The sequence below is a fragment of the Myotis yumanensis genome, unplaced genomic scaffold (genome assembly GCF_028538775.1).
Source record: "Myotis yumanensis isolate MYYU_CA2020_CCGP unplaced genomic scaffold, mMyoYum1.0.hap1 SCAF_3, whole genome shotgun sequence".
NCBI lineage: Eukaryota > Metazoa > Chordata > Mammalia > Chiroptera > Vespertilionidae > Myotis > Myotis yumanensis.
This window is the reverse complement of record NW_027223754.1, coordinates 168,000,324-168,557,321: the sequence shown is the minus strand read 5'-3', so window position 1 is coordinate 168,557,321 and position 556,998 is coordinate 168,000,324. Positions and strand designations below refer to the sequence as shown.

At 39.9% G+C, this 556,998-nt stretch overlaps 2 protein-coding genes and 1 pseudogene across 6 annotated transcripts; 2 read left to right on the top strand and 1 right to left on the bottom strand.

Moving 5' to 3' along the window:
- Nucleotides 1–60,992: 60,992 nt before the first annotated feature.
- Nucleotides 60,993–61,453, top strand: LOC139005576 (ubiquitin-ribosomal protein eS31 fusion protein-like; annotated as a pseudogene).
- Nucleotides 61,454–255,926: 194,473 nt separating this feature from the next.
- Nucleotides 255,927–448,310, top strand: ARID2 (AT-rich interaction domain 2). 2 transcript variants are annotated; one of them, XM_070410385.1, is made up of 21 exons: nucleotides 255,927–256,403; nucleotides 256,511–256,604; nucleotides 257,690–257,787; nucleotides 365,195–365,328; nucleotides 374,453–374,671; nucleotides 376,533–376,600; nucleotides 383,924–383,990; nucleotides 384,083–384,333; nucleotides 384,666–384,762; nucleotides 385,069–385,278; nucleotides 386,147–386,314; nucleotides 391,651–391,732; nucleotides 395,883–396,017; nucleotides 396,834–397,030; nucleotides 397,265–400,116; nucleotides 407,583–407,731; nucleotides 430,433–430,571; nucleotides 430,659–430,744; nucleotides 434,853–434,976; nucleotides 435,064–435,155; nucleotides 435,259–446,997. In XM_070410385.1, exons 1-21 carry the CDS (start codon nucleotides 256,312–256,314, stop codon nucleotides 435,302–435,304), a joined length of 5,400 nt encoding a protein of 1,799 aa, XP_070266486.1. In that variant the 5' UTR covers nucleotides 255,927–256,311; the 3' UTR covers nucleotides 435,305–446,997. The 2 variants fall into 2 exon arrangements, with proteins under 2 accessions (XP_070266486.1, XP_070266485.1); XM_070410384.1 differs by having other exon boundaries at nucleotides 255,929–256,403; nucleotides 446,918–448,310.
- A 5,854-nt stretch (nucleotides 448,311–454,164) lies between these two features.
- On the bottom strand, nucleotides 454,165–549,719 carry SCAF11 (SR-related CTD associated factor 11). Of its 4 annotated transcripts, none has more exons than XM_070410380.1 (15): nucleotides 549,517–549,719; nucleotides 502,377–502,458; nucleotides 499,576–499,733; nucleotides 488,709–488,786; nucleotides 478,904–479,004; nucleotides 476,694–476,749; nucleotides 470,401–470,459; nucleotides 470,133–470,242; nucleotides 469,084–469,185; nucleotides 464,136–464,242; nucleotides 460,565–463,465; nucleotides 459,195–459,541; nucleotides 457,715–457,933; nucleotides 457,238–457,357; nucleotides 454,165–456,983 (listed from the first exon to the last, which is right to left on the bottom strand). In XM_070410380.1, the coding sequence occupies exons 2-15, from the start codon at nucleotides 502,435–502,437 to the stop codon at nucleotides 456,837–456,839; spliced, it is 4,566 nt and encodes a 1,521-aa protein (XP_070266481.1). In that variant the 5' UTR covers nucleotides 502,438–502,458; nucleotides 549,517–549,719; the 3' UTR covers nucleotides 454,165–456,836. The 4 variants fall into 4 exon arrangements, with proteins under 4 accessions (XP_070266481.1, XP_070266482.1, XP_070266484.1 ...); XM_070410381.1 differs by having other exon boundaries at nucleotides 457,763–457,933; XM_070410383.1 differs by lacking the exon at nucleotides 457,715–457,933.
- Nucleotides 549,720–556,998: the final 7,279 nt, after the last annotated feature.

Here is a 556,998-nt window from a genome sequence, read left to right as displayed (position 1 = left end):
TCTGTCATTCCAGTCGCTTGGCTTTTATATATAGAGATATCTAAAATTATATTTTTTCACAGCCTACACTTACTTTGAAGCATGGTTTTTCTGGGATAAATTGTAGGTGGAGATTCAGGCAAGGCTGCTGCATACAGTTGTTGGGTTGGAACCCTGCACAGGGCACCAAGCCTGGAGACCAAGTGGGAGCTGCAAACCAGCCCACCTCACCTCGCCAGGTGCACCAGTGTCCCACTGCACCAGCGGGAGGAGGATGTGCTTGCTCTAAATGCATAATGACAGCTTCTGGTCACTAAATCATGATCGTAGGGGCAATGTCGCCCACGGAGGGCAAGTGTCCATGAGTCTCAGTAGGTTCTGTTTAAATGTGAAATGGCTCTGGGTGCAGAAAGGGGAAATTATGGTGAATATAGGACATAAAAGTAAATCTCATTACAAAAATCAATGTTTTTATTTTAAATCCTGCACTTCCTGTTTCTATTTCTGCCTCTGGACAATATAAAATCCAGATTTTAACTCATTTCACCTTTAATTTTTTTTTACCAGCTTAATTTTCATTAGGGCTTCCAATCAAGCTAAGTAAAATATAGGCCATAACTGAACAAACAGGAAGAAGCTTTTTCTGATTACTAAATAACACCTTTGGGATTGGTACTAATAATGCTTGAAGGGAAGAATGACATTTTAAGTCCGGCAGAGGGCAACTAGAAGTTCATTTCTTAATCACAGTACCCCCTTTTCATTTAGGGGTAGCGGGGAATGAGTAGTTCCCCCTTATCCACAGTTTTACTTCCCATCAATTTTTTTTTTTTTTACTGTCACCTGGGGTCCAAAATTGTTAAATGGAAAATTCCCCAAATAAAGAATTTGTAATATCTAAATTGTGTGCCGTCTGAGTATCATGATGAAATCTTACCCTACCTGGGACATGAATCATTCCTTTGTCCAGCGTATCCACGCTGTGTATGCCATCTGCCCATTAGCCACAAAGCAGATCAACTTTGAGGTGTCACAGGGCTTGTGTTCAAGTGACCTTTATTTTACTTAATAATGGCCCCAAAGCCCAAGAGTAGTGATGCTGGTAATTCAGACATGCCAAACCTTAAAGTGCTTCCTTTAACACATTAAGCACCAAGCCTGTTTTGTCTTCCTTCCCATTTAGCCCGCAATATCCGATTTCACCAATACGCTGGCTGCACCAGTAACTGACGAGGTCCAGACGGAAAGTATAGTGTCAGTCACCGGTGACTGACATGGCACTTATTTAACATGTTAAGTGAAAGATGAAAGGCCTCAATATGGAAAGAAAAGATTGTATGCTGAGGTAGCTAAGATCTATGGCAGGGGTCCTCAAACTACAGCCCGAGGGCCACATGCAGCCTGCCGAAAACATTTGTTTTTTTACTTCAAAATAAGATATATGCAGTGTGCATAGGAATTTGTTCATAGTTTTTTTTTAAACTATAGTCCGGCCCTCCAGTGGTCTGAGGGACAGTGAACTGGCCCCCTGTTTAAAAAGTTTGAGGACCCCTGATCTATGGTAAGAATACCATGAAATTGTGGAAAGGAAAAAGAAATCCATGTTAGTTTGCTGAGAGACTATTCACATAACTTTGATTACAATATCTACATATATAAAAGCCTACGTGACTGTTACAACTGCTTGGCTGGTTGCTATGACACGCACTGACCACCAAGGGGCAGATGCTCAACGCCGGAGCTGCCCCCTGGTGGTCAGTGTGCTCCCACAGTGGGAGCACTGCTCAGCCAGAAGCCGGGCTCACAGCTGGCAAGCATAGCTGCAGCAGAGGTGGGAGCCTCTCCCACCTCCACAGCAGCGCTACTGAGTGGTGGTGGCAGCAGCTGCAGCAGCGGGGCTGGGATAAGCAGGAGCAGTGCGGTGCTGGCCCCAACTCAGACCCCTCCCCAGCCGCCTGCCACTTCGCACACTGCTACCTCTCTTGAGGGATGTCGGACTACTGATTTTGGCCCGACATCTGACATCCCCCAAGGGATCCCGGATTACGAGAGGGTGCAGGCCAGGCTGAGGGACCCCACCTGTGCACAAATCTGTGCACCAGGACTCTAATATTGTTATAATTGTTCTATTTGATTATTTGTTATTGTTATTCATCTCTTACTGTGCCTAATTCATAAATTAAACCTTACCATAGATATATATGTATAGGAAAAAAAACATATATAGGGTTTGGTACTAAAATCAGTATATGTGTGTATAGAATTCAGTACTAATCCAAGGTTTCAATTACTCACTGGGGGTCTTGGCACCTATCCTCCAAGGAGAAGGGGAGACTACTGTAATTGGTATTTATCTGCCCGCCCCCTCGGTACCATGTTTGATGTTTATTTACACATTATCTCACAGCTAACATGATTTTTTACAGACAAGTTTTAAGTAGCTTTTAAAAAAATGATTATAAAAGAAGTACATGATTATGAAAGAAATGCAGCATGTTAGAAAAACAACAACTCCAAGCTGTACAGAAAGGCTGTGCAGGATACCGGAGTCCTGCCCTCACCCCAGCCCACTCCACTCCCAGAGGCCCCAGGAGTGTGAATTGGGGGCATCAAGGGCACTCCAGAGATTTGCTTTGGTTTTAAAAATTATATTCTGTGTGTTAAAGTTGCAGATCAGAAAAGCTAGTTCTTTACTTCAGCTCTTCAGCCCAAATCCTATTCTTTTCATAAATGTAGCAAATGATCACTTTTTCAGGAAACTTTTTGTCTATTTGCAAAATTAATGAAATGCTTTAAAATATCAAAAATGACAATTACAAGTTTAGTCTATTCTATTTCCTTTAAGTACTCCAGTTTCCTGACCAACTGTGGCCAAGAGGCCATAAGTAAGGAGAATGCAAACTTCTTTCTCCTCCTCCTCTCTTTAGGGGACACTTTCACAAAGCCATTTAGCCCACGTTCTCCTTGTCACCCTTTGTTACTGGGAGACTGAATATGCAAGAGGGCAATGGCCAGACCATATATAGAAATAACACCCACAACCTGTAACCACCAGTCCAGGAAATCAACCTCTTATCTACAATAATCAGAACAGGAAGCCAGCCAAACTGACAGGAAGTCAGACTGTTTTATCTGTAGTGACAGTCCAAGAAACCAAACAACCCCTGAAACAATCAGCCCCAAATGGCCAGGACTTGACTAATACTAACAGCTTTCCTAACTTTTATCCCAATTCCCAATTTTAACTGAGGAGCAACCAGGGAAAGCCAACTATGTACCCCTAAACAATTACATAGGACACCCCACTTCTAGTTAGCCTGCCCACAGCTTCCATGTCAACACCCTCCTATCAGGACACACCTAAAACCTTCCCCTGTTACCCCTATAAAGCCTTCCTGTTTCTATTTCTGCCTTTTAAGTCTGTCAAAATGCAATAGATGGTGGCTGACTCCCACTGCAATAGGGAGCTCAGAATAAACAGCCTTTGGTTCTCATTCAGTTGGTCTTCCTTTATTTCACATTACTGTCTGATAAAGGTGAAGAGGGGTTGCTGTGCTGGGCGGATAGGACAAACACTGGGAATCTTACTTGGGCTAACTCCTGTCCCTGAGCCATAATTGAGGTTGAAGGGGAGGGAGGACTGGTAATTACAGCAGAAGAACCTTCTGGAAGTATAGATTGGACCACCGGGCATGAAACTACGAACTTAAGTTTTGCCTATGAAGACGTCAGAAGGGAAAACTGGCAGCAAGAATCTCATCTTTGTCCCTGGTGAAGACTCATTGCCCTTCGGTCTAAACCAGTGATGGCGAACCTTTTGAGCTCGGCGTGTCAGCATTTTGAAAAACCCTAACTTAACTCTGGTGCCGTGTCACATATAGACATTTTTTGATCTTTGCAACCATAGTAAAACAAAGATTTATATTTTTGACATTTATTTTATATATTTAAATGCCATTTAACAAAGAAAAATCAACCAAAAAAATGAGTTCGCGTGTCACGTGTGTCATAGGTTCGCCATCACTGGTCTAAACTTACTCCTCTGAGATGTTCAGAAGGTTCCTGGGCGCCTGCAGAGCCAAGGAGGAGTTGGATACCAGTTTTCAGAAGGGAAGCTGCTTGGCAACATTCCTCAGCCAGGGAAACCCACCTTGGAGCCTTCCCATCCCATGGGAAATCAAAGCAAAGGGAAAGCAATGCTGGCATAACCAGCTGTGGCCGTGACTATTTGGGGAGACGTTTTCCTTTGCTTATGAAGCAGATGATTTTGCAAATGTTCTTTAAAAGACCAGCATTTCCGTTTCCTACCAGAAAACAAAGTAGATGGCCCTTTAAACCCTTGCCTTGTTTCCTTAAACTGTTTAGCACCTGGGATCTTTTGCAATGCCGAAGTGATATGATTTTTGTCATTTAACCTATGGGAAGGGACCCCCAAGATCCCTGGCCCTACCCTTCATTTCTCATTCACTCATCTGGCACTTCGCCATGATCACACCTTGTTCTTGCAATTAAGAACCAACCCACATGAGAACTCTAATGTCAGTAGACTATCCATCCTGAACAGCGTTAGGGATCATAATCACATTAATGGTTACAAAATACCCTGCCACCACCTTCTCTCTCCAGTGTACCCTGTGGTGACTCAGAGTGCTGAGCCTCTATTACCAATGAGAAAACCACAGAGAAGTTTGCTGCTCTGGGATCCAGGATGAGCTGCAAGCATCGATGGCACTAAAATTCAAGGGCTGACCTCGCCTCTGGACCTCTTCTCCTCTACTTTGTTTCTGAATAGACACATCAAATTTTACCTTCAAGTACTGTGGGTCCTTTGGAGCAAGCATTGTCCACTAATCCAGTGCTGTAGGTTCAAAATCAAAATTGTAGATCAACCCTTTCTTAAGGACTGGCTAGAACAGGAAGGTGGGAGGCAGCCCAAGGAGTCCAGGGAAACAGACAATCAGGAAAAAGCGCAAATCTCTCAGGAGATTCAGCAAGTAGTGGGAGATCCCAGGTCCCTCCTTTCTGCTATGAACTGTAACTACCAACATAACTCCATTTGGGTTGTACCCCAAAGTACTTAAAAGCAACCATCTGTACGGAGCAGTTCCCAGGAAGTTGACTTGATTGCCTTTTTCATTGGTGGTGGCGATGGGTCAGATACAAGCCCTGGAGCCTCACTAGGGCCCAGAGAGAACCATCATGTTCCGGCTCACCCTTAAGTAATGAGGTGGGTAATCTGTTTGGGGGACTTCCTTTGCGAGGTTAAATCACTTCATTACCTTCCTTGTTTTAATTTGGATATTGCACTGAGAGCCTTGAATAAAACTTTTCCCAGATAACATTCTTCTACATTACCGTTTGAAGCTCTATCGCCCAGTCAATGTGAACTGTGCAATCCCAAACCCTCCAACCCTTTGCAGTCGTCAACCCTGATAATACCACAGTATCATTTCCCAAACCTTGTCCTGCTTAACATCCCAATTCATTAATTCATGGCCCCTAAATACTTAATATTTGTTCCTCTGCATTCTGCCAGCTGCCGCACCTAAAGGTAAGAAGGACAGCACTGCCCAGCCAGTGTGGCTTAGAGGCTGAGCATTGACCTATGAACCAGGAGGTCAGATTTCGAAGCCCAGTTAGGGCACATGCCCAGGTTTGGGGCTCAATCCCCAGTCAGGGGCATAAAGGAGACAGCTGATGAATGATTCTCTGTCATCATTGTTTTTTAAATCTCTTCCTCTACCTTCCTCTCTGAAATCAATAAAACCTTTAAAAATAATAAAGAGCCCTGGCCGGTTTGGCTCAGTGGATAGAGCGTTGGCCTGCAGACTGAAGGGTCCTGGGTTCGATTCCGGTCAAGGGCATGTGCCTTGGTTGCGGGCACATCCCCAGTGTGGGGGCGGGATGCAGGAGGCAGCTGATTGATGCTTCTCTCTCATCGATGTTTCTGACTCTCCCTCTCCCTCTCTGTAAAAAGTCAATAAAATATTTTTTAAAAGAAATAATAATGAGAGAGAGAGAGGAAAGAATGGAGGGAGGGAGGAAGGAAGGAAGCAAAGAAGGAAGGAAAGGAAGGAAGGGAGGGAGGGAGGGAGGGAGGGAGGGAGGAAGGGCATACCAGCATCCTGCTTACAAACCACTGCTGGATGCTGTAGCCCACGGATGCAGCCTGGATGACTAGTCTGTCAAACATCTCTTTTCTTCAGCCCTTCATTTTCTTATGAACTACCTAGCAGTTGCACCACCCCAAGAATTCAAATCTTTATATTCTGTGAGCCATGGTTTGGGGCAAATGTACTCCCACCCCTCCCCACCATCCTGCATATTGTAAGTGCTGAGAAACAGGAACAGAAACTTTGCCTGTGTACAGAATGAGGATTTTAATCTATTTATCTAAGTATCCCAAGAATATAGTTGGCCTCGCCAACAGTGTATCCCGTTTTAATTAGAGTCAAGGAGTACATGTAGAATATAGCAGAAAATCGCTGAAAAAAAAAATGAGGGCAATATTTGGGTGGAAGACAGTGCTGATGATTATTTTACTGGGGTTCCAGGCAGCCTGTCTGGAGTAGAGGAAATCAAATAAGATTTAGAAACAGAGGACCTTGGTTCAAGTCCTGAATCTGCCACTGACTGGCCTCATAACCTTTAGCAAGCTGAGACACTGAATATACCAACAGACAATGTCCAGACCATATATAAAAATAGAACTCTGACCCACGACCTACAGCAACCTGCCCAGGAAACCAACCCTTTACAATAATCAGACCAGGAAGCTAGCCTGCTGTAAGTCACACTTGTAGGAAATCATATTCCTATCTCTGGTGACAGTGTAGGAAGCCAAACAATAACCCCTGAAACAATTAGCTGCAAATGGCCAGGACTTGATTAACAATGGATTTAATGTCCCTAATTTTCATCCCTGCTTCCAACTTAGGACCAACCAGAGAAAACCAAATATGCATCCCTAACCAGTCATATAGGACACCCCACTTCTAGTTAGCCTGCGTCCAGCTTCCCCATGCCAACACCCTCCAATCAGGGTAAACATGAAGCCTTTCCCTGTTCACTGTAAAGCTTTCTCACTCCTGTGCCTGCCTTTGAGTCTCCGCCAAAATGCATGTGATGATGGCTGACTGTTTTTGCTACACCTAGCTCAGAATAAACAGCCTCTGCTTGTTCTCACTTGGGTGATCTTTGCTTACTTCCACAAAGTTATTAACATCTCTAGGCTCTAGCTTTCTAATCCGTAAAGTGGGGCTAAATAGTTCCCACCACTCAATGTCATTTTGAGGTCCTTAATGTCTCACAGGGGATTCAGCGTGTCACGAAGTATGAGAAACCACAGGGTAAACACGAGGTGTCGTCTTGGAGGGGAGTGTTTCAATTATTAGGGAAGAAACAGACAAATTAAAATAAATACATACATATTATGGAATTGCATGTAAAATGTAAGTGAATTTTTAATATAAAATAATTGATATTTACAGAGCCTTTCATCCCACAATATCAGATTATACATTCTTCTCCAGTGCTTGTGGGACATTCTCAAGGATAGACCATATGTTGGGTCACAACATTAGCCTCAACAAATTCAAGAAGATTGAAATTATACCAAGCATATTCTCTGACCACAGTGCCTTGAAATTAGAAATCAACTTCATAAAGGAAGTAAAGGAACCCACAAATATGTGGAGATTAAATAACATACTACTAAAAATGACTGGGTCAAAGAAGAAATAAAAGATGAGATCAAAATATATATAGAAACAAATGAGAATGACAATACAACATATCAAAACTTCAGGGATGCAACAAAAGCAGTAATACGAGGGAAATTTACATCATTACAGGCCTATTTCAAGAAATAAGAGAAACCTGAAATAAACAACATTACATCTTAAAAACTAGAAAAAGAAGAATAAAAGCAACCCAAAGTCAGCAGGAGAAAGGAAATAATAAAAATTATAAAATTGAATGAAGTAGAGAAAAAAAAGACTAAACAAAGAAATTAATACAACAAAGATCTGGTCCTTTGAACAGATTAATAAAATTGACAAACTCCTGGCAAGACTCACTAAGAATAAAAGAGAAAGACTCAAACAAAATCAGAAATGAAAGAGAAGTTACCATAGACATCACAGATATACAAAGAAACAAGCTAGAATAATGTGAAAGACTACATGCCACCAAATTCAATAACTTAAAAGAAATTAATAAGTACCTAGAAATATATAATCTTCATAGACTGAATCAGGAAGAACTGGGAAATCTAAATAGACCAATCAGCAGTGAGAAAATTGAAACCACCGTCAAAATGAAAGTCCAGGACCAAACCAGATGGCTTCACCAGTGAATTCTGTCAGATAATTCAAAGAAGATTTGAAACCTTTCTCAAACTCTTCAAAAAAAAGTGAAGAAAAGTAACCCTGATACCAAAATCTGACAAGGATAACACAAAAATAGAAAACTACAGACCAATTATCTCTGATGAATACAGATGTAATAATCCTAAACAAAATACTAGCACATCGAATACAATTGGACATCAAAAAATAATATATCGCAATCAAGTGGTATTAATTCCAAGGGCACAAGGATGGTTCAACATCCACAAATCAATTAATGTAATATACCACATTAACAAAAAGAGGATAAAAAAATCATATGATCTTATCACCAGATGCAGAAAAAGCATTTGATAAGATACAACATCTGTTTATGATTAAAACACTCAATAAAATAGGTATAGAAGGAAAGTATCTCAACATAATAAAGGCCATATGTGACAAACCCTCAGCCAATATCATACTCAGCCAATATTGAGTATGATATTGCTTTTCCTCTAAAATCAAGAACAAGACCAGGATGTTCACTCCCACTGCTCTTATTCAACATAGTTCTAGATATCCTAGTCAGAGCAATCAGACGAGAGACATAAATAAAAGGCATCCAAATTGGGAAGAAAGAAGTATATGAAAGTATCAGTATTTGCAGAGGACATGATTCTGTACATAGAAAACCCTAAAGACTCCATACCAAAAAAACCTCAAAAACTATTAGAAATGATAAACAAATACAGTAAAGTTACAGGATACAAAATCAATATACGAAAATCCACTGCTTTCCTATATACGAACAACAAAACTTTGGAAAAAGAAATTTTAAAAATTTCTTTTGCAATTGCAACCAAAAGAATGAAATACCTAGGAATAAAGTTAACAAAGAATGTGAAAAAACAATATACTGAAAACTACAAAGCATTATTAAAAGAGATTGAAAAAGACACAACAAAATGGAAATATATTCCATGTTTATCGATTGGAAGAATCAACATAGTTAAAATGGCCATATTACCTAAAGCAATACACAGATTCAATACAATCCCCATCAAAATCTCAATGTCATTTTTTAAAGAAATAGAACAAAAAATCATAAGATTTATATGGAACCACAAAAGACCCTGCATGGCCAAAGCAATCTTGATAAGAAAAGAATGAAGCCAGAGGTATCACACTACCTGACTTCAAATTACACTACAGAGCTATGATAATCAAAACAGCACAGTATTGGCAGAAAAACACACATACCGGTCAATGGAACAGAATTGAGAGTTCAGAAATAAAACCACATGGATACGGGCAGATAATTTTTGACAAAAGAGCTAGAAACGCACAATGGAGAAAAGAAAGCCTCTTCAGTAAATGGTGCTGGGAAAACTGGAACGCCACATGCAAAAGAATGAAACTAGATTGCATTTTGTCCCCATGTACAAAAATTAATTCAAAATGGATCAAAGACCTAAATATAAGATCTGAAACAATAAACTACATAGAAGAAACCATTGCTACTAAACTCATGGACCTTGGTCACAGAGGACTTCTTTTAAAAAATATATATATTTTTTTATTTCAGAGAGGGGAAGGAGAGGGAGAGAGAGATAGAAACATTAATGATGAGAGATAATCATCAATGGACTGCCTCCTGCACGCCCCACACGGGGATCAAGCCCACAACCCAGGCATATGCCCTTGACTGGAGTTGAACCCAGGACCCTTTAGTCTGCAGGCTGATGCTCCATCCACTGAACCAAACTGGCTAGGCTAGGGCAACACAGAGGACATTTTATTAATTTAACCCCAAAGGCGAGGGAAGGCAAAAATAAATGAATTGGACTATATCAACTAAAAAGCTTCTGCACAGCAAAAAATACCAACAACAAAAAGGCAACCAATTGAATGGGAGATGATATTTGCAAACAACAGCTCTGACACAGGTTTAATATCAAAAAATATATAAATAACTCATAAAACTCAACACCAAACAATCTAATTAAAAAATGGGCCAAGGGCCTAAACAGATACTTCTCCAAAGTGGACATACAGATGGCCAAGAGACATATGAGAAAATGTTCAGAAACACACAATGATGCTCAGAGTCACCAATCAACAGAGAGATGCAAATTAAAATGACAATGAGGTATCCCCTCACATCTGTCAGAATGGCTACCATCAACAAATCAACAAATGACAAGTGCTGGCGAGGATGTGGAGAAAAGGGAACCCTAGTACACTACTGGTGGGAATGCAGACTGGTGCAGCTACTACGGAAAACAGTATGGAGTTTCCTCAAAAAATTAAATATGGAATTGCCATTTGACCCAGTGATCCCACTGCTCAGAATGTATCCTAAGAATCCCAAAAAACCAATCAGAAAGAATATATGCACCTCTATGTTCATAGCAGCACTATTGCAATAGCTAAGATCAAGAAATAGCCCAAGTGCCCATCAGTAGATGAGTGGATAAAAGCTGTGGTACATATACACAATGAAATACTATGCAGCTTTAACAAAGAAGGAACTCTTACCCTTTCATACAGCATGGAGAGAACTGGAAGTATTATGCTAAGTGAAATATGCCAGTCAGAAAAAGACAAGTATCACCTGATCTCACTCATATGTGGAATCTAATGAACAAAATAAACTGATGAACAAAATAGACAGAGAAGCATGGAACAGACTGTGGAATCTCAGAGGGAAGGCAGGGGTGAGGGACGGTGCGGAGAGATTAAAGAACTTATATGCATACTAGAGGCCCGGTGCACAAAAATATGTGCACTGGGCGGGGGGGGGGGGGGGGGGGGGGGTCCTCTCAGCCTGGCCTGTGCCCTCTTGCAGTCTGGGACCCCTCAGGCGATGACCACCTGTTGGCTTAGGCCTGCTCCCCGGGGGATTGGGCCTAAGCTGACAATCAGACATCCCTCTGCCAGCCCGGCAGCCCTCGGGGGATGTCCACTTGCCAGCGGGGAGCAGACCTAAGCTGCAGTCGGACATCCTTAGCGCTGCTGAGGAGGCAGGAGAGGCTCCCACCACCACCGCTGTACTGGCAGCCATCAGCCTGGCTTGTGGCTGAGCAGAGCTCCCCCATGTCGGAGGGCACTGACCACCAGAGGGCAGCTCCTGCATTGAGCGTCTGCCCCCTGGTGGTCAGTGTGTGTCATAGTGACCAGTCATTCCCAGTCTTTCTGCTGTTAGGGTCAGTTTGCATATTACCCTTTTACTATATAGGATAGAGGCCTGGTGCATGGGTGAGGGCCAGCTGGTTTGCCCTGAAAGGTGTCCCGGATCAGGATTGGGGGTCCCCACTGGGGTGCCTGGCCAACCTGGGTGAGGGGCTGATGGTTGTTTGCAGCTGGTCACACCCCCTTTAGGGTGGGGGTCCCCACTGGGGTGCCTGGCCAGCCTGGATGAGGGGATGATGGCTGTTTTCAGGCTGGCCACACCCCCTTTAGGGTGGGGTTCCCCACTGGGGTGCCTGGCCAGTCTGGGTGAGGGGCTGAAGGCCGTTTTCAGGCTGGCCGGCAACTGAAGCTCCCAGCCTCTCCTTTTTTTCTTTTTTTCTTTTTATTCTGGGATTTATTTACCTTCTATAATTGAAACTTTGTTGCTGTCACTGGAGCTGAGAGCTGCTTGCTCCAGCTCTGAGGCCACGGCCTGCTGAAAGCAGGTATCTGGGGTTTGTTTAGCTTCTATAATTGAAACTTTGTTGCTTTCAGAGCTCAGAGCCGGGCCGTGGCAGGCAGGGAACCTTGGCTTCCTCCATCACTGGAGCAAGCAAGTCTTCTGCTCGCTTCAGCTGCATGGCTGCCGGCTGCCATCTTTATTGGCGGTTAATTTGCATATTGCCCTGATTAGCCAATGGGGAGTGTAGCAAAGGTACGGTCAATTACCCTTTTTGTCTTTTATTAGATAGGATATGCATAACCCATAGACTTAGCCAATAGTGTGGTTAAGGCCTAGGGACATCTATAATACTTTCAACAATAAAGATAAAATTTTTAAAAATGAGCAGAGCCCTAACCGGTTTGGCTCAGTGGATAGAGCATCGGCCTGCGGACTGAAGGGTCCCGGGTTCGATTCTGGTCAAGGGCATGTACCTTGGTTGTGGGCACATCCCCAGTAGTGGGTGAGAGGAGGCAGCTGATGGATGTTTCTCTCTCATCGATGTTTCTAACTCTATCCCTCTCCCTTTCTCTCTGTAAAAAAATCAATAAAATATATTTTTAAAAAATGGGCAGAGGGCCTGAACAAATACCTCTCCCAAGAAGACATACAAACAGCCAACAGTTATTTGAAAAGATGCTCAACTTCACTAGCTATTAGGGAAATGCAAATCAAAACTACAATGAGATACCACCTCATACCTGTTAGAATGGCTATTATCAGCCACTATGGAAAACAGTCAGACAATTCCTCAAAAAGTTAAGAACAGAGTTACCATATGACTCAGTAATCCCTCTCCTTCGTATCTATCCAAAAAAAAAAACCCTTGAAAACATGTATACACAAAAATAAATGTGCCCCTATGTCCATCCCAGCACTATTCAGAGTGACCATGGAAACTGAAGTGTCCTTCAATAGATAATTGGACAAAGAAGATGTGGTACGTATCTATAATAATAAAAGCATAATATGCTGATTAGAATGGACATCCTTCCGGATGACCTTCTGGATGAAGCTGGAAGCTCAAATCCCAGGTGCCAAACGGAAGCCAGTGCCAGCAGCTGGGGGAAGAAAGGCAGACTCTTGCATGAATTTCGTGCATTGGGCCTCTAGCATGCAATGAATACTACTCAGCCATAAGAATAGATGAAATACTGCCATTTGTGACAGCATGGATGGACCTTGAGAATTTTATGCTAAGTGAAATAAGTCAGCCAGAAAAACTAAGAACCACATGACTTCATTCATGTGTGATATAAAACAGAAATTTTGTAAATTTTTAAAAAGTAAAATAATATTAAAAGAAATTGAATGCTATGGTGACCTGCTTCATCTGGACCCCTACTTTTGGAACTTGGGTGGAAAATTCTAAGACATATTGACATATATTGAAAACACTTAGTCAGCGATGAAATTCTAGAACAGCTGTTGTCAAAGTGTGATCTAGGTTCTGAGGATCTGAGACCCTTTCAGGATGTCCACAAAGGCAAAAGTATTTTCATAATAACATGAAGACATTATTTGCCTTTTTCACTTGCTTTCCCTTGCAAGTGTACAGTGAAGTTTCCAGAAGCTACATAACATTGAATAGGCCACAGATTGAACACAGAAGCAGTTATCAGCACCCAGCTGTTTTCTATTAAGCCAGACATTTAAACACACACACACACACACACACACACACACACCAAACAAAAACAAAAATGCACTCTTCTAAAATTTTGAAAAGGACAGTTTTTTTCTTTAAAACACTTTGTTTCACTTGCAATAGATTTATTGTTGTTATGTTAAATTAATTAATAAGTAAATTTTTAGTGTCTCAGTTTTAGTTTCTATTAAACTAAATGTTAATAGATATTATTCACACAAATGAAAGTGATTTTGGAGTTCTCAATACTTTAAGAGTATAAAGGGAGGGCTGGTAACCAAACACTATGAGAACCACTGCTTCATAATAATAAATACTTTAACCAGAGCCAACTATGGCATTCACATTTGATTTATACAATGAAACTTCAAGTGTGAAGATATCAGAAAAGACCAATATCCCCTTTCCACTCTCAACGCACATGAAATCTGTCTTCTGGTTAGTGTCAGTGACCTCTGCTGAAGCTCAGGCTCCAACACAAGCGGGCTGGCTGCATTGGTGCTTCTGCTCAGACAAGCCCGTCATCCTGCCTGATGCTCCCCATTTCCCAGCTGTCTGTCCTGGGCTGCATAGTTTGATGAGCTCTGCTGCAGTTTACTGTTTCCTGCCATACTTGGCACACATTTGTGAATATATTTTGGATTCCAGGTTCTGTTTTGCTTGGAAATCTTAGGGCTCCAAAGGAGGAAATGTAACCAGCAATATTAGTCAACTAGCATGCAAAAACAGTGGTCAGAACTACAAATCCAGGTATCACTTAAAAGCCCAGTGCAAGAATATGGCTGCACATTGATCATGCAAGTCAGAGGCAGGAAGCAACTTCATTAAAGATATTTCTTTCAAACAAGGAAAGTAGTGTGTTTATTATATCCATAGCGGATCTGGCAGAGAGCAGATGTGCAATAAATACTTGTTGAATGAATGAATATTGCTAGGGGATTTAGAAAGCATACCCAGGAAAGTAGAACAGGTTAGAATGGAAATGACAGCTGATTGTTCAAGATATGAAACCACGATGAGTGAAGCTAGAGGTATTGCTTTGGTACAATACTGAGCAGTCAGAAGTCCTGATTGTGAGCTGTAAGGGAGTGTGTCCCATGTCTTTACTATATGTAGTGCTGGCCACCAATCACCAGCCAACCACTAAAGTGAGTATCAGTCCAATATGCAGCTACAGTAGCCTTCTGAGGCGGGTTGACAACAATGACTTTGCTACAGGACACATAGAGGTCAATGTAAAAGACCAACAAAACGGATCTGGGACTATGAAGTTCTCAATCCCCATCTCCAAATGCTGCACTGAGCAAACTCCTGGATGTGTCTATGTGTGGTTCTCATGACTGATTCCCACTTGGTCTCTCCTATTGGAGACAGACCCACCTGGGAGGCAGTCCCAGCAAGGCTAACATGATATTGGAATCCTACTACTCCTCATCCATAGGAGAATGGTAAACAGGAGCTTTTCTGAGCACACGAGCATTTGAATTTGGGTCTTTAGACAAACACTCAAAGGTAAATGCTGGCTCTCATTTTCATTCAGCCCCGCTGCAAACAATGGGCACCAGGATATGCAATATATAATTTGACTACCACATTTCACATAGGTTTGTCTATGAAATTAGACTTTTGAAAGAACCAGCTTTTGACTATGTTGACTCACTCTATTGTATCTTTATTTTCTATTCAATATATTTATTTTATTCTTTTTTATTTTTTCAGGTTTATTCTGTATTCTTTTCTAATTTTTTAAGTTAAATTCATTCAACAACTATTTGTGTGGCTATTGTGTAACAGGCATTGTTTAACATATTGGAGATAGTGTTTCTTGGCTCATTAATTTTCTAATATTGGCATTTAAGGCCATTAGTTTCCCTCTAAGTCCCATTTTAGCTATAATCCAGAGCTTTTATATGCAGAGTCCTTTGTTGTGGTGGTGGGTGATTAAATTCTAAGTACTTTAAATTTTTATCTATTTTGTTTTGCTTTTTAATTGAAATGCCTTTATGCCACTTTCATTCTTAAAGTTAACTTGAGTTTAATTCCTTTTTTGCCTAAGATATATGGTTGTGAGATTCGAAATTTGTAACAGCTTCTTCATATGATCAAGTCTGACCTTCATTGAATTATAGCAAGAAAAGTCTCTGTATACTATAATACTATTTTTTTTACATTTGTTGAAACCTAATTTCTGAACTGGTATAAAACCTATTTTTATAAATATCTTTTGTGTGCTCAAGAATTTATTTCTCGAATGATGTCAGCAAGATCATCATTCAGAATAGGAAGCTCCAAACCCTGGTTCCCCTGAGGAAACACCAAGTAAACAAGCACAGGTGATTACAATGGATTTGGAGTGGCTCTGGATGGTTAAGGATCTGCAGCACCACGTGAACATCAAATCAAGAAAAAGCCACATCTGAAATGGTAGGAAATTTGGGGGTGTTTTTATTCCACCTTGTCTCCCCGCTTCTCTGATGTGGTATACGGCAAGGTTGGAAAGAGGCTCCCAATCCCAGGTTCCCTCCCACTGGATGGAAGGAAAAGGAAACGTGTTAACAACACTTTAGCCCAGCGGTTCTCAACCTGTGGGAAACGCCCCTTTCACAGCGGTCGCCTAAGACCATCCTGCATAGCAGATATTTACATGACGATCCATAACAGTAGCAACATTACAGTTATGAAGTAGCAACGAAAATAATTTATGGTTGGGTCACAACATGAGGAGCTATATTTAAAGGGCCAGAAGGTTGAGAACCACTGCAAGTCTAGCCTATCTGTTGGCTGCCAGGGGACTAGTTTCTGTCTTACCTGACCCAGTGCTCAGGCATGAATGGCAGCATAGTTTGGACATTAGGTTGAAAGCCATGGGTGGCAGCGGTAGGAGGTACCTGGGCATGGGAACAACCACAAGGGACTGCAGACCACAAGCCCCTAGGGGCAAGAGAGAGCAGGCAAAAGAATATAATAGAGCACCTAGGCCCCCAGAAGCAGCAGGAACGAGACTCAGGGAAATTAAGATATTTAAGAGCAGCTGTGTATACAAGGCTATTGGGATAACCCTTCTCACGGCCTGGTTAGGGGCTATCTTCCCTCTCATGGAACTAGTCAGCAAAGCCTGGAAGCGGTGGCTGTTTTTTGGTGGTTGTTTTTTTAATGCTCAATTTTCAATAAAAGATCACAAGGCATACAAAGAAATAGGGGGGTGACATCACCAAAATGGTGACAGAAGAGAGCCCAGCCTCCCTCCATCCCTGCAACAAAGATCACAATTAGGCAGCTATCCATGGACAACACCAGCTCCAGGAGAGCTCTGGAGTCCCTTAGGAAACTTCAGCAACATCGTAGAACCAAAAGGCTGAGATAATGCACAAAAGCAGAAAGAATACAGCTTCCTTTTGCCTGCATCGTCTCATCCCCCAAGCCGGCATAGCTCAGAGCAAAAGGGAACTCCACAGCTAGAAAGCTTCCCTCGCTGGGGAAGAGTGGGGAGAGTGACCAGCTTTTGCAGCCTCTCGAGGCACCACATCAAGGACCTACCGACTGCAGCAGCAACCCACACAGACTGGCAAGGCTGGCACACAGAGCCAGGAGCTAGGAGGAAAAGCAGGGGCTACCTGTAACAGCCACACAAGAGCAATCTCAGCTCACAGTGACCTGCTTTACAGATAAACCCAACAGCTTCCACCCAGGACAGAACCAAGAGCCAGCACAGCTCTGGGGGCCCCTGCAGATCTCCCAGCTTTCACCTGACATGGATTTACATTCACTGATGCCAACCAATCGAATCCCTCCCTTCCTGCTTCTTACCCACCAACCCCCACCAGCCAGAGCCAGGAACAGCACCGGCAGCCAGTCCAGGCCTCTGTGGCCCTTGAGTACCAGACACCAGCATGGACCACCTGGCTGACCGCCCACTGCCACGCACACACTGTGCACTTGCAAGCTGCCTGCCTGATGCACATCGCTGGGCTCCACTGCTGTGAACACGCCGAGGCGGCGACTGTGCAGCCAGGGGAGAGACACACGGACAGCCAGGGTCACGCAGCTGCAATGAGCCTGTCATTGGCCCTGGCCCTTGCTGCCTGTTCTGGCTGCCACCACAACGTTGTATGTCTGCAACTGCCCCTGACACCACACAGACACCTGCAGCTGGTCCCTACAGCCAAGCACATGCACGCCACTGGCTCCAGCCACCACCACTTCCTGCCCTGGTTCCCAGCCACTGGGCATAAAGGCACCGCTGGGGACACCAACAGCCCTTGCAGCCATGCAGACAATGCACAGTGCTCACCAAAGACGACACAGGTGTTGATGCTACGGACCCAGCAGCTTGAGCCAGACAGACATCAGGCCTCAGCTTAATACTCGATTAGTAACATGAAAATACACAACACATTGGTAAGTATATATTTGGATTCAGAATTCTAATACTGTCATACCGTGGATGTTAACCACTTAACTCTAATATAAAACAAGAGCACTAAAAATAACTATCACCACAATTTGTTAATAGAAACATCTATATCTATAATAATAAAAGCATAATATGCTAATTAGGCCAGATGATCTTCTGGACAAAGCTGGGGCTGAGAGGGAAGCCCAGGTCCCAGGTGCCTGCCGGGTGCCAGAGGGAAGCTGGTGCCAGCAGCTGGGGGAAGGAAGACCTACTCTTGCATGAATTTCATGCATTGGGCCTCTAGTAATAAAGAAAGGTAAATTGTGACATCAAATCATAAAAGAAGGGGAAGTAAAAGGAAGATAAGTATATGCGATTGAAGTTAAGTTGTTAATGTAAAATGAACCGTTAAATCAATAAGATGTTTTATGCAAGCCATGTAGTAACCACAAAGCAAAAACCTAAATAGCTTCACAAAAGACTTCTTAAAGGGGAATAAAATCATCAATTCAAAAGGAAGACAGCAAGAGAAGAAGAAAAGAATACAAACTACAAAACAACCAGAAAACAATTAGTAGGATGGGATTAGCAAGTCCTTACCCATCAATAATTACTCTGTATATAAATGGATTGAATTCTTCAATCAAAAAACAGAGGCTGGATGGATTTAAAAAAAAAAAAAAAAAACACAACTCAAGACCCAAACACATGCTGCCTACAAGAGATTCACTTCAGGTTTTTTAAATTGAATTTACTGGGGTGACACTGGTTAACAAAACCGTACAGGTTTCAAGTGCACTCTGTCACACATCATCTGCACACTGCACCCAGCGCTCACCAGCCAGTCAAGTCTCTTTCCACCATTTATCCCCCGCTTCGCCCCACTGACCTCCCCCCACCCCCTTTCCCTCTGGCAGCCATACTGTTGTCTGTGTTTGGTTTGTTTATTTTTGTTTCCCCAATTCTCACCCCAGGATGTTTTTTCCATTGGTTTTAGAGAAAGTGGAAGGAGGAAAGGAGGCAGAGAGAGAGTCAGGGAGGGAGAGAGCAATTGGTTGCCTCCGTACAGGCCCCAGGGTGCAGGGGATCAAACCTGCAACCCAGGTACATGGCCTTGACCAGGAATCGAACCCACAATCCTTCTGTGCATAAGCCAATGCTCTAACCACACCGGCCAGGGCTGTATCTGTTTATTTTAATCCCTTCATCTTTTTCACCCAGCCCCCCAGATCCCCTCTCACTTCAGTTTTAAAGACACACATAGGCTAAAAGTAAAGGGATGAAAAAAGGTATTTCATACAAGTGGAAACCTAAAGAGAGCATGTTATATAACTATACTTATATCAGACAAAATAGACTTTAAGCCAAAAAACAGTAACAAGAGACAAAGAAGGTCATTATAACATGATTAAGGGGCCAATTCATAAAGACGTTATAACGATTGTCAATATATATATGCATACAACCTTGGAACACCTAAATATATTAAACAAATACTTACAGATCTGAAGGGAGAAATAGACAACTATACAAAAATAGTAGAAGACTTCAACACCCTACTGTCAATAATAGATCATCCAGACAGAAAATCAAGAAACATTGGACTTGAACCATTCTTTAGATAGAACACACAAAACAGAACATTCCATCCAATAGCAGCAGGATACACATGCTTCTCAAGGGCACATAAACCATTATCAGCGTATATCGTATGGTGGGTCACAAAAAAGTCTTAGCACATTTAAGAAGACTGAAGTCCTACCTAGCATCTTTTTCCACTGAATGGGATGAAGCTAGCAATAAAAAATGAGAAGAAAGCTGGAAAAGTCAATATGTGGAAATAAAACACACTCTTAAACAACCCATGGGCCAAAGAAGAAATACAAAAGAAAATACAAAATTGTTTTGAAACAGACAAAAATGGAAACACAACACACCAAAACCTATTGCATGGTGCAAAGCAGGTCAAAGAGGGAAGTTTATAGCAATAAACACCTACATTAGGAAAAAACAAAGAAAGAGCTCAAGTAACCTCACTTTACATCTTAAAAACTAGAAACAGAAGAACAAACTAAGCATTCATTTAGCACAGGGGCTCGTACGTTGAAAAGACATAAATATCAGGCAGCACGGAGAGTTCTTCAGCACCTCTAACTCAGGCTACTCTGACCCTATCTATTTATCAAGTACATTTACCCAGGTCACCTTCAAAGTTTCATATGGACTACATCCTTAGGTCACTATGGTTTGTTTTATGATCTCATCAGGAAAGAAAACAACTCGGGGAGAACTGAAATCACTGGCATCAAAACCACATGCTTGTCCATCCCTCAGCCAGGAGGAAAACTCTGGATTGACAGGCTTTGTACCCTGTCCCTTTCCTTCCTCCTCCGCCTCACAGCTCTCCTGCACCATCACTGGGGAAACAGTTCACCCTGTAACATGAGGTGTCAAAGAATTTCTGGAGGGCGTTTGTGAACTTTCTCGGGTTTTGAATGGTTTAGTACAACCCTCTCTAACAGAGGGAAGTAGGTGCTATGCATCTCTAAGACAGCAGGTCAACACAGTTTTTTAAAAATCCATAAAAGTAATTTACTTTTAGGAAAACTAAAGGAAAGAAAATCAAAGTGAAAATTTCCTTAAACAAGGCTTTAACAAACTATGGCCCCTAGGCCAAATCTGGGTAGCCACCGGCTTTTATCAATAAAGTTTTATTGGAAAACAACCACAGTCATTTCTTTATGTTACTATCTATGGTTCCTTCATACTGCAACGGCAGAGTAGAGTGGTGACAGAAACCATGTGACCGGACAGCCTATAAGAAGTACTTCACAGAAACGAGTTTGCTGACCCCTGTCTAAACTCTGTTTCAGTCTTCTTGTCTAATTATGATCCAAAGTGACCAATGATAATAAAGGATGTTTCCTCACTATTTTGCTGGAGACATTCCAGCCTTTATTTTCTTCCTTGCCTCCACTCTACTATCACACTACTCACTATACCAGTATTTCTAGCTCTGGTTTTCTCATTTCTAAAAGAGAATATATGTCGTATTATAGTGAGAATTAAGGAGACAGGATAAAGCGCTTCCTGTAGCCTTTGGCACATTGTAAGTGGTGGCTATGATGAAAATCCATCCATTCATTTAGCACATGTTCATTGAGTTTGTTATGGGTGGAATTTTGCCCTCTTCACAAATTCATATGTTGGATTAGTAGCCCCCGGTACCTGAGAACATAATCTAATTTGGAGAGAGGCTCTTCATAGAGGTAATCAAGTTAAAATGAGCTCATTAGGGTGAAATTTAGATGCAAAAACTTACAAAACTAAAGACGAATGAAGATGACCGCCTACAAGCCGAGGAGAGACCTGAACATCTCCTTCCTTCCCAGCCCTCAGAAAGTACCAGCCCTGCCAACACCCTGATTTCAGACTCCAGAAATATAACATTACATGTCTGCTGCTTAAATGCTATGGATTGAATATGCCCCCACCTCCCAGTTCATATGTTGAAACCCTAGTCCCAGCGTGATGGTGTTTGGAGATGGGCCTTTAGGAGGTGTTTCAGTCATGAGAGTAGAGCTTCTATGAAGGGACTAGTGCCCTTACAAAAAGGGATACAGGAGGGTTTGCTTCCTCTTTCTCTGTGTCATGTGAGGACATAGCAAAAAGGTGACCATCTGCAAACCAGGAAGAGGGTTCTCAACAGGAATTGAAACAGCAACACTGAGATCTTGGACTTCTCAGCCTCCAGAACAGTGAGAATAGATTTCTGTTTAGCCATCTAGTCTATGGTATTTTTGTTATAGCATCATGAACTCACTAAGACATTAAGCTGCCCAGTCTGTGATACGTTGTTGAGCATCCATAGCAAAATGATACAGATTTCTAGAAGAAAACTAAACATTCAGCTATGGTGGACAACTAGGAGGTGTAATTCATCTCTCGGAGATGACATTTGTGCTGTGGCCTGAATAGTTACAAGGAGCAAACGATATGAAAATCTAAGGAAAATTCATTACTAGAAGAAATGATAAGCACAAAGGCCTTGGAGCAGAAATAAGTTTACTTTTACCGCTCTTACCTCTTCTACCATTTTCTTACCTTGAACATGGTTAGTGTAGATGTGATGGTGTTGAACATGGATGGTATAGATGTGATGCCTGTCGCTGTAAGAGCCATCTTGGGACCATGAGGCAACAGGGATAAGGTCATAGTCCAACATGCTAAGGATGGCAGAGAAAAGGGACAGAGAAATAGACACTTGATGGAATCATTGAAAAATTGCACCAAATACCACCAATTGCTACTCAAGCTTTCTTGTTCCGTGGGAAAAATTAATACCGTTTTGTCTAAGGCACTATTAATTTTTCCATTACTTGGTGCCAAAAAGACACTTAACAGACATAACATTGTACAATGTGGTAAGAATTACTAGACTTTGAAGGGTTTTAATCTGAGGGATGACAAAATCTGATTTAAGTTTTTAACAGAACATTCCGCAAAATTAAGAATTGTAGAAAATGTGGTCATGGAATTCAGGAATAGATCTTTTAAGGATTTGTAGGTCATGATAAGTTCAATTTTTTTCTAAATGTATGAGGAAGCAACTATAGGACATGTCAAATCTGATTTGGTTGCAGAGTTCGGACATCAGTTCTTTTTTTTTTTTTTTTTTTTTCAGGGGATCATCATAGTTGGGTTCCTCAGCCAGGTTCTGTAGCCAGGTTCTAGTCAGGTTCTCTTGCCAGGTTCTATCCAGGATCTCCAGCCATGTTCTGTCGCTAGGTTCTAGCCAGGTTCTCCAGCCAGGTTCTGTGTAGGTTCTCCAGCCAAGTTCTGTAGTCAGGTTCTGTCCAGGATCTTTTGCCATGTTCTCTCACTAGATTCTGTCTCTAGGTTCTCTGTCCCTAGGTTCTGTCCCGGACATCAGTTCAAATGCAAATTTAGGAAGTAGCCAGGAAACACATGATGGTGGATTAACGAGGTAATATCAATAAAGATAGGGGAAGCTGGAGGAAAGAATGTTCTAGCTACTCCTAGGAAAGAACTTGTTAAACAGCTGTCATAGTCATCAAGGTGGAGGATAATGGTAGTTGGCACTTGATAGATTTGGGAAATACTTGGGGTTGAATGTAGGATGAATAGAGAGACAAGAGTTTATAATAACTTTTTTTTTTTTGCCTGAGCTACTAGGTAGGTGGAGATGATATTGTTTAGAAGAGGTCTGTATAAAATTAAGAGATCTCTTTTCACCATGTTAAGCTTCAAATATTTTTTTAAAAAATATATTTTTATTGATTTCAGAGAAGAAGGGAGAGGGAGAGAGAGAGATAGAAATGTCAGTGATGAGAGGATCATTGATGGGCTGCCTCCTGCACACTCCCTTCTGGGGACTAAGCCCGAAATCCAGGTATGTGCCCTGACAGGGAATTGAACCATGACCTCCTGGTTCATAGGTTGACACTCAACCACTGAGCCACGCCGGCTGGGCATAAGCTTCAGATCTTAATAAGACTTCCAAGTCAGACTCCCAAGTAAGCATTGAGTACATAAATGTGGAGTTCAGGGATGCCTTTAGACCTGGATATATAAGTTTGGATTCATCTGCATGTATGTTTAAAATTGGATATGATCCCCTACAGAGAGAAAAGGTGATGGTCCCAAACCAGGCTCTGGAATTTGTCAACTATTGAAACATTGAACAGGGAAGGAGGAGGAGGCGGAGACTCAGAAGACATTGTCCTAAGGAAGGAGGAAAAGTGGAACACTGTGTTACTGTGGAAGGCAATTCAGATAGGAGACGGGGTGGGAGGGCGGACTGTCCATTTCAAATGCTGGTAGGTCAAGAAAGGTCAGAAGGAAGACACATGTGGGTTTGGCATGATGATAACCCTGAAGACAATTCAGTGGATTGATGGGGTCAGAATTCCCATTCACGTGGGCGGTGTAGACATCATTAGCCATAGAAAAATAAGATAAAAAGAAGAGACAGGAACCATGATGGCAGAGCTGGGAGGAACACCTGTACCTCCTTGGAGGGCTCCTTTCCTTACACTTGCCTTTTCTTTTTCTTTTTGCTGTTTTTCCCTTTGTGCTAACATGGCCCTCGGCACCAGTGCCCAACACCCAGTGAGAAGTAAGCCCAGGTGTGGTCCAGGGCACTCCCCTTCCTTTTGCTGCTTTTCTAACTCCACCCTGGCCCTGGAAGTTACTTGCTCGCATCAAAGACAAAATTCTAAATTCTCTGACTCCGTTGTATGGCACATCGTCAGCCGAGTAGCACCTTCATTTTATTCTTTCATTTAATTTACCTGGTTTCTCAAAAGCAGCTGAGAACGAGCTGTGTTTGTGTCAGTTTATTTTAATGTATAATGAGCGATTCAAATGATTGCACATCACACATTCAAATTCTGTTGAATGTGTAATCACTTAAATGAACACAGGTGCCACGCGCCCACGTGCGCCTGGCAAAACCACCCTCTGTGCTTCCTGTGGAAAGAAGATGATGCGCTTGGCGGTACAAAGCTCATCTCTTAATTTCTTTTTAATTTCATTCTTCCTCAACTGCTTTGCTTTCCATCCAGTACAAAACGCTGAACCCTGGGTGCTATAATAGGAGAGATAGTTGGCCCAGCAGCAAACCTAAAACCGTTCTTAAACACACATGAAATAGCATCCTTGCAAGTGTGGAGTGTATTTTTAACTTTGGGGATGAAGAATCATAAATCTGTGCTCTTTAAAATTCGAATTTTCAGGAAGATGTGAAACCCTGGAAACAAGGATGAAAGAAATTAAATTATCCTCCCTAACGATGCGCCTCTGAGGTGGGGATAATGGCACTGCCACTTCTTTCACGTCACTCCCGACAGTTTAGTACCAATCCTCCCAGGCAAGCTAACATAGCCAGCCTGGCATGTTCCCCTGCAGCGCTGACTGGTATGGCATTATTAATACAACCATGTTATTTCAGAATTAATGTATCTTTTACTTTTCACACAGGAACTACAACTACAGTAACAGGAAAGCACTTGCGGTTCCTCTGCATAGGCTCCTGAACTGTTTAACACACGCACATCACCAAGGCCCAGTCGAAGCTTAGATGTAGGACACAAATGATTCTCGCTACCTAACCTGTTCCCCGCACCGTGGGGGAGTCAGCAGCCCCTACTCACTTCCATAGCTAAGCATCACCAGAGAAACTCTTCACTACTATTTACTTGTTACACCTGAACACGCATTAAGAACCGGCCGAGAAGCCAGGGCTTCTCAAAATGTGGACCAATCTCATCAGACTCGCAGGCAGGGCTTATGAGAAAGTACTTGTCCCCGTTCGCCACCCACTCAGTCAGGGTCCGTGAAGGGAGCCCTGGCATCTGCATTTTCAATAAGTTCTCGAATACTTAGGAAAGTATTTCATGTGAGCCGTCTTTCACAGATGATACCACTTGCCTGTCATTAAGCCATTTTTAGAGTGTGTGTGTGTGCAGGTATCATCTTGGGTCTGATTAGATCACAATTGGGATGGGTGCTCGGACAACACCCTCTTCTTTAGCAATACTGCTCTCATAGACTCTGCAAAAGTAAGTCATGATCTGGTGTTCACGGTGCCTCACGCCCATGAACACTGATGGGCTGGCCGTTGACCCATGCTGATCAAAATTAGAGCCTCTCTCAAGACTTGAAACTGGGATAGCAACACTGTAGCAAGGGTGGTTGTCACTGGAACCAGAGAATTGTATAGACCAGTGGCTCCCAACGTGGGCACATGCCCCACAGGGGGGCAATTCGAGGATGAGTTATTAACAGTGAGTTTTTTGCATTTCTTATGATTCTAGGGGCCTCATATACAGTATATAAACATATATTGTGACATTTATGCATTTCAGTTCTCTGTTTTGAAACTTTATTTGCTATTTTTCATATCACTTCATATTATTATTATTATTTTTACAATTTCTTAGTGATTTCTTCCTCAGTACTTCAACTGTCCTTTTGTTCTTTTAATCTTCTTCCATGGATGCCATGTTCTTTGGAAGCTTGTTTAGACCAAGTTAATGGCCTTTTAGGCTTCCTCCACATGAATAGGAGTTCACTTTTTGAATAATTAGAATTATGTGTCATGGGGGAAGGGGTCATCAGGATTTTAGAGATGCTTAGGTGGGGCCTGGCCAAAAAAAAAAAAGGTTGGGAACCACTGCTTTAGACCCTCCTGGTGGGGAGTTTGGTGACTGTGCGGATGGATGAGCAGGAGAGAGAACCAGACCACGGCTGAAAGCAGATGTTCTAAAAAAGGTAGAAATGAAGTACATGGTGAAGAGAAAGAGAAGCTAAATGTGAGCATGAGAGAGAAATTAAAAGGACGGGAATCTTGGTCTCTGGAGAATTCCCAGTTTACAATTCCAGATTTTCATTAGGTTCAGCTACACTTCCAGCTCTTAGCTGCCACTTACTTTTACTGGTGTTTGTTGGTTTCTGCTCCTTCCAACCAATAGCCCTGAATTCTGCAGGGATGTTTTGCTTTTAAATGTTCAAGATGAGCTAGAAAAAAAAAAAGTTCCTAGTCTACTACCAGGACCTTCCTGGTAAACGAGTAAAACAACAAAAATAGGTAAACTCCCCTGGCTTTTTCTTTGGAAAACTGCTCTTTCACGCTCGTAGGCTGAGTTCAATTAAACTCACAAAGCAGAAATGGGTTGCAAGGCCAGGAGCCAGAGTAGCTGTCTTCTGTTTCCCGCCCTCCCTTTGGACAAGTCCAGGGACAAGCTGGCAGGAAAAAGTCCAATTGCCTTCAAGGGTCATCCATCTGCTTCTTAGCCGACAAATCCATCCTTGAAAACCCGCATCTGGAATCTACTAAAAACAAACTCCAAAGCCCTGAAATCTTTGCTTAGAAAATAACAAAGGAAAAAAGCTGCCCGTGTTGACGACAGCCAACGCCTGGCTGGCTGGCTAATGCAGAGGGGGGAGCATGGGGCCCCGTCCACTTACTGTGTTCATTAGGCAGGAAAGAATGTTCATTTCCCCTCCAGACCCGTTCCAGAGCTTGGTGGGAAAACTCTGCGAAAGGGATGGCATTCCACCCTCCCCCATCCATCCTCCTTCTACCTCCCCCTCTTCCACTCCTCACTCCACTTCCCTGGCAGCCGGTCCAGAAAAAGGAGCCGGGAGCTGGAGGCGGGCCCCAGGCTGGTCTGTGTAAGAACAGCCTGTGCCAGGTTTTCAACTGCAATTAATTTTCCAGATAAGCCCGAAACTCTGAAACGCATTTGAAATTGAAATGCTGATACAGTCATCAACCACCGCAGTACCCAACCATAAATCTTGAGTACGGCTAGTTGTTTGTTGGTAATAATGAAGCACAATATACATTTAATTAGTGTGAGATTTAGAAAGCGCGCAGAGTAATAAAGTGATATTCTCATTAGGATTGGGGAAACCTGTTTGAATGCAATGTGCGCAGTACCGCCAAAGGGGTTCTCACAAAATACACAGAAATCTGCTTTTACCAAGAAAAACAATGTAACGACCGTTCTCAACCTGTGGGTCTCGACCCCTTTGGCGGTCAAACGACCCTTTCACGGGGGTCGCCTAAGACCATCCTGCATATCAGATATTTACATTACGATTCATAACAGTAGCAACATTACAGTTATGAAGTAGCAACGAAAATAATTTTATGGTTGGGTCACAACATGAGGAACTGTATTTAAAGGGCCAGAAGGTTGAGAACCACTGAATGGTAAACAGAAGAGAGGCGGCCTTGATGCCACTGACTATTCGTCCCAGAGACAGCACCACAGTCAAAGCAAACACTTGGTGGGAGTGGAGTCCTCCGAGGGGACAAGACGGAATCCCTGTGGGAAAGCCCTTGATTGTTAGTAAAATTCAGGCTGCCCTCACACCTTAGTTTCTTTTCTTGTGAATTTATACTCTAAGCTCCCTAACGTCCTGTTCAAAACCCATCAAGCTTTACCTGGGAATGCCACCTGTGTCCACGTTCAAGGATGCGGTGATGATTAATGATGCATCTCCTAAGAGTCCCCAAGTCCTGCGGAGGAAACGGCCATCTCAGCTGACTCTGGGAGAGAACCACAGCCGAATGGAGGAAAAGCATCCGGGTCAGGGAATTTAAGATTCTAATCCAGCCTTGATTGCAATTCTCTGTGTGACCTTGAGAACCTCAGTTAACACTTCTGGGCTTTAATCTCCTTATCTGAAAACTGAGGATAGCAGGGTTTCACCTGAACAAGTCTTTCATAGATCTCAGATCATCCCTATATAATAACGAAAATGAGTAAAAAGTGATCAGAGAAAATAAGATTGTAGTAAGCTCCTCCTCTTTGTCACCTATACACGCGCACACACGTACATGTACACACATGCACAGGTGATAACAATTGGGATTAAAAGTAGTTTCTTAGCTCATTGAATTGGTTTTTGTTTATCTTTTAAAGGCAAGATATAAAGACCTTTTAAAGTCAAGGCACTTAGTATTTAGAAATAGTTCATTTTAATTGTAAATCAGAAAATTTCTTTTGGATCAGCAATCCACTTTAAAGTGGTAAGATAATTGTGTTATCTGCCTAAAATAAAAGCTAGATATAGGTATTTTTTGAAGCTGTTATTTTTTTTGGGGGGGGGAGGGGTGAATAGATCGACATATATTTTAAAGTTCTGGATTCAAAAGATCAAGTGTAAAAGTTTTTGTGTGATTTGGAGCAAGTTAGCCTTTATAAAGGGCTGTTTCCTCATTTGCAAAAACATTGCCTTGCTGAGAAAGTGGTGAGGAATAAGTTGGCCAAACTCACCTTCTTTTTTTTCTCTTCATTTGATGTTATTATACACTAGAGGCCCGATGCACAAAATTCATGCAAGGGGCTCAACCCCCACCGCAGCAGTGGCTGCCTCTGCCTCAGCCCCCTCGGCACCTGGACTTAGTTCAGAAGGTCTTCCGGAAGGTCGTCCGGTCTAATTAGCATATTACACTTTTATTATTATAGAAATGCAAATAATATAATAGAATTTCATAGTTGTTAATGTTCCTTAAAAAACATCTAATCTAACCCCTTCCTTTTGTAGGTAAACTGAGGCTCAGAAAGATTAAATGAGTTGTCCCAGGTCACATAGGTGGCCGGGGCTTGCCTGTCCCTATGCAATGCGTCTCTGCCACCCCACGGCTGCCTCCTGGGTTTCAACTGGTTCCTGACCCCCCAGACAATAAACAGGGGGACTGTTTATAGCCAGCTGGTACAATTTAAGGCAGTTCTGCAGTGCTGCAGATTGTGAAGATGTTACCGGTCTTTTTTTTAATACTGAAAATGTAGCAGGTGATGTTACCATCATTTTGACAGTCAGCTAGAAATCCCAGAAAGAGGAATTAGCAGCTTCACATTTTAGAATACCTCATAACCCTATTAGGAAGAGTGGTTTTGACATTTTTATATGATTAGGTGTGGTTTATTATAAACACTGCATTTGCTTAGCTGACATCTATTTTATCCACCCCTGGTTTCTACAGAGCAACCCCATAACTTAAGATGAAATTTTAAAAAAACCACCAAAACCTGGTGGCAAAATATGGCCCTAAGGTATATATAGCACCAATTAGTGTGGGTTTATTATGGCATATTGTGCTTGTCCTATCAGCCACTGGGAAAGACCCTTGACTAATGGCTGTTTTAGTCCTCAGCTAATATTCTTCTAAGTTTGATTTCTTCACATTGAGTGACGTTAGTAGGTTCGAAAATTGGTTTTCTAGCTTTGGGTGTATATATCATGAATACTCTGAACCCCATCAAAATTAGGAGCATACATAAGATTTCTAACTTTCAACTTCCAACTTTTTATTTTGCTAAGAAAAAAACATAGCTAACCAATTATAAAACAAATCATTTAAACAAAAAGAAAATATCCCATTCTCAAAATAAAGTATTTAAATTGAATCTTTGACTTTATGAAATACTAACCATTCTGTCCTTAATTTCCAATTAAACAGTGACAACTCAATCACAGAAATAATCATATGAGGAATAGTTTAGATATTTAACTGATTGGAGAAATTAAATGTATAGGACCAAATGCATGTACATTTTACTTTCTAGTCCCTTCAACCAGGGATAAATGCAGATGTCTGAACTGCAGCCCAGATCTTTTGTGGGTAAGTCAGAACCTCTTCTATCCTTGGTGTTATTTTTAAAAAAATTATCTTTATTGTTCAAAGTCTTAAAGATGTCCCCTTTTTTCTCCCATTGACCCCTTTCACCCCGTCCCAATCCCCTCAGGCCTTCCCCACACTAATGTCTGTGTCAATGGTTTATGCATATACACATATAGGTTCTTTGGTTAATCTCTCTCCACCCACCTTCCCACCCCACCTTCCCTCTGAGGTCTGTCAGTCTGTTCCATGCTCCTTGGTGTGAGCTTACTGAGGAATGGCAGCAGTGACGAGCAAAATCACTCAAGAACATTTAATGTCTCTGCGTTGTGACATTCCATTGACCCAGCCCAACATAAATGAGACAAGGAAATACACTCTCCCTGCTCTTGTGGGAGACACTGAAAAGTCACAAGTCACAAAGCAAGGGCAGGGATGTCTCATAATTCCATAGCAAGGGAGGGAATAACGAATTGGAATGGAATCCATGATGCTACAGCTTCATAATATCTGCAAATGCACCATACCACACAACTAATGATCCTCTAGGCAGGCAGGCAACATTTCTGTTCTTCCAAATAATTTCCTTTGGAGTGTTTCTAGAGAAAGGAGCACATTTTAGCAGCCCTACTCTGTGGTTCCCATCGTAAGCAGTAGGCAGTCTGCCATATTTTATACCAACAACAAGGCTTGCTTTTTATTTTTTCCTCTTAATAATTTTAATGTTAAGTCCTAATTAATATGCATTGTATCATCTTACTACTTAAACGAAAAACTTCTCAAGGGCAGACGTTTCATAGGCCTGCTCTGTAGAACACAACAGCAATTTATGCACCTGTTTCACTTCATTGCCTAGGGCTGTGGTTCATTAAATCCAACTCTCGGAGAGGAGAGCCTGAGCACTGGTATTTTTTAAACGCATCTCCAGGTGACTCAAAAGTGCAGCCAGGGCTGAGAACCGCTGGCCAGGGCCTTGGACTCATGCATGAATAAAAATACCACAGGGAAGATGTACCTCATACTAAGTCTCCCTGTGCCAAAAGAAGCTACACAGCCGGTTAGCAAGAAGATAGGTCGTCTGTAAACCTTTCTCTGGGGACCACTAAGCCCAGCGGCATCAGCACCACCTGGGAGCTCATGCAATATGCAGACGCGTGGGCCTCTCTAAAGACCTACTGACTCAGGAGCCTACAGTTTAAAAAGATCCCCGGTGATTCATATTCACGCTGCAGTCTGAGAAGCACTGCTGAAAATCCTTAATCCAGTCTCCCCCTAAAACACATTCCTCTTATTGGGCTCCTGAGAATTGAGTCCAGGAGCTATTATTGAGAATGGTGCAGGTAAATTAATTGCTATAGTTAAATATATATATTAAGTTACAACTTATCTTCCTTTCCAAATACACTTATTTGCAGATGAGGAAACCTTACATTGTGCTAGGAATGAAAGGAGTAGCATCAACTACCCAAAACTACCCAGTATTTATTTCACTGTGGTGGAAATACAATAGGTAAGATCGGGTTCTTTTTTTAAAATATATTTTTATTGATTTCAGATAGGAAAGGAGAGGGAGAGAGAAACATCAATGATGAGAGAGAATTATTGACTGGCTGCTTCCCGCACGCCCCCTACTGGGCATCGAGCCCAAAACCTGGGCATGTGCTCTCGACTGGGATGAAACTTGGGATCCTTCAGTCCACAGGCCAGTGTTCTAATCTAATCAGCCAAATCGGACAGGGCTAAGATCGAGTTCAAGCTGCTTATATTCTAACTAGAGGCCCAATGCACAAATTTGTGCACAGGTGGGGTCTGGTCGGCCTGCACCAATTGGGGCTGGTCAGGGTGGGCCGGCTGGGGAGAGGGGCCTGGCATGGTTCGCCAGCTGGGCCCACCCCCTTGTTGAATTGGTTGAACTCCCGGTCGGACTCCCGATCAAGGGGACAATTTGCATATTAGCCTTTTATTATTTAGCAGTGGTTCTCAACCTTGGCTGCACATTAGAATCACCTGGGAATCTTTTTAAAATCCTGATTTCTGGGCCTCATCCTCCGGAAATTCTGTTTCTTTGTTACTAATATTGTGGCCCCAGCCCATAACAAAGAAACAGAATTTCCAGAGGATGAGGCCCAGAAATCCGGATTTTTAAAAAGATTCCCAGGTGATTCTAATGTGCAGCCAAGGTTGAGAACCACTGGGATAAGGGATACTGAGAAATAAGCAATTAACCCAAACTTAATGAGCTCTAAGCTGAACTTAAAAATCCTAAACTAGGAAATACAGCAATGTGCTAGGGCCGTGGTCAGCAAACCGTGGCTTGTGAGCCACATGCGGCTCTTTGGCCTCTTCAGTGTGGCCACGAAGTTTCAATCGCACTGTAAGTGTGCTCCCGCACGTGGTATTTTGTGAAGAGCCACACTCAAAGGTCTGCAGTTTGCCGACCACTGTTCTAGGGAAGTGACTCAAATGTTAATGTGTTAGAATCACCTGGAAGCCTTGTTCAACCACAGATTGTCCCACCCCCAATTTTTCAGTAAGTCGGTGGTGAGACCTGGGAATTTTCAGATCTAACAAGTTTGCTGCTGGTCAAGGACCACACCTTGAGAACCACTGGTCTATGGAAACAGAGTAAAAATAACAGAATGCTGGGATCCAGGTGGGTGGCAAAGGATGAACTAAATGTGAAGAGGCAGAGAAGAGAGAGAGAAGAGCATTCCTGCTTGGCACAACCACCAGAGTGGGGCATGTCTGAGCATCTGAGATGCTGGGAGAACTGCTAGATTGGACTCAGGATATGTGGAATGAGGAATGGATGAGCCTGGAAAGGTAGGTCAGGGCCAATTCACGAAGAGTCTAGGATGGCAGCAAAGGAGTTTGAATTTTATTTTGTGCCACTGGGGTTTCCCGGAAACAGAGCTGGGCCTCTTCCCATTGCTTCCAGCCTCAGGCGCTTTGTACATGCCTTCCTTTGGCTTTGACTTCTCTTATTTCCCTTTCTTTGACAATTATTACTCATCCTGTGAGGTTCACATTAAATGTTACTTCCACAAAGGTTTCCCTGTGTCCCCAAGAGTAGATCAATAGCCTTTTCTTACTCTCTGAAATCTTCCTATTTTCCAGCTTCCTACCACTTATCACAATAGTAATTAACTCATTATCTGAAGATTGTTTGTTTAATGCCAGTACCCCTGTTGGCATATAAAGTCTGTGGTACAGCTTCTGTCTTCTCCATACCTGTATTCTGTGCTCTTAACACAGTAACGTAATAAGTACTCAGTATTTCATTTTGTAAATGAAAACTGAGAACTAAAGAATACAATGGAATGGTTAGGCAAAGGGTTGGGAAAGGCAAGAAATAGCAGGCGTGGAGACCTTGAGCTAGAACAGAGCGCTACTCAATCATTGAAGAGATTGGACCAGGGGTCCTCAAACTTTTTAAACAGGGGGCCAGTTCACTGTTCTTCAGACCGTTGGAGGGCCGAACTATAGTTTTAAAAAAAACTATGAACAAATTCCTATGCACACTGCATAAATCTTATTTTGAATTAAAAAAACAAAACGGGAACAAATACAATATTTGTATTTGCATGTGGACCGCGGGCCGTAGTTTGAGGACCCCTGGACTGGACTGAAGAGAGACCAATGAGGTTGTGTCCTAGGCAGAGAGAGGAGATGGGCCTGAAGAGGCAGTCAATGGGAAGACACTGGAAGATTGGAAGTCATGGAATCTCTCATCAGATCTGTGTTTGTAACAACCTACTCTGGCTGTTCTATGGGGAGTGGTTTGAGGGGAGCCAGAGTGAATGATGTCACTGGAGGCTTTCCCAGGAGTCCAGGTGCCAGGAACATTGGGTAGGGTGCTGGCAATGGAAAGTGAAAGATAAGGACATTTGAGCAACACATGTAGGAGACAGAGCGGATGGAGTTTGGTGATGGATTGAACGTGGGGATGAAGGAGAAAAAAGACTTACAGTTGTATGCAGGTTTTTGATTTATAGGGACAATCAGAACCGTTTACTAAGGTGAGGACAATGAGCCTCCTCTGTCAAGTAGAGCTCCTGCTGGCGATGCAACATAGTGCTTCCAACTAAGAGCACAGGTGCATAGACTGCAAGGGGCTGAGGCTGCCAAGGCAAACCCAGAGCCTCACCACTTTAGACACCGCTAGGGGGGATTAGAGACCAATCCCAAATATGTGTACACACATTATGTTTATATCATAGCTATGTATATCTATAGCTATGTCTATATCGACCGATCTGGATCCACATTGAATAAATAAATGAAAATTCTTTGAAAAAAGAGCTCTGCTGCTGAAATGCCTGATCACCAGTGTGCTGCACCACAGCGCCAATGCCCCTGCCCCTCGGAAGACTGACGTGGGATATGCACCCCAATTTGGTTAGCGCCGTATATCACTGTGATGATAGATTTCCTTTCTCTATCCATAGGTGGACATTTCCTTCTAATTCAGAGTTTGGCAGAGTTTTCTGAAAGAGGCCAGTGAGTAAATGCTTTAGGCTTTGCAGGTGACGGATACAGTCCCTGTTGCACCTGTTCTACTCTGCCGTGGTAGCTCAAAGCGGCCACAGACAGCGTGTACACGAATGAGCCTGGCTGTGTTTCCATTCCAGTTCACTTGTGGACACTGAACTTTGAATTTCACATCATTTTCACACGTCACCCAAAAATCCTCCTTTTGAGTTTTTCAACCAATTAAAAGTGTAAAAAACCATTCTTAGGTCGCAGACTACGCGACTACAGTATTTGGTCCATGGCTGGAGTTTGAGGGACTTTTGCATGGAGACACGGAGTCACAAAGCAGGTAAAGAAAAGCGAGCTGTAATGCCATGTCCCGGTCTCTTGTAATCCACTGGGGGGAAAGGGAGAAGATTCCTAGCCGAGGAGCGGAATTAAAGTTTCTCCTGATTCCAGGCCGTGTGAGCTTCTGACCGCAGAGCCGTGAAGGGGGAATCATTCCACATCATCTGGTTGAGAGCAGTGGATCTCAGTGGCCCTGAAACAAGGCTGCTCAGTGCCTCAGGCTGCCTGGTTCAGCTCTGATTCACATTCTTATTCCTACCCAGGGCCCAGTACATCAAGTGAATCAGACATAGTAAGGCACCAATCCTCTCCAGATATAAAGCTAACTGCCAATCCCAGCCTTAATTTCCAAGCAAAGCATAGGTACCTAAATTCAGACTCCTGTATGATCAAGTTCAGTAAGCTAGCCTTATATAAAAGACCCACAGATTTCCATGACTTCAGGGACAATATAAAGATTAAATAACGTTAGCGGCATTACAAAGAGACATTTGCTTAGGAAACTTCGAAGTATCTCTATACCAATCTTCTTGGATCTCTTCGCAAGACCAACAAACTCAAAAGATTATCCACAAAGAATATGTATCACTAGAGCTGACTGTACACATCACCATATATGGCTCACCAGTGACCTATTTTTTAAAATTTTTAACTGATTTTTAAAGAGAGAGGTGAGGAGAGAGAGACAGAGAGAGAGAGATAAACACTGATGTGAGGGCAATACATCAATTGGCTGCCTCTTGTACAGCCCCTACCAGAAATGGAGCCCACAACCAGGCATGTGCCCTGGAATCAAACCAGCAACCTTTTGGTGTACTAGACAATGTCCACCAACTGAGCCACACCAGCCAGAGTTCAGTGCTCTTTTTATAAATACATCATAATTGTATGTTTATAATTGTTCACACCAAAGTGTTTAACTTTTAGACTATGAACTACTTGAGGCTAGGGATGTAATCTTTATCCATCTCTGAATGACCAGAATCCTATATAATAAAAGCCTAATATGCTAAGTGTCTGGTTGTCCGGTCGTCCATTCAACCAATCAAAGCGTAATATGCTAATGATATGCTAAGGCTGCTCAACCACTCACTATGATGTGCACTGACCACCAGGGGGCAGACGCTCCAACCAGTAGGTTAGCTTGCTGCTGGGGTCTGGCCAATCAGGACTGAGCAAGATGGGCCTGGCACACCCTGGAGCCCTCCCACAGTCCCTCACTGACTGGCCAACCTCCGGCGTCCCTCCCCAGCCCCGATCATGCACCAGTGGGGTCCCTCAGCCTGGCCAGAGCCCTCTTGCAATCCAGGACCCCTCAGGGGATGTTAGAGAGCCAGTTTCAGCCTGATCCCGCAGGCCAGACCGAGGGACCGCACTGGTGCATGAATTCGTGCACTGGGCCTCTAGTCTACTATAATTACTATCACATAGATGATGCCTAATAAATGGTGGCTGAATGAGTTAATAAAAGAATATTGTTAAAATTGTTAATGGGGGAGGGGGGAAGTAATGTGTGCTTTTGTTCCAAAATATAAAGCCTCATCTTAAAATAGACACTGAGGAATAATCCACTTGGTGTATGCACCTCGTGCATGCACCTCTCTATCTGAACACTCTAGAGACAAAGAAAGTTTGTGATAAAATAAAGGCATAGCACTTCTTGCATACTTACTTGAGGACCAAATTGGATTTTGCTCATTAAATGCCCCTGAGAAACATGGCTGGATCTGCTCACCCAACAGCCATTCCAACCCCTGCTCTCTTGCCACCTTCCATGGCACATGCTGAAACATGTAGACTGGGTTTCCCAGCTCTTCTGCAGCAAAGAAGGCCATGTGACCATGTTCTGGCCCCTGAGCTGTAACCTGAAGTTTCCCAGTGGTTCCTGGGAAATATGTGCTTTCCTGATAATGTCTGATCATTGGCACCAACTTTCCTTCTTCCTCCTGCTTTGAATGTGGGGCAGCAGAACCAATTTGCAACAGTGGGTGTAAGGCCGGAAGGTTGCTGATGCCCACCTGAGCTGTTGAACCAAGGCATGAATCTTTCTATCTCCAGACTTCCCATATGAGGAAAAGTAACCAAATGTGTTAAACCACGGATAACTGATATTCTTCTTGCAAATGAGCATATGCCAAACTGATGATGCAAAATCTATTTTGCAAAACAAAAACTTTTAAACACTAATTCACTTTAATATCCTAATGCAGTGATTCCCAAAGTGGGCACTACCGTCCCCTGGTGGGCGCTGCAGAGATCCAGGGGGGCGGTGATGGCCACAGGTGCATTTGTTTTAACTTTTTTTATATTACCTTTCTATTCTGAGTTCAATAAGTAGTTTCATAATTTCAAACTTCAATGTTTCTAATTTACACCTTTCTTTACTATATTTTATGAAAAAGGTAGAAACATTAATACATATATCTTTCTGTTTAATTGCTATTAAAATTTAAAAAAAATTAATTTCCAGGGGGCGCTGAATAATATTTTTTCTGGAAAGGGGGCGGTAGGCCAAATAAGTTTGGGAACCACTGTCCTAATGTTACAACACAGTCACTAAGTATTATTTTATTACTTTCTTTTAACTAAAGGTTACTTGAAGGTCCTTTTTAAACTTCTGGTCTCTCAGGTCTTTAGCTAGTTAAACCACTGCCATTCACTGTTTTTTAAATACCTCTTTGCACTTAGTCTGAACACTACTCTCTTAAGAAAAACTTAGTTTCTTCTAGTCACTTCTCTGAAGCACAGATGTTAATATTCTATGATTTGTTTCTCTCTTAAATGATGTGAATACATTGTATTAAGTATTATAAGTAATCTAGAGATGATTTAAAGTATATAGGAAGATGTGCATAGGTTATATGCAAATACTATGCCACTTTATATAAGAGACTTAAGCATCCTTGGATTTTGGTTTCCTCCAGGGATCCTGGAACCAATCCTCAAAGATATTGAGAGATGACTATAAAATTGGGGAAACTGGAATACAAGGTAGCTGATGTTATTTATTTAGAAAATTTGGGGTGCGGTAATGGCTTTTAAAAGTTCTTCTCTTTTAGAGATAAGTACTAAAGTATTTACTAATGAAATGTTACTTTGTCTTAGATTTGCTTACAAATAGTCCAGTGAGGGATGGAGGGGAGTGGGAGGGAGTATGGATGGAACAAGATTGACTATAAATTGGTGCTGGTTGAAGTTGGGCATATATTGGCAGTATTATAATATTGTACTTCTTCAAGTTTGAAATTTCCATAATAAAAATTAAAGTAAATTAAAATATATTTACATATATGTTTTGACATTCATTGGAAAACAAAATCTGAACAAATACACATCAAACTGATAACCATGGGTTTCTCCGGAGTGTACAAGGAGTGAAAGGAAGGGAAATTTCTCTTTTTTTTACTTTATACACATTGAGATTTTTATAATGAATACTAGAGGCCCAGTGTATGAAATTCATGCCCGGGTAGGGTCCCCTAGGCCTGGCCTGCAATCAGGGCCGATCTGTGGTGTGACCAGCAGGGCAATTGGGGGCCCCTGCTCACACATGCCTTGGCCTGGTGCCACCTGCTCACCTGCTCCACCATCTCACCGTGGTCCTGCTCTCGTCGGGGCCCATTGGGGATGGCAGGGGCTTCCACTGCCACCCGTTGCCAGTGCCGCATTGACAATGTCCACCATGTTCCCTGGTGGTCAGCACACGTCTAACTCTCGGTCGGTCCAAGTCCTGCCTGTGGGGACAATTTGCATATTAGCCTTTTATTATATAGGATATGTATTTTTAATTAGAAAGAACAATAAAAATTAAATGTATAAGATTGCTATTCTGCAATTAATTCTTTTAATGAGTTGATAACATATTATAGAGAATTTTCAAATGTGTAAAACTTTAAGGAGTCGTATATTACAAGAAACTTACAGAAGGAGAAGCATGTAAAAAGTATTGTGAAGCTAAACTTGAGAAACTTGTTATACACAACTTGATCCAGATCTTACGGCTTTTTAAGTAAATAAAATAATCCAATTGCATGGGCTCATCTACTAGATTTACATTTATTTTCTTTGAGGCATCAGAATAGAGTTGGGAAAATTACCTATTGGAAATATTAAACGGGATCAAGAGGAGTAAGTTTATTTCAGGCTCAGTTCTTGATGTTTGTCTTTGAAAAATACACTTAATTCTATTCGTAACCATTCGGGCTCAGTGTCTTCTTTACAATGTGAAATTAATGCATTTCAGAAAACAAAATAATCACAAAACTTATTCTAAGTTGTTGCTGAATAGAAAAGAGACTGTCTTTGTGATCATCTGGTTGAAAACAAAACTCCAGGGAATTATGTGAAAGATGGGGGTGGAAACTCATTAAGACACTTTGTTTATTTTCCTGTCTCCTGAGATGACTGAGGGGAACCTTGTTTGTATATTTAAAAGAAAACTATGTTGCCCTCATGACAGATTTCCGTTTTTAGTCATAATTTGAATTTTTTCTTCTAGAGTGTTTCTCTACATGGCAATGGGCGAACTCATTGAGGAGAACTGTGCAGAAGTGAGCCCCCATTGTATGACTGTGGGTAAACTGAGGCATGGAGTTTGGGGCTCCGGATTTGCATGGCTGGCACCCTCGGTTCTTTACTGATAGGAAGCCCTTCAACATTTTAGATTTCCAAGGGACGTCAAGATAAACAACTATTAGAATGTGGTTTATGGGGCCTTCGAACAATTCTGCTGCTCAGTGGGGACCTTCCGGTTTTCCCAGTGACTCTCTCCTGTTAGCAGGTTTAAAGGTTGCTCACATCTACCGTTAGTACTGACAACCCTGTCCCATAAATACCCGCTTCCCCTGCAGCAGCATTTTAGGGAGAAGTCATTATATTCCGCTTTTCATATGCCTTCCTTGACCCAAAGAAAAGGGAACATCCACAGACACTTGTGACGAGGAAGTGCTAGAGAAAGTGTTCACCCCCGACCCCTTGACTCCCCGTCCCCTAGGAAGAGTGCTGGTTGCTCAGAATGGACGTTCTCGGGCCACGCTCTCTGCTGAGTGGGCCTGGAAAGTTAACAGCCACTGCACGCAGGATGCATGGCCTCTCGTGCTCGTGGCACAGGTAACTCATCTGGTCTCTGTATCAGCACAGCCAGCGGGGCCAGCCCCTGCCAGGGCCGCTGGGTCTCCATTCTCCCTCTCAGCATGGACCAGCTGGGGAGGGGGTCTGCAGGCCTGTGTCTTCTATTGGGTGGGTGGTAAGAGCCCCCAGTCTCCAAGCTGACCATGACCAAAAAGTTCTGGTAATACTTCATTCCCTCTGTCAATCCCCCTTTTGTCTGCTTATCCAGGGGAACAGGGAGGTAGGCAGTGAGTAAAAGGATGCATGTGCAAAATCTCATCACAAAACCTCCCCAAAAGCACTTTCTACTGGGAATAAAAACATATCCTAGATACACAGTGAGCCTTCACATAGGTAAATGGTCCCACCATGTAGAATAGATCCATGCCCAGTTCTGGCATCACATGCACTGATACACGTGAAACCATCAGGGCAGGTGCCTTCCTTCCCTGGGTGATGTGTCAATAAGCACATCTTTAGTTTTCCTTCAACGAGGGAAGGACAAGCTGACTGATGTGTGTATAGTTCTACACACATGTAATTATTTTGAAGAATAATTACATGAGAAAAGATTTTAAAAGAATTTTCTCTTTTGTAGTTTCTCCCCTCATCTCCTGATGGAATAATCTCTGTTTATGACAGAGAACTGTAGTGTTCTACAATTACAATCTACAGATTTGTAAAACAAAACAAAGCAAGATGCCCAGCTAAATTTGAATTTTGAATTTGTATAATGAATAACTTTCAGTATAAGTATATTCTATGCAATATTTAGTGGGACATACTTATTACATGGGACATACTTAAACTAAAAATTATTTGTTTATCTGAAGTTCATATGTAACCAGGTGCCCGTATTTTACTTATAGGATTGTAAATAGACAACCCTAGCTACAGAAAATATTCACCATAGGAGCTAAAGGTCTTTCCAAAGCCCAGCTGTTTATTAAATTCTTTATTACCAGGCAATTAGCAGTATTCTTTCCTTGTTTTCTTCCTTCCTTTAACAAACATGTAGCAAACATCTGCTACATGCCAGATACTGTTTTATGTGATGGAGAAAGATAATAAGCAAGTCAAAGAAAAAATAAATATAAATAATGTTTTTAAGGATGAAAAAATAAAACGTTTATATATATTACTAGAGGATATATATTACTAGAGGCCTGGTGCATGAAATTCGTGCACTGGGGGGGGGGGGTAGGACGGGGTGTCCTCAGCCCAGCCTGCAACCTCTCCAATCTGGAACCCCTCAACCCCTCGAGGAATGTCTGACTACCCATTTAGGCCCAATCCCACAATCCAGGACTGCTGGCTCCCAACTGTTCGCCTGCCTGCCTACCTGATTGCCCCTAACCGCTTCCCTGCCAGCCTGATCGATGCCTAACTGTTCCCCTGCCAGCCTGATCACCCCAACTGCCCTCCCCTGCAGGCCTGGTCCCCCACAATGGCTCTCCCCTGCAGACCTGGTCTCCCCAACTGTCCTCCCCTGCAGGCCTGGTCACACCTAACTACCGTCCCCTGCCGGCCATCTTGTGGCCACATGGGGGCGGCCATCTTGTGTGTTGTAGTGATGGTAAATTTGCATACTATACTGGTCATGACTAATTAGCATATTCGGCCGTGAGTAATTAGCATATATGGGCTAATTAGCTTACCACTCTCTTATTATATAGGATTGATTTCAGAGAGGAAGGAAGAGGGAAAGAGAGATAGAAACATCAATGATGAGAGATGCCTCCTGCACGCCCCCTACTGGGGATCGGTGCCCACAACCCCAGGCATGTGCCCTTGACCGGAATTGAACCTGGGTCCCTTCAGTCCATAGGTCTATGCTCTATCCACTGAGCCAAGCCATCTAGGGCAAAAATAAAGTCTTTGATGTGATAGAGAATGTCTGACTGGAGCTGGCTACCTTAGCCCCAAAACTCTTTGATTGAGTTTTAAGGAACAAGAAAGAGGCAGATATAAAAAGGTCTCACAGAAATAAGCTGCAAGCAGAAGCAACCATAAAAGCCTTGTGATATAATAATTTCCTATGGCTGCCATAATAAATTACCACAAACTCGGTGGTTTCAAACAACAGAAATTCATCCTCTCACAGTGCTGGAGGCCAGAGGTCTGAAAGCAAGGTGTTTGTGGGGCAGCCTCGCTCTGGAGATGCTGGGGGAGAAACCATTTCTGCCTCTCCCAGGTCCTGGCAGCTGCCAGCATTTCTTGGCTTTTGTCTGAATCACTTCAGTCTTCAAGGCCAGCCTCTTCAGATCCTCTCCTCGTTGTGTGTCTGAATAATCTCCCCCGGCCTCTCTCTTATAAGGACACTTCTGATGACATTTGGGATCCAGAATAATCAATCTCCCTATCTCATGACACATAATTTAATCTTATCTGCAAAAATAATAAATAATCACCCCCTTTTATTTCATGGGGTTTTTTTTGTTTCTTTGTTTTTTGCCAGATAAGATAATATCCACAGTTTCCAGGGGTTAGACATGGATATATTTGCAGGGGGCAATTTTCATCCTACTACAGACAGGGAGGGGTATGGCATGCTCTCACAGTTCTCCTAGGTTTGTGGCATGCTCTAACAGTGAGTGGCCAGGGCAGCATGGCAGCATGGGAGGAGGGTTGCATGCTCTAACAGTGAGTGGCCGAGGCAGCATGGGAGGAGGGTTACATGCTCTAACAGTGAGTGGCCGGGGCAGCAAGGGAGCATGGGAGGAGGGTTGCATGCTCTAACAGTGAGTGGCCAGGGCAGCATGGGAGGAGGGTAACATGCTCTAACAGTGAGTGGCCGGGGCAGCAAGGGAGCATGGGAGGAGGGTTGCATGCTCCAACAGTGAGTGGCCAGGGCAGCATGGGAGGAGGGTTGCATGCTCTAACAGTGAGTGGCCGAGGCAGCATGGGAGCATGGCAGGAGGGTTGCATGCTATAACAGTGAGTGGCCGGGGCAGCATGGCAGCATGGGAGGAGGGTTGCATGCTCTAACAGTGAGTGGCTGGGCCAGCATGGGAGCATGGCAGGAAGGTTGCATGCTCTAACAGAGTGTGGCTGGAGCAGCACGCACAAAGGGAGGAGTGGAGGTGTTGAGGGCTGAGAGGTAGACAGGGCCTGTGAGACAGTGTAAGGGATTCAGGTTTTTACTTAATTAATGGAAAGCCAGTGAAAGATTTTAAACAGCAAGAAGATTTTAAAGGCATTTTTCTGGTCACTTTGTGGAGGCTGGACAGTAACGGGGCGAGAGTGAAAGGAATGGAATTGTTAGAGCTGTGGATCCTACCGAGAAGGGCAGGCTGCGTATTGGTGGGTTGGATTCAGGGAGATGCAGGGGGGAAGAAGAGACCAGGTTGGACAGGGGGATAGACTTTGGAGATAGAGCCATGGGGACTAACTGATGGATTAGCGAGTGTCATGGAGTTCTCCTAGGTTTGTGGGTAAATGTTAATAAGAAACCAGATGTTGATGTTTGATGGAATTGGGTAAGAATCTCCAGTCTGCTCTAGAGAGAGGGTTTTACACAATGTAAAAGAAGGAGGTTTTGTCTTGTCCTAAAATAAAGTAAGTATGCTCTTCAGAAGAGAAATATTCTTTTTCTTCCATCCAAGATCAAGTCTTAACAAAGGCATCACACTTCAGAGCAAGTTTAAAAAGAACGAGCAGTGCTGTTACAGTGACTGATGACGACTTGATGTGCACCTGTTAATGCCATAAACCTCTCGCCTCCTGGGTCAGGTTCACTTGGCAGGCAACATCTTTCACATCCAGGGTGAAGAGTGGCTCAGCAACCAGGAAATCCTGTGTACAATGATGTTTCCCACCACATCGTGTTCATCAGTAAAGAGTGGGTGGCAACAAATCAATGGCTATGTTGCAAGTTGGACAGAGGTAAGAATGATGGTGAGAACTCTGATCAGAAGGTGAGGGAGTTCGTTTTAACTTATGTTCTGTCACCAAAGACCAGCACCAAAGACCAGCACCAATGACCACCCCTGTTGGTGTCAGTTTCCTCAACTGTAAGGGGTAAGAGTTGTTGAGAAGAGCAAATGAGACAATGAATGTGCCAGTACTTTGGAAATAATGAAGAACTAAAAACAACTTGTCACTATTATATTATATTATACTACACTAGAGGCCCGGTGCATAAAATTTGTGCACTGAGGGGCGGGGAGGGTCCCTCAGCCTGGCTTGCACCCTCTCGCAGTCCAGGACCCCTTGGGGGATGTCCGCCTGCCGGCTTGTGGCTGGGTGGCCTTCTGTTGCTGCACAGCCTGCTGCTTGAACTTCAGCAGCTGCTGCATGTGCACAGGCTGAGCCACCATGGTCGGTCCTGTGAACACCGAGTGGGTGAATCAAGCATGGAGGCAGGCTCACCCTGAGTTCCCTGCACTTCCCTAAGTCACTGAGTTGTTCAGACTGACACTGGGATCGGGCCTAAGCTGGCAGGCAGACGTCCCTCTCACAGTCCGGGACCCCTTGGGGGATGTAGCAGTGTGCCAAGTGTCAGACGGCCAGGGAGGAGCCCGAATCGGGGCCAGGCACTGCACTGCTCATGCCCATCCTGGCCCGCTGTGCCTGCTGCTGCCCCTCAGTAGTACTGCCACAGAGTCAGGAGAGGCTCCCGCCATGGCAGCTGAGCTCGCCAACTGTGAGCCTGGCTTCTGGCTGAGCGGTGCTCCCGCCGTGGGAGCACACTGACCACCAGGGGGCAGCTCCTGCATTGAGCGTCTTCTCCCTGGTGGTCAGTGCGCATCATAGCGACTGGTCATTCCGGTCGTTCTGCTGTAACAGTTGCTTAGGTTTTCATTATATAGATTTTATTTCTCCACAGTGCCTTGCCCTTAATGTAGCCTCAATGTTTTTTTGTTTGTTTGTTTGTGTGTTTTTTTTTGTCAAATAAAGTAAGTACAACCACCCTAACTGGATTGTCTCAGTGGATAGAGCGTCGGCCTGCGGACTCAAGGGTCCCAGGTTTGATTCCGGTCAAGGGCATGTACCTTAGTTACCGGCACATACCCAGTGGGGAGTGTGCAGGAGGCAGCTAATCAATGTTTCTCTCTCATCGATGTTTCTAAATCTCTATCCCTCTCCCTTCCTCTCTGTAAAAAATCAATAAAATATATTTTTAAAAAAATAAAGTAAGTGCAACCAATATGGTCATAAACCAGGTAGACTTGTTTGATGATCATTAGACATTGGTTACTATGGTTCCCTGATGCATAGTCAGTCATCTTTTATCAGGAAAAGAAAAGGGCCAGCTCCAGCTGTCCTCAGTTTTATACAAAAGATTCCAGCCAAGTACATGATACATCAGGGTCATACAATCTCAAACATGTTGTAAAAAATTTCCACAAAATATAAAATTATTAATGAAGCCCATTCACAGCCCAGAATTAGGGCTTGAAATAGTAGTCATTATTTCCAAAGGCAAGTCTTTTGGGCAGGCTTGTCTGACTAAAAGGATAAAAAAGTTTCCTATGTTTCTTGAAGATTTAAAATAATAATTTGTTTTATTAAAATAGTATTTAAAATAATACTATTTCAGGTTTCTATCAGGTAGAGATAACTGTGACCAACTAGACCAGCCATTAGCCACGTCTGTGGCTACCCTTAGGTCCCATCAGTCTTATGCTGGAGAGAAAATAATGGAATTCTATGTCCTCTCACACACAACATTAAGGACAGTAAAACACAAATGAAAAATTATAAATTCAATTTGATTTTCTTCATAACCTGTCTCATCAGCTAAGATTGTTCACAAAATAAAAAAGTTACATTTATAAGCTAGTTTTCTAAACTATGCCATCTAAATTTACTAATTCATGAATGGGTTACCTTTTAAATATCAACCAGTTTTATCTAAGAGCTACTGTCACATCTTTTTTCATTTCTTTTCAAAAAATCCAACCTCTATCTCCCTTTTTGTTTTCATATAGTCTTCTGTTTTGATAGAAAAGATTAAATGTCATACTTAATTTAAAATCAATATTTTCTGAGGCCATGCTGCAGACAGATCTGGGCCTGGACTTATAGTACAGTATTTAATAAGAGCATCCCTCCAAATATGCATCTTCAAAAATAATTTATCATAACTATGGCTATCATAACAGTTCTGTTAGTGTCTGTGAATATTACATGTCAAAGTCCATCAATTTTATTAGCCAAGCCATTATAGAATGTTATTAAAGAACTGATGAAGATATTTATAATAATTGTAACTGGTAGAAATGGCAAAAGCTCTGATTCAGTTTGATCTTCATGTAATCATACAAAGTAGGAAGTCTGGGTCATCTTGTCTATTTCCATGGTAGCAAGGGTAACTGGACATTATCTTGTGTTTTGTTTTGTTGTGTGTTTTTTTTATATTTATTTAGGACTAAGGTAGATCAGGAAATACAAGAACAGAATAGCAGAATAAGCAGCTTTTTAAAAATTCTGTCTAGTAGCCTGGACTTAAAGGAAAGTACCCAGCCAGGTTGATGGACATCATCACATTCTACTTGATAAACCAGTACAGGTATTTTTTTAAAAATCAACTTTGAAGATGGTTACATTTGTAATAGTGTCAAGAATAAAACATACAGTTTAAAAATCTACTTTGGGTGTGAAACAATTCTTTTTTTTTTTTTTTTAATATATTTTATTTATTTTTTACAGAGAGGAAGGGAGAGAGATAGAGAGTTAGAAACATCGATGAGAGAGAAACATCGACCAGCTGCCTCCTGCACATCTCCCACTGGGGATGTGCCCGCAACCCAGGAACATGCCCTTGACCGGAATCGAACCCGGGACCTTTCAATCCGCAGGCCGACGCTCTATCCGCTGAGCCAAACCGGTTTCGGCGTGAAACAATTCTTTATCTACATATTCTCAGGCCCTCAGAGAAAATCAGAAAGGTCTTCATGATAATCCTCTACTATAAAATGAAAGGTAGCCTTAATTTCTACAGCTTTTATGAGAATCCGTGCTGAGGAGGAACTCTTGAGCATTTGCTACACCTGGCAAACCTGCCCCCGGCCCCCACAGAACACTAGCTGGTCAGTGTGGGATCCATGATGTCGTGTCTAGATGTCTATGGGTCTAGAGTCATGTCCTTGCTTCCACACATAGGTGGGCATGACTGGAGCACATCATTATCTCTGACTTCCATGTAGTGTCCAATCAGGTAGGAAAGACTGTCTTCTAAGCCAGTGCTTCTTGAACTTCAGTGTGCACCCAAATCACCTGACAAATCAAGAGCTCACCACCAGAGATTCTGACACATTAGGTCCAACTTCAGGTCTGAGACTGTGCATGTCCATCAAGCTCACAAACCACACTTTCGGTAGCACCGCTTTAAGTCACAAGAAGAGCATCTGAATTGCCGATCTTCAAATTTCCATCCTCCCAGTCACCATTTACTTTGGTACTGCAGATGAGCCTTTTCTCCAAACATAATGATTCCTTTTTTAAATTCTCACTCAAGGATATGTTTTTATTGATTTGAGAGAGAGAGGAAGGGAGAGAGAGAGAGAGAGAAAAAAAAAAAAAAAACTCGATCGGCTGCTTTCCATATGCACCCTGACCAGGGATTGAACCCACAACCTATTTATGTGCCTTGACCAGGAATCAAACCCACAACATTTTTATGTATGGGACAATGCTCCAACTAAATGAGCCACCTGGAAGGGTCATCCATAATGATTCCTATCTCTTCTAAGGGCTAATGTTATGATTTGCCTCATTGCTTCCATTATTCATCACTGCCATTGAATATTATAGCACCACTAGTGAATCAAATCATGGTCCAAACTTTAGTAGTTGGGTGCCTGAATTGCCATTGCTCTTCAAGCCCCACACAGGGCTATATTAATGGTGTTCTTCATCAGTGGTATCCTTGGAGAGGCACATGGCCTTTGGCTGAAACTAGACTCAGAGTGGACACCTTGCTCCAACTTCCACCTAAACCACTCACTATGGTCTGAATATTTGTGTCCCCCAAAATTCATATGCTGAAACCTAACTCCCAAGGTGATGGTTCAGGACAGTGGTCGGCAAACTCATTAGTCGACAGAGCCAAATATCAACAGTACCAACGATTGAAATTTCTTTCGAGAGCCAAATTTTTTAAACTTAAACTATATAGGTAGGTACATTGTTATTAACTTAATTAGGGTACTCCTAAGGCTTAGGAAGAGCCACACTCAAGGGGCCAAAGAGCCGCATGTGGCTTGTGAGCCACAGTTTTCCAACCACGGGTTTAGGAGATGAGACCTTTTGGAAGTGATTAAGTCATGAGGGCACAACCTTTATGAATGGGATTAATGCTCTTATAAGAGAGCTCTCCAGAGAGAGAGAGAGAGAGAGAGAGAGAGAGAGAGAGAGAGAGAATGAGATTCCCTACCCCCTTCTGCCATGTGAGGATACAACAAGAAGTCTGCAATCCAGAACAGGGTCCTCATCCGACCGTGCTGGGACCCTTGATCTCAGACTTGTGGCCTCTGGAACTGTGAGAAATAAATTTCTGTTGTTTATAAGCCACCCAGTCTCTGATATTTTGCTATAGCAATTGAAACATAATAACACACTATTATATCCTTCTTTAGCCATACCTCCTGCTGAATGGGCAGTGGGCCTCATTACTCTTCCCACCACAGTTGATCCAGTAAGAAGTGAACATTTGACCTAAAGAAAGAGACATCTACAGAGAAACCTGAGCCAATCAGATCCCTTCTTTTTTTTTATTGTTATAAAAGATTTTAGTTTTTAGAACAGTTTTAGGTTAACAGCAAAATTGAAAGAAAGGTATAGAGACTTGCCATATATCTCAGTCCCCACACATGTATAGCTTCCACATTATCAATGAGCCCCACTACAGTGGTACATTTATTACAATTGGTGAACCTTCAGTAGCACATTAATCACCCAAAGTCCATAGTTTATTTTAGGGTCCACTCTTGGTGTTGTACATTCTATGGGTTTTCATAAGCTTATAATGACATAAACCCATCATTAAGTATCATTTAGACTGTTTTCACAGCTATAAAAATTATGTGGGCTCCTATTCATACCGCTCCACAACCCAACTCTTGGCATCCACTAATCCAGCGGTTCTCAACCTGTGGGTCGTGACCCCTTTGGCGGTCGAACGACCCTTTCATAGGGGTCGCCTAAGACCATCCTGCATATCAGGTATTTACATTATGATTCATAACAGTAGCAACATTACAGTTATGAAGTAGCAACGAAAATAATTTTATGGTTGGGTCATAACATGAGGAACTGTATTAAAGGGCCAGAAGGTTGAGAACCACTGCACTAATCCTTTCATGTCTCAATAGATTTGCCTTTCCCAGAATTTCATAGAGTTGGAATCACACAGAATGTAGCCTTTTAAGATTAACTTATTTCGCTTAGTAATATGTCTTTTCATGGCTTGATACCCCATTTCTTTTTAGCACTGAATAATAGCCCATTGTGTGGATGTGCCACAGCTTATTTATCAATTCCCCTACTGAAGAACAACTTGGTTTCTTCCAAGTTTTGGCAATTATAAACAAAACTGCTATAAACATTCATATACAGACCCTGTGGACATATGTGTCCAACTCCTTTGGGTAAATGGCAAGGGCCGTGATTGTGGATCATCCTTACCACAGGGTAAGAATATGTTTCGTTTTGCAAGAACCTGCCAAAATGTCTTCCAAAGTGGCTGTACTATTTTGCATTCCCATAAGCAATGAATGAGAGTTCTTGGTGCTCCACGTCCTCACCAACATTTGGTGTCAATGTTCCAAATTGATCATTCTAATCATTGTTGTTTTAATTTGCATTTTCCTGATGTGGAACATATTTTCATATTCTTACTTTCCATCTGTATATCTTCCTGATGAGGCATCTGTTAAGGTCTTTGGCTTATTTTTGTCATTGGACTGTTTTTTTTCTTATAGTTGACTTTGTATGTTTTAGATACCAATTCTTTAACAGGTGTATCTTTTGCAAATATTTTCTCCCAGTCTGCATCTTATCTCTCATTCTCTGACATTGACATTGCACTACTTCAAGAATTACTATAAAGCTACAGTACTCAAATAATATGGTATTGACAAAACAACAACAACAACAACAAAAAACAAATAGATCAATGGAACAGAATAAAGAGCCCAGGAATAGACCCACATAGATATAGTCAACTGGTCTTCGACAAAAAAGCAAGGCAATACAATGGAGCAAATATAGTCTTTTTAACAGATAATTCTGGAACAACTGGACATCCAATGCAAAATGAATAAATAAATCAAGACACAGTCCTTACATCCTTCACAAAATAACTCAAAATGAATCATAGAAGGTAATGTAGGAGAAAATCGACATGACCTTGGGTATGGCATGACTTTGTAGATATACCAAAGGCATGATGTATGAAATAAATTACTGATAGGCTGGACTTCATTAAAATTAAAAAATTTTCTTTATAAAAGACAATATCAAGAGAATGAGAGAGAAGATGCAGACTGGGAGAAAATATTTGCAAAAAAACATATGTGATAAAGGACTGTTACCCAAAGAATTCTTAAAACAACTATAAGAAAACAAACCCATCTGGACTGGTGCTCTCTGTTTTGGAAAGTTGTTAATTATTTATTTTACTTCTTTCATGTATATAGGCCTATATTTTGTCTATTTTCTTCTGTGGGTTTCCACAGATATTATCTTTCAAAGAATTTCCCCCATTTCACCTAGTTTGTCAAGTTTGTGGGCATAGTGTTGTTCATAGTATTCATTTATAATTGTTTTATTGTCCATGGGCTCTGTAGTGATGTCCTCTCTTTCATTTAGGATATTACTACTTTATGTTCTCTCTCTCTCTCTCTCTCTCTCTCTCTCTCATTAGACTGGCTAAAGGCTTACAATTTCATTTATCTTTTTAAAAAAACAGCTTTTAGTTTCATTGATTTTTCTCTATTGATTTCCTGTTCTCAATGTCATTGATTTCTCCTCTTGTTCTTATGATTTCTTTTCTTCGCTTACTTTGGATTTAATTTGCTCTCCTATTTCTAGTTTCCTAATGAGGAAACTTAGATGATTTATTTTAGATCTTTCTTCTTTTTGAATATATACATTCACTGCTATTAATTTTCCTCTAACCACTGCTTTTGCTGCATCCAACAAATTTTGGTAAGTTTGTTTTCATTTTCATTTAGTCTAATATATTTTTAAATTTATTTTGAGGTTTCTTCTTTTACCCCTGTGTTATTTGAAGTGTATTGTATTGTTGAAACTCCACTTATTTAGAGATTTTCTATTTATCTTTCCATTATTGGTTTCTACACTAATTCCATTTTGATCTGAAAGCAGACATTGTATAATTTCTATTCTTTTACATTTGTTATGATGTATTTTATCTCCCAGAACGTGGTCTAGCTTGGTGAATGTTCCATGTGAGCTTGACAATAATGTATATTCTGCTGTTGTTGGATGAAATATAGATGTCAATTATATCCAGATGATTGAAAGTATTGTTGAGTTAAACTATGTCTTTACTGATTTTCTGCCTGGTTTATCTTCCCATTTCTAATAAAAGGTATTGAAGTCTCCAACATGATAGTAAATTCATGTGTTTCTCCTTGCAGTTTTGTTTGTTTTTTTCCTCATGTAGTTTGACATACATGTTAAGGATTGTCTTCTTGGAGAATTAACCCTTTTATCTCTTACAACTTTCCCTTCTTTGAAGTCTGCTCGGTTTGAAGTTAAGATAGCTACTCTTGCTTCATTTTGATTAATTTTAGAATAGCATATTTTTCTCCATCCATTCACTTTTAATATATATGTGTCTTTATATTAAAAGTAGTTTATTGTAGACAATATAAGTTTTTTTATGCACTCTGACAATCATTGTCTTTAATTGGTACATTTAAAAGATGTACAAAGTGATTCCTGATATAGTTGGATTAATATTAACCAATTGCAGGTTTTGCTACTCTAGCCCTGGTTTCTGTGGCAGTTTCTGCTTATGAATCTCTGTTCCAGTAAGCCACGCCTCCCTGTATTCACCCATCTGTCTCTCCAACCTTGGGGGCAGTAGTTTCCCTGTGTCCTCTCTTTTCTTATGGATCTTAGAAGAGCTGTTGATGTTTCAATCTGTTATTTCAATCTACTTTTTACTTGTTGCTAGAACGGAGCAGTGACTTCCAAGTTCCTTACATGTAAAAACAGAAACCAGAAGTCTTTGTTCTGTTTTTGAACAAAGAAACACAGAAGTCTAGTCTGTGGTAGAAACTTGAGCAAATACATTATAGAAATAGGCTGAGGCAGCCATGCTGGTCAACATGCAAAATACTAACAATAGTCACTTTTAATTTATTTTTTAATTTAAAAATTATTTTGTAAATTAAAGTCACTTTTAGCCCTAACCTGTTTGGCTCAGTGGATAGAGCATCAGCCTACGGACTCAGGGGTCCCAGGTTCGATTCTGGTCAAGGGCATGTACCTTGGTTGCAGGCACATCCCTAGTGGGGAGTGTGTAGGAGGCAGCTGATTGATATTTCTCTCTCATCGATGTTTCTAACTCTCTATCCCTCTCCCTTCCTCTCTGTAAAAAAATCAATAAAATATATTTTTTAAAAAGTCACTTTCAATTTGTTTTTCTATTTTATTGAGTGACTATTATTTGTTAGTTTCTGTTCTCTATGCTAAAGATACAGTGGAAAATAACCTAATTTCCAATTTTGTGAATTCAAATTTTCATCACCATATAAATAAGTAAGAACATTAGGGACACATTAACATTAGATATATTTTAGCCTATAGGATACAAGCAGCAAATATGGTATTTCTTAATTTATGTATTTATACATTTTTCTCCGGATCTATATTTTGGTTCCATTTCCTTTTTCTCTTATGTTACCTAATTATTCTAATTTTATGCCAGCTATTTGAGAGTGAAGTAGAAGTGAAAAGTAAAGCAAATAATCACAAACTAGCTTCTAAGGTAATTCATGCCCATTTGTAATTTTTCTTAAAACAACATTAGGATATTCACAAGCTAAGGTATTTAGGTTATTCAAGAAATAAAATAATGGCCCAGTGACATTTATAAATAGCCATTGCATGCCATCTTTTACATCTTAGGAATCAAGTAGCCCAGTAACTTTTCTTCTTTTGTCACAACAGTTAAGAGAAACACTTGAGAATTTTGTAAGGAGTGTTTTAAATCTTTAAGAAAACACAGTCTAAGGGAATTACATATGTATAGCTTCACAGAGAGGTGACCCACAAAACATGGCATGCACCCTGATCACTGTGAACTGTGCTAGTCCTGTAGATCTTAGGAAGGGGCTCTTGGTATGGATTACACTGCAAAATACTCTCTTTACAGTCGGAACAAATGGAGAATTAATGTAATTGTTTAAATCATATATTTTAAGATCACAACGTCCAGTGCCTGCAGGAGCCAGGCAGATAATGTTGAAGTGTGACAAGGGGCCACACAGGGACTCTGACACACTGGCGAGCAAGTGCCCTTTACACGGCTGCTCTCAGCAAGAGCAACAGGGCCGAGTAGGAACATAGGCTCCGGTCTCCCAGAGCGTCCCAGTTTTCTACTAAAGATATGGATCCTAATGTGCAGTGTCTTAATTTTAAGTGTTACAGATTATTCATGGAACTGTAAACCCTTTGCAGGACAAATCAAAAGTATTCTGCAGATCAAACATTCGCCACAGCATGGTAATCATCCAGTTGCGACATCTGATCTGGCTTATTACAGCAAGTCTCTGCCTCACCTGGCCAAATGTTTGTACTGCTTCCTCTATGCAAAGAGACGAAGAGCTCTAGAGAGGAAGGAGAGAAGCAGGGAAGTGGAGAGTCATACTATAAGAAAGATTTTAAAAATCCACTGTGCCTTCAGGGATTCTATAAACGGAACCACTATGACGTCTGTTGGGCAGTGGAAACTTTTAGACAGGGAATTGTCTGCTCTGTCCTGTGACACTTTAGTTATGCTAAAGTGGGTTACTCACTTGATATCCTCTATCTGCTTTTGAAATTTGAAATCCAAGTGCTCTTTCCAGACTACTCCCGAGCTCAAATCTAATCCAGTGTATAGATGCTTGGTTTTGGGGGTGGATTTTTTGGGGGATTCTTTCCTCATAATAAACATCTGAGGAAATGTTAATATTGTGTCATGTTTTTATAATTAAATTTTTATAAAGCATGATTTTTAAAAAAGGAAGTCCAAGTTTCCCTTTCTATATGCAATCTAAAAAGAGCTTCCTACAGACCACCTTTTCTCATTTTTCCTGAAGAGTCAACCAAAAATGTGCCATTGGCCTCAGAACAATGTTCAGATGATCCTCATGAAAAGGGGGGGAAAATTCCATATACTTTTGACTTTTCATAATCTATTTCCTTCATGTTCCAAATCATGTCAGATGTCTTATTGCCGTGACACACAGTGCCCATTCGAGACAGTTCGATATGGCTCCCATCACTTCCCATAACATATCACTCAGAGCAATTATGCATCAGCTTGGAGTGGTTTTTTAAAAGCAGTTTCAGGAAAATCATTCTGCTTCTCCAACTCAGTCTTTCATCTGAATATATTGTCTATAGCCTAAACCAGGACTGGCATTTGTTCACTCATCCAACATATATTTATTGAAGGCTTCCTTATTTATTGGGGCACTCTGCTAGGAATTAGGTGCATAATGTAAGTCAAATTGACACAATCCTGCCCTCATGGGTCCCAGGCAGCAGAAACTAATCTCACAAATAAGCATATAATCACAAGCTTTGATAAATACACTGAAGGAGGATCAGGAAATGCTATGGGAGTTTAAAACGGGGGACATGACCTGGTCTGGGGATGAGGAAGGCTTCACTGAGGAAGTGATGCTGCCGCTGATATCTCTGGAGTGGTTAGGCACCAACATGGGGAACAGGAAGTGGGGAAGAATGTTCCACTCACAGATGACTGCACATGTAAAGGTCCAGGGAGGAAACATGCCCCTTTGAAGAGCTGGGAGCAAGCTAGTATGGCTGTGGTTCATAAAGGGAAGAGGGTGCAAAATGAGGTAGGCTCAATAGGTAGGGAAGGACCAGCTCATGCAGGGCCTTCGAGGAGAGCAATGGAAAGCTAAGGATGGATTTGGAACTGAGGAGTGATGTGTTCATATTTATATTTTTAAAGTTTCTTTTTTTAAATTAAATTTATTGGGGTGACAATGGTTGAAAAGATTACGTAGGCTTCTAGTGTACAATTCCATGAGACATCGTATTTTTTTTAAAGGATCTTACTCTGGTGGGGAGAGTGGGTATACCTAGGTGTTTCTGAGGTTTGGGCATTTGGGGACTTGCTGACTTTGGAGAGATTGCCTCTCCCAGAACAATCCAATTTGTAGACATAGTAAAGGACCTGCCTACAAGGGCTCCTTTCAGATGCAACCCAACAAATTCAAAGCTCAAATCCCTAACCACCCCCTTTCTCCAGGTCACTATCCACCTGCCCTGATCACTTCATGGCTAGGTACCAGACAGCTAGGGACAACACTCATGCCCCAGAGACCCACAAAAGTATTCAAACTAGCCAGTGCTAAGCCTGCTTACACTGCATCACCCATTTCTTCCACAATAAAGGCTCTTGCTCACATTTCCACTCACTCCTTCTGCCTCCAGACCAATCCTGGTGTTCCCCCATGTGGGCCCCTTGAGTGGCCTGCCATGCCTCCTGTTTCTAGAGATCTGTGACTATAAACTTCTTCCTTCATGATGAGGCAGGAGAGTTAGATGTTACGGGAATTTTTGACAAGTGGGAAAAGGGAAACTGAGACAGATGGTTAGACAAATGGAGTCAAACAATTTGAGCAATTTACAGCCGGCTAGTACATCAGAAGATCTTATCTTCCCTAAGCAAAGACACTTGAGAGCAAATGGTTTCCACCTCTCTTCCCTAACTGGAGAGTAAATAGCTTAAATCACTGTAGTCAGGGAGATAGATAACAACCCAATTAGTGCCATTAGTGCCAGCCAAACCCAAGGACAGATGAAGTCAGGGGAACAAATTTTTAAAAAATTAGATCCCAGCCAATTGCTCAGTGGTTGAGTGTCAACCCATGAACCAGGAGGTCATGGTTCAATTCTTGGTCTGGGCACAGGCCCAGGTTTTGGGCTCCATCCCCAGTAGGGGGCATGCAGGAGACAGAAAATCAATGATTCTCTCTCATCATTGATGTTTCTCTCTCTCCCTTCCTCTCTGAAACCAATAAAAATAAAATAAAAAACTATTCAGTGCCATCCAATAGCACTTTCAATTAAAAAACAAAAACACAGAGCCAAACAAATCAGGTAAAACTGACCAGAAAATGACTCTGGTCTCTCTATGCACTCATTTAGTACATCACCATATTAAAGAATATACCTGGAAAGTTGATGAATATTCTGCTGAGACCCTTTCCTGTAGCCTCCCCTAAAATTCCCTCAATCCCCCCCCCCCCCCCCGTCCCGCCCGAGAAGAGATAAAAACACTCAAGACAAAGGAGGCCAGTGTGCTCTCTCTCTCTGGAGCATGCCCATGCCTTTCTTACCCCTTTCTCAGGTATGAACTTTCTTTCTCCCTGAACTCTAAGGGTCCCCAAGGATTTGCAACCAGGGGAGCAGTGAGCAGAGGCTGCTTGTCCTGGGCTAACCCCCTGAACCTCTCTCCAAGGCCCCCTTTTCTCTGACTTTACAGTGAACTAATAACAGTCCCACCTTGGCTCACTTCTATCACTGTGACTTTTACTTCTCAATGAGTCCATGCAGCCCCGCATGGCTCACTTTTTTCTTACAATGTTTCTAGAGAGCCAAAGCAGCCTCACCTAGGCTCTCTTATGTTGCTTCTTCTATCCACGTAAGCCCTTCCATGTTTCACTGTCCCTAGCTTTAATAAACATACTCTCAAAATCACCTGGACTCATGTTGTGAAATCTTTCCTCACAAAATCAAGAATCCACACACTACAGGATGGCCCAAGGCAGATCCAGTCTGGGCCTGGTTCCTTTCTGATGACAATGACCGTCATTTCCACGACAGCAGGCCTTAACATACCAGATTAAAACAAATTACGGGTACATTTAAGATGCAAGGCCATGATGGTAAGACAGGTGACTTCTGATGGTCTCAGTGGAGAGGAAGTGAACAGTTACAGAAGAGGTGGGATGGATTAGATAAGGGGGTGAGAAAAAAGGAGGTGTCTAGGATGATTTCTGGGTTTATGGTTTGTTCAATTAAATGGATGATGGTGCCATATACAAAAAGGAAATGCAGGAAGACCTCCTGTTTGGGAGAGAGGGTGGTGAGTAAAATGTGCTTTCAAGACAACCAAATAGAAATGTTGTGTAGACAGTTGAAGTTAAGTCATATTCATGGAAAGGAATTCCCACCACATTTGTCCATCTACCCACAGATGAAGACTCCAGGGCAGTACTATTTAAAGACTGTGATTTTCTCCCTAATATATCACATTTCTGGTTGATGTAAATGACACTTAAATGAGAAACATTACTATATTTATATCACTGGTTGTGAAAAATTAATTTTCATATGTTATAGATGTTATTTGATACACATCTGTCTGCCTACTGTCCTTGTCAATCTAAAATCCATGCTCATAGTGAAATATTCTCCCAACCCGAGCAAATTACCTTAAAGTACCCTTCATTCTATGAACCAAAAGGATAGTCCTTCCTTTAATGTGACAAGAAATCACATTGTCAAATTCTCCTGACTCACCCTAATAATCACACCTACTTGACTCAAACTGCAACACAGATTGTTCTGAGATTGATCTTTAAATTTATGGGATGAAGAAAATAACAGCTACTGGGAAAATTCCAAGTTAGCTGTTATTCTTGTAATTGGCCAGTCTTTCATAGCTTCGGGATGAAAATAGGGAGACCAACAGGGTGACAAGATATTTACTCGCTCCCTTGAAACACTAACTACAGAGGTGCTAAAATAATGGCTCTGCTACTATTGTTATAACCAAGGAGGGTTAAGGGTTGTTTTCTCTTTCTCTGTGTTTTGAGACATTTTTACAAAAGTGACTTCTGCAGCTGGTATCTAGCTCAATTTTGCTTAAGGGCTAAATTGGTTGAAAGAGAGAAGTCTACATCCTTTCATAAGGAGGCAAGACTGTTCCATGTAACTGATCATAGTCAGAGGACCCTGATCTTGGATCCTGTAAGATGTCTAAACTGCCTACAAACGGCAGCTGTTCTTTGGGAAATACAGCTGCATGAATGCGGTAAGATGAGGAAGGATGCAATCTGCTTTTGTAGTGTCCTAATAGGGTGAAAGCAGAAGGCTGTGACTGGTGGTCACTTTCATGATGCATTATGCACCCCAGTGAAATCTTCTGATACCTCTGAGGAAGGTTGCAGAGACAAAACAACCTGGCATCCAATCCACAATTGGAGAAAGAAGAAAAGAATTCCAAGCCCATGTTAACTTGTTCCTTACTTATCATGGAGCAAGAAGATGGCATCTTTAACATACTATTACATTGCTTAATGATAATAACATTAATAATAATAATTATTATAAACCTTTTAGAGATCTTACCAGGTATTGGCATTATACCAATGAACTTTCTGAAATGATCTAATTTAATCTTCAATATAACTCAAAAGGTAATTACTGCCATTATCCCCATAAAAAATAAATTCCATGTATGTCCAAATATGTATTTTTCCAAAATTATCAGGAAAAAATGTTGCTTCATATTCAATTCGATAGAACGTCTTTCCATATTATATATAGGACACTGCTTTAGTTACTAATTTTGAACATCAGAATAGTACGAGAAAGACATATTTACCTGAAGTGATCATAATTGATGCTAGGTTTGGATGCTCATGAAAGTATTCCGGTAGAATTTATTTATGTAAGAAAAAAACGGAACAAAAGACTCGCTGGAGAGAACCCTGAAAACCGAGGACCAAAAGTGGAGACCACATAGAGACTGGCATAGAACAGGCCGGAAGAAGATTCATGAAGATAGGAACACATTTTGATGCAGATTATGGACAACTGATTTTTTTCTTACTTTATTTTAATTTACAAGGAACAAGATTGTTGATATAATAAAAATAAAGTTTAAAAAATTCAAAAACAAAGAAAAGAAAAAAAACAGATAAGACATTTTTGGGAGGGCAACTAATAAAGCTTATGACTCAAGTCTTCTTAAGTCACTCTAAGAGGTCATGTTGTAAACATAATGACTGTTCACCTAATGGATTTAAAAATCTACTTCCTAGCCCTGGAAGGTATGCTCAGTGGTTAGAGTGTTGGCCCACACACCAAAGGGTCTTGGGCTCCATTTTCAGTCAAGAGCATATACCTGGGTTGCAGATTAAATCCCCAGCCCAAGATGGGGTACATGTGGGAGGCAACCAATCAATGTGTCTCTCACATTGATGTTTCTCTCTCTCCCCACCACCGCCCCCCCCCTTCCACTCTCCCTAATATCCTTAGGTGAGGATTAGGAAAAACAACAAAAATAAATAATAAAATAAAAACCTACTTCCTAATGTTATGCAAACATATACTTTCAGGCAGTGGGATAAATTTTCCAGTGACGGCATCAAACACAGATTCAAAAGCTTGGATTCTCACAGAATTTGAATGGATGTAAAGATAGACTCCAAAAAAACTGCAGCAGCTCAGAAGTAGCCAAAGGGAACTATGGGGTAGACATCTTTCTGGATCCAGGGGAGAAATTTCATCTTTGCTTCCGGAGGCATTGCATGGTCAAGTTTTATGTAGTCTGTAAAATGTTCATTGTTTGCATTTTTTCTCCCAACTTTTAATTTTGAAAAATTTCAAACACCCAAAAGTTGAAAAAAAATACAACAAACACCTGTATACTCTTCCTCTAGATTACTGTTTATTCCATATTTGCTTCCTTAATATCTCTCATAGAGGAATAGATAACGTGTGTATACACACACACACACTTTTTGAGCTGATGCACTGGAAATTATATTGCAGACATTATGACACATTGTCCCTAAAGGCTTCAGCATATTTATCTTAAGAATCAGATATTCTCTTTCATAACCCCACAATACCATTATCACAACCAAGAAATTTAATTCAGTATTATCATCTAGTTTACAGCCCATACTCAAATCTTCCTGTTTGATGCCAAAATGTCCTCTCTGTTTTTTTTAAGTTTTGATTCAGAATCCAAACAAGGTTTTAGCATTGCATTTGGTTGTTATAGCTCTTTGGTCTGTTTTAACATAGAATAGCCTGTCTCTTGGATTTTGTTTCGCATGACATTGTTTTTTGAAAAGAGCCCAGGCCAGTTGCCTTGTAGCATGTCTTTTCTACATTCTGAATTTGTCTGCTTGTTTTCCTCATGATTAGAGTTAGGATATTGCAAGAGTGATACACAGACAATGCAGTGTATTCCTTATTGCATTGCATAAGGTGAGCTTGTCTTATTATTGGATATGTTAAATTTGATTCATTGTAAAGTTATCGTTTCCCTTTATAACTAATAAACAATCTGGGGAGTGATACTTTGACACTGTATGAATAACCAGATCTCCAATAAACTTTATCCCCGTGGAAGTTTTAGGGCCTATTATTAACCCTTGCCTTTTCTTTCCATTGCCCTGTCTACATGTTCTTGGCATTCTTCTTTAAAGAAGAACTTCCTTTTACTACCATCCCACCCCGCTTTGTGAGTCATGGATTTTTTTAAAGTATTCAATATGTTACAGCCCATTACCAACATTATGTTCTACGGTGCTCAAAATGCCCCAAGTTTAACATCAAAGCCTTTGGTGTTAAACCAAGGAAGAAAAACAGTGGCTCTTCCTTTCCAATCCACCACCTATGGTGGAACCACCACCAGGATGCAGATTTTCATGAAAACCCTTATAAAGAAGAACATCACTATTGAGGTTGAGCCCTTGGATACGATAGAAAATGTAAAGGTCAAGATCCAGGATAAGGGAGGAATTTCTCCTGATGAGCAAAGACTGATCTTAGCTGGCAAGCACCTGGACGACAGATCACTTTGTCTGACTACAATATTCAAAAGGAGTCCACTATTCATCTTGTGTTGAGACTTCGTGGTGGTGATAAGTAAAAGAAAAAGTCTTACTCCCAAGAAGAATGAGCATAAGAGAAAGAAGGTGAAGCTGGCTGTTCTGAAATACTACAAAGTGGATGAGAATGGCAAAATCAGTTGCCTTTGTCGGGAGTGCCCTTCAGATGAATGTGGTGCTGGAGTTTTATGGCCAGGCACTTTGACAGACATTATTATGGCAAATGTTGTCTGACCTCTTGCTTCAACAAACCGGATGACAAGTAATTGTATATGAGTTAATAAAAGACATGAACTAATAAATGTATGTCAGAACTTGGGCTTTCAAGTCAGGAAGCTGCCACTTCCTAACATTGTGGCAATAAGAAAGTTAAATTCATGGAGTTTCTACTTCGTCACCTACAAAAGAATGCTAACAGTAACTACAAAAGGCAAGAGCCAGGCCTATTTGGTTCACTGCTGCATCCCCAATATCTTAGTCAGCCAGCAGTCACCTAATAAATAACCTGTTGACTGTGTAAAACATCTAGATTGGAACAATGCCTGTTACATAATAGTAGCTCAATAAATGCATTATTTTTAATGTTATTACTATTATTGTTCATATTTATACAATATGATCTGGATTTATTAACTATTAGTGAGATCTCTTTACGTGTAAACCATTGTACTGACCATGGAGAAAGAACCAGAACGTGAGGCTACCTCCAATTCTACTTACTCATAAAATGAATGATTATCATTGTTACAAAGATGACTCGCTAGGTGACAGGCAGTGTTCTAAGCCCTTAATTAACTTACTTATTTCTCTCAACAACCATTTGGATTAAGTACTAATATTATCCCATTTTAAGATTAGAAAACTGAGGCCCAAAAGGATAAGTAACTTGCTATATAGCTAGTAAGTGGTGGAGCCAGGGTTCACACAATATGGGATCAAAGGTGTTCGTCTATCCACTACGTTCTGCTAAAAAAATAAAAAATAAAAATAAAGCAGCTTTTAAAAATGAGCTAAATAAAAGCAGAAGACGTTCTTTGAGCAGGACAGTGTGTGTATAATTGTATAACAGAGCATAGGACATGTATTTGAAGAAGGACACACTTGACTGGCACAGGATTGACCATGAAGATGTCAGGTTCTTGTCCTAAAGGCGACTAGCATCACAGCTTGTTTTTAAAAAGATCACATTTTGGAAGATTCTGAGACCATTCCCAGAACCTAAGGAACTAAAGGCAATTTAAGCCTTGGAAAATTAGAAGTCGATGCCAGCTCTTATCTTCATCTGGTGGTTTATGGCAGCCGTTCCGTGATATACACTGTTATGTCTGAATAACCCACCAGATGGTCCAGCTGTGAGAATGTTATTGTTTTCCACCAATTTGTATTATTCCCATGGTTTCACAAGTTCTAGCACTTGAACCATTAAAGGCTACTACAGCTTTTTCCTTAAGCTATGACAAAATAATAGGTTTCCCAAATCCATCACAAAAGTTTCATCAGATCTGTAGTTGAACGCATAGACAAGTCTCAGTGTTTTTTAGAATCACTTTAAAAGAGAATGCATGATTACTTTATAGGCCCTTTTCCTTACGAGAGGGACTAAAGTTTTAATAGAAAGTTTTTGTCTGAGCAGGCCCGGTGCCATTGCGACCATTGTCAGTTAGTTAATGCACTTTGTGAAAAACAATCCTTGTCTCTCAAAGGCCATTTTGTTCTGTTTCTTTACACTCTTACCTTCTTCAGTTTATGCGGAATTGCTTGCCTGATGCTATCCGAGTGAGCATACTGGTCATTCACGGGCACTATACGTTCCTAGCTATCTGTTTCCTACAAGAAAGATAAGTAATAAGAACTCACACAGTGTGAATTATAGTCTAATAATTAGTGTCTTGTGTGCGTTAGGAGGTGCAGGGCTAAGGGCTATGCAGCCATTCACAGTTAATCATGAATTACCTCACCATAATTCAGGGCCTGAAGCCTCTTCCACACATGGAAGCAGATGTCTCTTTTACTAGAAGAAGGAAACCAGTAGTGATCTGGAGGGGGGGATGGTTAAACAATGCCAGAGTGGTCCCGTTATTTTGATTGGTCCCAGAACTAAGGCATCTAATTTCAATCTGACTCCCCCTGAAGCAGCCCTTACATTGACCCCAGCCGTCACCAGCCTCCCTGTGGTATGTGCAGGACCAGCAATGGATTCCTGTATTTATCCAACTCTTGTAATTTTCCCTTGAAACAGTGCAAAGGCGTCCTTCTGATAATGAAAAAATACAACTAAGACAACAATGACCCCCCCCCCAAAAAAACAAAACTCTACGGGAGGCTACATTTGAGGTATGCTCCTGTATGTGTGTCCCACAATAAGTTCCCCGTGGCATTTCAGGGAAAGGAGACACTGTAGAAACTTCTTATTACAGCCTGCAAAATCCTACAGCATCTGCCTCAACCTGTGTTTCAGACCCGATCAGCCTGCACTCTCCTCTAACACATTGCTCCAGCCACACTTGCCACATTGCTGTTTCTCACACAAGCCAAGTAGTCACACATGTACCAAGTATACGCATCAGGGTATATGTCCTTCCTTCTGCCTGGAAGACTCTTCCATCAGACACCTGCATGGCTGGCTATCTTACTTGATTCAGGTCTCTGCTCAAATGTCAACCCCTCAGCCCAGGCCAGTGTGGCTCAGTTGATTAAATGACACCCTGTGCATCAAGAGGTCACCAGTTTGATTCCCAGTCAGGGCACATGTCCAGGTTTCGGGGCTTGATCTCCAGTAGGGGGCGTGCAGGAGGCAGCTGACTGATGATTCTAACTCTCCCTCTCCCTTTCTCTTCCTAGAAAAAAAAAATCAATTAAAAAATATCAACTCCTCAAAGATGAAATAAAGACACGGAATAAGGAATAGAGTAGGGTCAGAAAAAGAAGGCCTCAGGGAGTCTTTTCTAGACCATCACTCATAATAGCAGCCCATGCCACTTTTGTTTGTTTGTTTCTTCTTCTTCTGAGCACTTATCACTACCTGGTGTTAAATTATATATTGATGTGTTTGGGTCTGCCTCTCTCACTACAATTTAAGCTCCATGAAGCCAGTTCCTTTATTGTTTCGTCCACTGCTTTTTTAGCTTCATATCTGTAGGGCACAGCTATAGGGTTAAGCCTCGGACTGACCTGTTGGGAAAGCCACAAACAAGTCCCAGCTTAGAGGGCACAGTCCTCTTAGCATAATTAGGCTTGACCTCATGACTCTCCCTAGATCTTATCTGGGTAGCTAATGGGCTGTGGGAGGTGCAGCAAGTGCTGCCAAAACAAGTGAAACTCACAAGAACACTGTAACTATGGTGACCACTACCTTGTTTACCTCTGGCTATAAAATAAAGGCTCAGCTTGCCTCTGGATCTCTCTCTGTGGCCTCAGCCAGTCACAGGAAGATCCACCTAGAGACTCAGCTTATTCTCTTTGTCTGTCATTTCTCCATCTTTCACCACCCTCACTCAGGCTTGTGGAACCCTTGGCTGAGCTGGCTCAGCACAATATCCTTAGCCCTTAGAAAAGTGGCTGATGCATAGTAAGCCCTAAAATATTTGTCAAGTGGAAGAATGATTTAATACACTCCCAGTTTCAAGGAATGGGAGAACTGGTAGTTCCTTTTTTTTTTTTTCTTTTAAAGAAGTATGAACACAAGCCCTTCAATTCAGCCTTTTGAGTGCTTTCCTCACATCTAGCCCCTTTCCACTTGAATAACCAACTAATATGCACTGTAATGCTGGGGTCATGCCTCCCCGGATTTGCTCTGGAAGTAGTGGTCCCTTCCACTTACAGAGCCTACAGGCTGGCTGAGAAGCAGAAGTTCTCTAACCTGAGCCCTTTTTCTAAAATGTGATCTTGAATTTTGAAAGTATTAAAGAAAAGCTGTCATTTCAAAGCTTCTACTGGGGTTTTTTTTGTGGGTGTTTTTTTGAGGTGTGTTTTATGTTCCAGAATATAGTCTATCTCAGTGAGTGTTCCATGGGCAACGGAAAAGACTGTATTCCGCTGCTGTTGGGTGTAGTGGACTATCACTGTCAATTACACACTTACACCGAAGACAGAGTTCTTCAAGTCTTCTGTATCCTTAATGATTTTCTGCCATCGTGTTCTCTCAGTTATTGAGAGTGGAGTTCTGAAGCCTACGACTGTGACTGTGGGTTTCTCTAATTCTCCTTCCAGTCCTACCAGTTTTTGAGGCCCTGTTGTTAGATGCAACTACATTTAGGATTGCTATGTCTTCCTGGTGAACTGACCCCTCATCATCATGTAATGTCCTTCTTTATCCCTAGTAATAGTCCTTGTTCTGAATTTCACTTAGTATGATATTCATATGACCACTCCAATGCTCTTTTGGTTGGTGTTTGCATGGTATGTCTTGTTCTATTCTTTCACTTTCAACCAACCTATGTCGTTATTGAAATGAGTTTCTTATATACAGGTCCTTTTTCCCCCTTCTGGCAGTCCTGTTTTTTTAATTGGTATTTCAGATCATTTACATTTAATGTAATTAATGATATGACTGGGCTATAATCGACACTCTCACTAGCTGTTTTCTATTTATTCCATCTGTTCTTTGGCCTGCTTTTTTCTTCTTGCTTTATATTTCCACAATTCACTGGGTTTTTTTTAGAAAAAACATCTCTTTTTTAAAGTTTTTAGTGGTTACCCTAGTGTTTATATCATGCTACTTTAAATAATACTATTTCATGTTTAGTAAAATAACTTAACATTATAACTATATATTTCCAACTTCAGCCTTCCATCTTTTGTGCTATTGTTTGCATATATCTTTCTTCTACGTGTGCTTTAAACCATACTACATTGCTACTTCTTTACAAAATGTCACTTACTTTTAGAGCAATTAAAAATTATTTATGTGGAGGCTGGCTTGGCAAGGGGATTTTCTCAACATTCCTACTCCATCTTCAGATTTGTGTTTTATCTGTATACCTGTGCCTTAGAAAGAACCGGTCCTTCCTCTAGAAGACTGCCGTTGCTTGTTACTCAGTGCTTTCCAGCTTGGTGGGAGTGGAGGCTGGGAGAAGGGGGAGGGGAATGTCTGTTGTTTTAGTCCAGCCTAAGCCTTAGACAGGCTCTGGATCTCTGGATCTCAGACGTAAGACTTTCTATATATATAAAATTTTTATTAATTTCAGAGAGAGGAAAGGAAAGAGAGAAACATCAACGATGAGAGAGAATTATCAATAGGCTGCCTCCAGCAGGCCCTCCACTGGGGATCAAAACCACAACCCAGACATCTGCCCTTACTGAAAATCAAATCGTGATCTCCTGATTCATGGGTCGATGCTCAACCATTGAGCTACACCGGCTGGGCTCAGAGGTAAGACTTCCTTAATGATCTTACCTCCCACCTAGGTATCAGAGTCATAAGAGACCTCAAATGTCCTGGGCCTAAGTGGTTTCTTGCCCTATCTCTTTAAATATAAGATTTATTTTCTTTTTCCTTTTACCCACCCCTCAGCCACACAGGTCTTCACAATGCCTGAGGGGTTGCAGGGGTTGCTGCTCTACCGCAGTGTCTTAAAACCTTTGTTCTTTTCCTGGTCAGTGTGGCTCAGTCATTGAGCATTGACCCATGAACCAGTAAGTCATAGTTTGATTCCCAGTCAGGGCACATACCCAAGTCGTGGGCTCGATCCCCAGTGTGGGGCGTGCAGGAGGCAGCTGATCAATGATTATTTCTCATCATTGATGTTTCTATTTCTCTCTCGTTCTCCCTCTCCTTTCCTCTCTGATATATATATATATATATATAGAGAGAGAGAGAGAGAGAGAGAGAGAGAGAGAGAGAGAGAATCATTCAGGCAACGTTTTATGGCTTTTCCAGAGAAGTACCTACTTCCCTCCTCTGAGCCTGCATCACTAAGGTAGGCTCCCAACCTCTCCCTTATCTTCCTTGTGAACATTGGTGAAGAAGGGTCTATGAGTAGATGTGGATTTTTCTTGCTTGGGTGGCACCTAGTCTTTAGTAATTCATTAACAAATTTAACCCAACTCTTTTTATCAGGTGGCTCCTGAGTTCTGCCGGGGTTGACAACCTCCCTCTCCTTAGGAATCCTTAACTTTCCTTGGACTTTAGTCTAGTTGTTTGCCCCATGAACTCAATTTTCTGAGAGCTTCAAGAAAATTTATGATTTCGTCAATTATTTAAGTTTTTCTTGTTGGTAAAGTGGTAACAACACTTCAACTTTCTACATCCTAGTTGGGAACCAAAATTCGTTTTCAGTTGCTTCCCGTTTTATGATGTAATTTCCCACTGAGTCCCTAACTTCCATTAAAAGTCCATCCCATTCCATAATATTGTTAGAGAGTCTTTTGCAAAAAAGGAAAGAAAAGCATCCTTGGGCTGAAGCAGCAGAGAGATCAGGAGCTGGCAGACGACCAAGAGGAGATCAAGAATTGTGTTGACAGAAGATATTTGCAATCAAGGGTGAAAGGCAACCACCAGGAAAATGCAAGCAAGTCTTCCCACACTGGGGAGTATTTGGGAAGGCTCTTTCACTTTCCACAGTTGTGTATAAAGAAGTGTTCAACTTTTTTACATGACTGTGAAAGGAAAGTGTTTAGGCAGTGCTATTAGACTTAGGCCACTCAAATTATAGGGATATAGCCAAATCATTACAAACCTAAGGAAGGTGGCTGTGGTCCAAAAATGGGACATTAAGCTCTTTGCTTAGAGAAAGCTAACAATAAACTCATGAGTTATCTGAATCTCACCACAAGAGAGAAAAACAGGCTCAGAACATTTGGGTGCCTTCTTTCATTGGAAGAAATGATACCGTTTGCTTCCTGTGTTATCTTACTTATTAGGTATTCCAGAGAGGGAACTTGAGGTTTAATTTTTGTCATAGGGGGAAAGGCCATCTCAGCACCTGAGTAATTTTTTTCAATCCAGCAAGATCAGATGGTCTGATTTCCTTGCTCGGTGTTTCTGGTAGAAAAGGCAATTTTCAAGACTGAAATAGCAATTTCTTAGCCATCAGTGAGGCTCTTAAAAGCCATTTTTTAAACTCCCATAGACTTCCATGTGTAAATGAAAGAAGACTCCTGGAAATATACATTTTTCTATTTTGAGAGATAACTCACTGAAGCATAAAGTTAATACAATTTATTACACCAAAAGTAAAGTTGCATTAGAGTGAGCTCATAACAGATGAGTAAACGCACTTCACAGGAACGGGGTTGGCATGTCTGCTTTCCCGAGTGTGGCTCCTTCAGCTTCAATGCCTCCTTCAATATCTCATTCCTACGCTGGGCCTGCTGCCATCAGACAGGCCTGTCCTCCTTAAAACACCATCAGACCCTTGAAACTTCAGAGCTAACCCTTAGATGGGTAACTAGCCTCTGATTATGCTTAGTCAGACAACACAGTCAATCAGTCCTTTCATATGAAAGCGACAAAATCAAGTTTAAGGGCTCCTGAGCCAGGCCGCTCAGGTTCACACACTAGGTTTAATAAAAACTTACCAGCTGTCTGACCTCAGTCGAGGGGGTCCATTTCTGCTTTAGCCTCAACTGCTTCACATTGGAATGAAAATGATCATAATAATGCCTGACTCATAGGGTTGTTGCGAGGAGAATTATACACAAAGCACTTAGCACAGTGTCTAGCACACAGCAGACATGTGTAAGGGTTGAATATTTATTGTTCTCATCATCATTGTTACTACTTCTACGTACATCAACCACCAGGCCAACTTGCTACCTGACCTACCACCTCAGTTTATTCTCTGGAGAAGTTACTGAGCATTAGCTGTGTGCCAGGCTCTGCTCTAAGAGCTTTCGGAAAGTAAAGTAAGAACACGGGCACTGTCTCCTCTGCCACCTGCAGCAAGATACTTCATCTCCCTGAACCTGTGTTTCCTTGTCAATAACATGGGGCTAAGCGGGACCAGGACTTGCACAAACCTGAGAGTGCCTCCTTAAGTGTTGTACCCATGCCACCTTGCTTGCCTCACCATTATCCAAGCCTCTGGGAATAATAGTAACTACTTCACATGGTTATTATATGAATCATGGAGGTGAAGAAGCAGAGAGAGAGAGTAGATACTACTTGCCTGGCATGGGGTGAGGTCTAGGAAGCCTTGTCAGCCAGCCAGGTGCTGCCGTCCAGGGGGATCAGTGGATGTCCGCCCAGTTCCTGGACGAGGTTTACTAAGATGAGGTTTACTAGGCAGGCATTGGGTTGTTCCCTGTAAATAAAAGAGCGAATGATGGGATGGGTTACCCTTGGAAATGACAATATGGTTTGGAAGGAAATGATGATGAGAGCTCAAAGCTATTATTTATTCAGCACCTACTATGGTTAAGCATTTTACAAATAGTTTTTTAAACCTCACAATAGCCTTAAAAAGTTGGTGTAGCTTCAAAAAAGCTAAATCCAAAGAGGAAAGAGAAAAGTTGCACAGTGTATGAATTTTCTATCACTGGAGGCTCGAGGGTTGCTCTAGAATCCATGTCCTTGCCTTTCAGCTTCTACAATCTAGAAGCTGCTAGCATCGTTGGCTTGTGGCCTCCTTCCTCCACCTTCAAAGCTGGCTAGTCAAGTCCTTCTCACATCGCATCACTGTGACCTTCATCTGTAGTCATGATTCCCCCTGACTCTTTCTTCCACTTTTTAAGGACCCTTTGTGATATATTAGGCCTACCTATATACCAAGATTAATCTCCTTATTTTTAGTTTAATTGACTAACAACAATAATTCCATCTGTAATCTAACATAGTCACAGGTTCTCAGGATTATGACATGGAGATCTGTGTGTGTTGGGTGTGTGTGTGTAATTATTCTGTCTAACTCACAGGGTTTGTTAGTGGCAAAGCTGTTAGGGTTTCATCCTGGGTTGACAGGGAGGCACTGAAGGTTTTTAAGGGTTGAGTGGCTTAAACAAATTGGTATTTTACATAAATAATCCTTGAATCAGAATGTAGCAAGGAACTGTAGGAGAAGGGAAAAAAAATATGATTGGATATGCAGAGGAAAGAGGAAAGAAGAGTCAAAGATGAGTCCTAGATTTCCTAGTTAGGTGACGAGGGATGGTGACTTATCTTTGCATTTCAATTTATTTGCAACTGCTTTGCAGTTCATGCATTCATTTTAACCATTCACTTGTTCACCAAACATTTGTTCAGGGCCTACTATACTATTGTTGTAAGCACTTGGGATGCATCAATGAACCCCAAACACAAAAATCCCTACCCCTGTAGGAACTTACCTCCTGGTTGGGGGAGAAATACATAAACAAAAATCATACTAAAGAAGTAAATATTAGTATATCCGAAAGTGGTGAGAGCTATTGAAATGAATAAAAAAGTAGGGCACGTGGTATCCGGAATAGTGACAGGGAGAGGGTGGGTGCGGCTGTGACAGGGTGGTGGGAGTAAGCCTCAAGTAGGTGATATTTGAGGAAGAACCTGGAGGAGGTAAGGAAGTAGCCCAGGGGTGTGTGGGAAATGCATCCCTGGCAGAGGAAACAGCTAGTGCAGGGACCTCACTGGGAGCCCACCTGGTGTGTCTGAGGAAAAGAAGGAGCAAAGTGAGCAAGGGAACAGGTAGGAGCAGGGGAAGCTTCCCCTATCCCTCAGGCAGACAATGACCTGACAGGTAACTGGGCTCTCACGAGGACGGGAGGACCAGAAGGGAAGAGGGGACAGTGCTCCCTCCTCCCCTCACCGCTCACTCTCTCAGGAACCTGAGTCATCCGCACGCTCCTTGTGAGGCACATGTAACCGAAGAGCAGCTGGGGCTTATGGGGCTCTAACTATGCAGCAGGCTCTGCCAAATTCATCTGTTTCGGCCTCAAAACAGCTCTAGGAGGCAGAGCGGATGGTTAGCCCCAGTTCCCAGCAGAGGAAAACGCTGATGATGGCACAGCTACAAAGTGGCCGACTGGGACTCCATCCCAGACTGACCAGCTCCACAGGAAGCTACATAGCTGCTCCTCCCCACATCCAGGCTGCAAAGGGAGCTCAGAGTACCTGAGCAAGTCCTTAAATCTAAAACATCTCCTCACTGATCCCTAAAATCGCATCATTAACCCCCCATTCCTGCCAAAAGCATTTCCCGAAACTTAAACGGGTGACATGATGAGCCCCTTATACCTTACGGTGAATGAGCCCATCAGCAGTCAATGAGAGCTACCGACACTTTTCTCCATGGCAGGAAGGACTCAGCAGCGGGAAAGTGTGTGCCAAAAGGAAGAGTGGGGCCAAAAGGACAATTTTCATTCATTTGAAATTTCGCCTCGGGAGATGTCCCCATTCATCACTTAGTAACCATTAAGTCACCACCCGGTATGATGATGCTCATCCTTTCTGCCGGATGACTCTCCCTCCACAGCTAATTGCCTTACATCTATAGTCTAGTTCTTGTCAGTTTTGTCACACTGTTATTACATACAGTAATGGTGTGTAAGATATTAGCCTGTCATTATATATGAATGTGTCTAAGGAAAACTCATTTCCAAGAATCATTTTTGAAAATGAATCCAGAAGAGAGGTAAGAGCGTATTTTCTGTCTCCAAGGACAACAAAAGGTAACCCTGGGGCTTGTCTGAGCATGATGTCAGGTGGGCTTTATGGCTCCCAGGAATACCAAGGCCACACATGCATTTTGGGGTGGGATGTACAGCCCAGGAAAGAGTTAAGCTGGAAAGACACAGCCGCTTTCATCGCCTGCCAACTGTGCCAGGCTTTGAGGGTAGGAACAACCCAGCCCGTTCCCCCTCACCATTCCTCTATTAATTTCCTTATGGTAATAACACGTGACCAGAAAATCATCTTTACTATTTTCCCTCTGGTGTCATTAAGTTTAATTTTCTTGTTTTAATAATGCAGCATCAGTGACTTGTCTGGCATTAGAACTTTTCCCTCCGTTATCTATTAAAGTAACACTGTATTACAGAATAAACATTTCAGACAACTGTCAAAACAGCAGTTTGTGATATCCTTAAGGCTCAAGCGCTATCAGTGTTCCCGGTGTGTTCCCAGTTTACAACTTTCACCACTGAGATGTCAGCTCCGTGAAACCCAAGACGTGTCTTATTGTGTCCCCAACACACTGCCTGCATGTGACAGGCATTCAAGAATGCACATTGATGCCTGGCTGGCATGGCTCAGTGGTTAAACGTCGACCTATGAACCAGGAGGTCATGGTTGGATTCCTGGTCAGGACACATGCCTAAGTTTCAGGCTCAGTCCTCAGTAGGGGCTTGCAGGAAGCAGCCAATCAGTGATTCTCTCTCATCATTGATGTTTCTCTCTCTCTCTCTCCCTCTCCCTTCTTCTCTGAAATCAATAAAAAAAAAATTTTTTAAAAAAAGGATGCACATTGATGACTAACAAAATGCACACCTTCCCTAACCTCTTACCATACACAGAACAGTCAAACCCTCTTCCACATGAAGAATTTGTCTACGACAAGGAATGAAAGTGGATTCTAACCACACTAAGAACATGAATTCATCTTATATTACTTTAAATACAACAAGTATGTGTCAAATACCTGCTGTCTATAAGGGGGGGACTCGATTCTGGATGCTGAGGGGAAAATGTGCCCCAGATACTGTGTTTGTCCCACAGGGGCTCAGAGTCTGGAAGGAACCTGGTTATTACCTGCAGAGAAAACCTGGCATGACCTCAAGTTTATACATCCCTTCCCCTCCAAAGGCCTCTAGCGCTCCCTGAGGCCATCTATCTGCCACTTGCAGATGAAGATTCAGCTTATGGGCTCAGAGGCCAGATTGCCTGAGTTCAAGTTTTGACTCAACCAAATACTAGTTCTGTGACTTTGGGCAACTTATTCACCTTTTCTCTGACTCCATTTCCTCATTTGTAAAATAAGAATGCATATTGGACTAATCTCAAAGAGTTGTGATAAGTAAATGAGTTCATGTATGCAAAATGCTTGGAACCACAACAGGTACAGAGTAAGCATTCGACTAATATTAGCTATTATTTAGTTTACTAGAGGCCCAGTGCACAAAAATTTGTGCACTGGCGGGGGGGCGGGGGGGGGGGGTCCCTCAGCCCGGCCTGTGCCCTCTTGCAGTCTGGGACCCCTCAGGAGATAACGACCTGCTGGCTTAGGCCTGCTCCTGGGTGGCAGAGGGCACGCCCAATCCCTAGGTGCAGCCCCTGGTCGGGCTCAGAGCAGGGCTGATTGGGGAGTTGGGGCGCCGCCCCCTGTCATGCACAGAGCAGGGCGGATCAGGAGGTTGCAATGACACCCTCAGTCAGACTCAGGGTGGGGCCGATTGGGGGGTTGGGGCACCGCCCCCTGTCACACTCAAGGCAGGGTCGATGGGGAGGTTGCGGCACCACCCCCTTTCACGCACAGAGCAGGGTCAATCAGGGGGTTGGGGCGCTGCCCCCTGTCACGCACAGAGCAGGGCCCATCAGGGGGTTGGGGAGCTCCAGGCCTCTAGAAAATATATAAAGATCTATTCAAAAATTTAAATAACCATTACCTTATTAGCAAACATTTAGATAATTAGCTGGTTATACTGTATTTATAAAGATTTGTACTATAGTGTTCAAGCTAAAGCTCATGTTTCTTGAAGGAAATATTATTGCATTCTCTAAAACCTCTGCAGATAGGAACTTCTGAGTAAAATATTTCTTTATTGACCATTTAAGGAGAATTAAACAAGCAGCAGAGCGAGCTTCAACTACAGAAAGTTCTATTTCTAAATTTTTTCCAAAGGTTCTAAAAAATATTTTGACTAGTATGATATACCTACAGATTTTTCAGAGTTGTTGTGGAGACAAAATAAGGTCATGCGTGTAAAGTGTCCACACCCTGCCAATGCTGAATACATGCTATCGTTGCTATTAGGATGGCAATTAACGGGGGGAACAGATTAGACACCATCTGTCTTTGATGACTTAGTCACTGACCTAAGGAAGGTGAAACAAATATCTCTAGCAACCACCCTGGATTCTAGGATTCTACTCTTTAATGATTAGGTATTGCATTAAAGATAAAATAGAGCTTGGAAATAAAAACATAGACTAACTGCTCATCCCGATTCTTCCAGCAGCTAAATATTGTCTACATGTTTGTTATTTAATAAGAAAAGTTAAAAATAGTGTTTATCAAATTTGCTTCCTCTGTCTAATGACCTGTAGAAGGAGTGGCACTTTCAATTATCATTTCATTACCTCGTTCAGCCTGCCCACAGGAGAGATTAGTTAGCAGAGCGTCTATAAGCACAGTTAGACTTGGGAGAAGAGCTGGGAAGAGGATGATTATTGAACAAACTCAATTTCTGCTTCTTATGTCATACTCAGGGTTTCTCAACCTTGGCATATTGACATGTGGGGCCAGATAATTCTTTGTTGTGGGGACTGTTCTATTACAGAATATTTAGCAGCATCCGTGGACTCTACCTACTCCATACCAATCTTCCCCCACCAAGTTTTGACTCCCAGAATGTCTCCAGACATTGCTAATGTTCCCTGGGGGAGGCAAGAGCACCCCCAAATGAGACCCACTGATAAATGTATATGTATATATGTTTTGTATAGCATTTTATACTTTGCAAATGCATTTAATATTCACAATAACTGTGTGAGCAGGCTGGGTAGATAGCCTCCATTTTATAGATTGGGAAAGCATGATTCTATAATACTAAGTGTTGTAAAATCAAAATTTAAGTTATGAATCATTGAGGTGACATTGTGGATCAGACAGGAAGAAATTCGTCTGTGGTTTTGTTTTTAATATTTTAGTAAAAAATCAGAGCTTTTCCTCCTTACTTGAGGACCACAAAAGGGATGCTTATGCAGCCAGCCTCAAAGAGGAAACTCTAGACAAAAAACAAGTGTGAGACGCAGCCATGTATTTCACAGTTAATTTTAAGTTCAATTCATTAGCTGTAGACATAATGTTCTTAAGAAAAATTTGCCTGCTCCTACAGAGATGGAAAATGGGATAGTGTGTGAATAAATGATTCTAATAGGTGCGATGATATATCTTTAGGAGGTATGAGCATTCCATCTATAAAGAAAGTCTGCCCATTACTTAAAATTGTTATGGAGAGATGCAAAGAAGATTAAAATAGATCAAAGTTATAGCACCAACAGGTCTAAAAATCAATATCTTGGAAAATAAAAAATAGCCTAAAGACAGGGATTTATAATCTACAGACCTTAAAAGGAGAGAGGTTTCTAGATGCTGGGGAGAACTGGAATCCCAAGGAGATGGGGAATAGATGAGGAACTAGAGGAAATTCACCAAGGTCATCAACACGCAAGCTGAACCCCTAAGTGATGCAAGGAGACATCTATTAATTTGCACATGTCATTTCCCTGATTGTGTGGATATCAACCCAGCTGCTTATTTCTGCTTATATCTGCTGAGGTTTTTTTACTACATCAGAACTCAGGTTTGTAGACAGTGGAAATGTCATCACATTAAAAACAATCTGCTTCACATGTGTGAGATAATAGGCTTCGGGGTTAATGCGCTCATGTCTGGGATATCGATCCAAATGTGAATAACTTATAATTGGCCATCACTCATTGCCAGCTTTTAACCCTCCGGGCTACATGAATGGCACACTGTGTTCACTAAAATAACTACAGAACCACAAAACCCAAAACTTCCTCACAGAACTGGCCAATTGCCAAACAATATCGTCCTTCCTCCCTCTTCCCTCACCCTCCCATTTCCAGTTAAATACTCGATTGCTAGGAAAATGTAAGATAACTAGAGGCCCAGTGCATGGATTCGTGCACTGGTGGGGGGGTCCCTCAGCCTGGCCTGTGGGGATCGAGCCAAAACCAGCTCTCCAACATCCCCCAAGGGGTCCCAGATTGTGAGAGGGCACAGGCCAGGCCGAGGGACCTCACCGGTGCACGATTGGGGCTGGGAAGGGACCTCGGGAGGGCTCCAGGGCGTGTCCAGCCCATCTCACCCAGTCCTGATCAGCTGAACCCAGCAGCAAGCTCACCTAACGGTCAGAGCATCTGCCCCCTGGTGGTCAGTGTTTATCATAGTAACTGGTCGAACCGCCAAACAAATGGTCAGCCACTTAGCATATTAGGCTTTTATTATATAGGATACATAGGCCCATCATAAATTACTGGCATGACAGGCCCCATGTGTAGAATGAAAAAGCTGTAATTTAAGATGTAACAAAAGGCCTACCTTTTCACCAACAAGCATCACTTCTATTATTTGGCCATCACAACCCCAGGTTTTAAAAGATCACCAAATACTAAGGTTGTTTAAATAATGTCCCATCCAGCTCTAATTTCCTACAATTCTATCTAAGGTACCAACCACCCTTTTGGGAAAAGATACTTTCTAAGACTATTAGCCATAAACTAACATATTTTCCATGAATAATAACATTGGCAATTTATCAGGTCAACTATCAAAGTATAGAGGTCAAAAACTATGGACATTAGGACTGATAAGTTAACTGTAGGAAAGAATTCAGAAAAATATGAGATGTCAGCCTCTACTCAGTGGTGGCCGAAACTGCTGAGTCACCCTCATGAGCCCCCAGGGAAGCCAAGGACAGCAGGTTGAGCAGCAAAGTGTAAAGAACAGAGCATGGGCCTTGGAGTTGAGTTTGAAGGCTACATTTATCATGTCCTCCATGTGTAATCATTGGGTAAGCTCCTAAAGCTCTCTGAGCCTCAGTCCTCATCACTATGGTAGACTAATGGCTGCCTTAAAAGTTATTATGTGAACTGAAAAGAGGATGGTTGTTACGCACCTTGTGACTTAGTCGGTACCTAATGAAAACCAGCTTCTTTTCTTTACTTACTCCGGTGTTGTTCAAGTCAACCTTGTACTGGATTGTCGAGTTACTACTACTAATCCTGCACTGATAAAGAGTTAGGTATCTTAAAACGAAATGATTTTTCTAAATGGGCAGGACATCTGTAAATATGTAAGTATTTAACAGCGTGTGGCTGCATCATCCATAGTTTATATAAAACACTTCGTATGCTAGATAAATCTCCATTTCTGCTGCTGCAGAACCGGGACTCCAAACTCTGGATCAAAGTAACCCCAAAGGCCCTGTTTAGAGCCTGATGGGGTTCAGATCCTTCTGCACAAAGACCAACACTAGGGGGAGACTCTCTCCCTCTCAGCAGAGGACGTCCATCTCCTTGCTCCCTTACCGCCTGATGTTCTTTGAACATTTTCCTGAATAGCATCAGGTTCAATAATTGATGAACAGAGTTGGGCAGGCAGCAAATGCCACTTATGCGATGGGGGATGAAACTCAACTAAGTGACAAGGAATTATTTTCCCAAAGTCATTCAGAAAATCTTTTTAAAAATGTTAAGATTAAAAAGCCACATTTTTAATCCAATAATATTACTAATTCAGCAATATGTTTTTATAATCATACTTTTTCTTGTTAGAAAAGTGATTTAATGGTTAACAATCAGTGACAACATATTAATGGTATTAATGATAAAAATAGAAGTAATAATTTCCAATGTGTACAAAGCTTTATGTGTACTTTTTGTTTTTAATTCTTCCAACAATCCAGTGAATACATATTTTAATCAATTTTTCTGTTAGAAAAAAATAAGATATATAGCGGTCAAATGACTTTTTTAAAAAAAGTGTGAAATAATGGTTAAGAGCACAGGTTGCAGAATCAGACTGACTAGATCTAAATCTCAACCTTTACCACTCACTAGTTTATATGACCTGACAAGTTAATTAATCTAACTGTCCTTTATCTTCTTCATGTATAAAAGAAGAATAGTAATAGTACCTACCCCTTTGGGTTGTTGAGAGAATTAAATGAGTTAATATATATAAAACACTTAGAATTATGCTTGGCAAACACTTAATGTGTTTAGTTATTACATGGCCCAAAGTCATATCTTTATTTATTAATTTATAAAACAACTGCTTAAATACCACTTGTGTCAGGTATGTCTTGGGCATTTGGGAAAAGCGATGAAAAGGATCTTGTAATGTATTGGGAAAGATAGACTTATGTAATTCTAGTTAAAATGTGATGACTATTATAGCAGAAGAGGTAGGTGCTATTACAGCACACAGGGGAGAGAGGTTAGGGGCTAGGTAAGTATGGGTAATGCCAGAGTCCGGACTGGATACCAGCTGCATTTGAAACATCAGCAGCAGAAAAAAGGGAATGCTTATCAACAGCTCTGAAGCTACTTTCAATATGGATGAGGAAGACTAAGAAATTTAATATCTAGTCCTAATTCTGAAACTTTCTGGGCAAATCATTTGACCCTTCAGTTTCCATTTCTAGACACATAAAATGTGACTCTCCTAGGGTTGCTCTGAGAAAGAATTAAATTTACTTGTGGATTCCATGATTTGTAAAGAATCCATGCCTACAAAGGCACAAAAACCTGGCAGTGGGATCAATAGGTAGCTGTCAGATCAACTATGTACCTTTCCTTAGAAGACCTCATGTCAGAGTGGTACACTTAGGGGAATACCAGTTGCTTTCTCCATAGAATCATGGGGTGAGAAAATATCTTTGGGTTCTTACTAGTGGCTTTCAAACGTTTCACTACTAAGGATACCTTTTACTAGTTGTCTATCATGAACTCCATGGTTTTAAAGATTTGAGCTACCATGTTGATTATATTAAGTAATAAGTATTAAATTCCTCACTTTGATTCATTAGAGAGCATTCCAAGCATGTAAGATTGCTACAGTACAATCAGAATAAAAGTTTCCCATTACACATTGGGAAAAGTTAGGAAAATACAGAAAAGAGTAAAGGAGTAGAAACACACCCATAATTCTATCACCACTGTCAAAATTTGGACATATGTCCTTTCAATCTTTATTTTAGGCACTGTTGTTTTAAAAAAGAGTTGAGACCATAATGCAAATCCCTAAGGCAATGAAAATGGACATTTCTATAGGTGGGGTGGAGGGCTATTGAGTACTCTTTATCCTTAACTCTGCTTCCTTGTCACATTTTGAGACCCCATACAACCATGCAATACCCTTATCATAAAACTTCCTACATGGTACTAAGTTAATCTGTTAGTAGAGGTGATTCTCCCTCTGCTGTGGTCTAAATATTTGAGTCCACACAAAATTCACATTGAAACCTAATTTCCAGTGTGATGGTGTTTGGAGGTGGGGCCTTTGGGAAGCAATTAGGTCAAGAGGATGGGGCCCTCTTGAATCAGATTAGTGCCCTTATAAAACAGACCCCAGAGAGATCCCTCACCCCTTCCACCATAAGAAGTTGTAGAAAAAAGACAGCTGTTTATGAACCAGGAAGTGGGTCTGCACCAGACACTGAATCTGCCAGCATCCTGATCTTGGACTTCCAACCTCCAGAACTGTGAGAAATAAATATATGTTGTTTACAAGCCACCCAGTTTATGGTATTTTTGCTATAACAGCCTGGATGGACTAAGATACCCTCTATACTATAAAACTGTCTTAGTCATCTCTATACCCCAGCACTCTGTAATCTACCTGGCACACAGTACACATTAAATACTTTTTTTTGCTCTACTGAATTAAACTCGAAATTCAACTAAATTATTGAAACCCTATTATTGCCTTTGCACATCACAGAAGCCTTGGTTCAGTTCTCTTATTTCACAGATGAAAACACTGAAAAACAGAGTGGATAAGGGACAGAGGTTTTCATGTATAAAACTGAGTGGTTGCCAAAATGCAACAGATGATGATAGAAGTTGGCAATGAAATCCCACCACTTTGAGATAACAACTATTAGTGTCTAGTGACCATCTTTAGAGCAATTTGTACAAATGGGATATTATATTCTTTTTCATCATGGACAGTTTTTTAAAAATGTAGTCTTTTTCTTTTAAACCTCCTCCTACCTCTTTTCTCCCCTTCGCTATAAGAAATCCCTCTGCCCCATTAATTATCTGTATGTATCATTTCATGACATTTCCATGCTGCTAGAATCATAAACAAACAAATACACATATAAGGAGGGGTTGTCATTGTTCCTTTTTCAAAAACGGGATCATACTATATATACACTTCTCTAGATCTTGCTTTTTGCACTTAACAATACATTTCAGAAATATGTCCAAGTTAACTAGTGTTAACCTACCTCCTGTGAAGTAGGGACCATGGTCGGTTGACATGCTATATTGGATTCCACAACTGTGGATCAGGCATTCTGTAAGCTCCTACATAAGTTTTGGCTGCGGCTTTGCAGATAGGAAGGGCTAACCCAAACCAAGAATGAACACGTATCTATCCCTGTAAGGACAAACCACCAGTCCTTTCAGGATGGACAGGACCCAATGAAGTTGAGCTGTCACCAAGGTACTGGTGGTCTCCTTGAGGAATGGTGCCCATCCTTTTCCTCCCAGGCCCCTACCAGCCATCTGGACCACTGGCCACGGCCCCAGTTTCTAAAGCCACACTAAGCATCAAGTTTGCCCCATCCTCTGGGGTCTTTTGCCAGCATTAAATCCCATGTCCTGAGAAAGTTCCCTGAAGTCAGTGAATTATTACTTATCCAGTTTTTTGTTCTGCCTCCTTGATCAAGCCCCACCAAACTTTATTCACAGGCTCACTTCCCTGGCTCTCACCAATATGTGCTAGTTGGTCTTTGCAGTCCCTTTGAGGTACAATTTCTTCTCTCCCTTCTCGGGCCTAGCACATCCCCGCTCACTCCTCGCAGACGGGCGTGGGCTGAAAGTTGTGTGGGTTCAGGGGAGTCTACAGAGCCACAATCCTTGTGAGCACCCACCTACGTGTCCTCATCCCACATATCAGGGACCCATGCTTTCCCAACCAGGGCCTTGCCCTTAGCACTACAGATCCGGCTTGTTGAGCATCTAAAGGTCTCTGGAGCTCCTTGATTCTGGCTGCTAAGTCCTGCACTTACTCCTCAGCTGCCACATTCATGCTGCCACTGAAGAGACAAGGCCTCTTTGTAAACTCCCAAAGAGACCCTAAGAGAGGCCCTCTACCTCTCACACTTAGCCTTTAGAGGTTTATTAACAGCCCTCGGCTTCTCATCATCTCTCTGTAGAGCAGTAATACAACCTCTAATCCCCAACCAACATCAACACTCTTATATGCATTTGTTCCCTTCATTGTATTTCAAATATTTGAATCATCAAGGGTGTTTTCATCCACCCAGGTCACCATCAGTGAAGGTTTTAGCAATTGGGCTGCCTTGTACCTGGGACTATATGTGTCCTACAAATTACACGGTGTGGCAGGTGGAATAGAACAATGCCACGCCCCAAAGATGTCCGCATCCTAATCACCAGAGTCTGTAAATATGTTTTCTTACATGACAAAAGGAACTTTGCAAATGTGATTAAGCTAAGAATCTTGAGGTGGGGAGTTTATCTGGATTATACATTGGTGAATCCAATGTAATCACGAGAGTTCTTTTAAGTGAAAGAGGGAGATAGGAGAGTCAGGGTCAGAAAGAGATTTGAAGGTGTTATGTTACTTGCTTTGAAGATGGAGGAAGAGACCACAAGCCAAGGAATACTGGTGGCCTATAGAGGATGGACAAGGCAAGGGAACGGATTCTCTCCTAGAGCCTCCAGAAGGTACAGAGCCCTGCCAGCATCTTGATTTTAGCCCAGTGAAACCCATTTTGGACTTGAAGCTTCCAAAACTTTAAGATAATAAATTTGTGTGTGTGTGTTTAAATATATTTTTATTTATTTCAGAAAGGAAGGGAAAGGGAGAGAGAGAGAAACATCAATGATGAGAGAGAATCATTGATTGGCTGCCTCCTGCATGCTCCCTACTGAGGATCGAGCCCACAACCTGGGCATGTGCCCTTGACTGGAATCAAACCCAGAAGTTAAAAAAAATAAACAGTATTCATAACATGGGGGAAATCACCAGGTGGAAGGATCAGAAAATCCTAACATACCAGCAACTGGGTGAAGGCACAACAGGGTAACAATGCCAATTACCCAATACCACAAACACCTACACACCAAGAAGCCACCTCCACACTCTTGGAAAGAGACAGACATAAATCAATATTCATTCCATTTCAGAATTTTACTAGAATCTCAAGACCAAAAAAAAAATGAGTAGTAGAAATTCAGAGTGGAATTTTTTAAAAAAGCACAGAGCATATTTTAAATAAATATAATTAAAAAATAAATCTGAATATTTGAAAAATATTCTGAGTGGAGCAAAAGTGTATACATTAATCTATTATCAACATATTTCTACCTAGCTTTGAATTCATTATGATTTGGGAATTTCTCTGTCACTGCTCCATTCCATGACTGACTATATCACAAACAAGAAAAAAAATTGAACTGTAGACAATAAACCAGGGAATGTGATGTTAGAAGGGAGTTTACAGCTTAGCTACTCTGGCCCCAATATTTACCATTGGGGAAGCTGAGGTCCCAAATAAAGAAAGTAACTTGCTAAAGAACAGATAGCTAGTCAACTGCTAAGCCAGGAGTGGAAATGCAGATCTCCTTCCTTTTAACACAAAGCTCCCGCCACTGGCATCACAAACCAGGCAATGCCGTCATACTTGTTCTGGTATCTGTAGTCATGAGTCACACATCAAATCAGGAAGGCAGCAAGAAGAAATCTACATATAAATGTGTAATCACAATTATTTTCCCACTGATATCAGTCCTCTAGCTGTTCTATGCCTTTAATGTTCATATGTGAAGCTTTCTGAAAAGGAGCCACCAGGCATAAGTCAAGCCTAGATACCTGACTTATGTATCAGGTATCCAGGTACCGTCTCCACAGCACAGTCCTACGTTGAATGGGAGGGGCCTGACGTGATTGTCTCTTTGTTCAGTGTATGGTTCCCCAAGGTAAAACCCTTCAACACTTTCCTCTGAGAAAATTTGATAGTTAAGAGCCAAGTAGAGCTTTGACCAGATAGCTCAGTTGGTTAGAGAGCCCTCTCCATACACCAAGGTTGCATGTTCAATCCCCAGTCAGGGCACATACAAGAATCAACCAACAAATGCATAAATAGGTGGAACAACAAATTTCTCTCTCTCTCTCTCTCTCTCTCTCTCTCTCTCTCTCCCCATCCCCTTCCTTTCCCTCTCTCAAATCAATAATTAAAATTAAAAAATATCCAAGTGGAAAATGTTCAAAATGATGGGATCTAACACTACCTAGTAGAAAATTATAAATACATAACATTACAAAGAACATTTTGGTCATTTTTTTAAGTTTAAGGTTAAAGAAAATTAGGAAGGCATAGCCTCAAGCAAAAATTCTTGACTTTTTTTCCAACACAACATATGTCCCATCTGTAACAGTAAGTTGCAACAAGCTAGGAGTTTCTGCACAGAATATGGTTTGTTGAATATAGTTCAACCCTCTTCACTACTACCAATGAAACACCACAATTGGGATAATATTTGCATATTTTAAAATAAAATCTGACCCAGGAGTCAGGCTCCTCTTTAATCCAAAAGCTGAAGTTGTTTTGACTATGTGTATCATATGTCTTTATTGTTACTAGGAATAATAAGAACCAGAATGGCCAAAATTATTCTAGTTAGGAATTAATTGTATGTAACCATAATTATTTTAATAATAATAACTACAATAATGAGTTACTAGGAGGAAATCTTTTTTAAATGCTTACTATGAAACCTGGCACACAGAATACTAAATATATTTTAGGTGATATTATCATTGTTGAAAACAACTACCAACTACCAATTACATGTATCTATTTTATAATCAGGATACTCTGGTACCCCTTAAAAGCAGAACTTCCATGTAGTGGGTGCCTCTGGTATCTTTGTCATATGTTCTCTGCCCACCTCTGATGTCAGCTATAGTAGCAATGGACAGTTATATGTGAGCTCTCCATCTCACCAGTAGCCCACCTCAAATGGAATACTGCACTCAGCATTCTGCACACCTTGAAACTTACTCACCTGGGCGTGATGTGCACAGGCTGGAAGTGCAGGGGAGGTGAAATAGGTGGGGAAACCCTCCACTGATGGGGAGTAGGAGCCATTGTCTTTTAGAAGGACAATTCTGAGTGTTCTATAAGCTGCTCAGTAATCTCAGCAGAATGGCCCTCCCCACAGGGCTCCCAGCAGATTACTCATCCCCGTCCAACCCCCTGGTTCCCTCACTCACCTCCCAAAATAACCACCTGCACCCAACTCCTTGTCTCAGGCTCTGCTTTCAAAGGAACCTAAACTAAGTAATTCCATTCCCTAAATCAGTGGTCAGCAAACTGCGGCTCGCGAGCCACATGCGGCTCTTTGGCCCCTTGAGTGTGGCTCTTCCTAAGCCTTAGGAGTATCCTAATTAAGTTAGTAACAATGTACCTTCTATATAGTTTAAGTTTAAAAAATTTGGCTCTCAAAAGAAATTTCAATCATTGTACTGTTGATATTTGGCTCTGTTGACTAATGAGTTTGCCGACCACTGCTCTAAATCTAAGTGATTTCCAACAATATAAACTAGAAATAAGTCAGATGGATGCTCCCCAACACAAGGCAATATCAGATTATTTTTGTTTTACATTAAAATATTTTAAATGGAAAAGAGAATATTATCAGTCATGACCTTTGTAAACTAAGTTCATAGTATCATGGAAACAATACTGTGATGATTATTCCCATGCTCTGCATTGAGGAGCCAGGCGATCATTGGCCCAGTTCAGTTCTTTCTGCTGCATGCCCTCAAGAGCATTTACTGTGTAACTACTTGGTTGTCTGGTTAATTCAAGCTTGAGCTCTTTGGCTGAATGGGGTCTTGGCAACATTCCAGAGGCTAATGGGTAATTTGGAGGGACCATATCATGGGTATTTGGCTGTATGTCCAATGACGTGGATAATAGTCAGCATTCATTAGAACATATTAAGGCCCTTAACCATTGCTGTGAGTGAAAAAACCAAATTAGAATATCATAAAACTCTAAGGAGCTCAAGTGACCAGGAGAAACACTCAAGTCTTTTTATGTAATTGCCTTGAGCGTACTGACCATATAAAATTTAATGCAATACGTACATTTAGAGCACTTACTATGACACAACAATTCACAGTTATAGAGCAGTTTCACATCTATTATCTCATTTGAGCCCAACATAACCTGTAAGATGGATATTGTTTATTCTCTCCACTTCACAGATGATACAACTAAGATTCAAAGAAGTGACCAGCACCAGGAAGGTGCTCCATGAATGTTGGTGAACTGAATAACTTCCCTGAGGTTAGACCTCAAACATGCATCCAGATCAAATTCCCAATTCTTTGCTCTTTCCCCTACTTTCTGCTGCCTCGTTGGACAGTATTAAGTATCGCCTCTAACACAACATGTTAAGGAATAGTCCTCGTTCTCTGCCTTAAGGACTCTTACTATTGGAGAGTGAGAACAGCGCTATATTTGATTAAGTGAATTGACCCTGTATCATATAAATTTACAAAAGAGAGAGACCAGTGCTGGCTTGCAAGGTTAGGGAAACCTCTCTAAAGAGGAATATGAGTAGAGCTGGGCCCTGAAGGATGATCAGAATTTTCATGGGGCAAAAGGAGAAACTGAACGCATTGAATCCAGTTAGGAGAACGCTGAGGAGACGACAGCTTTGGGTTTTGAAAATCTCACAGGTGTTGGTGACTTATTAACTATTTCACATTCTTTAATGTCCTCAAGTAAAGTTTTTATGGACTACAATTTTCTTAAGTTTTGTACCTAAATCACTTCTCATTAAGGACTAATATTAAGGACTAATTAGCTCATTTGGTGGTTTTCCAACATTTTTGAACACGTGGACTCAGAATCTTACACGGAAGCCAAATATTTTGGATGGAAGCAGAGGTAGATGTAGATAATTAGAGACCCAATGGAAAGGGGGTTGTTCACACAAGTCAAGTTCATATCAGCCACCATTCTGCCAGACACAATGCACCTGTCCACTCCAGGTCCAGCCAGGAAAACAATGTCCCTCAATTACTACAACAGTGAAAATAAGAAAGAACTGTATGGACAGTGAAGGATGACTGGAAGGCAGAAAGGGAACACAAACAGAAGGCATCTTCTCCCCTGGGGGCTGGGGGAAACAAAGGAAAGGAGTTTTTAAAACCTATGAGCTTGGAGGAAGTGTTGCACTGAGTTGGTATTCAGACATCGAGGAAGGAGACACTACCCAGCTGGCACTAATAGCTCTGATGGGGAGTGATGAGGCTGGTTCCTGGAGAGCTGGTGATAAAAACGCTGGGGACTGGAACAAACTGCCACTGAGAGGACAAGGGGCCATTGCTGGGTGAGGCTGGTGGTAGCCCCCAATAACCAGGAAGAATCCAGTCCCCCTTTCCTCCTTCTGTCTTCCAGTCTCCCTTTAGCATCTCCCATTGGTAGGACTCAATGGGAGCCAGCTGGTGCAGGAAAAGGTGAAATGCAGAGTCCCAACCTCAACATCACAGAGCAGGTTGTCAAGATAGAGCTGAGAAGCATTTGCTTCATAATCAAATGGTGCCTCAGACCACAAGAAGGAGCAGACTAGAGAATAAGAGAATAATCCTGGCCTGAATTTTCATGATTGTTGAGAAAATAACTCAGAGCTTAGGTCTCACAGATAGCAGATCAGTTGTCCTATCTTTATCTCTGAAGGACAAGATGCTGGTATATTAAATGGAGCATGAACTACAAGTCAGTGCATACAACTTACTGACAGGAACAGCCCAGGGCAATTGGATGAAGGAACAAAGTAGATCCTCAAATTCTGAGATATCTCATTTTGCCATAATTCCTGGTTCAGAATTTATTATTAAATAATGATTTATTCTTTTCAGACAGATTAATTTTCTTTTCTGCAACTTACTTGGATAAAGTCCATACATCAGAATGAATAAGTCAAGTGATACAGCCACAATCTACAAGTACATTAAATGTAGGTCTGTGAGATGGTGGCGATTAAGAGATTATATGCAGAAATGAGGATTCTCTTGACAGTGATTATCATTCATTCATTCAAAAAATATATGTAATGTCTACTATATGCCAGGCAATGTTTTAAGGGCAGGGGTAAAACATTGAATAAAATAGACAAAGCACCCATATCAGTTAGGAACCCCTATGGCTCAAATTAATGGAAAATCCCATGCCAATGGCTTTTCCATTCAGGGATTCATGATTTTCATGTAACAAGAAATCATAAAGGAGGCAGCCAGGGCTGTGGGGCTACGCTGTGATGTCATCAGGGGCCCAGTTTCTCACTACCTTTCTGCTCACCTGCTTTAAAGGGCTACTTTTCATACTCATACTTGTCATTTCATGGTCACAAGTCACCTATTCCACTACCAGGAATCATATCTGCATTCCAAACAAGCAGAAGGAGAAAAGAGTAGAAGAAAGAGGCAATGCCCATGTTAGAAAAGCAAAGACTTCCCAGAAATCCCCAACAGACTTCTGCTCAGGTCATTGACCAGAGCTATAGCACATAGCTACCCCTAACTGCAAACCAGAATGTGAGGGACCTATTTCCACCCCAAACAAAACTGAGAATGTATTAGTAAAGAAGAAAGGGCTCTGGGTGGTTCCCTACTAGTCTCTGCCACAGCCCCCGCGTCATGGAGCTCATAATTTAGTAGAGTGGGTTGTATCCCTAGGGCTCTATGGTTGCAGCAACTAGAACCAACAGAAAAGGAATTTGTTGGAAGGATGTAAACCAGCTCTCATATCAAAGGAAAGTTGGAGAGTCAGGCTGTGGAAGGATGGGAACCAGGCAGCCTCTGAAGGGTCTCATTAGTCAAACAAAGCCCAGCCACAGAAGAGGTGGTGCAAAGTCTTAGAGAGGAGTCCAACTACTGGCTTGGGTTCTAGCAATCCCATCGACTCTTTACATATTGGGGGAGGTGTCTCCCCAAAAAGAAGTCAGAGAGTACTGACCAAGAAAAAAGACCAGGTCACTGAGAAGTCCAACAGGTCCCTGGCATGGACCCAGGGGCCAATATTTGTCAACTGATTTAAGTTTCCCAGATGACAAGGTCTCAAGTGCTATTATGCACCGTGACCTTAATATTGTACCCAAGTCTTAAAAACACGCCTTTGCTCCAATTCTTTAATACCTCAGAAAAATCCAATTTTCACTTTGCTAAACTGAATCAGAACTGAAAAAAAAAAAAGTTCACACTAAAAGAAAAGCAGACAGACGAACATTAGATGGTTTTGTTATTAAGACTGTCTTCTGGTTACATTTTATATAGAACTTCTTCTGAATGTAGCTTAGGGAACTATTAAAATATTAAATAAGAGTAGAGCATCGCTTCTGCCATTTGACTTGAAGATGGTCACAGCGGGGCAACATAAAATCAGATCTTTAATAGTGTTGCCTGAAAATAATAGCATATACTGAACTAGAAGCACAGAGGAAGATCGGGCTGTTGAGGGCTATTACCCATGTTATTACTACTAAAATATTTATATATTATAATTTTGTAATAAGGTATTTCCAAAGAAAATAATGTTGGTTTAAGCTGCACGTATTAGTAAAGCTATTCCAGGATAGAATCGTTTGAAAATCTCTGCAGGAGCAAAAGCCAAAAACACCAAACAGTTATTGTAAATTTGGATTTTGCCCCTCTTAATGCCTTTTTCCTGCTCCTTGAAAACAGTTACAGCAAATGAAGACCAATAAAATCAAGCACAAGAGTAAAATTTATTAAAAATAAAAAAGAAATTGATATAGGCCCAGGTGCCATTGTTATTCACATTCTTTTTCTGCAGTAGAATTATTTAAACTTTGAATCAGTTTTGAGGTCATTTGCTTATTCAAAAACTATTTATTGAATCTGTCTAGTAGGGCAGACATTATACTTGTCTATTCATAGTCATTTTCCTTACTAATATAATCCCATATTTTTCAAGATGTCAATGTGTCCTGCTGAAACAGTAACTTCCCAGATATACTTGCAGTTAGGGTATGGCATGTGACCTAGTTTGGACGAAGATATATTAAGGGAAGAGTTGTTTGTTTTAAAGGGGAGAGACTCGTTTTGCAGTATCTTTGACTTTTCTGTCTAGAATGCAGATGCAATTCCTAGAACCGTGGCAGCCATTTCACAATCATGAGAATATAGGGCAGAAGAAGAGGTGGATCATAGAAATTTGATGACATTATGGAGATTCTGTACCAGCCCTAGATGGCCTATCTTCAGCCTTTTCCCTGTGTGATAAAAGTAAAGCTCTATTTGGTTTAGCTATTGCAATCAAGTTCTGTTATTTGCAGCCAGAAGCATTACTAACTGATATATGTACTATGTATCAGGAGATATAGCAGTGAACAAGATGTGGTCCTTAGCCTCAAGAAGATTGTTATTTAATGAGAGAAACATAAAATAAATAATTAAATGATTAACTATTTAATTACAACTGCTACTAAGGTAAGTAGTGGGGTATCTAAACTAGTCTGGAGGAAGGTGGTGGTCAGAAAAGACCTTTTAAAGTAAGTGACATATAAACTGAGACTTGGCCTAGTCAGTGTTGTTCAGTGATTGAGCGTCAACCTATGAACCAAGAGGTTCAATTCCTGATCAGGTTACATGCCTGGGTTTCGGGATCGATCCCCAGTAGGGGGCGTGCAGGAGGCAGCTGATCAATGATTCTCATCATTGATGTTTCTATCTTTTCCTCTTCCTTCCTCTCTAAAATACACACACACACACACACACACACACACACACACACACAGAATTCGTGCATGGGTAGGGTCCCTAGGCCTGGCTGGCAATCAGGGCCGATCTGTGGGGTGACCAGCGGGATGATTGGGGCCCCCCGGTTGCACCTGCCTTGGCCGGCCTGGCGCTGCCCGCTCACCGGCCCCACCCCCCCGCCACCGCCACCAGTTGCCTCCCTCTGCAGGGGGACTGGCAGGGCAATAGGGGGGCCCCCACTGGCACCTGCCTCAGCTGGCCTTCGGCCTGTGGGCTGGAGGCAGCTCCTGCGTTGAGCATCTGCCCCCCTGCCCCCCGTTGGTCACTGTGTGTCATATCGACCGATCGTTCTGCCAGTTGTTCCACCATTTGGTCAATTTGCATATTAGGCTTTTATTATATATATATAGAGAGAGAGAGATAGAGAGAGAGAGAGAGCTGAGACTTGGATAATTAGAAATTAACTGGGCAGTAGCAGTTGGAGAGAGCATTCCAGGAGGGAAGAATGGAATGAAATATGGAGACTGAGGGAAATGATACTTCATGAAGCTGGAGCAGTAGCCAGATGAGAAAATGCAGGGCTTTTTGGCCATGATAAGAATTTGAGACTTTTAGAGCAATGGAAGTCATCGGTACATGTGAAATGGTCAGGTTTCAGTTGTGAAGAGATCATTCTGGTTGAGTATAAAGGAGTGGGAAGGGAGCAGCAGTGGATGCGGGGAATAAGAAGCTTTTGAAGTAGTCCAGATCAGGGCTCAGCAAACTACTTCCAAGGGTCTGTTTTCATAAATAGAATTGTAATGGAATTCAGCTACACCCATTTGCTTACATACTGTCTATGGCTGCTTTTGTGCTGCAATGGCAGAGTTGAGCAGTTGCCACAGAGACTGCATGGCCCACATAGGCACAAATATTTACCATCGGCCAAGTGTGCCAACTGCTGCTCTAGACAAGAGAAGGTGGTGGCTTGGACTAGTTCCACAGGGATGTAGAAAAGTGGACAGATTTGAGTTATATTTGAGATGTGCTGATGTGTTAAATTTGGGAGCTGAAGGAAAGAGAACAATATGAACAAAGACTTAAACATAGCACTCAAGAAGATGAAAAGGCAAGTTTTGGAGGGTAAAGTTCAAGTGTTCTGTCTAACCAATATTGAGTTTAGGTATCTTAGAGAGAGAGAATATTATGGTCCCTCTCCTCTTAGAATATGGAAATCCTATAATACGGGAGTTTTCCTTGCATTCCACATTGTAATCAGTCCTGCTCGGTAAGCATCACACTTTGGAATACTGATTTTTACACACAGGAAGTCCTCACAAATAGAATTCAGTTCAGTCTAGTTCAATTATAAAATTGAGCAAAAGTTAAAAGAAACAGAGGCAAACAGATTATAATAAAAGTCTGATGGTTTGAGAAAAGACATCAGTTCCCTAGTTGAGCAGTAAGTCTCTCCAGCAATTATTATGTGTACATTTTCAAGATTTACTATTCATACAACCACATTTCCCCTAGTATTTTCATGCCATGAAATACTGTCCTATTGATCTCATTAAAATAACAAACTAATGGGCCTGTTGTGGGTAAGGTATAATTTGTTGAGAACTGTATCTTTCTAAATAAAATGACTGTATTTCTCTGTCAGAATCTAGGACACAAGACTTGACAACTGGAAAAAAATGTTTGGGATTGTGGAAGTCCAAGAAAATACCAGAAATATGGTTGTCCCATATTTCTATGCCAGATCCTAAGGCATGAAACATTAGAATCTCCACTCGTCCCCCTGTGGAAGGTCAGGCCTCAAGCAAGCACAGAAGGGGAAGTAATCAACTGCCATGGGAAATGGTGTGGCCCAACATTTGAAATAAGACACCTTGGTGCTGTTCTTTGAATTGTCAGAAGTGTTTGGCAACATGGATATACAATCCGTTTGATGAGACCTCCTACTGAGACTGTTTTGGGGGAAAAAGCAAATCTTCCAAAATGTAATAATATTCAGGATAATATTTGCCCTGCACTCTTCTGCTCAGAATTTCTTCACAGCTGTGAAACTAGTTTGGAGAGCTGCAGGAATCTTTTGAATGCTGCCTCCCAACTTTTCAATGTTGTGTTATTGCTCCCTATCACAATGAAAGTTGTGGGTTGTTTTGGATTTGTTCTTGATTTTTTGGCAAAACACCCTGGAAATTTTCCTTGTATCTTAAATATGAGACTATTTCTTTTGAGATGCACACGTTGAGATGTGGGAAGGAAATATCCGAGGAGAGAATGCAGAATGTAATGAAATGTGAACATTGGAAAAGACAAACCTCCCTTCTGAAGATGACTTTAACTCACCTGCAAACGGGGTTAATTAAAAAGTATTTGAGTCAGATAGGCCCCTTTAAATTTGATAAAGTTTTTTAATTACTATGTTCCAGTGGGGGTGTTTTGTTTTGCTTTTGTTTTTGGTGCTGTCTTCCCTGGATGAAGCAAGGCATACCCAGCCAAACAGTGCTGAGCTAATGCTCAGAAAGTGGAGTTTCCTCCTTCCCTCCTGAATCCACCTGCTCGTGACCATAAGCCCAGCTCCAGGTTGGGATAGTGTTTAGAGCAGCAGCCGGAGCAGAAGAGATGTTGGAACAGCCACAGTGAGCTAATGTTGATCCTCATAATTTTATTCACACCTACTTTCTTTATGAGGCCTGAAAGTGTTGCTCTTAAATTGAAGTATAATTGACAAACAGTAAATTCATCTTCTAAAATGTATAGCTCCATGTATTTTGAGGAGTTTATACAGGTATACCTCTTTTTGTTGTGCTTCACTTTATTGCATTTCACAGATGTTTGGGGTTTGTTTGTTTGTTTTTGAAACACTGATTCTTTTTTAAAAAAATATATCTTATTGATTTTTTACAGAGAGGAAGGGAGAGAGATAGAGAGTTAGAAACATCAATCAGCTGCCTCCTGAACACCCTTTACTGGGGATGTGCCTGCAACCAAGGTATATGCCCTTGACCGGAATCAAACCTGGGACCCTTCAGTCCGCAGGCTGACGCTCTATCCACTGAGCCAAACCAGTCAGGGCAGATGTTTTATTTTTACAAATGGAAGGCAAGACCCTCCGCCAGTAAAAAGATGACAACTCACTTTATTGCTGTGGAACCAAACCCACATCATCTCTGAGGCATGCCTGAGTCATGTAACCACCCCAACATGAAGGTAGAGATGTTTTTGTCTCCTTAAAAAGATCCTCCATGCCATTTTGTAGCCAATCCCACACCCCTACCTCAGCCCTTGGTATCTGGCAACTACAGGTCTGATTTCTATTTCTGCCTTTTCCAGAATGTCATCTCAGTGGAATTATACAGTATATAGCCTTTTCAACCTGACTTCTTCCACTTAGCAAAATGCTTTTAAATTCAGCAATGTTGTGCATGTATTTCTTTTCTTTTTATTGCTGAATAGTATTTCATTATGAATATGTGGATATACCACAATTTATTTATCCAGTCAGTGTTCGGTTGGTTGGTTGTTTCTAGTTTGGGATAATTATGTATAAAGCTGCTATAAATATTCATGCACAGGTTTTTTGGACCTATAAGAAGTGGTCAAACTTTTTCCCTAAGTGGCTGTACCACTTTCCACTCCCACCTGTAAAAGTATGAGAGTTCTAGTTGCTCAACACCCTCCCCAGCATTTTGTATTGTCGGTTTGTTGCTGTTGTTGAGCCATTGTAACAGGTGTGTAGTGGTACCCCAGTGTCCTTCTAGTTTACATTTCTCTACTGACTAATGATACTGAGCATCATTTTATGTGCTTACTTGCCATGTGTTTTTCATTTTTGAGGAAGTATTTGTTCCATTTTTTTGCCCACTTTAATGGATTGTTGCTTTTCTCATTGAGTTTTGAGAGTTCTGAGAGTATATACTGATTACCAGCCCTTAATCAGATGAGTATTTTGTAAATACTTTCTCCTGTCTGTGGCCTGCCTTTTCATTCTCTTTACAACGTCACTTGAAGAGCAAAAGTTTTCAATTTTAATGAAATCTAATTTTATCAACATTTTTATTTTATGGATCATGTTTTTTTGTGTCTTAGTAAATGTTTGCCTGACCCAATGTTGCAAAGATATTTTCCTATATTTTCTTCCAGACATTTTATAGTTTTAAATTTAAATTTACGCCTTTTATCCATTTATAGTTAACTTTGAATACTGTGTGAGGCATGAATTGATTTTTACATATGGATGTCACTTTTTACAAATGTATATTCAAATTATCCAGCACCATTCATTGAAAAGGCTATGCTTTCTATATTGTATTGCCTTTACACCTTTGCTAAAAATCAGTTAATGTTTGTGGCCTATATCTATGCTCTCTACTCTGTTCAATTGATCTATGTGTCTATTGTTTTGCCAATTCTTTGCTGTCTTGATTACTGTAGCTTAAAGCAAGTCTTAAATCAGGTAGGGTTAGTCCTCCTACTCTGTTCTTCAAAAAATTGTTTAGGCTATTCTATATCTTTTCATTTTTCATAGTGTTTTATAATCAGTTTGTCAATTTCTGCAAAAAGCCTCCCAGAATTTTCACTGAGATTATAATTAGTTTATGAATCAATTTGTGGGAAATTGACTTCTTGACAGTATTGAGTCTTGATCCATAAGAATAGTATGTTCACCATTCATTTAGGTCTTCTGTTATTTCTGTCATCAATGTTTTTTAATCTTTAGCATACAAATTTTGCAGATATTCTGTTAGGTTTATTCATGTTTTGGATTCTATTTAAAATGGTACTTTCAAAAACTTTCTGTTTCCAATTATCCCTTACTAGTATCTAGAAATACAATTGATTTCTTTGTGTGTTGTACTTGTATCCTGAAACTTGGCTAAACTGACTTATAAGATCAAGCAGCTTTTTGATAGTTCTTTGGGATCATCTATGTAGATAATCATATCATCTGAAAATGTAAAACATGTAAAAATTTTTCTGTCCAAATATATGCCTTTTATTTGTTTTCTCTTGCCTTATTGTACTTGCTGAGACCTCCAGTATAATGAAAAACCCTTCTTGTTTCTGCTCTTGGTGGTAAGATCTAAGAGTCAATCTCCATTAAGTATTCTTATAGATTTTTTTTTTTTTTTGGTAGATGCACTCTATCAAGTTAAGGGAATGCCTTTCTATTCCTAGTTTCTAGATGAATGAATCTTTTTTTTCCATCCTCACCTGAGGAAATGTTTATTGATGTTAGAGAAAGAGAAAGGGAGAGAGGGAGAGAAACACTGATGTAAGAGAGAAACAGTGAGTGGTATGTGCCCCGACTGGGAATCAAACCCACAACCTAGGTATATGCCCTGACTGAGAATCAAACCTGCAGCCTTTTTGTGTACAGGATGACGCTCCAATCAACTGAATCACTTGGCCGGGGTTGATGAATGAACCAAATTTTGTCAAAGTCTTTTTTTGCATCTATTGAGATGATCACATGGTTTTTCTTTTTTAGACTGTCCATATAGTGAATTAAATTGATTTTAAAATGTTGAACCAACCTTCCATTCCTGAGATAAATCTTACTTCATCATATTTATTAGTCTTTTTATATATTGCTGGATTCAATTGCGATTACTTTGTTAAGGTCTTTTACATCTGAGTTAATGAGGAATATTGGATAGCTCTCAAGATTATGTTGATCTAACAAATGAGTTGGAAGTATTCCCTCCTCTTCAATTTCCTGGAAGACTTTTGAGTATAACTGATATTATTTTTATGTAATATTTGGTAGAATTCAATAGTGAAGACATCTGGACCTAGAACTGTGGTTGGCAAACCGCGGCTCGCGAGCCACATGCGGCTCTTTGGCCCCTTGAGTGTGGCCGTGAAGTTTCAATCACACTGTACGTGCGCGCCCACACGTGGTATTTTGTGGAAGAGCCACACTCAAGGGACCGCAGTTTGCCAACCACTGACCTAGAAGGTTTTGGTTTTTTTTGAAGTGTGTGTGTGTGGGGGGGGGGGGGGGTAACTATGGATTTAATTTATTTAATAGATATAGCACTTTTCTATTTATTTTTTTCTCTATTGAGGTTTCTTAGTTTGTAGTTTTCTTACTTTTTTAGCTATTAGTTTGTATTTTCAAGGGTTTTATGGTATATTTAGTTTTAACAGCTAGACTAAGAAAATTTGATTCTTCTATCTCACTGAAATAATTTATTTGAGAAAGCTAAGCTATTTAATTATGCAAATTGCATGAAAAGTGTGAGAAGCTATGAATCTAAAGTAAAAAAAATTATATGGTTAAAGCATATTTATATTCTGCAAATCATTTCCTCTGGAGATGGGTTTCCTTCTAAGCATGGGTCTAGATTGGACCTTGCAATCCAAAGAAGAAACTGCTCATGTTATGGATATACATGAGCTTCTGATTGAGTAGCTGCTACAGGGATATTAGGAGCTGAGACAATAAGAATATGCAGGCACAATTTTCACTTCATACTTGGAAAATGCATAAAGAAAAGCTGGACCAGATTTGGCAAAATGCAACATACCTGATGTTATTTAAAACTTTTAAACCCAAACTTTGAGAACTTAGAAAAGGAGGCATCATTTTTTCTTTTGTAATTTGGGAGGAAGAAATGTAAGAAATGACCCTCCTGCATCTGTTTACCCATTGTCTGAAGCTGATGGTTGGGTGCTGTTATGATTTCTTGACAACAAGGCCTCCACTGTGGATAGGAAATTGGGTTTCTCCTAATGGCAGAGGACTTTGCCACTCCCCATCCTCTGGGAAGAGGCAAATGTAAGGACTGAGAGTGACAATTGGGAAGGCAGACCTTAAACTGGACATGAGGAGGGAATTCCTTTTTCTCGGGGCTTTACTCTCTCAGTCTGAGAGCCCCAAACATCAGGCTGCTTGGGTGGTGGTAAGTGTAGCTGGCATCCTCAGAAGGGCAGCGGTTTGGTAGATAGTTGGATAGAAAACTCTATGGCCGGGGTTTCAAAAGCCTCCATATTTAATAACCAGTTTAAATTCTATTGCTGAAATTTCCTCTGTGTTCCTCACCTTTCAGTAGAGTTTTGGTTAACATCAAAGCTTGGGCTCAGTAGGACTGGGAAGACTTAAGGAAAGGGTCTGTGTGTGCTCAGTCTGGTAATAAAGAAGTAACTCACCTTGAAGTCACCGTGGCAGAGCTAGCATCTAGCCTTGGCCAGCACAGGGATCAACAGGCTGGAATATAGGCATGTGCAGAGGGCTGGGAGCCAGTGTAAAACAGTCCTGGAGACCCCCTAAAAGAAATAACTAGAAGGAACCTGAGAAGGGCATCCTTCTCTTATACAGGTAGAGGGTATTGGTCAGGATAGGTCAAACTGTGACTCTGTTTGCACTAGCGAGGCCAGAGGGGTATGGGCGACAAATACAATCCAGGGTGTGTGCTTCCTTGGGACTGTGATGCTCGTGGGAGTCTGTCTGCCAAGTGGAAATCACTAGGGCATGTGTTGGGCGAAAAAAAAGTTGAGACATTCTCTTCTAGGCAATGGGGAGCCTCTGTGGGCTTTCAGATAGGGAAGTGAGGAGGTGAAAACAAGAATATTTTGAATTTTTACAATTTTCTAATATCATTACAGTGAACAAAGGCCTTTTTTTCTATAAATACCCTATCAAGGAAGCTATAAACATTGTCAGGGAAATGTGTTTTCAGTTGAAACGAGATAGTAAATCAAGCTTTAAGCTTTTGGGTTTAGTTAAGTGGAATGTAGGTTAAACAAAATCTCAATAAATCAAGACAGCCAACCTTAATGTAAGCCGTTCATTAATTAAAACTCACAGCCAAGTATAAGATTTACACAATTCTGAAGTGACAGCACTGAAATAGCATCTGTTTCTAAGCAACTTTGTTCTTGCTGAACAATGGGATAAATCACAATCCTCCCAGAATCCTTTTAGGATTGGCGGTGTTTCCCATGGAGTTTTCAAATGGCCTGGGCATGCTTATTTCCCTGCAGTAACAAATCTGCGCCTACAATTTGCTCCGTTTATAACTTTGAAGTATCAACCACGAAAAGCTCCCATTGTAGATGTTGGAGAAGGAAGATTAAAACTGAAAGGGGGCCTGAGGAGACGGAAGGGAAGGAGAGAAAAATGTGGAAAGCCGTTTTCTACAGAGCAAGGGTGCCCGGGAGTGAAATAACTGAGGGTAAAGAGTCACTGGTACCAAAACTAGAAATAAAGTGAAGAACATGTCTGATGAAGAAGCCAGTGTGCTTATAGTGCAGTTGCATTATATGTGGATTTGACTTTCTGAAGTTCAACCACAGGTGATAAAGGAAACCACACAGATAAAGGAAAAGAGAGAGAAATAACAACTACATAGGTATGGCTGATTTTGCACGCTCTTCTCACTCAATGAACCATACTCTGTAGTGAAATTGAGAAGGGCAGCATGAATCTGTTTTTCCCTTAGCTTATAAGCGTCTCTAACTGTGTGGATATCCTACTGTACTGAATATGAATCAAGGGTTTTAAGATGTGTATTTTTTTAACAACATGGTTCTTAAACTCAGGCCAACTACTTCAGTAGGTGCCCGATAGGAAAGGGGTTAAGGATAGCATGGTAGGAAAAAGGAAAATCATGTCAATTGATTAATTAAAAGATGTATATTAGTCTCTGTATTGGTGGGAGTCAGGCAGATAAGCAGAACCACTATGAGAGATGTGGAATAAGGAATATAAGTACCTTACACATTTATGGAAGTTGGTAAAAAGTTTATGGAAAGCTGTTGCCTGGACATGTGGTGGTGGGTCTGAAGTTGTTGTCAACTGGTATTGAGAAGAAACGCTGGATGTGAAGGGGGAAGGGCAAGGGCAAACTAGAACCCACAAGGGTACTGGAATCCAAAGGACAACATGGAACCTGCATCTGTCTCTTACCACTTCCAGATTTAATGAGGCTGGTGACCTATGCCTTTCACCACGGAGCTACACATGCACTTGGTCCAGGACTTAGAGAAGCTAAAGGAGGAAATCTGGCAGCAGCTGAAGGAGCCACCAGCCTAGCTGCAGCACAGCCAACAGGTAAGGCAGTAGGTGAGTAATAATGTGCACAGGCTCCTACAGCAACAGGGGCCTCAGACCAACCTTAGAAGCATAATGACTGTCCCTTCCCTTCTGCCTTCCAGATCACATGCAAGCTTTGCTTGTAGCCAACCCTAATCCAGAACCAGACACAGAAAGGAATCCTGGGAAAAGTAATTCCAATCTTGCTAAGTTGACACACTACAAAAAGACAGTGTAGTCTCTAACATCAGGCTTCTCTCAGGATATCCATGGATAGTGGGGCTGAAATGTTTACCTGTGTACTGTATTTAGAATTCAACCCTTGGGAAGGATGCAACTCCAGTGTTTCTATTGACATGTACTAACATTCTAAGTGGGAAAATTGCCTCTCACTTTTGGTACCAACATTCGGGCTGGTATATTCTTCCCTCTTCCATCATTCAGGCAATCATGGTCTGCCTGCTGAGACCAAGGCAATTGAGTCTACAATATGATGTTATCAGCATTCTTTCCAGACATCCTCTGTGCTGAGAAAGTTATTACTAAATAGAAACTTTTCCTATATGTGTTATGATTTTTTTATTCTTACCCAAGAATATGTTTATTGATTTGAGAGAGGGAGGCGGTGGGAGAGAGAGAAACATCATTTTGTTGTTCCATTTATTTATGCATTCATTGGTCGGTTCTTGTCTGTGCCTGCAACCTTGGCATATCAGGTTGATACGCTAACCAACTGAGCTACCCAGCCAGGGCTATGTGTTGTGATGTTTTGAAAAATACTTGAAAAGCCCCTATTTGTTGCCACTGAATGAAAACCTGACATTTAATCTTAAAACAAAACATTTCTTTTTAAGCTTAGGTAGCACTAAAACTATACATTTCCTACTTCTTCCTGTTTACTAAAGTGTTTGTATTGGTGTAACTTTCAACATTCATAACTCTGAGACTTGACCTTTTTTTGTGAAAACAATTGCATTATGGGAAAAGGCTATGGTGCTTTATTCCCTTTAAGTAATGGCTTACACAAGTATACGATCTGTCCCAGTAATTTCTCAGAGCGCCCAAGAGCTTAGTGATAGCTGAATTCTGAGTGAAGCCATTAGCTTAGATGACCATTAACTAATAACTGCTCTGTGTGCTCTTTAATGACACAGTGAGCTCATTGAGGTCAGGGCCGTGTCTCATTCATATTTCTATTCAAGGCACCTGACACATACTAAGCACTCAGTAAATATTTATCAAAGGACTGGGTGATTTTTTGTGTGACTTCAAAAGCCTGACTCTGGATGAGAGACTCAGGCCCAGAACTGCAAAGACGAGGTGAGTATAGAAAACACACATCAGGTTAGTGGACAAAAACAGGGAGTCATTTTCAATCTAGTTGCCCTTGTTGATTATATACTGTATAGCAACCATTGCATCAGGCAATAGAAACATAAAAATAAACACGACAGAGGTCTCGCCCTCAAGTATTTCACAGCCTTGCCCGGCCTCAAGACATGGAGGCAAATAACTAACTGTAAGGTAAGTGCTTTTAGTAGACATGTGTATACAGAGCAAGAAGTAAGCAAATATATTCTCTGATTAGAATCTTAAATTACCCAAAAGAGATGGCTAAAGTTCTAGGACTGAGAATGGTATGGTTGCAATTTTTTTGCTACCTAAATTTAAATGCCCATTCAGGGTTAGGAGAGGGGAGTTTACTAGGTTCCACCTCACTTATAGTCCAGGTCCACCCACAGTTTAAGGAAATTAATGCTTATTAACATACTTGAGCCTGTAAAACTGGAAAAGTCACTTAGATATGGTTTTCCCAACCCTACTCAGGAGGCATCCATTCACTCCAGTAACGTATTACTCAGTTGCACAGAGGACTGTATAAGTATACTGAATCTTTGAGAACTGAATTTGATACTATAGTGTTATTCACTTATTTGACTGATCCTTACAGAGTACCTGGAAGGGCCTGATTGATTCTTGGTTGGTTGCCAGGCATGAAACCAAGGACCAGTAATTGCTAACATCAAGTTGAACATCAAGGAGCTTGAGTCAGATTACATATAATTTCAAAACAGTATAATATCTAAGCAGGTAGTTATGGCACCCTGTATATCAGGAGCCACAGAATGTTGTTGGGACACTGTGGAGGAGCCACTAACTTTGCTAGTATGAGAGTTTGGCAGAACTTCAGAAAAGAGAGATTTCCACTGAATCTTGAAGAATAACTAGGGGTCCACCAGATACAGAAAAGCAAAGGCTCCCACGAATACTTAGTGAAATTTAACCAAGCATATTTTAGGCAACATTTTTTTAATCTTAGAGAGAGTAAAGGGAGGGAGGGAGGGAGAGAGCGAGAGCGAGAGCGAGAGAGAGAGAGAGAGAGAGAGACATCAATCAGTTGCCTCCTACACGTGCCTGACCGGGGATCCAACCTGCAACCTGGGTATGTGCCTTGACAGGGAATCAAACCTGCAAACGTTTGGTATATGGGACGACACTCCAACCAACTGGGCCCTACCAGCCAGGGCAGGCCACACTTTTAATGACTTCCTGATCATCCTCTTTCGGTACTAACTGTCCCTAAAGGTACCCATTGAAGCAAATTATCCAGCATTGCTCTGAAGCTTCTTTGGAATGTTGTGTGGCTCCTAAAGAATTGGGGACAAATGAGACACCCAAATGCACATATTGAATCGCTCTGTTAACTGACTAAGCGTATGAAAAGTGAAACTAAAGCTCAGGGCACATGAGCAGGTCAAGTCTGACCTACCTTCAAACACCCTTCTTCCTTCACTAGTAGTGAAAGATCAGCCTCCCCAAGAATGCACTTGGGTCCATCAGACAACAAATATGTACTTGATGGCTAGTCTGTGCAAAGCACTTTTCTGGGTTTTCATCAGTGTGGAGCTTGATAAAAGAAAGGAATTTTCAAATGACAAATGTATCCATACTTCTAGGGGGCACAGTGAGGCCTTCCATTTGGTCTTTATAGGGCCAAAAAAAAAAGCATGGTTCCGTTCCCAATTATGTTTCCCACCTAACACCACTCATTCACTTATTCCCCTATATATCTTGTTCCTGACTTTGTGCTCTATAATGCTTTCTTGTTGATTTTCGAAAAATTCACCGAACTTAAATCAAATAGTGAATAGCTTTCATTTGCTATAATTATGTTTGTGATTTTTTCTCCTAACCTTTGGTTTTAGAATTTCAGAAGCTCAGTAAGTACAATCTTGGGAGCATTAGCTCCTCAGGAGCCCATTACTGTTATTTACTATTTTGTTTTCATTAAAATTCCCATTAACCTTTTCTCTATCAGCAGATGAATTATAAATTGCAATCCATTGTTGTTGAATAAAAGGAAATCTTGCTTGTAACTGGTTAAACAACTAAATAAATTATTCTGCCCCCATTTTTATCCTGTTAGTACTTGAGAGCTACCTGCTAGTAATTTTACAAAGAGGTTAGTAACTTTTTACCAATGGTTATCAAAAGTAAGTTTTGTAAAGGTAAAACTTCATATAAAAATGTTAGGTCTTCAAATATGTAGATCAAGCCCTACATATAGTCAAACCCAAATAGTATAGCCAACTCCCAGTTATTTATATCTAGGCACAGATCTTGACACACTAGCACACAAAACTGAAAGAGCAGCTGAGTTAGGCAATGCTTCAAAGACTTGTTTAAAGTTCCATTTGAGATACATACATGAGGAAATGACAGAAGCTATTACTTGCATAGCATATCGAAAGTTGAATAGCACAGTAGAGACTATTTCAGCTCCAGGAACTCTTCCATTAACAAAGGACATATATTTAAACTATTTCACCTTGTGGTCAGAGATCTTATTACCAGGTAGAAGTTCTAGAAGTCTTAGGAATGTATTCCAGAACATTCTTTCTCTGTAGCAGAGTACTTCCTCCTACCCTGTATTTTACATAAAGCAAGAGAGAACACCTGAGCCCTCTTGGCCTTTCAGAAAGTTAGGAAATTTCTGTCTTAGGAAATTTACTTAAATTGTGACAATAATAAAAATGAAGAGCTAAAATGTATTGAGCTATGATGGTGTTTTAGGAACTTAATGCGTACTGTCATATTTAATCCTAATAATAGCTCTCTAACAAAGATAATATTAATGATTCCCATTTTACAGGTAAGATAATTAAGTTTCCAAGGAGCTTAAGTAATTTGCCAAAGAGCCATAACTATAACATGTCAGAGTAAAAACTCAAACACGGTCTGATTCAGAAGCCCAAGTTCTCGACACTTCTCCAAGCCACAGCGGCTCACATTCTACAGCCCTGTCATTACTAATCTCCAAGTCACGCCTCCCATGGCACTCTGGTTACAATCCCAATGTGCTAGTTCCCAGAGCCTGCTCCGATCTGACGGGGTTGTCCCCCCCAGCCTCACCACAGACCATTGTCCTCTCTTGTCCTCTCTGCTCTGCTCACATCCTTCAAGGGCCAGGTTCCCTCCTGCCTCAGGGTCTATACCAGGGGTCCTCAAGCTTTTTAAACAGGGGGCCAGTTCACTGTCCCTCAGACCGTTGGAGGGCCGGACTATAGTTTAAAAAAAAACTATGAACAAATTCCTATGCACACTGTTCATATCTTATTTTGAAGTAAAAAAACAAAAAGGAACAAATACAATATTTGTATTTGCATGTGGCCCGCGGGCCGTAGTTTGAGGACCCCTGGTCTATATAAATGCTGGAATCCAAGCCCCATCCCCTTTCCACTTAGCTAGTGCCTGCTGATTTCAAACACCCCTTTCTCAGGAAATTCCTCCCACCCTCTCTCCAACATCCCATCAACGCTCCCTCCATTTGCCCCACCCCCAACTAGGTTAGGCACATTTTTATATGCTCTCTGAGCATCCTATGATTTCCTTCTAGGCTCTTACACATTTTAAAATTATATGATGTGTGATTTTTTTTTTTAAGTGTCTCTTTCCCTTTCTGATCATAAGCTCCATGTGGGCAAAATCTGGGACTGTAATGATCACCATGTCATCTTCCATGCTTCATCCAGTCCAGACACAACACTCAGTAGATACCTGCCGAATGCACAAATGATCTCAAGTTCACATCAGTCTTGGCTGATAGAAGAGGCAGTAGGGAAAACACAGGACCCCAGGTCAGAATGCCTGAATTCATAAGCTTGGGCCCTGTCCCTGACTACTCGAGTACAAGGGCCCAGTTATCCCCTACAATGCATCACATATCTACACTAATAAAAGAGAAACATGGTAACTAGCATACAACCACTACCCTTCCCATTGGCTAATCAGGGCGATATGCAAAATAACTGCCAACCAAGATGGCAGCCAGCAGCCAGGCAACTGACGCGATCAGGAGGCTTGCTTGCTCCAGTGACGGAGGAAGCCAAGGTTCCCCGCCTGCCGCTGCCTGGCTCTGAGCTTGCACTCTAAGAAACATTGATGCAAATATAGAAGCTAAACAAAACCCCAGAAACCTGCTTCCAGTCAGCCGGGATCTCAGAGCTGGAGTCGCAACAAAGTTTCAAATACAGAAGGTAAACAAAGCCCAGAAACCTGCTTTCAGAAGCCGAGGCCTCACAGCTAAAGCTGGCTCTCAGCTCCAGTGACAGCCATGGAAGGTAAATAAATCCCAGAATGAAAAAAAAAAAAGGAAAAAAGGAGAGGTTGGGAGCTTCAGTCACCCGCCAGCCTGAAAACGGCCCTCAGCCCCTCACCCAGACTGGCCAGGCACCAAAGTGGGGACCCCCACCCTGAAGGGGGTGTGACCAGCGGCAAACAGCCATCTCCCCTCATCCAGGCTGGCCAGGCACCCCAGTGGGAACCCCCACCCTGAAGGGGATGTGACCAGCTGCAAACAGCCATCATCCCCTCACCCAGGCTGGCCAGGCACCCAAGCAGGACCCCCACCCTGATTCAGGACACCCTTCAGGGCAAACCAGCCAGCCCCCACCCATGCACCAGGCCTCTATCCTATATAGTAAAAGGGTAATACGCCTCCCAGCACCAGGATCAGCGGAGCAGCGAGGCCTCCCAGCACCAGGATCAGTGAAGTAGCGAGGCCTCCTAGCACTGGGATCAGCAGAGCCACGAGGCCTCCTGGCCCCTGGAGCAGCGTGACAGGGGGCAGCGCCCAAACCCCCTGATCGCCCTGCAGCTCTGTGTGTGACAGGGGGTGAGGCCACAACCTCCCTATCCACCCTGCTCTGTTTCGTGACAGGGGAAGGCGCCCCAACCCCCTGATCGGCCCTGCTCTGTGCCTGATAGGGGGGAGCTCCCCAACCCCCTGATCGGCCCTGCTCTGTGTGACAGGGTGCGGCGCCCCAACCCCCCCACGGGCCCTGCTCTGTGTGTGACGGGGTGGAGCCGCAACCTCCCCATCGGCCCTGCCCTGAGTGTGACAGGGGGGAGTGCCCCAACCCCCTGATCGGCCCTGCTCTGTGGGTGACAGGGGGCGGCGCCCCAACCCCCCAATCGGCCCTACCCTGAGAGTGACTGAGGGTGGCATCGCAACCTCCTGATCGGCCCTGCTCTGTGCGTGATGGGGGGGGCTCCCCAACCCCCTGATTGTCCCTGCTCTGTGGTGACAGGGGGAGCTCCCCAACCCCCTGATCGGCCCTGCTCTGTGTGTGACAGGGTACGGAGTCCCAACCCCCCTGATGGGCCCTGCTCTGTGCGTGACAGGGGGCAGCACCCCAACCCTGAGTGGCCAGCTCTGTGTGTGACAGGGGTGGCACCACAACCCCCTGATCCACCCTGCTCTGTGCGTGACAGGGGGTGGCGCCGCAACCTCCCCATGGACCCTGCCTTGAGTGTGACAGGGGGCGGCGCCCCAACCCCCCAATTGGCCCTACCCTGAGCGTGACTGAGGGTGGTATCACAACCTCCTGATCCGCCATGCTCTGTGCATGACAGGGGGTGGCGCCCCAACTCCCCAATCGGCCCTGCTCTGAGCCCAACCAGGAGCTGCGGGGTAGGCACCTAGGGATTGGGCCTGCCCTCTGCCACCCAGGCATGGGCCTAAGCCAGCAGGTCGTTATCTCCCGAGGGGTCCCAGACTGTGAGAGGGCACAAGTGGGGCTGAGGGACACCCCCCCGCCAGTGCACAAATTTTTGTGCACCAGGCCTCTAGTATATAATAATAAAAGCATAATATGCTAACTAGACTGGACATCCTTCCGGTCGACCCTCCAGACAAAGCCAGGGCTGCGAGAGAAGCCTGGGTCCTGGGTGCCAGAGGGAAGCAAGTGCTGGCAGCCGGGGGAAGGAAGGCCTACTCTTGCATGAATTTCGTGCATTGGGCCCCTAGTTTAAAATAATACCTGCTTCACAGGGCCGTTGTCTTGTGAGCCCACGGTCCAGGCACAAGTGCCTTGTAAGCTGTAAAGTGCATGTCATTGTTATGATCCCAGTTCCCCAAAGAGAAGCTATTGCTCACATGAGTCCAAAGGGACAGACAAGCTACTAGACTTGTTCCCAGGAGGGGAGGGTGAGTGGTTTGAGGGAGGGCCGGACTTCCTGGGGTGTTGGTGAAACCAGGTGAATTTATTCCAGAAAGATTCCATGGAGAATATGATGTAGCAGAGATTTGAACAAAGATGAGGTGGCGATTATGTTCTGAGAAAAGAGAGGTTATTGTCTGAGAGTGGAGAGGTGAGCAGTTTAACCCGCCCAGAACTACTGAGTCAAAGTGTTTCCTCTCCAGGAGTAAACATGTGTCCGGGCAATAGGATGCTGGCATTTGCCTTCGATAAATTCAACTCTGAAACGGGGGAAGGATATAATTTTTAAAAGAAAACTATGATGAGTCAATGCTTTGAGATTTTTAGTGTGATTCCTCCTATTACCAACTCATTTTGTATTCTAGTACCCCTTGCTATTTTTCGCATGTTTGGTAAGCATCCTTGATTCCCTCAGGAATAAGAAGATTCAACTAAAAGCCATAGCTTTTGAGTTTCAGATGCTTTGTTTTTTGGATTGTATAAACCTAAGCCCTGAGTAAACTTAGGGCGTAAGATAAAAGCTTTGGAAGAATGCATAGGGATCTAAAAGTAGGGGGGTTGGAGGGAGCTAAGAAGAGGGGAACCTTAGGGAAGTAAAAAATATTCTGTTTCTCAGAAAGAGGCCTGAGCCCTGAGCCCAGATACTGGATGAGGAGGGGAAGACTGGAGGGAGACACGTGGCAACAGCAAGGGCTCCAGACAGGCCCAGAGACTGCGTGCACCACTTGCCCAGGTGCAGCCCAGCTTCCTCTATGCCAGCCCAATAGGCAACAGAAGGTCTGCACCAGGGGGCTAAGCAGGAGCCCCCAAGGCAGTCTGAGGACGTTTGTTAGGTGCCCAAGAGCTGCCACAGCGACCTGCATGGACCTAGTACAAGCCTCATTGGGAACAAGGATGTCAGCCTGGATGCCGAGGGGATGCTGACAAGGTGGAGACCAAGCAGCCCTCAGCAGCCAGCACAGCGGGGGCAGAGTCTCTGAAATTAAACTGTCGTTGGCTTTTAGAAAAATCACGGTTGGCTTATCTCTTACACACCTGAGCAAGTGGACTGAAACTCTAAGCCACTTCAGAAGTAGGAACAAGACGGAATATGCATTAAAGCGTCAAATGAGGTGGAGAAGTGTGGCTCGGAGAAGCATGGGGCCCCGCCTCCATCTCACACACGTACTCTCGGAGCATTTTTCTTTGCCTCATATTGATTTCATCTCCTCGTTTAAACAAACTCGTACAAGCGGGGCCTCACTGTATCTCTTTCTGAGCACAATCCCGTCGTTCAGCATCCCTGAATGGCTCAGCCTGTAAATTATGAAGGTTTACCAACGTCCCTTAGAGCCTCCACAGGTAGTCTTGCCTGTCAGAGATTTTTTTCATGGTAATACAAAAACAACTCTCGGTGTGTTTAACACAGCAGCCACGGTGCACCCAAGGGGTGTAATTAGCTCTCGCTGTGTTAGAAAGAAAAGGCAAGCTTAATGCAGCACCGCTTTCCTGAAAGAAAACAGGAAGGTACAGAGGGGAAGACCTGCTTCAAACTCGGCTTTCTTCCTGAGGCGCTCAGAAGTGAGATTTACCGTGGTTCTGTTCATTATGGAGTCAAACAGGGGGCTACTTAGCATAAGCCAGGCAGCCACTCTCTCACTGAGGGAGTAAATCGGGCTGCCTGTGGATTGCTAATGTTGATTACAGGAAAGGCACCACTGAGGTTTCCAGGCTCCTAGTTGGGTGCAGGGCACAGATGACAACTGATACTACTAACAGCACTTACCTTTTTTCTTTTAAATAAATGTGGGTGTGTGTGGAGACATATTATGGACTTCTGGGCTTTGTTTCAGTTTCACCCACTCCTTCTGCAGGAGGGGTGGAATAACTGGCTCTTTGCCTTTATAATAAAGGATCCCAAACTCTCTCTGTGTGTTGTTTTGTCTTGTTTCCCTTCTTCAGATTATGTTTTTAAAAGCTCTGTGACTCATATTCAGAATGTTTCTAATTTTGCCTGCCTGGTAGCACCTTCCTATCGCTAGCACGCTGTTCTTGGATTGAAGTGATCATTCCCAAATATGAGGCTGTTTTCAGACTTAATTTTCTATCGGGTGAAAGAATAGTTTTGTGGACCAGGAGCTTTAAAATGCCACCCAAATGATAGGTCATGGGTGATTTTGAATTCAAAAGCTCAGATATTTTTTAATCTCACACATATTTTAACAATTTTATTGAAATCGAAGGCATGGGAGAATGTGAAGTGAATTTCAGGACCAAACTGATTTCATTTGATTTAAATTACTTATTAATTTGATGCAGCTGGGTAAAGGACAGGACATTTTCTCTGCATCTCAAGAAATAAAATGAAAGCATTAAGTAGGATGGGTTAGTACTTAATGCTCTAAATATTAAGACATGCCATTTGGGTTTAAATCACTTCAAAGTGTGAGATGGTTCTAGTGATAGAAGCCAGATTTCTGCCTTGGCTTTTAAGATGTCTCAGAAATTGAAGGTGGAACCACAGGGGCCTCGATAAAGTTTCTAAAGCAAGGTTAGATAAATGTAAGAATTTCTTTTGAACTGCCTTGAACCAAAAGCTACAGGCTTATTGAACTTTAAAGATGATGCTACCACAAACTCACAAGGAAAATAATATATCATCACTTAGTTCTGAAGTTAGCTGCATTCTGTATTAACCACACCGCATACTCTGGCACTTAGACAAGATGTATGATGTGCTGAATAAAAGAAAGAGCAAAAGTTAGTGAATATGTGTTGGGGAGAATTAAGTAAAAAAATAATAATACGTGCCAACATACCTAGCCCTGCCCATAATATTAATATACATGTGTCATTTCTTGATCATTTTAGGAACAACCTATTAATGTTGTGGGTGTTATTTCAATTCCTACAGCCAGATATCTTACCTTAAAATTAAGCCAAAGCCCTAGCTGGTTTGGCTTAGTGGATAGAGCAATGGCCTGTGGACTGAAGGGTCCTGGGTTCGATTATGATCAAGGGCACATACCTGGGTTGCAGGCTCGATTCCTGGTCCTGGTCAGGCGTGTGCAGGAGGCAATCAATTGATATGTATCTCTCAAATCAATGTTTCTCTTTCTATCTCTCCCTCTCCCTTCCACTCTCTCCAAAAATCAATAAAAAAAAATCCTCAGGTGAGAATTAACGCCAAAAAAATTAATTTTTGGAAATTAAGCTAAAGTAGAAATGATACTATCCATTATTAACTCTCTATGATAATAGTGACCTAAATCATACTAGAGGTTAATAGAAAAAAGGTTGCCTTTGAAACTTATCCAGGAAATTTTCTGGAAATCACCAAAATAACCAAGGTACCGTTTTTCATTAACTTGAAGATTAATTTTTCCCCACATTTAAAAATCTCTAAAATTGGGATGTGTCTGGCACATAATAGTGTCTTTCAATTACAACTGACATTTTACATTCTACATAATATGGTATTTTGGGGTCATGGATAATTTTACAAAGTGAGGGAATAAAAAAACCTTCCATGACTTTCTCAGAGTTGTGGATAGTCTTCACCTAGGTTATCTAGAGTTATTTGGTTTTCTAGAGCTGCACTGACAGTTATGATAGGCACTAGCCATATGTAGTCATTTAAAATAAAATTTATTAAAACCAATAAAAATCAGTTCCTTAGAGGTACCAGCCAAATTTCAAGTGCTGAATATAGATAGCCACATGTAGCTATTGGCTACCATATTGGACAATGTGGATTTATAGGGCATCTTCAACCTCACAGAAAGTCCTATTGGTCAGCACCAGTGTATGTAGAGTACTGACTTTATCTGAAAACTTCTTCAGATCTGAACAATAGTCCAGAAAGGCTCTCAGAATTTTAGTATCTGTCTCAGGGGCAGCAGTTTGGACTCAAGACAAGCAGACCGAGGTTTGCACCTTGAGCGCTGACCTGGCCAAGGTCAGGTTATTGACCTCTCTAAGACTCAGTTTTTTGCCTCGCCTGTGTGCCTCAGTGGTTGAGTGTTGACCTATGAACCAGGTCGTCATGGTTCCATTCCCAGTCAGGGCACTTGCCAGGATTGTGTGCTCAATCATCAGTGGGGAGTGTGCAGGAGGTAGCCGATCAATTATTCTCTCTCATCACTAATGTTTTTATTTTCCCCTCTCTCTTTCTCTCTGAAATCAATAAAAATATTTTTTTAAGAAGACTCAGTTTTTCATAGATAAGGGACAATTGTTGTAAATACTTTGTAGGGTTATTTAAAAAGAGAATATCACCCATAATTAATATAGTAAGCATTCAATAAATACTAGCTTTCATGATTAGTTTTTTATAATTAGTGACTACATCTTGAGCCTTGCCTTTGCCCTGACTTGCCTTGTCTTCCACATATCCTTTTCTCCTATTCCCCCAACTCTATTCTCAAAACAACGGAGTGATCCTATTTTGGCATAAATCAGGTCACTCCATTCGAAATCCTTCAATGATTTTCCATTTCCAAGTAAAAGTCAGAGACATTAGAATTACCCACATGTCCCAATACAATCTGCGCATCCCTTCCTTCTCTGACATCTCCTTCTCCTTCTCTTGCTCATTCTACTCCAGCTACAGGGACCTCCTTTCCATTTCCTGAACACGACTAGCCCTCTTCCACCTCAGAGCCTTTGCACTTGCTGTTCTCACTGCTAAGCATATCCTTCCAGCCCCTCACCTCAGCTCCGCGCCACCATCTGCATGGCTTACTTCCATACCTGCCCTCGGTGTTTAGTCAAATGCCATTTTCTCAGTGAAGCCTTCCCTGAGCTCCCTATTTTACATCGAACGCCACTTCTCAACACACTCCCTATGCCTTTACCTACTTAATTTTTCCCTATAGCATTTATCACTATTAAATATTATATAGTTTACTCATTTGTTTCTTTTATTATCTGTCCTCTAGCTAGAGTATAAACTCCACAAGGGCAGGGAGTTTTGTCTGCTTTTGTTCACTGCTGTATCAACCAGAGCTTACTATAGATCCTGGCACATAAGTGCTCAGTAAATAGTTGTTGAACAAATTAATGCACATCTTTGCTTCTTTGTGGGGGCTGAGGTTCGTGGGGGAGGTGAGAAGTCAGTCATGTATTTATTCTATAACATTTAGTGAGCATCTCCCATAGCCAAGTACTGTGCTAGAAGCTAAATTCCAGGTGATTCCAGCGGTTGGGTGTGTGTTGATGCCAGCAACCAAGACAATGACTCTAGAGAAGGAAGAGGAGTACCGGGGACACTTGTTGAATTGGGGGGCTTATAGGACACACAGGTGTAGATTCTAATCACAACCTGGAATCGATTCCAAAATCTACATCTCTGCACCATGCAGGAGCCAGACTGAGAGGCAAGATTACAGGCCCTCCCTGGAGCTCTAAGCCACGTGAACACCTGGGCAGTAACACTATCCTCCCTGCTGTCTTTGACTACAAAGAACAAAGTAAACATTCATAATACTTGGCTCTTAGCATTAATTGACCTCATATGTGGAAAGCCCTCAGCGTCCCAGATGAAAGGTGCTACAGAACTACAAAGTTCCTCTTGCTGACTCGGGGAGCCTGGCACCCTGAATCACCAGTGCCCTGAATGACCATGACCCATACCAGGGTGTTCTGGCTGTCTCATGTTCTTCTCCAAGAGTTCACCCAGCTGCTCCCTAGGCTCCCATTGAGATAAAAAATGTCCTCAGAAAGCCCTGACCAGTGTTGCTAAGTGGTTACAGCAGCTGTCCACACACTGATGGGGTCTGGGATTCTGCATTCCAGGTTTGATTCCCAGTCAAGGGCATGTACCTGGGTTGTAGGTTCGATCCTGGAGCACATACGGGAGGCAACCAATCAATGTGTCTCTCTCACATCAATGTTTCTCTCTCTCCCTCCCTCCATCCCTTCCTCTCTCTCTAAAAATCAATGGAAAAAAATGTCTTCAGGTAAGGATTAACAAGAAAAAATAAAATGTACTCAGAAAGTAAATCAAGAATACTTAATAAAGAGTAAAGATTTGTTATAATTATGTTCCTCAGGAAAAAGGAAATCACTTCAAATAGATTAGTCAAGACAGAGAGTTCTTTTGCAAAGAAAATTTTTAATTAAAAAATATGTTGGGATGATTTTCAGTATTGCAAGACTTCAAACACAGCATGTGGAGGAGTTCAAGGAAGCTTGTCTTCTCCCACTCCAGTGGCTAAGGAGGTGGATAGTTCGCACAGAGGACTAAGGATGGCATGTCAGCAGATGGCTTACCTGTGCCAAGAAAGAATTAATTGCAAGGAGCAAATATAAAAGAAGTAAATGGGTTGGATCCTCCATCCTGACAGAGAAAGAATGTGACTGTGAGGGTCTGTTTCCCAGAACTTGAAGGAATTCGCCTCAAGAAAGCTTAGTTTGGAGAAACAAGGGTTTATTGAGAGTAGGTGGGGAAAGAAGAAGGTATTTGAATTCTGGAGCCTTTATGAAAGTTTGTTTCCCTCGTCTGGATCTTTTGGTTCCTGTGCCTATGGCAGTATTCATAACTCAGCCCCAGTGTGCCAACAAACCCCATATGTTTTGGTTCTCTTCTTATCGTTTAAGCCAAGATAAAGTTGAAATTAGTGTATTGCCAGAGATCCGTGATAGCCTACACACACAAACACACACACAGTGGCAGGGGGCGGGGACGGGGCTTACTCATCTTTGTTTTCTTCAACACAACAGAAGACTTACACAAAGAAGGCACTCCATGAAGGCTTCTTAAATGTGCACACCCTTCAAACACAAAAGCAGAAAGTCCTCCGTGGGGAATGTGTTTATTTACAGATGGAGTGGAAGTAGCTGTGAGTCAGATAACAGGACTCTGAGCAGAGAAACTATCTCTCGTCATATTGAGAGAACAAGCATTGTCTTCTCTCCCCACTCTACTTCTCATTCACCTACTCATCTGACAGGCTTTCAATCACTATAGAAATTTGCGTGGCTGCCTTCTGCCAAGCACGGCTTTGGATGCTGGGGACATAAAGAGGAATAGGACAAAGTCCTGATGTAAAACTGATAGAGCAGTGTGAGAGAAAGAGGTTAATAGTAATGATATTGACTATCAGGTACTATGATAAGCTCTTTTCCAAACCTTTTTTTTTTTTTTTCATTTAATCTCATTCTTCTCAGATTTTAACACACCTGTGAATAATCATCTGGGAATTTTGTTAAGATGCAGACCTGATTCAGTAAGTCTGGGATAGGGTCTGGGATTCTGCATTCCTAACACGCTTCTAGGTGATGGCTAGTCTAATGATTCTGGAATCACAGTTTGAGTATTAAGAATTTAAACATTTCAGTAACCGTTTGTGGAAGGAACTATCATTATCTCCATTAAAGATGAGGAAACTAGGATTTGGTGAGATTACATAATTCCTTGGTGGTCATATAGCTAGTCAACTCCAGATACAGGTGCAAATCCAAATTTATTAACCATTCCCTGCAACAGTCTCTCTTAAGACAACTCCTAGAGCTATGGGACCAAACGGGCTACACGGGGTAAAATGGTATGAGGTTCAGAGAAGACCTCCCTAGGGAGGGAATATAACCATCACTGGGATCTACCAATGTAATGTGGAGTGTAGAGCAGTATTTCTGAACCTATTTTTCAGCTCTAGTCATTGACTCCCTCCATCCAGCTTTTTTAGATGTTTTCTTCCTAATCCCCACCTGCCATAAACTTTTAACACCACAGATATATTGTAATCTGCTTATGCAATATGGCCCTTTGGAGACCACAAACCCATTGTAATAGCTAAGACTTTTTTCACACATTTCCCTCTCCCCACAAATTTCTGTCCTATTGGGGGCAATACCGCCCCCATTGAGAATGCATGATCTAGCACAACACTTTGCTCACCTTGTGAGACATATCATTGATTTCACAGAACTGCAAAATCTCAGGATTGAAAATAAAGGCATTTACCCTTCTGCAAGAACCTTGACCAGTGAGCATCTACACTGTGCTTGGACACTTACAGTGATGGTGAAATCACTACCTTACCTAGCAGCCCATCCATCTTGGGATGTAAAACTTTTACTAGAAAACTCTTTCTTATTTTGAGCCTAGCACTGGCATGTCTCATTTTTCATTCACTAGTTGGAGTTCTACCCTTTGTTGCTGAACAGGAGCAAAGCTAGGTGAAATGGAAGGTAGAAATATACAGAATATTTCTTTCCTGTTTCTAGGGACCAGACAGTCACCGTGTGTATTTGGGAGTGTTATGAAAATTCTCTTGTGAACTACCTATTTCAAACTTTATGCGTACTGACTTTATATCTCTAATAACACAGTGTAAAGTTTCTCTAGCTCCTAGAAGAAGCCACATCACACTTTAATTCATCTTACTGTCAATTAAAACTTTTCAGTATTGTTGTTTTTAGAGGTACTGTAAGTGGTGCAAAAGAAAAAGCAATGGTTAGGGTGTGATAAGAACTAGAGAACTACATTTTTTACTTAAAATAACATAGGTAATTAATTATAGAACTAAAAATAATAGCATAAATAGAAAACAGATGGAGGGAGAAGATAGGAGGAGATGGGTGACAGTAAAAGGGAGCTAAGCCCTCACCCTTCATTGAGGGAAGTCAATAGGGTTGTCTAAAATGAATAAATTAAGGAGAGTCAAGCGTGATGTCTTGAATTATGAAAATAGCTATGAATGTCTAAAAACTGAAGCAGACAGGGGGACTCTGAAAGGGGGGATCTTGATTTTCCTCACAATTTCTTCTAAACCATCTGACATTTTACGAACTACGTATGTATATTAATTAAAATTAAAAACAGAAGAATGATGGAATAAAAAGCAATCAGAGTAGTGCTCCATCACCAACTACTGGCCTGACTTGAATAAGTCACCGAATCTTGGATTTAAATTTCTCACTTATAAAACGGGTTAAGTCAGTGGTTTCAATGTGTTTAAAATATTATACAGAATCCCAATACATTTTTAAAAAATTTAATGATGCCCCTCTGATGGCAGATGGGGATGGTACCAGGAGTAGAACCCACTACAACTCCCCTTTATCCTTGTCATCCTCCTCACTCTATCCCCACTGCAGGCAGCCCTGAGACACCTCTCAAAGAATTGCAAGAATTTACTTTGAAAACCATTAGCCATGACTGCTTTTCAAATTATGGTCAGAACCCATTAACTTAGAGGCTTTTAATTAGAAGAATAGAATAGAATAGAATAGAAAGATTAAGATGCTATCCATTGTATTGTTTTGTACAACTCTTAATTCCATTCTATGTGTATTCACTACCTTCCTGGCCAGCTCGGTGGAAAGAAGTTCCCAGGAGGGTTTGTCCTGTTAAGGACATCAACAGCAGGGCAGGGCGGATGTCTGATGTTGAGAGACCTGACCTGAGCTTGTTGATTAAAATGGGGCGAGAGGGCTTCTCAGAGTGGGCAGTGCTAGCCCAGTCGACTCCCACTCACCAATCTTCTAGATTAGTGAGTGTTTATGCTGTAGAGTCCTAAACTGATAAGGAAGATCTCAGATAGATGTCATTTGTGGATGCCAATAAATACAGTGTTTTATATTATATTACTACAAACTCCAAAAGGCACTATGTCCTCATACATAAAAGAAAACTAGAATAGATACAGGAGAGGGAGGTGTTACTTTGAGTTCTCATAACCCTAGGGCTTTCATGAACCAACCTTTTGAAAATACACAATATTTTGTATGGATGTGCGTTTATTTTCCTAGGGTGAAAGGTCAATCACTTTCATCAGCTTCTCAGAGGAATATGGAATCTAAGAAAGGTTAAAGCACAGGGTTAGAGGATAATGTTCATTACAAGCTCAGTATAACCGTCTCCAGGTGAAACAAATTTTGACTTAATCAGTACGAGGCTTTGTTTCTCCTCTTTTGAAAAGGCCTTTAAAAAACCTGCACATCTGCCGTCACCAATTCAGAGCAGACAGCCTTAGACGACATGCACCTGGGCAGCAGGGCCTCTGCGTCAGTTACACCTGCCACACTGGCAGCCAGCCCCGCACCAGCACCCATGAGAACACCCTCCACAGATCATTGAGAGACTCAACAGGGGGCAGCAGGGCACAGTGGGAAAACAAGAACGGCCACCCTTATGGTTGAAGATTTGCTGAGCATTAAAAATAATGAACGGTAAATACCGTTTATCCTTATATTTATTTAAATTTCTAGTTATTTCCTTACGTGAGACTTCCATAATTTATGGACCAATGGGAATGAATATACTCAAAGCTGTTACAGTTGGTCCAATCACTGTGTTTCAATAATAGCTTATTCCACTCCCTCCGGGAGAAGCCAGGGCCTATTTCAACACACCCTGGCCAGCATTAGGTATTCTCTTCCTTCTTATTCTTTGATCATTTATACCAGAAATTGATATCTCATTGTTTGTGTGCATCTCGTTTGCTTATGTGTGCGTTGGAACATTTTTGCATGTTTACCTAACACTTGTGTTTCCCCTTTGTGACTTGTCTGCGCATGAAGGACATTCTCTCTTTCCAAACCTCGTTATGTTTGCAGAGATTCAATGCACACTATTCATTTATTTCAACAGTAACCTAAAGACTCTTTCTCTCTTCCTACTCAGCTTGAAGGTTCTCCGCCCTTATCAGGCCCTCCACGGACGGCTGCTGCCAGTTTTTCTCGAAACAGGCTTTCCTCACCAGCTCCCAGCTGCTCTGTGGGTTTCTGACCGGGTTTCCTCACAGCGGCTCAGTTGTCAGGTCCAGCCTTCAGCTGGCACACCTTCCCACAGATCCAGACTCCTCTGCCCTGCCTGCTGCCTTTCCACTCTGACTTCATTTCCCTGTATTCCTTCCAGCACCTCCCTCCTACTCACTCTAGTTCCATTTCTTGAGAGAAAGAGCCTTCCGTCCCCCATCAGGGTAGGGAAGGGGTAGCAGCCTGCTGTGACTGGGAGGAGAACCGAGGTCTAATTACTTCTCTTGTAAACATTCCCCAGTCCTCCTGGTTCAGCCCCACCCTCCACCTCTGCCTCCACAGCTCCACGTGCGTCAGGGTCTAAGACTTGTCCGGGTTTTACAGTTTCTTTGGGTTGTCTCCCTTTGTAAAAATTTCCATTTCAGTGGTCCCTCTTCTGCTCAATTAATCACATTTCTACTGACTTTTAAGTGTGTTTGTTTTTAATCTTTACCTGAGGATATATTTGTATTGATTTTGAGAGGGAGGTGGCGGGCGAAGGAAGAGAGAGAGAAACATCCATCCATGTGAGAAAGAAACATGGACCCGCTGCCTCCCATACTCTCCCTCACCCCACCCGCCACCCTTACCTAGGATTGAACCTGATGCTCCAACCAACTGAGCCACCTGGCCAGAGCTTCACTTACTTTTCATCTCCTAAAATGTTAGTGGTATCTCTCACCTGCTCTTGTCTCTCTATTCTCTTAGTTCTTATAGGTTTACATAATTTTAAATTCCTTTACTGACATTTTGACAGTGTTTGGGGAGCAAATGTTCAGTCCATCTTGTTTTTCTTCTTTAATCTCTGGCTTGGAAAACATGGTCTTTTTCTCCTCCAATTGTCCTTATAAATTCTTCTTTACTTCTCTTTTTTGCCCTCCAAAGCAATCCTTCTCTCTTCTCTTCATCCAATGTATCTCCCTCAATTCCTTACATAATATTAGGCTTTTACAAAAGAAGAGAAGTACCATGATATATATCTCCCACATTTTATGCACAATAAAATCTACAGAGCTCATGGCTGGACTGCAGGGCCAAGCCCCATCCAGGTTCCTAATGCCAGCATTCCAAAAGGTCTCCCTGCATTTTCCACACCCTGACGGAGAATGGTGACTTTTATGTGCCACAGATAGGGCATGGCATCAGAAGAACACCCCCCAGTTATAACTCACAGGCAATTTGTTCAGATCATAGTCAGGAAACTTCAAAGATACCCAAATGCCACTTAAAAGGCATCCCAGGCTCACAACTGTGCTGGCCTCTATTATAAACTATCACTGTTTTTCAAATCACTTATCTTGACTATGAAGTCATTGTGTTCAAAGGTTAGAGGTGATGGAAGTAGGTGCGAAGAAACAAGATTACAACATGTGTCTTGACATCTTAAATAATTTAATCCCAAGAAAAGGGTTCTTAAACTGGTTTTCCTGTTTCCAAATTAACTGTGGACATAACATCAGAGACATCTCAACTTTCCTAGAGGCTCCTAGTCCCAGTGTTAACACGAACAGCAATAATGCTTCTCTGCTTGCAGAGACGAAAATCATCTCAGCAAAGTTTTCATTCTAAACATTACAAGCCACCTGTGATACATTGAGTATAACCCAAGAATGTGCCAAAATAACTCCCAAATATCCTAAAAATACACCTTAAAGAACAGTAAACATTTGGAGTTGAGATCATATATCAGCTTTAAAAATAATCAAAACTCTCAAACCCTGTAAGTCAATAATTGCAAAAGAAAAACAAACTAAAACAACAACAACAAAACACAACAAGATAAATGGCTCCATAGGAAAGAATCATATTAACAAGGGAAGGAAATTCTAAATCCCTGCACATGTTAGAGAATCACATTAGGAGGTATATGAGAATATATGATTACCTTCCACATTAGTCCCAAGCACAAAATATAAATTAGATTCTTCCTTATTCTTGTAACTTGATGCTTTTTAAATCTATTCAGTTACTGCCTTTGGGTCAGTTTTCAAAATTTAAGAGAAAGCATTCCAGAGGAAAACACAAAAAGTTCATTACTGTTACCAGTACAGTCAACATGGACAACTTCATATCGTTGTCATAATTTCTAAACAGAACCTTAATGCTGCTCATAACTGCTTACTTTTTAAAAAGTCCGACTGAGTTTTAAAATACCCCCCTCGCAATTCCATTAATACAGTGGGGCCTTGACTTACGAGTTTAATTCGTTCCATGATGGAGCTCGTAACTCAAATTACTCGTATATCAAATCATAAAGTGAATGAGTGAGATACATGATGCTGGGCTGATGTTGTGGCGTTCACTGTGACGTTCGCTGCACCAACTAGCGGTGGGGTATCTGAAGCTGGCTCATAACCTGAATTTTAGCTCGCAACTCAAAGCAAAAAATCGGCCGAGAGAGGGCTCGTATCTCGAAAAACTCGTTAGTCAGGACACTCGTAAGTCAAGGCCCCACTGTAAGTAGTAAAAAGAAACCTTCCCAGCATCTGAGTATCTCACCGTGGCGACACCTATTTCCCCAAACATAGACCTATCTTCTCCCCATTGAACCTCAGAAGCTGATCCCCAAACCACATCTTGCAGAACGGGATACAGGTTCTAAAAAACAGTGTTATTTCTGCATTCTATTTCTTATAAGACCTATAAAATATGTATGTTAAGGCTGGTGGTAAACCCCCGGACCTGAGTATCAAACTGTCTCTTTCAACTTCATTTTATTGGAATTATGTAAAACTGTGCGATCTCTAGTCATAACTGGGTGGCTCAGTTGGTTGGAGCATCTCCCCATGCACTAAAAGGTTTCAGGTTCAATCCCTGTAGGGAGTGTACTGAAGGCAATTGATTGGTGTTTCCCTCCCTTCCTCTCTCTCAAAAAAAATCAATTTTTTAAAAAACCATATATCCTCTGGTGAGTATTTAAAAAAAAACACCTGTGTGATCTCTAGAGTTCTTCTAGACTGAGAAATAGAATGTGTCTATGCGATCCCTTACTGTTGTGCCCAGATTCCAAGATCCCCAAAGAAAATTCCACACTGGGAGCCAGTTCGATGCAACAGCAGAAGGACCTTTTATTTTTGGGCTAGCTAGACCGACCCCCCGTTCCCGGCCGGCCCGGCCCTGCTCCCGGCCAGCCCGGCGACAGGAAGAGAGAGTGTCCTCCCATGGGAAAATCCGGCTTAAATAGGGGGGTGACGCAAGGGGATTGTGGGCCCTGCCGATTGGCCAGGCGTGAGCCGGGTCTTGTTACACAGGATGTGGTCATATCTATGGCGCGCACTTCCCTTGATTGTCATTGGTTAGTTTAAAATCCCGGGCGGGGCCAGCAGAGGCCTGGGCTTCCGGGAAGAAGGCTACACGTGGCCCCAACATGGAGGAGATGGCGGGGAGCGCATAGCCCTCACCCTTTCATTCCCCCCTTGTCTTGGAACTTCCGGCTCAATCATGAGTCGGGCTGCATTTCTATTCCACCGTCGCTAGAGGCCTGTACTGGGCATATCTTAACAAATGGTCTGGTGGAAGGGAAAGTAACAATTTTTATTGAAATAGGATTTTTCTTTTTTAAAATTCCTCCATGGCCATTAAAAAGCCAAATCGAGATTAATTTATCTACTATTTTGATGTTTGCATAAATACAACAAGAACGGTAACTGAAAACCATCATTAGAAACTGGTCTTATTGAATTTATGCAAAGAGATGTATTGCCAGATTTCGGAGGAATTATATAAGAAGAAAAATATATTGATTTATTCTAAGATTTTCTTTGCTAATTTCTTTTCATGCATAATCATGCTTTAGATTTTTATTCTAACCAGGCTTTTTCTAGCTTTATTACCCCTGACATGGGCATGGTCATGCAGGCCTGCAAGCAGTACACAGGCTGTCAACTGTCAACTGTCTCTCAACAGCGACCAAAACCTGATGGGCACCGTTCCCTGTTCAGTTGGGCACCTGCCCTCTTGGCAGCTAGGCACTCCTTACTTTCGGGGGTCATCCCGCACAGTTCTTTTTTTTAGGACAACCAATATATATTCAAACCTGCAAGAGAATTAAAGGTTAATGTAACATATTAACATAATGAAACATAATACTGGTATCATGGCCGCTTTCAGGCAGCCAAATCTTCCGCTATTAAACATGTGATACTAAAGTCTATCCCCGATTTTTCTATAAATTGTCCCTGTCTCTTTGGAGCCATGTCCATGCAGATGCAGGCATCATCTAAGTCTATTGTGGGGGCTCCTGGCGACAGGAGTGATCGCGAGTTATGTCACCAGCATCAGGCAGGTGGAGCACGCCGTAGCTTGAGCTTCAGTGGGTTGCGTTGATCTCTTTCGACGCTCCATTTGGTGATGAAGTCTTTTTGGACCGTGGACGGGTCCGCTGACCGGACGTGAGTGTGATGGATCCAGGTCGCAACGCCGTCTACCTTGAGAGCAGTGGGGGTCGTCAGCACCACAGTGTAGGGACCCTTCCAACGTGGCTCAAGAGTTTCTTGATGATGCCTTTTGACGTAGACCCAATCTCCTGGTCTGTGTCGATGAGGAGTTGGAATTGGGCTGGTCTCATAGATGGCGCGAAGGCGTGGCCAAATGTCCTCGTGTGCCCTCTGGAGCCCTCTTAAGGAAAGAGATAGTTCTTGATTTTCAAATTCAGCGAGAAAGTTAGCTTTAAGGTTAGGAATGATAGGGGGTGGCCTGCCAAACATGATTTCATAGGGAGTAAAGCCCAGGGTGTAAGGGGAGTTCCTTACCCGGTAAAGGGCATACGGTAGGAGAGCCACCCAGTCCCCGCCAGTCTCCATGGTTAATTTGGTAAGGGTCTCTTTTAGAGTTCTATTCATTCTTTCTACCTGACCTGAACTCTGGGGTCTATAAGCACAATGTAGTTTCCAATTTGCTCCAATAGCCCTGGTTACTACCTGGGTTACCTGTGAAATAAAGGCTGGCCCGTTGTCGGATCCTATCATAGCAGGAAAACCATACCTGGGTAAGATGTCTTCCAGCAGCTTCTTGGCCACCGTCTGAGCTGTTTCACGCTTGGTTGGGTATGCTTCTACCCAGCCAGAGAAGGTATCTATAAATACTAAAAGATATTTATAACCATACTTCCCTGGTTTAATTTCAGTGAAGTCGACCTCCCATTGTGCTCCAGGTTTGGTGCCTCTGAGCCTGGTTCCTTCTTTATTTGATCCAACCCTTGCGTTTGTGAGTTGACAGGTCTTGCAGGCTGACACAACCTGGTCTATCTTGGTATTCTGCTGGTGAATTTTGATCCTGGCATGTTGGATTAAGTCCTTCATTTTCCGGGCTCCCAGGTGAGTGGATTGGTGCATATGTTTTAATATCGTGTCCCCGAGCCAGTCCGGCAGTATAAGTTCTCCTTCTGGTGTATGCCACCATCCCTTTATTTCCTGGGCTTTAGGGAGCTTTTTGATACGTTGCAACTCCTTCTGGGAGTACTTGGGCTGGTCTGGTAGGACTGGGTCCCCTGGGTCTGGTAGTTGTAAGGCCATGGTAGGGACCGAGGTAAGGGCTACTGCCTTTGCAGCCTGGTCAGCCTTTTGGTTACCTTTAGCTACCAGGTCATTGGCTTTTTGGTGTCCCTGGCAGTGGATTATGGCTAACTTGGCAGGAAGCCATAAGGCTGAGAGCAGGTCGAGGATTTCCTGCTTATTTTTTATTGTCCGTCCCTCTGCTGTCAATAGCCCTCTCTCCTGGTAGATTGCCCCGTGAACGTGAGCTGTAGCAAATGCATAACGGCTGTCTGTGTAAACGTTAAGCCGCTTTCCAGCCCCCAGTGTCAGTGCCTTGGTGAGTGCAATGAGTTCTGCTCGCTGAGCTGATGTCCCAGGGGGCAGAGCCTCCGCCCACACAGTGTTCGTGTTGGCAACCACCGCCGCACCTGCGTACCTGCACCCGTTCCGCACGAAGCTGCTTCCATCCGTGAACCAGGTGGCCTCTGCATCCGGGAGGGGCCGATCGGTCAAGTCCTTCCGAAGTCCATGTACCTGCTCCAGGATTCCCGCACAGTCATGTAGTGGGGCATCTAGGTCAGGGTCAGGTAGCAGGGTAGCAGGGTTGAGGGCCGCACTGGGAAGGAACCGCACTCTAGGGGGGTTGAGCAGCAAGCTTTGATAGTGGGTCATGCGAGCATTGCTCATCCATCTATCAGGAGGCTGTTTTAGGATCCCTTCAATGGCATGCGGGGTTGTGATCCAGATCTCCTGCTCCAGGGTCAGTTTGTCAGCATCCTTGACTAAGAGCGTGGTTGCTGCAATGATTCTTAGGCACGGTGGCCAGCCGGCGGCTACAGGATCCAGCTTTTTAGACAAATATGCTACTGGGCGACTCCAGGGGCCTAAAGCCTGGGTTAAAACCCCTTTTGCCACTCCCTTGCGCTCATCTACAAAGAGGCGAAAGGGTTTTGTAATGTCTGGTAGGCCCAGGGCTGGAGTAGCTAAAAGAGCTTTCTTTATCTGATTAAAGGCCATTTCTTCTGTCTCAGTCCATTTAAAGGCCTTCCCCTCCTTGGTGGCTTCATATAGGGGCCTGGCGATCTCAGCAAAACTTGGTATCCAGAGGCGGCAATAGCCAGCCGATTCTAGGAACTCCCTCACCTCCCTCCGGGAGGTGGGAGCAGGGATTTTCAAGACTGTCTCTTTTCTAGCATCTGACAACCGCCGCTGTCCGCCCTCCAGTATGTACCCCAGGTAACTCACCCTCTTTTGGCATATCTGAGCCTTCTTCGCAGAGGCCCGGTACCCTAAGGTCCCTAGGGTGGCCAGCAGATCTTTGGTCCCTTGTTCACAATCTTTGGCAGTATCGGCAGCAATCAGGATGTCATCTACGTACTGAAGGAGGGTGAGATTGGGGTGCTCTCTCCTGTACTCACCAAGGTCTTCATGCAGCGCCTCGTCGAAGATGGTGGGTGAATTCTTGAATCCTTGGGGCAATCGCGTCCAGGTTAATTGTCCACTGTAGCCTTCCTCTGGGTCGTGCCACTCGAAGGCAAACAGGGGCTGGCTTTGAGGCGCTAGCGGCAGGCTGAAAAAGGCATCCTTCAAGTCTAGTACGGTATACCAGACTCTAGAGGGTGCCAGAGAGCTTAGGAGAGTGTATGGGTTAGGAACGGTTGGGTGTATATCCAGGACCCTTTTATTTACTTCCCGGAGGTCCTGGACTGGTCGATAGTCATTTGTGTGGGGCTTTCTGACCGGCAGGAGGGGGGTGTTCCAGGCAGATTGGCATGGAACCAGTACCCCTAGGCTTCGCAGTCTCCGGATGTGAGGCTGGATTCCCTTCCGAGCCTCCTGGGACATAGGGTACTGTTTTACTCTTATCGGGCTTTCTCCTGGTTTTAGCTCAACCAGGGTTGGGGCCCTGTGGGCGGCCAGTCCTACTCCCCCCGTCTCTGCCCAGGCTGTGGGGAATTCTTGCAGCCATCTATCTATATTGTTCTCTACTGGGGGCGCCCCCTGGTGTAGGCGATATTCATCCTCCAGTCTCAGAGTCAGAACCTGGATGGGGTGGCCTTCGCTATCGGTAACCTGAGGCCCCCCTTGTCTGAAGGTTATTTGGGCTCCAATCTTGGTTAGCAAGTCCCGTCCTAAAAGGGGGTAGGGGCACTCCGGTATTACCATGAAGGAATGGGATACCCGGCCCGTTTCTAGATCTACTGTTCTTCGGGTAGTCCATGGATACTGGCTTATGCCAGTTGCCCCTTGCACCTAGGACTTTTTATTAGCAAGCTTCCCCTGAGGTGTGCGGAGAACCGAATGTTGTGCTCCAGTGTTGACAAGGAAGTCAACAGGGGTCCCCTCCACTCTAAGAGTTACCCTGGGCTCGGGGAGGGGGTCCGAACCCCAACTCCCCTAATCACTCAGTCCTTCCAGCTCCAAGACCTCCACCCGGTCCGTCTTGCTTCCCCTTTTACCGGCCTTCTTTGGGCATTCTCGGACCTAGTGCCCTATCTCTTTGCAGTAAGCACACTGGTTCTGTTGCAGTTTTTTCTTCCCACTCCGGGCGGTTTCCTTACCTCTTTCTTGGCCATCAGCAAGCTGGCGAAGGCGGCGGGTCCGCTCCTCAGGGGACTCCGTGGTGGTGGCTAGCAGAATCTTGGCCAGGTTTCGGGTCTGCTTGTCACTGGCAGCCACCATGGCACGGGCTCGTCTATCCTCAGGGGACTCTCGGTTATTGAACACCTTCTCTGCCACTGCCAGTAAACCCTGTAAACTCTTTTCTCCTAATCTATCTATTCTCTGCAGTTTTTTTCTAATGTCCATGGCTGACTGGTTTATAAAACTCATGATTACAGCTGCCTTATTCTCAGGGGCTTCTGGATCCATGGGGGTGTAGGTGCGATATGCCTCCATGATCCGTTCTAGAAAGGCAGCTGGAGACTCATCTTTTCCCTGCTGTACGTTCCCTACCTTGGTCAAATTGGTGGGCTTCCTAGCAGCCCTACGGAGACCCCCCATTAGAGTCTGACGGTAGACCGAGAGTCTCTCCTTACCTTCTGCCGTGTTGAAATCCCATTCAGGCCTAGTTAAAGGGAAAGAGGCATCTATCTGGGCCTGGTTTGTTGTTGGATTTCCGTCCACACCAGGAACCATCTTCCGGGCCTCATTGAGGATCCTTTCTCTCTCTTCCGTTGTGAACAGAACCTGTAAAAGCTGCTGACAGTCGTCCCATGTGGGCTGATGGGTGAAAAGAACAGAATCTAGCAAGTCAATAAGTCTCCCCGGCTTTTCAGAGAACTTAGGGTTCTGTGCCTTCCAGTTATACAAATCACTAGTTGAGAAAGGCCAATAGATATGGGGCTGGTTGCCATTCGCATCCGGGGGTCCAGCGGCCCGTAAGGGCAAGGTCTTAATAGTGGAGTCGGGGGCTGCGACAGACAGTTCCCGCTGAGCTCTTTGCCGGGTGAGAGGCGGGCCTCCTACCGGAACCGGAACTGAGGCCACTCCCAGAACCCCGCCCCCAGGCACTCCCGGAACTCCGCCCCCAGGCACTCCAGGAACTCCGCCCCCAGGCACTCCCGGAACTGTGTCAGCTTCCCGCCACAGGGCAGGATCAAATCTCTCCGGCATCCTGTGGAAATGATATGGGGGAGGAAAAATTAACTCTTCTTCAGTTCCCCCCTGCAAAACCGGGTAGGGGGGAGCTGGAGCTGACGGCAGGGTGGTTCTTTTCTCCTTCCTCTTCTCCGCTTCCTGCAAGGCAAGAATGGGTTCTGGCTCTGGAGGGTGTGGAGGTAGGAAGGGCCTAAGCCAAGATGGTGGATCTTCCACGAGGTCCTGCCAAGTAACAATGTAAGAGAGTTGACCAGGATGTCCCTCCTTGGGCTGGGAGACGATATCCCTAACCCGGCGGATGGTAGGGAGATCGAAAGTCCCCTCTGGCGGCCACCCGACATTAAAAGTCGGCCACTCCCTGGAACAAAAGGCCCGCCACCGGTCCTTCCGAACCTCCGCACTGAGGTTGCTGGCTCTTTTCTCTACCTCTTTAAAATGACAGACCATAATGCTTAAAGGAGTAGTTTGAGTCTGTCCCATAATGTCTATCCAGTAAATCCACAAAATAAAACCAAAAAAACACAAACACAGACAACTAAGGGGCCCTAAAATACAGTATTCCAACTCCATGGACGCGAAACCAAAATAATCTTCCAACTCCATGATGGTAAAAACCGAAAACGAAGCAAGGCTACTTCTACAGCCAGCGGAAGCTACCCGCCTACAGATTTCCCGACCTCGGAAGCAAAGCTAGTTCTACAGATACAGATGGAGGATCGAGGCGTCCCCCGACTCCTCCCGCCCTTTGTCCTCGTGCGTCCACGATCAATGTGGGCGAATACAGATTTCAGAAGTGAGCTCACACAGAAACAAACAAATACAAACATAAACGACACATACCGCGGTCAGCCAAGTCCTCCGAGCTGGGCGTCCCTGAATGGCGTTTGAGGATCCCGGACGAGCCCCCAAATGTTGTGCCCAGATTCCAAGATCCCCAAAGAAAATTCCACACTGGGAGCCAGTTCGATGCAACAGCAGAAGGACCTTTTATTTTTGGGCTAGCTAGACCGACCCCCCGTTCCCGGCCGGCCCGGCCCTGCTCCCGGCCAGCCCGGCGACAGGAAGAGAGAGTGTCCTCCCATGGGAAAATCCGGCTTAAATAGGGGGGTGACGCAAGGGGATTGTGGGCCCTGCCGATTGGCCAGGCGTGAGCCGGGTCTTGTTACACAGGATGTGGTCATATCTATGGCGCGCACTTCCCTTGATTGTCATTGGTTAGTTTAAAATCCCGGGCGGGGCCAGCAGAGGCCTGGGCTTCCGGGAAGAAGGCTACACGTGGCCCCAACATGGAGGAGATGGCGGGGAGCGCATAGCCCTCACCCTTTCACTTACCACAAATAGATTTAAGTAGAGTTGGTATGTATGTATTTCCTAGCCATCAAAATTATCTGACACCTCACCTTAGTGTTAGACACCTTAACATTATTTGGTCTTTATAAAGCACGGTGACTGCTTAGGTGCAGGGCTCGGAGCTAAGTTTACCGGTGCCCTTTATCACAGTATAATAGCTCGGTGGAAAGATATTAGCTCCATTATTAACGATGATTGTTAAAGTGTCCCTTGAAAAAAGCAAACTACTGGTCAGGTCTATACAGCCAGCATTAGAACCCTTTGCTCTCAGGTTTGTCAATCAGCAATATGGTAGGTGTGCCTACCTACCCGCTCCCAAAACACACTTCAGGGGAAGAAAGGCAGAGACAAAAGAAGATTTCCATGTTGCGTTTACTTCTAAAGGCACTGTAAGCCTTGAAGGGAGCTGATGGCAGTTGCTGGAAGAGCCCCTTGTGCACTAGGCACGCCTCATCTCAAAGCAATACCAGGGATAGTTCTCTTGCCTCCAGGTAGGAAAAAGTTCATGCATGCGTGCCTACATGCACACACGTGTACATGCACACACTACTTCACAATGGAGGGAAAAATCTTCTCTAAGGTGAGGAGGGAACGGATCATTTTTTCATAGCCAATTTCTACTTTGGAATTTCCAGTGACTGCAACTGAATTTATTGTCTTGATAATTCATTCATTAAATAAATATTTGTTGGTGCCATTGTGTGCTAATGATCCTTACATTCCTGTGATGTTTGATGGCCCTGTGAAATGTTTTCTTCCTTGGAAAATAATACCTTCAGGAGAAATGTCTCCCACTCAACAACAAACATACTCAGCACTAATGAAGAATCTTATTTCAGTAAACAAGCTTATTACTCAGAAATGGCCAGTTGATAGAAGATGGTGTGCTTTAAGCCACAAGATGATTTTATAATGCAAACTAGTTTTGCCTTTTTGGATTACGATGACTATTGTAAAAGCATGGAAATTTCTACAATATCTCAGGTGATGTCCAAGTCCTGAAACAATCCATTAAAACTTCCTATATAGTTCTAACTGAAATTTCTTCCTTCTCTATATCAAAATAGCTACTGTTTCCCATATTTCCACACATTGTTCCTACATAAACTAGTCCAGTCTTCTACAGTTGGAATCATAATTATGGTTGGCATTTTCTGGGCATTTACTATGTATAGCACCTTGTGCTACATTCTTTATAGACATTATAATGTTATCTGTCTCTATAAACTCAGACCCACACCATCCCTTTTCCAGGCAAAATAAACCAAGATCTTACAGCTTTTTTCATATGATTGTTTCTAGACTTTCCAACATTTTAATTACCCTCCTCTAGTCAGCTCTACTTTGCCAGTGTGGCACCCTATCTAATCATAAGCTTGCAGATTTAAGTTAACCAAATACGGAGGATTATTATTTCCTTGGTGTGGAAAAACTATTTCTCTTAGTCTGGCCTAAAAAGATAGGGGTGTTTGTTTGTTTGTTTGTTTGGGGGTGGGGTTTTTGTTTTGTTTTGTTGGCAAATCACATGACTTGTTTCATGTTGACTGCTATCATGTAAAACCCTGAAACCTTTCTGCATATAGACTGCATCTAAACCAAATCTCCACCAGCCTGGCGGCTGATTTCTAATGTAAGGAAAATTTTACTTGGCATGTGTTTATCCCAATTAAATTTATCATCTTCAATTCACTGTACCTTCCAAGCTATCAAGATCTTTTTAAATTTTACTTGATCACTCAACACATTTATTTCCTTAGTAGCATCTGAAAATGAAGTAAGCATGTCTTCTATATCTTCCTCTAAGCTAATCATTTCACAAGTTTAATGGCTCCACAAACCATCCCACTTTTTCTTGTGGATAATAGTTCATTAGCGGGATACACTTTAGGCCTTCAACCAGTTATGAACCTACCTAATTATTTTTACCTTCTAGACCCTTTTCTTCTTTTTGTCCTCAGTGATACCCAGTAACTATGTCAGCTGCTTGCTGGAATCATGGTGCATTCTTCCAATCTGAGAGCCTGGAAACATATGAACGAAAAGAATAGCTATTGTAAGTTGTTCTTGGTGAAACCATATTTCTAGTAATTGCAATTTCTTTCTTAACCTAATAAATAATCTACCTCAAAATCCACTACAGAATCTTGCCAAAGATCAATGTAATTTAGGTTTTTGTTTCTGGAATTCATGTTCTTCCCTGCTTCCATCTATACACACTTTGTAAAAATTGGGACATTTGCTATCTTCATTCTTAATACCTTTTACTCTCTAAGATTATTGAGATTGGTGTTGGATTCTTATCTGCAGTTAGTGCACTGGAATGAAATCCAGCTTGAGTCCCTGACTATCTGAGTCCCTGGCTCAGATAAAGCAGGCAGGTACTTTTTTCTATTCTCTTATCTCTTTAGGAACTTGAATATTTAATAATATCATTTTATCTATTATTTCCAACTAGAGGCCCAGTGCACGAATTTGTGCATGGGTGGGGTCCAGCCACCTGCCCCCAATCAGGGTGTGGGGGGCCGATCGGAGGTGGGACCGGCCAGGGGGAGTTATTAGTGTCAAAGATCTTTGCAGGGTGCATACACATTTGCTGTTGGCTTTCGGATGAGTTGAAACTTCAAAGGTACTTTAGTGTCAGGGACACTTACAGCTTCCGTTCCTAAGCCTCTCCCTAGACAGGTAATGCGGTTTAGTTCCCTGCTGACAAACCCTCTAAGGAGAGGCCGTGGTGTGATGTGGCTGCCCTCTTTGGCAGTAAGCAGTGGAGAGAGAACGCAGGAAGATGGTGGTTGTGCTGGGCACCTCTCCAGGACACCTGACTGATGGTCCAGACTGTGAGCAGTTTTCCTCCTAGTCACTCTTCATTTAGGTTCCTGGTCTATGAAGGCTGGAGAGTGTTTACTTACTTGGAAACACTGAAGGTCACACTTCAGTGATCAGGGTGTGTGTGGGAGATAACCAGGGGTGGGGCTGGCAGCGGGGAGGGGCCGTGGGCGGTTGGCTGGCCGGCCCACCTCCAATCTGACCGGTTGGCCGCTCAGTGCACATCATAGCCACTGGTCATTCTGCCATTTGGTTGCGTGGCTTTTATATATACAGATTTGAATGTGAGTATCTTCACAATAACTCTAGGAGGTACGTAGGTGAATTCTTTTTATTCTTCTTTCTTTAGAAGTCATTAGGGCTTTAAGTTGAGCAAAGTTAGAACTATTATCTTACACCCAGATTCTGTGCTTTCTATACTACTTTTGGTGTCTCATTTTCTTAACTTCCAGGAAAAATGTAGATCTATATATTTTATGTTTCAGAAAAAATTAAAGATCAAAGCTCTGTAACCTTAAGCTTATCCTTCCCCTTGGTTTTTTATGCCAGAATACTTGGCTCCAAATTTACAGTCTGGTCTGAGCCAGAAAATTATTTACTGTTTATGTTTCTTTTCTGTTATGTTTTACTTTTAAATGTCTTACTATATATGTGTTTCTTTTGTGTGTGTGTCAGGGGGGTTGCAGAGGGCATAGTCCATAAATAAATCTTAAATAATTTATTTAGACTGGCTATTTTCCTTAGAAAGCCCTACCAGAGGTAGTAAAACAAGCCATTGTCAGCTTCTTCCTTCCTATAATCTTTGAGATAAATTTTATTTTCTACTAGTTAGGGATTATGGAATTGCTAATTTAATCCTCAAACAGAAGAAAAAAATTTACCATCTCTCAATAAAGACAAAAAGAAATTATTTATACACAACCAAAGACTGTGCAGACAGATCAGATACAAAATCACAAAAGAAGACAAGCTTTCAAATAATGGCAATGGCTGAAAATTTAACAAAGATTTGAATGTATGTAAATCCATGTAAAAGATTTATGTTTTTAAGAATATATTATCTTTGATTTTCATTGGTTATTCTTCGTTTTGCCTAGATTAAACTTTTTTTGTATTATATTGCTTGTGGTTCCTAGATTTCTTAAATCTGTTGCTTGATTTCTTTCATTATCTTCCAAAATTCTCAGCAATTATCTTTCAGAATATTATTTCTGGCCCATTCACTCTCTTACCTCTTCAATCCTTCTGAACTTGCATAATATGGATGTTACCTCTTCTCACAATATCCTCTATATCTTTAGCATCCTTATTTTTCTCTGTTTATTCTAGATATTTTCTTCTGAACTTTCTTCCAATTTTCTATTTCTCTCTTCATCTACATCTAATGTACAAACACATTTATTAGTCTTAATTTTTATTTTTGTGTTGTTTATTGTATTGTTTCATATGGTTCCCAGTTTTATTCTTAATTTGTCAATCTTGTCTTTGATCCTTGAACATAGTAAGCATATTTACTTTAAAGTCTGTGTCTGATAACTATAATATCTATAGCCTCTGTCGGCCTTTTCCTGTTATCTGTTGTTTCTGCTAGATTTTGTTCATAAAGTTTTATCACTTTGTGTGCTTTTTATTTTGTGCTACACACTATAGTTACAAAACTGTTCCTAGAACTAATTTGTAGCCAAGGATGTTGTCTCCTTTCTCCAAAGAGGTTTAATGCATCCATATATCAGGTCACCGAAGGCATGAGCAATTTGAGATAACCTCAATCCAATTTCAGGGACTGAGATAATTTTAAATTAAGCTGAACTCTCAAAGGGTTTCTGTCTACTTTAGGTTTACCCTTATATTTTGAGTATGAACCTTCAAAAACACCCTAATTGAGGCAGCTTTGCCAGTAGTACCTCAAACAACTTGGCAAGTCCTTGACCTTATTTTCCATGAAGCTATCAAAGGCTTGTCACAAAGAAAACATATGCTTTTCCTTTTTTTTTTTTTTTGGTATCTATATAAGATGATAGATATTAACTAAACTTATTTTAGTAATCATTTCACCATATATGTTGGTCAAGTCATTATGCTGCACACCCTAAACTTATACAGAGTTGTATGTCAATTCTGTCTCAACAAAACTGGGAAAATCAATGAACAAAAAAATTCCAATCAACCTCTTGGACTGTCAACATCACCTCCAGATTTGGCAAGTGCCCCTAAAGGAAAAATGGCCCCAAGTTCTGGGCTCATCTCCCTATGCCTCTATTGCCTCTATATCCTCAACAATAATTCTGTTATATCATGTTAGCTGTCTCATGTTTTCAAACAGATTTTTAAAAATTTTGTCCAGTATTTCTAATGGTCTTTAGTAGAAAGTTGATTTAAATTACCTAGTCTGCCATTGTTGGAAACACAATTCTCTAGGATTTTTGTTTATTCATGGATCATGTTAGTCATTTCTGCAGCCGAACATCAGCAATCAGGCTCACCTCGAAACTGATGGCCTTTCCCGTGTCAATGCAACTACAGTGATAATAGGATTCTGAAGGTGCACTAATTTCAACATAATTGGTTTATGCCTATTTTCAGCCCACCTTGTTTCAGATAGAGTCCCTACATTTCATTTCTGTTGGCTTTACTTAATAAAACCACTAACTACTGCCACAGAAAATGCTATTAAAGGCAGGATGATGTAATAGAAAGAACACTGGAATTAAAGTTAGAAAACTCAGATTTGACGCCATTTTCACCATAGTGTTTACTGCCTTTGTTCCACAGTTTCTCTGACTGTGCACCAAGTCCCCCGTGAGCATGCAGACTACAAAGGTAAATGAAATTCAGCCTTTGGCTTCTACTTAGTTTGTGTAAGCCTTAACATGTTTGTCTATTAGGAATTACATCTATCTCACAAGGTTGTTATAAGGGTTAACTGAAGTTATAGCATTTAGTTCACAATCACTGACACATGAGAGGTACTAAATTACTATTTGTTAAGTGATTTTAATTTTAGACACAGTTATTTTTGGCAACAGATTTGTTTCTAAAAGTTATTGTAAACTAGAGGCCTGGTGCACGACATTTGTACACTGGGTGGGTGGGGTCCCCTCAGCCCAACCTGTGCCCTCTCGCAGTCCAGGACCCCTTGGGGGATGTCCGCCTGGCGCATAAGTGGGAGAGGCTCCCACCACCACTGCTGGGCTCGCCAGCCGTGAGCCTGGCTACTGGCTGAGCAGTGCTCCCCCTGTGGGAGCGCACTGACCACCAGGGGGCAGCTCCTGCATTGAGTGTCTGCCCCCTGGTGGTCAGTGCATGTCATAGCAACCGGTTGTTCCACTATTTGGTCAATTTGCATATTAGCCTTTTATTACATAGGATTAAATCATGCTTTATATGCACTGATGGAGCTAAGTTTTTTGTTTGGTGTGTTTTTTTTTAATTTATTGATTTTTTACAGAGGAAGGGAGAGGGAAGGTTAGAAATATTGATGTGAGCGAAACATTGATTAGCTGCCTCCTGCACATCCCCAGTGGGGGATGTGCCCAAAACCAAGGTACATGCCCTTGACTGGAATCAAACCTGGGACCCTTGAGTCCACAGGCCAATGCCCTATCCACTGAGTCAAATCTGTCAGGGCCGGAGTTAAGTTTTGAAAGAAAATTTATTTAAAATGTGGGGGAAATTCTCCTTCTACAGAATATTGAACCCATTTCATTTAATCTTATAATAGTATTTATTTTTATAAAATTAATTTGATCAGAGTAAGTTATATCTGCAATAAAGACTCAAGCACCTCCTATAATCAGATGGTCTTGGAAGCCACATCCGGTTGATGGCACCCCTTGGTGTGACTATAAATAGTGATGTGGTTCTATGTGTCTCTAACAGCAAAGCATTGACCTGGGCAGGCACGAATGATCTAAGTTAAATGTTGAGTATCTCCCACAAGAATATCATATGAGTCCATGAGGTTATTAAGCTCTAGGAAAAGGGCCTTACAGTCAATTTCTCAAGGCCATAATCCCAGATATTAATTCAAACATGATTGTTTGGTTTTGAAGGGTGAAATGTTTTATTTTATGACATTATTACATTTCAGAAGATTTCATCATTTATTATGTTGACTGGAATTTTATTATTGTTTTAAGTAGCACTCTTTATGAGATCATTTTTGTCCCTTTAGAATCTAAATCTGGGTAATGACTTTAATGTTTTCAGTTTCCAGTTGTTTGTAGGTTTCATTTTTTGAATTAAAAAAAAACCACCCTTTGATTCTCATGGAAATGTAAACACCCTGAGTTCATTTTGATAATGTGCTCGTTCTGATAATGATAATAAACAAATGTGAATTCATTACCATAACACAGGAAGCCAATATTACCTTAGAAATTCTAGATAATCTTTTGGGGGTGGATGTAGACTTGAAACATTGTATAAACTCACTACCAAAAAAGTTCCAATAATATTTAGCTTCTTAGTAATGCAGGGACTTTCTTTTCTTTATTCATTTCAGAGAGGAAGGGAGAAGGAGAGAGAGATGGAAACATCAATGATGATAGAGAATCATTGATCGGCTGCCTCCTGCACGTCCCCCACTGGGGTAGAGCCTGCAACCCAGGCATGTACCCTTGGCCAGAATCGAACCTGAGACCCTTCAGTCCGCAGGCTGACCCTCTATCCACTGAGCCTAGTCGGCCAGGGCAGGGATTTTTTTAGGACAAGGATACTTTATAAATGTTAATATAAAGGAGATATTTCCATGAAGCTGTACTTGAATGTGTCAATCACTTTTAAAATTCTTTAAAAGAGCACTATTTTATGATGCCCAGTTTTGCATATTTACTGTCATTTCATTTCAAAATTGGTTCAAAACTACTTTCTTCTTACTGTGGATCATTGCAATTATGGTAACTCATTTCCAGTAGATTTCAAAAATTAACAGTGATTTATTGGTAGCACAGGACACGGAGTTGGACTGCCAGGGTCCAAGTATCTGCTTTCCCACTTAGTAGCTATGTTGAGGCAAATAAACTGATTTTCCTTAAGAATCAATTTTGTCATCTGTAAAATGGGAATCATAGTAATAGCACCTCCCTCACAGAATTTAGTGAAGATTAAATGAGATCAACCATATAAGGTGATTTGCATAAGGGGGGTACATATACTAAGTATTCCTTACGTAGTAGCTATAGGTAATATCCTAAAACATATATTAAATACATAGTTCATGTTAGGAAGGAGCAATAAAAGTAAGGGTAGATAACAGTTATATATTCAGCCATAATGCTCAATAGTTCTGTGGGTCACTTAGCAAATCCATTATATCATCCCTGCAACCTTAGCTCTACCACTCAGCAGGAAAATAGGACATTCATAAACAGACTTACATAGAAAAATGAGACAAGATTTTTAAAAGGGTCAAATTTTCTCATCAATGTAATTTTATATATGAAAACAGACCGGACCTTCATAGAACATAAAACAGAAATTCAGTTATACTTCTTCACATGTTTCCAACTGCTTCCATATTTAAGCATCTCTCAGGGATAAAAAAGACATCCTTAATATGATTATTTTTAAAACATTACACAACGCCAACATCAATAGCGACCAGAGACATTCCTAGTAAAACCAGGAAGAAAACAAAGGTGTCTGATAAGGCTACCATTATTCAAAATTACTCTGAAAGATCTGGACAATGTAATAAGACATGAAACAGAAATGAGATAGCAACTGGAAGAGTAAATGTATTTATCACATTGTAGATTACCATGTTAGACAATATGAGAATGTACTGGGAAAACTAGAATTAACTAATTTTAGTGAAGTGCATGATGCACTCCATATCCAAACATCAGTAGGTTTTCTGCATAATATTATATTGTATACACATCTATACGAATAATTATTATTTATTCTCCCATTGAGTTAAACTATCCTATCCCAATGGCTCAAATCCTCATTGCCTTAATTATTTATGCAATTTATGTTCATTGAGTTAGGCTTTTATTTACTAGTATTTACTTAAATGCCAAAACACTAATAAGAGTAGTCTAGGAGATTCTTGGGGTGGCTTTAGGCTATGATATGTCCTCCTAGGGAATCTATTTCACCTTCTTCTGAGAGCTGAAAGAGAAACAGGCTGAGGTAAGGCTTTTGTTTATTCAACAAATACTCCCTGAGCACCAGGGTTGTGGGCTTGATCCCCATTAGGGGCCGTGCAGGAGGCGGCTGATCAATGATTCTCTCTCATCATTGATGTTTCGATCTCTCTCACTCTTCCTCTCCCTTCCTCTCTGAAATAAAAAATTAAAATAAAAAAATTAACCCAAGAAAACATTTATTAAATGCAATTCGTGGTAAGGTCTGTGAAGAAATAACAGAAAAATAGAAAGTAGCAGGGAGGAGGAAAGGGGGTTAAGCAAGTCTGTCCGAAGAAATTGCATTCATTCTCAGACCTGAAGAACCAGGAAGGAGCTGGCCATACAAAGGGGGAAGAAGGGGAGTAGCACATGGCAAAGAGTTAGAAACAAAAATAAGTCAATGGCAAGAGCTACGAACAAAAGGCCAGAGAGCTAAGGGAAGAATGGTGGGAGATGGCATTAGAAAGATAGACAAAATCCATATGATGCTGTTTGTATAAGTCCAAATGCTTTCTGTTGTTAATAATAGAAGGACTAATTAAGAGGAGCTCAAACAGTAAGTTTATTATCTAACAGACCAAGAGGCCAGTGGCATGCGGTTCCAAGAGTGGATAGGTCAGCTGCTCAACTACATTTTCAAGGATGAAGCCTCTTCCCATGTTGCCCTCTGCCACCTCTTGGGAATCATATCTGCTTAGACTGGACCCTCCTGTGGTCCTTCGACCCCTGCCGTAACTAGTCAGCTGCTTCCTTTAACTGCGCCCTTCGGACCCAAAGCTAGAGTCTTGTTGGCTAGTCATATAAGTCACTTATATGGCAAGTCGTCCTTCACTGCTTTATTTTTCTGGATATCCCTCTCTGGACTATCAGATCCTGAAAGCTGTGTTTTACAACGCCTTCCCACCCTCGTCCATGTGACCTTCTGGGACTTCACTCTGAGCTTTCACTCTCCCTAAAAGTTACCATTCTCCCCCACTAACTTGCCTTTAAATTTCCTATGGTCTAAATATTATGTCATATTTGTTCAAACAGACCAGAGTCTCATAGAATGTAAAACAGACATGCAGTTATACCTCTTCACAAGTTTCCAAATGCTGCCGTATTTTAAGCATCTCTTAGGGATTAAAAAAAAGATATCCTTAATATGATTGTGTATATAAACATTGTATTTTAGATAACATGTACATTTTAAATGTCTACTAAATGCATATACTAATATATATACAAAATTTTGTTTCCTGTTTATGTCCCAGATCAGATTTATTTAATACTAGAGGCCTGGTGCACAAAAATTTGGGCACTCGGGGGGGAGGAAGGTCCCCCAGCCCAGCCTGTGCACTCTCGCAGTCTGGGACCCCTCGGGAGATAACGACCTGCTGGCTTAGGCCTGCTCCCGGGTGGCAGAGGGCAGGCCCAATCCCTAGGTGCAGCCCCTGGTCAGGCTCAGAGCAGGGCCGATTGGGGAGTTGGGGCGCCACCTCGTCATGCACAGAGCAGGGTGGATCAGGAGGTTGCGATGCCACCCTCAGTCACGCTCAGGGTAGGGCGGATTAGGGGGTTGGGGCACCACCCCCTGTCACACTGAAGGCAGGGTCGATGGGGAGGTTGCGGCGCCACCCCCTGTCATGCACAGAGCAGGGCCGATCAGGGGGTTGGGGCGCTGCCCCCTGTCACGCTGATCCCGGTGCCGGGAGGCCTCGCGGCTTCGCTGATCCCAGTGCCGGGAGGCATATTACCCTTTTACTATATAGAATAGAGGCCTGGTGCACGGGTGGGGGCCAGCTGGTTTGCCCTGAAGGGTGTCCTGGATCAGGGTGGGGGTCCCCACTGGGGTGCCTGGCCAGTCTGGGTGAGGGGCTGAGGGCCGTTTTCCAGCTGGCGGGTGACTAAAGCTCCCAAGTGCTCCTTTTTTTCTTTTTTTTTTTTTATTCTGGGCCAGCTTTAGCTCTGAGGCCTCGGCTGCTGAAAGCTGCTTTCTGGCTTTTGTTTTTCCTTCTGTATTTGATACAATGTTGCGGTCCGGCTGGCTGAACCTGGCTGACTGAAAGCTGATTTCTGGGGTTTTGTTTAGCTTCTTATTTGCAACATAGTACATAGTTGCTTAGAGTTGCAGCTGAGAGGCCGGCAAGTCAGGCGGGGAACGTTCGAGTCAGCCATCACTGGAGCAAGCAAGCCTTCCTGCTTGCTTCAGTGCATGGCTGCCGGCCGCCATCTTGGCTGACAGTTAATTTGCATAAGGATATGCTGATTAGCCAATGGGAAGGGTAGCGGTCGTACGCTAATTACCATGTTTCTCTTTTATTAGTGTAGATTGTTTCGGTACTCAGGCCTAATATTGGGGAATTTCTATTTTCTTTTTTCTACCTACTACTTTTACCACTTTCCCTTGCCTACACTTAATCTTCATTTCTTGTCCTTTCTCCCCTACTGCTCCCCATCCCATTTTATAACCCTTACTCTTCATCTTCAAGTAAAAAAAAAAAAAGTGTAAATGGAATATTATGCTGCTGTAAAAAAGAAGGAATTCTTACCATTTGCAACAGCAAGAATGGAACTGGAGAGCATTATGCTAAGTGAAATAAGCCAGTCAGAGAAAGATAAATATCACATGATCTCACTCATTTGTGGAATATAATGAACAACATAAACTGATGAACAAAAATAGAACCAGAGTCACAGAAGCATCGAACAGACTGTCCAACCTATGAGGGAAGGCGGGGAGTGAGGGGGTAAGAGATCAACCAAAGGACTTGTATGCATGCATATGAGCATAACCAATGGACACAGATGGGGTGGGGGGGGGGTGGTAAGGGCACGTGCTGCAGGGTGGGGGCAACTGGGGAGAGATCAGTGGAGGAAAAAGGAGACTAATGTAATACTTTAAGCAATAAAGAATTTAAATTAAAAAAAAGAAGTAAAAAAAAGTGTAGAATGCAAAAGAAAAAACAAAAGCAAAGAACACAAAACTTTCTACTCTACTCTCCCTCTCTCTTCCCTTTCCTTCCTTCCCTTCCATTCTTTCTCATTATAAAATTAGGGTAGCACCAGAGTAGGTAACCACTTAGGACTTGGTATCTGGGTCTGAAAGCAGGTTCAATCCCTTCCAAGTAGTGAGCCTTGGACAAGTGATAGACCTCTTTGAGCCTTAATTTACCCATTAGTAAAATGAAGGCAATCATAATAATACTAGAGGCCTGGCGCACGAAATCATGTGCATGTACGGTCCCTAGGCCTGGTCTGCGATCAGGGCCATCTTCCAAGGCTGCCTACAGCTGGCCCCGCCCCCTGCTGCCACCCACCCTGCTTCCCAATGGTGAACGGAGCCTGCCGGCTGGGGAAAGGGACTGAGAGGTGGTCAGTGTGTCTCATAGTGACTGGTCCAGAGGTCGTTCTGGTCGTCCCACCATCAGGGTCAATTTTCATATTACCCTTTTATTATATAGGATCCACATCACAGATGAATAAATGTATGAGAAGTGCTTATATAGTATCTGACACATAGTAACTGACTAATGGATATCTGTTATTACTAATAGCATGTGAGAAAATTATCCTATGACTAAGTACAGGATGTGGTCTCCTCTTGATTACATACATCACATGTACATATCCAGTTATAAAGAAATTTTTTTCCTACTCTGTTGCCCACTAAGAAAATTTATTCATGTATTCAACAAATACCTATTAAGCACATACTAGGTTTTCAGTAGGGGCGTGGCTAAACTAACTCTTGTATAAACACACTATAGAATATGGTGCTGCAACTAAAGAGATCTAAATATACTTATGTATTATCATGGCATGAACTCCAAAGATGGGAGATCTTTGGAATCTAGTGGGAGAAAAAAGTTGAATAGTTTATCCAGAGTGACACTATGCCTATAAAATTGCACACACACACACACACACACACACACACACAAAACCAGCATATTTTGTATGGACCAATATATGTTATGTAAATGTCTAAAGGACCTTCTAAACTGACAGACATCAAACTGGGAAGGAAATTCAAGTGGGGAAATGCAGAGTGGTTTAAAGGATTATTTGCCTTATTTGTGATGTTCAAATTTTTACAGGGAGAAGGAATTCATAGAATATCTAAATAATTTTTTAAAATTAAAACAAGTAATAATGAGGCCTCTACCAGGTTTTCTGAAGTCAACTGCCACAGCCTCCGGAATTGCTGACTTTGAACAAGGATTCATTTATATATTTACAAAAGCCTACCCACACACATTAGATCCACCTAGCTCCCAGACTTGTCACTGTCTCCTTCAATGCCTTGAAAAACAGGCAGAGGCATATTTAGATACGCACACCGACATGAAGTTCTAACTGGACCTGGATAGGAACTTACATGCAACCACACGCGCCTTCCAGGAGCCTCCCGGTCTGTGGGCTGGTGCTGAGGTCGGTGACCAGCCGCTCAGCTGCCTGTCTTCCTCCTGCCAGCCCTACCTCAATTCAGTGGACAGCACCTTCCACTTTTTCACCAGCTTGAGCCTCAACAATATCCGCCTAGAGGAAGCAATAAAAATAAGTCCTGGGTGACAGTTTTCACTTCCAATATGTGGGACGCTGAAGACCTAAGTTCTAACCTTTTGGGGCTTGCTTTTTGGTCCTGGCAAATCAGATTAGTTTTTTTCCATGTATAAGACGCCCCCATGTATAAGAGACCCCCTACTTTTCCAAGCCAAAATTAAGAAATCAATATTTTAAACATAAAACAGAACACATTTTTATTTAGTAATCACCGCAGGTAATGTTTACATACCAGTCCTATGATATTATGCAGCATATCACTTTACTCAGCTTCTGTTGCATACTGCTCTCTTCTTCATCACTATTAGTTCCAGACATATCAATTTCTCCAACTTCTCTTGTATCACTGCTGTCTTCTGAGTCACTGTCTATATATGTGAGATCAGCCTCATAAACTGGTGGCATTTTCTGAGCTAACTTTGTTCGTGTTCTCATGGGCAACCCTTTTCTCCTCATGAAACGGAAGCACCATTTTGCCTTTCCTGTAAAATCAATGTTCATTTCACTTGCAAACATTCTTGCCTGACATTGAATAAGCTTGGGTGACACACATAAGCCACTCTGGCACTGCTCCATGATCCAAGTCTTAAACCTCTGCTCCAAGTTTGCCCATTTTGCTGGTATTCCTCTTAAGGCCGTCTTCTCTTTTGTCATCTTAAGGAGTTGTTCTTACTGTTTTCTCCACTGTCTGATCATACACTCAGTGGGAGGAGGTCCACATTGTCTCTCTGTAGCTCTATTTCCATGCTCTTTTGCATAGCTGATTACATTCAGTTTGAATTTTGTAGAGTAAGACAATCGCTTACCGGTACTTATCTTATGCTCTGGTCCCTGTTGCATCTGCGCACTCTCCACCTCCACCTCTAATTAGGGCATCAGCTGTCATCAGTAACAATAAGGCTCGTGATTGGAGGAAGCCTGTTAGACAAGATATGGGCAGCTACGCACCCACACGGCTCGCTCCTCAGCTGACTTCCATGTATAAGACTAAATTCTTACGGGTGTCCATAATTAAGACATAATAGCTATCAGCACAGCATACAGCATAACTGGATAGTTATGAGATATTTCTAATACAGGATTAGTAAAGTATAATTTAAAAATCAAGGCCGGGACTAGGGTGAAGCCAATGAGGTGTTTAGGGTGAAAAATCTGAGGCGCTCACTCTCAGGTTCCTGCAAATGTCACATGCCTCACCTAATTGCATCCCTGATAAAATGCCTCTGCTTCTCCTACCGTCCGGGCACTGTTTGATTCACTCTGCATATGTTAACCTATCTAAAGAAATCTTGTGACTACAAATAACATGATGTCCAAGTGAATTACAAGAAATTGGACCTAATAAGGAAAAGTTTTGTTTTGCATTTTAATCTTCACTGGAGGATCATGCTGAGATGGGAAGAGGGAGGAAGGAAGAGAGAGAGACAGAGAGAGAGGGAAACATCGATTGGTTGCCTTCCCTACATGCCCCAAACCCGCAACCCAGGTATGTGCCCTGACCAGAATGGAACTGGCAACCTTTTGGTGCACAGGCTGATGCTCAACCAACTGAGCCACTATGGGCTGGTGGGAAACGTTTTTGAAAATAATAAATGTAAAGCCCCAGCTATACATGACCTCTGATGAGGCCTTAGCAGTCAAGCGATGAGTCCAGATCTCCCAGGAAGTCGTAGCACCCGCATTAAAATCCAGCGCTCTTTCCTCTACATTAAGCGTGGTGACGTTTTTCTTTGAAGATACACTGCATCAGGTGTCCTTTACTGACCTCTCTCCTTGTTGGGACAGTTTGACAGGCAGTAGGCTTCAAATCTACAAGTGTATCTCCCTCTGAATAATATAATTGACAAATTTCAAAAGGAAGAAGAATACATATTTCCACTTCCTGTATCGCTACTCCTACTCTAAAACTTGAAGTAGATAATGGAGCTTATGATAGCCTAACTGTACCTCAACAAGATAATACGTTTCTATTTAAACTCGTACATACACCAAGGAAGGGGGATTTACACAACACATTATCTAGTATCTTGCTACAGGTGATTTACTGCTGTGCACTGAAAGGTGGTTGAAGTACAAGATGGATAGTAATATTATATTGTGGTATATATCCTGTTCACATCAGGTCTTCATAATAAAAGCCGAACAGCAATCTACAGAACCTGTCTTAAATCTGCCATCTAAGATACTGATTGTAAAATAAAATGATCAAAGTGCAGGTTGTCTCTATACTGCCTTCCCCCTGAGAGGGTGGTATGCAAAGAACTTCCTACTCGTTATTTATTTACATTCCGTCAACAGAAACATAAATTAAATTAAAAACCTTGGTGTTATGTGGACTAAATAAAGCACACCGAATATGTCACTAACTAGATTTTTTTTCCATATTACAGACTACAGTCTGCATTGTACTTTTATCCACTGCACCTTTTACTACTGACTGACAACAAATATATGCTTATAAAAATAATAGACTAAAATGAATTTTGCAAACTAGCAATTTTACCTGCTACAATCTTGCTGAGAGTAAACAATTTTTAGTGGGTCCTTTTATTTGACACATGAAATCAAGCATTCCTGCCAATTAATTTCATTTTAAATAATTTCTGCAGGATGCAATGGAAACAGACCAACACAAACAAGTTAACACTGTATAAAGAAATCACAAATGAGTTTTAAGCAAACCTTTTTATCTTTGCAGGTAAGTAATTGTAAGAGCATGAAAGGCCGAACTTCCCTGTGAAAAGGAAATGTCCTTCTGTGTTGTAGCCTGCAGAAGGCAGAAAAGTGTGAAGTCTGGGGTGAACCAGCCTTTCTTCTAAATGCTCAGGTTAAAGTGAAGGTCAAGGGAAAGCCTTGGATGGGCTTTGATCATATTTCAGTTCTACCCAGGAGTTAGACACTCTCTTCTTGGTGCTTCCCTGGCTCCTGACACAAACCCTTACTGTGATATTCATCTCAATGAATTATAATGATTTTTGTCACATATTTTTGTTATGTATCTAGAAAACCATAGTAGTATCTGTTTATTTATATATATATGTAATATATTGCATGTCATATTTGGACATATAAAACATTTATATAACTATATTAAATGTTATATAGAGAAATTACTTACTTGTTGTCTTCCCAATGGACTGCAAAGTCCTTGAGAAGAGATATTGCCTTATTCATCCTGTGTCCCCAGCACCTTGCCCAGAACTTAGCACTGAGTAGGTGCTCTGTAAATGCCTGGTGACATTGATATTGAAAATGATACATATCACTTGAAAGAATGAGAAAGCAACATGGAAGGAACAATAGTCCCATTGGATTGACCTTGTGGAAATGAGAACTGGTTGTAGGTAGATTTGACACATGGAGCTTTTTAAGGTCAACTATTGAACCGCTTCCTTCTCCCACTTGGGCCAGTCATTTCCCTCACTCATTCATTCATTCATTCATTCACTCGTTCAAAAAATATCTACTGCAGGGCTCCTCAAACTTTTTAAACAGTTCACTGTCCCTCAGACCGTTGGAGGGCCGGACTATAGTTTAAAAAAAAAACTATGAACAAATTCCTATGCACACTGCACATATCTTATTTTGAAGTAAAAACACAAAACGGGAACAAATACAATATTTGTATTTGCATGTGGCCCGCGGGCCGTAGTTTGAGGACCCCTGATATACTGAGTACCAACTGTGTGCTAGACAACCACTACCTCCTACAGTAGCCTGATATCAAGAAACCATAGGATGACTATAATTTGTTATGATTTCATTAGAGATATTACAGAGTCAGAGCTGGGTTTTAAGTTTAAGCTCAAGTTAAACCTCGGAACATTTAAATATATCTTGCCATTAACTAAGTAGTTTCATTCTCCTTAACACTCAGTAGTTTACTATACATTTGACAACATAACCAGATCTTCTTAAGATTCTAGCTTAATGGTCTAACTTTGCCAGTAATATGCTAAGTGCCACTTATAATTATCCTGAAGTGGCCTCATTTTCCCTGAGTGTTTCACATTAGACTGGAGACCCGTGGGTAGAGTACTTGTCTTTTTCTGTACTTGATTCTATGTGGAATGTCTTAATTTTCCTTCAACAAATAGTACCTATCTCTAATATGGGAAAGAGAAAAGAGGGCACAAAATTGGGTTATCTTGCATTCTCAGTCTTGAAAGATCATTTAAAATGACCACTCATGTAGTTTATTAAAAAAACACATTTGTCTTTTCAATCAATGACAGAAAATCCCAATAAGTGTCAAAAAAAAATCTGTCCACTCAAATGAAGACAGATATCTTTTAAAACTGTATAGTCTTTGACGTCTTCCTTTTTCTTTTTCACATTATTTATGGGTTGGGGGTAGTTCCTTCAGTAAAATGTGAGTGTAGAAAATAATATTACAAATGCATACTACTACACTTATACAAATTTACTGCAGAATATCATATTTTTTCCTGGTGACATTGCTATTATTTCCTTGTTTCTTGCTATTATGATTCTCTCCCATTAATGTGGTTAATAATAAAATGGTTGCGATTCCAAAAAAAGAAAAGAAAGGAAAATGATACTACAGTTTTGCTTAAGATAGGAATAAAGGGCTGTTTTTTCTTGCTATTTCCCCTTATTACACTGACAAAAACATCTCTTAGAATTCTGTGAAAAGCAAGCTTGTTTACTTATAGGTCAAAGAAGAGAAACAGCACAATTCGAAATAAAAGAGATCCATCCATATTATTGCCAGGGTGGTATTATTTCTTTCCGTGGTCTTTCTGGTTATAAATGTCATACTGACCCTGGATTCAGCATTTCTGTTTAAAAATGATTTGTAATTGAGCAGTTCTCTATCAAAATAGGTAATGGTCTTAGCATTTGTTCAATCGGCACTGTTAAAAATGTATTCTTACCTTGCTAATTAATTCTACCCTGTTTTATTCCTTTCTCTATAGATTTTTTTCCTCTACATCACACCTAAATGTAAAGGTAAGTATTGTCCTCATTTTGAGACTGCACCATGCTGTCCTTTTGGCCATTGCTTTAACCACACAATATATTCCACGAATGGATCTTTCTTCATAACTCAATGCCCTCCTTTCATTAATCGTTTTTGTTATTTATCTCCGGGTTCCTTCCAAAGCTGTCAACATCATGTGTTTGTTTAGGTGCTCAAACTGAATACAGTGTCCCAGAGTCATTTCAACCGCACTGGGATGAGCGATCCCAACCTTCCTGCCCCTGGCGCCACGCCACCTCCTCCGACAGTCCTGCTCTCTCTGTTGTAACATTTACTGCAAACCTGACCCCATGTCTCCCAGCGCTTCCTCCTTTTTAGGTTGCCACTAGCAATCCACATCTCCAGACCCTCTGCTCTTCTCCGGCAAACGCTTCTGCTGTGATTTTTGTCGGATATGTTTGAATCTTTCCGGGAGCAATTTCTTTTTTGTTCCTCCCCGATTTCTGACTTGTTTTGGTCTTTTTGAACCAAGCTGCTGTTCATATCCTGGCCATTTCTCCAAGCTTGTAACACCTCCCAATGTAGTCTTTTCAGCAGCTGTCATTAGCATTCTGTTCATTCCCTCTGTCAGATGATTAATACATACACAAAGCACAAACTGCGGTGACCCACTGAAAGACAAGCCCTCAGAACTTCGCACAAGGCTGCTGCTGTTGTCTTTTACAGGTGGCCTTCCAGCCATCTCCAGTCTGCACGGCGCTGATGATATCAAGGCCGCACGGAACTAACGCACCTAGGAAAATTGTACAGCGTGCCAAATGAAACGTTTTGCTCAAGTCTGAATATAACATAAACGTCCTGCTGAGTTCCCATCGCGGCCCTTCTCTCCTCCATGGATGAAAACCTGTAAAATCTGACCTTGCTTCACAGGGAATTGGGGCGTGTCAATTGGTTTTATTTTGTAGTTTTGTTTAGATTAGTTTGAAGTTTGTTTTGGTTAGACTTGTGTGCGTCCCTGCCCCAGAGGATGTTATTACTTCATGTGATGCATTTTGGTTGTGTCAAATTCATCTTCAGGGGAGCTTGAGAGAGAACCAGAAATTGCTCAAAAAAGTATGGCAACAGGCTCATATTCTGAATGCTCTGGTGGTGTCCATAGAGGTTGGCATCTCCTTCCATTGGCAGATCAGAAAGCTCCCTGCACAGCTGCTGGTTCCCCTTGTGGTTGCTCTTAAGGCGTCTCTCCTACCAAATCTACTCCCAGGGCTTACTTTAAGACTATGCCTGGCTGGTGTGGCTCAGTCCACCTATGAACCAGGAGGTCACTGTTCGATTCCGGGTTGGGGCACATTCCCCGGGTTGCAGGCTTAATCTCCAATAGGGGATATGCAGGAGGCAGCCAATCAATGATTTCCTCCCATCATTAATGTTTCTATCTCGCTCCCTCCCTCACCCTTCCTCTCTGAAATTAATAACCAATAAAAATAAAAAAAGACTAACTCACTGACTATATCTCCACCTTGTCACAAAACTGGCCAACTTCACGGAGGAAGAAGCTTTGTAGTGATTGCCAATGGCCATGTGCCCATCTCCAGTGGACATTATTCACACTGTACTTTGTGACTGGTGTCCTCACTCCCAGCACACCGTGAATGGTGCCTCTGGGGTTACGCAACCTGGGGGCGCTCTGAGTCTTTAGATGTTAAATTGATCAACCTGATTAGATTATTAATTATTAAGTTAAGTACTTATTAGATTCTTATTATTAAGAGCTCTGAGCAACTGAAGTAGATATTACATAGCACATTCATGAAAATGCATGTAGGCTCTTCAAAGGGGAGGCCCAAACTCAGGGCCCATTAGCACTTTGCATATAGTTCTGAAAGACATTGTTAGCTGTTTTCTAAGTCTATTAGGCCTGTGAATTTGAAATGAAGCAGAGTTTCTTTCTCTAGGTCATCCTTCTGAGAGGTGTCAACAATGTATTCCAGAAGTACCCAGAAAAACAAAACACTAAACACTACTGCAAAGTCACTACACTTAGGACAAATAGCCCCATGCATCTCAGATGACTCTGACGATCCTACTGTGACCTACCACCACCCTCTGGTTATTCATTGCAGCTCATAATAATGTTATGTCCATTATATTTAATGGTTTCCTCATGAGGCAAAGAAGAAAATAATCTATTTTAAATGAACTTCCATCTAGAATAATTTTTCAATTTTTGTTGTTTAAAATAGCTATTATTTTTAAAAGGCTATCTAGAACAACTGGATCTGCAAAAGATAACTAAGCTTTTCTATAAATGGCACAATATTTCTCATGTCCTCCTTGGCATATGTATCTATATATATACACCAATGCCCAAACTTTTGAGAATATAAAATCCTCACTAGCAAGGACTGGTTTTGTTCTATTTGCTTTGGATATAGACTAGCTATCTGAGTGCACAATAAGAGTTTAGAATCCTGGCCTTTAGAATTAAAGAAATCTCAAAGAGTATTCTATTCCAATTCATTTTTCCATAGAAGTATGCATAAACATTGCATTATAGTTAATATGGCATTTTCCTCCAAAACTATATAAAAATGTACATAGCAACAGTAAGTCTTCTTTCCAAACAGAATACCAGTGCCCTAGTTTTTCTCTCTTAATACAGTTACCAATTTCTTTTATAAAGAAAAAAAAAACAAAATTCTATGTAAATATAAGGACATACTTAGAGTTTTAGAAAATATAAACAATAGTATAAGATAAATACTACTTTGCAACTTGAGTTTTTTACTTAAGATACTTGATATACTTTTAAAATAATGAATCTGTATGCAGTGAAAATTATAACATAGACACTAAAATTAAGCTCTCTCATAATATCACTTAAGTTTATTACTAATAAGTCATTAATAAATACAGTATACCCTCCAAGTTTACTTCAGGCTATATAAGTGCTTTATTTAAATGTTGGAATGTAATAATCTCTCCAGAACTAAGTGAAGAACATAAAGAGTAAATGCTTTTCCCTATAAGAATACCCCCTACACATATGGCCTTTCAACACTTTAAGATAAAGGGGGGGGGGGGGGCAGAGACTTTCCAGGTTATATCTTAATATTCTTGTTATTAAAGGTTATTATAGTGTCAGAACTAAGGAAGATACCCCAAGATCCATTTACTATGGTATTGGCAAACTGCAGGTAACAAATGATAAGTAGGCCCTAAGGTCCATTTAGTGGATTACAACTAGTATTTCTTTTTAAAAAAATTAAAAAAAAGAAAGTATCAGAATGCATTCCATTTAGTGAGGGTAAAAATAGGTTTATAAAAATTCACTGTGTGTGCCTGTGGGTGTACACTGGGTTGTGATAGAGGTATTCCTTGCTGTGGATCACGGGCACAAAAGGTTGAAAGTCTCTGATCTGATTCAGCCTCTAGCTTCCGATGAGGTGTAAGTATTCTCAGAGAGGGAGGTGTCTGCTCATTCCTTGCTGTCTTAAACCAAGCCTCTCCCAGAGAACCATCTTCACTTTGGCTCACTGAAGTGCAATGTCAAGTTCTCTTTCCATCAAGGCTACTGGAGGCTTAATTCCAAACATACTCTCTTTGCAACATAACTTTACCTAGCTAAGTAATTGAACAAAACCCAGTAGAAAGTCATTTCATCATTACTTATCTTTACTACTTCAATTATGGGAGCACAGCAATAACAGGAAGAGCTTAGCTATATCTACACATGGATCTCACATTCCCTGGCAGAGTTCCTTTTTCCTCACAATCAGTGAGGCAGAGCCTGCTGACCCATCCACAAACCTGGAGGCATGTGAAAGCACTGACAGTCTCAATTTGATCAAACCAAAAGGAACAGTATGTTTATACTTCCAGTATTTATTTTTAAATATACTTTTATTTATTTCAGAGAGGGAAAGAGAGGGAGGGAGAGATAGAAACATCAATGATGAGAGAATCATCAATGGGCTGCCTCCTGCACGCCCCATACTGGGGATCGAACCTGCAACCCAGGCACGTACCCTAACTGGGAATCAAACCATGACCTCCTGATTTGTAGGTTGATGCTCAACCACTGACCCACACTGGCCAGGCTGTACTTACAGTCTTAATGAAAAATACAACTTTCTTTGCCACAATCCTTCTTTTGGATACAGAGCAGAAATAGTAATGGGGATAAAAATGATATGTCTGGACACTTCTGTGATCTACTGGCTTCTTGTTCAAATAAGGAGGAAATGGAACAGCCACTGGTCCACCTGCTACTCAGTAGAGGGTGGGTGTGAGGGTGAAGGCCTGTGCATTCTGGGTTGAAGCTGATTTTGGTTATAATTTGAACCAAGTCTTTGGATCACTCTGAGCCTTCCATGTCTTCATTTCTAAAAGTAGGGGCCATGCCACAGCAGTTTAGTCAGGAATAATAACCAGAGGTACATTTAACATGGCATTTACTATGACTGATTTGTGGACAAGCATTTTTACATAACTGACTGATTTAACCTTCACAACAACTAATAAGCAAAAAAAAATGTTTTCCCTTAGTTTTCAAATGCATATGGATGCCTGAGTGGCCAAGGGATTAAGTAACTTGTCCAAAGTTAAACACAGGATGGAGCAGAGATGGGATTCAAACTCCGGCACTTTCCAGATGCTGTGCTCTTAACATCATGCAATATTGCCTCAGCCAAGACCTCCTCAATCACTTATTCTGTCCCAACAAACCTCTAAAGCCCATGTTGCTAAAGATATTTTCTACTAAGTAAGTAAAGTTACTAAGTAGTATTTAATTCATTTTCTATTTTCATTAACCAAGATGTACTGACTGGTCAGGCACAATTCCTGCTTAGCATCAAACAGAATGACTATGACATTAACAGAATTCCTGCCCCAAGTGAAAATGGAATGTTTCTGTTAACCTTACAGTTAAATCGTGTACAATGTCGGTTAGCTCAGAGACCCGTTATTACTGCGGCCCTCCTTCTGTCTGGGAACATCAGATTTCCCCCGAATAATTTCATAAGTTCATAGAGATAAAGTAACTATTTTACTTACTATTCCAGGATATCCACAACTTACATGCTGCAACAGATGCACATTATATAATTCTGCTTTCATTGTTTTAGTTCCTCTAATAGACAAGGGCAGGGAAGTTACAACCACCCTGGAGGGTGTTTAGAAATTGGGTGGGGACAGTTTGGGTTGTCACAATGACTAGATGCTGCATGGGGGTTGGATACCTAGTATTTAATGGGCAGAGGCCAGGGACAATAAAAGCCCCCTGCTTTGCCATGGGACAGTTCCACCCAAGGACGAACTTCCCAACCAAAGGCTAAGAGTACCCTTGCTAAGGACCCCACCCCAAGGGCTGGCTGCTGGAGACGGCAGAGCTAAAGGAGAGATGTGGCGCCTTTATTCCTATCATTAGCCCTCACCTCTGCCTTCACTTCACTGGGAGAATCTCACCTCCTCTGGTCTCTTGTGAGGTCCAGGACAGACCCTCTTATACTCTTCCCTTAATGTTTTCAGCCTTTCCTTTGTTTTATGCTGATCCTGCACATATAGCAAGACACCATTTGAGAAAATGCACTACCTTCATGCACTGATGGTGTCTGTTCTTCACAGTTACAGCTTAGAAAAGGCTTCTGTGCCCAGGCCCAACTCCTCACCAGCCCACTAGCTTGCCATGGATTACTTTTTATTTTCCAGTTGTTCTGGGGATGCTCAGGGGAGCAATCTCACAGGGTAACCAGAGAGCGGCAGAGAAAAACACATATCAAGTGAGGTTCTTGACCCAGATTGATTGGCACTTTAAAAAATAGGTATTGAAAGCTTCAGTGAAATACTGCTTTATACCCACTAGGATAGCTACAACTACAAAGATAATAACAAGTGTCAATGAGGACGTGGAGAAATTTCCCACTGCTGATGGGAATGTACAAAGGTGCAAGCACTTTGGAAAACAGGTTAGCAATTCCTCAAAAGTTAAACATAGAGCTACCATATGATCCAGCAATTTCATTCCCAGATACCAAAGAGAATTAAAAACATGTCCACACGAAAACCTATAGAGAAGTTTTTATAATAGCCCCAAATTGAAAATAACCCAAATGACTCATACAACTTAACAAAAGGAAGATAAACAATCCAATCAAAAAATGGGCAAAGGACCTAACTAGACACTTTTCGAAAGAGAACATAAAGAAGGCTAAGAGATGTGAAAACATGCTCAAAGTCACTAATCATCCAAGAGATGCAAATCAAAACGACAATGAGGTACCATCTCACACCTGTCAGAATGGCTATCAACAACAAATCAACAAACAACAGGTGCTGGCGAGGATGCAGAGGAAAAGGAACCCTTTTGCTGGTGGGAATGCAGACTGGTGCAGCCACTGTGGAAAACAGTATGGTGCTTCCTCAAAAAAATTAAAAATGGAACTTCCATTTGACCCAGTAATCCCACTTCTAGGAATATATCCCAAGAAAACAAAAACACCAAAGAGAAAAGATATATGCATCCCTATGTTCATAGCAGCACAATTTACAATACCTAAGATTTGGAAACAGCCTAAATGCCCATCAGCAGAGGAGTGGATTAGAAAACTGTGATACATCTACACAATGGAATACTACGCTGCTGTAAAAAGAAAGAACTCATACCATTTTCAACTGGAGAGCATCATGCCAAGCAAAATAAGCCAGTCGGAGAAAGATAAATATCATATGATCTCACTCATTCATGGAATATAATGAACAAAATAACTGATGAACAAAAATAGAGCCAGAGGAAAAAATATCCTATATAATAAAAGCCCAGCGACCAAATGGTGGAATAACCAGAACGACCAGTCGACCAGTTACTATGACACGCACTGACCACCAGGAGATGCTCAACACAGGAGCTGCCCCCAGGGTGGTCAGTGCACTACCACAGTGGGAGTGCTGCTTGGCTGACCGTAGTGAGCAGCTACTCCCACTGCAAACCCCAGGCTGACCAGCAGGAACCTGGGCTGCAATCATCGCCTCTTCGCCCCAGGCTCCTCCTCCTCACTATGCCGCCTCCTCCAGACACCCACAGGCTGTGCAGTGCTGCCACAGGCTCACAGAGCTGACCCTGGAGACTGGGAGGCAGGTTCGTGGCTGCCAGGGGACTGAGGCCTACTCCGCCACCTCTCAGTGCTGGGAGGGCCCAGCCCCGACTTGGACCCCTGGAGAGGTGAGTGCTCCCACTTCACGGAAGATGCCAGACCAGGGAGCAGCCGCTCAGAGGGAGGGTCCACAGCCGCTCCACTGAATGGGATGAGCGGTGCTCCCACAGTGGGCCGATCCCCACAGGCCATGCCTCCCACCAGTGCACAAATCCTGTGTACTGGGTCTCTAGTTTTAGAATATAATAGAAGTAATCCTGTTATTTGCAGAATTTTAATATTTCCTACAACTTTTGTGATATCATACTATGTTAGTACAGTTTTGGTAATATTATTATACTTAAAATCCTTTTTTTTGAAATATTAATATTTATTGCATGTAACATTTAAAATCGTTTTTCTTGAGATTAAAAAAACCACAAACCTAAATGTCTATCAACTGATAAATGGAAGACCAAATGTGGTATATTCATGTAGTGGAATACTATTGAGCCACAAAAAGGAACAAAATACTGATACATGCTACAACGTGGATCAAGATAAATAAAAAATGTCAGTCACAAAAGACCATCCACATATTATTCCACTTATAGAGAATGTCAAGAATACATGAATCCACATAAACAGAAAGTAAATTAGTGGTTGTCAGGGGCTAGAAATAGGAAAGATTAGGGAGTCAATGCTAATGGGGATGGGATTTCTTTTTGGGGTGATAAAAATATTTGGGAATTAGACAGTGGTGATGGTTGTATAACTTTATGAATATATTAAAACCCACTAAGAGAGTGAATATTAAGGTATGTGGAATATATTTTAATTTTTCTAATTCAGACTTGATATTGTAGAGAAGAAAAAAGTTTTCCTCAACCCTCTTAACGTCCGTCCCTAGCTGGGTCTGAAAATTAAAGTGGTAAAAACCTATTTACAGGGGAAAAGCATACAAATTTATTTAAGGTAAGTTTTACATAACACAAAAGCCTTCATAAGGAAATGAAGACCCAATGAAACAGTTAGACCTGAGAACTTTCATGCTGGGCTGATGAAGAGTGGACAGTCACTGAGGGACATGGCAGGTTAAGGAGTATGAAGTGAGTGAAGTAAACTGGGGGAAACTGAGCAAGGCCTGTTTGTTAGGATTGTTCTTGGTGTCCCTTCGTCTTCAGAGATAAGGATGCTCCTTTCCTTAAAAAAAAAATTTATAGTTTCCAGGAGCTGGTGGACATGGGGAATGACTGCTAATGGGTTTCTTTTTGGTGTGATGGAAATGTTTTGAAATTCGATAGCGGTGATAGTTGCACAACTCTGAGTATACTAAAATCCATTGAGCTGTACCATTTGAAAGGGGTAAATTTTATGGGACATGAACTATACTGCCATAAAGCTGTTATTAAAAAATAAAAAATATGTACCTTCCTTCTTGCAGACACTCTTCTAGAGATTGAGGGAATTCAGCAACAAATAAAGTAGACCAAGTACTTAATCCCACAGAATTTGCAATTCTAGTAAATTAATAAACAAATAAAAGTTAACTTGGTGCTCCTGCAGACTGAACCCTGGAGCAAGCCTGGGGCACAGCCAGTGTTGAGTTCCCACTCCTATGGGCCCCTGGCAAGCACTCTCGCCCAATACAGCTCCGGGTGCTCAAACGGGGCCTTCTCGGTGCTCCTCTCACGGCCATGTACACAGCAGCGTCTGGGCCAGGCCCCAGTCCAGGAATCCACTCTAGGCTCCAGGCATCACAGTTCTCGACTGACCAACCTTTCCACTCTCCTCCCAGCCTCCCTGGCTTCCTTCCCACTCACTTTTACCCTTATTCATTCATTTAACACATTATTTAATAAATATTTACCTAGGGCTTTATTGGTTAGAATGCTTTAGGATAAAAGATACAGGAAACTGACTCGCAACATTTGAAACAATGAGGAAAATTATTATTTCCTGTAACAGGATGTCCAAACTCCAGGCAAAGGGCCCTGGCTCTGCTTCTCTGGTATTCACTTGGCTCTGCCCTCATCAGTGTGCTGTCCTTGTCCTCGGGCACACAGTAGGGCAACCTGCAACAATGGGCCAACGTGCTCTTTTGGTTACATCTAGCAAGGAAGAAAGAGGGGCAGAAACTACCCAACCATGAAATAAAAGTTTCCTTTCGGTCCATCAGAGCCAACTTAGATCAAGTACCCACAGTGGGCAGTGGAGTGCCCTGTGATGACTGCCTTCAGCTGTGCTCCTCCCAAAACAGTCACTATGAGGGAGTTTGGAATTCCCAGGACTGATTGAGGACTCAGTCCTGGAACTAGAAAAGGGATTGGCCTCCCCAGGATCCTGTGGACTGCTGAGGAAGGGGGAAGGGTTCAGTCTGATTTACCATCCTATATAATAAAAGCCTAATATGCAAATTGACCAAACAGCGGAACATCCGGCAGAATGACTGGTCACTATGATGGGCACTGACCATCGGGGGACAGACGCTCAACGCAGGAGCTGCTCCCAGCTCGCAGGCCCCAGGCCAGCCAAGGCAGGTGCAAGCGCCCCCGCCCCCATCACCCCGCCGGTCACCCAGCAGACGGAGGCGACCAGCGGTGGCGGCAGGGGATGGGGCCGGTGAGCCAGCAGCACCAGGCCAGCCAAAGCAGATGCCAGCGGGGGCCCCCCAATCGCCCCATCGGTCATCCCGCAGAGGGAGGCGACCAGCAGCAGCGGCAGCAGGCAGGGCTGGCGAGCATGCGGCACCAGGACGGCCAATGTGGGTTCAAGCGGGGTCCCCCAATCACCCCGCCAGTCACCCCACAGATGGGCCCTGATAGCCGGCCAGGTCTAGGAACCCTACCCATGCACGAATTTCATGCACTGGGCCTCTAGCTTATTATAAACTATTTAACATTTGTTGTGTTTTACCCAGTTCCAGGCACTCTGCACATATTACCTGGTTTAACCCTCATCATCACCTTAATCCCAATCCAGATACTAAGTGCTTCTCTGTGTGCTTCTCTGTGTGCTAGGGGTGCTATGCCTTTTATTAAAGAGGGTCTGTTTTTACAATTATAGTTGTTTCTAAATCCACTCCCTCCCCTCCCTCAGGGAACCATGTGTTATCTCTCCAAGTGGTGGCATTTCAAGATCTATAGATCTATTACACTTGGGGGCGGGGGGGAGCTATTTGAGAGCAAGTACCTGACAGTCCCAATATCAAGCATATTCTGTAAGCAGCCACTCACTCATTCTGCTATGCTTATAGTCAACCCTGCACATATTCCACAAGATCCTCACAAGCACAGGTGTGCCCTCTAGGAGAAAGTTCTTTCACTTCTGTCCCGTCATGCAATGTGCTAGAAAATGTGAATGCCAAGTTTTCTGCTAGAGAGCTCTATACTTCATTCCCAGAAAGCTGAGTCAAGCATTAGTCAAGTTATCAGCGTATGTTTAAAAAGTTCTTTGGATTTTTTGGACACCTCCCAGAAATATTTTAGAAACAAGATTGCAGATTATTCATGTCACTAGAAATAAAATTAAAAAAAAAATACACTTTAGGAAAGTCCTGAGGCAATTGACATTTTTTGTGTCTTAATTCCTACACAAAGGGGAATTTAAGAGGGTTTTCAAAGTATAAGGCTACTCCGCCGCCACATACATGCATGCCAAAATTTCCTCACCTACTAAAAATGTAATTTCCAGTGGCATCAAGGATGAATAAGAGCATTAATTCTAATCCATTTGTGCTTCATCAGAATCACATCCTGTCTATACAATCTTATAAGTGCAAGGCAAAGAGACTTGCCAATGTAGCAGGGAGGAGAAAGGCCAACTGGTTGGCAGAAACACATAATCAATGGATTAAATTCATAAGCAGCAAAGGCAGAAATGCTGGTCTGGTCTCTAAGGGGGAAAAAAGCTTTCAAAATAATACTGAGACCTAAATCCAACTGATATTATTCGTAACAATACTAAGTATTTTTGCCTTATTATTTATAAAATTCTTTTATCTGCATTAAGTCCTTTGGACATCATAACAGTCCTATTAGAAGGAGAGGAGGTATTTTCACTTTATGGAAGAAGAAACAGACAAGGCAAAGTGTAAGGTTACGTCCTGAGCCCCAAAGGTAGCAAGTTCAGGAGGTGACACTCGCTCCCAGGTTTGATGTCCCTGAACTGCACTGGCTCTCTGACACCCATTCTCCTGTGGGGAGGGTTTATGGTTCATCATGCCCAGTGCAAAGGATAAGCTCAGATTATCTAATTGCTGGACTAGATGAATGGATGGAAGGAAGAAACAGATGCATAACCTGGAACAAGTTACAGTGAAATCTAGAATTGCCATTAAGGAAATTTTTAGGAACAGGGAGAAGTAAGTAATGTAAGTCATATAAACTGTCTTCAAGTATATATGGAAAATTGAATGAAGGCAAAGTTGAGGAATTCTGTTCACTGATTTAACACTTACCTTTTTAAACATGTAAACCATAAACCTTGACTGTGGCTGTGAACTAAAAAGATATTTAATGTCGCTATTCTTTTCTATGAGTAGTTACTATTTGTTGCGCTTTCCCAGTTCCAGGCACTCTGCACATATTACCTGGTTTAATCCTCACCATCACCCTGCAAATGGAAGTTATTAATTGCGTTTCGTAGATAAGGAAGCTGCAGTTGGAAGGGCGGTTAAATATGCCTCAACTCACACGGGAGAAAGGAACATTATTATAACTCAATGCTTTTCTTCTGGGTCAGGCTCTCTTTTTGGAAGACAGGTTCCTTAATCAACTCCTTGGAAAGGGCTGATATAAAAATTATAGTTCTTACTAGCAATAGCATTGACCAATATTGTTAGAAATATCTGAAATTTATTTAGCAAAATACAAACCTCAATTGCAACTTGTAAATTCAAAGTGAAAAATGGACTAAAATAAGGTACAACTGGGCAATTGCATTTTTTTCCTTATAATTTTAAGTGATCAAATATATGGGGGTTTAGTTCACACTCTTGTAATTAATGTTAAAACTATTCAAGGTATCAGGATTTTAATTACATGTTCCCAGAATACCAAGAAGTGCTGTAAATATTTTATTATAAAAATGCATGCATCTTCCTTGCTAACTAATGATGTGCTTTTCCTCCACCTGCTGATGTGTAAAACTTAGGGAACCATCTATATTTTTAATGCTAAATTTCTTGTATTGGCAAACCTTTAAAAGCTATTATTTATATTATTAGTGCCCTCCTAAAAAGACACCCAGAGAATGATTTTGGTATCAGAGGGAATTATCATTGTTCAGTGAAATTGTTCGAGACTAATCCAGCCTGGCAGGTGTGGCTCAGTGGTTGAGAATCAAACTATGAACCAGGAGGTCACAGTTCAATTGCCAGTCAGGGCACATGCCCAGGTTGCAGGCTCAATCCCCAGTAGGGGGCATGTAGGAGGCAGTCAATCAATGATGTCTGTCTCTCATCATTGGTGTTTCTCTCTCTCCCACTCCCTTCCTCTCTGAAATCAATAAAAAATAAAAGACTAATCCAGCAGTAGCATCTGTAATATTGCCTAAGATTGAGCAAAAAAGTATTCCAGGTGTTCTGCAGCCACAAAACACACACACACACACACACACACACACACACACAAACACACACACACATGGTAGTCCTGCCCTCCAGTAGTTTAAATCATAATGAAAGTGGATAAGGAAAGCAGAGCCAGCCATATGTTTTGTAGATCATTAGCCAGGCTCTAGAGGACGAGATGGCATCAGGAAGACAAACAGGTTACTGTGAAAACATTGAAATCCAGATTCCTTGAGAGGTAAATGCTGCCCTGTCCCTATAGCCTGGTTAGTGAGTTCTTCGGCAGATGGCTGACTTACTTTTCTTATTTCCCTCTTGCAGTTAACCTCAAAGAGGGAGAATTCTCAATTTCCAAACCAGATGCGCATAACTATTTAACTCCAGGAAAACACACAGAGAAATAGCTGGTGACTTTCTCATTACTAGGCAATGTTACGGAGATGAGGGCCGGGATTTCTTTTTGCAGCCAACGCGATGTGACTGTTATTTCTGTGAAAAGCACTAAAGATTCCTAACTTTGCCAAGGGAAAGAAGACTAAAGAATGCATCCGCTTATGGGAAATTCTGCCGGAACAGTTTCCTCCCCAATTCACCCTTACCTCTTGTTACTAGAAAGAGCTGTGATTTGGGTACAACTCAGAGCATGGTGCTTTTTCCTTATGAACACGATCTGCCTCCGATAATTTGCATAGGCTTTCCTTTGAAGAAGATGAATAATAAATTTAATTAGCCAGTGGTTTCATTGAAATGATCTGAAAGCAGATCTCCATAATGAAACCATCACCCACACTTGATATTTACACTATTTTATCAAAAGGAACATGTACTAGTTTGTAACTGTCATTGCTTATAAACATATGCAGTTATGTTTATCTTGTTTTCTATAGTGGATGTGGCTTTTGCCCATATATAAATGCGTGAGAAAGAGCTGCTTTTGCAAGGGAAAATTTATAATTTATAATTCACTGCTGATGTGCCCTACTAATTGCATAGAATAAATGTGTGTACTATCAACACTGAGAACAGCTTCCACTGGCCTAGTGCATATAACATTTTCAGTTTTTGCTTCAATTAACAGATTTTTGTGTGTAATTATTTGGAAATAATGGCTAATTCATCTGACTGCAAAATTTTAGAAATATTTTAAGGATGGTTTAAGTCTAGCATCCCACCACTTAAAATGTAATGCTATACACATATTTCAAATGTGTGATATCATAATAAAAGTTATCTTCATCCATTCTGCTTACCGTTTACAATGGCTGACTTCCCCTCACAGAACTTCATTAAGATTATCCATTCATGAAGCATTTACTGAGTAGCTACTATGAGGCAGCTACCAGGGATACAAAAGGAGAGCAAAGTCTAGTGTGGGAGACAGACACATAAACAAGTACCTATAAAGTGCTCTGAGATCCCAGAAGGACAAGTAAAGTATTCTTCTAGGGAGCTGTGTCGGCGGGGGGGCGGGGGGAAGCCTTCATGGAAACTGATAGTCAAGCCCGGTCCAGAAGACAAAGCAAAAATTCAACAAGTGAAAGGTAGAAAGAAAGGCATGACTGGAGATTTTCCAGGATTGCTGTGTTTTCTGAGGCCCAATACAAGGTGAAGATAGGTGCTTATTAATGCCACAATGGACACATTTATTAAAATACAATTGTCACCTACCAGTTTTGCTCAGTGGTTTAGACTCGACCTATGAACCAGGAGGTGAGGTTTGATTCCTTGTTGGAGCACGTGCCTAGGTTGCAGGCTCAGTCCCCAATAGGGGGCGTGCAAGAGGCAGCCAATTAATGGATTTCTCTCATCATTGATGTTTCTCTCTCTCCCTCTCCCTTCCACTCTGAAATCAATTAAAAATATTTTTTTTAAAAAAAACTCAGACTTATAAGTAGTAATAAGAAAAATTCCTGCCGAAGCCGGTTTGGCTCAGTGGATAGAGCGTCGGCCTGCGGACTGAGGGGTCCTGGGTTCGGTTCCGGTCAGGGGCATGTGCCTGGGTTGCGGGCACATCCCCAGTGGGAGATGTGCAGGAGGCAGCTGATCGATGTTTCTCTCTCATCGATGTTTCTAACTCTCTGTCTCTGTCCCTTCCTCTCTGTGGAAAATCAGTAAAATATATTTAAAAAAAAAAAAAAAAAAGAAAAGAAAAATTCCTGATTGTCAAGGGCGGGGGGAAAAAGGAGACATATGTAATACCCTTTGTAATATTTTAAGCAATAAAAAAAAAAAAAGAAAAATTCCTTTAAAAAAACAATTGTCATAATCTACTACATGTTAGTTACTGGTAAGTTGTTGACTATGCCTTCATTTTCTAAAGAGATTTTAATAATGCAATGCTACACATAAAATAAGAACTATAATATTGTTAATGACAAAAAAGGAAGAATAAAACCAAGAAATAAGCACCCACTTCAACAGTGGGCTGTTAGTATTTGTATTAGTTTGTATATAATAATTTTATATATTTGTATACATGTACATATATGATATTTAAATATGTAAACGTGTTTAATATATTTTATATATGTATAATATATCATAAAGAAAAAGATATAATAATATATATAGCAACATAATAAAAATACATAATAAATATAAGCTGGGCCTTCCCTACTTGGTACCTATTATCTTCCAGGCTATGTTCTAGTTGTCAAGAAGACAGAGTAAACAAGGAGAGGGAGGCCCCTGCCCTCACAAGATTCACATTACAGGCAAATGAGGGCAACAAATAAATGTGAAACAATAGGATGCTAAGGGGCTTGGCGAGGTATGAAGCATTAATGACAATAAGAAGTAGGTGTGCTGTGTCTCCTGATGCTAGCTTGCCCTCTAAAACCAGCCTAATCATTACCTGCTTTAAAAATAGTGTGTTTGTGATAGATTTATCATTTCTACAGTTTTCAGAGTAAAGGTATTTTTCTGTATTTATCATGTAAAATGTGAAGTTGAAAGGCAGTATTAATGGTTTTCTTAGAGAGAGGCAGTAAACTGTATGGTGATGAAGGGCAAAGGTTCTAGAACGAAAGTACCTGGGCTCCCACAGCTGGATGGCCTTGGGCACGTTAATTAACTTCTCTGCACTTCCGGTCCCTCGACTGTAAATAACAACAATAACAATACCCACCTCATGGAGTTGCTCCAGTAGTGAATGATTTAATACACGTCAATCACTTAGAACAGTACTAAGCACATAGCAAGCACTCAGTGAACACCACCTCCTATTATTAAAACATGAACATACCCTGTGTAACAGGCCAGTGTTTGAAATAAGTTCAAGTCTCAAAAGAAGTCATAAAAAAATGATGTTGTACAAGACTTTCTCTTGGCGCATAGTATATACTATGAATGGTCATAACATTAAAAATAAAACAAAGGAAACACACACACACACACACACACACACACACACACATTCAGAAGAAAGTGTCCTCTTGTCCCCAGCTGAGATTTAGAGGTTAGTTGACCCAGAATTTGGGAGTTCTTCCCACAACTACAACATGCCACTTCTCCTGGGCAGATGAGTAAAATCATTCATCTCTATGCTAATAGGCAAAGCAAACTATTTCCTACTGTCATTGATGCTGCAGCTTTTCAAATGAATTTAAACTAGCCTTCTGCAATTAGCAACTGTTCCTCTAGTGGTTTCAAAGCCACCTGATCCTCTTACAGCGCTTCATTTCCACACGCTATTCATACATATGTTGAGAAACCAACATAATAATATGACTGCTCCATTAAACTTTCACTTAGTCAACTTTACTTATTCAATGATTACTTAGTTTCTTCTCTTCCTCGGAGAGTTGGAAAGGCTTCACAGAGGAGATGATGTTTGAGTTGAATCTTGAGAGAGGTAGGACTTAGGAGTACATCTTGTAGAGAAGGGCAGAATATGCAAGTTCTGGAAGTGGTAAAAAGCTTGGGGTATAACATCTACCAGGCTTACAAATCATATTCCACTTAAAAATGAACAATAGTAATATAGTGGGTCATCTTTTGCTGGCTGTTGCCAATAGAGATAACTTTTCTTCTCTCTTGCCACTCTCTCCCCTTCCCCCAAAACAGACTCTGCAAACAGATATTCACACATATTCAGAAGCACGGGAGATGTTTTACATCTGAAAGGAGAAAGGATGTGTTTGGTGAGTAAGGGACAAAAAGTGAAGAAAAAAGCATGTCAGAGAATCTAATCCTTTCAAAACTAGTTTTGTGCCCTCCATAGAGAGAGGGGAGTAAGATAATAATCTGATGAATCTATTCAACAGTGGCTTGTGATATCCTGAACACATAGATAACCCATAGACTCAGCCAACAAGGCATGGCAGGGGGGCCACAGACATTCCTTCCCCACCCTTATCCCCACTATTAAGACTCCAGTAGCAACTGGTGCCCAAGGATTGGAAGCTTCAGGAGCTTCCAGTCACTCCAAATAAACGAGACATCTCAGTAGTAAAACGCAGGGGTCTTACTGTATAGACATAGCTCAAGACCATACCCTAGCCCTCTCTTCCATTCAGACTGCTCCTTCTCTAAAGAAAGTCTGGGGAAGAAACAGCAAAGGAAGTGCCTGCCATAGACAGAACATTGCTCTTCTCTAAGGTGAGGCCTCTCGAGGTGGTGTCATATGAACAAGGACCAGGGGGACGAACAGGCCAGATGCTAAGTGTTGACCACCGCTGGCAAACCAGCCAGCATGGCGAGGCACTGATGAGCCATTGCTATGGAAACTCCCAGAGATAAAGGCGTGTGCACTTTTGCACGTTTTCAGCTATCCTGGCTAATGAAGAGCTTGTACTGAGAAGGGAAGAGTGTTGGTTCTGCAGTTTTTCACCATTATCCAACACATCTACATGCTCTGCCATGTTGTAGGCACTAGCCTAAGCACTGGCAGTACAGCAGCAAAGAAAATATCCCTGTCCTCCTGAAGCTTACATCAGAGCAGATAATAGGATAATAAATAAGTAAATTATAAGCTATATTAGAGGATGATAAGTGCTAGAGTAAAAAAAAAAAACAATAATAAAGCAAGATGAAGGGAATGAGTCATACGGGGGTGGGTGTTGCAATTTTAAGTGATGGTCAGGTGACATGTGAGTTAAGACTAGGTGGAGGTAAGGGAGTAAGCCCTGCCAATAGCTGAGGGAAGAGCATGTCAGGCAGAGGGACAAGCCAGAACAAGGGCCCTGAGGTGGGATGTGGCCAGTGTGTCTGGAGAAGAGTATGTAGGGGGATAGGTCTGACTACTCTTGTGCTTACATTATTAGTATAACCTTCAATATTTTGTCATTTAGATATTTTATAAAGTTTGCTTTAACTGAATGTAGACAACACAACCTATATAACTTACTTACCCAGACATGCATAAATTGTGTATTTTGCAACAAGCTGAAAATAAAGAATGAGGATGCCATTGTCATCCCCTTCTGCAGTGTGGAACTGTCATTCTTCCTGCAGAATAGGTCACATAATATATAATAAAAGCTATATAATAAAAGCCAAATATGTTAAGTGTTCAGTCGTCCGGTTGTCCGTTCAACCAATCAAAGTGTAATATGCTAATGATATGCTAAGGCTACTCAACCCCTCGCTATGACATGCACTGACCACCAGGGGGGAGATGCTCTGACCAGTAGATTAGCTTGCTGCTGGGGTCTGGCCTATCAGGACTGAACAAGATGGGCCAGACATGCCCTGGAGTTCTCCTGCAGTCTCTCCCTGGCTGGCCAACCTCCCGCGTCCCTCCCTGGCCCTGATCATTCACAGTGGGGTCCCTCGGCCTGGCCTGCGCCCTCTTGCAATCCAGGACCCCTTGGGGAATGTCAGAGAGCCAGTTTCAGCCCAATCCCACAGACATAAAAGGCTAATATGCAAATTGACCAAATAGCAGAACGACCAGTCACTATGATGCAGACTGACCAGCAGGGGCAGACACTCAACACAGGAGCTGTCCCCTGGTGGTTAGTGCGCTCCCACAGGGGGAGCGCTGCTCAGCCAGAAGCCAGGCTCATGGCTGGCAAGTGCAGCAGTGATAGCGGGAGCCTTTCCTGCCTCCGTGGCAGTGCTAAAGATGTACAACTACCAGCTTAGCCATCAGTCGGACATCCCCCAAGGGCTCCCAGACTGTGAGACGGTGAAGGCCGGACTGAGGTACCACCCCCTCCCCCAGTGCACAAATTTCGTGCACCGGGCCTCTAGTATATATTCTGTGACCATCTGACATCACATTGAGTGTGGGTGTTGGTGTCAGCTCATCAGTTGATATTAAAAACAGGTAATTTCTGCCCTGGCTGGTGTTTCTCTGTGATTAGAGTATCAGCCTGCACACCAGAGGGTCACAGGTTCTATTCCTGGTCAAGGACACATACCTTGGTTCCAGGTTCGATCCCCAGCCCTGGTTGGGGTGGGTGCAGGAGGCAACCAATCAATGTGTCTCTCTCACATTGATGCACTGATGTTTCTCTCCTCTCTCTCCCTCTTTACCTCTCTCTCTCTCTCTCTCTCTCTGTCTTTCTCTCTCCCTTTCCCATCCCCCTTCCCCCTCCCCTCCACTCTCTCTAACAACAACAAAAAAGAGATCAATGGAAAAAATATCCTGGGGTGGGGATTAACAACAACAAAAATATGTAATTTCTTATTTTTCATTAGACTAAAATATAAATGTCAATGTAACTTTTATCTTCCATCCTGCCCCTAACCCCTGCCTGCCCCAATGACCTTGCACACCTCTGAGAAAGATGCACTAGCGATGGCCCCTCTGCTCTAGAGAAGTAAGGAAAGGTGGTCCCCAGATCAGGCTGGGACCTCTCCTGGGCTGCTCCATTGAAGAAGGGACTTGTCTATGAATTACAGGGGATAGAGGCCAGAAAAGTGACACAAAGGGCACTACTATCTATAATAATAAAAGCATAATATGCTAATTAGTCCAGGCATCCTTCCAGACAAAGCTGGGGCTGTGAGGGAAGCCCGGGTCTGCGTGCCAGAGGGAAACTGGTGCCGGCAGCCGGGGGAAGGAAGGCCTACTCTTGCACGAATTTCGTGCATCAAGCCTCTAGTCCAAGAAAGAAATTAAAACACAAAATGGGACAATGTGTCCCATAAAAGCTACCAGTTCAAAGGAGCAGGGCAAAACATAGAAAAAGCCAGAAAGAGGTAATGAAACAGAAAGTGTGAAAATAGGAGTCAATTCTTTGCTGTGCATTTCAAAAAGTATTCAATACCTGAAAGATTTAGAGCAAAAACTTTATGCCAGAAACAAAAGATTTTGAAGAATTCTTGATCATTCAGAGCCAGTTTTCCCCTTCATCACTCATTCCCACTCCCATATAAGGTGATCCATATGTGCCTTTTTGCCCCAACCTTTCCTAGATTTAGCAATGAAAGTCCCACGTTCTGAGAACCCTCTTGAACTCAGAAAATAATGATAGTTGGTCACCCTACTCCCGGATTAAATAAATGATTCACAGGCTTGGGATAAGGGGAGCATTAGAAGGGAAGCAAAAGATTTCGCTGCAGCTGTGGGTCTTGAGGAGCCAATCTCTGCAGAGGAAGAATAATGGAAACCTAAAATACTAGTAGATTTGGGAAATGCAAGAGCCAAGGGAACTTATGCCCTCACTCTAAGGCAGTGGTTCTCAACCTTCTGGCCCTTTAAATACAGTTCCTCATGTTGTGACCCAACCATAAAATTATTTTCGTTGCTACTTCATAACTGTAATGTTGCTACTGTTATGGATTGTAATGTAAATATCTGATATGCAGGATGGTCTTAGGCGACCCCTGTGAAAGGGTCATTCGACCGCCAAAGGGGTCGCGACCCACAGGTTGAGAACCTCTACTCTAAGGTAAAATCTAAAGAAAGTGACAAGCCTGCTAATGCAAGGCAACGTGGTACAGACTATAAGAGAGAGGGGTTTGTGGTGAGTCTAGGCTAAGAGAGCCTGAGACCACCTGAAACAGTATCCTAATTCCTGCATATGTAGGATCTGAAATGTGATGCTTGCCACTTCCGTATTTCTTCCCTACACACCCCAGTCTTAACATTTAACCTTGAATGCTAGTTCCTCAAATCGCCAGTGAGAAATTAGAAGATGAGCTATCCATGAAGCTGGTCTGACATAAAAGTAGGTAATATGTAAGTGTTCTGATAATAAGGTTCTAATAGTGTGTTCTGATAATCTTGTTCCAATGGTTGTGTATGCCAAAGCCTCTTCCAACATTGTCTTGTATTCCTTATCAGATTGTAACCTAGAAGTTTGGAATATTACTATTCCTCAGCATACATGAAAAATATTCCTTAACTCCAATTACAAATAAACTTTTGCTCTTAGGGGAAACCCTATGTGTTTTCTGTATGCCCAAGAGGAGCTTAAAGAGTCAAATGCAAGAAGGTTTGAAAATGAGCATAAGAAGGACACAGCAGTGCCCTGCCTGGACCGGATGAGCAGGGATGACTAAAGAACCTGAATGGATAACCAAGGACCAGTTGATTAAACAACAGATGACCCGGGACTACCTCAGCCCCCTCCCTCAACCTCCAAAACCTTGACACCTTCTAAACCCCTGGAATTTAGATACAACCTGGGTGAGGGGGGTTGGGGGGAAGAAAGAACAACTAGGGCAACTCTGATTAACTGTGATTTCTTTCCCCACATAAAGGAACTTAAAATACAAATTAAATTCAATTATAAAAGAATAAATTTATAATTTCTACATGCCTGAGTCTGTGGCCTGAAATTTATAGTTTTTTTTCTTTATCTAAAACACACACACACACACACACACAGAGTTCTGGAAGAATACACACCAAATGGTAAACAATAGTCAGCTCTGGAAAGGGAAGTTGGTTGATTTTTAAGGACAATATAACTTTTTACTCTTTATGGTTCTTAATTGTCTAAATTTTTAATAAGATGAATTTATCATTTGTATCATTTAAACATTAACAAAAGAAAGAAAATACGGATTTTTCCTGCAAGAGTTGCATATACTTATTTTATTCCTGTTGTGCTGCTAATGAACAGATCAGCAAAAGATAAAGAAGGAGGCCATGCAAAAGGCTCAATTTGAGAAAAGGAGGAAACCCAGTGAAGAGTGATTCGAATGTGAGAGAGGTGAAGAAAAGCTGAATTTTTGTTTTGTTTTGTTTTGTTGTGTTGTATCTTAGGAAAAGTTTCTGTAGGTTAATAGAAAACATAAGCAACTTCTATAGTAGAAAAACGAAGGAAGTTTTTAAAAGCAGAAAATGCTCTGAGTCAAAACAACATTCAACAGTCCTTCATCAGCTTCATCCTCAGCAGCTTTGGAACAGCATTCAACACGGGACTGTCCTGCCTCCCTGGGCTGCTCCTCTCCTTGCTTGGAGTCTCTCTCTCTCTCCCTCTCCTGGGGCAGCCTCCAATCTGCCCCATGGGTTTAATTAGCACTTTCTGCAGACAATTCCCAAAGCTATATCTGGAGATGACCTCTCTCCTGGGTCACATTCTTCATATCTAATTCCCTGCTAGCTTCCCATCCTAATATAGAGAAACAGATCCATAATCCCTCTCATCCTCCTGGTTCCATTCCAGTTCGATACTGCTATCGCTCCCCAGTCATTTCATTTGGGGTCAGAATCTTTCTCTCTCTTCCCCCTCTCTCTATATTAATAATATCCATATTAAAACTAACAACATGATGATCACTAAGTGTAGTTTAAGATACCTTTGCAGTTCTTTCTGTCCTTAGGATATATTTCACAAAGAATGCATTTTCAAATTATATGTGTGTGTTTGTTTCTTTTTAGGTGAGAAGAGCAAACTTTTTAACACTTCATGAAGTGGACAGACTCCTTTCTCAGAACTGCAAATGGGGTGGAAGGCAGGAAGCTCTTATAGGAGAAAAAGAAAAAAAGAACAAGGAGGAGAAAAAAAATAGAAAACATCTAATTGGCTGGGACCTTGCTTAAAATGAGAAGACCCAGAGTTTGATTGGCATTTGGGGGGTTGGCTGACTGGATATACTGTGTTTCTGGTTAAGCAGAGTATTTACAGAGTCGTGAAAGTTACCTGTTTCAGGTAGAAGCAACCACATCTTGGGCCTAGAAAGTTATTACCACAAACAGGCACATGACCCTTCCCTTAGTATTCTTGGAGCATCTCTCTGATAGAGTGAATGTTTATACATGACTTTACTAAAGGAAATAGGTGGAGGGTATAGCATGAAACTCGATTTTCCAGTTTAACAAGACAATTTCTCTTCCACAGCCTGTTGTCCACCACAGGGATCCCTTTTAAATTCCTAGTCCAGTGATGGCGAACCTATGACACATGTGTCAGAGGTGACACGCGAACTCATTTTTTTTGGTTGATTTTTCTTTGTTAAAGGGCATTTAAATATATAAAATAAATACCAAAAATATAAGTCTTTGTTTTACTATGGTTGCAAATATCAAAAAATTTCTATATGTGACACGGCACCAGAGTTAAGTTAGGGTTTTTCAAAATGCTGACACGCCGAGCTCAAAAGGTTCGCCATCACTGTCCTAGTCTGTCCCCAGGATGCAGGGATGGTGGGGATAGTGGGAGTCACTATTATCTTAGCACACCCACTACCCAAATACCCACCCCATGACCTCATTGACTCCAACTACACTGCTGCCCAAATTTCCCTCTTTTTCTTGGGCAGGGACTCCTCTTCCACGGATGTTGGTGCCGGGGATGAGGGTCCCCTTTCCAGAGGACCGTGCTATCTGCCACTCTGAGTCATACACAGTCTATAGATATGCACCTGCTCTGGCAGGACCGGGTGGGTCCTTTCCTACTTTAGCCTTTGGCATCTCAAATCGTTCTCCGTTAAAGCCTTTCTCTCTATAGACACCTACTCTAGTGGTTAAGAGCTCCGATTCTGGGGAAAGACTTCTCGTTTTCAAATCAGCCCTGCTGCTTCCTAAATGAGTGCATTTCAGCATTTACTAAACCTCCGAGTCTCTGTTCTTCATGTGTGAAACACAGGAAATAATCCTCTATGTTACCAAGACACAAGCCTACAAATTTAAAATACATGTGCTTTACTTTGTTCCATTTTGTTTCCAGTTGCTATGGATTGCCTTATTTGAGGTTCTTTTCTTTATTTTTATCTCATTTTGTTTTAAAATATTTACATGGCCCCCAAGGTCTAACTATCAAACAAACTGCATTTAGAGAAGTTTAACATTCACCCTTATCCCCCACCACCCTGCTAATACCCTCCTCACTTCTTACCAGAAAACCATTTACAGTTTTACAGTTTTTTGTTTATCCTTCCAATGTTTTATTATTATCATATATACTCATATCCCACCCCGTCTTAAATAAAAGGTAGCATATTATAAACACTGTTCTGCCCTTGGTGTATGTATATGTGTGTGTATATAATAATATGTATATATATATATATATATATATATAATTTCAGAGAGGAAGGGAGAGGGAGAGAGAAATAGAAACATCAATGATGAGAATCATAGATTGGTTGCCTTCTGCACGCCCCCTACTGGGGATCGAGCCTGCAACCCAGGCATGTGCTTTTGACCAACAAACCTGGGACCCTTCGGTCCACAGGCCAACGCTCTATCCACTGATCCAAACCGGCTAGGGCTGCCCTTGGCTTTTTTCAACTAATAATATCCATAGAAGAATTTAGAGATCATCTATATTTCTGGATTTTCATTTCCTTCAACCACTTCATGGTCCTCCTTTGTATGGATGTACTATAGTTTATTTCAACTAATCTCATATTGTTGGACGTTTGGGTTATTTTCTATTTTGCAATTACACATAGAGTGACTGTGAGTTGCCTTATACCTATGTCATTGAATACTTTCCCAAGTAAATCTTTAGGAAAGATCCTTGAAGTGGATTGGCAGGCCAAATGCTTATGTAATACTAGAGGCATGATGCATAAAATTAGTGCAAGAGGAGGCCTTCCTTCCCCTGGCTGCCAGCACTGGCTTCCCTCTGGCACCCAGAACCCAGGCTTCCCTCACAGCCCTGGCTTCATCTGGCAGGTCATCTGGAAGGACATCCAGAAGGGCGTCCGGTCTAATTAGCATATTACACTTTTATTATTATAGACTAGGGGCCAGTGCACAAATTCGTGCACCTTGAAAGGAACTGTGGATCATGAGGCTGCAGTGGATGCAGGGGTGGGTCTTGGCCCATCCCGTCTGCTGGCAGCTGCCACTCGCACCCGCTGATGGCGCCGAGTGATTGGGACCAGCTCCGGGTGCCAGCAGCGGGTGCGAGTGGTGGCTCCAGCACTGGCAGCAGGTACAAGCACCCAGCAGGACCACGGCGCACAGGAGCAAAAAATGTTTAGTAACCACCAAAGGCTCGACCCGATGACAACAACCAGCACCCACCTTGGTCTGGCACCCCTGTTCACCTGCTCCACCATCCCACTGTGCCATGTTCCACACTCTGCCACCTGCTGCAGACACCCACCATGTTCCTCGCATGTCCCTTGTGGTCAGCACATGTCATAGTGACTGGTTGTTCAGATGTTTGGTCTATTTGCATATTAGGGTTTTATATATATAGATTGCTAGATATGGACAAGTTCCTCCACCAGGACTGTACTCCTACCAGCAAAGTATTTCTCCTCAGCCTTGCCCACAGAATCCAATTGTTGCACTCTGGGATCTTTACCAATTTGATAGGTAAGAGATGGTGTTTTAATTTATATCTCTTATTATGAGCAAGGTTGAATATCTTTTCATATCTTTAAGTGCTATATGCATTTCTTTTCTTGTGAATTATATGTATGTATTTCTTGTCCGGTTTTATAAGGTTTTGTCTTCTCAATTTGTAGAAAAATTTTAGTTATTAGAGATATTAACCCTTTTTCTGTGAAAGAAAGTGCAAATATTTTTCATAGGTATCACCTGTATTTTTTCATCTTTAATGGCATTTTGCCATGCAGAATTTGAAAAAAACATATCCAAAGTTATCAACATTTTCTCTTAATTTGGAAAAATTTTCACTCACATGTTATGATTCACCCATGTTTTCTCCTATTATTTGTACAGTTTCATTTTTTACACTCAGATCTTTTACTCATTTTGAATTTATATTAGTATATGATATGCAGATTAATTTTTAAAATCTATTTCATATGGCTATCCAGTTGTTCCAACATCACTTTTTGTAAAGTCTTTATTTTCCACTAATTTCAGATGCTGCTTTTATCATGGCCTGAATTTCAACGTGCAATTAGGTTTATTTCTGGATTTTCTATTTGGTTCCATTATTTTGTCTGTTTATTCACTTGCCAATATAATTTTCTTCTAATTATAGAGACTTTGTAATATGTTTTAACATCTGGTCTAAGATCTAGCCCCACCATTGTTTTTCTTTTTTAAGGTTTTCCAGGCTATTTATGTTTAATTACTTTTCCAAATTAAATATAATCAATTTGTTCAATGTCAAGAAAAAAACCTGATAATATGTGTTATCAGAATAAATATCATTACAATATTGAGACTCTTCCTATCTATATCCATGGTATGGCTTACTATTTGCCCATGTTTACATTTTTTCATTCAGGTATATTTTATAGTTTCTTCATATCTATGTTTGTCATTTCTTATTAGATTTATGTCTAGGTACTTTTGTTATGTTTGTTACAATTATAAAAGGAATTTTTTATGTCTTTCAACCAGTTATTTTCTATATATGAAAGCCATTGCTTCCTATATATTGATTTTAGAGCCTGGTGTCTAACTAAAGTATCTTAAAGTGTTTTGGTATTTTTTCAATGACTTCCACCCCAGATATATATTAATATCTGTAAGTGAAGATGATTTTACCTCTTCCTCTCTAATTCGTATGCCTCTCTCTAACAGCACTAGACGATCATTTTTTTAAAAGGTTTTAAATAATAATGATGATATTGGCCATCTTTGTGTTATTCCTGACTTTGGCAGGTGTTTCCTCATTAAATAAGAGGCTGCCTTTGGGGATAAGATACATATAAATATCGGATGCATTTTTAATTCCTAGTAAATCTGTCCCCTTCTCTGCATTGTGGCTGAGAGGATACTTCAGAAATACAGCGGAAGTTACCAAGAATGGTTGCTTTTAAAATTTTAATATACATGCCAATCACCAGGGGATCCTGTTGAAATGCAATTGTGATTCAACAGGGATAGGAAGGGGGCTGAGTGTCTGTATTTTTAACCAGCACTCAGGGTAGGCTGGGAGGCTACTGCTCAGAGGGGACCACACTTTAAGCAGCAACGATCTAAAACAAATAAGTCGCTCTCTAGCTTTGATTTTCAAACTACACTTAAAAATAATTCAGTGGAAAGGAAATAAGCATGAAACTTCTGGTTTTCAGTGTTAAGAGCCAGACACTTGAGAGAGAGCAAAGGGTTTGTTTGCTTCTTTGTTTTATTTTTTGTTTGTTTGTTTTAGGAAATCTCCCAGTGCTGGTATTTTAACTCTCTGTGAGCCAAGCCCGGTGGTCTAGGGCAGATGTTTTCTCAGAGAATGGGAAGATGCAGGATGTGACAAAAGGCGGCTTCCTGCCACATAGGAAGAGGAAGCCGGCCCTTTCTGCAGCTGTAGGAAGGAGCCTGGGAGATGGACTTGAGAGGTAGTTTCTGCAGCCCCAGTGAGAACACATGCTGGGGCTGGGCACAGGGAGAGAAAGGCAGGGAGCCGACAGTTAGCAATATTGTACTGTACGCTTAACATTTTCCTGAGGGTAGATTTATGCTGTGTCCTTATCACAAAATCATCATCATCATCATAATGAATAAGAGCACAGGAAGAAACTTTTGAGGGTGATGGATAGATTTGGGGCCTACATTGTGGTGATCTTTTTTCTGTGTGGTGATTTTTTTTTTTTAATTGAGAGATGTCTTAAGTAGAAAATACACCCTGGGTTTTGAAAGCTTACTATGAAAAAGTGTAAACTATCTCTGATAATTTTAAAATATTGGTTAAATATTCAAATGTTAATATTTAGATATATGTGGTTAAATAAAATATTTAAAGTATATATATTTTTAAAAGATACTGGGTGTGAAAGCATCTAGGACAGTGGTTCTCAACCTTCTGGCCCTTTAAATACAGTTCCTCGTGTAATTATTCAACCATAAAATTATTTTCATTGCTACTTCAAAACTGTAATGTTGCTACTGTTATGAATCGTAATGTAAATATCTGATATGCAGGATGGTCTTAGGCGACCCCTGTGAAAGGGTCGTTCGACCACCAAAGGGGTCGCGACCCATAGGTTGAGAACTGCTGATCTAGGACTATATTTAACATATGACAGCCACTCAAAATTTTCTTGTTTCTTCCCTGGCATTGCCACTTTGGTTAGTCCATTAACCTCTTTGAGCATTAGCCTCCTCACCTCAAACACTGAAATACTTTCCAAGCTTTGCTACGAATCAAGTGAAAAATGTTCGGAGGCACTCTGCAAAGCGTTATGTAAATCTTAGTTATTGATATGGTAAGGGCCGGTTAGCACTTTTGGCTGCTCAGCATATAACTTCCCATTCTCTTCAGGAAAATCCCACAACAGGTGGGGAGCAGGGCCCACACCTCACTATGAAAGTCAAAGAAGGGTAAGTATTCCCTGACTCCTGGCAGGGAGAGCAGACCCTCACAGAGGCTCCTGCCTGAACCTTGAAACTTCACAGAGTAACCAAAGGCCGGGGGTCCGAGCTGCCTCGCAGCAGCTGCAGGGCCTTGGAGCACAGTCTCTTGATGGCACACATGCAGGCGGTGCTGCCAGTTGCGGCCCGGGCAGTGCCCAGTGGCATCATCCTAAACAAAGGCAGCCCCTGGCAGGAGCTTGGCTGGGCCTCATCTTACCTGGAACCTGCTCAGGGCTGGCTCCACAGCCTTCCATTGGAATCTGTTGCACTTAGCATAGGCAGAGGCCATTTCTATCTTCATAATTTAAAAATCTTGATTAGTACACAGACCATCACATGAAAGAGTCAATCCCTAAGCTCAAGGAGTTGGTATAGAGTCTGGGTTTAATATTCAAATTGCCAATGACAGAATAATTTATAGATAGTTATTTAATATATGTCAGATCTTTTTAGTATCAGATGAAAGAAAAAAAAAATCGGTCACCTTCTTTTCCTATTCTACAAACTTCTCAACTCACTCAATCACGCCTTTGGCTTTCACCCCAAATTGCTAATCACCCCAAATCTCTTTCACTAAACTCACATTCCTTTTCTTACCTCCAGATCCACTTACCCAATCTGCAATAAATATGTATCCTCATATTTCCTCTAAGCATATTCAACTCAGTGAGTCATTCCAAACTGAATTTATCCTTTTGCTTTCATTTTATATTAACTAGATTAATGAATGACAATCAATTTCCCAAGCCATAAATCTGAGAGTCATTCTAGATTTTCCTTCTTTTTTGCTTTCCCTGTACTTCACTCTGGTGCTTAGTTCGGACCGTTGGGATGCCTTCCCTTCGGACTTCGCACCTCCAGGATAGACTTCTTGCTCACCTTCCTCCCTCTCCACCACACCAATCCGTTACGGGGAACCAGCAACCCTTTGAGTTGCCTCTTATGGAATCTTAACCGCCTCAAACTCACAGCCAACATCAAACCCAAATGGCTCGTTTTCTACTGCAGCACAGCCTGGCCCCAATATGATAATGAGTCTGTCTGGCCTGAGATTGGCACTTTCAACTGACTTAGACAACTATTGCCAAAGCACCAGGAAATGGCCAGAGATCCCCTATGTCCAGGCCTTCTCCCTTCTCCACAGTCACCCTTCTCTCTGTCAGGACTGCACCACTTACCAAATTCTTCTCATTCTAAACCTTCCTGGACGTAGTCCCTTCCTGATGAACCTCTTTGACTGAGGTGATCATTTGGTCCCAAAACCTACTGCTTCTCTCTTAACTATAGCACATTCTCTCCTATAATCTCCTCTTTTCTCTTTCAAATACAAACCACAAAATTTATCTCTTAATTAATCAGAAAAATCTGACCCTTAAACTTTAAAAAGAGAGATTGATTTTCTTCCCCGATAGCAACTCCAGGACAGGGAAGTCTCTGGCCTGTAAACGAATCTTTAAATTGTAGCACCGTTCTCTAATTAAATTTATTTTGCTAATGCTTATAGGCCTTTTACCAAGATGGGGATTTAAGGAAAACTTTCCTCAGAGTCCCACCCCTCCCCAAACTGCCTGCCTCTCACAAAGGCAGAACAACCTGCTCCCTCTCCCCCTCCCCCTTTCCCAGGGAGCAGCAGCTGTTTAATCCTGTCTTTGCTATAAGACTGCAGACACTTGTTTGCAGAAATACAGGCACTTGCCTAACAGTCCTGCCACTACCAGGAGTGGAGCTCATTATCACCCAAACCTTAGCGTGATATTTCTAAGGAAAGTAATACATTAAAAAAATATATTAAAAAATTATTTGGGTCTGTTACGGGCCGAGAATTTTTGGGATACATTTTATCCAATAGACAGCTTCAGGCATTTAAAAAAATTACCAAAATGTTAGGTCCATGTGGAAAGGAGCCAGGCCAAGAGATGTTATGAGACTTTAAGAAATTTTATTACATTCTCTCACAGCAGGCTGAGACCATTGTGTCAGTGTACTACTATAAACCCCTAAGAAATTTCCAGTCATGCCTCCTTTGACTCCTTCAGACTTCACACTAAATGCTCTCATTATAATGAAAATGAAAACCACACCCCAATTCAAAACTTGCCAATGAACATCACCTACATCTTTCCCCTTGGTCTCATGGTTAGGAGACTTTTGCCACAGTAATACACATGTTCTTTTTCACGTTGCCTATCACCCTCAACTCACACTTTCCCATGGGAGCCTGAGAGATTTTCCTGCTATACTGACTTAGTCTTTTAGAGAGTCAGCCAAACCGTAGACATACCCCATTTGCTGCTCATCTACAGGGTAATTAAAATAATCTTTTATTACAATACTAGAGGCCTGGTGCACGAATTCATGTACAGGTGGGGTCCAGCTGGCCCTCCCCAATCAGGGCCAATAGGGCTGGGCAGGCCGGGGGGAGGGGCTGCGGGCAGTTGGCCAGTTGGCCCGACCCCCCAATCAGGGTGGGAGGGCTGAGGCCAGCTGGAGGTAGAGGCCATGGGTGGTTGACAAGCTGGCCTGCCACCAACTAGGGTTGGGGGGAGGGGCTGCAGGTGGTTGGCTAGCCAGCCCCAACACTTGGTTGAACTTCCGGTCAAGGGGACAATTTGTGTATTAGCCTTTTATTATATAGGATAGTTGGCATACATTATATTAGCTTCAGGTGCACAACAGTGATTCAACATTTGTATACCTTAGGATGTGATCACCATAAGTCTAGTAACCACCTGTCACCATGCAAAGTTATTACAATATTATTGACTATATTCCTTGTGCTGAACACTACATCCCCGTGTGTAGGATAATTTTTTTAGGGGCAGGCTCTGACCCTTTGAGGAAGGGGCGGGGCAGTGTAGGCAGCAAATATAATTCAGGAACAAGTACTGAGAAGCCTAGTATGCCTACATCTAAGTCAGCAATTTTCAACCAGTGTGCTGTGGCAGCAGGCGCAGTGGGGCCAGGATAAGTGGGAGCGGTGCAGTGCCCAGCCCACGCTTGGGGTCCTCCCCAGCCACCTGCCACTTCCCACCCTACTGGGGTGCCACAAGAATTTTTAAAACGTGCAATACCTGACTCTTCAGTCAGGAGGACTGACCTCTTTTCTCTTAGATTGCCAAGTTAAAAAAAAAATGACAACAGCCAATGCAACAATAGCCATTCAGTGTGAATGAAATCAAAATTATACCTATTTTTTGTTCTGATCAGCAAAAATAAATAAATATATTGTTTGGTGTGCTGCAGAATTTTAGTAATCAGTTTGTGTTCCATGAGATGAAAAAGATTAAAGATTGCTTATCTAAGCTATATCATCTAATCCAGTTTTTATCTGTAATAAAAGCTAATTTCCTTTTTTTCTCTTTTTACAGAATATACCAAGCACTCATATTTCCTTCCTTTGCACCTATTATTCCCTCTGCTTCTTTTGCATTTGGAAAACTCTTCTCATCCTTCAAACCTCAGCTAACATATTACACCCAGACAGACTGAAAGGCTCTTATCCTGTGCTCACTGAAGGTTGTCTGTGTATCCACATAGGAATTATCATATTACACTGTAATTACTTATTTGCATATTTGTTTTTAGCCTATAAATTCCTCTAGATCAAGAAATGTACCTTAATTCAACTTGAATTACTAGATCTTAGCACCAAGTGGCATAGTAGGCCATTAGTAAAAAATCTATATATATAAAAGCCTAATTCGCCGAAACCGGTTTGGCTCAGTGGATAGAGCGTCGGCCTGCGGACTGAAGGGTCCCAGGTTCGATTCCGGTCAAGGGCATGTACCTGGGTTGCGGGCACATCTCCAGTGGGACATGTGCAGGAGGCAGCTGGTCGATGTTTCTCTCTCATCGATGTTTCTAACTCTCTATCTCTCTCCCTTCCTCTCAGTAAAAAATCAATAAAATATATTTTAAAAAAAAAAAAAGCCTAATTGACTAGATGACCGGACAACTGGCTGGTAGCTATGACACGCACTGACCACCAGGGGGCAGATGCTCAACACAGGAGCTGCCCCCTGGTGGTCAGTGCACTCCCACAGCGGGAGCGCCCCTCAGCTGACAGATGAGTGCCAGGCACTAGGCTCAAGGCTGGTAAGCACAGCTGCAGGGGCATGAGCCTCTCCATGGACATTCCCCCTGAGTGCCTGAGTGGCGGTGGCAGCAGGCGCAGTGGGGCCAGGATGAGTGGGAGCGGTGCAGCACCCAGCCGGGGCTCAGGCTCCTCCCCGGCCACCTGCCACTTCCCACACTACTTCATGCTATGCAGGATCCAGGCAGACAGCAGGCTGGAGTCTGACAAGCTGGCGGGTTAGGCCAGGCTGTGGCAGCACAGAGGTCCACTGATTCCCACAGGCCAGGCCAAGGGACCCCACCAGTCCTCTAGTTATTCAATAAATAGATAAATGAATAAGCTCACCATATACTCTCATCTCTCAAGAAAAAGAGTTTGAATTTTTTAAAAATGTTGGCAGTATAATTACATGAGTACTAAAACTGAGCTAAGAAGTCCTTTTTAAAAATGTATGCCAACTTCAGTGAATAGAGAATTATTACTTCTTAGATGTATCTTAACAGGATACCAGTCTGAAAATAAAATCAGTTCTATTTATAACCTGCTATTCTATAAACTCCCCAAGTAAGAAATTACATATCAGATACCTAAAAAAGGAATGCAGTTGTTCTAGATAAAAATCAGTCTTACAGAAAATTGTACACAATTGATTTTCAAGCTTATATTACTTGCAATTTATGGCCTACAAAAATGCTGATCACACCATTTTATAAGACACAATCACAGAAAACTGTATTTTGGACAGAGCATGGCACCAGTATAATTCCACAGTATAGTATTGTAGAACAAGAGTATAGGTATGTGTTAACATCGAATGGTAACCCTCTCAGAACCATTCGAAAATAAGAACTGAGCTATTTTAGAACAAATGAATACTAAAACATATTTATACATCATCTCCTTGCAAACTTATTGAGGATGGGCTGCACTTACAACAGGAATATAATTAAGTAAAGGAAAAGAAAAAAATAAGTATCAGAAAAACAAGACAAGTATAGGTATGTGTTAACATTGAATGGTAACCCATAGTCTGCAGCCCTTCGTCTCATGCTACTCTTCATCTCCTAATGTCCCCTGGTCTAATCATGAATACAGACAGACTGAGGTGAAAACAATGAGGTAGAAATGATCACTTTCTATACAATCTAAAATAGTCACGGTAGTTAAGATAGAGAAACAATAACTAATCTAACCTATGATACTCGTTTCTAAAAGAAGTATGGAGAAGTTTCTCCAGATTGATCCCAGGTTCTTCCTCTTAAATCAGTGGTTCTCAACCTGTGGGTCGAGATCCCTTTGGGGGTCGAATGACCCTTTCACAGGGGTCGCCTAAGACCATCGGAAAACACATATATAATTACATATTGTTTTTGTGATGAATCACTATGCTTTAATTATGTTCAATTTGTAACAATGAAGTTGGGGGTCACCACAACATGAGGAACTGTATTAAAGGGTCGCGGCATTAGGAAGGTTGAGAACCACTGTCTTAGATCCATCAAATTAGGTTACCAAATAAATATGGAGAGAAATATTCTGTAGAAAAATGTCTTTTTAAAATGTTTCCAGGAGGAGCTCTCCCATCCCCCAACAGAAGCAATTCAACCAATTGGAAAGTATGTAGAATAAATAACAGTTGAAAGCCTATAAAAAGATGGCATATATCCAATTAAGCATTGTATCCCTTGATACAGAATATGTAAGTGTGAAGGCAAATTGCATTCATCTTGCCAAGATATTAAATCAGAACCAAAGAAAGAAATTCCTGGTCTATAAATTGGGGAGCTTATCCATACTCCCCTGAGGTTAACTAGGAAAAGGCATTCAATCCACTCTCTCGCCAAAGATTTTTCTCTGATAGCTATAGATAAAAGTTTAAAATACATGAGAATATTAGAAAATGAATATTCTGAAATCCAGGGTCTGTTTGGAGCATATAATTAAAAAACCAACAGAAAACCCAATGCATAGAGAGCTTTACCTTTAGAACAGCAACAAACTAAGTCCTAGCAGAGTCTTCTGTGAAGGGACATAGTCTACTGTTAAGTCACGTGAAGGACACGCAGGTGTGCTGATCCTGGTGGCTTTCATTACCGAGATTCCCTGGCTCAGAGCCCAGTGGCTGCCTTCCTCCGCTGGCTTTGCTCCTGGCTCCCAAGCCATTCTAATTAAAAGAAGTTACAGTATTTTACTCACACTCAGAGCTGGAATGTTAAAGATTGACTGACCACTGTTAAGGGAAATGGTCCAGACACCAAAATATAAAAGGAGTGCATAAATTGTTGGGACAAATGGTGCCCATCTGACAAATAAATGAAGTTGGATTAAAATCTCACACTTAACATGAAGCCAAACCCAACATGGTCAAAATGTTTAATGTAAAAAAGTAAAACTGAAAGCTGATGAACTTAAAAAACTTTTACTTAGAATACTAAAAATACTGTCTATATTAATCCAAATTAGGTAAAACTATCATCTATCGCTAGACTCAGCTAAAATAATATGAAGACTAATTAGTTTGATGTACTTGATATTTTTTCTTACTGTAAAAAATACAGTAAGAAAATGATGATGCCTCATCTTTGAAATATTTGACAATGGTTAAATATAAAGATATGGTTTAAACAGTATAGTGATCATTGTTTCACTGGTATTATTTATTTTTTATTCATAATGTTAATAGTTTATTTCCTTTCTAAATATTCTTTAATGTTCTTCCCAATCATGAGATTCTGTAATTTAGTGGATTTAGGGTCACTGGCAATCTATCAAGGAATTTGTAGTTTCACCTACATTATAATGCTCATTCAACAAGAGCCTGGCATTTTCCCAACACTTGATAGTTTTATTAACTTGTTGGGGAAAGAAACAAATTATGGCTCAGTCAGTGTGGCTCAGTGGTTAGGTGTCAACCTATGAACCAGGAGGTCACGGTTCAATTCCTGTTAGGGCGCATGCCCGGGTTGCAGGCTCAATCCCCAGTTGGGGCATGCAGGAGGCAGCTGATTGATGATTCTCTCTCATCATTGATGTTTCTATCTCTCTTTCCCTTTCTCTCCCCTCCTGTCTCTGAGATCAATAAAAACATTTTTTTAAAAGAAACAAATTATGTATTGTTGGGTGTATTTAAATTTTTATATGTTTTTATTGATTTTTAGAGTGAGAGGAAGGGAGTGGGAGACAGAGAGAGAGAGAGAGAGAGAGAGAGAGAAGACATTGATGTGAGAGAGAAACATCTATTGGTTGCCTCCTGCACAAACTCCAACTGGGGATTGAACCCACAACCTTGACATGTGCCCTGACCCGGAATCAAACCAGTGACCTATCGGAGCATGGGATGATGTTCAACTAACTGAGCCTCACCGGCCAAGGCAGTGTATTTAAATTTTAAATAACATACTTTGTTCTATTATTTTAAAAAGTAAAACTAAAGGACTAGAATCAAACATAGCATTTTTTTTAATAACCTCAGAGTAGGGATGGCCTTTAACTATACACAAAACCCAGAAGCCATTTAATTAAGGTGAATTAAGCACATCAAAATCAAAAACAACTGCATAGCAAAAACACATCTGATTTAGTCTGTTTGGGCTGCTATAATAAGTACCACAAACTGAGTAGCTTATAAACAGAAATTTATTTCTCACAGTTCTGGAGGCTGTGAAGTCCAAGATCAAGGAACCAGCAGACCTGGTGTCTGGTGAGGGTAATAACCTTCCTGTTTCGCTTACAAATAGAAAGAGAGTTTTCTCAGGCCTCTTTTATAGCATTAGTCCCATTCATGAGCTCGCCACCCTCATCACCTGGTTACCTTCTAAAGACCCAACTTTCTAATGCCATTACCATGGTGGTTAGGTTTCAACATGTGACGCAAACATTCAGACAATAGCAACACTGTAAGCAGAATATAAAAGCAAAGCAAAAATGTATTGGCAACTCATATCACCGGCAACATATAAAAAAACTTGTAAACTTGATTAAGAAAATGATTTTAAAACTAATTAGAAAAATGGGCAAAAGATTTGTAAAGACAATTTCTAGAAAAGGAAGTAAAATGGCTCTTAAATGTTTTAAACCGTGTTTAACCTCACTCACAACAAGAAACTTGCAAATGAAAACTATGTTGATACTAATTTTCACATCATAGTAACAAGTATCCCAAAGTTTGATAATATACTAGTATTGTATTAGGCGTTTGTTGGGGTGGGGAAGGTGGAAGACATTCTCAAACATTGCAGGTTGAGATCACCCCTATGGAGTTCCATTTGACAATATCTAGCAAAATACAAAATTCATTACCCTTTGCTCCAATAGTTGTGTTTATTTAAATTTATCCTATAGTATATTTGCACACATGCAAAATACCACATGTACAGTGTTATTCACTGAGGCATTGTTGTAAGAATCTGATTAAATAAATTATAGCATATTTCCAAAACTGAATCCTACATGTTTGTAAAACAAAACAAAAAAACACAAACCCACAAGGAAGCTTTTTATTAAAAAAAAAGAAAAAATATATATAGGATACGTTATTAAGAGGAAAGAAAACAAAATATAGAACAGTGTGTATAGTATGTTATATTTGGGCTAAATAAAGTAAGATACATATTCTCATTTGCTTGGTAATGTCAGCTTTTCGGTAATCAGACCTATACAATTCTACTCAGATCAATACAAACCCAGCCTACCTAGTTAAATTAATCAAGATGGACCTTTATTCTTAAATATAAGCAGGAAACCAAACACTTGAGAAACTTAAAGCACAAAAGAAAAAGATTAATAAGCAACAAACACCAATTGATCAAGAAGAAAGAGAGATAATACATGGAACAAAAAAAAGAACTTTCATAAATTATAGTATTCCCAAGGAGATTTAAGAGGATATTGCAAAAATAGAACAAAAACAGGCTGCTATAAAAACAGATCATTAAGAATATAAGAAAGCCTTAAAAAATGACTGTTAAAAGGAAAAATAGAAAAACGAGGTAATAGAATAGAATAAACAAGGTTAAAGACCAAATTAGTAATTTTAAAAATAAAGTTGCAGAAATGGTAGATATTACCAAAGAAGCGAACAGAGATAATGCAAGGAAGAAACATTAATAATGTTAATTAGAATAAAATGGCACTGGGAGAAAACAGAATCCTCAGAATGAAAGAGTTCACTGAGTATTAATCAATATGAAAGAAAAACACTATATCTAGACACATCCTGGTGAAATTTTAGAATTTCAAGTATAAAGAGAAAATACAAAAAGATCCCAGAATAGTTATAAGATGAAAATAGAAAAGCAGGTCATTTACAAAGGAAATAGAAGTTAGCATCTCAACAGTAACACAAGTTCTCGCAGAACTTTAAGAGAATATAACTTTGAATTTAGAACTCTATACTCAGATTAACTCTTAGTCAAGAGTAAGGGAAAATAATGACATTTTCAGGCTGATAGTAATGGCTAATATTTATTGAACTCTTATTATGAACCAAGTAAAGCTCCAAGCTCTTTGCAATTATTAACTTATTTATTTAATCCTCAGAACAATCCAATTAATTTAGTACCAGTGTTATCCCTGGTTTTACAGATGAGAAAACAGAGGCATTAAGAGGTTGGGAAACTTGCCAAAGATCATGCCACTCAGGAGGCAGATCTGGGCTTTCAACCCAGGACGCTTGGCCGCAGAGTACAATTCTTACTTATTACACAATAGTGCCAATCTGTGGTTTAGACACTCAGAAAATGTATGCACCAAGTTGTCTTCTCAGAGAAAAAAAAAAGTTACCTGACAATATACTACAGTAACATGAAATAGAAATTCAAGGAGCAGTGCCACTGGCCTGGGCGTCCAGAGGTTTCAGGATGCCAGCTCTGCAGCATGATGAGGTTCTAGCATACAAGTTGTATAATCCAAGTTCAGAAGTTCTGACTTGTCAAATAATGACATATCTCTCTCCTGTCAAGAATTTTTAAGTGTTAAAAATAAATAAAATACTGGGTGAAAAAAGGTGTGGGGTTTAGCAACAATAACAAAAAAACACACACACACACAAACAAACAAAAAACCCTCCTAGACACAGACAACAGTATGGTGATTACCAGAAGGAAGGAAAGGGTGGGGGAAGGAGGTAGAAGAAGCTATAGGAGCTTGGTGATGGAAGGAGACTTGACTTGGGGTGGTGAACACACAATACAATATACAGATGATGTGCTATAGAATGGTACACCTAAAACCTAATAATTTTATTAACCAATGTTCCACTCCAATAAATTCAATAAAAATAAATAAAATATAAGTTATGCTAGGGACCTGCATATAATAAAATATAAGCTATGCATAAGATGTGCATATGCACAGTTAAAAAGTTAAAACATTAAAGTGATAAAAATATAAATAAAAATCAGAAAATAATAAAATATCATGAGTATAAAATAAACTTTAAAGTCTAGAAATGAGGACGTATGGCAAAGTAAGGCAAGTGAAAACAGGAAAACAAAAGATTAAATAGGTAGCAAGAAATTGTTACATAAAGCCAGGATGCTGAGCTCATCAACAGAGTATGTCTTTAATAAAACAAGTAAGAATAAAAGAGAAAGAAATGAGTCACATAGTAAAGAAATCCAAGTGTAGACCAGCAAGTGGCCTTAGTCCTCAGTAACGTTGTCTGGCTGCACCATCCTTCCTGAGAAATCCCCTCCACTCGTGTTCTTTATCCACTCAAATCTCAGAGAAGGAGCCACAAGATACCTTCCTCTGTCTTTTGCCCACAGCTGAGTTTTTACCAACTTCGTGGAAGAGAGCCTGACAGAAAGCGGTCTCCACCTTCAGAAACTTCAGCACCTACGACCACTCAGTCCCTGGAACCTGCTGGCCTCTTGCAAGTCAGAGGAAAGGAATGTGATTCTCCAGAACAACCATTCACAACTTCATTTATTCATTTACCCCTGAGAGCCTACTGTCCACTGATTCGCCATGTTTTCAGAGCAGTCTTCCCTGACCACCCAGTCTAAAGGTTCCCTATGTCCCTGTGCCTCTTGTAATAATATTCTATTCTTGTCCTTCATAGACTTTTCATAGTTTGCAATAATTTATATGTACTTAATCTCTTTTTTTTAAAAAAATTGTTTTATTGATTTGAGAGAGAGAGATAAGACATTGATGAGAAACATCAACACGCATCGGCTGCCTCCTGCACATCCCTCACTGCGGATTGAGCCCACAACCCAGGCATGTGCCCTGACCCGGAATCAAACTGGTGACCCCTTGGGGCATGGGTCAGTGCTCAACCACTGAGCCACATAGGCTGGGCTGTACTTACTCTATTAAGGTCTATTTCTCTTAGTAGAGTTTAAACTGCATGAGAACAGAGATCATACTGTTTAATTTACCTTTAGAGAACACAGTATTGGCACTTAGCAGGCCCTCAGCAAGTATTGATGGGTGGATGGATGGATGGATGGATTGACGGATTTGTAGATGTACAGGTGTATATGTGAATATACCAAGCCCTATGCTATTGTGTTATTTATCTTTGTAGCCCAACACCTCCAATAGTGCTCGGTGTACAGTGAAGCTCTATACATTTGTTGCCTATAGCCTAGGCACTGGGGATGGAAAAATGAGTAGAGCACCGTTCCCACCTTTCAGAAGTTGAACTTCAGAGAGGGAAACAGATCAATTAATAATTACAACAATGTGAGATGCATCGTGTGTTAGAAATACCAACCTGGCACTGAGGAAGCACAGAGGAGAATGTGCTTGTGGGGTTCAAAGAAGCCGCCTCAAGGAGACTGTACCTGAGCTGAATCTTCACGTATGCCAAGCAAGTTTCTGAATAAAGAATAGAGGAAAAACACTCCAGAAGATGATAGGTAAAGATGAAGACAGGTGCATGTGAAGGATCCTGAGTCATCCAGCATGGCTGCAGGACAAGGTGCCGCAGGGTGACAACAGACGAGGCTGGAGCCGGGACAAAGGCCAGACTGTGCTGAAAGTTTTAGCTTTGTCCGAAGTGATGACAAGGCTTGGGATGACAAGCATGAGAATGACATGATCACATTTACCTTTTAGAAAGGTCACTCCGGCCGAAGCATAGCTAATAAGGTGGGAGGGCAAAGAGGTGTGGATGACAGTTGCAATTCATGTGAGAAATAATGAGGGCTTGAATGTGGCAATGGCAGTAAAAAATAAATAAGTAAACAAATAAAAATAAATTCAGGGGATATTTAAACATTAGAATAGGCAGAAGGAGATACTTACCAATAGGATGTGGAGACTGATGTCTTGTCTTTTGAATGATTCATAGGTTTCTGGCGTGAGCATGGATGAACTATAATGCCATTAACCAAAAATTCAAAAATTAGGATGGAAAAGAAGAGAACATTTGGGGATATATTGCCTGTTCTGTTCCCCAAAGGAGAATGACACAGTGACTGAAAAGATAAGTCTGTAACACATGACAGCAGTCAGAGGTGAAGGTGATGTTTGGCAATGATCAGTCCATGGAAGGTAGTTACAGACGTGGGTAGAGAATTGCCCAGGGAAACAGAGATGGGAGAAGGAAAGGGGACTAAGTGGAATATGTACGATTCGTTTCAATATCAAATCATGGCTTATTTGGTGTCAATTTCTTCCACTGACTTCATTTTAATAACTTAGTTATTTACTCTGTTAGAGAATTCCATAATTTAACTTTAGTAATGAGTATGCAGTGTTGACACTGCTGCTATTTACAATAACTCAAGGCTAATCTTTTAAAATGTTTTAATTATTTGTTTGTATAACTAAAACCTAACATACTGCACAAATCATGGCCACTTTACATCTTTCGTTTAATTAAAAATAAACATGTAGACACAGATGAACCTTGAAATGACTTCCTCCTTGCCTCTTCCTTCCTCTGCTTATCTACTGTGGTTTTTATTACTCAAATATTACAAGTGTGCCCTGCTTTTGAGAGAGAAAAAGTCGCCTGGCAAATTGCCATTTCAAAGTTGTTAAAGAGCTGCTGGAACAAAAATCCACAAAAACGGAGCAAGTTCATTGGTATTAGCACATTAATAAAATGAGATAGAAGGTCAAACTCCTTATTTTCATTCCAATAGTCACCTACTTATGCCATTGCTGCTTTTTGTTCTATAGCCAATAGATTAATGTTTATGTGATTTGAATAAATTCTCAGAGGCATTTATGCTTTAAAAATAAGAACATCCAGAAGAAAAATTGTTTTTAGTAGTTAAAGATACTTGTTAAATTAAAATACTGCAGAAGTATAGGCAGCTCTGTAGATCACTTCAGAACAATATGATATATTTTAACAGCCTTGTAATCTCACAAGGACAACTTCCTCCCATTCACTGATATTTGTAATAAAACTGTGACAGCATCATGCTAAAGTAATTTCCCAGCTAATATAATGGAATTAAAATGTTCAAATCATCATTGTCTCCTGTACTAAAGAAGCATGGAAATTGGGAGAATTTCTTTAGCATGATATTCATCAAGAGGCACAAAACACCTCAATGTTAATTTGGAGAGGAAAATGTATGAGAAAATACAGGGAACATTTAAAAACTCTCTTGGACATTAAAAATCAGCCGAAACCAGTTTGGCTCAGTGGATAGAGCGTCGGCCTACGGACTGAAAGGTCCCAGGTTCGATTCCGGTCAAGGGCATGTACCTGGGTTGCAGGCACATCCCCAGTAGGAGATGTGCAGGAGGCGGCTGATCGATGTTTCTCTCTCATCGATGTTTCTAACTCTCTATCTCTCTCCCTTCCTCTCTGTAAAAAATCAATAAAATATATTTAAAAAAAAAAATCAACATGACATGTACACAAAAATCAGAAGGCACTGTTATTTTGTATATACCACGTGGTACCTCCAAAGTTGGCCCAAAATTTAGGCAAAGAGGTAGCCACTTAAAGATTGAGAGTCTCAGGCTGTGCCCGCATGGGCGAAATGGTGAGGCAGGCTGTGGATGGCCCACTCCACTTGTTGCAGCAGCCTGTCTGAGGCATGCTCTTAAAAAAAAAATTGATTGGAGAAAGAAGTTATGAGAATGAGACAGCCCTTCTACTGGTTCATTTCTTGAATTCTACTCCCCCCGCCCCTTGAGTCAGCAGTGGTGGGTGGAAGAACGTCTTTTTCTCCTCCACCCTGGCCCCCCAATAATGCCTAGCCCAAAAAGATCCTTTGTGCCTTCAAAAATATAAACTGTTCCTCCCCTGTCCTTTTATGCTATTATCTTCAATAAAACAATTTGTCCCCTTAGCAAAATATCAAGGCACAGTTATTTTTTAAAAATGGCTTTCACTCCCAGACACATTCCCCAGTCATACCAAGTATATTCGGCTCTGCAACTTGCATATCTGTTTTTCGTGGTCTGTTTCTCCAGCATCCAGTAGCTATCCATCCCCAACACTCACTCTCATAATTTAGGGCCAGCTTGAATGTCCTCCCTCTGTGCAGCCTTCCCTGGTCCCCTTGCCCAAACCCACCTCAAATCAATTGCTTTTTTGTAGGATATTGCTTCCTTAGAATGGGGTTGAAGATTAGGTGCATTATTCCATATAAAGTGCTTAGAACACCACCTGGAATATAATGTTTTTAGGAGTGTTGGCTGCATCACCATCATCTGTAGGAAGCTCTTTCTGAAGCACCTCCTACAGATGACCTTCACTGTAGCATGACTTTCATCCTATCACTTAGCCTTTCTCCTTTTTCTTTTAAATTAATTTTTAGAGCAAGAGAGAGAGAGGGAGAAACATTTATATGAGAAAGAAACATCACTGGGTTGCCTCTCATATGTGCCCTGACCGGGATCAAACCTATAACCTTTTGGTGTACTGGACAACACTCCAACTAACTGAGCCATCCAGCCAGGGCTCTGCTTAATTCTTTACTCAAAATTCACTTTCTCATTGAGGGCTTATAGCCTATCCAGATAAAAATTAAAAACCACCCCCTTTAAAACTCCTTTTCTGATTTTTAAGTCCTTATTACTTCCCACTACACACCATACATTTAGTTCCTTATTTTATTATCTTGTTTATTAAATGTTTTCCTCATCAGAATGTAAGCTCCATGAGGGCAGTAAATAGTTGTTTAATAAAAGAATGAGTTTGCACATGGTTTCCCATTATCCCCAAAGAACCTAACAGCATTTGGTACCCTGGTACTCAGGGGGTTACAGAAAGGTCTGGAATTCTGAGACCATTCCAGAGAATGGCACATTCAGTTACATCCTGAATGCACTCAGTGTTAGGAGGAGAGTAAGAATTCTTGACATGGACATCTTTTTTTTAATATATTTTTATTCGTTTTGAGAGGAAGGGAGAGGGAGAAATAGAAACATCAATGATGAGAGAGAATCATTGATCAGCTGCCTCCTGCACAACCCACATGGGGATCAAGCCCACAACCCAGGCATGTGTCCTGACCCAGAATCAAATCTGATCTCCTGGTTTGTAGGTCGATACTCAACCACTGAACCACACCATCCAGGCATCAACATGGCCATCTTTTTTTTGGCAATGGTTACTAGGAAGGTTCTGAGTTCCAAGCACACTGTTTATAAATGATCTATCCTATATAATAAAAGCCTAATATGCTAAGTGTCCAGTCGGCTGGTCTGCTGTTCAACCAAAGCATAATATGCTAATGATATGCTAAGGCCACTCAACCGCTCACTATGATGTGCACTGACCACCAGGGGGCAGACAGTTGACCGGTTGACCAGTCACTATGACCACCAGGGAGCAGATGCTCCAACTGGTAGGTTATCTTGTTGCTGGGGTCTGGCTGAACAGGACTGAGCGAGACAGGCCGGACACACCCTGGAGCCCTCCTGTGGTCCCTCCCCAGCTGGCCAACCTCCTGCATCCCTCCCCGACCCCGATCATGCACCGGTGGGGTCCCTGTGCCCTCTCGCAATCCGGGACCCCTCGGAGGATGTCGGAGAGCCAGTTTCAGCCTGATCCTGCAGGCCAGGCCAAGGGACCCCACTGGTGCACAAATTCGTGCACCGGGCCTCTAGGTATTAAATATAAAGATTACTGAGGCATAGTATTTGGCAAAGAAAGATAAAGCTGACATATATAGCGTTTACTTCAAAACATAAATTTAAGATTAGATGAAAACCCTTATATTATAATAATATATGATGTATTGTATACTTTTTTAAATAGTGTCAACAATTTTTTTTTAAAGCATAATCCAGAGGCTATTTTTCTCATTATACCAAATGGTGTTTCTGTATTGAAATTATCACCAAAATAAAATATTGTGAAAATGAAAGGTAGTTCTTTTTTTAAAAAGATATTTCTTTATTGATTTCAGAGAGGAAGGGAGAAGGAGAGAGAGATAGAAACATCAATGATGAGAGAGAATCATTGATCGGCTGCCTCCCACACACACACCCCCACTGGGGATGGAGCCCGCAACCCAGGCATGTGCCCTTGGCCGGAATCGAACCTGAGACCCCTCAGTCCACAGGCTGATGCTCAATCCACTGAGCCAAGCCAGCTAGGGCGCAAGGTAGTTCTTAAACAGAGAGTCATTTTTGAATGCCTATGTAATTTGACATTTTCTTATTGATTATAATCAAAAGATTTCAGGGCATTTCGGAAAGTGTCAAAAAATAGCTGCTAAGCAGGAATAGTATAGAAAAAAGCAGGGTTCGTTAACTGGAATAAAGTAAGCCTACTTGGAACGTGGAACTCAAAAATCCTAGCTCACTTACAGGCTGCCTGCCTTGCCCTGTTCACATAGGGTACATTCCTGGGCAGGAATGTTAAGTCCTAAATAATTCTATCCAGAATGAGACGGAAACTGATAAAAATAACCCAACAGCTATGGCAGACCGAATGTCTTACCACACAGATCAGAAAGAAGTTTTGAAGCTCATCCCATTTAGTGGCTATGTGATCTCAAATAAGAAACTTAACCCCTCTGAGCTTTCCTTGCCTCATCTCAAAATGATAACACATTGGGTGCCACCTTACCCAATCCTTGTAAGGATCAATAAAATAGTGCATGGGAAAACATTTGTAAACTCTGAAGTGTTACATAAATGTATAATTTTTTGTTTGTTTTGGAGGTCTGTGGCACCTAATCCTTGCCTCAACAAATGATCTCTTTGTTCTCAAGCTTGCTTTTGTCTTATCTTACATTGGCTCCATATTTAATTTCTTACCCATGTAAGTTATTTCTTTAGATCTTGCTTCTGCCCAGCTCTTTCTTAGACTACTGGAACTTAATTACATTTCTGACTTCCATTTGACTTAGCATTTACTAGTAATTTTAGGCCTATGTTGAACCTGCCACCATAAGAACTGTGAGTGAAAGCTAAGGGCACACTCCCCTGCCAACTGTAATTTATCTCAGTAACATGCACTATTTGGAAAAAAAAAAAAAAAAAAGAGGGTGGAACACAAGATAGCATGGAATTGCACTTCTTTTTCAGATAACTAAACCAATTCCTCATCTTTAAGATCTACTTGAAAGGACTTCCAATTTTTCCTCATGACATAATGTAGAAACCATTATTCTTTTTGTTTGTCTCTCACTTAAGCACTGAGCCAAATGCATTTACAAACTAGAACTAGAAGGCATTCTTGTTTGTAAAGCACTTTGATAGAAAACCAGAGCTGATGGCTAATGGTAGTGGTAACAAGGTCTATGTACTAGTCTCATCTTCATAAAAGAACTAGAGACCCAGTGCATGAATTTGTACACAGGTGGGGTCTGGCTGGCCAGGGGGAGGGGCTGCAGGCGGTTGGCCAGCCAGCCCTACCCCCGATGGTGGGGGGGGGTTCGGAGGTGGAGCCAGCCGGAGGGAGGGGCCATGGTTAGTTGGCCAGCCAGCCCTGCCCCCTGGTCAAACTCTGGTTCCAACTCCTGGTCGAGGGGACAATTTGCACCTTAGCCTTTTATTATATAGGATATCCAGTAGATATAGCACTTATTACATGTCAGGGTCTTTACATGTATTATCTATCTCATTTGCACTTCACAACTATTAAGCCCATCTTATAGGAAACTGAGGCACAGGGAGATCAAGTGGTTTACACAGGTCAGATAGTGACAGAAGCGGAATTCAAACTCCAGAGTCAAGCTATAGAGTCTATTGTTTTAACTCTATTATACTACTAATAATCATAATATTAATAGAAATTATATTATCTATTGTCACATACTAAATTACACCAAAACTTGGCTTAAAACAGCTTCACAGGTGTCTCTGGGTCAGGCATCTGGGTAGAGTTTAGTGGGGTCCTCAGTTTCAGGATCTTTCACAAGCGGTAATCAAGGTGTCATCTGGGGCTGCAGCCATTTCAGGGCTCAGCTGGGAGAGAATCCACTTCCAAGTTCATTCACCTGGTTGTTGATGGGACTTAGATTTTTGCAGCCTTTTAAACAGAAGCTACCCTAATTCTGCGCCAAACTGCCAAATTGTGGCAGTTTGCTAAAGTGTGCAAGCTGAGAAGGCAATAGAGAGTCCAACAAAATGGAAGTCGCTGTGTATCTTAGTGTAATCACAGAAGTGTTTTCTATCACTTTTGCCATATCCCTACTCAATAGCAGCAAGTCGGTGAGCATCACCGGGAGTCATGTCAGCAGCTGCTTACCCTGTAATAACTAACAACAGCTAAAGTTTATGGAGGGCTTACAACGTGTCAGGTAATGATCCAAATATTTTACAGATATCAATTAATTTAACCCACACCACAAACCCCAATCAACAGATGCGTTAATAACAGGGAGTGCCATGCTTACACTTAGGGGTAGAAATAATGAAGAATGCCACTTTCCTGTATGCCAACAGAGATAGTGTGTGTTAGAAAGCTTCAAAACTATGGTCACAAAGGGACTTTACCACAACCACAATTCCCTTTAAGAATCTTTTGGCTTATTCACAGAATGGGCCTTCTTTAGCTAACGGCAAACAGCACTTCTTCAACATAACTCCCCCTCTAGCTCTACTCATCCTGGAGGTGAAGAAAAATAATAATCCTAAATAAATAACTAATATTTAAAAATCACTATTTCTCATTAACATAATTTATATAAATGAATACATCTTTATATTAATAGTTTAGTTTTAAAAACGGAATAAGAATCATCTTAAGTTTTTTTTCCTGTGAAAAACTAGCAAGGATTCAAGATGTCCAAATGAATTACAGTTTTAATTTAATTCTATATTTGTGTAGATCCTGTTTCTCTTCAAAAAGCTGAGAGGTGCTGGCTCCCCGTTGGCCAACCTTAAGGAAAGATGAGAAAAGAAGCACTCCCTCTCAGAGATTTCAGGCTCCATGGCACTGGGTGGAGGCGGGCATGGATGCACTGATTGGCATGGATGTTTCTCTGGGTCCTGCCCTCCAAATTAGAGGCCTGGGGAAGAGGTGCAATCATTTAGGACAGGAGGAGCTGGAAGTTCTCTATCCTATTTTTAATGGGGACTATAGCAGTTGCTTATTATGAGAGCTATATGGAAGACATCCCAGATTCCTAGGCCACCGGGTGTGTGTCTATTTTCAAGCCTCTGATATTTGCAGTGACACATCCTTTAAACATCTAGAAGCCAGTTCCTGGTCAAGTTAAAAATATCCGCAAACGAATATAGATTCAAAACCCCAAATAAAGTATGAACAAATGAAATTCAATAGTTTGTTATTAAAAGAATAGTAAGAATAAGAATTATTTACCAAGAAAGGTAAATCCAGTAATGTAGGAAAGATTATCTATGAATACATTAAGGATTTATCACAATAACAAATCAAAGAAGTAATACATCTCATTAGACATCAAAAGGTACTTGCTAAACTTTGATAACTATTTATAATTTAAGAAAAGTATCTCAGTCAGCTGGCATAGGAGAAGCTTATTTTACCATGACAAAGAATATCTAAATTGATATTATATTTAATAATGAAACCCTAGAAGAATTCCCAATAAAGTCAGAATTAGGGCAAGAATGCTCTTTATTGCACTATTTTTAAAGCACAGAAATTAAAATTTAAATGTTCAGCAACTGAGTATTGAATACACTTATAATGTGGATTACTATGCTGCCATTATGATCATATTGTATATGCATGTATACATTTGTATGCATGAGATCCATATACACAATACATATAAATCTATACATATGTATAGATATGTTTCTAAATAGAAAATATGTGTGAATATAATTGTGCACCTAAAGAGTTAAGAAAATAAATGCAGGTCGGAGGGAGACCGCATGGCAGACAGCCGCGTCTCTTGGGACAGACACAGACCCTGACCAGGGTAAGGAGTTCCGCGGGTTTGCTGGCGCCAGGAGATTTGAGATTTGGATTTTGTGACTGCGGAGAACTGAGACTAAAGGGGGCATCCTGAGGAACTGATCAGACCATGCAGTGCCCATAAGAGAGGAGCGTTTCCCAGACCGCAGATCCAAGCAACAGCAGCCCCCTGAGCACCGCAGCCTCCTGATCACCACAGCCTCCTGATCACCACACCCTCTGTCTGTGGAACAGCAACTGTACTTGAAGCCTCCCCCTACCAGCCAGAAGAGCCAACACAGCTGTGAACAACACCCACCAGAGGAGCTGCTGCCAACTGGAAAGCAGCTGCTACCGCAACCATCTGAGCAGCAACCACAACCCAAGGAGCCCCTGCCACCCAGGGAGCAGCCACGGAACATCTCAACATCTACATATGTCAGCGAGATCAAACATGGGTAGGCAAAGAAACCCCCAAAGGAAAGAAAAGGAGGACTCCCCAGAAAAGCAGCTAAGTGAGACAGAGATATGCAACATGACGGAAAAAGAATTCAGAATAAGGTTCCTAGAGTACATGCACCACATGTTCAAGAAGCAAGAAGAAACAGATGAAAAACTCAACTACTTATGCAAGAAGCTAGAAGAAACAGATGAAAAAATCAACAACTTAAGTAAGTCCCAAGAAGAAATGAAGAGTGACATAGCTTCAATAAAAAACTCCATTGAAAGTATCAACAGTAGACTGGGAGAAGCGGAGGACCGAATTAGTGAATTAGAAGACAAGGAAGCAAAACACACTCAAACTGTACGGCAAATGGAGAAAAAAATTAAAAGACAGGAGGAGAGCCTAAGGGAGCTTTGGGACAACATGAAACGAAACAACATACGAATAATAGGGGTGCCAGAACAACAGAAAGACGAACATGGATTAGAAAACCTATTCGAAGAAATAATATCAGAAAACTTCCCTGAGGTGGGGAAGAAAAAAGTCACACAAGCCCAGAGAGTTCCAAACAAGGTGAACCCGAAAAGACCCACACCAAGACACATCATAATTACCATGGCAAATGTTCAGGATAAAGAGAGAATCTTACAGGCTGCAAGAGAGAGACGGAAAGTAACATACAAGGGATCTCCCATTAGATTATCAAATGATTTCTCAACAGAAACACATCAGGCCAGAAAAGAATGGACGGAAATCTACAAAGTGATGCAAAGCAAAGGACTGAATCCAAGAATACTCTATCCAGCAAGGCTATCATTCAAAATTGAAGGGGAAATAAGAAGCTTCACAGACAAAAAAGGGCTAAGGGAGTTTATCACCACCAAGCCAGCCATGCAAGAAATGCTAAAGGGACTGGTGTAAAAAGAAGAAATATCAAGCTCAGAAAGAAAACAGCCACATACACACACACAAAAAAGAAATGGCTACAAACAAATACCTTTCAATAATAACTTTAAATGTAAATGGACTAAATGCTCCAACCAAAAGACATCGAGTGGCTGAATGGATAAAAAAACATGACCCATACATCTGCTGTCTACAAGAGACCCACCTCATTAGAAGGGACTCACACAGACTGAAAGTGAAGGGATGGAAAAATATCTTTCACGCAAATGGAAAGGAAAAGAAAGCTGGGGTAGCAATACTTATATCTGACAAAATACATCTCAAAGTGAAGGCCATAACCAGAGATAAGGAAGGCCACTTCATAATACTAAAGGGATCAATACAACAAGAAGATATAACCCTGGTAAACATATATGCACCCAATGCAGGAGCACCCACATACATAAGAAAACTTCTGGAAGATATCAGGGGAGAGATCGACAACAATACAATCATAGTAGGGGACTTTAATACACCACTGACATCACTGGATAAATCCACTAGACAAAAACTCAGCAAAGAAACAGCAATCCTAAATGACTCACTAGATCAGATGGACTTAATTGACATCTTCAGAACACTTCACCCCACAGCTGCGGAATATACATTCCTCTCAGGTGCTCATGGGACATATTCAAAAATAGACCACATATTGGGTCACAAGCAAAGTCTCCACAAATTCAAGAAGATTGAAATCATAAAAAGCTTCTTCTCAGACCACGATGGCATAATGTTAGAAATAAACTACAATAAAACCAACCCAAAATACTCAAACACTTGGAAGCTGAATAGCATGTTATTAAATATTGACTGGGTTACCGATGACATCAAAGAAGAAATTAAAAACATCCTGGACACTAATGACAATGAAAACACAACAATCCAAAACCTCTGGGACACAATGAAAGCAGTCCTGAGAGGAAAGTTTATAGCTCTACAGGCCTATCTCAAAAAACAAGAAAAAATGGTAGTCAATCATCTAACTCTACAACTCAAAGAATTAGAAAGAGAGCAACAAGAAAACCCCAGAGTGAGCAGAAGGAAGGAGATAATAAAGATTAGAGCAGAAATCAATGAAATAGAGACCAAAAAAACAATACAGAAAATCAATGAAACCAAGAGCTGGTTCTTTGAAAGGATAAACAAGATTGACAAACCCCTAGCCAGGCTCACCAAGAAGCAAAGAGAGAGGTCCCAAATAAACCAAATCAGAAATGATAGAGGCGAAATAACAACAGACCCCACAGAAATACAAATGATTGTTAAACAATACTACGAGCAACTCTACTCCAACAAACTGGACAACCTGGAGGAAATGGACAAATTCCTAGAAAAATACAACATTCCAAAACTCAATCAGGAAGAATCTAAAAACCTCAATAGGCCAATAACTATGGAAGAAATTGAAGCAGTCATCAGAAAGCTTCCAGCAAACAAAAGCCCAGGGCCAGACGGCTTCACAGGGGAGTTCTACCAAACATTCAAGGAAGAACTAAAACCTACCCTCCTCAGACTACTACAAAAAATTCAAGAGGAAGGAACGCTTCCAAGCTCATTCTATGAAGCCAGCATCACCCTAATACCAAAACCAGGTAAAGACATCACAATGAAAGAGAATTACAGGCCAATATCCCTCATGAACATAGATGCCAAAATCCTCAACAAAATCTTAGCAAATCGGATCCAGCAGTACATCAGAAGGATCATACACCATGACCAAGTAGGATTCATCCCAGAGATGCAAGGATGGTACAACATCCGTAAATCAATAAATGTGATACATCACATAAACAAATTGAAAGAAAAAAACCACATGGTCATATCAATTGATGCAGAAAAAGCATTCGACAAAATCCAACACCCATTTTTGATAAAAACTCTCAGAAAGGTGGGAATAGAAGGATCATACCTCAACATAATAAAAGCCATATATGACAGGCCCACAGCCAACATCATACTCAATGGACAAAAACTAACACCATTTCCCCTAAGAACAGGAACAAGACAGGGATGCCCACTCTCACCACTCCTGTTCAACATAGTACTGGAAGTATTAGCCATTGCAATTCGGCAAGAAGAAGGAATAAAAGGCATCCAAATTGGAAAAGAGGAAGTAAAACTGTCCTTATTTGCAGATGACATGATATTATACATACAAAACCCTAGAGACTCCATCAAAAAGCTACTAGACTTAATACATGAATTTGGCAATGTAGCAGGATACAAAATTAACCCCAAGAAATCTGAGGCATTTCTATACACCAATAGTGAACTTTCAGAAAGGGAGATCAGAAAAACAATCCCATTTACCATCGCACCAAAAAAATTAAGATACCTAGGAATAAACTTAACTAAAGAGGTTAAAAACCTCTACTCAGAAAACTACAGGACGTTGAAAAAAGAGATAGAGGAAGACATAAACAGATGGAAGAACATACCATGTTCTTGGATTGGTAGAATCAACATCATTAAAATGTCCATACTACCCAAAGCAATCTATACATTCAACGCACTTCCCATTAAAATACCAATGGCCTTCTTCACAGATCTAGAACGAACTCTCCAAAAATTCATCTGGAATAAAAAAAGACCCAGAATAGCTGCAACGATCCTGAGAAAGAACAAAGTAGGTGGGATCTCAATGCCAGATATCAAGCTGTATTACAAAGCCACTGTTCTCAAAACTGCCTGGTACTGGCACAAGAACAGGCATATAGATCAGTGGAATAGAATAGAGAGTCCAGAAATTAGCCCGAACCAATATGCTCAATTAATTTTTGACAAAGGAGGCATGAACATACAATGGAGCCAAGATAGTCTCTTCAATAAATGGTGTTGGGAAAATTGGACAGACATATGCAAGAAAATGAAACTAGACCACCAACTTACACCATACACAAGAATAAACTCAAAATGGATAAAGGACTTAAATGTACGACAGGAAACCATAAAAATTCTAGAAGAATACAAAGGCAGCAAAATCTCAGACATATGCCAAAACAATTTCTTCACTGATACAGCTCCTAGGGCAGTTGAAACTAAAGAGAAACTGAACAAATGGGACTACATCAAAATAAAAAGCTTCTGCACAGCAAAAGAAACCATCAACAAAACAACAAGAAAACCCACCTCGTGGGAAAACATATTTGCCAACGTCATATCTGATAAGGGCTTAATCTCCAAAATTTATAGGGAACTCATACAACTTAACAAAAAGAAGATAAACAATCCAATCAAAAAATGGGCAAAGGATCTAAATAGACACCTTTCAAAAGAGGACATTCAGAAAGCCAAGAGACATATGAAAACATGCTCAAAGTCACTAATCATCCGAGAGATGCAAATCAAAACAACAATGAGGTACCATCTCACACCTGTCAGAATGGCCATCATCAACAAATCAACAAACGACAAGTGCTGGAGAGGATGTGGAGAAAAAGGAACACTTGTGCACTGCTGGTGGGAATGCAGACTGGTGCAGCCACTATGGAAGGCAGTATGGAGGTTCCTCAAAAAATTGGAAATGGAACTCCCATTTGACCCTGTGATCCCACTCCTAGGAATATATCCCAAGAAACCAGAAACACCAATCAGAAAGGATATATGCACCCAGATGTTCATAGCAGCACAATTCACCATAGCTAAGATCTGGAAACAGCCTAAGTGCCCATCAGTAGATGAATGGATTAGAAAACTGTGGTACATCTACACGATGGAATACTATGCTGCTGTTAAAAAGAAGGAACTCCTACCATTTGCAACATCATGGATGGAACTGGAGAGCATTATGCTAAGTGAAACAAGCCAGTCAATGAAGGAAAAATACCACATGATCTCACTCATTCATGGATAATAAAGACCATTACAAACTTTTGAACAATAATAGATACAGAGGCAGAGCTGCCTCAAACTGATTGTCAAACTGCAGTGGGAAGGCCAGAGAGAGTTGGGGGACAGGAGGGAGGGGAGTAAGAGATCAACCGAAGGACTTGTATGCATGCATATAACCATAACTAATGGACATAAGACACTGGGGGGTAAGGGAGGGTAGGGGTTTGTCAAGGGGGGGGGGGGGGGGGGAAGGATACTTATGTAATACCCTTTGTAATACTTTAAGAGAAAAATTAAAAAAAAAAAAAAAAAAAAAAAAAAAAAAAAAAAAAAGAAAATAAATGCAAACTTAAAACTTAACAGTGGTACCTTGACAAGAGTGAGAATGGTAAAACTGAAGGATTCAAATGGAAAGGCTCTATGTAAAGAAAATCCTGTGTAAAAGAGTAATTCTATACTGTTTGATTATTTTTACAAGAAATATATATATATGCAATGTTTAAGCCAATTTTAAAAGACAAATCAAAGAATATTGATAGTGAAGAAATGATATTTCTAACTGAAAAGCAACCATCCTATATAATAAAAGCCTAATATGCTAAGTGTCTGACCGTTTGACCATTTAACCAGTGCTATGACACACACTGACCACAAGGGGGCAGATGCTCCAACTGGTAGGTTAGCTTGCTGCTGGGGTCCGGCAGATCGAAACTGGATGAGACAGGCCAGACACGCCCTGGAGCCCTCCTGCCCACCCTCCTCAGCCCTGATCCTGCACTGGTGGGGTCCCTCGGCCTGGCCTGCAGGAATCGGGCTGAAACTGGCTCTCTGACATCCCCCAAGGGGTCCCGGATTGCAAGAGGGCACAGGCCAGGCCGAGGAACCCCACCGGTGCACGCCTCTAGTAAGTATAAGATATATTAATACATAAAAAAAACACTAAATGGTGTATCCTCAAATTTAGACTTTGGCTGTTACAGTTGTATGATAGAATTGTGGATAATTTTTTTCTTTTGCTTTTTGTGTGTTCCAAATTCTCTCTATTAATTATATGTTTATTTTGTAACTAGGTAAAAGTTTAAAGGAAACTATGGTAACGTTTAATTTATAGATTACACTAGACAACTATTACAGAGTTTGTAGGAAAATCTTTTTATCTTAATCTAGTTCCTGAAAGGGTCATGATGCCTCCTAACTCTATCACAAACTTATAAAACTGTTGGGAAAGCTAAATGCTCCCATTTTATTACAAAACCAAGCTCCCTTTTCTGGGCTTCCTTAACTTGGTAATTTCTCTGAGGTTCAAAATCTTGGAATCATTCTTCATTCCTTTTTCTGTTTTCTATATGGAGTAACTCATTAAGTTCTCTCAGTGAGCCTTCCTCCAGCTGACACAGATCTCTCCCATTTGAATCCCATACCACCCCGTTTTAGGCCTTCATTACCTCACACATGGACTACTGAGACATCTCATCGAGCCCCCTTGCCTGCCAGGTTTGTCCCCTCTATTTACACATCTCCCTGTCTTCACCTCACACCCTTCATTGCCTATATGCCTTCTTTATATCACCCAACTGCTCTCTTCCTTGTTTCTCTAACTTGTCACAGTCTCACCTCCATCCCTATGGGCTTGACACTGCTCCTTGTAATTGTATCTAAGTTCCACACTTTCTTCCCAACTGACTCCGTCTCCACCATGGTCTGTTCTTCCTCTTCATCCCTTTATATATCCAATCCCTCATTTAGGACATATTTCTTAACCATGTACTGTATACCAGGTATTGGACTAAGCACAGGGATTACTGACTAATTTTCCAAATTAGTGACTGGACCACAAAGAGTTATGAAACTCTACTGACTGGATGAAACTCTACTGACTGGACCACAGAGAGTGATGAAACTCAAATTCACAACATTATCTGCTTCAACCATATCTGATCATGTCCTTCAACAGCCATAGAGTTCTCTAAGAGCCCCTCATCTCTCTGCTTCCCTCTAACCCTATTCTCAAATCATTCTTGTATTCAACAATTTGTACTTGCCTTATATATATACACGAGGCCATATGCTAAATGCTAGGAGTGGAAAGGTGAATAAAACCTGCTTTTTACTTATTGAGAGCTAATTGGGGAAGATAGACAGGAAAAGAAATGTAATAGTGAGTAAAAGGTACTCTTAACATAAGTGCACAGAGGAACAAGAGAGTGTGTTTAATTCTACCTGGTAAGAATAAGAAAGCCTTCACTTATGAGGTAATGCTTGAGCTGATGGCAGGTAGAAAAGACGAAGAAGTATTTCAAGCAGTGCAAACAGTATTGCAAAGGTACAGAGCATTAAATGGCACAGCGTGTCAGGAAACCGCAGGTACTTGAGTATGACAGAAGCACAGGGAGGCTAGAGAGCTGGGCTGGGGCCAGATCTTATTTTGCCTTGCTTTCATTAGAGGGAGTGAGTAAACACTAAGGAATTTTGAGCAATGAAGTAACATGATTAGATTTGTGTTTTGAAAAGTACCTCTGGTGGCTAGGTGGAAAATAGCTGGGGAAGGGTGGCCAACAGGGCCCAGGGTAGACAGAAAGCCACCAAGAGGTTCCTATAGTCTAGGAAGGTAATGAGAGCCAGGCAAGTAATGAAGTAGAGTGGTGGTGGGGGATGGAGAGAGGGAAATGGTTTGGAGAGATATCAAAGAGGGAAAATCAGCAGGACTTATCTATGGTTTGGTATTAGAGAATGAGTAAGAGGAGAGATTAAACAGTGACTTCTGAATTTCTGACTTGAGTTATCTAGATTCCAAACAGAAAACAGAGGAGGAGAGTAATGCAGTAAGTTAGAGTGGCCTGTTGGGTATTGAGGTAGAAGGTCTCGGAGGCTGTTGCATATACATAGGGGTGGGCAAAAGTGTGGTTAATAATAATAAATACTGAACCGAGGCCAGCACAGCCAGGGGAACCTGAGGAGGGGCGGTGAAGGATTGAAGAAGACATACAAGAGAATACAGCTGGGGCTAGGATCACTGTGCCTGGATGAGGAAACAGTGACACAGCCTATAAGCCGAAGCTTTATTTAATAGTCAGATCACACAAAGCAAAACAAGGGGAGTGGTCAACATGTTTACAATGTTCTTGTGAGTTTCAAATCTATTTCGTTACTCAAACCTTGTTTTGGCAGCACTTATTGCACCTCCCACAGCCCATTAGCTACCTAGGAACAAGGGAGGACTATAAGGTCAAGCTTAATTGTGCTAGGAGGGCTCTGCCCTCCAAGCTGGGACTTGTATGTGGCTCTGCCACAGGTCAGTCCGAGGCTTGACCCTATAGCCGCTCCCTACAAAATACAATAATAAATAAATAATGCAAGAATAAACTCTTTTGCATATTCACAACTGTAACCCTACTTTTGCCAACCTCCTATATATACTGAGACTGACTCAACTTCAGGATTTTATTTGGATTAGAATTAGAGATTTGAAGGTTAGAGTATAAGTAGTGGTCAATATCATGAGAATGGGTAATGTACCCCAAGGAAATGTATACAATGAGAACGGGTATTATGCACAGAGCTCGGGGGAATGCAACCCATGAGGGAATCAGAGTAAGAGGAACCAGGACAGGGCCAGGGGAAGAATTGGTCAGAGAAGTAGGAGGGCAGCCGGAATAGGCGATTGTAGGAGTTTCCTATTATTCTGTAACAAATTACAACTTTACTATGAAAACAACACAAAGTTATTACCTTAGCCATTCTGTAGGTTAGAAGTCCAACATGTGTCTCACTGGTCTGAGGTGCAGGTATCAGCAGAGCGGCATTCCCTTCTGGAGACTCTAAGGAAGAGCGTTTCCTGGCCTTTCCCAGTTCCTGGAGGCCACCTGCATTTTTTGGCCTTTGCATACATCTTCAAAGCCAGCAACAGCAGCGCCAGCCTCTCACCTCACTTTTTTCTTTTGCCGTCACATCACCTTCTCTGACTTCCTCCTTCTGCCTCCATCTTCTACCTTTAAGGACGCTTGTGATTATATTGGGCTCACCTGAATAATCTAGGCTCCTCTCGCTATCAGCTGATTAGTCATCTTAATTCCACCTGCAACTTTAATTCCTCTTTGCCATGTAACCCACCCTCTTCATAGGTTCCAGCTGTCATCTCAGAACCAATCAACCAAAGGAATTAAAGGCATAGAGGAGGATGTTGATCATCTTAGATAAATGATTCAATCTCTCTTTCTGCCTCTGTTTATTTACAAAATGGAGATAATACTGGTACCTACCTTATAGGGTTGTTATAGGATTACTTGAGCTAGTATTTATGAAGCACATAAAACTGTGTCTGGCTTCTAATGTTTTTTAAAAAGCAATTACTAGTAGAGCCATAGTGGGTTTGGCTCAGTGGATAGAGCGCCGGCCCAAGGACTGAAGGGTCCCAAGTTTGATTTTGGTCAAGGATATGTACCTTGGTTGCAGGCTCAATCCCAGCAGGGTTTCGGAAGGCAAACAATCGATGTGTCTCTCTTACATTGATGTTTTCCTCTCTCTGTCCTCCTCCTCCTTCCATTCTCTGAAAATCAATGGACAAATATCCTCGGGTGAGGATTAACAACAACAACAAAAGCAATTAGAGAGATTAAATAAGGCAAGGGTTAAAACTGGCCATTGGATTTGTTAATTAGGCAATTAGTGGTCTTCATTGCAATTTCAGGGATACGGTGATTGTAGTCTAATTACAGTCAGATAAAGGTGAGAAATTGAAGAGCAGGAGTAAATACAATTATTTTTAAGAACTGTTTAGGAATGGAAGGAATAGGGGGCTGGAACAGTCTTAGCTAGGTGGGGATGGGTAGTTATAAGAGATCTGAACACATTTCCATACTGTGAGGAAGGGGCTAGTACAGGGTTCTCAACCTTGGCTGCACATTAGAATCACCTGGGAATCTTTTTAAACTCCTCAGGAGGCCCAGGAATCAGGATTTTAAAAAGATTCCCAAGTGATTCTAATGTGCAGCCAAGGTTGAGAACCACTGGTCTAGAGGGAAAATTATGAGGGTGAATCCCAGGAATTAAATATAGTTCCTTTCCTTGGTTGCTATCAGTAGGAATTACTCACAGGCCTCCACCTGAGGCTGAGACACCGAAGCCAGAGCTTTTCCTTCATCATCCAATAGCAGATGCCACACATTATGAAGAGAGTTTACCTCCTTCCACGGAAGTTTCCATTGGGTCTGTGACTGTTTAAGTTAGAATTAGCAAGCAAAAATCCCAGTTCTTTCAGGGGGGTTAATTTCACAAACAATACCTGTCCCTTTCAAAAGATGTCTCTGACTTGATGGTTGACAGAGGGGAGGGGAATTGAGGGGCTGGGTGAAAAAAGTGAAGGGATTAAGAAATACAAATTGGTAGTTACAGAATAGTCACTGAGATGTAAATTATGGCATAGGTTATATAGTCAATAATATCATAGTAACTATCTATGGGGCCAGGTGAGTACTTGAAATATAGGGGGTACTACTCTGTAAAGCACATGATTGTCTAACCACTGTGCTATACATATGAAACTAATAAAGAATAATAAGTATTTTTTTAAAAAGATGCCCTGGACCAAGGCATGTATGTTACACTGCTCCTCACCACTTTTTTGTCCCTATTTTTCTGATAGAAAAATGAAGACAAAGGACACCAGTCCAATTACGTATAACTTCATGCTAACAGAGCAAGCCGTCTTTATTTGTTTTTAACTTTTTATCATGGAAATTTTCACACACACTAAAATCAAGAGAATAATGTAAAACGCCCATCCCATGTACCTATCACTTCAATAATTACAACCGACGGCCAATTTTGTTTCATCTATACTCCCCCCTCAACTCTACCTCCACCCCCTCATATTTTAAAGCAAATAAGCTTCCTAAAAAAAAGAACTTTTATACTTAGTAATTGCATACTTCATATACCTGCCTCTCCTCCATCACATCACCAAGGCACAAAATATAGTATGGCACCACTGTATACAAATTGAAATAGCACAAAAGAAACACTGATAAAGTCTTATTTTACATGCTAATTTAAAAAGTAATTTAATTTTTTTAAGAATTGTGTAATTATTAAAAACTGCACAATTGCTGGTAGGCAAGTAAACATGTTTCATGTTTTTGTCACCACAACTGCTCAACAGAAGTCCCTTTCTTGATACACTATGAACATTTCAGTTCTATGGTTTGGAATTGAATAATTTGGTGACTATTTTGCTGCTTAACATTCCTCATTACATTAATGTAAACTTGTTTTTAATTGCCCATACAATGTCATCTGATGCTGGTGCTTGAAAACTTACTCCCACATCAATAACTTTGGAATAGAAGTTAAATGTGATAAATTGCTCTGAAGAAGGCCAAATTCTACAACAGCTAATATTGTTCATTTGGAAGAAGGCACATTGCAAACTATTAGAAATGCTGCTGAGACACGCAAATGGAGCAGATACATCTTTAATCTTTAAAAATCCTCGAGTATCTGGGCAAGGATAATGGGGGGAAAAATAGTGGTGACTCAGCTTCAAGATCAATATCACTGTAATAGATTTATAAGCTCTGAAAAAGTATTCCTCGCTACCACCACCACCACCATTTATTTTCCATTTATTCCTATTGGGATACTAGATCTTCAAGAATATATCACTGCATAAAATGCAAGTGTCCTGCTCTCAGAATTAATGCAGAAACTTGAGTACATCATTATTCAACACTATATTATAGCATCTTCAAGGTAATCAAAATAAGAGAAGGAAAAGATTAAAATTTTATTTTTAATTACAATAGTTTGTACCAACTTCACGGGCCAACCTTCCTAACAGCTCAGTGTAACCCTGTGACTAAGTTCTGGCCAACGGGATGTAAATAAAAGTGTTACATGCAGTTTATAGGACCTTTTCTATAAAAGATAGTTAGTGTCTTTAAACAAGTGGTATTGAGAAAACGAGGTATCTAAAAAGTACAATCAATAAAAGAAAAAATAGATAAATTTCATTATACCAAAATTAAAAACTTCTATGCATGAAAGGACACTACCAACAATGTGAAACAGCCACCCATAGAATGGGGAAAATATTTGCAAATCATATATCTAATTAGGAGTTATACCCAGAATTTATAAAGAATTCTTACAATTCAACAACAACAAAATCCAATTAAAAAATAGACAAAGGAATAAAACAGATGTTTTCCAAAGACAATATACAAATGGCCAATAATTGCATGAGAAGATACTCAACATCACTAATCATTAGGGAAATATAAATCAAAACTACAATAAAATACTACCTCATGAGCATTAAAATGGCTATTCTGAAAAAACAAACAGAAAATAATAAATGTCAGTGAAGATGTGGAGAAATAGGAATCCTTGTACATGGCTGATGAGAATGTAAAATGATACAACCTCTAAGAAAACTGAATTGCCATTCCTCAAAAAGTTAAAAAATAGAATTACCAGATAATTCACCAATCCCACTTGTAGCTATACGCCTAAAAGAATTAAAAGCAAGGACCCAAAAACATATTGGGACACCCATTTTTCATAGCAGCATTATTGACAAGAGCCAAAAGGTAAAAGCAACCCAAGTGTCTATCTCTGAGTAAATGGAAAAACAAAATGTAGTAGCTTACTCATCCCTTAAATGTAAGGAAATTCTGACACATACTTTGACAACAACCTTGAAAGCATTATGCTAAGTGAAATAAGCTAGTCACAAAATAACAAATATTGTTTGATTCCATTCCTATGAGATATGTAGAGTAGCAAATTCATAGAGATAGAAAGTAGAATAGTGGTTGCCAGGAAGTGGGGGGAGTAGGAAATGGGGAGTTATTGTTTAATGGGCACAAAGTTCCTGTTTCAGAAGATGGAAAAGTAATTCTGGAGATGGATGATAGTGATAGTTGCACAAAAATGTGAATGTACTTGATGTCGCTAAAGTAACCATACATTTAAAAGTTGTTAAAATGATGAATTTAAAAAAAAAAATAAAAATAAAAAAAAAATAAAATGATGAATTTTATGTTATGTGTATTTTATCACAGACATTAAAAAATGTTGGTAAACCCTTTGTCCTCTCTTCTTTGTTCATTTCTCCTTCCTGCTGGCTGGAATACAGAAGTGATGGCTGGATCTGGAACTGTCTCCTTGGACCTCACAAGCTATGTCTTGCACAAGTCTAAGGGGTACCATTTACATAGAATGTATAGATATTTACATAAACAAGAAATATTCTGTCTTATTGGAACCACTGTTCTTTTAGATTTGTTACTTGTAAACAAACCTAATTCTAACTGATATACCGTAATATTTTACATATATATATATATATATATATATATATCTTATAACCCAAGTATTCATAAGCAATAACCATCTGAGTCCAGAGGCATATGGACTATTAAAAAAAAGTGAACAAATTCCAAATGTATGCTCAATGCTGAACATCAGGCGATTAGGCAGGAGAAAAGAGCAGTATTTTTTAAATCAAATTTTTAAATTTATTTAGGTATCACAATAATTACCTTATAGTAATAAATGTTGTAAAAAATATGGAATGATTCATTAATAGAGGCCTGGAACACTGTTAGAAAAGAACAAGGCAAATGTATATAAAAACAAATGTCAGAACTGCCTATATTATATGATCCCATTTATATAAAAAAATAAAGCTGACATATGTGCTTGCATGTGTGGGAAAGAGACATAACAATAGCTAACATTTATTAAACATGCCTCTGTCCTAAGAGCTTCTCCTAATTACCTCCATAACTTCTCAGAACATTTCTGGGCGGTATGGAACTTCATTATCCTTGTTTTACAGCTGAGGAAATTGAGCACAGATTTCATAGGATTCCTTGTCCACACAAAAATTAAATGTTGGAGCCAGAATACTAAGCATTACTACCTCTGAGGGTTGATGGTAATGGGGAATTATAGTGAGGGTATTGGTTACACTCTTTAATTCAGTCTTTTTTTTTATTATGAGCATGTATAACATTTAAAATAAATATTTGCGGATATGAGGAGAGATGCCAGAGAAATGTAAGTTAATGAAACCATGGTTATACCCTAGAGAATGAAATGGGGTTGAATTCAGCACACATATTTAAGATTTCTGCAAAGGAAATAAAAAGGGAGCAATAGAAACTTAAAAAATTTGGTCTATGTCAAAACTCTGGGTGATAACTCTTAATGCATTTAGTCCAAGCAGATAGCACTGTATAATGCAACATTGGTCAAACAGTACTTAGACACTGAACACTGCCTGGCCACCATAAAAAAAATAAATACAATATTTTATACCTTGCCCAGAGACACAAAAGAATAAAAAGTAAAAATTAGATTAGTGATGGAAATCAGATTAGTGTAAAATATCAGATTACACCTGCTGTTGTAGAGGCTGAATCCGCCCAACTCTGGGGAATTGTAGCACACTTCGGGATGCCCATGCCTTTTGTTGTGCTCTGCCTTCCACTCTCCATGTCTGGATCTTTGCCCCTGAAAGTTCCTTCCCTCCACCCCATCCCAGAACCACCAAAATCCCCAGCCCTTACTTCCAGCAGGCCAGGGTGCCAAGAAATCAGCACTCCCATGCCCACCCTAGCAGCTCTCATCCAGGAGTTGTTATATAAACACTGCATTTTCCTCCCCGCTCGGTTGGGATCATTCTGAGGCATGTATTTTGAACTATTTCCCAGTTTCCCCATGGATTAAGCTCCAGTCACTCCTTAGAGTAGCTAACATAATAATGCACCCTTTATTAGCCCTCTTCCTTCCTGGTATCACTTCTTCACTTTCCTGCCCTATTGTTTTCTCCACTTTGCAAATAAACGCTCACTCTCGATCCTTAGCTTGGAGTCTGCTTCTGGGAGAACCCAGTTTATGATTGGGAGGGGAGAGGGAGGGATCTTCATTTATATTGCAATCTATGTGAATAACATCCCCTGGAGTGATGCATTGCTCAACCTGTAAATATATTAGCCTTCATTTCCACAGCAGCCAGAACAAGACAGAAGATGAAAAGATGCCATGCTCTCATCATGATTATGATAAATGCAACTTAAAAGTCACTGTTTTTCAAAGAAACAAAACAAGTAAGAGGGCTTTAAAAGAGTAAGGAAGTGCAGCCGGCATGACTCAGTGGTTGAGTGTTGACCTATAAACAAGGAAGTCACGGTGCAATTCCTGGTCAGGGCACATGCGTGGGTTGTAGCCTCGGATTCCCAGTGTGGGGCATACAACAATGATCAATGATTCTCTCTAATCATTGATGTTTCTATCTCTCTTACTCTCCCTTCCTCTCTGAAATCAATAAAAATATGTAATTTTTTTAAAGTAAGGAATTATAACAAACAAGCAGCCCAGTGCACGCATTTTTGCACTGGTGGCATCCCTTGGCCTGGCCTGTGGGGATCACTGGACCTCTGGGCCGTTAAAGTCTGGCCTTACCCACCAGCCCCTGGGGTTCCAGTCCCCTGTCCACGTTGATCCCACACGACACAAAGTAGTGTGGGAAGCAGCAGGTGGCTGGGGAGGAGCCCAAGCCAGGGCTAGGCGCTGCACCGCTCCTACTCATCCAGACTCCACTGCACCTGCTGCCGGGCAATGCTTGGGCATGCAGGGGGAGTGTCTGCGGGGAAGGCTCACACCGCCTCAGCTGCACTCACCAGCCACGAGCCCGGCATCTGGTGCCTGTCTGTCAGCTGAGCAGCACTCCCACTGTGGGAATGCACTGACCACCAGGGGTCCACTCCTGTGTTGAGTGTCTGCCCCCTGGTGGTCAGTGCGCATCATAGCTACCGGCCAGTTGTCCTGTCTTTTAGGCTTTTATATATATAGACTAGACACCCAGCGCACAAAATTAGTGTGCAGGTATGGTCCTTAGGCCTGGCCCACAGCCGGTCCCACCCCCCACCACCAACCCCTGGTTCCCCATTCACCATCAGGTGATCGGTGCCTGACGACCAGGGGAAGGAACCGAGAGGTTGACTGTTCTCGCCCACTCGCCAGCCCCACTCCTGCCGCGGGTGGCCATCAGGCTATAGGAGCCTGCCGGCCGGGAAAAGAGACCAAGAGGTGGTCAGTGCGCCTCATAGTGACTGGTCCAGCAATTGCTCTGGTCATTCTGCTGTTAGGGTCAATTTGCATATTACCCTTTTATTATATAGAATAGAGGCCTAGTGCGCAGGTGGGGGCCAGCTGGCCTGCCCTGGAGGGGGCCCCTGATTGGGGTGGGGGGTCCTTGCTGGGGGTGGGACCGGCCTGGGCGATGGGCCGTGGGTGGTTTGCAGGCCGGCCACGCCCCCGATCAGGGTGAGGGTCCCCACTGGGGGGCAGGGCCAGCCTGGGTAAGGGGCCCCTGGTGGTTTGCAAGCCAGCTTCACCCCCAGCTTTGTCAGGAAGGACATCCGGTCTATCCAATATAATTAGCATATTACCCTTTTATTAGTATAGATATGGAAAAACAAACCATTGGAAACCCAGCAGGAAGATCAATCGTAGCATTGTTATCTAATGCAGTATTTATTAAGCACCTATTTACAACTGTACAACTGGCATTATAATTTGAATATTTACTATGTTTAAATTCTTGAATCCTGGTCAGTGCTGCTCAGTGGTTAGAGTGTCAACATGCACATGGAAGGGTTGTGTGTTTGATTACAGTCAAGTACACATACCTGGGGTGCAGTTTCAATCCGGCCCAGCTGGGCACACGTGGAGTGCAACCAATACATGTGTCTCTTTCACATCGATGTTTCTCTCTCTCTCTTTCCTCCCTCCCTTCCACTCTCTCAAAAATCAATGGGAAAGCCCTAACCAGTTTGGCTCAGTGGATAGAGTGTCGGCCTGTGGACTTAAGGGTCCCGGGTTTGATTCAGGTCAAGGGCATGTATCTTGATTGCGGGCACATCCCCAGTGGAGGGTGTGCAGGAGGCGGCTGATCAATGTTTCTCTCTCATTGATATTTCTAACTCTCTATCCCTCTCCCTTCCTCTCTGTAAAAAATCAATAAAATATTTTTTAAAAAATCAATGGAAAAAAGTACCCTTGGGTGAAGATTAATAAACAAAAAATTCTTGAGTTTAGGACAAAAAAGAAACAAACAAAAAGCATTTAAACAGTTAAATCTTATCTAAATCTTAACTTTGCAAAAGCTATTTTGTTCATCAGGATGAAGGTCAGTGATGGATTTTCACAGTGGCTGGCCCTGCGTACTACACTCTACAAAATGCAGAAATATTTTAAATTCAAATGTCTTATAGGATCATAATGAGGACTCTAATGTTTTCAATGTAATGTTTTGGAAGAATTCTTTCAAACACAGAAAATAAAGTCAATTGATATACAAATGAAAGAATCCCACCAGATAGCAGAATCTATTAGATATCTGCTGATTTATGTATTTAATAAATACTAGGCACCTATTCCTAGCCACCTACTCCAGGTGCAGCATTGTGCTGGGGTGCTGTGAAGAATATAAACTTCTTAAAATTATTCAGAATTGGTGGTGTTTTTGTTAGGAATAATAACACTGTAGAGCCTCTTTCTTAGAAATTATTCAAGCCAGATCAGCAGGCCAGATCCTTACTTTTAAGAGAAATCAATTGCTCTTTATATTCCTATAAAATTTAATGTATAAATCATATCAAATACTGTATTTATATATATTTTTCTAGGTCTCTATGGATTGAAAACAAAAAATTGTTTTCTATCATATACCTTTTGTACATCAACTCCATTTCAAATCCCACAGGTCTAACATGATGATGTGTTCCATACTTGACATCATCAGGGGTGATGATGAGGGTAGAAGGAGCAGATGTAGTGTTATTGGTTTGTAAGATTGGGCACCAACTGGCCATTTTCAATGACTTTTCCTCCAACTTCTTTTGAGTCTGTGAGAAAAGGAGAAAAATTTCCTTTATTGCAGCCAGTTTGGGGGCTGTGTAGTAGTGCATGCTCTCCTGCAAAATATCACGTTGCTACTTTGATGGAATCCTTCAAATGTCAAACCACTGTTAAGAAAGAACCAGAGAAATAATTAAAAGATCATAATAAGTTCCATTCAACATAGTGGCATAGGTAAAAACAGCACTTGCCGCCTCCCACAACCACATCAAAATTAGAACTAAAATTCAGAACAACCATCATTCAGACCACCTGAAATCTGGTTGAAAGGAAGTCCTACAACTAGGGAATTAAATAAGAAGTACCTTGAGACTGGTAGGAGGGGCAGAGGCACGGGTTGGAATTGCAAAGCTGCCTGGTCCCACAGGCATGTGTGGCAGTTTAAATCAGGAGAGATATCTTGGCAGTGGAGGGTTCCCTGAGGAGCAAGGGGTTCCAGCCCCACACCAGGAAGAGAAGTCCCCACAACTTCTGGCTGTAAAAACCGGTGGGGATTGTGGCTGGGTGACAGGGAGGTTGCTGGAGCCCCAGGCAGCTCCTCTTAAAGGGCCCACACATGCATTCACTCTCTTTGAGCTCCAGTGCTGGGGCAGCAGCTAGAAAGGAACTTGGGACATTCAGGAAGAAATTAACTTGTCTGGAACCAGGGCAAGAGTTGGACAGGCAGCTTTCTCCCAGACAGAAGTGCTGGCAGATGCCATTGTTCTTTTGCTGAGCCCTCCCTGCTACAAAGTTAAAGGCAGTTGCCTTATATATCTGAATCTCCATCAACCTGGTTCACACTTTTCACTCCACCCTAGTGATTTCCTGAAACCCCATCCCTCCCTTCTTGAAAGTGTAATTAAGCCATTTCCAGTGGCTTTTCCATACAAGTGGCCTCTCTTACCTCATGCTTTGAAACTTCCTAAAATCTCTCAAACAAGCAGCAGCTGGCATCAGTGTACCCTATACCTCTCAATAAGTGGGCCCAGGACTGGCACTAGCAGCAGCCCACCTTGGTTTATAGCTTAGCCTCTCCTGGGCACCTCCAAGCTCACCACAAGTAGCAGCCATCTTCAAATTGCTTTGTAGCTCATGGGTGGTGGCCCTGGGGCAGGGCACAGGGAGTGGCTGAGTTTGCACTTCCTGGGAGCATCCAGAGCCACTGCATGCAGTGGTCAGCTTCAACCACACTGGCTTACAACCCTACCATCTCCACAAGTGACACACTCCAGGGATGGGTCTAGTGAACACCAAAGATCCACTGAAGCAAGTCCTGGGGTTAACTCCCCCATAGCAGCTCTTCTGCTGTAGTCACAGCCAACCCGCACAACTGACTGGCTTGTGGGTCAATCCCTTCCAGGGATGCCAACATTAATCAAGGCTCAACTGCAGCCCTGACCGATTTGGCTCAGTGGATAGAGCGGCGGCCTGTGGACTCAAGGGTCCCGAGTTCGATTCCAGTCAAGGGCATGTCCCTTGGTTGTGGGCACATCCCCAGTAGGCAGGAGGCAGCTGATCGATGTTTCTCTCTCATCGACGTTTCTAACCCTCTATCCCTCTTCCTTCTTCTCTGTAAAAAAATCAATTATATATATATATATATATATATATATATATATATATATATATGTATATATATATATTTTTTTTAAAGGCTCTACTGCAATAGGACAATGCACACAGCTCACACAGGGGTGCACCTGGAGAGTCCAGCTCAGGTGACTGGGGATGCTGAGCCACTGGGCCCTACAGGACACCTACTACACAAGGCCACTCTACCAAGTATAGGAGACATAACAGATCTACCTAATACATAGAAACAATCACAGGGAAGCAGCCAAAATGTGGAAACAAAGAAACATGTCACAAATGAAAGAACAGGATAAATCTCTAGAAAAAGAACTAAATGAAATGGAAGCAAGAAAACTACCAGGTACAGAGTTCAAAACAATGGTTATAAAGATGCTTAAAGAACTTACTATTTCAAGGAACTTAGTAAGAATTTCAAGGAACTTGAGAACATCAACATAAAAAAGGACCAGTCAGAAATGCAAAATACCCTAACTGAAATAAAGAATAATTTATAGGGGCCCTAGCTGGTTTGGCTGAGTAGATAGAGCATCAGCCTGCAGACTGATAGGTCCCCGGTTCAATTCTGGTCAAGTGCACGTACCTCGGTTGCAGGTGCCTCTCCAGCCCAGGCCCTAGTCAGGGTGTGTGCAGGAGGCAACCGATCAATGTATCTCTCTCACATTGATGTTTCTCTCTGTCTTTCCCTTTCTCTTCCACTCTCTAAAACTCAATGGAAAAATATCTATTGGGTGAAGATTTTTTTTAAAGAATAATTTATAGGAAATCAACAGTAGAGGACAACGAGGAGAATCAAATCAGCAATTTTGAATATGAGGAAGCAAAAAACACCCAATCAGAAGAGCAAAAGAAAAAATAATACAAAAGTATGAAGATAGTGTAAGGAGCCTCTGGGACAACTTCAAATGTACCAACATTTGCATTATAAGTATGCCGTGAGGAGAAAAGAGAGAATAAGAAATTCAAAACCTATTTGAAGAAATAATGACAAAAGATTTCCCTTACCTGGTGGAAGAAATAGATGTACAAGTTCAGGAAGCACAAAGAGTCCCAAACAAGAGAAACCCAAAGAGGCCCACACCAAACACATCATCATTAAATGCCAAGGGTTAAAGGCAAAAAGAGAATCTTAAAAGCAGCAAGAGAAAAGTAGTTAATTACCTACGAGGGAGTGCCCATATAACTGTCAGCTAATTTCTCAACAGAAATTTTGCAGGCCAGAAGGGAGTGGCAAGAAATACACAAAGTGATGAAAAAGAAGGACCTACCACCAAGATTACTCTACCCAGCAAAGCTATCTTTTAGTATTGAAGGCTGGGTAAAGAGCTTCCAAGACAAGAAAAGGCTAAAGGAGTTCATCACCACCAAACCAGTATTAATGTTAAAGGGCCTTCTTTAAGAAGAAGAAGAAAAAAAGATTAAAAAAAATATGAACAATAAAATGTCAAATACATATCTATCATAAATTGAATCTAAAAATCAAAACAAATGAACAAACAGAAAATAAACAGACTCATAGATACAGACAACATTTTGATGGTTGCAAATGGGAGGGGATTTGGAGGTATGGGTGAAAAAGGAGAAGGGATTTAGAAGTACAAATTAGTTATAGCCCATGGACACAGACAATTGATAGGTGAAGGGCAGAAATGGGGTGGGAAAGGGGTGGAGGAGGGCAAAGATGAGAAAATGGAGGACACCTGTAATACTCTCAACAATAAAATAGAATTTTTTAAAAATCATAATAATGGTGTGGGTTTTGTTATAATACCTTACAGGTTTGAGAGAGAGAGAGAGAGAGAGTGTGTGTGTGTGTGTGTGTGTGCGCACGTGTGTGTGCGCGCGCGCATGCACAGATGTATTGAAACATTTTTAAACTCTCTTGGATAGACATTAAGTTAGTTTTTATTAAAATAGTGTGTATCAGAACTTGACTCTTTGAGTATATTCTTTGAGGGGGGTTATTTTGTTGTTTTATAAAAATGATATCTTTAATCTATTCAGGGAGGCAAGACATATAATATAAGCTCTAAAAAATTAATATATTTATTGAGCATTGCCTTAGTTTCATGTGTAAAGATCTATATATTAAAATTCTGTTTCAACTAAAATAATAGTACTGAATTGTGAGTTTATGATATCTGTAGATCTAAATAACATATGTTTAATATGCATATAAGAAAAAACAGCCGAAACCGGTTTGGCTCAGTGGATGGAGCGTCAGCCTGCGGACTAAAGGATCCCGGGTTTGATTCCGGTCAAGGGCATGTACCTTGGTTGCAGGCACATCCCCAGTAGGAGGTGTGCAGGAGGCGGCTGATCGATGTTTCTCTCTCATTGATGTTTCTAACTCTCTATCTCTCTCCCTTCCTCTCTGTAAAAAATCAATAAAATATATTTAAAAAAAAAAAAAGAAAAAGAAAAAACATGTTCAACAATAATATACAAGTCTGGAGGGGAGAAATGAAAGTATACTATTTTGAGGCTCAATTTATTATTCCCCAAAGGAATAATAGGAAATAACTTTATTGTTGTTATACTGACTCTAGAAAAATCTTAATTTTGGAGAAACTCTACTTGCCATTGACTCTTTAAAATCAGGAAGAAGGACATTTATGGTAATCCTGAAACAGAACTGAAATCTATCCTATTAAAATGACATTGTGTAACACTTCAACTTTAAATACTGGCCCACATTTTATTAACAACTGCACACACTAAAATATGAGGAAATACCAAGGAATTTGCCTTGCACATTTAGCTCACACACAGAGGCTTAAGGAAAGTAAGGTATAAAAACCTGCTTGTTCCCAAAAGTTCCTCCTCGCCAGTTGAAAGTATGACACTGCCTTTGTTAAAATAGAAGCAGAGGGGAGAAACCAAGATGGCGGCATAGGTAAACACCGGAGATTGCTGCCTTGCACAACCACTTCAAAAATACAACTAAAAGACGAAACAGACATCATCCAGAACCACAGGAAGGCTGGCTGAGTGGAAATTCTACAACTAGAAGGAAAGAGAAAAGCATACCGAGACTCAGAAGAGGTGTGGTGCGGAAGTAAAATACAAAGGTGCGGAGGTGCATGCGGAGAGGGCTGGCGGCTGAGGACATGATTATCTTTTTCAATCGGGAGGGAGTCTCAAGCTCTGAGTCTCTGGGGACCTAGACTCATACGGGGAGAAACTGGACTGTCTGGCATCAGTCAGAACTTGAGGGAAGCTTTCTCTCAGAGGCACTCGCAGTGATTGTCAGGGCCTCTGAGAACAGGACTGAGAGCAGCCATACTGCTGGCTCCGCCCACCCTGTTGATCCCCTGGGGCCCCACCCCGCCCAAGCCGTGCATGGAGGCTTTTGCATATGAAAGGCCCGGCCCTTTGTAATCTGAAAATTACTTAACAAACTGCAGCTGCCCCAAGGCCCCAGGGCAACTTGCATTGCTTTACAGCTGGCTTCTGCTGGGTAGCCTCAGGCAGAGGCTAAATTAGCACCTCCTTAGATCCAAGAGCCAGTGTACCCAGTGGTCAGAGTGGGACCATCCAATTATATTTCCTCAGATCCATAAGAGACACACTCCGGGGGCAGACTCAGTGAGCACCAAAGCCCCACTGAAGCAAGTCTTGCCCCTAACGGTGTCTTCAGCACAGAAGTTCTCCCACCGTAGACATAGCTGATTCTCACAGCCAATTGGCCTGGAGGTCAATTCCTCCCAGTGATACCTACAACAATCAAGGCTTAACTACAACAAGACTGTGCACAAAGCCCACAAAGGGGTGCACCAAGAGTGTCTACCTCAGGTAATTGGGGAGGTTGAGCCACTGGGCCCTATAGGACATCTAGCACAGAAAGCCACTCTATCGACACAGGGAAGCAGCCAAAATGCGGAGACAAAGAAACAGGACACAAATGACAGAAATGGAGGAAAGCAAACTACAAGACATAGAGTTCAAAACCACTCTTTTAAGGTTTTTCAAGAATTTTCTAGAAACCGCCAATAAACTTAATGAGACCCTCAAGAAATCTAGTGAGACCCTCGATGTTGTGATAAAGGACCAACTAGAAATTAAGCATACACTGATTGAAATAAAGAATATTATACAGACTCCCAACAGCAGACCAGAGGATCGCAAGAATCAAGTCAAAGATTTGAAATACGAAGAAGCAAAAAACACCCAACCGGAAAAGCAAAATGACAACTGTAATAATCTGAACAATAAAGATTTAATTAAAAAAAAAATAGAAGCAGAGGAAGACAGCTCCTTGCCATTTCATGCTTCCACTTTAAATGAAAGGACCTGAAGTGCTTGGCAGTATTGGCTGCAAATCCCAGTTTCATTTTATGGGAATGACATTGTGCAAAATACTTAACCATCTCTGAGCCCTATATCATCATCTGTAAAATGGGGAAAAATATACAGTATCTCCTTTATAGTGTTGTTGTCAGAATTCAATGAGGAGATTAATGTAAAGTACACAACACAGTGCCTTGGCATATAGTAAGTGTGAAATAAATATTAACTTTGCTTACTCTGTTTTTTTGTATAGGTGTCCAGATTTGATAGAGAGAGACAAAAAAATCTCTGATGTAGAAAAAAAAGTTTGGTACAAAAATATTACAAAAAATGTACAGGATCAATGGTGACAAAACTTTTAGTCACAGTTTTCAAAGTTGACTATATTATGTCCTACTAATTAAACCCTTCAACCAAAAACTCAAATATAAAGAAAGAGAAGTAAGGCATAGCAAAGTTATCTCTTCACGCTGTTTTTACAATTATACTCTACTAGAGGCCCGGTGCACGAAATTCATGCACTGAGGGGGGTGTCCCTCAGCCCAGCCTTCACCCTCTCCAATCTGGGACCCCTCAGGATTGGGCCTAAACTGGAAGTCAGACATCCCTCTCACAATCCAGGACTGCTGGCTCGCAACCGCTCACTTGCCTGCCTGCCTGATTGCCCCTAACCACTTCTGCCTGTCAGCCTGATCACCCCCTAACCACTCCCCTGCCAGCCTGATCAATGCCTAACTGCTCCCCTGCCGGCCCAGTCACCCCCAACTGCCCTCCCCTGCTGGCCCAGTTGCCCCTAACTGCCCTCCCCTGCTGGCCTGGTCCCCCCAAATTCCCTCCCTCCCCTGCTGGCCTGGTCGCCCCCAACTGCCCTCCCCTGCCAGGCTTGTCACCCCCAACAGCCCTCCCCTGCTGGCCTGGTTGCCCCCAACTGCCCTCTTCTGCTGGTCTCGTCACCCCTAACTGCCCTCCCCTGCTGGCCTGATCGCCCACAACTGCCCTCCCCTGCCAGCCATCTTGTGGGGGCCATCTTGTGCCCACATGGGGCGGCCATCTTGCGCAAGTGTGTGATGGTCAATTTGCATATCATCTCTTTATTATATAGGATAGGGAAAGGCAAAGAACTTTATACCAGGGTTTGGCAAAAGTAGGTTTACAGTTGTTCATATAGAAACTAACACAATAACTAATAAATAATAATACAAGGATAAACTCTGTGTTCTGCATACTCACAACTGTAAACCTACCTTTGCCCCACCCTTTTTGTCGTTGTCATCATTGTTGTTGTTAATCCTCACCCAGGACATTTTTCCATTGATTTTTTTAGAGAGAGTGGAAGGAAAGGGGAGAGATGGAGAGAGAGAAACATTGATGTGAGAGAGACACACCAATTGGTTGCCTCCCGCTGAACGGAATTGAACTGAACCTGGGACTCTTCAGTCTGCAGGCCAAAGCTCTATCCACTGAGCCAAACTGGCTAGGGCCCCACCTGGTATTTTTTTAGGCAACCCATCTATCATTGAATTGTTACATTTGTCTCATTCAACAAACATTTATTGAGAATTACTAAGTGCAAAGCAAAATTCTAGGTGCTGGAGAAAATCCAGGCAAAATTTTGACTTTGGGTGTGGACATACAGTGCATATACAGATCATGTATCATGGAAGTTTACACTTGAAACCTATATGATCCTATTAACCAATGTCACCCCAATAAATCTAATTTAACAAAATCTAGAGGAATTTGCCTTTACTGGAATAGGAATATATACTATAGAGTTAAAATACTTCAAATTTACATTATGCATATACAATAGAAATAGGTCTGGTATGTTTAGGATCTAATCTGTGGCCACTGTAATTCAAATTCTCAAAAATGCAAAATTAACACATTGTATTGATCAGTCCAATACTGTTATCAGTGCATTATTTGGTCCTAAAATAGAATTTTAAAAAGTTAAGCTAGCAACCAAATAAAAATTTGCCATGTAGAGCCAATTCAGCTGGGAGAAAAGGCATCTCTCTACTCTTAATATTTGATGTTGTAGAAATAAGACATAAATCTAAAAAATATATCCAACACTAAAAGTGTTACTAAAAGATATGAAAGGAGTGCTGATAACAATTAGGCTTTGGGGAGTTGTTTGACCTGAATATAGTATTCTGATACTCTGTATTTTAACCCACAAATTTTGAGGGGGAGGACTTGGATATAAATCCTCATATGAGTCAAATGAAAACTATGGTTCCTCTCTACAGAAAATGTACATAAAGCATGCACCAAAATGTTCACATACCATTAATTTTATTATGATGAACATGGATTTTCCTTACATAACGAACATTTAAAAAATCTTTACTAAGATTTATGTCTTCCTTGTTTCTTCACACAAAAACTAAAGCTTCGTTCTGAAAATAAAACAAAAAACCTTAAATTGTTTGGAGAAAACAAAAAGTTACCTTTAATCCTGCTCAAAAAAAATTTCATAAAGGTTCTGTTTGTCTTGATTGTGAAGCTGACATTGAGGGGTAGTGGTCTTTGCCATAGCAACACAGGTCATCCATAACATTTGTAACAATTTTTAAGATTATTGGGGTATGTAGATTTCAAAAGATATTTTTATAGTGTTTCTTTTTTCTTTCTTTTCTTTTTCTTTTTCTTTTTCTTTTTCTTTTTTTTTTTTTTTTGCAGATTACAGTCTACAGAAAAAATGCTAAAGTGTTATTAAACCACCCTAATCCCCCCTCTATCATCATCCCCAAACTTCAGTTGTGGAAGTGCTACCTCCATCACTGGATGGTTTACATAGTTATTTCTCTCAAATCTCCTAACAATCTTAAACAACATTTAAAAATTTACCTCAGTAACTTACCAAGGAGGACATGTTTTGCTCTGTCGTACTGTTCTTAGAATGACCTTTGTTTTCTTTCTAAAAACAATAACAAAAGTAAAATGTCTGTCTGAAATTCAATCAAGCTCTTCAAAATTGTTCTTGGGGAAAGTCAGCCAATCTCTGTGTGGTAAAGAAGAGTTTCACAGCCCTAACTGGTTTGGCTCAGTGGATAGAGTGTCGGCCTGCAGACTGGAAGGTCCCAGGTTCGATTCTGGTCAAGGGCATGTACCTTGGTTGTGGGCACATCCCCAATAGGAGGTGTGCAGGAGGCAGCTGATCAATGTTTCTCTCCCATAGATGTTTCTGACTCTCTATTCCTCTCTGTAAAAAAATCAATATAATATATTTTTTAAAAAAGAGAAGAGTGTCACATTTCTCGACAAAATTGTTTTAAGGGGCTCACTAGCTTTCCTAGCATCAGGCAAGACTTCTTACAGGGCTGAGGCTTTGATGACAAAGCATCAAAAATGAGATTCACTGATGCGTGAAGTGGTGTGTTTTTTTTCTTCACCAAACACCACATATATTCTAGAGAATATCCTGGCCTAAATGAGTTAGAGGTGTTACAGCACATCGATCCTCTCTGTCTTTGGAGCAACTGGATGGGGACAGTCTCCTCTGTGAGCAATCAGCTATGTAGGACCATTTTACCGTACAAAGATTACAATTTTCAGCACCTGCCATGGACATAATGGAAAGGGTTAAGAAGCATAGCTGAAGTTTTACTTGTCAAGGAAGTTTTTCACCATTTCAAAGACATTCATGGCTTTTAAAGTTTCTAAAAAGGATTCTTAAAATAGACTTTTTTTTTATGACATGGTAGGTACATAATGGATGGAAATCGGGAACCGTCTGCCCTCAGACCTGTCAGTAGTTTCATTCAGTGGCATGCTAAAGAAACTGCAGTAGCTGAAAATGCCTCCATGACCTGCTTTAAAGTAGAAAAAATAACCTCACCAAAAACAGAAATTCTAGAGTGGGTGACATCATTCAACAGAGATATTACTTCAATTTTCTTCCTGTACCTCAAATAACAAACTAGATTTACCATTTCCAGGGTGCATGACTTTTCCAAAGTTTCTGCAATTCTGTGGCTTCTTTTGTTTCAAATCTTGTTGATCCTTCAGAGAAAGTCTGTTTTGTTCAGGGTACAATCCAAATTTGATGTCTTTCCTCCTTTTAGTTTCTCTCTTTAAAACACACACACACAGTTCTTTTTTAAAAATACATTTTTGAAAGAAAATCCTAAGATGGAGGCATAGGTTAACACGGGAGTTTGCTGCCTCGAACAACCACTTCAAAAATACAACTAAAAGATGGAACGGACATCATCCAGAACCACAGGAAGGCTGGCTGAGTGGAAGTTCTACAACTAGGAGGAACCGAGAATCAGAGGAGGCGCAGTGCTGAAGTAAAATACTAAGGTGCGGAGTGCGCGCAGCGCGGGCTGGTGGCAGAGGGCGCAGTTGACTGTTTCAATCCGGAGGGAGCCTCAGACTCTGAGCTCCAGATCCGGGCGAGTCTCTAGGGACCCAGACTCAAACGGGAGAAGCGGGACTGTCTGGCTTCGGTCCCTCCGAGGTTTGCAGCGGTTGCTGGGACAGAGAGGCAGAGCCCCTGGGGACAGATTGAGAGCAGCCATAACTGCTCCCTCCTCCGCCCTGTTGATCCCCTGCGACCCGCCCCGCCCAAGCCCTGCACAGAGCCATTTGCCGGATAGCCTCAGGCAAAGGCTAGATTAGCACCTCCCTAGAGGACAGAAGTTCTCCCACTGCAAACACAGCTGATTCTCACAGTCAGTTGGCCTGGAGGTCAAGTAGTAATTACCTACAACAATCAAGACTTGACTACAAGACTGCTCACAGAGACCACAAGGGGGTTCACCAAGAGTGTCTACCTCAGGTAATTGGGACATTTAACACAGAAAGCCACTCTATCGACACAGTGAAGCATAAAAAAATGCCAAGACAAAGAAACAGGCCACAAAGGACAGAACCGGAGGAAAGCAGGCTACTGGATATAGAATTCAAAACCACACTTTTGAGGTCTCTCAAGAGGCTTCTAGAGGCTATCGATAAACTTGATGAGATGTACAGGAAATCTAATGAGACCCTCGATGGTGTGATAAAGGACCAACTAGAAAGTAAGCATACACTGACTGAAGTAAAGAATATTATACAGACTCCCAACAGCAGACCAGAGGAGCACAAGAATCAAGTCAAAGATTTGAAATGCGAGGAAGCAAAAAACACCCAACTGGAAAAGCAAAATGAAAAAAGAATCCGAAAGTGTGAAGATAGTGTAAGGAGCCTCTGGGACAGCTACAAGCGTACCAACATCAGAATAATAGGGGTGCCAGAAGATGAGAGAGAGCAAGATATTGAAAACCTATTTAAAGAAATAATGGCAGAAAACTTCCCCTACTTGGTGAAAGAAATAGATTTACAGGTCCAGGAAGCGCAGAGAACCCCAAACAAAAGGAATCCAAAGAGGACCACACCAAGACACATCATAATTAAAATGCCAAGAGCAAAAGACAAAGAGAGAATCTTAAAAGAAGCAAGAGAAAGAAACTCAGTTACCTACAAGGGAATACCCATACGACTGTCAGCTGATTTCTCAACAGAAACTTTGCAGGCCAGAAGGGAATGGCAAGAAATATTCAAAGTGATGAATACCAAGAACCTACAACCAAGAGTACTTTATCCAGCAAAGCTATCATTCAGAATTGAAGGTCAGATAAAGAGCTTCACAGATAAGGAAAAGCTAAAGGAGTTCATCACCACCAAACCAGTATTATACGAAATGCTGAAAGGTATCCTTTAAGAAGAGGAAGAAGAAGAAAAAGGTAAAGATACAAATTATGAACAACAAACATGCATCTATCAACAAGTGAATCTAAGAATCAAGTGAATAAATAATCTGATGATCAGAATAAACTGGTGATTATAATAGAATCAGGGACATAGAAAGGGAATGGACTGACTATGCTTGGGGGGCGAGGGGGAAGGGGTGTGGGAAATGCGGGAAGAGACTGGACAAATATCATGCACCTATGGATGAGGACAATGGGTGGGGAGTGAGGGCGGAGGGTGGGGTGGGAACTGGGAGGAGGGAAGTTATGGGGGGAAAAAAAGAGGAACAAATGTAATAATCTGAACAATAAAGATTTAATTATTTAAAAAATAAATAAATAAAAATACATTTTTATTTATTTCAGAGAGGAATGGAGAGGGAGAGAGAGATAGAAACATCAACGAAGAGAGAAAATCATTGATTGGTTGCCTCCTGCATGCCCCCTACTGGGGATCGAGCCCACCACCCGGGCATATGCCCCTGACTGGAATTGAACCTGGGACCCTTCAGTCCGTAGGCTGATGCTCTATCCACTGAGCCAAACCAGCTAGGGCCACACATAGTTCTTTATACTTTTATGGGGGCTCTGATAAGAGCCACTTTCAAATAGTAACGTGTTAACAATTGATGCTTAGCTAATTAGAAAATGGTGGAACTTATTATTTTGATTTAAGAGAGGAAAGCTGAGGCATAAAAAGGTAATGGTGACTTGTCCAAAGTAATAGTTATTGGCAAATATTTATGGAGTATCTCTGTTTTAGCATTGTGTTTGGTACCATACTGATGTTTTCTGCTTTCTTAGCCAGGCCTTTATTTAGAGACTAACCTCTCTCTCTCTTTTTCAAATTAAGAATCTATATCTATATATATAAAAGGCTAATATACTAAGTGTCCCTCCACCCGTCTGACTGGTCACTATGACATGCACTGATGACCAGGGAGCAGACACTCAGCACAGGAGCTGCTGAGCCGCAGTGACTTGGCAGTGGTTGTTCTCAAATGATGCACCCTGAAACCAGAGAGGAGATAGCCCGATTCCTCACAGAGCCATGCGATTCCACCTTGGCCGTCGGTTATGTTGTTGCTGGGGCACTGTCAGCCCCAAATCTGATTTTACTGCACACTTGCATTTGCATTCCACACCCTGTATGACAGCAACTTTGCAGAGTGCCCTCTTGCACTCTGGGACCCCTCGGGGGATGTCAGAATGCAGGTTTCAGCAGGATCCCTGCAGGCCAGGCCAAGGGACCCACCTGCCAGAGGGACCCTGCTCACTCTGCTGCAGCTTCGCCCCAGGTGCAGCCAGCCAGGAAGGGACTGTGGGAGGTTGGCTCCAGGGCGTGTCTGGCCCATCTGGCCCAGACCTGCCCAGCCAGCCACCTTCTCATTAATTTCCTTTCAATGTGCACGAATCCGTGCACTGGGTCACTAGTATCTTTATAAAATGAGATGCTATATTATTTTAACTTACTGAGTGTCAATATTTTTTTTATTTTTCCAGATTTATCGAGATATAGTTGATAAAAATGAGATACCCAAGGATATTTTTTCCTTTTTTTTTGAGAGAGAGAAAGTGAGAGAAACATTGACTGCACATGCCCTGACTGGGGCCGGTGATCAAGCCTGCAACTGAGGTACCTGCCCTTGACCAGGAATCAAACCAGCAACTCTTCGAGCATGGCCCTGGCCTGTGCTCTAGCTGGCCAGGGCCAACTTGATGCTTTGATATACATATACATTGTGAAGTAATCACCATAATCAACCTAATTAACATGTTAATCACCTCATTAGTTACCATTTCCTCTTTTTAAACATTTTTATAGGAGTTTATTTGAGCTAAACTGATGACATATGTCAGAGGGCAAGCTCCCAAATGCTCCAGTTACCATTCTCTTTGGAAAAAAATTTTGTGGTGAGAACACTCAAGGTCTAACCACTTAGCAAATTTCAAGTATACAGTATAGTATAGTTAACTATAGTCATATTACTGTACCTTATATCTTCAGAACTTATTCATCTTGCATAACTGAAATTTTGACCAACTTCTCTCCTTTCCCCCACACCCCAGCCCCTGGCAACAATCATTCTACTCTCTGCTTCTATGAGATTGTCTTTCTGTGTCTGGTCTATTTCACTTAGCGTAATGCCCTTTGGATTATTTCAAGTGGCTGGATTCCCTTTTTTAAAAAAGCTGAATAATGTTCCATTCTGTGTTGTATATATACTTTTCTTTTTTTCAGTTCCATTGAAATCTAATTACATACAGCACAATTTATGTTGAACATACAATTTTAAGGTACACAGAGTATAATGTGTAGCATGATGACTTTATTTATGAAATGATTATCACAACAAGTTTATTTAGCATTTATCACCTCATATAGTTACAAAAATGTTTTTTTCCTTATGATGAGAACTTTGAGTATCACACAACATACATGATGGGGCACAAGTAGGTTTATAGTTGTTCATATGGAAAATAATACAATAATTAATAAACAATAATACAAGAGTAAACTGTGTTTCCAATACTCACTAAATCTACTTTTGCCACACCTTATAGTATCACAGATCTGAAATTCAGAAGGCTCAAAGGAGATTCTTTTGAAGAATTATCCAGATGCCCAAATAATAGCTACAGCCAGGGCCAGGGTCTGGAATTTGAAAGAGTATCCACTTCATTTCTTGAATACCACTGTCTTACACCCATCTCTTTTTTTTCTGTCTACTATCAATGCCCTGCTTGTTAAATTCTCTAGCCTCTTACTGTTACTACTCGAGCATTGAAAGCTTAACCTAGACTCTTTATTGAAAATGCTAGAATAAAACTCTGTCCCGTAATATATCAGATGTCCTGTGTAGGCACCTGTCACCATAAAATATCTCCAGGTATCATATTCAAATGAACGAGTAATTTTATATGAGATAAAAATTATTTTTGTGTATTTGTATTTCCCCCTTCTATTGAGCTATGCATGTAGCTTTAGTGATAAAAACCCAGAGGCACTGCCCTAGCCGGTTTGGCTCAGCGGATAAAGCATCGGCCTTCGGACTCAAGGGTCCCAGGTTCGATTCCGGTCAAGGGCATGTACCTTGGTTGCAGGCACATCCCCAGTGGGGAGTGTGCAGGAAGCAGCTGATCGATGTTTCTCTCTCATCGATGTTTCTAACTCTATCCTTCTCCCTTTCTCTCTGTAAAAAATCAATAAAATTATTTAAAAAAAAAACAAAAAAAAAAAAACAGAGGCACATGTTTGAATTTTTCCTCACATTTACAAGCCTTTAAAAAAAGGTACCCAGCAGAAAATTCTAGCAAGTCCCCAATTCAAGTTCCTGCTGAATAAGCAAAATAGTTTTCACTACCACAAAGAATGATCTAAACATATTAAGAAGAGATAAATAGCTAAGTGTTTTTGCTAATACTAAAACCACTGCTTATTGCAAATGGAGTATCTATCAAATTTTTCAAATGAAATCTTGAATGTAACTATCCTGAATCTATTATGACAAGTTTGAAATAACTGTCCTGAGTTACTGCAGTGTGTATCATCTGGATTACTTTTGGAGCCAGATTATACATTTTGCTTAGTGTTCTACAAAATTAATGTCCTACATTTTTTTACATTTGAAAATATGTAAAAATGTATTAGACTATTTTAATGGTCTAATATACAAGCAGAGATGTTTAAGAGCAAACAAACACCAAAGTCTCCAAAAAGAAGCATGTGCTAGAAAAACTGTTGTAGGGACACATACACTGCATAAGTTTCCTCTTCTTTTCTAGTTCACCGTGGTTTTTACCAGTAGAAACCAGAATAGTTCTGAACTTCATAACTGGTATCATTACAACTGAATTATCACTTCCTTAAAACAAGGACTCTCAAATACATACCTATCAGCAATTGAATCTACACTAATAAAAGAGAAACATGGTAATTGGCGTACGACCGCTACCCTTCCCATTGGCTAATCAGGGTATCCTTATGCAAATTAACTGTCAGCCAAGATGGCGGCCAGCAGCCAGGCAGCTGGAAGCTAACAGGAGGCTTGCTTGCTCCCGTGACTGCAGACTGCAACGTTCCCCCGGCCTCTGAGCTTCAGTTGGAAACATAGTAACATTTACAGAAGATAAACAAAACTCCAGAAAGCTCCTGTCAGTCAGCCGGGATCTCAGAGCTGGAGTCGCAACATTGTTTCGAATACAGAAAACAAAGGCCAGAAACCTGCTTTCAGCCGAGCCTCAGGGAGAAAGCCGGCTCTCAGCTCCAGTGACAGCCATAGAAGGTAAATAAATGCCAGAATAAAAAAGAAAAAAAGAAAAAAAGGAGAGGTTTGGAGCTTCAGTCGCCCGCCAGCCTGAAAACGGCCCCCAGCCCCTCACCCAGACTGGCCAGGCACCCCAGTGGGGACTCCCACCCTGAAGCAACAAGATGGCGGCTAATTTGCATACTGAAGGCAGGCGGCAGCAGGCAAGGCTGTCTGCGGTCTGGGACCCGGATCTGTGACCCTGCTGGGCGGGATCAGCGGAGCCGCGAGGCCTCCCGGCACCGGGATCAGCATGACAGGGGGCAGCGCCCAAACGCCCTGATTGCCCTGCGGCTCTGTGTGTGACAGGGGGCAGCGCCCTAACCCCCTGATCAGCCCTGCTCTGTGGGTGATAGAGGGCGGCGTCCCAACCCCGATTGCCCTGCGGCTCTGTGTGTGACAGTGGCGGCGCCCCAACCCCCCCACGGGCCCTGCTCTATGTGAGACGGGGTAGAGCCATACCTCCCCATCGGCCCTGCCCTGAGTGTGACAGGGTGTGGCGCCTCAACTACCACCCCCCTCCACGGGCCCTGCTCTGTGTGTGACAGGGGACAGCTCCCCAACCTCCTGATTGGCCCTGCTCTGTGCATGACAGGGGGGAGCTCCCAAAACCCGATTGACCCTGCTGTGTGTGTGACAGGGGACAGCTCCCCAACCCCGATTGGCCCTGCTCTGTGCATGACAGGGGGGAGCTCCCAAAACCCGATTGACCCTGCTCTGTGCATGACAAGGGGGAGCTCCCCAAACCCCTGATGGGCCCTGCTCTGTGTGTGACAGAGTACGGAGCCCCAACCCCCCTGATGGTCCCTGCTCTGTGTGTGATAGGGGGCAGCGCCCCAACCCCCTGATCGGCCCTGCTCTGTGCGTGGCAGGGGGTGGCGCCGCAACTACCCTATCGACCCTGCCTTGAGTGTGACAGAGGGCGGTGCCCCAACCCCCCAATCGGCCCTACCCTGAGCGTGACTAGGGGTGGCATCGCAACCTCCCCATCCGCCCTGCTCTGTGCATGACAGGGGGCGGCGCCCCAACTCCCCAATTGGCCCTACTCTGAGCCCGACCAGGGACTGCACCTAGGGATTGGGCCTGCCCTCTGCCACCCGGGAGCAGGCCTAAGCCAGCAGGTCGTTATCTCCCGAGGGGTCCCAGACTGCGAGAGGGCACAGGACGGGCTGAGGGACCCCCTCTCCCCCCCGAGTGCACAAATTTTTGTGCACTGTGCCTCTAGTCTAAAAATAAAAATGAATGAATAAGAAATCTAATGAACAGAATAAACTGGTGAATAAAATAGAATCAGAGGCATGGAAATGTGTGCCACACCAGCACGGCCAGGTTTGGTGAGCCTGAGGAGGGGCGGTGAAGGATTAAAGAAGACAGACAAGAGAATACAGCTGGGGCTAGGTCAGATCACTGTGCCTGGATGAGGAAACAGTGACCCAGCCTGTAAGCCAAAGCTTTATTTTACAGTCAGAGCACACAAAGCAAAACAAGGGAAGTGGTCAACATGTTTATAATGTTCTTGTGAGTTTCACCTTGTTTTGGCAGCACTTGCTGCACCTCTCACAGTCCATTAGCTACCTTGGAAGGAACAAGAGAGGACTATAAAGTCAAGCTTAATTATGCTAGGAGGGCTCTGCCCTCCAAGCCCGGACTTGTTTGTGACCCTGCCACAGGTCAGTCTGAGGCTTAACCCTATAGCTGCTCCCTACAGAAATGGAACAGACTGATGATTCTCAGAGGGAAGGGGGTGAAGGAGGTGGGAGGAGATTAAACAAAGATCTTATATGCATATAGGTATTACCTATGGACACAGACAATAGGGTGGTGAAGGCCTGGGGCGCAGGGGGAACCTTGTGGAGGGGGACAATGGGGAAGAAAAGAGGGACATCTGTAATAATCTCAACAATAAAGATTAGAAAAACCCCACAAGGACTCATGAATTTGAACCTTCAGTTATTTAAAAAGGACAGTTTCTTTTTTAAAAAATTTTAATTATTTTCTTCATACGTAGAGGAGACATGCAGAAACATATGTATTTTATTTTTTGTATATTTTATGCTTAGAACTTTAAAATTATAGTATCAAACTTAGAAAGCCTATAGAAGGAAACACCAAACTAACTTGTAGCCCCTATTTTTAGTTGGTTCATTTTGTTATTTTTACATTCAATGCTTAAATTTGTGTACATGCATACCAATTTCTCTAGATGTCTTTCCTACATGCAATTTGGACTTTCTTTCTGAAATGCATCCTTTTATCATACTTACTAGGATTTTTTGATAATAAGTCTATGCCTGCCTGATCTCCCCTAACTGCTCCCCTGCTGGCCTGATCGCCCCTAACTGCCTCTGCCTTGCCCTGCACCCAGGACCCAGGATTCCCTCCTCCGGCTGGTCACAGGCACCCAGGACTCAGGCTTCTCTCCCTTTGGCCGGCCGTAGGCACCCAGGACCCGGGCCGGCTTTGCCTGAGGTCAGCTGCAGCCGCAGGGAACCGTGAGTGGGTGGCTTCACCCAGGTCGCAGCCGCAGGCACCCGGGACCATGGGGTGAGTGGCTTGTCCCTCTCCCAGGTGGCAGCCTGGCTGGTCCCCATTCCTCTCTCATGAGCTCATTTGTGCCTGGCTGGTCCCCATTCCTCTCTCACAAGCTCATTTGTGCCTGGCTGGTCCTCATTCCTCTCTCCCCAGTGTTGAGTTTTTGAGCTGTTATGGCATGATGGCATGAGGGTATGACAACCATTTGCATGTTCACGATTTATTATACAGGATATTCCATTTGCTTAAAATTCTGTGATTCATTCTGGGTAAAGCCTTCTGATTTATCTTCAATTTACTAATTCTCTCTTCTAGTATGCCTAATCCACTGTTTAGCCTATGTATTGCTTTTTAAACGGCAATGGTTATATTTTTTCTTCCTAGAAGTTGTATTTGGTTACTTTAAAATTTTCCTGGTTGTATATTAATAGTCCCTTTTTTGTCTTATTCATGTTTTCAATTCTATCTCTTACCTAAATATTTCACATTTAGTTATTTTATATTCTACATCGCATAATGATAATATCTGAAGTCCTTACTGGTCTAAATTTCTTGTTCATTGTTATCCCTTGTGCATTTAAAAAAATTTTTTTTACAGTGAACTCATATTTGGCTGCATTTATTTTGAGGAAATCCTAAGGGGCTTAAAGAATGCTTTTCTGCAGAAATGATTTCTAATTATTTCTGCTGGGTTGTCAGGAGGTGCTACCAATCTGGGATCATTTTAATTTCTTGGCTCTGGCCATAAGATGTGTATAAATTACACCTCCCCTCAGACCCATGTGGTAATAGATAATACATTCTGTTATGTTTATTATTTCCTCTTGAAGCTATGACAATGATAAACACATTTTCTTATTTACTCATTGCTGCAGGTGATTTTTTTCCAGGTCATCCATTCACTTGAGGCTGTAGCCTCTTCAAGTTGTCTGTTTATTCAGTGTGTGTGTCTCAGAATTAGCCCTGTTCCCAATTTGTATGGGCCTTGGGACATAGTTTCTTGGATTTCTGCATTCTATATAACACCCAAAACTCTAGGTTTCTGCTCTTAGCCTAAGTCCCCAAAGTAACCGCAGTTCCTCATTTAATCACCTTATTTCTGCTCAGTGTTTGATTTTGTTTATTTTTGTTGGGGGTGAATGGGATTCATGGAGACTTTCCTTCAAGCTCCCCAATACATTTAAAAGTATATTTGTTTATTGCGCTTTATCCAGTGCTTAGGTGTTTAGATGTGGGAGAGCCTTTTCAAAAACATCTAGCTTGTTATGCTGCCAGTAGAAAAGTCATAACTAGTTTAATTTTCAAACTTTTTTGTTGTTGGAAATAAAATATAGATGTTACCAAGTGCAAAATCTTCAGTGTTAGTGATTTGTAAATTACAATAACTACAATAATGGTAGGTAAAATTTACTGTGTATTTAACTATATGTCAGGCATTTTATGTATGTTGGCTCATTTACTCTAAGGATGCCCTAGCCGGTTTGGCTCAGTGGATAGAGCATCAGCCTGCAGACTCAAGGGTCCCAGGTTCGATTCCAGTCAAGGGCATGTACCTTGGCACATACCCAGTAGGGAGTGTGCAGGAGGCAGCTGATTGATGTCTCTCTCTCATCAATGTTTCTAACTCTCTATCCCTCTCCCTTCCTCTCTGTAAAAAATCAATAAAATATATTTTAAAAAAAAAAGGATGAAGTAATATTATCTCTAAGCTATAGGTCAGTGATGGCGAACCTATGACATGCGTGTCAGAGGTGACATGCAAACTCATTTTTTTGGTTGATTTTTCTTTGTTAAATGGCATTTAAATATATAAAATAAATATCAAAAATATAAGTTTTTGATGTACTATGGTTGCAAATATCAAAAATTTTCTATATGTGACACGGCACCAGAGTTAAGTTAGGGTTTTTCAAAATGCTGACACGCTGAGCTCAAAAGGTTCGCCATCACTGCTATAGGTGAAAGACTTCAGACTTTCCAAAAGTTACATAATAAATGGCAGACAAATAAATTTGTCTGATTACAAATTTTTGTGTGTTCCCTCCCCCACCACTACTGAGCTGAAATGCCTCTCTATTCAAGCTCTGCAATCATAGAAGTTATAACAATTTGAAAAAAAATATATTATCAGCTATATTTTGTTTAAAGATGGCAGACTGATCACAGATCAACATGGAAGTATATCTTCATCTCTTTATAATGTAACAAATTTGGTCAAAATATGACAATCTCTTCAAAATTTATCATGGGATCAAAGAAATAGACAAACATGGGAAACATGAGTCAAGAAGAAAAAGAGCTGTCATACAAGAACATCAGATAAGTTCTAAGAACAATATACTTGTTTTTGTGTTTCAAAAACTATTCTCTGCTTTGTCTAAAGAAATTTAAGATAGCTAATAAGGATGCATAAAATTCTAGATATAAATTAAAAATGCGTGAGAAAAAAGGGACAAGATTTAAAAACAAAGAAGTGAGATTAAAATTAAAATGTATAGCATTGAGCTTGTCATACATTTATTTTTACAGGTGACAAATTTGGCCCTAAGTTTTCTGAGGTCAACTTACAAAGGGATACCTGAGTAGCTGTAAGTCACCATTTGTGTGTGTGTGTGTATACTCAATTGCTCAAAATAACCACAGATATGACTAATCCCTATGAACAGGATCAAAAGTTTGTCAAAAAGCAGCTCATAAAGAGAACATTGCATAAAGAAAAGAACAATATCCTGATTTGTGGCATTGTTTTGAGAGTGAAAGGGGAACTATTAAACATTATGCTCGGGCAATATAGTAAACTGGGACTGGCCCCAAAATAAAAATGTATGCTCTCACCGTACTTATAATAATCACAACTCACAACAGATGACATAGTTTATGAAGACATTTTATTATTGCATTCTGCAATACAAGCTGATGATTACACACAAAATAGCAATTCAGTAAAAGAGTTCTACTTGAGGTTGGTAAAATGATTGGTTATAACTTTCATCCGATGTAGTTGAATGGTAGATTTTAGAGCATAGTGGAACAGGATATCAAACTCATGGCTTTACTGGTGAGGAAATTAACATAAGAGTGTTTAATGGCTAGTTGCAGGATAAACAGAGAATGGTGAATAAATAAAACATTTTAAAACAATGTTCTGGAAAACAAAATCCATCTATAGTTGAATTTCTTTTCCAACTAAGTCACCGACAGTTGAAAATAATAGCATATCCATATAGAATGCTTATTGGATTTCTATGTAAACTGCATTTAACATTCAATAGACATTTAAAACATTAAACCAGGCCTTCATATTTTCAACTAATTCTTGCTTGTGTTTGACTCTGTATTGAAAATGTTTAGGGAGTTTTCCAACTTAATTTGCACAACAATTTCTGAATTAATTCCCAACTTTCATAACTGGCTCATTGTTTTGAACAGTAATAATTACTCAAATTTTCCTCTGACCCTAGCTTCTGGAGAAATGCTTTTTCTTGGTCTTTCAGTATGAAAGAGCTGTTAAAAAAAAAGTAGCTTATCCAATCAGTGGCTCTATTAGTAAAAGTATAAGATTTTAAACAAGGGAACTAACAGTTGAAAGGTGACTAGCACTTTACATTGTGCTAGTCAGACCCCATTTATTGCAGCTCAGTGTGGGTGTCTTCATTATTAAAGGGAGACATTGACAAAGCATAGGGCCCCCAATGGCAATGCTGCCACTCCCATGTTTTCCTGGTTTCTCCTCTTTTTTAAGAGACTGGTTCAGGTTCCTGTACCTTAGTCCCTCCCCCATTTTCCTTATCAACTCTCAAAAGTTGACTTGGCTTCAGAGACATCAGCAAACAATTCAAGTCTTCTCTCCCCTTTAGATAGATGTGCCTCTGTCCACATAGCTCTAGTTAATGGAAGAGGTGCCCCTTCTTCCTGTTCAGCACATAATCCTTCACAAAATGTTGCCTTTTCTGTCTTCTCAGGAATCCTCTTTTATTATTTACTTTTATCTATTCTATATCTTCAACTTTCCCTTTCTCCACGCTCTTTTCTGGGGACAAAGAAAAAGGGCAACTCTCCTTGATCCAGCCTTCCCACTCTAGCTTCTACACTATCTTTCCTCTACTCTTCAGTTTCTGAAGAGGGAGCCTCCAGGCATGTCTTCTTCACCCACTTCCTATCTCAACTCCACAATCTCTGGCAATCTAGATTCTGGTCCCTTCACTACTCTGAAACAGCTCTTCCAAGTTGCTTAATCCAAAGAACAATTTTCTCTTATCACTGGAGCATTTGTGACTGTTGACTTATTTTAAAAATCTCTTCTCTCTTTGTTTCTGGGATAGTGCTATTTCTCAATTTTCCTCTAACGCGCCTGGACATTCACTCTCAATCAACATTATGAGGTCTTCAATCACCCCTTAATGTTGGCCCTCCTCTACACATTTACATGGAGGCTTCAATTAACACCTGTCCACAAATCCCAAATCTGCAGCCCTAGACCAGTCCCAAACTCCTGATATGAATGGTCAAGTGCCTAGTCTCTCTCAAACTCAACATGTCTATAGTTGAGTTTACTTGCCCTCCTCCATGCTCACTATGAACCAATGTCATCACCTTTCACTCATTCAAGGTAACCTTTTAAGAATTATCTTTAACACCTCCTCTTCCTTTCCTCTTACATCTACATTTAATTGGTTATTTAAGCTCATATTCGTTCTTGAATCAGTGTTCTTCTCCCCTACATCACTGCCTTAAGACATTTCTCAATAGTAACACAGAAATAGCATCCTAACTGGTTTTCCTGCCTTCTCTTGCCCACTTTATCTATACTACTGCCAGAGAGATTTTACCAAGTTGAAAGTTTAATTGTGCAGCATGCTTTCATTAGTTCCCCATTACCTTCATGACACATCTTTAGTTACTTAGCATGGCATCCAAGGCCATTCATATTTTAGCTTTCCTGAAAGTAGCCAGTCTGAACAACTGAAGTGCTCTGAATGCTCCTGGCTCTCACCTCTTTCCCTAAGTTAGGTGTACCCTTTCCAGCCCATCTATTTAGTCCTACACCACTGAGTTCAGATGCTTCTTCCTGTAGGGTGTTTCCCTAGCCTCTTTAGCTAAGATTAGGTGTTTCTCTGGTATACTCCCATAGCACTCTGTGTTTACTTCTTTTAGGGCATTCATATCAACCCTGCAACTGCTAATTTATGAACCAGGATTCCTCTTTAAACACAGGGATATAATAATAGCTAGAATTTGTTGAAAGCTGTATATCAGGCCTTTAATAAGTGTTTTGCACATATCATTCACTTAATCCTCAAAACAATTCTAGGAAGTAGGTACTAAATACTATCCTTGACTCCTAGGGGAGGAAACTGAACTTAGAGAGGTTAAGCAACTTCCTCAATGTTGCAGAATTATATCCTAACCTTTCCGAGGGCAAGAATCATGTCCTATTTGTCTATGAAGAGAACTTGATGATGTATGGTACATGGTAGTACCCCAATTGATGTTTATGGGTTAAGTAAATGAAGAGGACAAAACTGGGACCAACAGATAGAAATTAAATAAAGACAGATTTTAGTTTAGTCCAAAAAAAGGACTTTAAATTAGCTAGGGCTGTCCAACGGAATGGATCATTCAAAACAGAGTTACATGTAGCACTTAACCATACTGAAGAGTATTTGTACAATTGCATTTTTCCCCCTACTGAGTAAAGGCTATATCTTATCTGCTTTCATTCCTCAGATCTAGCCAAGGGCTAGAGATGCTCAGCAGGTTTGTTGACTGAATTGATTGGAATTTAAAGGCAAGTTGAAATCGAACTGGAAACCTTTGGGTGCATGGACAACACTCAACCAACTGAGCCACACCAAGGAGCTTTGAGAGTAGAGAGGATAGGAAAGAATTTAGAGTGTTCATTTGTTGTTTGTAAAATTCCACCAGACTGTAAGCCCTGTGAGGGCTGGAACATATCTTTTATCATGTTATATCCTTAGCCTAGGACAGTGATGGCGAACCTTTTGAGCTCCGCGTGTCAGCATTTTGAAAAACCCTAACTTAACTCTGGTGCCGTGTCACATATAGAAATTTTTTGATATTTGCAACCATAGTAAAACAAAGAGTTGTATTTTTGATATTTATTTTATATATTTAAATGCCATTTAACAAAGAAAAATCAACCAAAAAAATGAGTTCGCGTCTCACCTTTGACACGCATGTCATAGGTTCGCCATCACTGGCCTAGGACATAATAGCTGTTTACTAAATATTTGTTGGAACACACACACACACACACACACACTCACCAACAGTGTGCTCTTTACTCCTAGAAGGGTATAATGGAATCGTATGTCATGTAAGGAATTCTGCATTAAGTGGGATATTAGACCAGACCAGTATTGTTATACTGTAAAACAAGTTAAATTACATACTTTGGATCCCCAAAGTGAGAGAAATAGAGAAGGGAAGAGAGGAGAAAAGCACTACATCACCATTGTCATTTCTAAGACTGAGGCAAGATTCAGAGTAGGAAAAAATCTTCCTCAATGATCCACAGATAAGTAATAAAGAAATGGTGTGCTGCATGACCTCTGAGATCCCTGCCAAATTTAAGATCATTTTCTTCTTTTTTTTTTAATATATTTTTTATTGATTTTTCACAGAGAGGAAAGGAGAGAGATAGAGTTAGAAACATCGATGAGAGAGAAACATCGATCAGCTGCCTCCTGCACATCTCCTACTGGGGATGTGCCCGCAACCCAGGTACATGCCCTTGACCGGAATCGAACCTGGGACCTTTCAGTCCGCAGGCCGATGCTCTATCCACTGAGCCAAACTGGTTTTGGCAAGATCATTTTATTTTCATTTATTGATTCTAAATATCATTTGAGAGGCTGTATTTCTAGACACTTATGGTTAGATCTAAAATTCATTTATTAAACACTATTGTAGGGGCTGAGGATACAGCTGTACATCTACCAAAAGAGACAGGAAAATTCTTAACCTAATGGAATTTACATTCTAATGGAGTGTGGGTTAGGGAGAAAAAAAAAAAGAATCAAATGTTTTAGATAGAGTGTCCAAAAAAAGTAGCAAGAGGCAAAGAAGTGGCAAAATTAATGGGACAGCATTAGAATGGTTATATTTTGAAGTTCTGGGCTCTCTGGTTATTGGTATTACTCAATAGGCCTTAGAACAGTTTTATACAGTAACCCCTTAACATTTTAAAGATCCATTCCTTTCTTGATGTCTTATTATCTTTATTCTCCATTTAAGTTGTTAGCAACTTAAGGCTTCCAGCTTTTCCTATCCTCTGTAAAGATAAAACTACTAAAATTTTCTCTTGGATATCATATCAATTTTTCTTTTTAAAAGTCTTTAATAAATCTGTGAAGAAGCATATGTCAATTTTATCATCTTTCCAATTTTCTTTCCTGCCTTTACCTCTTTCAAGTCTATTGGCAAACTCTTCTAACTCTTCATTAGTCTTCCTCTTTCCATTTCTTCAATAAACCAAAAAAACCTCTTTTCATATTTACCAAGCAATCTTCATCTCATTTAAAATATCCTGATTTTTTTCTCCATATAACTTTACCTAACCTAGTATAAATAATGTTACATATCACATATTAGCAATTTTACAATTACTGCCAAGATTTGAAAGCTAAGTCATAAAGCACTAAAATATGTATGAAAGGATTGTGACTGAATTTTATGTTTCATATTTTAAATTGGTTTACCAATGTTTATTTTCCTTTTAACTTCAGTGCAAGACCTTGAGACTATTTTTTGAGTTATGTTCTATGTTTTCTAACAGGAACACAAAGGACCTAATTAACATTTGACATCTTGATAGTTTCAGATCCAAACAATAGTGACAATTTGTCTGCCATTGGGGAGTCAATACATGGGAACCACATACAAATGCCCATTTTAATTTTCTCTCAAAAAATTATAAAGACCAATATTTGCTGTTAAAAATACAGTTCTTAAATACTTATCATTGCTAGGAAAAGAGTATTTTTGTTTAAAGTCCAATGAGGCTGTATGTTCTTTATGATCACCTTATGTATTATCTTTCAACCTAAACCTGTTCCCTCTAGGGTATACTTTCAGCAGTTATCACTTAAAACTTATACAGCACCTTGTACCTAGGGTTCTCAGTCTAATTTATCAGATTCCATAGAAAATCTTTTCCCTATTTAAAAGAGATATGAAGTAGAAACATAAAATTGCTTGTTCAATCTTTAACAGTAAACTAGTATTGGAGACTAGTAAGATCCAGAACTATTTTTGTTTTGAACTATCCTATATAAAAGGCTAATATGCAAATCAATTGAACTGCAGAACAACCTGTCGCTATGATACACACTGACCACCAGGGGGGAGTCACTCCATGCAGGAGCTGCTCTCTGGTGGTCATTGTGCTCCCACAGGGGGAGTGCTGCTCAGCCAGAAGCCAGGCTCACAGCTGGCAAGCGCCATGGCAGTGGCGGGAGCCTCTCCCGCCTCTGTGGCAGCGCTAAGGATGTCTGACTGACGGCTTAGGCCCGCTCCCCCTGGAGCGGGCCTAAGCCGTCAGTTGGACATCCCCTGAGGGCTCCTGGACTGCAAGTGGGTGCAGGCTGGGCTGAGAGATCCCCCAAGTGCACAATTTTTGTGCACCGGGTCTCTAGTCTATATATATAAAAGGCTAATATGTAAAGTGTCCCCTCGGGAGTTCACCAGGGAGAACAGGAGTTCAATCGCTTGCTATGATGTGCACTGATCACTGGGAGTGGTGTGGAACATGGTGGGCGATCAGCGGCGGTGGCAGGGCACTGAGGGAGAGAGGGAAGCAGGAGGTGGGGAGGCAGGGGGAACCATGCAGCGATGGTACACAGGTGGCAAGGGAAGGAGGCGGGGAGGCGGGGAACCTGATTGGCCCTGATTGCCAACCAGGGCTAAGTACCCTATCCATGTACAAATTTTGTGCACCTGGCCTCTAGTTCTTGTATATTTTGAACCCCGTCCAGCATGGCCAGGGGTGAACCTGAGGAGGGGTGGTGAAGGATTAAAGAAGACAGACAAGGATTAAAGAAGTGACCAGATGGATCACTGTGCCTGGATGAGGAAAGAGTGACATAGCCTGTAAGCTGAAGCTTTATTTTATAATCAGAGCACACAAAGCAAAACAAGGGCAAGATGTTTACAATGTTCTTGCAAGTTTCAAATCTGCTTCTTTCCTGTTGTTGCCATTCTCTGAACTCTATCAAGCTTTGTTTAGGCAGCACTTGCTGCATCCTCGGCAGCCCACATCCCTTAGCTACCTAGGACGGCAGGGTCAGACTATAAGGTCAAGCTTACAACCATAGCCTTTTGGCTATAATTTCGTTGGGAGGGCTTTGCCCTCCAAGCTGGGCCTTGTATGTGGCTTTGCCACAAGTCAGTCCGAGGCTTGATCCTGTCCAAACGCTGTAGCTGCTCTCCATAATATTTAAATATTTACTATTGCTAGAATTATTATAAATTATAATACTTACAAAAGAAAGCACTTAAGTTCTAGGATTTGATCATATTGAAAGAAATATCAATTTGTTCACTTACACAAGAAGCATGAAGAATATCCAAATGTTTAATATAATATTTCCTTTTAACTGTAATAAATGACTATGCTGGAAAAAGAATTCTTTTATAGTGCTGGGTCTCAGGGAACATTAATCTCATGTCAAGTAAAATCATTTTAACTTTTTAGAGCTGATTCAATCATCTGGAGTGACTGAATGAAATCTCAACCATGAATGCATCTGGTATAGGGTAGGCACTCTGCACATATGGTTAGATCTGAATCGAGATTCTACTCTTTAAGTGAATTCGCCTGATCCAGGACTTCCTCTGCTCAGATGTCCAGAAGCCATGACTGAATCAGGAAGTAGTTAGAGTGAGCTATCAAATCAATAAACATACAGAAATTTTTTTCAGATTGAAATATATGTATATGTACACACACACACACACACACACACACACATATATTATACATATACACATATATTATTGATTTCAGAGAGAAAGAGAGAGGGAGAGAGAGCGAGCGAAACATCAATGATGAGAATCATTGATCAGCTGCCTTCTACACGTCCTCCACTGGGGATCGAGTCCAAACCCCTGGCATGTGCCATGACTGGGAATCGAACCATGACCTTCTGATTGATAGGTTGATGCTCAAACATTGAGCCCCACCGGCTAGGCAACATCCAAAGGTTTTTAATGTTTCTCATCACTGCATGTGTCAGAACAAATTCTAAGACAAATATATGCTTTTACATACATTTTTTTTTTATTGTGGGTGATACCTGTGTGGTTAGTGTCAGCAATACCTATATTCTACCTGACTCTGAAGTTTTTGGTTTTTTTTTAAACAGCTGTTAAGACTGACATTTAAAAAAAAAATCCTCACCTTAGGATATGTTTCTATTAATTTTTTCAGAGAGAGAGAAAGGGAGAGAGAAACATCAATGGGTTGCCTACTGTACATGCCCCAAATGGGATCGAACCCTCAACTTAGGTATGTGCCCTGACCAGAAAGGTTTCAAATCTGAAACCTTTTGGTGTGTGGGATGATGCTTCAATCACCTGAGCCACCTGGCCAGGGCAAGACTTAACATTTGAACTTTAAGCTAAGCCTTAAGCTTACATAAACTAAAAAATGGTTGGGATCTCAGTTATAATGCTTTGATATTCTAGTTATGGTCAATTAAAGTGGAGTCTTAGTCTTGTCAAAATACCCTTAAACTAATCAAACACTGAATTTAATAAATGGCATCAAAGAGTTTCTATGGTGTATTTAAAATTGTTTTCCTATGCTAGCCATGTCTTCCAAGACATGAAATAGAAAACAGAATGATTCCTTATACATATTTAATGGCACTTGTTATATTAGTTATCTTTGTACATTTTTAACTTTTATAAGTGTCAACTTCTTGAAGATAGCATGCAATGGGCACTTTTAATATTCACTGAATAAATAAATGGACAAACATCCAGTAAGGCTACAGTAGAGGACAGATAAGTGGCAGATTTACTTTTATGTGCACAATGTAAGGTACATATTTATAAAGCAATCCAACGATGCTTACACAATGACTGGGTACATTAAAAATTCCCTGACAAAAATGTACCACTTAGGTGTCACACATATGCACGCATGCGTGCATGTATATAAATTACATAAGTGAATGCAGAGAAAAATGTGTAGGTAGGATTAGCTGAACTGTAAGCTCAATGTTTTATCATGTCCTGTGAAGTGTCAATTATAAAATCATTGCCTGAAAGCACTAAGCCAATGTGATATTAAAATCTAAATACCAGCCTACTTGCTTAGCATTAAGAATATAAGAACAGAAAGTTTCATTTTTATACCAAAGCAAGGTGCTGTTCCCTTGAAAGACAACACAGAACTGAAATATGTCTATACAAGGAATATTAGGAGAATCCAGATGAAAAATGTGGCTCTGAATGAGAAAGAAAAAAATTCATTTCTTTGGATTAGAAAATGTTCATGGAGAAGTACATAACATTCTGAAATATTCCTTTTGATGCTAGGGACATTGTGAAGATGCCTAAAATGTTATGGATTTTTTTTATACTAAATATACCACGTAACATGTGCAACAGACACTCTTACTCCTCCCACTTCTTTAAGTTGTACTTACTTTATCTTTTAAATTCAGAGAAAGAGGGAAGGATGAGATAATCAAAGATAAAGAATATGAGGGGCAGAATATATGCTGCATACTTGTTAATTATTTTTAAAAAGTGTTTTTAAGCAGTCATTCCAAAGAGGCATGACCTATGTCAAAATAGCTACAGGAAAATGTCGTTTTATTTATTTATTGTATTATTTCTAATAAAAATAAATGTCCTGTTTTAAAGAAGAATGGTGATGATAATGTATGGGCCACAGCAGTGTGAAGGCAAGTAGGTGCAGTAGATGTGTAGAGTGTGTGTGTGTGTGAGAGAGAGAGAGAGAGAGAGAGAGAGAGAGAGAGAGAGACAACACTGAGGAAGCACTATTACTAGAATGGAACCATGCACTACTTTGGGTGAGTCGTAGAAATTAGTCAAATTCTCACAGTTGTATTTCTGCACTATTTCTTGAATCCATCCTCTCGCCTCTCATTTTGTTAATAAAGCCCTTACTTTCATTGTATCCTTGCATATACGTATGTCTATCATTTATGTGGTAAAGGAAAAATGGATGAGAAATACAGTCTTCAGGAAATAAGTTCAAATTCCATATCATAGATGCCTCTTCCAGACTGACCACAATGTAGCTTTCTGACCGTTATTCTTTCTCATCTCTACCCCTGCAAAATGGGCTCTTCCAGTTGGCTAGTCATCATTACCAAAAAAACACAGCATACCCTTTCATATCTCTGAGACTTTTATAATACCCTAACCCTACCTTCCCCACCACCAACTATGAACATTCTTATTTTAAGATACACTCAAATAACCCCTATCTATAAAGCTCCCAGGCTGTCCCAAGTACAGCCAATACCTCCATCATACTCCTGGATCATATTGCAGTACGATTATTTATACGTTCACTGCTCCCTCACATCATTATAAACTCCAACATTTAAAAAAAGATTCTGCATGTTCTTCACACAGCGTTGGGTCTCAGCACAAATTGCTTGGCTGGTAGCCTTCAATCAATGGTAATTTAGAGACAGAAGAAAACAATAGCAACAAAACATCTAGTTTTAAGGGTCATAAGGAACTCTTCTGTCATTTACACAGTAAGACATTCATTTAAGGTTCTCCATGAGTATCTATTTTAAAAGGCCTTCAAGTGTTACCAGTAAATACTTTTTTTGGTATCAGATAGCCCTTGTTAAAGTTCTTTCTCACATAGGAAATTCTTACAAAACTGTGATAAAGATGCCTAAATTGTCAAATATGAACTCACATTCCTTATTGAGGGTCCTCTAAAAAGCATTATAACCCAATTAAGAAAAATATGTTTTTGCTAGGCATTTAAAATGTGTCTATCTTGAAAATGATTTATTGATTGGAGTATTATTTCCTGTTTTCTCTCTTTTTAAATTTAAACAATCTGTTGATATATTTTTCCTTTTCCTATTTGTTCCTGACACTATGATTATGGTCTTTAATATCAATTAAAGGCAATGAAAACACAAACTTCTAACACTTTTCACATTTTCAGAAAATACATGAAAAATAGAGCAAATTTGCAAATTCTTGGGAAAATATTATAAAATATTTCTTGGGAAAATATTATAAAAATAATTAGAAGGGATTGGATTAAATGATTGGGGGAGAAAAACAAATAGGATAGCTTTCCCAAACCACAGACTATTTGTAATTGTAAATAATCCTATATAATAAAAGCCTAAGATGCTAACTGTCCAGTTGTCCGTTCAACCAAAGCATAACATGCTAATGATATGCTAAGGCCACTAAACTGCTCGCTATGATGTGCACTGACCACCTGGGGGCAGACGCTCAGTCTGGCAGGTGAGTTTGCTGCTGGGGTCTGGCCGATCTGATCGGGACTGAGCAAGACAGGCCAGACATGCCCTGGAGCCCTCCCGCAATCCCTTCCTGACTGGCCTGCATCCCTCCCCGGCTCTGATGATGCACTCATGGGGCCCCTCGGCCTGGCCTGTGCTCTCTTGCAATCCAGGATGCGGGGACCCCCAGCCTGGATGGCACAAATTTCATGCACTGAGCCTCTAGTGTTTTATAAAGACTAAAAAAAATATATATATATATTAACACTTAAAAACAGGTGATTTAAATATGATTCTTTTACTAAAAATCTACTCTTGTGAATACAGATGTTTAAAAACAAGCATCTTAATCTGCCATAAATTTTACTTATATTATTAATTACATATAGAGGTGAGACACTACATGCTTCATATTACATTTAACATTCATTACCTTTCTGCCCTTTTATGAATTTTAAGTTTATACCTGCTCTTCTCTCTTGATGATAGCTAATGAAATTTCTGTATTTAGGCACTTATAACTGTGGATTAAATAAAATTTTAAAATCCTAGCAAAATTAAAACGGGAAAATGTACCTTCTTCCCTATAGCTGCTAAAAAGCAGACAGAATTCTATTCTATATCATAAAACTGTACCTGCAAATATTATTTCAAAAAAAGTAATCTTGTTAAGAGAAATGGATTTCAGTGTTGCTATATCTTGTGAAAATAACTTTTATAGTCTGTAATTCTGGTTGGTTGTCTGACATAATTTGTAGCCTTGTTAATAATATTTAATATATACTGACTTCTGACCGTTTTATTGCAAATTTATTTAAGCTGAGGGGAAAGATCATTGGTATATCTCCTTTCTTGCATATAAATGGTCACACACACATACATCTTTGTTTACGTATGATATATTTAAAGAAAAAGTTTTGACTACCTCATCTTGTTTAAATAGTTGCTATGACCAAAACAAAACACGTCTGTATAATATTGAAGAGGGAACTGGTAGCTCAGAGAAAAAATAAATTGGTCTCTGGTATGCAGTCTGTTTTCAACACAAGGTAATAAAAAGTTTTGCTTTCTCCATATTCTTTCTAGGTGGCAGAAAGTGCTGTCCTCACCTGAGATTATACTTGTACTTCTCAGAAGTCATTAACTGACTAATTCTCATCAAGCTGTCAGTTCTTGCAGACAATTATAAAAACAATAAAGGTTCATCACTTCTGGAGGAGCTAAAATATCTAATAGTCCTTATAGTTTCTTAAGCTGTGGCTATTAGAAAATGCTACTAATCTTACTAAACTAAGGCTGTGGTGATTTCTTGTTCAACAGGAATTGTTGCTCTTTTCTTTACTAACCAACTCATTTCCTCTGCTCATTTATTCAGGTGTTACTCTTATTCAAGATCAGGCCACAAACTAAATTAAAAAATAGAATAAACTAAATTAAACCACCCCCCTCCAGGAAGCCTTCAGTAAATATTTAATATTAAATATCAGCAATTTTCAACCTTTTTCAGTTCATGGCCACATAACTAATTACTAAAATTCTGTGGCACACCAAAAAAAATATTTTTTGCTGATCTGACAAAAAAAATAGGTACAATTTTGATTCATTTTGCAAAATTCTTCTGTTTTGGATCTATGCTTAATGTTTAAGAAGATGAATATCCTATCCATCAAACAATTTATTATTAATTTTTGGTTTCTTCTAGACCTGGTGTCAGCTTACAGATAGCTCCTGGTAGTGCTGGGTCTATTTAGATTGCTAGTGGGCCTTCTGTTTTAACCTTGGCCTTCTAGTCAAGAAAATTCAACTTCATATTTCAAACATGTCCAAAACCTTTCAGTCCTATTCCAAGAAAATCCATCATGAAGCAACTAAAATCTACAGAAGACAGCACTTAACTTACCTGTCAATAGTAAGGTCTTGCCTCTGACTGGATTTGATGTCTTACCTAGAATAGAATGTTTCCCTTAATTACAGTCCACCTTTTGCTTTCATGCTTTGAGGTTTGGCTTTGGCTACTTCTGAACTGGGTTCAAAGACTACAGAACTGTTTAGGCAGATCTACTGCTCTGAAAATCTTTCTCTAAGGAACCTATTTAATCACTTTTCCTCTTGGAAAAGATACCCTTACTTGAGACTTATCAGTCAATACAAGAGAAAGCAAGACTATTGATCTCTCATCAAATAGGACTGGCAAATGACCACCACTAGAATGACAAGTACATGACAATGACAAGCACTGTGAAGGTTGTTAATTGCTGTACTACCTTTCCTGAACTTTCTGGTGTTGTTATTGAGTCTTAATTATAAGGTGAGGAGCATCTACTACCAAAGACTGAGTAAAACTAACTTTAGTAAAAATAATGGACCTGTACATGGTTATTGCTATTATACTATACTAGAGGCCCGGTGCATGAATTTGTGCATGGGTGGGGTCTGGCCGGCCCACCCTGATCGGGGCCTATCAGTCCAGGCCAGCCAGGGGGAGGGGACACAGGAGGTTGGCCGGCTGGCCCGCCCCCTGGTCAAACTCCCAGTTGAACTTCTGGTAGAAGGGACAATTTGTATATTAGTCTTTTATTATATAGAATCCTTTTGCGATGGTAACTCAAAAGATACATAACAATATATTCCTTAAATGTAGGTTTGTTCTCAATTACCACAAATACTAGTGAAGAAACTCCTATCCCAGTGTCTCTTGCCTCAATATATGTAATGTTTGGACAGCTGAAGATAAAAATCGCCCTTAATGTTCAAAATATGGCATTAGTTTGTCAAGATAAAATCTGTGGGAAAAAATGGAAGTACCTGCCTTACATTTAACGGTTGATGTACCTGAATTCTTATACTATGTTAATGGAAAGTGAATTGTACAAAAAAATGCTACCTGGCACTTTGATTCTGGGTGAAACCTCCAACTATAACACTGACTTTAGGAAAGTACAGTAACTTGCAAAGACACACCCTTTCATTTTGTTGAGCTCATTTGAATAAACTTAATCTCTCATCTGGTGGTAGACATTTGACCAGGCTTCCTATCTTCTACTTCCCAGGTGGAAATAGTCACACCTGTGAAGCACAATGGTTTAGGGAAGTAACATTCCCAAGTGAGGTTATATGCAATCTCAGAAAAATAAAGAACTATGAAAATAAAGTAACAATAAGATGACTTCTCTATATCTGCTGAGGATAGCTATTGCACTAAAGTTCTATAGAATCATAGGGCTCAGATTTCATCTTAGCTAGCAAAGAAAGGGTGTGTGCTCTCACTACTAAAGAATGATGCTCCTGTTTCTGACAATTCAAGCTATGTCAGAATTTTGCCAACTTTCACCAGACTGAAAGCCGGGACCTATTTACAAGGGCTGGTAGCTCTTTATAAGACATTTAGCAGTTATAAAATTGTACAAAGTATTATAGTGAGGCAAAAACAATGTTAGTCCATATGTAGCAGGAATATTTATAAATGTTATATAAGTTGTGGCCTTAAAAGATTAATTTCAAATAATTATTGTTTAATTATTTAGTTGCTAAACAAACAGTGCACATTGGCAAAGAAAGCCTAAGAAGTGATAAGTGAGTTCCTGCACATTCTAATTTAAGATAAAGTATTGCTTAAGAAGACCCAGACCTCATATTTGAGCTCAGTTTTTCAGATAATTCCTTAAAGGCCTTTTATCTTATTCTACTATAGTTCTATTTTTATTTTCCTTATTTTCTGTCATTTCACTGATCAATGACTTCTGTTTAAATTTTTATATACTACTCTTTCAATAATAAATGACTTGGATAAATTTATGGTTTTATGCATATCTGCTTAGCAACTAACTATGATTCTGGAAATTGGATTTTATTAGCAAGACAGAAAGAATGTTTAGTAGAAAAAGCACTAATTTGTAAGCCAGGAGGCATACTGTGAAATATTTACCTTTTAAGAATGAGCTTAATGTATAACATATATCAAATGCATCAGCCTAATTATGGGAGTCTAAATAAAACACGTGTTTTCTCTCAAATATGCCCTTTCCCTTTGGTTCAGTTAATTTTAATGTTAATATATAAGTAAAACATGAACAGGTGCTAGCTTTCCCCCTCCTTCAAACAATGCATGGAATTGTGGATTTTAAATAACGATAATTATGCATATAAGAATCTACATATGAAAAAAAGGCACAGAAATAATTAATGTATTCATAATATCCACTGAGCAATTTTTAGGATAGAAGTAGTTAGCATTAAAAAAAAAAAAGCTATGCTGAACTGCAGTCTGATGTAGTATCCTTTAAGTTGCAATTATTATACACTGGGCCCACAAATAAGCTACAGGAACCTGCGGTGGGATAAAGTAGCTCTGTCGACAGATCTATACAAAAGCAAGGTCTGAGTCAATTCCTAGGTACATTCATCAGAAACTGCAGCAAAGAGCAGCAGAGTAAGTGAACACAAAAGAGAACAGGAAGATGGCAGTGTCTTGGACACACCATTAGAAACATTCTGATCAATGTCAACCATGAACACGAAGTACACACAACTATGTACACAATGGTAATAAATTCACATAAATCTTTAGGCATTCCCAATTAGTTGAAGAATTATATTTGGGATTTATTTTGAATAAACTTAATCTCTTATCTGTACATTTTCAACAGAGGAAAAATTGAAAAATAGTTAAATGCAATTAATTAAACTTTATTTTAAAATCTATTGTAGTTCTTTAAAAACAGAAATAGGTTTTTGCTTGTTTGCTGTAATTCTTACAATTTCATGAACTAAAGTGGTATTCCTTACTAAAGTTTCAAGCTCAGAGGCCAACAACACATAAAATAAAAAAACAACACCTCAGGTGATCCTCGGAACTTGTATTTAACAAATAAAGCTCCCTAGAAAAATGCAATAAACACATCTTGTTTCACAGGGTTAGTGAACTCCTTGAACACCATAAATAGACCACAAGTTGACTTATTTAGCTGGGAATATACTATTATTTCAAAAGTCTCTTCAGAAATTGACATTGAGAACAGGATAGGTGAGGAAGGAGAGTATCTGCCATGGTCACAAGCCCAGTCAGGACAGTGTGGTATTGGTCTTAGTACTTACTATTTATGGTGGCCCCAACTTGAATGGAGCAGGAAAACTGAGGTTAGCAAATGGCTATGTAAAGGATACATTTAGTTCAGTGGGAAGAGAGCAAATTCCTGCATACCTTTAAAGTGAGGGAAGCTTCTTTTCAGTTTCCAGAGGAACAGGAGGATCATCATTTAACCCCCGATTAGCCTTGAGGAAATCTGTCTTTAAATGCAGTTAAAAGTAATGGACATTATTTAGAAGGGCCTAAGGTCATATTTATTTGGGCTATCAATAATCACTAATGGCTAACTGCTACTAATATTAGTATTGCTAAAAGAGGGAAATTTGGTTATAAAAATGTAGCATAATACTCTTAAATTTTTCATCTTTATTTAAAATACCTGGAAGCACTGTAAACTGCAAAATATTCAGTTATTTTGTAACCCTAAAACACTGTTTATTAGCATTTTTCATGTACATTATTCCACAAAGATTATTCTAGATTGGTCTTAATTTACTTCTATATACTACTAATTATGTCAAACAACCATGGCACTTTAAAAAAATTGTTGCCACTGAACCACTGGTTAGAATTTCCCTTAATGTACAGCAGTAAGCTTCAACAAATTACACTGGCCCTACTTGACTTGTGATTTCTCAGAGAAAAACAAAAGTTAAATAAATAAATTACTATTAAGTCAATACTACTCTAACTCGTGTAGTTAGGAAGAAAAAACTAAACATAGTTTTATGAAACCCAATTACTACATAGTTTTGCATTTTGGATTAATTCCTATTTTATTGTTTCCTCAACAAGACTGCCAACTCCTTAAAGCTTAATGTGTCTTTGGGGTTTAATTTGTTTAATAAATAGTAAAACGCAATGTCAGAAGAGTCAATGTACCAAAAAATTGAAACAGAAAATCAAAATTCATGAAAACAATTCCTGTTTGCTCAGTAGTATATTTTTTACATTCACTGAACATTCCCTTGCCTTTCCCATAATTAAACAGTTAATTATTAAAATCAGATGTTTTGTGTATCTGAGTTTTCAAACAATATGATTTAAATGCTGTTATTAATATTTTTACAGCACTTCAAATAACATTTTAACATTAATGTAGTGCTGTTTTGCACATAATTATATTTGTCTGTATTCTAAATAGAATTTTGAATTTAACTCTGTTAAAGATTCTGCTCACATATTAAAAATTAAGAGCCCTATGGTCTGAATATTTCATTATAATCTTTTAAAGCTAGCAGTTAAGAAAAATCTAGTACTGGAGTATAAATTCCTTAAGGGTCAACTCAATTTCTCCTCCCTCACCTTTCGCTCAAGGTAGGCATTCAATAAATACAGAGGTGGGCAAAAGTAAGTTTACAGTTGTAATACAAATAAATAATACAACAATTAATAATAAAAATAAATGTTTCCTATTTAGGCTATCCTAATTTTCAAAGTTATTAAATACTATAAACAATTGATTAATCTACTATAAACTGTGATTATATTATCATGAGCACTTTTAGTTGAGGCCTACTTTTCTTTTCAGTGATCAAAAGAGATGAAATAAACACAAATGTAGCACCTTAAACTCATACCAATTTAAAACATTCAGGGTTAGGTAACTGATCTAAACAATTGATGAGACCAGCTCCCAGTCCAAAGCACATTTGGGAATGCCTCTCCAAAGAATATAATTGGCTAAAATTTAATTTTTTAGTTATTACAGCTTATTGAAGTCTTTTTAAAAAAATAAATTGCACTGGATTTATGTACAAAACATAACCTCTAATATCTATCAAAAAACAAACAAACCAAAAAACTTATCAGATGCTTTAGGGGCAAATCATTCAGAAAGTTAGCCTACATTAAAAGAGTATGGCAGTAAAGACAGTAAGAGCAGCAAGTGGTGAAAGTGTTCTTATCTTTCTTCTTAAGATCATCTTTAAAGAAACACAAATTTAAGTTCAATAGCCTTGTTCAACCAATTCCTTTACGCTTTATAGTAACCTAAAATCCAAGTATTTCTCCAATGAACTGACACACCAGTTCCTCAATTAACTTTTTTCAGCTGTTGTTATCATATACTTGACATGCTTGATTTGTAATTTGGCATAGTTTCTTTACAGTTTACGTGAATGAGGAAATTTTAAACATTGTAATTTCTTGGTTAGATAATATTAAAACTAATAAGGATCAGAGATTCATCTAAAATAAAAGAAACTTCTAATTATGGAGTTACTATTAAAAATAGTTTGCATTTTTCACATCAAAAGACTGTCAACATTTCTCATCAGAACAGTAAGCTATACAAATTGAGTCTCAATAATTTTCTTTGTTGTTGGTAATTTTTACAGGACTACTTTTTCCATTAATGTTTGAAAATTACTAAGTACATTTTATTTATGTCATCAAATTAGAGAGTATCTATTGTAAAACTGTGGGAAATTAACATTTCTTTCCCAGGACCCACCTGCTCTATGCTGCCCACTACAGGAAATGAAATACGGCATACAGAAATGTAATACTCTGCATTAGGGTTACTTCTAGTGCAACCCCATAAAAAATATTCGCTGGGTAGTTGGGTGCTAGGATAAGGTATTCTTGCAAGAGATACAGACTGATTAGTGGTAACCAAATTTATTAAATATAAAGGACATCAGGAGGAATAGACAGGAACAGAAACTATCTTGGTAATTCACACCCAAGGAGTAGCATCCAGGGTGCGGCAGGGGATGGGCATGGAGCACAGTGATAGGCGCGGGCTGCAGCCAGACACAGTTCTGCATTAGAGAGGACAGATGGGGGTCAAAATCAACACAAACAAGACACTTAAAAAAAAAAAAAAGAGTTCATATAAAAGTACAAATGATTGCTTCTATTCGGAAAAAACCATTTGAAGTCAATTATTCGTGTAATTCATGTTTCCTCAGATGAATTTCCTTTTTCCTTAAACTATTACATACATTCCTCTTACAAGCAAATGCCGTTAATATTAAGCTTACTTTTTGCCTTACATTTTCCTAGTCGTGGGGAAGGTGAAACCACATAGTGATGTGATAATCATCAGGGTTTGGTTTTGTTTTTTTTTCTTTGACTCGAGCATATCCAGTGTTATGGATTTAAATTCTATCCTTCAGACATACTTCAGGAATCCATTTTGTAGATGACAGCTTCTTCTGCAGAAAGGGATTTTTTTTTCCCAGAGTCAACTCTCCAGGTACATATCACATCTTAAATTTCAAAGAAAGGCGTTTAAACGTTAGCATCACACTCCGGGTCTTGAGCCTTGGTACCTGAGAAGGAAAACACACTCCTGTACATGCAGGTGTGCAGACACACACACACACACACACACACACACACACACACACACAGCAAGCAGTCAGTGGCTTAAAAGTGGTGACCTCCCCCTGAAAAATTAAAAAATGTAGAATGTCACTCCTCCATTCCGCCCTCCGAACGAGAAAGAAGAGAAACCAGGTCTGCCCGCTGCAGAGCGAGCTACTAGAACAGACTTTGCATCGTCTGACCTGAGACCTGAGCACACACTCCCCGGTCCCGAACCGGACGACTGACAGGTCAGGGTAGGAGCCCCGTCCCCACCAGCCGGGCCCGGTCCGCGCCGCGACCTCCCGGCGCGCAGGGCTACCCGGTCCGCGAGTCGGCCCGCTCCCGGCCACGGGGCTCCCGGAGCAGGGGCCTGCGGAGCCCCCCAAAGCCCACGACTCCGACGAGGGGTACCGACTGGGCCGTGGACGCTGGCACTTAAAAACCACCGAAAAGTCTCGCTGCCCCAGGGGCGCAGCGGCGAAGGCCGGTGCCGCTCTGCGTCGCCCGGTGCCGTCCCCTCGGTCGGGGCCCGGCGGCCCGGGCGACCCTCCGCGGCGTCGCGCTCAGCTCCCGGGCGCGTGGGAGAGCCACCACAAGGCCGCCGCGGCCGGTCCCCGGAGAAGTCCACCGCAGCCGTGCCTTCTCCCCTTAGCGATCATTACCCGGAGGCTTCTGGCGTTTCCTTCGAGAAAATGGGGGAAAAAGATTTCTTTCACGAGCGTCGAGGCGCTGCAAGTCGCTGTCCTGTCCCGTCGAATGAGATCCCCCTCGACTCCATCCCGTAAGCGGCGTTTCCAAACTCCGAGGCATCCTCAGCGGAGGTTCTCCATGTTGACAGATCTCTCGCCTCCCACAAAATGGGGCCGCGGCGGCGGCCGCCGTCTCCTCTATGGGCGCCGCCATTTTGTGAGGCGGCGGCAGAGCCGGGTGTGTGTAATGGTTGAATAGAGTGACCCCCTCTAGGGAATCCCCGGCGCTGACGGTTACGTAAGGGGCTGTGCGCAAGTGCGGCGCTCAGGGGATCCGCACGGCCAGGCCGCGCGGCGCTGCGGCCCACGTCGCCGCCGCCGCCGCCCCGAGCAGCACCGGCCGAGCCCCCCTCCCACCCCGCCCCCCTCGCCGCCGGCCGGGCCGCGGGCTCCACTCCCCCGGCCGGGTCCCCGCCCCTCAGCGCCCGGCGAGACGGCCACTGGCCCGCGGGTGCCGGGAACCTCCTAGCCCAGCCGCGGCCTCACGCCGACCCCGCGGAGGAGGCAAACTTTCCTTGGGAAATAAAGCCGTTTCCTAGAGCGAGCGCCGGAAACAGGCTGGGCCACATGACACAATTTCTCTCGACGCCAGAGAAAGGTGCCCACTGGAGCCACCGCCGGGGATCGTCACCCATCCGCCCGCCCAGGCGCGGGCTGGCCCGTGACCTTGGGTTGGAGGGTGACTTTGCCCGCAGTGGCCGTCACGAAAATGGGGAGAATGACATGCTCCCCACGGTGTGACGCTCCATGAACGTGGGTAGGCAGGGGTCGAGCCCAACACCCCTTGTCAATGCAAACTTAGTATTGGCTGAGATGCTGGGGCTCTCAGGGAAGCAGCCCCCCGTTTTTACCTTCAAAAATGTCTAAGCGGGGATCACACTTAAGACTTCCGAGAGAAGGCAAGGAAAACCAAGGTTTGATTCAATATTTAAGCGCATTTATCTTTAATATCCCCTAATACAAATATATAAACGTTAATTATTGTCAAAGCTCAAAAGATTGCTTCCCAGCCAGCTTAATTACCGTTTGCCTAACTCGGCGCAGCATCGCCGGGGTGGATGCGTGGAGCCGGCCGGGGTAGGACGCAGCAAGAGCATTCCTTCCTCCGCGGCCACGGAGCCAGGGCAGTGCTCCCCGTGCCTAAGGTGTAGTTGGCTAAAGTTAGGGGGTGATTCGCGGAAAATGTGCTAACCATTCCCCCCAAATACTAGCCCAAGGCTTAAACAAGAAGCCGATTCCTTCAGACCTTAAGAAAAAAAAAAAAAAAGGCAACAACTTGACTTGATTCCAATCTGTGCACGATGCGGAGCGTGCGGAGCTGCCCCCGGCGCCTCGCTCTCTTCCCGAGCGCCACACGGGCGGCGGGGCGGCCCTCCCAGCAGCCGGGCCGGGGGGCCAACGTCGCCTCCACCCCCCACCCGGGAGCAGCCGGTAGTGGCCGTTTCCCCGCGCCGCCCCCCCTTCCCGCCGGCTTTGTGTGCGTGTGAAATGTGCGGCACATTGCAGATGAACCCTAAACCCGGCGAGCCGAGTCTATTGTTCCCCGCGAGGAGCTGCCGGGGCGGTGCGGAGCCGGGCGCAGTGCCGCGGCCGGCCCTCGGGGGGCGCTGTGCGGCGCAGCTGCCGGCCCTGACGGCGGCGGCGGCGGCAGCGAGGAAGGCTGACGGGGAGGGAAGCGGGCGGGCGGCGGCGGCGCGGAGCAGCTCGGCTGCCGCCGCCGGTGCCTTCAGCCCCGGACGCCCCGGCCGAGGCGGCCGAGGCCGCGCGTGAATGTGTGCGAGGGCCCCGCCGAGCCGCGGCCGGAATACACGCTGTCACCCCGCTTTCCACAAACCACCACACAGACCTCCCCCTCCCCACCCCCAGCCCCGCCTGCCCCAGCCCCGCCGCCGCCGCCGCCGCCGCCGCCGCAACTCCCGGGCCGCCAGCCTCCCGACCCTCACCGTCCGCTCGCCTAGCCCCTCGCCCGCCCGCCCGCGCGCCCCCGGCAGCAGCACCATGTTGAATCGCGGCCCCAGGCCGAGCCGCCCGAGCCGGCGGCGCTGAGAGGCGGACGAGAGCGGGCCGCGGGGAGGGAGGGAAGGCAGGGGTGGGGGCCGCGCTCGCCCCGCCGCTTCGCGCGGATCCGGCCGTCGCCTGCCCCTCTAGTTTCGCTCCGATTTCTTTAAACTTTTTTAGAAATTCCCCTCCCTCCTTCCCTCCGGTCCCCCAGGCCTCCCGCTCCCTCCTTCCCCTCCTCCTCCTCCTCCTCCCCCTCCCTCCTCCCTCCCTGCGCCGCCGCCGCCGCCGCCGCCGCCACCGCCGGCCCATGACTGCGCCCCGCCGCCGCCGGCCGAGGAATGGGCTCCGGGCTCTGGTAGGAAGCGCGGGGAGCGGGGGGCGCTTTTAAAACACCGATCTGGGTTTTTTTTAAAACCTCCTTTGAAAAAATAATGGCAAACTCGACGGGGAAGGCGCCTCCGGACGAGCGGAGAAAGGGACTCGCTTTCCTGGACGAGCTGCGGCAGTTCCACCACAGCCGAGGGTGAGAGCAGAATCGGGGGGGCAGCGCGGGGCGAGCCGGGGCGAACGGGGCTCCCGGCCGGGCGCGGGGTCCCGGCTGACAAGTGCGGGGCGTCCTCTCTCCCACAGGTCGCCTTTCAAGAAAATCCCCGCGGTGGGTGGGAAGGAGCTGGATCTGCACGGTCTCTACACCAGAGTCACTACTTTAGGCGGATTCGCGAAGGTGAGTGGAAGTTTTAATTTGTATTTCCCTCTCGCTGGCCTCCTCCGAAAAGTCTCCTTTGACCCCGGGGTGGGCGCTCGGGGCCGGGGGGGGGCGGCCCGCGGGAGCCCGAGGCGTCCCTTTCGCTCGCAGCCGGCGGCTCGGAGGCGGACGGCGGCGGGGCTGTTTTCGGCCTGGTGGTGGCTGGCGTGCGCGCGGCGGGCGCGGGGCCGGGGCGGGCGGGCGGCCCGGCGCCGGCTCGCGCCCTGCCCGCTGCCCGGCCGGCCCGCGGGGTCTGAGCGCCGCGGCGGGGAGCGCGGGCGTGCGGGGTGCCCGCCGGAGCCCCGCGCCCGCCCCGTGCCCGCCCGCCCGCCCGCTCGCCGCCGCCGCCGCCGCCGCTCTAGCGCAGGCGGAGACACAGGCACACAGACTCTGCGAGCAGTTTTCGTGCAACTCAAAATTAGCGCGGGCAGGTTTCACATCGATAATCGGCGGCGAAACGGCCCCGGCGGCCGGGGGCACGGCCTCGGCCCCGGCGCCCCGGGTTTATGCCGCTAACAAAAGAAACCCGGACCTGTCTCCAAATAGCCATCTTAGGCTTCAAGGCTAGGCAGAAGCTGTAGGCCTCACGAAGGGCCTATGGAGATGGAGAGATGTGGGAGAGGGAGCGCAGTCGGCCCCGGCCCCGGCCCCCCCAGACCCTGCGGGCGTCGCTGTCCGGAACACTATTGATCCTTTGGAACTTTTTTTTTCTTTTTCTTTTTCTTTTTTTTTGTGTAAACGGACCGCGTTGAGATTTAAAAGGGGGCGACAGCGGGACTTGCGATTGGTTATTGTCCGGGCTTCAAAAACAAAACAAACCCACCAGACCCCCTCTCCCGCTCCCCCCGCCCCCCCCAAACAAGTGCTGCAAAACCCAGGGCTCTCGGGTGCAAACAGGGATACGAGCAGGCTCTGCTGCTTGGTAGCTCGTAGGGGTCGGTCTGAAACGCCCATTGATGCCTGGGTATCTGCAGATCTCTGTAGAATGGGTATTTATTTCATGGTGAGGTTAGAGTTTTCTTGGGTTGTGCATTTGCAGACAAGCGTGGTTGTGTTTTTAACAGGTTTCTGAGAAGAATCAGTGGGGAGAAATTGTTGAAGAGTTCAACTTTCCCAGAAGTTGTTCTAACGCTGCCTTTGCTTTAAAACAGTATTACTTGCGGTGAGTAGTAGTGACTCTTGAACAGTATTTGGAAATGAGGGACTTATGGGGAGATTTGTTTTTAGACATAAATAATAACGCGTGTGCGCACACACACACACACACACACACACACACCCCCACACCCCAAACCTTGCACACCAGTTTCTAAACTCATGTTAATTTTAGTCTGGGAAGCATTGAATAGCCACAAAGTGAGGTTTTAGGATGGTGGGAGCTGTCCTCACCTATTTTAAGATTGTTTACATTTTTTTATACGGAATCATTACAGGTGACACCCTACCTCCATCTTGATAAACATTCTTTTGTGACATTGTTATTGATTGCTTGATAGCCAAAGAGGGGCAGAAAGGTGATGTTTAGTAAAAGAGTTAAGATAGTTAATGAAACTTTGTATCCCTTGGGAAAATTTTTTCTTTGTTTTCGAAACTTCTTTGTCTTTTTAAATTCTGGCTTTAAGATTTTTATAAAATGAAATCTCTTGTGTGGAACCTTGTCACTGAGTAGTTTTTCAGTGCAGTATTTATACATAGCATAACATGCTGGTGCCTGAGGTGACCAGGATTGATTTTTTTTTTTTTTTTTAATATCAAGTCACTTAAAAACATTCAAAAGGATTATTATATAGTTAGGAGAATTAGGGATACTATGAAAAGAAATGCTATGATTTGGATTTTTCTTCCATTCTCCCCTTTATTTTGACTTTATTTGACAAAGTAAATTTCATATTCAGTTGGTATGTGATAAGTTTAGATGGTATATTTTGTGACCGGCTTTTTTTTTTTTTTTTTTTTTTTTTACCAGTTGTTTTCCTAGAAATATTTTTATATTGTAACTTATTATGAGGTCCTCTTTTATTTTTAATGTTTACTTAGTCATAGAGAGTCCTTAGTTGGTGGTGGTTATTTAAAACTAAAATATTGCTCTTTATACTTATTATTTTATAATACTGATATTATAAGATGGCCTTTTTAAAATAATGTGACTTCTGCATAATTTGAGCTTGACATTTATTATTGCTCCAAATGTAATAGCAGTACTGTGGATAGTCTGTATTATGTTTAGCATTCTGAAATAGGAATGTAGTAATTACACAGGTGTATTTTCTATTGGCTATCATAGATTGACTTCAGGCTTGAAGCTGAAGAGTTCACAGAACTTTGTGGGTAGTTACTGAGCTATACAGAAGTCTAGAAAATACATGGTTAGTTGTTATCTACTGTGTGTCTGTGATGTGTGTTAGAGTACATTTTTAGATAAAGGACTAAAACTGAAAGCAAAGTAGAACAAAATTATCCTCCAAAACATTGCTTTAATAATATGGTAAGTTGATACTTTATATTTATAGTGATATTCACTTGCTAATTTTCATTTATAATATTGAGAGGAATACTCTTAATACATACCCTGGCTTTCTGCTCATCAGTTTGAACCATTTGGGTTTTAGACTGTTTAAAATGCACATTTAAAGTTATGCCTGATGCTTACTGAATTGATTGAATGATTGAACTTTAATATCCGTAAGGTACTATATGATATATATGGTTCATGAGAGGTGTGTTTTTCTGAAGAATTTACATTCATTCTAACAGAATTTTAGACTAATAATTTTTTACAAGTTACATACATATTGTTTTTCCAGTTTTGATTTCTATCTTAAGATCATATCCACTGGTTATACTTATAGGTACTATTTTTAACTAGATAGTTTCAAGGTTTGCAACTTTTTACATTGTTTTCAGATCAATTTGAGCTTTATGTTCTTATTAGAAGCTGCTTTTTGATCTGTGTCTTTACCTAAACTTTTTTCCTTCAGATGTCACTCTCTAGGTTTGTTTTTGCAGGGTTGTAGCTAGGCTACTAGGAAAAAGGTTGGGCATTCGTTTTGGAAAATAAAACCATGTGAAGATTTGCATGGTTTCTAAAGAAATACATTGGTCAAAAATTGGGTACTACCAAACTTGAAAGATTTTTTTTTTTCATAGTGGTATAATATTGCACAGTAGAGGACATGTATTATGCTGGATTTTACACCTTCCTCTGAAAAATCTTAACTGGCAGACAGGATGCCAAGCTTTCACAGTGATTCTGTTACTTAACCATAAAAGTGTCTCTTCATAGTAAGAAATAGTAATCAAGTGACTTTGTAAGTTTCCTCTTTCATATATCAAATTGAATGTCATAGTTTCTGATGAGCAGATAATGTGTTTTATAAATCATAGGTGAAATAATTTGACTTATAAGACTGTCCTTACATGTGGTAGTTCTCATTTACTCTACAAGTTTAATTTTTGCTGACATTGCTCTGTTATTTTATTACTAGAGGCCCGGTGCACAGATTCATGCACTGGTGGGGTCCCTCAGCCTGGCCTGCGCTCTCTCGAAATCCAGGACCCCTGGGGGGGATGTCGGAGGCCCAGTGCACGGATTCGGCCCGATCCCCGCAGGCCAGGCCAAGGAACCCCACCAGTGCATGAATTCGTGCTCTGAGCCTCTAGTATGCATATGAGATCTTTGGTTAATCTCTTCCCATCCTCCCCCTTACCCTACCCTTTGAGATTCATCAGTCTGTTCCATGTTTCCATGACTGTGTATTGAGCGTCTGCCCCCTGGTGGTCAGTGCTCGTCATAGCTACCGGTCAAACGGTCGCTTAGGCTTTTATATATATAGATTAATTGGAGAATGGCTGTTAGCCTAGTATTTTATGATATATCTTCATGATATTACAGACATTTAGATAAGTAAGATCAAACTAGCATGCTGGCCATGTATATATTCTAACATTTTAAAGTTTATTTTGATACAAACATACATAGTCATTAAATATAGAGACTTGAATTTAGTGATCTGCCAAAAGTTAGCTTGATTGTATCAAACATGTAGATTGTCTACAAAGATTTCTCAGAGTCTAAAACTGAAATGATTATTTGTTTCAACGCTGGCATTTAATTTTAAAAATGTGTTTACTGATGTGTAAAAGTACTCTTTAAAAATTGATTATTAATCATCCATGATGTCTACATATTTTGTTTGCACTTCATTCCTTTCTTGGCATGTACACCTCAATATATTCCACAAAAGTTTATTATTAGATTATCCCTAAAGTGTAAATGCATAAGGTATAATTTCACAGTAGAGGACATGTATTATACTTCATAAATGGAGAAATTAAAGTGCAAAAAAAATCAAAATGGCATTGGGGCATTTATTAATTGGACAGAAAAGTTGTATTCCTTACATGTATTTAGTAATGTTTAATCTATCTATTATAAATTCAGCTTGTTAGTCAAAGGCTATTTTAAGAAATTAAAATATAATTGGAAATTACATATGGTTAAACTTATGTCCAAGTGTATCTAAACCCATTGTGTTCTTTATTTATTCTGTGAATTTTTGTTGTTGTTGTTCTGTTTTGGTATTAAGATTGGGGGTAAAAATATTATTCTTATTTCCATTAAGAATTTGAAGCCTTGGTATGAAGATTTAGGTAAATATTTCAAATACTTACTTGAAGAATGTTGTTTAACCTACTGACTCCAGTAGTACAGCTATAGTCAAGGCTAACTTGATGTATACATTATAAAATTTGATTTTTTGAAAGGAAGTAAAATATCTTAGACATTAAAAACTTATTGTACAAATTTATACGTTACTGGTTTTCTTATAACAGTAAATAATTTTTTTTTTAAACTTTATTTTTTTTAATTTTTATTTTTTTATATATTTTATTGATTTTTTACAGAGAGGAAGGGAGAGAGATAGAGAGTTAGAAACATCGATGAGAGAGAAACATCGACCAGCTGCCTCCTGCACATCTCCTACTGGGGATGTGCCCGCAACCCAGGTACATGCCCTTGACCGGAATCGAACCTGGGACCTTTCAGTCCACAGGCCGACGCTCTATTCACTGAGCCAAACCGGTTTCGGCAACAGTAAATAATTTTTTTAAGCAATTTTATTTCTTTCCCCTGTCTCAGTATATTTTTATTGATTTCAGAGAGGAAGGGAGAGAGAGATAGAAACATAAATGATGAGAATCATTCATTGGATGCCTCCTGCACACCCCCTACTGGGAATCTAGCTTGTAACCTAGACATGTGCCCTGACCCAGAATCAAACTGAGACCTCCTGGTTCAGAGGTCGATGTTCAACCACAGAGCCACGCCACTTGGGCACATTAAATTATTTTTTTTTACTCATACCTTTAGAATAGTCAGAGACTTAATTGTAGAATTCCACCCACCATTGTGAATTTTCAGTTGCATTGTATGTAAGTTTATTCTGTTTCCCTTGGTTGATAAAGCCCTTCCTAAGTTATAGAGTTTACATTTCTTAGTTAAATAGATGGATATACTCATGTGTTCTGTGGTTAGTGTCCACCATGTAGATCACTTCTTTTAAGAGAAAACCTTTCATGAATTACTTGAGGTTAAGTGAAAGAATGCTTCAAGATTGTGATAAATATGCAAATAATACATTGAGTTTGTGAGTTGATAAAATTTATAAACAGATTGCTCTCCTTATTCAAGGAAGGAAAGTAAAAATAATATGGGGACTCGAAGAACAACTGTATCTAAATAAATTATTCACACATGTATTTAAATTTAATTTTTTAAACTGTATCCTTTCATTTTGAACAAACCTGATTTTGATATCTCCTGATATTCTGTTAAACTTTAAAGAGCATGCAGATTTGTTCAAAGGAAGAATAGAAAGTGGAGAAAGTTGAAAGACTGATCAGAGCTCAGCTAGGTTAGTGTTATGTTTTACCATATTTTAAGCAGCTTAAATTTGCCCCAAAGAAGAAACAAATCTCTTTCCAAGATAGATAGTTTACTGAAGTTAAAAATTTCACTGAAGATTCAAACTAACAACTCTTAACTCTCAAAAGTGTTTATATGCTTTTTTTGCATTTGTGTTTTCTGCCTCAGATGTTAACTAAAAATGTCTGTTTCTAAATAGGAGTACTCTTTTAGAATGCCACCTCTATCTGTTGTGGATTCAGTATTTTCATAGTTGGTTGTGTGTGACATCCACTATAACTTTGATAGACAAGTATATCTCTTCTGTGACTCTGATGTTCCCAAACTGAATGATATTAGAAGTTGGAAAGGAAGGAAAAACAAACATCTTAATTCATTGGAATTTAGGTGCATTAGTCAGCAAACAAGTATTCAATACATATTTGTAGGTAAAGTAGAGTACTTATTACTTGGTAAAGGCTGCTTATTGCTTATTTTTCAGAGTGGTATCGACCCTATTAAGGTCTACTGGTAAAAATAGGGTTTGTTGGAACTGGGAATTAGAGAGACATATGGGGCAGGGTTGATCTGCCACTACCATCATCACCACATTCTTTGTTATTCAGGATCAATTAGAGTAGAAATTCCCAATTTGTATTATATTAAAAACTCATTTTCCTGAAATGTCATTATGTTTCCTTGAAAAAAGCTAAATGAATTTGAGCAATAAAGCTAAACTTGGTTACTGTATTGCAGGACTTCTTAGAGACTTCAGTTTGTTAGTATGCATTGTGGAACTGTTGACAATCTGGAGAAACACTATCTCCCTACCCCTACCCATAGTAAATGGTGTTTCCCAAACACCTACCACACATCACCAGAGTGTGGTGTGAAACCCTGTGTTTGAGGAACGCCTGCTGAGTTCTGTGGAATACAGTTTGGGAAATATAACAATACTTTCTCTAATGGGTAAACTATAATTTGATGAAAACGTGACTATGATTAAGATTTTTAAAAAATTTATTAATTTGAGAGAGAGGAACATCAGTTTATTGTCCCACTAAATTATGCATTCATTGATTGCCTTTTGTATGCCCTGACCAGAGATTGAACCCTCAACTTTGGCGTATCTGGACAACGCTCTAACCAAATTTTACATTATAAAATTTATTAAAATAAATTTATTAAATAAAATTTTGGGGGGCCTGGAATAAATAGTTGGTTTAGAGTAAATTGCCACTTATTCAGGTTATCTATGAATTTCATTGAACTTTCCAAGAATTATGTTATTAAAAATAGAGTCTAATATATATTTTTCTGTTTCAAAACAAATTTCACTTGTGCTTGGATACTTTTTGCATATTATGTTGTAAATTAGAAATTAATGCCTTTCTATAAGATACTAGAGGCCCAGTGCACGAAATTTGTGCATGGGAGGGAGGGGTGTCCCTCAGCCTGGCCTGCACCCGTGGGGATTGTGCCTAAACTGGCAGTTGGACATCTCCGTCCCAATCCAGGACACTTTTCATACAGGTGAAAGGCATCTTGCTGTTGTATGGCCAGCTACAATCTTTTCCCCTGATTATAAAAAGTAGTACAGCCCTAACCAGTTTGGCTCAGTGGATAGAGTGTCGGCCTGCGGACTGAAAGGTCCCAGGTTCGATTCCAGTCAAGGGCATGTGCCTGGCTTGCGGGCACATCCCCAGTGGGAGATGTGCAGGAGGCAGCTGATCGATGTTTCTCTCTCATCGATGTTTCTAACTCTATCCCTCTCCCTTCTTCCTTTCTGTAAAAAAAATCAATAAAATATATTTAAAAATAAATAAATAAATAAATGAATAAAATAAAATAAAAAGTAGTACATAACATGATCCTTCTGAGGCAGTAGTACCATTTTCCCCATCTTATGGGTGGAGAAACTGAAGCAGAGAGAAGTTAAGTAATTGGCTTTGTCACATAGTTATAAGTGTCAGAATCAGGGGTGACCACAAAATGTGCAAGTCAGAGTCCATGCATATCATCGCTGCATCATCCTGTTTTTTCAGCGTTAGAGTAGCCTTGCCGGGTTTTAATTTTTAAATCTAAGAGACTGTTCCCAATATATAGGGTAGGGTCCCTAGGCCTGGCTGGTGATCGTGATCAGGGCTGATCTGCGGGGCGACTGGCAGGCGGGGCGATCGGCAGGTGGGGCAATTGGCAGGTGGGTTGATCTGGGGCCCCTGCTGGCACCCAACTTGGCTGGTGGCTTGGCGCCACCTGTTGGTCAGCCCTGCTCCCCAGTTGCCGCCGCTTGTGCCTCTGCCCCCTGGTGGTCAGTGTGCATCATAGCGACCAGTTGTTCTGCCTTTCGGTCGATTTGCATGTTAGGGTTTTATTATATAGGATATACTCTTGTTAAAATACATTGCAATAACAGCTTCACATTCTGAATTGTTGACCACACATGACAAGGCTATACATTCTATTACTGTCTAAGTCAGTGTTTGCAGGGTCCTCCACATCTTACTGAAAGAGAATTTTGTAGTGGGGCTGAATCTGTTGTTTTGTCTGTTTTATCTCATTAGTTCTTAATAGTTCCTTTTCCTTTTCCCATTATGCCATTGATTTGTTGAAGTAATGGCTCTTTTGTCCTTTAGAATGTCCCAAATTCTGGATTTGGTTGATCCCTTCCTCCTAGTGTCAATTAACCTGTTCCTCTGTGCCCTGTATTTATTTCCTGAAAACTGATAGTTAGATCTAAAGGTTGATAACATTCAGGTTCAATATTTTAGGTATTCCTAATAGGTAGTGCTGTGTTTTTTAGATCATGAGGTGTATAATGTTTAGTTGTCCTGCTTTAGTGGTGCAAAGATTGATCAGTAGTTTTAGATATTAATAGTCTGAAACACTGTATTTTTAAAATGAGTGCCCCAGGTGATTCTTAAGTATGCTGAAGTTTGAGAACAGCTGATCTAAGTATTGTAATGAAACCAATTTAGTTGCTGAGATAACTGGTTTAACTTGGCATCAACATGTTGGCCAAGGCTACATCCAGAACAAAACTTCTAGGTGACATCTGGTCTAGGGCACCTGCTCAAGCTGCACCTGTCATCTCTAAGCAGAGCCTAGACACACCCTTATACTTTGTCTCTGGGCTCTAGAGAGAAATAACAGGGCTCCACTTCAGTTAATGGGGAAAAGAGTAAATGAGACTGCTAATTCGAACTTATCCTAATTGTATTATTTGAATTTTAAAAAATTAATTAAAAATAAGTTTTCCTTAATATCTAGGGTTTTTTTTTCCTATATAGTACTTTATAATATTCTCTACAAGTGGGATACCATTTGTTTTATTGAATTTACTGAATGCTTTTATTCTCTGTGAGGATTTTGTTGATCTATCTTAGTACTGCTTAGGGGAGTTAACTTACATTGTATAAATGCCTATAAAAAAAAAACTAACAATAGCCTGTTTTGTTAAATGCACTTTGTTTTCATTTTTTAAACCATTTTCATATGTGAGATTTTATTTTTATCATTTAAAATTTCAGAAGTAATTGCTGTTATTTAATCTTAGAAAAATAACATTTAGAAAAAAAATGTATTTACACTACTCCAACTTTTCTTCTGAAGCATATGAGTTACTTCTTTTAAAAAAAGGTTGTAGGTTATATTCAATTCTCCTTTTTAAGTGTCAGCCATAATTGCCAGTTAGGAAAGTATATTCTATATCTTTTCAGGCCACATTTTCTCCCCTTTATCTTTCCATTCCCTTCCCTGGTGATAGACCTGCTTTACATTTTACAAAGCATTGTCTTATACATAATCCTCCATTATCCATAGTTGTTAAATATCTTCAAGTACTATTTCATGTTCTAGGTATGTTTACCTTTGTTTCTGTTATCATATAATGGGGCAATTAAAATGTTGCTTTTTATGAAGCAATATTCAAATGAAGTTATATAAGAATCCATTGTTTGAATATACATACCTCTTATTTTGAGATATGGAAAGTATACAATTCTTATCTTTCTGATTTTTTACTATTTGGTGAAGTCTTACAGTGTTTAATGGTCAGTTGCTATGTGCACAAAGATGATGCTTAGTATATAATCATGACATACTCATCTTTAGTCATTTTGGATGAAATTTTATTTTGTCCATTGGTTAATTTTAAATAAGTAAAATATTAAACGTACATATGGTCAGTAGGGACATTCTTTTAAAATAGGACAAAATAGAGACTAAGTTAGGGCCCTATGCAGAAAATATATAACTTTTTAAAATTCTTTAGAGATGGGGCTGAATTTAAATTTGTCAGTAATAATGCCCAGGTTGGTCACACTTTCCATAATGGTTTATAGATTAAGTGAATTTTCAGTGTACTTGAGCTCAAATCAGACCACTTAGTGCTTCATAAACAGTAGTTAGTACCTTAGGCTGTACCTCCAAGTGCACTCACAAGTAATAGGTCAAGAGTGCTTAAGTGCTTTGGTATAATCTTTTTAGTTTGCACCATTAAAGTAAAAAACTTAGGAATTTCTGAGTAGTTTTTCCAGGTAGTTCCATATTGCAATGTATTAATTCAATCTAGTAGTAAAAAATCTATTGGTAAGAGAAATGGTGAACCTTTTTTCCTTGCCATGTTTTTTTTAAAAATTAAGTTGTTGTTTTTTTGTTATATATATGTGAACTCATGTTTACACTTCATTAAAATCAACCATTGCTATTGCCACATTTACTTTATGTTTTTCTCTTTTTATGTGATAGTGGGTGTGTCTTCACATACATTATTATTAGTGTTACTACTTTTTAATCCTTTGATATAATTGTGGATTAATGCCCTTTACTCAGAAATATAAGTGTATATCACCTTAGAATAAAAACATTCTCTTATGTGACAATAGTACAGTTATCAAATTTAGAAAACTTAACATGGATATAATTGTATTATCTAATATGCAGAGCTTATTTAAATATTACTAATTATCCCACATACGTCTTTTTTAGCAGTCATACCCAGCTTTCTAATCCATGATCTTGTATTACATATCTTTAGTTCTTCAGCCTTCCATGATACTACCATTTTTTAATAGTGTAGGCCTACAATTATATTATAAAATTTCGATTTGTCAGATGTTTTTCAGGATTAGATTTAAGTTAAACATTTTTGGCAGGAGGCGTGTGATGTCACTTTGTCCCATTAGTGCTGATGTTAACTTTGGTTAAGGTGGTGTCCTCTTGGTTTCTCCACTGTGAAGTTTCCATTTTCTCTTTTATAATTAATAAGTAATTTGCGGGAACATACTTTGAGACCATATAAATATCTTGCTCACCATCAAACTTTTACCCAGTAATTTCAACATTCATTGATGATTCTTGCTTGAATCAGTTATTATGAAGAATGTACAATGCTTATTTCCTAACTTTATTATTCCTTCTACATTTATTAGCAATCTATAATAAAAGTATTTTCATTCTTATTAGATTTTTATTTTGTACAATGGATTAAAATCCATGATGTTATTATGCATTTGGCTTTTTAAATTTGGCCACAATGAGCCCTTTTAAGATGGCTTCTATGAATTTTTCACATGTTTCCATTATTTTTGAGCTCTTTTCTTGCTTTCTGACAAGATAAGATCTTCCAGGTTCAATTTGTGTTTTGCTTATCTAGCTCTCTAGCATCAGCTGTTTCTCCAAGGAGTCCGGATTCCTTTTTGTATGGAGTGGTATATAGAAACCAAGATCTGGGTAGTAGGTATGCTCCTTGTTACTTAGGCCTTTTCAGAGGACAGAGCTAGGAAGTTTTGTTTATTTTAGATATAAATATACATATTTTGAAATTCATAAGGCTGTATTGATATCACCAATTATTAGTCCACACAAGTCCTCTTGATGCCTTCTTCCATTCCATGTATTTCCCTTAATCTGCATTGAGAATCTTAATTCCCACTACTCATTTTGTCAGTTTTATAATACATAAGAGAATACTTTCAGAATTGTTATATACATACCACTACAAACAGGAAACCTGCTAAGTAGAGTAAAAGATTTGCAGTTCTTTTTTGTGTTCATACTGAAGCTATATCATCACTAAAGTATGGTGCTAAAAAAATTCAGTGATTTAAAAAAAAATGTATTTTATTGATTTCAGAGAGGGAGAGAGAGACAGAAACATCAGTGATAAGAGAGAATCATTCATTGGATGCCTTCTGCACGTTCCACACTGGGGATCGAGCCCGCAACCCGGGCATGTGCCCTGACCAGGAATACAACCTTGACCTCCTGGTTCATAGGTTGACACTCAACTACTGAGCCACAGCAGCTGGGCTATTCAAATTTTTTTGTGTCATTCAAGAATCTAAAATTTTTCTTTTATAGAGTTTCATCATTTCTTGAGTTTATTCTTAAGTATATTATCATTTTTATGCTTATTTTATACTTGCGATGCTATTGCAAATGTTTTCTTTTCCATTATATCTTCTAATTGGTTATCATTTTTTTATATGAAAGATTTTTTATTTTTGTAATCTGTCTTAACTGTTTTACTGTTTGTATGTTTTACTATTGATTTAAAAAATTTTAGAGATACTAGCACGTCATCTGCAAATAAGGACAGTTTTACTTGTTCTCTAAATTTTATTCCTTTAATTATTTTCTTTTATCTAATTGCATTGGCCACTGTTTAACAGTTGAGAAGATGAGGGCATCTTTTCCTTGACTTGATGCTGATCTTCGTTTGGTATTTCTAGTATTTCCTCATTGAGTAAGATACTGCCTGCTATGTGTTCTTACTGCAGTCTTAATTCTGCATATCTTACTAATACTAGTATAGTATTTCTATATCTGTTTATTGAATGAACAATACTATTGGACTTAGAAATCAGATTTAGTGACGTTTTTTATATGTTTTATCTACTAGCATTTGGTTTTAATTTTTAAAATCTGTAATTATTTCTTTATTATCTATATTCAAGAGAGGAGCTAGATCAAATGTTAAAAATTTTAAATCCCATTTTGTGGATTATATTTGAATGTGAATATTTCTCATGTTCTAGGAATTTAACATAAATAAAATCAGCTAAACTGGTAAAAGATATAAATTATCTTTCCTGTTCTATCTGTTAATTAAGCAGACTTTACTGTTTCATTCTTTGCTGGTCATTGCATCACTCGTTATACAAAAACAAGGCAATAATCTAATTTATTGCTTGATTTTCATATTAAAACTAGTGCAAACTATGATTTAATTATTGCTTGATTTTTTTTTTTAATAGTCTACCCAAGTAAGGAGTAATTATTTTAGTTTAAAAGTCTTCTTTATTAGGGTATCCAACCTGTGGAAATGAAAAGCAAATTTATCTTTTAGTTACATCAGAAATCTTACATGCTTGTTTGGGTGACTCCATTTAAATCCATTATGACTAAATTAACTGTGTTATGTTGCATTGTATATTAGATCCTCAGAATTAAGAGTCTCATGCTCTACCAACTGAGCTAGCCGGGCACCCAGATCCTCAGAATTAGATATAAATTTTGATAATAAAGTCTTTCTAGTTTTGATATTTTGTTAGAACATCCCTTTTTCTTCTTTATCCCCCTCTTTATAAACTATAGGGCAGTGGTGGGCAACCTTTTTGTGAGTGCGTGCCCAAACCAGCAAAATCTCTGACTCAAAATTCTTCTGCGTGTCAACCCTAATTTTTTGAGAACATGTTACGCCTACTCGATATCTCTTAAGGTGTACATATGTGAAGAACCTTGAAGAAATAATAAAATTTATTTGAGCGACAAAAACACAGTATATGATAATGAAAAATACATTTATTTTTTAATGTATATATGTACGCTGTTAGTCCAACAGAAAACTTTATGACTCCGTTTGATATTATCAGTGGGACTTTTGCTGCTGCATCACTGATGACAGATTTTGCATCAGGTTTATATTTCGTGACCTTCAGAGATATGCACGAGCTACTACTTTCATCCGTCAGGCTACTCCTATTACGAGACTTACCAAAATTCATCACTGAGAACAAAGATTCACAAGCGTATGTGGATGAAACCAAAACACTGGTCGGCTCCAGAGGCAGGGAGAGTTAAGGCAGAGGCATGGAAATTGCTCTTCCTCTCTCTCGTCAATCCATGTCTATGGTCTTTAAGATAACTTGTTATGTAAAATTATTTATTTATCTAAGATGCACCTACACTGAATTTATCTGAAAAATAAAAAAGTCGATATTAAGAAAGAAGTTGTAAATGGAAGATTGTAAGAGAGGGTTTCGCATGCCAGCAAAAGTTACTGGCGTGCCATGTTTGGCATGCGTGCCAGGGGTTGCCTACCCCTGCTATAGGGGTTAGCTTAAGTGGATGAGTGTATGTGCACACATGCATGCATGCATGCAGCACTATTTATTAGCTTTAAGCAAATTGCTTGGTAGTTTCTTGATCAGTTCCTGAGCATACCAAATCTTAACTATATTTATCAAGTCTTACGAATTTAAAGGGCTAAGTTGAGGTAGATATTAGTATTATATGCAAATTCAATCTTTTGTAGAGGCCTAGTAGTAGTGTGTACTGAGCCTGAAATTTAGGTTAATAAGATAGGAGCAAAAAGTATGCAGTTAGCAATAATTGGATATGACTACTGAACCTGTCAATTCATAGTATCATTCTTAGAACTGAGGGGGATTTAAAAAAATTTTTTTTTCTATTGATTTCAGAGAGGAAAGGAGAGAGAGAAAGAGAGAGGAAGGGAGGAAGGGAGGGAGGGAGGGAGGGAGGAAGGAAGGAAGGAAGGAAGGAGGGAAGGAAGGTAGGTAGGTAGGTAGGTAGGTAGGTCAATGAGAGAGCATCATTGATTGGCTGCCTCCTGCACGCCCCAAGCCCTCATGTGCCCGGATTGGAATCGAACCGTGACCTCCTGGTTCATAGGTTGATACTCAACCACTGAGCCACAGGTGGGGCAGAACTGAGGGGATTTTAAGAAGGTTATCCAGCCTCATGCTTTCTCTAATAGGCTATAAATAAAAATATTTTTTCTGGTAGGCCTGAGTAAGGATAATAAACTTGCATAAGATCACTATTACTGAATGATTGGAAGGGAAACTAAAAGTTAATTCAGAGCTGCCTTTGATACTGTAGCCACTCCATTCTGATTAAGAAAGAGTAAATGTAGAAGATTGCCAGATTTCTTTGCTACTATAAAATGTGACCTTTACTTTTATGTTAAGATGATTCTACTGACTTACACCATCTGTAAGGAATAGGTTTTAAATTGTTGTCCAGTAGTGGTGATAAATACACCCTTGATTTATCATTTGTATCTAACAGTCTTATTTATTCCCCTTTCCTGTCCAAGGGATTATCTATAATAATAAAAGTGTAATATGCTAATTGTCCTTCTGGACGATCTTCTAGAGGAAGCCAGGGCTTCGAAGGAAGCCCGGGTCCCGGATGCCTGCTGGCAGCCAGAGGGAAGCCTGGGTTCTGGGTGCCAGAGGGAAGCCGGTGTCGGCAGCCTGGGGAAAGAAGGCCTATTCTTGCACTAATTTTGTGCATCGGGCCTCTAGTGTTTATATAAGACAGGTGAGAATTATTAGCAAAACATATAACAACCGTTAGGGAAAAATACCTTTTTACTTCATATATTCCTCATTTTAAATGTTTTGCTTGGAAAAACTTAAACTTCCATATTTGATAAAGCTGGCCACCAATTTGTGTATGTGTGTTTTTAATAACCAGGAAATACTAATTTAAAGTTTTCAGTTCTGTACATTATTTTTTAGATGGAGACCTCTACTGGAAGTATGAAGCAATAGATAGATTCTGTTATACATTATAAAGTATGTGGACAAATGGATGGTAGGGAGATTTATTTTTAAAATAGTTAATATAGAAATCCAAGAATCCTTTTAAAAGAATTTTATGATACTTTTATGTTTGACAGATTTTTTAAAAAGCAGAATACAAAGTTTATATTTTGATTCTTTTAGCTATTTATTGAATTTGCCATGTGCCAAGCACTGTACTGAATGGTTTATAATTAATTTCTAATTCACACCTCCCTGTATTGTTATTATTCCAATGTTATATAAACAAGACAAAGGGAGATATACAGTAAGTTCAGGAGCTAATATTTGAACCTGGTTCATATAGCTCTAGAAAAATCATGCTATTTTGTCTTCCTCCAAGTGCACATGATTACATTTTTTAAAAGTATATGAAGACAGAACTTAAGCAAAACATGAAAATTATTGGGGTAGTTGTAGGATTGTTTTTTTATTTTAAAAATTTCTTCACTATCTTTTTATAATGAAACTTGTGTGCTACAGTACAGTTTGTAGTATAGTTTATTTCTACAGATGTTTATTTTATTGGATTTTTACAATTCTACAAGATGGGTATAATCCTATCTTACAGGATGAGTACCGTTGTTAATAAGTAGTTGTGTCAGGATTATAGTTTAGCTTTGTGAATTATAATTCACTGCTCTTATTTCATTACCACAGTTTTGGGATCAAACACTTTTTAATAAAATGTTTATTTATCTCTTAAAGCCCCTAATTTAACATTTGATACTTGTAGTTGACCTGAATCAGAGCCCCTGTCTCTGGGAAGGTATTTACTAGTATGAGCTCCTGTGGGTATGGGGAGCCTCATAGCATTGGAAAATCTAATTTGGAAAGTTCTGAAAGAATTGAAAAATTCTATAATACAAAGTTGGTAGCATATGGCATTATATTGATCTGGCCCTAACCTTCCTTAACCTTTTCTTGTGTGGTTTTATGAAACAAGCACCAAGAGTCAGTTTTAGTTTTAGAATATGCATTAACATTGTGATAATTGTAGCATTTTGTGCAATTTTATAAAGCACTTAAAAATATTTTTTTAGGTAGACACTAATAGATTAATGTCTCCCCATTTCTCTTTACAAGCTACAATAGAATAGAATTTTATGTAAGGTCAGAGTTGATCCAGAGTAATATGGATTGTGTTTCAAACTAGAATGTGAAGATCCAAGGATTTTGCAGGGTAATTACCATTTCTGAAAAGATGGATACTGGGAATGATGTGATAACTCAGTGGAGGCATTTTGGCAGTTAGGAATGTTTATTATCATAGTGATAGCTAACATTCATTGAACACTTATTATTTGCTAGGTACTGTGCTCAACCTGCATTATTCTGATCCTCAAAAGCATCCTTTAAGATTGATACCATCATTATTATTTTATAGATGAGGAAACTAAGATTTAGAGAGGTTAAGTAACTTGCAGTAAATACAAAGTAGGGGAGCTGGAATTTAATCCAGGTCTTCTGCCTCCAGAGACCAACTTTTTAGGCATGATGCAGAATAGTACCCTTCCTCCTCCCCCCTGCCCCCCTTTCTTCCTTCTTTCTTTCCTTCCTTCCTTCTTTCCTTCATGATTGATTATTTTTCATTTGCCAGACACTATTCTATGCACTGGAAATTCATGAGTGATGAAAACAGAGAAAATATTTTCCTGTTTGGAGCTAAAGTCAAGAGACAGATAGGGAAAAAAAATAAGTAAAACAGAGTATATATTAGATAATAATACATGCAAGGAGAAAAATAAAGGAGATATTTTTTCCTTTATTTAAATAAAGGTTTCTAATGGGAGAGTGTTATGTTTTTAGATAGTGTAAATAGGGAAAGTTTTTCTAAGATGGTGACATTTGAATAAAGACTGAAAGGAGATAAAGGAGCAAACCAGGTAGATATCTGGTTAAGAGTGAACGAACAGTAATGGAGCATGCCTGGTATGTTCAAGAAACAGTAAGGAGGCCATAGTGGCTCGAGTTAGTGAGCAAAGAGGAGAGAAGTTGGAAATTAGAATTGGAGAGATAAGAGAGCACTGCTCCTAGATTTTGGTAGGGCCTTTGTAAGGTCTTTGCCTTTTACTGATGCCACTGGAGGATTTTGAGTAGTGAATTGTCATTATCTGGATCTCTCTGAGTGTTTTGTTGTAAATAGGTGAAGATATGTATGTGGGGGCCAGCGAGGGTCATGGATCAGAGGCAGAAGCAGCAAGACATGTTTAAGGGGCTTATAAAATAATCCAGGTGAAAAAAGTGGTATGATGGTGGTTTGTAGTAGTGAGGTTAATAGCTCTTGAGATGGTGCTAGTAGCCATATTTTGGATATCTAAAGTTTCAAATCTAAAACTTCCAAGACTTTAATTAACAGAGACTACTTAGATACTTATTGAGAACCCATCAGGTATCAAGTTTTATATTTTTTTAATTGTAAGCTTTATTTTCCTTATTAAAGTATAGTAACACATGCTCATTGTACACAATTTAGGAAATACAAAGGAAGGGAAATAATGAGCACTATTAATATCTTAGGATGTTTTTCCCAAGTCTTTTGTTATAAAAATTACACCTTAAAATCTATCCACAATAAACTGGCTCTCCGTTTCTCCTGCTAAATTGTTAGCTCCTTCAGAGCAGGAGCTGTGCTTTTTAATTTCTTTATCTTGGGTATCTGGTTCATACTAGTAAGAAGTGTTCAATATTGCTTGTTTTGTTTGAATTAATTGTGTCAATTAACTGGGTGCTGAATCCTTGTACATTCTTTGAGGACACATAGCATAGTTTTTTTTTTAAATATTATTAATTTTAAGGCTTGGTAAATGGGCAGTCAGTGTTGTTAGACTTAATGTACTCTGAACTCTAGCCATGCTTGTCTATTTATAGTTCTCTAAACATGCCAAGTTTTCGTTGCTTCTGTCTTTGCATGTGCTATTTTCTCTTTCGGGAATTCCTTTCCCTTCTTTGCCTGATATACTCCTACCTATCTTTGAAACTTAACATAAATGTCACATTTTCTAAAAAGCCTTTTCTTATTTCCTGAATCTGCTTAAAGTGATCCTTTATGATCCCACTTTTCTCTCATTTAAACCTCTGTTATAGACCCAGCTATAATGACTTTTTTCCATGTCTATCTCCCTTATTGCACTGTGAGCCTAAGGAAGTGGGGTTTAACTTTTATGTATCTTTGTATCCCATTCATCATAGTCATCATAACACAGTGAAGTATTAGTGCATGTGTAGGAGTTAATGTGTGGCTTAAAGAATCAATGGATGAATGCTGGAAAGGGTCATTGGAAATAAGAAAAGAAAGAAATCACTGGTTTGAGGGTAGAGAGGAGTTGATGGAAGAGGCTTTGAGCTTGGCATTTAGACTGGTTGGATTTAGTTAGAAAAAAGGTCGGGGGAGGAGATGGTTGTCTTAGGTAAGAGGAAAGGGAAATGAGGGTATATACAAGACGTTTTAGTTGTATAAATGAACTGCTGCATGTGATTGTTGGTAGGTAAGATGGGACCAAAGATTGGTACCAGATTGTGGAGGATTTTGAAACAGGTCAAGGTGTTTGACCTTTATTATTTTACTAGAAGCCTGATGCACGAAAATTCGTGCAAGAGTAGGCCTTCCTTCTCCCAGCTACCGGTACCAGCTTCCCTCTGGCAGGCACCCAGGACTGGGCTGGCTTCCTTTGGGCTGGCTTCCCTTGGGCCGCCCGCAGTCACCCAGAACCCGGGCTGGCTTCCCTCCGGCCCTGGCTTCATCAGGAAGGACGTCCAGAATGACATCCAGAAGACATTCAGTCTAATTAGCATATTACCCTTTTATTATTATAGATACATAATGAGGATATAATGTTCGTGGTGTCTATTTTTAGCAAAACTATTTGATGAAAATGATGTTTGGGAAACATTATATTTTCACTACTTTAGGATAAACAGGAAGGAATAAAATTGCTGGTTTATACAGTGACTATATATTTATCTAGAGGCCCGGTGCACGAATTCATGCATGGGTGGGGCCCTTCTGGGTGGCCTGTGGGGATTGGGCCGAAACCCACAGTCCAACGCCGCCTGCAGCTCCTACCTGCTGCTCCTGCTCATCCCGGCCCCATTGTGCCTGCCACGGGCTCGCACCCAATCAGTCCAATCGGGAGAGGCTTGCGCTGCTGCAACAGCACTCGCCAGCCGTGAGCCCTGCATCTGGCGCCCTCCCAAGGGGAGTGGCCTGCGGGCTGAAACCAGCTCTTCAACATTCCCTGAGGGGTCCCGGATTGTGAGAGGGTGCAGACCAGGCCGAGGGACCCCACCAGTGCATGATTGGGTCGGGGAGGGACTGCGGGAGGGCTCCAGGGCATGTCTGGCCCCGTCTCACCCAGTCCCGATTGGGCCTGATCGGGGCTGGCCAGCTGGGGAGGGACTGCAGGAGGGCTTCAGGGTGTGTCCGGCCCATCTTGCTCAGTCCTGATCGTCCAGACCCCAGCAGCAAGCTAACCTACCGGTTGGAGTGTCTGCCTCCAGGTAGTCAGTGCACATCATAGCAAGTGATTGAGTGGCCTTAGCATATCATTAGCATATTATGTTTTGATTGGTTGAACAGTCAACCTTTCACCGGATGACCGGACACTTAGCATATTAGGCTTTTATTATATAGGATTGTATAAAAAAACTGCTCAGCTGTTTTTGAGAATGGCTGAACCATTTTGCATTTTTTATCAATAATGTATGAGAGTTCCAGTTGCCCCTCATCCTTGTTTGTTTGTTTTTAAATTTTAGCCATGCTAAAAGTTGTGTAGTATTTCATTGCATTTCCCTAAATGACTAATGATGGTAAGCATCTTTATGTTTATTTGCTATCTATATGTCTTCTTTGTTGAAGTATCTGTTCATATCTTCTGCTCAATTCTTTATTGGTTGTTTTCTTATTGAATTTTGTGAGTTCTTCAAATATTGTGGATAAATTCTTTATCAGATGTATGATTTATAGTTTCTCAGAAACGATTGCTTATCTTTTTATTCTCCTATGTGATTTTTAAAACAGCTTTATAAAAAACAATTGATATGCAATAAACTGAACAGGTATAAAGTATACAATTTGGTAAGTTTTGACATATGTGTATATACCTGTGAAATCATTACCACAATCAAGATAATGAACATATTCATTACCCTCAAAAGTCTCCTCCTGCTCCCTTGTAATTCTTTCCTCGTCCCACCTATCCCCAGGCAAGCACTATTTTTTTTTTAGTACAAATTAGTTTGCATTTTTTTGGAATTTTACATAAATGAAATCATAAAATATGTGCTTTTTATTTGCCTGCTGTCTTTCACTCAGTTAAATTGTTTTGAAGTTCATCTATGTTGCATGTATCAAAGTTTAAGTTCATTCTTATTTTATTGCTGAGTAGTATTCTGTTGTATGGATAATACCACATTTGGGTTATTTCTTGATTTTTGGCTATTACAAAAACCACTATGAACATTTGTAATACTAGCCTTTTAATAGATTTATACTATCATTTCTCTAGGCATGAAATGGCTCAGTAATATGGGACATGTATGTTTAACTTTTAAGAAGCTGCCAAACTGTTTTCCAGAGTGATTGTAACATTTTACATTCCCATCAACAGTGTATTAAGAGTTGTAGTTGATCCACATTATCACCAACACTTGATGGTCAGTCTTTCATTTTAGCTGTCGTAGTAGGTATGTAGTCCTATCTTATTGTCATGAGAATTTGCTTTTCCCTAATAAGTAGTGAGAGTCAGTTCAGAATTTTTGTGCACTTTTAAAAATTGAGTTACTGGTTTTCCTTATATTCAACTTTGAGAGTTGTTTTAATATATTCTGAATATTACCAGATATGTGACTTACAAATATTTTTTCATTCTGTAGCTTATCTTTTTTTTTTTATGAGGAGTTTTTAGTTTGATAAATTTATCACATTTTTTTTAAAGAGTTATGCTTTTGATGTTATATCTGAGGAATCTTTGCCTAACCCAAGGTCACAAATACTTTTCTCCTATTATCTTCCCCTAGTTGTTTTATAGTTTTAGGTTTTCTTAAACTTTATTGAGGATAATTGACAGATATAATTGTATATATTTGAAGTATACAATGTGATTTGATATACTGTAAAATGACATATGGTTTTAGTTTTACATTTAAATGTATGATCATCTTGACTTAAATTTTGCATGTGGTGACACCTGTGATTGTTTAATATTATCAGTGTCCTTCTAATGTCTTAGTGACATCCCACAAATTTTGATATTTTGTGTTTTTATTTTCATTCCATTCAACATACTTTTTAATTTCCCTTTATTAGTTCTATGACTCATAGGTTATATAGAAGTATTTAGTTCCCACATATTTTAGGGATTTTGCCAAATATCTTATTGATTGTTATTGACTACTCATTTCATTGTATTGGGGAGCATTTTTTAATTAAAATTTTTTAATGTTGACATTATTGCCAAGTGTCCCTTCTGTTTCCCCCTTTTTTTCCATTTCTACCCACCCTGGAGAGAGCTTATTTTTTTGTCTTTAATCCCTTAAAAAATTTTTTTAAATTTAAATTTATTTTTTAATATCTCAAGAAAAATGATTTTAAATATAATAGTTACATGCAGTAAACACCAATTATTCAAGAAAAATGATCTAAAATATAATAATATTACATGCAGTAAACATTGATATTTCAAGAAAAAAAGAATTTTAAGTATAATAATATTACCAAAACTGTACTAAGTTAGTATATCACAAAAGTTGTAGGAAATATTAAAAACAATTTTTAAACATGTTTTTTATTGATTTCAGAGAGGAAGGGAAAGGGAGAGAGAGAGAGATAGAAACATCAATGATGAGAGAGTCATTGATTGGCTGCCTCCTGCATGCCCCCTACTGGGAATCGAGCCTGCAACCCAGGCATGTGCCCTTGACCAGAATCAAACCCGGGACCCTTCAGTCCACAGGCCAATGCCGCGACCCTTTAATACAGTTCCTCATGTTGTGGTGACCCCCAACCATAAAATTATTTTCATTGCTACTTCATAACTGTAATTTTGCTACTGTTATGAATTGTAATGTAAATATCTGATATGCAGGTTGTATTTTCATTGTTCGTGACCCACAGGTTGAGAACCGCTGCTCTAGAGGTTCACTGAGCCAATCCAGCTAGGGCCCCTTTAAATTTATTGAGAGGTGACCTGTGGCCTGGAATGTAGTCTTTCTTGGTAAATGTTCTTTGCGCACTTGAGAAGAAAGTTTATTCTGCTGTTTTTAAAGTATTCTATAAATGTTAATCAAGTTAAATAACTTAACAGTGTTGTTAAAGTCTATACCTTTTCTGAATTTTTGTCTACTTGTTCTCTCAGTTATTGAGAGAGGAGTATTTAAATTTCTCAGTATATTTGTCGATTTGTCTTTTTTACCTTGTAGTTTAATAGTTTTGCTTGATGTATTTTTGAAGCTCTGTTAATTTTGTACATGAACATTTAGGATCATATGTCCTCTTGGTAAAATTACCCTTTTGTGACCAAGAAATGGTCTTCTGTATACTTGGTAATATTATTTGACTTGAAATCTACTTTGTCTGATATTAATATAGCCACTCTAGCATTCCTTTGACTAATGCCAGCATGGCATATTTTTGTATTCTTTTACTTTTAACCTATTTGTGTCTTTATATTTAAAGTGCATTTCTTGTAGACACCATATAATTGGGTTTTCTTTCCCCCCCCCTTTAATCTGAAAATCTCTGTCTTTTAATTGGGGTGTTTAGACCATATACATTTAATGTAACTAATGATTGGTTCGACTTAAATCCACCATCTTGCTGTTTTTTATTTGCCTTGTCTGTTCTTTGTTTCTTTTTCCTTTCCTACTTTCTTTTGGGTTAGTTAGAACTCTTTGTTTTAATGGTTGCTTTAACTTACCACCTAATGATAGTATACATATAATGTATACCTTATGGTAGTATACTTACATTTCTCCCCCCTTGCTCTTTGTACTATTATTTTCTTACATGTTACTTTCATATATGTTGTAAACTAAGCATTACATGGTAGTTAATTTTTAAAAAGTTATCTCTTAAACAGATTTAGATATTAGGAAAATATGTATTTTTTCATTGTTGCCATTTCCAGTTCTCTTACTCTTTTGTTGTACATCCACATTTACATAAAATTTTATCACTTTATTTTATCCTAGCTGAAAGTAGAGGTATTACTTTTTCCTTTTACCCTCTATCTATATCTATACTCTTTGCTTGGGGGATTTATGATTTATAAATTAATTAATTGGTTCCACTTGATATGCTTTTAGATACCTTAACTTAATGTTTTTTAGTTCAGTTTTTGTTTTGTTTTTTACTTTATACATCACACACTGAAAGATAGTTTTCATTCTTTGAAGATAGTGTAAGTAAATGAGAATTATTCTTTCTCATATATACTTATAACCCAAAGATTTCAGTATTGAATTTAGTTAGTTTCTTATAGATAATCCTATATAGTTCAGCTAACTCTAATATTCTTATATAAGACTAATTTGTCATTTTAGCTTTGAAATAACACTTGTTATTTTTCTTCCCTTCTCTTCTCACCGTAAACAGAAAAATAATCTTGTTGAATATATCTTTACTGATTATTTAGGTCTTCTTGCTGAATTGGAGTTTCCAGTAGAAATGAACATTATTACAGAAAATGTAGTTTTATATGTTTGGGATCTCCCTCAGTAGTTAAATTTAAATAATTGTATCTTAAATGGCTTAAAGCCATTCTTTAAGTCTAACTTCAATAAATGGATGTTTCCTTCTTTGGGAAAATTAGGTGGGTGAAAATCTATATTTACAAAAAAGGTATATTTAGGGGAATATCACTTACAGTTTTTGTTTAAATGGTTTCTTATAGAGTTAATTTAAATTATGTATTTTTTCCATGCTTTCAGTAATTCAGTAAATGAGAAAATCTCTAATGACTGGACAGGAATGGCAAGTCACTAAAAACATCGACAAACTCTGGGTTCTGGGGAGGGTGGTGTGTGTGATATGGGATGTATCTGTAGAAATAAAGTTCATACATTTTTGTCATTGAGGGTTTGAGGAAAAAAAACTTAAAAAATATTTTTATTTCAGAGAGAAAGGAGAGGGAAAAAGAGATAGAAACATCAGTGATGAGAGAGAATCATCAATTGGCTGCCTCTTGCACCCCCTCCCAGCCATATGTCCTGTCTGGGAATCAAACAGGTGACCTCCTGGTTCCTGGGTTGATGCTCAACAGCTGAGCCACATCTGGCTGGGCAACTTTTTTTTTTACCTCTGCTGTTGGTAGTCATTTCCTATTGTGGAGGGGCGAGAGGACAATGCATTAAGAAGTCCTTAAAAGATAATTGAGGTATAGCTTTTGTTGGGACAGCTCACTTCTGTCAGGTCAGCATGAGGCTCTCTGGTATAAATTATTTTTAAAAAAGTAGTTATTTAAAGTCTTCCTCAGGGCATACAGCATATGAAGAAAGAAAATCTTCTAAAAATGGTAAAAACAGCCAAAGTTGTGGTATTTGAATCGAGACTTGCTTCCTCTCTCCCTTTTCCTAGCTCAGTAAGTTGAAAACTTCTTTCCAGACTGGCATAGCCAAGAACACGGGATTCTCTCTCTCCACCCTCTAATAGTTGGAGGGTATCTTCTTGGGAGGAACAATACATCAGCATTTCTCATTCTGTCCCCAACTACCTGTTGCTGAGGCTAAGTTCTGGGCAAATAGGGCTGCGAGACAGAGGCTTAATTTTTCTGGCTAGTTTTCACTCCAGGCGCAGAGGCTCTACTTGTGCACCGTGTCACTGAAAATACTGGTATAACAATCAGTCACCCATGCTTCAGCTGTTAAGGGAGCAGTTCCACAGTGAAGGAGGAAAGTTGAGAAGACCTTAGTCTACTGCCCACCACTCCACCAAGTGTTCAGGGCCTAAAGATGAGTTGTCACTCAGAAGTGCACTACTATCCCTTCCCCCAGTTCAGAGCCCTGATGGCTCAGAGATTTTCCTTGGGGGAGAACCATGCTGTAAAATAGCAAACTAAATTTTCTTCCAAAGGAACTGACTTCATTTGCAACAGTATGTGGAGAACTTCAGGCTTAAGGGTGCTCTCAAAAACAGTGGAGGTGTGAAAGGTAATTAGGAGGAGATTGGTGGATACATTGGAAGAAAATAAACCATAGGCTGGCTAGTTTGTTGGAAAGGAGCAGTAAAAGAAAGAGCTGCTAGGAGATCTCCTGGGGTTAGAATAAATCTCAAACACTAAAACACTAACCTTGGATACTATCCTTTTAAAGGAGCCCAGATTTGTTTGGATCAGTCTATGGAACATTTTATGCTTCAGAGCATTGCTGAAAACAGTAGAGCAATCAGCTGGCAAATAGTGGTGCTTAACAGCTGGATTTGACCAGGGGAAGAGACAGGGAGTCCTGCCAAAACCACTGTCATCTTATGGTAATTTGGGGAATACCCAAGGCTGTGCTTCCTGAAGAGGAATATTAGGGGCTTCACACTGAGGGACCATAGGGGAATAGACTTCACCAAAATAATCCAGACAATGGCTAAATAAACAAACGGGAATAACAGTAACTAAACCCAAATGGAAGCAACTAGTATCCAGAGTTGCTGTAATATGATATCTAAAATTTCGATGATATGATACGATATCTAAAATACGATATCCAGATTTGAACAGAATATTATGAAACAAGGAAAGGAACAGGAAAGTATGACCAGAAAAACAGTAGGCAACAAACTGCCCGTGAAATTGACCAGATGTTGGTTTAACAAAGATTTCAGAGTAGCCATTATAAATATGTTGTAACTAGTGGCCTGGTGCACGGATTCATGCACATTGAAAGGAAATTAATTAGAAGAAAGCTTCCTGCGGTAATTACATTACTGCAAAAAAAAAAAAAAGTATTTATGACAGTATTATAAAATTAAAATACAAAATATTTTATTATCGCTATTCACCCTTTATAATAGAAGTGTCAGAGATGAAAGAAAGTAAAATGTATATGAAAATAATATATAAATTGATTAATAAACAATAACAACATGATATAAAAACAATGAAGACATGATATAAAAATAAAAACAAAAACATAAAAACAACATTGATAAAAACAATGATTCATAAAATGATATGTACTGGCTGGTCATTTGGTCAGACGGTTGGATGGACGTGCGGTCGCTCACTTAGCCTTTTATATATATAGGCTAAGAGAATTCACTCTAAGAGAATTCTTTTAGAGTGAATAAACTCAGAGAATCTACTCCTTTTGTGAGTGAAAGAAAGGAAAGCATGATTAAAGAAGTAAACTATGATTACAATTTATATCAAATAGAGACATCAATAAAGAGAGATAAATTATAAAAAAGAACTAAATGGGAAATTATGGGTTTGAATAGTACTAAATGAAATGAAAATTTCAGTAGAGGGGCTAAATTATAAATTTGAATTGACAGAAGAATTAGCCAACTTGGAGATAGATTGATAGAGATTATGCAATATGAAGAACAAAGAAAAAAAAAAGAAGACTGAACAGTTTCAGAGCATTGTAGGAGAATACCAGTTAGAGTCCATACACATAATAGGAGTACCAGGAGAGAAAGGAGCAGAAAAAATATCTGAAGAAATAATAGCTTGAAAGTCCCCAAACTTATTGAAAAATGTATGTCTACATATTTTGAAACCTCAATGAACTCCAAGTAGGATAAACTTTAAGAGATCTACAAATAGATATATCTTAGTAAAAATGCTGAAAGTCAGCAGATTAGTAAAAAATATTAAAATTGGCAAGAGAAAAACAAATCATCACTTACAAGGGAATCCCAATAAAATTAATAGACTTTTCTTAAGACAGAGGCCAGAATGCAGTAGGATAACACATTCAAAGTACTTAACGAAAAAACCCTGCCAACCAAAAATCCTATGTCTAAGAAGCTGTATTTCAAAAATCAAAATTAGATTCATTTCCAGATGAACCAAACAGAGAATTTGTTGCTAGCAGACCCACCTTACAAGAAAATACTAAAGGAAGCTCTTCAGGCTAAAAGCAAGTGACCCCCAGACAGTAATTTGAATACACACAAACATACACAAAAGTATACCAGTAAAGGTTTTTATGTAATAATAAAAGACAGTATAAATGCACATTTCTTAACTGATTAAAACAGTTGTATAACATCTATATAATGTATTCTGGGTCTATAACACACAGAAATGCATTATACAGTATATGCCAATAACAGCAGAAAGAAGTTTTATGGAAGCAAAGCTGTATTGAACTGAAAAAGAAAATAACTTTACATGGTACCTTGAATCCATAGGAACAAGAAAAGAGATAGATATGAGTGATAGATATGAGGCTAATATAACAAAAACCACGAATATATACTTGCTCTTCTCTTAGCTTATCTCCATTTCATTTAACTCTTCTTCTGGAGGATTCTCTTATTCTTTCATTTGGGCTGCCTGTTTGGGTTTGTTTGTAAGTATTAGGTAGATCTGCTATGACTCCCAGTCTTTTTTGGAGGGTCTCTGGTGCAGGCCAACATCAGACTGTGAATGGCCCTCAGTACCCTGATTTTGAGCTACCAGCAATCTACAGCTTGTGGCTCCTTCTGTTGGAGCTGGGTACATTTGGAAAGGACCAAGATTCACACCAAAGTCTTCTTTTCCTAGCCCCTGTTCCAGAAGCAGATTAGGCAAAGACTCAAAGCACCCAGAGATCTGCCTCTTCCCGTAGGCTGATTGGTATTCTCATTCTCTTAATGAGCTTCAAGCTGTAGACCACAGCAAGGTGTAAACTTCACAGGGTAAAGGGAGGCGTTTTCAGAGGGTGGGGCAATTGCTTCCCCATTTCTCACCCCTGGGCAAAAGCTGCCTGGATAGTAAAGGTCTGTCTGAAAAAGATATCCTCTGCAGTGTGGGGGAATAACTCAGCACAGGAATCCAGGCAGCTGCCCTCCGAGCTCTATCCCCAGAGCCACCAACCCTGGATTCTCCTCACACAGCTCTAGTCTACTCTGTCCTCCCATTGCCAGAGCTCAAGGTGGGTGGACATGGAATTTTGTGCATTGGCCCTTTAAGAGGGTGCCTGCATTTCCAGCCATCTCTCTCCTTGTCAGGCAGAAACCCCGCTGCTTTTTACAGCCAGGTGTTATGTGAGCACCTTTCTTAGTTCTGGTGCTCTGGGCTGGGGAGTCAGTTTGGGGTTTAGACCTCAGAGTTCTTGGTGGGAATCCTCTTGCAGCTGAGATATCCCTCCAGAACAGCTGCTGTCTCTGGGAGCCCAGCCAGCCCTCTCATGCCTCTGTACTTCCTACCCATCTCTATGTAGTCTCCACTTTACATCATTGGTTATAAGGGTTCTCAGTGGGTTATTCAGGATGGTTTTTCTATATTTTAGTTGTAATTGAAGTTTGGTCCTGGGAGAATGTCAGTGTAACTTCCACTTAATCCGCCGCCTTCTTGGAATCAGTCCTCTCAGCTTCTTTAAAGTTCCTAAATTATGTGAAGTAATAGTTATAACCATTGCTATAACATTTATAGTTTGAGTTATAACATTTTATTGTTGAGTTTGTTGTATTTGTAGGTGTAATATATATGTAGCTAATAGCATTAAAGGGGGGGAGGGAGTAGAGTTACGTAGGAATGACATTCCTGTATTTTACTGGATTTAGTATACTAGTACATCTGAAGCTGACTCTGATAAGATATGTATAGGAAGACCTAGAACAAGCATGAAGAAAATAATATATATAGTGAAAAAAATCACAAAAAAATTAAAATTCTGCTTTATAAAATACATATTCACTTAATGTAAAAGAAAGTAGGAGAAAGAGGAATAAAAAACATGAGACACATGGAAAGCAAAGTAAAATAGAGACATAAATCCAACTGTAGTAATAATGACATTAAATGTAAATGAATTAAATAATGCAAAGTCAGAGGTCAGTTTGGATAAAAATATGTATAGGTTCCAACCGTATGATCTCTATAGGAGACACTTTAGATGCAAAGATACAAATAAATTGAGAGGAAAAGCATGTTAGAGGATGCATCATACAAACGGAAAGCATAAGAAAACTGGAGTGACCATACTAATATCAGAAAAAAGAGACTTCTAGATGTTGCTGGAGATAAAAGAGGTAACTTTTATATTGATAAAAATGTCAATTCACTAGGACACACACACACACACACACACACACTTCTAACAACAAGGCACCAGAATACATGAAGCAAAAATCTGCCCAAATTAGAAGGAGAAGTTAAACAATAACAGTTGCAGAAACCTGCAACTTTCAAACTTAGGTAGAACAAGGAAAAATGTCTTGTACAGCAGTATAAATTAATTGTTCTTAACAAACATCTATATAACACTCTAACCAATACATTGGGGCCTTGACTTACGAGTGTCCCGACTAACGAGTTTTTCGAGATACGAGCCGTCTCTCAGCCAATTTTTTGCTTTGAGTTGCGAGCTAAAATTCGGGTTACGAGCCAGCTTCAGATACCCCACTGCTAGTTGGCGCAGTGAACGTCACAGTGAACGCCACAACATCAGCCCAGCATCACGTGTCTCACTCGTTCACTTTTTGATTTGACATACAAGTAATTTGAGTTACGAGCTCCGTCACGGAACGAATTAAACTCGTAAGTCAAGGCCCCACTGTAGTAGCAAAATATGTACTCTTCTGAAGTGCACATGGAACATTTTCCAAGGAACACCAGATGCTAGGCTGTATGGAACAATCCTTAATACTTTTAAAAGATAGAATTAACACAAAGCATGGCTGCAGACCACAATGGAATGAGATTAGAAATCAACCTCAACGTGGGAAACCCAGAAATATGTAAGATTAAGCAACATACTCCTAAATAACCAGTGAGTCAAAGAAGAATTCAAAAGTGAGATTAGGAAATGAATGAGATGAATGAAAATGAAGACATAACATGCAAAAACATGGCTGCAGCTAAAGCAGTGCTTAGAGGGAAATTTTATAACTAAATTGTATATTTAAAATGAAGAAAGATCTCAAGTCAATAACTTAATCTACCTTAAAATGCTAGAAAAGGGGCAAACTAAACTTAATGGAAAATAATAAAGGAAAGAATAAAAATTAAGAATTGTAAAACAATAGAGAAAATCAATAAAAACAAAAGTTGATTCTAAAAATATCAATAAAATTGACAGCATTTAGCTAAAAAGGTTTCTTTTTTAATTTAATGTAATTTATTTTTTAATTAAATCTTTATTCAGATTATTACAGTTGTTCCTCTTTTTCCCCCCCATAGCTCTCCTCCACCCGGTTCCCACCCCCCTTCCCCCCGCCCTCACCTCCCCTGCACTGTCCTCATCCATAGGTGTACGATTTTTGTCCAGTCTCTTCCTGCACCCCCCACACCCCTTTCCCCCAAGAATTGTCAGTCCACTCCCTTTCTACGCCCCTGATTCTATTATATTCACCAGTTTATTCTGTTCATCAGATTTTTTGTTCACTTGAGTTTTAGATTTACTTGTTGATAGATATGTACTTGTTCATAATTTTTATCTTTACCTTTTTCTTCTTTTTCCTTTTCTTAAAGAATACCTTTCAGCATTTCATATAATACTGGTTTGGTGGTGATGAACTCCTTTAGCTTTTTCTTATCTGTGAAGCTCTTTATCTGACCTTCAATTCTGAATGATAGCTTTGCTGGGTAAAGTAATCTTGGTTGTAGGTTCTTGGCATTCATCACTTTGAATATTTCTTGCCACTCCCTTCTGGCCTGCATAGTTTCTGTTGAGAAATCTGCTGACAATCGTGTGGGTACTCCCTTGTAGGTAACTAACTGTTTTTCTCTTGCTGCTTTTAAGATTCTCTCTTTGTCTTTTGCTCTGGGCATTTTAATTATGTGTCTTGGTGTGGTCCTCTTTGGATTCCTTTTGTTTGGGGTTCTCTGTGGTTCCTGGACTTGTAAGTTTATTTCTTTCACCAGGTAGGAAAGTTTTCTGTCATTATTTCTTCAAATAGGTTTTCAATATCTTGCTGTCTCTCTTCTTCTGGCACCCCTATAATTCGGATGTTGGTTCGCTTGAAGTTGTCCCAGAGGCTCCTTACACTATCTTCGTATTTTTGGGTTCTTTTTTCATTTTGTTTTTCCGGTTGGGTGTTTTTTGCTTCTTCGTATTTCAAATTTTTGACTTGATTCTTGCGATCCTCTAGCCTGCTGTTGGAACTCTGTATTATTCTTTATTTCAGTCAGTGTGTGCTTAATTTCTGTTTGGTCCTTTTTCATATCCTTGAGGGTATCACTAGATTTATTGAGGGTCTCACTAAGTTTATCGGCGGTTTGTAGAAAATTCTTGAAAAACCTTGTAAGTGAACTCTATATCCAGTAGTTTGCTTTCCTCCATTTCTGTCATTTGTGACCTGTTTCTTTGTCTCTGCATTTTTTATGCTTCCCTGTGTTGGTAGAGTGGCTTTGTGTGCTAGGTGTCCTATAGGGCCCAGTGGCTCAGCCTCCCCAATTACCTGAGGTGGACACTCTTGGTGCACCCCTTTGTGAGCTTTGTGCATAGTCTTGTTGTAGTTAAGTCTTGATTGTTGTAGTTATCACTGAGAGGAATTGACCTCCAGGCCTATTGGCTGTGAGAATCAGCTGTGCCTACAGTGGGAGAACTTCTGTGCTGAAGACACCCTTATGGAGCAAGACTTGCTTCAGTGGGGCTTTGGTGCTCACTGAGTTTGCCCCCTGAGTGTGACCCTTATGGGTCTGAGGAGTTGTAATCTGGATGGTCCCACTCTGACCACTGGGTACACTGGCTCTTGGATCTAAGGAGGTGCTAATTTAGCCTCTGCCTGAGGCTACCCAGCAGGAGCTACGAAGAGATATGCAGATTCCCCTTCCTTGTTTGGGGTTTGGAGGTGCCCAAATGAGGCCCAGCTGTGAAATAATGCAAGCTGCTGTGGGGCCTTGGGCCTTCTCTTGGAAGTTCTGGGTCTGTCTGGCCCAGCTGCAGTTTGTTAGGTAATTTTCAGATTGCAAAGGGCCAGGGCATTCATATGCAAAAGCCTCTGCTGCAGCTTGGGTGGGGCGGGGTCCCAGGGGAACAACAGGGCGGAGCAAGCCGCTATGGCTGATCCTCAGCCCTGCCCTAAGGGGCCCCTAGTCTCAGTGTCCCGGTAATTGCTGCAAGCACCTCTGAGAGAAAGCTGCCCTTGAGTTCTCAGTTCTGCCCACTGCCAGACTGTCCAGTTTCTTCCCGTTGGGGTCCCCAGAGACTCACCCGGAACTGGAGTTCAGAGCAGGAGCTTGAGACTCCCTCCAGATTGAAAAAGACAACCGAGTCCTCAGTTGCCAGCCCTTTCCACAGGGGCCTCCTTACCTCTGCACTTAACTTCTGCACCTCCTCTGAGTCTCAGTGTGCTTTTCTCTTTTCTTCTAGTTGTAGAATTTCCACTCAGCTTGCCTTCCTCTGGTTCTGGATGATGTCTGTTTTGTCTTTTAGTTGTATTTTTGAAGTGGTTGTATGAGGCAGCAATTTCAGGTGTTTACCTATGCCGCCATCTTGGTTTCTCCTCTAAAAAGGTTTCTTTTATTGATAAGAAAAATGAGTGATTATTCAAATTACTAGGATCAAACTTGAAAGATGGGTCATTACTATACTTTTTTTTTTTCATTCCTCACCCAAGGACATGCTTAGAGAGAGAAAGGGAGGGAGAGCAAGAAAGAGAAACACTTATGTGAGAGAGAAACAGATAGGTTGTCTTCCCGACCCGGGATCAAACCCCACAACCCAGCTATGTGCCCTGACTGGGAATTGAACTAGCAACCTTTTGGTGCATGGGGGACAACACTCAACCAACTGAGCCACTCTGGCCGGGCATTACTATCATTCTGAAAGAGATAAAAAATATTGTAAAGGAAAAATAACAATTACATCCCAATAAAATTGATACTTTATGACATGGAAAAATTCCAGGAAAGATACAAATGACCAAAATTGACTCAAGGAAAGTAGACAATCCAAATAGATCTATATAATAAGTAAAATAATTGGATTAGTAGTCAAAACACTATCCACAAAGAAAAGCTTAGGCCCAGATGGTTTCACTAGCCCTACCAAACATTAAAAGAAAAGTTAATACCAATTCTTCACAGACTTGCCAAAAAAAAAAAAAGATTTAGTTGGGGATATGTGTTCTCTGTACACTGGTGGAGTGGAGAGGGTGACAGGAGCATCAGGGGAAGGCAGTGACTGGAGATTAGGGATCCTTGCTTTAAATAGAAACCTCTTTTCATATAGTGGCTTCCTGGATTTATTAGCTTGCATTTAGTTCATAATACTTCAATTTATACACCTCCTTAAGTAATATTGTATTACCTGAGTGAGGTAAACCTTTAAAGACAGATCCCACTGATGATTGAATCTGAATTTATTACAAAATAGTGATAGTTTTGAGTTTATAAGAGAATAGGAAATACTGGTTGTATTAATTGGTTCTAATAATATTGCCAGTCTGAAGGCTAAAGTAAATTCTCTGTTTTCATGTTTGTAATTGTTCTCATTTTTAGTGTTATGATCTAATATAAGAATACTAGTATAAAGTATCCTTACGTGTTCCTTGTACCATTTTGGTTAAGGTTAGAGTACAAGCCAGGGTTGAATTTGCTGATTCTGTTTTTATTTGTACATGTTTTGTTTCATTTATGTTTTTTTCTTCTTAACATCTTAACTAACACTTTTTCCAGGGGACTTTATTTACATTTATATAGTATATTTGTCAAAGATCATATGTATAGATCTCATTTGAGTCTCATAAATTTTTGAGTTTGGTATGTTAGCTCTTATCCTCTTTTTCTTTGTATGTATGTACACTTAGGGATTTTGAGTGTGTGTGTGAATAACTTTTTTGTTAACTACTATAGGAAGCTGGTTGTTCAGATTGTTGTTATTGCAAGTGCACACACAACCATATATTCATACAAAATGATAATAGTAATAATAGCTAACATTTATTGAGTACATAAGTATCAGTAAGTGTGACCAGAAATTGTTCTAGTTAAAATCTACATTATTTGAAGACATTCGAAATTTACAGCTGTTCTTGATCTTAAGTTAGGATAGTGGTTCTCAACAAAGAAGGGCAATTTTGACCCCCAGGGAATATCTGGCAATGTCTGGAACATTTTGTATTACCATAACTGGGGAGTATTATCATCTCAGAGGGTAGAGACTAGGGATGCTGCTAAACATCCTATAGTGCACAGGATGGCCTCCCACAAGTTATCTGCCCCAAAATGTTAATAGTGCCAAGATTGAGAATCTCTGGGTTAAGGTGATTTTGCCCTCATCCTATGAAGATTGACCAAAGTTTGGGGGAGAATGTTTTCTTTTAGTTTTTGGTTCAACTATGATATTTCCATGACAGTATTTCTCAGGACATAAGTTGGCCACCAGAATGTTTAACTGGAATGGTTTAGGTGTATGCCATCTCAGGGAAAACCTGGAAAAACTATTTTTGGACTACTGCTCTATATTGTCTGACCCAGTCTACCAAAATGTCTATTTCTACACTGCCAGTAACTTTATCCAAGATATATCAGTGCCAGTTTTTTTGCCCTTTGGTTTTGGTTAAAGCACCCTCATTCCTCCTGATAAGATTTAATCATTTAATCCAAGTGAGAAAAAAAATATCATTTCAGTTCCTTCCTTCATAAAAGCTTCTGACTCCTTATGAAAATTTATTCATTCCTATTTTTTTTAACTTGATGCTCTGAAAATCAGTAGTTTAATGGAAGGAAGGTAGACATTATAAACTATATCTCTCTGCCATACTGGAAATCTAAAAGGAGAAGACATATATTAAGTCCTGTTAGCTCAGTGTCACATGAGCTGTTTGGTGAAGCCATGATGCAGCCTTACCTATGTGTCTCATATAAAAGCATACTGTGTTTATTCTACTGCCACTCAGATACAAATAGAGCTTATCCTATCCTATATAATAAAAGGCTAATATGCAAATTGTCCCCTCAACCAGGAGTTCAACTGGAAGTTGGACCAGGGGGCGGGGCCAGCCAACCAACTGCCCGTGTCCCCTCTCCCCTGGCCAGCCCCGCCCCCAAACGGGCGGGGCCGGCCCACCAACTGCCCACAGTCCCTCCCCCGGCTAGCCTCGCATCCGATTGCCCCCTGCCCAATCGAGGGTGGGGCCAGTTGGCCAACCGCCCACGGTCCCTCCCTTGGGCTAGCCTGGCCCGAATGGCCCTGTTTGGGGCAAGCCAGCTGGACCCCACTCATGCATGAATTCATAGTTTTAAATATATTAAGGATCAAATCTTTGTTTTTTATTATTTAGGACTTTTTTTTTCCTGTTTGCTTGAAGTAGTTTATAGCTGACATTTACTAGTATTTCAGAAGTTTTTAGCAGGTAAACTGTTAACCTTCTGAAGAATGTGATTAACCTCTGTTATTATAGTAGTGATTGGTGAAAATCCAAATGGTGCTATTTTTCTGTGAAAGAATTTATTTCTGGTAACTGTAAGGCAAGAGAGTATTTGCTTGCAAATATTTAGATTTGCATTTTATTTCTAACTAGAGGCTCGGTGCATGGGGTTCCTGCACTGGTAGGGGGCTTGGCCTGTGGAGATGGGCTCGCTGTGGGAGCGCCGCTCATCCTGGGTCAGCTGAGCGGCTGTGGACCCGCCCTCTGAGCGGCTGCACTGTGGGAGTTCACTGACCACGAAGGGGCAGCTCCTGAGTTGAGTGTCTGCCCCTCTTGTGGTCATTGTGTGTCATAGCGACTGGTCGACTGGTCATTCTGATTGTTGCGCTCTTCAGTCGCTGGGCTTTTATTATATAAGATTAGAGATTTTATGAAGATTCGCGCAATAGGCCTTTCTTCCCCTGACTGCTGGCACCGGTTTTCCTCCGGCACCCGGGACCCAGGCCTTTGGTCCGGCCGCAGGGGAGAAGCCAACCCTCTTCAGTCTTTAGTCTTAGTCTTCACTCCGGCCAGAGCCTTCAATCTTTGCTCCCGCCTGCATATGCAAATTAACTGCCATCTTTGTTGGGTTAATTTGCATAGCTGCTTTGATTGGCTGGTGGGCGTAGCGGAGTGACACCAATTTCCATGTTTCTCTTTTATTAGTGTAGATTTGTAGTTTAATTAGTATCAATGCTTTAATTATGATATTTATAATGACCAAATTACCATTGAAATGACAGTCTGTTACCTATAACATATAAGAGATATAATAACATTTCATTTTAGAAAATTGTGCTATCTATAGCTTCTAATCTTTGGGCCTTGCTTCTTATTGAACAAGCAGTGCATGCATATTGAGGTATTTCAACCCTGATTTTTCTCTCTGTAAGTCCTTTTTTTTCATAAGCAGGTTATAGAACTAAGCTCCAACTTGAGTCAGGTTGCAATTTCTCTTTAAATACAGGTGCTATATGTGTAGGTGTTATATTAATTTTTGTTGGATTAATTTATATTTAAAGTTAGTTAGCAATGTGTTAAGGTTAGTTTAGCTCAGATATTAGTGATGTCTTAGATTGTAAGGTCCTAGGTCCAGGGACTATTATCTCTAAAGCTTATGTTATATGCTACAAGTAAGATTTTAACACATTTGACTTTTTAGAAATTTTGCTAATAAAAGTGATTAAAACCCCAGATAATGCCTGGCTTGTTGCTATTTATTTATTTATTTATTTGAACACCTTATTATAGATTCAGGATATACATAGCAGAGTGGGGTAGTCTCATATACTGTTAATTTTTTGTTTTACTTCTAACTTTGGAGCATCTAACCTCCATAACTCTGAATAGAGGCCAGGGCTATTTGCTTTCATTGTAAAAAAGAATGTTCATAAGTTGGATGTCTGATAGTACTGAATGCTATTTTTTTATACTAGTGTGTAAATAGACAGAAGGCAGAGAAAGGTGGAGAAATGGGGAGGAGGAGCAGGTGGAGAAGGAGAGAGAAATAGTAATAAAAAGACTACAGGGTCGGGATTGATTTGTATTTGCTCCAAAGTTATATACAGTAAATATAGTTTACTGAGCAATGTTTTCTTAAGTCTGTAAGAAAATCAGTATCTTCAGGACTTCTAGTTAATACTTTTAAATTTAAATTAATTAAAAATTTAAAATAAATGAATTCATTTACAAAATAATGATTTGTTGTATTATAAAATTCAAAGACTTTATTTAATCATCTGAATTCAGTACTTTGGAAAATAATGAGCTTTTAAATCTTAAAGCTAACCCTTGCTAACTATAGAAAACATGAAAAATTCTTTTTTAATTAAATTTATTGCAGTGACATTGGTTAATAAAATTATATAGGTTTCAGCGCACATTTCTATGATGTATATTTCATTGTGTGTTTACCACCCAAAATGAAATCTTCTTTGGTCACCATATATTTGATTCCCTTTATCCTTTACTACCTCCCCATCCTCCTCCCCCTGGAAACCATCATACTGTTATCTTTGTCTATGAGGTTTTTTTATTTTTATTTAAGTTATTTATTTTTTAAAGTATTACATAAGTCTCCTTTTTTCTGAATTGACCTCTCCCAAGCCACTCCCACCCCCCAGCTTATGCCCTCACCCCCCTACTGTCTGTGTCCATTGGTTATGCTCATATGTATGTCTATGAGTTTTTGTTTGTTTGTTCATTTGTTGCTTTCAGTTTTATAACTCATACTAGAATCCTGGTGCATGAAATTCGTGCACAGGTGGGGTCCCTAGGCTTGGCTGGTTATCAGGGCCGATCAGTTTCCCTGCCTCCTCCTTCCCTCTCCGCCCACACACTGCCACTGCGCAGTTTTCCGCCTCCATACCCCATCTCCCCTCCTCCTTTCCTTGCTGCTCGTGTCTGCTGCCACCCACCCCTGGTTCCCCATCCCAGCCCGGGTGAGCAGGGCCTGCCAGTCTGGGGAGGAACCCAGGAGGTTGGCCGTTTACCTGAGGAGGGAGCCGGCCCTCGGTCCCCCTGGGAAAGGGGCTGTGTCCACTGTTACCCACCCCCAGTTCTCCATCCCAGCCTGGGGCCTGCTGTAGGGAGGAGGGACCGGGAGGGTGGCCGGCAGGCCCCATTGGCAGCCAGGGCCTGTGGGCTGGGGACAGCTCCTGCGCTGAGTATCTGCCCCCTGGTGGTCATTGCACGTCATAGTGACCGGTCCTTCTGGTTGTTCTGTTGTAACAGTCACTTAGGCTTTTACATATATGGATAGATATGAGTTAAGTCATGTGGTTTTTGACTTTTTCTGTCTGACTTATAGGATAATATTCTCAAGACCCATACATGTTGGCTAAGTAGTATTCCATTATATATATGTATCACATCTTTTTTATCTAATCATCTATCGAAGAATACTTTAGTTGTCTTGGTCACTGTGAATAATGCTGCAGTGAATATAGAGGTGCTGGGTCATATGGTAACTCTATTCTTAATTTTTTTAGGAACCTCCATACTGTTTTCCATGTTGGGAGTCCCAGTTTACATTTGCACCAGAAGTGAATGAGGGTTTCTTTTTCTCCACAACCTCTCCAACACTTGTTATTCTTGTCTTGCTGGTATCTGATTATAGTTTTGATTTGCATTTTCCTAATAGCTAGTGAAGTTGAGCATCTTTTTATGTATTTGTTGGCCATTTGTATGTCTTCTAAGGAGAAGTGTCTGTTCAGGTCCTTTGCCCATTTTTTAATTGGATTGTTTTTTTGTTGTTGTTGAGTTGTATGAATTGTGTATGTTTTGAATATTAACCCTTTGTTGGAGCTGCTGTTTGCAAATATTTTCTCCCATTTTGTCGGTTGCCTTTTTAAAAAAATATTTTAATTGATTTCAGAGAGGAAGAGAGAGTGAGAAACATCAATGATGAGAGAGAATCACCTCCCACACACCCCCGACTGATTGATCCCACAACCCGAGCATGTGCCTTTGACCGGAATTATATCTGGGACTCTTCAGTCTGACACTCAGGCCGACACTCTATTCACTGAGCCAAACTAGCTAGGGCAACCTTTTTGTTTCCTTGATTTCTTTTGCTGTGTAGAAACTTTTAGTTTGATATAATCCCATTTATTTACATTTGCTTTTACTTTCCTTGCCTTTGGGGTCAAATTCATAAAATCCTCTCTAAGACCAAGGTCTGTAAGTTTAGTACTTATGTTATCACCTATGTGATTTATTTTTTCAGGTCGTATATTTACGTCTTTGATCTATTTTTAGCTAATTTTTGTAGATGGGACAAATAGCAGTGTAGTTTCATTCTTCTGCATGTGGCTTTCCAATTTTCCCAGCACCATTTATTAAAGAGACTTTATTTTCTCCATTGTATGTTTTGGCTCCTTTGTTGAAAATTATTTGCCTATATACATGTGGGTTTATTTCTGGGCTCTCAAATCAGCTTCATTGGTCTTTGTGTCTGTTTTTCTGCCAATACCATGCTCTTTTGTTTATTGTCACATTGTAGTATAATTAGAATGATACTTCTGGCCCTAACCGGTTTGGCACAGTGGATAAAGCATCAGCCTGTGGACTGATAGGTCCCAGGTTCGATTCCGGCCAAGGGCATGTACCTTGGTTGCGGCCACATCTCTAATAGGAGGTGTGCAGGAGGCAGCTGATTGATGTTTCTCTCTCATTGATGTTTCTAACTCTCTATCCCTTTCCTTTCCTCTCTGTGAAAAATCAATAAAATATATTAAAAAAAAAAAAAGAATGATACCTCTGTGTGATACCTCTGGCTTTGTTTTTTTTCCTCCTCAGGATTACTTTATCTATTTGGGGTCTTTTATAGTTCTATACAAATCTAATGATTTTTGTTCTATTTCTTTAAAAAATGCCACTGGGCCCATCCAGCATGGCTCAGTGGTTGAGTATCAACCTATGAACCAGGAGGTCATGTTTTAATTCCTGGTCAGGGCATATGCCCAGGCTATGGGCTTGATTCCTACTGTGGGCATGCAGGAGGCAGCCAGTCCGTGATGCTCTCTAATCATTGATGTTTCTATCTCTCTCCCCCTCTCTTTTCCATTCTGAAATTAATAAATATATATATATATATATATATATATATATATATATTTTTTTTTTTTTTTTTTTTGGAAATTTTGTGAGTTTATTTGAGACAAACTGTTAACAATTTCGGGAAAGCAGAAACTTTTTATTTTTTTTATTTTTTTATTTTTTGCTAAAAGTATTACAAAGGGTATTACATAAGTGTCCTTTTTATCCCCCCTACCCTTGACAGACCCCTGCCCTCCCTTACCCCCCAGTGTCTTATGTCCATTAGTTATGCTTATATGCATGCATACAAGTCCTTCGGTTGATCTCTTACTCCCCTCCCTCCTGTCCCCCAACCCTCCCTGGCCTTCCCACTGCAGTTTGACAATCAGTTTGAGGCAGCTCTGCCTCTGTATCTATTATTGTTCAAAAGTTTGTAATGGTCTTTATTATCCATGAATGAGTGAGATCATGTGGTATTTTTCCTTCATTGACTGGCTTGTTTCACTTAGCATAATGCTCTCCAGTTCCATCCATGCTGTTGCAAATGGTAAGAGTTCCTTCTTTTTTACAGCAGCATAGTATTCCATCGTGTAGATGTACCACAGCTTTCTAATCCATTCATCTACTGATGGGCACTTAGGCTGTTTCCAGATCTTAGCTATGGTGAATTGTGCTGCTATGAACATAGGGGTGCATATATCCTTTCTGATTAGTGTTTCTGGTTTCTTGGGATATATTCCTAGAAGTGGGATCACAGGGTCAAATGGGAGTTCCATTTCCAATTTTTTGAGGAACCTCCATACTGCCTTCCATAGTGGCTGCACCAGTCTGCATTCCCACCAGCAGTGCACAAGTGTTCCCTTTTCTCCACATCCTCTCCAGCACTTGTCGTTTGTTGATTTGTTGATGATGGCCATTCTGACAGGTGTGAGATGGTACCTCATTGTTGTTTTGATTTGCATCTCTCGGATGATTAGTGACTTTGAGCATGTTTTCATATGTCTCTTGGCTTTCTGAATGTCCTCTTTTGAAAGGTGTCTGTTTAGCTCCTTTGCCCATTTTTTGATTGGATTGTTTATCTTCTTTTTGTTAAGTTGTATGAGTTCCCTATAAATTTTGGAGATTAGGCCCTTATCAGATATGACGTTGGCAAATATGTTTTCCCACGCAGTGGGTTTTCTTGTTGTTTTGTTGATGGTTTCTTTTGCTGTGCAGAAGCTTTTTATTTTGATGTAGTCCCATTTGTTCATTTTCTCTTTAGTTTCAACTGCCCTAGGAGCTGTATCAGTGAAGAAATTGCTTTGGCATATGTCTGAGATTTTGTTGCCTTTGTATTCTTCTAGAATTTTTATGGTTTCCTGTCGTACATTTAAGTCCTTTATCCATTTTGAGTTTATTCTTGTGTATGGTGTAAGTTGGTGGTCTAGTTTCATTTTCTTACATGTATCTGTCCAATTTTCCCAACACCATTTATTGAAGAGACTATCTTGGCTCCATTGTATGTTCTTGCCTCCTTTGTCAAAAATTAATTGAGCATATTGGTTCGGGCTAATTTCAGGACTCTCTATTCTATTCCACTGATCTATATGTCTGTTCTTGTGCCAGTACCAGGCAGTTTTGAGAACAGTGGCTTTGTAATACAGCTTGATATCTGGCATTGAGATCCCACCTACTTTGTTCTTTCTCAGGATCGCCGCAGCTATTCGGGGTCTTTTTTTATTCCAGATGAATTTTTGGAGAGTTTGTTCTAGATCTGTGAAATATGCCATTGGTATTTTAATGGGAAGTGCGTTGAATTTATAGATTGCTTTGGGTAGTATGGACATTTTGATGATGTTGATTCTACCAATCCAAGAACATGGTATTGTTTTTTTGGTCTCTATGTCATTTATTTCTGCTCTAATCTTTATTATCTCCTTCCTTCTGCTCACTCTGGGGTTTTCTTGTTGCTCTCTTTCTAATTCTTTGAGTTGAAGAGTTAGATGATTTACTACCATTTTTTCTTGTTTTTTGAGATAGGCCTGCAGAGCTATAAACTTCCCTCTCAGGACTGCTTTCATTGTGTCCCATAGGTTTTGGATTGTTGTGTTTTCATTGTCATTAGTGTCCAGGATGTTTTTAATTTCTTCTTTGATCTCATTGGTAACCCAATCAATATTTAATAACATGCTATTCAGCTTCCAAGTGTTTGAGTATTTTGGGTTGTTTTTATTGTAGTTTATTTCTAACATTATGCCATCGTGGTCTGAGAAGATGCTTTTTATGATTTCAGTCTTCTTGAATTTGTGGAGACTTTGCTTGAGACCCAATATGTGGTCTGTTTTTGAATATGTCCCATGAGCACCTGAGAGGAATGTATATTCCATGGCTTTGGGGTGGAGTGTTCTGAAGATGTCAATTAAGTCCATCTGATCTAGTGAGTCATTTAGGATTGCTGTTTCTTTGCTGATTGTTTGTCTAGCGGATTTATCCAGTGATGTCAGTGGTGTATTAAAGTCCCCTACTATGATTGTATTGTTGTCGATCTCTCCCCTGATATTTTCCAGAAGTTTTCTTATGTATGTGGGTGCTCCTGCATTGGGTGCATATATGTTTATCAGAGTTATATCCTCTTGTTGTATTGATCCCTTTAGTATTATGAAGTGGCCTTCCTTATCTTTTGTTATGGCCTTCACTTTGAGATGTATTTTGTCCGATGTAAGTATTGCTACCCCAGCTTTCTTTTCCTTCCCATTTGCCTGAAAGATATTCTTCCATCCCTTCACTTTCAGTCTATATGAGTCCCTTCTAATGAGGTGGGTCTCTTGTAGACAGCAGATGTATGGGTCATGTTTTTTTATCCATTCAGCCACTCGATGTCTTTTGGTCGGAGCATTTAGTCCGTTTACATTTAAAGTTATTATTGAAAGGTACTTGTTTGTAGCCATTTCTTTTTGTGTGTGTGGCTGTTTTCTTTCTGAGCTTGTTATTTCTTCTTTTTACACCAGTCCCTTTAGCATTTCCTGCATGGCTGGCTTGGTGGTGATAAACTCCCTTAGTGCTTTTTTGTCTGTGAAGCTTCTTATTTCCCCTTCAATTTTGAATGATAGCCTTGCTGGATAGAGTATTCTTGGATTCAGTCCTTTGCTTTGCATCACTTTGTAGATTTCCGTCCATTCTTTTCTGGCCTGATGTGTTTCTGTTGAGAAATCATTTGATAATCTAATGGGAGATCCCTTGTATGTAACTTTTCGTCTCCCTCTTGCAGCCTGTAAGATTCTCTCTTTGTCCTGAACATTTGCCATGGTAATTATGATGTGTCTTGGTGTGGGTCTTTTCGGATTCACCTTGTTTGGGACTCTCTGGGCTTGTGTGACTTTTTTCTTCCCCACCTCAGGGAAGTTTTCTGATATTATTTCTTTGAATAGGTTTTCTAATCCATGTTCATCTTTCTGTTGTTCTGGCACCCCTATTATTTGTATGTTGTTTCGTTTCATGTTGTCCCAAAGCTCCCTTAGGCTCTCCTCCTGTCTTTTAATTTTTTTCTCCATTTGCAGTACAGTTTGGGTGTATTTTGCTTCCTTGTCTTCTAATTCACTAATTCGGTCCTCCGCTTCTCCCAGTCTACTGTTGATACTTTCAATGGTGTTTTTTATTGCAGCTATGTCGCTCTTCATTTCTTCTTGGGACTTACTTAAGTTGTTGATTTTTTCATCTATTTCTTCTAGCTTCTTGCATAAGCAGTTGATTTTTTCATCTGTTTCTTCTTGCTTCTTGCACATGTGGTGCATGTATTCTATGACCCTTATTCTGAATTCTTTTTCCGTCATGTTGCATATCTCTGTCTCACTTAGCTGCTTTTCTGGCGAGTCCTCCTTCTCTTTCCTTTGGGGGTTTCTTTGTCTATCCATGTTTGATCTCACTGACATATCTAGTTGTTGAGTCCTTCAGTGGCTGCTCCCTGGGTGGCAGTGGCTGCTCCCTGGGTGGCAGTGGCTCCTCGGGCTGTGGTTGCTCCTTGGGTGGTTGTGTTAGCAGCGGCTCCTCCGTTGATAGCAGGGCCTCTGGTGGGTGCTGTTCACAGCTGTGGTGGCTCTTCTGGTTGGTGGAGGGAGGCTTCACACACAGCAGCTGTTCCCCAGACAGAGCGTGTGGTGATCAGGAGGCCGCTGTTGCTTGAATCTTTCCGTGGAGGGAAGCAGGTCTCCTCTGAGTTCATGTAGTCGCGCTGCTAGAGAGCCGTTGCCTCTGGGTTAGTAGCCGATCTCTGGATTCGGATAACAGCTGCTCAAGATGGCGCAGTCTCGCCGCTGAGCTGGCGCCCAGGGGGAGGTTTCAGCCTCAATCTCTAACCATCCCCATTTTCTATGAGTTCTCTGTCTTTCCTGGCTGCAGACTGTCTCTCAACTGAATCTCCTCTCTTTGTTCGGGCTGATTGTTACCCGTTTCAGCTGCTCAGCCTTATCTGCTCTGGGACAAAGCACCAACATGTCCGTCTAAACCTCCGCCATTTTTTCTCCTGCTAAAAATATATTTTTTAAAAATGACATTGTTTTTTTTTGGTGGAAATTGCATTAAATCTGTATATCGCTTTGGGTAACATGACCATTTTTAACTATGTTGATTCTTCCAGTTCATGGACATGAAATATCTTCATTTCTTTGTGTCTTTTTCTAATTCTTTTAATAATGCTTTGTAGTTTTCAGTGTGTAAGTCCTTCACATCTTTTAAGTTTATTCCTAGACATTTTATTCTTTTTGTTGCCATTGCATAAATAATTGCTTTTTCCTTTTTGAAATTTCATTGTCAGTATGTAGGAATGCAGTGGATTTTTGTACATTAATATCTTGCAACTTTATTTGTTTATTTCTAATAATTTTTGGTAGCATCTGTAGGGTTTTCTTTTTTTAAATTATTTTTTATTTTTCAATATTATATTAGTTTCAGGTGTACACCCCAGTGATAAGACATTTTATAACTTACTAAGTGATCATCCTGATAAATCTCGTACCCATCTGACACCACACATAGTTAATACAATTTATAGATATAAAAGCCTAAGCGACCAGAACGCCAGAATGACTGGTCGCTATGACACGCACTGACCACCGGGGGCAGATGCTCAACACAGGAGCTTCCCCCTGGTGGTCAGTGCACTCCCACAGCCAACCTCCTGTGGCCGGCCAACCTCTCACGGTCCTTCCCCCTGTCCGGCAGGCCCTGGCCCGGCAGAAAGACCCTGCTGGCAGATGGCAGCTGGCAGGAGGGTCCCGGCCAACAGCTGGACCGATCGGCTCTGATCACCAGCCAGGCCTAAGGACCCAACAACCCTCACGAATTTTGTGCACTGGGCCTCTAGTGTTCTCTCTCTATATATATAAAAGGCTAATATGCTAAGTGTCCAACCGTCTGACCGGTCGCTATGACTTGCGCTGACCACTAGGGGGCAGATGCTGAATGCAGGAGCTGCTATGATGTGCACTGGCCATTTACAGAGAAACAGCACCACAGACCTGGCATCTTCAAAACAACACCCAGCTTCCCCCAAGTGGGACACCGGCCCCGCCACCACCCTGGAGCGACAGCCCACCAAATTGCAGCCAACACTGCTGAGACTCCATGGTGCAAAATGCAGTTCACAGCCCAGCCCAGGCCAGAAACGGTGGCTGTGGGCGCAGGGTAATGATGTCATGTAGCAATACCTGGCTTCCTCTCTCTAGCAAGGACTAGCCTCCTTGCAGTTTCTTCAGCCCAGGAACACAGCTTGCTTTATAGCCAGGTGCAAACATTTCACACTTTAACCAAATGTCTGTGAAGCGTTTTCCTGTGCCTCATCTCATTTGATCCTCACAGAAGCCCTGGAGTAGGTAGATAGGAGACTTGGTGGAATCCTATTTTCTTTTCATTACCCAGAAATGGAGATTTAGGAAGTTTAGAAACTTGACCGAACTGAAAAGAAGTAAGAAATGGTGGACCTTGAAAATGACTTCAGGTTTTCTCACTGTGCAGCATATAGTCAAACACTGCTGCAGTTAAATATTTTACCCTTTCTTCTCCCTGCGTGATCTACAATAATAATCTGCTTTGTGTTGATACTTACTGCTGTGTTGCTGACAATTACCTAAAAGAGAAGTTGGGGTGCTTCACTGGACTGGAGAAAGTTTAGCTAAATCAGAAAGCAGATCTAATTAAGCAAGTTTATTCTATATATATAAAAGGCTAAGTTGACTTACTCATGCACGATATATATAAAGCTCTCACTGGCGCCAATCACATGCATGTGTTTAGTTCTTTTTCTGGTGGTTTGATCTGTTCTTTCACTTGGGACATGTTTCTTTTTTATTTTTTCCTTTAAAAATTTTTAAATTCATTTATTGATTTTAGAGAGAGAGAAAACATTGATTTGTTGTTTCACTTACTTATGCATTCATTGGTTTCTTCTTACATGTTTCCTGACTGGAGATTAAACCCACAATCTTGATGTTTTGGGATGATGCTCTTAACCAACTGAACTACCCTGCCAGGGCTAGGGACATGTTAGTTTGTCTCTTCATTTTGGCAGTCTCCTTGTGTTTGTTTCTACATATTATTAGGTAGAGGTACTATGTCTCCTGGGTTTGGTAGAGTGGCATAGTGTAGTAGGTATTCTGTAGGGTCCAGTGGCACCACCTCCCCGCTCACCTGAGTTGGGTACTCCAGGTGTAGCCTGCCCTCCCCCCCCCCCCATGTTGGCTGTATATATCCTCCAGTTGTAGCTGAACCTTGATTGCTGTTGGCATGTCAATGGGAGGAATTTGCCCCCCGGCTTATCAGCTTCAAGGACTGGCTTAGACCACCATGGAGGGTCAACTGTGCAAGGGCCCCACTCCATGGAGCAGGACTTACTTCAGTGGGGCTCTTGTGCTTGTTGAGTCTGCCTCTTGAGTGTGTTGCTTGTGGAGGTAGTTGGGTGTTTCTTCAATGTTGTCTGAAGCTGTCCACTGGGTGTGCTAGCTCTGGGGTCTCCCAGGAGGTGCAGGCCAAGGTCAGCCACTGCCTTGGGCCACCTGGCATGAGCTACAAAGCAACCTGCATATGTGTACTATTAGCACTGGGCTTTAAGGTACCCAGGATAGGCCAAGTTGTGAACAAAGGCCTACTGCCCCTAGTGCTGGCCCTGGGGCCACTTAGCTAGAGGTACAGGGCATGCTGAGGCCAGATGCTGCGGGTTTGAGATATTTTAGAAAAGACTGAAGCATGAGCCAAGGTAGGACATTCCTATGGAAAAGCCACTGGAAATAGCTTGAGTGTGTCAGAAAGTTTGTGGGGCAGGGGTCCCAGGGAATCACCATGGTGGAGTGAACAGTGTTAGCCAGGTTGATGGATACGTACTCAGATATGGCACCTGCCTTTGGGCTCTTTGGAGGAGAGGCTCAGAAAAGAATCAATGGCTTCTGCCAGCACTTCTGTCTGGGAGAAAGCTAACCCCTCCAGCTTTTGGCCTGATGCCAGACACTACAGTTCCTCCCAGTAAGTCCCTGGTGTCTTTGGAGCTGCTGCCCCAGTGCTGGAACTCAGAGGGCATGAGTCAGTGTGCATTCATGGATGGGATCCTACAGTGGTTCTCAACCTTCCTAATGCTGTGACCCTTTAATACAGTTCCTCATGTTGTGGTGACCCCCAATCATAAAATTATTTTTGTTGCTACTTCGTAACTGTAATTTTGCTACTGTTATGAATTGTAATGTAAATATCTGAAATGCTATATGTGTTTTCCAATGGTCGCAACCCACAGGTTGAGAACCACTGCTGGAGGAACTGCCTGGGACTCTAGCAGCTCTCTGTTTCCACTCAGTTGCAATCCCCGCTGTTTTTTACAGCCAGTAGTTTTGGGGACTTCTCTTCCCAGCACTGGAACCCTGGGCTGAGGGCCTGGTGTTGGCTGGGACCCCTCACTTTTCAGGGGAGACTTCTGCAGTTGAGATATCATTCCTGATTTTTAGCCACTACTCATTGGTGTGGGGCCAGCCCATTCTGCATCTTTGCCCCTCTTTACTAGTGTCAGTGTGGCTTCTTTTTTATATCTTTAGTTGTAGGACTTCCATTTAGCTAGATTTCAGGTGGTTCTGTATGATGGTTGTTTTTATTTTTTTATTTTATTAAATCTTTATTGCTCAGATTATTACATTTGTTCCTCTTTTTTCCCACCATAACTCCCCTCCTTCCAGCTCCCACCCCACCCTCCGCCCTCACTCCCCACCCACTATGTTCATCCATAGGTGCACGATTTTTGTCCAGTCTCTTCCCGCATCTCCCGCACCCCTTTTCCCCCCAAGAATAGTCAGTCCATTCCCTTTCTATGTCCCTGATTCTATTATAATCACCAGTTCATTCTGTACATCAGGTTATTTATTCACTTGATTCTTAGATTCATTTGTTGATAGATGCATATTTGTTCATAGTTTGTATCTTTACCTTTTTCTTCTTCTTCCTCTTCTTAAAGGATACCTTTCAGCATTTCATATAATACTGGTTTGGTGGTGATGAACTCCTTTAGCTTTTCCTTATCTGTGAAGCTCTTTATCTGACCTTCAATTCTGAATGATAGCTTTGCTGGATAAAGTAATCTTGGTTGTGGATTCACTTTGAATATTTCTTGCCACTCCCTTCTGGCCTGCAAAGTTTCTGTTGAGAAATCAGCTGACAGTCGTATGGGTATTCCCTTGTAAGTAACTGAGTTTCTTTCTCTTGCTGCTTTTAAGATTCTCTCTTTGTCTTTTGCTCTTGGCATTTTAATTATGATGTGTCTTGGTGTGGTCCTCTTTGGATTCCTTTTGTTTGGGGTTCTCTGCGCTTCCTGGACTTGGAAGTCCATTTCTTTCACCATGTGGGGGAAGTTTTCTGTCATTATTTCTTCAAATATGTTTTCAATATCTTGCTCTCTCTCATCTTCTGGTACCCCTATAATTCTGATATTGGTGGGCTTGAAGCTGTCCCAGAGGCTCCTTACACTATCTTCGTATTTTTGGGTTCTTTTTTCATTTTGCTTTTCAGGTTGGGTGTTTCTCGCTTCTTCGCATTTCAAATCTTTGACTTGATTCTTGCGCTCCTCTGGTTTGCTGTTGGGAGTCTGTATAATATTCTTTATTTCAGTCAGTGTATGCTTACTTTCTAGATGGTCCTTTATCACACCATCGAGGGTCTCATTAGATTTCCTGTACATCTCATCAAGTTTATCGACAGACTCTAGAAGCCTCTTGAGAGACCTCAAAAGTGTGGTTCTGAACTCAATATCCTCCCTTGATAGTTTTGTCCTGTTTCTTTGTCTCCGCATTTTTTACGCTTTCTTGGTACACCCCCTAGTGGTCTTTGTGCGCAGTGTTGTTGTAGTTAAGCCTTGATTGTTATAGTTAATACTAGAGGGATTTGACCCCCAGGCCGACTGGCTGTGATAATCAGCTGTGTTTGCAGTGGGAGAACTTCTGTCCTCTAGGGAGGTGCTAATCTAGCCTTTGCCTGAGGCTATCCGGCAAATGCCTCTGTGCAGGGCTTTGGCGGGGCAGGATCAACAGGGCAGAGGAGGGAGCAGTTATGGCTGCTCTCAGTCTGTCCCCAGGGGCTCTGCCTCTCTGTCCCAGCAACCGCTGCAAACCTCGGAGGGACCGTAGCCAGACAGTCCTGCTTCTCCCGTTTGAGTCTGGGTCCCTAGAGACTCGCCCGGATCTGGAGCTCTGAGTCTGAGGCTCCCTCTGGATTGAAACAGACAACCGCGCCCTCAGCCACCAGCCCGCGTTGCGCGCACTCCGCACCTTAGTATTTTACTTCAGCACTGCGCCTCCTCTGATTCTCGGTTCCTCCTAGTTGTAGAACTTCCATTCAGCCAGCCTTCCTGTGGTTCTGGATGATGTCCGTTCCGTCTTTTAGTTGTATTTTTGAAGTGGTTGTTCGAGGTAGCAGACTCCGGCGTTAAACTATGCTGCCATCTTGGTTTCCCTGATGGTTGTTTTGATTTTGTATTTTTGATGTGGTTGTGGGAGGAAGGGAGTACCACATTTATGTATGCTACCATCCTGACCAGAAGTTTTAGGGTTTTTATATAAAGAATCATGTCATCTGCAAAAAGTGACAATTTTACTTTTTCATTCCCAATTTCGATGCTTTTTATTTCTTTCTCTTGCCTAATTGGTCTGGCTAGGACTTCCAGTACTATGTTGAATAACAGTGGTGAGAGTGGACATTGTTTTCCTGTTCCTGATCTTAGAGGAAAAGCTTTCAGGTTTTTTTTTTTTTTATTAATATCTTACCATTAAGCAAGATATTAGCTGAACATTTGTCATGTGGCCTTTATTATGTTGAGGTACTTTCTTTCTATACCCATTTTATTGAGTGTTTTAATCATAAATGGATTTTGTATATTGTCAAATGCTTTTTTCTGCATCTATTGTGATCATATGATTTTTATGCTTTATTTTGTTAGTGTGATGTATTACATTGATCAATTTGCATATGTTGAACCATCCTTGTGCCCCTAGAATGAAGCCCACTTGATCATGATGTGTTATCTTTTTAATATATTGCTGTATTCAGTTTGCTAGCATTTAAAACATGGAAAAATCTGTAAAAATATTTGGAAGAAAATGTAAATCACATACGTTTCTATCACTCGGAAATAATCACATTTAATGTTTTGGTATATTTCCTTCCAGTCTTAAAAATAATTTTTTAAATTTGAGATCACTCATATCTTCATATTTTTTAACTTAATGCATTGCAAGAACGTTTCCATATCTTTAGTCTTTAAAGTAATTTTACTAATTGCATATTTTTGTCATAATTTTAATATTTTTATGTTGTCACACATTTGTTTCCACTTTTCTTTAATATTATAAACTCAATAAATCTTACTGTTCCTAAATCTTTATTTGTATAAATCTGTAAGTATTTGTGTCTGATTACTTCCTTCTAGATTCCTAGATGGGAAATTACTGAGTCAGAAATGATAAATGTTATCAAGATTCTTAATGTGCATGGCCAAATTACTATCCAAAAACATTGATCCAGTTGAACTTCCACCAGTAGTATGTAAGATACCTATTATGAAATACTCATCAACACTAGGCATCATTATTGCATTTAAAAAGTGTCAGTTCTCTTCATGAAAAATTGTCTTATTCTATCAAATATTGTGAAAAATAAAATTGCTGTTTTTTATATTATTTAAAGTGGATTGGTAGAACTTTAGAAAAATCATTAATTGGGTTTATGAATTTAAATTAGAATGTAATTTAATGGAAAAATTTCAACAATGGGAAATTTTAGAAATATTTGTTCAGTGTAATGTTCTGAGGGTCCATGGATACCATCTTATTATTACTGTTGGAACAATGCAGGTGAAAGCAAGAGAAAATACATATTAAGAAGGTATTTTTCTACTATAGAAAAAAAAGTTTTTGCTATATTTTTATCAAGTTTTAGGAATAGCAATTATAGCATAGGCCTTTAAGAGAACAGTTTTCAAACTAGACTCTTTAGTATCTTATTAAGATGATCCCTTTTTATTACTATGTTTATATTGGATTAAATTATCTTGTTTCTAGACCTCAGTTTCCTTATCTATTAAATGAAGATTAAAGAGTTTTTCCTATGGATTATGAAATACAGTAAATATAAAGTACTTAGCAGAGTGTCTGGAAGTTGGTTAATGCCAAATAAATGCTAGTCATTATTTGGCAGATTTTGATAGATTCATTTATTCAACAGATATTTACTGAGTATTTAAACAGTGTGCCACACACTTTCTAGGCATTGAGAAGAAAGCCATGAAGCAAACTTTAAAAAATCCCTGTTGGAACTTATAATGTAAGTAGTGACAAGACGGGGAGGGGATATTATCTTGTAAAATAGAGTAATCACAAGTAAGAGTTCTTGAAATTTACAACAAATGTCTTCAGATTTAAAAATGGCTTAATAAGTAAGTTAGATAAAGAATGACTTGGGCCTTTTGAGGGAGGAATGCCTTTGCACTGTTGTTTTTTTTGTTGTTGTTGAATTTTTATTCATTTGTAAAGTGATATGATTAGTATCTACTCTTTTTTATTTGGCAAACTCAAGCTGCTGGAAAATAAATCATCTAGTTTTTATGGTAATACGCTAATGATACTATAATTATTTCTCTGAGAAAGAAAGAAGGAAGTGCTTTGTTGAGAACTAAACAGAGTACATGTACATTTTGAGATATATTAATAGAAAATATTAGTTTTCTTTGCTTAACTAACAACAGTGCTATAAAATTGGTCTTAAAATGAGAGAGAAATGTAATGTTTATTTTTAAGGTTAATATTTGTTAGAAAATTACTCATGAGATAGTTTTGAATCTCTCTAAATACCCCACCCCCAGAGAGATTAACCAAAGTACTTATATGCATACTAGTGGCCCGGTGCACGAAATTCGTGCGGTGTGTGTGTGTGTGTTCCTCAGCCCGGCCTGCACCCTCTCCAATCTGGGACCCCTCGAAGGATGTCCTACTGCCAGTTTACAGGGATCGGGCCTAAACCAGCAGTCGGACATCCCTCTCGCAATCCGGGACTGCTGGCTCCTAACTGCTCACCTGCCTGCCTGCCTGCCTGATTGCCCCTAACCATTCTGCCTACCGGCCTGCTTGCCCCCAAATGCCTCCCCCACCAGCCTGATCATCCCCAACTGCCCCCTGCTGGCCTGCTCACCCCCACCTTCCTCCCCACTGGCCTGCTCGCCCCCAACTGGCCCCCCTGCTGGTCTGCTTACCCCCAGTGGCCCCACCCCCCACCAGCCTGATCACCCACAACTGCCCTCTCCTCTTGGCATCTAACCGCCTCTACCTCAGCCCCACCACCATGGCTTTGTCCAGAAGGTCTCCTGGAAGGTCTCCCAGTCTAATTAGCATATTATCCTTTTATTAGTATAGATAGAGGCCTGGTGCACAGGTGAAGGCCGGCTGGTTTGCCCTGAAGGGTGTCACAGATCAGGGTGGAGGTTCCCTTGGGGCATGGGGCGGCCTGGGCAAGGAGCCTGTGGTGGTTTTCAAGCAGGCCATGCCCCCATGGGGTGAGGGTCCCCGCTGGGGGGGTCGTGGCCAGCCTGGGTGAGGGGCTGAGGGCTGTTTGCAGGCTGGCTACACCCCCTTCAGGGTGGGCGTCCCGACTGGGGTGCCTGGCCAGCCTGGGTGAGGGGCTGATAGCTGTTTGCAGGCTGGCCAAGCCCCCCAGTGGGGACCCTCACCCGATGAGGGTGTGGCCAGCCTGGGTGATGAGCTGATGGCTGTTTGCCGGCTTGCCACAGCCCCTTCAGGGTGGGGGTTCCCACTGGGGTGCCTGGCTAGCCTGGGTGAGGGGCTGATAGCTATTTGCAGGCTGGCCACGGCCCTCGGCAACCCAGGCTCAGTCCCTCCTTGAGCAGAGGCCACAGAGCTGGGAGCAGGTATCTGGGATTTATTTATCTTCTATAATTGAAACTTTGTAGCCTTGAGCAGAGCCCACAGCTGGCCAGGGCAGGCAGGAAGCTTGGCTTCCTCCATCGCCAGGGGCAACCCAAGCTTCCTGTTTGCTCCAGCTCCGTAGCCGCCGCCATCTTGGTTGGGTTTAGTTGCATACTCGATCCTGATTGGCTTGTGGGCATGGCTTGTGAGTGTAGCGGAGGTATGGTCAATTTGCATGTTTCTCTTTTATTAGATAAGATAAGCGTAACCCATGGACATAGACAATATAATGGTGAAGGCCTGGGAGGTTGGGATGGGTGTCGGATGGAGGGGGTCAATGGGGAAAAAAAAGGAACATCTGTAATACTTTCAACCATAAAGATAAATTTAAAAAGTAAATAAATACCCCAAACCCATACAAACAAAGCTGCAAGAGAAAGTACTAGTTATCTATGGCTGCATAACAAATCCCAAAACCTAGTACTTTAAACAACAAACGTTTTTTATCTTAAAGTTTCTGTGGGTTTTGAATGTGGGGACAATTTAGCTGTGTACTCTGGCCAAAAGTCTTACAGTCAATTTGTGGCAATCAAAATAACAGTCAAGGTGTTGGCCTGGGCTACAGTCTTCTAAAGGTTTGGGGGGAAATCTGCTTCCTAACTTAAAGAAGTGGTAGAATTCAGTTTTTCAACGGTATTGAACTGAGGGTCTTAGTTCCTTGCTGTGTGTTGGCTGGAAGTTGCCCTCAGTTCTTGCTTCTCTATAGGGCAGCTTATAGTAGGGCAACTGGCTTTCATCCAAGGAGAGCAAAGGAAGGTAAACAAGGTGGAAGCCAGCATCTTCATGTAATGTAATGTCAGCAGTAACTTCCCATCACTTCTATTGTATTCAGATCTTAGAAGTAAATCAGTAGGTTCAGCCCACACTTGAAGAAATCACCTAGTGACATGACTAGCTGTCAAGAGTCAGGAATCACTGGGAGCCTTTTTAGAAACTTTCTACTACAGAGAGCAAAGCAAAATATCCATGGACAACATCTATGAAAAACTAAGTGAAAAAAATATGTACATGAGCCCTAAATACAAGAAGCTGGGGGCACTCACAGTTGCAAGACCTGAGCAGTCTGGGAGGGAATAAGCACAGAGAAACAATGGATCACCTGACAGAGTAGAAAGTAGAAAAACCCTAAAATACTCTATAAACCAAAATACTCTATAGGTACTTATTAGAAATCTGAACTAGACTGGTTGCAAATGGTATGTGTTAAAGTTTAAGGTGTTGGATCATATATTATGAACTCTCAAAACTGCAGCCAAAGCTTCTTCTAAAACAAAACAACACTGACAAGAAATTACTAGAATAATGTCTAAATGAGCAGTACAGAGGCAATAAGAGGTAAAAGGAGATGATTCAGGACAAACGACAAGTGCTGGCGAGGATGTGGAGAAAAAGGAACCCTCGTGCACTGCTGGTGGGAATGCAGACTGGTGCAGCCACTGTGGAAAACAGTATGGCATTTCCTCAAAAATTAAAAATAGATCTCCCATTTGACCCAGTTATCCCACTTCTAGGAATATAGCCCAAGAAATCAGAAACACCAATCAGAAAGGACATATGCACCCCTATGTTCATAGCAGCACAATCTACAATACCTAAGATTTGGAAACAGCTAAAGTGCCCATCAGCAGATGAATGGATTAAAAATCAGTAGTACATCTACACAATGGAATACTACGCTGCTGTAAAAAAGAAAAAACTCTTACCATTCGCAACAGCATGGATGGAAATGGAGAGCATTATGTTAAGTGAAATAAGCCACTCAGAGAAAGATAAATATCACATGATCTTACTCATTTGTGGAATATAATAAACAACATAAACTGATGAACATAAATAGATCCAGAGACAGAGAAGCATCAAACTGACTGTCAAACTTCAGAGGGAAGGCAGGGGAGAGGGTGGGGGTAAGAGATCAACCGAAGGACTTGTATGCATGCATATAAGCATAACCAATGGACACAGACACTAGCGGGGAGAGGGTGAGGGCATGTGCTGGGGGTTGGGGTGGCCAGGGAGAGGTCAATGTGGGAAAAAGGAGACATATGTAATACTTTAAACAATAAAGTATTAAAAATAAATTAATTTTTAAAAAAGGAGATGATTCTGATAAAAGTGAGGGAGGAGGATTCAGCCAGGATGTCTCAGAAAACAAGCTGCTTTTAAAAAATATATATACTTTTTTATTGATTTCAGAGAGAAAGGGAGAGGGAGAGAGATAGAAATGTCAATGATGAGACTCATGGATCAGCTGCCTCCTGCACACCCCCTACTGGGGATCGAACCCGCAACATGGGCATGTGCCCTGACTGGGAATCGAACCTGGGACCCTTCAGTCCACAGGCCGATGCTCTATTCACTGAGCCAACTGGCTAGGGCAAACAAGCTGCTTTTTGAAGACCACAGAAATACATCAGAATGAGCTTTGGGGTGTTAGAAAAGCTCTGCTGAACCAGGTTTAAAAATTCAGGAAAAGTAGTTTCATTTAAAAACGAATAACAGAAAATAATAGAAGAAAAAAAACAAAGTTTATTAGAAAGGAAAAAGGGAATAAAAACTTCTTAAAAACAATGAATGCAAATCAGGAAGATGTGCCCACAAAACAGATCAATTTCAAAACAATCTGAAATAAGAAAATGCAGTGATACATGAAAACAAACAAATTAGAATTAGAAAAACTCAAATTAGGTCATAGAACTTGAGAAAAAATTTAAAAAGTTTAAAATTTCATAAATGAACACTAATCTTAGAAGAAAGTAAAATGTAAATAAACATGGGTAATTGTGAAAAGGTACAAGGTGAAAGAAGAAAAATAAATTTTAATCAAAGAAGAAATGAAGAGAGATAAAAGATTCAAGAGGGAGCAACAGCCCTAGCCATTTTTGCTCAGTGGTTAGAGGATTGGCCTGGGGACTCAAGGATCACAGGTTCAATTCCCGGTCAAGGGCAGGTACCTCGCTTGCAGCTCATTCCCCTGGCTAGGTCATGGCACGTGTGGGAGGCAACCAATCATTGTTTCTCTCTCTGTGTTTCTCCCCCTCCTTTTCATTCTCTCTAAAATAATCTATGGAAAAAATATCCTCCAGTGAGGATTACAACAACAAAAAAGGGAGCAACAAATATTAAAAACAAAACCAATCCAATGTATGGACAATTCAAGTCCCAGTAACCATGCAGAAGAAAACCAAAGCAAGGAAAATGAACAGATATTAAAAACTATAATTTAAAAATTAGATTTAAAACTGCATATTGAAAAGGGCGCACATGGTGTACCTGAGAATTTTGACCCAGAAAAATGACAACTGATACAATGCTAGTAATATCAATTACTTTAAGTGGGGGGAAAAGTTGTTTGGGCATCAGGCAAAAAGACTAGCTGACTTTTAAAGGAAAGGAAAGATTGTCATCAGAATTTTTAACAGCAATGCTTTATGCCAGAGGAAAATGGAATAAGTTATTTAAGATATTAAAGGAAAGAAAATATGAGTCAATGGGTAATATGTGGATTTATATCCAGTATAATGATTTTCAAGTGTGAAAAATCTTTATTGCTATATAAAAAACTCAGGGCATGTTGTTCCCATGAGCTATTCCCTAAAGAACTTTATTAGAGAATAAGCTTCATACAAAATCAATAGCAAGGTATGGACATAAGGATTGGTGCTAACTTTAATTTTCTTCTCTCTTGAAGATTTCTAACTCAGGTACTTCATTGGCTCAAATTATTTCAAGTATTGTGCTATAAATGTTTAGAATTTTATTACATTCTTTAATATAGCAGCCTTGAATAGTAAAAATAATAGGTCTTTTTTTATCTAGAATATTTCTTGTGTAATGGTCTACTATAGCTCCTTTTAGGAATGGATGTACTACTTTGCTATATAGAGCAGGCTTTCTCAATTTTTGTATTTCTGACATTTTGAGGCTAGATAATTATTTGTTATGGGGCTGTCCTGTGCTTTGTAGAATATGTAGCTACATCCCTGATCTGTACATACTAGAGGGTAGTAGCACTGCATCTCTGTGTGACAATCAAAAATTGATAGATGTAGCGTAGATGGCAGAATAAGCCCCAGTGGTGAATCACTGCTGTAGAGAAGTGTTGAATAGTGCTACAGCGAACTTGTTAGTAAACCACTGCATTTGATCAACCATGAAGACCCACCTCAAATTGTAATAATAATAATAATAAAAACCTAATAAAAGAAATTAATCAGCCAGGATAATGCATTACAGATTGCATTATATATTTCATAAACTTTGCTTTTGAAATGGGAAATTATATATATACTAGAGGCCCGGTGCACAAAAATTTGTGCACTCGGGGGGGAAAGGGGGTTCCTCAGCCCATCCTGTGCCCTCTCCCAGTCTGGGACCCCTGGGAGATAATGACCTGCTGGCTTAGGCTTGCTCCCGGGTGGCAGAGGGCAGGCCCAATCCCTGGATGCAGCCCCTGGTCGGGCTCAGAGCAGGGCCGATTGGGGAGTTGGGGCGGCACCCCTTGACACGCACAGAGCAGGGCCCATCAGGGGGGTTGGGGCTCCATATCCTGTCACACACAGAGCAGGGCCCAACAGGGGGTTGAGGAGCTCCCCCCTCTCACTCACAGAGTAGGGCCAATAGGGGAGTTGGGGCACCGCCCCCTGTCACACACAGAGCAGGGCGGATCAGAGGGTTGGGGCGCTGCCCCCTGTCATGCACAGAGCAGGGCCCATCAGGGGGGTTGGGGCTCCGTACCCTATCACCCACAGAGCAGGGCCCATCAGGGGGTTGGGGAGCTCCCCCCTGTCACACACAGAGCAGGGACCATCAGGGGGTTGAGGAGCTCCCCTCCGTCACTCACAGAGTAGGGCCGATAGGGGAGTTGGGGCACCACCCCCTGTCACACACAGAGCAGGGCGGATCAGGGGGTTGGGACGCCGCCCTCTATCACCCACAGAGCAGGGCCGATCAGGGGGTTGGAGCGCCGCCACTGTCACACTCAGGGCACGGCCGATGGGGAGGTTATGGTTCTACCCTGTCATACACAGAGCAGGGCCCGTGGGGGGGGGGGGGGGGGGTTGGGGCACCGCACCCTGTCACACACAGAGCAGGGCCGATCAGGGGGTTTGGGCGCTGCCCCGTCACGCTGATCCGGTGCCAGGAGGCCTCGCGGCTCCGCTGATCCCGGTGCTGGGAGGCATATTACCCTTTTACTATATAGGATAGAGGCCTGGGGGCCAGCTGGTTTGCCCTGAAGGGTGTCCTGGATCAGGGTGGGGGTCCCCACTGGGGTGCCTGGCCAGCCTGGATGAGGGGATGATGGCTGTTTGCAGCTGGTCACACACCCTTCAGGGTGGGGGTCCCCACTGGGGTGCCTGGCCAGTCTGGGTGAGGGGCTGAGGGCTGCTTTCAGGCTGGCGGTTGTTGATTGAAGCTCCCAACGGCTCCTTTTTTTTAATTTTATTCTGGGCCAGCTTTAGCTCTGGCTCTAGCTCTGAGAGCAGGTATCTGGTTTGTTTCGGTTCTATAATCGAAACAATGTATAACTTCAGCTCTGAGATCCTGGCCTATATTTGTTAGAATGTTTCAAACTGCCAGCTCAGAGGCCGGCAAGTCAGGCGGGGAACGTTGCAGTCTGCAGTCCCTGGAGGAAGCAAGCCTCCCTGCTCGCTTCAGTGCATGGCTGCCAGCCGCCATCTTGGCTGACAGTTAATTTGCTTAAGGATACGCTGATTAGCCAATGGGAAGGGTAGCGGTCGTACGCCAATTACCATGTTTCTCTTTTATTAGTGTAGATATACTAGAGGCCCGGTACATGGATTTGCGCACATTGAATGGAAATTAATTAGAAGAAATATATATTTTTAGCAGCCGGGGAGGGACTGTAGTAGGATGGCTCTAGGGTGTGTCCGGCCCATCTCGCGCAGTTCCTTTTGGCCGGACCCCAGCAGCAAGCTAACCTACCGGTTGGAGCATCAGCCCCGTGGTGGTCAGTGCACGTCATAGCGACTGAATGAACAGTTGGACGGTCTTTTAGGCTTTTATATATATAGATTGTTTTGTTTGTGTGTGTGTGTGGGTGTGTGTGTATTATGTATGTGTGTATATTCTATAATTAGTATATAAGTAATTATTAATCTATAAGTAATTAGTAATCAGATTAATCCTGAAATTAAGTCAGTGTAGGGTAGGATATAACAAAAATTTAATTGGTAAAATTTCAAAATTAAGTATATATTTTTGTCCCATTTTTATATTCAATCCTTAATGAAATATTTACCAAATTATTTTCAGTATTTTACATGTTAAACTATATTTTCGACATCCTATATAATAAAAGCCTATTATGCTAAGTGTCCAGTCATCCGTTCAACCAACCAAAGTGTAATATGCTAATAATATGCTAAGGCCACTCAACCACTCACTATGACGTGCACTGACCACCAGGGGGCAGACAGTTGACTGGTCGACCAGTCGCTATGACGGGTGCTGACCACCAGGGGGCAGACGCTCCAACCAGTAGGTTAGCTTGCTGCTGGGGTCTGGCCAATAGGAACTGCGCAAGATGGGCCGGACACACCCTAGAGCCATCCTATAGTCCCCGGCTGCTAAAAATATATATTTCTTCTAATTAATTTCTGGTAGGTTAGCTTGCTGCTGGCCCCTTCTTGGCTGGCCAACCTCCCGTGTCCCACCCCGGCCCTGATTGTGCTCCGGTGGTGTCGCTTGGCTTGGCTGGCGCCCTCTTGCGATCCGGGAACCCCTCAGGGGATGTCAGAGGTCCAGTTTCAGCCTGATCCTGCAGGCTAGGCCAAGGGACCCCACTGATGCATGAATTTGTGCACCGGGCGACTAGTATTAAAATAAGTATTTTCCTGATTGTACCTTGTACTACTACTGTTATGGAAGGACTTGTGGTATTTAGGAAAGGTACCTTTTAAGGTATATCTACTTGTAAGTATATAAGAAAATCACTCACTTATAAATACTTCATTGAAGGTATGTCAAAGAGGCACTCTTCTAGGCATGAAACTGAAATAAAGAGATACAAAATTTAGGGGTGAGTATTGTCCAGCCCCTCAAGGTCTACATGATATTTCCTGGAGCTTTTATACCTGAGTACCAAAATCACAAATTATGCCACTTCTAGGTGAGAATGTTTCATTTGGGGCTTCATTGATTTCCTAATTGAACACACATTAAGTAATAAAATTCATATAGTTGAAGTTCACCCAATTTTTCTCTGGAATGTTTTTTTCAATTAAGGATAACTCTTAGGTCTCAAATTTTATCAAAATTGAGTATTTTTGCTCAATAAAACTAAACCTTTAAAGTATAAAGTATTTTTTATATTTTAGAAAAATTTCAGATTACCAGCAATCATTATTTGTGCCAGCTTTCCATTTAAAGACCAATTATCACAAAATTAAGGGATGTAATTTCAGACAAGGTAAGGTACCTTCACTTCATCTGTTGTAAGCTGATTTTTCTTAGAAGTTCTTTTATACCTTGGGTTGGTTTAAAGGGCCAAACCATAATTCTGGTTTTCAGGCTTTTAAAAATTGAGGTGATCTCTGCTGATTTAATATGATTCGTCTCCTTCAGGCCTTGAAATTTCCCAGAGCAGCATTTCACAGACTGTCTCATAAAGTTGGTTTGGGGGTGGAGATTTTCAGAGGATCTGTGAATCTGAGAAAAGCTGCCTATTGTATCCTACTTAGAAATTCACTATGCACCTTAAACATATTGTGTTCTTAGCCTGAAGAAAACTAACCCAGTATTGCTCAAAATTATTAACCACGGAATCCTTTTTATTGAGTATTAACATCTTGAGGAGCAAATATTTTGTGGACCAGTTTTGGAAGCACTGCTGCTTCCTTAGTACAAATGATCAGTGGTGGGAGGTGTAAAAATACCCTTCAATTAGTTATTTTAAAAGCTGGAGCCTTAATTTTCCCATTGTAATAAATTACCTAATTATGAGTAAACAGCTGAAATTTGTAATGAGCATAAGAAAGGAAAACTTTGTTATAATCAGAGTATTTCCTGTAAGTCTTTCAGGCTGTTAAGAAGCCCATCTTCTGTATTTTTTTTCTTGATTTCCTTGGCTAGATTGGGAGGTAACAGAAGATGAGATGAAGGCAGTAAACTATAGTGATAAAGCACTAGAATGCTCTAAAGTTAAACAACTTTAAGTCCTGATTCTATTACTTAACTAATTTTGACCTTGGACAAATTATTTAACTTTAGGTCTTAGTTTTCTAACTTATTAAATGCTTCTCATTACACATACCTCATAGTTAGTGTTTCATAGTTGGTAATTAGTGTCGTTGTCATCATCGTGAATTACATTAAGAGTGTTCCTTAGAATTGAGTTTCTTTGTCAGAGGCACAGGAATTTTTGCCTTTACCCCTGGCATGAAGGAAAATAATCGTAACCTGCTAATTTATGTGATAGCAAAGAGAAATGATTTTTGATTCAGAAGGCCTAAGTGCAAGGGCTTTGTTAGACGAATCACTACTTGGTAGGGCTTATGTTTATTATCACTAAAATAAAAATATCATCCACATATGAAGTTCCAGTGAGATGATGGATGTTAATATACTCCCTAAAGTTCATTTTTTTCTCTTTAAACTGGAAAAATTTTAAATGGATAGTCATAAAGGTAGGCTTTTAGGATATACAGTTGTTGCAAAAATAGGCTTACAGTTGTGAGTATGTGAAACACAGTTTATTGTATTGTACTATATTTTATATGTAAACCGACTTTTGCCTCACCCTGCATTATCCTGATGAAAGCTTCAAAATCATCATAGGCTATAGATTATTATCCCCACATTTCCTATGCACCAAAAGTCATAAAACTTTTAAAAGACAGAACTAGAATTTGAAACAAGATTTAACTTATTCCAAAATTGTTTCTTGACCCTGCCTATTAGAATTATTTCCATTCACCTTGCTTTTCTAATCCAATCAAGCATTTATAGTGTACACAGCATTTAAATTTGAAACTTTACTTAGAGCATGTAGCTTTGATTAGATACCACTGTAACAAAGTAACATGACTTTATTAGATAGCACTGAGAACATTACATAATATTAGCAGCTAATAATTATATGCAAAACACCATGTACTTAGCTCAATACACAGTCTCCTTTACAACAATACTGTGTAATAGATCTGTTTTTCATATAAGAAAACTGAGCATGAGATAAGTTTCGTACCTCAAGTTCATATATCTAATAATTAGCAGCATTGAGATTCAAATCTAGGTTTAACTTCATAACTCATACTGTATTTAAGCAGTTTTTTTGGAAACAGTATGTCTTTTATAGAGAAACTAGAGGCCCGATGCATGTAATTCGTGCAAGAGTAGGCCTTCGTTCCTCCGGCAGCCAGGACCCGGGCTTCCCTCGCAGCTCCAGCTTCATCTGGAAGGAAATACATGCCGGTCTAATTAGCATATTACGCTTTTATTATTATAGATTAAATCTTTCAGAAGATAAGCCGTATGAAAATTTCTTAATTTTTTCTTTCAGCAGTGTCTTCCTGGGTAATATCATAAAGTAGCCCTCCAAAAAATTGTTAATAATTTTAGATATATATATGTATATATATGTATATATATACACACACACGTATATACATATATATTTACATATATATACATATACACACACATGCCAGGGAAATGAACTAGAGTTTGATTAGACAATGAACTATTAGAAAAAGGATTACAAAAGGATTACAGTTCTTAGGAGTTGGAACAATAGATAGAATCTTCTCATATAAATCTTTTCACGTGAAATTTTTTTGTTCTTGATTAAGAACTATAAAATTGAGTACTAAGTCCATTTACAGTATATCTTAGTGCTTGAGTTTGTTTAGTTTAATAAGTAAATAAAGCTACTTTGTGATCTGCCATTTGAAGTTAAATTTGTTTGCCTTCGGGAAAAAGACTAAAAGCTAACATTTGCCTGCTTGATTATTAATGTACAGGAATGTGAACAGTGCATCACTCTGGTTCCTTTGGAAGAAAAGTCTCATTAGCTTCAGAGACATTTTATATTCCTTAGAAAATCGACAGTAGTTTCCTTAAGAATTCCTTAATATTTGTTTATGTAATAAAAAAGGAAAGAATAGCTTTTGAGTTATTTTATGAAACCTATATTTACTGTCTAGAAAGTGTAGATACCATTAATAGCACTCATGAGGATCAAGCATTGACTACAGATAAATCTCTAATGGATCTTTTAATGCCTAGAATTCTCTTTCCAGTAATACCTGGAAAGAAGATTGTATTGATTCATGCCATGCCTTGCATCTTATAGAAATTTCTTTCTATCACAATGCTGCTATTTGGCATATTCCAAAATTCATGCTTTTATCTAGTTCTTCCCTCCTTTCTTTTAAAAGAGGTATTTTACTATGATATCAGAACAGTCAACTAACTTTAGAATCGCTGAAAAGTTTCAAGAAAAGACATATAGATGAAGCTCTAGTTAACATTTTTATGGGATATTATCTTTGTTTATTCTTTTTCTCCTTTACAGTATGGGTATTTATAATAGTAACATAATGAAATATTTTGAGGAAATTTATTTTGTGTTTTTCAATCTGAAGATTTTCCAGCATACGAGTCTTTTCTTTCTTTTTTAGCAGTAATAGAAGTGATTCAGGGGGGGCGGGGGGGGGCAGAATATATATATTATTTAAAGCATATAACAATCTGTGCTGTTTAAGAATTTTCTTATGTGGAAAATAAATGTAAACTTAAAGGCAGTCTTTTATGAGAGTCCAGATTGATAGTCACCTAATGTAAAGTAGTTTCCTCTTAAGAAAGGATTATGTATGTATGTGTATCCAAATGACTTTTCCATTCTAAAAACTTAATCAGAGCAACACACATCAAAATTGTAACTATTCTGTTCATTTGTCTTCAATTATCTGATCTGATACTCAAGCAAGTGTGATACCCTGTTACTCACTCATTTGACATTTATTAAAGGCCCACTACAAAGTTTAAAATAGTGTATAAGTTATAGGTTCAATAAATAGACAACTAGTGTTCAAATACTAACTCTAAAACTCACTACCTTAAGTTTCTGTTTCCTCATCTGTAAAATACACTTGACAACATGTGACTATTTTGTAAACAAAGTAGAACACCATCTTCCTTTTTCAGATACCCTCCCTGAGAATAATGTGCAAAGTTAATTTCTTATTTGCCTAGTGGAAGGCTGGTGCATTTTAGATTAAATGCAAGTTAGGACATGGGGGTCTCAGGCTGATTCTTCTGGTTTATAGCCTTTCCACTGGGCCAGTAATTCTTTGTTTATCTTTTGTTATTGACTTCTTAATATAATAGCATTGTCAAAAGATGTGGTTCATGTGATCCTGCTTTTCATATTTGTTGAAAACACTCTTTATGGCCTAGTATGTGGTCAATTATTATAAACTAGAGGCCCGGTGCACAAAAATTTGTGCACTCGGGGGGAGAGGAGGGGGGTGCCCCAGCCGGGCCTGTGCCCTCTCGCAGTCTGGGACCCCTCGGGATATAATGACCTGCTGGCTTAGGCCTGAAGAGGGCAGGCCCAATCCCTAAGTGCAGCCCCTGGTCAGGCTCAGAGCAGGGCCGATTGGGGAGTTGGGGCGCTGCCCCCTCATGCACAGAGCAGGGCGGATCGGGAGGTTGCGATGCCACCCTCAGTCACACTCAGGGTAGGGCCAATTGGGGGGTTGGGGCACTGCACCCTGTCACACTCAGGACACGGCCAATGGGGAGGTTATGGCTCTACCCTGTCACACACAGAGCAAGGCCCGTGGAGGGGGGGTTGGGGCGCTGCCCCCTGTCACTCACAGAGCAGGGCCCATCAGGGGGGTTGGGGCTTCGTACCCTGTCACACACAGAGCAGGGTCGATCAGAGGGTTGGAGAGCTCCCCACTGTCACGCACAGAGCAGGGCCGATAGGGGAGTTGGGGCACCGCCCCCTGTCACACACAGAGCAGGACGGATCAGGGGGTTGGAGCACTGCACCCTGTCACACTCAGGGCAGGGCCAATGGGGAGGTTATGGCTCTACCCTGTCACACACAGAGCAAGGCCCGTGGAGGGGGGTTGGGGCGCCACCCTCTATCACCCACAGAGCTGGGCAGATCAGGGGGTTGGGGCGCCGCCACTGTCACACTCGGGGCAGGGCTGATGGAGAGGTTATGGCTCTACCCTGTCACACACAGAGCAGGGCCTGTGGGGGGGCGGGGGTTGGGGCGCCCCACCCTGTCACACACAGAGCAGGGCCAATCAGGGGGTTGGTGCGCTGCACCCTGTCACGCTGATCCCGGTGCCGGGAGCCTCGCTGCTCCGCTGATCCCAGTGCCGGGAGGCATATTACCCTTTTACTATATATAATAGAGGCCTGGTGCACGGGTGGGGGCCGGCTGGTTTTCCCGGAAGGGTGTCCTGGGTCAGGGTGGGGGTCCCCACTGGGGTGCCTGGCCAGTCTGGGTGAGGGGCTGAGGGCTGTTTTCCGGAAGCGGGTGACTGAAGCTCCCAAGTGCTCCTTTTTTTCTTTTTTTTTCTTTTTTATTCTGGGCCAGCTTTAGCTCTGGCTCTAGCTCTGAGGCTTCAGCTGCTATAATGGAAACAATGTATAACTCTAGCTCTGAGATCCTGGCTGGCTGAAAGCTGGTTTCTGGGGTTTTGCAACTATATTTGCAACATAGTTTCTTAGAGTTGTAGCTCAGAGGCCGGCAAGTCAGGCGGGGAACGTTGCAGTCTGCAGTCACTGGAGCAAGCAAGCCTCATGCTCGCTTCCAGCTGCCTGGCTGCCGGCCGCCATCTTGGCTGACAGTTTATTTGCATAAGGATATGCTGATTAGCCAATGGGAAGGGTAGCGGTCGTACGCTAATTACCATGTTTCTCTTTTATTAGTGTAGATATTCCATGTGCTTGAGAAGAATGCGTATTCTCTAATTTAAATATTTCTATTAGATTAAGCTTGATAGTCACTTTACTGTTCTATATATTTATTAATTTTTTTGTCTTCCTGAACTATCAATAAATAAGAGATGTGTTAAAATCTCCCACAATAGTGGTAGATTTGTAAATTCTGTTTGAAATTTGTAAATGCTAACAACTATTGCTTTAAATATTTTGATGTTATTTTATAATGCATACAAGTTTAAAACTATGATATCTTTCTGGTAAATTGAAACTTTTATCATTATTTAGTGACCCTCTTTAAACCAAATATTATTATTTGTTTTAGACCTATTTTCTCTCTTACCGATACAGCAGTTCTCAATTTATGTGGTTAGCATATAACTGCTATAACTATTGAATCTTTCTCTATACTTAAGAATTAGGTATCTTATAAATAACACTATAGAAGCCCAGTGCATGAAATTCGAGCACGGATAGGGTCCCTAGGCTTGGCTGGCAATCAGGACTGATTAGGGCCTTCCAGCTGCCAGCCGGGGCCTTCCTTCCCCGGCTGCCAGCTGGGGGCTGGGGCCTTCCTTTGCCGGCTGCCGGCCGAGGCCTTCCTTCATTCCGTGCTATCCCCTGGTGGTCAGCACACATCATGGCGAGCAATCAAACTCCTGGTCTCCCGGAGCTTATTAGGCTTTTATATATAGACTAGAGGCCCGGTGCACGAATTCATGTACCAGTGGGGTCCCTCGGCCTAGCCTGTGGGATCAGGACGAAACCAGCGCTCTGACATCCCCCGAGGGGTCCCAGATTGCAAGAGGCGCAGGCCAGGCCATGGGACCCCACCGATGCACGATCGGGGCCGGGAGGGATGTGGGAGGTTGGCCAGCCAGGGAGGGACCACAGAAGGGCTCCAGGGCATGTGATCAGTCCCAATCGGCTGGACCCCAGCAGCAAGCTAACCTACCGGTTGGAGCGTCTGCCCCCTGGTGGTCAGTGCACGTCATAGCGAGCGGTTGAGCAGCCTTAGCATATCAGTAGCATATTACACTTTGATTGGTTGAATGGACGACTGGACACTAAGCATATTAAGCTTTTATTGTATAGGACCATATCCTTCTATTTTGTTTTTTAATCCAATCTAATTATTTGGCTGTAAACTCTTGAGTTCATTAATATCATTATTATTTGTGATTACTGGTATATTTGGACTTTTTTTTACTACCTTTAAATTGTTCATTTTTCCTGCTTTAGATTGTGATTTAAAAAAATGCATATGTTTTGGTTAATCATTTTTTATTTCATTTATAAACACCTAACTTAGAAATTGTATGCTCTTATGTCTGTTGTTTTTCAGGCTTCCCTGGAAATGGTGCCATATGTATTAACAGTCTTTAAGTTATAACATCATCTGCTCTTGAACAATAAAAGGACCTTAGCACACTTTCACTCTTAAATCTTCTTTCAGATCGTTGATCATAGTTTTTTTTTTTGTGTGTGTGTGTTTTTTTAATGGATTTTAATGCTGTTATTTTTGGACAGTTCTACTCTTCCTTTTATTATTTATTTTTTAATATATTTTATTGATTTTTTTACAGAGAGGAAGGGAGAGGGATAGAGAGTTAGAAACATCGATGAGAGAGATTGATCAGCTGCCTCCTCCACACCCCCCAGTGGGGATGTGCCCGCAACCAAGGTACATGCACTTGACCAGAATCGAACCTGGGACCCTTCAGTCTGCAGGCTGACGCTCTATCCACTGAGCCAAACTGGTTCGGCTCTACTCTTCTTTAAAAAAAAAAGACATTGCCCTGACCGGTTTGGCTCAGTGGATAGAGCGTCGGCCTGCGGACCGAAGGGTCCCAGGCTCGATTCCGGTCAAGGGCATGTACCTTGGTTGCGGGCATGTCCCCAGTAGGGGGTGTGCAGGAGGCGGCTGATCGATGTTTCTCTCTCATTGATGTTTCTAACTCTCTGTCCCTCTCCCTTCCTCTCAATAAAAATATATTTTTTTAAAAAGGACATTATAATTAACTTCATTGTTTTATTTGAACAATGTGGGTTTTGGGGGAAATATTTAATCATTTGAGCAAACATTTGTCAATAAACATTTTACAAACAAAAGTACTCACGGCATAAGTGTACAGTTTAATGAATTATTATTAGGTATAACCATTACCCAAATGTTCCCATTTATTTTTATTTGAACATGTGAATTTTTTATATTTACTTGCAGTTTTACCAGTTAATTTGTGTACCATTTATTGGCCCTCTAAGACCTTCCTCCTGTTATTAGTTCTTGAAGTGCATCCTTTAGCATTTCCTTTAGTGTAGGTCTTTTTGGGATAAACTGTATTTGTTGGTCTGAAAATCCTTTATTTAAATTAAAATTTTAAAATGTATTTTTATTGATTTCATAGAGGAAGTGAGAAGAAGAGAGATACAGAAACATCAATGATGAGAGAGAATCATTGATCTGCTGCCTTCTGCATGCCCCACACTGGGGATCAACCAAGGCATATATATGCCTTGACCGGGAATAGAATTGTGACCTCCTGGTTCATAGGTCAGTGCTCAAACACTGAGCCATGGGGGCTGGACTGAAAATCCTCTTTTTATCCTTTTTCTTGAAAGATAGTTTTGCTGAAGACATGATTTTCTGTGACAGTTTTGTTTTCTAATAGAACTTTATTATTACATTATTCCACATCTACTGCTTTAAGTTATTGGTGATGGGCAGCTGAGGCCTAATTGTCATTCATTTGTTGGTGATCTGCATTTCCTCTTTGGCTGCTTTTAAGATTTTTTTCTCTTTCTCTCTTTTTCATTTTTGGCTTTGTGGGGTTTTATTTTAACTACTTTGACTCCACATTTCTTTAAGTGTTTTCTACATGTTTATTTTATATTTTATTTCTAATGAATTGGTTATTGTTTATGTTGATGAGCACTCATGGTAGTTTGTTTCCATGTGTGTTTGGTGGTCTTTGTGTATAACATCTTCATCATCATCATTATTTTATTATTTAGAAAATCTGGTTGCCCAAATTGAGGCATTTTCTTGGAAAAAGTTTTGGGTTGGCTTACTTCTAACCTAGAACTACTTTAGCTGTATTTCAGAGTTCCTAGCTTAATATTCTTAACATGTCATAACTTACCTTAACATTAAAAATCATGGTATTTCAGCCTTGAAGTAATTCTTAGACATTTCAAAATATTAAATGTATCACTCAAGGTATGATGCTTGAACAGTCTGTAAAACCACAGAAATTATTTTTCCAGATATGATTATCATGGAATTTAAATAATTATTAGCTATTTCCAAACCTTACATATTTTCCCTTGATAGCTAGATTACATTTAAATTTAGAAAAGCAAATTCTTTTATTCATTGCCATTTTATTAAAACAGTTCTGGCATAATGTATACTGAATGATCAAAGTTGATCAGATTTATTGTTTTCACTATTTTCTTCAATAGAGATTTGAGATCAAGAAGCATATTGTTCAGTCACTGTAGAAAAAGTTTTACAGTTCCTCAAAAAGTTAAACATAGAAATAATTACCCAGTGACTCAGCAATCCGACTCCTAGGTAGTACCCATAAAAATTGAAAACAAATATTTAAACAGTTTGTTCACAAATGTGCATATGAGCACTATTCACAACAGCTAAGAGGTGTAAATAAGTCAAATGTCCATCAACTGATGGAATGGATAAACAAAATATGGTAAAACATACAATGGAATATTACCATGTCCTATCTAATAAACAGGTAATAAGCAAATTGACCATCACTCTAACACACAAGATGGCCACCCCATGTGGTCAAAGATGCCTGGCAGGGGAGGGCAGTTGTAGGCGATCAGGCCAGCAGGAGAGGGCAGTTAGGGGTGACCAGGCTGGCAGAGGAGGGCAGTTGGGGGTGGCCAGGTCTGCAGGGGAGGGCAGTTGGGGACACCCAAGCCTGCAGGGGAGGGCAGTTGGGGGGAACCAGGCCTGCAGGGGAGGGCAGTTGGGGACAACCAGGCCTGCAGGGGAGGGCAGTTGAGGGGACCAGGCCTGCAGGGGAGGGCAGTTGGAGAGAACCAGGTGTAGGGGAGGGCAGTTGGGGGCAACCAGGCCGGCAGGGGAGTGCAGTTATGGGTGACCAGGTTGGCAGGGGAGGCAGTTAGGGGTGACCAGGCTGGCAAGGGAGGGAAGTTAGGGGTGACTGGGCCAACAGGGGAGGGCAGTTGGGGAGAACCAGGCCTGCAAGGGAGGACAGTTAGGGGCGACCAGGCCTTCAGGGGAGGGCTGTTGGGGGAAATTGGGCCGGCAGGGGAGCAGTTAGGCGTGGATCAGACTGGCAGGAGAGTGGTTAGGGGGTGATCAGGCTGGCAGGCAGAAGCGGTTAGGGACAATCAGGCAGGCAGGCAGGCCGACGAGCTGTTGGGAGCCAGCAGTCCTGGATTGTGAGAGGGATTTCCAACTGCCCACGGGATCGGGCCTAAATGGGCAGTCGGATGTCCCTTGATGGTTCCCAGAATCGAGAGAATGCAGGCTGGGCTGAGGGACACAACCCTTCCCCCTGTGCATGAATTTTGTGCACCGTACCTCTAGTCTACACTAATAAAAGAGAAACATGGTAATTAGTGTACGACCGCTACCCTTCCCATTGGCTAATCAGCATATCCTTATGCAAATTAACTGTCAGCCAAGATGGTGGCCGGCAGCCATGCACTGAAGCAAACAGGGAGGCTTGCTTGCTCCAGTGACTGCGGACTCCAATGTTTCCCGCCTTGCCGGCCTCTCAGCTGCAACTCTAAGCAACTATGTTGCAAATATAGAAGCTAAACAAAACCCCAGAAACGGGCTTTCAGTCAGCCTGGCTTCAGCCAGCCTGACCACAGCATTGTATCAATGTTTTCAGCAGCGAGGCCTCAGAGCTAAAGCTGGCCCAGAATAAAAAAAAGAAAAGAAAAAAAGGAGCGGTTGGGGGCTCCAGTCACCCGCCAGCCGGAAAACGGCCTTCAGCCCCTCAGCCAGACAGGCCAGGCACCCCAGTGGGGACCCCCACCCTGATCCAGGGCACCCTTCAGGGCAAACCAGCCGGCCCCCACCCGTGCACCAGGCCTCTATTCTATATAGTAAAAGGGTAATATGCCTCCCGGTACCAGGATCAGCGGAGCCGCAAGGCCTCCTGGCACCAGGATCAGCATGACAGGGGGCAGCGCTCAAACCCCCTGATTGCCCTGTGGCTCTGAGTGTGACGGGGCGGCGCCCCAACCCCCTGATCGCCCTGCGGCTCTGTGAGTGACAGGGGGCGGGGCCACAACTTCCCTATCTGCCCTGCTCTGTTCCTGACAGGGGAAGGCGCCCCAACCCCCGATCAGCCCTGCTCCCCAATCCCCTGATCGCCCTGCGGCTCTGTGTGTGACAGGGTGGGGCGCACCAACCCTCTGATCGCCCTGCGACTCTGTGTGTGACAGGGTGCAGCACCCCAACCCCCTGATCGGCCCTGCTCTGTGTGTGACAGGGTGCGGCGCCCCAACCTCCCCCCCCCGCCCCCCCCCACGGGCCCTGCTCTATGTGTGACGTGCCCCAACGCCCTGATCGACCCTGCTCTGTGGGTGATAGAGGGTGGCGCCCCAACCCCACTCCACGGGCCTTGCTCTGTGTGTGACAGGGTAGAGCCATAACCTCCCCATTGGCCCCGCCCTGAGTGTGACAGGGGGCAGCGCCCGAACCCCCTGATCCGCCCTGCTCTGTGTGTGACAGGGGGCGGTGCCCCAACTTCCCTATCGGCCCTACTCTGTGAGTGACAGGGGGGAGCTCCTCAACCCCCTGATTGGCCCTGCTCTGTGCATGACAGGGGGGAGCTCCTCAACCCCCTGATGGGCCCTGCTCTGTGCGTGACAGGGGGGTGCTCCCCAACCCCCTGATCGACCCTACTCTGTGTGTGACAGGGTATGGAGCCCCAACCCCCCTGATGGGTCCTGCTCTGTGAGTGACAGGGGGCAGCGCCCCAACCCCCTGATTGGCCCTGCTCTGTGCGTGACAGGGGGTGGCGCTGCAACCTCCCCATTGACCCTGCCTTGAGTGTGACAGGGGCAGTGCCCCAACCCCCCAATCGGCTGTACCCTGAGTGTGACTAGGGGTGGCATCGCAACCTCCCGATCTGCCCTGCTCTGTGCATGACAGGGGGCGGTGCCCCAACTCCCCAATCGCCCTGCTCTGAGCCTGACTAGGGACTGCACCTAGGGATTGGGCGTGCCCTCTGCCACCTGGGAGCAGGCCTAAGCCAGCAGGTCGTTATCTCCCGAGGGGTCCCAGACTGCGAGAGGGCACAGGCTAGGCTGGTCCCCCCCCCCCTCCCCCCCCCGAGTGCAGAAAAATTAATGTGTTAAGAATCCAGAATAGGCAAATCCATAGAGATAGAAAGCAGATTAGTGGTTGCCAGGGGCAAGGGTAAAAGGAGAATTTTAGTGACTGTTTAATGGGTGCAGTGTTTCCTCTGGTAGTAAATATTTTGGAATTAGAGGCAATAGTGCGTAGTGTTGGGATTGTTGTAAATATCACTGCATTGTTTACTTAAAATGGTTAATTTTATGTTACATGAGTTTTATGTTAATTTTTAAAAATGTTTTTATTGATTTTTTAGAGAGAGTGGAGGGAAGAGTGAGAGATATAATCATCAATGGGAGATTAACATCCATCGACTGCCTTCTGCATGCCCCCAAGTGACTTCTTGGTTTAAGGGTTGACGCTCAGCCATTGAGCCACACTGGCTGAGAATGTTAATAATTTTTAAAAGCCATATTGTTAGCTTCTAATTGATCCTATGAAAGAAAGTAGATTGTGGAACTAAATTCATGTGTAGTTTCCTGGATGTACTTGAGGATAATGTTCCATTAAAACGGCGTTCAGCCTGCCCTAGCTGGTTTGGCTCAGTGGATAGAGCGTTGGCCTACGGACTGGAGGGTCCTGGGTTTGATACTGGTCAAGGGTGCACATGCCCAGGTTGTAGGCTCAATCCCCAGTAGGGGACGTGCAGGAGGCGGCCAATCAATGATTCTCTCTCATCATTGATGTTTCTATCTCCCTCCCTCTCTGTCCCTCTCTGAAATCAATAAAAATATATTTTAAAAAAAGTTAAATGGTGTTCAGCCTGCTAAACAAAGTAAAGAAATATTCAATATATGGATTTGAAATGTGTTGATTATTTCTCTTTCATAAAAAGTTCTCTATGTATTGAGTTGATTCATACCTTGTGTATCAATGTGAAGTATCTACAGATATGCATTTGGGATAGTAATTGTTATTCCAAATCATGTCACTGATACTATATGACACTATGCATTGTAATTTGATAGATTTTTGCCCATAGTTTCTTCTGACTTTTCCCAATCATAAAATTTGTGAAGTGGTTTGTGCTTAGTTTATAAGCTTCCTGGCAATTGAGTAAATTGTGCTTGTTTCTGTGCTGAGGAGTATAACTTAAAAGTTCTTTAATCTTGGTTTGTCCTCAATTTTTTGGACAAAATTTGCTAATTTCCATCTGGAAAGGATTTGGGTGGGAAGTTGTTTAGTTGAAATTCATTTGTTTTATCAAAGAGGTCACTATTGGGCGGGGGGTAGGGGCGGGCTAGAAGGGGTCAATTGGGGAAAAGAAGGGACATCTGTAGTACTTTCAACAATAAAGATTAAAAAAAAGAGGTCACTGTTTTGTTTGAAAGTGACTGAAGGGTTTTAGCAGCCTTATATCATCATTTGTTAAAATCTTATTTTGACCACACAGTGAGCTCTAGGGACATATGAAAGTCAGTTAAATGTTATCTAATACATGACAGTGATTGTAACTTCTGTTTTGTGCTTTTCTTTTTTGATGTGTGTGAAATCATCAGACTTACAGATTTGTGTGTATCAACAATATTCATATTCTCTATCACTGGAGTCATTCACTATCACATTAATGATCTCAATCTGTAGTGGTGTTTGGTACTGTTTTCAGAAACATTTTTACACTTTAGTGAATTGCTTTTATGATGGCCATTTAATTTTGTGAATAGGGGACATGATGAAACAATGGGAAAACAAAAAAAAATACAAATTTAACCAAGTAAATAGTAATTTTAAACTCTGAATATAGTCCAGATGAACTGAATGTTAGTTCATGTAAGGTGTTCAACCTTTAAGAACTATAATATGATTTCTGTGGAAATAATAATTTTACATTACAAATTTATAATATATATGTACAAATCTGCTTTTCCCTCTCAAACTGCTAGAGATTTGTGGATCGCTTGATGAATTCTAGAGACTAACTGACAATAATTTATCCTGAGCACTCCAGTGCCTTAGTTCATTGTTTTCCAACTTCAATTATTTACATACCTTTTTGACAATATTTTTCATATTTCATATTTTGCAGTTAGGGTTAGATTTGGTTTAAAATAACAGAGACATCCAATAACAGTGACTTAAAAAATATAGTTTATTTTGGCGTCAACTAAAAGTCTGGAAGTAGGTGAAAAAGGACTAGTATAGTAGTAGTAGTTCTGTTAAACAGAGTATTCAGGGAGCCAGGTTCCTTTTATCTCATTATTCTGCTATGCATAAGCCTTCATTGCCAAGGTCACCTTACAAACCTAGATGGCTTCTTTAGTTTCAACCATCATCTGTATTCTAGTCAGCAGGAATGAAAAAGGAGTGAAGAAGAGGAAGACTGAGAGGACAAATGCTAGCTCTTTTAAGAAAGGTTTCTGGAAGCTGTCGTAGGTAACTTTGTTTAGATCTTAAACTGTCCAGAATTTAGGCAGATGGCCATACCTAGATATGAGAAGCCTGTGAAATGTATTCTTTTTTCTGATGGCATGTGTCCAGTGAAAATTTGAGGGTTTTGTTACTGGGAAGAATTGCATCTGCTTTTTTATTATATCACTTTTACTCTTATTTCCTTAATATTTTTCTTTATGTTAGATCCTTTATTACTTAAATAACTGTATTTGAAAGTGAAGAGAACAAATCTGTTCATTTTTTGCTTTGACCTTCTGTCATCCCCAAATAATTTCTTCTTCCCATTTTATGAAATGCCGCCCTAGTGCATAATTGTGCAGGTGCACAAGTGTATATGTATGTGTGTCTGTCTATCTACACATCTGTATATCTAGTAATATAGATAGATAAACAATTTTACTATTTAATATAGAGTTCTTCTAGAATGAAACAAATATACTTGTAAAATTGTTTTATAGTTTAGCATTTGGTGGTTTATGAACAAATTCTTTAGATGTATTATTGAAAGAGTTTATATTTTGCTAGTAACTATTTTCTCAAGAACCTTTGAAAGATTTTCATTTGAAAATGAAAATAATGATATTTTTGTATGCTGTATTTGGATATTTTATTTTATTGCTGGTCAGTTTCAGTAGCCACCTTGCTGGGTGATCTTAAGGAAAGGAAGAGAAAAAGAATTATGCTTATGACTGGTCGCTATGACGTACACTGACCACCAGAGGGCAGACGCTCAACACAGGAGCTGCCCCTTCGTGGTCAGTGCGCTCCCACAGGGGGAACTCCACTCAGCCACAGGCAGGGCTGACGGCTGCAAGTGCAGCGGTTGGCGAAAGCTCCCGGGCTGCCAGAGGGATGTCTGACTGCCAGCTTAGGCCCGATCCCCCTGGGAGTGGCCAAAAGCCGCAGGTAGACATCCCCCGAGTGATCCTGGACTGCGAGAGGGTGCAGGCTGGGCTGAGGGGACCCCCTATCCCCCAGGGCCTCTAGTATTTACTTAAAATAGAAAGTATAAAGCAATACCTTATTTCTACTTGTTTCTACTTGTATGTATTATTGTTAGGCAATGGATTACACTATTGACACTATTCTGTTTATGGAAGTATGCATGGATTTATCTATAGTATTTATATTTATTGGAGAATAAAAATACCAGAATTTCTCAGTACATTTATCTTGTGTTTGTGATAGCTTAAATTTAGATCCCCCAGTGCTGATACATGATCTAATTTGGGGAGAACGAAAATGTTATCAGGGGAGTTTCGAATGAATCCAAAAAGGATCAAAGTTTGCATATTAAACTACATGAAGAAAAACTAGAGAAATGGGAGATTTTTAAATCTAGAAAATAAATTTTAAAACATAATTTGTGTACTCAGCAAGCATTTATTGACCACCAACTGTGTATTCAGAATGTTACTGTCCTTCCCCCTTGTTACCAGAGAGAAGCAATTTTCAACCTTTTTCATCTCATAGCACACTTAAACAATTTACTAAAATTCTGCATTACACTAAAAAAATATTTTAAAAAGGTATAATTTTCATTCATTCATACTGGACAACATTTGACAATCTAAGGGTGAAAAGAGGTCAATACCCCTGACTAAATAGCCAGGTATTGCATGTTTTAAAAATTCTTGTGGCACACAGGTTGAAAATCAATTTCATAGAGTATCAGTAAGATGTACAATTTAGTGGAAATGATACAGACAGGAAAAATTACTGACTGGATGAATTCAGTTTAGCTGAGTTAACATTTTCCTCTATTCTGACCACCACCATATTTGTTTTGAAGCAATAAGACAGACATTGCAAAGGAGATGGAATCAAGATGATTGTTTCTACCTTTTTTTCCTTATCATTCCATAACTTTGATTACATGTTTTTGTGTCATATCGATTCACTGTGTCACGTTCTTTTAGTTCGAAAAAAATATAGGAATTTTTATTTGGATTAAATTTGGGATTTAATCTCAAAAGTCTCTTTCCCCTAATTTTTATATAGGTGAACATAAGATTAATACTATTAGATAATTCATCTCTGCTATTCAAAGTAATATGGCTGGCAAGAGTTGATGGATATTTATAAATAGAATTATTATTAAATTTAGCTTTTGGTTATCAAATTTTAAATTTGCAGCTATGTTCTTAAAGCACAATGAAAAATTTCGTTTTATTACCTCTACTTCCCATTGTTTCTGATGAATGCTTGAATGTCTTTCTTATCTTACTACTTCTAAGAAACTCTGTCCTATTTTTCTTCTTACTGTCTTTACTAAATTTTTTTTAGCTTTGGTTTTAGGTAATTTTACATGGGAAAAATCAAGTATAGATTTCTTAAAATACTGTCTGTGTTTGGTAATCCCAATATCTGGATCTCCTTGGAGTGTATTTTTACTGTCTTTTGTTTTTGTTGGTTCTTGTATCTATTGCTTCCTGATTTTTCTGGTTGTCTCTTGATTGTATACTGGACTGTACTTGAAAACCATTTGCAGACTTAATTTGAGACCTGGGGTTGTATTTTTTTTTTCTTCAGAATTTATTTTGAATAGTTTACTTGTGACAGTACTCAGGAGGGCATTAGCAGTCTAGGATCACTTTAATCCAATTTCAGGGATTAGAATTTTCTGAGCTACCTAGATGACTCCAAATCAGTCAATTCTTTTACTTCTTGTTCACCTTACTACTACAGTGGAATTTTTCAGGGTCACAATAAAAAATGGTTGTTTTATTGCCCTAACCGGTTTGGCTCCGTGGATAGAGCATCAGCCTGCGGACTCAAGGGTCCCGGGTTCGATTCCGGTCAAGGGCATGTACCTTGGTTGCGGGCACATCCCCAGTAGGAGGAGTGCAGGAGTCAGCTGGTCGATGTTTCTCTCATCGATGTTTCTAACTCTCTATCCCTCTCCCTTCATCTCTGTAAAAATCAGTAAAATACATTTTTTTAAAAAATGGTTGTTTTTGTTTGTTTCTCCCTAGGCTTTCTAGCTGTCAAACATACTTTTTAGCCTCAAACCAACTTTTCTACAATTCCCTCAGAGCAAACATGAACCCACATGCTAAATTTCCCTTTCTGGATTTCTATCTTATCTCTTAATCCCATAAGTTTTCTCTACATTCTCATTCTTTAATGCCTTTGAGCAACTTAAAAAATGAATATATTATTTTTCAGATTTCCTGGTTACCAGTAGGAGGGAGCATTGATCTAAATGACCTGTTATGCCATTTTTGGAAATAAAATACAATTTCAGGTTGGTGTTTCTTTAAGCACACACACCCCTTCAAATTTTTTCATTTATACTTCAATTAACATATTTTCTGGAGCAGAAGCCTCAGTGAGAGGCTGGGAGTGGTGGCCCAGCTGCAGGTAATGGGAGCGGGACCTCTGGCAGTAGAAGGAGCAGCTCTGTAGTGAAGAGTCTCACCTGAGGTTTCTGTGCAGCCCTTCCTTCCTGGTGAACTTCCTGCTGTTATAGAGGCTGGGTGGTCTACTAGGAGACATTTGTATAAAAGCCACCGACTTTTTAAAGTTACTGAACTTGAAAACAGTTCTATGATGTGTGTCATCCATCCTTATTCCAGAACGTTCATTCTAAATTCAATCCATCATCCTTGAAGTTTTGCCTCAAAGAAAAACATGAGTCAAAACTCAGATGATTGCTTTGGACAGGGACTCGTGCCTTTTTTCCATTGCTCCGTGCCCCTTCTAGCCCAGTCCACTCTTGCAGCCTTCACAGGGGTGGCTCCTGTGATTGGTGGCCTGAGTGTGGACACCCCGCCTGGCAGATGCTGCTATTCTCCTGCAGAGACAAAGGTCGCCATAGATTCCACACTGAAACCGTCTAAATTCACCTCTTTAGGTGCCTCCAGGGTTTAAAAAAATGTTTTTGGCCTTTAATATAATGAAGTTTAGAATTCAGGAATTCTGAAGATGTGCAAAGCGTTCCTGGGTTAGTATGAGTTCTCTCCCAGGTTGTCTTTCCAGGCACTTTTTGATGTAGGGGGGCTTAACAGGCACTCTGTGCCTTTTTGGCTATTTCCTGTAGATCTTATTTTTAAAAAATAGAATTTCCCTCCTGTTCAAATTGACAGCTTTCTTAATAAATTCTAAAATTAAAACACACACACACACACATTTTCTGATAAAATAACCTGAAACTTCCAGTTTAATGTGTCCTTTCATTATCTTACTTTAAAGAAGTCTAATGTGTAGAACAATAATAGTAAAAATAGCATATGTTCATTTTAGTGGTTTCTTTTACCAAGCCCTACTATAATTTTGAAAAATTGTAAATTGATTGGCAATCCAAATTTTAGCAAAGTGCATTTTTTTCTAATGATTTAACATTTCAATACTTTCTTGTAAGGAAACAATGGGATTTAATTTTTTTTACTACTTTGAAGCAAAGTAATCAGAAGTTGATACTATATTTTAATATGTAAGTTTCTTCTACAATTAGTTACTAATACAAACATCTCTTCCTCCCTTTACTCATTATGGGATGTTTGGGGGTTTTTGTTTTGTTATCTTGTTTGTTTTGTTTGTTGGTTGGTTGGGTTGGGCAAGAGATACTTGTAGGAAGCAGCTTCTTGTTAAACTCTGCATAAAATAATGTATTGTCATTTTCTAGATGGTATAATTCAGTTATTCTAGGGCTTTAATTTCCATTGGAGACAGGGCCTTAGGACTCTTGAGGTCTTTTGTAGAGTGAGTAAAATATTCATTGGGAATTTCCCAGTTCATTGGAAATTTATGGGAAATTCTTAATGTTTACCTTTGCAGTTGAACTAGTGGCCTGGTGCATGAAATTCGTGCACAGGGGGAGGGGGTTCCCTCAGCCCAGCCTGCATCCTCTCCAATCGGGGACCCCTTGGAGATGTCTGACTGCCAGTTTAGGCCCAATCCCATAGGGATCAGGGATTGCTGGCTTCTAACCACTCACCTGCCTGTCTGCCTGATCACCCCTCACTGCCTTTGCCTGCCTGCCTGAGTGCCCCTAACCCTTCTACCTGCCTGCCTGATTGCCCCTAACCTCTCTGCCTGCCTGCCAGATGGCCCCTAGCTGCCGGTGCCTGCTTGACTGATCACTCCTAACTGCCCTCCCCTGCCGGCCTTATCTTGCCCCAACTGCTCTCCCCTGCTGGCCTGATCTCGCCCCCAACCACCTCTGCCTGCCCGATCACCCCTAAGTGCCCTCCCTTGCCAGCCTGTCCTTGCCCCCAACTGCCCTCCCCTGCCGGCCTGATCTCACCCCCCAATTTGTGCACGGTGGGGGGGGGATTCCCTCAGCCCAGCCTGCACCCTCTCCAATCGGGGACCCCTTGGGGGATGTCCGACTGCTGGTTTAGGCCCGATTCCACAGGGATCAGGCCTAAGCTGGCAATTGGACATCCCTCTCGCAATTTGGGACCGTTGGCTCCTAACCGCTCACCTGCCTGATCGCCCCTAACTGCCTCTGCCTGCCTGCCCGATCACCCCTAACTGACCTCCCCTGCCGGCCTGATCTTGCCCCCAACTGCCCTCCCATGCCAGCCTGATCTTGCCCCCAACTGCCTCTGCCTGCCTGATCACCCCTAACTGCCCTCCCCTGCTGACTTGATCTCGCCCCCAATTGCCCTCACCTGCCAGCCTGGTTGCCCCAAACTGCCCTCCCCTGCTGGCCTGATCTCGCCCCCAATGGCCCTTTCCTGCTGGCCTGATCTTGCCCCCAATTGCCCTCCCCTGCCGGCCTGATCTTGCCCCTAACCCCCTGCTGGCCTGATCTCACCTCCAACTGCCTCTGCCTTGTACCACACCATCATGGCTTTGTCAGGAAGAAAGTCAGATGTCCGGAAGATGGCTGGTTGACCTGGTCTAATTAGCATGTTACCCTTTTATTAGTATAGATAGATTATATAAGATAGGATTGCTTAAATGGAAGGGGAACGCCTTTTTCAGCAGGAGGAGATGCTCTTGGCAGACAAAAACACTGATTGCCAGCCATATGCACTATACTGCCAAAGTGGTCATTAAAAAATTGAACTGCTTTCGTACACCTTACCCCAAATAGCTGTTGCCCTTCAGCTCCCACCTTAGGTTCTGCCTTCGCAGTTCACTCAGATTAGGTTCTGATTGGTTGGTTTCTATGCCAGTCAGCATCAAAAGCTCCTCCTCCTAGGCAGCCATTGCCTCCTGGCACTTCACCCAGATTTGGTTCTGATTGGTCGGTTTCTATGCCAGTCAGTGTCTCAGGGCCTATCTCTGGGCCTGATTAAAGAGGTGGGGCTGATCAGCAGCCTCGTGGAGGCCTGGAGAGAAACAGAGTTGAGGCTGCTGGTGAAGTCCGGAGAGTAAGAGAGAGGCAACGCCTGATCAACAGCTGCCACTGAGGCTGCAAATCAGACCCTGCCTCTCTCTCTCCAGGCCTCTCTCCAGGCCTAATCCGCAGCCCCCTCCACAGTCAGTGCTGGGTTGCTGCCCTGGCACCAGCTGCAGTCAGTGCTGCACCACCATGGCAACCCATCACTGACTTCCAGTGTTAGGTCAAGCCTTCCGTCGTTATGGACTCTGGCTCTTTATATATATAGATGAGATCAGTGCTTCTCAGTGGAATACTGTTGGCATTTGAGATAGTACAAATCTTTATCTGTGCATTGTAGCATGTTTAGCATCCCTGGCTCCTGCCTCCTGATTAGCAGTAGGGCTCTTTTAGTCATTGTGACAAGCAAAAATGGCTCCACACTTCTCCAAACTATCCCTGACATAGTACTGCCTTCAGTTGAGAATCACTGAATTAGATCAGCAACTTTCTTACAATAGCTTTTTACCATTTAACAGAATTTTAATTCTTAGATTTAGAAAGGTTAAGGATGAACTTTTTTTTTGTTTTGTTTTTTGCTTTTCAACATTACATACTTAGTCATCTTTGATTCTAATTTGTTCTGATTTATTAAACAACTAGAGGTTCAGCCACACGAGAAGGTGCCCTGCCTCCCACCATGTGAGGAGGCACCCTGTGGGGGGCCGGGACCCACGCCTGGCCCGCATAGTGCCGGCAGGCGGCAGTGTTGTGTCCGCTGGGGTGGGGGCATGCTCTGAGCACTCGCCTGGCCGTCATGTTGTGTCTGCTGGAGTGGGGGCAGGCGCTCCTGTGTGTTGCGTCTACGCTCTGGCCTGCCCCCAGCCCCAGCCTCTCCGTGTGTTGTGTCTCTGCTCTGGCCCACCCCCAGCCCCAGCCTCCCTGTGGCCACTGGGATGGGGGTAGCACGGGGTCCCCTCCCGCCCATCTGCGTGCGCACCTCCTCCTTGAGTGGTCGTGATGCAGCCTTTTTGGAAAGATACCTTAGGCCACAAAGAAGATGGTATTGGGATAGGAGAAATGGACAGGATTCTCCAGCAGTTTCCTTTTACTTGTCCATCCTTTCAGGCAAGGAAGAGTTTTGTTATCTTACGTTAATGTCTTCTTCCCTCTGTCTTAACAGGAACAAATAATTAAAAATAAGAAACATGGTCAAAAATTTCTAAAACTATTCTGACGTAATTTTTAGATCACTAGATAGTATAAGAAGTATAGTGTTTATTGTAAATATTTTTAGACAAATAGATTTTCAGCAATTGACTGTATGGATGAACTTCTCAGATTAAACTCTTTATGAGAGGAATCACCTCTTTTTCAAAGGACCAACCAGTTCCGAGGAAAATTAAATCACTTAATAGGCCATTTGAACTAAAATGATACATTTGATGAGAATTCTTTTTTCTGTTATACTTAAACAATCCTTCCTAAACCTATTCATATTTGTTTCCATTGCAAACTTAATGATTTTATTAATGGCTTAATTTAATATGGTTTTTACTGTAAACTCTATTAAAATCATGGTATCTTTTGGAATGCCCAAGGTATTCAAACGAAGTTTTGCATTATCTTGATTCGTTGTGGGTTTTCCTTTTGTTGCACGCTCTGAAGTGCAATGGAAAAGTACCTTCTATCCTCCTCTCCCCCTAAATAAGTAGTAGCCATTTTCTAAATTCAAAACATTTACTCTTTAGATTTCCACATTGTGACTTAGGGAATTCTGGTTATCCTCCTTAGTTCATGGTAGGTGCTTAGATTCTGGAAGGATTGTTAATATGACTTTTTCAAGATGTGTAAGTATACAATAAAATGTATACTATTTAGGCAGTGGAATAATTGTCTATTATAGATCAGAAAGGGAGAAAAACATCTAAAGATTAACATATTTTATAAGAGTTGATAGAGCAGTAAAATGAAGTAAGCTCAATAGACAATATTTTTTTCTGGGAAGATTACTTGCTAGAGATATTTAGCTGACCATATAGAATATGATTAATCTAGTGCATCTTGTGTGTGTGTGTGTGTGTGTTGTGTGTGTATGCACATACACTTTTATTTGGATTCTTTGGTACTATGATTTTATTTTTTGGTTATTAATTACTTTTTTAAATTATTGGAAAATACAAAGAAAATATCTTTATAGACCCATTGCTTTATCTCTATATTTTACGCATTTCCTAATAAAGTTTGAGAGAATATACTTACAGAGGCACGGGTTAGTGTGTAGTTTACTGAAATAAGGCTAATGAGAATTTAGGCAGAGTGGTCAGCAAAGAATTAGTAAACTTGGATTCATAATTAGAAAAACTAGTCTTTAACAGCTGCCAATTGCAGCACCAAGGAGAGCTCCAAGTGTGTTCTTTGTTCTGATGGTGTTATTTTAATGATAGAGGGCCTTTGTCCTGTGTACTTTAACAGGTTAAACAAGAGCAGCTCCCCTGAGGGTCATAGATTTTTCTTCCTCATTTGGTCAGAGCCTTCGGTTTTACTGTCTGAGGTTAGAAAACAAAGTGCAGCTTATTTAGTAATGAAACATATATTATGTGGTCTGTTAAAACTGATTCTGAAAGGGAATTTCATAATATTCTGCCTAGTTAGCTATTATTTTTGTCTTGAGTAATTTAGCATGATAATATTTGCCCTGTCTTTTCTCAGCTCTCCAGAAGTCTTTTTATCACAAGTGCTATTCTTTTTCCTATTTCAGCTTGAAGCTTAACTTTCTTGTAATTTTACACTCCTGTCCTTTTTTCTTGGTGTTTCTGTATTTTATTAAGTTTTAAAACCAGGAAGAATTCTTAGATTGTTTAAGAAATATAAGTAAATGTTATCTTTTATAATACACACATATGTGAAATAAATCCACACACATATGAAGGGTATATTTTAGTATCGGGATATTACATCACATCTTGTGGACCCTACATGTGCCAGTAACAAAGTTATATCTAGAACCCTCATGGTATAAAGGATAATATATTTCTACTCACTGTACAACCACCTCAAATGCAGTCACTAATTTCTAGCTAACCATAATACTTGTAGTCTCTAGGTAACCCTTTTTTTTTTTTTTTTTTTGGTAATGAACTTTCATATTCTCAATATTTTCTTAGAGCACTCTGCTTTCTTCTTCCCCAGTCTTCTTTTTCTTCTTTTCTATGCCTTTACTCCCACTTCCTCTTTTATACTACCCAATTTATTTCCTCTCGATCCATTTTCTTTATCATGTATCTCCTCTTTGCTCTCTCTTCTCTTCTTTCTTTTCCTCTCCCCTTTAAATTCTTCCTATTCCCCTTTCTGTCCGTCCTATCCACTTCCTATCTACTCCAATTTTTTTCCTTCTAATTTAAACTACAATCTCTCTTTCTCCAGATAACACTGCTACTACCTAGGTACCATCTCAAGAAATGATCACATTCTCCTTCTCTAAAAAAGCTGTTTTAAAGTTTTGTCACTTTGCTGAAATTCCGCAATTCCCACTCCTACCTTCTGTACTCTTTTTAGATATTCTTCTGATATACTAAGAGAATAGAAACTGTCATATATGATTTTTTTTCTTAAATTCTTTATTGTTTAAAGTATTACGTAAGTTTCCTTTTTCCCTCATTGACCTCTCCCTGGCTGTCCCCACCCTCCAGCACATGCCCTCACCACCTCCCGCCTCCCACCCTCCCGCCCCCCAACCCCGTCTGTGTCCATTGGTTATGCTCATATGCATGTATACAAGTCCTTTGGTTGATCTTACCCCCTCACCCCCTGCCTTCCCTCATAGGTTGGACATATATGATTTCTTGTTGCACTACTTTACCTACCTTATCTATATCTTAACTTGTGGTTTTTTTTTTATCATGCTAGACTCAGAAGGAATAACTTCTCTACCTATACTCTATATTTTCTTGATAAAATAAAACATAGTTACTGTAGAAAATTAGTAACTATAAATTTAAACAATTTTAAATCACATACTACTTACCCTAATTGCTGTCAACATTTTGTTATATAGCTTTAAGACTTTTATTTATATATATTTACTTATGAGATGTATATTTTAAATAAATAGAATCATATTCTCCATTATATTTAAATTTTTTTATTATAATACTAGAGGCCAGGTGCATGAAATTCATGCACTTGGGGAGGGGGTGGGAGGTGTCCCTCAGCCCAGTCTGTGCCCTCTCACAGCCCAGGAGCCTCGTGATCAATCGCCCCAAAGAGGTAGGCCCCGTCCACCACAGCCCACCGATTGGTGGCCTTGGCCTCCTCTTTGGGGCTGTCGTGGACCCCCCGACCCCCCCCCCCCCCCCCCCCGCCCATTGATCTGCCAGCTGGTCGCCTGGGCCTCCCTCTGCAGGGCGATCAATGGGTGATGGATGGGCCCCTGACCAATCGCATTGCACCCGCCTTGGCTGGCCTGGCGCCAGTGGGTATCATAGCATGGTAATCCGGAAGGTTGTTCAGACGGTCGTTCTGCTGTTCGGTCGTTTGGTCGGTTTGCATATTACACTTTTATTATTATAGATATCAAATATGCATGATGTTATTCAGTATTCTTTTGCAACATCTATTTTATGGGCTACATAGAATTCTTTTGCATAAAACTTAGTGTACCAGTTCTCTGATGGATAGTTACGTTGTTTTTCATCATATAAATGGCAGTGGACAGTTTTTTTGTTTTGTTGTTGGTTTGTAAATTGTTGAGTATATCTTTGAATATATCTTTGGATAACTTGTTTATTTCCTTAGGGTAATGATTAGAGGAAAGATTTTTGAGATCAAATGAAAATCATTTTTTAATGCATATCGTCAAATTTCCCTCCAGAAAGGTTGTAGCAGTGTATTTCCTCATTTTTTACAAATTATATAATTTGCTCCTTTGAAAATATTGTAATATTCGTGCCTTTCAGAATGACTTGAAATGCTCTAAAATCTAACATACATATGTATATACACATATATATGAAATATTTTTCCAGGTTGTTTTTTATCATTTAGTATTATGTTACTTTTTGCCATATATAATTTTTAAAATTTTTATGAGGTAAATATATTACTCTTCCTTTGTGGGTGCTTCCTCTCATGCTGAGAAAGGCCTTCTCCTATTCTAATATTATAAATACATTAATGTGTATTTACTTTTGTTGGTTGTGTTTGCTTGTTCTTTGCTCTTTTAAAATTTACATTTAAATCTATAACTTTCCTGGAAATTAATTGGTCTTGTTTTCCAATAATAAATCTGTTATCCCAGAATTAATGATTTATTTACAATTTGTTTCCCACACTTGAAATGCTACCTTTTTATGTTAGATAATGGTTTTCTCTGTTCTATTTCATTAATTCATCTCTGCATTCCACTTTCAATCCTATTTATTTATTTATAATCCTCACTGAGCACATTTTCCCCATTGATTTCTACAGAAAATGGAAGAGAGGGAGGATGGGGAGAGAGAGAGAGGAAGAGAGAGAAACATGGAGGTGAGAAAGACATATCAGTTGGTTGCCACCTGCATGCTACTACCAGGACTGTGGAATGTGCAACCATGGTATGTGTCCTTGGCAGGGAATTGAACCTGTGACACTTAGGTCAATGCTCTAACCACTGAGAAAAACTGGTCAGGACAAATCTTATACCCTTCAATAGATTTATTTATAATTAGCCTTTTTTTTATTAAAGTAATCAAGAGCACTGTTTGAGGTTTTTTGTTTTTTGTTTTTGTTTTTTTTTTAGAGACAGAGGAAGGGAGAGGAATAAAGAGAGAAAAACATCAATGAGATCCATAGGCTGCCTCTGCACCTCCCTACTAGGGATCGAGCCCGCAGACCGGGCATGTGCCCTGACTGGGACTCAAATCAATGACCTCTTGATTCCTATGTTGATGCTCAACCACTGTGCCACACCAGTGGGGCAAGAGCTCTGTTTAAAAACATTTTTTTAAATAACATAAAAAATGAGAAAGTTTTCTCTTGCAAAGGCAATCATTATTATAATTTTTTTGTTCATATGCAAATACACAGCTGATCTTTTTTTAATTACATAGGTAGAAATATACCATATACACCATTGTTCTACATTCTTTTTTATTCCATATCAGCATATACAGTTCTAACTCACTTTTTTCATTTATATAGTTATCCAATTTAAGTGTCTATAACAATAGACACTTTTTTTTACATGTAGGATTTTTTTCTGTCTTTTGTTACTACAAACTATTATAATCCTTATCCTATTTTTTGCCAACATGCAATAATAGGGCAAATGTTTAGAAATGGAATTACTGTTATAAATTGTAGTTATTTGCAAGCAACATAATTCAGCCCTGGCTAATTTCTGAAGAAAAGGAATTTACAAGAAGTCTGTAAAATCAAGTTTGTCAACTCCTACTGCTACTACTATAACTAACCTATTTTTGTTATTTCCTAAAATTTCAAAGTTTCACATTTGGACAAAAATGATTTGTATTTCTTCTTGTGGCTACCATGAAGTGGAGAGAAGACTTTTCCATTCTTTTATTGTCTTTATTGAGGCCAGGCTCTGCTACTCATCACTTTGGGAAGTTGCCAAAATACGAGGCTACTTGAATGCTGGATATCAGCCAACAAACATTTACTATAGTTCTTATTTTGGCTGCTTAAAGTCTGTATACAACTCTTCTTCTCACACCTAAACGTACTTGAAACAAACAATGAAAGCTAATAAATTGGAATGATTCCTCTTACATCCATAAATGTACCATTTATTATGCACTCTCCAAGGAGAGAAAACCTAATGTTTCCTGACCTCTTTCTAAATCCAGGACCTCTTCTTGGTTATGTCCTCTAGACATCTGTGTTCTGAAGAATCTATACTAATAAAAGAGAAAGATGCAAATTGACCATCCTTCCGCAATGGCCACAAGCCACGCCCACCAGCCAACCAGGAGTGGGCATGCAAATTAACCCGACAAAGATGGTGGGTTAATTTGCATACACAGGTGTCAAGCGCTCCGGGAGGCAATGGTGGCCACCAGCTCCTGGGACCATCGCCGGCCCTGGGAGGCAAGGCCGGCCGCGCCAAGCCACGCCCATGGGCTCCCGGGACCATTGCTGGCCCCCGGAGGCGAGGCTGGCCGTGCCTAGCCACTCCTGTGGGCTCCAGGGACCTTCACCAGTGGAGAGCAGAACAGGAAAGCGGGAGGTTTGGAAGACTTGGCAGAGCAGGAGGCCGCTGGATATAGAGCAGAGCAAGAGAGAGGGCGGCTTGGAAGGTGTGGCTCCCTCTGTTACCCCAGCTTCCTCATCACAGCTGTGGAAACTGACAGCAAGGAGGAGGAATTCCCACCCCCACAGAATCAGCTATTGGTCAGACAGCTCTGAGTGGCCTGACAGCCAGGACTCTCATTTACCTGCATCTCAGATAGTGACAGTAGAGAGATGGGACTATGTCTAAAGAACAACTATTGATACAACATAGCAGCTCTGCAGCCAAAAGATGCCAGTGTTATTGAGAGAAAATGTCTGAAGAGCAACGTGTGTCTGATCTTAAAAGAAGGCGGCGCCTGTGACAGGATGTATCTGAACACCAGCTACTGAAAAACGTCGCTCTGATGCCAAAAAACAAGCGTCATCGACAGAAAATGTCTAAAAACCAACGTGCCTTTGAAGTTGAAAGAAATTGAAAGAAGGTGGCGACGACAGAATATGTCTAAAGAACAGTCATCAACAAGTACTACCAATTCTGGTAGGAACTGCCTTCTCAGCAATAATGGAGTGCATGAGGATGCAATCCTCGAACATAGTTGTGGTGGAATGACTGTTCGATGTGAATTTTGCCTGCCACTAAATTTCTCTGATGAAAAACCATCCAATGGGAAATTTACTCGATGTTGTAGCAAAGGGAAAGTCTGTCCAAATGATATACATTTTCCAGATTACCCGGCATACTTAAAAAGATTAATGACAAACGAAGATTCTGACAGTAAAAATTTCATAGAAAATACTCATCCCATAAATAGTTCTTTTGCTTTTGCTTTCATGGGTGCAAATATTGCATCATCAGGAAATGGGCCATACTGTTTTAGAATACACAGACAAGTCTATCACCGTACTGAAACTTTACATCCTTTGGATGGTGTTTCTTGGAAGTTTGCTCAACTCTATATTTTGGATACAGCTGAAGCTACAAGTAAAAGATTAGCAATGCTCAGAAAGACTCATGAGCAACATCAACAACCTCATGCATGAAATAAATGAAGTAACAAAATTGTAGAAGATGCTACGTGAGGTAGAAAAGGAAGCCCAATCTGAAGCAGCAGCAAAAGGTATTGGTCCCACAGAAGTAACAATGGTAATTTAAATACAATCGTAACAGTGACCCAGGTAGGTATAATTCTCCCCGTGTAACCGAGGTTGCTGTCATATTCAGAAACAAAGATGGAGAACCTCCTTTTGAAAGGGACTTGCTCATTCATTGTAACCAGATACCAATAATCCAAATGCCACTAAAATGAAACAAATCAATATCCTGTTTCCTACATTAGATGCTATGACATATCCTATTCGTTTTCAACATAGTGAAAAAGGCTAGGGAACAGATATTGCATTAAGACTCAGAGACAACAGTGTAATCGACAATATTTCTAGACAAAATGTAAGGACACAAGTCACACAAATGCAGCATTATGGATTTCATCTCTCTGTGCAGGACACATTCAATCCTATTTTATTTATTTATTTTTTAATTAAATCTTTATCGCTTAGATTCTTACAGTTGTTCCTCTTTTTTTCCCCCATAGCTCCCCTCCACCCGGTTCCCACCCCACCCTTGCACTTACCCCCCTCCCCCCCACTGTCCTCATCCATAGGTGTACGATTTTTGTCCAGTCTCTTCCCGCACCCCCCCCATGCCCCTTCCCCCTCCCCCCCCAGAATAGTCAGTCCACTCCCTTTCTATGCCCCTGATTCTATTATATTCACCAGTTTATTCTGTTCATCACGTTATTTATTCACTTGATTTTTAGATTCACTTGTTGATAGATGTGTATTTGTTGTTTATAATTTGTATCTTTACCGTTTTTTTCTTCTTCCTCTTCTTAAAGGATACCTTTCAGCATTTCATATAATACTGGTTTGGTGGTGATGAACTCCTTTAGCTTTTTCTTATCTGTTAAGCTCTTTGTCTGACCTTCAATTCTGAATGATAGCTTTGCTGGGTAAAGTAATCTTGGTTGTAGGTTCTTGGTATTCATCACTTTGAATATTTCTTGCCACTCCCTTCTGGCCTGCATAGTTTCTGTTGAGAAAACAGCTGACAGTCGTATGGGTACTCCCTTGTAGGAAACTGACTTTCTTTCTCTTGCTTCTTTTAAGATTCTCTCTTTGTCTTTTGCTCCTGGCATTTTAATTATGATGTGTCTTGGTGTTGTTCCCTTTGGATTCCTTTTGTTTGGGGTTCTCTGTGCTTTCTGGACTTGTAAGTCTATTTCTTTCACCAGGTAGGGGAAGTTTTCTGTCATTATTTCTTCAAATGGGTATTCAATATCTTGCTCTCTCTCTTCTTCTGGCACCCCCATAATTTGGTTGTTGGTACGCTTGAAGTTGTCCCAGAGGCTCCTAACACTATTTTCATATTTTTGAATTCTTTTTTCTTTTTGTTTTACCTTTTGGGTGTTTTTTGCTTCTTCATATTTCAAATCTTTGACTTGATTCTTGCGATCCTCTAGTCTGCTGTTGGAACTCTGTATAATATTCTTTATTTCAGTCAGTGTATGCTTAATTTTTAGTTGGTCCTTATTCATATCCTCGAGGGTCTCACTAGATTTCTTGAGGGTCTCACTGAATTTATCGGCGGTTTCTAGAAAATTCTTGAAAAACCTTAAAAGTGTGGTTTTGAACTCTATATCCAGTAGTTTGCTTTCCTCCATTTCTGTCATTTGTGACCTGTTTCTTTGTCTCCGCATTTTAGTTGCTTCTCTGTGTTGTTAGAGTGGCTTTGTGTGCTAGGTGTCCTATAGGGCCCAGTGGCTCAGCCTCCCCAATTACCTGAGGTAGACACTCTTGGTGCACCCCCTTGTGGGCTTTGTGCACAATCTTGTTGTAATTAAGCCTTGATTGTTGTAGGTATCACTGGGAGGAATTGACCTCCAGGCCAATTGGCTGTGAGAATCAGCTGTGTCTGCAGTGGGAGAACTTCTGTGCTGGAGACACCCTTCTGGGGCAAGAGTTGCTTTGGTGGGGCTTTGGTGCTCACTGAGTTTGCCCCCTGAGTGTGTCCCTTATGGATCTGAGGAGTTTTTTGTTTGTTTGTTTGTTTGTTTGTTTTTTCCTCTCTTTTTTTTTTTTATTGCTAAAAGCATTACAAAGGGTATTACATATGTATCCTTTTTTCCCCCCCACCCTTGACAAGCCCCTGCCCTCCCTTACCTCCCAGGGATCTGAGGAGTTGTAATCTGGATGGTCCCACTCTGACCACTGGGTACACTGGCTCTTGGATCTCTAAGGAGGTGCTAATCTAGCCTCTGCCTGAGGCTACCCAGCAGGAGCTATGGAGAGATTTGCAGATTCCTCTTCTTTGTTTGGGGTTTGGAGGTGCCCAGATGAGGCCCAGCTGTGAAGCAATGCAAGCTGCTGTGGGCCCTTGGGCCTTCTTTGGAAGTTATGGGTCTGTCTGTCCCAGCTACAGTTTGTTAGGTAATTTTCAGATTGCAAAGGGCCAGGCCATTCATATGCAAAAGCCTCTGCTCACAGCTTTTGTGGGGTGGGGTCTCAGGGAATCAACAGGGCGGAGCAAACAGCTATGGCTGATCCTCAGTCCTACCCTAAGGGCCCCTCGTGTCAGTGTCCCTCGGTAATCGCTGCAAGCACCTCTGAGAGAAAGCCGCTCTTGAGTTCCGACCGATGCTAGACAGTCCAGTTTCTGCCCGTATGAGTCTGGGACCCCAGAGACTCACCCGGAACTGGAATTCAGAGTAGTTGGGAGCTTGAGACTTCCTCCTGATTGAAAAAGACAACCGCGTCCTCAGTTTCCAGCCCTTTCCACATGCGCCTCTGTACCTCTGCACTTTACTTTCGCACCTCCTCTGAGTCTCAGTTTGCTTTTCTCTTTCCTTATAGTTGTAGAATTTCCACTCAGCCAGCCTTCCTGTGGTTCTGGATGATGTCCGTTTTGTCTTTTAGTTGTATTTTTGAAGTGGTTGTGCGAGGAAGCAATTTCCGGTGTTTACCTATGCTGCCATCTTGGTTTCTCTCAATCCTATTTTAAATGCAGGAAAATTAACAGTTTATTGTGGATTCATATTCAAAAATGGAGTCCAATCAGATAAATTTCATCAATGCAAACAAATCTAAGTTGAGAGTTGAAAAACATAGTGGTTTGATGGATTATCTCAAATCTATATCTGAAAATGACAGTGTGCCAATTGGTAAATTATAATACTTCCATCATCTTTTGAGGGTAGTCCCAGAAATATGCAGCAGTGATATCAGGATGCTATGGCAATTGTAACGAAGTATGGCAAGCCCGATTTATTCATAACTATGACATGCAACCCCAAATGGGCAGATATTGCAAACAATTTACAACACTGGCAAAAAGTTGAAAACAGACCTGACTTGGTAGCCCGAGTTTTTAATATTAAGCTAAATGCTCTTTTAAATGATATCTGTAAATTCCATTTTTTTGGCAAAGTAATAGCTAAAATTCATGTCATTGAATTTCAGAAACGCGGACTGCCTAATGCTCACATCCTCTAATTAATTCCTTTTCAATGTGCACGAATTTCATGCACCGGGCCATTGGTGTAATTATATTTCTAAAAATGGGAAATCACAGGCATATTCCCCAATATATAACTTAAATATAGTTAGATAGAAATACACAAAAGGAAATTTTTGATAGGATAATACAAGTGAAATTTAAAATTTTATTATTAGCCAAATATAAAGCTTTTGTGATTTTTAAAAAAAGTATATTATTAGTTTCATTGTTTGACTTCCCCCATGAGAATGTTAGCCCTATTTGGATGGAATATTTGTCTGTGCTCAAGACAAATACCTAACAAATGTCTATATTTCAAGCATCTAGAATGATGCTAGACACACAGCGAATGCTTAATAAGTATTTGATGAATTACTGACTGCATACTATTTTATGAGAGCAGTAAGCTTTAAATTAAAAAAAAAAAGTTGTCTCTTTGTTTATTTATTTATTTATTTACTTACTTATTTTCACCCAAGGATATTTTTTCCATTGGTTTTTAGAAAGAGTGGAAGGGAGGGACAGAGGTGGGAGAGGGATGAGGGAGAGAAACATTGATATGAGAGTGATACAGTGATTGGTTGCCTTTCTACTGGGCCCTAACTGGAGTGGGGGATTGAAACTTGCAATCTAGGTATGTGCACTTGTCCCGGAATCAAACCCGAGACCTTTTAATCCATGGGCCCACGCTCTAATTACTGAGTCAACTGGGCAGGGCAAAATTGTCAGTTTAATAGTTTGTCATACATTGATTCAAAAGTGTTTCTATATTCAGTTTATTTTGGTATTTGCTTTTCTGTTGTGGAAGAATGAAATGCGGATGAAAATGAAACAAATGCATCATTGTGTATTCTTAATAAACATGATCTTCCCTTTTTAAATTAGTTTTTAGAGAGAGAGGAAGAGCGAGGGAGAAAGAAAGTAATATCCATGTGAGAGGAAAACATGGATCTGCTTCCTCCTAAATGCCCCCTACCGAGGTTTGAGCCCACAACCTGGGCATGTGCCCTGACTAGGAATAGGACCAACACCCTTTCAGTACATGCTCGATGACTTCCAACCAACTGAGCCACACTGGCCAGGGCGTGATCCTCCTTTTTTCAGTTCTTTTTGTCAGTATGCAATTGTTTTTCTGTTGAAAATTAAAATATTTTTCATCTTGCCTGAGATCAGTTTTTCTTGCAAATTTTGGGACACTGTCACATTTTTACGTTTTTTAGAAAAGATTGATATCAATTTCTGAGCAAGTATTGATAATGATAGATAAGGATAAATGCAAGTCTCTTCATATTTCCTCCAGTATCAGTAAAGATCAACAAGAACAACAAATAAAACTACAAAATCCATACCCTCAAGAAAGCTAGAAGACAGAATGTTACAAATTCTAAAGTTTCCTGTAAGTGAAAAAAATAAGCACCAAATCCCAGAAGAGATATCTACCTCTCCTGACACAATCATTTATAGACAACAAGGAAAGTTCTGAAAAACTGGAGGAAACTAGGATTGTTCTAAAATCACCATCAGAAAGAGAAGCTACACCATAAATACAAAAGAGTCTTGGTTTATCAGAGCACTGGTTATGGGTCGTGGGCTTAAAAGTTCTAATTTTTCTAATTTCAACTATCTGGAAAAATATTTTTTTCTGATGGAGAAGAAAGTTAAAGACAAGGAAAGGTACCTTTGGGAGATTGGCTGGTGAAGGAAAAAGAAGCAAAAGGGGAAAATGTAAGGTCTGACAATATAAAATAATAACTCCTCCCTCCAAATTTGAGAACACACAGTGCCCCTCCTTACCATTGCCACCAAGAAATAGTCATCCATTAAAGAAATTATACTTGCTACACTAACAAAAGAGGAGGCTCTTAAAACAGAAATCTTTTGAACCACCCCAAATTCCAAGTCACAATTTATCAATTCTTCCTAAATTTATGGAAAGCTACCATAAGAAGAAATCAAATATCTCAGCAAATGAAACCCTCTTCCACAAAAGAAAACAACCAAAAAAGCAGAAGAAAACGATAACTCATCTTCAGATTTGAAACAATCTAGAACAAGCATTTAGAGATAAGAAAAACCAACTAGAATTATAATTTTAAAACTAAAGAAATTATCTCTAAAAGAAAAAAACCCTCACAAAATTAGAATGAAATCTAGGATGAAATAGAAGGAGAATTGACTGAACCCCAAAAAAAGAGACAAAGACAAAGATCATCTTAGACATATATTCTAAATTTTAAGATGCCCAAGGGGGAGTGGACGCCACTGAAAATTTACAGAAGGGCATTGAAGAAAGGCAAAAATATAATCATAGAAAGTGAAAATGAATTAAAGAAGTAAAGGGTGGGGCTGCAAGAAGGTATGGGGGATAAATGGTGATGAAAAAATAAAGTAAAACAGGTAAATGAGAAGGTGGTTGAGATGGAAATGAGACAAAAAAATTCATATGTATAATAAAATTACAAAACTAAGCAACAGGAACAGAAATATTTAAAACTATAATTAACTTGTTTTTTTTTTTCATAAAAAAGAAACCCACATCTACATATTGAAAGGACTGTAGGATACTTGGGGATATTGATATTAAGCAGTTAGTTTTGAGTCATATCCTTGTAAAATTGTTAGACTTTAAAGTTAAAGAAAAAATTCTGAGAGCCTCCAGTGGGGTAAAAAGACCAAAGAACCTACAGGGCTTGAGAATTATATTGGCACAGACTTCTAAATAGAAACATGCAAAGCAAAGTAACAATGGAGCAGTGTTTTCAAGAAACTATAGGGAAAAAGAATGTGAGCCAAGAATTTTACATACAGGATGGAGCAAAAGTAGGTTTATAATTGTGAATATGGGAAATATGGAATTCATTCTTGTATTATTATTGTATTATTTTCCATATGAACAACTGTAAACCTATTTTTGTCCTACTCTGAAAAACTGTTTTTCAAATATCAATAATAGAAAAGGACTTAAACGAAACTCGGAATACTATACACATGAATTGAGGAAGCTACTAGAGCAGTGGTTGCCAACCTTTCGGATCTCACGGACCACTGGTTGGTGATTGCTGTACTAGAGCATGATCTTTATCCAACTGTTAATTGAGTAATAAAACATCAAAGGGTTTATAATGAGTATTAAATATATTTAACTGTAGATCTAAGACTGAAATATAGGTGGCAACAAAAGACAAAGACAAAGATCATCTTAGACATATATTCTAAATTTTAAGATGCCCAAGGGGGAGTGGACGCCACTGAAAATTTACAGAAGGGCATTGAAGAAAGGCAAAAATATAATCATAGAAAGTGAAAATGAATTAAAGAAGTAAAGGGTGGGGCTGCAAGAAGGTATGGGGGATAAATGGTGATAATAAGAATTCTATATAATAAAACCCTAATATGCACATCAACTGACCGGTGGAACGACTGGCAGAATGACTGGTTGCTATGATGTGCACTGATCACCAGGGGCAGACGCTCAATGCAGGAGCTGTTACTGACTGGAGGCAGCTCCTGTGTTGAGTGACTGCTCCCTGAGAGGGCGGCGATTGGGGGGCGGGACTGGCCAGCAGGCGAGGCTAGGCCGCCAGCCAAGGCAGGTGCCAGCAGGGGCCCCCCAATTGCCCCACCCACCAGTCACCCTGCAGATGGCCCTGATCACCGGCCAGGCCTACGGACCCTACCCAATATATTGGGAACAGTCTCTTAGATTTAAAAATTAAAATCTGGCAAGGCTACTCTAACACTGAAAAACAGGATGATGCAGTGATGATATGCATGGCCTCTGGCTTGCACATTTTGTGGTCAGCCCTGATTCTGACACATCTGTGTGACAAGCCAATTACTTAACTTATCTCTGCTTCAGTTTTTCCACCCATAAGGTGGGGAAAATGGTACTACTGCCTCAGAAGGATCGTGTTATGTACTACTTTTTATAATCAGGGTCAAAAAATGTAGTTGCCCATACAAGAGCAAGATGCCTTTCACCTGTATGAAAAGTATGGTCACTGGTGCATGCCGAGTCCCAGATTTCGAGAGGGTTGTCCAACTGCCGGTTTAGGCCCGACATCCCCCAAGGGGTCCTGGATTGTGAGAGGGCACAGGACAGGCTGAGGAACCCCCTCTCTCGCCTCCCCTACCCCTCCGTTCACAAATTTCATGTACCGGGCCTCTAGTAATATAAAAAGCTTACATATTCTTGCAAAGTATAAATAATCTATATTATAACGAGTTAATATGCAAATTAGGCCAGGACTCCATAATGGGGCACAACCAGACAGGAGGAGGTTGCGTGCGCAGGTGAGTCCTGTAGCGGAGACGAGACAGAGGCAGGGGGCCTGCCTGAGCCGTTGTGGTGGCTCAGGTGGCCCCGGAGCGGACACAGGCAGGGGGGACAGGGGACGCTGCAAGTAAGGCGCAGGTCCCAGCCCTCCGCCGCACCAGTCCGGCCTCCCATGGCACTGATCCGGCCTGACTCCCACAGCAGCCGGTGCTGCGCGAGTCAGGCGCAGGTCCCGGCTCCCTGGGCGCCATCCAGCCTGACTCCCAGGGCGGCCAGCCCTGCACGAGACAGGCTTGGGTCCTGGCCCCCTGTGGAGCGCCTCCTCACATGGTGGACTGACTCCCGGCCACCTGTGGCACCATCCGGCCTGACTCCCACATCGGCCGGTGCTGCACGATTTAGGTGCGGTCCCGGCCCTCTGTGGAGTGCCTCCTCACATGGTGGGAGGCGGGGAACCTTCTTGCTGGGCCTCTAGTCTATATATATATAAAACGCTATTATGCAAATAGACTGAACGGCAGAGCAGCCTATCGCTATGACGTGCTGACCACCAGGGGGCGCGTGGGGGACCTGGCATAGGTTCGCCATCACTAGTGTAGAGTAATCTTGTTTGTTGGTCCTTGCAATTCATCGCTTTGTCTATTTCTTGCCACTCCCTCTGGCCTGCAAAGTTTCTGTTGAGAAATCAGCTGACAGTTGTATGGGCACTCCTTTGTAGGTAACTAACTGCTTTTCTCTTCCCGCTTTTAAGATTGGTAACTTACCAAGATTGCCAGCTCTTTTAAGTACTCTTTAATAAGATAGCCATTCAGTCTCTGTGGTACAAAATATTTTTTAGTCACTTCACATCTCATTATGAAATATGTATTTCAAAGACTTTGATTTTATATAATTGACAATATTGGAATTATCCTGTAGTATTTTGGTACTTCTGTCTTCAACTGCTTTGCTATATTACTCTTTTAATGATGCAGTCAAGGTTTTCTCATGTCTAAACTTACTTTATAGCCTTCTCTCCCCTCACTTTACCTCTTACGCTCCCCCTCACCCCTCATTCTCTTTCATCTCCCTCTATCCCCTCCTCCACGGCTTTCCATTTCCAGTTACAAGCATGCACTGTGTCATTATGGCTTTAAGTAGAATTAACATATTTTTCTGAAAAATCTTTTTCTAAAAAAGCCATTTGTGCCTTGGTGTGGCTCAGTTAGTTAAACATAGTCCCGTGCACTGAAAGGTCACCAGTTCGATTTCTAGTCAAGGCTAATAGCCAGGTTGCAGATTTGATCCCCAGTCAGGATGCATGCAGGAAGCTACTAATCGATGTTTTTCTCTGTTTCTCTCCCTCTCCCTTCCTCTCTCTAAAACCAATAAAAATATTTTTTTTAAAAATAAAAGCCATCTGCTTATGAGAATTTATCTGCTCTGGTTCATCTTTCCTTTAATGACTCACTAAAAAGTAGTTCTTCATGAATTAAATTTTTGAAAGAGAATCTGTCTAGTAAATACTCTAAACCTGGATATCTTAGAAACATCCGTACTTGAGTTCAGCTATATAAAATACCTCCCATGTAGTGTAATGTGCTTGAATCCTTGTTTCTTCAACTTCTTAGTGTTTGTTTGTTTTTGTAATCATTTGCCCAACAGTGTTTTGTTTTCTTGGCATATTTTCCATGTATTAGCCACTTTTATCATGAGAAAATGAAATGTTTCCCCAGTGATCAGAAGTTAGCCATTGAAAGACTCCTGTAAATATTTATCAATACACTTACTTGAAATAATCTATATCTTTACACTTCATGAAGTTTTGATTAAGTTTCAATGCCTTAAAAAATTCTGATGAGAAAATAGAGGTTTGTCTTCACATTCCAGATGTTTAGATCTTACATATCTTCACTAACATAATCAGTATAGCATTAGCTTAGGACAAGGTTCCTCATCAGCTTCAGGGCATGTAAATTTACAATTCAGATAATTTGGTAATTTAGAAATATTTTGGTCTACTACTTTCATATCTAATTCCATTGCCATTGTTGTTACTTCATAGTATCTACACTAATAAAAGAGAAACATGGTAATTAGCATACGACCGCTACCCTTTTCATTGGCTAATCAGTGAGTATATGCAAATTAACTGTCAGCCAAGATGGCGGCCGGCAGCCAGGCACTGAAGCGAGCAGGGAGGTTTGCTTGCTTCAGTGACTGTGGACTCCAACATTACCCGCCTAACTTGCCGGCCTCTCAGTTGCAACTCTAAGCAACTATGTACTATGTTGCAAATCAGAAGCTAAACAAAACTCCAGAAACCGGATTCAGCCGGGCTTTAGCAACATTGTATCGATGTTTTCAGCAGCGAGGCCTCAGAGCTAAAGCTGGCCCAGAATAAAAAAAAAAAAAAAAAGAAAACAAGGAGCGGTTGGAAGCTTCAGTCACTCGCTTCAGGAAAACAGCCCTCAGCCCCTCACCCAGACTGGCCAGGCACCCCAGTGGGGACCCCCACCCTGATCCAGGACACCCTTCAGGGCAAACCAGCCAGCCCCCACCCATGCACCAGGCCTCTATTCTATATAGTAAAAGGGTAATATGCCTCCCAGCACCGGGATCAGCGGAGCAGCAAGGTTCCCGGCACCGGGATCAGTGTGACAGGGGGCAGCACCCAAACCCCCTGATCGCCCTGTGGCTCTGTGTGTGACATGGGGGAGCTCCCCAATCCCCTGATCGCCCTACGGCTCTGTGTGTGACAAGGGGCGGGGCCACAACCTCCCTATCTGCCCTGCTCTGTGCCTGATAGGGGGGAGCTCCCCAATCCCCTGATTGTCCTGCGGCTCTGTGTTTGACAGGGTGCAGTGCACCAACCCCCTGATCGGCCCTGCTCTGTGTGTGACAGGGTGGGGCGCCCCAACCCCCCCCCCCCCCCCCCCCACGGGCCCTGCTCTGTGTGTGACAGGGTAGAGCCATAACCTCTCCATCAGCCCTGCCCCGAGTGTGACAGTGGCGGTGCCCCAACCCCCTGATTGGCCCTGCTCTATGGGTGATAGAGGGTGGCGCCCCAACCCCCCTCCACGGGCCTTGCCCTGTGTGTGACAGGGTAGAGCCATCAGCCTTCAACCTCCCATTGGCCCTGCCCTGAGTGTGACAGGGTGCAGCACCCCAACCCCCTGATCCGCCCTGCTCTGTGTGTGACAGGGAGCGGTGCCCCAACTCCTCTATTGGCCCTACTCTGTGAGTGACAGCGGGGAGCTCCTCAACCCCCTGATCGGCCCTGCTCTGTGCATGACAGGGGGCAGCGCCCCAACTCCCCAATCGGCCCTGCTCTGAGCCTGACCAGGGGCTGCACCTAGGGATTGGGCCTGCCCTCTGCCACCCGGAAGCAGGCCTAAGCCAGCAGGTCGTTATCTCCCGAGGGGTCCCAGACTGCGAGAGGGCACAGGCCGGGCTGGGGGGACCCCCCCCCCCTTAGTGCACAAATTTTTGTGCACCGGGCCTCTAGTTGTTGGTAAAGAGTTTAGTTGACAAATGTAAGCTCTGCCATTTTTCTGTTTATTGTTGCTTGCATTATTAACACTGTGGTTTCTATGAAGGAATTTATTTAAAATTTTTATCACTTCTGTGAAGGATACTTGAGTTAAATAAGATGTTATCTTTAAATCCACTAAAGCTGGATATCCACTAACAGCCATGGTATCTAATGAATTATTAAGGTTCCACTGGTCAAAAGTTAATGGATGAATGAGAATTCCACTGTTAGCCCTTTCACATTGTCTCACATATGACTCCCTGATATTTTGAGTGAGGGAGGAGGCAGTGTCAATCCATAAATGTCTTTTCCTATTGGAGTATCTTTTGTGTGTCCCAGTTTGAAGGTTATTCCTCTACAGAAGCAAGACCCTGGATTAAGTTGAGGTGTAATGTTTTGAGAAAGCCTATATTGGTAAAAGAGATAGATTGGGGATTCTTTGTTATGCATGGCAAAACAAGGGGGCCATAGGGCAGATCCAAAAGTAGAAATATTCTGTAATTCTTTATTATAAATTAATTTCTTTCAATTAGGCATGAATACTTCATTTTATTAAATAACCATGACTAAATAACCTTTGATATCCTTTCTTTAGATAAAATCATTATTTTCTTCAATCTGCAGGTGAGTTTAATATTATGAAATTTTCAATACTGAACTCTCATTGGATTTCTGCAATAAAATCTTCAGTCTTTTGGATGTGTGTTTAAGATATATATCAATAGGTTGTTTTTTCTAGTATTATGTAATGTTTTTTAACTGCAATTTTAATGAAATTGATCAGTTTTGCTAGATTTGTTTTTAGGGGGCTTATAATATTTTCTGTAATTGGAAACATTTTACGTAGTAGTGGAAATGTCTGGGGTTTTTTTTTTTTTGAAAGTTTGAGATGACTCACTATTTTTCTGTTTTTAAAATTTTTTACATTATCAAATATACTTACAACAAAAGCTTCATATATACAAGCTTACACCAAAATAAAAAAAAATAAAACTCTGCTAATACCTTTAAAGCCCTTTATGTTTCTTTTTTAAAATTATCATCTGAAGACCTGCTTATTGATTTTAGAGAGATAAACATCTATATGAGAGAGAAATATTAATCGGTTGTCTTCCTGTACACACCGTGACCTGGAATCAAACCTGCAAGCACTCTGTGTATGGGACAGCACTCTAACCAACTGAGCCACACTAGCAGGTTTTTTGTTTGTTTGTTTTGTTTTTAATTGCATGCTTATTTTCTAGGTGATAATTATTATCTAGCTTTTCTTTGTGTTTTTACTACAACCTTGCCTATTAATAAACATCTTTAAATTTGTTTTGCTTGTTTTTGATATATATATGGAATCATAATGTATTTTTTTGAAATGATTTTTTCACTTAAGTTTGTTATTGATTGCCCTTTGTTATTATTCCATATTAGTTTATTTTTTCACTGCCATATAATATTTCATTGCATGAATATGCCCCAGTGTTTTATTTATGCTATCATTTATGAATATGCCAGTTGTTTTCAGTTTTATAGAGTATACTAGAGGCCTGGTGCATGAAAATTCATGCACTGGAGGGGGAGTCCCTAAGTTCGGCCTGCCCCCTCTCACAGTCTGGGAGCCCTCAGGGGTGGGAGATGACCCTGCGATCAGGGGAAGGCGACACGCCCATCACACCTCTGCTGCTGCCACTGCCAGCAGTGCAAGCCTTGGCTTGCCCTGGTTACCTGAGCCTCGGCCGATCCTGGGCGGCTGGGCAGCTGACATCCGAGGCTTGCCTGTGCGTCAGGCCAGCCCTGGGCAGCTGAGGAGCTGAGAGCGGGTCCGGCTGCACCTTGCGCCTGCCACCCCTCCCCCCCAGTGGGGCTGAAAGGACTGGGGGACTCCGGTGGGGCTGAGGGGACTGGGCACCGCCATCTTGTAGCTATGGGCGCCACTGTCTTTGTGCTGATGTGACGGTCAATTTGCATATTCCCTCTTTATTAGATAGGATGCATAAGAGTATAATTGCTACATCAAAGGGCATTCTTGTTTTTTTCCTTTTCTTTGCCTATTATGTATATTAATATTTTTATTTCCCTATATTGATTTGGAAAGTAATTATCCAAATTTTAAATTTGCTGTTAAGCATGAAAAAAATTAGCAACATTGCCAACAATAAATTTTCCTTAATATTAACTATGAGAAGAAACCATTTTGTTATGCTTTCTGTATAAAGAACACAGTATACAGTTTTAATTCTTCTTACTACTACTGCCTTCTCCTTTGTTTTTGTGGAAAAGTTCTTGAACTTCATATCAGGAGTATCATTTTCAAACTAATAATTTTACGTTTTCATTACATTCTCCTTTTGTAATTACCAATGACATTTGCATTCTCTTTTGTAATATAACAGTTATGGTTGAGACTAATGTCTTGAGTTTAAATGGTCCCTGTGCACATCATCAATGATCTGTTTTAATCATTCCTTAATAAGTACCAATTAGAATACTTATTTGACTGTTGTTGTTTTTTCTAGAGAGCTGTATGGCTTTATATCATCTGAGTCATTACATATCTGAAAGTGAATTTCTGTTTTCTTATTTGAGCAACATGATTGGGTATGGATTTCTAATCAAAGGAAATAACTTTTCTCTTGAAAAGTCTGATATTTGTTTATTGTCATCTAGCAATTAAGTTTGAAGTGAAGTCAAGCCTAGTTCAACTATTCTATGTAACTTATGGAGAGTAGGGGCGGTTCTGCCTACTTTCTATTTTAGAAAAAATTTTTGAGTTGTAATGAGAGAATGTGCCTTATATAATAGTTAATCTTAATATATTGCTATTTTCTGTGTGAATTGACAAAATGATCAGTACAAGAAAATCATTGTATGTCTAATAAATTAATCTTATTGGTGATTATATTCAAATCTTCTATAACCTAATTTGTTTTGTGTCTTCTTAATCTGTCATTCAACTAGAGGTTAAAATTTCCCACATTCATAACAGTGTTACCCATATTATTTGATGCTATTTTGAATGTACTCTTTCCCCCACTCCTGATTATTTTAGTCACACTTACGCTTTTCATTTTTAAAAAAAATATATTTTCATTGATTTCAGAGAAGGAGGGAGATACAGAAACATCAATGATGAGAGAGAATCATCGATCAGCTGCCTCCTGTATGCCCCACACTGGGGATTGAGCCCGAAACCTGGGAATGTGCCCTGACCAGGAATTGAACCATGATCTCCATCCAGGTTCATAGGTTGATGCTCAACCACTGAACTGCACCTGGGCAGGCTGTGTTTATTTATTAAGAGGGACAAGAGGTCAGAACTGGATGTGAAAATCTTAGTTGAACTAAGAAAGGTTGAGTCTCAGTTGGAAATATTTACTTATGACAATGATAACAAGTACTGGCCCTCAAGCCAGGTAAATAAAAATTTCACAAATCATAACAATCTGAATAAACAAACCATAAATTTCTGGGGATTAGAATTATGTAAAGAATCTGCTTGAAGGAATAAGGTTAGAATGTTCCAAGGGACCAGAATTCATATATTTTTAAAACTTTATGAAAATTTGAATTATAAAGTTTTTATGTGTATAATGTATTCTCTTTATTGAGTGTACTAGAGGCCCGATGCACGAAATTCATGCACGGGGAGGGTCCCTATTCCTGGCCAGCAATCAGGGCTGATCTGTGGGGTGACCGGCGGGGTGATCTTGGCGGGGGCCCGCTAGCACCCACCTTGGCCGACCTGGTGCCTCCTGCCCACTAGCCCCGTCCTCCACTGCGGGGTGATGGAGGGGGCTCCCCGCTGGCACCCACCTTGGCTGGCCTGGGGTCTGTGGGCTGTGGGCAGCTTCTGTGTTGAGTGTCTGCCCCCTGGTGGTCAGTGCATGTCATAGTGACTGGTCGTTCTGCCATTTAGTTGATTTGCATATTAGGCTTTTATCATATAGGATAGCACTTGTGTTGCTGTCAGTTATTCCATATTACTTATGCTCCATTTGGGATGTAATGGGAGGGAAAATACAATATTTATGGTCTTTTTTGTTGTTGTTAATCCTCACCCAAGGATATTTTCCCATTGATTTTCTTCTTCTTTGTTTTTTTGTTTTTTGTTGTTTTTTTTTTTTTTAGAAGGAGTGGAAGGGAGAGGGAGAGACAGAGTGAGAGAATATGGATGTGAAAGAGATACATAGATTGGTTACCTCCTGCATGTGCTCTGACTGGGCTGGGGATCAAGCCTGCAACCTAGGTACATGCCCTTGACTAAAATCAAATCTGGGACCCTTCAATCCATAGCAAATGCTCTATATCCTCTCAGCCAAACCAGCTAGGGCTTGGTCTTTCTTTACTAGTAATGTTTTCTCTCTCAGCTGTAATAAAAAACACAAATTTTAAATTTACTGTGTTCAATTATAAGTAGCAGATTTATAAAGAACATTGTAAAAATATTATTAGTGTAAGATTTTGATTTTAAAATTCTGTATTTCGTTGTTTTTGTTATGTTTGGTTAAAACTTATTTTAAAAGGGTTATCTTTAGTTTGTTTTTAACCATTGCACAGTGAGTTCAATTCTGAAAAACCATACTCTCTAAAATACCTCTGTCAATAATATTGCCTGAATGACTTCATGTGATCCTTCATTTACAGAAAATGGGTCACATAATTTTTGAGCAGGTATTTTTGTCTAAATTTATATACTGATACCTGCATTAGGAATTAAAAAAGAAGAGGCCTGATTTATTTACCTATTTAAGTCTATACTGGAGAGAGAATGTCTCTTTTTAATCATCCTTTTGTTTTATCTTTTTGGGCTATAAATGCTATTTGCTGGAGGACATCACCAGGATCAGGGTGAAATGTGTGCAGCTGCATACTGTCCTCAATGCTCAAGGGTTGTATCTGTGTGTATGTCCCTGCTTTAGTATGCTGTAGCTCTAAAAGTAAACAAAAGTGTTAGATTCATTGGCTGTCAAGCTGTCAGCTAGGAAAAGAATTCCTTCTTCTAATTGAATTTATATGGAGAACTTGGAAGGAATGAAAGGGTGGTTTAATTTTTCCCTAGGTTTTAAAGATGTGATTTATTGTACCTTGTAAAACTAAAAGGGAAAAATGGGGAATGGTAATGATTTTCCATGTCATTAGTTTTTATATTTGTAAAGTTCTGGCTTCCACTCATCCTACCTTGAAAGTTTAGATTTGGTATTAAAACCAAAATAATACTTCTGAGGTCATCCTATGTGTTTGTTGATATATTCCTCCCTCATTTTAGATATCTGTAATTTAAAAAAAAAAGATCTGGGACATTAAAATAGCTACTAATGGACTTAGTACCTGCCTGGATTAGGAATGGTAGAAGGGTAGATCTGTAAAATAACCACATCTAGAACTTTTCTATGATAAATATAAGAAATCGTATTAATCAACTTATTTGTGAAGTATAGTAAGAACTTTGTTACAGTGTTGTCTTTGATAGAGAGGTATGACCAGTTGTTTGTTTCCCCATTTTAAAATTTTACTTGAGCCCTAGCTGGTTTGGCTCAGTGGATAGAGTGTCAGCCTGCAGACTGAAGGGTCCCAGGTTTGGTTCTAGTCAAGGGCACATGTGCGGGTTGCAGGCTTGATCATCAGTAGGGGGCGTGCAGGAGGCAGCCAATCAATAATTCACTATCAGTGATATTTCTATCTCTCCCTCTCCCTTCCTTTCTGGAATAAATTAAAAATAATAAAATAAAATAAAATTTTACTTGATAACTTAATTATAAATTGGTAGGTGATGATAAATTGTGAATTTGGAAATTTAATTCTAATTAATATTAGGAAGATTGATCATTACTCAGAAATGGTAACACGGTAGGAGATATGAGAACTATCTCATAAATTTGTCAAAATGTATTAGGCATAAGAATTTTTTTTTTAAACAAGTTTAAAAATTTTTTTTTTATCGATTTCAGAGAGGAAGACAGGGAGAGATAGAGAGAAACATCAATGATGAGAGAGAATCATTGATCGGCTGCCTCCTGCACACCCCTTTCTGGGGATGGAGCCCTAAACCTGGGCATGTGCCCTTGACTGGAATTGAATCTGGGACCCTTCAGTCTTCAGGCCAACGTTCTAACCACTGAACCAAAGCAGCCAGGGGTAGGCACATGAAGTTTGGATGTGAAGTTGGCTGTACGGCTGTTTAAAATGAGCATTCCATTTCCAAAAACCTCTTCAGAGAAGAAGTGCACAGATTGAGCTTAGTTCTGCATAATAGCAAAAAACAAAACAATAGTTAAATGTATCTCTAGAGACCAATTAAATTATGATATATCAATACATCTAAGTATTATACAGCTGTTTAAAAAGACTAAACTGGTACTGTATGTATTAACATGCTTAGCTTTCTAATATATGTTAAATAAAAATATGCACAGCCCTGGGCTCGTGGTTCAGTTGGTTGGAGTGCCATCCCATGCACTAAAAGGCTGTTGGTTCGATTCTGGTGAGGGCACATAACCTAGATTACAAGTTTGATCCCCAGTCGGGGTGTTTCCAGGAGGCAACTAATCAGTGTTTCTCTCTCCCTCTCCCTTCCTCTCTCTAAAATAAATTTTAAAAAACCCCACACTTTTGGAATCACTGAATTGAGTTTGTCTGCAGTATTATTGTTGAAGTGGTTATTCAACAATATAAGAGTTTTGTAGTATGCTAATATTTTTTAAAAATTTAGGGCCTCTAGAAAAGGAAAACATATATAAGGTAGGAGTTCAAAAGTAAGATGTATATCTATTTTTAAATCTCTGCTGTGCTGTTTTTCTATTTCAGTTACCTAGAAAAGTACGAGAAAGTTCATCATTTTGGGGAGGATGATGATGAAGTACCACCAGGCAATCCAAAGCCACAGCTTCCTATTGGTGCAATTCCATCTTCCTACAATTACCAGCAACACAGTGTATCAGGTAAATTGGAAATTGACAGGACATAGGTCCACAGTTTTGAATTAGGAAAATAAATAGTATCCAATGACTTAATCCCTTAATTAAAGACTTAATATAACGTTCAAAGATCAACATCTAATTGGTATCAAGGCCTTTCTATCATAGGATTCATGAGGTTTTTGTAGCATTTTCCAGACTTACAAATACCTTTACTTTAAAAAAAATTATTTTATTGTTGGGAGTATTACAGATATCCTCCATTATCCTCCTTTGCCCCTCTCTTTTCATCCCTCCATCCCTATCTCCCCCCCTCCACCCCCCCTACCAAATGCCGATACTTTTAAGTGAAGTTTTTCTCTTACTTCTTTGGCTAATAATCAGTTTAACCTTAATAGTTACTAACATGAGAAAGATTCAGTTAGGATTAGAGAAGTCAAGAATACTTAGATAGCATCTACTAGATTTACTACAATTATTGAAATTTCCAGCACCAGAATTCCTCAGAAATGTTCCTAACTATTCAACTATTTTCCTGGTGTGGTACCAGTAATAGGATTTTCTTTTTATATTTAAGTCATTCTTGTAATAGTTATAGAGGAATCTGCAGCTAAAAAGAACAGTACTCAAGTTGGAAATAATCAGGCTGGAGTCTAATAATAAAGAGGTTCCTGAGGCAGAGTAGATGGAGGTTCTAGTGTTTAGTGAGTTTGGAGGTTGGGAATGTGATACCTAGGAAGAAAGCTCTGAAGAGATAAACATGTCTTCTTTAATTACCAACATTTGGCCTAAAAAAGAGGAGATAATGTCTTTTACAGGGGTATATTCTTTATAAAATATACAATGATCTGATATTTATTATTCTTTGTTGGTGCTAGTCCCAATTACTTATAGGTAATCCTTAAACTCATTTGTGCTTTTTATTGTTTATTTTTATAACAGGGTTTTATTTTTTATAGAAGCAACATCATACAATAACTTCCTTTTTAAACTTTATAATGTATCATGGGCACCCCTCCCTCTAATTTATCCGTTTTAATAGTTGTGTATTCCATAGTAAAGATGTACATTTCTTTTTTTACTTTATTTTTGACACTTTATTTGTACTTTTTAAATTTTATTTTCTATTATCTATTTTCAAAGTTTCTTCCATGTTGAATTTGACTCCCTTTTTCTCCCCCAATCAGTAAAAACTGAAGAAACAATCTGTGATCTCCTTTAGAAGAGGCTTCATATATGAGATGGTTTTATATAATTGGGGTAGATGGTGATGAATGCAGACCAAACCTACCTTCATTTTTTTTTTCAGCTTTTTACAGGCCTTTAATTTATAACCTCACTTTGACTCCATAGAAAAGCCAATTTAAAAATTAAGACATCTTTTAATTAGGACAGATCATTAAGCAAGACCATCTGTATTTGATTCAAAGAACCTTTGATTATACCATTGTTTCATATTTTACCCTAATCTCAGAAATGCGTCAATATGTATGTTAAAGTAACTATTAATTTTTCACTGTCAATGGTATACAACCCAAATTTGTCTACATTTATGATTTCAAGACCTTAAAAAATGTCTCAGAAGTAACGAGGTAGGCCCTATGGAAAGGAACAAAAAGCCATCTTTGCATGCCTGCACAACAGCACCTTTCCAAGACAACGGAGAAACAAACATCTAAAGAGATTTAAAGAAAAAAACAATTAAAATATTTATACTTAAACAATCTGTCTTTCAAGCATGAGGGCAAAGAAAGCGATCCTTTGATATGCATTGTCTCAGAAAGTCTAGCTTAATTTTTAATGAGTAGTCATTACCTGAAGAACCAAAATTAAAGAACATTTTAAGTCACCATGTAGAAGATCTTGCTAATAGTTTAGCTGAAAATAAAATGGGGTGACTTGTTAGGTGATGTTTCCTGATCCTAACAGGGGTTAGTGGCCATTAATTATCTCATTCAGGGATATTATAGAGGTATTCTTATATTGAAAGAATCATTGTGCTAATGACTTTTAAGACCATTTTCAGTTTCATGACTCTGTGGTTCCTATATTATAAGTAACTAGTGGCCTGGTGCACGAAATTCATGCGGCGGCGGGGGGGGGGTCCCTCAGCCCGGCCTGCACCCTTTCCAATGTGGGACCCCTTGGGGGATGTCCGACTGCCAGTTTAGTCCCTCTCACAATCTGGGACTGCTGGCTCCTAACCGTTCACCTGCCTGCCAACCTGCTCGCCCCCAACTGCCCCTCCACCAGCCTTCTCACCCCCAGCTGCCCCAACTTGCTGGCCTGATTGTCCTCAACTGCCCCCCTTGCCAGCCTGATCACCCCCAACTGCCCCCCCTGCCGGCCTGCTCACCGCCTACTGCCCCCCACCAGCCTGCTTGGCCCCAACTGCCCCCCCACCGGCCTGCTTGCCCTCAACTCTCGCCCCTGCCAGCATGCTTGCCCCAAACTGCCCCTCCTGCTGGCCTGATCATGCCCAACTGCCCCCCACTGCCAGCCTGCTCGCCCCCAATTGCTGCCCCTACTGGCCTGCTTGCCCCAACTGACACCCCCCTGCCAGCCTGATCACCCCCAACTGCCCTCCCCTCCTGGCCTGATAGCCCCTAACTGCCCCTGCCTCGGCCCTGCCACTATGGCTTTGTCTGGGCAGTGGCCACGGAGCTGGCTGGGGCGACCAAGGAAGCCAAGCCGGCTGGAGAGGAAGCCAAGCCTCCTGCGCCCGCTGTCCAGCCAGCTGGGGCAACCAAGGAAGCCAAGCCTCCTGCGCCCGCTCTTAGGCCGGCTTGGCTCCGTGGCTCCGTGGCTCTGGCCAGCACCACCATCTTTTTTGTGTCAATTTTCATATTCCCTCCTTATTGGCAGTGGGTGCCGCCATCTTTGTCTAGAAGTGATGGTTAATTTGCATATTACTCTTTTATTAGATAGGATAGCATTACTGTCCATTATTGTAGCTTAAAAAGAGTTTGATGTTTGCTGTTACAGATCCTTAAACTGATCCACTTCTGTGTTTGATGTTGTTTAAAGAGAATTTTTTTCTGGATCTGGTTCTCTTTTTTCTCTTCTAATTAAAACAGATTTACTTCAAGAAACAAGATGGAAAATATTTCTGGTATTTCACAAGTCTAATGGAAATTATCCATGGAGCTATACAAGTTAAGGGAATGACAAAATTGCTTAACTGGGTGTTATAACTTCTTTCTGATATGCTGTCATATGTCGGTTGTTTTTTAAGGATAATCTGAGCAGTTATGTAACATATATTGCATGCTTGATAAAATCAGGATTGGGAACTCATGAAAGGAAAGACACAAGGAATTAGGAATTGCTGGTGAATAGCCAACTATAATATTTTTAATTTAAACTGAAAAGTTGTAGTGTTTGAGGGCAGCATTTATGAATTTTAAGGTGCTTTTTATTTTTCTAGAAGGGGCCATAGCAACATTATGACAGTGATCTAAAAATTAACATGATTATCACTATGCAAAATAAATTCTTCATTGATGATTCTTTTTAAATATCATTAAGAAAAATCAAGTGTGTGTGTGTGTGTGTGTGTGTGTGTGTGTGTGTGTGTGTGTTTTAAATAAACACCCAAACAGAATTACATAGTGTTAGATTAAGAGCTTTTAGGAAATTTTAGTTGAAATCTATAAAAGAGTTGGGTTTACATCTTCGATTATACAGCCTTTTTCTCCTTGTAGGTAAGTGTATTTATCTAGAGATACTTATTGTTGATATTAAAAAAAAAAACTATTCTAAAACAATATTTTGAATAATAGATTTTGATTGGCAGTCACCTCCAGGGTATTTGGTATAAAGTGTAGTTCTATTTATAATTTTCATAATTTAGAGAATAAATGGAATACTATACATCGATATGGGACCAGATTTTCCTTTAAGGATATTGGTTACCTTAGCCCAATGACTTTAAATGACAAAAAATATTGAGAAGATTTTGCTTTGAACTTTAGGGTTATTCAACTTTGGCATCAGTACATGTGGTTGTATCATTTATTTGCATCGTTTTTCTTGTCATAAACACTTAATCCTTTGGCTTTCCTCTTTCTCTATCCTCCCCTCCTCCCTGCCCCTTGGTATTGATTTCAATACAGTCTGTTCTGCAGAACTGTAGAGTAAAATTATTAAGGATGTTTTGTTCATCTTTTCTTACATTTTTTAAAATTAAAATTCAATTTTTTAAATTAAAATAAAATTGTTTCTTTGCAATGTCTTTAGTAGAAAAATTATGGAAGGCAAAACTGAAAAATAAAAAAATTGAAATTAATAGAACTATAGAATTTCAGAGCTAACCATGATTTTAGTGATTATTTAATCCAATCCAGTTATTTTGATAAAAAAAGACCAAGTACGCTGTCCATTTACATTTTTGGTATTTAAATTTCAGAAAGTTTCATACTGGAAGATTTAGTTTTTTTAGTTCTATAAGTTGTACTTGAGCAAAAATTTTCCCTTGATTGTCTCATATTCTAACAGACATTTGCACTACAACAGTCACTGTCCTATGAATGGAAAGAAAGCTCTCTAGGAACAATTCTCCTTTTCCTCTAACCTGAAAACAAAGAGTTGTGGTTGCCTAATATTAAGTTTGTCAGCCATGATCCATTTGTATAAACTTTGAGTCAAGAATCCTATATAATAAAATCCTAATATGCAAATTGTCCTCTCGACCAGGAGTTCTACTGGGAGTTCGACTGGGTGACCCAGAGTTTGACCGCTCGCTATGATGTGCGCTGACCACCAGGGGGCGGTGCAGAACATGGTGTACGTTGGCAATGTGGCGCTGGCAGCAGTGGCAGTGGTATCTCTGCCGCGCTTCGGTCGCTGGCCAGGCCTAGGGACTGCACCTGTGCACGAATTTCATGCACCGTGCCTCTAGTGTTGAAAATAATTTCCAATCCCATTTTGACTATAAAACTGTAGCTGTTTGATCATATCTCCTTGGGTAGAGAAAGGGGAGGTTCTTCAAATCTTATAAGCATTTTTTCCTACATTATCTTAGGAATCATTACCAAGCCTGATATAATTAAAGGACTGTTCATAATTATTTATTTATTTGTGTTGTTTCTAATTTTTTAAATTTTTAAATATTTTGGTATTTTTTTGTTTTGATTGGAGGTGTCTTTGGCAAAGTTATTCAGGTAAGAATGTATTGAATTGAGTATCTGATGTCACAGACAGAACAATTCTAAGATCTTATTGAAAGCACTTAAAACTTGACAGACAATAAATGTAGGTTCCAAATTTTTTTCTGTTGAAGAGATTTGTTTAAAGGTTTCATGGAATCTAAAAACTCTTGCTGAGACTTGGGTTCTTATAATCAGTTACCATATGTAATATAGAAATATCAAAATCTATTCCTTTTTCACAGAAGTTTTGTTAGTTTTTTTCACAGGTATTTATTTTCTGGTATTTATGAAATACTTGATTTCAAGACTAGAGGCTCGGTGCACGAAATTTGTGCATGGGGTAGGGGGAGGGGTCCCTCAGCCTGGCCTGCACCCTCTTCCATCCGGAATCCCTCTCGCAATCCGGAACCACTGGCTCCTAACCACTTGCCTGCCTGCCTGCCTCATCGCCCCTAACTGCCTCTGCTTGCCAGCCTGATCACTCCCTAACTGCTCCCATGTCCACCTGGTCACCCCCTATTTGCCCCCCAGCCAACCTGGTCACCCCCTAACTGCCCCTGTCGGCCTGGTCGCCCCTTAACTGTCCCCCTGCTGGCTCGGTCACCCCCTAGCTGCCCCTGCCAGTCTGGTCACCCCCTAACTGCCCCCCTGCCGGCCTAGTCACCCCCTAACTGCCCCCCCTGCTGGCCTGGTCACCCCCTAACTGCCCCTGTCAGCCTGGTTGCCCTCTAACTGCCCCCCTGTCAGCCTGGTTGCCCCCTAACTGCCCCCCTGCTGGCCTGGTCACCCCCTAGCTGCCCCTGTAGGCCTGGTTGCCGTCTAACTGCCCCCCTGTCAGCCTGGTTGCCCCCTAATTGCCCCCCGTCAGCCTTGTCGCTCCCTAACTGCTCCCCTGACAGCCTGATCACCCCTAACCACCTCTGCCTCGGCCCCCACCACTGTGGCTTTGTCTGTAAGGATGTCCGGAAGATGTCCGGTCTAATTAGCATATTACCCTTTTATTAGTATAGATTATTAAAATGAACAGCATGTTATTGTTCAACCTTAAATATGGTAAAGAATCTGTTCATAGTCATTTATAACTATATTGTGGGACTTCTTCACTATTATATTATTGGAGAAATTCTTAGAATATTTTAGAATTGAAGAGGTGTCTCCTCAAATGTCTATATTGGAAAATAAACAAATTTCTTTACCTACATGATTTTCTTCAGTGACATGTTGTGGCAATGCATCCCTACTTTGTATTCTAGTTTTTTCTTAATCCATGTTTCTGAAATGTTTTATCTAGAATCACTTTAACTTGTCTTTTTGCCTCTTCCCATTAAACTAGTTATATCTTACTAGAGACCTGGTGCACGGATTCATGCACTGGTGGGGTCCCTCAGCCTGGCCTGCGCCCTCTCGCAATCTGGGACCCCTCAGGGGATGTCAGACTGCGGGGATCTAGCTGAAACCGGCAGTCTGACCATCCCCCGAGGATGTAGTAGTGGTGAAGTGGCAGGTGGCCAGGGAGAAGCCCAAGCCTGGGGTGGGCGCCACGCCGCTCCCACTCATCCCGGCCCTACTGCGCCTGCTGCCACCGCTGCTCAGATTAGCTCAGTGATCGGCGCTCCCACTGTGGGAGCGCACTGACCTCCTGGGGGCAGCTCCTGCATTGAGCGTCTGCCCCCTGGTAGTCGGTGCGCATCATAATGATAGGTCTACTGGTTGAAAGGTTGACCCGTTGCTTAGGCTTTTCTATATATAGACTAGGGGCCCAATGCACGAAAATCATGCAAGGTCCTTGTCCCTGGCCCCCGCCTGCAACTACCGTGGCCAGAGGCCTCTGCCGCCTCTGCCTCAGCTCCCACCCGCTGCGGCTTTGTCCAGAAGTATGTCTGGTCTAATTAGCATATTATGCTTTTATTATTATAGATATGAAAAATATACTTGGGGTAGATGTCTCAGGACATAGCTTTCAAGGCCTAAACTGCCCCAATTAAGAGTCAGTATTTCTAGAAATATAACATCTTATATATTATGATTAAACATTCTGTAACCCCATCTTCCCTACCTTCAAAATCCCAAAATTGTTTTAAATTAATTCCCTTGCGGAAAATTTTAGTTACCTTGGATTAGGAAAAAAATATTTAGGACATATGAAGTGTAAAGGTGAAAATGTATAAATCAGACTTCATAAAAGTACAACTTGTACTCTGAAGATACTGTTAAGAAAATGAAAAGACAAGCCATTGTCTGGGAAAAATATTTACAAAACAAATAAGATAAGTGACTCATCAGAATATTTAAAACTGACAATATCAAGTGCTGACAAGGATGCAGAGCAACAGGAACTCTTCACATTGGTGGTAGGAAAGGCAAGATGTTAGAGCCAGCATACACTTTTGTATGACTCAGCAACCTAAGAGAAATAAATTTGAAAAAGTCTGCTTAAGGTCCTGTATGTGAATGTTTATAGCAATCCTATATAATAAAAGCATAGTATGCAAATTGTCCCCTCGACCGGAGTTCTTCTGGGGCCGGCTGGGGGAAGGTGGCAGGGGAAGAGAGGGAGTACCCAGCCAGCAGCTGGCAGCCACTAGGGACCCTACCAGTGCATGAATTTTATGCACTGGGCCTCTAATTGTATTCCTAAGTGCCAAAAACTGGACAGAGTACAAATGTTCCTCATCTGGGGAATGGATAAACAGATTTTGTTAACCCATACTGTAACAGTAAAAAGGAACAAACTACTGACATACAAATCAACATGGCCATTAACCTCAAAAGCATCTTGCTAAATAAAAGAAATCAGGCCTAGCCAGTTTGGCTCAGTGGATAGAGCATCGGCCTGCGGACCAAAGGGTCTGGGTTTTCTTCCGGTCAAGTGCACATACCTTGGTTGCAGGCTTCTTCGGGCCCGGGCATGTGCAGGAGACAACCAGTCGATACGTTTTTCTCACATTGATATTTATATTTCTCTCTCTCTTTCCCTCTCTCCCACTCTCTCTAAAAATTAATGGAAAAATATCCTTGGGTGAGGATTAAAACAAAAATAAATCAGACACACTTACTGTATGATTCCATTTATTTGGCATTCGGAAATAAAGTTATAGGAACAGAAAGGAGATTAGTGATTGTGAGTAGAAAGCATAAGGGATTTGACTACAAAGGAGCTTTTAAAGAAACTTTTTGGGTGATGGAATTACTATATCTTCGTTGTGGTTGTGGTTAAAAGACTGTATTTATCAAAATTCATAACTATAGAACTAAAAGTTATGAATTTTACTTTGTTAATTATATCATAATAAATCTAACTTTAAAAGAGAATAATTCTGCCCTGGCCTGTGTTTCTCAATGGTTAGGAAGTTGGCCCCCACACCGAAGGGTTGTGGGTTCAATTCCTGGTCAAGGGCACATAACTGGGTTGCAGGTTCAATCCCTGACCCCCATTGAGAGGTAACCAATCGATGTATCTCTCATGTGGATGTGTCTCTCCTCTTCCCTCCCTCCCTTCCATTCTCTCTAAAAAAAAAAAAAAAAAAAAAAAAAATCAATGGAAAAAATATCCTCAGGTGACGATTTACAAAAAAGGAATAATTGTACAATTAGGTAAAGAAGATATGCAGTGTGTCTAAAATCATGATATTGTGAAAAATTTTAAAGGAACCAGTCCACTAGCTTTATAGTATACTTATATAAAAATCAGAATAAGTCCTTCGAAATGCAAGTTTATAAAAAGTATAGACCAATTAAAATAACGACACAATAATAATTTGATAGTCATATCCAAGAGGGCATGTACATTTTTTCTATTTTAATACTTTCTGAAGAATATAATTTTAATTTAGGAAGTTTACAAAATTGAACTCTTAAAAAAAGTTGAATTCTTTAATTTACTTAGTTTATATTAAAAACACACACAACAAGCTCCTATCTTTTATTCAGAGGATATTAACAACAATGGTTTCTATTCCTTGATAAACATAAGGTGTTTTTGTTTTTATCTTTGTTAGATTATCTTCGTCAAAGTTATGGGCTATCTATGGACTTCAATTCGCCAAATGATTATAACAAATTGGTGCTTTCACTGTTATCTGGACTCCCAAATGAAGTGGATTTTGCTATTAATGTATGCACTCTTCTGTCAAATGAAAGCAAACATGTCATGCAACTTGAAAAAGATCCTAAAATCATCACTTTATTACTTGCTAATGCTGGGGTGTTTGATGACAGTAAGTTTTAAGCTGAACACATTGAATGATCATTCTATAAAGGTGTTATAGGTTTTGTTTTTAAGTTATTTAAGGAGAAAAGTACTTTTTATTAGTCTATAATAACATTTTTTATTTGTTTTATTTAAATGTATTTAAAATAATGAATGTTTGCATTTTTAACTAAACAGTTTAGATCAGTGCATTTTAAAATTTGCTGCCTAAATAATCAACATAGGATTTATCAAATATTTCATATCCTTTTTACTTGTAATGTTTACAGAGGTATAGGTTTTTATAAATCAAGTTTTTTATTTTCTGTGAAATTAATCTCTTACTAAATCTAGGTTTTCTTCAGACCAAATAGTTCAGTTCTCTACTTGTAGTGTAATAGTTTAATAGAGATTGAGAAAATATCTTTTGAAATCTTTTGAAATCTTTTCTTGCTCATAGTTTTTCTTTTTAAAATATCCATGTTAGCTGAATGTTATTGATACAAATATTTATTTGCTCCTCAACCCTCCTACCCCAACACCATTGTAACTTCTTTTTCCAGAAGTATATGCTATTAAAAGGTAAAGTATCCACTTACGATGAAATTATTTTATATAGGAAATATATATATATATATGTATATATATATATATATATGGCACAATCGACACAGCCTGAGAATTTCTTGTAATACTATATAGATTCACGATTTTTTAAATCTATAAATAGCAACATGTTTGCAAATTTCTTTTTCTGTGATTGGATTTGTGTCAAGTAGTATACTTTCAAACATAAATTTATAGGGATCATCTAAGTAGGATTCCTTAAAATTTGACATGTACTTATTTTATATGAAGGCAATTTCGAAATTAGCTTAAACAATAGTGGGAATTAGTTTCTTACTTTTTCTGAAACGATTCTTATTCTTGGTTACATGAGGAAGGGACAGAGATCATACTTCTCAGTTTATATCGTAATTTTTAAGATCTAAATTTGGTGATTTCCATCTCAATTTTATGTTCTTTGATTCCTAATATTTTCTTTATTTTTTAAATTTTATTTTTCAATTACAGTTTGCATTCAGTATTCTTTTTAATTAGTTATTTTGGTATTTTAAAGATATAATGTTCAGCGTTTAATATTGAATGAAGCTTAAAATTGTTCCACCTTAAAATGAAGTTTTTAGAAAGAATATTCTCAAACCAGAATAATCTTTTTTGAAGTCTTATCATTTAATCACTGAATAAGGATTAAACATGTATGTATATTTGATAGAAGTAATGTTAACATTTTTGGTTCACTGAAGTATGATATTTTTTAGACCCAATTTATCTTACATTCTTTAAGCATTTTTATTTACCTAAAAGAATAAATTATACAGTGTAGCAATCTAAAACATTAATAATTTAGAAAATGCAATTTAGGAAAGTCAGAAGTTTAGCATTCCAGAGTACAGAGACTTTTTGAAGTCCCCATACTTAAAACACTGTTTTAACATTATGAAAATGATTTATTTGAATTTGAGAATTATGGGTATATTGATTTGGTTAGGCTTTTGAGAGGTTTTGATTTTTTTTAGGGAATGGAATTTTAATTGAGTGATAAATATATTGCCACTTTGAAAATGTGGAATGTTGATACACTTTGTGTTTGAAGACATATAATAAAAGTAACAAAAAATTAATTTTCCCTCTAATATTTGTTTTCATAATTTGAAATACTATTTCAAAAGAGATTACTATGACTTTCTATCATTTACTATGAAACAGTTTTTAGTGAACAAGAAGATATCTTAAAATGTGTTTTTACCGTTTTTCTACACCTACCTATTATTAAGGAGTTAAGTGATAAAAATAATTCCATGCTATTGAATATACTATTCTTTTAGCTTTAGGATCCTTTTCTACTGTATTTGGAGAAGAATGGAAGGAGAAGACTGATAGAGATTTTGTTAAGGTAATTTTGAATACATTTTAAAAAATATTGAATCATTGTATTCATGTAGCCAAGGGCCAATATCATGTATATATCATTTATTTACATGATACTACCTATACATTAATCTTTATCGTAATACATAGAGATATCTACTTAAAAGTTGTGATTAAGTTGCATAAAGTGCTTTTAGAATAGCTAATAAACGGAAATAAAGTTCTTATTCTAGTAAACATTGATTTCTGAAAATGATAAATCTTTAATAAAACAATAAATCTGAGGAAACCCAGATTCTGAGCAGCAGTGTAATTTCCTAATGGCTTCTTTTTTAGTTTGTTTAATGACTCTTTAGCTGTGTCTAATATTCCACTTGACTCATCTGTTAAGTTTTATTTTAGTGATTGTTTTAATTTCTAGAAATTCATTTTGTAATTTCCCAAAGTAGCCCTTTAATGTTTTTAATAATTTTAATTTATATTTAATATTTAATTTAATTAATATTTAATTTAATTTTAATAATTTTAATTCAAAGTATATTAAAAAGATAAAATTTATTAATATATCAATTACATATAATATGTAAACAATATATATTATATATAAATTGTAAATTACACACACAAACATGTACATCTGATAATTCTGATATCTAAGCCTCTTGCAACTCTTTCTACTCTACTTTTGTGTTTTAATAATGTTGGTTTATAAATTTCAGCAGACCTGTGTATATGGGATTTTTTTTTTTTACAGGTTAAACGGAGAGTTTATTTCTCCACTTCTGTATTGCCAAAAACTGAAAAGAAATACTGATCAGAATGACTTTATATTAGTTTCTTTAGTGGAGCTTTTCAAATAACTCTGATAGTAAAACAAAACTCATGCGGGTTCTAGAGCAGGCTAGTAGTGAAATATTTAGGGGATTGTTTTTTAACTCAAAGCTCAAGTAGAGACAAACATTTTTATCTCCCTTCTTTTGAGGTTACTAGACTTTCACATTTCTCACATGATACGAAGTTGCATTTCAAATTCTCCACTTCACAAGCCGACACAAAGACCTGTCCTCACCCTACCCATTAAAATCTAAGCCTCTTGATTGTAGTTAAGCAGATAACTTTCTTTAACTCCAGAATATTGGTAATTAAGTATAAGATGTTCAAAATGGTTATTTACATATTTACATATGCAATCACAAAGGAGAGTGGGGCTGTCAATATAATCACTAACCACATGAAATCAGAAAGACACAAATAAGTTAAGAATGATTAGATGATCATCTCTGTTGTATTTTTTTTATTAATTTCTGCTATTTACATTATTTTCGATACGCTATATTCTTTGGGTTTAATTTGCTACACAATTTCTAACTTCTTAATCTGGTGTTTACATCATTGATTTTTGTTTTTATTTTTTCTAATACATTTAAATCCATAAAATTCCCTATAAGCACACATTTAACTTTATTCTTTCCATTTTAATATTTCATCTTTAATTCTGCTTAAAATATCTTCTAATTACCATTATGCTTTACTCTTTGGTACATGGATTAGTTGAAGGGAATTTTCTTAATTTTCAAAAACATAGGACTTTTTAAAAAATATATTGATTCTTAGAGGGGGAAAGAAAAGGAGAGAGAGGGAGAAAAACATCAATGTGAGAGCAAAACATCATTTAGCTGCCTCCTGCATGCTCCAACTGGGGATGGAGCCCAAAACCGGGCATGTTCCCTGACTGGAAATCGAACCACCAACCCTTTAGTGCATGGGAGAATGCCCAACTAACTGAGCAACATTGGTCAGGGTCATATGAATTTTTTTTTTTTAGTTTTCTATTTCTTATTAATATCTAATTGAATTTTCCTATAGTTATAGCTTTCTAGTCTATTGTACATACTGTAAAGTATATTTTTTTGCCTTTAAATCTACTTTTTTTTTTCCTGTCTGATACCAGTATAACCATGTCTACTTTCATTTGGTAGGTGTTTATATAGTTCATATTTTACTTGTAACCTTTCTTTGTGTGTGTGTGTGTGTGTGTTTTAATTGATTTTTTAAAAAACTCTTTATTATTGAGAATATTACATGTCTTTTTTTCCTCCATTAACCTTTCCCTGCCCGCTTCTGTCCCCTCGCACAGGCCCTCACCTCCCTACTGTCTGTGTCCATTGGTTCTGCTTATATGCATACATAAAAGTCCTTTGGTTGATCTCCCCCACCACCACCACCACCACTTCCCCTGGCCCACCCCTGTCTTCCCTCTGTTTGATGCTTCTATGTCTCTGGTTCTATTTTTGTTCATCAGTATGGAGTTTCCTCAAAAAATTAAAAATGAAACTCCCATTTGACCCAGTAATCTTACTTCTAGGAATATATCCCAAGAAATCAGAAACACAAATCAGAAAGAATATATGTACCCCTATGTTCATAGCAGCAACATTTACAATAGCTAGGACTTGGAAACAGCCTGAGTGCCCATCAGCAGATGAGTGGATTGAAAAACAGTGGCACATCTACACAACGGAATACTATGCTGCTGAAAAAAAGAAAGAACTCTTACTATTTGCAACAGCACGGACAGACCTGGAGAGCATTATGCTTAATGAAATAAGCCAGTCGGGGAAAGATAAATATCACATGATCTCACCCATTTGTGGAATATAATGTTTTAATTGATTTTAAAGAGAGAGGAAGGGAGAGGGAGAGAGCGATAGAAACCTCAATCGGCTGCCTCCTGCATGCCCCCTACTGGGGATAGAACCCACAACCTGGGCATGTGCCCCCACCTGAAATAGAACCTGTAACCAGTGAGCCACACCTGCTGGGCTCAACCTTTTTTTTTTTTTTTTTTTATTAAATCTTTATTGTTCAGATTATTACATTTGTTCCTCTTTTTTCCCCCATTAACTCCCCTCCACCCAGTTCCCACCCCACCCTCCTCCCTCACTCCCCACCCACTGTTCTCATCCATAGGTGCACGATTTTTGTCCAGTCTCTTCCCGCATCCCCCTCACCCCTTTCCCCCCTAAGAATAGCCAGTCCACTCCCTTTCTATGCTCCTGATTCTATTATAATCACCAGTTCATTCTGTTCATCAGATTATTCACTTGATTTTCAGATTTACTTGTTGATAGATGTGTATTTGTTGTTCATAATTTGTATCTTTACCTTTTTCTTCTTCTTCTTCTTAAAGGATACCTTTCAGCATTTCATATAATACCGGTTTGGTGGTGATGAACTCCTTTAGCTTTTTCTTATCTGTGAAGCTCTTTATCTGACCTTCAATTCTGAATTAAAGCTTTGCTGGATAAAGTAATCTTGGTTGTAGGTTCTTGGCATTCATCACTTTGAATATTTCTTGCTACTCCCTTCTGGTCTGCAAAGTTTCTGTTGAAAAATCAGCTGACAGTCGTATGGGTACTCCCTTGTAGGAAACTGACTTTCTTTCTCTTGCTGCTTTTAAGATTCTCTCTCTGTCTTTTGCTCTTGGCATTTTAATTATGATGTGTCTTGGTGTGGTCCTCTTTGGATTCCTTTTGTTTGGGGTTCTATGCGCTTCCTGGACTTGTAAGTCTATTTCTTTCACCAGGTAGGGGAAGTTTTCTGTCATTATTTCTTCAAATAGGTTTTCAATATCTTGCTGTCTCTCTTCTTCTGGCACCCCTATAATTCGGATGTTGGTTCCCTTGAAGTTGTCCCAGAGGCTCCTTACACTATCTTCGTATTTTCGGATTCTTTTTTCATTTTGCTTTTCCGGTTGGGTGTTTTTTGCTTCTTCATATTTCAAATCGTTGACTTGATTCTTGCAATCCTCTAGTCTGCTGTTGGGAGTCTGTATAATATTCTTTATTTCAGTCAGTGTATGCTTAATTTCTAGTTGGTCCTTTATCACAACATCGAGGGTCTCATTAGATTTCTTGTAGATCTCATTAAGTTTATCGGCAGTTTCTAGAAAATTCTTGAAAAACCTTAAAAGTGTGGTTTTGAACTCTATATCCAGTAGTTTGCTTTCCTCCGTTTCTGTCATTTGTGTCCTTTTTCTTTGTCTCCGCATTTTTTATGCTTCCCTGTGTTGATAGGGTGGCTTTGTGTGCTAGGTGTCCTATAGGGCCCAGTGGTTCAGCCTCCCCAATTACCCGAGGAGGACACTCTTGGTGCACCCCCTTGTGGTCTTTGTGCACAGTCTTGTTGTAGTTAAGCCTTGATTGTTGTAGGTATCACTGGGAGTAATTGACCTCCAGGCCAATTGGCTGTGAGAATCAGCTGTGTCTGCAGTGGAAGAACTCCTGTGCTGGAGACACCCCTCTGGGGCAAGACTTGCTTCAGTGGGGCTTTGGTGCTCACTGAGTCTGCCCCCTGAGTGTGTCCTTTATGGTTCCACAGAGCTGCAAACTGGATGGTCCCACTCTGACCTCTGGGTTTCCTGGCTCCTGGATCTCTAGGGAGGTGCTAATCTAGCCTTTGCCTGAGGCTATCCAGCAAAAGCCTCCCTGCATGGCTTGGGCAGTGCGGTCCCACGGGATCAACAGGGCGGGGCTAGCAGTTATGGCTGCTCTCAGTCCTGCCTTCAGAGGCTCTGCTTCTCAATGTCCCGGTAATTGCTGCAAGCCCCTTGGAGAGAAAGCTGCCCTCGAGTTCTGACCGATGCCAGACAGTCCCGCTTCTCCCGTATGAGTCTAGGTCCCTAGAGACTTGCTCGGAACTGGAGCTCAGAGCCCTGAGACTCCCTCCCGATTGAAAACGACAACCGCGCCCTCAGCCGCCAGCCCGCTCCGCATGCACCTCCGCACCTTAGTATTTTACTTCCGCACTGCGCCTCCTCTGAGTCTCGGTATGCTTTTCTCTTTCTTTCTAGTTGTAGAATTTCCACTCAGCCAGCCTTCCTGTGGTTCTGGATGATGTCTGTTCCATCTTTTAGTTGTATTTTTGAAGTGGTTGTTCATGGCAGCAAACTCCCGTGTTTACCTATGCCGCCATCTTCGTTTCTCCCGCTCAACCTTTCTTATTCTTAATTTTTTAGATGACTTTTTGTAAAAAACATTTTTCTCCAGTGTGAAAAACTTGGTTTTTAATTAGTGTATTTATTCCATTTACCTTAAATGTATTGTATTATTATATTTAAATTTACCATATTTTGCATTGGTTTCTATACATTCTTCCTGTTCAGTTTTTGGATTTTTTTTCCTTCTTACCTTTTTTTCAATTTATTTGAATGAATATTGCTTATTAATTAATTTTCCATCCTCTTTGGTTTTTTGTACACGTATTCTGTTCTCTCATTGATTGCACTAGAGATTATAGTTTTAATTCTTACTAATTTAGTAAATTAGTACTTTTACTATTGTATACTTTTTAAATATTTCAGGGACAGTAGAATGGCTCCATCTCCATTTACTGACTTTGATTTACATACTACTTTTTTTATGTATTACTTTGCTCTTTTTCATGTTTCTTAAAATAGAATCTTAGACCATTGGTTTTAAACTTTTCTTGACTGATATCATCATATAAAGCTATAAATTCTCTCTATAAACTGCTTTAATTCTGTCCCCAAAATTTTATGTTGACTTTTTATTTTCATTTAAATCAAGATATTGTCTTATTTCCCTTGTGATTTTTGTCTTTGATTAATAGGTTATATAGATGTATTCTGTTTAATTTCTGACTGTTCATTTTCAAAATAGCTTTCACTGTCATTATTATTACTGATTTTTAATCACATTCCATTATTGTCAGAGAACATATTCTATATGTTTTCAGTTCTTTTAAACTTATCAAGACTTGTTTTAGGGTTCAGTATATGGTCTTCCTTGATGAATGTTTCCTGCGACTTGAAAAGAGTGTGTGTTCTATTGTTGGATATAGTATTTATTGATATCAATTAAATCAAGGTGGTTGATAGTGTTGTTCAAGAATTCTCTATTATTATTACTTTTCTATGTAATTATTCTATGATTTCTTGAGAGATGAGTGTTGAAATTATCAACTATAATTATGAATATTTACATCCCCTTTCAGTTGTCATTTTTGGCTTCATGTATTTTGAGCCTCTGTTATTAGTTGCATATACGTATAGGATTGTTATATTTTCTTGATGACTCAGCTTTTATTTATCCATGGTCATTTAAAATTTCATGTTTGATATTTTTTTTTTTGGTATAGATTTATAAATTTATTAGGTCATCTGCAAAACAGATGGGCTGAGCCCAAAAATGGCACCAGCCTCAGGTTTGATATCTTTCTTTGAATTTCCTGTGGCCCTGTTTTTCTTGGTTATTGAACATTGTCTCTGTTCTTCATATTCCTAGTTCTTTTTTTATTGTTGCTTAACAGTTTTTAATCATGAGGGTTTGGGTTTTCTTTTTGCTGGGGGTCCTTTTGGTGGTGGACTTTCTCTCAGACTAGTGACTTTAACTGCAAAAGAACCTATTTCCCAAAGTAAAATGCAATTATTTTGAAACATACATCCGAGAAGTTTTATAAATAAAAAGTGAATAGCCCATGTACTTCTTTGAGTACAGAAATAACAAGATAATGCAGTTAAATGGCATAGACAAATTGAAATTCATTTTGTATAGACATATCAATCATTTTGTATAGACGTATCAGTATAAAAGCATTTGTTTCTTAGCGTTGAAAAGAACATTAAACAAGAGATTTTGACTCATTTCCTCTCACATATGGATTAAAAAAATAGTTTGTAGATACAGAATACTGGAAAGCAACTTCAATATCTGGGTTACCAATTCAGGAACACATAACTTCACCACTTGCTGTTTGATTTCCTTCTAGATATTGATTTACTCAGTAACTGTGTCTCTGGAGTGTCTATAAACAGGAAGACAGTGATTATGTACAATTAACTAGTGGGATTAATGACTTATAATTTTAATGAGCATAAACACTTTCTGTATATTTTTCATAGCTATAAAGTGATCGGAAAATATCTGATTCATATTGTTGACAATGTCACAGATACTGCAATATTACTACGGTTTGTCTAACATTTAGAGTTGAAGAAAATGCTAAGGAACTGCTAAATTTTAGTTAGAGGTTATGAACATTTCATTTTTCCTACTCATTCAAGTTCATATATGCCCTAATTTCTTTCACAGACTTTTTAAGGATCTGTGGATCCCAAGCCAAGACCCCTTGGTTCAGAATGATAATGTATTGTATAAGTTCCTTGACTATAGAAAATCAAGCATTTATGTTAATGAATTAAATACACAGAATATAGTGATAACCTATATGAACTAAAAAAAGTTTTATCATATGTGTGATTACTTTTAAAGTAATAGAATAGTTCTTTGAAATTGTCAGAATTAAGCATAACAATTTCTCATTATAGTTTTGGAAAGACATTGTTGATGATAATGAAGTCCGTGACCTTATTTCTGATAGAAACAAGTCTCATGGTAAGTCAGTAAGAAAAAAATTTAAATTACTTTGAAATATCAATAATAACAAATGAAATATTAATGAGTATAATATGTATTTTCTGTTGTAGAAGGTACATCAGGAGAATGGATTTGGGAGTCTTTATTTCATCCACCTCGAAAGCTGGGCATTAATGATATTGAAGGACAGCGGGTACTTCAGATTGCAGTGATTTTGCGAAACCTTTCTTTTGAGGAGGGAAATGTTAAGCTCTTGGCAGCTAATCGTACCTGTCTTCGTTTCCTATTACTTTCTGCACATAGTCATTTTATTTCCCTAAGGCAATTAGGCCTTGACACATTAGGAAATATTGCAGCTGAGGTAAGCATATGACAGTAACTTGAAACAGTTTGAATAGTTAGTGACAATATTTACTTTAAATTTTCAGGATGTGGCATTATTATATTTGCCATATTTATAGAGTATTCAATGCTTACATATAGTTTTTGCCTAAAATGGTATTGTAGAAGTATCACACACTTTTATGGGTAAAAGAAATATGTGAAATGATGCTCCAAATGTAGTGGTGGCTGTGCTCACAGTAATTACATTTTTTAAAGTTATGCAATATTATTCTATTCACTTTTATTAAATGTGAAATATACTACATTGGAAGAGGCCTACCTCAATAATAGTGTCCTTTCTTTTTCCAGCTTTTATTGGATCCTGTTGATTTCAAAACTACTCATCTGATGTTTCATACTGTTACAAAATGCCTAATGTCAAGGGATAGATTTTTAAAGATGAGGGGTAAGTGCCCAAACTTTTTATCATCTGTTAAAAAACAAATACTAGTATAGCCCTGGTCTGGGAACTCAGTGGGTTGGGTTGCTGTCCCCTACACCAAAAGGTTTTGGGTTTGATTCCCAGCCAGGGCACATACCTAGGTTGTGGATTTGATCCTCAGTTGGGCATGTACAAGAAGCAATAGTTGACCGATATATCTCACATCGATGTTCCCCCCGCCTAAGATCAATTAAAATAATTTTAAAAATATGTCCTTGGATGAGGATAAAAAAAAGCCCAAATACATTTTTTTATGTGTATGCTTTTCAGGCATGGAAATTTTGGGAAATCTTTGCAAAGCAGAAGATAATGGTGTTTTGATTTGTGAATATGTCGATCAGGACTCATACAGAGAGATCATTTGTCATCTCACTTTACCTGATGTACTGCTCGTAATCTCAACACTCGAGGTGCTATATATGCTCACAGAAATGGGAGATGTAGCTTGTACAAAAATTGCTAAAGTAGAAAAGAGCATAGGTAAGACTAAACCAAAGACACATGTAAGTTGTTTTTTTTTTAATTGAGATGAAAATACGTAATGTGGTGCTATATGAAATCACAATTGATATTTGGGGTTTACTGTTTATTTTGAGGGGTCATTATCCTTTCAGACACATTTGTTTGTATTATTCTCTCTGCTTATTTTAGATGAGCAAGAAACTTCTATCATAATACAGTCCAGGATGTATGTGACTAGTATTCCCTATTCCTTCTCTTTATTGCTGTTACTATATTAGTATGTGAAATTTGAAATGAACAGAACTGCTATATTTGACTCTCTGGGCAATAGGTCTTTCTAGTTCAGATGGTCAGCTGTTATTATTAAGCAACTAAAGTTAAGTAAAACAAGCTTCTTTTTGTCCCTAGAAGTTGCTGATAGTGGTACTAACCTTAAAACCAGTGAACTCACCTCCGTGTCAGGTTATGAGTGTTAAATATACTTACTAAATGAAGTATGTCATGTTAACATTTTACTCAGTGATTCCAATGTTTTCTTTCTTTTATATAAATTTTAAAATCAGAGTTAATAAAGATTTTGAATGAAATTATTTTGGAGAAATTGTGTCACTTTCCATATAAGAGTTCCTGAGTCTGGCTACACATCAGAATCACTTGGGAAGCTCCTTAAAAATAAAGAAACCTAACCCCCACTTCAGAGCTACTAATCATTCTTTAGAGACTGAGCCTAAAATCTTTTTTTAAAGATCCACAGATAATTCTAATGTACAACAATTTATAGACTGGATTTGAGATGTAGTATTCTGTACAGCATGTGGTTTTAAGCAGTATGATTTTTAAAATAATATTATTGATTGATAACTATTGGTTTTTTAATTTATTTTAGACATGTTAGTATGTCTAGTTTCTATGGATATTCAAATGTTTGGCCCTGATGCACTAGCTGCAGTAAAACTCGTTGAACATCCAAGTTCCAGTCATCAAGTTTTATCTGAAATTAGGACACAAGCTGTAGAGCAAGTTCAAACCCAGATCCATGTAGCAGCTGCCCCAGGTTAGTGTTTTTACATATTCTTTTTCAGTGTGGTTATTGGTGTGTAAGATTTAATACTAAGGATAATTTTAGATGTGCACTTTGGGGAACTGAGATTTTATAGTAGAGTAGGCTGAAGGAGAACTTGAGTATGTACTTTAATTTCTTAGTTATACATTCCAGGAGCGGTATAATATAATAATATAATAGAGAGATGAAGTTAAGCGGCATTTTGAGGATTGTTAAGGATTAGATTCACAATTGTGAGAGCAATAAGAAGTGCCACAAGTGGGCTTCATGTGATTTTGGTCATTGGAAATTGATAAATTAGGAATAGGTTAATCATATATTATGTTATAATTTTCTCAGGTGGTCATCAGAATACATCAGGACAGTACCCCCCTAATACTTCTAAATCTTGGCCCAAACACCACAGAACCAGAGCCTAGGATCACTCACATGTGCATATGTACACAAACACATGTACAAGCATGTATACTGGCATTCTGCACCCTTCCTAGAGTCCTTTGGGTAAATTCTGTTTAACTCAAATATCTTTCATTAAAATTCAGATCTCTCTAATAACTAATATTCTCCTTGGAGTTTTTTCTTCTGGCTCAGTCATTATATTTTACCACTTTCAGCCTTTTTGTAGAGTGCTCTCTCCACCTTCATTTGTCCTATCAAAAACAATCCATCTTTTACTTTACCTGCTCTCCCACCTCTCACTATTCCCAAGACATTTCTCTTTTCTTGTATTTTGTTTTTAATGGAGGGTGCTCATTTTCTCAGTTGATCTTACCTCTGACTTTGCAGGTAGTATGCATGCTGTGTGGCATAAATTTCTTCAAACTTTTTAATCCTTCACTTACAAGCTTATTGTCATCTGAACTTTATTCTCTTTCAGCTTCCCCTTGTCATAGGAAGACATGTTAACTTCTTCCGAAGCTGTGCTCTAAATACCAGTCTTTCCCATTTTCTCATTCCTATGCTTAACCTCTCTCTTTACCTGCTTCTTCATTTCAGGCTAGAAATACATTGAGATTTTTCTCAACCTCCTCCTACACTACCCTTAAAACCAAAATCTCATTATCCTTAATCTTTACAACATTCATTTAATCACCAAATTTTGTTGAGTCTCCTAAATACCTGGACCTCTTCAATTACCAGTGCTTATGACTCAGTTCAGACTCTAATCATATCTCTCCAGCCATCTTGTTCCCCTTTTATTTAATTGTGGTCCCAATCTCTATTTTACTATGATGGAATCAAGATTATATACTGTATTTACTCAAAGTATGTAATATGTCACATATTTCATTGATTTCTATTATGTTCTTCTGAAGTATATGGTAGAATTGTATCACATGTGCATGTAATTTGAATTCAACCAACAGACTGGACAAATAATAGAAGGCATGAAAAAAAAAAATAGGTAGTTTTGACTACTAATCTATTCAATGAGCTTTCACCCTCAGGCAATAGATGTCAAATAGGTAGTGCATATTGGGGAATCAGTGGTCAGAATATTAATGGTTTCTCAACCTTTAAAAAGAAGTGAAACACTTCATATTGCCAATTAAGTAAGTGGTGGAGGTCTATGTTTATCCTCAAAATAACTGAAGATTAAATTAATTGAGGGCCATAGAGAAACTGTCCAACCAAGAAAGGAATTAATAAATTACCAGTGATACAGAGTCATAATGGACTATTTGAAAAATATTCAGGGGTATTTTCGATGAACGTTGCTATTTTTTTTTTGCCTTGTCACTAACCTGTGACCTTAATGAATGAACTCACTAAGATTTGGTCCTCATTTGACAAGTGGATGAAATTAAACATTGAGTTTTTTTATTTATGTAGTCATTCATTTATAGAAGGTGTGAATAGGTCTCTAAGGACTAAAAGAGTTCATTTTTGATCTAGTGAGCACTTTATTACTTGCTCATTATGAATGACAGCTTTTTAATTATTTGATTAGTTACCATTTATAGTTTTGCGCACACCCTTCACCTCTGCCCCCCTAGTTTAATACAGCTTTCTTAGGGAATGGTCATCTTCAAACTTTTCCCTCACTTTCTCTCATCACTATGAAAAGTTAAGTAATCTTTCACCCATTTTTAGGTTGACATCTAAATTTCTTCAATAATCCTACAGTATTATTAACCGTTTGAGTCCCAAGCAGCGCAATCGCGCTGCCTGATGTTTCTCGACATAAAATAAAACAAGCGCTATCACGCTGTTTGGGGTCTTTTCGTACTCATTTAGAGAAAGCGCGGTTGCGCTGTTTGGGATTCTTCGACAGTGTTTTTTCAATACCCCCTGGGACTCAAACGAATCGTGCGTTTTCTCGACATAAAATCTCAGCAGCGCGATCGCTCTGCTTGGGACTCAAACGGTTAAGAATGGGTGAGATTTAAAACTTTCTGTTCCAAAGTTGGAGAAGAGCAGTTATCAGAGAGGAGGTGATGTGTTCAGGCAACACAGTTTTAGGAAAGAATATATACAAAAGTTGAGTATCTGTAAATTGATTCCTTTTAAAGTATAAGTTCCTTACTGCCTTGGCCTGGAGGCTTGGCTGGTTAGAGTGTTGTCCGGGTGTGCCTGGGTTGTGCCTTCAGTCCCAGACAGGACATGTGCAAGGGGCAGCCAATGGATGCATGGATAGGTGGAGCAGCCTGTCCCCTTGCCCCCAAACTTCACTCCTAAAATCAATAAAGAAAAAAAATTTGCAAAAAAAAAATATGCTTTTAACGTATAAGCACCTTTGTATCCTTTGAAAGGTCTTCAGGTATCCTGAGGAAAATGCTTCTCAGTTTGTAGCAACTTTCATAGCAATTCTGTTTCCAGATTATATTCTTAATTTAACTGTGGCTGCATCATTCCTCCTTAATTATGTTTGTAAAGTTTCTCATAATACTAACATAATTTTTAATGTTTCATGCAATTGTTAATTGATTCAGTATATTTTAGTCTAAGTAGGGTATACTCTCATGTACAGTTGGTGAAGAAAAAGGAATATTTCTACATAGGTTCAGGCCCTAGAAAGGTATTTTCTGTAACAGTGTTTTCAGGTTAGGAGGAGAAGAAAAGATAAGCTGAGGTTGCACTAGGAAAGTAATTTTGGTTCTAATTATGTTCTATTAAGAAGCAGCAGCCTCGCCCTAGCCGGTTTGGCTCAGTGAATAGAGCGTCGGCCTGTGGACTGAAGGGTCCCGGGTTCGATATTCCGGTCAAGGGCATGTACCTTGGTTGCGGGCACATCCCCAGTAGGGGGTGTGCAGGAGGCAGCTGATCGATGTTTCTCTCTCATCGATGTTTCTAACTATCCCTCTTCCTTCCTCTCTGTAAAAAAATCAATAAAATATATTAAAAAAAAAAAAAAAAAGAAGCAGCAGCCTTATGATCCAGTAATTCCACTTCTGGTAATTTACCCAATGAAACCCAAAACACTAATTCAAATGAATGTATGTACCCCTGTGTTTATTACAGCATTATTTACAATAGCCAATATTTGGAAGCAGCCCAAGTGCCCATCAGTAGATAAAAAAGCTGTGGTACATCTACATAATGGAGTACTACTCTGCCATTAAAAGGAATAAAATTTTACCCTTGTGACAGCCTGGATGGATCTGGAGAACATTGTGTTAAGTGAAATAAGCCAGTCAGAGAAAGACAAGTACCATATGATTGTACACATATGTGTAATTTAATGAACAAACTGAACTTCCAAGCAAAATAGAGACAGTCTCATAGATAAAGAGCAGGCAGACAGCTGGGGAGAGAAGGGGATTGAGCAAAAAATAAAAGAAATAGAACTCATGGACATGGACAGTAGTGTGGTGATTGCGGGTTGGAGGGGATGGGTGGAAGTAGAAGAGGACATAGACGGGATAAAAGGTGATGGAAATACTTTAATTTTTAAATGTTTAAAAAAGAAGCAGCATATTGTCCTGGTGATGTAGCTCAGTTGGTTAGAGCATTGTCCCCATACACCACCATTTCAGGTTTGCTCGGGGCACATACAAAAATCAACCAATGAATGCATAAATAAGTGGAGCAACAAATAGATATTTCTCCCTCTTCCTCTCCTCCTCTTTCTCTCCCCCTCCCTTCTCTCTCTCCTCTCTCTCTCTCTCTCTCTCTCTCTCTCTCTCTCTCTTTCTCTCTCTCTCTCTCCCCCCAATCAGTCCATTAAAAAAAAAAAAAGCAGCAGCATATCACAGTATGAACTCTGAAATGTAATAAACCTGGATTCAAATCCACCACTCCTAGAAGAAGGCTTTTCATCTACACCAACTTTGCTGTTTTCTATCATGTGTTCCTTTGTGAACTTAGTCTCTGAGCTTTAATTTTTTAATCTGCAAAATGGGGATAATTAAATTTAGACCTATACATAATAGTGAACCAAACAATGTAAGTGGTTTATTACAGAGTAAATGTTCACTAAATGACTGCTATTAGCTGCTATTCTAATGTGGGGAGGCGGGGGCTGATCAAACAAGGTCAGAATTGCTTTCGATCATTCACAGATTGGCTGTGCTATGGAGCGCCTCTACTTCCAGTAACTTAGAAATGCATTTGTTCTGTTGAGGATTCTGAGAAGTTTTGCTAAAATGTCACCTGCCAAAAAGTGGGTTCATTTTATAAGTTTAAAAATTATAAAATCATGCTGATTCAGTGGTGAAATAGTATAATATAAATAGTTCATATAAATATGTGAGATTCATATTATATATAACTTATATGTTTATATTAACTCATATTTTTAATGTTTTTATTTCCTTTGTTATATAGCATAGCATTTCAGCTTTAAGTTAATCTTATCTCAGAAATTTTATATATGCCACTAATAGAGTCAGTATTCATCTTTTAAATTCAAAAGAGATGTAATTTCTGATACAACCTGCTTCTGTAACTGACGTGAGAGGTGCTTATTTACTGATAAACTGAGCTTTGTGACTTTGGGTTACGTATTATAATCACTTTGAGTCTGAGTTTCCTTATCTGTACTCATCTCACAAAAGAATTAAGAAAGATAATGAATGTAAAGTATTTAACCTAGTGCCTGACCCATGGGAGAAAGTTTATATTAGCGATATAATCCATATTATTGTTATTATTTGAATGATGGTAAGGTTAAAAAAAATAGTTCATATAAAGCATCTAAGACAGTGCTTGGTATAATATGTGCTCCATTATAAGTTTCTTTCTCAAATTTTTACATTTTCATTATGTTTATATACCTTTTTAAAAGGTATTCATTGTGAATATTAATTGCTTCAGTATCCATGAACTAAATATGTCATATAATGACTAAATTTTTAAAAGTGATGTAAATGTATTTTTTTCTTTAGCTTCCAGAGCAGTTATAGCACAACATGTTGCTCCACCTCCAGGAATAGTGGAAATAGATAGTGAGAAGTTTGCTTGTCAGTGGTAAGTGGTTTATTTCTATTAAGGCTTTATCTTTGGGAAGAATAAAGCAAAAGAGAAAAGGAAATGTATTTCAGCAGTCATCCTTTTCAATTAGAATAGAATATCATTTATACGAAGAATGGACAGTGTAAAACTATTTCACCTATATTTTGGAATTATTTGAAAGAAAAATATTTATCAGAATCTTCAGAATTATAAGTCTTTGACTAGAATTTTATTAAATTACACCACCTAATTTCAGAGTAAAATTTGTGTTAAAAAATTTTCTTTGACTTTGTAGAAAATAAAGTTTTTCAGATTGTAGAATTTGTTTTTCTCAAATTAAGGTTTTATTAAACTAAATTGGACTGACATTAAGAAAATAAAACCACATTTTGTTAAGTGTCTCATCTTTTTCATCAAAAGCAAAACTTCTTATTCATTGCTAGTTAATTTTTTCTTTTTGTGAGTAAGGGGAAACTAATCAAATGATAGACTAGCCAGTTTGTCTATATTGAATGAAATGAGCAACTTTGAAAATAATATTTTCTTGAGAAGATTGAGAAGTTATATATCAGCCATTTTCTGAAGAAAAAAAAAGTTCGATTTCATTTTATCTTAGATAGTTGCCTCTGCATTATTTATGAATTTTAACTTAATTTATTTAGAAGATTAACAAATTGAAATGAAGGTTATTTTCCTGTGAAGTATTACTTTTAAAACTTTCTTTCCTTGATCCCTTTCTCTATTCTCCAACATTATTTGTTTCCCATTCCATACTCTGTCATTCTGTGTTCCATATTTTTGGTGCTTTCATATCTTTGTTCCTATGACAATTTTCTCTAGACTTTTCTACTTTACTTAAATCAGGTTTATGGTTTTAAATATCTCTAATTATTTGCTTTCCACACGTTCTATATAGTTATACCATGACCCTTTATACTTGATGAATCTCTTCCAATAATGTTAGGAAATGTTTATCTACATTGAAAACAAAAAAAGTTTTTTGTGTCTAGTTGTTTTGAAAACTCTGTACTCAAAGGTTTATGAAAGTTGAAAAAAGTATGTACTGAGAAACCAAGATGGCGGCATAGGTAAACACCGGAAATTGCTGCCTCGCACAACAACTTCAAAAATACAACTAAAAGACAAAATGGACATCATCCAGAACCACAGGAAGGCTGGCTGAGTGGAAATTCTACAACTAGAAGGAAAGAGAAAAGCACACTGAGACTCAGAGGCAGTGCGGTGTGGAAGTAAAGGGCAGAGGTAGGGAGGCGCACGCCGAAAGGGCTGGCAGCTGAGGATGCAGCTCACGTGGAAAGGGCTGGCAGCTGAGGACACCGTTGTCTTTTTCAATCGGGAGGGAGTCTCAAGCTTCTGACTGCTCTGAACTCCAGTTCCGGGCAAGTCTCTGGGGACCCAGACTCATACAGGAGAAACTGGACTGTCTGGCATCGGTCAGAACTTGAGGGTGGCTTTCTCTCAGAGGTACTTGCAGCGATTACCGGGACACTGAGAAGCGGGGCCTCTTAGGGAAGGACTGAGGAGCAGCCATAGCTGCTTGCTCCGCCCTGTTGATCCCCAGAGACCCCGCCCCACCCAAGCTGTGCGCAGAGACTTTTGCATATGAAAGGCCTGGCCCTTTGCAATCTGAAAATTACCTAACAAACTGCAGCTTGGTCAGAAAAACCCATAACTTCCAAAAGAACCCAAGGCCCCACAGCAGCTTGCATTGCTTCACAGGTGGGCTCCTGCTGGGTAGCCTCAGACAGAGGCTAAATTAGCACCTCCTTAGATCCAAGAGCCAGTAATACCCAGTTGTCAGAGTGGGACCATCCAGATTACAACTCCTCAGATCCATAAGGGACACACTCAGGGAGCAGACTCAGTGAGCACCAAAGCCCCACCGAAGCAACTCTTGCCCCAGAAGGGTGTCTCCAGCACAGAAGTTCTCCCACTGCAGACACAGCTGATTCTCACAGCCAATCGGCCTGGAGGTCAATTCCTCCCAGTGATACCTACAACAATCAAGGCTTAACTACAACAAGACTGTGCACAAAGCCCACAAAGGGGTGCACCAAGAGTGTCCACCTCGGGTAATTGGGGAGGCTGAGCCACTGGGCCCTATAGGACACCTAGCACACAAAGCCACCCTATCAACACAGGGAAGCATAAAAAATGCGGCAACAAAGCACAGGTCACAAATGACAGAAATGGAGGAAAGCAAACTACTGGATATAGAGTTCAAAACCACACTCATAAGGTTTTTCAAGAATTTTCTAGAAACTGCCGATAAATTGAGTAAGACCCTCAATAAGTCTAGTGAGACCTCCGATAAATTTATTGAGACCCTCAAGAAATCTAGTGAGACCTTCGAGGTTATGAAAAAGGATCAACTAGAAATTAAGCATACACTGACTGAAATAAAGAATATTATACAGAGTTCCAACAGCAGACTAGAGGATCACAAGAATCAAGTCAAAGATTTGAAATATGAAGAAGCAAAAAACACCCAACCGGAAAAACAAAAAGAAAAAAGAATCCGAAAATATGAAGATAGTGTTAGGAGCCTCTGGGACAGCTACAAGCGTACCAACATCCGAATTATGGGGGTGCCAGAAGAAGAGAGAGAGCAAGATATTGAATACCCATTTGAAGAAATAATGACAGAAAACTTCCCCTACCTGATGAAAGAAATAGACTTACAAGTCCAGGAAGCACAGAGAACCCCAAACAAAAGGAACCCAAAGAGGACCACACCAAGACACATCATAATTAAAATGCCAAGAGCAAAAGACAGAGAGAGAATGTTAAAAGCAGCAAGAGAAAAAAAGTCAGTTACCTACAAGGGAGTATCCATAGAACTGTCAGCTGTTTTCTCAACAGAAACTATGCAGGCCAGAAGGGAGTGGCAAGAAATATTCAAAGTGATGAATACCAAGAACCTACAACCAAGATTACTTTACCCAGCAAAGCTATCATTCAGAATTGAAGGTCAGATAAAGAGCTTCACAGATAAGAAAAAGCTAAAGGAGTTCATCACCACCAAACCAGTATTATATGAAATGCTGAAAGGTATCCTTTAAGAAGAGGAAGAAGAAGAAAAAGGTAAAGATACATATTATGAACAACAAATACACATCTATCAACAAGTGAATCTAAAAATCCAGTGAATAAATAATCTGATGAACAGAATAAACTGGTGAATATAATAGAATCAGGGGCATAGAAAGGGCATGGACTGACTATTTTGGGGGGGGGAAGGAGTGTGGGGGGTGCAGGAAAAGACTGGACAAAAATCGTACACCTATGGATGAGGACAGTGGGGGGGAGGGGGGTAAAGGCAACGGGTGGGGTGGGAACTGGGTAGAGGAGAGCTATGGGGCAAAAAAAGAGGAACAACTGTAATCTGAACAATAAAGATTTAATTCAAAAAAAAAGAAAAAGAAAAAAGTATGTACCATATCCACTGTAAAATGTGTGGTGTTAGGTATAAATTTGGTCTTATAAATCTCAGTTGCACATTTCTGCCACTTCTGGGGGGAGGGGAGAGACTCTTTTTGCCATTATTTTATCATACTTATTATTTGATGCAGTTTACAAGAAACAGTTGTAAGTTGGCCTGTTACATATGTAAGTCCTAGAAAGAGTCCTATAAGGGTAACTAGGCCTCCAATCCTAACTTGTAGGTGGAAATCGCTTTATGAAAAAGACAAACTGAAGTTTGAAATAATCTATAAGAATAGATTCTCTGAAGTGGGGAATGAGAGTGTATAGCAATAGCTCATAATTGGGAACTTCTGTTTTATTTTGATTATTACAAGACAGGAACCTGAGTTTTATTTATTCACTAAGTAAAACTATTTGTTGCAGAATATTTGTTGCCAACAGACCAAATCTGTTCTTGCTGGAATATGAACACAGTTTTTATTTTGTTGTTAATGATGTTTTACACTAAAATAAGTATGATTAAATAGTTAATCTCTTTATTTGATTTAGTCTGTCTAAAAGATAGCATGTATTTTTGCTAATAATATATGAAGCAGTAAAATTTGACTAGGCATAATTATTAGTTTATAATACATTGCTTTCATATGGTGTAGCATACTTAAATATAGACTCTCCTATAGTGTATTGCATAATGCAATTTATTTTTCTCCTCTTTTAGGCTAAATGCTCATTTTGAAGTAAATCCAGATTGTTCTGTCTCTCGAGCAGAAATGTATTCTGAGTACCTCTCAACTTGCAGTAAATTAGCTCGTGGTGGAATCCTAACATCAACTGGATTTTATAAATGTCTTAGGTAGGATTCATAGTTCTTAACTTCAAGTACAGTTAATTTACATCACTTACAACTCTTCTTATTCTTGAGAAAATACCATATATATATCTTTATAAAATACCATATAAATATCTTGAATACCCATTTGAAGAAATAATGACAGAAAACTTCCCCTACCTGGTGAAAGAAACAAATGGTTACTATTGCTGGTGTCCCAAGTCCACAACCCTCAAGGGTAGGGTTTCAGAACATTGCACCAAAACCTCTCCCTTATAAAATACCATATAAATATCTTTACTACTTAAAATTTCATATAATTAGGTTGTTAGTATGGTGGAAGTTTAAATACAGGGCAATTTTGGACATCACATCTGGTGTTTATGTTTGAACATTATGAGGTTTATCAAAGAAAGAGAAGGAAGAAATTCAGTTTGCTTTTTTTCTGCCTACTTTTATATGTTAAAGACATGACTTTTGCCCTTTTTAATCTTGAATAATAAGCTATAACTAACACTCTTCAAATATTAAAGTTCTTTGACATTTTACAAAATTCATAAAATAGGCATTGCCTAGATGCAGCTTTTTTGTTAATTATATATGCAGTAGAACTGTTTAAAACCCAACAATGTTAATAAATAGTTATTTTAAAAACTGGAGAATTGATCTTTTATATTTCTTTCTCTGCTTCCCACCCTTGCAGAACATAGCTGTTTGAATCACACTGATTTATACCTAAGTAGCAATGAGTAGATTGCTGCTGTTGTGTAAACATTGTTAGAAGTTAGTGTTTTTTGCTCGTGTGCTAGTAATCAAAACTGAGTATTGTGTACTTTACAGAACGGTGTTTCCAAATCATTCAGTGAAGAGAGTGGAGGATTCCAGTAATAGTGGGCAGGCGCATATTCATGTAGTAGGAGTAAAACGGAGGGCTATACCACTTCCCATTCAGATGTACTATCAGCAGCAACCAGTTTCTACTCCTGTTGTTCGTGTTGATTCTGTTCCTGATATATCTACAAGTCCTTCACCTGCAGGTAATAATTTTTATTGTTTTAAATATTACCAAGTTAATGAAATGTATATTGTATACATTAAAATGTATAACTCTTCCTTGTTTTTCCAATAGTGTTTTCTGTTATTTAATCATATGATGCAAAGTTGTTAGATATTAATTTCTTAAAACTATTTTCTTGTCTTAAGTAAACAATTCCTACGTGCAGTTTTCAGTTATTTCATTATAAAGTTTGACTTTTCCCCTATATTTTCAGGAATCCCTCATGGACCACAAACTGTAGGAAACCATTTTCAGAGGACTCCTGTTACCAATCAATCTTCAAATTTGACTGCAACACAAATGTCTTTTCCAGTACAAGGTGTTCATACTATGGCACAGACTGTTTCAAGAATTCCACCAAATCCTTCAGTTCATACCCACCAGCAACAAAATGCTCCGGTGACTGTCATTCAAAATAAAGCTCCAATTCCTTGTGAAGTTGTTAAGGCTACAATGATCCAGAATTCTATACCCCAGACAGCAGTTCCTGTTAGTATTGCTGTGGGAGGAGGAGCTGCACAGAGTTCTGTGGTTCAGAATCATAGTACAGGGCCACAGCCTGTTACAGTTGTAAATTCCCAGACATTGCTTCATCATCCATCTGTAATTCCACAACAGTCTCCATTACACACCGTGGTACCAGGTCAGATACCTTCTGGCACTCCTGTTACTGTAATTCAACAAACTGTCCCACAGAGTCATATATTTGGCAGAGTACAGACCATGCCAGCATGTACTTCTACAGTTTCACAGGGTCAACAGTTGATCACCACATCACCCCAACCTGTGCAAACTTCATCTCAACAGACATCAGCTGGTAGCCAGCCACAAGACACTGTTATCATAGCACCCCCACAGTATGTAACAACTTCTGCATCTAATATTGTCTCAGCAACTTCAGTACAGAATTTTCAGGTAGCTACAGGACAAATGGTTACTATTGCTGGTGTCCCAAGTCCACAACCCTCAAGGGTAGGGTTTCAGAACATTGCACCAAAACCTCTCCCTTCTCAGCAAGTTTCATCAACGGTGGTACAACAGCCTATTCAACAACCACAGCAGCCAACCCAACAAAGTGTAGTGATTGTAAGCCAGCCAGCTCAACAAGGTCAGACTTATGCACCAGCCATTCACCAAATTGTTCTTGCTAATCCAGCAGCTCTTCCATCTGGTCAGACAGTTCAGCTAACTGGACAACCAAACATAACTCCATCTTCCTCACCATCACCTGTCCCAGCTTCTAATAACCAAGTCCCTTCTGCCATGTCATCTTCTTCCACCCCTCAATCACAGGGACCACCTCCTACTGTCAGTCAAATGCTATCTGTGAAAAGACAGCAGCAACAGCATTCACCAGCACCTCCACCTCAGCAGGTACAAGTACAAGTTCAGCAGCCACAAGTACAGATGCAAGTTCAACCACAGCAAACAAATGCAGTTGGTCAGTCTGCTTCTGGTGAGTCAAGCCTAATAAAACAGTTGCTGCTTCCAAAACGTGGTCCTTCAACTCCAGGTGGTAAGCTTATTCTCCCAGCTCCACAGGTTCCTCCCCCTAATAATGCAAGAGCTCCTAGCCCTCAGGTGGTATACCAGGTGGCCAATAACCAAGCAGCAGGTTTTGGAATGCAGGGGCAAACTCCAGCACAGCAGCTGTTAGTTGGGCAGCAAAATGTTCAGTTGGTCCAAGGTGCAATGCCATCCACAGGGGGAGTGCAAACCGTGCCCATCTCGAACTTACAAATATTGCCAGGTCCACTGATCTCAAATAGCCCAGCAACCATTTTCCAAGGGACTTCAGGCAACCAGGTAACCATAACAGTTGTGCCAAATACAAGTTTTGCAACTGCAACTGTGAGTCAGGGAAATGCAACTCAGCTAATTGCTCCAGCAGGAATTGCCATGAGCGGGACCCAGGCAGGAGTTGGACTTCAGGTGCAAACACTTCCAGCCAGTCAAGCATCTCCAGCTGGACAATCATCTTGTACTACTGCTACTCCCCCATTCAAAGGTGATAAAATAATTTGCCAAAAGGAGGAGGAAGCAAAAGAAGCAACAGGTTTACATGTTCATGAACGTAAAATTGAAGTCATGGAGAACCCGTCCTGCAGACGAGGAACCATGAACACCAGCAATGGGGATACAAAAGAAAATGAAATGCAGGTGGGAAGTCTTTTAAATGGGAGAAAGTACAGTGACTCAAGTCTACCTCCTTCAAACTCAGGGAAAATTCAAAGTGAGGCTAATCAGTGCTCACTAATTAGTAATGGGCCATCATTAGAATTAGGTGAAAATGGAGCATCTGGAAAACAGAACTCAGAACAAGTGGACATGCAGGATATCAAAAGTGATTTGAGAAAACCTTTAGTTAATGGAATCTGTGATTTTGATAAAGGAGATGGTTCTCATTTAAGCAAAAACATTCCAAATCACAAAACTTCCAATCATGTAGGAAATGGTGAGATATCTCCAATGGAACCACAAGGGACACTAGATGCCACTCAGCAAGATACTGCCAAAGGTGATCAACTAGAAAGAATTTCTAATGGACCTGTATTAACTTTGGGTGGTTCACCATCTGTGAGCAGTATACAGGAGACTTCAAATGTGGCAACACAGCAATTTAGTGGTACTGATTTGCCTAATGGACCTCTAACTTCAAGTTTGAATTCAGATGTGCCTCAGCAACGCCCAAGTGTGGTTGTCTCACCACATTCTACAACCTCTGTCATACAGGGACATCAAATCATAGTTCCCCACTCAGGATCAAGAGTGTCCCATTCTCCTGCCCTACCATCTGATGTTCGGTCTACAAATGGCACAGCAGAATGCAAAACTGTAAAGAGGCCAGCAGAGGATAATGATAGGGAAACAGTCACAGGAATTCCAAATAAAGTAGGCGTTAGAATTGTTACAATCAGTGACCCCAACAATGCTGGCTGCAGTGCAACAATGGTTGCTGTGCCAGCAGGAGCAGATCCAAGCACTGTAGCTAAAGTAGCAATAGAAAGTGCTGTTCAGCAAAAGCAGCAGCAGCCATCATCATACATACAGAATGTGGTCCCACAGGTAAGTCATTCTACTGTTACATTGCTCTTTTAAAAATTCTGATCTGGAAATATTATTTTAGGGGAAAATGTACTATTTTTCTGTCTCACCTTGAAGTGTTAACTGTCAGGTTATCAATGTACTCAAGCTGTTGTTTTTCTCTGTTTTTTGTAATGTTAAACAGTTTTCAGTTGTTAAACCTGTGTGCCACAAGAGGGACACTAGTGTGCCCCAATAATTTTTAAAACATGTAATACCTAACTATTTAGTCAGGAGGACCGACCCTTTTTCCCTTAGATTATCAAATAAAAAAATGACAACGGCCGACACAATAGCCGTCTGGTGTGAATGAATCAAATTTATAACTATTCTTTTGTCAAATGGGCCACAGAATTTTAGGAATTAGTATATGTGTGCCATGAGATGAAAGAGGTTGAAAATCGCTGACTTAGCATATAGTTTAAAGACTCTATTTTGTTATAAATCCAAATTAGTAATTCTGTAGACCCAAGGTGGAGAAGCACTTGTAATCTAATCTTTTGGAGAATTTTTGAAATGTAATTGTCTCTTGGAGTGTGGGGTGGCGTAGTGTTGCTGCTAAGAGTACTCCAAAAGGGAATTTCTGTATTTGATTTTGACACGTCTGGGCTTTTTTAAATCTCTTTTCATAGTACTTCTGTAAAAAGGATGAATGCCATAAGAATTATCAAGTGTGTTCTTGTTATATTTATGTATTGAATTAGTAGCCTTTGTTTTTTTAAAAATATTATTTACTAGTATAATTTCAATTTGTTTCAGCTATTTGATAATTTTAATTTTGTGTTTCTTATTCCTTTGCTCTACTGTCATGTTTCTGCTCTTCCCTTTTTAATATCTTCTATTCCATCTGCATGCCTTTGTAAAGAAATGTGTTTTCTAGGTCAGTGCTACTATATTGAGGGTTCAATTAGCCTATAAAGACTTTAAGGACAATCCTATAAGCTACTTCTACTGAAACTAGGGATTCACTTAACAGTTGTGTCTCACCTGTTTCCTGGATCACTTCTCCTTCACTCTTTCTTTCTTAATTATTACTACATAGCCAGAACCTTCTGTGACTTGCCAACTCGACTAGCACTCTCCTGGCTTGGGTTTCTTTTCTGTGCTTATGGTGATGATAGCAGATCTATGGTCGTTATTAGCATTAGTACTAAACCTAGGTGTGGGGAAAGGAGAGGAAGCAAACAAAAGATGAAAAAACAGCCTAGCCAGTGATGGCGAACCTATGACACGCGTGTCAGAAGTGACACGCGAACTCATTTTTTTGTTTGATTTTTCTTTGTTAAATGGCACTTAAATATATAAAATAAATATCAAAAATATAAATCTTTGTTTTACTATGGTTGCAAATATCAAAACATTTCTATATGTGACACGGCACCAGAGTTAAGTTAGGGTTTTCTAAATGCTGACATGCCGAGCTCAAAAGGTTCGCCATCACTGGCCTAGCTAGGTTGGCTCAGTGAATAGAGCGTCGACTTGCGGACGGAAGAGTCCCAGGTTTGATTCTGGTCAAGGGCATATGCCCAGGTTTTGGGCTCGATCCCCAGTAGGGGGTGTGCAGGAGGCAGCCAATCAATGATTCTCTCAGATCATTGATGTTTCAATATATCTCCCCTCTCCCTTCCTCTCTCTGCAATCAATAAAAATATTTTTTTTTTTTTAAAGATGAAAGAACAGAGGATCCCTTGCTTCAGAATAGTTCATCCGTAATATATATCTTTGTTCATGTGAATGGATAAAGCTGGACAATGCTGCTCTGGGGGCATAATGAGATTGTAATCCATATGTTAGTATTGCTTAGATGTATTTCAGGGTACCTAAATACGTTAAGTATTCTTTAGTGGATGTTGTGAACATGGCAATAATTAATATTGAGTTTGGATGGAAAATACTAAATCATCTTTACTCAAACTTCTACAAATTGAGTTTTTTATTAAACACTAAAAAAATGTTAGTGTAATGTCTAGCATGTAATAAACATTCAATTAGTTGGGTTTTTATAATTTTCTTATATTTAATAATCTCCCAATTCATCTTGATTATGTGCCTGCTGTTCATTCCCTGTATATACCTTTATAATCCTAATAGTTACTATAGAGTAAGCCAAATTAGAGAAAAACTGCATTACTGTGGAATTGTTTCAACCCTTATTTTTTGTATCTTTAATCTTTCAATGTGAATATATTCCATAATGATACCTAAGTAACAAAAACAATAATACTAGCTAAGACAACAACTTGTGCTAGGAACTTTGTATTAAAGCATTTTCTCATTTAATCTTCACAACTCTATTAGGTAAAAATTTTAATTATATTTTAGAGATGAGGTCCCAGGACATAAATAAGTCACCCAGAGTCACCGACATGTTGACTTCATATTGTTCACCACAAATATGAAGTGGTACAAGGACTGAAACCTGGGTGTGAATCTGAAACCAAAACTTACTTCTCCATTATTCTAAAAGGTTCCTTTTTAAATTCTAGAAAGCCCCTTTATATCTAACATACTCATTAATTGAACTATTATGATATAGGATGTGAGTACCATTAAATGATAATTTTAGAACATTAATGCTAAAACTCTTAATACATTGGACTTATATGCATCTAATTTGAGCCATAAAAGTCATCCATTTATTCCTAATCTGGGTATTAAAATTGTAGTGTATTTCTAAAATTGGCATTTGGTTGGCATGTAGAAATTTAAATATTTGCTAGGAAAAAGAGATGTATACATGGTGTCTATGAGAATGAGAGTAAAAAAACCAGCATTCTTATGTATAGTACTTAGCACAGTGCCTGCTACATAGTTATGGTGCAGGTAGTATTTTGTTTTCCTGTATAGGATACTGTTAAAGATGACATCATAGGTTTCCTTTGAAGGATAGACTGTTGGACCTTCTTAAGAGCCTGCTAATAGCTCTGGCTGGGTAGCTCAGTTGGCTAGAGCATCATCCTGGTAACACCAAGGTTGTGGGTTTGATCCTCAGTCAGGGCACATATGGAAAGCAACCAATAAATGGAATAGCAAATCGATGTTTCCCTCGCTCTCCCTCTCCCTTTCTTCTCTGTCTCTTTAAAATCAATCAATAAATTTTTTTAAAAAGAGCCTGCTAAGAGAAAACCATTTTCATTGTTGCCCAGATTCTTTAAATTACTTTATATACTCTTAAAGTTACATTTTAGACCATAGTTTAACAACATTTTACATTTGAATTTGTTCCTTAAAAGAGTAGATGAAATAGAGGATTTTAAATGTGAATTTTTTTTTTTTTTTTAGCCAAACATTATTTTCACAAGTTTAAGGGATCTGGAGATGTTAAGGAGGCATCTGGACCCCAAGAAGGGATTTCCAGACTTGCAGAATGCTCGGGTGTAGAAAGTCTACAGGAAATGTCCCTGCTGAGAATGGCCACAGCTAATCCTTTCTAATACCATAGTTATTTCATTTTTTGGAGTTTATTCCTTCTCCTATTAATCAGCTGCATTAATTTAATTTCAGGAAAAATTTAGCAATAGAGAACAATATATGAAAGTAAATTGTATGATCATAGATTTTGTATTTCAGTAGTATTTTAAATGAGTAGTTTATATAAATACAAAATAAATTATATTTACTTCAAGGCAAATTTTTTATTCATAGTTACTTAATTTCATTCTGTTATATTTGCTAGTTAAAGTGCAAGATACAGGAAACAGTTTCTCGAAATGCTACCCTCTTCCGCTCTTTAGGAATTGATATCTTCTGAAGTTATAAAGAAAAAGGAAAAATGAATTGAAAAACGAAACATTTTAGTTTATAAATACTTACCTAAAGACTTGTCTTTCTCAGGAGCATGTAAAACACATGTTGAACATGCCTGTATCTATTAATTTCATGGACTGATGATATGCCAAATTCTTGTATGTAAAAACAGTTTACTTAAGAATGTGCCTATTTAAAGTATTTTTTATATGTTGCTCCCAGTTCCCTGTCCTTCACACATGAATCTTTCCTAAATTGGTACTGTGTAAACTGTGAATATTGGTATCTTCCTGGTTCCTTTCTTTGTGTACTAAACTTCTATGTATTCTCATCAAGAATGTAATTTATTGAAAATAGCACCATTCTTTATTTCTAAAATTGGTATTTAGTTGACATATAGAAATTTGAGCTTAAAAAGTTACTCAACCCATCAGCAAGCAGATCTGTAGCCTTAAAGGGGCAGCATAGATCACTTTAGCAAGAATTGGGAGAATAAGATTTGGGGTTTTTATTTTTAGAGTACTAGTGTTCAAATTTGTAGACCAGAAGTACATAACTAAGGAAGACATTACCACTAAACAGTTTTTTTGTTTATATCTCAGTGTGTTCTTACAAGAGAGGCTTGGAATGTATTAACTTGGTTTATATTTAACAAGAGAAAAAAACTTCATAGTTTAAGAAAATGAGGGAATGTTAAAGCAGGAAGAGCCTGAGATGTTATCTTGTACAAAATCCTCATTTTTAAGTGTTGAAGTAAATTTCCCACCTACACAAAGAACATCTGGTTTCCCATGATTTCTATTGTTGTCTTAATTCTGTCTGAAAAGATCTGTACATTTAGACAAAGTTAGAGTAAATCTATTTCTTCTTCTCTACAAGTGTTTAGAACTATCTCTTCTTACTTCGTCATTAAAATGTACTTTCCCAGTTCCTTCGGTTAGATCTTAGATATCCTGGTGTCTGGTTTATTCATCATCTTATTTACCTTAACCAGTTTCATTTTATAAATGATTTCAAAATGTGTACTTAGAATTGAACAAAGAAAAATTTATTATTTAATAAAAATGATTTTGAGAAAAATAGATATGGCTATAGTTTTTCTAACAGATTGAAATGTTTAAGTTTTAGAATAATCTAAATTTATTTTAAGGTCTTTAAAGTTTAATATTAATTAATAAGAAAGTAAGGATTTAAGAGCCTGAGATTTCAAGTTTTATATCAGGAAATAGTGTAAACGAGAATTTTCAGCCATAATTTACTCTTAAAAAGGTGATAAAGGAAAGCAAGATTATAATTTCTCATTTTAACAAAGAGCAATATCTTTGCCAAAAACAACAACAACACACCTGCTACATTAACTAACATTTCATGTTAATTTTACTTTTCTGGTCACTCACTGTGGGAGTTGTGCCTTTTCTGTCTTGATTAAAAGAAGAACCTAATAGTAAAAATTAGCTCTTTCTCAATAGAGTAGAGCATTGATACAGAATATTCTTCGAGAGTAACCATTCCAAAAAACATCTCTTGGAAATCTACTTTACGTTTACATTTACATTTCAGTTAGGGATACAGCTAATGATTTGGCAAGTCACTGCAAACAAGAATGTAAAGAAAAAGTAAACTTTTATATCCAGAAAGAAATATATTTTGCATTCTTATGTAAACGACCTACTTCTTAACCCTTTGCGGTCCAATGTTATTTTTGGAATTCAAACAGTCTGGTCCAAATTAATTGACGGGATTGAATGTTGAACTTTTTAATGTTATTGCTCAACTTTGGACCTGCTCCTAGCGCCTGGTCTGTTGAGTCAGCCTCGAGGTTGGACCGAAAAGGGTTAAAACAGCATTTAAATTGTACTTTGAAAAATATGCAGTACAATACATTGTCAGATACATGTTTCCAGCATTAATTTGTGTTGATAGACATTTGTAGTTGGTGATCTGTCACTGTCCCCAAAGCAAAATAAATCATCTTTCCTCCAAAATTTTGTTTCCCTTCTGGACTTCTCTATTAGAATAACAATAATAGTAACACTTGCCATTTATTGAGAATCTAGAGCTAGGCTCTTCATGTATAATTTCTTTAGTCTTCATAAGGCAGATTTTATTGCTTACACTTTATAGAAGAGGGAACTGAGGATCAGAGAGAATAAGTAGGTTGCCCAAGGTCACAAAGCTAGTTAAAAGGCATATTGATGAACAACATAAACTGATGAACTAAAACAGATCCAGAGACAGAGCAACATCGATCAGATGCTCAAACCTCAGAGGGAAGGTAGGGGAGGGAGGGAATAAGGGGGAGAGATCAACCAAAGGACTTGTATGCATGCATATAAGCATAACCAATGGACACAGACACCAGGGGGGTGAGGGCATGAATGGAAGTGGGGTGGGGAGGCAATGGGGCGATAAAGACACATATGTAATACCTTAATCAATACAGAAAAAAAAGGCATGTTGAAATTTGAGTCCTGATCTGTCAAGCTGGAAAGTTCACATCTTATCCATGACACACCTGCATTGCCCTAACATGCATGTTTTTCATGCATTCTTAAGGGTGGGATCCTATTATAGAAACAATTTCATCATATCCCAAAAGTGGATTGTTTCTCCTTAGAGCTTGGAACTCACAGTATTGTATGAATTTACATTTCTGAGAACTTTTTCAGCATTTTATTTTCTTCCTAACTTTTATGCTATGCAGCCTTATATGTTTGTGTTTTGTCTATTTTTTAAAAAAATTATTACGACTTTTTAATCGGAGACTTTCAGAAATTTTAAACTAAACTTTACCCAACCATTTTCAATATTTCCTTATAAATGAGCAAGTATATTTTCTCAAAGTTTAAATTTATTGTCTTTAAAGAATGCTTTGAAAATGTGCCACCATTACTAGGAGAAATTTGGTATTTTTCCCTTTGTCATTTTATAAATGAAATTTAAGTTAAGGATTCAAAGAAAATGTATTGCCTCAAATTGTTTTAAGCTACATTATAATTATTTATGTATTTTTCAGAGAGAAAGGGATATAGAAGGGGGGGAACACCTTATATTTAAAAGGCTAATACTTACAGTTAGAATCCTTTCAATTGTATTATTCATCCAAATTTATAACTGAGCAACTTTAAAAACTAAAGTTGTTAGTTAAAACATCTTACTGCAAAATAAGATTGACAACATTTTACTTAAATGGTTACATTATTTTTTTTACTCAAATTTTCTTTGCTTTCTACTGTACACTGCTTTATGTCACATTTACTACAAAATCTAAAAGGAAATATGCAAAGAAATAATAATTTGTAGTTGATTTGTTCTTGTGAAGAATGCGTAAGTAAATCAAATGGGTGCATTTATAGTCATTTTAATCTATAATTGTGTGTTGCTACCTAATTTATTAATATAAAAAATCTTAATTCTAAATAACATATATTCTATAACAATAACAACAATGTGATCTTGCCTCTGTGGTCAAATGAAATAAAGGAATCTGACTTCCTAAATATTTCTGTAAAAATAGCTATCTTAAATAATTTTTTAAATTAAAAAAAATATTTTTAAAAGATAGTCATTAAAACTACAAATGTAAATTTCATGTTAGAAGTGCACAACTATCAACATAATCAAACTGAGAAGCTTATACTATAAAATATGAATGTTTTCTAATGTCATCTCACAAATCATGCGGTTGTGCTTTTCCACAGAACACTCCTATGACGCCTTCACCAGCTGTACAAGTGCAGAGCCAGCCTAACAGTTCTCAGCCTTCTCCATTCAGTGCATCTAGTCAACATGGGGATTCAGTGAGAAAACCTGGACACAACTTCATGTGTCTGTGGCAGTCTTGTAAAAAGTAAATGGCAATTTTATTTAATATACATAAATGTTCTTTGTTTTAGAATGCTTTTACATTCCAATTTCTGTCATCTATAGTTTGTGAAAATTTTCGTTTTAAACCATTTTTAGCAAAAATATTTTATGCTAATTTAAGAGTGATGCTTACATAGATCCAGTGGCACCTAAGCTAAGAAATTTATATAAATGTCGGAAAGAGCTTCAATGGTAGGCTGTTAGGGAATGTGTTTCGATATTAGCTCTTTTTGTTTGTTTTGCTTTTTTTGTCCTAGCATCTGACACATGTTAATACCAGATGTGAGTCATGTTATTTCCAAGGTTCTAACAAAGTAATTTGCAGAAAGTCATTAGTATGTTTGTTTGCTTTTGTTTTTTAATTCATTTCATTTCATTTCATTATATTTTTATTTTTAAATTATAGTTGATGTACAATATTATATTAGTTTCAGGTTTATAACTCCATGATTAGACACTTATATAATTTATGAAGTGATCACCGTAATAAATTTAGTACCCATCTGACACCATATATAGTTATTACAATATTATTGACAATATTCCCTATGCTGTACTTTATATCCCTGTGACTATTCTATACCAATTTGTACTTCTAAATCCTTTTACCTTTTTCACCCATCCCCTAAGCTCCCTCCCCTTTGACAACCCACAAAATGTCCTCTATATCTATGAGTCTGTTTCTGTTCTGCTTGTTTATTTTGTTTTTTAGATTCCACATGTAAGTGAAATCATTTGGCATTTGTCTTTCTTTGTCTGACTTATTTCACTCAGCACAATACCCTCTTGTTGTGGATCCATGTTGTTGTGGATGGCAAGATTTCATTCTTTTTTTTATGGCTGAATCATATTCCATTATATAGGGTGGGGCAAAAGTAGGTTTACAGTTGTGAGTGTGCAAAACAATTTATTCTTATATTTTTATTTATTAATTATTTTCCATATGAACAACCATAAAGCTACTTTTGCCCCACTCTGTATATATGCACCACTTCTTTATCTGTTTGTCTATTGATGGACGTTTAAGTTGCTTCCATATTTTGGCTATTGTAAAAAATGTTAGAATAAACATATAAATATATGTCTTTTGATTTAGTATTTTGTGTTTCTTTGAATAAATACCCAGAAGTGGAATTGCTGAACCTTTTTTTTTCTCTCTTATAGTCTTTGCTTAAAGTCTATTTTGTCTGGTGTAAGTTTTGCTACCCCAGCTGGTTTTTTATTATTCGTTTCCATTTTCATGAAATAACTTTTTCCATCCCTTTGCTTTCAGTCTGTGTCTTTCCATCTGAAGTGAGTCTCTTGTAGACAGCATATGTAAGGGTTACATTTTCTTTTCCATTCAGTCACCCTGTGTCTTTAGAGCATTTAATCCATTTGATTTGCATTAAAGTAATTGTTGTCCTGGCTGGGTAGCTCAGTTGGTTAGAGTGTTGTCCTGATACGCCAAGGTTGCAGGTTCAGTCTTTGGTCAGGGTACATACAAGAAGCAGCCAGTGAGTGAGTGAGTAAGTAGAAAAACAAATTGGTGTTTTTCTCCCTGTGTGTCTCTCTCTTTCCATTCCTCTCTCTCTCTAAAATCAATAAAAAAAGTTATTGTTGATAGATATGCATTTATTGCCATTTTATTATTCATATTTTTAATCATTTTCTTAATGAGACCCTTTAATATGTCTTACATACGAGTTTGGTGGTGATGGATCCCTTTAGCTTTAGATTCATATCTAGGAAGCACTTTATGTGTACTTTGATCCTAAATGATAGTTTTGCTGGGTACTTTTGGTTGCTTTTCATTACTTTGAATATTTCTTGCCAATTACTTCTGCCCTGCAAAGTTTCTGTTGATAAATTAGCTGACAGTCTTATGGGAACTCCCTTGTAGGTAACTAACTGCTATTCCTTGCTGCTTTTAAGATTCTCTTTTGTCTTTAACCTTTGCCTTTTTAATTATGATGTGTCTTGGTATGGATCTTTTTGGGTTCATCTTATTTTGGACCCTGTGCTTATTGGACTTGTATCTCTATTCTATTCACCAGGTTAGGGAAGTTTTCTTGTAATTTTTAAAAATAGTTTTTAATTTCTTGCTCCTCTCTCTTCTCCTTCTGCCATCCCATGATGTGAATGTTGATACACTTGAAGTTGTCCCAGAAGCTCCTTATATTATCCTCATTTTGGGGGAATCTTTTTTCTTTTTGCTATTCTGATTCAGTGTTTTTTGTTTCCTCATATTCCAAATCATTTATTTGATTCTCTGATTCATCTACTTTACTATTGATTCTCTGTAATTTCATTTCAGTTATTGTGTTCTTTGCTTCTGAAGGGTGCTTTTTTTAAATGTTTTCTATCTCCATTTTTATTTCCTATCTCTTTGTTGAAGTTCTCACTAAGTTCATCTACTCTTCCCCTACTTTCATTGAGCATCCTTATAACCAATGTTTTGAACTCTTGACTCTGCATCTGATAGATTCCTTGTTTCCATCTTGTTTAGTTCTTTTTCTGGAGTTTTATTCTTTCCTTTCACTTGAGACATATTTCTTTGTCTCCTCATTTTGGTTACCTGCCTGTGTTTGTGTCTATGTGTAGGTAGAGCTGCTATGGCTCCTACTCTTGGTATAGTGACTTTATGTAGTAGGTGTCCGGTAGGTTCCTGTGGCCCTGCCTCCCCAGTCTCCTGAACTGGGTGCTCCAAGTGTGCCCTCCATGTGAGCTATGTGCACCCTCCTGTTGTAGTTGTGCCTTGATTATTGTTAGTACATTAATGGGAGTGATTTACCCTCAGGCTGACCCCACAGAGCAGAACTCACTTTAGCAGGTCTCAGATACCCAATGAGTCTACTGAGTTTGTTGATCATGGAGGTAGTGGGTGGTGCTTCACCATGGTGTGAAGCTGTCTATTGGTTACATTGGATCAGTGCCTCCTGGGAGGTAGAGGCCAATGTCAGCCATTGCTTGTGCCCTGCCCAGGGCCACTGGGCATGAGCTTCAAAATGATCTGCAGCTGGCTACTACTTGTGCTGGGCTTGGAGGTATCCAGAAGACGCCAAGCTGTGAACCAAGGGTGCTAGTGCCAGGCCTGGGGTTACTTAGCAAAAGGTACAGTTATGCAGAGGGCAGATGCTGCTTGTTTGAGATATTTTAGGAAAGTCTTTTAGGAAAATTGGCAGCACAAGCCAAGACAGGCCTTTTGTATGGAAAAGTCTGAAGGGCTTGGGTGGGCCTGAAAATTGGGTTGGGTGGGGTCTCAGGCAATCATCAGGGTGGGGCTAACTGTTAAATTAATCAGGTTGATGGAGAATCAGATATAGCACCTGCCTTCGGGTTCTTTGGGGGAAGGGCTCAGAAAAGGAACAATGGCCTCTGCCAGCACCTCTGTCTGGGAGAAAGCTGCCCCTCCAGCTCTTGAACCTGATGCCAGACAGTTCATTTCCTCCCCATATGTCTCCAGTGGCAGTTGAGCTGCTTTCCTAGCGTTGGAGCTCAGAGGGAGTGAGCCCAAGTACATCTGACTGCACCCTTTAAAAAGAATGCCTTATGTCCAGCTGGGGTGGCTCGGTGGTTGAATGTCGACCTATGCACCAGGAGGTCAAGGTTTGATTCCCAGTCAGGGCATATGCCTGGGTTGCAGCCTTGATCTCTAGTGCAGGATGTTTAAGAGGCAGTCTTTCAATGTTCTCTCCCATCATTGGTGTTTCTATCTCTCCCTCTCCCTTCCTCTCTGACATCAATAAAAACATTTAAAAAAGAAAAAAATGCCTAGGATTCCAGCAGCACTTTGTCTCAGCTACAATCTCTGCTGGTTCTCACAGCCAGAAGTTACGGGGACTTCTCTTCCCAGCACTGGAACCCTGGGCTCGGCAGGGCCAGGTGTGGGTCTGGGACCCCTGGCTCCCCAGGAAGGACCTCTGCTGCTGAGATATCCCTCCAACTTTTTAACCACAGGTGGGTTGGGGACCAGCCCATTCTGCATATCTTTCCCTCCTACCTCAATGTGGCTATTCTCTATATTTTTAAATGAGTATTTCTGTTCAGGTAGATTTCAGGTGGTTTTGAAATGGTTGTTCTGTAGTGTAGTTGTAATTTTGATGTGGTTGTGGGAAGTTACGAGTACTGCATTTACCTACATCACCATTTTGACTGGAAGCCAGGTACTAGATTTCAACGAGAGAATCTGATTTTTTTGTTTGGCTATGAAAAGAGATAGTGTGTTTTTTTTAAGTGACTATAAGTTAGTGGACACTGAAGAATTTCTGTATATTGAAACTTAAAGTTAATAATCTGTTAGGAAAAATGACTTGTCTTAAATTTGAGTTTGGGATGGACAATCCATGAAACTTCTTTTTAAAGCCATAGATCTCACAGTTTAATAACTAAGATGAATAATGAGTAGAACTGAACTTCTTAAGGCTTTCTTTGACTTGAAGGAAAACTTGAAAATAATACTGTTTAAAACAAAATCTTAGTTCCTTTAACATACTCAGCCAAGAACCTTTGCCATGTCACACTTTAGAGTTCTAAGACTAATGTACTTATCTTAATGAAATAATATTCTCATCTTTTAGATATCACAGATGCTCTTTCACTTTTTCTAACTGATAGCGGAAATCAGATCCTTTTAAAAATTATATTTGCTCTTCATAATATTTATCTTTAGACTTTGTATTTCACTGTGAACTTCATATATTGTTGTATGATTGCGGCTATCAATATAGCCCAGGGATTGTTAGCAGTATGAAAAATTTCTTTGGACAGTGTTTCTCATTTTAAAATCTCAACCCAGTAGTGGAGTCATGAAATCATTTGTTCCGTCTCTACCAGTGAGTTTTTGCCTCTTTCCTTTGCAATTAAAAATGAATAAAATATATCAGAGTCTATTCATGTTAGTAAGGGTAAGTATTGTTTCCAGTTATATATGTATATTACATATATATGTGTGTGTGTGTGTGTGTGTGTGTGTGCGTGCGCTAAATCATAGTGTATAATAGGTCCTTTAGTCCTAGCTGGTGTGGTTCAGTTGGTTGGAGCATTGTCCCATGCACCGAAAGGTTTTGGGTTTGATTCCCAGTCAGGGCACATACCTAGGTTGCAGGTTTGATCCCTAGTCAGGATGTGTAGGAAAGGCAACTGATTGATGTTTCTTTCTCTCCCTTTCTTTCTTTCTTAAAAAAAATTTTTTTAAAGGTTGCTTAAAAATTAGTGCTTTAGGCTGTTTCTGATTACTTTTTTTTTTCACTCATTTAATTCAGCCACATATCTTTTTTGTGTGTGTAGCTTCTGGAGTAGGTACTATTTGTTGACTAAAAAGTTTAATAATAGCTGCTTTACTTGAAGTATTAGAGTATTTTAAGAAATCACCCTAGCCAAGTAGCTCAGTTGGATAGTGTTGCCCAATATGCCAAGGTTTCGGTTTCAATCACCATTCAGGGCACATATAAGAATCAACCAGTGAATGAATAAATATGTGGAACAACATATCTCCCCTCTCTCTCTCTCTTTCTCTCTCCTTAGTACATTTAAAAAAATAATTTTTTTTTTTACTGGAATTGTAAATGCTCAGCACAATTTTCCATCTTGCTAGTAGGATCAATATTTCAAAATTTGATGATGTAACTTTTCTTTGCAAGCCTTTTCTGAATAACAGGCTCAACAAGCCTCTTAAAACCATGTTTAAAGCCAGTTTTAGATACTCATTAGTATTAACTTCAGTTTGATTTTGCAAATATTTATGGAGGGTGCATGTGCTAGGAGCTAGAAATGTGGAGATCACTCTCAGTCCTTAAGGAAGCAGATCCAGAAAACTCCAGACAAATAAAGTACAGTACCATTAAGAATAATGGACAGTTAATATAATGCTGAGATGGTTGGGAAAGTTTCACTACAGACATTACTTTTGAATTGGGTCTTAAAAAGTGAGTAGGTGTATGTTATGCAAAAATAATTCTAATCCAAATAGCAAGTGTAGGGAATTATTTAAGGAACTAGTACACCCAGGGACCTATGAGAAGCTTAGGATGCCAAGAGCATAAGCACATGAAGGGAGTGAGAAATGGCTATTATTCATCTTTAGTTTCAATTCCGCATGGAAAAATACATCATAGCTATATTGTCCACTAAGTGGCTATGCTCTAATTAATATCACATCAAAAACATGTAACAACATTCCTTGTTTCCATAAGATTTCTAACTAAAATTATTTCCTTTGCTGATATTTTATTGTGAAATGTTTACTATTTAAAGTTGAAATAATCATAAGCTTTACTGCTTTCATAGAATTAAAGTGGTTTTAAATATACATTTAACCTGTATTTATGATCATATCTGTGGTACGATCATACTTTACATAGACTTTTTGTATTTGTAAGTCTTTTTTTCTGTATATTATATAGATTGTTTTCATTGAGCCACCCACACTTACACCACGGTATCAGTGCATACTAGGATTGTGTTTTTCATCTGCAGGAATGTATCTTGAGAAGATGGAAACGACCCCCCCCCCCCTTTTGCCCCCCACTCTTTAAACATAATCTACACCTCTGCAGAAAAAGAATGTTAATCCCTTCAATACAGGGTGGGCCAAAATAGGCTTACAGTTGTGAGCATGCAAAATCCTTAATGACTGTTTCTCATACTCACAACTGTAAACCTACCTTTGGCCCACTCTGTATTGAGTTCTAAATGTATCGAGTCAGTATTTACATTTCTCCATTTCTTTTGTTTATTTAGAGTTTAAATTGGTATACAAGATTGCCGCTGGTTGCGAAGTCCTTTAAATCTCTTTTAATCTGTAGATTATCTTCTCTCTCTCTCTCTCTCTCTCTCTCTCTCTCTCTCTCTCTCTCTCCTAATTGTTTTCCTTGCAATTTTTCATTGATAAAAGCAGTTCATTTGTCCTGTACAGCATCACAATCTGAATTTTGCTGGTATTGTTTGGCATGTTACTCTGACCCTGTATTTTCTGTCAGTTGGTAGTTAGGTCTAGATAGTTGATCAGATTTTGGTTTGATTTTTATAAACAACCATTTTATTTTTAATAATTCTTTATTGTTGAAGGTATTGCATATGTCCCCTTTTTTCCCCATTGACCCCCTCCAACCCGCCCAAGTCCTCCCCCTCCCCGCCCCAGGCTTTCAGCACCCTATTATCTGTGTCCATGGCTTATGCATTAAAGGTCTGTGGTTGATTACCTCCCTCCCACCCACCCACCCTCCCCTGCCTTCCCTCTGAGATTCAGCACTCTGTTCCATGCTTCCATCATTTTAGAAATGACATGGGTACTTCCATCAGGAGATATGTAATATCTTGTCTCTATTTTTGTGAGGTAAACAGCCATTAGAATCATTGCATGGATCCATTATTTCATTAAGGTTTTAAAATGTAAAAGTTCGTTTATTATCACTTTGATTTTTTTTGAGGAATAGTTTGTAGAGAAAAGGTTAGATAGGTTTTTTATTTCTCTTGTTTACCAATTTTCAAAATAATGAGTTATTTACTAACACTATACAAAGGTGACTATGAGGTTTGGTTGGTTGGTGGTTTTTTATTTCAGTATCATTATAAACGAAATTATTAATTTAAACATTTTGAAGTGTTTTAATCCATTGCAGTTAATTATGTACTTCTTGATGTTCCATCCAATTGTTGTATCTTTGGCCACTGAAGGCCTATTCAAGCTGGATTCCAGGTCCTTTGGTTGTGATCTTAATATAATTTTTTTGATAGCTTCCTTGCTTTCTGTTAGACAGAATGTTTCAGGCTTCTCTTGTACATTTCCTGCCCCATACCTGGAATAAAGTATTTCTGCAAGGACATCTGGTGTCTTTTAATAAGAATTGGTATTTAAGCTCCTTCTCATCACTTTTAAGTTGGTTATTGCTTCAAGGACTTTTCAGTTGACAGACTAGAAAAATAAATGGTTTTTATCTCATGTTTAGAAAGACCTTCTCAACTCTAAGATCATAAAATACACATTTTATTGCCTTCCACTACTTTAACCCTTTGAGTGCCAGCCAATATCCTAGGAACTATGCTAAAATTGTCAAGGTATTTTTGCTGATTTTACAGCAGTTTAGGAAAAAAAATTATGAAAATTAGGCAGATAAATGCCAGTGGTCAATTTTAGAACTACAGACATTCAGCATCATAAGTAATCTGCACTTAGGTGTCATCTGTCAAAGAGTGAACTACTAGCCTCTAATAGTGACACTGCAGGAGGAGCGCGATAGCGCGCCCGGCACTTTTGGCGAGAGACAGGAGGAGCGCGATCGCACTTCCCAGCACTCTAGGGGTTAATATTTTAACTTTTTGTTCCATCTATAATTTAGTTTCATGTATCTAGCTTTATTGTTTTCCAAATGACTAACATGTTAACTAGTTCATCTTTCCCTTGGGCATTTGAATTTTCACCTTTGATATATACTAAATTCCTGTATGCTTTTACTTCTGGATTAGTGGCTCGGTGCACGAAACTCATGCATGGAGGGACCCCAGCCTGCACCCTCTCCAATTGGGAACCCCTTGGGGGATGTCTGACTGCTGGCAGTCAGATATCCCTCTTGCAATCTAGGACTACTGGCTCCTAACCGCTCACCTGCCTGCCTGCCTGATTGCCCCTAAGTGCCCCTGCCTGCCTGGCTCTAACCTCTTTGCCTGCCTGCCTGATCACGCCTAACTGCCTCTGCCTACCTGATCGCCCCCAACTGCCCTCCCCTGCCGGCCTGATCTCGCCCCCAATGCCCTCCCCTGCCAGTCTGATTTCACCCCCAACTGCCCTCCCCTGCCAGCCTTATCTCGCCCCCAACTGCCCTCCCCTGCCAGCCTGATCGCCCCTAACTGCCTCTGCCTGCCTGATTGCCCCTAATTGCTTCTGCTTCGGCCCCCACCACCATGGCTTTGTCCGGAAGGAAGTCAGACGTCCGGAAGATGGCCGGTTAACCCGGTCTAAGTAGCATATTACCCTTTTATTAGTATAGATAGATTATATAGGATAGGATTGCTTAAATGGGGGGTGGGGAAGCCTTTTCAGCAGGAGGAGATGCTCTTGGCAGACAAAAATACATAATCCCTATACTGGACTGATAGCCAACCATATATATGCACTATACTGCCAAACCAGTCATTTAAAAATTGAACTGCTTTCTTACACCTTACACCAAACAGCTGTTGCCCTTAAAACCCCTCCTCAGCCGCCACCTTAGGTTCTGTCTTCGCAGTTCACCCAGATTAGGTTCTGATTGGTCGGTTTCTATGCCTATCAGCGTCAAAAGCTCCGCCTCCTAGGCAGCCATTAGCTCCTCTCAGTTCACCCAGATTTGGTTCTGATTGGTTAGTTTCTATGCCAGTCAGTGTCTCTGGGTCTATCTCTGGGCGTGATCAGAGAGGCGGGGCTGATCAGCAGCTGCCCCAGGCTACTGGCAAGCGGGGGAGGGCAGGGGGGGGGGTGAACTGCCCATCTCTTGGAGAGAAAGAGGCTCGGCTGCTGGCGAGGCAGCTGCTGATCAGCCCCGCCTCTCTCTCTGAGAGGTCAGCAATTCAGCCTGCTCGCCTGTTGCGCACAGTCTGGCATTCGTTTGAGCCTTCGGTCGTATTGGACGTTATGGACCTTGGCTTTTTTTTATATATAGATTATTTGTTATTACACTGGTTTGTATCCTTATACCTTCACTGTAAATTTTAATGTTAGATATGGCAAGATCCTGCTCTTAATTATTTTTTTCAGAGTATTTCCATTATCTTTTCAAGCACTTAATCTTGTACCAGGCACTGTACTACTTTTGGTTTGCTTTTGTTTGTAAATTCTGACCTGAGGATATTTTTCCTTTTTTTAGAGAGAGAAAGTGTAAAGGGGAAGGAAGAGGGGGAGAGAGAGAAACATTGACAGAGAGAGAGATGTCGATTGGTTGTCTCCTGAACCCACCCAGCTAAGGCCAGGATGAAACCTGCAACTGAGGTACATGCGCTTGACCGGAAATTGAACCCCAGACCCTTTGGTCTGTGGGCTGTGCTGTTTAACCACTGAGAAAAACCAGCCAGGGCCTACTTTTTGAAATTAGAATGATGTATAATTTAGAGTTGGTACCTGCATAGATATTTCTTATTTCAAATAAACCTCAGAATGGTTCTAGAGATCCTCCAAAAAAGCATGTTGGGATTTTCATTTTAATTACTTTTAATGAATAGGTATTTTTTGTTTGTGCTTAATAGTGAACATTTCCCAATATTGATTTTTCCTTTACAAGTAAAAGATATCAACCCAAGGTATTATAGTCTTATTTACCTGAGTAGAGCTTTAATATTTGTGTGTGTGTGTGTATCCCATGTTCAAAGGCTGTTAAATCGCGTTGTTTACCCATATCTTCAGAAAAAAATCACTTCTACTGTCGTGGTAAACAACCTGCTTCCCTGCTTATAATGGTCTGGCTCTATAGCGGTGGTCGGCAAACTCAGAGCCAAATATCAACAGTACCACGATTGAAATTTCTTTTGAGAGCCAAATTTTTTAAACTTAAACTATATAGGTAGGTACATTGTTATTAACTTAATTAGGGTACTCCTAAGGCTTAGGAAGAGCCACACTCAAGGGGCCAAAGAGCCGCATGTGGCTTGCGAGCCACAGTTTGCCAACCATGGCCCTATAGCAACTTCAGCGTGAAATTATAGCTGATTTGCCTACAAATGTCAGGTGGTCATAATAATCTGGCTACTCAGTGTATATTATGCAACTTTATTAAGGTTATTGCTAGTTGTGTCTCTTTTTGTTGCTGTCATAAATGGTCTTAGCTTCTATTATATTTTTCAACTGATGGTTGTTTTCTATATTAATACTGCTTATCCTCTCATCCAATTGTAATATCTAATGTTTCCAGACAGTTACATACTCGTAGTGATAGTATTTATTCTTACCTTTTTAAAAAATGAGTGGACTATTTTTTAAAGCAGTTTTAGGTTTATAGAAAAACTGAACAGAGTATCCATATGCTGCCTCTTTCCTGCATAGTTTCCTTTAATATTGATCTTGAATTATTGTGGTACATATGTTATGATTGATGAGTAATATTTACTAGTATATGTTATTATTAAAGTCCATAGTTTCCAATAGGTTTCAGTCGTTGTGTTATATAGTTCTACTAGAGGCCCAGTGCACGAATTTGTGCATGGGTGGGATCCAGCCAGCCTGCCCTTATCGGGGCCAGGCTGGCCAGGGGGAGGGGCCGCAGGAGGTTGGCCGGCTGTAGTGCACATCATAGCAACCTGTCGTTCTGGTCGCTTTGCTTTTTTATATATACTAGAGGCCCGATGCATGAAATTCGTTTACAGGGGCAGGAGGGTGGTCCCTCAGCCCAGCCTACACCCTCTCTCAATCCAGGACCCCTTGGGGGATGTCCTACTGCCGGTTTAGGCCCAATCCCAGTGGGACATCCCCTAAACCGGCAGTAGGACATCCCTCTCGCAATCCGGGACTGCTGGCTCCTAACTGCTCGCCTGCCTGATTGCCCCTAACCTCTCGCCTGCCTGCCTGATTGCCCCTAACCACCTCTGCCTCGGCCCCCACCACGGTGGCTTCGTCCAGAAGGTCTTTTGGCTGTCTGGTCTAATTAGCACATTATGCTTTTACTATTATAGATAGATGGATTTTGATAATACATAATGTCATGTATCCACTATTACAGAATCACTCAGAATAGTTTCACCACCCTCCCTTGTTTCACCTATTCATCTCTTTTCACTACCTCCATTCCAGACCTTGGCAGGTCCAGATTTTTTACTTTCTGTAGAGTTTTGTCTTTTCCAGAATGTCATATTGTTGGAATCATACAGTATGTAAACCTTTTCAGACTGGGTTCTTTCACTAGCAGTATAGTTGTGAGTACATGAACCACATAGTTCTAGTCTTCCACAATTATTTATTAATTATTGTATTATTTTCCATACAAATAACTATAAACCTACTTTTGCCCCACTCTGTATATAATGCAAGTTTCTCCATGTCTTTTCTGGCTTGATAGCTCATTTCTTTTTCTTGCTGAATAATATTTCTTTGTATGGATGTACCAGTTTACTTATCCATTTACCTGTTAACATTTTGGCTGCTTCTGGGTTTTGGCAATAATAAATAAAGATGTTATAAAAGTTTGTGTGCAGGTTTTTGTATGGACACAATTTTTCAACTCATTTGGGTAAATACCTAGTATAAAAATTGTTTGATCTTATGGTAAGACATGTTTAGCATGTAAGAAACTGCCAAGCTGTTTTACAAAGTGGCTGTACCACTGCATTTCTACTAACAGTGAAGGCGAGTTCCTGGTGCTCCACATCCTCATCAGCACTTGGTATTGTCAGTTTTTTAGGTTTTAGCCATTCTAATAGATGTGCATTTGTTTTAATTTGGGTTTTCCTATTGATGAAAGATCTTGAGCATTTTTTCATATGCTTATTTACCATCTATAAATTACCTTTGTTGGAGTGATAAAAGACATTATTTTGCTAAGTTTTTAGTAATCCATGGATATTAGATTTTGTCAAATGCTTTTTCTGTCTCTATTAATATGTTCATATGATTTTCCTTTTAGCCTGTTGTTGTGATGGATTACATCAATCAGTGTTTGAATGGTGAAATAATCCTTGTATACCTGGATTGCATGAATGAATGCATGAATGAATGAATGAATGAATGTTTAGCTTGCTTAAGATATTTATTCACTGCTCTCATAGTTAGCCTCAATGGCTCAGCAAAAGGGTAGTAGAGCAAGGTTGTGGCATACAGTGACACAGTGCATCCTCATTTTTCATTGTTACATAGCAGTTTTTATACATTGCTTCAATTTGCTAATATTTTTTTGTGGATTTTTACACCTATGTTCATGAGTGATAATGGTCTGTAGTTTTCCTGACTTTGCTTTTGGTATTAGAGTAATGCTGGCCTCATATAGTGAGTTAGGAAATGTTCACTCCATGATTTTCTGTTAGGAATTATAGAGAACTAGAGGCCCAATGCATGAAATTCGGGCAAGGGGCTTTGGCCGCTGTGGCTTTGTCTGGAAGGTCGTCTGGAAGGACGTCCGGCTATCTGGTCTAATTAGCATATTATGCTTTCATTATTATAGACATAGATAGATTAGTATAATTTCCTCCTTAAATGTTTGGTAGAAGTCACCAGTAAAATCATCTTGTCCTGGTGGTTTCTTTTTTAGAAGGTTATTAATCAATGATACATTTACTTTAATAGTCATAGGCTTATTCAGATTATCTATTTCTCCTTGTGTGAGTTTTGGCAGATTGTGTCTTTTCGAGAATTGGTCTGTCATCTAAGTTACCATATTTGTGGCATAGAGTTATTCATAATATTCCTTTATTATCTCTTTAATGTTGTGGGCTCAGTAGCAAGAGCTACTGATATTAAAATTTGTGACTTTCCCCCTTTTTTTTCCCTTGGATAAGCTGACTAGAGCTTTATCTACTTTATTGATCTTTTCATAGATCCAGCTTTTGATCTGGTTGATATTTTTTTCTATTGCTTCCCTGTTGTCATTTAATTGATTTCTGCTCTAACTTTTATTATTACTGTTTGCTTTGAGCTTATATTGCTCTTCTTTCTCTAGTTTCTTAAGGTGGAAGCTTAAGTTATTGATTTTAGGTATTTTCTAATGCATGTATTTAATGCTATAACTTTCCCTCTAGATACTGCTTTACCTGTATTCCACAAATTTTTATAAATTGTATTTTCATTTTCACTTAGTTAAAAATATTTTAGAAGTGTGCTATATAATCTCCAAATATTTTGGGATATTCCAGCTATCTTATTGTTAGTGACGTCTAGTTTAATTCTATTGTGATCTAAGTGCATACTTTATCTGATTTTTATTCTTTTAAATTTGTTAAGGTGTGTTTTGCATCCAGGAATGTGGTCTATCTTGGTGAATGTTCCAAGTGGGCATGAGAAGAATGTATTTTCTGCTGTTGTTGAAGTATTATATAAATGTCAGCTGGATTCAATTGATTCATGGTGCTATTCAGTTCATCTCTATCTTTACAGATTTTCTGCCTGGTGGATCTGTCACTTACTGATAGAGTTTTACGTATAATATTTCTTTATTTGTCCTTGCAATTCTATCAGATTTTGACTCATATTTTGATGCTTTGTGTTGGGAGCATATACCTTAAGAATTGTATGTCTTTGTGAAGAATTGACCTCTTTATCATTATGTAGTATTCCTCTTTATCCCTCATAATATCCTTACTCGGAATTCTGCTTTGTCTGTAATTAATATAATAACTCCCAACTTTCTTTTGATTAGTGTTAGCATGATATGTCTTTCACCATCCCTTTAATTTTAATCTGTCTTTATATTTAACCACACATAGTTGGGTGTGTTTTTTATCCACTCATATTTAAAATGATTATCGATACAGTTGCATGAATATCGTATATTTAAATGTCTATTTCACTTGTTTTTTGACTCCTTTGTCTTCCCATGTTATTCTGCATTCTTTGTTTTTGAGTCTTTTATGTTTTAATTTTCTCTGTTGGCATATCAATTTTACTTTTTTAAAACATTTTTTATGGTTGTTATAGAATTTGAAATATGTATTTACAGCTAATGTAAGTCTTCTTTCAAACAACAATGCCCCTTCATGGGTGGTGCAGGTATTCTTATTCCTTCCCTTATGCCATTGCTGTCATTTATTTCTTCAAAAGCTATAATCACCAAATACATTGTTGCTATTATTTTGAAACTTGACTTACTAGATCAGTTAAGAGTAAGAAAAATAAAATATTTTCTTTTACGTCCATTTATTCCTTCTCTGACACCCTTAAGGCAAGTCTACTGTGCAAATGGCCTCAGTTTTTGTTTGTCTCAGAAAGTCTTTATTATTCTTTCACTTTTGAAAAATAATTCCATGGACACAAACTTCTAGGTTGGTGGATGTTTTTCTTTCAACACTTTAAATATTTCACTCTACTCTTCTTGCTTGCAGGGTTCTCAAGAGACATCAGTATAATGTTACCCTTTCTCTTCAGTAAGGTGTGTTTTTCCTCTGGTTTCTTTCAAGATATTTTGTCTTTGATTTTCAGCAGTTTTAATATGATGTGCCCAGGTGGTGTGTGTGTGTGTGTGTGTGTGTGTGTGTGTGTGTGTGTGTGTTTTAACATTTATTATATTTAGTGTTCTCGGAGTTTCCTAGTTCTGTGATTTAGTTAGTGTATCATTACTTTTTGGAAAATTATCAGCCATTCTTCAACTACTGCTTCTGTTTTTTCTCTCTTTCTCTCTTCCCATTATTTGTATATTGCACTTTTTATAATTGTCTCACAGTTCTTGGATATTCTGTGTCTCGGCACCCGCCCCTTCTTTTTTCTCTTTGTTCTTCAGTTTGGGAAGTTTCTAATTGACATATCTTTAAGTTTACCAGTTCTATCTTTGGCCATGTTCAGTCTACTTATGATCCCATCAAGGTACTCTTTATTTCTGTTATAGTTTTTTTTATTCCGGGCATTTCCTTTAGATTCTTAGTGTCTCCATATCTCTGCCTATATTAGCTTTCTCTTGCAGATTGTCACTTTTCCATTAGAGCTTTAGCATATTGATCATAATTATTTTTAATTCCAAAATCTCTGCCATACCTGTGTCTGGTTCTGATGTTTGCCTTGTCTCTTCAGACTCTGGTTTGTTTGTTTTTTTGTTATTGTGTTGTATTGTTTGTTTGTTTTACATTTAACTTACCTTACATGTTTTTGTTGAAAGCTAGAAATGTTGTATCAGTTAATAGGAACTGAGGTGAATAGACCTTCAGTGTGAGGATCTATGTTTATCTGGCTAGAGTTTGCTGTGTTTAATGTTTGCTATGACTGTAAGTGTCAGAGGCTTCAATTTCCTTTAGTATTTTGGTGTGTGTGTGTTTTTTGGGGTGTGTGTGTGTGTGTGTGTGTGTGTGTGTGTGTGTGTGTGTGTGTTTTGCCCTCCCTTGTTGTCTTTGGGATTCCTTAAAAACTTCTTTTTAAATGGAATATGTATCTTACAGGTCTCTATTGTAACCCACTGTTATATTGGAGTCCTGTTGATGTGGTGATAAGGGATTGGGAAGGGAAAGCATTATATAATCTTATGATTAAGTCACACTGTTTTAGTGGCCTTGATTCTAAGGGCTGTGACTTTGAGAAGAGTTTCTTAGCTTTTTTTTCCTCTCCCCCTCTGTCCCCTCATGTGACATTCAGAGTTATAAGGGAGCTGGAGTTAACTAGTTGCTCTTCCCCTAGGTCAGATAAGGTTCTAATAAAGAAATTTTCTTGGAGGGCAGGCCTATATTAAGGAGAAAAGAACACTCTGGACATGTTTTTTAATGATTATTTTCTCCCTCCCCCTGCTGGAAATGCTAGGGAGTTTTTCTTCAGTTTTCACAATGAAAACCTTGTAGGGTTCCTTGAAGTAAAACTCAAAAAAGTATGGCTTCTCTGCAGAGAGTGACCCACCAGGAGTTTTTAGTTTTCAAGACAGTCCATACTAGGCCTCCATCAATTCATCAATTACTGTTTAATATTTTCAAAAATTTTAAAGAATATTTTATTGATTTTTAGAAATAGAAGAAGGGACAGGGAGAAAGAGAGAGAGGGAAACGAGGAGAGAGAGAGAGAGAGAGAGAGAGAGAGAGGAGAGAGAGGGAGATAGAGAGAGAGAGGGAGAGAGGAGAGAGAGGGAGATAGAGAGAGAGAGAGAGAGAGAGAGAGAGAGAGAAATATCGCTGTGAGAACACATTGATCATTTGCCTCATGCACGCCTCCTACCAGTGATTGAGTCCACAGCCTGGGCATGTGCCCTTGACCGGGAATCAAACCGGCACTGGACAACATTTCTGCTGCACAGGAGGACACTCAACCAACTGGGCAACACTGGCTGGGTGCAGGAAATTTTTATTTTCATGTGGATACTCTTGAACTTTTCCAATTTCTTTAAATGAACATGTTAGTTGTGTGGGGTGTGGGGTAGGTTATTGATGGAAGCGTAGTAGTAAGAAATTGTTTTAGATACTAATACGCAATAGTGGCATCCCACCTCATCTTTTATTCTCCCACTCCAGCCCAGAAAAATCCATAAAATTCTGAAAACTCAACATCTGTTTTGCATTGAAATTATATTTAAACTAGAGGCCCGGTGCACAAAATTCATGCACTGGGGGTGGTGGTGGTGGTGGTGGTGGTGGTGGTGGTGGTGGTGGTGTGTGTGGTGGGGTGGTGGTGGTGTCCCTCAGCCCAGATGGTGAGAGGGTTCAGGCCAGGCCGAGGGACCCCACCAGTGCACAATAGGGCCTGGGGAGGGACTGCGGGAGGGCTCCTGAGAGTGTCCGGCCTGTCTCGCTCAGTCCCGATTGGCCGGACCCCGGCAGCAAGCTAACCTACCAGTCGGAGCATCTGCCCCCTATTGGTCAGTACACATCATAGTGACTGGTCAACCGGTTGTCTGTTCCCTGGTGGTCAGTGCACGTCATAGTGAGCAGTTGAGTGGCCTTAGCATATTGTTAGCATATTGTAGGTTTGATTGGTTGAATGGCCAACCAGATGACCAGACACTTAGCATATTAGGCTTTTATTATATAAGATGTTTTAAATTCAGATATTTTATTTAATGGATTTGGAAACCTTTATTTGTTTCCACTCTTATGATCATTGCAACCAGCTTCATTTATTATATTAGAACTTCACTTTGCACCATATTGAATGGTTTGTAATCACTTTAGTACTTAGATAAATAGAAAGAAAATAGACTTAGGATGAGGGGAAAGGTAAGTAAGAGGGAAATAATAGACTCTTGTGTTGGGCAGGCAAAGTAATAAGTACTTTAAAGTCCTTGTTGTCTTAATCATATGCACACAGTTGCATACATTTAGTAATTAAAATGGACTTAAAGAAATATAAACTTTATTCTTTTTTTCTTGTGTTTGATAAATTCATTAATTTTCTGTATTATAAATAAACTTGATTAATTTAATGTATTGCAAAATCATTTAGAAATAGCTGTCATTTGGACTAGTGACTACTAGTAGTACATTTGGGTTTGATTTATGTGTGTGTGAGCGTGTGTATAAACAGCTTTACCTTTTTAACTAATCTAATAACATTTAGGTAAAAATTGTAAAAACTCAATAAAAAGTGCCTTTTTGTGACAATTGTTAGTTTATATAGCACAACTCCAGTCTATTTATTTTATACTATTAAAGAAGCATTGTGAGTACAGTAGGTCCTGTTTGTCCACAGGGAATATGTTCCAAGACTCCCAGTGGATGCCTGAAACTACAGATAGTATAAAACCCTATATACCGGTACACTATGTTTTTGCTTTTACATTCATATCTATAATGAAGTTTAACTTAAAAATTAGGCAAAGCCCTGACCGGTTTGGCTCAATGGATAGAGTGTTGGCCTGCAGACTGAAGGGTCCCAGGTTCGATTCCAGTCAAGGGCATGCCGTACCTTGGTTACAGGCTCCTTCCTGGCCCCGGCCCTGGTTGGGGCTCGTGCAGGGGGCAACCAATTGATGTGTTTCTCTCACATCAATGTTTCTCTCTGTCTTTTCCTCTCTCTTCCACTCTCCCTAAAAATCAATGGAAAAATATCCTCAGGTGAGGATTAAAAAAAAAAATTAGGCACAGTCTGACCAGTGTGGTTCAGTTGGTTGGAGCATTGTTCCATACACCAAAAGGTGGCAGGTTCAATCCTGGTCAGGGCACATACATACCCAGGTTGCTGATCCAGTGCGAATGAGATCCATGTTTCTCTTTCCCAATTATAGCAATATACTGTAATAAAAGTTATATGACTGTAGTCTCTCTCAAATATATTATTGTGCTGACTCACCCTTCTTGTGATGTTTTAAGATGGTAGAATGTTAAACTTATTCCTGAATTTGCATAACCATCCCTTACTTGCAGTTGCAGTAAATAGCTTGGTGTCAGTTGTTTCCAGGATCACTTGCTGAAGTCTTATTCAATGCTTTCTGATGCAACACATTGCTGTCAATTGGAACATATTTTTTGTTCATGTCTTCCACCCACAGATGTAAAGCCTTTTCTATCTTACCTAAGCACTTTTCACATGCTGTAGCTGTAACTTTTTCAGTTTGAGGTTCAACGGCAAAACTAGCAGGATTTTTTTTTTCTCCTTCACAATTACATGGATAGAAGATTCATTCTTACCATGGATCTTAGCAACCTCAGCATACATCTTTTTCCTTAATAAAGTTGAGAACTTTCACCTTTTTGAAGGAACCACTTTGTGGTTTCTCTTTAGAATAGCTGAATTTTTAGCATTGCTACTCTTATGCTTTGGAGCCATTATTAAGTAAAATAAGGATTACTTGAACTCAAGCACTGCAATGCTATGACAATCTGATAACTTGGAGACAGCTGCTAAGTGACTAATTGGCAGGGAGTGTATAGGGCATGGATACACTGGACAAAGGGATGATTCATGTCTGGGTAGGAAGGAGCGGGATGGCACGAGATTTCATGATACTACTCAGAATGGCGCGACCATAGGAAGCTGAAATTGTGAAAAGTGAAATCATGGATAAGAGGGGGACAATGGTACTGAAAATTAAAAGAAATTTCAAAACTAAAAATGTACTTAGTAATGTTACTTTTACCTGAAACATTTTTTGTATTACATTCCCATGATTTGTTTATTTTATAACTAGAGGTTTTTACCTTCGACTCCCTTTACTCATTTGCCCACACCTCGATCCCCACCTCTGACAACCACTAATCTGTTCTCTTTATCTGGGAGCTTGGGGTTTTGCTTTGAGAGGGTTTTTTGTTTATTTTTGTTTTTTTAGATTCCATATATCAGTGAGGTCATACAATATTTTTCTTTGGCTGACTTATTTCAATTAGCATTAATGACTTCATGGTCCATCCAAATGGCAACATTTTATTCTTTTTTTATTGCTGAAGATTATTCCATTGTCTATATGTACCACATTTTCTTTATCCATTCATCTATTGATGGACACTTAGGTTGTTTCCAAATCTTGGCTATTGTAAATAATGCTACAGTGAATATAGGGGTGCATACACCTTTTGAGTTAATATTTTTGTTTTGTTTTGATAAATAACCAAAAGTGGAATTGCTGGATTATATGATCTGCTTCTATTTTTAATTTTTTGAGGAAACTCCATACTGTGTTTCATAGTGGCTGCACCAATCTACATTCCACTAGCAGTACATGAGGATTCCTACGTTTCCCCATCCTTGCCAACACTTGTTATTTCTTACCTATTTTTAAAAAATGTTTTTATTGATTATTTTTATAGAGAGAGGAAAGGAATGGGAGGGAGAGAGAGAAACATCAATGAGAGAAAATCATTGATTGGCTGCCTCCCGCATGCACCCTACTAGGGATTGAGTGTGAAACCTAGGCATGTGCCCCACTGGGAATCAAACTGGCAACCTCTTGGTGCTTGGGTCGATGCTCAACCAACTGAGCCACACTGGCCAAGCTATTTCTTGTCTTTTTGATAAAACCATTCTAACAGGTATGAGGTGGTATCTCATTGTTAGTTTGTTTTTTTTGCATTTCCCTGATGATTTGTGATGTTGGACATCTTTTCATATACCTGCTGGCCATGTGTATGTCTTCTTTAGGAAAATTTCTATAAGGATTCTGTGCCCATTTTTAAAATTAGATTGTTTGATTTTCTGCTATTGAATTGATAACGAGATCTCTACATATTTTGTATATTAACCTCTTATCAGATTTATAATTTTCCAAATATTTTCATTCAGTAGATTGCCTTTTCATTTTGTTGTTCCTTTTGCTGTGTAGTTTTTAATGTGATATAGTCCCACTTGTTTATTTTTGCTCTGGTTGCCTTTGAGGTTGGTATTAAGGAGCTTTCCATCTATGTTCTCTTCTCAGAGTTTTATGGTTTCAGGTCTTACATTCAAATCTTTAATCGATTTTGAGTTAATTTTGTTAATTTTTGTGTATGGTGTAAGATTGTTGTCCTGTTTCATTAATTTGTATGGGCTATCCATTTTTTCCTTCACCATTTATTAAAGTGACTATCCTTTTCCTATTGTATATTCTTGGCTCATTTGTTGTAATTAATTGATAATACATAGGTTTATTTCTGGGACTTTTGTTCTGTTTCATTGATCTATATGTCTCTTTTTATGCCAATACCATACTGTTGAATTACTATAGCTTTTTTATTTATAGTTTGAAATCAGGGAGCATGATGCCTCTGCTTTTGTTCTTCTTTCTCAAGATTGCTTTGACTCTTTGGAGTCTTTTGTGGTTCCATAGAAATTTTAGTATTGTTTGTTCTATTTCTGTGAAAAATGCCATTGGAATTTAACAGGGATTATATTGAATTTGTAGATTGCTTTGGGTACTGTGGACATTTTAATAATAGTAATTTTCCAACCCATGATAGTTTCACAATAAACTTTTGGTAGGTATTTATATAAATGAATATGAATGATATGAAATATGTAATCTTCATATTAATTTTTGACATTGTCTTTTATAATTCAGTATTTATTCTTGTTTAAAATTTATTTTAATATGTCAGTTATTTCCTAAAGTTATTTACTAATTTAAAATATTGTATAGATACTGTACATCAAAAATTGGTTCAAATATATACATGTTTATTAGCCCCAGCTGGTTTGGCTCTGTGGTTAGAGCGTTGGCTGGAGGACTGAAAGGTCGCAGGTTTGATTCAGATCAAGGGCACTTACCTCAGTGCAGGCTTGATCCCTGCCCGCCCCCTCCCCTCCTCTCTCTCTAAAAATGAAAGGAAAAAATATCCTTGGGTGAGGATTAATTAAAAAGAACACACACCCACACAAAAAATAGGAACCATTGCAACGAAATTTCTCTATTTATAATGTGTGTGTGTGTGTGTGTGTGTGTGTGTTTATATGACATTAAAAAAAATCAAATCCTAAGGGAGCTCTGCCATAAACTTTAAAGATATGGATTGTGCAAATATTTGAGTTACTACTTAGTAATTGAAGCCTTTCAATGTATTCTTTGCTGTTTGCATCCCAGTATTCTCTCTCATTGCTATGTGTTCTAATTAATGAGAGAAATAGTATCTGACATTCTTCACGTTTGTATACTTGGCCACTTATTCACTTGTATCGTTAAGCCTCAGGGTATATGAGTGAGTAGGGTATAATGTTGGAGAAATTCAAGACATGGACAAACATACAAAATGTGAGTTCAACTAAAAGATAGACCTACCAAGATGTTTAGCACTTAGATTGTTAGATTGTTAAATATGCTAGAGTTTATTATATGTAAATGTTTGAGCAGCTTCTAAAAGTACAATGGAGTATGGTATTTGTATATAAAAGCATGTTCTATTGTGTTTTAAAATGATATTTCATTTACTTTTAAGAGATTCTTAGCTGACCTTCATTGAAGGTAGGGAATTAATGAAACATATTAAACTGAAAACAAATGACCAAAAGTGTTCATGGTAATGATTTAACATGGACATATATGCAGAGAAATTTGTTTCCAAATAGTTTCAAAATATTCTTTGAAATGAAATGAACTTGAAATTTGCTTGCACTATTTTTCTTAATATTTCTGTATATTGATCTGGAGCTTTTGTATTAAAAGAGCAAGATTTCTGTTATAAAGACTATATTCAGTGTCAGAAAATTTGTTACTTTAATTTTTTGCAGGTGGTTTCAGACACCCTCACAGGTTTTCTACCATGCAGCGACTGAACATGGAGGAAAAGATGTATATCCAGGGCAATGTCTGTGGGAAGGTTGTGAGCCTTTTCAGCGACAAAGGTTTTCTTTTATTACCCACTTACAGGTACACTTTCTTAATACTGTTTGGTCAGTAACTCTTTTGCAATAAAGGTTTTGATGCATATTCTTTTACTTCCTCTTTCTCAAAAAGGATAAGCACTGTTCAAAGGATGCCCTGCTTGCAGGATTAAAACAAGATGAACCAGGACAAGCAGGAAGTCAAAAACCTTCTACCAAGTAAGGAACATGAGTTTACTTCCTGTTGTATATACAGACAGAAAAATCAGGAGAGTAGGCAAAACATATTAACAATGAAATTTAACTTTAGCATAGTAGGAAACTGGAAACCTGAGTTCTGGTCCAGCTCTACCATTCACCAGCTATGTGACCCTATTCAAATTGCTTAGAGTATTTTCTCTAAGCATCACTTCCATATTTATATGAGAAATATTTTGTAAACTGTAACTATATACAGGGGTGGACAAAAGTAGGTTTACAGTTTGAATGAAAAATAATGCAATAATTAATAAATAATACAAGAATAAACTATCACATTCACAACTGTACACCTACTTTTTCCCACCCCTATTTTTTTATTCTTTGAGAGTAATTGAACATGTATTTGATAATGGCAAAGAGATTTCTTCTTACAATTCATATACTTGTAATGAATATAGTGGAGTTCTAAGTTGCAGATTTCTGTAAGTTCCTTATTAGATTTATATAGTATCTCCTATTCTGTTTCTGAGGGCCTTAGTTGTAGATTCTGTAACCTGAATAATATTTTTAACTCTGAAAATGTGAAAATTAATTTGCCACCACTTACTAAGATACTGCAATGTACTAGGCATTGTGCCAGACCTAGGGAATTCTAAGAATAAGACATAATCTCTAACTTTAGAGCTGATATTCTAGAAAGAGAACTAGAAATATGGGAGTATAGAATCTGCTTAACATACTTTATTCAGTTTCTGTTAATGAGCATCTACTATGTGCTAGACACTAAGGTATAGAATGAGGTATACATGACCAAGATACATTTTGCTGTTCTTAAATGTCTGGAGATCCATCAGTGAGAAGTTTAGGTAATTCTTACTATATGTATTAAAGTACTAAAATGAAGAGGTGCACAAGATACTATGAGAGCTCACCTAAACCAATCCAGGGAAGGCTTTCTGACAGAAAGTACCTCCAAACTGAGACCCAAAGAATAAGGAGTAAATAGTAGAAGGTCTCATAAGCTATAATCATGAGTTTGAGTTTTATCCTACAGGCAATAGAAAGTCATTTTTCTGCCAAGTATCTTTTCCTATAATTTTCACTGTCTTTAATTTGTATATATTGTGTAGCTTATAAGAATATGTTGGAATATGTTTGGTTTTGCTCAAGTTTGGAGGAAGAGATATTTGATGTGTTGATTACAATCAATCAAAAATCTTTGTCATCGTATATAATAAAAGCCTAATGTGCTAAGTGTCCAGTCGTCCGGTCAGATGTTCAACCAATCAAAGCGTAATATGCTAATGAATGCTAAGGCCGCTCACCGCTCGCTATGATGTGCACTGACCAAGGGGCAGGCAGACACTCCGACCAGTAGGTTAGCTTGCTGCTGGGTTCTGGCCAATTGGGATTGAGCAAGATGGGCTGGACACACCCTGGAGCCCTCCCACGATCCCTCCCCAGCTGGCCAACCTCCCACGTCCCTCCCCGGCCCCAGTCATGCGCCAATGGAGTCCCTTGACCTGGCCTGCATCCTCTCACAATCTGGGACCCCTCGGGGGATGTCGGAAAGCTGGTTTTGGCCCGGGCGAACGACCGGTCACTATGATGCGCACTGACCACCAGGGGGCAGACACTCAACACAGGAGCTGCTGCCTGGTGTCAGTGTGCTCCCACATGGGGAGCGCCGCTCAGCCAGAAGCTGGGCTCATGGCTGGCGAGCCCAGTGGTGGTGGTGGGAGCCTCTCTTGCCTCCATGGCAATTGGACATTCCCAGAGGGCTCCTGGACTGCGAGAGGGTGCAGGTCGGGCTGAAGGGCCCCCCACACCCAAGTGCATGAATTTCATGCACCGGGCCTCTAGTTTTACACATAAAATCTAATAACAGTATATATGTAGATATTCTTTTCTTTTGATAACTATATATAGTTATAAACTGGTTTACAATTCAAAGATTGCTTTTACATTAACTTATTTAATATTCAGAATTAGTTTTACATATGTAAAAAAGTGCCAGAAATATCCCCACTTTACATATGTGAAACCTGAAGCATAGAGGGGCAAACTGAAATATTCAAAGTCATACAACTAGTTATTGTGCCAGAAATAGACAGATTTCCCCACATGCAAGTCAGTGCTCTTTACACCATGGCCTCGGCAGAATACAAAAGCTATTAATGCAATTTTCTGCTTGGCCAAGGAAATCTAGAATAGCTTGAATCTAATTTTCGGTTAAATTCAGTCTGAGTTTTAAAAATGATGTTAGAATTATACTGGAAGGGTTGATTAGAGTTATTAAATAATGGTGGAAAATAAGATTATATAACAAATAATTTGAAGTGTGGTGTTTAACATAATTTCATCCTATATAATAAAAGAAAAACATGCAAATTAACCGCCCCTCCACTATGCTAAAGCCACGCCCACAAGCCAATGAGGAGCGAGTATGCAAATTAATCCAACTAAGATGGCGGCAGCCACAGAGCTGGAGCGAGCAGGAGGCTTGGGTTGCCCTGGCGATGGAGGAAGCCAAGCTTCCCGCCTGCCCTGGCCAGTCCTGGGCTCTGCTCAAGGCTACAAAGTTCCAATTATAGAAGATAAATAAATCCCAGAAAGAAAAAAAAGAAAGAATAAAAGGAGAGGCTGGGAGCTTGGGTTGCTGGGGGGCGTGGCCAGCCTACAAACAGCCATCAGCCCATCACCCAGGCTGGCCAGGCACCCCAGTGGGCAAACCCCACCCTGAAGGGGGTGTGGCTAGCCTGAAAACGGCCCTCAGCCCCTCACCCAGGCTGACCAGACACCTCAGTGGGACTCCCGCCCTGATCTGGGATACCCTTCAGGGCAAAGCAGTACACCTGTGCACCAGGCCTCTATCCTATATAATAAAAGGGTAATATGCAAATTGACCCCAACAGCAGAACAACTGGGAATGACTGGTCACTATGACACACACTGACCACCAGGGGGCAGACGCTCAATGCAGGAGCTGCCCCCTGGTGGTCAGTGCGCTCCCACAGGGGGAGCTCTGCTCAGCCACAAGCCAGGCTGATGGCTGCCAGCACAGCGGTGGTGGCGGGAGCCTCTCCCACCTCCTCAGCAGCACTAAGGATATCTTACTGCAGCTTAGGCCTGCTTTCCGCTGGCAAGTGGACATCCCCCTGGGGCTCCTGGGCTGCCAGAGGGATGTCTGACTGCCAGCTTAGGCCCGTTCCCCCCCAGGGAGCGGGCCTAAGCCAGCAGGTGGACATCCCCTGAGGGGTCCCAGACTGCGAGAGGGCACATGCCGGGCTGAGGGGACCCCCCCGCCCCCCGAGTGCACAAAGTTTTGTGCACCGGGCCTTTAGTATTATTATATTAGGTTATCTTTTTCTGGATCACCTATACCTATGTCAATACATTCTTAGGTAATATTATTTTAGTCTTGGTATTGTTTAGCCAAAATAATTTGCAGCTCAAATTGCAGACAATGTTTTTATTTGTTAACATCTTCACATTACATTCAATGATGTAAACTCCACAAACTTCGGTACTATGCTGTAATTTTAAATTAAATTTATTGGGGTAACCTTGGTTAATAACACTATATAAGTTTCAGGTGTACAACATTATAATACATCATCTGTATATTGCATTGTGTGCTCACTGCCCAAAAACCACTCTCCTTCTATCACCATATATTTAAGCCGCCTCACCCTCTTCATCCTCCCCCTCTGACAACAAACATACTGTTGTCTCTGTCTATAAGTTTGTTTTTTATTTTATTTTTTTTTCATTTGTTGCTTCCTGTTTCATATCCCACATATGAATACAATCATGGTTCTTGTCCTTTTCCATCTGACTTATGTTGTATTTATTTTTATTGCATGTTTACTAGCACAGTAACTTTAAAAATGGATTATGCTGGAACATCTATTGTTTGCTTTAAAATTGGTAAATTGGAAAGTAAAACACTTGAAATTTCACCTAATACTAAGAGCCCCTTTTGTATAGGCTGACACAAAGAATAAATATTAATGCTGGACCATGGGAGATTTTATTCATCCTGTATCCACCTGGAGTTGACAGCTTGGTTATGGTCAGTCTGCAGCATCATGTTAACAGTCTCTTTTTCTGTCTGATAATTTAGGCAGCCAGTTGTGGGGGGCACAAGCTCAACTCCTAGAGCACAAAAGGCCATTGTGAATCATCCCAGTGCTGCCCTTATGGCTCTAAGGAGAGGATCAAGAAACCTCGTCTTTCGAGATTTTACAGTAAGCAAGCCTTGAAAGCCTTTCCTGTAAAGGTGTGAGCACTGTGTGATTTAGATCTTTATTCTTTTCTTTTCCTTTCTTTTTAAGGATGAAAAAGAGGGACCAATAACTAAACACATCCGACTAACAGCTGCCTTAATATTAAAAAATATTGGTAAATATTCAGAATGTGGTCGCAGGTGAGTAATCTGTTTTCCATAGCCGAAATGAATTTAGATTATTTTACTTTTCTTAAAAGGTAATGAAATTAGATATCTATATTTTATTCACTGTTTTTCTCAGGAACTTTGTATGTCAAAAAGCTTATGCCAAGGTCAGGCCATCGTGATCTCTTAAAAGCCAAAAAATAGAGAGAAGTTGAAACTACCAAAAGGTGTTCCTTTAATTGTTTTATTATGTTAATTTTCTTGGTAGCCATAGACTTTAAAGTAAAAAGTATATCTGCTAAAGGGAAAACTTAGGGAGGGAGGAATGAATTAATCATTTGAATTATGTGGAATTAGAATAAAATTCAATCTGTTAATTGGCATTTTAATGAAGCTATCAAAGTTAACATTTACTATGATATGCTAAAGTGTTAAAAAAGTTACTTTCTAATGGACTTAACCAAGAGAAAACTTGGGATTTTGTAGGTCCTTGAAAGACGAAATGTTCTCTTGATGCCTTTTGGACCTTGTCTCCCTTGAAACTTAACTGGCTTCTCTAGTATTCCTCCCATATCTCAAGCTCCTTTGTTGAAAAGTTGTCCTCTAAGGCATCTTGTCTTCCGGATAGTGAAGATAGGGACTTTCTCACTGAGTCTCTCTTCTCTCACATTCCTATTCCCTAAATATATCTTGAATCTACCTTAGTTCTCCTTCCTTCTCCTCATTTTGCCTTTTATGATATTTCTTGCAATAATCTTACAACTGGATTTTCCAAACATAAAAACAGTGTTATCAATTACAAAAAAAAGCAATGAATTTGACTATATCAAATTTTAAAACTTTTATAAATTAAAGATGACTAAAACTCTTAGAGCTAAAGAACTTTTGCAATGACAAAAGTTACTATATTTAGTGTATCAAGTATTCTCACAGATGAGTAAGAAAAATTCTTAATATTCAAATTTTTTAAAAATAAAGCTTTTCAAAAGAAATATGAAGGTTTAGTAACCACATGAGAGCACTGGTGTCTTCCTGTTTAATTTATAACATGATTTCTTCCTACCTTTCTCACTGTGTTGCCCTCCCACTCTTCTTTTTGCTGCATAGCCTATGTTTAAGTTTCAGCCACACTAAATCACATGCAAATTCCTAATCATGCTAGACTTTCATGTTACACTTTTGTACGTTTGTTCCAGTGCTCATTGTTTATTACCCCTTGCCTGGAATACCCTTCTCCCTGTGATACCTGCCTATTAAATATCTGCAGACTCTTCATAATTCAACTCAGACATTAGCTTCTGTCTACAACCTTTCTTATGCTGTGTTCCCCTTCCCCACCGAGTTTGTTGTTCTCTATTTTTATAACATTCTGTCTCACAACATTTAATATTACTTTGTAAATCATTTTGATATTACCTTTTTCCCTTACTGACCTATGTTCTGACTTTCTCTGATTAATATTTGTAGCCTGAACACCTAGCACAATGCCCAATACATTATAGGTAATCTCTACTTCCTATTCATATTTAGGATTCAACTCAAGGTGACCTCTTCCTTTCCTGACATCTTTCTTACAAACCTACTCCTGACCTAGGGTGCAGTAGGTACTCTCTACCACTGCACACGTTGCTTGTTACCACCTGAGTTCTTTAAAAGCAGGGATTGAACATTTATTTTGTGTGTGTGTCCTTAGTGCCTAGAATACTGTTGGGAATGTACTAGTGATTCAATAAGTATTTGATTGATAGACAGATGGAAGAAAAGAAGTCTCACAAATTAACTTTTTCATAGAATCTGTCAAATTTGTGTAGGCAATTGGAATTATAAAAGTAATTTTAAACTTTTTCTTAGGGCTTTTTCCTCACATTCTATTTTTTTTTAATCTTTATTTGTTTGAAAGTATTACATATGTCCCCTGTTTTCCCCCATTAACTTCTAGCCCGTCCTTTCCCCCAACCCCAGGCCTTCATCACCTTACTGTCTTTGTCCATGAGTTACGCATACATGCATACAAGTTCTTTGGTTGATCTCTTTTATCCACCCTCCCTGTCTTCCCTCTGCAATTCGACAGTCTGTCCCATGCTTCTGTGTCTCTGGATCTATTTTGTTCATTAGATTCTACACATGAGTGAGATCATGTGATACTTATCTTTCTGACTGGCTTATTTCGCTTAGCATAATGCTCTCCAGGTCCATCCAAGCTGTTGCAAATGGTAAGAGGTCTTTCTTTTTTATAGCTGGGTAGTATTACATTGTGTAGATGTACCACAGGTTTTTAATCCACTCATCTGCTGATGGACACTTGGGCTGTTTCCAAATCTTAGCTATTGTAAATTGTGCTGCTATGAACATAGGGGTGCATATATTCTTTTTAATTGGTGTTTCAGGATTCTTAGAATAAATTCCTAGGAGTGGGATCACTGGGTCAAATGGGAGTTCCATATTTAATTCTTTGAGGAAACTCCATAATACTGTTTTCAACAGTGGCTGCACCAGTTTGCATTACCACCAGCAGTGTACTTTGCCAATGATTCATCTGATAAGGGGTTAAATTCCAAAATATATAGGTAACTCATACAACTTAACAAAATGAAGGCAAGCAATCCAATTAAAAAATGGGCAAGGGACCTAAATAGACACTTCTCCAAAGTGGACATACAGAAAGCCAAGAGACATATGAAAAAATGCTTAAAGTCACTAATCATAAGAGATGCAAATCAAAACAACAATGAGATATCACCTCACACCTGTCAGAATGGCTATCATCAACAAATCAACAAGTGTTGGCGAGGATGTGGAGAAAAGGAAACCGTAACTTTCCTCAGATTCTTTTTGTTTTTAATGTGTTCTTATTAACTTTTAGAGAGAACGAGAGAGATAGAAACATCAATGAGAGAGAAACATTGATCGGCTCCTGCATGCCCCCCCTAACTGCGGATCAAGCCCAAAACCCAGGCATGTGCTCTTACCAGGAGTCGAACCAGTGACTTGGTGCATGGATGCCACTGAGCGATACCAGCTGGGCCACATTACACACTCTTAAGCTTACAGCAAAGACACTTTGGCTTGAATATAATTATTGGGCCAAAAGTTTTCATTTTACTGTTTTTATGCTGTTGTTGATTTTGTTATTTTATTTAACTCTGAACCTCCCAAATGTCTTCTGGCATCTTCAGTTTCTATTATCTTAATATGGCAGAAGCAAAAGAATTAACACAATCCACTAAATTCTTTCCATTTACCTTCCCAGTCCAGGTTGGAATCCCCATATAGAACATCTATACTGATGGGGAGTTTTGCTTGAGTTAAAATACTGAAAGAGAATCTGGCAAAACATAAATATGTGGGGAAGAGAGTGTAGGAAATCAGATAGCTGCACAAGATAGTTCTCTGATGATACTTCTCATCTCTGGTGAAATAAGTTACTGGTTGTGGTTTGTTTTTTTCTTAGACTAAAGCAAATTCTATTTGCAGTAAAAAAACAAAAAACAAAAAACCCTGCAGCACAAAAGGAAGATACATGGATATTTACCTTTATTCTTACAGTACATCATACTGAACAACATGAAATGTCAGTATTTTTAAAATTTGAAATTCAAAATGATTGAATAGTTTAAGATGTTTAAACGCAGTTTATCTCCATTCTGATTAAGCATGAGCACTGGAGAATTGCAATGTGTTTCTTTTCCTTTTGATGCATTTATTTTGTATCAGTGTAATACAGGGGTCTTATTTAAAAATCAAATGGTGCCCTAGCTGGTTTGGCTCAATGGATAGAGCGTTGGTCTGTGGACTGAAGGGTCCCAGGTTCGATTCCGGCCAAGGGCACATGCCTGGGTTGCGGGCTCGATGCCCAGTAGGGGGCGTTCAGGAGGCAGCCAATCAATGATTCTCATCATTGATGTTTCTATCTCTCTCTCCCTCTCCCTTCCTCTCTAAAAATCAATAAAATATATTTTTTAAAAAATAAAAATCAAATGGTACTTTTCTATACACTAATAATGAACGATTCAAAAAATAAATTAAGAGAACAATTTCATTTACAATAAATCAAAAGAATAAAATATATAGAAATCGTATTAACCAAGAATATGGAAGACTTACATACTGAAAACTATAAATCATTGCTGAAAGAAATTAAAGAAGACATAAATAAATGGGGAAATATCCTTTTGGAAGATTTAATAGAGTTAAAATGTCAGTACTACCCAAAGCAATCTACAGATTCAATGCAACTCTTATCATAATCAAAATGACTCTTTTTAAAAGAAAAATCCATTCTAAAACTTGGAATCTCAAGGGACCCTGAATAGGCAAAACTCCCTTGAAAAAGAAAGTTGGTGGACTTACACATCCTGGTTTCAAAATTTACTCAAAGCTACAGTGATCAAAACTGTGGTACTGGGGAAAAGATAGACATACCGACCAAAAGAACAGAATAGAGAGCCCAGACATGAGATCTCACATACATGGTCAAGTGGTTTTCAATAAGGTTCCAATTCTCCCTTCAAGAAGGAAAAGACAGTCTTTTCAACAAATGGAGTTGGGAAAACTGGGTAGTCACATACAAAAGAAGGAAGTTTAACCCTTTAGCAAACACCATATACAGAAATTAACTCAAAATGGATCAAAGACGTAAATGTAAGAGTTAAAACTTTATAGCTTCGTGACACTGGACTTAGCAATGAGTTCTTGGATATGTGGATATGACACCAAAGGCACAGGCAACAAAAGAAAAACAAATTGAACTTCATCAGAATTAGAAACTTGTGCATCAAAGGATACTACTGACAGAATAAAAAGGCAACCCATAGAATGGAAGAAAATAATTATAAATCACATATCTGATAAAGGGGTTGATATCCAGAAAATATAAAGAACTCCTGAAACTCAACCACAAACAAACCAAGTTAAAAATAAGCAAAGGACTTAAACATTTCTCCAAATAAGATAAACAAATGGCCAATAAGCACATGACAAGATCCTCAACATTACTAATCATTAGGGAAATGCAAATCAAAACCACAGTGAAATACTACTTCATACCCATTAGGATGACTTATTAAAATACAAAACAAAAAGTGTTGGCATAGATGTGGAAAAATTGGAACCCTTGTGTATTACTGGTGGAAATATAAAAAGGGACAGCCGCTATGAAAATGGTATGGCAGTCCTCTAAAAATTAAACATATCTATGCAATTCCACTTCTGGCTATATACACAAAAGAACTGAAAGCAGGTAGTTGAACAGATATTTACGTGCCCACTGTTCATAGCAGCTTGGCTGGAAGGTGGAAGTAACCCAAGTGTCCATCAATAGATGAATGAATAACTGAAATGTGGTTTGTGTGTATATACAATGGAATGTTAGCCTTAAAAAAGAATGAGAGCTTCTAGTTAATATGGAGTAGGTAAACACAACTAACAGCTAAAGTACAGAATAGCCATCATTGAGAACCACCCCTGAACAGAAGTGCTATAAATATGGGTACTAACTCATTTAAGAATTGGTAGGTGAGACCGAGATGCAGAACAGGCTGGTCCCACACCCATGTGTGGTGGTTAAACATCATGAGGGATATCTCAGCTGAGGAAGACTCTCCTGAAAGCCAGGAGTCCCAGCCCCACACCAGGCTCCCTAGTCCAGGGTTCCAGTACCAGAAAGAGAAATCCCCATAATTTCTAGCTGTAAATACCAGCAAGATTGCAGCTGAGTGAGACAGAGGGCTGCTGGAATCCCAGCCGTTTATCTTAAAGAACCTGCACAGGGACTTACTCAGATTCATGCTGAACTCCAGCACTGGGGTAGCAGCTTGATAGGCACCAGGGGCATATGAGGAGGAGGTGAATTATCTGGCTTTGGGTGAGGGCCGGAGGAGCAGCTTTATCCCAGACAGAAGTGCTGGCAGAGGCCATTGTTCCTCTAAATCTGAGTCTCCATTATTCTGGCTGATAACTTTTTGCCCTGCCCTGGTGATTCCTTGAGACCCACATCACCCAACTTGTAGGTCCTTCCAAGCCAATTCCAATGTTTTTTTCCATACAAATGGCCTGTCTTAGCTCATGCTGCGGACATTCCTAAACTTTCTCAAAGGTTCACAAACCCCAAACAAGCAGCATCTGGCCTCAGCATCCCACATACCTTTTGCTAAGTGGCCCCAGGCTTGGCACTAGCAACATCTGGCCTTGGTTTACAGCTTGGCCTCCCCTGGGAACCTGCAAGCCCAGCATAAGTGATAACCATCTATATATCAATCTGTAGCTCATGCCTGGCTGCCCCAGGCAGGGAACAGTCAGAAGCCGACCTTGGCCTGCATCTCCCAGGAAGCCCCAGACCCAGCTCACACAGTGGCCAGCTTCAACCATGCTAGAGTACCACCCAACAACCTCCACAAGACACACTCAAGGGGTGGGCTCTGCAGGCACCAAGACCCTACTTGAAGTGAGTCCTGCTCCATGGGTTGGCCGTAGCTCCTCTGCTATAGTTACAGCCAGTCCTCATAGCTGATTGATCTGGGGGTCAATCCTTCCCATTGACACACCAACAACAATCAAGGCTCAACTACAGTAGGAGGTTGCACACAGACTCCACTTTTGGGGAGTGGGGACCTAGACCCCAGGAGTCTGTGCCACTGGGCCTTACAAGCCACTGGGCCCTATAAGACACCTACTATATAAAGCCACCTTATGAAGATTGGGAGACATAGCAGATCTTCCTAATACATAGAAACAAACAGAGGCAACCAAAATGAGGAGACAAAGAAAAATGTCCCAAGTAAAAGAACAGGGGAAATCTCCAGAAGAAATGGAGGCAAGCAGCCCTAGCTGGTTTGGCTCAGTGGATAGAGCAGACACCTGGTTGGATTCTGGTCAAGGGCACATGCCCCTATTGCAGGCTCAGTCCCCAGTAGGGGATGTGCAGGAGGCAGCTGATCAATGATTCTCTCTCATCATTGATGTTTCTATCTCTCCCTCTCCCTTCCTCTCTAAAATCAATAAAAATAGATTTTTAAAAAAAGAAAGAAATGGAGGTAAACAACTCAGATACAGAATTCAAAACAATGGTTACAAGGATACTCAAGGAACTTAGTGAGAACTTCAACACCATTAAAAAAGGACAAAACCATAAAAAAGGCCAGTCAGAAATGCAGAATACAATAATTGAAATGAAGAATACACTAGAAGGAATCAGCAGATTAGATGAAGCAGAGTATCAAAGCAGCAATTTGGAAGACAAAGTAGCAGAAAACACCCAATTGGAGTAGCAAAAAGAAAGAATCCCAAAAAATGAGAATAGTTTAAGGGACCTTTGGGACAACATCAAGCCTAACATCATAGGTGTGTACCAGGAGGAGGAGAGAGCATGGGATTGAGAACCTATTTGAAAAAATAATAAGTGAAAATTTTCCTATCCTGGTGAAGGAAATAGACATTCAAGTCCAGGAAGCACAGAGTCCCAAACAAAATAAACCCAAAGAGGCTAACACCAAGACACATCATAATTAAAATGGCAAAGTTTAAAGGCAAAGAGAGACACTTAAAAGCAGCATTGTCTCTGTTTCCCATTTCTTGAACTTTTGTTTTGTGGATGCTAGACCCTTATAGATGAGTCTCTAATTTTCTTTTCTCTCTCAGCTTTAATTTTTGTCTATTTTCTGGAAATTTTCTTCACTTCAATATCAATCTATTGAATTTTTACTTTAGCTATTCTGCTTTAATTTCTAAGTGCTCTTTCTGAGTTGCCGATTATTGCTGTCCTGTAACATTCTGTTCATATGTTGAAGAGAGTGCCTTCTCTCTCTGAGGATATTAATTTCTAGTATTTTTGAAATCTCATCTGCTTGCAGTATAGTTGCCATTTCCTTGAAATTCCTTGAATGTCTGAAATTCCTTGGCTTCATTAAATTGTAAGAATAAAATATTTTTAAAAATTAGTTGGGCCCTCTGGGTGTGTGCCCTCCATTGTCACTAGTGATTGCTATTTTAGGGTGACCCCTGATAAACCAGTTGGTTTATTAGAAGCCCACTTCCACCCCAAATGTTAGTTTCTGTAGAGAGACTGTTTCTCCAGAGAACAATCTCTGATTTTCTTGCCTTTGGAGGTGGGCAGTTTGGATAAGGATCAATGTGAGATCCTGGATCCTGGAAACAGAAAGGGGGAGGGGCCAGGAAGCTGTCCCTGTGTTCATGTGTGTTCACTTTCACCCAGTCCCAGGTTTTGTCCCGTCGATCACCTCCTAACCTTCCCAGTGTCTGTCACTGTAAGGTTTAAGCCTTTCTGGCTTGGTTTCTCCAGAAAATAAATTTATTTATTTTGGAAGCTAAAGGAGATACACTTGTATTCAAACTCCTGATTCGTGTCTTAAATTGTCTTCAGTAATGCTACTTAAAAACTATTTCACATTATCTATTAAGTGCATTAAAGTGACACAATGTTTATGCTTTGTTAAACATATCAAAAAGAACTTTTGAAATATGAAAGTGAAAGTATAATTTTATACAATAAAACAGACATATTTCATTTTTTATCTAGTGAGTGCTTATTTAATTTGTGTAAATCCGCCCCAAATAAAAGATATTAATTTATATAAAAAGTGAAATTGTACCCAGCCAGTGTGGCTCAGTGGTTTGAGGATCACCTATGAACCAGGGAGTCATGGTTTGACTCCCGGTCAGGGAACATGCCCAGGTTGTAGGCTTAGTCCCCAGTGTGAGGTGTGCTGGAGGCAGTGATTCTCTCTCATCATTGATGTTTCTCTCTCTCTCTCCCTCTTCCTTCCTCTCTGAAATCAATAATAAAAAAAATTTTTTTAAGTGAAATTGTTACCTTAAAATCATCCTGGTGACTTAAATTTAGTGTTTCTAGTTTTATACATGTGACATAAAAATAAAACAAAGAATACTTTTTAATATGCGACTGTCAGTTTGGAAAATATGATTTTAAGATTTTGAAACAATGTTTTTCTTTGTCAAAGTGTCTTAATTTATAAAGGTGAAATATTTTGATTCTACTTTGTATGCTATTTCTAAATAAAGATTTTTATGACTTTCTTTCATAGAAATTTCATAGTTCATTTAAAGAGTTGTTAAATAAACTTGTGAAATAAGTTATGTCTAAAGAAGAGTATAAAACACAGAAGTGTAAAGCCCAATGAATTATCACAGAATGAACCCCCTTATAACCAACCATCCAAGTTAAGAAATATAACAGCATTGCACTAGCTGGTTTGGCTTAGTGGACAGAGCGTTGGCCTGCAGACTGAAGAGTCCCGGGTTCGATTCCGGTCAAGGGCACATGCCCAAGCTCGATCTCCAATAGGGGGCATGCAAGAGGCAGCCAATCAATAATTCTCTCTCATCATTGATGTTTCTATCTCTCTCTACCTCTCCCTTCCTCTCTGAGATCAATAAAAATATATTTTAAAAAAGAAAAAAATAGAACAGCATCAGTACCACAGAGCCCCTTTGAATCCCATCGTCTTCTGGAGTATCACTCTTCATCTGTAAACACCACAGATGAATTTTGCCTGATTTTGAACTTTACATAAGTAGAATCATATAGTATATATTCTCTTACTTTTTTTCCCACTCAGCATGTTTGTGAACCTTATTCATGTTATTGCATATAGCTGTACTTTGTTCATATTATTGCAGTATAGAATTCTATTGCATAAATATACTCAAATTTATTTTATTCTACTTTTGATGGGCATGTGGGTTGTTTCCAGTTTGAGGCTATTAAGAATGCTGCTGTGAACATTCTATACATGGTTTTTGGCCATATATGTACATATTTCTCTTGAGCTTTTATGAAGGATTGGTGATTCATAGGATATTAGAACTTTAGTACATAACCATTCCAGAGGTTTTATTACTCCCTACAGCAATGTATGAGTCTCAGTTACTCCACATACTGATCAATATTTGATATTATAATTTTAATGCTTAATTTTAGTCATTTTTTTTCAGTCTATGGAGTATCTATATATGGAAACTACATAAAAGCAAATACCCAAATAGCCAGAAAAATGCTCAATTCCTTAGTCGTGAATCTCAAATTTTTTATAGTTATTTTGCTGTGCTTTGCTATGCTATGGTAAAAATTACTACAGTCCCCACATGTTAAACTTTTGGCTTTGAATTTCTGTCTTTTCCCATTTATTGCTTCCTTATAATGTTTGTCATTCAAAATTTAGAAGTCTTCATCTCCCTCCTTTTCACTTTCAGTTCCTTTTACCCAGGATTATTTTAATGAAGGCACTGAAAATTCTTGGATAATCTCATGCTGTTTTCTAACATGTTATGTAAAATTTTCACGCATAAGGCAAACCTGGAATAATTTTGCAGTGAACACTTACTAGTATATACCAATCACCTAGCTTTTACCATTGATAGTTTAGTAATACAGTTGACCCTTGAACAACGTGGGGGTTAGGAACGTTGAGCACACCCCCTAAACCCCTTGGTCTCTCCCCCCCCCGCACAGTTGAAAATCAGCATATAAACTTTTGACTCCCTCAAAAATCTAATAGCCCAGCCAGTGTTGCTCAGTGGTTGAGCATTGACCTATGAAGCAGGAGGTCATGGTTTGATTCCTGGTCAGGGCACATGTCCGAGTTGTAGGCTTGATCCCCAGTAGGGGGCGTGCAGGAGGCAGTTGATAAATGATTCCCTCTCATCATTGATGTCTCCATCCTTCTCTCTCTTCCTCTCTCAAATAAATAAGAATATATATATTTTAAAAATCTGATAGCCTAGTGTTGACTGGAAACCTTACGTAAACAGTCGATTAACACAGATTTTATATGTTATATACAATACAATATTCCTATAATAAACTAGAGAAAAGAAAAATTAAGAAAATAATAAAGAAAAAATATATTTACAATTTTTATTGCATATAAGTGGAACCACGCAGTAAGTTTGTAAATTTTTTAAAAACCAGTTTCTTCTATGGAATATTGTGGTGTTCAAATAATAGTTAAGGTAAATGTTGCCTGTTTTCACTTAATGAAGAGAAAGAAACTTTATCATACTAGGACCTAATTTTTATTTTCAATTAATCTCTTAAAAGCAACCATTTTGTTTCCCTCCAACTGTTTTCTGACAGGATCTGAATTTTTTAAATTTTTTTATTAAGCACACTTAGCATGAGGTCTGTCCTCCTAACAAACTTTTAGGTGTGCAGTACATTCTTGTTGCAGCGGTTGCCAACCGGTGGTCCGTGGACCACTGGAGGTCCATGAGGTCCAAAAGGTTGGCAACCACTGGACTAGAGGTACAAAGTGTACAGCAGATCTCTAGAGCTTTTCATCTTGCTTAACTGAGACTTTATTCTCATTGATTAGTAATTCCTTATTTCCATCTCTCCCCAGCCCCTGGCAACCACCATTCCACTCTTTGATTCTATGAATTTTACTCTTGTAGAGATACTGCCTGAATTTTCTAGAAGCATGAATGGAGATTAATGCAAATTATTCTACGTGGTGTCCTGTATTTAGAAAGGTACCATGAAGAAAAAACAAGCCAAGAAGTTGCCTAATTCTGACACTACTGTTTAAGTAGCTAGAAAGTCATTTCCATTTGAGGTGCCTCAGGTTGGCTGTTTACTTTGTAAATTAAATAGGTTTAACTAGTTTCCCAAATTCCTTTTTATCTTCCAGCAATTTTATATCTACATTTACTGTGGGACTCTGTATTATGTCGTTTAAAATTTTAGTTTTTAAACTTGCAAAGTCCGCAAGGAATCAACTCTGGGACCTTGGATGCTGATAAACTTCTTTGTTTTCTTCCAGATTGTTAAAGAGACATGAAAACAACCTATCAGTGCTAGCCATTAGTAACATGGAAGCGTCCTCCACCCTTGCCAAATGCCTTTACGAACTTAACTTTACGGTTCAGAGTAAAGAACAAGAAAAAGACTCAGAAATGCTGCAGTGAAAAATAATTCCACTTCTGTAGTGGGGAACTCAAAGTCAGATACATTTCACATGTTACTGAAGAAAGCACCAAGTCTTAATGGAGCAGAGACCATAGAATGAATTATTTTATCTCCTCCCATGATGCTGAGAGGAAGCTTCGTATTCTGATCCCTGAGTGATCCCTTTGTTCTGTTTTAAAAAAAATCTAAAAAGAAAAAGAAAAAAAAAACTGCTGTGGGATTGTCAACCAGCTTATCTGCAGGATGTCTCTCAGATCTGATAAGTCCTGATGGAAACTGGTATGATCAGAATTCAGTACCATCCACATTGGAATATACATGGAATATTGTAAAACCTACATGAGCAGATGAAATAGAAGCATTAAATATTTTTATCTATATCCAAAAAGGAGCACATTTTTATATTTACAAAACCGTTTAAGCTGGTTTGAATAATTAAAAAAAAAAGTTTCAGCACACCTATACCCCGTATCTCCAAGGGGGCCACTAATATCTAGATATGGATTGTGTGTTTTGTTTAGAAATCAGTAGCTTGGTTTTCTTACTTGAGCCAATATATTTTCACTTATTTATTATCATAAAAATTTACCAGTCTGAATAGATCCTGTAAATATTTGTGAATAGAATGAACACCTTTCATGCCACTGCAGCCACTGGAAATACATTCTGTGGTGTCCTAGAAGCATTACTGGTAGGTCCTAAAGTTTTCTAGACTTTCCTGTCAATTGTAAGTAATTGTGATATATTCTACGCAGTGGATGAATGTTCTTTAAATTTGTGTAAATACTTCTGCAAAGGTACTGATGCTGTAAAGTCAAAACAGTTGTGGAACTGTGATTTTTTTTTTCCCTTTTCTTTTTTTGTATTATACACCTTGTTAGAACTCATTTTGCTGGCTGAAAGAGTAATGAATAATATATCTCATGTCATTTTTGTAGAAGAAAAACTATTTGAAGGTATTTTTTGGTTTTCCCTAACATGTATCCACTGTAAACGTTTGTCATGTGCAAGCTCAAAGCTTGGACAGAATTTTTTTGTATTTGTAAATTGGTTTAAATACATGGAATTTTATACAGGTTTTCTCCTGTGTTATATATGCATTATGTGCAGGTATGATATTTTCTTCACTACTTTTTCTATCTTAATATAGTGTGGAATTTTATTGTATTATTCTTCCATTCTTAATACTGTATCACATTCCTGCTCAGAAACTGCTCACTTCCTTATTAAATTGTCTTTTCTCCTCAGCGTGACATGTATCCATTTATAACTGCCTATTGCCTGTTCTATTAGCACCCAAAAGTGTGGAAGGCCTCCAGCCACCATTTCTGCTGTGTCATTAGGATGTGCAGTAAAAATAGAGACCTAACAGTTATGTTATAGAATGGCTTTATTTACTTTGGTGACTGTTTATAGTTTTTAAATAAAAGACTGAACATTTTCTTGAGTCCTTCATTTCTGAGTATGGTTAAGACATTCTTTAAAAATTCAGCAGAAGGCAAGGGCCAGTCACCTATTTGATGTACGTTGATTTATAATACATTGAACAGAGAATAGCTAAGAGAGTTCCTTTACTGAGAGAGTGCAGGAGATAGGCAGGAGATTCAGAGTATTTATTTTCCATTAGACTGCAAGGCAAACCCGGATTATTGTTTGACACTGTTTCTTTGACAAATCATTCAGAACCACAGTGCATCCAAGCACTCAACTTGAATTTGGGAGCAGCTTCTGAGAGTAAAAGGGCCTTAGTTTGGATCTAAAAAATTTTCTTCACTATTTTGATTCAACTATTAGCAAAGGAGAATCTCATTTCTCCCTAAAGAGGGCTCCCTGGCACTATGCCATGTATTAATGACTGCTTAGGAAACTTTTCCTCCAACATTGGTCACGATTATTGCCTAGGGTTGTGGGGTTTATTCTTGGCTCACCTCCCAATATTAGGGCTGCCTATAGACACACCGGAGATGCTGTGGTTAACACTACAATCACTCTCAAGCCCCCAAAACTTACAAGGCTACCAATGGTGGATGTCAGTTGGAGAATTTTCTATTCATTGTATTTACCTAAAAATCTCATGAATTTTTCTAACATAATTTTGTGTAACATCAATAATTTTGTGTAACATCATTTGTTTTAAAGGTACGTTTCTTTGCAAATTAAGACTGCTATGGTAAATAAATAGAAAAGAAACCAGGTTTAGAAAAATGATTTTCGTATTCACCATTCTTCCACCTTATTGGAATCGCATGCCATAGTTCTAGCTTTTGTGCTATAATATGTAAATACGTCTATAGTCTCCTTGAAGCATTGGTCTCAGCAGAGAATTTTCTAAATATGTATTTGACCTAATGAAACCAATTATGGCTTTCCACTTAGGCTTTTCTTCTTATAGCTTTATATAACTATATAATGAAATAACATGGACTTGCTGGGTAATGGAATTAAAGTGCTCACGCACAAGTTCTGCGTAACCCTCTCATTCATGAAAAGGTGCTCCTCGCTAGACAGAAACTTGCTGATTTCCAGTATTGTTATTTTTGTCTAAAGTTCTGTAAATACATGCTTTAATGTTATCTTTAAGAAATCTATGTAAATTATATAGTCTACAATTTAGAGACTGTACAATTCTGTGTTATATACGTGCCTAGTGCTCTGTTGGCACTCAATAAATTTTAAGTAACAAAATTGATAATCATATAGCCAAGGCATATTTTTCTTCCAAGTTCGAGATAGGATGTGACTATATACTAATGAGACTCAGTAGTTCAAGCCACACATGGAAACTTGTCTCATTACTTTATAGTCATGCCATGTATGTTTTTTTAACCATAAAATGACAATAAAAATGATTTTTAAAATGAGAATGTTTTGGATAAGTGACTTCTGTTGTGATCTTGATCACTGTGATTGAGTATTAGACACCAAGGAAGCATGGTGAGACTTTTTCCACAAAACGGAAGCGGTGAAGCAGCAGGAGCACAGCTATGGCATTAACCACATGGGCACCTGGCGCTTGATGCTGGGATCATTTTGATCAAATAGTATTTAAAAGAGAAAAAAATCCAGTGTTTATCCAAGGAAAATTTGGCTTATCAATCACTCTCATATTAAACTCTTCATAGTACATAATGCAGTCAGATATTCAGAGTTTTAACGACTTTCTCTTAAGGCAGCAAAACAAATGAAGACAGTACTAACTTGCTAGTTACATTACAGCCATGGCTTTTTCTACTACCTTGATATTTGCAAAACTAGTTGCATTTGTGAATCCTCATTTCATAAGAAAAGGAGCAAATGCTTCTATTGTTAAAAATTAGTTACAGGATTGCACTATGCGTAACTTAGAAAGGCTGAGGCACATTGTCACATAGGTAGGTGAGCAGACTCGGTTCCTCTAAGACAGCGGTTCTCAACCTGTGGGTCGCAACCCCTTTGGGGGTCGAACGACCCTTTCACAGGGGTTGCCTAAGACCATCGGAAAACACATATATAATTACATATTGTTTTTGTGATTAATCACTATGCTTTAATTATGTTCAGTTTGTAACAATGAAAATACATCCTGCATATCAGATTTTTACATTACAATTCATAACAGTAGCAAAATTACAGTTATGAAGTAGCAACGAAAATAATTTTATGGTTGGGGGTCACCACAACACGAGGAACTGTATTAAAGGGTCTCGGCATTAGGAAGTTGAGAACCACTGCTCTAAGACTACAGTTAAGTCCTCAATGTTCTCAATGGGTTCTTGGAACTGGGGTGAAACGATGTGTATACCGAAACCAGTTTACCACAAGCTAATAAAAACAAGTTCCTACGGCATCTCAAAACATTACTTGAGAACCTACTGTACTTAAATATTAAGAGAAAAACCTGCCATTAAGTCCTGGTTCCTGTGGATTTCAGTCTGAAATGAAGTTTTTAAAGCAGTGGTTCCCAACGTGGGGCCCAAGCTTCAAAGGGGGACGATTTGATTTTTAAGGGGGGCAATTTGAGAATGAATTAATAACTGAATTTTTTGCACTTATGATTCTAGGGGCCTCATATACAGTATATAAATATATATTGTGACATTTATGCATTTCGGTTCTCTATTATGTTTTGAAACTTTGCTATTTTTTCATATCACTTCCTAGTATTCTTCCTCAGTACTTCAACTGTCCTTTTGTTCTTTTATTTTTCTCTTTCATGGATGCTATATTCTTTGGAAGCTTATTTAGACCAAGTTAATGGCCTTTTAGGCTTCCTCCATGTGAATAGGAGTTCACTTTTTGAATAATAAGAACTATATGTCACAGGAGTGAGCATCAGAATTTTAGAGATGCTTAGGTGGGGCATGGCCAAAAAAAAGGTTGGGAACCACTGTTTTAAAGTATCCTTTGTGAGTAGGTGATAACAACCATGCAAATCAATAATCAAAATGTTCAAGAGGGCCTGGCGGGTATTGCTCAGTGGTTGAGCATCGACCTATGAACCAGGAGGTCACAGAGTTCGAAACCCGATTAGGGCACATGCCCAGGTTGCAGACTTGATCCTCAGTGGGGTGCATGCAGGAAGTAGCCAATCAATGATCCTAATCATTGATGTTTCTCCCTCCCTCCGTCTCTGAAATCAATAAACTTTTTAAAAGTTCAAGAGACAGTCAATGAGAAGTCCCCCTCCAAACCCTCTCCCACCTGCTGGATCCCACCCCACTGCCAGATAACCACTGATCGTATCTCTGCAGTACATCTCTGGTATTGATTACATACAAGCAATTAGGATTTTTCTCATTTTTACACAAAGTATTTCATACCATTAACACTGCTGTACTTTTTTTAAAAACGGAAAATCTTAAGATTTTTCCATATTGGTATGAAGAGCTCCATTTTATGGGTGTACCATGATCTATTTAACTAGACCCCTTATTGATGAACATTTAAGTGGTTTCCACGCTTTATGCTGGTCACTAACATTTGCTAAGCACTTCCCTCTGCCAGTCACTGTGTTAAGCCTTTTACATGTATCATATCAGTCTTAACAATCCAATGTAATAGTTGTTTTATAAGTGAGATATGGAGGGTTTAGAATAGTAAGTACCTTGACTAAGGTCATATGCCAAGTTAAGTGGAGCCATTTCACCAGCACACACACAGCCCAATTATAGAGAAAAACTAGAATTCTTTCTATGGGGTGTCAGGTTGCTAGTACATACAAGACACCAATTTTGGGTGCCAATCATTATTTTTGTATTTGCTTCACTAGTTCCATTAAGTATTCTCTTCCAGTGCATTTTGTTATCTTTCTAAAGTTTTCCATAATTCCTCAGGTTTATTTTCCACGTATTTCATTTATTAATTTGACACCACTCCACTTTTTAGAGCCAACAAAACTTTCTGGGAATTCCCTTAAAGAAGGAACATTTCTTAGGCAGAAGATTATGCTAACTTGAAACCAGTTTCCAGTCAACTACTATCCATGCTACTGTATAGTTTGAACTGTTAGCTGACTCTTTGGCCAGACTTTTCCTCAACATTTTCAAGATTAAAAAAAAAAAAATCTGTTGAAATTATTACATATGTCCCCTTTATGAAGCTCAGGAACTGTGGTGGAACAATAAATTAGTATACTCCTTTTAGAGAGCAATTTGACAACATCGATCCAAATTAAAATGTGAATATCCTGAAATTCAATGTAACCTCATAGACAAAAAGGATGTTCATTAACATTGTTTCTAATAGCCAAAAGTTACTCATCAACCAAAGAACAATAGAACCATTATAAAATAGACATGGGTGACAGACTACATCTTCAATTTTTTTTTTTTTTTTTTTTTTTAGAGAGTGGAAGAGAGAGGGAAAAACAGAAATATCGATGGGAGAGAAACATTAATTGGTTGCCTCCTGCATGAGTTCTGACCAGGGCCTGGGAGGAGCCTGCATCCAAGGTATGTGACCTTGACCAGAATTGAACCCAGACCCTTTGGTCCACAGGACCAACACTCTTACCCACTGAGCCAAACCAGCTAGGGCTATCTTCAATTTCTTAAGGGGACAAGAGATGTAGAACAGTTTACAGAATATAATTTATGCGCTGGGGTAACTGATTATCCCGGAACCTCAAAAAGTATTTTTGTAAATGTGCTGAAGAGTATGGAAACATAAAGAAAAATATCTTTCTGATGGTTCTCTCTGGATAGAAAAACCAGCTTAGGAAAATGGAGTTTTATACTAACTATAACTGAACTTTTAAAAATTATATATTAAGTGTATGTATATAATTACATCTTAAAATTTATGGGAAAATAAAAACTGATTGACCAAGGTATCCTACTTCTAGGAGTTAATCCCCAGAAAACAATCTGAAATGGGTACAATTTATATAGTCAGATGTTTGTATCAGTCTTATTTATATTGGTACAATTTATATTTTACTAATTTAATTATATTAGTAAATACAATATCTAACAGAGGCTGTTTAAGGAATATATATATATTCCTTAGAAAGTTCATATACATATGGCTAATATGCAAAGTGGCCCCGCAGGAGCTTGACCGGGAGTTCTATCGCTTACTATGACTTGTGCTGACCACCAGGGGTCAGCACAAAACGTAAGGCCCAGACTGGCCTGGCCTAGGGACCCTACCCGTGCACACATTTCATGCACCAGTCCTCTAATATCCATATAACACTATATAGCCATTAAAAATCACACTCTACAATTTTTATTAAAACAACTTTTCAATACATCTTTAAGTGAAAAGGAGGACTTACAACAATTATGTGCAATTTGATCAGTGTTAATAGTTGTTACCTTTAAATGGTACAATCACAGGCAATTTTTCTCCTTTTGCTATTCCGTTTCTTCTGTCTTTCTGGATTTTTTTATTTACTAAAGTGTTTCTAATTTCCTGTAATGATTATGAAATTAGGAAAAATGCTGTTAAAACAGATGCTTGTAGTTAACTCGAGTCTTGCTTTACAACTTGGACATTAAAGTAACTATGATGCTAGTTACTTTGGTGCAAATCCAAGAAATACTTCAACAAATGTTTGGAAAGAGTTATGAGATAAAAATCCATTTCCCAGGAATGTTAATAAAATGTTAAAGACACTACTTTGTTTATCAAAAGAATTTATTAGAAAATATTACATACTACATATCTGTTTAAGAGCATTGTTTCAGTAGACAGCACTCCACCCTCACACTACAAACAATGTGTCATGGACCATGGGCAACCACCCCTGTGCTCCCGAAACTACACCTTTTGATGGAACATTCAAGCAGTACATACTGTGGTCATTTAAAGGAAGGTGATGAAGAAAATGTGGTAATTACCAGGAAAAAAAAATCACAAAACTTTTGGAATGTTCAAATAATAACTACCTTCAGTCTCAAAATTCTAGACATCCCTACCTCTTAAAACATTGGTCAATGTGACTAGTAAGTTAAAGGGACAAGGTTTCAAAGGTCAAGTTAATACTGAATCTTCATAAATAAGAAAAATCTGTAACACCACAAAATATTTTTTAAGTTTGCACACATGCAAAATTAATGTAAATTTCTGAAAAACCAAGAATGGGGAATGTTAAAGCAATGTATTTTTTAACATAAAGCATGCACTTTCTAATACGTTCTCAAATATTTCGAATTTGTAAAAGTTTGAATTCTAATGCAGTAGCATTCTTCATTAGCTATTCTAAATGCGTTCTAACCAGTACGCCAACCAGATATGGATTACACCTTATTTTCAGGAAAGGTGGAAATAATTCATGACAGTACTGCCAAACATCTGAGATTTGATCACACCACCTAGTTTTTCTTTAAAATTTATTTTAAACATGTTTCCAAAGGATAAATAGTAAAGCAAATTTTAAAATGTCACCAAAAGTCACTGAAAAAAAACAAAGGAAAAGTAGGCATTGTGTGATTAATTGGCTTAGGCAATTTGCTACAAAATTTTCAAAGTGTGAACCAGCTTTAACTCAAAATAGATTTAAAGTTAACACAGTTGTTTCTAGAGCTCAAAACCGAAACAAGTGAGGATGTGTGCATTGATATTTAAAATACTGTCTTAATATTTTATTAGAAGAAATATACTTCTACACTTTCCCATAATCTAAACACAAACTTTAATTAAAAATATATATAAATCAGTAGAATACCATATTACAAATGCCCAAAAATGCAGAATAAGGATCAAAAGCTGCTTGGAAATATTTCTAATACTTTTGGGGATTATACTCATAATCTATTAAAGATTATGAACTAGCACAATCACTATTGGGGCCATCATTTCAAAATATTTTGCCTATCAAAGCTAGCACCAGGAAAGTATTATGCACATAAAATTGAGAAACACAATCTTTATTTCAGAAAAGCACAGTCCCACAGAGTATTGCTCTTGCTAGTTTAGCTAGTAAAAGGGTCAGCCTGTTTCATTGAGCCATATATCTATCTTTGTCTGAATAGCTTTCCAGTTATTTGGTATCTACTGAAAATTGTTACTAGAATTAAACACAGATTATCATGGAGACAACTCTTGTTTTCTTCCAAAATGCCAATTAAAATAATGGTACTATTAATACTTTTAACTTACCTTTTATAAAAATTAACATATTCTAATACTTAAAAAAAACAACCAAATCCCTAGTCCCTGAAGGCCTAACCCAAACTCCATTATTTAATTCCTCTCCCTTTTGAAAACACAGATTTGAATGTCTAGATTTTTACAACATGCTTAATGGCCATCAAATTAACACTTCATTCATTGTAAAACATATCCAAACATTTGGATATCTCAAGTGTGAAAAGAATTTCATGATGATTGGACAAATGAACAACAACCGGAAAGCCACTGAAGTGAGTCTCACAATTCTACTGTAGTCCCAAGAAAGAGAGGATCGTGGCCACCACTTACTGCAGTCCTCTGGTTGGCACAGATAATTTATCATCTCTGATAGGAAATATTATGAAAAAACAATTTTCACAAAGTCAACGCTCTTTTCCACATTGATCTTCTAAATTCAACAAAGAATTTAGACTGCCAAAGCTGTAAATCTAGCAAATGTAAATCTAGCTTCATCTCAACTGGGGGGGAAAAAAAGGCACAAAGAAAAACAAGCAGCATACCCTTTATTTGGTGATACAATGGTCAACAGTGTTCCAAAGTTTTGAACACTGAGTTTTATTCATGTAATCACTTGTTTTCTAGCAAAGCAATTTATTCAGATGTGTGCTTTTAAAAATACAGATTAGGAATCCTGCAATTGGTATGTTCTCTTATTAGAAATATTTTTCATGGTAATACATTACTTAACTTTCTATAATTAGAGGGGAAAATCATATAGATCATACTTTATTTTTAGCCTGACAGAATAAAGGTATTATATATATATATATATATATATATATATATATATATATATATATATATCTCTTCCAAAACCAGTGCACTTAGAAATTTCTAATTTGTGCACTCCATTGTTGAAATAAAAAAGCTGTATGTACATCTTCCACATCCACACTGCAACAGTCCTAGTAGTAATGCATTCCTTAACCCCTTTAGTTTCCCTTGAATTTGCTCTTTTTGGGGGTGGGGGAGGAAAGGATATAGAAGTTACAGTGCAGAACTATTATTTATTTTGAACAAAACATATCCTACGTTAAAAAAAATAATTTTATCAAAACCAAATTTCAATCACAGTTAGGTATGATTTTCAGTTAAAGGTATATGTTGAAATTGCACTTTGCAGATATCTTGACAGTGTCCTTATAGTGCTCTCCATTTCAGCCTATGTTTTTTTCAGTAGACACAGGTTCTTCCAGAGTTTTCTTTTGGCTTCCTTTCCGTGAATATTTGTATTTGTCTACATAGGCTTTAACCAAATTTGCCACTTTAGTAGAATTGACTTCTCCACTCTTACTATGACAAACCTATGAAAAAATGAGGGAAATTTTTTTTCATAGTTAAAAGGAATAAAATGGACAGCTTTGTGAAAAACAACCCCAAACCAGACATTTTCCCATGTTTCTTCATATCTTATATGAACTTATTCAAAAGTTAAAAAAGCAGACAAGAATTAGAAGAAGGTAGCTCTTATTATTTTAATTAGACTTAAGCATCCCATTATTAAAATAGAGATGTTTCAAAACAATACATACAGAACTACACTAAAGCTAAAACTTACTTTATCTACTGCTTTTCGTACAATCTCTTTATATTCTTCCTTGGTGATATCTTTATTTTGGTAAAAGGGCTTAATGGCCAGTTTTACCTCCTGTGCTGCTTTCTCTTGAATTTGCAATTTCTAATAAGAAGAAAACGTATAATTATTATTTGCCCAATTAAATACTTCCAAAAACTTTATTTAAAAATATAAAATTAAAAGCACTGTACATTTGCATTAGAAGGAGCTCTTCAAATATGAATGTTGTAAACACAAAATTTATTTACTAACATACATATCAAACATTTCTAAAAATAATTATGAAATATTACTAGCAACTCATTGGGCATCAACATATCTAGATAGGACCCTTCAAATAATATTTGAATTTAAGACTATCAATAAATTCCCTTTACCACTTATACAATAGAAAGCTGTGATTTTTTTCAACTTTATCAGAAACAAAATTATGTAGGTTGCTCTCAACCTTGAACTTGCCTTGTCTGTCTTCGAGCTATCTGCGCTGGCTTCCACTGTAACACTTACTTTGCTTTCTGCCAATTTTACAGCAGCATTAGAGGCTTTGCTGTGACTTGATGACGAAGCATTACCAGAACTTGGTCCCTGAACTGTTTCCGTATTTGCTGGGGCTGCTGTCGGAGCAGGCAAGACTGGTGTACTCATGTTATTAGTTACATGAGAAGCACCAGGAATACCCTGTTTTAAAGAGTTATCATCAATTAATGAATTACTTGTACTCAATAGAAATCTCTTAGTTACATATTAGAAATAACATTTTAAAAATTCAAAGCAATTCAATCTTTGTACTTAAGAGAAATTCATATTTCAGGTCTTTTATGGAGAAAAATGAGTAACATTCTTAAAAACAGAGCCCTAGTTGAAGATGTCAACATGACTTTTAAATTATGCATGTTTATTGTAATGTTCTGACACCAACACTAAAAACAAGAAGAGCATTTAAAGAATAGTATCTTTCCTGCAAGGTTCTTTATGGAAATTAACTGAAGTGCCCCCCTTTAAAGATCAGAGGAAATGAGGCAGTGAAGTCAGATGGCTTGCAGTGAGTAGATAGCAGAAAAAGATTTAATATCCCATATTCTGGAATCCCATTCCCTTGTTCTTCCAACTATATCTTGCTATCAGGATTCTAGAATTTATGAAATGTAGACATAAAACTATAAGCAACACAATGTTTACAAATTATTCAAATGATCTGTATGCCTCAGAGGCACCTCATTCTTTTCAGCATGGTAATCTGTGAAAATGAGACAGTAGTAGCTAATGAATAGCTTTCACTGGCGTCTGACCAAACAAGACAATACAAGCTTCACTAACAGTACTTTATCACAAGTTCCCACTCCTAACAAGTCCAATAAATTAGGGAAAAATTTAAAGCACCCAAGACAATTCTAGTTTGGCTCATTATTACCTGGTCCTCTTAATGTGAAAAAACCCGTTTGGAATTTAATAACAGTATATTGTAGACTTGGTAATAAGTATTTAATTCAGTTTCTTACTTGTGGGGAGGGAGATTTAGGAGAAGAACTGTGAAAGGGGGGTTATGAAGATTTACCATAAACCCAGCAATTTTCAACCAGTGTACCACAAGAATTTTTAAAACATGCAATACCTGATGATTTAATCAGGGACACTGACCTTAGATTGTCAAATAAAAAAATAACAGCTAACACAACAACAGCTGTCCAGTGTCAATGAAAAAACTTTACACCTATTGTTTTTGTGAGATCAGCAAAATATGTATTTTTTGTTGTGCCGCAAAATTTTAGTAATTCGTTCACATGTGCCATGAGATCAAAAAGGTTGAAAATCGCTGCATAAACCTAATCAAATAAATAATTGTTTTGGATGACAGGAAGCACTTTCTTGAATATCTGTCCCTAATCGCTAAATGTTTACAATGGCTATGTTGATTAAACTTGAGTTGCTAAAAACATACCTGCAATTGCTTTCCATCTGGCTGTGAAGCAATGTAGTTGACTTGTTGGGATGGTGGGGGAGGGGGTGGGGGTGGTGGTAGTCCCTGAGATACACTGGTAGGAGCAGCTACCTGCATGAGAGGTACTCCTGTGTGCAGATGCAAGGGTAGCTGAGGATGAATAGTAAATGGATTGCGTTGGATGTTCATCAAAGGAGCATGAACACCCATTGGATATGGGAAGATATTCATAGGCTGGTGCTGTGCATTCATTTGTTGCTGCATTACATTCATTTGTGGTTGCATCATATTTATAGGTAGCTGAGAAACATCACCTTGTTGGTTTGTTTGGTCTTTTAGGTTAGAATCTATCAAAAGAAAAAGGCTTGTGAAAAATATGTTACAAATTTCTTTAGAGAAGCAAAGAACTGATGGTTATAGTAAAATTAAATAGCAACGAACAGATTTAGAACATCTAAACCAATCTCCAATTATTTGGCTTAAGCTTGTCATTTCTAAATAATGTGGGCTAATTTTCTAAAAGAAAACATGCAACTAAAATAATTTTTAAGAATAGAGTTACATGATAACATCCATCAATATGAGCAAAGAATAAGTAGCTCAAGAAACTTACTAAGGAAATAAATACAAATTCATTTTGGTTACTAAATTAGAAGAAAAGTTAATCAATTTTTAATCTTCAACAACTTTTTTCTCACATTGTTAACAAAAAAAGCCAAGAAAGATAAATCTTTATTAGAAGAGTGATTTATATGAGAACAATGATCAAAATAATTCAAGTGTACACATCTGAAGTAAAATAAATAGAAGTTAAATCCTGCATAGAAACATCCCAAATTTTTCTATTGTAGTAAATTATACTTAAAATATTAAAGTTTTTGCAAAGTTTCAGGTAGGGGTAGAATGAAAGAAGAAAATAAATACTAATGTGTATATATTTATTTAAAATATAAAGTGACCTGTAAACAATTGGGATTCAATTAACATTATCCTATATAATAAAAGGCTAATATGCAAATTGACCAAATGGTGGAACGACCGGTCACTATGATGTGCACTGACCACCAGGGGGCAGACGCTCAATGCAGGAGCTGCCCCTTAGTTGTCAGTGCGCTCCCACAGGGGGAGCACTGCTCAGCCAGAAGCCCTGAGCCGGGCTCATAGCTGGCGAGCGCAGCGGTGGCGGGAGGGCTCCTGGACTGCGAGAGGGCGAAGGCCAGGCCGAAGGAGCCCCCACCCCGAATGCACAAATTTCATGTACCGGGCCTCTAGTAAAACTATAAGACAGATCATTTCAATTCAAATGAATAAGGCATTAAACTTATAGTCTCTTTTCTCAAATAAAAGTGTTAATAAACAGAATACATTACCCTGTTCAGGTGTTTCCTCTTCCTGTCTCATCCATCCAGATTGTGAGCCTGAGGAATTCCTCCCTCGTCGTGAATAATAGTTTTGCACATCTGCTGGAAGAGTCTTTCTCACAGCCCAACTAGATGCAGATGTCCACCCGGACCTATCTGCTGGTGTATCAAATGAGAACTCTTGCTCACTTTTCCGCTTATAGTGTTGCTGTTCCACAAACTTGAAAGACTCATTCCCTGAACCATTTGAATTCCCTGAGAGGGGTTTTCGGTTTTGCCACCGATTTTCATTTTGATCTGAATAGACAAAATTACCTCTGTAAGTGCCTCTGCCCCGGTTACCTCTACCACGGTTAGACATCCAACCTGAACCAAAGTTTTTATTCCAAGCATTCCCTGAATTTTCATTTCTATTTTCTTCCCAAGGGGAATCTTTTAACTTTTCTGGATGTCTGGTCCTTGGATCAGGTCCAGAATTTATTGTTTCTGTTACCCAACTGGAACAGTCATTTCTATGTTTGTCAGCAGAATTTGGATCATCAGCATCTGGACTGATGTCATTTTTTTCTTTTCTTGTATTTTCATTCTGTTTTTCTATGTCGTTCTTTCTGTACCGATCATTTCCTCGTGGACATCTCCAACCATCACTTGCCCATCTTTCCTTCCACCGAGGAGAGTAGCTATCTCTGTCATTTCTACCAAATGATGAACTCTTACTTTTTGTTCTAGATCTTGATGGTGACCTTGAACGAGATCTGGACCTAGACCACCTTCTGGTTCTCCTTTCTCTCTCTCTTTCTCTCTCTCTCCTAGGCCCATCTCTATCACTTTCTCTTTCTCTGCTCCGGGACCTGGATTTTTCTGTTGGGGAGGAATCTTTCACTCTTGACTGAGATCTTCTGTTCTCTCTAGAAGTGTCTCTCTTTGGGGAGAGTGACTCTGATCTTTTGCCTTCCCTTGTGCCGTCTCTTTTTGGAGATCGAGATTGTGACTGCCTTCTTTCTCTTGCAATATCCTGTTTTGGGGACTGGGAACGAGATTTTCTCCGTCCTCTTGATGGTTCTTTTTTGGGAGATGGTGACTGAGACTTCCTGCTTTCTTTCCCAGTTTCTCTTTTGGGAGATGGAGACTGAGACCGCTTCTTTTCCCGTGCAGTGTCTTTGTTGGGAGACCAAGTTGTAGATGGGGAATGAAATCTAGATCTTCGAGTACGAGGCTTTTTGGCTTTATCTATCATATCTACTGGGTTTTCAAATGGCTGAGATACAGTTTCAACTTTTTCACTTACAGGATCAGAAAATGGCATATTATTTTGAGAACTGTGCTCTGCAGAATTTTTGTTCAGTTGTTTAGCATCAGTATTTACAGACAGTTCAATTCCAGACTCATTCTGATCACTGCAATATGAATCACATTCCATGGGTATCATTTCATTATTGTCTTCACTAAAATGTTTCTGAATCTGTTCAATGTGTGTGTTAGGCAATTCTGTAGATCTGGGTTGTTCAACCAGAGACTCAGCCTTTTCTTCTAAAGATGTGTCTAATTTGGTGTTAAGATTATTTTTTATTAAATTACTTTCAGAGTCTTGAATACTATTGAAATTTTCATTCCCTGAAGTATCACACATTACTTCTGTATCTCCAGTTTCAACATGCCCAGGCAACTGAATCTCTGAGATCTCAATAGAGGTTTTGTCCACTGTTTGTATAATTCCACCCTCAGAAGATTCTAATTTTGGGCTGTCTACAAGCTGTTCTGCTTCTACTGTTAAATCATTATGATCAATAATTTCTACTGTAGGACTCTCTATAACCTCTTGATCATTAACATCTGTAACTTTTTCTTCATTAACCATAACTATCTCTGCATTCTCAGATAACTCATCTAGGCTTGGTACAGGTTGGTGTACTTCAATTTCAGATGCTGAACATGTAAGAGAATCATTTGGAGGATAATCTGTACATATATCTGCTTTTACTTCTGATTCTGAAGGTAAAGATATTTGGTCTTCATTTTCTAATGCATCACCTCCTTCTTCAGAAATAGTTTTAGAAATATCACTTTCTAAGCAAAAAACATTAGACTCATTATCTGTATTCTCAATTTTTTGAACTTCCTCAATACCTGTATTCTCAACTTTTTGAACTTCCTCAATACCTGTATTCTCAACTTTTTGAACTTCAATACCTGTATTCTCAACTTTTTGAACTTCCTCAATACCTGCATTCTCAACTTTTTGAGCTTCCTCAATACCCGTATTCTCAACTTTCTGAACGTCCTCCTCCTCTCCAACTAGAACAGGAGGATCTTGGATACAAGACTCAGAATATGAAGATTCTACTTTTTCCTCTGTGTCATGGTTTTCAGTATGTTCCTCACTTTCTTCTATTTGCTCACTGCAACTTTTCAAGCCATTAGCAGACTTATTTTCTACATTTGTCTGCACAGTACAAGTGTTTCTACTTTCTTCATCTGATAGGTGCTCTTTCTCTAACACAGGTGGTGTGTCAGATTCTGCTGTTTCTTCATCTACTGAATCACTGGAAGATGCTTTTTCAGAAGGAGGTACAGAGTTTCGAAGTTTCTTTTTCAGTAAAGGTGGTTTCCTTCCTCTTCTTACAGACTTCCGTTTGGGGGCCTGTCTTGTTTGCTTTTCTGACTCAGCTGAAGAAGAAACACTTAGAGATGGATTATTGTTATCTGGGGCATCACACCCAGAATTATTTGATGCCGGGGATCTCTGAGAATGAGTGACTGTTTCAGCTCTTGTGTTACGTGTAGATCTCCTTGTAGGAGTTGCTGCTGCAGATTTTCGTCTTGATCCTCTGGTGTTTGATGTACCAGAAGTTTGCTTCTTCTCTTCTCCTTCTTGAGTATGTGCTAATGCATATCCCTTGCAAGAAGTACCTAATATTTTTTTAAAGAGTAAAAAGTAAGTATATGTTTCAATAAATGAGAATAGTTTAGCTTCAGCTTATTTTAGCATAAAATACACATCTACAACAGAGTGAAACAAAATATACTTATGAATCAAATTATGAATAAATGTATAGCTATTAATATCTGAGTAATATCAGATATTTATCAGCTTCTTTTAATGCTACTGAAATATGTTCTCACAAGATTTGAATCCATGTAGGCAATTTTATAGGGAGAAAAAACACAAAAGAAAATACGTTTGGTCTGATAACTGCCATTTGCTTTATGAATTGGTATTACCTTGGCAAAATGCAATAGAAAACAAGTTGTCACAAATACAGACTCAAATTCTTTGTTCATAATTAACGGGATATGAGATGCTACTTCTAAAGATCTATGGTTTGGACACTGAAGCCCTAAATAGAAGGGAGACTTCAAATCAGTCCTCCAAAACATTAACTTGTAATTTCTTAAAGTAAAAGGGATTTCTGGTTTGAACAATTTTAAAGTCAAGTCACTGACCAAATATTTACAAAAATATTTAGACTTACTATTTAAACCTTATTTAACAGTTTTTCTAAGTCATCAACACACTGTTTATGAGATTGAAAGAAGCTCATATTTTTTTAAAAGTAGAAAAGAACTTCACAAACTTTACCAAAATTCTGTAAAGATATGGTACTTGTTGGAAAAATAGTTCTCGGCAACACAGAAGGGATGAGAGGAAGGACTTCTGTTTCAATATTCCAGGGTATAAAACCAATTCTGCAAATTCGAAACAAAATAAAAACATTTTTGTTTAAAAGGTTTAAAAAATTAAACCAGCAACTTTCCAAATCAGGTTTGCAATATGAAAACACAGGGTACTTTAATTATTTTTTGCCCAAATAGTTAAAAATGTAAATTCAAAATTACTCATTGTTCAAGGATGGCAATTGGCTGCAAAGAAAAAAACCTTTAAGTGCATGTTTTTCAGATAAATTTATGGTAAATGGAGATCTAGGTAAATATAAAATAGTTGTTTCTCTTTTAAATAATATTTTATCAAGATTCCTAGCTGTTATTCATTTTTTGCTATTCTAAAAAAAGTCACTTGAATAATAAAATGCAAAGATTTTAAGGATACAGTTTGATGACTTTTGATCACTATATATATATCTGTGTAACCACAACCCCAATAAAAATAATAATAATTTTCACCACTCCAGAAAGCACCTCATGCCCCTTGCACCCCATTCCCTTTCCAGGCAATGGAAGAGACAATTTTGTTGAATTAATCAAATCAAGGTTTTAAAGAAATTAGCAGGGTCAAAGGGAAATCAGTCCATGAGTTAATAAAAATTATAAATATTGGCCTGGCCAGCATGGCTCAGTGGGTGAGCATCAACCTATGAACCAGGAGGTCATGGTTTGATTCCCGGTCAGGGCACATGCCCGGGTTGTGGTCTCAATCCCCAATTGGGGGAGTGCAGGAGGCAGCCTATCAATGATTCTTTCTCATCATTGATGTTTCTATCTCTCTTCCCTTCTTTCCTCTCTGAAATCAATTAAAAGAAACAAAAACAAATTAAAATACTGGAAACAGAACTATTATTTGAATTCTGAAGTATTTCATAGATGATATCAGTTTTTGTTAGATGTCTTTGTTTTACAACATATTTCAAGACCCCAAGCATCAAAATATGTCACTTTTTGAAAAACCTGGCTTCTGTTGCTATATTATATTTTTAAATTCCTCCATTTAAAGATGATGACTCTTCAATGTTCCCTGTGTCCCCAAGGACCTGCTAAGACCCTGAAGTTTCTGCATCCAAACTCAATCCACTGTTAGCTTCTTCTTTTCTGATTCATATTTGCTCATCACTTCAAGTCTCCTAACAAGACTATTTTATCCAATATAACTTGAGATTCTGGAGTAGGAGGAGAAGCTTGAAAAAAAAATACAACGTGTATATGTACAGAAATATATAACTAAGAAAAAGTTTCATCTGGGCTTCCAAATTTTACTCCTATTTGTGTTGCATTATTCCTAGAGCAAGCATGTCAAACTCGCAACCAGAGGGCTGCATGCAGCCCACAATGAATATTTTTGCGACCCAGCCAATATAACGGTATGTAAGAAACGTTTTAATAAAAATTTTGTAACTTAACTTTTACAATATCCTGTTATATACATAATTAATAACAAACTGCAAAGTTCTCGAATAACCGATTACTGTAATCGCGTTGCATTCATTTCCCTTACGTGCGTTATGCACTGGCACATCATTTCTCTCCACTAATACTAGCAGCAAATATTTTAGCAGCTGAATGCCACATCATCAGTCTTGCATTGACTTTGGTATGCACAAAAGGAAATATTTTGCTTTTGGAGAACAAGAAAAATAGGTTTATTTGCGTTATGCTTATTAATTTGTGCAGTTATTCAGCTTCTGGTAAGTTAATGTTCAAAAAAATATTGATTTTTATTAAAATGTTCTATTATTTTCTATTATTTTATGTTAACAATTATTCATTTATTGCAGCCCTTTGTATTCAGCACGTCTCTATTGAAAAAACCTACGTTTCTATGAAAATTGAAGCTTTTGTTTTTTGCAGTATATATAAACTTAAACCTTGTTTATTTGGCCTGTGTTAGCCTTTGAGTTTGACATGCTTGTCCTAGAGTGTGAAGGACCCTATGCAGAACTACATTACAGTGGTATCTATTTATATAAAAATCCTGGGTGTAATGTCACTACTGAGGCTCGACCAACCGGAAGGAAGTCAGTCTTGCAGGGGTTTTCTTGGCCACAGCTGTGCCCTCCCCGAGCTGTTTCCCGGAGCTGTTTCCGGCATGGGCGAGGTTTGAGGCAGGAACCAGCCCTCGGAGCGTAGACCCACTGAGTCCTGGGTCACTCTGCCAAGGGCTGTGCCCTCCCCAAGCTGTTTCCCGCAAGGCCTGAGGAAGAACCCACACTTGGAGCGCCAGGAGCGCCCAGCAGCAGTCAGTCCTGGGTTGCTGAGGAGGAGGCCACGGCATGGTAGAATTCTGAGTCTGGCCCAATAGGGGGCGTGGTCGGCCTTCAAACCAGACCCTGACAGTAGGGAAGAGGGAGCCCCATTCCTCACAGAATCCGCTGTTGGATAGCTTGCTGTCAGTGGCCTGCCAGCCAGAAACCCCATTCACCTGCACCCCGAACCCTGACAGGAGGGAGGAGGAAGCCCCATTCCTTACGGAATCGACAGGTGGCTAGCTTGCTGTCAGGGGCCTGTCAGCTAGGAATCCTATTCATCTGCATATCTGTATAAAGTTTTAATACATTATATTAGAGGTTGTGGTGGTACTGTTTTACCCACAGCATCTACAGGAATTGCTGCAAATTTACTTCTTGGTGGAAGAACCTTTCATTTCCAATATAAATGACCAATTCCATTAAATGAAACTCCAATTTCTAGACTTGATATAAACAGTGAAGTTGCTAAAACTATTAAAAAGGCCCAACTTCTCATTACTGATGAATGCACCATGGCATCCAGTCATGCTATAAACGCCATAGACAGATTACTAAGAGAAATTTGAATGTTGTATTTTGTGGGACAGTTCTCCTTCTTGGAGGAGATTTTCGACAATGTCTCAGTATTGTACTGCATGCTATGTGATCGGTCATAGTACAAACGAGTTTAAAGTACTGCAATGTTTGGGGATGTTTCAGAAAGTTGTCTCTTACAACAAATAAGATCAGAGGATTCTGCTTATAGTGGATGGTTAGTAAAACTTGGAGATGGCAAACTTGATAGCAGTTTTCATTTAGGAATGGATATTATTGAAATCCCCTGTGAAATGATTTGTAATGGATCTATTATTGAAGCTACCTTTGGAAATACTGTATCTATAGATAATATTAAAAATATATCTAAACGTGCAATTCTTTGTCCAAAAAATGAGCATGTTCAAAAATTAAATGAAGAAATTCTGGATATACTCGATGGAGATTTTCACACGTATTTGAGTGATGATTTCACTGATTCAACAGATGATGCTGAAAAGGAAAATTTTCCCATCGAATTTCTTAATAGTATTACTCCTTTGGGAATGCCGTGTCAAATTAAAATTGAAAGTGGGTGCAATCATCATGCTATTGAGAAATATTAATAGTAAATGGGGTCTTTGTAATGGTACCAGATTTTATTATCAAAAGATTAGGACCTAACATTATCGAAGCTGAAGTATTAACAGAATCTGCAGAGGGAGAGGTTGTTCTGATTCCAAGAATTTGTCCCCATCTGACACTGGTCTCCCATTTAAATTGATTCAATGACAGTTTCCCATGATGCCAGCATTTGTGATGACTATTAATAAATCACAAGGACAAACTCTAGACAGAGTAGGAATATTCCTACCTGAACCCGTTTTTGCACATGGTCAGTTATATGTTGCTTTCTCTCAAGTTTGAAGAGCATGTGACGTTAAAGTTCTAAATACTTCATCACAAGGGAAATTAGTCAAGCACTCTGAAAGTGTTTTTAGTCTTAATGTGGTATACAGGGAGATATTAGAATAAGTTTAATCACTTTATCAGTCATTGTTTGCATCACTGTTATTTTTATATCATGTTTTTGTTGTTTTTATATCATGTTTTTGTTGTTTTCATATGTTTTTGTTGTTTTTATATCATGCCTCTGTTGTTATATCCTTTTGTTACTATTTATTAATAAATTTATATATTATTTTCATATACATTTTACTAATTTCCTTTCATCTTTCACACTTCTATTGTAGAGGAAGGGCAAATAGCAATATTAAAATATTTCTGCTAATTAATTCCCTTTTAATGTGCACGAATTTCATGCACCAGGCTACTAGCATGAAATGAAGTTCAAGTTATAGGCAACAAATGACCTTGATCTTTATGTACAAGCTTGATTTAAGTATATATCATATACCTAGCAATGTGCTAGGACTTAAACTAAGAAAAGGCTAGATTATTGAAAGTTATGAGTGCCAGGGCAGAGTGGGGGCTTGATCAAATAGTTATTTAAAAGAACATTTTGGCCCTAACTAGTATGGCTCAGTGGATAGAGCGTCAGACTGTGGACTGAAGGGTCCCAGGTTCGATTCTGGCCAAGGGTATGTACCTTGGTTGCAGGCACATCCCCAGTAGGGGGTGTGCAGGAGGCAGCTGATCGATGTTTCTCTCTTGTTGATGTTTCTAACTCTCCCTCCTCTCTGTAAAAAATCAATAAAATATATTTTTTAAAAAAAGAACATTTTGGAGAGGAAATATCATGATAAAAGCAGTAATTCAGCTAACAGCACATAGGAATGGGGAAAAGAATAGATGAAGAATGACAGATATGAATGCCATTATTAATAATGAATCTTATTATTTAGGCACTATCCCTTTTAAATGAATCAAATGTCCATATTTATTAAACAGATTAAAAGTTCTTTAAGGGGTTCTTTAAATAGCGATCTTTGTTAGGCATCTGAAGCACCAAAGTATAATTTGCAGAAAACTTTCTTAGAAACATACTCACGAAATAAGATACATCTGTAGTTAAGTATTAATGATATCTTATATTCATGTTAGCAATTAAACACTTCAGTAACAATTTTATTTTACCTTCCAATTCCAGGTAATGTATCAGGAAACCATGACAATTCCAGTTCCTGTCTCTTCTGTCTAATTAATGCACTGATTTCATTGACTTCTATAAATTCTGTACTAAAAGATAAATTTTACATCTTCATCAGAATTCTAAAAATTTTAAGTTTGGAGTAACAATTGGGTTCATGATATATATGCAGTTGTTTTCATACCTAGCATTATAAATCACATTTATAAGGATAAGAACATTTTTCTATTTAAACACTTTAAAAATGAACTAATTCCTAAAAGTTAGTAAAATATTTATATTACAAAACAAAATTATGTTTATCTGATTCATAAAAATAATGCTTGAATTTCTATTTAAGTGACAGAATTTTTAAAAAGTCAATTCAGACTAATATCCTCGTTATATAGAGAAAAAACCCTAACACTATTTCTATCCCATGAACCAAAGCTACAGCAAGCAGTTCCAGCAGAAATTGTAGGCGCAATAATTTCCACCTGAAACTAAGCAGAGGACAAAAGAAGAAAATCAAAGAAGGTACAATTACTATAACAAAACATAACGAAAAAAAGGGTATAGTTCAGCTTTTCAAAGACTACTCAGACGTAAGTGCTTTCTTGTAATTCAAGCTCGTAAATTGAATTCTACAATCATAATCTGTCTTGTTAGTTCAACCAATTCTATGCGATTTTAAAAGTCCAACTTAGTTTTCAAATTCCACCTATCACTATGGATTCAAAGAAGGATGTACTCTGAAAGGGCTCTGCTTACTGCTAGCCTACTTTTTTCTATCAACAAAACGCCTGTGTAGAATAATTTATTATTAATAAAAACTAAGCTCACTAGCATAGGCAAGTCATTGCATAATAGAGAATGTCACAAAATGATAGGTTTTCTCTTTGCTAAAACTAGTTTATTTTCCAAAAGGAAAAAAAGCAAAAATCAAGGTGGGCTTTCATAATGTTTGCTGAGCCTAAGTTTAAATTTTTACCAAAAGTTAATTATAACTAAAACATCAAGTAGAAAAAAGCATAAATTAAAAGTAGAAAATACTAACCAGTAAGCTCTACAGGTAAAAGAAGTGTCTCCAGTGTGACTAGTAGAAGAAAACATATTGAAGGAAGAATTTCTGAAGGACTGACTTGTACACTGATCTGATCTTCGAAGCTATAAAAGTAAAAACAGGTTAGTGAAAAAGCAAACAAAAAACCTCCATAATATAAATAGTAGGTAAAAGTTGTATTGAAGACTTTTATATACCGGAGGCACTAGCGTCATGTACTAAAAACCATAAAGTTATCTAAGAAAATGATTTTTCAACACACCTTCTTTATCTTCATTGTTGCATTTTTCTTTCCTCCCATTTCACTGTATTTAGTTTTTCCTGTACAAAGACACAAAAAGGCTTGGTTACCTTGTCTTAATGTTTATTTTAAACGGTTGTAAAACCAGTACTGATACTGACACATTGACAAAAGGAAGTTAAAATATGTAGAAAAGTTGCATTTAAATTATAGTACTGGCCTGGCTGGCGTGGTTTAGTGGTTGAACGTCAACCTATGAATCAGGAGGTCATGGTTCCATTCCTGGTCAGGACATATGCCCAGGTTGCAGGCTCAATCCCTGGTGTGGGGCGTGCAGGAGGCAGCTGATCATTTGTTCTCTCTCATCATTGATGTTTTTATCGCTTTCTCCCTCTCCCTTCCTCTGTGAAATCAATAAATATATATTTTAAAAAATAAAATAAGCCCTAGCAGGTTTTCTCAGTGGATAGAGCATTAGCCCATGGAGTAATGGGTCCCAGGTTCGATTCCAGTCAAGGGTATGTGCCTTAGTTGCAGGCTTTATCCCTGGCCCTGGTCCAGGAGTGTTCAAGAGGCAACCAATTAATGTGTCTCTCTCACATCAATGTTTCTCTCTCTGTCTTTCCCACTCCCTTCCACTCTCTTCAAAAATCAATAGAAAAATATCCTCGATAATGATTAACAAACACAAACACACACAAAACAAAAAATAGTTGCATTTACATAAATTTTCCAAATGCTAATTTTATCTTATCTTGTTAAGCCACAGATGTATGAAAAATGTTAAGGGACCACATTAGAGAAAACTGGTAAAGCATGTAATACTGCTATCTTAGTGCATGAGCATTAGAATTCTAGTCAACATTTTCTGGCACCCTATGAAAATTTAAACCACACTGTAACAACAACAACAACAAATATATATATGTGTGTGTGTGTATATATATATATATATATATAGAGAGAGAGAGAGAGAGAGAGAGAGAGAGAGAGATGAACGACTGGAACGACCAGAATGACCAGTCCCTATGACGCACACTGCAGCCAACTAACTGTCACTATGACGGGCACTGCGGCCGACTAACCAGCCCGATCGGGGGCGGGGCTGGCCAGCCAACCTCCCGCAACCCCTCTCTCCAGCCGGCCCACCCGTGCATGAATTTGTGCACTAGGCCTCTAAAATATATATATAATTTCGAATTACTTAACACATTGCAGACCAGTAGTTTTATTGCTAGCTTTACCCAGTGGCCAGATAAGTTTCTATTGAACGAGTACAAAAAATGTTTTTACATAAATGTTAAAGTCATGCTTTAAAATTAAATCCCCATTGCATTTTGAAGTTATTTATTACATGTTCTTACAAGCTAATATCTTTTTAAACTATACTTTGTAAAACACTGTGTAATATGAAGTGAGAATTCTCGTTATCTGTCCGCAATGTGTTAATATCAATAATGCTCTTCATATATATCCTTTTTCAGCTATGACCTAAAAAACAGGTCCTGTTAGCTCACTACAAGTAAGAGCTGACTGAAGGAACTAGGTCCATCAGCCCTTGTCAATCATAAATTACCATTTAACCACTGGCACCATCTTCAAATAAGTATTCTCTTTCCTCCTCAAACTTTATAATTAGAATTAGGAAAAATAGAAGTGTTGAGTCAGACAGCTTTCTGTTATAGATGTGTTTCTGGCTACACTGCCTATGACTTATTTTTTGGCATTACCTGTCCCATCTGGAAATTTATTTCTATGGATACACTAGAGGTCTGGTGCATGAAATTCGTGCACGAGAGCAGGGGGTGGTCCCTCAGCCCGGCCTGCACCCTCTCACAATCCAGGACCCCTCCGGGGATCCCTGTGGGATCGGGCCTAAAGCGGCAGTTGGACATGCCTCTCGCAACCCAGGACTGCTGGCTCCTAACCACTCACCTGCCTGCCTGCCTCATCGCCCCTAACCACTCGACTGCCTGCCTCATCGCCCCTAACAGCTCACCTGCCTGCCTGATCGCCCCTAACCACCTCTGCCTCGGCCCCCACCGCCGCAGCTTCGTCCACAAGGATGTCCAGAATGACGTTCAGAAGGTCATTCGGCTGTCTGGTCTAATTAGCATATTACGCTTTTATTATTATAGATACTTCCGGGTTAAGAACAATAAAGGATAGCTTCTGCTAACTACAAAAACTGTTAGCACTTTTATAGATTACTGCTCTTAGTTTTCCTTTACCATTGAGTCTACATTATTAGTCATCTATACCTATCAATACACTTGTGTGCAATAAACTATTGATGGTACTATCATTGCTTTCTCCTCAAAACTCTGGAAAAAGTAAGGGAGGTTAAAAATTTAGTTGAAGAATGAAAGTGACATTTCCTTAAAAAATTTGCCAAAAGGTATGCTAACCTTTTCTAGTAAGGGGAAAAGAGCAGGCAACACCATCTTCATTAAATAGAAAAACTAAACAATTTATATGGCTTTCCTAGAGTCATAGGTTTAATGGAAAAACCAGTATAAAACTCAAAGGGCCAACTTCCAATAAGATTATCCAGTAGGCCTGCTAAGTTTTAACTAATGTTCTACTAATAATTTCTAATCCAGATAAAAGAAGTTCACAATGTCATATGTTCTATTCATTAGTTTATGTGTAATATAAATAACTTCAGGAAGTGACACATAAATGTTCAAAGACAGCCCCTTTCTGCTTCAAAAAAACTTTTAAGAAATTAAAAAAGCTAAAATTGGTCTAGTGGGTTTGGCTCAGTGGATATAGAGCGTCGGTCTGTGGACTGAAGGGGTCCTGGATTCGATTCTGGTCAAGGGCACATGCCCGGGTTGCAGGCTCAATTCCCAATAGGGGGTGTGCAGGAAGCAGCTGATCAATGATCCTTCCTAATCATTGATTTTTCTATCTATCTCTCCTCCCTGCCTCTCTGAAATTAATAAAAATATATTTTTTAAAAAAAGCTAAAACTGAGTTCTTCTAAAATCTAGCCAAGCGATCCTAGATAAAGAGACATCATTTTCTCAAAATGTTCTTTTATAAAAAGAAATTTAAATTATCCTTAATACACCATGATTCCTGTTCAGTGTAACACGAGTAAATAAAGATGATTTTTCTGCTTATTAGTTCATTTGCCCTAAACTTTGAGACCATTATAAATAACATTTACAGGTTCTCTTAGTCTTCTGATAAGGTCATTTGTTAATAATATGTAAGAAATCTCATAAGAAATGTGAAAACTAAAGGTTAAAATTCTATGGTTTATGAACTTTATAAACATTAGCCTAAAAAAAAATAAAAGACTGATATTGATCACATTCTGAAAGATAAGCCAAAATAATCAAGGTTAGTTGGTCTATTAAGTAGGGAGCAGACACTATGTTATCAAAGTGATAATTTTATATTAAGAATTATTTTTTAACTCAAAAGTGCATCCAAACAAAGCCATAAGAATAAGGCAGTAATTTGAAACAAATTCTGGACATCAGATCACTTAATCTATAAATGTTTCAGTATATAAGTCTAAAAGGTAAGTGCTCTTTGAGGGAGAAAATCCTTAATACCATTATTCCAAGTAAAAAAATTTTTTTAACTTTAATAATTCCTTAATATCAAATACCCAATGTTCGATTTTCTTCAATTGTCCATAAAGTTTTATTTTTTATAACATGTCAGAATATGGATCCAAATAAGATCCATACACTCTGACTGGCTGAATGTTTGTCTCTTGATCTACAGGTTCTGCTCCATCCTTTACTAAACTCCTTGGAATTTTTTGACTAAAGAAACCAGGTCATTTGTCTGTGATCTAAATTTTGCTAATTGCATCCCCTTGTCACTTAACATACATCTCTGACTCTGTACATCTTGTAAATTAGTAGTTAGATTTCTTAATAAGATGCAGGTTTGTTTGTTTTGGCTTTCAGGTTTTTTTGGTCACACTATTGCATATTTGCTGTTATTTACTTCCATAAAGAAATATTTTTTTAAAAAAATTTCCCTGTTACTCCTCACCAAGGATATTTTTCCAGTAATTTTTTTAGAGAGTGAAAGGGAGGGGGAGAGAAAGAAAGAGAAAAATCTATGTGAGACACATCAATTGGTTACCTCCCACACACGCCCTGACTAGGGCTGAGAATCAAGCCTGCAACCGAGATACGTGTCCTTAATCGGAATCGAACCCGGGACCCTTCAGTCCACAGGCTGATGCTCTATCCAGTGAGCCAAACTGGCTAGGGCAAGGAGTATTTTTAATGTATTGTTGTCTCACCTTTTGTGATGTTAACAGCCATTGCTGATCACTTCCTAGATCCATTAATTCATTAATGTACAAAATGCTAATATTCAAATTCTATACTTTTATCTTCAATTATTTGCTGAAATACTTCTAAAAATATTTAACTTTCTTTTACTACCTGTTTAATTATTCTGATGTGTAGTTTACTTAGGAAAGGCAAGATAGATGTTTGAATCTTTTCTTTTATAAATGTACCAGTTTAACAATGAGTTAATTCTTAGCATCCTCCAAAATAGACCCTTTAGTTTTTATGTTTATTTAAATCTGAATAATTTCATTAAACATAATACCTAAATACAAACTATTTCATTAAGTATATAATGTATTTCAATGCAGGGGAAAAAATTGGCCAAGTTAGATGTATTAAACTCTCCAAGTAAAAAGCGACATCATAGAAAAATGAACCAAATGGATAATCAATAAGTTTCCAGTACCCCACAAATGAATCCAAACTCGTTCAATTAAAACATTTTCACATAATTACCTTGATTACTTACATATAAAACTAAAATGAGTATTTCTGCCTATCCTAAACCACACAAATGACTTCAGACATCTTCACTTAAGCAGACACATTAGTTTACAGGCCTTGGACGATGTTAACTTTCTGGCATAAACTTTTTTTTTAAGAACTATAATTTAAAAATTGCTTTTCAGTATTAAATTAGCTTAGGATATTCACTAAAAACTTGTTTAGTATTCCATATTCTGAATAGTAAAACAAATTCTCAAATCCATATAAGTCAGAGTGTCTTATAAATGGTCTTCACTATAGTGAAGCACTTGAGGTTAGATCTGCCTATGTCTCTCTCTCTCTAAAAATAAGTCCAAGCAAGAGATATATACTTAAAGAAAATTATAGTAGACTTAAAACTAAGATAAACATAGTGAGAGCAGGCCAAATTATCTAGAGAAATCTATCACATCATTTAATCTTTCTCAGCAGTAAATTTTATATCAGATCCTAGAGTTACCAAGCAAAGTCCATCCATTAAAAAAGGATGTTCATCTACAGCAATGACATAGAAAAACAAACAAATTTGATATCTAAGGTTTGTTAACAAAAGAAAAATGCTCATCTAATCAGTAAATCCTTTTAATACAATTTCATTTTAATAGCAACTAATCAAAGGCAGAAAGAGCACTTATTAACCTATAAATATGAGATCTATAGACATAAGAGATCATGTTAATTCAAATCATAAATATAATAATAACAACCAAACTCCGTATTCATAATGTAAAACAATGAAGTTGATAACTTTTAAGAATAATAAATTCATTAATTCTTTATATCTTTAAAGAAAAATTCATTGTAACTAGCCTGGAAATTAAATGTTCACCTCCTCCCTTACAAACAGTTAATAGTAAGTTGTTCTTTAGAATAGAATACACAGCCTGAGCTCCAAGGAGGAATCACAGGGCACTATGGTATCATTTTTCTCAGACCCTGCCCCAAACCTTTCCTGTACTGGAGAACTATGTACTAGGTGAGATCGAAAGACAGGAATATTTAACTGCTCATGTAGATAAATATGTAAGAGGTGCTTTATTTCCAAAGTTTCAAATTAGAAGTGTGGCTAGAGACAAAACCACCACTTCCTCTGGGAACTGTGAAATAACTTCACTGTCACAAACTTCCCTTGCTACAGCTTACCGTACTTTATCCCATCTCCCCTAAATTCTTCTGCTTTTATAAGTGGAGTAAGACTGTAATGTAGGTTGCTAACCACCAAGTAATTGAAAATATCCTTCTTCTTTTCCTCTCCCCCTTTCTTTCTCCTGCTCCCTTCCTCCAAGATGAGCATTAAAAAAACACACAAAATGGGTAGGGAACAGCATAAATAACTCCATGAAAGTAGTTTATATAGGATTTAACAATGTACAGAGCTCAGTAGAGTTCTGTGCATGACTGTTTTCCAAACCAAAATGTTACTAATAAGAACTCTGGCACAAGTACTAAAGTAAGAAACAAAAAAAAGGTAGAAAACAAAAGAAAAAAGCCACTTACTATGTATCTTCAAGTCATAAAGCTTTGCACTTAATAGATCTTCTCCTATGTTTTTTCTGTAAACATCAAAAAAAGGTGAAATAATTAAGACAAAACTGTCATTTTGCTCATTTATTTTCAATTCCCTGCCCACCAAAATGAAATTTATTAGGCAGAGTTTTATATTCTAGCAAAGAAAGTATAACTAGTTGCCCCTCCCCATCCCAGTGACTGACAATGGAGATTTACTACCAAGAAACAAAATATCATTGCAATCTCTTTCTCTAGAACTGGCAGAAATAATCAGAAAGAAAGGGTATCTGTCAGGGTTTTACTGCTTTAGAAAGGAGAAACAACACTGGACACTATTGAAGTGGTGAAGAGACTAGGAATGGGTAGTAAACCTCAGACTGAATGGGAGGAATGCTAAAAAATTTCCAAAAGGCTCTAAAAAAGGTACTGTAAATATCCAATAGCTGAGAGATTTTCCACCTTGGGAGAAATCATTAAGGGTCTGACTTGTTGGACAAAAGCAAATTATTATTTTATATATTATTTCCATACACCATCCCCCCCACCATATATCCATGAGAAAAAGCAGTTAAGCATGTGGACTACCTCAGCTGAATTAGCCCCATTGTTAAACCTTGTTATAGGTCATATAGTGATGACCACTGCATTCTCAGCAATAGCTAAGAGAACTGGGGTAATTCAGAGAAAACACAAAAATATATATCCATGACGTTGTCACAGCCAGTGATAGCAGCTATAGTAAGGATGCAGGTAGCAAAGGTATTCCTTCATTATTCCTAGGAAAAGTGTGCTGCTACCTACTATGAAAACATATATACATAAATCAAAACTGACTCTAATAAAAAAAAGAAAATGTAAATAAAATCTACTCTAATGCAGCTAATGTGGGTTTATGGGTGGGTTCTTACAGTGGATGTTTCATGAATCCCTTAAAATCATACACAAAGTTTTGTCTGTAAGTAAGTTCTATGACATGTTTTTCTAGAAGAAGATGTCTGCAGTTTTCTTCAAATTCTCAAATTAGTCTGTAACTTCCCAAAAGTTAAGACCTAGAGAGCTATAATAGAAATTAGTTGCATGATTTAATACATCTCAGGGATTACTATCAATTATTTTGGTAACAAAATAAATGTACTCTCTTAAGAAATTAGCATTCTGATGAAATGTGCTAATGAATTATAAATTTAATTATGAATCTGACAGTATATTGACTTAAGAATATAACTTTTAGATAGCTCTAAATATATTCCAGATCAAAATGGGCTTAAATTTTAAATGTACCAGAAGAAGTTATTTTAAGTATTAAGCATAAATTAATTTCCAGTACATTACTAACACAATTTAGTTGAAAAAAAATATGATACCTATTAAAATGGAATACTAAGCACTGTATTTCTAGGCAATTATGTTTCACCAACAGCAATTAAAGAAACAAATACAAACGTTAAATTTTTTTAAAAACATAAACATGTTACATTAGGTAGCAAAAATACAAAGACGCACAATGAGAAAAATAATAAGTAGTTTGAATTATAACTGTCTCATGAAATATGGTGAGTTATACCATTAGTAACTTTCTACCTTTGTCCCTAAACACTAGAGCAGTGCTATTCAAAATGTGGTCTGTGCACCAATACTTCTCCATTATTGGTTGTGATATGTACAAAAATGAATAAGCATTCAGAAAATTTTACAGAAATTTTACACTGCTGTAACATTTTTATTTTATAAAAATATCAATCTAAATTCAGATTAGAAAAAAAACTAAGAAAACCAATTCCTCAGAGATACAGCTGAGTCCGGCTGGTGTGGCTCAGTGGTTGAGCGTCAACCTATGAACCAGAAGGTCAAAATTCAATTCCTGGTCAGGGCACATGCCCGGGTTGCAAGCTTGATTTCTTGTAGAGGGCATGCAGGAGGCAGCTGATCGATGATTCTCTCTCATCATTGATATTTCTATTTCTCTTTCTCTCTCTCTTCCTCTCTGAAATCAATTTTAAAAAACATATTAATAAAATATAGAGCTCAGATTATATTCTCAAATTTCAGCTGGTCATTCCTTAAATTACCAAGTACATGCTTTAAAAGAAGTAATTAAATATATTTAAACCACATCATTAAAAAACTGTATTCATTTTTATTACTAGCTACCTTCTGATTCTACACATTGGATTCCACTTCTAAAGTTCATTACTAACCTCATACAGCTTTTAGAATTTTCATGACAGGAGAGCTGTTTCTTAAAAGAGCTTTCGTTTATCTTGTCTTTTGCTTCTCTCAACTGTCTTTTTACATGAACCTATGAGAAAAGCAAAATCACCTATTTAGAGTGATAATCCAGTATCACAAAGAATAACCTATTTTTCAATTTTCCCTTGAAAAAAAAAATTAAACAAAATTGTCTGAAACTCTAGCCCAAATACATATGCTTATTCATTCGAGCATGCTAAATTATAAACTTAACATACATGCTAAGCTCTGGGGAAACAAATTAGGGGGAAATAAGGCATGTAAACAGATTAAGTGCTCATAATAGAGATAAAAACACAGATCAGCAGATACATTGATTGAAAATTAACTCTAGAAAAGACTTTAATGAATAGATGCTTTATGAGTTGGCCTTAGAGAATGAGTAAAATTTGTCTAAGGAATAAAATAAAGGAAAGAAGCCAATGCAGAAGGGGAAGTTGATATAAAGTATAGGACCAGATTATAAAGAGCTTTGAATAATAAAACAATTCTATAGGAATCAGAGAATAGTGAGGTTTATAAAGCAAGTAAATGAGAACCGGGAGGCAACGGCTCTCAAGCAGCGCGACTAATTCATGAACTCAGAGGAGACCTGCTTCCCTCCACGGAAAGCAGATCCAAGCAACAGCGGCCTCCTGATCACCACACGCTCTGTCTGGGGAACAGTTGCTGTGTGTGAAGCCTCCCTCCACCAGCCAGAAGAGCCACCACAGCTGTGAACAGCACCCACCAGAGGCCCTGCTATCAACGGAGGAGCCGCTGCTAACACAACCGCCCAAGGAGCAACCACAGCCCGAGGAGCCACTGCTACCCAGGGAGCAGCCACTGCCACCCAGGGAGCAGCCACTGAACGACTCAACAACTAGATATGTCAGTGAGATCAAAAATGGGTAGACAAAGAAATGCCCAAAGGAAAGAGAAGGAGGACTCACCAGAAAAGCAGCTAAGTGAGACAGAGATATGCAACATGACGGAAAAAGAATTCCGAATAAGGGTCCTAGAGTACATGCACCAAATGTGCAAGAAGCAAGAAGAAACAGATGAAAAAATCAACTACTTATGCAAGAAGCAAGAAGAAACAGATGAAAAGATCAATAACTTTCGCAAGACCCAAGAAGAAATGAAGAGCGATATAGCTGCAATAAAAAACACCATTGAAAGTATCAACAGTAGACTGGGAGAAGCGGAGGACCGAATCAGTGAATTAGAAGACAAGGAAGCAAAACACACTCAAACTGTACTGCAAATGGAGAAAAAAATTAAAAGACAGGAGGAGAGCCTAAGGGAGCTTTGGGACAACATGAAACGAAACAACGTACAAATAATAGGGGTGCCAGAACAACAGAAAGATGAACATGGATTAGAAAACATATTCGAAGAAATAATATCAGAAAACTTCCCTGAGGTGGGGAAGAAAAAAGTCATGCAAGCCCAGAGAGTCCCAAACAAGGTGAACCCGAAAAGACCCACACCAAGACACATCATAATTACCATGGCAAATGTTCAGGACAAAGAGAGAATCTTAAAGGCTGCAAGAGAGAGACGGAAAGTTACAGACAAGGAATCTCCCATTAGATTATCAAATGATTTCTCAACAGAAACACATCAGGCCAGAAAAGAATGGACGGAAATCTACAAAGTGATGCAAAGCAAAGGACTGAATCCAAGAATACTCTATCCAGCAAGGCTATCATTCAAAATTGAAGGGGAAATAAGAAGCTTCACAGACAAAAAAGGGCTAAGGGAGTTTATCACCACCAAGCCAGCCATGCAAGAAATGCTAAAGGGACTGGTGTAAAAAGAAGAAATAACAACCTCAGAAAGAAAACAGCCACACACACAAAAAGAAATGGCTACAAACAAGTACCTTTCAATAATAACTTTAAATGTAAACGGACTAAATGCTCCAACCAAAAGACATCGAGTGGCTGAATGGATAAAAAAACATGACCCATACATCTGCTGTCTACAAGAGACCCACCTCATTAGAAGGGACTCATATAGACTGAAAGTGAAGGAATGGAAAAATATCTTTCACGCAAATGGAAAGGAAAAGAAAGCTGGGGTAGCAATACTTATATTGGACAAAATACATCTCAAAGTGAAGGCCATATCCAGAGATAAGGAAGGCCACTTCATAATACTAAAGGGATCAATACAACAAGAAGATATAACCCTGGTAAACATATATGCACCCAATGCAGGAGCACCCAAATTCATAAAAAAACTCCTGGAAGATATCAAAGGAGAGATCAACAACAATATAATCATAGTAGGGGACTTTAATACACCACTGACATCACTGGATAAGTCCACTAGACAAACAATCAGCAAAGAAACAGCAATCCTAAATGACTCACTAGAGCAGATGGACTTAATTGACATCTTCAGAACACTTCACCCCAAAGCTGCGGAATATACATTCCTCTCAGGTGCTCATGGGACATATTCAAAAATAGACCACATATTGGGTCACAAGCAAAGTCTCCACAAATTCAAGAAGATTGAAATGATAAAAAGCATCTTCTCAGACCACGATGGCATAACGTTAGAAATAAACTACAATAAAAACAACCCAAAATACTCAAACACTTGGAAGCTGAATAGCATGTTATTAAATATTGATTGGGTTACCAATGAGATCAAAGAAGAAATTAAAAACATCCTGGACAATAATGACAATGAAAACACAACAATCCAAAACCTATGGGACACAATGAAAGCAGTCCTGAGAGGGAAGTTTATAGCTCTGCAGGCCTATCTCAAAAAACAAGAAAAAATGGTAGTAAATCATCTAACTCTTCAACTCAAAGAATTAGAAAGAGAGCAACAAGAAAACCCCAGAGTGAGCAGAAGGAAGGAGATAATAAAGATTAGAGCAGAAATCAATGAAATAGAGACCAAAAGAACAATACAGAAAATCAATGAAACCAAGAGCTAGTTCTTTGAAAGGATAAACAAGATTGACAAACCCCTAGCCAGGCTCACCAAGAAGCAAAGAGAGAGGTCCAAAATAAACCAAATCAGAAACGATAGAGGCGAAATAACAACAGACCCCACAGAAATACAAATGATTGTTAAACAATACTACGGACAACTCTACTCCAACAAACTAGACAACCTGGAGGAAATGGACAAATTCCTAGAAAAATACAACATTCCAAAACTCAATCAGGAAGAATCAAAAAATCTCAATAGGCCAATAACTATGGAAGAAATTGAAGCAGTCATCAAAAAGCTCCCAGCAAACAAAAGCCCAGGACCGGACGGCTTCTCAGGAGAGTTTTATCAAACTTTCAAGGAAGAACTAAAACCTATCCTCCTCAGATTACTACAAAAAGTTCAAGAGGAAGGAACACTTCCAAGCACATTCTATGAAGCCAGCATCACCCTAATACCAAAACCAGGTAAAGACAACACAATGAAAGAGAATTACAGGCCAATATCCCTCATGAACATAGATGCCAAAATCCTCAACAAAATCTTAGCAAATCGGATCCAGCAGTACATCAGAAGGATCATACACCATGTCCAAGTAGGATTTATCCCAGGGATGCAAGGATGGTACAACATCCGTAAATCAATAAACGTGATACATCACATAAACAAATTGAAAGAAAAAAACCACATGGTCATATCAATTGATGCAGAAAAAGCATTCAACAAAATCCAACACCCATTTTTGATAAAAACTCTCAGCAAGGTGGGAATAGAAGGATCATACCTCAACATAATAAAAGCCATATATGACAGGCCCACAGACAACATCATACTCAATGGACAAAAACTAACACCATTTCCCCTAAGAACAGGAACAAGACAGGGATGCCCACTCTCACCACTCCTGTTCAACATAGTCCTGGAAGTATTAGCCATTGCAATTAGACAAGAAGAAGAAATAAAAGGCATCCAAATTGGAAAAGAGGAAGTAAAACTGTCCTTATTTGCAGACGACATGATATTATACATACAAAACCCTAGAGACTCCATCAAAAAACTACTAGACTTAATACATGAATTTGGCAATGTAGCAGGATACAAAATTAACCCCAAGAAATCTGAGGCATTTCTATACACCAATAGTGAACTTGCAGAAAGAGAGATTATAAAAACAATCCCATTTACCATCGCACCAAAAAAATTAAGATACCTAGGAATAAACTTAACTAAAGAGGTAAAAGACCTCTACTCAGAAAACTACAGGACGTTGAAAAAAGAGATAGAGGAAGACATAAAGAGATGGAAGAACATACCATGTTCTTGGATTGGTAGAATCAACATCATCAAAATGTCCATACTGCCCAAAGCAATCTATAAATTCAACGCACTTCCCATTAAAATACCAATGGCCTTCTTCAAAGATCTAGAACGAACTCTCCGAAAATTCATCTGGAATAAAAAAAGACCCCGAATAGCTACAGCGATCCTGAGAAAGAACAAAGTAGGTGGGATCTCAATGCCAGATATCAAGCTGTATTACAAAGCCACTGTTCTCAAAACTGCCTGGTACTGGCACAAGAACAGACATATAGATCAGTGGAATAGAATAGAGAGTCCAGAAATTAGCCCAACCCAATATGCTCAATTAATTTTTGACAAAGGAGGCATGAACATACAATGGAGCCAAGATAGTCTCTTCAATAAATGGTGTTGGGAAAATTGGACAGATACATGCAAGAAAATGAAACTAGACCACCAACTTACACCATACACAAGAATAAACTCAAAATGGATAAAGGATTTAAATGTACGACAGGAAACCATAAAAATTCTAGAAGAATACAAAGGCAACAAAATCTCAGACATATGCCAAAGCAATTTCTTCACTGATACAGCTCCTAGGGCAGTTGAAACTAAAGAGAAAATGAACAAATGGGACTACATCAAAATAAAAAGATTCTGCACAGCAAAAGAAACCATCAACAAAACAACAAGAAAACCCACTGTGTGGGAAAACATATTTGCCAACGTCATATCTGATAAGGGCCTAATCTCCAAAATTTATAGGGAACTCATACAACTTAACAAAATGAAGATAAACAATCCAATCAAAAAATGGGCAAAGGAGCTAAATAGACACCTCTCAAAAGAGGACATTCAGAAAGCCAAGAGACATATGAAAACATGCTCAAAGTCACTAATCATCCGAGAGATGCAAATCAAAACAACAATGAGGTACCATCTCACACCTGTCAGAATGGCCATCATCAACAAATCAACAAACGACAAGTGCTGGAGAGGATGTGGAGAAAAGGGAACCCTCCTGCACTGCTGGTGGGAATGCAGACTGGTACAGCCACTATGGAAGACAGTATGGAGTTTCCTCAAAAAATTGGAAATGGAACTCCCATTTGACCCTGTGATCCCACTTCTAGGAATATATCCCAAGGAACCAGAAACACCAATTAGAAAGGATATATGCACCTCTATGTTCATAGCAGCACAATTCACCATAGCTAAGATCTGGAAGCAGCCTAAGTGCCCATCAGTAGATGAATGGATTAGAAAACTGTGGTACATCTATACGATGGAATACTATGCTGCTGTAAAAAAGAAGGAACTCATACCATTTGCAACAGCATGGATGGAACTGGAGAGCATTATGCTAAGTGAAATAAGCCAGTCAATGAAGGAAAAACACCACATGATCTCACTCATTCATGGATAATAAAGACCATTACAAACTTTTGAACAATAATAGATACAGAGGCAGAGCTGCCTCAAACTGATTGTCAAACTGCAGTGGGAAGGCCAGGGAGGGTTGGGGGACAGGAGGGAGGGGAGTAAGAGATCAACCGAAGAACTTGTATGCATCTATATAAGCATAACTAATGGACATAAGACACTGGGGGGTAAGGGAGGACAGGGGTTTGTCAAGGGTGGGGGCGATAAAAAGGGCACTTATGTAATACCCTTTGTAATACTTTTAGCAAAAATAAAAATTAAAAATTAAAAAAAAGCAACTAAATGAGATGATCAAATAATTTTTTTTTCAGTATTAACTTTGGCAGTAATGTGAAGAATGAAGCAGATAAGGAGAAACTATAAAAGCCAGAAAACCAGAAGCTCTTACAATGCATAGTCTAGATTTATGCTGAGAAAATAGTCACTTGCCACATAAGGCTATTGAGCACTTGAAATGTGGCTGGTCTGAATTGAGATGCACTCTAAGTGTAAAATATACAGAGGAGTTCAAAGACTTAGGACAACAAAAAGGGAAAATCTCTCAATAACAATTCTTTAAAAATATTACATGTTGAAATAGATATGTTGGATTAAATACATATTATAAAAATTTGGTTTTTCCTACTCTTTTCACATCACTAATTAAAACTTCTAAATTACAGCCCTAACTGTTTTGGCTCAGTGGATAGAGCGTCGGCCTGTGGAATGAAGGGTCCCAGGTTCAATTCTGGTCAAGGGCATGTACCTTGGTTGCAGGCACATCCCCAGTAGGGGGTGTGCAGGAGGCAGCTGATCAATGTTTCTCTCTCATCGATGTTTCTAACTCTATCCCTCTCCCTTCCTCTCTGTAAAAAATCAATAAAAATATATTTCAAAAACAACTTTTAAATTACAGACTGGCTTGTATATTTCCATTGGCAGAACCAGTCTAGATGGCAGCATGAGAGCCTACTAAGAGTTAATAGCAGAGACATGAAGAAACAAACTTAAGAAGAAATTGAGCAAAAGGAATAGGAAAAGATGGATGGGCAGAGAGAAAAAAAAATGGAAAATTCCCTGATACTTTTTGGATTTGTTAATGTTGATTCCTTTGTATTATAGATGGAGAGATCCAACAAGTGGTTGAAAATACAAGTCTGGTTCTAAGGAAAAATATCTAGGCTAGTGACAGAATTTTAGGAGTTATATAAATATAGATAGTACTAACAGCTACTGAAGTATTGAGAAGACTTAAGGGGAAGGTATACCTAGAGAATTGAAAGGAAGATCCTATGAGGAGTCCCAATGATTTAAGAAAAGGTAAGAAGAGCAGGGAGATGGCAAAGAAGATTGTAAAAGGTCGGTAAAAGAAACAAACATACATACATACACACATTCTTACATATATACCCATAAGAGAAGTAAACCTAGAACCCAAAGGAAATAAAAGTACTCAACAGCATTACATGCAGAAAGGATGGGATTGGCCAGTCAGAGATTACTCTGGCCCTTAGTGAGGGCAGTTTTAGTAAAACAAAATGACAGAGGTGAACTGTCAATGGAACTGGAGAATTGAAAAAATGAAGTAAATGTAGATGTCTCATTCAAGTTCAGCTATAAAGGGAAAAGGATAATAATTGAAGATTCAAAAGAAGCAAAGAAAATATTAAGAGTACAAGGATAATATCACATATAAGAAATACCTTTTTAAGTTTGACAAAATTAGATGAATAGTGCATCAAACTTTTAAGCCTCATTAAATAAAACAAATTCTTATTCCAAGAACAAAATTTCACATGAAGCAAAAGAACAAAATTTTACAAGAAAATATATTTGGAAACTAGCTCATGCTAATGAATCATCAGCAACATAACATATACTCTAGAAAAATGGAAAACGTCTTTCAGAGAAGTCATGCTTTAATTTTGATTATAATATTACGCAATTATATCTTTTCTCCAAAATATATACTAATTTGCATAGATGTGCAGACTTACATAATTACAAGAAGCAAATTAATTTTTCATGTATCTTTTTATTTGAATTGCAGTCTTATTTGTATATTGAGACTCATCTGTTAAAAATGTAACAGCCTGGCCAGTGTTGCTCAGTGGTTGAGTGTTGACCCATGCACCAAAGGGTCGCGGGTTAGATTCCTGATCAGGGACACACAACTTGATCCCCAATAGGGGCACAAAGGAGGCAGCCAATAGATGTCTCGCTCTCACATCGGTGTTTCTCTCTCTCTCCCCCTTCCTCTCTCTCTAAAATCAATAAAAGATATTTAAATATATATACATATATATATATCAAAACAAATTATAAATACCTACAACGAGAACATCTAATGCTTAAATAGTTGTACGTTGCTTCCATTCCCTTCGTACTCACACGGAGAGCAACAAAGCTATCATAGACTTATAATGCTACCTGGGAACAGTTTTTTTCACATAAATGACATCATATATGTATATATTGAGTATTCCCATTTTTAGTTGTATATCCTTTGTGACTTCTTAGAGATACCGCAAGTAATCTCTTTCTTAAAGTCAAATACCATATGATTTCACTTATATGTGGAATCAAATTTTCAAAACAAATAAACAAAATAGAAACAGACTCATAGAGAACAAACTTTTAAAAAAGGATTGGGTAAAATAGGTGAAAGGATTGAGAAAATAAAAAATCACAGACATAGACAACAATATGGTGATTACCAGAGGGAATGGGTGGTGAGGCAGGTAGAAGAGAGTAAAGGGAGTGTAAATGATGACAAAAGGAGACTTCATTTTGGGTGGTGAACACACAATACAATATACAGATGATGTATTATAGAATTGCACACTTGAAACCTATAAAACTTATTAACCAATGTCATCCCAATAAAGTCAATAAAATTAAATAAATAATTTTCTCTTAAAAACAGTCATGAAAAAAAAGGCTGAGAAAATGTTCCAGATTAAAAGATATGAGACATAACGTAACATATGATTACAGATTTTCTTTTGCTATAAGGGACATTCTTGGAACAAATGGTAACATCTGATTATAAATATATATATATATATATATATATATATATATATATATATATAAATTATTTTAAAAATCTCCTTCTTATACATTTTATTTAACTACTTACTGCCCGTTTCTCTTTTCACCTTTTACTCATTAACTCAGGAATATGTTCCTATTTCTTTTATTTGTAAGCCAAAAATGTGAACACAAATCATAATCATGGTTTATAATAATTAACATCAATGAGGTATGTATGGTATGTGCATCTGAGAGATGTGATTAGGATTAAGCATTACAATAAACTATACTTAATAAAAGAATGAACTAATTGGCCTATGCCAATCTTGAAACTGAAAAGTCCCTCTCAATCTCCACAAACGCCCCTTTCTCCAATTACTCATTTTTCTTCAAACACCAGAATTTAAGAACAAAGACATCATTTTATATTTACTTTTACTGGCTTACTCTTCTCAACATTGCTTTTTTTATGAAAACATACTTTTCAGGTATTTTGAACTTAAGTTTTTGTGAGGGTTGGCCTTTGAATCTAGTAGTCCATTTCAAATATTTTTCAATTAAAAATGTATTCAGCCCAGCTGGTGTGGCTCAGTGGTTGAGTAGCGACCTATGAACCAGAAGGTCACAGTTCAATTCCCAGTCAGGGCATATGCCTGGGTTGTGGGCTCTATCCCATGTGCAGGAGGCAGCCCATTGATGGTTCTTTCTCATTGATGTTTCTATCTCTCTTTCCCTCTCCCTTTCTCTCTGAAATAAAAAAAATAAAATAAAAATATATTTAAAGCACTATATAATTAATCAGTAAATGTTTTTGAAATAAAGGTCCTCACACTAAAAATGTATCCTCTTTAGTGGGCAAAGGAAAAAAAAAGAGAATTTCTGAATTCTTGTAGAAAAGTCTGGGTTTGTTATGCCAAGGGGGAATGTTAATCACATATTAAAGCTAAAGTTCAACAAGTCACAAATTTATTCAAACTAGAACTCTTTTAAAACAAAATTGAATTAAGTTTGTATTTATACTGTTCATGTTGCAAAATAAAATCTAAGCCTTACCTTAACACAACCTTCCAATGAACTGATTTTAAACACTGCTTGAAAAGGTTTTCTGTCAATAGGACATGAAGCCTGTGTCTGAAAAATGATTAACAATTTATAACTTCAGAAATGTTTCTTTAGAATAAAAATGAATATATAACAAACACATTTGAACAGGAAACAGAAATTTTTTTTCTTCTTTCAAAGGTGAAGATGAAATACTTTCTGCCAGTACCATGCCACAGAGTAATAAATACCTTAAATTTGTTGAATTCATTCAAATACTTATTGAGCATCTACTGTATGCTAGGTAAGTGGAATACAATGATGAAGAGAAATAAGATCTCTGTATACCTAGGAAGACCTGCTTGTCCAGTTGATAACTACTGGGCTGAAATCAACAGCTCTATGATCGAAAGTTCTTGGGCAACTCGAAATCAGCTGTAAAAGGAATGGCAGATACAGGTCCCTTACAGATTTTAGTATTCTATGACAATATTGTCTCTAAAAATGAATTATTTTGAATAGGTAATTAAGCCAGCAATAAAAACTTTTTAAAAATATGAAGAAAATGGAGAATTCCTCTACTCCGAGCAGCCACCTAGATGCTCTCTCCAGAAGTAGTTTCCTACATATCCTTTTGGAGATAACCAATGCATATACATACATATGTATCTTTTTAATATAAAATATATCTAATTAATTCATATGCAGATTGAATTTTATTTTTCTTAATTATATACTTTAGTTCATATTACTATTTCAAAGCTGCCTCATTCTTAACAGCATAGTATGCCACAACAGTTTTAATTTTATATTTCCTTTTATGAGTTAGATTGAGTATATTTTCATATTTTTAAGAGCTATTCAAATTGCTTTTTAAAAAACTATTCATGCCTTTTGCTTAGCTTTTTTATTAGGTTGCTTGTCTTTTTCAAATGGAATTGCAGGCATTCTTTATAGAATAAGAAAAATTTTACTTTAATCACTCTGATTCTAAGTCAACTTTATTTTGATGTAAATATATTTCCTATACCTTAAAAATTAATGTACATCAGCTATAATTAAGAGTTTCTTTGATAATATTATTAAATATTTGTATAGGAATGGGTTTATATTATCTAAACAATTTAAGATGGAGTTGTCTACTAGAGTAGAAGGGTAAAAACTCAGTAGTCTATTAAGAAAATACTAAAAGGTGATATTATAAATACCTATGATTTATTAATAACTTAAAAAATGCCCTAGCCGGTTTGGCTCAGTGGATAGAGCGTCGGCCTGCAGACAGAATGGCCACAGGTTCGATTCCGGTCAAGGGCACATGCTCAGGTTGTGGGCTCGATCCCCAGTAGGGGGAATGCAGGAGGAAGCCAGTCAATGATTCTCTCTCATCATTGATGTTTCTATCTCTCTATCCCTCTTCCTTCCTCTCTGAAATCAATAAATACATATTTTTTTAAAAAACTTAAAAAATATTTCAAAAAGTAAAACAGGATTTCAACAATTTAATAAGACCACAGATAGTAATGGAATTTTGATAAATTATCTTATATTCCCCAGTGGAAAAAAATGTGATTTTTACCATTCTGGACTGCGGCAAACATCAAGATATGCTTGTACAAGTACACATAGGCCAGACTATGTGCAGCCCTTGATTATATAATACATTTTCACATAGCTCGAGACTCACTTTGGGAGCAACCAAAATATAAATTGTGTTACTTTTATTACTCTGTTAAAATTAAGTAAGTAGGCCTTTATAAAATGCTTTACCACATTCTGAATTAGGAAATGTGACTTTACTATATTAAATTGGTTCAGACTGCTAGAAGTAAGCTCAGCTTACTTCTCAGTACTATGGGTTTAGGATGCTATTACTTTCCCTACAGAAAGCTTAACCTTATTACTATTAAAATAAAATTGAATTAAGTTTGTATTTATACTGTTCATGTTGCCTGGGTTGTGGGCTCTATCCCATGTGCAGGAGGCAGCCCTTCATCACTACAAGTGGCGACAAAGCTGTCCACATATTTTTAATAATGCACAACCAGTAGTAATTCTAGTTCAAAGAACTCAACATCATGAATGTGATTGTTGTTTACCACATTAGCATTTACTGTATGTAATTCTTAGTCTAGGTTATATTAGTACATTTATAATTCCAAAGAATATTTATAAGTAAAAACTTTTAAGTACATCTTATTTTTACCCAAGTTTCAAACTATATTTTTATTTCTATTTTTAAGGTAAATTTTCATAAACATTCCTAAAAAGATAAAATAATAAATGAAAATATGTTCCCTTCAATGTTTATTAAAAAAATATTAAGATGTGTAAAGGCTCTGAATTTATATTCTATTTTCATAGCCTGTCCTTGGGTATTACCTTGAGCAAGTAACATAGTCTCTCTGTTTCTTCTCAGTTACCTTATTAGTGAAATGGAGATACTAATAGAACTTATTCCTAAGGTGTTTATGGGGGGGGAAAGGAATTAATAATCTTAGAAGAGTGTGTGGCATATATTAAGTATTGTATAAAGCCCATCAACTAGCTTTATTGGACTAGCAACAAAATAGCTTGGTCCATTAATAAACCACAATATGATATATATATATATATATATATATACCATGGTGGGCAAAAGCAGGTTTACAGTTGTGAGTATGTTAAACAGAGTTAATAAAGTTATTGTGATAATCATACCTGCACATCTTTTTCCATATGAACAACTGTAAACCTTCTTTGTTCACCTATGTACTTGTAAGAGACATGATTCCTTAATAATTTTTTATTGGAATTTGCAAAGTTCATGACATGAAAATTAAACTTTATCATTTTATTATAGCTATTTCAATATGTAATACTAAGATCCAAAGAAAGCCACTCTGTGTTCAAAAAATGTATTCCATCAGATGTATTCAATCTTTCAAAAACTCTGAAATTACACAATCCCTGCTTTCCTCTGTTGACATCAGCTAAATGGCACTTTTTCCTTTACAATGTTCAAACTGATAGTTTTAATCTGAGCCATTCCATTTTGATCTGTTCTAAATAATGAGGTTATGAGTAAGATTTTGTTTTTATTCTTTTTTCCTTATTCACAATTGCCATGAATTTATCTATGGATTTCACTTGAAAGGTTCTACTGCTATCATGTAAAAAAAGAAAGAAAACAGAAGAAAAAGCAGTAGTTGGAAAAACATTGCTATCTATTATCACAATCTGCATATACTTACATTTCCTCAAAACAATCTAGTTAACACTAGAAAATAAGTTAATAGATTTTCTTTGGTTCAGGCTCAGTCAACCAGAAAAATTTCTTAAAACCAAGTTATCGTCTCCAAGTTAACAAAAGTAAATAGCTCAGAAAACAAGCTACCTAGAGTAGATAAAATATCTTTGCTATTGCTACTGAGAAATGACGATATCCATTTCTGACCTTAGAAGAGTTTAGCAAAGCATTTCAAAGGGGAAACAGAAAAGAAATTCAGTTATTTTGAGTTAATCTTCATAGCATACTTCAATAAATTAAAACAGATATTTAAAAATTAAGCAAATCTTCAATTTTTGTTAATGTATACTGTAAGAAAAATATAAGCTATTTCAACACAAAGTTCAAAGACACCATCATTACTAGATAGTAAAGCATAAAATTATATATATACAATGTGATGATCAAATAGCTATAATAGAAAAGTTTTACAAATAGATTTTTTAAATTACTTGTACTGCCCTAATTTTAAGGCATTTCCAAAGATACTTCACCCTTAGATCCAGCAGATACCGATTTGGAAAATTCAAAGACATTTTAATCTGTTTCCAGAGTTTGTATCACTAAACTAATTTAATTTTTGGTTATATGGTTTTAAAAATTCACATTTAAAACTAATGTAGAATATTTTTAACTAACAGAACTGCCCTTTCTGCTTAAGATGATTTTAGTTGTGGAGAAAATTATCCCAAATTTTGTTTTACTTATAAACAACAAAAATAAATACCCCTTGATAATTCACCATCTTGATTCCTTATATACAACGAACATATTCTTCATTAATTATTCAGCTTTTAAATCAACATGGCTTTCATTTTAATAATTTTTAAAGTATCTAATTTAATTAGTTTCATAATCAAAGCAGTCCAATATCATCATTCAACTTTGTGATACAGCTAGTAAATATAATAGAATTTGATCACTGCTTTACATTGTAATGTGTACTTAAAAAACAGAGCTTATTTACATTTTACTGTCAATGCTCTGTATCAGTTAAGGAGGCAATTTTGATAGAAAAAAAAAATCTTCCTAATGATTTCAGTAAAACATACCCTAGTATTCTGAAGCGTTGTAAATTCCCAGCTCAGACAAACCCATATTTAAATGTAAGAACAGGAAACCTTCCTTATTTGGAAATTCAGGATTCTTGATTTCTAATATTTCTTGCTTCCTGCTGCTGCTCTATCCTCAATCACAAAGGCTGCCTACAGATAGCCCCTCCTAGAGAGAGAGAAGCAAGTGTTAAAGATAAGTGCTTAAAGACTAAAGCTCAGTATCTATGTTTAACATCAAGGTTTGTCTGTTCATGGGAATCTCTAGAACATCTATCTCTCCTACTAATAAATACAGTACATTATACAAAACTTAGTTCAAAATCAAATAAAGATGATTTAGAAATGCACACCATTACAGGTTGATGCTTATTTTAAAGTTTTTCACCAGGACCTATCCTTTCAAGTTGATGGTTCCAAGATACCTAGCCTGGACCTCCAAAGAAAGTGCTCACCTGCAGTCAGCCTACATGTTCCCTACCACACTTAAAACAGTTCTATCAAGACAGTCCTCATCATTCCACATTAGTGAAACTGTGGTTCTTTATAACAGCTTTCAGGAATGTATTCCTAAAGGACAATGGCTATCAGTGAAAATTAACACAAGAAAGCATTTTATCTAACTACTCAAAGAAAATCCTTTCAGGTTCTCAAAAATACATTACCACAGTTGGGTAGAATTACTTTTAATCTTAATTTCTTTTGACATTTAACAGTTAAGACTTTTTCTAATATAAAAACAAAATTCTGTAAACTACCTGTATAAATCATTTTACAAACTCTGATATTTAAAATTAGGCTATACAGAAATACACATTAATTTACCCAACTGGTGAAAATAGACTATTAAGTTAAAGTCTATTACATAGGTAATGAATGTTCACAATGTAAAAATTTTCTTTGTTCTACCAAAGGTTTTACCAGAGGATTAATCTACAAGGTGAAAACAATGGGGGATTTGTAAAAATTAGTCACATTTCAAGTTTTGGTGAAAACAGAACTAGCAACCTGTCTAACCCACTTTAAGGATGATGATTAGATAGCCCTAAATCACTTATTGATTGCACAACTTGTAATATTAAACGAAATAATGTATTTGATAATGTTTTATAAATGATAAAGGTCAGGACTAACAGTAGCACTCCACAGGTATGTTTAAATTATTATTTACAGAGTGCTACACAACAGAGAGGTTCAGGAATAAAGAAAAATATACATTTTAAGAAAAACTGATTTAAAAAATTCAGACAATAAAATTTTGCTGAATTTGTAATTGAAAAATAGTCTAATCACCAGAATGATGTGTAGATTTATATTTGCCGTATAAAGGAACATCTGTATATAAAATACATCACTAGTTAAGATATGTCAGTCATATTTTGATTTTTGGTATTTAATATTAATTCGAGAATATACTCCTCACCTGTCTGCATTGAATACTGTTGTTTGACATCTTCAAGAACGGTACGTCACCATAGTAAGACTTTCTTCATTTCTAGTCTCATGAGAGAAAACATACTTTTCCCAACTGTCCAATTTTTATTTCATTAAGCTTACTTTCTCAAACTGAAGCTGTCAGCATTTAATATGAAATGGAAGGCTGAGATAAATAAGTTGAGGGAAGGTAATTTGCTTATAGTAATAAAGTTAATGACATTTCAAAAATTACTTAAAAGATAAGAAAATATTTTTTATTTCTTAAAAGAGAAAAGAACCCTGGTGAATATCAAGAATCTCGTAATCAATATATTATCGCATGTCCCTTTAAATACAGTAAAAGCTCTTGAACACTTCAAGCATGAAATGTTTCCAAGTTCTCAAACTTTACCTTCTTAAGAGCCAAAATTTTAACCACTTCCTGGCAACCTGCCAAATCATAAACTCTATTTTCTTAACCAGTATGTGTGTGAAGGGGGTATCGTCTTGTCTGTAGGGGTTCATAATTATAATCAGTTGTCACTACCAGAGCCATGTGTCAGACTTCTCTAGCTTTCGCCTTTCTAGTTATTGACAGTTAAGTGCCGCTTAACAATGGGGACACATTCTGAAAAGTGCAATTGCATCATTAGGAGACTGTACTGTTGTGAAAACCTACACTATGTGTTATAGCCTATTGCTCCTAGGCTGTAAGCCTGTACAGCATGTGACTATACAAAACAAGAGATTAAATCGAGCACAAGATAAAATGATGCACTCAAGAAACATGATATTCACAATATATATGATACTGCTGCCAGTTCAACACAGCATACTGCTTTATAGCAAACTTTTTTAATAGGTAGAAAGAGTACATTCTAAAATAACAATTAAAAGTATAGCACAGTAAATTATAACCCAGTAACATAGTTGTTTATCTTCTCAAGTATTATGTACATAATGGTATGTGCTATACTTCTATACGACTGGCAGACAGTGGGTTTTGTTTACACCAGCATCACCCCAAATATGTGAGTAATGCATCGTCCTACAATGCTATGATGGCTATGACTTGAAGGCAAAAGGAACTTTTTAGCTCCATTATAATCTTACTAGAGGCCTGGTGCACAAAATTCATGCACGGGTAGGGTCCCTAGGCCTGGCCTACGATCAGGGCCAGCCGGGGCCTTCCTTTCCTGGCTGCCGGCTGCTGGTTGGGGTCTTCCTTCCCTAGCTGCTGGCCGGGGCCTTCCTTCGCTCCACGCCACCCCCTGGTGGTCAGCGCAGGTCAAGCAAGGAACCGAACTCCTGGTCTCCTGGTCGAACTCCCAAGGGGACACTTTGCATATTAGCCTTTAATAAATATAGATGGGGCCACTGTCATATATACAGTCTATAGCTGACCAAAAAGTCATGTAGTGCATAACTAAACTTTAAAATGTGCTAAGTTAAACTTGTGTGCAAATTAAAAACTCTCAATATATTTAGACTGTGTTTTGGCTCACAGTATGGGTAAAATAAGTAACTTTCTGAGTGGCTAATAAACTTACGAGGTGTATTGGCTCTATACATATTTCATTAGTTTAAAGGCTATCTTTTATTTAGTTTCAGATTCTCAGTTCTAATACTGATGCTTTAATATTTCAACTTTCCTTAATTACTTGTCAAATACTATGTCTTTGTTTACTTCAACATTCTATTTCTACAATTTTATAAACCAACAGGCTTACCTATTATAAATTCCTTGAAACTAAACATAGTTATAGAGAATATGCTTAACCTGGATTTGTTCTAGTGTCCTCAAGGTCAAGCAATTAAGCTATGGGCCATTTAGGCCACCACAGGTTCCATTATCCTGAATCTTTTTGCCCCAGGTAAGGTGGATTCTATGAAATACCTAAAGACTAAGTTAATCACTTTAAAGTCCTTACATGGCTTTTGTTTTAAATAACCAATGAACTCAAATTTTAGACCATGAAGAGATTGAAACTAACTTTGACTTTGGATATAGATACTTTAAGAGCATAAAAAAAGTTCAGGAATGTGTCCAAAACAAATATACTAGATTATTATATACCTTAACTTTACTTGTTCCTTACAGAGCACAACTTCTTCAATGCCTAAAATGTTAACGTGAAGATAAATAAATGAGTCCTTCTTTTTTGGTTCTTGATATCCATTCTGAATATTTCAGTAAACCTTTAGTACAAACTTTGAAATAGCTCAGCTGAATTTCTGAAAGACACATAAGACTAGGAAGATGATCCTGAATACATTTTGTACTGTTTTCTTACTATGTATATTTCCAACTGCTGTAAATCTCACTTTGATTTCTATTTTCCTATTAAATGGAACATTAGCAAAATTTTAAACTATGGATCAATTTTTAAAAATTATTTTAATTTCAGGCTATCCCTTGAGGTATTTAGAAACAAATTAGCGTTCCGAAACCATGTCTTATATCAGACAAACATTGACACAGTGATTTAAATGAAAGAATATATAGGAAAGCCTTAGCATAAGGCCAGGCCAATTAGGAGACTCTGAATATAGACATTTATTTCCTAATCCTGAAATCCAAAGTAAACTGCATGCCTTCTCTTTAAAAACAGGAGGAGTTTTAGGAAAATGAGAACAAAGAGCTTAATAACTAACAGTCATGAAAAAAAACCCACTAGTGCCCGGTAGGCGTGGCTCAGTGGGTGAGCATCAACCCATGAACCTTTTAAAAGCAATTTGGCTTCAACAAAATGTTTATATCCAAAGGAATAACACAAAAGTAAGAAAATATTACATGCAAGAAAGGTTTTGATTGTAACACTATGTATGTTATCAAGTATCAGGAAGTCACAGTTTGGTCAGGGCACATGCACAGGTTGTGGGCTCGATCCCCAGTGTGGGGTGTACAGGAGGCAGCAGATCAATGATTCTCTCTCATCCCTGATGTTTCCATCTCTCTCCCTCTCCCTTCCTCTCTCTGAAATCAATAAAAATAAAATTTAAAAAAAGCAAACCCACTAGCAAATCTAAAATCTGATTCTATTTGTCAAAGCATATATATACTTTGAAACACATCTAATTTTTAACAGACCAATAAAAGATTCAAACTAAAAATTTAGTTCAAAGACTAAGTAATTCTGTTAACCAGTATTAATTTATCATATACAATGAATAATTTCTTAGTAAATTGTGCTCTTCTTAATGCTCTATTTAATGGTTTATTTAACTGATTTGATGGCTGCTATCCCCATTAGGGACAACAAAATAATTCAGAATATTCTATTTATGCTCCACTTTCATGACACCTCCATCCCACCCTCATCACAATTTATGGTAATACAGCAGATAAGTACTGTCTTTTAAAAGCAATTTGGCTTCAACGAAGTGTTTATATCCAAAAGAGTAACACAAAAGAAAATATTACATGCAAGAAAGGTTTTGATTGTAACACTATGTATGTTATCAAGTATTTTCAACTTTAAAATATTCAACAATTTAAAAACACAGATAAGTTTAGCACTGTCTAGTAGGGTTCACTATGTAGATAGTGCACACCTCTAGATACATATCCTAGAGAAACCTAGAACACATACACCGTAATAAACCTTATGTTCGTGTGAAAGATGCATGTGGAGTGTAAGGAAGAATGGAGAATCGTGTCTATTTTATAAACTATAATTTTCATAGAGAAAAACACATACTCAGATTATGTGTTGAACTTCACAATTATGTAATCACTGAATACAATCTTATGAAAAGTACTGAATTGAAGCCTTTTACCCATCCAGTAATACTGCTTCTCTACTGGAAGCAAAAATCTCTATTTAAAAAAATGTAATCACAAAGCAAACCAAGATGCACTAAACTCATCACAGATGAAATCTTTAGTTGAGTGGCATAGAAAAATAAGCATTCTTATTTCGTTAGTCAATGCTCCTGCAAACAGAAATTTATAATTATATAAAATAATTAAACTAAAAATACTTTTTCCCAAACTACCGTTTCACCTATCCTCAGTCCCTTTCTGCCAAAGACCAGTCTAGGTTTTAATCTCAACAGAACTGTTTCCAAGTATACTATTATGAATTCAATTGGTACAAAACTTTTTTCCTTCTCCCAAACCTCAGCCATAGTCAGTATTCAGTTATGTTCTCCTTTCCACACTATTAATGAAAATATAAGTAAATCATAGAACTCCGGAATCCCAATTATGAAATAAGTGATTAACTCCAATGTGCTTAGGGACATCAAACAATTTGAATGTAACTAATGTTAAAAATATTTTTGAGATCTGCCTCCTTTACTAATATGTACACACTGACAAATAACCAATTCTGAAAACAGCATTATTAGTCTGACAATAAATTTTTATTTCACAATCCATAACAATGGGTCTTATAATGAATATTCAATGTACCAGTACCATGATCTACTTAAGTAGGCCCAAACGGAGTCAACATAATAAATACATTAAAGTCTGAAATGTTCTGGTTTTTAATCATTTAAAATCTATGAAGAAATTCAGTAATATCTCTAACTCAGATTCTGAAATTAGTTCATACTAAATTAGAAAGTGAAGTTTTAAATTCATTTCTGCACCTTAAGCTATGAACCTTGGCCAAGTTATAGAATGCAAAAATCCAAATTTCCTCATCTGTAAAATGGAAGGACACTATTACATCTGCTCTGGTTATCCCACAAGGCTGATATAAAGAAGAAATCAAATAATCTATGTAAAAATTCTCTGAAAAATATAAAACACAAAGTAGACAGAAGATGTGATTATTAGTAATAAACAGTTATTATCCCAAGATGGTCAAGTACACTGAAGATGAATTACTGTATTCTAACAGAAAAAAAATAATCTGTTATGCTTATAAGATTAAATTTCTTTTTTTAAAGATATGCATTTATTTTTTTTAATAAAAGAACAAAAAGTTGAATAAAAAAATAAAAGGAAGAAAATATACTGATAGAATTAGAATAATACAGGGAATTTTTTTCCCAAAGTAAGGGGAACACATATTACTGTGAAATAATTTATGAAAGGCAATGTCATTTTAAATTAGGTGGAATGAAATCATGGTAGGAAACTAAAATATAATAACATTTAATATTTATTTAACATTTAATATTTAAAACTCACCTCTGCCCATTTAAGAATACAGGTCATACAGAAGACATGATTACAGCTTTCTGGAAAACCAACTTCCTTCCCTAATAGGCAATTAAGACATATTGGACATCTGTCAGCTTCACTGTACAACAAACCAGTGGTAGCAGTATTATCTTTGTCTTCTTCACCTGTAAAGTAAAGCAGCCATATATGCTTTCAAGTTCTCCAGACCAAATGACTTATATCTGTGTCAGTATCATGGACTACTACAAAGTAATTCAATCTAGATACTTTACAGTAAATATACTCATTGAGCACAATACCCCCAATATTAATTTGTTCTTTAATAAGAAAGTGAAAATAATTTTTCATTCATTTAATTTTAAAATAATAGTGACATGGTTAAAAAATTTAGAAGTAAAAAAAAGATTATACTTGTAGTGACAAATCTCCCACTCATATCTACACCTAACCATCCAGTTCTACCCAATGTTTCAAAACTGTTAAGTTTCTTCTCTATCCTTTCAAGGATTTTTTTAATGCATAGACAAGCAAATCCTAATGCATGTTCTTTCAAACCTCCTTCATACAAATGCTAGATCACAATAACACACCATTTGCTTTTGTTTGTTTGACCTATTGAATGTTCACTTATTTTTATCCTTTGGCTATTACAACAATGCTGCAACAAAAAACTGTGTCATTAAAAACTACGTTTTTAATAGTACATAGGATTAAATTCACAAAAACAAAATTGTTAGATCAGTATGTACATTTCTAATTTGAATAGATACACCAAATTATACCCCTTACAGTTTGCACTAATTCAAACACTCAGCCAGCCATGTAACCAACGTACAAAGTTACACATTGCTAACTCAAAATAAATACAGGAAACACCAAGATTCAACATAAAATAAAACAAAAATAAAGAAACGGTCAGCTGAAATATGAAAAGTATACACCACACAAATGGAAAATCTGGGACTGTCCTGGGAGCAAATGTCCGCACTTGTCTTCAGATCTGGAGATTAAGCCTTAGGACCAACCCAGGTGGGGAAACTGTTTCTGAGAGACTCCCATATTAATCAAAGACCCTCAAAAGGTGCTAGTGGTTCCAGAATGGGTTAGGGAAAAACAAATACAACCTCTGGAGGAAGCATCCCTAATTTAGCCCTCCAGGATTCCATAGATTAAATTTACCAAATATTAGCTCATAATCAAACATTGCCAAACCCAAGAAAATAAACTGCCTTGAGTAAGAATCTGCAGAAACAATAATTTATTTATTTTTATATTTATATATTATCTTTATCTATTATAAACTAGAGACCCGGTGCACGAATTCGTGCACTGGTGGGGTCCCTCAGCCTGGCCGGCGATCAGGGCCGGCTCACCCAGTCCCAATTGGGGCCGATGGGGGCCAGCTGGCCGGGAGGGACCGCCGGAGGGCTCCAGGGCATGTCCGACCCTATCGCCCAGTCCCAATGTGCCAGACCCCAGCAGCAAGTTAACCTACCGGTCGGAGCATCTGCCCCCTGGTGGTCAGTGTGCATCATAGCGACTGGTCAAGTGGTTGACTGAATGGTCACTTAGTGTCTGATCTGTTGGACACTTAGCATATTACGCTTTTATTATGTAGGATTTATTTAGATACACACTGGCTTTAAATATAAGAATTTTCAACTACTACATAGAATGCTTGAACAGCAGACTAGACCTAGAAGAAAATAATATTTGTGACTGGAAGAGAGATTTCAGGAAACTACCTAAGATTGTAAGAGACAGACAAGGAGATGTAACCTGTGAAAGAGAGGTTGGGAAATGAGGTCAGACCAAATTCTATAACATACTAATTGAAGTCAAGAGGAAAAGAATAAAGGAGAAGCAATGGCTAAAGCAGTAATGACTAGGAAATGATAAATTAAACAAAAAACAAAAAACAACACAATCCAACAGATAAAGGATACACAAGGTATGCTTAAACAGGAGAAATGAAAATAATCCATGCCTAGAAACAATGTAGTAAAACTGTATAACATTAAAGATGAAAACGATATTAAAAGCAAAGAGTTAGAAAAGTCAGTTTATCTAAAAGGGAATGACAATTGAGGCTAAAAAACGATTTCTAGACAATAAGAAAGAAAACGAAAAATGGCTAAATAAGTCATAGAAGAAAAAAAAAGAAAAGAAAAATAAATAAGTGATAGGAGGGGGTAAAAAACTATTAATCCAGAATTGTATATCTATCTTTGAATAGTTTTGAAGAGAAAAAAATAAATACAAAAACCTAAGAGTTGATCACCATTAGACTTTGCAGAAAAGGAACTTAAGGTTTTTTTCAGAAGAAAAGAAGTAGAGAAAAACAAACTTCTCAAATACTATCTGTATCAAATATCATTTAATTTGTGATGTCCTGAAAAAAATAAACACAAGACATCAAAATGATGGAAGCTATAACCTATAAATCTAGAGTAGGATGATCACAGTTAAGTGTTCTAAGCTTAAAAGATTAATTTTAGAAACAGAGGAAAATATCAATGCTATTTAAAAAACAAAACAAAGAAAGTATGTAATTGCTTAAAAACGTAGGGAGCAAAAATTTAAGAAGAAAAAGGTCAAGAAACCAAAACCCTTGATCAATTGAAAATAAGACATGAGGGGAAGGGAGAGAATGTGTACACTCCTTATTCAGGCAGCTTATTTGAGAATTTAAGAACAAAATAAATAAAATAAAAACTTCTTGTGTATTTTGAAATGTATAAAAATGAACAGTTTGAAAACACTAAGTTTGCTTTCAACATATAAGCTTTATAAAAATGAAAATTTACCTTCCATATCTTCATACTCCTGATCTCCCACATTTAGGGTATAAACAGTTTTTTTCTTCATTTCTCCTTGAAAAGGGGTTTCCTATAAGATGAATTATAATAGAGACTTTTAATGTATGCCTTCTCCCAATAATATAAAAAAAGACCGAAAACTATAAGAAATTATTTTACACATAAAAGAACATAGTACAAGCTGGTAAATTTTGTGGATAATCCAGTACATTTTTATACTCCTTGCCATCAAGTACACTGAAAGGAAAAGCCTTACATAAGTATTAACCAACAAAGACTAAATGATAAATTGTGTGTTCAGACATAAATACAATTGGAACACAGAAAAAAAGATAGCAATTTGGACTAGATTTTTCATTGAAGGTGATAGGTTATATATGTTGAGGAGTTCAAGGCAACAAAGAAACAACACAGTATAAAGAAAAAAAATAGTATTTACTAGGCCAATCTGACAAGAACAAGAGTTAATAAGTGAAACTGAGAGAGAGTGTGCGTGTGTGTATGTACTGAGGAAGGATGAGCATGTATGCCAAGAAGTTCATCAGAAAGATTACAATGAGGGGTAATGAGAGTAATAAGCAGAGCAATGTAAATCAGGTAGAATTAGATTATAGAGGTATCACTAATGGTTTACTAAGAAGTTTAAATTCAATCTTATATAAAAAATAAATAAATACAAAAAAAATCAATGAAACCAAGAGCTGGTTCACTGAAAGGATAAACAAGATTGATGAACCTCTAGCCAGGTTCACCAAGAAGGAGAGAGGACCCAAATAAACAAAATCAGAAATGAAAGAGGTGAAATAACAACAGACCCCACAGAAATACAAAGGATTGTGAAAAAAAAATACTATGAAGAAGTATATTCCAACAAACTGGTGAACCTAGAAGAAATGGACATATTCCTAGAAAAATACAACCTTCCAAAACACAATCAGGAAGAATAAAAAAAAAATCTGAAAAGGCTGATAACTATGGAGGAAATTGAAGCAGTATTAAAAAAAAACTTCCAGCAAACAAAAGCCCTGGGCCAGACGGAATCACAGGGGAGTTTTACCAAACATTCAAAAAGGAACTAAAACCTATCCTTCTCAGACAATTCAAAAAAATTCAAGAGGAAGGAACACTTCCAAGCTCTTTTTTTAAAGACAGCATTACCCTAAACCCAAAACCAGGTAAGAAACTACAAAGATAGAGAATTATAGACCAATATCCCTGATACACATAGATGCTAAAATCCTCAACAAAATTCGAGCAAATCAGATCCAGCATTACATTAGAAAGATTATACACCAAGACCAAGTGGATTTATTCCGGGGACGCAAGGATGGTACAATATCCGCAAATCAATAAACATGATACATCACATAAACAAATTGATAGATAATAATCACATAATCATATCAATTGATGTAGAAAAAAGCATTTGACAAAATCCAACACTCCTTCTTGATAAAAACTCTCAGCAAAGTGGGAATAGAGGTATCATACCTCAACATAATAAAAGCCTTATATGACAAATCTACAGCCAACATCATACTCAAAGGGCAAAAACTAAAACCATTTCCCCTAAGAACAGGAACAAGACAGGGATGCTCACTCTCACCACTCCTGTTCCACATAGTACTACTAGAAGTGCTAGCCATAGCGATCAGACAAGAAGAAGAAATAAAAGGCATCCAAATTGGAAAAGAAGAAGTAAAACTGTCATTATTCACAGATGACATGATATTGTACATAGAAAACCCTAAAGACTCCATCAAAAAACTACTAGATTTAATAAATGAATTTGGCTATGTAGCAGGATACAAAATTAACACCCAGAAATGTATGGCTTTTTTATACACCAATAATGAACTCACAGAAAGAGAAACAACAAAAACAATCCCATTTACCATTGCACCAAAAAAATTAAGATACCTAGAATAAACTTAACTAAGGAGGTAAAAGACCTGTAACTCGGAAAACTACAGGACATTGAAAAAAAGAGACTGAGGAAGACATAAACAAATGGAAGAATATACTATGTTCATGGATTGGTAGAATCAACATCATTAAAATGGCTATACTAACCAAAGCAATCTATAGATTTAATGCAATACCCATTAAAATACCAATGGCATATTTCACAGACCTAGAACAAACTCTCCAAAAATTCATATGGAACACAAAAAGACCCCGAATAGCCACAGCAATCTTGAGAAAGAAGAAGAAAGTTGGAGGGATCACAATACCAGATATCAAGCTATATTACAAAGCCCCTGTTCTCAAAACTGCCTGGTATTGACACAAGAACAGACATATAGACCAATGAAACAGAACAGAGAACCCAGAAATCGACGCAAGCCATTATGCTCAATTAGTATTTGACAAAGGAGTCAAGAGCATACAATAGGGCCAAAATAGTCTCTTCAATAAATAGTGTTGGAAAAACTGGACAGATACATGCAAAAAAATGAAACTAGACCACCAACTTATTACACCATACACAAAAATAAACTCAAAAAGGATAAAGGACTTAAGCATAAGATGGGAAACAATAAAAATATTAGAGGAATCCACAGGCAGCAAAATATCAGACATATGTCATAGCAATATCATTACTGATACAGCTCCTAAGGCAGTGGTTGGCAAACTCATTAGTCAACAGAGCCAAATATCAACAGTACAACGATTGAAATTTCTTTTGAGAGCCAAATTTTTAAAACTTAAACTATATAGGTAGGTACACTGTTATTAACTTAATTAGGGTACTCCTAAGGTTTAGGAAGAGCCACACTCCAGGGGCCAAAGAGCCGCATGTGGCTCGCGAGCCGCAGTTTGCCGACCACGGTTAGGGCAATGGAAACTAAGAAGAAAATAAACAAATGGGACTACATCAAAATAAAAAGCTTCTGCACAGCGAAAGAAACATACAGAAGGTCGAGACATATGAAAACATGCTCAAAGTCACTAACCATCCGAGAGATGCAAATCATAATGACAATGAGGTACCATCTCACACCTGTCAGAATGGCCATCATCAACAAATTGACAAACGACAAGTGATGGGGATGTGGAGAAAAGGGAACCCTCATGCACTGCTGGTGGGAATGCAGACTGGTGCAGCCACTATGGAAGACAGTATGGAGTTTCCTCAAAAAGTTAAAAATGGAACTCCCATTTGCCACAGTAATCCCACTTCTAGGAATATATCCCAAGAAATCAGAAATACCAGTCAGAAAGGACAGACATATGCACCCTTATGTTCATAGCAGCACAATTTACCATAGCTAAGATTTGGAAACAGCCTAAGTGCCCATCAGCAGATGAGTGGATTAAAAAACTGTGGTAGATCTACACAATGGAATACTACACTGCTATAAGAAGGAAGGAACTCCTACCATTTGCAACAACATGGATGGTCCTGGAGAGCATTATGCTAAGCGAAATAAGTCAGTCAGAAAAAGATAAATATCACATGATCTCACTCATTTGTGGAATATAATGAACAACATAAACTGATGAACAAAAAACAGATCCAGAGACAGAGAAACATCGAACAAACGGTCAAACTTCAGAGAGAAGGCAGGGGAGGGTGTGGAGGTGGGGGGAAGTGATCAACCAAAGGACTTGTATGCATGCATGTAAGCATAACCAATGGACACAGAGACACAGACACTAGGGGGGTGAGGGCATGTGCTGGGGAGTGGGAGTGGCCAGGAAGAAGTCAATGGGGGGAAAAGGAGACATATGTATTATGTAATACTATATGTAATACTTTAAACCAGCGGTTCTCAACCTATGGGTCGCGACCCTTTGGGGGTCGAACGACCCTTTCACAGGGGTCGCCTAAGACCATCGGAAAACACATATATAATTACATATTGTTTTGTGATTAATCACCATGCTTTAATTATGTTCAATTTGTAACAATGAAATTGGGGGTCACCACAACATGAGGAACTAACTGTATTAAAGGGTTGTGGCATTAGGAAGGTTGAGAACCACTGCTTTAAACAATAAAGAATTTTAAAAATTCAATCTTATAGATTCCCCTGAAGAAAACTGACATGATAAAGTGATGTAAATAATTATTTTAAAAGAATGATCTGCCAGCAAAGCACAGGATGGATTACAGTGCGGGGATACTAGAAGCCAAGAGATTTGCATAGCTTGGGTAACTGGCTGTGAAGTGAACAGAAAAGCAAGAAATTAAAGAGCTGGAAAACTTCTAAGATTTGATGACCAAATAAATACAGGGAAGGAATCAAAGATTATTCTGGCCTAGAGATCTAGAAAAATGGTGATTACAAGAGGCAAATGAGAAATGTGAGAATGGGAATTAATTTGTTAATCTTGGGGGACAAATGCATGAGGTATAAATTGTTTTTTAAATCAACTCAATTCTTTCTTGAACTGATGCAAGATATGACTGCAATGAACTATTCAAATACATTTTGGATAATTAGTTTCCTAAATAATTTACACATGCTAGTTTCTACATCTATTGCCCAGGAAAATTTTCTATTAGGTTAAATAAGAAGAAATGCAAAGGACTGATTTTGGGTCAAAAACTAACTGTAAAGTAGAAGATAAAAAATTTAGTAGCATATATAAAAATAATTTAAAGGTTTTAGTGGAATAAAAATTTGAAATGAGTTAGGATTAGAGTTACTTAAAAAGAGTCAATTCAATCACAATCTACCTTAATAAAAGTAGAATGTCAAAAACAAGATGCTGCACTCAGCCTACATGTGCAACATCTGTTTCAGTGCTGGTGCTGTTCTTTAGGGACAAACAAAATAATGAATGTCCAGGGAAAGTGACTAAAATGGTGGCAGCCTTGGAAATCATATCATATGCAGAAAGGTAGGGCAGTAAGAACCTAAAGATTAAGGAGAAGGTTAGCAGTTATCTCAAAATGAAATGGGCTGTTCTGAAGGGAGGTAGAATAATCTATCAATAAGGGTATTCAAAGATAGGCTCAATGACATATTGGAGGGTTTTTTTTAATTCAAAAATTTATTGAGTGCTATAGCCATACTATTAGGCAATGCCCTAAGTACAGAACTAATTAAGACAGAAATTCCTGCCTTTATATTCTAGTGGGGAAGATAAAATAAATAAAGTAAAATATCTGGTATGTTAGATGTTGAGAAGTGTTGTGGAGAAAAAGAAATAATACGATTTTTAAAAGCCATAGAATTAGCATGGCTAATAAGTGAGAAAGCAGAGAAGCTATTATTTCATACATAGTATTTAGAAAAAGCCTTTCTGATAAAATGACATGTGAATTAGCAATCTGAAAGAAGCAAGGGAGAGAGTTATGTGGGAACTGTATTCTAGGTAAAAAGAATAGCAATATGAAAGTTCAAAGGCAGAGGAGAGGATGTCTGGTGTGTTCAAGAAAAAAAAAGAAATTAATGTAGTTAGAATAGAGTGAAAGAGAGGAAAAGCAGATGAGGACAGAAAGGTAATAGAACATCAAGTCATGCAACACCTTAAAGACAGGTAAATACATTTGCTGCTTTGAGTGAGATGGGCTTCTAGATTTTAAGCAGACGAGTAGCAAAGAGAAAAGCAGAGGCCAGCAAGAAAACTACTATAATAATCTAGAGGAGACATGACAATGCTTGTACCAGAGTAGTAGCAAGGGTGATGAAAAGTACTCAGATTCCAGCTGTGTTTGCAAACTACAGCCATAAAGATTTGCTGACAAGATTGAATGTGGGGTATGTGTTAGAGAGCAAGAATCCAGGATAATTCCCAAGTATTCTGACCTGAGCAACTAGAAATGATGAACTTGCTGCGACAGACGATTACTTTAAAAATATTCAGAGTCACAAGTTACTCTACTTTATATTCACTCAGAACCACAGTTTCAATATCACCTGGGAACTTGTTACAACTGCAGGATACCTCAGGCACTGCCCCAGATCTCGTGACTAAGAATCTGCATTTTATCAAGATCTGTATATGATTCATATGTACATTGAAGCCTAGGAAATACTGCACTAGACAACTTGCCAATTTAGTTGATTTTAGAGTCATCTTGTGTTCCTGTATGACCTATAATTGATCGTAATTCTTTATTTGGGGAAAGTCTATTATTGAGTATAATTCTTTATTTAGAGAAAGCCATACTGTAACCTCTCCCCCATTATCCTAAATGTCTAAAAATAACAATACATTTAAGTTCAAGTTAATTCAATGTGGTAAAATGTCAATTTGAAAATTAACAATATTTTTAAAACCTAGGAAATTTTCAGAAAATACACCATTCTTTCATGTAGCTAAATAATTTATGCCCCATTGAATAATTAAATCTACACTGTTTTCATATTTCCTCCCTTTAGAATATTAAGCTTAGCCCTGGCTGGGTAGCTCAGTTGGTTGAGCATTAACAGGATACACCAAGGTTCAACCAATGAATGCACAAATAAGTGAAACAACAGAATGTTCCTCTCTCTCTCCATGCCCCTAAAATCAATTTAAAAAATTTTTAAAGGAAACACTTGCATGCACTCTAAAAAAAGAATATTAAGCTTATAGTGTTAATACATTAATATATAAATTACTAGAGTCCCGGTGCATGAATTCGTGCACGGGGGGGGGGGGGGGGGTTGGTTGTCCCTTAGCCCAGCCTGCACCCTCTCCAATATGGGACCTCTCAGGGGATGTTTGACTGCCGGTTTAGGCCCGATCACATAGGTATCGGGCCTAAACCGGCAGTCAGACATCCCTCTCATAATCCGGGATGGTTGGCTCCCAACCGCTCCCCTGCCTGCCAACCTGATCACCCAATAACCATTCCCCTGCCAGCCTGATCGATGCCTAACTGCTCTCCTGCCAGCCCAATCGCCCCTAACTGCCCTCCCCTGCCGGTCTGATTCCCCCCGCAACTGCCCTCCCCTGCCGGCCCGATCACCCCCAAAGGCCCTCCCTTGCTGGCCCGATTGCCCCCTCCTGCAGGCCTGGTCACCCCCAATGGCCCTCCCCAGATGGCCTGGTCGCCCCCAACTGCCTTCCCCTGCCGGCCTAATCGTCCCCAACTGCCCTCCTCTGAAGGCCCGGTTGCCCCTAACTGCCCTCCCCTGCTGGTCTGGTCCCCCCCAACTACTCTCTCCTGCCAGCCTGATTTTGCCCCCAATTGCCCTCCCCTGCAGGCCTGCCCCCCCCCCAAATGCCCTCCCCCTGCCAGCCTGGTCGCCCCCAACTGCCCTCCCCTGCAGGCCCAGTCGCCCATAACTGCCCTCCCCTGCCAGCCCAATCCCCCCCAACTGCCCTCCCCTGCAGGCCTAGTCACCCCTAACTGCCCTCCCCTGCTGCCCTGATCACCCACAACTGCCCTCCCCTGCCAGCCATCTTGTGGCGGCCATATTGTGACCACATGGGGGCGGCCATCCTGTGCAAGGGCGTGATGGTCACTTTGTATATTACCTCTTTATTATATAGGATAATTTTACAATAAATACAGTGGGGCCTTTACAAGTGTCCCAACTAACGAGTTTTTTGAGATACGAGCTGTCTCTCGGCCGATTTTTTGCTTTGAGTTGCGAGCTAAAATTCGGGTTACGAGCCAGCTTCAGATACCCCACCGCTAGTTGGCACAGCGAACGTCACAGTGAACGCCACAACATCAGCCCAGCATCACGTGTCTCACTCGTTCACTTTTTGATTTGACATATAAGTAATCTGAGTTACGAGCTCTGTCACGGAACGAATTAAACTCGTAAGTCAAGGCCCCACTGTAGTGTCTTCTCTATTTTAACTCATGTGGTGAAGTACATATCACTGAGAAGTTAAGAGACCTCAATCAAGTTACAGACTGCCTTTCCTTATGTTAGAAACCTGCGTAAAAAGCTGTTTGAGTGTTCCAAGTTTTGAGAAGTTGTGTGCTTCTTCTGGAATTTTTCATGCATTAGTTGTTTCCAGACCTAAAAACAATTATGCCACCTTACCAGTTTATTCATTCAAAATGACACGGTCTTAGCATTTCACTAAATCAAAGTCATAAATTTCAGTTCAACAACTTGCAACTTGTTCATGTTTACCTGTTCTAGCTGCCTGGACTCCACTTTTTAATCTAAGAATCCAGGGTTTTTAATACCAGCTTTGTTTTGAACTTCCAGGAACAGGAATATAGGAATACAATACAGACTCCTGGTCTTAGCCAGTAATTTGTGGTCAATAAAAGACCTAAGAAATAAGCTGTGTGTGGCCAGAACTATCCTTCCTTGTGGTTTCTGGAAAAATTAGAAATAGCCAGGCTGGTGTGGCTCAGTGGTTGAGCATAGACCTATGAACCAGGAGGTCATGGTTCGATTTCCAGTCAGGGCACATGCCCAGGGTTTTGGGCTCCACCCCAGTAGGGAGCGTGCAGGAGGCACCTGATCAGTAATTCTCTTTCTATCTCTCTCTCCCTCTCTGAAATCAAAAAATATTTTTTTAAAAGTTAGAAATAACCTGATTTCATGATCATTTATGATGCTATAATTGTAAGTCATAGCCTACCTAGGCTACTTATTAGTTCTGCTAATAAGTTCTGTAAGTTAATTATCTATCAGTGAAACTAAATTTTAATTTTGACTTACCTCAAATGAATTTCTAACTTTTCAGATTATTTTAATTTGCAAATTTCAATCTTTAATGTCTCTTCCCAGGTCTACCTTTCCAAGTAAAATATCTTTCAAGTCTATTATCTCTAATATAAGGATCTTAAAGTGCTTCTACCTTCCAAGTTGCCCTTTTCTATTATTGCCTCTGTTATGTACTGGAAACAGTATTCCAAATATGTTCATAAAACAGTTTGGGAAGAAGAAATGACCTAACCTTAAAATTTTTTTTTTCTTTTTTTTTTTTTTTTTTTAAATATATTTTATTGATTTTTTTCAGAGAGGAAGGGAGAGGGATAGAGAGTTAGAAACATCGATGAGAGAGAAACATCGATCAGCTGCCTCCTGCACACTCCCTACTGGGGATGTGCCCACAACCAAGGTACATGCCCTTGACTGGAATCGAACCCGGGACCTTTCAGTCCGCAGGCCGACGCTCTATCCACTGAGCCAAACCGGTTAGGGCACCTTAAAATTTTATTTATCATAAAAGCCATCAACTTTTAGAATATGGAATGGAAAAGGTATTAACATAAAACAGTTTTCAGGTACTTAATACTAATTTTCTCACACAAACCCGGGAATACATGGAAGTGAGAGTCTCAGGCCAGCCATTGCGGTGCATTCAAAAACAGTAATATATAAGACCGGTCAGTTCTCTAAAACAGTGCTGCCCAACAGGGAACTGTTCTATCAAGCACTTGAAATGTGGCAAGTAAAGAACTAAATTGTTTATGTAAGTTTTAATTAACTTAAGTAGTCTAATGTGGCTAATGGCTACTATGTTAGACAACACAGCTCTAGAACATAGCTACCATTTTCTATAAAACAAAATTGCTTCAAGTTATACCAGCGATGCCAACAATGTATTTTCTACTGCAGCAGTTGCTGGGTTGCTTCAAAAAAAATCAGACAAAAGAACAGAGGTTCCTGGTAATAGAAACTAAACTTTTTTGTTTTGGCTGGCTCCATTTAAAATTCCTATCCTTCTTCTCTTCTCCCCATCTTTTCCTCTTCCAAAGTCTGTTTCCTTCCATCTACTACACAAAGAACTCCTTTCCTTTCCAGTTCAATTCAAAACTCCCTCTTCTTGCTTCCTCCTGTTCTTCAAGCAATCCCACAGTATCTAAAAATATCAACATTCTAGTTATGACTACAATATTAGAGTCCGACAGACTTAGATCAAAATCCCAACTCCACTGCCAAGTATTAAATGGCTGTTATTATTATCATTGCCAGTAAGAATAGAAAAATAAGGAGGGGTAATAAAATTGTTATTTGCCCAATTTCTTTGTTTTCCCTAGACAAAAGTGAAAGACAAAAGGCAAACATAGGACTGAAAAAATACAAATCAACATTTCTGACTAACTGTTCACAGTCTAGTAATATTGTGTCAAAGGGGTACAATCAGATCCTTTGGGTACAAAGACAGAAGAGGGACATAAGAATGGCCATGAGGAAGTTTAATTCTATTTCCCACTTCCCAAACCCAATCCTGTCATTACAGATTCTACCATAGGGAGCCAGGGTTGAATGAAAGGGATATTGGGAAAAAGTAAGAGCTGTCACTATGTTGGGAACACTTAAACTAAGGACAAGCACACTTCATAAAGATACTAAATATTATGTTGATTTGTATGGCTAAAGCAGGGGTCCTCAAACTTTTTAAACAGGGGGCCAGTTCACTGTCCCTCAGACCGTTGGAGGGCCGGACTATAGTTTAAAAAAAAACTATGAACAAATTCCTATGCACACTGCACATGTCTTATTTTGAAGGAAAAAAACAAAACGGGAACAAATACAATATTTGTATTTGCATGTGGCCCGCGGGCTGTAGTTTGAGGACCCCTGGGCTAAAGTATTCAGAGAATCCACAGTGATTCTTAGAACCTCTCATAGACAGTCTACTCATCTTTATTCTTTATTTCTAATCTCCTAACCAAGATCTGTCCCCAGATTCAACCCTCTGTCCAAAAAATTTCAATTAAAATAGAGGGGGCATTCAGGAAGGTACTCAAAGCAATGTATTTCAGTGATTAATGACTTGGACACTGGTGTTAGGCAAACTTGTGCTTATGACATTGTCTAGGAATAATAACCATTCAAACGCAGAATCTTCCACCCAACCCGTCTATTTCTATTAATGCAGAATCTTCCACCCAACCCGTCTTAAAATAAAACTGTTAAGTGTCTCCCAATTATCTACTCAAAAATTTGATCCTACCTATAAGTATGTTATTTTCCCTTGGAGAAACCACAAACATGGCTATATTTTAATGATGTCTAGGGAGATATTCTATCCATTACTATAGGCTATAGTGGTCAAAAAACTAGCTGAGTGTTTTTATAAATAAATGTTGTTGAAGCACAGCCATGCTTATTCCTTTACATATTGCCTGGTTGCTTCTGCACTACAAAATTGAGTAATTGCAACAGAAATCATATAACTCTGCAAAGTCTAAAATAATTACAATCTGGTCCATGTTAGAAAAAGTTTGCCAACCCTATTAAAGACTATAGAAGATTGCCTAGTTTGGGAGATGTGGTTCAGTCTCTCATTATAGAAGGCTACTCAAGCTTTCTTAAGTACTAGGAGTACCGGTTAATAATGGCGGATTTTGTAATCAAAGAAAACACGATAATTTCAAGAGAAACATCAAAAGTGCTTTATTCAAAGTAATGTCCATCCCTAGCTACACATTTCCCCCATCTTTCAGGTAATTTGTGAATACTGTCCCAATAGAACTTTCCTTGTTTTGAGGCAAACCATTCAGAGACCCAATTTTCCACTTTTTCGTACGTTTTGAAATGTTCCTCAGAAAGTGCGTGTGCCATCAATAGGAACAAGTGGTCATCTGAAGGAGCAAGGTCTGGTGAATATGGCGAGTGGGTTAATACTTCCCAGGCAAGATCTTTTAACGTTGGGAGGAAAAAATGGCGGAGGCTTAGACGGACGTGTTGGTGCTTTGTCCCGGAGCAGATAAGGGCGAGCAGCTGAAACGGGTAACAATCAGCCCGAACAAACAGAGGAGATTCAGCTGAGAGACAGTCTGCAGCCAGGAAAGACAGAGAACTCCTAGAAAATGGGGATGGTTAGAGATTGAGGCTGAAACCTCCCCCTGGGCGCCAGCTCAGCGGCGAGACCGCGCCATCTTGAGTAGCTTTATCCGAATCCAGAGATCGGCTACTAACCCAGAGGCAACGGCTCTCAAGCAGTGCGACTACATGAACTCAGAGGAGACCTGCATCCCTCCACGGAAAGGTTAGACCTCCCCCAAAGGTGCGGTTTGCAATTCAGGTTGGAGCGAGGAACGCGCGCACGTGTGCGGGGGGGGAATCTGCGCCCCCCAAAATCCACGCCCATAGAGGCCAGCATGACCCGCGAGTGGGGAGGGCTCCTGTAGGGCTGCTGGCAGAAGGTAACACTATAAATAAGCCCATAGTTGGACTGGATGCAAAGAGGCAACCTCAGATTCTCCTAGGTGGCCCGCTACTTGGTGCCAGGGGCCAGAGCGCGCGCAGAGACTCCGCACAGTTCTGGAAAGTGGAGCCCTGCGAGTTCGCACAGCTTCCCAGGCTCTTGTTTACACACTTCCTCTTAAATCTGTGAGTTTGATTGTTGATCCCAGTGCATGTGATTGCCCAGTTGGGGTCGCTAGCGGAGCTTGTAGGGGAAGATCGTTTTTGGGGAGCCTGGGAAACAAAGCTGGGTGTGGCGCCTGGGGAACCAGCTCTGGGCAGAGCTGGTTCAGGTACAATAGAGAACTCCTGGTCAGAGAGAACTTATAGCGTCGCAGGTCAATCCAGACACACTGTCACCGAGAGGCAGAGCCACGAACTGACTCTTCTGTAAATACAGATAAAGGCAATAGGGGAACCAATTCGGCCTGCCTTAAAATCAGGACTGTGGCTTACAACACAGAGGAACAGTGTATCAGAGGGAAATTCAACATTCTCCTGAATTCCGGGCGTGCCAAAAAGAAGAGTAGAAGATCTGAAGCACCTGCATTACTGCACATTTTTATTTTTATTTTTTTTAATTACTTTTTCACCTCTTAACTAAGAAAACATTTTTTTTCTTTTTTCTCCCCCATCACCTGATTTTACCCTTTCAACTACTACATTTTTATTTTTAACTAGTATTATTACCGCTACCATTTTAACATTTTTTAAAGTGTCATTTTATTTTGTCTTTATTTTATTTTGGGACTAATGTTCTCCATTCTATTTTCATCGTTCCTTTAGCAACATTTTTCTCTACCTCAACTTGCCTCTGTGCTAAACCCTCTTCCCCACTTTTTCCCTTTTGTTGTCCTGTTTCTCTTACCCTACTCCAGCTTTAGATTTTCCCTATTCTTTTTACCCCGTCAAAATTTCACCCTACTTATATATCCTATGTCCAATGCCCTGCTCTAAATCCTTATACACCTTTCCCCTATCTTCCTTCACTATCCAAATTTTTTTCTTCTTCTTCTTTTCTCTCTCTATTGTTTTATTGTTGTTTGCTTGATTTACGAGTATATTGGGGGTTTTTTAAGGATTGTTTGGGAGGTTAGTCTGCTTATTCTTTTTATTTTCCTGCCCCTCCCCCCACGCCTCCCCCCCGGTTATTTCTGTGCTTCTGTTTTCCCTTGCGTCGCTTGATATTATTGGTTGTTTGTAGTTTGTATTCATCTCCAGGAATCTGTTGCTGTAATTTGTTGGTATTAGTGGTGGATCTATAGGAGTTTTCTCCTCATATAAATAGTCTCTTCCCCTTTTATACTTCATTCTCTTTTCTCTCTTTTTTTTTCCCCTCCCTTTTTCCAATTTCATTTTTGCACTCCTTTTTTTTTCTTTTTTTTCTTTCTTTCTTTTTTCTCTTCTACCTTTTTCTCTTCTTTCCTTCTTATCTCCTAACTCTCTTAGCTCGGGTGGCCACCTTTATTTGGGGTTAGCAATATTGTAAATACATTGGTGTTCAGTGCCTGGTACATTGTGCCTTGTTGTGTTGTATTTTGTGCCTTTAAATCAACGCAGCAGATTCAAGCAACAGCGGCCTCCTGATCACCACATGCTCTGTCTGGGGAACAGCTGCTGTGTGTGAAGCCTCCCTCCACCAGCCAGAAGAGCCACCACAGCTGTGAACAGCACCCACCAGAGGCCCTGCTATCAACGGAGGAGCCGCTGCTAACACAACTGCCCAAGGAGCAACCACAGCCCGAGGAGCCACTGCTACCCAGGCAGCAGCCACTGCCACCCAGGGAGCAGCCACTGAACGACTCAACAACTAGATATGTCAGTGAGATCAAAAATAAGTAGACAAAGAAATGCCCAAAGGAAAGAGAAGGAGGACTCACCAGGAAAGCAGCTAAGTTAGATAGACCCACACCAAGACACATCATAATTACCATGGCAAATGTTCAGGACAAAGAGCGAATCTTACAGGCTGCAAGAGAGAGAAGGAAAGTTACAGACAAGGGATCTCCCATTAGATTATCAAATGATTTCTCAACAGAAATACATCAGGCCAGAAAAGAATGGACAGAAATCTACAAAGTGATGCAAAGCAAAGGACTGAATCCAAGAATACTCTATCCAGCAAGGCTATCATTCAAAATTGAAGGGGAAATAAGAAGCTTCACAGACAAAAAAAACGCTAAGGGAGTTTATCACCACCAAGCCAGCCATGCAAGAAATGCTAAAGGGACTGGTGTAAAAAGAAGAAATAACAACCTCAGAAAGAAAACAGCCACACACACAAAAAGAAATGGCTACAAACAAGTACCTTTCAATAATAACTTTAAATGTAAACGGACTAAATGCTCCAACCAAAAGACATCGAGTGGCTGAATGGATAAAAAAACATGACCCATACATCTGCTGTCTACAAAAGACCCACCTCATTAGAAGGGAGTCACACAGACTGAAAGTGAAGGGATGGAAAAATATCTTTCATGCAAATGGAAAGGAAAAGAAAGCTGGGGTAACAATACTTATATCGGACAAAATATATCGCAAAGTGAAGGCCATATCCAGAGATAAGGAAGGCCACTTCATAATACTAAAGGGATCAATACAACAAGAAGATATAACCCTGGTAAACATATATGCACCCAATGCAGGAGCACCCAAATTCATAAAAAAACTCCTGGAAGATATCAAAGGAGAGATCAACAACAATATAATCATAGTAGGGGACTTTAATACACCACTGACATCACTGGATAAGTCCACTAGACAAACAATCAGCAAAGAAACAGCAATCCTAAATGACTCACTAGATCAGATGGACTTAATTGACATCTTCAGAACACTTCACCCCAAAGCTGCGGAATATACATTCCTCTCAGGTGCTCATGGGACATATTCAAAAATAGACCACATATTGGGTCACAAGCAAGTCTCCACAAATTCAAGAAGATTGAAATCATAAAAAGCTTCTTCTCAGACCACCATGGTATAATGTTAGAGATAAACTACAATAAAAACAACCCAAAATACTCAAACACTTGGAAGCTGAATAGCATGTTATTAAATATTGATTGGGTTATCAATGAGATCAAAGAAGAAATTAAAAACATCCTGGACACTAATGACAATGAAAACACAACAATCCAAAACCTATGGGACACAATGAAAGCAGTCCTGAGAGGGAAGTTTATAGCTCTGCAGGCCTATCTCAAAAAACAAGAAAAAATGGTAGTAAATAATCTAACTCTTCAACTCAAAGAATTAGAAAGAGAGCAACAAGAAAACCCCAGAGTGAGCAGAAGGAAGGAGATAATAAAGATTAGAGCAGAAATAAATGACATAGAGACCAAAAAAACAATACAGAAAATCAATGAAACCAAGAGCTGGTTCTTTGAAAGGATATACAAGATTGACAAACCTCTAGCCAGGCTCACCGAGAAGCAAAGAGAGAGGTCCCAAATAAACCAAATCAGAAACGATAGAGGCGAAATAACAACAGACCCCACAGAAATACAAATGATTGTTAAACAATACTACGAACAACTCTACTCCAACAAACTAGACAACCTGGAGGAAATGGACAAATTCCTAGAAAAATACAACATTCCAAAACTCAATCAGGAAGAATCTAAAAATCTCAATAGGCCAATAACTATGTTAGAAATTGAAGCAGTCATCAAAAAGCTCCCAGCAAACAAAAGCCCAGGACCAGATGGCTTCTAAGGGGAGTTTTACCAAACTTTCAAGGAAGAACTAAAACCTATCCTCCTCAGACTACTACAAAAAATTCAAGAGGAAGGAACACTTCCAAGCTCATTCTATGAAGCCAGCATCACCCTAATACCAAAACCAGGTAAAGACAACACAATGAAAGAGAATTATAGGCCAATATCCCTCATGAACATAGATGCCAAAATCCTCAACAAAATCTTAGCAAATCGGATCCAGCAGTACATCAGAAGGATCATACACCATGACCAAGTAGGATTTATCCCAGGAATGCAAGGATGGTACAACATCCGTAAATCAATAAATGTGATACATCACATAAACAAATTGAAAGAAAAAAACCACATGGTCATATCAATTGATGCAGAAAAGGCATTCGACAAAATCCAACACCCATTTTTGATAAAAACTCTCAGCAAGGTGGGAATAGAAGGATCATACCTCAACATAATAAAAGCCATATATGACAGGCCCACAGCCAACATCATACTCAATGGACAAAAACTAACACCATTTCCCCTAAGAACAGGAACAAGACAGGGATGCCCACTCTCACCACTCCTGTTCAACATAGTCCTGGAAGTATTAGCCACTGCAATTAGACAAGAAGAAGAAATAAAAGGCATCCAAATTGGAAAACAGGAAGTAAAACTGTCCTTATTTGCAGACGACATGATATTATACATACAAAACCCTAGAGACTCCATCAAAAAACTACTAGACTTAATACATGAATTTGGCAATGTAGCAGGATACAAAATTAACCCCAAGAAATCTGAGGCATTTCTATACACCAATAGTGAACTTTCAGAAAGAGAGATTATAAAAACAATCCCATTTACCATCGCACCAAAAAAATTAATATACCTAGGAATAAACTTAACTAAAGAGGTAAAAGACCTCTACTCAGAAAACTACAGGACGTTGAAAAAAGAGATAGAGGAAGACATAAAGAGATGGAAGAACATACCATGTTCTTGGATTGGTAGAATCAACATCATCAAAATGTCCATACTACCCAAAGCAATCTATAAATTCAACGCACTTCCCATTAAAATACCAATGGCATATTTCACAGATCTAGAACAAACTCTCCAAAAATTCATCTGGAATAAAAAAAGACCCCGAATAGCTGCAGCGATCCTGAGAAAGAACAAAGTAGGTGGGATCTCAATGCCAGATATCAAGCTGTATTACAAAGCCACTGTTCTCAAAACTGCCTGGTACTGGCACAAGAACAGACATATAGATCAGTGGAATAGAATAGAGAGTCCAGAAATTAGCCCGAACCAATATGCTCAATTAATTTTTGACAAAGGAGGCAAGAACATACAATGGAGCCAAGATAGTCTCTTCAATAAATGGTGTTGGGAAAATTGGACAGATACATGCAAGAAAATGAAACTAGACCACCAACTTACACCATACACAAGAATAAACTCAAAATGGATAAAGGACTTAAATGTACGACAGGAAACCATAAAAATTCTAGAAGAATACAAAGGCAACAAAATCTCAGACATATGCCAAAGCAATTTCTTCACTGATACAGCTCCTAGGGCAGTTGAAACTAAAGAGAAAATGAACAAATGGGACTACATCAAAATAAAAAGCTTCTGCACAGCAAAAGAAACCATCAACAAAACAACAAGAAAACCCACTGCGTGGGAAAACATATTTGCCAACGTCATATCTGATAAGGGTCTAATCTCCAAAATTTATAGGGAACTCATACAACTTAACAAAAAGAAGATAAACAATCCAATCAAAAAATGGGCAAAGGAGCTAAATAGACACCTTTCAAAAGAGGACATTCAGAAAGCCAAGAGACATATGAAAACATGCTCAAAGTCACTAATCATCCGAGAGATGCAAATCAAAACAACAATGAGGTACCATCTCACACCTGTCAGACTGGCTATCATCAACAAATCAACAAATGACAAGTGCTGGAGAGGATGTGGAGAAAAAGGAACACTTGTGCACTGCTGGTGGGAATACAGACTGGTACAGCCACTATGGAAGACAGTATGGAGTTTCCTGAAAAAGCTGGAAATGGAACTCCCATTTGACCCTGTGATCCCACTTCTAGGAATATATCCCAAGAAACTAGAAACACCAATCAGAAAGGATATGTGCACCCATATGTTCATAGCAGCACAATTCACCATAGCTAAGATCTGGAAGCAGCCTAAGTGCCCATCAGTAGATGAATGGATTAGAAAACTGTGGTACATCTACACGATGGAATACTATGCTGCTGTAAAAAAGAAGGAACTCTTACCATTTGCAACGGCATGGATGGAACTGGAGAGCATTATGCTAAGTGAAATAAGCCAGTCAATGAAGGAAAAATACCACATGATCTCACTCATTCATGGATAATAAAGACCATTACAAACTTCTGAACAATAATAGATACAGAGGCAGAGCTGCCTCAAACTGATTGTCAAACTGCAGTGGGAAGGCCAGAGAGGGTTGGGGAGCAGAAGGGAGGGGAGTAAGAGATGAACCGAAGGATTTGTATGCATGCATATAAGCATAACTAATGGACATAAGACATTGGGGGGTAAGGGAGGGCAGGGGATTGTCAAGGGCGGGGGTTGGGGGAAGGACACATATGTAATACCCTTTGTAATACTTATTATAATATTTTTTTAAAAGAATAATAAAATAAATAAATAAATAAATAAAAAATTTACAAGGTATGAAGAAGACAGTAGAAACTATAAAAAAAAAAAAAGATCTTTTAACGTTTAACTGGTTTTTAAGTGTGTGATAGTGCGTCATCCTGAAGCAAAATTACTTTGCCGTGTCTTCTGGCCCATTCTGGTCGTTTCACAATCAAAGCGAGGTTCAAATTATTTGTTATTGGTAGCGATCAGTATTAACAGTTTCACCTGGTTTTAGAACAGTGGTTCTCCACCTTCTGGCCCTTTAAAACAGTTCCTCATGTTGTGACCCCCAACCAGAAAATTACTTTCGTTGCTACTTCATAACTGCAATTTTGCTACTGTTATGAATCGTAATGTAAATATCTGATATGCAGGATGGTCTTAGGCGACCCCTGTGAAAGGGTCGTTCTACCGCCAAAGGGGTCTGGACCCACAGGTTGAGAACTGCTGTTTTAGAAGCTCATAATACACCACACTTTCCTGATCCCACCAAACACAGAGCACTGTCTTCTTTCCAAAGCGATTTGGCCTTGCAATCGATTTTGATGGTTGACCTGGATCAACCCATGATTTTGTGCATTTGGGATTCTCAAAATAAATCCACTTTTCATCGCCAGTCACAATTCGATGCAAATAAGACTTTCATGCTGTTGAAGCAACATTTTACTGATGACTTTTTGGCTTTCCATTTGTCTTTCGTTCAGTTGATGTGGCACTCATTTTCCTTCCTTTAAAATCTTTCCCACTGCTTGTAAACGATCAGAAATTGTTTGCTGAGCAACGTTTAATCTTTCTGTAAGTTGTATTTGAGTTTGACAGGCATCTTCATCCAATAATTCTTGTAATTGTTGGTATTCAAACATTTTCAACTGACCTGGACATTCTTTGTCTTTCACATCAAAATCATCACTTTCAAAGTGTTTAAACCAGCGTTCATAAGTATCTTGAGATGGAGCATGTTCACCATAAGCTTCCCGAAGTATACGACAACTTTTTCTTCAAAATAATGAATTAAAACTTCCCACAAATGCTCTTTTTTGGCACGAAATTCGACATTTTTAAGCGTAAAAGTATCTATGATGTTAACACCTTCAGCAAATCTGACATATGAAGTTCTGAAGCTTGCTGTCAATACAACGAAACAGCATACATATCAAATCGTATATATATCAACATATGTGTAACTCCATCTATTGAAAAAAATCCGCATTATTAACTGGCACACCAAGTATAGGCATCTAGCCACATTTGTAATCAATCTGTACTCTAGCACAACAGCTATTTATTACACATTTGAGTCAATGGTTCTGCAATGCTATCTTTGATTTCCTTTAAAATTCCCCTGAAAGCTATGTAATTTTGTTGATTTATCTAATTTATTTTATCAATCCAGCTTAAGTTATCATGAATATTTGCTCTAATGCCTTTAACTTGTTCACTTCAGAGTAAGGTGAAGGCAGTTAACTCCTTCAGTCTGATTTCCTTTCCAGATTCTTTGCTACGTAAATCAAGGGATTCCTGCTTCTGTTTTGTTTTGTTTTTATATTTTATTGATTTTTTACAGAGAGGAAGGGAGAGAGATAGAGAGTTAGAAACATTGATGAGAGAGAAACATCGATCAGCTGCCCCCTGCACATCCCCCAGTGGGGATGTGCCCGCAACCCAGGCACATGCCCTTGACCGGAATCGAACCTGGGACCCTTCAGTCCGCAGGCCGACGCTCCATCCACTGAGCCAAACCGGTTTCGGCGGGACTCCTGCTTCTGATATTCCACTATTGATTTTTTATTTCCTTGCAGAATGCTCACAAAGTTTTTTTTTTCTTACTTGATTTCCACCTTATAACAATTTTGTCAGACTTTGTAAGCAGACTTCTTTGCTTCAAGTGGGCTACTCTGACATATTTTGGTCAAGAACAGTGGTTCTCAACCTTGGCTGCACATTAGAATCACCTGGGAATCTTTTTAAAATCCTGATTTCTGGGCCTCATCCTCCGGAAATTCTGTTTCTTTGTTATGGGGTGGGGCCACAACATTAGTAACAAAAAAAAACAGAATTTCCGGAGGATGAGGCCCAAAAATCAGGATTTTAAAAAGATTCCCAGGTGATTCTAATGTGCAGCCAAGGTTGAGAACCACTGGTCTAGAATATCCTTCACATGCATGTTTGGTGCTGGAACTTTAATACTTGTTTTTTCCTACAGGAATATTCCTTTAGCACAGGGTTCAGAAAAAAATTCTGGATTCAAACTTCATACTTTAATCTCCTTAAAGCCTGTTTTCTCATCTATAAAATGGAGATATAGTAGTAACGACTTCAGTCATTAAAAAGATTAAACTACATAATCATATAATCCATTTAAAATGCTTAACACAAAAGTCCTCAACTAGCATACATGCACAAACACATGAAAACCTCCCCACCCCAAATGGATTTTAGGTATATTATGATATATCTAAGACTCCAAAAATAGGTTTTCATTATTAAACAAAGAAAACTCCTGTATTTCAAAGAATATCACATACAGAAAAAATGGTATGAGTAAAAAGTTCACAAAATTTAAATTGTCAAATAGTTTTCAAACAGATCTTATAGTACAAACATAAATTATTCACTTCACTAGTGGCACAGTGCACAAAATTCGTGCACAGGGGTGGGGTGGGGGGTTCCCTCAGCCCAGCCTGCACCCTCTCCAATCGGGGACCCCTTGGGGATGTCTGACTGCCAGGAATCGGGCCTAAACCAGCAGAGGAACATCCCTCTCAAAATCTGGGACCACGGGTTCCTAAACACTCTCCTGCCTGCCTGCCTGATTGGCCCAAACTCCCCTCCCTGCCAGCCTAATCTTGCCCCTAACTACTCTCCCCTGCCAGCCTGATCGCCCCTAACTTCCTCTGCCTGCCTGGTCGCCCATAACTGCCCTCCCCTGCCGGCCTGATCTCGCCCCCAACTGCCCTCCCCTGCCAGCCTGATCTCGCCCCCCAACTGCCCTCCCCTGCAGGCCTGATCTCACCCCCAACTGCCCTCCCCTGTCGGCCTGATCACCCCTAACTGCCTCTGCCTTGGCCCCCACCACCATGGCTTTGTCATGAAGGAAGTCGGACATCCGGAAAATGGCCAGTCCACCCGGTCTAATTAGCATATTACCCTTTTATTAGTATAGATAGATTATATAGGATAGGATTGCTTAAATGGAGGGGGGGGGGCGCCTTTTTCAGCAGGAGGAGATGCTCTTGGCAGACAAAAATACATCATCCCTATATCTGGACTGATAGCCAGCCATATGCACTATACTGCCAAACCGGTCATTAAAAAATTGAACTGCTTTCTTACATCTTACACCAAACAGCTGTTGCCCTTAAAACCCCTCCTCAGCCCCCACCTTATGTTCTGCCTTCACAGTTTACCCAGATTTGGTTCTGACTGGTTGGTTTCTATGCCAGTCAGCGTCAAAAGCTCCGCCTCCTAGGCAGCCATTGGCTCCTTGCAGTTCACCCAGATTTGGTTCTGACTGGTCAGTTCCTATGCCAGTCAGCATCTCCGGGCCTATCTCCGGGCCTGATCAGAGAGGCAGGGCTGATCAGCAGCCACCCCAGGCGGCTCAGAGAGAGAGAGGGAGAGAGAGGCTTGGCTGCTGATCAGCCCCACCTCTCTTTCTCCAAGAGGTCAGCAGTTCAGCCGGCTTGCCAGACCCCTCCCACCTGAGCCTGCTGCATGTGCAGCCTGGCATTCAGTCAAGCCTTTGGTTGTTTTGGATGTTACAGACCTTGGCGCGCGCGTTTTCCCTCTCTCTCTCTCTCTCTCTCTCTCTCTCTATATATATATATATATATATGTTCTACACTGATATTTATCAAGATTCTGGTTTATCTGGAAATACTCTTTATTCATTGAGGGAGAAGCACAAGAAGTCACTTTCAGCATATAAGAAAAAGTCAATTGAAAACAAAGTAACAGAAAACTAGAAAAAAAAAATTCCAACAAACAGACAGCAATTTAGAAAAAAATACACAAAAGATAAACATCCAGAAATTCAACTACTAGAATTCAAATTATTTCCTGAGCTAAAATAAAGATCTTAAGTATCTTTAACCCGTCATCACTTTTCTTTATCCAAACAGGCTCTATACCAGACTCCCCACATTTCTCCAGTCTGTTTCTTATTTATTCATTCAATAAATATTTAGTCAGTTCCCTATTTTCTAAGCCTTAAGCACTGGCACACCTGACAAAAACAAAAAACAACAATTACATTACAGGATAGCAGGTGCAATAATGGGGATAGCACAAGATACTACAGAAGCACACAATAAGCACCAAATTCAAGATACGTGTGTTTGGAAAAAAGGCTTCCCAACTGAGACCAAATGGATTAAAAATGTGTTTTTCTAGCTATTCCCCCTCCCATTACAGAATTTCCAGCTCTAAAGGACTCAGAACTAGAATTGTCAATTTTAGCATGATATTGAGGATTTTAATTTTCAAAACAAAGGAAAGGTAGGATACATGAGAGCACACAGGTCAGTTAATATTGTGGCCATTTTAGACCTCCTCTATGGAAATGACCAGTAGGCAAATGTGCCTGACTCCACATCATAAAGGCCTATGGCCAGAAAAAGTTTATCAGACTAACTGTTGAGCATATTTATTGGTGGAGAGAAGTATCTTTTCTTTTTTTTCTTCAAATTTTATAAAATAGTACATTTTCACAAATTATATGAGTATATTAGTTATCTAACTGAACGCCATGAATTAAAAACAAACAAACATAGGTCTTTAATAAGCAAAATATTTGTCCCTTCAACACGCCAAGTTCTCTCTATTCATGATCACAGTTGTTACATATTTTTCAACATCAGATTTTTTTCACGTAAAAATAAAATTCTTAATCAGGAAGCAAAATGGAGAACCAGTAAATTACGATACCCATTTATAAAAATAGCAACAAAACTTTCATTTCTACCAATAGTTCATTGCACTCAACTTTATAAATACCAACCAATAATAAAACTGAGATGAATATGAAACTCAGAATTTCAATTTTTGTTTTAATGGAATCATTTACATGATGTTAAGTTCTTAATATTTGTATCCCCCCACTCACCCAATTCATACGTTGAAATCCTAACCTCTAATGGTAATGGTTATTAGTAAGTGGGGCCTGGGGAAGTACTTAAAAGTCATATGGGTGAAATCCTCATAAATGGAATTCATGCATTAGAAAAGAAGCTCCAGAGAAATCCCTAGCCCCTTCTACTATGTGAGGATGCAAGGGGAAGTCTGCGACCCAGAAGAGGGCCCTCACTCAACCACAGTGGTACCCTGATCTTGGATTTCCAGCCTCCAGAACTGTGAGAAATCAATTTCTGTTGTTTGTAAGCCACCCAGTTTTGCAGTACTTTGTTACAGCAGCCCAAATGGACTAAGACACATGCTCTGTTTTCAGTTGCCAGCTCTAAAAGAACTTCTAAATGAAGTTCTTCAGAAGAGGAAATGGAACATGAGGAACAATGAAAGAGCAACACAAGTAGTAAATATCTGGGTAAATAATTAACTATCAGCTCTTAAGCTCTTTAAAATATGATTGGCAATTAAAAGCAAATATAACACTTTCTAATAAGGCTTCTAATACATGCAGGTGTAATGCAAGACAATTACAACACAAAGGGGTAGGGGAAAGGAACCTATATGGTGGTAAAATTCCTGTATTTCACTTGAATTAGTAAAATATTGATTCAAGATGAAAATTGAGTATATATGTTATAATCCTTAGAGCAGCGGTTCTCAACCTGTGGGCCGTGACCCCTTTGGAGGTCGAACGACCCTTTCACAGGGGTCGCCTAAGACCATCAGAAAACACATATTTTCGATGGTCTTAGAAACCGAGACACTGCTCCTCTATCCGTCTCCAGGCAGGTCTGCCCACATGCAGATACGCCCACATACGAGTACCCAGCGTATTAAAGGGTCGCGGCATTAGGAAGGTTGAGAACCACTGCCCTAGAGCAACAACTAAAACGTTATAGGCAAAAACACAATACAATAAAATGGAACACTAAAAAATGTTCAAAAACCCAAAGAAAAAGGTTACAGAACAATACAGAGAGAGCAAACAGAAACTAAAATGATAAATCTAAACACAAATGTACCAATAATTAAAATATGTGAGATACAGTGAAAGCATTATAGCATTACAGAGTTTATATCTGAAAAGGTCTCAAATCAATCAGCTGAACTTATACCTTCAGAAACTAAAAAGCAAATTGTATACAAAGCAGGCAAAAGGAAGGAAACAGAGCAGAAATCAATGAAATTGAAAAGAGAAAAATAGAAAAAAAAATCAATGAAACTAAAAGCTCTTTCTTTCAACAGATCAATAAAATGTAAACCTCTAGCAAGACTGATTAAGTAATATAGCACTGAATAGCTCTACTAGTATTTAAAGAAATTGACTTTATAGCTAAAAGTCTTCCAAAAAGGAAATTTTCAGGCCCAGATAATTTCCCTGGTGAATTTTACTAAACATTTAAAGAAGAAATAACACCCATTGAATATATTCTCTTTCAGAAAATGGAAGATAATCACTTCCCAACTCATTTTATGAGTTCAGCATTACCATGATACCAAAAACAAATGAAGATAGTATAAGAAGATAAACAATTGATATACTGGATTCAATAAAAATAAACAAAACTATAGTAATACAAATTGCCAGTTATAGAATTAAGTCACAGGGATGTAATGTACTGCATAGGGGATTATAGTCAATAATCCTATATAATAAAAGGCTAATATGCAAATTGACTGAATTTGCAAATTCACTTTGAATTTATATTAGTTCACACAACAGACTGACTGGTCACTATGACACGTACTGACCACCACGGGGCAGATGCTCAATGCAGGAGCTGGCCCCTGGTGGTCAGTGTGCTCCCAAAGGGGAGGACAGCTCAGCCAGAAGCCCTGAGCCGGGCTCACGGCTGGCTGACAAGCACTGCAGAGGTGGTGGGAACCTCTCCCGCCTCCGCAGCAGCACTAAGAATATCCAACTGCTGGCTAGACCCGCTCCTCCTGGACTGCAAGAGGGCACAGGCCAGGCTGAGGGACCCCCCTGAAAGCACATATCTCGTGCACCAGGCCTCTAGTAGCATAATAACTTTTTATGGTGACAATTACAAGCCTTAGTGTGGTGATAACAACAAGATCCAGCCCTAGGGCAAACTACGGCCCTTGGGCCGGATCCGGCCCGTTTGAAATTAATAAAACTAAAAAAAAAAAAAGACCGTACCCTTTTATGTAATGATGTTTACTTTGAATTTATATTAGTTCACACAAACACTCCATCCATGCTTTTGTTCCAGCCCTCCGGTCCAGTTTAAGAACCAATTGTGGCCCTATCTAATAATAGTCAAACATGGTAATTAAAAGAAAACAAACCAAGATGGCGGCATAGGTAAGCACCTGAGATTGCTGCCGCAAACAACCACTTCAAAAATACAACTAAAAGACAAAACGGACATCACCCAGAACCACAGGAAGGCTGGCTGAGGAGAGATTCTTCAACTAGAAGGAAAGAGAACAGCATTCTGAGGCTCAGAGGAGGCGCAGTGTGGAAAATACAAAGGTGCGGAGGTGCGCACGCAGAGCGGGCTGGTGGCTGAGGGCGCGGTTGTCGTTTTCAATCAGGAGGGAGTCTCAGACTCTGAGATCCAGATCCGGGCGAGTCTCTAGGGACTCAGACTCAAACGGGAGAAGCGGGATTGTCTGGCATCAGCTGGAACGTGAGGGCAGCTTTCTCTCCGAGGTTTGCAGTGGTTGCTGGGGTTCTGAGAAGCAGAGCCTCTGGGAATGGGACTGAGAGCAGCCATAACCTCTCCCTCCACCCGCCCTGTTGATCCTGCCCCGCCCAAGCCGTGCGCAGAGCCATTTGCCAGATAGCCTCAGGCAAAGGCTAGATTAGCACCTCTCCAGAGGACAGAAGTTTTCCCACTGCAGATACAGGTGATTCTCACAGCCAGTCGGCCTGGTGGTCAAATCCCTCTAGTATTAACTACAACAATCAAGGCTTAACTAGAATAAGACTGCGCACAAAGACCACAAGGGGGTGCACCAAGAAAGCATAAAAAATGCGGAGACAAAAAACATGACAGAAATGGAGGATATAGAGCTAAAAAATGCACTTTTGAGGGCTTTCAATAATGTGCTAGAAGCTGCCAATAAACTTGATGAGAGCCTCATGAAACCTCATGAGACCCTCGATGTTGTGATAAAGAACCAACTAGAAATTAAGCATACACTGACTGAAATAAAGAATATTATACAGACACCCAACAGCAGAACAGAGGAGCGCAAGAATCAAGTCAAAGATATGAAATGCGAAGAAGCAAAAAACACCCAACCGGAAAAGCAAAATGAAAAAAGAATCCGAAAATATGAAGATAGTGTAAGGAGCCTCTGGGACAGCTTCAAGCGCACCAATATCAGAATTATAGGGGTGCCAGAAGATGAGAGACAGCAAGATATTGAAAACCTATTTGAAGAAATAATGACAGAAAACTTCCCCCACCTGGTGAAAGAAATGGACTTACAGGTCCAAGAAGCGCAGAGAACCCCAAACAAAAGGAATCCAAAGAGGACCACACCAAGACACATCATCATTAAAATGCCAAGAGCAAAAGACAAAGAGAGAATCTTAAAAGCAGCAAGAGAAAGAGACTCAATTACCTACAAGGGAATACCCATACGACTGTCAGCTGATTTCTCAACAGAAACTTTGCAGGCTAGAAGGGAGTGGCAAGAAATATTCAAAGTGATGAATACCAAGAACCTACAACCAAGAGTACTTTATCCAGCAAAGCTATCATTCAGAATTGAAGGTCAGATAAAGAGCTTCACAGATAAGAAAAAGCTAAAGGAGTTCATCACCACTAAACCAGTATTAGACGAAATGCTGAAAGGTATCCTTTAAGAAGAGGAAGAAGAAAAAGGTAAAGATACAAATTATGAACAACAAACATGCATCTATCAACAAGTGAATCTAAGAATCAAGTGAATAAATAATCTGATGTACAGAATGAACTGGTCATTATAATGAATCAGGGACATAGAAAGGGAATGGACTGACTATTCTTGGGGGGGAAGGGGAGTGGGAGATGCGGGAAGAGACTGGACAAAAATCATGCACCTATGGATGAGGACAGTGGGTGGGGAGTGAGGGCGGAGGGTGGGGCGGGGAACTGGGAGGAGGGGAGTTATGGGGGGAAAAAAAAGAGGAACAAATGTAATCTGAACAATAAAGATTTAATTTAAAAAAAATAAAATAAAGTTACTACTATTTTCCAACAAAAAAAACCAAAAAACATGGTAATTAACCATACCTTCGTTACCCTTCCCATTGGCTAATCAGGGTGATATGCAAATTAACTGCCAACCAAGATGGCGGCCGGAAGCCATGCAGCTGAAGCGAACATGAGGCTTGGTTGCCCCAGCAATGGAGGAAGCCAAGGTTCACCGCCTGCTGCTCCCGGCTCTGAGCCTGAAAGCAACAGCTCCGAAATGCAACTATGTTTCAATTATAGAAGCGAAACAAACCCCAGAGACCTGCTTTCAGACAGCCCGGCATCTGAGATGGAGCTGCAACAAAGTTTCAATTACAGAAGGTAAATAAATCCCAGAATAAAAAAAAAAAAGGGAAAAAAGGAGAAACTGGGAGCTTCAGCTGCAGGCTTGGCCCACCTGAAAACAGCCCTCAGCCCCTCATCCAGGCTGGCCAGGCACCCCAGTGGGGACTCCCACCCTGATCCGGGACACCATTCAGGGCAAACCAGCCGGCCCCCACCCATGCACCAGGCCTGTATCCTATATAGAAAAAGGGTAATATGTAAACTGACCCTGACTGCAGAAAGACTGGGAATGACTGGTCACTATGACACACACTGACCACCAGGGGGCAGACGCTCAATGCAGGAGCTGCGCCCTGGTGGTCAGTGAGCTCCCACATGGAGGAGCTCTGCTCAGCCACAAGCCAGGCTGATGGCTGCCAGAACAGCGGTGGTGGTGGGAGCCTCTCCTGCCTCCTCAGCAGTGCTAAGGATGTCCAACTGCAGCTTAGGTCTGCTCCCCGCTGGCAAGTGGACATCCCCCGAGGGCTGCTGGGCTGCCAGAGGAATGTCTGATTGCCAGCTTAGGCCCAGTCCCCTGGGGAGTGGGCCTAAGCCAGCAGATGGTCATCCCCCGAGGGGTCCCAGACTGTGAGAGGGCACAGGCCGGGCTGAGGGACCCCCTCCCCCCGAGTGTACAAATTTTTGTGCACTGGGCCTCTAGTCTATACTAATAAAAGGATAATAAGCTAATTAGGGTGGACGTCTTCCAGACGTCTGTCTGGACATCCATCCAGACAAAGCCACAGCAGCTGCGAGACCCAGAGCTCACGCAGCCGTGGGCTCAGGCGGCTGTGAGCCCCGGCGGCTGCGAGGCCCAGGGCTCAGGCAGCCGTGAGCCCCAGTGGCTGCGAGGCCCAGGACTCAGGCCTCACAGCCACTGCAGCCGGCAGTGGCAGCAGCAGTGGGGTAAAGGGGGCGGGGCCTTTCTCTGAACATCAGGTCACCTCCCGCACATTGAGGCCACCCAAATTACATCACCACAGGTAAGGTTGAGAAGAGATCTTTGAATTTTCTCCAGTTCCTGGCATTCCTATAGCACTAAAAGGTCTGACAGACAATACATACCAACAGCCTGTGGAGACAGAGACTAAAAGCAATAGGCACAATTTTACAACCCCACTAAATTCTAAGCCAGAGTTGTAGAAATAGGTCAATTTAAAGACTTTAGTGATGGCATGGGGTTGGCCAGTTTTTCATTGTTTGGAGGAAGCCAGGCACTACAATTGGCTTCCATTTGGGTTATACTCTTCTGTAACAGTTGTCCATCCTATGAGAAGAACATACCTACAATGCAATACTTTATTTAAAAAAAAAAAAAAAAAAAAAGATTGCCTTTCATGTTCCTGAACATTACCATAACGAGTCTCATAGAGAAATCATAATATATGAAGGCTCCCACTATTGATCCAAATGAAAAAATTATAGGACAGCATGTTATATGTCCTCCAATAATTTCAATGTATATTTATGTAATTCTTCTCTAATAACCTCATTCCTGCTTAAGGTATGGAAGAGGGAATAGGAGGAGCTGATTACATCATCTTCATTTGTCCTAAAGATTCTCATTCCCATTTTCTCATTCCCATTTACTAGAGCATTATGACATAACTAATTTAAATGATAAAAAGGCAAACCTAAAGCTCTTACATTTTGGTTTCTTTCCATCAGCAATTCCTCAATGCCTATTATGGGTCACTTGAAGGAAAGAGTTATAAGTGTGGAAAAGTGTACATTTAAAAGATTAAGCCTATTAGAAACAAAAAGCAAAAGAACAGTGAGGCATTAGAGACTCATCTCACAACCAAACACCCTGAAAAGGCTACAGGACCCCTGGGATCAAGAGCACTGTACCCTTATAAGAAGAGCCAAGAGGAGTAAGGCATCCTAGATAGATATATGGAAAAAGAGAAAGAAATGGTGTCTTTGTATCCTTTTTCTCTAAACCAAAACAGAAAAACTTTCAACTCTGTCAACTCTGTCTTTAATTTCACCCTGGTCTACCTTGCCAAGACTCATGAACTGAAAAGGCAATCCCTGTCTACCAACCTTCCCAAAAAGGTGATGAGGAAATTAGGCAAGGCATAGAAAACACTTGCAAATAAACAAATCCCAAGAATTAAATAAGAGGAATTAGTGACAATTAATGACCACATGCAAATGCCTGTTGCGGAGAAATAGAAATGGATTTTATCTATGACAACAAAGAAAAAAGAACAATGTTCAAAACACTGCTTCTGAAATATTGCTGTTCTGCTTAAACAAAATTTTAAAAACCTTATATTATAGAATTTCAACTCCAGAAATTAGTCTTTTTTTTTCACAAATGCTAAATGTCACTCTGACAGGTACATCAAGAAATGTCACTTTCTTGGTACTAATCCCTTCTAAATTGGTACAAATTGCTACAGCAAAACTAATCCTATATTTAAAAAAAAAGGGGGGGGGGAGGGTAATATACAAATAGTCCCCTCAACCTGGAGTTTGACCAGAGTTCAACTAAGGGGTGGGGCCAGCCCGCCAACCTCCCGCGTCCCCTCCCCCCGCCAGCCCAGCCCTATTGGCCCTGATCAGGCAGGCAGGGGGGCGGGGGGAGTTAGGGGCGACCAGGCAGGCAGGCAGGCAGGTGAGCGATTAGGAGCCAGTGGTCCAGGATTGTGAGAGGGATGTCCGACTGCCTGTTTAGGCCCAATCCCGGGGACCAAGCCTAAACCAGCAGTCGGACATCCCCTGAGGGGTCCCAGATTGGAGAGGGTGCAGACTGGGCTGAGGGGACCTACCCCCATGCACGAATTTCATGCACCGGGCCTCTAGTGTTATTACAAATGCTTTGAACATCCCAAGAGCAGAATTTTTGGTTATACTTTTATAACTATTTTTATCTATTACTTCTGACACATAATATGTTCTCCAATTTAGCTCTTAGAGTATTTGAAGACCATGTCTTCAAATGAGTGCCCAATAAATAGTTCTGAATGAATGATTTATGTATAACAACCATAGGTAATATTTACTCAGAACATTTTTTGGTCATGGTTCTAAACTATACACACACACACATACACACAAACACACACACACACACACACACACACACATGCACGCTCCATAGGGAAAAAATGAACACTTCTGCAATGAATGGAAAGACAAAGGTTTTAAGCAGAGAAACAGTAACTATAAAAAAAAGAAACAGCCCAGCCAGTGTAGCTCAGTAATTGAGCACCAACCTATGAACCAGGAGGTCATGGTTCAATTCCAGGCCAGGGCACATGCCTGGGTAGAGGGCACAATCCCCAGTAGAAGAGGTGCAGGAGGCAGTCAATCAATGATTCTCTCATCATCGATGTTTCTATCTCTCTCTTCCTTCCTCTTTGAAATCAATAAAAATATATTTTTTAAAAAAGAAACAAATGGAAATTTTAGAACTGAAAAATACCATGTCTGAAATACTGTTTCAATAAAGAATGCAGATACAAAGGAAACTCAGTGAATGTGATAATACATCAATAGAAATAATCTAATCTGAAGAACAGAAAAATAAATGACTGGAAGAAAATGAAGAGTCTCAGGGCCTGTGGACAACATCCAAAGTTCTATTTATATCATTTGAGTTCCAGAAAAAAGAGGAGAAACGGGTACAGAAAAATATTTGAAGGAACAAGGCCCCCAAAATCTCTCAAACTTGGTGAAAGCACAAATTTAAAAATTCACCAAGTTCAGCATATACAAAATATGAATAACTCAAAAAGATAACATGCCCTGACAAATCATAATCAATTGCAGAAAAGCAAAAATAAAGATAAAACAAAAACACCTTTAAGGTAGAGAAACACAACACACAGAGGAAGTTACTGCAAACTGCTCATCAGAAACAATGGAATCCAAGAAGACAGGACATCTTTACTGCTAAAGAAAAGAACTGTTAACCTAGAATTCTATATCCAGTGAAGCAATCTATCAGAAATGAAAGTGGAAAAGACATTTCCAGTTAAGAAAAACAAAGATTTACCAGCAGGGCTACTATAAAAGATCCTATATAATAAAAACCTAATATGCAAATCGACCAAATGGCAGACCGACGAGTCACTGATGCACACTGACCACCAGGGGACAGACGCTCAACGCAGAAGCTGAACCCTGGTGGTCAGTGTACTCCCACAGGGGGAGCACCACTCAGCCAGAAGCCGGACTCACGGCTGGTGAGCGCAGCAGCAGTGGCAGGAGCCTCTCCTGCCTCCGTGGCAGTGGCAGCACTAAGGAACAGCAAGCCAAGCAGTAAGGAGCAGCAAGCAAGCGAGCGGTAAAGAGCAAGGGGTCTCGGACTATGAGAGGGATGTCCGCCGAGGGGTCCCAGACTGCAAGAGGGCACAGGCTGGGCTGAGGGACCATCACCCCCCCCCCCCCCCCCCAGTGCACAAATTTCATGCACCAGGCCTCTAGTATGCTAATCAACTTCAGGCTAAAGAAAAATGATACCAGAGAGAAACCTGAAATTTCATTAACAAAGAACAAGAAAAATAGTAAACAGCTAAATGAAGATGAGATTATTTTTCTCATAAGTCCATTAAAATGTATGATTACTGAAAGTAAAAATTATATAATTGTTTATAGGGTTTTCATTGCATGTATATGTAGTACATGTGACAACTATAACATAAAGGTCACTGGAGGGTATTTACTTCAAGTGGTAAATATTAAGTAGACTGAATTTTAGAATTAGATATACTAGAGGCCTGATGCACAAAATTCATGGATGGGTAGGGTCCCTAGGCCTGGCCGGCAATAAAGGCTGATCAGGGCCTTCCGGCTGCCGGCCAGAGCCTTCCTTCATTCTGAGTCGCCCCCTGGTGGTCAGCGCACATCATAGCGAGTGATCCAACTCACGGTCTCTCAGTGGAACTCCCGAGGTGATATTTGCATATTAGCCTTTTATATACACTGAGTGGCCAGATTATTATGACCACCTGACGTTTGTAGCAAATTAGCTATAATTTTGCGCTGAAGTTGCTAGAGGGCCAGACCATTATAAATAGGGAAGCAGGTTGTTTACCACGACAGTAGAAGTGACTTTTTTTCTGAAGATATGGGTAAACAACGTGATTTAACAGCCTTTGAACGTAGGATGATTGTTGGCGCTCAGAGCCATGGAGTGAGTATCAGCAAAACAGCCGAAGGCCTGTTCAAACACCTTTGCAGTTACCAAGATAAAACGTCTCCAACTCGCACAGGAACACAAGGATTGGACAGTCAAGCATTGGAAAAAAGTCATGTGGTCCGATGAATCACGTTTCCGGTTGCATCATGCAGATGGCAGAGTGAGAATTTGGCAGAAACAGCATGAAAGCATGCACCCCACATGCATGAGTACAACCCTTCAAGCTGGTGGGGCAGTGTTATGGTTTGGGGCATGTTTTCCTGGCATGATTTGGGCCCTTTAATTCGTGTGGAACAACGTCTGAATAGCACAACATACCTAAGTATCATTGCTGATCAAGTTCATCCTATCATGTTGATGGCGTATCACAATGGACAATGCGCCATGCCACGGTACTCGTATTGTGCAGGAGTGGTTTCAAGAACATGAGGGAGACTTTACCTTGCTTAGGTGGCCCCCACAATCACCAGATCTCAATCCAGTTGAGAATTTGTGGGACGAAGTTAAAAGAGCCATCAGGCAGCTGGTTCCAAAACCATCAAATCTCACAGAACTGGACAGTGCTATTCCTCAGGCATGGTGTCAGATTCCTTGCATCACCTTTCAACATCTCGTGGAGTCAATGCCAAGAAGAATCGCCGCAGTATTGAAGGCAAAAGATGGCCCAACAAAGTACTGATGGGGCGGTCATAATAATCTGGCCACTGTGTGTGTGTGTGTGTGTGTGTGTGTGTGTATTATATCCCACATTCAAAGGCTGTTAAATCACGTTGTTTATCCATATCTTCAGAAAAAAATCACTTCTACTGTCGTGGTAAACAACCTGCTTCCCTATTTATAATGGTCTGGCCCTCTAGCAACTTCAGCGCAAAATTATAGTTAATTTGCCTACAAACGTCAGGTGGTCATAATAATCTGGCCACTCAGTGTAGAGGCCCGATGCATGGAGATTCGTGCAAGAATGGGCCTTCCTTCCCCTGGCTGCCGGCACCGCCTTCACTCCAGCTGGAGCCACCTTTATGCCTTCGTTCCAGCCCGGAGCCGCCTTTCAACCTTCCCTCACTGCCCAGAGGCCTAGAGCAGCTGGGGTGGTGCAGAACGCCTACGTCCTGCCCTGCCCTCAGCAGCTCAGCACCTGTGTATGCAAATTAACCCGCCATCTTTGTTGGGTTAATTTGCATACTCACTCCTGATTGAAAAAGATGCGATGCCCACCAGCCAATTTGCATCTTTCTCTTTTATTAGTGTAGATAGATAGAAGATAATAATTCTCATAGTAGCAATTAAAAGAGAGATTGTCAGGTTGGTATTTAAAAAGACTGAATTAGCCAGGCCAGCCAGCCAGCGTAGCTCAGTGGTAAGCATCAACCTAAGAACCAGGAGGTCACGGTTCAATTCCCAGTTAGGGCACATGCCTGGGGGGCATGCGGGAGCAGCTGATCAATGATTCTCTTTCATCATTTAAGTTTCTATCTCTTTCTCCCTCTTCCTTCCTCTCTGAAATCAATAAAAGTATATATTTTTTAAAAGACTAAATTACATTCTGTCTACAAGAAACTAAATATAAAGACACAGACAGATAAAAGTAAAAGTGTGGAAAAGATATGCCATGCAAATAATAATCAAAGAAAGTGGGAGTGGCTATATTAACATGAGATATAGTTTAAGCTTCTCTTAAGGGCTTGATTGGATTTGTTTTTCCACCTTCAATTTTAGTTTTATCTAGTTCTATAGCAGTTTTGAAACAATAAAATTATTTTGTTTCATGCATCTGCCTCATATTAGTTATATCTGGTGTCTATAAGTAACTGGACATGTACAACAGTTCCTAAAGAAGTATGGCCTAATGCAACAGAGCTGTCCTATCTGAAGGCTTTTCTATAACAAGGTTTTGAGGTGAATGATAGCTTACAAATTTTAAAACTATTAATATTTTATTCCCCATTAGAACAGTAGTTTAAAGAAATAATTTCTTCACAGGCCATCTAGGTATACAAAATAGTGTTACAATTATATTTATGTTAACAGATCATGTATCATTTGTAAGCTGTTTCACTGAAAACAGCTTTCAAAACAGTGTTGCTGTGGCTGCTCTCTTTAAAGTTTATATTTGTTCTTGTTTACTTTAAGCTGCTGAACTACTACTGTGGTTAGGATATTGAGCCTGGCAGGCAGCGAAGTCTACACAAGACTGCAGGAAAGTAGACCCCATGGCGATTGTGATATTTCATCAAGCAAACACTGGGGAATACTAGTATGTGCAACATGAAGAGACATTGGCTTAAAATGAAATCATCGCAAGGACTGATGGCTGTGTGGACGTGCCTAGCTTTGTTTCCTGTGTCTGTGTAGGCTCCACCATCATGTTGAATTTTGTCAACACTGTGACCTATCCAGGGACTTCTTAGTTTAATATTCTCTCTATTATGGATAAATACAGGCTAGGTCAAAAATGGAGTTTTTGTGTTTGTTACCATATAGAATATTGTGTTTTATATTTGAATCATAGGGCTTCTTATTTTCAGTAAAAGGTTCTAAATCATTGGAATTGAGGACAAGAATAGCTTATTGTTACCTGAAACACTGTTTTCCACACTCATGATAAGAATACAATAGGTATTCTTACTTACTAATACTATGAAAGACAGATATTGCTGTATCAGAATAGTAGGCCATGTCCAGGATTTTAACAGTACAAATAAAATTTGGATAAAATACTAAGAGCAATTTATTCTGCCCATTTTCCTTATGGCAGGTGCTGTGTGGTGTGGAAGAAAACTTGGATTCTAAATCTAATTCTAATACCTACCAGCTCTATGATGCTTCAGAGGAGTCATTAAATTTTAATGAGCTTCATTTTCTTCTGTTTAAAAAAAAGAGAGACAACTTTAACTATCTACCTAAGAATAGTTTCTAGAATTAGAAATCATGATTGTAAAGTACCCTAGCACAGTGCCTGGCAAATGACAGGTATTGAATAAATGTAAGAATTATGTTTCTGTTGCATATCCTAAGTGCTTCTGCTACTAAGAATGGGATCTAATGAATTATAATTTCATTATATTATTCTTGCTTTTCCAAGCTGTTTTCTCAATCTTTCTTTTTCCTGGATGGTATGATTTCAGGTTGAGCGTTATTTTGATCACCTTTGTTTCCTAAAACATTTTCCTTATGAACCTTTATTTACATTACTGGACTGGACAAAAAGCACTAATCAGGGACCCTAAAATAATTTACCTCCTTCATTCCTCCCCATGCTTCCCAAAATCATTTTTAGAATTATTAGAGTATTTTTTAAATGAAAAACATTTCACAGAGAAATATTTTTAAAATTACTGTAATGTAAAAAAATTTCTCTAATGAATATACTGCTTATTTTAAATGCCAAAGGTGACATCTCTAAAAATAAAACATTTTTTTTTAACTACACACACACAAAAAGCCCTATTAAAATACTATACCCCTTCCTGGTGCAAACAAAGTAGAGTTGGAGAAACAGGATACAAAAGATGAACAGTAAGATAGCATATGCTAAATACCAAATATGAGGTACAGGCATTTTTCAGGATTAATTTTGTCAGAATGAATTCATTTAAAACAGCAATAGAAGATAAGGCCAAAGACATAATTATAAGGCCATGTAAAGAAACTTTAAGTCCAAGGTAGGACTTAAATTGTTTTGTAAAAAGCAGAGAATCACTAAGGAAAAATCTCCTTTTCCCATTTACCTATTTTGGAGCGGTTCCTGAGATGTTTAAATTGGGGTTTTTGAAGATAATGCAGCAGCACAAAGTGGGGGAACAGAGGAAAGTATAGAAAATGAGTTAGGAAAACACGGAAAGAACACTGTGGAACAATAAAGAAGGCCTGCAGACATAGATAATCAACAAACCTGGAATACAGAATTATGGGTTGAGAGAGTGCTTACTTCATATCAGGTAATGACTGCATGCCTTTGCATGTTTAATCCTCAAAATTCCATACCACAGTATGTTTCAAAAACTATGATACCACCAACATTGAACACTAGAACATTTAAAAGGCTTGAAAATTACTCACTAAATGGAACAAGGATATGAAACATAGAGAAAGAGTTAGCTGCTATTGCCACTGGACTTAGGTAAATATACTTAGTTAAAATAGATGAGAATTTTGGGACACTGATTAAGTCAGCTATAAAGGTGACAATCAGTATATGGGGCAACCAGAATTCAAAGCCAGGTCTGATTGACTCCAAAGCCTACATACAAAAAAAGTGAACAAATTTTTATTTTATTGTCAAAATTATATTAAAAAAACTGAGAAATCCAATGATAAAAGGGAGAAAAAGGAGAAAGATTAGTCTTATCACTAACAGAGAAGAGTCTCAGGTTTAAATAAGTAAAGTTGAAAACATATTTCATCACCAATTCTCACTAAAATTTTTGGTGTAATAATCCTATCTAATAAAAGAGAAACATGGTAATTAGCCGTACCTCCGCTACCCTTCCCATTGGCTAATCAGGGAGATATGCAAATTAACTGCCAACCAAGATGGCGGCCGGCAGCCAGGCAGCTGACGTGAACAGGGAGGCTTGCTTGCTTCAGTGACAGAGGAAGCCAAGCTTCCCCGCCTGCTGCTGCCGGCCTCTGAGCTGCAACTCTAAGAAACATTGTAACAAATATAGAAGCTAAACCAAACCCCAGAAACCTGCTTTAGTCAGCCAGGCTTCAGCCAGCAGGACCGCAACATTGTTTCAAATACAGAAGGTAAACAAAGGCTAGAAACCTGCTTTCAGCAGCAGAGGCCTCAAAGCTGGAGCCGAGCCTCAGAGCTAAAGCTGGCCCAGAATAAAAAAAAGAAAAAGAAAAAAAGGAGCGGTTGGGAGCTTCAGTCACCCGCCAGCCTGAAAACGGCCCTCAGCCCCTCACCCAGACTGGCCAGGCACCCCAGTGGGGACCCCCACCCTGATCCAGGACACCCTTCAGGACAAACCAGCCGGCCCCCACCCGTGCACCAGGCCTCTATCCTATATAGTAAAAGGGTAATATGCCTCCTGGCACCGGGATCAGCGTGACAGGGGGCAGCGCCCAAACCCCCTGATCGCCCTGCGGCTCCGTGACAGGGGGCAGGGCCACAACCTCCCTATCCGCCCTGCTCTATTCCTGACAGGGGAAGGTGCCCCAACCCCCTGATCAGCCCTGCTCTGTGCCTGATAGGGGGGAGCTCCCCAACCCCGATCACCCTGCGGCTCTGTGTGTGACAGGGTGTGGCGCCCCAAATCCCCCCAACAGGCCCTGCTCTGTGTGTGACGGGGTAGAGCCATAACCTCCCCATCGGCCCTGCCCTGAGTGTGACAGTGGCGGTGCCCCAACCCCCTGATTGGCCCTGCTCTGTGGGTGATAGAGGGCGGCGCCCCAACCCCTAATCCGCCCTGCTCTGTGTGTGACAGGGGGCGGTGCCCCAACTCCCCTATTGGCCCTACTCTGTGAGTGACAGGGGGGAGCTCCTCAACCCCCTGATGGGCCCTGCTCTGTGCGTGACAGGGGGGAGCTCCTCAACCCCCTGACCAGCCCTGTTCTGTGCATGACAGGGGGGAGCTCCTCAACCCCCTGATCGGCCCTGCTCTGTGTGTGACAGGGTACGGAGCCCCAACACCCCTGATGGGCCCTGCTCTGTGAGTGACAGGGGGCAGCGCCCCAACCCCCTGATCGGCCCTGCTCTGTGCGTGACAGGGGGTGGCGCCGCAACATCCCTATCGACCCTGCCTTGAGTGTGACAGGGGGCGGTGCCCCAACCCCCCAATCGGCCCTACCCTGAGCGTGACTAGGGGTGACATCGTAACCTCCCGATCCGCCCTGCTCTGTGCATGACAGGGGGCAGCACCCCAACTCCCAATCGGCCCTGCTCTGAGCCTGACCAGGGTCTGCACCTAGGGATTGGGCCTGCCCTCTGCCACTCGGGAGCAGGCCTAAGCCAGCAGGTCATTATCTCCTGAGGGGTCCCAGACTGTGAGAGGGCACAGGACGGGCTGAGGGACCACCTCTCCCCCCCAAGTGCACAAATTTTTGTGCACCGGGCCTCTAGTCTTCTATAAGAAACAAGTTAGCCTTGCTGGGTGTAGCTCAGCGGTTGAGCATCAACCCAGGAACCAGGAGGTCGCTGGTTTGATTACCAGTCAGGGCATATGTCCAGGTTGCAGTCTCCATCCCCAGTAGGGGGCAGCCAATCGATGATTCTCTCATCATTGATGTTTTTGTTTCTCTCTCTCTCTCTCCCCCTCAGAAATCAATAAAAATATATATTTTTTAAAAAGAAACAAGTTAATATAACCTGTTTTTATTTTTTGTTAATCCTCACCTGAGGATATTTTTCCATTGATTTTTAGAGAGAGTGGAAGGGAGGGGGAGAGACAGAGAGAAACATGGGTATGAGAGAGACACATCAACTGGTTGCCTCCTGCCCCAACTGAGGCTGGATAGAAAGGTATGTGCCCTTGACTGGAATTGAACCCAGGATCCTTCAGTCCACAGGTTGAAGCGCTATCCACTGAGCAAACCGGCTAGGGCAGAAAAAAGTTAATATAATTTAAACACACACACACACACACACACACACGGTCAAAATTCGTGAGCAAAATGCCATAAGGATGGTGAGGAAACCCAGAATGAGGATCTCAAGCAGAAATGTGAGATCCTTACCACAACATATGAGAAGTCTGGAGTGAGACATGAATCCTGGCACAAGGTATCAGAGCCTAAGTAGAGTGAAAATGTTATACAACATGGAGAGAGCAACAGTGCCAATGGAAAATAGCTACAAACAGAGGATTGATCATGTAAGAAAATAAACTAAGGATAATGAGAGCCAGGTATCTCCTTGTAAGAGAAGGGAGTTATAAATTTGGAAAGGGAGAAAATTATAAACACTGTAGATCGAAATTGGTGCCAACTCACGGTTTTTCTATACAAATATATAAATGAATATAGCACCGAAATCTTGGTTTCTAAATACCTTTCTCCACTAAAAAAAAAAATCTCCTTGAAGAAATTATTGATTCTAGGGCACAAACAGGGAAAGTACAGGTGAGCCTGGAACATTTTCTTGTGCCAAAAAAGTAAGGAAGTACTCAAAGCAAGTCAAAAGAACACAGAAACTACCTTGAAAGGACTTTCACTGGCCAAAGCTGAGACAATCTGAAAATGTATAAATAGCAAGTTTGATAAAGAATGGATTATTTATACAGTCTCAAAATACTTCCCCACACTTATTTAATTACTAAGACCAGGGGTGGGGGGGGGGGGGGGGGGACTTTACAGTAAAGAAGCTTGGGAGACTTTACCTTAATCAAGTGATCAAAGTGGATATCAGCAATGAGACAGAAATTGTATGCCATCTGATAGGATACAATGAGAACATAGCATCATTACTGTAATACTCCTGCCAAAAAAAGCACAATCTCAATCCAACCATCTACACTAATAAAAGGGTAATATGCTAATTAGACCGGGTGACCAGCCATCTTCCAGATGTCCGACTTCCTTCTGGACAAAGCCACAGTGGTGGGGGCCGAGGCAGAGACAGAGGCCATCAGGCCGCAGGGGAGGGCAGTTGGGGCCATCAGGCCAGCAGGGAAGGGCAGCTGGGGGCCATCAGGCCAGCAGGGCAGAGCAGCTGGGGGCCATCAGGCCAGCAGGGCAGAGCAGCTGGGGGCCATCAGGGCAGTTGGGGGCCATCAGACTGGCAGGGGAGGGCAGTTGGGGGCCATCAGGCTGGCAGGGCAGGGTGGTTGGGGGCCATCAGGCTGGCAGGGGAGGGCAGTTGGGGGCCATCAGGCCGGCAGGGGAACGGTTAGGTGGCGATCAGGTCGGCAGAGGAGGTTAGGGGCGATTAGGCAGGCAGGCAGGTGAGTGGTTAGGAGTCAATGGTCCCAGATTGTGAGGGGGATGTCAGACTGCCGGTTTAGGCCCGGTCGGACATCCCCTGAGGGGTACCAGATTGGAGAGGGTGCAGGCCGGGCTGAGAGACACCACCCTCCATGCACGAATTTCGTGAGCCAGGCCTCTAGTAAGGAAATATCAGGCAAATCCAAATCAAGAGACATTTTACAACAAAACTAACCTGTAATATTTTAAAGTGTCCAGGTGAGGAAAATCAAGAAAAGACTGAGGTATAGTCCTACATTGAAAGAGTGTAAAAAGACATTAAGACCAAAAGCAAAACAGAATTCTGAACTAGATCCTTTTGTTACAAAGGAAGTTACTGTGGAAACTTGCAAAATTTGAAGGAAGTCTTAAGATTAGGTGGTAATAATATAGCAATGTCAATTTCCTAATTTTGATATAGTTTATGTAACAGAAAGTCCTTGTCCAAATACATCTGCAACTTACTCTCAAATGGTTGGAAGGGGGAGTTTTTTGTACCTGTACTTAGGAATTAAGCAGGATGCTGTCTGCAACTCACTCTCAAATGATTCAGGGGGAAAAGTTTTTTGTATTATACTTGGAACTTTTCTAAAAGTTTGAGATTGTTTTTTAAAAAAAAGATTACCTACAATATTCACTTACAGCAGCTAAAACTAACATATAAGCAAAACAGTACTCCTTTCAAATGAAGAATACATAAGTTTCCTCTTCTTGGTATAACAGTTACCCCTTATCCACAGAGGATACGTTCCAAGATTCCCAGAGGATGCCTGAGACCATGAATAGTACGAAACCCTATATACTATGTTTTTTCCTATACACATACTCATGATAAAGTTTAACTTATACATTAGGCACAGTCCGAACCGGCTAGGGCAGAAACAAGTTAATATAATTTAAACACACACACACAAACACACACACAATTACAATATACTGTAATAAAAGTTCTATGAATGTGGTCTCTCTTAACAAAAGAGCACTAATTTATTTTTCCTTCTTCACAATTTCACAGATAGATTTGTTCTTACTGTAGACCTTAGCAACGTTAGCATACAATTATTTTTCTTTCCTATTGCATACAATTTTTTTTCACCTTACTTAGTCGAGAATTTTCATGTTTCCACTTACAGGAAGCACTTCGTGGCTTCTCTTTGTCATATTCTTCGGCATATCACTACTCTTGCATTTTGGGGTTATTAAGTAAAATAAGAATTACTTAACACAAGCACTGTGATACTGCGACTGATCTGATAACCAAGACAGCTACTAAGAGACGAGCCACTGGTAGTGCATATACAGTGTGAATACGTTGAGATGATTCATGTCCTAGGCCGGACGGCATGAGATTTAAAACTTACGAATTGTTTACTTCTGGAATTTTCCACTTAATATTTTTGGACCGCAGTTGACTATAGGAAACTGAAACCACAGAAAGCAAAACTGTGGATAAAAGGGGATTACTGTATAAGAAGAGACTACTTTATTATTTATAGGATTCTTAATGACTTTTGATCTATATCTACACTGTCCAAAACAGTAACTATTATTCTGATTGCACTGGACACATATTTCAAGCCACCTGTCGCTGTCAGCTACTGTATTAAGCAGTACAGATATAGAATACTTCCAAAAACACATTAAGTTCTATTACTAGATAACACTGATATGGAGTTTGGGAGGTCAATGTACTAAAGGCCAAAGAGTCATATGGACTTGGGTATAGATTCTTAGGAAGTCATTTAACTTCTCTCAAGCCTGAGACTCTGAGACTCTTTTCTATAAAATGGACTAATACACCCACCATTGCAAGGCTGCTGAAAAGATCAAATAAAAACGTATGTAAAATGTCTAAGACAGAGCGTTTGGCACACAGTAAATATCTGATAAACATTAGGTCTCTTCTGTAATGTGGGAGGATAATATCTTAATCTTACTATCCTGCTTATTCAAAAGGCCAATGAGCTCCATGTTGTTAAATTCATCAACACTGGCCCTATTGACTACTCTCCCCTTGAAATACAGGCATACCTCAGAGGTATTGCAGGTTTAGTTCCAGACCACAGCAATAAAACAAGCTGTAATCTTTTTGTTGATGGGGGGTCTTTTCCTTCAATTTGTAAGAAACAACTGTAAAGTGCAAGTAAGCAAAGCGCATTAAAATGAGCTTTATTCTATTCTTTGGTTCTGTAATACCATACTCATCTTCCCACTTCTCTGACTTTCAGTATTCTCTGGGAGCTCATATTCCTCCTGCAAACTTTTTTTTTTATGTTAGAGGCCATTATGATTGCATTCTAGCACCTCTTTTTTTCCAAGTTATATTCCCTTCCCTAGGCAATTCCACCTATAGTTTCAAATACCTATGTAAGTGACTTCAATTTTCTATTTCCATAACATACCTTTTGTCTGAATTTTAGAACCATATATCTAATTGCCTACAATCATGTCATCCTGAAAGTTCCAAAAGTATGTTCAAACCCAATGTCTGAATCAAAAGAACCATGGTTCTTACTTGGTAACACCATCAACTCAGAAGTCATCTTTGAAATTTTTCTCTCCCTCACCTTCGATCCTTCAACTGAGAGCTACTGATTTTAAATCACTGTTGCCCATTTCCACATTTCTCATCCTAATTCAAGCTATTCTCATCTCTTCTGGACTACTATGTTTAAGTCTTAACTAATTTTCCCACATCCATTCTTACTGCTTCTCCTCCCTTTCAATATACAACACAATACAATACTAGTTCTGCCTTCTGAGACTATCAAAATTCAGTCTAGTCTGGCTTTTAAACAACATTTTAAACAGTTAAGATAGTAACACCACTGTACTCTTACCTAAGCATTCTTAGTTCCTTCTATATTCTGACATCTGTTTCAGGGTCACATGCTGTCATAATCTCTAAAAATGTGGACCCCTTCCCCTGAACATAATGCATGGAGAGAAGTTAGCAGTTTGTGCAAAAACTGAGACTTGCACAGTTTAAAGTTTCAAACCATAATGACTATTCTTAGTTTTAAAATGTTTCCAGCTGAAAGGTGTTAACCCATTAAAAGTATATTAGGGATCTACTATGTGTCAGGCATTGTTCAGGTAACCAAAAATAGTAACCAAAATTGACAAACACTATTCTCACAGAACTTGCATTAGAATGAAGAAATACAATGAACTTAAGTTAGTAAATTACACAGTATATTGGAAAGTAATAAATGCTACAGAGAAATATGTGGCCTAAAAAGGGTAAGGGAATGTGCGAGGAGGGCCTGCTGTTTTATACAGAGTAGTCAGAGAAAACCTCAGTAGCGACAGAAGTGTGGCTGGAGAAAAGAGTGAGGTAATGAAGTTAGAGAGGAAGAAGAGGCACAAAACACTGAGCCATAATAGGACTATGAACTTTACTATGGCTGAGAAAGGAAGCCATTTGAGAAAAGAAGTGACAAGCTCTAACAAATTTTAACAGGGTCACTCTGGCTGTTGAGACTAGGTAAACAAAGGTCAGTGAGACAGTTTACAAAGCTATTTCCCAAGTGAGAGATGATGATGGTGTTTTCACATTTTATTTCTGTTTGTTTGTTTTTTCTTTTATTCTCTTGTTTTCACATTTTATATTGAAACTTTATGTGCCTAAGCACTAGGAATTAACAAAGCCACAACTTAAAAAAAAAAAAAAAAAAGACTATGAGAATAATGCAAAGATGAGTTAGTTCTTGGGAATAGCAACAGATGATACTCGCTATTTTAAATCTGAGCTCTACTCTGTGATACTAACAGTTACCACCATTCAGATGCAACAAGATGTAAGGCTATTAACTTATTCTTTGGGTCAGAGGACATAAACAGAAATTCAGGTTTTAAGCTTCTTTATTTCACGAGTCAAGATCCAATTTACATCACTAAAAGACAAGGGCAAGTATGACAAAGCTTGCCAAATAAGTTATAATGAATATGCTAGAGATGTATGACTTTGTATTACTTTTATGCTTGCTGCTCTCTTTAGTTAGGTTTTACCACTATCTCTCACTGATGTACGGTCACTATTTGAATGTAAAACGAAGTGATTAATATACTTGCAAGCACCAAAAAAATATAGTGAAAAAGTGCAGCAGCAATAAGAATTGCTAATTTAAAACACACACACACACACACACACACACAACCTCATAGTGCATAAAAACAATATAAATTCAGACTATTTTTGATATGGCAGTATGAAATAAAAATATCCAAAGATAACTTCAAAATGTCTTTGCCCAGTAAATTAAAATAACAACAAAAACAAAAGGCTCATAAACATTTTACTGCAGCAATTAACCAATAACAAAAAAGTGAGATGATAAAGCCAACAGCCAAAGAAGCAGGAAGGAGAAAGCAATGATCTAGAAAGAAACTTCCTTATACATTAAAATTTGAATACTATTACCAGTAAAATAAAAAAACCCACCTGTTATTTAAGAATGTTTTGCTTTCAATATTCTGCTACCAAGTTAAGTAGTTATTTGTATGAATTAACCTTTCTTTTAAAAAGAGAAAAATACATTTCAATGCCTTTTCCAAAATTCAGTGAAAATTCCCAATTTGGGAAAATTTAAGATCAGCATTTACTAGCCAAAGCATTCTATTTAAAACTTTCTGATCATTTCTGCTTAAATAATTCACTGGTAGTAAAATGAAGATGTTAGTAAAAATGAATGAAAAATACACAACTCAGAGACACTGTATGTAATGCAGTATCCTATCCTATATAATAAAAACCCTAATATGCAAATCGACGGACAGCAAAAGGACCGGTCACTATGACGTGCACTGGCCACCAGGGGGTAGACGCTCAACGCAGGAGCTGACCCCTGGTGGTCAGTGCTCTCCCACAGGGTGAGCTCGCTCAGCCAGAAGCCGGGCTCATGGCTGTGGAGCACAGCAGCGATGGCAGGAGCCTCTCCTACCTCCACTACCTGCACTGAAGTAAAGGAGCCAGGGGTCCCTGATTGCAGGGGTCCCGGACTGAAAGAGCCCCAACCACAGAGGGATGTCTGCCAGCTTAGGGTCGGCTGAGGCAGGCGACATCCCCCTAAGGGTCCCGGCCTTGGGGGGAGGGGGGGGGCACGAATTTCGTGCACCGGGCCTCTAGCGGCACTATATTGGGAGTATTTTAAAATTCAACATTTGAACCTGTGAATGTTTTAATCAACCCCTTTGAGAATCAAGTGTTTACTTTAAAAAAACAAGTTTTCAGAATGTGTGTGTAGGTGGGCAAGCCCGCCAGCGATCTGAAGGTCTCTAATGGTTCCAAAGCCCTGGGCCGGAGGAGGGGCGGCTGATGAAGCTAAGTTTGGATCCCCTGACCCTTTTGTTGTCAGCCCAGAAAACGGATTCCAACTTTGGGGGGTGGGAGAACCGTCTGACACGCAGAGCCGGGGGCAGGCGCCGGCGTGGAGAAGAAAGCGCCGGCTCGTCCCCATTCGTGCGCTCGGAGAGGTCACGGCGCAGTAAAGTTTGGTTTCACTTGCGGGCTCGGGCGCAATCGACAAAGCCCAGGCTCCCCGGGAAAGCGGACCCGGGTCGGGGAGCTCCCGGAAGCCCGGCGGGACACGTTTCCCCGACGGGGAGGGGCTGTGCGTGCGGGCTCGGCGGGGGAGACCCCTGCCCACCCCGCGCCCGGCGGCCACAGGCCGGGCCGGCGGAGGCGCTGGCTAGGCCACAAGGAGGAAATGGGACAGGGAGCCGGCGGCCAGGCGGCGCCCGGAGCGGGGCCTCCCTTGCGGGGAAGCGGACCCCTGCTCGCCGCCGCTTCCCCCGCCTCGGGAGGCAGCTCCAACTTTCCTGCAAGCGCAGGACGTCGCCTGGGCCCCGCGAGGTCCCGAAACTTTGTCCGCCCGCCCGCCGCCAGCCTGTAACCCCCACCTCGTCCCGACAGCTGCGCGAGCCCATCCAGCCCCGAGGTCGGCCCGTGTTTACCTCAGGCCGAGGTCGAAGCGCTGGCTCCGCCGGCGGGCGGCGGCGGCGGCCCCACGGCAGGTCCCTAGGTCCCCGTCACGCCGCTGCCAAGTTCCCCAACATGGACTCCTTAGTCCGCTTGGAGATGTTCGGGGGACGCCGGGTCGGGAGGCGGCGGAGGCAATGAAGGGAGCGGACCCGAGCTGCGCTGCTCCGCGCGGCTTGCGCCACCGCTGCTCCTCCTCCCCCCGCCTCGTCTGGCCTCCTCCCTCCCTCCGGGCCGCCTCTCCCCCTCCCTCCGCTCCGCGCCGCCGCGCCGCGCCGCTACTAGTCGACACACTACGGTGACGACGACGGCCGCTGGACGCGCTGCACTCCCCCTGCTCGCTAGCTCTGGCTCCGCGCGCGCCGCTGCAGCGCTAGACAGCACCTCACGGGGGCGCTAGCAAACCACCGTTTGCGACACAGGAACGTGGCGGGCGGAGTCACGTCACGCGGCCTGAGAGCTGGAAGGAGACAGGCAGCGAGGACTTCTGGGAAACACTCCCCGGTCCCGCCTCTTCCCCCTCCCCCCTCCTCCACGCTGCGGGCTGTGCGCATGCGCCCTGCGTGGACTGCTGGAGTGGAGGCTGCTTTGGCGGCGGTTCGGAGACGCGGCAGCAGACAATCCCCGAGGCTCTTGGGGACCTGGATGTGAAAGGGATCGCGCGGCATTTGCTACCCTATTGTTATGGTAATCCGACATTGAAAGGGCGTTAATGAGGTGTTTGGCGGTGGGTTGAGTTTTTACCCGGCAGCCTGCGCCCACCTGAAATACATTCTGCGCGAAGGTTGAAATCTGTGTAACTTGTAAGCCTTCCTCGTTCTTCCCAACTGGTGGGCATTTTAAAAAAATTCCCGAGTGGAGGTTAGATAGTGACTTAGGAAGATGCACTCAATCATTTGCCTGCGCCTCTGCTTCCCGGCGGGCGGTCCAATCTCGTCTTACCTCAGAAGCCCCTCTCCAGACTTCTGCAGAGTCCCTGACTCTTTCACTCCATGTTTTCTCTTCTGGACAATTTCTTCAAGCTCCCGACGGCTCTCTCTGCCCTCGGTGTCCGCCCCTTCTACCGGGTGGTCCTGCCAGCCCCCCAGCCCATGCCATCGTCCAGCCAGCCGCCCCTCTACGTGACTTTCCCGGCCTCCGCTGCAGCCGGCCTGGCCGCTCGCCCCGTCTCCTGCGTAGGTCCCCTCCCTCCCTCACTGAGCCCTGCCCAGGGGGACTGTCCTCCCACGGTCTCCAGATCCCGGCCCGGTCGCACTCGCGCCGCTGAGGCCGGCCGCCCGGTGCCCTGCGCCCCGAAGAGGGAGCCGGCTCCCCGGCCCCTCCCTCCGTCCCTCCCTCCGGAGCGGTGCGTGGTGTTGGGTCTGCCCCGGGCCTGTGTGTCTCACGGTGTGAGCGCCGGGACGGTGTCTCATCACTTGTACCATCAGTGCCTGTCACTCAGTGACTTGGTAAATCATTGCTGAAGGAATTACAGGAGTGGCAGCCTTGTTTCTTTCTATTTCAAATTCTTTGGAGTTTTACAGTGTTTCGTTTTGGATACGAGGTTTGGGCATTTAGATGGGCGTTCGTGTGTTTGGGATATTTGAGCAATGCTCTAGAGTAGTGAGAATGCTTTCTTCTGATGGCAGAAGGAAATTCTTAGGAAGGGCCTTTCTCTGTCACTATGAGAGCAAGCAGTACATTTATAAGAGATGTTTTCAAGGATGAATAATACAATCCCTGAGGACTTTGTTCAAAGAATTGTGTGATAGAACCAGATAAAAAATAACACTGTTAGGAGCTATCCAACACTATGGTATAGCTTTGTTTTGGATGAATGGATGCCTTCATCCTAGGGAATCAGACCTTTCGGAGTGTAACTCCAGACAGAGACTTTTTTTTAAAAAAACCCTCACCGGAGGATGTTTTTCCATTGATTTCTAGAGAGTGTGGAAGGGAGGGGGAGAGACAGAGAGAAACATCGATGTGAGAGAGACACATTGACATGCTGCCTCCCGCACCTGCCCCAACCAGAGCCGGGTATTTGAGCCTACAACCCAGGTGCATGCCCTTGACCAGAATCGAACCAGGGACCCTTCAGTCTACAGGCCCACACTCTATCCATTGAGCCAAACTGGCTAGGGCAGCCTTGGGCAAACTACGGCCCTTGGGCCGGATCTGGCCCGTTTGAAATTAATAAAACTAAAAAAAAAAAAAAAGACCGTACCCTTTTATGTAATGATGTTTACTTTGAATTTATATTAGTTCACACAAACACTCCATCCATGCTTTTGTTCTGGCCCTCCGGTCCAGTTTAAAAACCCATTGTGGCCCTCGAGTCAAAAAGTTTGCCCACCCCTGGGCTAGGGCCACATAGAGACTTTCGTTGCAACATTCTTCTGTGTTATTTTACATAAAAATCTATTTGGGGGGGAATGTCCTGTCTTAACACTTAAAGGCCAAATGATAACTTTTGCCAAATAGAAAACTATGATTTTTAAATTGAAAATAATAGTATACTGTTTCAGCAAAACTGAACAATACAAATCTTTTTTTATATTTATTCACTGACAGATCATACATTTTTCATTTTTTACAGTTGGCCTCCTAGGTATTATGTGAGCATGTTTTGAAAGAAAAATGCTCTTAATGATCATGTACTAATGGTTTCTACTTTCATGTGGAAATAGAAGAGGGTGGTGGTTTGTAACAGACCACCTCTTGCCTCCCCAGGGAAAAGACCATATATATTTCTGTACATGCAGCATTCTTCTAATTATGTTTGCATGATGAAGATTTATTATCTTCACTGTTGTTTCAGTATTTTTACTTATAATAAAGAAATACAGATTAAATAAATAAAATATGAAATATAAAATACAGGAGTAAAGATTGACATACCAATCATAACCGTCAACATTTTAGTTTTGATTATAACCATTAAAAAACACAGGCGATATGCATCATAAAACAAGATTCAACTGAATGCCCAGTTGGTGTGTTGCAGCTTAACCGACACTTAAAATATCAAACCTGTCACAGAGCAACAGAAATCTATAGTGGCATCTTTAAAAATGAAGGGTAATCAGTGTATTGATTTTGACAGCTTTATCAGAAATAACTGCTATTATTAATTTACCATTATGAATTGAATACAAAATAAAATTCAAATTAAGAGGGAGAATCTATATATATAAAAACCTAAGCAGCTGAACGACCCGTAGACTGGTCGCTATGACACGCACTGACCACCAGGGGGCAGATGCTCACTGCAGGAGCTGCACCCTGGTGGTCAGTGCCCTCCCACAGTCAATCTCCCAAGGTCCCTCCCCTAGCCAACCAACCTCCTCGGGCCCCTCTCCCCTGGCAAACCTCCCTCAGCCCTGATTGGCCAGGCTGAGGGACCCCACCCATGCATGAATGCATGCACCAAGCCTCTAGTCAAGGTATAAAGACATTAGATTAAATGGGAAACAAATATGGACTCTGTCATTTAAGACCTTTGCAGTTTTGAAACAAATCACCTAATTTTTCTGTTCCTGAGTTTCCATATCTATTACAATAGACATTTTTATTTTAATGATCTTTGTTGCACTTTTATAACAGAAGCATATGAATTCAGTTTAAGCAAAACCTAACCAAATATACAATATCTTAGTAAGGAATGAAAAATGCATGCTATTAGGAAAAGTTAATTTACAGGAATTTTTAAAAGCCAGTGGTTTCTGTTTTCACAACTGTGAAGAATTTTAATCAGGATTATACTGATTATCCAGTTGTTTGTGTAATTAAATTTATTTCAGCAACAATCAGTTGGGCGTCTACAATCTGGGAGGTACTGTGAAATGATTATAGGTGAATGAATATTGTTTCAAAGACAGTTTAGTAGATAAGACAAGTCTAAAGGCAAACTAAGGATGATATAAATGTTATAAAAGTAATAAAAACAAAGTGTTGAGTGAGGTAGGGGATGTCAAATGAGGGAGATACTATAAAAAGGACCAAAGACAATTTAATAAAAGCAAATCTGAACAAAATACAGTGTATCCTTGAACAACACAGATTTGAACTACATGGGTCCATTTATACACAGATCTTTATTATCAACACTAGAGGCCTGATGCACAAAGATTCGTGCAAGAATGGGCCTTCCTTCCCCTGGCTGCCGGCACCGCCTTTGCTCTGGCCAGAGCCAGCTTTCCGCCTTCCCACACTGCCCAGAGGCCCGGAGCGGCTGCATATGCAAATTAACCTGCCATGTTTGTTGGGTTAATTTGCATACTCACTCCTGACTAGCTGGTGGGTGTTGTGAAGGTATGGTCAATTTGAATCTTTCTCTTTTATTATTGTAGACTAGAGGCCCGGTGCACAAAAATTTGTGCACTCGGGGGGGGGGGGGGGCAGTCCCCCAGCCTGGCCTGTGCCCTCTCGCAGTCTGGGACCCCTCGGGAGATAACGACCTGCTGGCTTAGGCCTGCTCCCGGGTGGCAGAGGGCACGCCCAATCCCTAGGTGCAGCCCCTGGTCAGGCTCAGAGCAGGGCCGATGGGGGAGTTGGGGCGCCGCCCCCTGTTATACACAGAGCAGGGCGGATCGGGAGGTTGTGATGCCACCCTCAGTCATGCTCAGGGTAAGGCCGATTGGGGGGTTGGGGCACCGCCCCCTGTCACAATCAAGGCAGGGTCGATGGGGAGGTTGCGGCGCCACCCCCTGTCAATCACAGAACAGGGCCGATCAGGGGGTTGGGGCGCTGCCCCCCTGTCACAGAACAGGGCCCATCGGGGTTGGGGCTCCATACCCTGTCACACACAGAGCAGGGTCGATCAGGGGGTTGGGGAGCTCCCCCCTGTCACGCATAGAGTAGGGCCGATAGGGGAGTTGGGGCACCGCCCCCTGTCACACACAGAGGGCAGATCAGGGGGTTGGGGCGCTGCACCCTATCACACTCAGGGCAGGGCCAATGGGGAGGTTATGGTTCTACCCTGTCACACACAGAGCAAGGCCCATGGAGGGGGGTTGGGGCGCCACCCTCTATCACTCACAGAGCAGGACCGATCAGGGGGTTGGGGCGCCGCCACTGTTACACTCAGGGCAGGGCCGATGGAGAGGTTATGGCTCTACCCTGTCACACACAGAGCAGGACCTGTGGGGGGGCGGTGGTTGGGGCGCCGCACCCTGTCACACACAGAGCAGGGCCGATCAGGGGGTTGGTGCGCCGCACCCTGTCAAACACAGAGCCGCAGGGCGATCAGGGGATTGGGGAGCTCCCCCCTATCAGGCACAGAGCAGGGCTGATCAGGGGGTTGGGGCGCCTTCCCCTGTCAGGAACAGAGCAGGGCGATAGGGAGGTTGAGGCCCCGCCCCCTGTCACTCACAGAGCCGCAGAGCGATCAGGGGTTGGGGAGCTCCCCCCTATCAGGCACAGAACAGGGCTGATCAGGGGGTTGGGGCGCCTTCCCCTGTCAGGAACAGAGCAGGGCGGATAGGGAGGTTGTGGCCCCGCCCCCTGTCACTCACAGAGCCGCAGGGCGATCAGGGGGTTTGGGCGCTGCCCCCGTCACACTGATCCCAGTGCGGGGAGCCTCGCTGCTCCGCTGATCCCGGTGCCGGGAGGCATATTACCCTTTTACTATATAGAATAGAGGCCTGGTGCACGGGTGGGGGCCGGCTGGTTTGCCCTGAAGGGTGTCCTGGATCAGGGTGGGGGTCCCCACTCGGGTGCCTGGCCAGCCTGGGTGAGGGGCTGAGGGCCGTTTTCAGGCTGGCGGGTGACTGAAGCTCCCAACTGCTCCTTTTTTTCTTTTTTTTTTTTCTATTCTGGGCCAGCTTTAACTCTGAGGCCTCGCTGCTGAAAACATTGATACAATGTTGCGGTCCAGCTGGCTGAAAGCCAGTTTCTGGGGTTTTGTTTAGCTTCTATATTTGCAACATAGTTGCTTAGAGTTGCAACTGAGAGGCCGGCAAGTCAGGCGGGGAACCTTGGAGTTCGCCATCACTGGAGCAAGCAAGCCTCCCTGTTCGCTTCAGTGCATGGCTGCCGGCCGCCATCTTGGCTGACAGTTAATTTGCATAAGGATATGCTGATTAGCCAATGGGAAGGGTAGCGGAGTGACACCAATTTGCATGTTTCTCTTTTATTAGTGTAGATATGTACAGTACTATCAATATATTTTCCTTATGATTTTCTTAATATTTTTCTTTTCTCTAGCTTACTTTATTGTAAGAAGACAGTATATAATACATATAAACATAAAAATATATGTTAAAAAAATTGGCTGTTTATATTATCGGGGTAAAGCTTCAGGTCAACAGTAGGCTAATAGTAGGTAAGTTTTGGGGGAGTCAAAACTTATATACAAGTTTTCAATTACTAGGAGAGGGGGTGGCACCTCTAACCCCTGAGTTGTTCAAGAGTCAATTGCATAGTCAGGTATTATTTCACATTTGAAAATTCCAGTTTCTCTCAGATTGGTCTCCCAATCCCCATAGCACCTCTTTCACATTTTTACCAATCCCCTCACATCTCAACCTGTCAATCACGCCTGTTGAGCCCTTCAACCCTCAACCCAGCATAAGATCTTAGCACACAGTCTTTAGAGGAAATAATTTCCTCAACTTCTTTCCCTATACCTGCAAAGTCTGTAGATAGTTGTCTGTATCCACACACTTGTTTTCCCCCCTCACACAGGAAGAACGAACTCTCTTCTCACTAAGGCTTAACTTTCTTTCTATTTGTGCTGTAAGTCTGTTTCTTCCAGATTTGGGATTTATAGATCATTAACATTTCCAGCTGTTTGGGAACTGACATAGGGCTGCTAGCTTATTTAACCTTGACAAATAATAGTATACATTTTACAATCCTCCCATCTCTTATCACCATGATTTCACAAAACAGTGGTTCTCAACCTTCCTAATGCCGCGACCCTTTAATACAGTTCCTCATGTTGTGGTGACCCCCCAACCATAAAATTATTTTCGTTGCTACTTCATAACTGTAATTTTGCTACTGTTATGAATCGTAATGTAAATATCTGATATGCAGGTTGTATTTAGGCAACCCCTGTGAAAGGGTCATTTGACCCCCAAAGGGGTCGCGACCCACAGGTTGAGAACTGCTGTCATAAAAGAATGCATTTGCAACACCAAATACTAAGTTCTGTGCACTACTCTGTTTATTTGCATTTCCTGTGGAACAGTGACGCTATCTGGTGCATTTGGGACTCTGTCTGAAACAGGTCCCCTCCTTCCCCTCCAGGCCTGCTCCATGGGTTATGCTGTTTTCAATGTTTTTTTAATCTATTCTTTACTGGAGATTAATTTATCTCTCCTCTTGCCAAATCAAAAATAGTTTACATTTTAAGACTGCTTCCTCATTTCACTTTCTATTCATTTTTTAAAAGGTAATAAGCATTCATTTTATATATTCAACACAGAAGTATATAAAACATTCATAACTACATAAAGAAAAATACCATTTCC

Coding starts and splice junctions, on each gene's coding strand:
- ARID2 (XM_070410384.1), top strand. CDS start 256,312: ATGGCAAACTCGACGGGGAAGGCGCCTCCGGACGAGCGGAGAAAGGGA. Junction 365,329..374,452: donor CCAGCAACACAGTGTATCAG/GTAAATTGGAAA, acceptor TATCTTTGTTAG/ATTATCTTCGTCAAAGTTAT. Junction 383,991..384,082: donor TGATAGAAACAAGTCTCATG/GTAAGTCAGTAA, acceptor TTTCTGTTGTAG/AAGGTACATCAGGAGAATGG.
- SCAF11 (XM_070410380.1), bottom strand. CDS start 502,437: ATGAAGAAAAAAACTGTTTATACCCTAAATGTGGGAGATCAGGAGTAT. Junction 469,186..470,132: donor TTTACCTGTAGAGCTTACTG/GTTAGTATTTTC, acceptor TTTATCTTTTAG/TACAGAATTTATAGAAGTCA. Junction 457,934..459,194: donor CAGATGGAAAGCAATTGCAG/GTATGTTTTTAG, acceptor TCTTTAAAACAG/GGTATTCCTGGTGCTTCTCA.